Raw genomic sequence first — 539566 nt, forward strand, 5'->3', positions numbered from 1 at the left:
GAATCCTTTTTTCCTGCTGCATGTGTGAAATGATAGCACATTGTGACGCTGGGCTGCGGCGGCGTCATAATGTCGTTTAGCATATGGCATGACAGTGGATGCTAGTTCTTAATAATTAACGCTAAACAGAAAGTACAAACAAAAGGTCTGTACGATATGTATGTACACATCGTCATAGACCGTGATTTCTGTGGGTGGTGGGACTGTGATTTTTAATTTCCTCATCGTCCTTTTTCTCTGTTTTTACAATCAGCACTTATTAATTTAGAATTAGAAACAAACCCCAAGTGTCTTCCGGTTTGTGTGTGTGGTCGATGCTGTTTCCACGACGAGTGGGCCCGGGCTCCCCGGGGAGGGGGGCGGGTGAGCGGCGGCAGGATCTCCCGGAGGCGCGGGGCGGGCCCCTGGAGACGCGGGTAGCGGCTAGGTCCGCGGAGGAGCGGGTCTGGCGGCAGCCTGTGTTAGCCTCGGCGGGTGGGCGGCGCGGGCCGGCGGGCAGGGCGCGCCGAGGGTGGGGGAGTAGTCCCCGCGCCCAAGTGTAGCCATGCTGCCGGGGGAGAAAGTCTACAAGGTCAGCTGGAGTGGCCCGGAGTCCCAGTCGCCCAGGTGGGCCGGGGATGAGGGGGCCGGGCTGCGGGGACTCTCTGGAGGGGCAGGGTCCCGAGCGGGCGGGAGCCCTTGGGCGGCGCGAGGAGCCCGGAGAACGGGGCGGGGGTCCGGGTTCGCCTCCCCAGGGGTGCTCGGCGATGGTGGCTTCCTCCTTGCGCTGCCGACCAGCGAGCCCCGGTCCGGTCTCGGTGCTCAAGGACAGCCCTCACTCTCACGCACGCGCCTCCGCAGGGCCGCCGGCCCAGACCCAGACTCCACTTTCTCGCTCACCAGCCCTCTCCCAACCCACACTAACCCTGACGATGAGGGGAAACAGAGTGTCGCTGGGAACTACTACGAGCTGTTCGCGGCCGCACTGGGCAACTTGGAATGGTTGCGCTTCTGTCTGAGTCGGGGTCGTGACAAAATTCCGGCAGATGACAAGGTAAGGCCTTGGAGCTTGGGGGCAAGAAATGAAGTCCTCTGTACCACAGAAAGTTCCTCACATAGTGGTTCCCTGGCAAAGAGCTGCCTGTGGAGCACCCACAGATACCCTTTTGGGTGCAGTCACCTTCTACCGGCAGAAATTGCTCTGTAGTTTAGGTTATGACCCTGGGGCCTCAGTCCTGCTCAGTCTCCTCCTACCCTCCTCCCGCTCCCACAGGGCTTCACTGCCATCCACTTTGCAGCCCAGAGTGGCAAGCTCACGTGCCTGCAGGCCTTAGTAGAGGAGTACAAGTTTCCCGTGGACCTGCCCACCAAGAATGGCCAGACACCGCTGCACCTGGTCATCGACGGGGACAACAAGAGCATGACCCTCCCCTGCATTCACTATCTACTTGAGCAAGGGGCGGCCCTCAACACGTGAGTCCAGCCTGTGTCCAGAAAGTGTCCTGGAGCCTGGGCAGATAGGAATCCCCCCCTTCCCCCCATCAGGTAGGCAGATCCATGCAGGCCAGGCAGAGGGCTTCAGGGTGACAAGGATCTGGTCCCCCATAAAGCAGTCAGCGAGCCCTCACGGTGTGATAAGGAGATCAGGCTCTGGGAGGGGAAAGACCCAGTTCACATCTCAGCTTTGCCATCTGCTAGCAAACAGCAAGACCTGCGGGAGGTCACTCCGCCCTTAGCCTCAGTGCTCTGGCTCCCAAGCCTGTCAGTTTGCCGGAGTCCCACGTGGAGCTTCAGAAAGAGCAGTGCCTGTGTGTCAATCAAAGGCCAAAATTGGTGCAGGGTGCCGTCTGGGCTTTGGAAGGCCTAAAACCCAGAGGTTTCTAATTGGCAGCATAGTTTGGGAACTATTTCCTGAGTGTCCTCAACTGCAATGTGGGAGGATGACACGAGACTATTGTGGCTAACAGAGGAAATGCATGAAAGTGCCCGAACGGCCTATGGGAGACTGCGCTCGCTCACATATACAGAGCGCTTTGTGCTCAGTGCCATGCCCAAGTTGAATACAGCAGTGAAGACACGCAAATGGCCCCAGCCCTCACGCAGCTGGGGTACTAGTGCAGCAGCACAGTGAGGTAGCACACTAATAAATGAACAAAGCGACAGTGTAAGTAGTTACAAAGGAAATACACAGGGTGATGAGCTGATGAGTGCGAGGGGTAGGGGAGAGGATCTATTTTGGAAAGGGAAGTCACATCTAAGGAAATAACATTTAAATTTTTTTTAACATTTTATTTATTTGACAGAGATCACAAGTAGGCAGAGAGGCAGGCAGAGAGAGATGGGGGGAGAAGCAGGCTCCCCGCTGAGAGAGAGCAGAGAGCCCAATGCAGGACTCGATCCCAGGACCCTGAGATCATGACCTGAGCCGAAGGCAGAGGCTTAACCCACTGAGCCACCCAGGCACCCAGGAAATAACATTTAAATAGAAACCTGAAAACTGAGAGCAAGCCAGCCATGCAAAGAGCCAGGGAAAAGTGTCCCAGGTAGAGGGAACACCATGTACAAAGATCACATGTTGGGAAAGAGTGGGGCAAGGTCAGAAGATGAGGGTGAGGAGGAGGCAGGGCCTAGGTCATGCAGGCCTTGTGTGCCTGGCCAGACGGGGGAGAGGGCAGGAGGGCTGGCTGACTTAAGAGCCAGTAAGGTTAGTAGCCTCTGAGCTCCAGCCAACCCAGCTCTCCTTCCAGCGATCTTAACTCTTTTTATATCCATATAATCAAGCTCCCACCATTCATTTAGTCCAAACCCTCCTTCTACGGTTGAGGAAATTGAAGCTCAGGGAAGAAGGGACATGTCAGAGTCACCCAGTAGGCTAGTGGCAGAGCAGGCCCAGAAGCTGGCCTGCCCACCTCTCTAATGGGCAGATGGCCTTTGTCCTTCCTTTCTGCCCTCTTCCTGGCCGGTGGGGCTGTCTACAGGCAGACATGCAGTGGCTGCACACCCCTCCACCTGGCAGCCTGCAAGGGCCTGCTGAGCTGTGTGAAGGTGCTGGTGCAGAATGGTGCCAATGTCCATGCCCGGGACGCCCTGGGCTGCAAGCCCATCGACTACTGCAAAATATGGAACCACCGCGACTGTGCCCGGTGAGGGTGTGGGAAGCACCCTTGGCCTGCTGCCCCTTCTCTCCTTCCCAGCCCTTTCCCTGGGGCCCTCACCTAAGGCTGAGACTTTACCAGGAGGGGCTGGGCTGGAAGCTAAGTCTGCGGCGGAGACCACCGCCCAGGTTATTATTCCCAGGGCTGTCCACAGGGCCTCACCCCTTTGGGTTTAGCACTGCTCTGCCTTGCCCGGAGGCCTTGGGTCCTCTGCAGGGGTTGGTGATCACACTGTCAGACACCCTCCTCTCTCACCTAGAAGGAGAGAAGTTAGTCAGACGGGCCTTGGGCCGTGGGGATGGCTCCTCTGGTGGCTCCTCCCACCCTCATCCAGGCCCTGAGCAGCTGCCTGTGTTCCCAGCCTGGGGTGAAGCTCAGTCCCTGGGGGAATAACGTACCTTGCCCCCCCAACCTTGGCATTAGGTACTTGAAGGATGCCATGTGGAAACGGGACAAGAAGGACTTCGCTCGTGAGATGGGGAAACTGAAGAGGCTCAAGGACCAGTTGGCCTTCATGGAACAGGACTACCTGACTGAGTATCAGGTAAGGGGGAAGGTGGCCAGGGGCGCCGGGCAGCCACTGCCACCCACGCAGGTGAGCACAGGAGGCCTGACTCACGTGCCGTTAGAAGAGTGGTTGGTAGCAGTCCCATCCGGGAAAAGCCTCCCTCTCCTCATCCTCTGAAATTCCACCCTTAAAAGCCACTCCTCTAGGTCAAAAGTCTTATTTTGTGTTAGAGAGCAAATACAGCTTAAATTAGCAAGAACTACGGCACCCCTCCTAGTGCATTGCCTCCTGGATTGGAGGGAAATCTCTAGCGAGATGCATGTCCTGCCTACACTGGGAGTCACACTGGTCAAAAAGGTCCACCCTGGGGCGCCTGGGTGGCTCAGTCAACGCCTGCCTTTGGCGCAGGTCAGGATTCCAGAGTCCCAGGATCAAGCCCCGCATTGGGCTCCCTGCTCACTGGAAAGTTTGCTTCTCCTTCTGCCCCTCACCCTGCTTGTGCTCTCTCTCTCAAATAAATAAATAAATACATAATCTTAAAAAAAAAAAAAAAATCCATCCTTTGGGGCATGTGGCTCACTCAGTGGGTGGAGCATGTGACTCCTGATCTCGGGGTTGAGAGTTCAAGCCCCATGCTGGGTATAGTGATTACTTAAAATAGTCTTAAAAAAAAAAAAAAACCCATCCAACAGACACTGAGCACCTCCTCTTGGCTAGGCACCTGCTGGACCCTGAGGCTACAAAGACAAATGAGATGTGGTCCCTTCACTTAAGGAGCTTAAGGTCTAGAATGGGAGGTGGGTTATATTCCCACAGAGGAGGAAGGGTCCAGGAGGATGCTGGAGAGATTAATGCTTTGGAGGATCTTTAAGGGTGGGCAGCAGTTGGCTATATGAAGGGAAGGGCTGACGAGGCAGAAGGAACAGACAGCCCTGTGGAGAGGCACAGAGGTAGAGCGTGGTATATGCTGAGAAGTACAAAGTCAATACAGCTAAGGGAACGGCTGTGAGCTGGAGATTGACAAGCTAGAAATTTGGGAGGGGCTCAGATGTATGACAGCCCTTGGCTGGCGAAGAATGGGGGAGTAGCTAAAGGATTTTAAGGAGGTGTAATGACACAGGATGCAAGAGCCAGAAAACCCAGAGAAGATGCTGGGAATCCTAAGTGGATCCAGAAGTGGGGAGGGCTTCAGGGCTGGCACAATCCAGTATGTAGCTTGGTTTCCAGGTGCATGTCTCTCCAGTTTTCTCAGCCCTGCCCCAGTCCTCATAGTCCCATGGGTCCAGAGGAGGCAAAGCTCATCTGTTCCCATGGCTCTTAACTTTCCCAGAAGCCCCTTACAGATCTCCCTTATCTCTTTGTGGCCTCGGTTGGATCCTGGGTCTATTCTGTTCCAACTCCTGGAGCTAAAGGAAAGCCAGGTACTGACTGACCTGGGTCTGGGGCAAGGCTGATGCAATTATGATGATTGGCTTAGTCTAATCAGAGCCTACCTCGGGAGCTGCTGCGTCAATCCCCATACCGATGGCTTAGCAACAGTCTGGGGGGTGAGATACTGAAACAAGGGTGTGGACAAGGGGCTGTTCTATGACCCGCTGAAAGTTCACTTCTAGTAGAGGCAAAAAGAGAGAGGTAGACAGAGTCATGAGCCTCCAGCCCAAAGAGCCAGCCAACTATATCCCCCAATATACAAGGTCCACCACTTCCAGAAGCCTATCCAGACTGGCTCCCCCCAGTTCCAGGCCTTCCAAAGCTTTCTGCTTTCTTCCGGGGTCGAGGATGTGCCTTTCCTCCCCCATCAAACCAGAGACTCTCTCAGGGCAGGCCATATCTCCACTATCAGATGGGGGACTGTGGAGGTGGAGGCTTGTCTCCCCCATGAGACTTGAGGTTTTCCATAGGGCAGGGACTGGAGACCTCACTTAGGGCAGAGGCCCTGTCAGACTGGCAGTCCCCTGGATGGGAGAGCTGCTACTTGCCCCATCAGCCCAAGGGCTCCCTTTGGGCAATAGTTCTCTCCCTGTCAGAAAAAGGGCAGAACAAAGGCCCATCAGGCAGGAAGTCTGTCTCATCAAACTTAGGCCTCCTGGGGTGTGGCTGTTTCTGGCCAGTGACACCTGAGGTTTCCAAGGGCTACAGCCACAAGAGCCCCTTCTATGGGAGCAGGGAGGAGGGGCAGCCCTCCATGACTGTCTCTGTCTCGTACCCTCTGATGTTGCAGAAAGAGCACCAAGTTCTGAGAGAAGCTGACTGCAAGAAGTGGCTCCATCGCAAGCAGCTGCTCCGAGGCCAGTCCCAGACTTGCAACACCAAGCAAGCACCTTATGCTCCCCAGCCGGCGAGCACGGTCTCCAGGACCCCCAAGCGCCAGGGGCCCCAGAAGAGCTTCTACCCCTCCCCGGAGGCACGCCTGTGGCAGACCTCAGTGCCCAAGCTGCAGCCTTCGGGGATACCCACCCCCACCTACATGCAGCCCATGGTCAGGCGGCCCAAGTCGTGGAATGTTAGCAACAACCCTGCCAGATCGCCCACCACCCAGATCGGCTACCCACAGGGCATCCGCCTGGGTGTGCATCCGGACCCCAGCCCGGAGCATGACTTCCGCAGCTTCCTCGAGGTGAGGTCTGACCGGTACGGCGGTGTACAGCTGCGTACAGTGGCCGGCAGCCTCGTAGCACCTGTGCCCCAGCTGCCTTTCGAGGTGGTAGTCCAAGAGCTGCATCCTTCAGTGCGGCCACACAGGTTGAAAGTGCCCCAGGGCTTCGGCCCTGTCAGCATGAGCACTGTGCCCCAGAAGCGGCACTTTAGTGACGACAACTTTTGGACCGACACTCTGGCCATGAACCTGCGTGAGACCTTTGATGAAGCCTTCCTGGCCACTGTGCGAGCCCATCAAGGGCTCCCCACTCTGCCCTCCCCCAAGAATCTCCCATAAACTTATTTTGGTAGAGTCTCAATCTGAGGCAGCCCAGTGAGGGCTGAGGTGTGGTGATTCACGATGGGGTTGGAAGGGAGAGGAGTACCCACAGGCTTCCCACTTCCCGCTCCCAAGCTTAAAGATCGGAGCCCCTTCTCTTTCAACAAAAGCCTAGATCCCAGGACTCCCTTCTCCAAGAAGAAATGTCTTGGATTCCCCAGGAGGATGAAGCTAGGGCGGAGGCCTCAGAGTGGGCATCAGTCTCTATCCTGGGCACTTGCATTGTAAAAGTGACACTTTGGTGTCCCCACTATCTCTCCTCCCCACCACGAGCAAGGCTTCGAGGATGGGGGAACCACTGGAAAAGTCTGCCTCTTGTTCAGATGAAGTCCTTCAAGGTTTCTGTAGTTCAGGGAGGCATAAGCAGCATACGTTGGGGGAAGGGAGGGAGGACCTGTGGCTTCAGTTTCGGCTATACAAGCACTTGTACTTCTTCCAGGAAGCTGTCCTGGGTCCCCTGTTATGCCCTGGACGCATCACTACAAATTGTTCATTAAACAAACATTTATTGAGTGCTTTCTATGTACCGGGCACCAAGCCAGGCACTGCTGATACAAAAACTGAAGGGCAGTCCCTGCCCTCAAGGAGCTTACAGTCTAGTGGGGAGATAGACCAGTAAGCAGCCAAGTAAGCCTAGAGTGATCCGTGTGGTGTTCTGAGGGGAGAGGGGACAAAGCTTAGAGTAAGGGAGATCTAAGTTGAGAACTGACTGAGAAGGTACCCAGGTGAGCAGAAAGGGGAATCAAAGTGGCATCTCTGAATAGGAGGTGGGGACACAGGGTGCAGGGTGGCAAGTGATGAGTCCAGAGAGGTGAGTAGGAACCAGACATCACAAGTCTCACAAGCCATGCTAAGGGGTCTGGACTTTAACCTGAGGGCAATAGGGAGCCATGGAAGGTTGTAGGCCAGGAAGTGAGTTGATCATCTATACATTTTAGATAACTCTGGCTGTGGGACAGAAAAGGAGGCTGTCAAAATAATCAGGGTGTAAGCTGATGACTGTGGGTGTGGCTCAAGTCAAGAGATGTTGGGAAGGTAAACTTAACAGTTTTTAGAGATCAGATGGCAGGGGGAGGGGCAGAAAGAGAAAGCAGGGCTAGAAAGCAGGTTTCTGGTCTGGCTCCTGAGCAGTCTTGGGGCCACGGCAGGTACCCAAAAGAGGCAGGTTTGCAGAGGACAGGAACAAGTGCCCTCTGGGCCATGAGAGTTGTCTGTGCACCCAAAGGCAGAACAGTAGTTCAGAAGATCAGGAGGGATGCTGGGGCCGGAGGTCAACTCTCAGTTCCTCGGCAAAGAGTCCTTGAAGCCATCAGCATGGATGGGCTCCTCCAGGGAGCCCACAACAGAACCCTGAGAAACCCCATGGTGCATGGGGCAAATGGAGAAGCCTGCACAGGAAACTGAAAGGAAGAGCAGAGGTAGGAGAAGACCAGCCACAGGAGAGCCAGGGAAGTGCAGTTCAAGAAGCCGGGGCTGACGGGCCCTGTCAGGTGCTGCAGCGATCCAGTATAAGGTATGAAAGGGTCCACTGGGTTTAGCACGAGAAGGCCACTGGCAACCCCTGGGAGAGAAGCCCTACTGTTGGGGTGAGGAACAAAGGACACGGCAAGGGAGAGCAGAGCCGGCTGCTGACCCAGCAGTGAGGATGATACTGGCCTCCTGTGTCCTCTACCTTGTCTTCCCTTGTCTGCATAAGCTAAAAAGGCCTGGCCATTTCCATCCCGCCAGGAAGAAACCAAAATGTGCTACTCCTCTCAGGAAAGGGAAATGCTGAAGTCAAGGGAATGAAGGGCTGTGGTGGGACTTGGGGCAGGATACCGAGAATGTCAAGCACAGGGGCTTCCCCGGCTTTACGGTCCTGCATATGCACTGCACTGTCCATCTCTGCACCTGCCCGTCCTGCTCTGACATACAGGACGCAGCTGGGAACGGCTCTCATGGGGGCTTCACTCCCGTATGTACTGCTGAGTACTTGCAAGGCACTGTAGTTGGAGTGCAAAGTCAGCAAATGCTGGTCTGTGCCAGGATCTGGCCCACCTTCTTAGGAGACTGAGGTCAGCTCCCCGGGAGCCAAGAGCACGCAGAAGAGGGCCAGCCTCCGTGGGCTCTTAGAGTGACAAACCGTTTCTCCCCTCAGTCCCATTTCTTAAAAATTAGGCTGTAACCCAGGCTGCCTGGAAGCCAATTTCTATTTTCTTTCTCCTTGGGCCTAAGATAGAATTTAGCCAGAAACCACTCCTTTTCCCCAGGGGAAGGCTTACAAATAGGATATTGCAGATGTTCTGAAAGTCCAACCCAGTCCCAAACTGTCCTTCCTCTGCCCCCAGTGTCACAGCCATGGAGCCTTGGGGAAAGAAGAGATGGAAGAAAAGGGAGGGGCACGAGAAAGGCTGCCTCCGCCCCCAATTCCCCTGACCCCACTCGGCTCCTCATCTCTGCCCCTTTCTCACAAAGGGCAGTGAGAGCAGTTCCTCTGGGAGGGCAAGACCCAAACCCAGGAAAGGAGCCTCTGGAGCAGAAAAGCCAGTCCAGTCCAGGGCAGAAGGTCAACAGGAAGAAAGGGAGATGAACTTTCAGGATATTAAGGCAAACAGTGCCACCTAGAATCTTTATTCAAATGGGAACCAGCACTTGGGACAGAAATCACAGTTCAACAGCAAAAACTATTTCTCTCAGAAGTGCCAAGCCACGGCGCCTCCCCACGGCCATGTGCCCAGAGAACTTATTCCTGTCTGCTCTCCAGCTTCATAGCTCCTGCCCTGCCTGCCCCAGCTGAGCCAGAACCTCCTGACACCACGGAGGCGGGCAGGAGGGTTACAGAGAGCTCAGCTTCTGCCTAACCAGATGGACCGTGGCCTCCTGGCTAAGCAGGCTCTGCCATCCTCCCCGGTGCCCTCTGAGGTCGCAGCCTCTAGCAGTGTCAGATCTGAGCCAAGCTGAGCCCTTCAAGGAAGGTGGGGATGAGGGCTTCAGGGAGAGTCAAGGGGACAAGGGCCAGGGCCAGGGGACGGTGCCTTCCAGGCTCACAGCCCCCGTCTAGTGCAGAGGCCCAGGCCCCGACTCTCCTGATCTTGTCCCCGTATCCCCTCCCCAAGGGGTTCAGTATATCTTCTGACGACTGGGTAGAATGGCCTCTTTGATGAAGGAGAAGACAACCAGGATCCCTAAGCGTTTGCCCCGCTTGCCTTTGGTGAAGTAATTGGAGACCACGTCATCTGTGGAGACATAGGCAGGGAGATGAGTGTGTGTGCCACCGTCTACATGTGAGCATGGCTCTCCCCACCTGGTGCCCGAGTGTTTCCATCACAGGGCTGGGCTCGGGCTCCCCACACGACCCAGGCCTTCCTGAGGTCATCCCACTGTGACCCATGACAAACCCCTTCTCACCTCCTGGCTGCATGGTGGAGGGCAGGACGTTTTCCCCAGCCGACAGGGACACAAAGAACGCAAACGGGATTATCCACAGACAGAAAGTGAAATAGGCCAGGACCTGGCAACAAGAGACACTGAGAAGACGGTGCCCTGGAGATGCCAAGGGTGGGTGACACATGGTCACCATGCATCTTGCAGAGGCGGTCAAGAATGCACAGAAGGCCCCGCACCTATCTCTGAAGGAGGCCAGGAAGCAGAGAGAAGGCAACCCCAGACATGGAGATAATCAGTGGGGAAAGGTGCAGGCCGAGGATGACCGAGTGGGACCACAATCCCCAAACCCTGGTCACTAGGACAAACTACTCTTCCGAACTAAAGGAAGCAGATGGAGGGCAAAACCATGACTGACCCATATTCCCCCCAAAAGTGATCTTGTTCTTCCCAGGGGTCCGAAATGGAGCAGAAGCATGTGGAGAACCCCTGAGAGGAAAAAAGCCTAGCAGGCTGCTGGGAGGAGCCGGGCCGCAGGGCTGCAAACTGCCCAGCCCCGTGAGGTCTGGGTCAGACAAGGCCACCCCAACGCCCCGTCCCGACCTCATGGTGTTAGGCTGTGATCCTGGGAGAACCAAAAAACTCCCTGGGGGAGAGCAGTGTCCTCCCCGCCTCAGCCAAAGACATCCCTGCCCCTCAGCCACACCACTTTCTAAACTCATCAATACTTTTTTTTTTAAATGTGTTATCCCCGAGTAGACTAGTTCAAATCCCAGCTAAGTTCACGAAGCAAATCACGCAAGTCCCCTTTACTTCCTCTGTCCCTGCTGGTAGTTTGATGTACCAAACACTTCTTACCTCTGAGAAAGGGTAATATTCTTCTGCAAAAAACTGAAATGCTAGGTAATGATTCACCACCACTAGCCCTGTTGAGGGAATGAAGAGTCAGTCAGTTTGGGGGGAAGACTGTAGAAGAAGCTGGACTTCTAACCTTCAAAAGGCCCCTGGGAGTTGGGAGCCCGAGTCTTAGTTCTGATCTTACACCCAGCTTAGAGTATGGCTATAAGCCAAGTACACTACCCTCCGAAACACAGTTCTCCCTCTTTAAAAATAGGGGGGTTATCTCCTACCTTCCCACTGCAGAAGGGTTAGAAGGCAGATAAGAAAGCTCTTTGAATGGCATAAGAATGAGACTGGTTACATAATCCAAAGCACTGTGACAATTAACCTGCTTTTAAATGGGTGTGAGTCCTCAAGAGTACCCTCCCCCGGATAGTGGGTGCAGGAAGTCATGTGTGGGCAGATAACATACTCCCAAGAGGTTCCACTCTGAACTGGGCAGACCTCTAATAAGGAGGCTTTCACTCCTCAGGAATACAAGGGCACAGTTTGCTAGATGCTCTGGGGTGCAATTTTAGGGTTCCTCCAAATTCTTGGGGAGAGGGTCCTTCCTCATTCTGCCCCAGGGTAGGGCTCACTGGTCTAAACTGGTATGTAAAGGACGCAGCCACATTTATGGAAGAGAGAGACAACTTGCAGATCCTGGGGTTGCGCTGCTCAGAGAAAGGCATCCCGGCCTGTTCTCATGGTGAGGTGAAGGGCAGGCACCAAAACAAAGCACCCACTTAAACTGACCACCAGAGCCAAATGCCACGTCTTCTTTCTCTTTCCTCCTCTCTTGCCTTTCCCCTTCTAAGGCAGAGCTTGGCCGCGCCTAGCCACACGCTAAGACTGGGGAAACTGGAAGACAGATGGTGCCTGATGCCCACAGATCTTCAGCAAAATTCTCAGACATCTAAAGGCCAGGTTGGGGGAATGACAAAGGGAGGCCAGAAGGGCCTGCTCCTATAGTAGCAGGGACAGGGAGGGTTCTACCCTCTGGGAAGATGCAGAAGGGGCCTGGTCCCCAGGGAAGGACTCCCCACACCAACCCTCACCAAACACATCCTCTGGTGGACTCCACCAAGGCACTCAGGGTAAGAGGCCAGTCCTAGCTTTAACCCGGTGCCCTTCTTAGGAATCTTCTCTTTCCACATTCTCCCACAGAAATAGTCAAGTAGCTCTAGGAAACTCCCAATTACATGTACATCCTGCCCAAAGGCTAGATGACCAGTAATGATTAATGGGAGAAAAAATAATCCTGATAAACAAACACTTCCCAGAATCTTTTCTATAATCTATAATCGTCTACTGTGTGTCAGCTGAGTCCATCATCTCTGAATAGATCAAGAACCCAAGGTCAGAGAGGAAAAATGATTCCCAGGATCAGAAAGCAGTGCCAGGTTAAAGGCAGAAAGGTCAGGGTCCTCTAAACATGTTTGTCTACCCCAACGCCGGTACCTGCAGGGGAGCCCACAGCCCCATGAAGCCTATGTTAATCAAGACTTTGGGCCAGACGACTAGGCGGGGAGCTACCTGCCTGCCAGGGTAGGGCTTTGGGCTTTTCCTGGCCAAGTGGTTTCTTAGGGCCCATAAACTACACATCGAACCCACATTTTCTCCCTTCTCAAATTCACCTCCCTGGGAAAGCCCTCCCTAAATATCCTACTCCCCCACGCCATCCCCCCAAATATTAGTCACTAGAGCCAAGTAGACTCTAGACTCCTCAAGTGTCAGAAGATCACGTTCCCAATCAGTCTGGCCTCTTGGAGGACCTGGGTTGAGTGGTTTGCCCCTTTTCTCTATATCCCCAGAGAGCCCCGGACTGAGCTGGCCAAGTTCAACCACCTCGACTGCCTCCCCAACCCTGCCCCTCTCACCGCATGAAAGGATGAAGTTAGGCGAGGTCAGCATGATGAAGGGGAAGGTCTGGAGGAGGCCAAAGTAGACGAGGTTGGTGAAGAGGCCCACGCCAATCATGAAGGTGGGGAAGCGCTCAAACACGTAGAGGCCAATCAGCACAGCTGTGGAGAACTGAAACAACCAGAGGGACACAGCGCAGGGAGCCTCTTCCAGGCAGCCTTCTTGGTCTTGCTAACCACACCCGCCCGCTCCTGGCAACACTAGGTTCATGCTTCAATCTCTTCTTGTTTCACAAGTCCTCCCCAACTTGTCTCTCACCGCCCAAAGGGCAGCATCTTTTAATGGCATTCTCAAAATTTTTTACAGCAAAATGTAAACATTTTACAGATCAAATTTCAATTCTAGTCTCTTCTATTTTTTGAAAATGCCGATCATGACCTACTGAACTGATAACACAACCCAATAATGAGACCTACGACTTGAAAAACACTGTTCTGAAGGATTTACGATCGTCAGCACTTAACAAATGGCAGTTGGTAGAATGAAGATTTAATTCCTGTACCAAAACCCACAGGCCAGGCCTCTGAACCCAGAGCTGACTGCTAATGGTCTTGTCTCCACTACTAACTCTCTACCCCAAGCCATGTCCTGAGTGGCTGCTGACACCAGGTGACTTGAGAGGCACTGGACTTCTCCCATCCAAATGGTCCCAATCCCCACACCTTCCTGCAGCTGGAAGGAATCTATCCGCCAGCAGGCACTCCTGTAACTTTGACATCAATGGCAAGGATTGTGTCTTCAGGAACAGAAGCCTTCTGTGAGACCTTGGGAGGGCAGGGCCTAGGCCAGGGAAGGCGTCTCACTCTTAGGACAAGTCACTTGATCCAATCAGAAAGAGGGCAATGAGTACAGTACTCTAACTCAAGTACTCAAAACCATCCTTGGGTTCGTTCTTCGTTCTAAATGCTGCAGAGGGAGCAAGGGGCTATAGAGTCAATGGGAAACAACCAAGTAAAGGCCAAGCCATGGTCCTGTCAACACAGAGTGTGCACTCAACTGTCACCCTAAGGATCTGAGAACAGGGTCTGCAGTGAAGCACTGCCACTTGGGGAAGGGGGCGAAGAAACACCTGGACCCAGAGAGCAACTCAGGAGACAAGGGGCAGGTGAAGGAGGTAGGGATGGCGCCCTCAGGAAAACAGCAGGGACAAAGGTCTCATCATCCCTGCCAAACTCTCCCCACTTCCTCCTTTGAGGCAGGCCAAAAGAGGGGATAATCCTGGGAAACAACTGCCACTTACCCAGATCATGTATTTTATGATCCTGCTGGTGGCCACTGTATATTCTTCTATCAGTTCTGCCAGGTAATAAAGTCCAGCCGCTGGGGGGGTAGGGAAGAGGAGCAAGCAGGGAGAACATTAGCCAGGGTCACTTCCACCATCAACCCCTCATGAACTCCCTAAGGAACAAACCAAACAGCCCATGTGGGGTCCTCCCAAGCCTGAAGAAGCAAAACTTTGTCAGGGCAACTAAAAAAAGATTTCGTAAAACTGAATGGAAAAGCCTGTATCTGATGCCTCAGCACAATGCTAACCTCTGGTTGGTCCACGAAGGGGTAATTTCATTCACTCATTCACTAAATATCTGTTAAGCACCTAGTATGGGTCAAGTGCCGGGCCCAGTCCAGGCAAGGTCCCTTCCCTGACCCAGCGTGGGTAGGTAGGGGTAGGGAGAGCAATCAGCCGATCCCGGTGTGACAGGTGCTACCTCAGACAAAGTACAGGGCACAACCAAACCCCATAAAGAGAGCTTCCCGGAGGAGGTGAGATCTCAGCTGGGACCAAGAGTAGAAACTCGCCAGAAGGGAAAAGCCTGTCAAAGTCCAACAGAGTAGGCAGTACGAAGGGCCACAAGCCAACGGGTAGGGATAAGCATCGGGGAAAAGTTCAGCGCGATAGGGCCACGAAGGTGGGCACCGCAGCGGTTGGGGATGCGCGAGCTCCGGCAAGGGGCAATCGAGTCAGCCATTCCCAGGCAGTGCCGGGGCGGATTCAGTGACACCGGGAGGGACCCACGGTCCCACTGGGCTGGTGGGGTCAGCAAGAGGGAGCAGGATCCGGCGGGACAGGGAAGGGGAGGGATGCGAAGGCTGGAGCATCGGACAGGAGTCCCCCGGGTTGCTCCGGCGCCCCCTGATGCGACCGCCCTCGTGATGCGACCCTCCGGCCAGCACAGATGCCGGGACAGGAGCCCGCGCGGACCCGGGTCGCGCACTCTCACCGACGGCCAGCGTGATGAAGGCCACCTGGATGAAGAGCGAAAGCCAGCTCAGCACGTACATGAACCACATGGCGCCCCCGCCCTGCCCGCCCCCGAGCGCCGGGACGGGCCTGCGCGCTTCGGCTCCGGCGACACGGAGCCGCCGCCACCGTCGCCGCGTCCCCGCCCCGCGGACGGCAAGAGGGCCGTGCGCCGCCGCCGAGAGGAGCCCGGCCGGAGCGCCGTCCACGGCCGAATCCGGACTAGCGCCGCCCGCCGGCGTGGAAGACCAGCCGGCCGCGGCCGCGAACACCACCCCCCAGGCGGAGCCGCGGCCACCCGGGGCTGCACCCAGGGCCGGGCCCGCGACGCCGCGGGGGTGGCAGGACCGTGCCCGGGGGCGGGGATGCGGCGCCTCCCGGAGGGACAGTATTCGGGGCACTCCCTGGGCGCTCCCGCGCTGGCGTGGAGGGGGTCCGGGGCGCGAGAGGGCCGCCTGGCCGCACCCCAGCCGCCACCGGCCGGAAGCCTGCAGGCAGGTCGCCCGCGGAGCTTGTCTTGCTGCCGCGGCTGAGCCAAACGACTTGGTTGCGTGCCTAACGCGGGCCAGGCCCTGTGCTAAAGGCCGCGCTGTATTTTCGGGAAGGAAGTTGATTTTAAGTCATTTCAGGATGGGGAAGCTGGGGCCAAGGAAGGTTACCTTGCCTCAAGTCCTATATCTAGGAAGCGGCACGGGCGGGAGTTGGGCGCCTTTAATTAGTCATCCTCAGGCGTAAACTCTCCCTTTAGGCTGAGTTCCTTTAGGGTACCTTCTGCATCTTTGTGTCCCCGGCACATCGCCAGTGGCGGGCACGCAGGGCGCCCACTGGGCCCTGAATGCATTTACTAGACCTTGGAAGAGTTACTGAGGGGGCGGAAGGACAGGGGAGCCCTTGCTAAGAAGCTCCCCATCTAGTGACCACGACAGGCATGCAAAATAAAGTGTTGGGGACTGAGCTAAGCTATTCATCTCAGGATGATCTTTACATGTATAAAAATGAATACACATTCCTCAAAGATTAAACATAGAACTACCATATAATGCATCGGTTCCACTCCTCAGTATATAACCCCAAAGAAATGGAAGTAGGGACTCCAAAGAGTTAAGTCTACACCAATGTTCATAGCAGTTTTATTCATAAAGGTGGAAATATCCCAAAAGTTCGGCAGCAGGTGAATGGATAAACAAAAGGCATTTTAGATATACGATGCGATACTATTTAACTTCAAAAAGACATGAGATTCTGATGCATGTTACATCATGAATAAACCTTTAAGACATGCTAAGTGAAACAAGCCAGACCCAAAAGGGCAAATATTGTATGATTTCGCTTATCTGAGGTATCTAGAGTACTCAAAATCGTAAACAGTAAGTAGCCAGTAGAGGAGGGGAACAGAGATTAATGGGGAGTTACTGTTTCATGGGTACAGAGTTCCAGTTGGGGAAGATGAAAAAGTTCTGGAGATGGATAGTGGTGATTGTTGCCCAATGTTGTGAATATGCTTGATGCCACTGAACTGTACACTTAAAATGGATAAAATGGTCAATTTTGTGCTACATATATTTACCACAATAAAAAATACGTTAGGTTACAACAAAGAAATTATACTGAAATGCAGGTATCAAAATACTTTTTAGAAAGCCAAGTATGTGATATAGTAATGTTTCTTTATTAATGCATACCATAACCAGATCTAATGGAAAACGTAATAACTACCTGTTAGTGACATAGTAAGAAATATATATGTTTGGCCTCTGCTCCCATTCTTGACACAGACCTCCTGAAACCTTTGTAATTTCCCAAGTGGTAGAGTTGATAAGAGTGTGTTAAACAGAGCTCCCAAATCCCTTGGGATTTCCAGGGTGAGAGGAGCATCTTTGGTCTAAGGAGGAGACTCTGGGTGGGCTCCTGGATGGATCAGGATGGGGGCTGGCCACCAGAAAGACCAAGTCCTGATTAGAAACTTGGAACTTTCAGTCCCATCCCCCATCCTCCACTGAGGTGAGAAGGCTGGAGATTGAGTTAATAATCAGTCATGATTGTGTGATGAAGTCTCCGTAAAAATCTCTAAACTATGGGGTTCAAAGGTTGGTGAATGCATCCACATGCTTGGATGGTGGCCCACCCCAACTCCACAGGGACAGAAGCTCCTGGGCTTGTGAGCCTTCCAGACCTCACCCTATGTGTACCTTGATCTGGCTGTTCATCTGTACCTTTATAATATCCTTCGTAATAAACTGGTAAGTGTAAGTAAATATTTCCAAGTTTTGTCAGCCAATTATAGTTGAGGTATTATTTCCAAGTTTTGTCTAGTCAATGATCCAGCCTGAGGAGGGTGGTTGGGCATTCCCCACGTTGTAGCCAGGCTGGACCCCTGGGCGCTCTGGCGACCCGTGACCGTAGCTGGCATCTGAAGTGAGGGCGCTCTTGTGGGACTGAACTGTTAAACTTGGAGAGTCTGACACTAACTCCAGGTAGTTAGTATCAGAATTGAATAAAATCACAGGACACCAAGTTGGCGTACAGAGAGTTGGAAAATCGGTTGACGTTGGGGGAAAGCGTGCACATTCTATGTCAGAGGGTTGTAAGTAGAGAAACGATTTCCTTTACTACCACAATGACGAGGTATGAATGACAATTCAAAATGATATCTCAAAATACAGTCAATCATGTGGGAGAGTTACAGATACTGCTAACAAGTACTCGGAGTTTGTTGCCTCTATTCACAACGGAGGGAAAGGCTCAATTTCAATTAGAGGTTAGTGCAAATAAGCATTTTTCCGTCCAGTTTTCCAGGGTTCTGGAGTTTCTCTCTCTGAATTCTACGTCTGCTGACTTCTAAGGGGTCCCAAACCCCTGCTTAAGAATTCCTGAGGAGGGCGCCTGGGTGGCTCAGTGGATTAAGCCTCTGCCTTCGACTCGGGTCGTGATCTCAGGGTCCTGGGATCGAGTCCCGCATCAGGCTCTTTGCTCGGCGGGGAGCCTGCTTCCTCCTCTCTCTCTCTACCTGCCTCTCTGCCTACTGTGATCTCTGTCTGTCTAATAAATAAATAAAATCTTAAAAAAAAAAAGAATTCCTGAGGAAGGGGCACCTGGGTGGCTTAGTGGGTTAAAGCCTCTGCATGATCCTGCGATCGAGCCCCACATCAGGCTCTCTGCTCAGTGGGGAGCCTGTTTCCTCCTCTCTCTCTCTCTCTCTCTGCCTGCCTCTCCACCTGCTTGTGATCTCTCTCTCTCTGTAAAATAAATAAATAAAATCTTAAAAAAAAAAAAAAGAATTCCTGAGGAATATGAATAAAGAGCAGTGGGAGTTTCAAGGACTGTGTGCTTGTCTGTAAGCCTCTTCTTTGCAGCACTGGGAGACACCGGAACCAACCTGGAAGTTCACTAATAGGAAACTGGATAAGTGCCTTTTGAAACATCATAGAGTAGAGATGTAAAAACAAATGAGAACAGAATAAGTCATGGGGGTAAAAAGTACGGTTCAGTGAACATAGTCAATGCTATTGTTAAAGCGTTGTGTGGTGACCGATGGGAGTGACACCGCGGCGAGCATAGCATAACATAGAGACTTGCTGAATCACTGTGTTGTACACCTGAAACTGATGTAATAGTATGTGTCAACCATACTCTAATTTTAAAAGAATAAAAACAAATACACAAAACTGAGGACGCTCTTTATGTATCCATATGAGAAGATCCCCCTTTTGACAAAAGTAGAAGGCTGGGAAGAAAGAACTAGATATTCTTTATAGAGGTATTTCTTTATATAGAATATCTCTGGAAGGATACATTCTAAAATGGTGACATCTTGCTTCCTAGGAAGAGAGAGTGGGGTTCAAGGGTAAGAGAGAGCCTTTCCACTGTATGTCTTTTTATATTCTTTATGTATATTACATAGTTCAATGTGTTAACACATTAACCATTCATAAGTTAAGTTTAAAATTAAAATGTTCCTGGTATGCTGGATCTGCTGGGATGACTCATATTTCTTGTTATTACCCCATCCCCTTGTGAGAAAAGCCACTATGTAGTGCTTTACAGGTAAGTTAGCTAACCTCGAATCATTTGGCCTGGCCACCCGGGAGTCTGAATTTGTCCTCCCAGGGAGGGAGGAGAATCTAAAAGTATTCCCCCACTCTTCCCAGAACTGTAGAGAAGAGAAACTGGGCCAAAAAAGTTACGCGCATTGAGATGAGCGGATGCAGGATTGTTCCTGTAGGGGCTGGGCACTTTCACTTTCCCATAGTCTTGGGGCTATAAGTGGCCTTGGGAACCAAGGCTGAGCACTGGCGTTTCCTCCCACAGCTGGCAGGAGAAGCCATGGTTTCCTGAGAGCCGTGAGAAGCAAGCCAGGAGGCACGGGCTCCCATCTGCTCCCTCTGACCCAACAGGGCGGGAAAGAGCCCAGGGAGGTTCTCTGGGACCCATGCTTAGGCAAGGAGTCCCCGGGGAAAGCAAACTCAGCCTCCCTGGAAGGAGGGTTAGGAGGGAGCAGGAGGGCTCCCCTTCCTCAATTCAAGGGACACGAGGGTGAAAGGATTTGTAGATTCAGAAGTTTGTTGACCTACATACTGACAGCAAGTGTATACACTTATCCTAATGTTACACATAATCCTTTAACTTTTCCTAATTCACACACTCATATGTTACCATTTGAGGCTGGCGTGTGTGAGGACCAATTGCTGTATATCTCATAAGGATGTTCTAGGGGAAACTAACTCTTTTGCCATCCTATGGATCTCCTCCTCAAAACCCTAACTGCTAGCATTTGTAGTGTTCTTTGTGCCAGACACTGTTCTAACTGATTTGTATGTATAAACCCATTTAGTGCTCATATCTAGCCCAGGAGATGTGTTATTATGATGTCCATTTCACAGATAAGAAATTGAGGCATAGAGAGGCTGAATACCTTGTCTACAGGCACACAGCTAGTAGTTGGAGGAGTCGGGGTTTGAGTCTGGGCGCGCACACACACACACACACACACCCCAAACTGGTGGAGACAAAGTCCACATCAGCATCTGGGCCTCTGCTGCCGCCGCCTGTCCTGCTGCCGACAGGGATGGTTGTGAGAGGCACAGAGAACTTAGAGACAGTCAGGCCTGGAGACCAGGCCCCTCTTCCCTCATCATCCTTTCCTCCCCCCTGTGGAGCTCTTGCCTCTTTCCCTGCCAGCGCCCCAGCCCCAGTGGAAGAACAGCTATCCCTCACCCCACTCTACCCTGACACACACGATGTCACCAGGTGACGACCCCTCTCTGAAGTGCTCACATCCTAGCAGAAACTTCCCCTATGATGGTCCATGTAATCAGCAGCTTTATTGCTGGCGCCTCACCTCTCTGGTCTTGGTTTTGCTGCAGCTTAGCAAGAGCGAAATTTGGTAAAAGACAACCACAAACCACGAAAAGCAACGACCACTGGGCTATGACCCCATTATCTATTTGTTCCTGCTGACCCCATTTCTCTGTTCTGCCTCTGCCTCCCCCACCCCAAACAGCTGCCCTGGTGTTCCTGGCACCCCTGTCACATGCCTGGGGCCCCAACTCAAGTGGCTGAGTTAAAGAGCTTTCTAATGACATGTCCTCAAAGGGCTCTATTAATTGCCTCACGTTAAGCTACTAGGCCTGTGAGGACCACGTGGGGGGCGGGGGTGAGGGTATGAGACTGGGGAATAACAGGAAAGAACAAGGTGGGGGAGGGAGCCATCTGGGACTTTGCACACATCACATGAGACCCTTGCTGACCTCTCTCTCTCTCTCTCTCTCTCACACACACACACACACACACACAGACAAACACACACACAGCAGAGCCCCTGAGTGGGGGTTGTGGGGAAGCAGCAGGCTAATGGAAGTCCAGCCAAGGCTGGGAGCTCCTCTCCAAGGAGAAGAGGCAGTCCATCAGCCAGAACAGCAGAGAGCCATTCGTGTTTTCTTCCGTCTTTAGCATAACACAGATCATTGGGTTCATGGCTGGAATGTCTCTTGTCTTTATTCAAGCAGCTCTGAGTGGTCTCCCATGACAGGAATTGCTGATTAGAAGGAAAGAGACTGCTCTCTCTGACAAGCTAGCTCCCTTCCTCAGGGGGAGAAAAAAGAGGATGAGATTAATTTATCACAGGACGAAGATATTTCAGGACTAGGAGGTGACTTAGTTCTACCGTCCACTTCACAAATCAGACCAAATATTAGCCTATGTTTGAACACCTTAGCAACACACTACCCCTGATGCTTCTACTAGATTTTTCCTTCTACTGAGCAGGTTGGTCCCACTGCCTCCCCTGGGGCTACACAGAAAAAGTCTCTACATCTAAGGCAATATTGTTATTAATGGCTAATGCTTTTTGAACATGACTTTGTGCCAGGCCCTGAGCTATGTCCTTTACACATACTCTCTGTGGAACCATCACAAAAATTCTATAAACTAGGTTATTATTTTTAGACCCATTTTACAGGGGAGGAATCTGAGGCACAGAGAAGTGAATAAATTGATCACGTTAACACTGCTGATCAGCCCCGGGCTGGGTGACCAACCACGCTGGTATACCCAGGACCTGGGATTCTCAGTGCTGACCAGAAAAGTCCTGGGCCAACTGGGATGAGTTGGTAACCCCAGTCTCTAGTCTTCCCAGCACTAACTCCCCATCTGCTTAACAAGGCAGAATGCCGTGCCTGGCTAACAGGTACCAGGGGGGCACTCGAGCTATGTGGAGGATACAGCCAAGATCATTGCAATGCCAGCCACCAGGACTGGAAATCCCAATACTGCCCACTGCCCACTGCGTCTTGGGGTTGGAATCACCAAGAAAAACACAAGACGGTCAAGCGCCCAATGGCACAATGCCTTACTCCCATAGAGGAGAGACAGAAGATCAGCTTCAACAGCAGGCTTCAGTCCTTCATGGACAGTGCGGGGCCCCCAGCAATGGGTGCAACCCTCAGGGCCTCTGGCCTCTGCATGCCGGCTTGTATCTCCGCAGAGAAATACAGAACTTTGGGCATATGCCTGAGGGCTGTCTGCGTACTGCTTAGGCAGAACAAAGAGGCACACCTTGAGCCTGAACCCGGAAAAGACACTCCCGGTACAGCTGTGTGGCCTCTTTGTCTCTGGGTGAGGAAGTGGTCTGGGCCCCGAGGATCATTCTCAGGCCCCCTCACAGCAGTCTCCCCGCCTTTCCCAACAGACGCCCGGGGCTCAGGATACCCCTTCTTCACACACTTCATATGCACAGGCTCCTGCACAGACTCACACAGGACCCTCTCCTCGGCTTTTATAAACTTTTCATCACTTCTCCTGCGTGCCCCTGTGGAGGTCTGGAGCTGGCACTTACAATAAAGGGGACAGGCTGTGTGTTTGCAGGACGGCTGTCGGACCTCCTCCTTGCCTTTCCCCTCCTACCATGACCTCTGGTTTGTTTAGGGCCAAAAGGGTGGCCTGCTTTTCAAAAAGACCAAACCCAAACTGTCTGTTAGCAGCCTCAGGAGTGCGCAGGAGCAGGAGGAGAAGGTGAGATGTGCATCAATTCCAACAACATGTAAGGGGAGTGGCCCACCAGGGAGCCCTCCTTGCCTCCTGGCTCACACAGATACTAGAGAGAGAGAGAGAGATTGAGAGATGAGAGGTTCCCTCTCTTTCTGTGGTTTCTTGCCTCAGATGCAGACTCTAGTCTTGCCCATTTCACCCTGCCCCACCTCTCCAACTGGCAAACTCCTATTCATTCTTTAAGACCTAGCTTAAATATTTCCTGAGACGTCTGTAAGAATGTGCTCATTCCTACAACCCCAGCACCCAGTGTAGGCCTAGCTCGAAGAGGGGCTCATCGTGGGCAAAAACCACGCACTGGCAGCCATATTTCTGCTAGGCAATACTGTACCCATTGGAGAGGCAGAGCCTTGATCCAAACCAGCCAAACTGATTCTTGTTACCCAAGCTAGCCAAACACGTTCTCTTTCCCAGAACTGGAAAGGTGCCTGAGAGATAAAGAAGAGCACAGGAGACCCTGGGATCACCAGAGTCCTGAGTATTCATCCCCACCTCCTCCTCCCAGCTAGAACAGCCCTGCCCAGCCTGCCCTTCTTCCTCTCCTTCTTTCCAGCCCCTACTCAGGAGGGACAGCCTCCTGGAGCCTTCCTGGCCCTCCCCGCCAACCCCCACATAAGACACCCTGAGCGATGGCTCTGCAACCCTGAAGAATCCTGCTATCCTAGCCCTTGCCTTGCACACACCCTCCTACCTGCCCCTCTTACTTCACTCACAGGGCTCTTCCTGCCCCTTCTCTCTGCCTCTCTCATCCGTTCCTACCAGGCTTTCAAGACCCAGGTAGCACTCCTCCTCCAGGAAGCCTTCCTGAGTGCTCTAGCCCATTCGAACCCCTTTCTCCTCTGACCTCTGGTTTCTACTGAGTCCACAGTCCTCATCAGATTCATCTACTGCCTTCTTGTGACTTCTGGGCTTCTTAGTGAACTTCCAGGTTTTGACATCTTGCCTGTCCAGCTAGTCTGTGAGACCCATGTGTGCACACCAGCAGCCTGGCCCAACCATGGGCCAGGTACATGGAGATGCTCAGGAGTGGTGCACTGGTTGCTGCTGGAGCCCCTTTCCCTCCCCTCTGCACCTCAGATTTTCAGGGAGGGTCCCACCCTTGGGAGAGAGAGCAGCCTCCCTCTCCCACAGAGACACAACTCTGGCATGGCTTGTGGAAAGGACACACTGGGGAGGGGGACAAGATTACCTCTTAATTTCCTCCCAAATCTGAAATCTCAGAGCCCAACACATCAGATAAACAGCCACCGTAGCCAGCCAGCCTGCCTCATCTTGTCCTCAGCCACCACAGCCCTTCCCAGTGGGCCGCAGAGGTGATGAGAGCCTGAAGCCACAGCCGGAGGTCGTCAAGAGGCCAGCATCCACGTGGGACTGCTGCTCCGGCTAGCTGTGTGGCAGCAGGGGGAGGGTCAGGGTAGCTGGCGACATGTAGACACAGCTAACGGCAAATCCTTGCCTGTCGACAGCAGCAGAATCACATCTCCCAAGATCCACAAGTCTCCTTGTCACCCCGTCGACAGCCCTGATGAGAGTAGAGTGGGCAGCTTCTCCCCAGAGCCTTGGGGCCAGGCCAGGCTAGGGAGCAGGGTGGTGCAGACCTCAGAGGCTAACAGGTGACAAACCTTAAGTCACCTCAGCCGCTCATGCCCAGAGAGGCACATACACAGAGAGGCTCCCACACAGCCAGCGGACATAGGGGCCTCAGAGGGTCCCACAGACAGAGGCACACGGAACCCACTCCCAGACACCTGAACAATCTGGAAGGCACCGGTCTGACCTAGGTGTCAAGTACACTCAGGTACAAGTAGACCCACAGACGCGGATTCTCACGCCTCATGTAGGTGTCACCCTGAGACACCCAAGCCAACCTTCCATGGTGGAAGGAAGCCTTTGGCTGGTTTGTCAGGGCAGTAACGGTGTTTCCCACCCATCCACCTCCCTTTTCTTTCAGTCACTTGCCCTCTCCTGGAGGCCACCTGAGGGGCGTCCAGCTCGGCCTCCCCTCCTGAGCCAGTGAGGCTCTCTGTCCCACAGCTGTGGGGTTAAGGAAAGAGAAGGCGAAGTCTGGAGTTGGCTTTTGGCCTCTTTGCTGGAGGCTGGAGCCCACCTTGTTTGTGGAGAGGGGTTGGGCAAGGCAGCAAGGGCTGGGGAGGCCTCCAGCTTCCTCTGTTCCCAGTCCTGGTTGCTACACCAGGCCAGGCCTCTTAAAGGAAAGTCTGGGGTGACGCTCTCAGCCGTCCCATCACACCACCTACCAGCAGGCCTTATGTGGCAGGACAATCCAAAGGCAGCCTTGCCTCTGGCCACTAGGATTTGGCTTCGAGGCCAGTTTCAGGCTCTAGGTTCAGGGTTGAGTTTGGCTGGAAGAGTCCTGCTCTCTCTCCCAGGACAGTGGCCTCTCCTGTGGCTGGTACTATGTGGACACGATTAGATTGGCAGAGCTGAGAGTGTCCTTTGGGGATGGTCAGGACCTGCACAAGCAGAGAGGCTGGACCCTGGGATGGGATTTGGGGGAAGGTCAGAACTGCTCCCCAGAGCTGAGGAAGGCAAGCAGATTTTCACTGAGGGTTGTCCTCTGCCTGGACCATCAGATGTCTCCCCAGCTGCAGCCTCCCCCTCCTCCTCCTGGCCAGACCACACACACCTGCAGCATGGTAGAATCCCATCTCCTCTCTGGCCCTGCTCCCTGCCCTCTGTCTACAGCCCTCCTCCTCTTGATATTCAACAGGCTGCCTCCTTATCATTTAGGTCAAGATCACCTCCTCCAAGGGGCCCTCCCCGATGGTGTTGGAAGATAGCTCCCCAATCCCATTTCCTGTTGTACCTTTCCTCGTGCACTCAATCTATGTCCATACAAATGTTTGTTTGTTTCTTTTCCCTCTCTGCCACTGAATGGAGACCCCACTAGGGCAGACACTTGGGCCGTTTAGTCCCAGAGTTCCAAGTGCACACACCAAGGAGGCAGGAAGTAGATACACAAAGTATGCCAGAGGGACGAACCATGCCAAATGGGCATGAGCAGGCACACATGTGCAAAGGGACACACGAGTCATCCATCTCGAAGGCACACGCAGGCACCTGCCCCACGCACATGGCCATGGCCACAGGCAGAGGCCGGCACGCTCACGTGTCTCACTTGGCCCTACCCCCCAGATCCCAGGGGGAGGTGTTATCACCCCCAGCCAGCCAGCCTCCGGCAGGACTCCACTCAGCCCTCCTGGTGCTAACTCAGCCTGACATGCCGGCAGCACGTGGGGCTTTCCGTGGAAGCTGTGGCAAGGCCACCACCATTGTGGGGGCCGCTAATTGGCTCTGTGTTGGGCCTTGGGTCGCCGCTCGGTCAGCCATGGCTGATACCTTCTTCCCACTTGTCTCAGGAAAGGCGCTGCTGTCCCCTCTGCTTAGGCCTCAGCTGGCCACTGAACCGCACATGCCTGGCCACGTGGGACTGGCTGGGCCAGCGGGCCCCTCCGACCATGGCCCCCGCCTCACTCATTCCTGATGGGGAGCAGAGAGAACTGGCAAACAGAATTGGCCTGGGATGGACATTTGCCCAACGGGTGTGGTGTGGTAGCAAGGGTGTGAGGACGACCCAAGCCCAGATAGCTAAGTTCTGGTGCCTGAAATGCCGCCATCCGAAACTGGGTCCTCCAGGTCAATCCTTGCTCTCCCGCAGGGTTTCTGTTAGAGCGTACATCCCCTCATGGGGATGGGGGGCAGTCCTGAAAGGTGGGAAGAAGAAACACTATTAACTCGAATGTTCCAATCGATCCTAACATTTATCTGTCAAGTCTCCAAGCTTGAAACTGTTATGTTCTCTACACCCCATTTCCAGGAATTTTCACTGTTTTTAGAGTGGAAGTGTCTGCCCTCGCTCCATGCCACCACACCCCATCTCTGGGATATTAGGGTTCAGGGGAAGGTGAAGTGGTCTTTCCTCAGCCGTGTCTGGGATCCTTGGTGGGTGCTCGTTTTTCTGACTTTCCTCCCAGTGGGGTTTGAGGGAAGAGATCAGGGCAGTGCCTGGGCCTTGAGAAAGCTCCAGTCCCGGCTTCCTCTATGAGGTGTCCACTTTGCTCCCACTCTTCATTCTTCCAGAGCCTAACTTACATCCTTCAACAGGTTTGCCAGAGCCCAGGCTTCCTTCCAGTTTGGGACTAGAATAGCTCCCACTCTCAGCCTTCCTCAAATGCTCGACTCCTCCAGGAAGGCTTCTCTAGGACTGTTCTGGCCTGGTTTTGCGACGGGTAACGACATTCTTGCCCCATTGGCCCCACTCAGGGGACTATGGAGCTCAGGGAACATTTGGGCTGTACCATGCCTCTCCTGCTTTTCTTCCCCCAGGGCCCCCAGCTGGGGGGTTCATGACTGCATAAACCTTATCTGTCCAAAAACTCCAGGGGCCTCCTTTGACATAGTCCATTACTCAGGGAGAGGCAGTATGTTAGGGAAGGCCCACAAGAGGCTGTGGGCAACACCGCCGAGGCCAGCTCTGACCCCTGCTCTGGGTCAGGAGAGCGGAAACCTACTTTTGCCCTTCCTGCTTAGGAAGAAAAGGCTTAGGGCAGGCCAAGGTCTTACTGACCCAGAATCTGGGAGAGAATTCTGGGCTGCCCCAGGGCAGGAGGAGTGGTGCAGTGCTAGCACTGTCCTCCCACCCCTCAAGGCATGGCAAGAGAGAGACCTGAGGCTGCCAGTGGTTCTAGCCCAGAGGGAAACAAAGCCCAAACCTGAGGCCTTATGGTGAAGGCCCTGGAAGAACTGAAAAGTCCAGTGTTTATTCATTTTTTTAAAAATTGTATTTATTTATTTGATAGACAGAGATCACAAGCAGGCAGAGCAGCAGGCAGGGAGAGAGAGGGGGAAGCAGGCTCCTGGCTGAGGAGAGAGCCCAATGTAGGGCTTGATCCCAGGACGCTGGGATCATGACCTGAGCCAAAGGCAGAGGTTTTAACCCACTGAGCCACCCAGGTGCCCCAAGTCCAGCGTTTAAAAGCCAGTGGATTGGGGTGCCTGGCTGGCTCAGTGCATACAGCATGTGACTCTTGATCTCAGGGTAGTGAGTTCAAGCCTCATGTTGGGTGTAGAGATTACAAAAAAAAAAAAAAAAAAAAAAAAAGAAGAAGAAAACCAGTGGATTATTATTTTTTTTAAAGATTTTGTTTATTTATTTGAGAGAGAGAGAGAACACAAGCAGGGGGTATGGCAGAGGAATAGAGAGAGGCAGGTTCCCCACTGAGCAGGGTGCCCGATGCCAGGCTCCATCCCAGGACCCTGGGATCATGACCCATGCTGAAGGCAGATGCTTAACCGACTAAGCCACCCAGGCGCCCACAAAGCCAGGGGATTTTTAAAGAAAAAAAGGGGGGGAAATTTTGAATTGAACAAGAATGGAAATTACACTTCCAGCTGGGTTATCCTTGAAGTCTACACATGGGATTATTGAAATGATATAGGCCTTCCAGGACCATGAAGTAGGTGATCCTATAGACCGATGTTCTTTTTCCAGAGTTTTCCAAATTGGAATTGCGAGAAAATTGGTGTGTTGGGTGAGAGAGTGTGCAGGCAGGTAAAGAGAAAACTCCCTCTGGGCAAATAACCTTGTTTCTTGAGTCATTAAACAAGATGAAACAGGGTTCTCTCCCTTGGGGCTTTTGGGAGCGTTAATGTCCTGCTGGGCAGCAGAACTCTGTGACATAGCAGGTGGATGGATGGTGGAGGACTCAGTGTTCCCAAGGCTCACCGGTCCCTCTGTTCTAGAATTACCAGTTAACATCTCTTGGGGAAACAGAATTTGGGAAACCCCGCTGAATTGTTCTTCGGGTAATACCTCAATCTGTTATTTGCTGTCGCATGTCAATCCTGCTCTCCTAAATTATGGGAAGACAGTTGTAAAGAACTGAAAACTGAACATTTCTCCTCCTAAGAAACACTTGGGTCATATAATCTGTCATGGGTCATTGGGGTGACCCCCCAAGACTTGCTCTAGGGCTCCTCTCCAGAAGGGATTTTTTTTTTTTAAAGGGTGACCAAACCAAACCATGTTTACAGTTTAAAGTCCCGCATCCCAGGAACTCCCTCAGTCCTGAGCAAACCAGACTGCTTCCTTGCAAGTATTTCAACACCGGGGATTGGCCCCAAGGAGCTCAAGCATCTCTCCAAGCCCTGCAGGGCGCCTTTTGTAAGGGTACTGTTTCAACTGATTAGGCTACTGGCCCCCCCTTCCTCTTCCTCCTGCCTAGCCTCCCACCCTGCGGGTCACACTGCCCGGGTCTCCTGGGCCAGTGAAGGGGAGGAAAGTTGCCTGGCCTGCCTCACAAGACACTCTGAGCGATGGCTCTGGAACCCTAAAGAATCCTGCTCATCCTAGCCCCTGCCTTGCACACACCCTCCTACCTGCCCCTCTTACTTCACTCACAGGGCTCTTCCTGCCCCTGCTCTCTGCCTCTCTCATCAGCTCCTACCAGGCTTTCAAGACCCAGGAAGCACTCCTCCTCCAGGAAGCCTTCCTGAGTGCTCTAGCCTGTTCAAACCCCTTTCTCCTCTGATCTGTTTGTACTGAGTCCACAGTCCTTATCAGATTCATCTACTGGGGCCAGGTACATGGAGATGCTCAGAAGTGGTGCACTGTTGCTGCTGGAGCCCCTTTCTCTCCCCTCTGCACCTCAGATTTTCAGGGAGGGTCCCATCCTTGGGAGAGAGAGCAGCCTCCCTCTCCCACAGAGACACAACTCTGGCCTGGCCTGTGGAAAGGATATGCTGGGGAGGGGGTGGCAAACCCTCAGGATTCTGGGAGGTGGGAGCTTGGGCTACAAAGGGAGTCTTTGGGGCATCTTGTAGGGAGGGGCAGAGCCAGTCCGGACAGCTGCCTGCCCTGGAGCAAGTTTCCCAGCCTCTGTTTTCCTCACTCTTCTCCCTCTACTTGACTCTAGGGACTGTCCCTTCTCTTGTGTGGCCTCTTCCTGGAGGCCAGGACCCAGTCCAAGGCTTGAGCTGCTTACCATACGCCCAAATGCAGACACTCAGTGCCTGCTAAGGGGGTCCTAGCCAGGCTCCCCTCCAGGAAACAAAGCCCCAGAGGTATCTGTCCTGAACTCCCACCTCCTTCTAGAAGCCCTGTTGGCAGAGGCCTGTCCGATCCTGGACTGCCCTCGCACTTGTCTCATCCTTGTGTAGCAGCTGGTGCTGGAACAGTGGTGACTTGCCCTGAGAGGGGGCCCTGCCCAGCCTCAACTGGCAGTTGTCTGCTCCAGCCTCTGTCCACCAGAAGTCTGAGCAGAAATGGAGGCTCTAGTCGAGAAAGGCCCTAGTCCGGCAGAAGTCTCTTTACCTCCTCTCCCTCCTGAGGTCCTGATCCCCTCAGGCTCAGGAGGTTGGGCTCTTATCAGCCCTTTTTCTAGCAGACATTCACCCCCATCCTGGAGAGGGATACTCAGCCACAAAAGCTCGAGGGTGGGGGGGCCAAACACATGGAGTTTCTCCTGACTTTCCAGGTTCTTTTGTGAGGCTCAAGGGTTCACAGATAAGGAGCCACAACTTTAGAAACTTTATGGCCATTATATAGATGTTTGTATGTGTGAAATATTTCACCAGAAAGAAATACACTACATCCACAGGTGGAACGCTGCTCAGCCATGGGAAGAAGCTCTCCTGACGTACCACCGCCGGGATGAACTTCCGGGGAACTGTGCTAGGTGCAAAAAGCTTCCATGTAGATCACATTCTCGAAATGACAGGATTTGGGAAATGAAGTACACATCAGTGGTTGGCAGAGGGCAGACCAGCCCTGAGGTGGGATGCTCCCAGAACAGGCCTCTGGAAGAGGTCCCTCCACTGTAAAGGGGGTGGGGTGGGCAGAGGGCCTTCTTCGCCTCCCTGCTTCCATTATTACAAGCACCTTCCTCTCAGCTGCCAAGAGGAAAAAAAGAGGGAAAAAACTGCTATTGCCAGGCTGCTCTCAGTGGCTCCTCACATACTAAGCCTTGATCAACCTGCATAGCCCATCCTAACACTGGACCCTTTGCTCTTCTCTCCTGGGACCCAGAATGTCCGTAGCTCAGAAAGTTCTGTGTCCAGGGCTCCAGCTAGGTGCCGAAGAAGAGATCCTGATAAGGGAATGGGACAGGCCAGGGAGCAGACGCTGGTGAGACTTGGCCCCCTGGCTGTGTCACAGATCCACTAGAAGAAGGTCAGCCTCCCAGCCCACCCTCTGCACACACTTATTTCTGGGTTTCCTGCAGTACCTCAGTGACAGGGCAGGGAAAAGTTGACTCAGGGTCAGATGATGGCATTTGGAATTCTAGGATTTCTTTGAGAATCAGTGGCCTAACCCATCATGATCAAAAGTACCGCTTCCTGACGGTGCACAGGAGAAGAATGAGGCACAAACAAGTCAGCTGCGAGAGAAAGGGAGCAGGGGACAACAGTAGAAAAGACTGTTGCCCCGAACAACTCCTCAGTCCCGTTTTTATTAGATACAGACAGTAATCAACAGAAGAGCTGAAGAAGGCTACACTTTAATTATATACCTTGTAGATAAACAAGAAGGAAGGTAAAATAAGTCTGGTCAAGCAGTGGAAAGTTTATAGTTGAGCAAGCACATTTAAAGGACTTATCTAATTAGCCACAGGTGCTGGGGGGGAGGGGAGATAACGGAAAAATGAAGCAGGGGGCGTCCGCCGTGAGCAGGCCAGGCGTTCCCAGCTGCTCGGCTTCAAGGCCCTATATTGTCCTCTCCCCCAGAGGCCTGTTGCCAGTATGTGTTTTTCTTGAGGCTATGTCTAAACATGCTTGGTAACTAGTAGAATTTCTCATGGGTTATATTTTAAGTAATACATTGTTCTGAGGGACAGTTATACAAAAACATGTACCGAGTGCCCCTAACCCACCGGGAACTGAGGCAGCCTGGTGGAGTGGAAAGGCATTAGAGTCCGAAAGAACTAAGTTCAAACCCTGGGTTGGCCCTCTATGAGGCCCTTGACCTGGGGACGTTCTGGTCTCTCTAAGACGGGCTTGCCGTTCGTCCTAGTTAGGCAACATGACGCTCCTTCCCTTCCCCTCACCCCTTAATCCTGGAGGCAGCAGCCTGGAGGGAGAGTCCAGGAGCCCAAAAGGAAGGAAACACACACTCCTCTGAACCTGACAAGTGGACAGGTTCTAAAAACCACGAGAGATGGAGACTGGTTGGAGGCCCAGGCAGGCGAACTGGGCATCTCAGCAGCTGCCGTGGCCACGTCTCCTGGGGCTGTCTGCTGTGTGATCCTGGCCCTCAGATGCAAACGTGGGATCCACGAGGAGGAGGAGGAGGCTGAGCGTTAGGTCTAGCCTGAAACCTGAATGACTGAGTTCCCCTGTATATGGTTCGATTAGGAGCGGAGGATTGAGAGAGAAATTCAACTCAGCGGTAGAACATAGTTGCAGGTTCACACCCCCGAGTTTGTGATCTGTAAAAACGTGGACCCACGACACAGGTGCACACTGTCATATATGTACTTGTACACTGATACACCCAGGGCACAGACGTCTCACACACATAAAGCATATGTGCCCAGTGTGTGCTAGTAAACGTTTAACAGCCAGCTTTCTGGACGCCAACCATCACCTGATTTAGAGTGGTTACTGCTTCCTGTGTTGTAAATATTCCCACCGTGACAATTTTGAGCTGCAATATGATATCACCTAATGGAAGTGAGAAAGATGTGCCCAGCTAGTTCTTTGTGAGCCAGTGTGAGCCTGTTCCGGCATAACACTGCCAACCTGATTTTCTGGGGTTGCTGCACTGGCCTGAGACCCCACACCTTCCAATGCAGGGGCAGGAGACTAGAAGACCACACCATTTATATTTATAGTCACCCGCCTATACCTGTTTCTGCACTCTGCCCCCCACACCCCTCCTCGCATCTTCTGTCTTATTCCTGGTCGTTCTGCAGGTCTGGAAGAACCCTTCTCTTGCATTCCAGCTGCCAGCCTGGGAGTCCCATCTCCACCTTTAGTAAGGCAGCTCCTTACCCCTCTCCTTTCACTGGTGGAAAGTCAGCTCCAGCTTCGTCTCTGCCTTCGCTACAAATCAATAGAGGGAAAGGTCAGCTTGACCACCCCCACCCCCCATTTGATCCCTTCTCCTGACTTCTGCTCCGCCCTGTCCCTCATCACTTCCTTGTTCATTTCACTCTTGTCTGGGGCCATGGTCCCAGCCTTCTGAATATCTCCCTGCTCCAGGCTCTTCCCTTCTACTTGTCCTGCTATATGGAACCTGCCAGATTAAGGATCCTGGGCAAAGGGCTGAGGTCGCCCTTGTGCTGACAACTTCCCAATTCAGGACAGATTAGGGCTGGATCCCTGTGAGGCCCCTTGACCCCCTTCTCCAATTCTTGCTTCCTCAGGCCAGTTTCCCTACTGTTTTCTCCAAACATTTTTTTCCTCCCCCATCTGTTCAGCAGATTGTCTGTGCTACAGAATCTTATTGTTCCCCTCTTTGATTTACAGTGGAGCATTTACTACCTCTTAGGACTGTGATACAGTGCTTTATGGTTTATAAGCACTCTCAAAACTGTTTACGGACCTCCTCTCCTGTGCCCTAGACTGAGGTTAGCCCTGGAAATACAATGAGTGAAAACAGATGTGGTTGTGCTTTCGTGAACCAAGTCAACACAACCTGTAGAGGACCTTGGGTCCCAAAGATCTCTGACCCAAATCAAGTGGATTTGGGGGGAAGATATTTTCCTGCTATTCCTTTTGCCTGCCCCATCCCCACCCCCATTGGAAATCTGGCCTCCCTGGAACCATGGGGACAAAGAACAAGACTGTGGCTTGAAGAAGAGGACTTTACCAACCACATGAGCATCATAGGGGCAGTTGTGGGGATGTTGCAAGCCCAGTAAAAAGGGCCATTAAACTGTACAAAGCTAAACAGAGGTTAACACTTGTATGTATTGCAACATCTTTATTTCCTTCCTGTAACTAGCACACCCACAGTGAGGAACATGCATCTGTGTGAGCCTAGGCTAATGGCTTTGACTTCACAGCCTCAGCAATCCTCGCTTGTAATAGGTGGTTAAAATTTGCTGGTATTTTCATGGGGTTGTTAAAATAATCAAACAAGGAGCACCTGGGTGGCTTAGTTGGTTGTGTGCCCAACTCTTGGTCTCGGCTTGGGTCATGATCTCAGGGTTGTGAGATTGAGCCCCACCTGGGGATCTGTGCTTGGCAAGGAGTCGGCTCTGGATTCTCTCTCCCTCTGCCCCGCTCCTCTCAAAAATAAATAAAATCTTTAAGAAAATAATGAAACGAGATAAAAGTACACGAAAGAGTTTTATAGAACTATGATGGACAATGCTGTTAAAGGTTCAGAAATAACAGAGATAAAACCAATGAATCACTGAAGTAGTAATTCATACAAGTTTACTGCACATCCCCCGCCCCGCAAAGACAGTGTGCAAACCAGGGGCACTCAAACCAAAATGTGGAATGAGGCTCAGAGATACATTGTTATAAAACAGCTTATTTAGTGAGAAGACAGTGACTGTTTATTCTTTACTGCGATTGGTTATTGTCTATTGTCTATTGTCGTGTCTGAATGGGGTATATCTCAATCAGATGGTGGGGGAGGATCCCATGGAAGCTGGTGGCTGGGAAGTGAGGCAGAACAAAGGAGGTAGTAGTTTATTGAATACACTGCAAGGGAGGGGCCCTAGTACAGCAGAGGAGGGGGGGCGGTCAGCAGTGAGGCAGTGAGTGCGGGCTGTTTTTAAAGGTGGAAGGTGAGGTGTGGTGACATACGGAATCCTTCCTTCTTTGGTAACTATGCCTGGTTTTAAGTAGCTCATCGGTCAGTGGTCAGCCGATCAGCCTGCCTGTATTCAGCCAAATGGTCAATGCGGGGCCCTTCCTGTGGAGGCTGAGGAAAATCAAGGCCATCCCACCTCAGGTTTAGCCTTAGCATAAGTACAGCCATCTCAGACCCCTGTGCCCAAGGGCTGAACTTTCCCCTACTTTACTTTAGTTCCAGGAAACCCCACTCTACTTTAAGTAAGCCCCACCCTACTTTGGTTCCAGTGATTCCCCACCCTGCTTTAATAACAGGAACCCATAAATACCCCTGCCTTAACTAAGCTCAGGGTCCAAGTCCCTACTCCGCTGCGTCAGGTATACTTGGGCCCAAGCTTAAGCTTGTCAAATAAACCCTCGTGTGATTGCATCGGTGCTTGGCTCCTTGGTGGTCTCTGGGACGCGAAAACTCGGGCATAACACTTCCTACATTCCATCGCTCAAGCCTGTTTGCCCAAAAGCAGCCTGTACAGTGGTAACATTAAAATTTTCTTAAATGATAAGGAATTGGCCAGGGGTTACCTCTTATGAACCTTGGGAAACAATTCAAGCTGTGCTAATGATTTCCAGAGGCCTAAGCAACATATGACCCAGGTCAAGTTAGTCTTGCAAGAGTAGCTAAATTAAGCCTTGTGTGTGTGACTAGACTGGGTTTCTCCACTCAAAGGGTTTTCAAGGCTGATCTCTGTTAGCGTCTTTTGCAATTCTGTATTTTTACAGTCTCAAGCACACTAGCCACATTTCAAGTGTTCAGTAGTCCCATGTGAGCCACTGTGCTGGGCAGCACACAGTAATTAGTAATATAAGTAAAATCAGCTAAAATCTGTGTAGTACTTTAAGGTTTCCAAAATCCTTCTGATATTTAACTCTTGTGTTAGTCTGGGTAGGTAGATGTATATCATCTCCATTTTGTAGATGAAAAGCAGCAGCAACTGTATATATTTCACTCCAGGTCCTCAGCTAGTAAAGTTAGTAAAGGGATGAACTCAATCCTTGTCTTTGAATCTGGGCACTTTCTCTTTTGCTTCCTTTTTTCTTTCTTTTGCTTCCTTTTCTAAATAAGCAATACAAAGGGAAACTACGGTACACACAGGTCCCAGGGCTCACTGCGCTAGTGTGCAAAAAGGCACAGTCCTTTCTTTTTTTTTAAAGATTTTATTTGACAGAGAGAGAGAGAGATCACAAGTAGGCAGAGAGGCAGGCAGAGAGAGAGAGAGAGGGAAGCAGGCTCCCTGCTGAGCAGAGAGCCCGATGTGGGGCTCGATCCCAGGACCCTGAGATCATGACCTGAGCTGAAGGCAGAGGCTTTAACCCACTGAGCCACCCAGGTACCTCAGCACAGTCCTTTCTAAATCCACCTACCATCTCCTCTAAAAATCCTGCCCAGTTTAAGCCCACCAGAATCTAGGAGTTCCATTATTCTAAAAACATGTGTGTTGGGGGCGCCTGGGTGGCTCAGTGGGTTAAGCCGCTGCCTTCGGCTCAGGTCATGATCTCAGAGTCCTGGGATCGAGCCCCGCATCAGGCTCTCTGCTGTCTAGGGGAGCCTGCTTCCTCCTCTCTCTCTGCCTGCCTCTCTGCCTGCTTGTGATCTCTCTGTCAAATAAATAAATAAAATATTTAAAAAAAAAACAAAAACAAAACATGTGTGTTGGATTAAGCACCTTCCAGCTCTAATGTTTTGCAAATGTAAATGAAACAGGTGGGCATCAAAAAAAAAAAAAAAAAAAATCCTGCCTCTCTCTTTGGTATTTTCTATGAGTAGTGATTTACTTTTCAACTACCCTTGAGGGTTACACTGTAGTGTTTCAGCGTCCCAAATGAGTATCTCGTGTGGTAAAGACTCTTCTCTTCCAGTTTAAGAGAGCACATATACGCCAAAGGTTCACACCAAAACATAACCAGACTCAACTGGCTATCAGGAAAAGAAAGCTACTAGTGCAGGGTTTCTCTCACAGAAGGCAGAAGCTACCCCCAGGGTTGGGGAGCAGGTAGAGCAGAGACCAGGCCAGTTTGAGAACTGCCCTAGAAGGACTGGCCCGGAAGGCTGAAGTTCCTTAAGAGATGCCAAGGGCAGCTGACCTCCCTCCTGGCCTGACAAGTCCCCATCCTTGGCCCAGAACAGCCTGGAGCAGACCACAGAGGCTTGCAGGAGCCCCAGCCCAGCTTCTGAACCTGGCTAGCCCACTTCTCGCTCCCTTTCCCCTTTCCCAATCCCGTGGAAGGAAGAGTGGGATGACGGCTGGAGGGCAAAAAAAGGTTTCTCTTCTTTATCCTTGCAAATACCCAGCACAAAGAATTGAACTAAGCAGGTGCTAAGAGCTGACGGCTACTTCAGTGAGTTGCAAGGGCAGCCTCCAGAGCTCTTCTCCTTTCAAGGTTCAATTCTAGTAGACTAATTTTTTTAAAAAACATTTTATTTATTTATTAGACAGATCACAAGTAGGCAGAGAGGCAGGCAGAGAGAGAGGGAAGCAGGCTCCCTGCTGAGCAGAGAGCCTAATGCAGGGCTTGAACACAAGACTCCGGGATCACGTCCGGAGTGGAAGGCAGAGGCTTTAACCCACTGAGTCACCCAGGCGCCCCTAGTAGCCTAATTTTTTTTTTTAAAAAAGATTTTATTTATTTGACAGAGAGAGCAAGAGAGAGCATAAGCAGGAGGAGCGGGAGGCAGAGGAGAGTGAGAAGCTGGCTCCCCATCCCAAAGAAGCCCTGTGCAGCGCTCTATCCCAAGACACTGGGATCAAGACCCCAGCGAAAGGCAGAAGGCAGATGTTTAACCGACTGAGCCACCCAGAAGCCTTTCACAGCCGAATTTTTAAGGTAGCTCCTCCCCCATCCCTTACACGGAGCGCCCGCCGGCACAACGACGCACTGATCACCCCGGGGTCTACAGGGCTCTTGAGCAGTGCGAACGCGGAAGGCGGAGCTGTCGGCAACTTCCGGGCGCTGGTGGGGCGGGGCGGGGCGTGGGCAAGGCAGGGACTTGTTCAGTGGGTGGGAACCGGACATCCCCTTCTGGCTCCTGCGCTTGGAATCCCGCATCCATCTCCGAAGGCAGGGTGCAAGAGGTGCGGAGGCAGCGAGCCGGCGTCTAGAGGAGCAGCTGGGGACAGCGCTCGCGCGGTCTGGGAGTGTCGTCTCGCTCCGCCCCGCGCACACGCTGTACCCAGTCAACCGCACGGCCCGGCCCGGCACGTGACGGGGGGCGGCGCCCAGCAAGCCGGGTGGTGGTGGGGCGGAGAGGAGCAAACTGCTGCGTCTTGGGCGGCGGCAGCAGCTCGGGCATGGCGGCACTCTACGGCGGCGTGGAGGGGTGAGTGCGGCTTGGCGGAGAGAGTCCGGGAGGGGCGGCTGAGAAGCGGCCGGAGGGCGAAAGGCGGGAAGCCCGGGGCCAGGCTGGCATGCTGGTGACCTCCCACCTTAGGGTCCGGCCACTTTGGGCTTCTGAGTTGCGGGGCCTTGCGGTGGAAGGGTGTGTGCACGCGCGGCAGTGCCCGAGGACTTGCGGGACTCTGGGAGTACACCGCCACACCCGAGGCGCGCGCGGGGGGTCTTTTATGTTTCACGGCGCAACCACACCCCTTTCTCCCACGAACGACCCACTTCACCGCCCCCCCACCCCCGCCAGATCTAGAAGCTCCGGATCGCTGAGAGAGTTGAGCTTGAACAGGTGTCAGGTGTGAAGTTGCTGGAGGGGGTGGGGAGTGGGAGTGTGGTGGAAGCGGGGGACAAAGACCCTTGCCAGAGGGGATCTGGTAGCTACAACAGCCAGCCGAAGTGCTAGCCTCTCCTGATGCCTGGAACACCCCTTTCTTGTCAGCATTCCAGATGGAACCCTCTGTCATTCTTACATTTTTCCTTCTTAGAAACTTGCTTACTGGACTTTTTTTTTTTTCCTTTTTAAAAAAGAATATAATTTTATCTTTTATTTATTTATTTTTAAGATTTTATTTATTTGTCAGAGAGAGAGAGGGAGAGAGAGCGAGTGTAGGCAGACAGAATGGCAGGCAGAGGCAGAGGGAGAAGCAGGCTCCCTGCTGAGCAAGGAGCCCGATGCGGGACTCGATCCCAGGACGCTGGGATCATGACCTGAGCTGAAGGCAGCTGCTTAACCAACTGAGCCACCCAGGCGTCCTAATTTTATCTTTTAAAAAATTTTTTTTATAAACATATATTTTTATCCCCAGGGGTACAGGTCTGTGAATCGCCAGGTTTACACATAACTTCACAACATTCACCATAGCACATACCCTCCCCAATGTCCATAACCCTACCCCCCTCTCCCAACCCCCCTCCCCCCTGGACTTTTTGTAATAAGGCTTCTTCCTAGGACTATGGGCAAGGCTTTTGCCCAATCTGGGCTTCATTTACCCCATGTGTATAGTGAGAAGAGGGATGAATGACAAGTCCCCTGCCAGCGAAGGCATTCTGTGAATCTGGGTGTGAAATCTGGGCAAATAGAGAATGGCTCTTGTCACAGCCTGGACACTTACCTTTGAATCCGAGATTAGGATTAGTTGTGTGCTGTGCAGACTCATAGACCCCCATGTCTTTTTATTTATTTATTTTTTAATGTAAATTGTTAAGGTTGATCTCCCTTATCCTGCATCTGTTGCACTTTTTAAAAATCAGTATAGGAGCTTGGGCTCATCGCTGTTATATTCATGTGTAAGATATGACCTGTTTCTCTAGATTGTCAAGAGATTCTTTTGGACTTTGAATCTGCTGCCTTGTTCATTAACTACCCCTCGAAACTTCTTGTCACCTTTGAGGTTGATCAGCAGGTCTTTAGTGTCCTTTTCTGATGTTCCCAAGAGTTCTGATCAATAAAGAAACATACATCACCCCACCACAGACCTCCATCCAAACTACCATTTCCCCCAGTAATAAGCATTTCACCATTTGGTTGCTTAAGTAGGTATAAACTCTCTCTGCCCTCTCGTCAGTGTTTCTCCTGAGGGTGTCTTGAAGAACTTGGCAGCTGTAGCTGGATCTTGAAAGGCGGCCTTTAGCTATTATGAAGCAGAGACATGCGCCGCTCCCTTTAGTCACATTTCCTGAGTGTTGGCCTGTGCCAAGCAGGAAAATGGATGAAGGATCTGGAGCTTGGCACAGTGGAGATTGTAGTCTCGTGAGAGGCAGACAAAAAAACAACTATAGGGGCGCCTGGGTGGCTCAGTGGGTTAAAGCCTCTGTCTTCGGCTCAGGTCATGATCTCAGGGTCCTGGGATCGAGCCCCGCATCGGGCTCTCTGCTCAGTAGGGAGCCTGCTTCCTCCTCTCTCTCTGCCTGCCTCTCTGCCTACTTGTGATCTCGCTCTGTCAAATAAATAAATAAAACCTTTAAAAAAAAACAAACAAACAACTATAGGCTCTTACCAGAATCTCTACAATTTATGGGGACACTGATGTGGCCCAATGAATGGAGCTGTGGCGGTAGGCCACGCGTCAGAGGTTTCAAGGACTAGGTGATAGAGAAGTAGGGTCTTACAGGATAAGTAGGACATCCCTGAGGGAAGCTGAGCAGAAGCAACATTTCAGTCCAGGAGCACATCAAACCAGAACACAGAAGTGGGCTTGGGAATGGGAATTGGGTTTGGCAAAGCTGTCACCTGGGCTCTGCCTGGGACTAGGAGCCCTGGAGCTTAGCTCTCCCTGCGGGTTTGTCTGAGCAAGACTGAGTGCCCCTTTGTGTTCTCTAGGGGAGGCTCACGGTCCAAGGTCCTTTTACTGTCAGAGGATGGGCAGATTGTGGCAGAAGCAGATGGACTCAGCACAAATCACTGGGTAAAGACCACACTGAGGGACCGGTGGGTTTCATTGTGGTTGTGGTTTTATTCTCTGTAACTCCCATCAGGATGGTGGCTGGGGCTGCGTATAACAACCTGTAGGGGCAACATGGGTCATGCAAGACTTTGTAACTCCTTCCCTTGATTGGGGCCAGCTAATCGGGATAGACAAGTGTGTGGAGAGGATCAACGAGATGGTGAACAGGGCCAAACTGGAAGCAGGGCTGGATCCTCTGGTCCCTCTACGAAGCCTGGTGAGTCTGGGGTTGATCCTGGGAATGAAGGCACAGAAACACAGCGATTTTGCCTAGGTGAATCTGAGGACTGAAGGATGAAAGGCCTTGAGGGCTTAGTCTCTGGTCTAGAAACACATATTCTCACTCATTCTTATGGCTTCAGTTGTCACCTACAAGCCATAAGGATGGGAAGAGCCCAGGGCTTTGGAGAACCACAGAGACCCTGGTTTGAATACCAGTTTTGTCACTCAGCATCTGTGAGACCCTTAGCAGGCTACTTAGCTCCACCAAGCCTCGGTCTCATTTGGGAAATGCAGGTAACGGTAGCTACCTCAGTGGTCAGTTAAGAATAATGGCATGGTACATCCCAAAGTGCTTAGCGTAGAGCCTGACCCTTAAGCACTCCTTAAATGTTTAAATGTCCGCTGTGAGTCTCAGCTCAGATGTTTCTCTCCAATTGCTGGGGCTCTGACTGCCCCCTGGTGGTAGCCTCAGTGACAGTTCTGCAGGCACAGCTAAGCCCCTTGTAGTCCACACCAAGCCCACCTCCTCTGCTTGCTCTCCTGCCTGACTTTTCCGTTAAGGGCACTGCTGACCCTCCCACCCCCCAAACTTGGCAGTGTTGAGTCCTCTCTCTGGGTTCATTCCCAGACTAGGTTCTTCTTGCCGCCAGCAGCACCTGGTGGGTCATCGTGTGGGGCGGCAGGAGGACTGGAGCTGGCTAAGCAGGGTGTGCCCAGATATAGAGAGTTGGGGTAGACACCAGGAAGGGAGGGGGTGGAGAAGGGAGCTGGGTCTGCTCACCCTACTCACTCGCTCCCATCCCACACGGCCTAGGGCTTGTCCCTGAGCGGTGGGGAGCAGGAGGACGCACTGAGGGTCCTGACAGAGTTGCTGAAGAACCGATTTCCCCACCTGAGCGACAGCTACTTAATTACCACAGACGCTGCGGGCTCCATCGCCACAGCGACAGAGGCTGGTGAGGAGGAGGGTGGGGTGAGATTGAGAACTGGTTTTCTGGGGAAAGCCCCTTAGTTGGAGCTGATGGAACTTGTCCCGCAGTACCCGGAAGGTGGCCTCCAGCACAACCCGCTCTCTTCTCCCTGCTCTTTTTATTGGCTTAAGTCCCCCTGCCAGAGCACCAACTGGACAGAAGGTGGGGGGGGGGCAGAACTGTATCTGTCAGCCCGGAGACTCTGCTCCAGAGGAGGGAGCCCTTGGGGTGGTGCGGGGGTGAGGCTGGCTGGGAGAGCAGTTAAGGGCCAAGAAGAAAACTGGGCGGAGCTCTGTGCTAGTGTAAAAGGCCTGGTATCCTGAGCTCGGCATTTGAAGCTCTGCTCCTGTTTTACGAGCAGTACCATCTTAGAGAAGTTATGGAACTCTTGGGTTTCAATGGCCTCCTCTATGAAATGGAGGCAACTGTATTCACAAATGAGATTTAGGATGTTGAATGAGTATCACTGTGTGAACAGGGTCTAGCGTGATCGCTGGCTCTTAATAAATAATGTGGTAAGGCAGGTAGTCACTTAGCTTGGCAAGGAGGCTGGCTTATGTTCCTTTTTGTCTCTCAGAGGAGGGCTCTGTATAGATTGGAGCTTCTTTGAGACTCAGGCCGTCCACTTTCAGGTGGGAAACTAGCTGGGCTCACATTTCTGTACAAGACTGGGTGGTGATCCTGGGGCTGGTTTCTACCCTCTTACCTCAGTCAGAAGCTGTGTGCTCTGTGCAGGGCCTTGGCCACACTGAGCCTCCCCATGCTCTTTCCCTAGGTGGGATCGTGCTCATCTCTGGGACAGGTTCCAACTGCAGGCTCATCAACCCCGATGGCTCGGAGAGTGGCTGTGGTGGCTGGGGCCACATGATGGGGGACGAGGGCTCAGGTGAGTCCATGCCAGCCGGGCCTGGCTCTGGGGCCCTGGACCCTTCCGTTCCTGCAGCTCTCTGTCTTCCTCTCCCCTGCCCTTGGCCACTAACCCCTTGTGGCTCTCCGGGGATAGCTCCTGAAAAGATCCTCTGAGTCCAGGGTAATGACTGAGAGAACATAGACATGCAGATGGCAGACTCATGGCTGACCTTGGATGAGTGGCCGACCTTGGTCTGCAGCAGTGATCTGTATCCAGGTTCAGATTCAAGCCTCGGTATAATAGTTGTTGCCCACCTGTGTTGACTTTTGGAATCCTTAGGGAGGAACTGACACTATGAAGGCTAAGGACACAGGTGCCAGGACATGCTGGACCAGTCTGCTAATAGGAAAGGGCTATAGAAACTCCTCCTGCATGACCTCTTTGTAGGTAGCAGGTATACCTAGGGGCGTCTGGGGCCAGCTCATGGCAGTGACTGCAGTGGTCTTTGTGACAGTGGACTCTCCTTGTCTTTGTTTTTGGGTAGGAGCTGGGGTGACTTGGCCTTACCTATTGTTTTCCCCCTTGCTTCCCTTTTGTGGATTGGTCATACAGTTGAAATCAGGGCACCTAATTTGCTGTAATACCCAAGCTGGTCACTAACCTGTCTAGGTCTGAGTTTCCTGATCTGTGGACTCAGGGAGATCGTCCCATCTTAGCCCTCTCTGCCCTCCACAGCCTACTGGATTGCACACCAAGCAATGAAAATAGTGTTTGACTCTATCGACAACCTGGAGGCGGCTCCTCATGACATTGGCTTCATGAAATACATCATGTTTGACTATTTCCAGGTACCTTCCCCTGCCTCTGGTGAACATGCACCCCTGGGATGGGGCAGTGGGATACTGAGCAGGAGTGAATGTAGGAGAAGAACTGGGTGAGCTGAAGGGAAGTTGGGGTGAATTGTGGGTCAGAGCTGGAGGATGGAGAAATTCTAGGTGAGGACAGGATTCATGATGACGTGGGTGGTGTGTACCAAGAGGAGAATGTCAGGCATGCGGAATGGGCAGGCTGGAGCCAAGTGGTTAGCTAGAATTCATGCTTGGGCAGCTAGGCCCTGCTGGGAGGTGAGGGTAGATGCCGTTTCAGGCTGGAGTGAGAAATGCTGGGTGAGAACAGGAGGCAGGGTACTCAGACTGAACTGCTTCTGGCCCGTATGGGTCAGGGAGGAGAACCCGTTAAAGAGGGAGGGTTCTTGGGGGAGGTATAGCCTCCTACCCAGGGCTTTCCTCAGTCTGGGCCATGCTTATTTGTAGTGGAATAGGAAAAAGCTATTTTTAGCTGAACCCAAAGTAAAAGGGAAGAGGAGGAGGAAGGTAAGTCTACCCAACAGACCTCTGTGCGTGGCAGCTGCTTCTGTGTGCTGGGGATGGGCTCAAGGAAGGAGATTAGAGATGCTGGAAGGTCGATCTGTATAGGGAGGGAGGAGGAAGACAAATCCCTTTCGATAGTAGCTGCTGTGGGAGGTGCAGTTAAGCTACCCCAACCCAACAGATTGGTTCTAAACCCAGTTGGTCGGTCTGCCACGCCATCTATTACCCTTAGGCGTTCTCACAAAGTCATTACAAGGATTAAATGAGATTGTGTGCAGAATATGCTTACTGTATTGCTGTAAGTGCTCACATTGAGAGCCCCCCTTCTTCGTTTTAGTGTGTGCTCTGGGGAAGTGCTCCTCCCTTAGGACCTGCAGAGGCCATTTGCTGAGAGAAGGACTTTCTGTGGTCAGAGAAGTTTGGGAGAAACGAGCAGATTTCTCGGTGCAGGACTTCACAGGGCCTTTAATTTGCGAATGCACCCTGTGACTTGGAGAGTTGCGACATGCAGTAGTCCTTAGATTCCTCTCACCAAAGAAATCTTTTCAGGAGCACCTCTAAGAACTACAGAACACACTTTGGTGCTCACAGATCTGTGCCCTGTGCTGTATGTATCCAGGCTCTCTATAAGGAGTGCTAGGATCCATGTGGGGAAAACAAAGAACCTCCCTCAAATGTGAAGTCTCAAATCTTTGTACTCTCTAGAGCTTAAAAAAAACAAACATTATTCCAGCTTCTCAGAGACATCAGGAAGATCAACTTGGGTGGGCAGACTGCGCATTTTCCTTTGCTTCTAATGATTCTCTTTGCCCCTTTCTCTGTCTCTCAGGTGTCAGACCGGCTAGGAATCCTCACCCACCTTTATAGGGACTTTGATAAATGCCGATTTGCTGGGTTTTGCCAGAAAATTGCAGAAGGTACTGGAGAGGGGGGTATAGGGTTTTATTCCCCAAAGGTTTCCCTCATTATGGGACTGAATGGGGTTCATAGGAGAACTGGAAGCTAATTTCCCTTTGACCAAGTAACTTCTGTTCTCTGAAGTCATTACAAGGATTAAATGCAGCTTGGTACTAGGAGGCCTTGGGCTGGAGCCAGAAGGACATGTGGGGTGTACTGATAATTGTTTTATATTATCTCTGTTTTTCTTGACGGCTGTCATGGCTTGGGGAGGCCATGTGTCTGTTTCCGAGAAATGTATGAAGCAGTTGTCCTTTGGGCAAATCTGTAGTTAAAACAAACAAACAAAAACTAATGATATCTGAAGAACTAGGAGATCATAGAGAGGTTTGGCATGGTGGGTTTGGGGGGTGCTTATGCTCAGGAAAAGCTAAACCGTAGGGCTTGCTTGTCTCCACAGTGCTGTTACTCCACTATAAGGTTCATACTCCCCTCGCTTGGATTCCTGCAGCCTCACGGCATTGTAGGCCTCTCATAGATCTTGCTGTACTGAGGCCCTTTTGGAGCAGAGCTGGGCAGGGGGCAGACCGCAGACTGTTGGATGGTGGGTGGGGCAGGAGCACGCCAGCCCGCTGCTCAAGTAGGGTCCCCAGAGGTGAGACACCTTCGGGGACAGACTCGGTAAGCTGGAGTACAGACCAGATGCTACTGTGCTCCTCTAGTGGGGGCTGCCCTTTTTCTGCGCCTGGAGTGACCCACCTCGGGCAGGACACCCCTGCTCGGGTGGAAGTACCTGGTGGGGGCAGGGCAGTAAGGATGGAGGACCACTGCTGGAGGCTTGCGTCCCTACATGCCATGAGGTGGGCATCCATTCCTAATTTAGAGCTTTGCTAGCTCTAGGTGCTCCTCCTGTTTCTCCCCTGCAACAGGTACTCACCAGCTCCCTTCCCCCCCATCCCGCCCCAGGTGCTCGGGAGGGGGACGCCCTCTCCCGGTTTATCTTCAGGAAGGCTGGGGAGATGCTGGGCAGACACGTGGTGGCAGTGTTGCCTGAGATCGACCCGGTAAGCTGATGGGAAACGAAATCTGGATGTTGCTGGGCCAGATCTGGCTCTTTCCCATTAGGGATGAGACTGTCCCATCAAACTCTGTAAAGAGGGGCATGATTTTAAATGGACTTAGGGTGTGAGAAGAACTCTGTATAGTCTCTAACACGTAAGAGCGCTCGGGTCTGGTGCCTCCCCTCTGTGGCTGGCCCGAAGCCTGTGTTTATATATAGTCCACTGCTTTAACACGGTGCATGTCTCCATCCATTTCCCTCCCTTCTCTTTCCTGCCTCTGTATTGTTGCTTCACCCTTTTCCCTTTCCATTCTCTCTCTCAACTTTTTGAGTCTCCCTGTTTTCCTCCCTTTTCAACCCTTTTCTTCAATCCATCTTGGCTAGAGGGAGAGTATCCGGGAGTGGGTGGGCTGGTCTTAAGAGACTATCCGCTTCAGCGCTGGAGAGGTGTGGTCACCCCCAGTGTCCATTTCTGCTCTTCGCCAGGTCTTATTCCAGGGGGAGATGGGCCTCCCCATCCTGTGTGTGGGCTCTGTGTGGAAGAGCTGGGAGCTGCTGAAGAAAGGTGAGCCTGGGGTGGGTGATAGACGGGTCGAGGGTGGGGTTACTCGGGAAAGCTGCTTGTCCCAGCAAGGACAAGGAAGACTGGAGGCCTGCACAGGCCACAGCCCTCTGCCCACAGTCTGCCAGGGAGCCCTTTTATGGTGTCTCACCCAGCTTCCCTGAACTCTTAAAAGATGTTTTTTTTAAAGGATTTATTAAAGACACACCACTTCTTAAAAATTGAAGACAGACCTCCCCTGAGATCAGAGCTTCTGGCCAGCATGTGCTGAGCTCTGTAGTCAACACAGTTGCAGCCAGAAGGAAGAGGGGCCTTCTTAACCCTTGCAGCGTTGGTTCACGTAGCTGTGTGGTTTCCTTTAGACATTCTGAAGCAGTTGGGAGGACCCCCTTGCTTTCTTGGAGTTCCCAGCACTGGGTACCTGCTGGCTGCAGGCTCTAGTATCCAAAGTCCATTACCGGGTTCCTGTCCCCTGGTGCCCTGCCTGTTAGGGACTTGGTGCGTGGGCCTCTTGGGGACCTGCACAGGAATGTCTTAGGGCCTGGGCTTCTCCCTTTCCTCCGTGTCACTGTCCCACCTTCTCCTGGTCTCGACCAGGGAGAGCCGGTCTACTCTCACCTCTGCCCTCTGCCCTCTCTCCCTTCAGGTTTCCTTCTGGCGCTGACCCAGGGCCGAGAGACCCAGGCCCAGAACTCCTTCTCTAGCTTCACCCTACTGAAGCTGCGACATTCCTCTGCCCTGGGTGGGGCCAGCCTCGGGGCCAGGCACATCGGGCACCGCCTCCCCATGGACTATGCTTCCAACGCTGTTGCCTTCTACTTCCACACCTTCTCCTAGGGGGCTGGCCCTGGCTCCACCCCGCCGAGCCCTGTGGACATTGGGTGCTGGAAAGGAGGCTTTTTTTTTTCTTTTTTTAAACAAACAAACAAACACACACATATAAAAGAAAATAAATGCACTTTATCCACTCCTCTCAGTTAGACTGTTGTCAAGCACACTTGCTATGTACATCCTGAGTGCATCTGCCAGTGGCTATCCCAGAGAGCTCAGGAACGGTTCTAGGTCAGAACTTACAGCCCTGTGCCCTGCTGCTTGGCGCTTGGTTTGCCATCTGCTCACCATACAGTTGGGCGGAGAATTCATGTGTGCCATCCCTCCCCACTGCCCCCAGCCTTAGCATACCTCTATGCCACGCTGCTGCTAGTTAACTGTGACCTCAGTTTCTCCTGTCCAGGTGAGTAATGATTCCTGCCCAGCCGTTTTTCCTGGAACTGAGTGTTCTCTGTGGAGAGCATCACTGGGAGTAACTTTAGACACTTCATACCCTCTCCTGATGGTCCCAGTAGGATTTAGGAGAGGGGACCATTCTGGTCTGGGAGAATTCCCTCACTGGATTTGGTGCTCATAGGTAAGTGGTACATGTTGCAGTTTTTCCCCTATGAAAGCATTCTTGAGAGGTTGGGAAGATGACTGAGATCTAAGAAGGCCAATTAGACACAGCTAGGTGGCCTGTTTATTCCTCGTGACTTCTAGCCTGGCTCTGGTTATAATACAACATCCTGCATTTGTTGTGTGACACGAATGATGAACATTGGTGAAGAGCAAACGTGACTCCTGTCCTCTGGATACCGTTACTGGTTTAATGAGTCAAGACAAGCCCAAAGCTTCTTCTTGTGCAGCACATGGTGCTTGGTGAACTGAAGACAGAATCTTGACCCACAACAGCTGCCTCTCTGGGTGTCCAGAGCGTAAGGTATTTGAAGGCATGGAACATGTGCACCAGTTAGTCTAGATCTTGTTTTCAACTAAGATCTTTGTCTTCCTCCTGCATCCGGTGTCTGATTCAGTAGGTCAAGAAGAGGTGGAAATGTTCATTTCTACCAAATACCTTGGGTGAGTTGGGCTGCAGAGGTCCAGGATCTGCACTGGAGGGAGCGCTACCCTAGAGCTTTTGGGTGCTGATTAAGCCCTTGAAGAGGTCTTGGATGCTTGTTTCTCAAGTCAAGTGACACTTCTTTCACAGTGTAGAACAGAGCGGCAGTGGCTCTTCTCCTGTTGGCCCTAGCCCAACCCAACAAGCCGGGATTTTGAGCAATAAGAGCTCAAGCCAAGTCCCTTCTGAGGAAATAGCCAGCAGTCTTCACATCTCCTGTGGTCCAAACTACTAGGGGCCAGCTCTCAGCAAGTCCCATACATCTTCTGGTAAAAAGCTTGCAGTGAGGAGAAAGACACAGAGGAGGGGTCTTTGCTATATCTCACAGTCCTAAGAACACTTATTAATGTGCAGGGAACTTTGAAGGTGTTTTAAGATTTATTTATTTATTTTAGAGAATGCTTGAGCAGGAGGGGTGGGGGTGGGGGGAGAGAGAAAATCTCAGACTTCATGCTTAGTGCAGAGTCTGATATGGGGCTTGATCTGATGACCCTGAGATCACAACCTGAGCCATAAAAGGAGTTGGGCATCTAACCAACTGCACCACCAGGTGCCCCTGGAGAAGTTTTTTTTACATGATCCTGGGACCAGGAACAAGCCGTATTTTGGATTTAGAATCTAAAATCTGATTGGTGGAGAGTTTATACATAGAATATAAACAAAGAGTTAATATTCTTCAAGAATATGGCCATCTCTCTTCCTTACCATTGTCGAGGCTCTACTATCCCAGTGGGAGAGCTGAGCAAGGAGCATATTTTGATTTTTTTAGTCCTGGTACGTAAGTATTAAATACATATGAGTTGAAAAAAAAAAAAAAAAAGCAGTGGGGTGCCAGGGTGGCTCATTTGGAGAGAGCTCACTTGTGATTTCTGTTTGGGTCACGATCTCAGGATTATGGGATTGAGTCCTGCATCCGGGCTCTGCGCTCAGTGGGGGGTCTGCTTGGGATTCTCTCTCTCCCTTTTCCTCTGCCGCTCTCCCAACTTGAGCACGCACTCTCTTTGATAAATAAATCATTTAAAAAAATAATATAAAAGTGTACAAGATCCAATGTGTTCCTAGCTCCTTTAGCCAGAGATGTGATGAAATGGCTTACTTTCCAATTAGTAAGGCTCTGTTACCAGAGGTTGTGGTGCAGAAAGTCATTTTTGATGAGTTTCTTCCCCTTTCACTTAAACTTTCTGGATAAAAGGAGCAATTAATGGGATTCCATCCTATCAAGGCATCAGAGATGCGCCTGTAACAGCCTTGTGACAGAGGCAAGAGCTTAGAACAAGAACTGGACTCAAATGAAGCCCATGCTGCTTTAATAATCCACCTGGTGATTTCATGACCAGCACAGCCTCCTCATCTGTCACATCCATTCAGCAAACACAGAATGTCATACGGCTGGGAAGGGTGCTCTGAGGATTAAAAATAACTTATCCCAACTGAGAAGTTGGCATAAATTTATGGAACTGCCTATTTACAATATCTGCTTTTCTGTAATGTATTCTACTTCAAGTAAGGTTAATGAAATGTTTTAAGTGAATGAGTAAGACACACGTCTTCAAGGATGTGCATAGTCCAGGCCTTGTGTATGCATAACTAGAGTATCTCAGAAAGCGCTCCACAGGCAAGTCTGCTCAGCTCTTTCCCCGCCTGGTTTTAGGAAGGCAGCGAAGAAATAATAGCACTCAAAGCAAAATGCACGGGCCATGGTCTGGTCCCGTGATCTTTCTGCCACATGATAAAGTCCCTCCAAGAATCCCTGGGAGGTTAAAGTTAGGTGTAAACCGAATAAATATGAATTACCAAACATCCCCCCCAAACAGAATGGATGATGCCCGCTTGTTAACCCAGTAGCCCGGGTACCTAGGACAGTGTTTGGTAGTTAGAAGGCTCTCGACCTTGTGTAGTAGTTGAAAGGCAGATTCAGAACCTTTCCTTGTTTTCCAGATAGGAGTCAGTTTTCCCCTGAAGCCGGAAGATAACAGCTATCCAATTTCCTTCCAAGTCCAAGGATTTCCTGTTACGACCTTTGTTCAAAGCTGTACACATGACTGTGTGCATTACTGCCACTATATATTAAGCACCTTCCTTGTGCCGGGCAGTATTTTGAAATTAAATTCAGTCTAATTTACACAGCAGTCCTAGGAGGGAGGAGCCATGTCTTTATAGATAAACTGAAGGCACCAAGAAAGTGCTGGAGGTGGGATTCACTCGGGCCTGCAGCTTCCAAACCAATGCTTCTACCACTTCGTAACACTATTTAGATTGGAAAATGATGCAGCTAAACCCATGATCCATCTTGAGACAGAAATCTCTCATGAGGGGGTGCCTGGGTGGCCCAGTCTCTTGGTTTCAGCTCAGGTCATGATCTCCGGGTTATGAGACCAAGGCCCGTATCAGGCTCTGTGCTCAGCAGGGAGTCTGCTTGAGCTTCTTGCTCCCTCTTCCTCTGACCCCTGCAGCCCCTTCTCAAATAAATAAATCTTAAAAAAAAAAATCTCTCACAAAAACACACCACACACACAATCACCCAACCATAAGAAACAGTAGCACTGCCGGCAAGTAAATGCATTTTATTCTCATTTTATTGAGACTTTTTCCCACAGCTGCCATTTGGTTTATATAGCAAAAATTTTAAAAAGTAACATTTCCCCCATTTTTGCTATTTTTATGAAAATCATTTTCTTCGATTGTAAAGCCCTGCCCCTCCCACAAAGACATATTAGTAACTACCACATCATGTGTATTTAGAGGAGAAAAAAGGAACAAAAACAGCTGTTAAACACTTGTGAAACAGGGATCAAAGTTGAAAGTCAAGACGTAGGCCCACTGGAGGCACGAAGCCACTGCGGGCCACCATCCACGCTGGCAGCTGGGCAAGCCACACACATGCCCTCGGGGGCTTCTCGTCCCACAGGTTCTACTCCCTTTCTCCTCTCGACCTTCTCTGCTGGCCATCGTCCTTCTCTCCAAATCCATCCAACAAAGGCAGCACAATCTTTAATACGTGTTCAACTCTGTAATGGAGACAATACTGTATCCAGAAGTTCAGTGATTCCCCTCCATCTAGTTCTGGATGGTAAAATAGCCAACAGGGTATGGATGGCTTCACTTTTGTGTCCACTCAAAACAGACTCATTAAATTACCAGATGCTTCAAAAATCCTGTTGTGTAGACAGCACAAGAATTCCTTATAAAAAAGTTGCAAAATGATAAAAATTTCTGCAGCAGTTTTGGCTCCTTGCACAGAGCCTCTGATGATGCAGCTGGTTCTGAGGAGTCGTTCCTGGGACACTCGCAGCAGCTCGCCCAGGAGTCCCCTGTTCTGAGGGTTCTATTTAGACCACAGGGGGCCGAAGTCCAAGTTTACAAGATTCCCTGCTGACAAAATGTAGCCTGTCCATCAGTGGAATACTACTGAGTGCTCTAAAAGAATAAACTACCAACACAAGTTACAGCTCAGGGATGAAACTCAGAAATATGCTAAGGGGAAAAGCCAGCCAAAAGAGACCACAGTTTGTGGGATTCCACTGATATGATGCCCAGAAAAGGGAAATTTGTAGAGACAGAAAGATAAGTGGTTGCCCAGAGCTGGGAGCAGGGATTATCATGTAAATGGACACGAAGGATCTCATGGCGTGGGATGGAAAATGTCTAAAACTGAGTATGGTTATGGCCTTACCACTCAGGAAACTTACTAAAATTACTGAAATGTACAGTTGAAATGGGTGAATTTTATATGTAAAATATGCCTCAATAAGGTTGTTAAAAATTCCCTGCTTCCCAAACCACACATCAAGCATTGAACATTTCTGAAGGCTCGATCAATAGGGCGGGATTATCACTTAGCATCAAGTTACATGGTGAAAACACTGTACTATTTTCTAGTAAATAACTTAGAGTTTCCCGATGCCCACAGGACCGGGTCAATCTCGCCACTCATTTCCCAAATGAATGCATTATCCCAGGGGAGAGAGGGGCTGGGGGTACAGAGTCTTCCCCAACAGGTGGCCATGCCCAATTCTTGGTCGAATTTGTGAGGTGTCTGCTCTTTCCCATACCTAAACGTTGCCTAAACCAAGAACCATTATTAACCTGTGATACTGGGACCCTTATTGAAGATCAACTCTCCTCTCCAATCACAGCAGGGTCGATTCCTGGGCACCCGAGGTTTCTACGTGGGGTCTGCAACAGCACTAACACAAGAGGATTCAGTCAACAGTTTCCTTCAGCTCCTTCGTACAACTTTCCTCTCTGACATCTAGAATTGCCAGAGTATTGTAATGACCTCCTTACTCCCTAGCTTCCCCAAAATCAAGACAAAACTGACGGTAGGACAACACACAATTAAAAAAATCCTGCTTAGTATTTCCCTAAAAACATTTTTTAAGCCATAGTGTTATAACCTTAATTAAAGAGACTCCAGCTGTTTTGACTTTGAAAACTGAAGTCCTGCCTCTCCCTTAACAATCTGTCTTGGTTTGACCACACGTGACCCCAAAAGTCCACAGCTGCGGTCAAAAATGCTCAGGGCCCCACAGCCGCAGGTGCTCAGGCCTGGGCTGAAGCTGTCAAGTTTTCTCCTGTGGTTCAAAGACCTGGAGAAGCTGAAAAGGCCTTTCCTTGACTTTTTTTTTTTTTTCTCTTGAAGAGCAAGAGATAAAATAATTTTCATCTTGGAGTTTTAGAGTCCAACAATCACAAAACTCAGAAACCAGTCACTGAGAAACTCTACCCTGGGCCCAGCCAGAACCGGCATTTACAGAGAACACACACGCTATTGCTATACACATTCTCAAACTTACAGTTTGCCAACAGAACAAGTTTAAACAGAGCGGTGGCTTAAATTCAACATCAAAATAACCACTTAGAAATACCTGTCTCGCCCTTAAAGGGTCAAGGTGCCCAGAGGGCACGCTCCCAAATTGGGCTCCTACGAGGAAAGGTCGGAGACAGGGGCCCCCAGTCTTTCCCCAGCGAAGGTCCAACAAGACCTCCCCGCTTTTTCTAATGAGGAGCTGGCAAACTCTCTAGCTGAGCCTATGATCTGGGTAACAACTGTGCTCCTGCTTCACAACACACAAAGGATGGAGAAAACAGCTGGGCTACGGAGAGAACCTGTCTGCAGCGCAAGCCGACTGGCTAAGAAAAGAGTCATGCTGCTTCCTGCTCCTGGAGCCAGCAGACTCTCGGGTCTGAATGGGACTGGAAAGTCCAACCCTCAGGTTCCGCTGCTCATCTGGCAGGAAGCTCTCTTACTCCGGACTAAATCAGCCTGGTGAAACCCCAGACTGATATCCAAAAATGGAACCCCAAAGCAGACAGACAAGCCCTTTGCACTGCACCCAACATCTCAGCCGATCCTGGTCAGAAGAGCAAGCCTTCTTCAAGATGAAGAAACGGCTCCATCCGGATCCCTATAGGGCTCTGCAGACTGGGAGCCACACTAGAATCATTTGTATCTTTCTGACAGAGACGCCCACGCTCTAGAAAATGGCTCTTTCTGCAGTCTCAATATATGCCCTGCGCAACCTTCAGGACTCTGAGCTCGGACAAGCTAACAGGAGGAGGAAACGGAGCCCCTGGGACAGACAGACCTCTTTATTCCTGCACTTCCAAGGCTCTCTCCCCATTAAAGGTGATGACCCCAGTTGAAAGCTGAAGCTGTGCCTGGGTGGCTCAGCTGGTTAAGCGTCTGCCTTCGGCTCAGGTCATGATCCCAGAGCTCTGGGATTGAGCCCCGCACTGGGCTCCCTGCTCTGCGGGAAGCCTGCTTCTCCCTCTTCCACTCCCCTTGCTTGTGTTCCCTCTCTTGCTGTATCTTTGTCAAATAAATAAATAAGTAAATCTTTAAGAAAGCGGAAGGTGCAATAAGCTAGTTTCTTTATTCATAGCCCTCCCTGGAAACGAGTTAAATGTTCCGCTCTCTTGAGGTAGAGGCTTTGGGATTTAATGTGCACACCCGGCAATAGGAGCTCCTTAAGCTACTCTCCTCTGACATGTGTCCTAATGAGGAAGGCCATTCTTTAAACGATGCCATCTTATAGACTTATAATGAGAAAAAGATGTGGGTTCATATTTTAAATCTGACATTAGCCTATGGCTATTCAAAAAGTCAACAAGGGAGTACCTAAGAAAAGGGAGAAATTCCTAAGCTTTCTAGACACCGGTCCTTTCCTTCCAACCTCTGTCCCATATCCACATACTGAATTTACGCAGACTTTATTTCATTACGTGGTCTTTTCCCGATAGCCTGACACAACACAGCAGCAGTCATATAGAAGCCACTGTCCCCCTCAGGCCTCTGCAAACCCCCATCCTAGGAGAACGGCCAGGACTCCACATGGTCTCCTTTAGACCTGACTCTGCCACAGACATTCTTATCACACAAAGGCACCTTCTGGTGCCCAGTTTAATCCCTTATGAGTATCAGCTGATTTACAGTCAGGAAAAACAAAAGGAATATACCCAAAGAGCTCATACCCAAAAAGCCGTAAAGCTGGGTATATGGCAACAGCAAAATTTTATAATTACTGAAACTGTCCCAGTGGGTCACATGGTCACATGGGTCAAGCAGGACTCACTCTCCCAGGCTTTTTTTGAGTTCTTTTGCATAAATCTGTAAGGTGGGGAGAAGCACCCAAATTATAAACTGAGCTTCTTGCTGGTGTCCTGAAAAATATGTTTACTTGGGAAAAATTACTGGGAATAATTTACTAAGGGAAGATACCAGGAGGACCAAGTCTTCATGGGGCTGGCAAAAAATTGCCAAAATACTCTTAAGACACAATTAATAGGATTCAGGGTTGGCTACTCCAGAGTAAAGCTGATGGCCAGCACAGCATGCCTCTCCTTCCCCTTTGGTAACAATATCTCTTCTCAAAAACAGAACAGGGTTGGTATGGAAAGGAGACGGGACTAGATGCCATGAGGGATAAAGTGACAAACCCACCCTAGAGCTCTTTGACCTCACAAACAATGAATAATGACTTTGATGGTGGCTGTAAGCAGAGACTTAAGAACAGGCCAGCAGTGACAGAGTGACCCCAATGGCAATCACTGTCACAGCCCACCACTGCTGGTTTGTAACTTTCATGAACCGTCAGAAGAGTTACCAGAAACCAGTCCTTGGAGTCTGGGTTTTCTTGAACGGGGTTCCAGGCAAGGACACGCCGGCTTGGCAGGCCATGGTAATCTGCTTCATCACAGGAAAGCCCTCGGGGTCAAGGGAGCTGGGCTGCGAACCCTAATTTGCAACACCTCCTTCTTCCACTTGTCCCTCTTCTCATCCAGCTTAGCAGACTCAGTAAGTAATTCTCCAGGCAATGAATATTGCCCTCACTCAGTAAGTGTACAGTAGGATGAGAAGGGCATTCTTAAACACCCAGATTTTCTTGGTCAGCTTATTTTGTTTAAACACACACAGCAGAACATTCCTGATGAAGGGGAAAAAAGACTGCGATTTCCTTAACTCAAAAAGCTAATAATAATAATAACGATAGGAAACTGCTCCAAACCAAAGTCAGTAGAACAAAAGAGAAATACTCAGAGACTCAGAGGCTTGTAGAGTAAGACTGAGCACATTAGTTACTACAGTCACAGTGTCAAGTTAAACCACTATCCCCCTTCCCCACTGTGCACCCCTCGCCCGCCCCACCCCCTTCTTCTGCTCTGCCTCTTTGTGCAGCGCTATTCCAAGGTATGGGGACATACAAGTTCTCCTCAAAGCTTTCTGTCAGCTCAGTACTTCACTCCTGGAATAAATTCCTTGGCATCCGGGTTCAGATTACTTTTGCTCTGAAATAAGAACCAAGAGATAATAAATCCCACTTCAAAAGCTGTTTACTCCCTGCTTCATTATTAACAGCACCTTCCTCTCAGCCACCAAGAGGGAAAAAAGCTCCGGCTGCTATTGCCAGGCTGCTCTCAGTGGCTCCTGACGTACTAAGCCTTGACCAACCTCATTTTCTCCTTCCTGCTCTAGACTCCTGTTCACCTCATGATGCTTTCATTAGAGGCCTGAAAGTCTGACTCCAAAAATAATTTTTCAGTTCACTGAGTACCTTAATGCGATGAGAATCCGAGTATTCCACCACAGTCCCTTTATTTCCCACCTCACTGTATTCTCTTTGGGTTATCTACCCTCTAGTGAATGTCCAAAACCTGAGCAAACCGCAGGGCACAGTCATCTGGAACGTGAGTTCTGTGAGAACTAAGTCACTCACAGAGTTCTGACTTTAAGTAAACACGAAAGGCAGGAAATCGGTTTATCCAGTCTTCTAATTTTAAGTGGAAGATGGCCTCTTAGGAGAATGTTCCTTCCAAAACCGCAGCATTCAAAACTATAAATACAGATTTGAGGAACAGTAAAAGGAAAGAACAACAGCAAGTGATCATTTGAAACCAGACCTCTTCTGTGTTCAAATTCTTATCTCTGATCCCAATTCTACTTTGAAAGGCCCACTGTGGGAAATGAAAGCTGGTGACGCTGCCCCATTGTAATGTGTGGTGCAAGGCATCTTCCATGCACCCTTTTATCAAAGCCCATGGGATGATGGGTGAAGAAACACAGGCCAGAGACTTGCCCAAAGTAGGAGGGTCAGAAAGGAAGTCTGTCACTCCGAATCCCATATTCTTTTCACTATGTCTCATGTGCAACTATGTGTGCCTCTTACCAAAATATCTTCAGAATCATGACCATCGCCGACGGACAGTCCATTTAACTGCTGCTGCAACTGTCCCATGGCCTGAGGCAGGTCCCGTGAGGGAATGAACCACTCTTGGTCTTCTTCATCCAGCATCTCCTGGAAGCAGCGGTCTAAGAAGTCTTGCTCCTGCAGTTCCTCCTCCACCTAGCAAGCAAAGGCGAGGAGCTCACACTTACTGTCCCGGTGTGACTCGCTCCTTCCAGTTTCCTACCTCTTTCTTTCAGAGATTATTAGTCTGAGGTTCAGAATGATGTTGTCTACTAAGAATTAAGACGCTTCAAATGACTGGCTAGAGAAAATACAAGTTTTAGATTTTTCAACCAAATTCCATCCACAAAAAGACTAAGGAAACAGTCAGTCAGAAGAGCAGAAAGTCTAGGCCTTCACATCTCTTCCAACATCTCTGTGTGACACAGACACGTTCCATCCAGATGGCACTTATAGAAAATCATTTTAAAGCTTGAGATTCTTTTCTCAATCTTGTTCAAAAGCCACACTTCTTAAATTTCTCATTTTGCAAGTACGAAAAAGGCACAGGAATTACAGAACTAGACCACTACCTGGAGAGTGGAGATTAAATCAAAATCAACTCTCAGCTTCTGGCCCTCTTTTCTGGTAATGAGGCCCCTAAAGGAAAAAAATACTTTCAGAACCTAAGAAAGATATAAAGAACACTTTTTGGCAAACCAGCAGAAAATGATGTCATCAATGTAGGTATCCTTCCAAAACAAGGAAAAATATGAATATTTAAACAGCTCTGTATTTCTTAAAGGTTGCCCTAAACTAGAGCACTATGATCTAGGATACTGTACACCTCTTTGCAGACATCATTAACTCTTCCTAAAGAGAACGGTCCAGGCTGCAGATTAAGTGTGGTTTTAACAGACCCTCAGCTTCACATCTGGCCATCCCTTTCCTGCAGGCTAGTGGTGGACAGATTCATAGCTCACTAGCACCACCATCAGAGGGGAAGTCAAGTAAAAATAATCACCCAGGGGCACTCAGTCGTTAAGCATCTGCCTTTGGCTCAGGTCACGATCCCAAGGTCCTGAGAGCAAGCCCCGCATCGGGCTTCCTGCTTGTTGGGAAGCCTGCTTCTCCCTCTCCCACTCCCCCTGCTTGTGTTCCCTCTCCTGCCGTGTCTCTCTCTGTCAAAAAAATAAAATAAAATAAAATCTAAATAATAATAATAATCACCCAAACTAGCCCCTACACTTATTCATGAATTCAAAAGTCACCAGTAGCACAAGATGTAAAAATAGTCTTCAACATTACAATTAGCCACACTGATCTCAAGTAAATTAGATAGTTACAAAGTACTTATAGTAACAACCACCACAAAATATTTCCAAGCCATCAGATTTAGCATGACTGCTCAAGATCTGCCTTGCCTCTACCCAAGAGCATGACAGTGGGCTCCTCTTTATTAAATCTACCCTGATTCACAGGTACAACCCACAGAAATGGTTACCTGGGCACAGTGATGTGACTGCAAGCATGATCTGTGTGCCAGTCACACAAATTATGACACAGTGGGTTTAAGGGGTTGGGGGGGAGTGGAATTGCTGGCCACCCTGCTAAACTTGTTTCCTTGTTCCCAGAGCACCAGGCTATTCAGTTAAAAGCGCATTTTCTGTCCCCCATGCTGGCGATGGCCACGGAACTATTCAACATGTAATGTCCTCCCTGATGGATGTGAACCCTTGGGCATCACTTGGTTAAAAGGAGATCCCTTCTTTGGCCTTTAGCTTTCCCCCTTTCCCAGTGCCTAGACTTCAACTTACCCTTCAGTTATTCAGATGATCAATGCCCTGGCTGGGGCAGAGCAACACCATCGGAGAACCATGTGGTCACCACATCACTGTCTACCTGGAGTGCCTACCTTGAGCTATTAATGTCACAGAGATGCAGGACAATGGGTTACTGCTGATTCTTTGTTTAGATTCTCTAGCCTTTCCCCACCTAACACACTTGTCCATCTCAGACGTACATTCTGCCAGTCCCTGCATTGCCACATGGGGAACATGGCAGGCTGGCCCGTCTGCACATAGCTGCTGTTCCCCAGGTCTATACCACATCACCATGGCATGAGATTCTCTTGCAACAATGTGATGGAAAATATCAGTATCTTCGTCCAAAGTACCCTACTCTGGTGTCTAACCAGCTAAAGAGGCTTCTTGGTTAGCCTAGACAAGGCCTCCATGCATTCTTAAGTTATTCTCAAGCCAACAGACCCATTTCTTTTGTTACAGATGGATGGTAAAATACAGCTGTTGAGATACATGCGTCTTAATCCTTCACTTCTTTCTTTACCTGTCTGTTGAAATCTTCTTCGTTCTCCATCCACATGTACTCTGCAAATGGGTTTTCCTTCTCATCGTGCCCATTTAATCCCTGATCCTCTTTGGATTTCACATTAGGTGATGCATTTGCTACACTGGATCCATTCATTATGACAGAACCTAAACAGAACCAAAAGAAAGGATCAAGGAAATGAAAACCTGGAACATCCAGATTCTTCCAGAAGCTTATGAAGTTCTAAGTCAAAGTTCTAACTATAGATGAACAGAAACTATTGGTCTGTAACTATTAGAAAACTAACCATATTCTGCAGTTATCAACTATACAGATGTAGAATTCTTAAGAGTTAAAAGAAAAAAAAATGTCCAGGCTCAGTTAGCCATCCTAGGCAAGTGGGAGGAGGAGATCTTTTCAAGTCCATGTTTTGCAGGTTCTAGAACCTAATCAGGGTCACATGGCCTCCTTAATGGTAAGGAATAGGTAGAGGAAATGCATTCTTTTTTTTTTTTTTAAGACTTTATTTGACATAGAGAGATGCGGGAAGAGAGAGAGAGAGAGAGAGAGAGAGAGAGAACACAAGCAGGGGGAGTGGGGGAGGGAGAAGCAGGCTTCCTGCCAAGCAGGGAGCCTGATGTGGGGCTGGATCCCAGGACCCCGGGATCATGACCTGAGCCAGAGGCAGACACTTAACAACTGAGCCACCCAGGTGCCCCAAGGAAATGCATTCTTAATGAACACTGTGAGTGACTGCCCTTATTCTGATTCTCAAGATGTTTTTCTATAAAATATATTTCAAAAAATAATACATGTTCATTGTATTGATAAACAAAAAGGAGAAAATTAAGGTTACCAGACTGAATCAACTACTCAGAGTTAAAAACTAGTAACAATGTACTGTATATAAGCTTTCTGACTTCCCCTATGTGCATGCAGACACATGGACACACACACATATCCCCCCAAGCATCCATCCTTAAGAGTATGGATGCTCTATCATTTGCCTTTTCTCATTTCTGTGTTCATACCACCATACTGTCCTTTGGAGTATTTCCAATGTTTCCATGTCATAAAGAGTAGATGAACTTCTCATGTTCATCTTTTTTTTTTTTTTAAAGTTTTTATTTATTTATTTGTCAGAGAGAGAGAGAGAGAGAGAGCGCGAGAGTGAGCACAAGCAGATAGAGTGGCAGGCAGAGGCAGAGGGAGAAGCAGGCTCCCTGCTGAGCAAGGAGCCCGATGTGGGACTCGATCCCAGGACGCTGGGATCATGACCTGAGCCGAAGGCAGCGGCTTAACCCACTGAGCCACCCAGGCGTCCCTCATGTTCATCTTTTTTAATGTTTTCCTTAGGATACTCCTAGAAACTGAACTGCTATATTGGAAACTATGTTTGCTTTTTTTAAGGCTCTTGATTTATTACCACATTGCTATGAGAATTTAAATTCCCACCAGTAGGATATCAGTGCCTATTCCTCTGCACTGAGTATTATTATCTTTTAAATCATTGCCAATCTGCTGAGAGAAAAATTGTTGTATATGGTTTACATTTCCATTTCTGTGATTTTTACCAAGACTGAGTATTTTGAGATATACTTACAGGTCATTTGAGTTCTTATCTTGTCATTTTTCTGCTGAAGTATTTTGACCATTTTTCTATCAGGATATGTATCTTTTCTTTATCTGCTATAAGGACTTTTATTATATTTGTCGCAATTTTTATTTTTCATAAAAGAACTTACAAATTAAAAATACTATTATTTGTTTTGTTTGCTTAATTTTTTGATGGCAGTTTCTGCTGGCCTTAATTTCTGTCTATATCTTGTATGAGTGTCTGCCTATCTATTGTCTTTTTACAGTACATATATGCTTTTTAAATTGCTTACACTTGGCTTCCAAATTCACACTGATGTGTTTGCTATCATCTGCAATGTGTCTTTTTTCTGTTCTTGATTTAAATCTTAACCATTCTTCAAAAGTCACTGTAGTCTTTACTCACTGCTTTCCTCCTCTATGTTCCTGTACCTGCGAGCTTGGAGTTCATACTACTTAACTACTCTGTTTCATAACTCAAAATAATGAAACTCTGCTTCAAAATTCAAAATTGCATGATTTTTCTCTTTCCACTTAGATTTTTGACTTGTGAAAAGCAAGATGGAGGTTTATAATCTCAATCTCAATTCCATCTCTTCCTCTCTCCTCCTTGGGGCATCTTTAAGTTTTCTTTAACAATTTTTTTCCTCACTCATTTCCATCTTGGCAACATTCATGAAAAAGTCTTCTTTCTCTGCTTCTGGGTACACTAAAAAATTACTGCTTACTCCCCCTTAAAGTTCTTTCAATTTCCTAACCTGTTATGAACATTAGAAAATCTAATCTTAAAAGACAAGGTAGGAAAAAAAAAAAAGACAAGGTAGAATTGTGATGAGTGAAGAATTAGATGAAAAACCAACTCATTGATATTTCAAAAAGAATTTCATTTATTGACAAAACCCATTTAATTCACTACTGGTTTAAATAGGGCATACCTATTATAAAACATATTGGTTTAACACATTTTAAATAGAGACAAAAGAAATCAATGATTACTCCAAATACTGCTATATAATGATAATTCTATAAGCCTAAAGAAGGTAGGAAACCAGTTCTTTAATTTTACCACCTCCATTTGCAACATAACGATGACAGAAGCAAGTCTGCTCTAAATGCCAGGGCAACTGCATAACTAAGTAGGGTATACTTAAGCCCAGAGACTCTTAAAGGACCTGACCCTTGCTGGGTAGCAGGTTAAACAGAATTATATCTCCAAAGACTCATTTGGCAGTTGGTCACAACCAGCACAGCGATTTCTCCCCATCAGTATGGAAATCACCCAGAGACAACCAGTACTCAGTTTTCTAAAATATCTGCCTTTGCCTGAAAAATAAATCCTAAGTGCACATGACCATAGGGAAAAGAGAAGGCAGACAAACAAAGCATAGAATAACCCATCTAATTCCAGAGTTGAGGTGGAGTGCCGAGAGCAAGCCACAGGATGCTGTCGTTCATGAGAAAGAGAATGGAAATATACCATAATCCCAATATGGGGATGTTACCCAATTTAAAGCAAACACTTGGGAGAAGTTGAAAACACTGAGATATGGGACTGTTAATACCAGGAAAGTGGTTCTCAGCAGGCTATATACAATGTTGATGTGCAGTTTATACCATTCTACCTGTGTTTTCTATACAACTGGAAAGCTTAGGTTACCCTAAATAGAAGCAATCCAACAACTTAATTTGTATAATGTTTAACAATTTATTTTTTTTTTAAGATTTTATTTATTTGTCAAAGACACAAAGAGAGTGAGTACAAGCAGGGGAAGGGGCAAGCAGAGGGAGAAGCAGGCTTCTTGCTGAGCAAGGAGCCCGATGTCAGACTCGATCCCAGGACCCTGGGAGCATGACCTGAGCAGAAGGCAGATGCTTAACTAACTGAGCTACCCAGGTGTCCCTAGTACTTTTGTATCTACACTCTGACTTCAGGTACGTAATCTGTCCAACTTCATTCTAAACAAAACAAAACATCAAGCTAGTGCTATATGAAGACCAAAGAGGGTACCAGATTCAAGGGTTAAGCAACTTGAGTTGCTGAGTTAGCTCAATAATAACACGGATTTGTGGGCCCACTGGGTGACAATGCACTGGTGTTTAACGTGCCCCTTAGACTTTAGTAGTGGAGTGGGAATGGGGAGATTATGCTGGATAGTGGTAACTCCTAAGTAAGACATTTGGGGAATGCCTTCCAACTCAGGGAAAACACCAGGTAAGACAGGACCACTGCTCATAACTTCCCTGAATTTCCCGCCTCAAGAGTTTCATGTAACATTCTCTTCCTGTTCCCAGCTCCTCTCTAGGTTCACCACCCACTACACCTGCCCTCTAAGTACCCAGCATTTTCCTAACTATCCTATTTTGACCTTTGATGTTCATTATTTCACTTGATCTTCACCCACATCAAAGTATATTATGTGTCATCCTAGTGTAGTGGAGCCAAAGAAAATACCCTCAAAGCTTCCAGAGATGGGGGAAATGCCTGGGTACATAAGTAGGATCACAAATCAGAATGGCTGCCATGTTGTCAGCTATGTTATGGAGAGGCCCACGTGACAAGGAATTGAATCCTGTTAACAACCATGTGAGTGAGCTTATTTCATCTTTCCCCAGTCAAGGCTTCAGATGAGACAGCCATCCCAAGTGACAACTTGACTGGAACTTCGTAAGAGGCTCTGAGGTAGAAGCATACCCAGCTAAGCTGCTCCCAGATTCCTGACCCACAAAAACTGTGAGAGAATAAATGTTTGCTGTTTTAACCTGCTAAGCTTTGCAGTAAGTTGTCACATGGCAATAAACACAGGCATTCGATAAACAATGACAACTAGTTCCGCCATCTGAACCATCAGTTGTCACTTCTTTCCTCTTATCTATCTAGAGAACAGGTGTGCAGTTTGAAGTAGGTCATGGCTTGAGAAGTTCCTCAAGAATTAAACATCAACAACAGATGAAATAGTTTACATCTGGCGTGCCTTTCTATTACATTATGAAATCTGAGAACTATTTGAAATTTATTCCCACCTCTACCTCAGTTTCTCTCTTACTTGGTAAACATCCTGAAAATGAAAAATAAGACTTGTCATTTGGATTAAGATGGGAAAGGATGTAGCTGGCAGAGAGTCAAAATAGGGGTGCTAAAGCCTGCTAGGCATTTATTTGATTTAGCACTTTACGGGGATCAAGGGCTCCTGTCTAAAATATTGGGCTTGAAATAGGAGCCTCAGTTCCCAACTATAAAGAACTTTGGGACTTTTAATGTGCCTAGGACATCTACAATACATGCTTCATCAGTTTAACACTTTGAATACCCACAGCTCTTAAATCCAATGTGCTCATACTAGAAACTAGCTATTCTTTGAACCTGAGATTTTTTTCAGAAGGTATAAACCTGGATTGTGCCTATGATAACAGCTTGACTCTGAAAAATACTTGGTACTTTTGGCTGAATTATCTGGAAAAAGTCTATTGAGCAATTGCTATAAAAACTAGTCTCTACTATTCTGTTTCCTACAGTTTTGCGAACTTTGTTCAGTTTGGTTAATACCATTTTTAAATTAAATATTGTGAATAACAGTTTAAAATGTTATTTTAGTTTAAATATGTGGTACTAGATTCCGGTTTGGTCCATTCTCAGTTACATCTTAGCAACTCAGGTCATTAGACGCACTTATTCATTAATATCAGGTGTCTATTTACCCTAGACATTGTGCTTGACTGGTGCTTTGACAGTGTAAATAGTCCTTGCCCTGGTGGTATTCACATTCTGTCAGGAAAGAGACAAATAATTAAGGGTAATTATGACCCATGTCATAAAAGCCAAAGTAAATCTAGAAAACAATGGGGATGGTGGGAGGGACCTAATCAAGTCTGAGAGTGGGGGGATGGTTAGCAAAGGTTTCCCTGAGCAAACAACACTTTTTTTGATACCTAAAGAACATAAGTTAGCTAGCAATAGGGCGAAGAGGGTGTATGGGCCAAGTATAAGAACCCCAAGATGGGCCACTTTGGCATAAAGATTATTTTGAGATAAAAGCAGCTGAAACTCAGCAGATTCAGGAAAAACTCTTTACCTCCCCCTCAGTTGCCTAAATTTACATTGGAAAGAAGAGACTGTACCAGGAAGAGAGCTACTAACAAAGATTCCTCTTTACCTAAGAAATTTTTCTGTATAAGAGGGCAACCTTTGTTTCCAAAATCTCTCTTCTCCCTATTGTGCTAAAGGTCTTCCTCCCCTTTGTATTCTCAGACTCTTACTCAGGATGTCATATAAGCTTCAAGTCACCCAACTGTCTTTGGAATTTCATGTCTGTGTGGATTCCCATATATATGAAACTAAATTTAATTTCACCTGTTTATCTGCCTCATGTGAATTTAATTCTTAGTCCAGCCAGAAGAACCTTGGGCCAAGGAAAATATCTTCCTGCCCAATGAGGAAAACACATGTGCAAAGATTCAGAGGCAGGAAGGAACTCTCAGGAAACACAAGAAGGTAGGGATGCATACAGTTGAATGGTCAAAGGAAGATGGAAAGGAAGAGAGATGAAGTTGCTCAGAGAGATGGGGCCAGATCATGCAGGACATAGAGGCTACATGAAAGATTTAAAATTTTATCTTAAAAGCAATAAAAGCCTTCAAAAAGGGTATCCAGCAGCAGAGTGATATGATTCAATTTATATTTTGAAACCACTCTGGCTACCATATGGAAAATGGATTGGCGAGACTGACAGTGGATAATGGGAGCTAACGCACTAATCCAGATGGAAAAATGGTGGCTGCTTAAGACTAAGGTAATGGCAGTAAGAAGAGAGTAGGCAGATTCTGAAACTACTGTAGGTTGTTTTTGGTGATGGACGTGGGGAGACAGAGTGAGGGAAATATCAAGGATAACTTTGGCACAAGCAACTAGATGGATGGTAATGTCATTCACTAAGCTAAGGAATTCTGTGGGAAGGGCAAACTTTTCTTGGGTGGTGATGAGGAGTGGGGGAATAAAAGGGGTGATGTGTTCTATTTTGGATATGTTAAATTTGTGAAGCCTCTGAAACACTCAAGTGACTATGTTAAGTAGGTTATCTATATGCATCAAGAATAGGAAAGGTCTGGCTAAATAAAGAAATTTGGAGTGGTTGTTTATATAAATGGTTATAGAAATCATGGGGTTAGAAGATATATTACTTAGAGAGAAAGGGCAAAGTGAGATGAGAAGAGGATCCAAGACCCAGATCTGATGCATATGAACATTTTCAAAAATCAGGTAGAGAAGGAGGAGAATACAGAAAAGGAAAGTGAGAAGAAGCCATAGAGTTAAGAAGGAAACCAGAAGAAGAGTATGACATCAAAGGAATCAAAGGAAGATAGAACTCCATATAGTGAGTTGAGTAGTAGCTCCCCAAAAGATATGTCCACATCCCAATCCCTAGAACCTGTGAGGCCACCTTATTTGAAAGAGGGTCTTTGTAGATGTGACTAAATAAAGAACACTGAGATAAGTACATCATCCTGGATTATTCCAGTAGGCCCTAAATCCAATGGCAAGTGTCCTTAAAGAAAAGCAGAGAAGAGAAGGAGGCAATATGACCATGGAGGTGGAGACTGGAGTGATGTGGCCTATAGCCACCAGAAGCTAAAGAGGCAAAGAACAGATTTTCCCTCTCCGAAAGCCTCCAGAGGGAGTACAGTCTGGATGACACCTTGATTTTTTACTTCTGGCCTCCAGAACTGCAAGATTTATACATTTATGTTGGTTTAAACTACCAGTTTGTGGTAATTTGTTGAAACAACCATAGGAAACTAATAAATCCAGTAATATGAGTGTTTTGAAGGCTTCTGAAAGGTTAAGAGGAAGGTGAGGAACATCCATAGAATTTAGGACCCTGGAAGTCTCTGATGACCTTAATGAGAGCAGTTTCCATGAACAGAAATAAGGAAGAAAGCCAAATGGAGGGCGTGTGAGTTGTATGTGACAGGAAGTATTTGATAACTCCTTCAAGGAGTCTAGCTGCTGAAGAAAGGGAAAGAAATGGACAGAAACTAGGGGGTGAGAAATCCCTGGAAACTATTTTCAATGACCGGCGAGTCTAGAGATTCTTTAAATGTTCATAGAAATGGTTTAGTGGAGAGGGAGAAGCTACAGAAACTGGAGAAAGAAGGAATGACTGATTGTGTAGGCCAGGAAGGGATACTTAACTGTTCATATTTTGAATAATCAATACATTCCCTGATTCAAAATCTAAATGCCAAGGATTCTTAATTAGTAATAGATAGTTGCAAGATGAGCATGAAGACAGAGCTGAGAGAACAAGAGCATCAGGAAAGTGATTTTATCCATCACAAAGGCATATGAAACATCCTTCCTCCATGGCAGGATATTTTACTTCCCTGGTGGCAAGAATGCTTAGGCCCTTGTTGGGGAGGAAAAAAAATTTTTTTTTTACCTATCAAGGTTCTTCTAACTGGTCTAAGAATCAAACTGACATGAGACAGATTAGCAGGAGAAAATCAAAAGTTTAACATATACACCTCTTGTAGATATGGAAGAGACCCAGGAAAACTCAGTAACTCACTGAAATGGCTAAAGGCATCACCTTAAATACCACCTCCAGCTAAAGACAAAAGAAAATGTTGGCGGTGGAAAGTCAGTTATGGAAGTCTACAAGAAAAGTACAGTAAACAGGGATAAGGTTGTTATACAGATTTAAGTCTGCCTTAAGATTTAAGTCCATCCCTTCTCCATTAATAACAGTTCCCAGAGATTTAGAGTTATCCCCCTTCTTCCTGGTACTGAGGGAGACTACAACAAATAGAGATTTCCCTTAAAAAAGTAAATGTCTCAGGGGCGCCTGGGTGGCTCAGTGGGTTAAGCCTCTGCCTTCGGCTCAGGTCATGATCTCAGAGTCCTGGGATCGAGCCCAGCATCGGGCTCTCTGCTCGGCAGGGAGCCTGCTTCCTCCTCTCTCTATGCCTGCCTCTCTGCCTGCTTGTGATCTCTCTGTCAAATAAATAAATAAAATCTTTAAAAAAAAAAAAAAAAGTAAATGTCTCTACTCAGTTTTCAGAGCTTCTTTTGGATCTGCAGTTTCTTAAACATAAACAGCTTGAAATAACTAAGATGCCAAAGGGCTATCTTGGGGTGACTAAACTTGCTCCCTTTCATCCCCCAAGTATAAGTCTCCCTACTTGCACAGTTGATGGATAAACCTACCAAACTCCAACTTTCTGGGTTTCTTTTTGTTTCCTCTTCTAATTTTTTGCAGGGTTGTGAGTGTATGTGAGTGTGTGTATATTATTTTAAAGATACATAAGCAGTATAAGAAATAGTTTCATAAAGCCTTTTAAATTCACGTAGAACATATTTTTGAATACCATGCATACTTTGCACTAAAATAATTTCTCTGTTTCCTTGTTCAACAAAGCCTTCTTTTACTAAGTAAATAAACCCATCAGCTTTTCTCCATTATTTGGTGGACGATCCAGGTGGAAAGAAGCAGGATGAGTTGTTCAGCTTTTTTGGGGGAGTGAGGTGGGAAGAACATGTAGAATATGTACATGGTGGTTAAAAAACAGGTTCCAAGTCAACCTCTAATTAGAATGATCTTGTCCCTTCTATTTCCATTTCATTGTTCTTGGAGAAGCTGCACAAACTTTAACAAAAAATAAGTAAGTAGTCACCTTGCTAAGCTTTCCTATGCTGACCTCAATACATAAATGCTCCAATAGTTATCTCCCCTTTGATGCAAGAAAAGGGCTTACAAATTGAATGTCAATGTGCCTGTTAAGCATGCAGAAAATTTAACCTGCAATTAGAAGCTGACAAGATGCTTTCAAAAGCTTATTAGCATACTCAAACAGGATTAAGAATGCAGTCAGCAAATATCCAGAAGGCATATTCTTATTCAGTAGTTCTCAATCTCTATTCTTTTTCGGTAGTTCTCAATTTCTCTAGAATTCAGTAGTTCTAAAGAACTACTGAATCTCTATCCAGTAGTTCTCAATCTCTAGTCTATCATTAGACTCACCTGGAAGCTTTCCTGCATCATACCTTTCAGACATTACAATTTATTAGGTCCTAGCCAACACCCAACATTTGTATTTTTGCCTGTTAACTGCCATAGGTTATTACAAGTATAGAAAGACTAAAGACTAAGAATAATTCCTCCAATAAACTTGCAAATTCTATATAGAATAATCCAAATCCCAATTACCTTAATTCCTACATCAGCAGCTCCCAAATTAGTGAATGCTCTTCAAAAAAAACAAAAAAACAAAAAAACAAAAACAAAAACAAATGAAGAGCCCAAAAACACAGTCAAGTGAATTCATTTCTCTGAGAAGACCCATTTTTTTAACTACCAAGCATTTCCCTAATCAATTAATTGCCTAATTATTCATTTATTACATTTTTAATCTGGCACCTATTAATGACCCACTAACTTCTAGAAACAATGCCTCAAGGATGCCTGTGATATTATCCTTCTGGAAATGTACGAAACAGATATAAAATGCACTCCATAAAACATTTAAACTCACTTCTAAGGTAGAATCAACAGACTTGCCTACCTACTTGCCTACATCAGTGGTAAGCTCTCTGTACCTCAGAGGTCTACCCTCAAGTTCTTCTTCCCCAGGTAAAGGCCATCAATTTTCTTCCCAGGATAACATCAAATGGTGGTCATCACAGGGACCCTGACTTCTCCATATCCAGCTCCAGATGGATATATGCTATTAATAGCGGAAACAATGCAAACTGAAGTCTTTAGCAGATTACGCTAATCGAAAACATTATTATGGACAAATTATTACCTATGAAATAGGTGTAACTTTTCCCAATCACAAAATAAAGGACCTTAAATGTCTTAGACTAATCTGATGCCACTTTTTTTTTTTTTTAAAAGATTTTATTTATTTATTTGACAGAGAGAAAGAGATCACGAGTAGAGAGGCAGGCAGAGAGAGGGGGGGAAGCAGGTTCCCAGCTGAGCAGAGAGCCCGATGTGGGGCTCGATCCCAGGACCCTGAGATCATGACCTGAGCTGAAGGCAGAGGCTTAACCCACTGAGCCACCCAGGTGCCCCCTGATGCCACTTTTACTTGACTTCTAAGTGCACAGTAATACAGAAATGCCACTGTAGAAACCTGAAGACAATCTCTGCCCACAGTCTCTCCATACCTCCACCATTTCACATTTGATTATACCTACACTTGAGTGATTATTATTCATTTGTTTTGAGACCAATCTATTTATAACTTCAGAAGTTTCTTGAGGGCAAGAATCAAGTCTCTACAGCTTTTAGCATGCTTCTGTGTGCCCACCAGGTCCTCAATACATAATTTGTTGACTAAGTGCCATTTTCAGAGTGCTGTATTCTAAATCTCATTTCCTAGGAAGGGCTACCTTAGGGGAAGCCCTTAGGGGCTATGATCCGTGGTTGAGCATTCTTCATTGAGTATTACAGATATTCCCCATAGCCAGTGACAACATAACTCAGGAATCTGTTTTTGACAGGTTAGATTACTCTTGAGGTGGAAAAAATTCTTATTTCTATTCTAGGAAGTATTTTTATATGTTCTTGTTTACTATTTTAGTATTTAGTAACACCAGGTGGCTATAATAGTCTCCTCATGAGTAGGCATAAAAGCTTGCCACAGTGCAATTATCTAAACTGGAAGAAATCCGTATCATGGATTCTCAATAGGTATCACCAAAAGGGACCACATGCTCATTTAACCTGATATATTTTTGGAAAAAAGGATTGTCTGCTCCAGCAAAGTGTGAAGAAAGGAGCCAACCACTCTAAACACATATGTAATGAGATTAAGAAAGCTGTCTTTACTGTAAGACTTTTCAGGAAAGGTACCATTTTGGGTGAGGAAAGTCCTTGAAAATTAATTTGGGGTAGAAGGAGAGTCCTTGAAGGACCAGAGTAAGAAAACTGCTCCACAGGAGAGAGGGGAATGTTTCCCTAGGGGGACTAAGGGGGACACAGTGCTGGAACACAACAAAGAAGAAAAAAATGAGTCAAGAGCGGTACATTTCAGAGAGTGGGAGGCCTTATCCTGCATAATATGGTGTCCACTCTAAGACTTTCAATGTTCAGCAAACTTCTAGGGCCATATAAAGCTTAGGAGCTGATGGATTTTTTGGTGTGGGAACCACTGAAGAGGTAGGATTTGATGTCTAAATTAGAGGCAGAACCGAAGTCAGTTGTGAACTGGGAAAGTACTTGAAGCACGTTTACCCAGATGTCTAAGGGAAAAAGAGGGCACCATAGGACAATTAAGATACAAAGAGGAAACAAATAATCTACCCAAATACAAGGGGAAAAGATAAGAATAAAATAACAGCTTTTTTTTTTTTTTTTTTAATTTATTTGACAGACGGAGATCACAAGTAGGCAGAGAGGCAGGCAGAGAGAGAGGAAGGAAAGCAGGATCCCTGCTGAGCAGGGAGCCCTATGCGGGGCCGATCCCAGGACCCTGGGATCTGACCTGAGCCGAAAGCAGAGGCTTTAACCCACTGAGCCACCCAGGCGCCCCAAATAACAGCTCTTTTAAGTACTTCGCTTTCTCTCTTCAATGTTCACAAGGTTCTATGAGGTAGGTGCTGACATTATCCCTGCTTTTCAAATGAATTCTCCACCATTCAGAAATTTATTAAATACCTTGCCTAAGGGATAATGTAGTAAGAGCCAGAATTGAGGCTTAAGTTTAGGTCTTCTGTTCCTAAAGTTCATGCTCTTAGCTACTACCTTACCCTCTTATACTTCCCACTTTAGCTCCAGAATGCTTACGATATAAAACTCGAAATTTTCTCAGATATTGCTAATGGAAGTGGGGGAACCAGGCTGAAGAAAAATGCTATTCAACAAAAGGACTAGGTCTTTGGAAGGAAACTGAACAAGGTCATACACATGCTGGTGCATTTAAATAAAAATAAATTGTGTTCTCTACCATAAACATACAAAGCTCCATTTAATTTGAAGCTTGCTAGTCCTTTTAGGATGAGGAAGCAGATCTCCAAACATGTATATAATCCCTTATGCACAATTCCAAGCATCTACAAAGCTCTAAAAACTAAAAATTTTCCATATGCTTTATGTCAAAACTCAGATGACATTAAAACTTGAATTGATGTGAAGCTAGATATAGCCTGCATTTATCCCACTTAGCGTGAATACTCCTGTTTTGCTCAGAAATACTAATGTGTGTGACTAAGGCTGCTGCAACAGACCACGGGGGCATTACATAACACACACAGAAAGCATCTCTCTAAAAATTGAAAAATTCTAAATTCTGAAATTCATATAGCCAAAGGTTTTAGACCTTCTATGGGCTTGTATTCCAAAGCATTTTAAAAACAATTTCTCAGAATGATTAGATCAGAGGTACTTGATCTTCAGGTTCTCACAGGCCAGTAAATTTTACAACTATTTTTTTTTTAAAGATTTTAATTATTTGACAGAGAGAGATCACAAGTAGAGAGAGAGAGAGAGAGGGAGAGAGAGAGAGGAGGAAGCAGGTTCCCTGCCCAGCAGAGAGCCTGATGTGGGACTCGATCCCAGGACCCTGAGATCATGACCCGAGCTGAAGGCAGAGGCTTAACCCACTGAGCCACCCAGGCAGCCCCAAATTTTACAACTATTTTGAAGACAACACAGAGTTACAATTTTTAAAAACTAAGTAAGAATGATAAAAAATATCCTATCAACATTGTTTTATAAAAGGATATTTTCAACACCAAAAAACACAGGTAGGCCTCAATTCAATGCAAAAGACAATTCTTTAAATTGAATAAATTTAACTTGATGGAAAATGCTCTGTGGTCTTAATTTTTCTTATTTCACCACAGGCTGGGGAAAATTCACTGGAGACCAGCATCATTCTGGTTAGAGGCATAGAGCCCAGCTGGCTACAAAAAAAATTGCTTCAGGAAATGGTCAAGATCTGCAGATCTATCCTATGCGAAAGTCTAGGCCACATCTATATTGTGTTTTAGAAAGCCTGTGGGTTGTCTCTGATGTGCATCCAAGCTTCAGAATCACTGGTCTGGTCTGTAGCATCTAGTTCCACCTTTTCTCTCCCCCTCTCCTCAATTCTTTTCTGAGGGAGTAAGGAGAGGAAAACAGAAATGTTTCCAAGTAGGGAGCTGGCCCAACCTATTTTTTATAATACCAGTTATTCCTCTAATAGTCAATGCTGGACCAGCTCGTCAACTTGCAAACTGAGGTTATTAACAGAGAACAACAGAAATTAGATAGTAGACAAGCAAGAAAAGCCTGCTGAAGCAAAACTCCTTTATGAAAAAGTGTGGGTTCCAGAGTTTCTTTCTCTTTAACTCAAAGATTCTATATGATGCCTAAATTCAGCACAGGTGTTATTTGTCTTTGCTGGAAAAAATAATAATTAAAAAAATGTGTGTATGAATATGTATTTATACATGTATGTGTATATCTGTCTCTATCTAATCCTTCATAGCTGTCTTCTGTGTCCAGCTGCTGTGCCAGGTCTATGATTTTGACTCTCAATTTTCATTTTTAGAGGGATTACAAAAATCACTATTACCTCAAACAATACAATGACAAATCATAAAAACAACGGAAAATCCACAGCATGCTTGATGTTTGATGCAGCAGGCTACATTCTCCAACATTCCAAAAAGATAAAAGTTGGGCACCTGTGTGGCTCAGTCGTTGAGCGTCTGCCTTCCATTTGGGTCATGATCCCAGGGTCCTGGGATCAAGCCCCACACTGGACACCCTGCTCTGCAGGAAGGCTGCTTCTCCCTTTCCCACTCCCCCTACTTGTGTTCCCTCTCTGCTGTGTGTCTCTCTCTCTAAAACTAAACAAAACAAAACAAAACAAAAAACACAAAAAAACTTCAAAAAGATAAAGTTAATTCCAATAATATCTTCTTTTTTTGGCAAAAAGTTTTACTCTCTCGCTATTGTTTTTAAAAATTCTTAAGAACACACATAGCTATTATAATATCTTGAAAAACACACAAAACTTTCAATAAGCTATCAAACTTCTGTCCCAGCTAAAAAAATTAGTGGAACCTTCTAAAGTAAGGCTAAATGGTCAGTGACAGGACATATAAAGAACTCCTATTGTGATGGGATTAATCACTAAGCCCTATTTGACCAGAATCCCTCAGTCTCTAAGCTTTGCAAATGAAACAGCATCTCTCATTTGATACTCATCTGGGACTTCCAATCACGAAACAAGAATTGTTTTATGTCACTGTGTATTGCTGATTACCTAAATTCAACACTATGCTGGCATCAAGAGAAGCGAATCTTTCATGATTTGCTCCATAACCAGTTTACTTCTTATACTCCCAGACCAAATTCAGCTTTCTTCTAGAGCCAGAATTCTAATACTGAGTTAGTTTACAGCAGTGGTTCTCAAATTTAATCCCAGGCCCAACAGCATCAGTACTTGCTAAAATGCAAATTCTCAGGCCCCACCCCAGACCTGTTGAATCAGAAACTCTGGGTGGGGCCCAGCAGTGTGTGTTGAAATAAGCCCTTAGGTGCTTTTGAAGCCTGTTCAAGTTTGAGAACCAGTGATAGACAACAAGTAAAAAACACGTGATTCCTTCTGTTGGTGCAAAGCCAGAGGTGCCGTGTACTCTATCCTGGTAGGAAATAAAGACATCCAATTAAAAGACATGCTCTCCCCACAACTCCTACCCTCATTTGAGTATTTTATTTTTGTGAGCTAAATAAGAAAACAAGCCGCAATCTGAGATTTAGTAAAAAACATATACTTAACAGGCATCAGTTCCCTTCCAGCTTGATTTCACACAATGCCATTTACATCTTCTTACATCTAAAGTTCCAAAAAAGGATCTTCATAATGTAAGCCTCCGACACTTCAGGGATTGTATAATAAAACATCAACTAGGTCTGAATATATCAAGTTTATTAGAAAAAAAAAAGTGGAATTATTTGCTACATCTCAGAACTGTATTCAACAGGGAATTGGGGATTTCTTTTCTCTTTTATACTTCCAAGTTAACACAATTAAACCAGAACACCCCATTCTTTAAAAGGTTCTAGCTAAGCAAAGTTTCACTGCATTACTTTTTGCTTTCAGTGGGGATAAAGCAGAGTCCTGGGAGGCCCATTTTGCATATCTGCAAGGTTGCAGAATAAAACAGTCACATCTGTTCTATACTGAAATAAAGGTCCCGTAAACCCTCAGATAGTGAGTGTTAATACCTCGCCACTTGCCTAGGTAATAAAAAGACACCAAGAATACCACTATAGCACAAATCCAATTACATCCTGTTTTGCTCTTGTTGATATTAAAATCACTATGTTAAAACTTCACTTGCCCTAATATTATTGCATTTTAAAGGAGGGGGCAACACCAGTCTACAGTCCACAAAGCACCAACTTTCAAAAAGCAGACAGTTCCCATGCAACCGTTTCAGAGAACAAGTGAAGTGAGCCTTGTAATGATTAGTTTACAGCTCAATACATTAAACAGAAACAAAAATAGCACAAAAGATAAACCACAGACCAATTTCCATGCTATAGACATACACTTTCAAATAAAACAAGAGCAAATAAAGTCTAGCAATTTATTTTAAAACAAAACAATAACACTGATCAATAGGCTTCAGCCCAGAAATGCAAGAATAGTCTAAAATGACAAAATATAAAAATGTATCTTTTCACATTAACAGGCAAGGGAAAAAAAACCTACATGAGAATCTCAGTAGTTGCCAGAAATATATATATCCCAAGTCTACCTTCAAAGATGTTTCTAAGCTTAAATAAAGGGCTAAAAAGCAAAAAACTAGAATGTTTTGGGTAGCAAAATTACAGATCATTTTTCTTTATATTTTGTTTCCTAATTATTATAAAGAAGAGTATGGCTTCTTTTACAATTAGGGAGAAATGTTTTCATTTATACATATTTAAATCTCTTTCTTATTTTCCTCATGTATGTGTGTCACACATAGACAACAGGGCTTGAATTCCTGTCTCTTGAGGTTGAACAGCAAACTTCTGGGATGTGCACTGGACAAAGTTGCCCTATCTTCATTAGTTTTATTTATTTATTTATTTATTTATTTGAGAGCGGGACAGAGAGAGAGGGAGCAGGGGGAGAGGGAGAGGGAGAAGCAGACTCCCCACTGAGCAGGGAGCCCTGATGTGATCCTAGGACTCTGGGATCATGACCTGAGCTGAAGGCAGATGCTTAACCAACTGAGCCACCCAGGTGCCCTTATTTTAATTATTTTTAAAGGTCCTCTAGTAGCAACACAGAAAAAAAAAAAATTAGGTAAGTTACAAAATACAAAAAGTGTGATTACAATTAAATATGTATACATTAAAAAATACTACAAGTGAACATGAAAAAGAAAGCAGCTACTGAAGCCATGGGGTGGCCATCTGGAAACACTGTTTTCAGTTGTTTTATTGTGTTCAAAGTATTTTTTAAATATACAAAGGAGTAAAGTAAGGAAAAAAAAAAAATCCCTGCCAAACTCTTGTTACTTGGGGCCACTCTTTCAATCTTTGCTACTGTTGCTATGTATTCACCTAATATCAAGAAAATGGGCAGCCCCTCACACCCTTTCTTCTTTCTCATAACCCCATTTCATTCATTCATTCACTCACACATTTCTTGAAAAGGTAACAAACACAAGCACATGATTCAAAAAACTGTTATTAAAAATTTTTTTGAAAGATTTTTATTTATTTATTTATTTATTTGAGAGAGAGAGCACAAGATAGGGGAGGGGCAGGCAGAGAAAGAAGCGGGCTCCTCATTGAGCAAGGACTCCTATGCAGGGCTCAATCCCAGGACCCCAGGATCAGAAAGCAGACATCTAACAACTGAGCCACACAGGTGCCCCCCAAAATGTTCTAATATATATAAAGGCATATGGAGAAATCCTATCTCCACTCTATATCTCCCATTGGTTTCTTATATTATGGTTTCAGAACTTCTTTTTGCAATTATAAGCATATATAAATAAGTGTATATTCTTATTCCACCCTTCTTTCTCTCTCAGCACAGAAAGTAGCATATGAAATTCATGGTTGCATGCTGTGCCTCTTTTTAAAAAAAATCACAATATATCTTAGAGCTCTTTTCCATCCCATCAGTCCATAGTCTTCCTCATTCTTTTCTACAACTATGCAATAGTCCATGGTTTACATGGGCCACAGTTGACTTAACCAGTACCTGGCTGACAAACACTGGGGTCATCCCTACCATGCTATTACAAACAATACCAACCATAATCACATGCATATAACAAATTTGTTCATGAAAGTGCCTTGATGAAGCTTCTGGAATGGTTCAAGATATTAGATGATTACAAGGTCACCCGTTCACCAAGCTGAGAAGTTAGCCCCTTTTCTAGTTCTCATTATACATAGCATTATGTAGCAAAAGATGGAACGATTCCATAAATCAAGCAATTGTACTCCGAGGGGATTCATCTTATAAAAATAAAATGACTAAAACATGCAAATGAACGCATTTCTATAAAAAATGATGAATGTACATAAAAAGTGTAAAATATACCTATCAAAATGTGAACCACTGCCTTAGTATGGTAGATCTACAGAGTGCTTTGTAGCTCACCCCCCCACCTCTTTGCCCATCAGTGCTTTCTAATTTTACAAAAGTAATGTACTAGTTCTGTAATATAAAATTAAAAATGGTAAGTAAAATGTTAATTCAAATTAATCTGGGTACATTTCTTTGATCTGTCTTATATTTGTACAGTGAGTGCTTCAGAGTTCCTGAAGTATGTTTATGTGCCTCATTTAATTCTTACACAAACCCTATGTATTTTCATTCTATCAAAATGGAAAAGGAGGCAACAAATGGTTAGGCAGTTGTGCTCAAGGTCATTCAAATAGAAAGCCTGGCAGAGACAAATTTCAAACCTAGATCTTTGGAATGCAGATTCGGTGTACTTTTGAAAACATAACTGTTGCTTCCTTAATTTTAATAATATTTCAGGAGTTACTCACATAATCAGAATTTGACAGATGAATTAAAATTATACAGTATAAGGTCTCAGTTCCTAAAGATCATATAATCAGATCTTATTGAAGGGAGAATGCTAGCATACAACTGCCAAAACTCCAGAGTTAGGAGAGGGATGTTTATAAATAAATTACCTAACTGGCAAAGTATATGTCTAATATGGCCCCAAATGAACGCCTAATAAAAGTAACAACCTCTTAAGTTGGAAGATTCTCACCTTCAAGATAACCTTTGTCTTTGACTCCTGTTCTAGTCTGGTCTCCAAACCCCTCCTGGAATTTCAAAATATGAATAAGCCATATTTTCAAGATGGTTATTATAAAATATACATATTTTCAAGCTTGGGACTCATTGACCAAGATGATAATAAGTTGACTAGGATGTACTCTTTCTCCCCATTGTCTCTCCTTCTTTCCTATAAAATCATACAGGGTAGGGGCACCTGGGTGGCTCCATTAGTTAAGTGTCTGCCTTTGGCTCAGGTCATGATTGCAGGGTTCTGGGATGGAGTCCCGTGATGGGCCCCCTGCTTGGCAGGGAATCTGTTTCTCTCTCTCCCACTCCCCTTGCTTATGCTCTCTCTTGTCAAATAAATAAATAAATAAATAAAATACTTTAAAAAATTATACAGGTTATTTTATAATATACATGGAGACCACTGATAAATCTTGGTTTGTTAAAGTATGTTTTTGAAATGTTTTATTTTTTTATTTTACTTTTATTTTTAATAGAGGGAGTGGGGGGGGCAAGAGGGATAGGGGAGAGAGAATCTTTTTTTTTTTTTTTTTAAAGAGTTTATTTATTTATTTGACAGACAGAGATCACAAGTTGGCAGAGAGGCAGGCAGGGACAGAGAGGGGGAAGCAGGCTCTCCGCTGAGCAGAGCCCCCAATGCAGGGCTCCATCCCAGCGCCCTGGGATCATGACCTTAGCTGAAGGCAGAGGATTTAACCCACTAAGCCACCCAGGCACCCCGGGGAGAGAGAATCTTAAGCAGGCTCCACACTCAGCACAGAGCCCAGCGCAACTCAGGGCTCAATCTCACAACCCTGAGATCATGACCTGAGCCAAAATCAAAGTTGGATGCCTGAGTGACCGAGGCACCTAGGTGCCCCAAAATATATTTAATTCATCATTCCTCAAACTATGTCTCATATAATTATTTTCCAAAATATGATTAGATTTGTTTCAGAAAGGTGGAAAGGAAAGACCTTAGTTAAATACAATGCAGCCCTTTTGGAGATCCATAGTTCACAGTGGACATTAATATAATAAAGGCTCTAGAGAAGTCCTGTGTTGCAGAAACCTCTGTTTAACCCAGTTTATTTTGACACAGAATTCTTCTACTGTGGCGTAACTATTTACATCTCATGTTTAGACTAACTGCTTGAATAAAAGTAGCTATTAATTGAACACCTGCAACAGACATCCAAAAATGGGTAGTTCTTAAATCTTTCCTAACACAGAAGTCTTAATTCTTTAAAAAGTTCCTAGGTTCAATCTAGTGAACTCCTTCTTCATCACCCACCAAAGCCTTGCTCAAATATCTCATTTGAGAAATCTTCCCCAGTGCTCACTATATTACTAATTGCTCCTTCCTCCTGGTTTATGCAGCATTTATTTATATCCCTATTATCTCACTTAACACATGATAAATCAGTTCATCTGTCTCCTTGCTAGATGGTGAGTTCCTTGAGAATAAGTTTGATTGTATTTTCAGCACCTTGAACACCGTAGGGCACATACGAGCTTCACGATAAGCAAGTAAACAAAGACACTTCTTCAGGTATAACATTCCCCAGAATTCAATTCTTGTATTTCTATACCGTTAGCGAAACCTTGCCAACAGCATGAGAATATTATGCTCTCTCCCTAAAACTTGCATCCATTACTGAGCAGCAGTGGTCAGAGTTAACTCAGTTGTGACATGTCCTCTAGTCGAGCCCATTCAGTTTTTTCCTTAGGTGATTTTTGTTTGTTTATATCTCTGTGCTTTTGTACCCGCTGGTCCCTGCTCAGAATGCTGTCTCAAAGTTTTATGCACCTGGAAAACATTTTTACTCATCCTTTAAGAATCAGGTTAAACAATACCTTCTTTGGAAAAGCCTTCATATCTTCCCATCCTTCCAGGAAGAGTAAGGAAATTTCTCAAGTCAGACATTTATGCATCTATTACTACATAAGCACCATGGACAGAAAGATGAAGATGTGGAGCGGCACCTGGGTGGCTCAGTCAGTTAAGCATCCAACTCTCGATTTCAGCTTGGGTCATGATCTCAGGGTCCTGGGATTAAGTCTCATGTTGGGCTCTGTTCTCAGTGTGGACTCGGCTTATCCCTCTCCCTCTGCTCCTCCCCTTGTTTTCACCCTCACTCTCTTGCTTTCTCAAACAAGTAGTCTTCAAAAAAAAGAAAAAAAAAAGAAAATGAAGATGTGGACCCCACATTCATGGAGCTCACAGTCTAGTAAGAAAGAAGATAGCCATATAAACAAATAACCACACTGTAATAATACTAAATGTAATACTGAAAGGAAGACTTATGGAATATTTGACATACGTTTACTTTGTTACATTCTTCATTAGACATTAAAGCTCTAAGGACTGCTATACTCTCAACTGTCTTCTGAAGAAACTGTCCCCAAGCGGTTCTTTTTATATATGCTGAGATCTATACAATAGATAATGCATGAAACCAACCCTGCTTCTTGGGCCACAAGCAAATGACTAGCACTTAGAGCCCTAACTAAAGACGATCTACAGGCTGAGCTTGAGAGAGAACACCTAGGACATGTCTTGGCTCAAAATTCTGCCCAATAAGGGTCCTCTGTTTCAGGTGACAAACCAACCCAATGAAGTTCCCCTTGGGAAATACAAATGTTAGGTGAGCAAAGTAAAAGAAGACAGGCTTCCAGGTCCAAATCCTATTCTAAATAATGCTTAGTTACTGTTTTTTAAGGTTTTGAAAGCAGTTGGGCCAAGGGACAATATGGCTGCTGAGATGATTTCCTATTTAAATTTATATTAAACCCTCATCATCAGAGGCAATACATGCATGCCTCTTCCTTTCAATTGACAAAGGCTTAACATACCATATCACTATGTTTGAAATTAGGAAACAGGCTTAAAAGTTCTACAACTTGACCACTGTCCCTCAGTTGGTAAGTGGCAAAGCCAGAAATCAAAGACCAAATCTGACTGATTCTTCTTGAAAATCTGCTAGGTAAATGGCCTCAAAATCAACTGAGGACACTTAACAAGTTGACAAAGGTTAATGGAGAGAGGCTTAAAAGGAAGAGTTTATGCACAGAGTAAAACAGAAATGTTCTGGAAGTCAATATGCTAGGAAATGTGAAGTGAGGGGGGCACATCAGATTTTACTTTGGTCAAGTTAGTTTATCATTCCAACCTGGACCTCTCCCCTGAGCTGTTAGCTGTCTGTTTCTCTTACTCAAATATAGTATCAGTAAGGGCAAGAGCTTAATCTGTCTATTCACCAGAGTCTAAAACAAAGCCTACCTTACAGTAAATGCTTAATAAATATTTGAGTAAGTGAACAAATTCTCAAAGAAGCTATAGAAACATTCTACGGTGGACTCCAAGAAGGGTTATCATGAAATAGACTCCAGAGGTCATTTACAAGTATAGTTGATCCTCACTTTTTAATGGATCCTGTATTTGCGAGTTCTCCTCCTTGCTAAAATGTCTTTGTAACCACAAAATCAACACTCTCCGTGCTTTCTCAGTCATCCACAGACATGCCCAAAGTGCAAAAATTGAGTCACTTCTCCAACACATTCCAAGCTAAGTAGAACAAGGCAGGGCTCTGCATTTGTGTTTCCAGCCTCATACAGGAATAACTAGCGGACACGAATGGTAGGGGGCAGTGCAGTGCAGTGCAAAGAACTCTGGCTCAGGGGCCAATCAATCAGACAGGGTTTCAAGCCTAACTCTAGTACTTGTTAGAGGGCAGCCTCAGGGAAGTCACTTAACACTTTGGACCCTCTTTTCTCTTTTGTAAAATAAAGAAAATAGAATTTACCAGGATGAACTGTATTTATATAAGATTATAACCTATGTAAGATGTATATATGAACATATTTTCCCTAGAAGCAGTGGTTCGGTATTTACTAATTTAGTGTTCTTGGTGATTTTATAGACCAAAATTGCTGTAAGTAATGAGAACCAAAAATAATCATTTGCAATGAAATAACAGAAAGATATAGAACACAATTATTTGGATGGAGTTCGGGCCAGTGTTAGGGTTCAAGAGATTCTGAAATAGAACCTTACCAGGCATATAAGGTATGGAAAAGGCTTTTAAGGAGAGAGAACAGCACAAACAGAGAGAAACCCAAGTGTGTAACATAAACAGGTAGGTTTAGGAAATGGCCCTGCACAAAGTCTGGAGCAGGAGATGAGGCCAGAACAGGGGGTCACAGTGCTTCTCTGTGCCTTCCATACTATCCTGCACTGCAGAATCTCTCCCTCTGCATTTAATTCTTGGTTTATAGGTCTCTCTCCCATTAAACTGTGGGCTCCTTAGGATCTCTAGGAAAAAATCATAGTTATAATCTTTTAAATCTGCAAACAAATAATTACTAAGCACAAATACACCTGAAAAGACCAAAAACAAACAAACAAACAAACAAAAACTTTGGTTTTCAACCACAGCCTATACCAACTCAAAATAGCAACCAACTCAGAGATTTGCAGTTTTTCCAGGACTTTTCTTTGATGACTATTAATAATTCTGTAATTAATACTTTTGTTTTTCTTAGTACCTAGGCATTTGTTAGAATGGCTTTAAGATCTTCCTCTTTTCACATGATTTATTAACAGGGTTCAAACATATGGTCTATAGACAATGCAATGTGCTGGCTTCTCAGAGTAAAGATTCCTATTACTTCAATCTATTAGACTTATTTCTCTATATACAAGGTACAATCTCTTACCACAGTAAAATACGTGTGTGTGTGTGCGTATGTGTGTGTATATACGTAAATATAACAACTAAAGAAAACAATGAGAATTTTTCACAAAAACTTGCAAAATTCGGGCCAAAACACAGTGTACATATTAAACTCACTGCTTACATTTCGCCTCTATAAACTGAGAAAAACAATTCCAATTTATATGAAGTCACAAAACTAAGTAATTTGAGAACCTACAAAGTTTTGTACGTAAGTATTTTCTCTTGCACACTCTTTCTTTCTCAAACACACGCAGCCTAAGGGGCCCATCACACTTAATCCAATACTTCCATTTTCTCAAAAAAAACCTCTACAGGGCGCCTGGGTGGCTCAGTGGGTTAAAGCCTCTGCCTTCGGCTCAGGTCATGATCTCAGAGTCCTGGGATCCAGCCCCACATCGGGCTCTCTGCTCAGCAGGGAGCCTGCTTCCTCCTCTCTCTCTGCCTGCCTCTCTGCCTACTTGTAATCTCCGTCTGTCAAATAAATAAATAAAATCTTAAAAAAAATAAAAAAAAAAAACCTCTACAGTCCAATATCTAAATAAATATTTTCAAAACTCTAATGTGACTCTTCGTCATAAATTTCTTGGCATAATTTATTTAGGCACAACATAGTTTGCACTATTATCCAGAACCAACATCATTAAAACACAAACTGATATACTATAAATGTGAATACAAATCCTCTGTGAATGGGGAAAAGAGAGTATTGTTTTTAAACAGTTTTAATGCTGCATTATCCATAGTCTTGGTGTGGGCAAATCACATTGTGCTACACAGCTAAACTATGTTTTATATTTTATGATAACAGGCCCTTACACTGCAAACTCTGTGCCACTGAAGTTAGGCTATTTAAAACATAATGAAGCAAAAAAAAGAAGAAAAAAAAGTATAATGAAAACTGCCTACTTAAAATAATACACTTTAAATTTCCCGTGGCCAGTGAACCCTTCCCACCTGCACTTTCAGGAGCTATCACCAAAACAACTGTACTGGGACAAAGATTTCAGAGAGAATATTATGATCAAATGCCACTTTAAGGAAGGCAAGAATAGTTTACCATTAACAAAACCGATTAAACTTTCCAGCCTTGCAAAGCTCCCTGTACTGTGTATTCTGCGTCTCTTGCGTTCACCTTCCAGCTGCTTGGAAGGACCAAGTGGAAAATGTTAGTTTCCGTGAGAGATGTGGATGAAATTTAAGGGGTGGGAGGGGTAAGGGGCTCACTGGCAGAATGGAAGGCAGCAGAGAAGAGACCAGGACTAATTCAAATTAGGTATCAAGAACGAAAGCTGGAGTAAAGTGGAAGGTGGAGGGAGTAAAAGAAACGCCGAAAACTCACTCCGGCCCGCGGATGGGGGAGGGGTGAAAACGCGCAACTCCTCCTCCTACTCGCCTGGGGAGGGGACCCGGGGATGCAACACCGGTCAGTTTGCCTCGCCGTGTTGCGCTGGGGTAGTGAGGGGACTCGCAAGCCAGAGGTTTCAGTCTGAAGGAGGCTGAGGGGGCTCTGGCGAAGTTGAGGGGCGGGGGAAGAATTGCGCGCCTGTGCGGGGAGAAAGGGACTAAGACCCCCTAACACCAGCGGGAGGCGGAGGGTAACCCCAGCGGACGCCTCTTCTCGCCAATGGCCACGACGTGGGACCCGCCGGCTTACCCTCACCACGGGAGCTCGGACAGGCGCGTGTCGCCTCTCACAGCCCCGACGGCTGCGGAAAGGGAGGCGCAGGGCGCCCCCAGAGCCTGGCGAGCGGCGCTTCCCGCGGGTCTCCTCCCCGGCAGCCCGGGTCCCCGAGCCCACCTGGGCTGACCAGAAGCCCTTCCTCCAGGTTGTACTCCTCTGCTCCTCCGAGAGCCTCAGCCGTCGCCGCAGAGGTCGCGGTCGCCAGAACAGTCTCGGCCTCCAGTACCAAAGCGTGAGCCACAGCACGGGAGAAGAGCCGCTGCCACTCGCCAGGTTACCTCTTACAGCACACTGGCTCCTTACTCCGCCTCCGAACCCAAGCCATTGGTTGCTGGGCACCGCCCCATTCGTCTATTGGACAGAAGATGATGCCGCTCAGTCACCTAGAAGGGCATGTGTGTTGCTTATTGGCCTAAATGTGAATCAGTTCCCGCCCACCCCCTCAGAAGTTCCAGCTTCCGATTGGCATAAACATCTGTCTTTTCGCTCCCTTCGTTCTTTCTCTCAGGGTGGAGCGCCCCCTTTCGGGAGACATCGGCTCTGATTGGCTGAAAGGATATAACGCTAGTCCTGGATAGGCATGGAGCCAAAGATGCGTCCAGCCCCCACGTGGGGGAGGAGCCCTAGGCACCGCACCTCTGGGTTTGTTTACACAGGCTCTTGATGGCGCTTCCTTCTATTGGCTGGGCCAGCGGCCCCTCCCACCGGGTTGCGCCATTCAACCTAGGAAGGAGGAGTATGGGGGCGGGTCTCAGTGGGATTTCCCTAACTGTCCATTAGCAAGGGAGGAGCTTTGAGCTAAGCTGGATAGGACTCGCTGTGCTTCGCAATCAGGAAGTTGGGGAGTTGGGGTACTTGGAAGGGCTGGAAAGAAGCAGAGGACTCTTTCACAGCCTAACTTCTTGAGGGCTCTTAAATTTCCCCCTAAATTAAGGGTATCCCATTTTTGTTTGCTAAGGACTTTGAATCGTATCTCTCAGGAGTGGGGATTTCTTTATGGATATTTTTATACATCTTTGTCTCTCCCCACCTCTCATGCTAACTGCACACATAACACAAAGTAGAGGCTTTGTAAGTGATTACACAATGAGTGAATAAATGATAAAAATGAAAAGACTGAAATGAAGTCTCAGATTAAATAATAATGTTAAATATATATTTAATATAAATAATAAAGCTAATACATAAATAAATTCATTCATTCAATAAATCTTATTGGGCGTCTCCTCTAGGCTGTGGGTATATGATATGAATAAGACAATGAAAATGCAACAATGGTGCTTTTTCTCTAGTGGGGAGAGTGACACTAAAGTAACCAATAAATAATAAAATGTCATGTTGTGATTGAGTACTACAAAGAAAAATAAAGCAAGGGTTAAAGAATGGTTGAAGGAAAGGCTATTTTAGGCAGAATGGTCATTTTAAGATCTGCTTGAGGAAACACCACTGCAAAGACATATGAATAATGTGAAGAGCAGGAAGGAGGCTGGTAAGCAGGGCCACTATGTTGAGCAACACCAGGATCACTAGTCACACTACTTCATGTATTTCCCATTTATGTTGTTAGGTATAATTTTAGGATCGCCTGCTCTGGTTTTAATTTGTTCTGGTTAAATAATGTAAGTGGATCCTACAAGAAACACTTATCTTTCTTAGGGGAAAAAAATCTACTACAAAATAATTTCACCACCCTCCATTGCTTCTTTTTCTAAGACCTTCAGCTATTTGGTGAGAGAGGTGCTTACATGATCTCAAAACTGAAAAACAGGTGCTCAGGTCCATATGGTGCTCTTGTACAATCAGAAATACTCTCCAAGTGGGCGCCTGGGTGGCTCAGTGGGTTAAGGCCTCTGCCTTCCGCTCAGGTCACGATCCCAGGGTCCTGGGATCGAGCCCCGCATCGGGCTCTCTGCTCAGCAGGGAGCCTGCTTCCTCCTCTCTCTCTGCCTGCCTTTCTGCCTGCTTGTGATCTCTCTCTGTCAAATAAATAAATAAAATCTTTAAAAAAAAAAAAAAAAAAAGAAAGAAATACTCTCCAAGGATGAAGATACACTACAGGATAGCAAAGGGATGTGGGGAGGTGTTGGTGGGCTCCAGTTGTTTCTCTTCCTACCATGGACACTGTCTTACAACTTCATGACTGGATATCACCAAGGACAAAGAGAAAATCTTAAAAGTAGAGAAAAAAGGTACATTACATTCAGAGGTGGGAGGAAGGAAGATAAGAATTACAGCAGACTTCCTATCTGAAACTATGGAAGCCAAAAGATAATGAAGGAGGGAGGTAGCCGGGTGGGTATCTGATAATGGTATGCCGGACAAATAGGTGTCCAAAGTGAGAGACAGTAGACAATAACCAGTCACAAAGTTATAGGGGATGGTGTCAGTGGAGAGAGGAAAACAAGAGGAGTCCACCAATCCTTCCCACACATCCCATTTTTGTAATGGTGGTAACTCTTCATCCTCGAAGAGTATCTTTTATTTTTATTGTGGTAAAATAAACATAACATAATTATTTTTCCCTTTTAAAATATATAGTTCATTAAGGTTCGTAAGTACATTCGCTATTGTGTAACCATCACACTCTCCATCTCCAGAATGTTTTCATCATCCCAAACTGAAAATCTGTACCCAGTAAACAGTAACTTCCTATCCTCCCTTCCCCCACCCTCTGGAAATCACCATTCTACTTGTGTCTCTATGAATTTGATGATTATAGGTACTTCATATAAGCACAATCATATAATATTTATGCTTTTGTGTCTGGCTTATTTCATTAGGCATAATATCTTTAAGATTCATCCATGTTGTAGCATATAACAGAATTTCAATCTGTTTTAAAGCTGGATAGTATTCCACTGTATATACATAACACCTTTTGTTTATCCATTCATCCATCAATGAAATTTGATTTTTGTGACTAATGCTGCTATGAACATTGGTGTACAGTATCTATTTAAGTCCCTGCTTTCAGTTCTTTTGGGTATATACCCAGAAGCAGAATTGCTGGATCATATGGTAATTCTAGGTTTAATTTTTTGAGGAACTTCCATACTATTTTCAACAGCAGCTGTACTATTTTACAATCCCACCAACAGTACAAAAGGGTTCCAGTTCCTCACCAACACTTGTTATTTTCTGTTTTCTTTGTTCATTTGTTTTTGTTTTGGTGGTAATACCTATTCTAATGAGTGTGAAGTGGTATCTTGCATTTTTGGTTGCACTGTTCCAATTATTGGTCATGTTGCACATCTTTTCATGTTTTTCAGACTCACTGCAGAAATATCTATATAAGTCCTTTGCACACTTTTGGGTGTGCCTGGGTGGCTCAGTCGTTAGGCATCTGCCTTTGGCTCAGGTCATGATCCCAGGGTCCTGGGATAGAGCCTGGCATTGGGCTCCTTGTTCGGTGAGAAGCCTGCTTCTCCCTCTCCCATTCCCCTTGCTCATGTTCCCTCTCTCACTGTGTCTCTCTCTGTCAAATAAATAAATAAAATCTTAAAAAAATAAGTCCTTTGCACATTTTTAAATGGAGTTGTTTTTTGTTTTGTTTTGTTTTTGAGTTTTAGACATATTCTGGATATTAAGCCCTTATTCTGATATAGGATTTGTAAACATTTTCTGCCATCCTGTGGGTTGCTTTTTTTCTCTGTTGATAGTGTCTTTGATGCTCAGAAAGTATTTCTCATTGTGCCAGGTCTGAATGATCAAGGCTAGTTAAAAACCAGGGATCTACTATTAATTAAAAAGAGGAGAACGGAGGGGCAGCTGGCTGGTTCAGTCAGTAGAGCATGTGACTCTTGATCTTGGGGTTATAAGTTTGAGCCCCATGTTGGGTGTAGATGACTTAAAAATAGTTTTTTTTTTTTTTTTTTTTTTAAGGAGAATGGACATAAAGCCCACAGAAAATAAAGCTGGAAGATAAAGTTGAGGAAATGTCCCATAAAGCGAAACAAAAAGCAAATTTGACAGAAAATAGGAGACAAAGTGTGAGAAAGTTTTCAGAAGTAGAGAATAGAGGCAGGGATATGATTAAATGATACCAAAAATATGTGTCATAACTGAATTAACCTGAGTCCTTTAATTGAAAGAACTCAACAAGTGCCCCAAACTTTAAATTAAAAAGGTTCACACCGGTAGGAATACTTGTTAAATTTTTACTATGCACCAGGCACTGCTTTAAGTCCTTAACATGCATTAATCCATTTAATCTTCAAAACAACATGAGTACTGTTATTATCCCCATTTTCAAACAAATAAACTGAAGTAAAAACGATTATGTAATTTACCCGAATCATTAGTGGTGGAGCTACACTGTGGTCCCTCTGCAGATGATGAACGGATTTGGATGTCAATACTGATGATACCACACATGTACCAAGAGTGCATTAAGAGATTTATTATGCATATAATGAGGTCTTTCATGCCTCAAGGCGCCCACACAGGGCAGAATATGTCTTGAGAGAGTCAGGAGGGGGAGCTGACTTTGGCTTTAATTGTAGTTAGTGAGTAGTGCTGTGATAAGGGTTTTCAGGTACAGGCTGGTGGTGGATCACATGACCTGAGCTTCCCAAAGGAGGAAGCACTGGGCTTATTGCTTTGCCTGCAAGTGGGGCAAGAGGAAAAGAGGGAGGCCTGGGGATCAAAAAGCATCAGCAGTCAAATGTAAAAAGTGGAGACAGATTCTCTATTACAAGCCAAATTCAAGTCAAAGCATTTGCAAAGTAGTAAGGATAAGGAGATGATCCTAAAAGTTTCCGGAGAGAGATAAGTCATATACATAAAATTAGGAATTAAGAAAATCAGATTTTCTATAGGTAACACAGGAAGACAGAGGCAATGAGCACTACCTTCAAAATTTGGGAGAAACTATCTCTAATCTAGATGTCTTAGTCTGTTTGGGCTACTATAACAAAATAGACTGGATGGTTTTAAAACAACAGAAATCTATTGTCTGCAGCTCTGATGGCTGGGAAGTCCAATATCAAAGTGCTAGCAGACTCAGTATCTGGTGAAAGCCATCTTCCTGATTCACAGATGGCAGTCTTTCTGCCACAGCCTTACATGGCAGAAGGGATGAGGGAACTCTCTAGGGCCTCTTTCATAATGGCACTAATCTTATTCATGATGTCTTCACCCTCACGACCTTCCAAAGGCCCCACCTCAAAGTACCATCACATTGGGGATTAAGTTTCAACAATTTTGGGGTGACACAGGTGTATGGCACTAGAAGCTGTCCCCAGCCATACCATCAATTAAGTGTGAGGGTGGAATAAAAACATTTCACACAATCAAGATCTCAACAAATTTATCTCTCAGATATCCCTTATCAGGGACTATTAGAGGATGGGCACCATCACAGTTAGAAAGTAAATCAAGAAAGAAGAGGACACAAGGGGCTCTTGGGTGGCTCAGTGGGTTAAGCCTCTGCCTTCGACTCAGGTCATGATCTGAGGGTCCTGGGATCGAGCCCCGCATCGGGCTCTCTGCTCAGCAGTGAGTCTGTTTCCCCCTCTCTCTGCTTGCCTCTTCCTACTTGTGATCTCTCTCTCTATCAAACAAATAAATAAAATCTTAAAAAAAGAAAGAAAGAAAGAAAGAAAGAAGACACAATTCTATCCCAGTTAAGCTGGGAGTAAAAAAAGTATGAACAAGGAAGACATAGAATTAAGGAAAGCAGGTCTAACAGAAGAGAAGAACGAAGGGAATCCCTAGAATGACAATGAAGGGGCAGTGTGCAGCAGGCTTAGAGAGCAACCTGCTTGGAGTGAAGAGGAGAACTCCAGTCTCTAGAAGAGATGGCTCCCAGAAAAAATGGGAGTGAATATGTCACCTACATGTACAGCCATATGGACAGGTGATTTCACAGCTGGAAGAGTTAGTGGTAAATCACAGAAGACTCAGAGGGAATTATGAGCACCAGGAAAAGACAAAAGAAAAGGCACATGATCATACTACTCTTGGTGAATTAGCTACAAAGAATGAGAGCAAATATACATATAACACTATATGCTAGGCATTGATCTAAATGTTTTACATCTACTAACTCATTTAATTTTCACAACAACTCGTTTTGTAGATAAGAAATCTTCAGCAAAGAGGTCAAATAGTATTCATTTCTTCTTGTTACTTCAACAAATACCACAAACCTAACTGCCTAAAACACCAACTTATTATCTTACAGTCCTGGAGGCCAAAAGTACCAAAATGAGTTTCAGTGAACTAAAGTCAAGGTGTCTGTCTGCAGGCCTGCATTCATCTGGAGGTTCTCAGGGAGAAACCACTTCCTTGCCTTTCTAGAGGACACTCACATTCTTTGGCTTGTGGCCCTCCTCCATCTTCAAAGCAAGCAACAATGCATCTTCTCTCCCTCTGACTTCTGCTTCCATCCTTCCATTGTCTCTCACTGTCTCTCTTTGACTCTGATTCTCCTGCCTTTCTCTTATGAGAACTTTGATGATGACACTGGATCCCCCTGGCAGTCCAAGATAATCTCTCCACTTCAAAATCATTTCTACAAAGTCCACTTAACTGTATAAGGTAGCATATCCATAGGTTCTAGAGATTAAGGTGTGGGCATCTTTGAAGAGACATTGTTCAGCCTTTTATACACAGCTAGCAGCAAAGCCAGGATTCAAATCTAGGTAATCTATTTCCAAGTTCTTACTCTTTTTTTTTTTTTTAAGATTTATTTATTTATTTGACAGACAGAGATCACAAGTAGGCAAGAGGCAGGCAGAGAGAGAGGAGGAAGCAGGCTCCCCGCTGAGCAGAGAGCCGGATTCGGGGCTCGATCCCAGGACCCTGGGACCATGACCCGAGCCGAAGGCAGAGGTTTTAACCCATTGAGCCACCCAGGTGCCCCCTGAGTTCTTACTCTTAAGCATTGTACTCTGCTGCCTCTATGACAATATTTATATAGTCACAATCATGATAACACTAAATAATGGATTTAACAAAATTTGGGAACTAAACACACTGGGAAGACAGGGAGAAAGGAAGTATGTTCGGAGTAACATAATCAAGCTAATTCCCCATATTTCACAGCACAAAAGTGACAGACTAAATAGTCTGAAACTAAAAAAATTCTAAGAATAAGCATATGGCCAAATTATTAATATATGAGGATATATATAAAAGAAATAGGGATGTACACATAATCTGTAAAAATGTTGAAAAAAAAAGTTGCTGCAAGGGCCAAGGAGGTGATATTTGTTAAAAGCTTGTTTTTTTTTTTTTTTTTAAAGCCTGATAAAACTAGCTGATTTTGCAAAACATGTGTAGGCATAGCTTTGACTACAGACATTTAATTAGAAAGCCGTAAGGTGTGAATATGGGAACCCTGTTGGTAGAGTTTCTATTTGCAGTGTCCTCCCTGCTGGTCTCTACTCTCATGTTCCCCAGAGCCCTGACCTTGTCTCCGGATCTTGTTACTCACCTCTGGCTCCTTGCATGATGACTAGACTGGCTGAGTTCCTCAGTGTTGGCACCAGTCCTTGGACACAGCTTTGGTATTTGTCCTCCAGCTGCAAGTCTGGGACTCTGGGTGTCTAAACCTCTGCTGTCAGAAGGTATCTAAACCAGACAAGGACTAATGCCAGATTAGTCAGATTAGGCTTTGGTGGGTTCCAGGCCTCATATGTGGGCAGAGCTCCTCCTTCCCATATTTATGTGGCCTGGAGCCACAAACAGAGACCAGAATCAGGGGCAAAAGTAGACATCAGACACCGGAAAGTTCATCCTACGGATAATGAAGAGTAGGAGCCAGGTGGTAGAACCAACATGGAATGAGAAAATGGGGGAAGGAATGGAAATTTCTTCCAAGAGCAAGGAGTGACAGAGGGAATGGAGGCACAGGAGTGGGCCCTGACTAGGGGTAACAAGCAAATGTACCATAACAAGTGGGTCCTCACTGACGAACACAGTGGCTGTTGGAGGTACAGAGGAGCCAATATGGAAAGTGTCCGATAGGAGTTTGGGTCAGAAACACAGAAGGAAGCACTAGGAGGATACGTTAGTCCTTGGGATTCCCAGGCACTTCTTGACGTCAGGATGAGTCTCATATAGCAGTAATGTGCAAGGTGTCAACTTTGATTCTGTACTTCGGAGACCATATTCAGGGCTCGTTAAAGCTAGGCACGGAGCACGGTGATAGAGCATCATCCTGAGCACATGCTCCCTGAACTTCAGGGAAAGAGATAGTCTAGCTGGCAGTTTTGGCTATCTGGACTGGATGAGGTTGAAAACTCTGAACACTTAAAGAGGCAGCCTTCCTGATGTGAACAAAACATTCCTGCAGCTGCGGGATTGTGGCAGCTGCCCAGAGGCTGTGACAGGATGGGTGTCCTACACGCAGATGGAAACCGTGCCTGCAAGCTGATTTTAGGCTGGAATTCCCATTCTCTGGGATAATATTTGACCTGCACTGGGGTCATCTTCCATGAGAAATGGGCACAGGGTTAAGGTACCAGACCAGACATTCCTCTGGGATATAGTTGTCTCTACTACTTTGCTATAAGCTGTGGGTCTAGAGACTATAAAATGCCAGACTGGCTTAGAGAAGGTTAGATAAAGCCTACAGCTCTGGATTGTAAGGCAGCTTCCAGGGAGCTACCAAATCACCTTGCCTTCTGAATGAGTCAAAGGTGGTACTTTCAGAGTACGAGAGGAGTAAAGGAACATTCCTAATATTCGATGCCTCCAGATATGGTGATGAGCTTTGTTGGGGCCTCAGTAACCCTGAAAGGAGTTCTTTACCAAGGTCAGTGGGGTCTCACTGGGGGAATTGGTGTTGTGGTTAGTGAGAAGAGCTTCAGCTGCAGGCTAGAAGAAGGAATGCAGCTGTTTGGCAGGAACTCAGGCTGAGCACCTGTTCAGCTGAACACTTGTACTAGGGAGAGGGAGGTGCTAACAGGGCAGCTCCTCAGCCTCTCTGTTCGGGGTGTCCATCTGGCTCCAGGGGCCCAAGCAATGCTGATGGGTGGGAGGCATGAGTCCTTCAAGGGATGCTTTGCTCATTGGACCTCAGTCTGGAGAGACCAAGGAACTCAGACAGTGAGGGCAGCATGGGACTAACAGAAGCTGGCTCTGGACATATCGCCCCCAAGAACAGCTAGAATGAGGTGGTCCTCTGGGTCACTGCCCCTCCTTCCATTTCAATCTCAGCAACATTGCTTCCTTTCTTCCTTCCAACTATTTAAAGAAGAGTGGATCCAGTTAACTGAGAGTTTTAGTTTTCCTCAGTCAAGTATGCAAGTGGTATGTGATTATCTACTGTCCTTCTCCACACCACTCTATGTAGTGCATAACTTTTCCTCTAAAGGAACATTGAGCAGTGCTCGCTTCAGCAGCACATATACTAAAGGAACATTGAGCAGGGTGTCTGGGTGGCTCAGTGGGTTAAGCATCTGCCTTTGGCTCAGGTCATGATCCCTCGGTCCTGGGATCGAGTCCTGCATCAGCTTCCCCACTCAGCAGGGAGTCTCCCTCTACCCCTGCCCCTGCTTGTGATCTCTCTCTCTCTCTCAGATAAATAAATAAGTAAAGTCTTTATTTATTTATTTATTTATTTATTTATTTATTTTAAAGATTTTATTTATTTATTTGACAGAGAGAGATCACAAGTAGATGGAGAGGCAGGCAGAGAGAGAGAGAGGGAAGCAGGATCTCTGCCGAGCAGAGAACCCGATGTGGGACTCGATCCCAGGACCCTGAGATCATGACCTGAGCCAAAGGCAGCGGCCCAACCCACTGAGCCACCCAGGCGCCCAGTAAAGTCTTTTTTTAAAAAAAGAAACATGGAACAAATATTTATTAAGCATTGATTTAATGCTGCGTCAAATCATCAGCTTCCTTGGGCCCCTGTGTGTCCTGAACTGGACCTTCTCTCCCTACACAAGTAGGGTAACTCTACACAAGTACAGTTGGAATCAGAAAAACTCTGTTTGTAGTTGAGGCCTGAAGCACACCAGACCTATAGTTCAATGAAGCATCAATCTGAAGATGCTAGATGGAGAGATAAAAGCAGCAATGAGGCCATGAAAGAGTGGTCAGCCACAGCAAAGGCAGGGCAAGATGAATCTACTTGGTGCCTAGAATCTCTCTCTACCCCACTCACCATGGGCTAAATACAAAAATATCCCATCCCGTTAGATGGGGACGCTGGAACATCTCCAAGGCATAGCTTGGTGAACATTGGCACCAGTTTGGTCAAGTAGAGTAGAAATGGCTGAGGAAAAGAGATACAGAGGAAGGTCCAAAAACTGTCCAGGAGTGAGCCAAGGCCAAGACTATAAAGGTCCATGGTGTCAGGTTGGAAGGATGGCAAAAAGCAGGTAAAACTAAAAAGTTGGGAGCCAGGTAAAAGAAAGGTGAGGACCAAAGGGGAAAGATGGGGGAAAAAGTCTAGCCAAGGCTTGTAAATTGGACTGAGATGCCCAAACTTCCTTTGTGTTAGTTTTTGGCCTAACACAGGGTAGGAAGGATTATTAAGTAATTTAGAATATAAGTGATAAAAGTGATACTAACAGTAATTACTTAATGGTAATGGTGATTTCCGTAAGCTTTTAAGTAACAAGGTAAAAGAGCTGCAAAATACATTTGGAATACTTGGGAAAATATAAGTGTGTACTAGATATTAGTATAAGAGAATTGTTGTTCATTTTGTTGGTATAATTGGTAGCATTGTGGTTAATAAAGAGAAAATTCTTAATTTTTTAGAGCTATAAGATAAAATATTTAAGGATGAACTGTCATGATACCTGAAATTAGCTTTGAAATGGTTTAACAATGCACACATACATACACCTAGAGAAGGTCAATATGACAAAATGTTAACTAGTTTTGGAATCAAGTAATGGGTATATTGCTGTTTGGTGTACTATTCTTTCTAATTTTCTGTTTATTTCAATATTTTTCCTAATAAAACTTAAAATAAGGAAGCTAAAACATTAGGTTTTATAAGTGGATGACTCAGAAACTAAAATACAGCTATGTAATAAATTATTGATTATACTCATGAGAAATCAAGACTATGTGGGTGAAAATGTTATCAATTATCAACATTGATCAGAAACTTTTTTAGGTTATTATAGTACATCGTTAGTTTTTTGATATATCGTTCAATGATTCAGTGATTTGTTTGCATGTAATACCCAGTGCTCCTCACAATACGTGTCCTCTTCAATACCCATCACCTGGCTACCTCATCCCACCCACCCCGTTTCTGTTTCCAAAAGTCCATAGTCTCTCATGGTTCATCTTCCTCTCTGATTTCTCCCTCTTCACTTTTCCTTCCCTTCCCCTATCGTCCTCCCTGATATTCCATATGTTCCACATATGAGTGAAACCATATGATAATTGTCCTTCTCTGTTTGACTCATTTCACTTAGCATAATCCCCACCAGTTCCATCCATGTCAATGCAAATGGTGGGTATTCATCCTTTCTGATGACTGAGTAAATATTCCATTGTATATATGGACCACATCTTCTTTATCCATTCATCTGTTGAAGGGCATCTCAGCTCCTTCCAGTTTGGCTGTTGAGGACTGACCAGAAACTTTTGGCCAAACGTCTTTGACATAGACTCTGCAGATTAAATCTGAATCAGAGCAGGCTGATAAAATATTTTCTTAAGTTCTCCAACAGCTTCGTAGGTGTTTCCTGATTTCAATAATTGAAATATTCATTTGCAAATTGATTTATCTTAAGGATATTGGGAGTGATGACTTCTTTCCTCTTCTGAGTGTTTGTATCTGTGAGTCTTATCATTTGTTGCCTAGCATTTTTAATTATGTTGTTGTGACTCCCTAATCTATTACTCAATAATACTGCCACTTCCTTAAGGGTCACAATTTAGAATTCTTGATTTCTCTACCCCCCCATGCACATATCCCCAAAGTATTTATTTATGGATGGCCTTTAAAGATTCATATTGTGAATATGTTTGCAGAACCCACAAAACTCTACTACTTATGACACAATTTCTGTTTTTCAAACCATTATTATTATTTTTTTTTTTTAAAGATTTTTATTTATTTATTTGACAGAGAGAGATCACAAGTAGACAGAGAGGCAGGCAGAGAGAGAGAGAGAGAGAGGGAAGCAGGCTCCTTGCTGAGCAGAGAGCCCGATGCGGGACTCGATCCCAGGACCCTGAGATCATGACCTGAGCCGAAGGCAGCGGCTTAACCCACTGAGCCACCCAGGCGCCCCTCAAACCATTATTTTTATATAATAGCTTGCATTCTGAAAGCAAAGCTTATCCACATTCCCAATGACAAGAAGGATCCCTATACTATAGGAACAAAAATTCCAAGAATGCCTCCAGGTTCCAAATTTACCCCTCCTGTAATGGAAAATCCAGCGGTGACCTCTCCTGCTGAGGTGGAAGTTTCTGATTGCACAATATTGTGTTCTCTTCCCAGGGTGGCCGGAGCAAACACTCTTTTGAGACCTCTCTCTCACTAGAAACACAGACTGTTCATTTAGCAATTAGAGCTGTCAGCACAGCAAGCTGGCAAGAGAGAGAGACCAGCTTCTGTCCCTGGGCAGGGAGCCCTTGGCAGAGCCCAGACTTCAAGGCCTAGGGAAATAGGTAGGACACTGACTCTAATTTGTTACTTCCCCAGCACTTGCTTATTCGCATCTTGTATCCTGGCAAATGACATATGTTTTAATTGCATCTGTATGGCAGAGAGGAAAGTTAGGAAGTGTAGTAAGGAAGAACAGGAATGGTCTGTGGGTCTAGATGGCTTGGGTCTAGATGACGCTGCCTCGTTCACTCATCCCTCCATCCAGCACCCACCTACTGACCATCTATGCTATACCAGCTGCTGAGCTTCATGCCAGGGACTTACTGATGAATGTGACATGGTTCTTGTCTTTGAGGGACACACGGGGAGTGGAAAAAAAAAATGCAAATAAGAGCAACAACAGGTTTCAGACTTTATGGAGCGTAGAGAGGACATACAAATAGGAATGGAATAAAGAAAGAGTTTCCACCTGTCCCCTTGCCCAAAGGAGCCAAATTTGTTAATTGTTTCAGCATACTAATACTTTCCAAGTTCTTCTTTGGGGTTTTCTGTTATCTGACCAGGAAACTCTGAAATTTCTCAAATTTTGATGATACATGCTATTCATGCATTTTATTTTAGCCTATAAGACGTACTGAGCCTGTGATAGCTATTTAGGTGTTGCATGTATATAAATCTTGTCTCCCCGAGATTCCTTACTTGATGATCGTGATGGTGCTGTACTTCCACACAGTGGTAAGCACAGTGTTAATTATATACTACTACTCAGTATACTGTATATTCAGTATATATATACTACTCAGTAGACATTTTTAATTGAACAGCTACAGAGTTATTACAAGACCCTTCATCTTTCTATCTCTCAGATGTTACATATGAAAAATGAAGGCATTTCCCTGCCCTCTTTACTCCCTCCTAGAAGTGATGATCAAGGGCTCTGAAGAATGAATATATTCTGGCTAGATAAGGGCGAATAATTAGTGTTCTCCCTTTCACATAATTCAAGATACAGGTGTCAGGGAAGGATCAAGGGTAGTGCCCTTTGCTAGTCAAGACTCTTTAAGTACAGCTGACAGAAACCCAACTCCAGATTCCCTTAAGCAGAAAGGGAATTTGTTGGTTCAATTAATTGAAAAGCTCTAGGATTAGTATTATCTTCAAGCATGGCTCGATCTAGGTGTTCAAGCAATGTCATTAAGCCCTATTTCTTAAACCCTCTCTTACCTCTCTTCTATGGTAGGAAAAAAGAACACATGCAGCTTTTGACTTTATGATTCTGACAATTTTCAGTTCCAGAAAAAGATAGAGTCTTGCTCTCCATCCATGGTTCCAGCACATCTCATGTAGTGACACTGATTGTCTATAATTGTGTCACATGACCCTTCATTTCACTACTGTGGACATTAGGAGGAAGCATCACAACTGTCTAGCCTTAGGCACTTTCCCACCCCTGCCCCATGATGGGCGTACAGCACTGTGATTGATACTACCATCAGAACTGCTAAGGACAGGGAAGGGAATGTTCTCCATGGAAAAAGGGATATTGGGCAGACAACAGATATCCACAGTTTCCTCAACCATTCTTACCTAATCTAGAAGCAGGGAGAGTTCAAGTACATATGTGGGCAGTGGAACCTACTGAGGGACCATTATTTATCCTTTGGTGGATGACTGCATCTTGACTTCCCTTTCCAAATGCTGATGACCTCTAACTAGTAGAAAGTAAGGTAACTGCTTTAATTTGTCCCTTACTAGTTCTCCTCTCCTACTCATAGATGAGGTAAGTGGGCTCCAAGCAGGTTGTACTCATTGTCATAACTCGGGGGAAGCTGTGGTTTATTTTATAGGTGGGTCAAGGCATGATACATGGCCAGGTCACCTCAGAGTAAAGAACAAGGAGCCAAGGATGAAACACACTGCAGGCTCCACATCTAGATGGGAGCTGTAGTGTCCAGTGCTTGTCTCAAAGCCTGTCTGTAGACTGTGCCCATCAGGGATGAGATTTGATGGGCTCTACTCAGGGGCTTATCAGCAAGCGTATGAGCAAAATAAGTGCCCCACACCAACTACTGGTGGACTGGGGGTTACTAATAATTTTTCCAGCTCTTCCAACTCCTCCATATCTACCCTAGGAAAGAGAAATTTCTGATCTGATTGATTAGATTGTAAAAGGTTAATTGGGTCCTGTTCATTAGTGATCAAAATCATTTGTGGGGGGCGCCTGTGTGGCTCAGTGGGTTAAAGCCTCTGCCTTCAGCTCAGGTCATGATCTCAGGGTCCTGGGTAGGGCTGAGTAGGGCTGAGTAGGGCTCTCTGCTCAGCAGGGTGCCTGCTTCCTTCTCTCTCTCCTCCTGCCTCTCTGCCTAATTGTGATCTCTCTCTCTCTCAATCTGTCAAATAAATAAATAAAATATTAAAAAAATTATTTGCGGTTGGAAGATTCACTTCCGTCTGTGGTAGGGGATGCAGGCTCAGTTGGGACCATCAACCAGAGTGTTGTGGTTCAATCCACATGACTTCTCCATTTGGCTTGGGTTTCTTCCACCATAACAACTGCGTTCTAAGAAAGTATTCCAAGAAAAAAGGAGCAAGTAACCAGTTCTCTTAGGCCTGGATTCAGAAGTCCCAGAAAAACGTATCCATTTCAGTCTATTGGTAAAATCAGTCACAAGGCCAGGCTGGATTCAGTAAGAGGGGAAATTAATTTCATCTCTTGATCTAAGGAGGGGCATACACATCGAGGGAAAGGAAGAATTTTATTATTGTTGGAGGCCCTCTTTGGAGAGACTAGCTATCACAGTTTGGGCTTTACTCTTATACAATAACATTGCACATTTTTAATCTTTTAAAATATTTCCCACTTGATAGTCAAACAGTACTATCTTATTTAAATTGCTTATCCTTAATTATTAGTGAGGTTATAAAAATTACATGTATATACACACTCAGATATACAGTTGACCCTTGAATAATGCTGGGGTTAGGAGCACCCACATCCCCATGCAGTAAAAAAAATCCATATATAACTTTTAACTCCCTCAAAACTTAACTAACAGCCTATTATTGTCTGGAAGGCTTACCAGTAACATAAACAATCAACTGACACATATTTTGTATATTATATGTATTATATACTGTATTTTTACAATAAAGCTAGAGAAAATAAAATATTAAAAATCATAAGAGAAAATATATTTATAATACTGTACTGTATTTATTGAAAAAAATCCAGGTATAAATGAATCTGTGAAGTTCAAACCCATTTATATATATAGCCATTTGAATTTTTTTCTAAGAAGTGTCTTCATAACTTTGCTCATTTTCTCCCTATGATATCTTCCTGATTCATAGGAGCCATTAATATGTCATGAATATTAATCCTTTGATGTTTGTTGCAAATATTTTCTTCACATTTGTGCTCTAACTTTATTTATTTTTGCTATTTGAAATTTCAAAAATGTTATGTAGTCAAATCTATTCAATGTTTCCCTTCAGGTATTCTGAGTTTCACATACTCCTTGGAAAGGCCTTCTCTATCTTAACATCATACAATCCTGTCCTCCATCTTTTTCACTGTGTATAGTTTTCAAAGATTTACATACAGAGGTAATATGTTTTCATATCAGTTACATGAATGGGGTATATATTGTCTCCTTGTTAGTCATATTTGTTACATACATATTTCAAGTGTAGCAATTTAGTGATACCATTTTGGATTGAGTACAAAATCCAAATTTTCATAGAGTTGATTTGCTGACTAGATTTATAATACTGCATTAATGCTTAAAAGCATTTTCTTTCCAGGATCTGATACTAACTTCTGTTTTATTTCATTACTTTTTAAATATATTTTACTACATTTTAATATTTTGCTTATTCATGCATCTGGAGGTTACTTTGGATTATAAACCACTTACTACAATAACATTTATTAAGTAATCCTCACTCACTTATTTCAGTGGTGTCTCTTTTCATCATGTACTAAATTTTGACATACTTGATACCATTCACCATAGTCCAATTTACAGAAGAATACTACATTATTTTGATTATAGTTACTTTGTTATACATTTTAACATCTAAGAGGGTGAGATTCCCTTCTGTGCTATGCTTTATGTTTTATGATATAGTCTGTTTCTTTCACATAGTTATTCTTACTGATGTAAAAGTTAGGTGGTATGCCAGGAGTCCAGTCAACCAAGGTTTCTAGAATGGCTCTAGTAATGAGACAGGAGATTATACAGTTCTACCAAAAGAAAGAAGATATAATGCAGGGGCCCAAACCTATGGGTGGGGGTGGGGGTCAGCATGGGCTTGAGATACACAGTGAGAAAAGGGAAGGGAATGCCACAATGCTAGAGGTATATGAAAACCCTGGGTCAATAGGGATGGGATATGTTTAATCATTTTTAATTTAATTAATGAAACACTTTTAATATTTCAATTTTTAAAAGCTAAAAACTATTTTATGGACAAAATGGTATGTTGTATTAATAAACATCCAATGATTCAAAAAATATGAAGAAGGCAGCAAATGTTTCCACAAATAACATTATCCAGAGATAACAACTATTAAATTTCCTTCCACGTACCTCTCTTCTTATTTAACCATACACACAGGCAGGACCATTGTACACATGATGTTCTCTAATCCTCTTTTTCATGTGGAAAAATATTGTGGATATCTTTTCATGTTAACATATCCAGATTAACATCATTTTTAATGTGTGTGTAGAATTCCATTGCTTGTATGTATGTCATAATTTATTTAACCAGATCCCTATTAATGAACTTCTATTTCATTTATATATAGTATATATATTTCATTTATCTATATGATATATAATATATATAATATATAATACTGGCATTAACACTCTTGCAAATATATCTTTAGGTATTTGTATTATTCATTCCATATGATAATTTATAGAGGCAAAATCCTGAGTAACTTTCTCCCCAAAGGTTACCTTTATAGAGAATTTTGTACTAAACATTTCTTGTTTTTCTTTATAATCTACCCCACCTATAATGACTTTTAAATGACCACATGGAAGCTTTTTAAATTCTCGTGTAGGTCAAACTAATCTATTCTCCTTTATGATTTATGACTTTTGTTTTGTGCTTAGAAATGTCTCTCTCATCCATATATTCACTATATTTTCTTTTAGGACCAGTTTTAATTTTTTACATTTAAGTGCCAAAACATCTGAAATTTATCTATTTGATTTAGAAATTGAGGTAGAAAATCCAACTAATTTTTTTTTTTTCCAAGCTGGTTAACCAGTTGTTCCAATAGCAAGGGTTAGAATAATCTGTTCCTTTTCTTCCTTCCTTTCTTCCTTCCTTTCTTTCTTTCTTTCTTTCTTTATTTCTTTCTTTCCTTCTTTCCTTTTTAAGATTTTATTTATTTATCAGATAGAGATCACAAATAGGCAGAGAGGAAGGCAGAGAGAGAGGGGGAAGCAGGCTCCCTGCTGAGCATAGAGCCCTTTGCAGGGCTCCATCCCAGGAAGGCAGAGACTTTAACCCACTGAGCCACCCAGATACCCCTAGAATAATCTGTTTCTTAAGAAGGATAATACAGGGGCGCCTGGGTGGCTCAGTGGGTTGGGGCCTCTGCCTTCAGCTCAGGTCATGATCCCAGGGTCCTGGGATCGAGCCCCGCGTCGGGCTCTCTGCTCAGCGGAGAGCCTGCTTCCTCCTCTCTCTCTACCTGACTCTCTGCATACTAGTGATCTCTGTCTGTCAAATAAATAAAAATAATAATAATAATAAAAAAATCTTAAAAAAAAAAAAGAAGGATAATACAGGGGAGCCTGGGAGGTTCAGTTGTTAAACATCTGCCTCTGGCTCAGGTCATGATCCCAGAGTCATGGGATCGAGCCCCAGCCTGCTTCTGCCTCTCCCACTCCCCCTGCTTTTGTTCCCTCTCTCACTGTCTCTCTCTCTATGTCAAATAAATAAAATCTTAAAAAAAAAGAAAAAGGATAATACAACCCCTTTCCCTGCTCCCTTATAGAAACCAAGGAAGATGTTGTTCTGGGGTAAGAATGTAATTCAGTCACTAAGAACATTATAGTAATCTCCACAGCCTTGGCCAAGTCTTTGTGCAACTGAGGAAGTCCATAAAGAGCTACTGGGCTTCTTATTCTCAGCAAGCCAGAATGAGCACAACGTGGGAGGCCAGAAAGGGGAGAGGAATTAACAGCATTCTGCATAATAATGGGAGACTCGGATACAAGTGTGAGAGGCTCTAGATATTCAAGTGAAGAAATGCCTGTCCTCTTTGAGGGTTTATACTGAATCAGGAGTCACATATGTCCGATTTAATAGTTCCTTCTTTTGTCCATTCATTCATTTATTCAACAAATACTTATGGAGTGCATACTGTGTGTCATGTACTGAGGCTGGATTTTAATGCCCCAGTTGTCCCTCTGGCCAGTGGCCCCAGGCTGGGACAATATCCCTTAGAAGGAGAATCTTGAACCAGTGTCTGAAGGAGGTGGAGGACAACTAGGGGAAGAGCATTCTAAGTAGAGAGAATAGCAAGTGCAAAGGTTCTGAAATGGAAATGGGCCTAGCATATTTAAGGCAAAGCAAGAAAGGCTCACATGGCTGGAATGAAGTAGGAAAGAGGGAGAGTAGTAAGTACCGAGATAAGTGGGAGTGTACATAGTGTAGCATCTTGTAGGTCATTGTAAGAACTTTTACTTTTACTCTGAGTGAGATGATCTGACTTCATTTTAGAAGGATTTCTTCTGTTGCTGGGCAGGAATAAACTATAGGAGAAGCAAGGGGCACAAGAGGGAGATCAGTAAGGCAAGGATGATCCCCATCATCCCCCCATGGACCGAGATGGCAGCAGTGAAGGTGGTGAGAAGTAACTGGATTCTGGATATATTTTCAAGGCAGAACTGACAGGACTTGTAGCTGGCTTAGATGAGAGAGGTGAATGAGAGGAGTCAAAGGTGACCCCACAGTCATGGCATGGAAGACTGGAGGGACCAAGTTGCCCATTTATTGAGATGGGGGAAGACATCTCAGTGGAAGGAGAAAATCTGGGGAGAAGCCTAGGATTTTGGCTTTGGACATGTTAAGTTTGAGATGTCCGTTAGACATCCAAATGGAGACAAGTAGATAGTTAGATTTATGAGTGTGGATTCCAGGAAAGAGGTCCAGTTAGAGATATGATTATGGGAGTTGAAAGTCTATAGATGGTCACAAGACTGGATGGTATCACCAAAGGAATAAGTGTAGATGCAGAGGAGGAAAGGGACCCCGCTGGCCTTCTTGCTGTATTTCAAAGATTGGAACTCATTCTTGCATCTTTGCCCTTTACCAAGAACGTTCTACTAAACATTTACAGCACTCCCTACCTGGCTTCATTTAAGCCTCTTCCAAATATTACCTCTTCAGAGGTCTTTCCTTGATCACTCTATCTAAATAGTATCCCATCCTCTGAAAACCACTAATCTATCCTTTACCTTGCTTTGTTTTTCTTCATAGCCCTGCTCCTTTCTTAAACTCATATATTCATTCATTTACTTATTTATTGTTTGTCTTCACAAAGTCAGGATTTGGCCCTTTTTTTCAAGTATTTCTTAGTCATTTACCTTAGTTTGGATTTCCCTAGAGGTAGACCTGAAATGACAGTTTGAGTGTGATTGCTTCTATGAGTCACACCTCCAGGGAATACCAGCAGGAGTGTGGAGAAGTGAGGCAGAGATGAGAAGACCCCCCAAAAAGAATGCACTATCCACAAGTCTTCACTGCATGTAACTGGGCCTGCAGAGGAACCTGGCCCTCCAAGAACACACCCTGGGGGGTGTGGTTGCTGACATAGTCACACACCAATTCCTGTTATTCACCAAAGAATGGCTCTTTCTGGGGTATGTTAATTCTTATGTACTCCTGGCTTGAGGGATCTACTTGTCCTTGGCCATGCCATGTTCTGGCTGCTGAAGAAAGTCAGCAGGCAAAAAGATGCAGATCCTGCAGATGGGAAGTGGGATGGGGTGCGCTATAAGACCCAAGGTATCGGGGTGGAGCCATAACACCATCTGCTACATTATTCTACCCCAACACCTAGAACTGATACATAGAAGATAATCAATAAATACATGTTAAATAAATACTGTTTACATGTTAAGTAACATCATAGGTGTTTTCTGGGGAAGAAAGATCTTATTTTGCATTCAGCTCTTAAGTTCCCCTCACTACATTGTGATTTCCTGTCCTTTTCCCCGATCCTTCAGTAGAGTGGAATGCACTTGGAGGGTCCTCTGTGGTGGTGGTATGGACATTGAAGGAGCAGAATCTATGGGGGATGTGTCTAGGAGCCCCAGGTGGACAAGTGGCAAGCTGGGAGGAGCATAGCCAGAATAGATAACTCAAGGGAAGATAAGAGGGATATCTGACAAATGCCTACTTTTCCAATGCCTACCAGATGAAGCTGACTCTTTCATGAGTGTTTGGGCATCTATCTTTCCCTCCCACCCAGATGTCAAATAAGAAATTCTAGTGTATCTTTGAGTCTATTCCTGGATTCTGTTTTGTTTGAGGGATCCTTATCTCTAGTCTTTTGCCATTCCTGAAATGGGATTTAACTCTCTAAAGCCACCTGGGTTTGGTTTTGTTTTGCTTTCATTTTTTGTTTTTTTGGTTGGAAGCTTATAGGATTATTATTTTTTAAATTTATGCCTTCCTAAGTCTGTCTTCAGTAAGTGACCCTTGAGCTAACTCTTAAAGGAGCTGTAGGAGTGTGCAGGTAGAGGAAGCAACAGGTGCCAGAGGGAACGGCCAGAAGTTTGCGTGACCAGAGTACAGAGGTCAAGGAGAGATGGCATATGGGGAGGCTGGACTTATCAGCAGGATTTGGTATAGTTTGTGTGGCAGATTGTATTTCCCATAGATGGCCACGATGCCTCCCATCTCATATGCTCATCTACAGTGTGACCTGATACTCTTTCAATGGAGAGGTAAAGGATATGTCCCCTCACCTTGAATCTGGATAAATTTGCCTATAACCAACAGAACTTAGACATGACACTGTGTGAACCCTCATAAAGGGTTATGTATGTATGTAGCTTTCACCTTATTTGCTAGAGCACTTGTACTTGGAACTCTGAAAAGTCACGTAAGGCAGGAGGCCACCATGCTATGAGGAAACCAAGCTAGATGGAAAGGCTACATGAAGGTGCTCTAGTCAGCAGACCTAATAATCTCCATATAGCCCAGGTTCCAGATGTGGAGGGATTGAGCCTTCTGATGATTTCAGTAACCAGCTCTGGAGACACCCCCAGATAAGGGCCTAGACATCAAGAACAGAGCCAAACCATTCCTGCTACGCCCTCTCCAAATCTCTGACCCACAGAATCTACAAGTCCAACAAAATGGTTAGTGTTTTACCCTGCTACATTTAGAGTCATTTGTTACATTGCCATAATAACTGGAACAGTGTGTTGGGGTCTGGGATTTATCCTGAAGGCAACAGGGCAGAGTGGTTTCAGGCTATGGAGGAACCTAGTCACGCACGGGATTTAGAAGACTTATTTCATCAGCAGTGTGTACAAAGCCTGAGTGCTGCCCAAGGCCAGGGAGTACCAATAATATGGGATCGGATGTAATGACAGTCCCTATAGACATGCAAGGGAGCAGCTCCTGCCACTGTGCATGAATTGTCAGCAGCCACAACCAGAAGAAAGTACGCTACCCATGAGGCTTGGGTAATAATCCAGGTAGGAGAAGAGGATGGTTTGAGCTAGGGTAAGGGACATTGCAAAAATGTTCCAGAGGTTGATCCAGAAGAACCACTGGGCAGATCCCAGAGAGGGGTGAGGTCAGAGAAGTCTGGAATGACTTTCAAGCATCTGGCTCATAGAGGATGGTGGTGTAATTCCCTGGGTGAGAGACCACAGGAGGAGTGATCATTTTGAAGGGAGAGATGATCCGTCCTAACAGATTTGCATGTCTTAAGGTACCTGAGAAATGTCTAGACATCATTTGGATATATGACAGCAGGCTGGGCTATAAGTAATGTCTTTGGGTGTTAATAGCGTATATTTGGTAATTAAAGCCAGGGAGGTAAATGATGTGGCAGTTGGATAAGTTATCGAATGAGAAGAAAGAGGGGGCTGGGACTGAACACGGAAGAAGGAAGATGTTTAAGGGATAGGCCAAGGTAAAGGACCTCATCAAGAATTTTCTGAGAAGGATTTACTGGATAAGCGGCTGAGAGAAATAGAAGTTCTCTGGCCGTCAGAATAGCCAATAGAGGCGAGAATCTGAATAAAAAAGAAAATGGTCAATAATATCCCATGTCTCAAAGAGCAAGGAGGATGAGGACTGAAAAGTGGCACTGAATCTTGTCATTATAAGGTCGTTGGTGCCTTTAGAGAGAGCAGCTTCTGTGGAGTGGGGGGGAATAATGAACAACGGGCAGTGTACAAGGACTTACTGCAGAGTGAAAAGGAATATGAGTTCCCGAAACACGCAGGGAAAGAGAAAAGAGCATTGAAATCTAAAATGGCAGGGGGAGGGAGGGAGAAGGGTGGCTGAGTGGGATGACTCAATCCTTTGTGATTTACACTGCAGGCCTTTGTCCCTGGGAGAGGCAGGACAGTGGTGGTGAGCACAGGCCCTGGGGCCAGCCAGCCTGCGTTCAGACCCCAGCTTCACTACTGCTCAGGACCTATGGCAACTTGGGCAAATTACCTCCCTTCTTAGTCCTCATCTGGAAAACATAATTATAACCGCTTCTTTGGTTCTGGTGAGTGCTTAGAAGAGCACAGAGTAAGCACCCAGGAAATGTGAGCTATCGATATTATTAATAGTATTCTCATCATCAATTACAGCTGTAAATTCTGGCTTTTTCTCTCAGGAACATCTACTGCTCCTGCTCTGGGGCACTGATTTTCAACGTGTGGCCCAGGGACCTCCAAAGGTCCCCCAAATTCTTTCAGAAGGTCTGGGGAAACTGTTTTCATGAATGAAAACCGATTTTGTCATTTTCTCAGGAGCACCGAGTGCCCTTTGCCAGAGGCGATGTGATGTGTGAGATACCAAGAGATCAATGCAGAAAATCCAGCTGCCTTCTATCAAACCAGATACGAAAAAGATTTTCAAAAATGTAAAAGAATGCCACTCTTCTCTCTTATTTCTATTGTGTTTTAGGAAATACAGTTAATTTTCCTAAAAATATGGTATTTATATTTATAGGTTTATTACCATTATTTTAGATGCTTACAAACCACATATTTTAAAAAGTTATCTGTTTTAATTTCTAATACAGTAAATATTCAAAAAATATTATCCACATAAACAAAAGCTCTTTGAGTTTGCCCCTCATTTTTAAGAATGTAAAGGGGAACCAACACCCAATATCTAAGAATCATTAGTTTAGAAACCAATACAGAATCAGAATAGGAGATGTTAACAAGATGTTTCTCTGATCACCCAGGACTACTTGCTTTTCCCTAAAGAAATGATTTCTCTTTACAGCTCTGAATCTTTCCATGTGCTATTCCCCTAGTTTGTCTACTTGCCTTTCTTTGCCTGTCAGAACTCTGCACGTCTTTTAAAACACCTATAATCCAGTTTTCCTGGCTTATGGTGACAACAGTCCTCAACTTCCCTTTATGGAAACTGTCCTGTATCAAATGTGCTTATGCTCCTTTCCCATAGTCTCTTTTACTGCTCACCAACCACAAACATAGAAAGAGCTATGTGCCAATCTTAGGAGAAGCAGGAGGGCCTTGTCATCTCCACTGTGACCAGTGTCCCTCATGAAAACCCTTCCCCCCTGGTCCTACACTCCACGCTCCCAAAGCAGGAATCTTGAGTTAAACAACTGCACTATCCCTTGACTTCAGTTTATAGCTGTAGCCATGCTCCAATCTGAGCAGAAGTGGGAGAATGACCCCCTCCCCAGGTCTTGGTGAAACTCTGTCACCTGGGCCCCCACGCTTCTTGTTCACTGGCTCTCACAAACCTGCTACTTTAGCTCTGCTCACAAGCCCCTTTCTATCAGAGTCAGACATAGTCTGTGCCCAGTTGAGAAATAGGATACCCTGTTCTTCATACTTTCTTCTCTCTTGTACTCCTCCAGGGGCTCGAGCACTAGAAATAACTTCACAATAGCAGCGTTTTGCCAGGTTCTGAATCTTAATTTAAGCTTAGATTCCCTGGGATCCCTTATTGTCCTTGTTGTTATTATTATTGTCATTCTTCTATTCCTCATATACATTCCGATCCTCATGGTAATTCTTCAAGAAACATGCTATCCCATTGTACTTGCTATCTATAGCTTTGTAACAAACTACCCCCAAATTTAGTGGCTTTCAACAACATTTCTCTTAGTTTCTGTAAGGTCAAGAGTCTGGGCTGGCTTAGTGGGGTCTCCAGCTGCAAGGGCTGGATCACACTGGGCTATGGTCATGGCAAGCCCCTACAGGGAAAGAATTTGCTTCCAGGCTGACTTACAGTCATGCTGGCAGGATTTAGTTCCTTGCTGGCTGGAGCCTGGAGGCCTCTCTGCATTCTTTGCCACGTGGGGCTCTCCAACATGTCAGCTTGCTTCATTAAAGCACATAAGCTAAGAAGAGAAGAAAGAAAAGCCAGGAGGACAGAAGTCAGTCTTTTGAATCCTCGTCATGGAAGTCACATCCTATCACTTTTATGGTGTTCTCTTTTTGGAAGCAAGTCACTAGGTCCAGCCCACATTTGAAAGATTATACAAGCACATGAAGACCAGGATCCCTGAGGGCCATCTTAAAAGAGAACTGCCACACTCATTTCCCTGCATGGTGACCTTGATACTCAGTGAGGCTCAATAATTCAACCAAGGTCACTTGGTCAGGGAATAGCACAACTGGATTTTAACTTAAGTATTTCTGACCCCAAAGCTTACCTCTAGAACTTATTTTGTATATTCTTACGTTGTGTTTGTCATGGTGGCTATCTCTGTCACACAACTGCAGCCTTATTAAGCATAGAGGATGCTTGGGGATGCCTGGGTGGCTCAGTCAGATAAGCATCTGCCTTCAGCTCAAGTCATGATCCTGGATTCCTGGGATCGAGTCCTGCATCAGGTTCCTTGCTCAGAGGGGAGCCTGCTTCTACCTCTGCCTGCAGCTCCCCCTGCTTGTGCTCTCTCTCTCTCTGACAAAAAAATAAAATCTAAAAAAAAAAAAAAAAAAGCGTAGAGGATGCTTATGTGCCCTGGAGTGACAAAAATCTTGCTGAGTAAATGGATGACTATGTGAAATCAATTAAAATAGTCCATATGTTGGAACTGTGCATACAGAAGCTGCTAAACCAAGGTTCATTATAAAACAGAACTGGACAATAGAGCATAGGTCCAACTGAGAAGGGCGGAGTACAAGTGAGCAAAGGGATGACCCGGATACACTGTTGACTCTTTGGAACTTTTCAGAGTTCTCTTCCTTCTGTGTGAAACATAGGCTATCTGTTTCAGTGAGCAGAAACAAACCCTGTGTGCAGCCAGAATTTAGACAGAATGGCCAAAGTGCTCAAAAGGTATTCTGAGTAACGATGGATTAACTTCCCACCCCAAATGTGTTTAATCTAAGAATTTATGTGTATTTAACCCAGAAAGTCTAAACCTATGTCACTGTGCTGCTTAAAAGGAAAAAAAAAAATGGTAGCAGTCAAAATATTTATGTTAAAAGAGATTGAAAGAGCCAAAAATTTTCATGCAAATTTGGGTGTTTGGATTTTTCCTTCACCTCACAATAACTGGCTTAGTAATATATTAATAAAATATTGCCTGCAAAAGGTAACTACTTCTAAAACCCGGATTTTATTAGTGAACACTTTGATCTGTAAGATGGTTTCAAATACGATGTTATGCTATGGAAAGGGGACTAGCTTCCATTACTCTTCCCAGTTAAGTGAGAGTTCTCAAGAAATAGTGGCTGGATGTATCACTTTCTTTCTTCTAATTGTAGAGTTAGATTTTATCTTTTTGGTCAGGGTCTTATAGAAGGAACCACCGAAGCCTGAGCTAAATAGTAATACTGCAGCCTTTTATGTGAAAGGAAGGAAACTTGCAGTCAAGAAGTCCATAGTCTGTGATTGTGATATTCTCTTAGAGCTGGCCCAAAGTTATTTTTTTAAAGATTTTATTTATTTATTTGACACACACAGAGAGAGATCACAAGTAGGCAGAGAGGCAGGTAGAGAGAAAGGGGAAAGCAGGCTCCCCACCAAGCAGAGAGCCTGATGCGGGGCTTGATCCCAGGACCTTGAGACCATGACCTGGGCCAAAGGCAGAGGCTTAACCCACTGAGCCACCCAGGCACCCCCTGGCCCAAAATTATTAACCCAGCACAGCAATCATCAAAGAACCTTTCTGAAAAGTGGGAATGGGATTAGCAACACACTTGAAAACATAAATTTGTAAAGCTTTTTGTTGACTAGATCAGTGCAACGTAAAAATCTACTCTAGACAAGGGTCACCTAACAGTGATACTCACTCTAGTGTTTTTCCTAAAAATATGAGCATAGTAGCCCAAGCAGAGCAGTTGGCTAAGCAATCCCTTCATAAGCAAACCCATCTTCTGGGTACCCAAGAAATATAAATTTCATGGCTAAGCCCTGGAACTCTAACTACCTGACTATCCCATTGTACTTTCCAGTTCTATTAATTCAGTAAGGAAACTTACAGAACATTATCATTGAGACCTAAAATCCTACCTTCCAGAAATCCAGAAAAATCCTACACTTCTGAAAATGTTTAGGCAGTTCTGTCAGATCCTCTAAGATTGCTGGTATTATGTGTTAAGAACTATCATTTGGGGGGCACCTGGGTGGCTCAGTTGGTTAGGTGTCTGCCTTCAGCTCAGGTCATGATCCCAGGGTCATGGGATGGAGCTTTAAGTCAGGCTCTCTGCTCGGTGGGGAGCCTGCTTCTTCCTCTCCCTCTGCCCCACCACCTGCTTGTGCTCTCTCTCTCTCTGTCTCTCTCAAATAAATAAATAAAATAAATCTTAAAAAAAAAGAGTTATCATTTGGAAGTTTAGTCTTTAGAGGAAGAGGGTGACTATCACTAAAGTGTATGCATTACACAAGTAGTGGCTTCATGATCATGGAGCTGTGTATTTTTTAAATTTTGCTATTTTCAAAAAGCAATTTTTTCCCCCAAAACTTTTGCTTAATTGTCTACACTGTCACTGTTTATAGGATTAAGTAGGTCATTTGCTGTTGTCAGGTAGCATTTGAAATTGTTGAGCAAGGCTCCTTTAGACATAAAACTATGCTAACCTCTCCAGGACATTCATTCCTCCACTCTTTGCTGACAGTACACAAGTTATCATATAGCCTGCATGGGAGTGTGAGGTACGGTTCTATTTTTGGCTTACCCTCTGGCTTGCTCTATAACCTTGGGAAAATCACTTCTAGGCCTTCTGCCACAGACCTGCCATCTGCAAATTAGGCCTGGTTAGTAACCTTCCTCTGGCTAAGTCAGTGGAAGTCATTAATTCTGGAGTTGGGCAATTAAGAACTTCAGCATGCTCACTGAGAGTGATTTGCACATTGGTCCTTTTGAACTTTTTCCACAGACCAGCCTTCTTGAACATTTGATCATATATTTGCTCTGATAACACTTTAATGCAGAACACATAGAACAATGTTTCCATAATACGACAGCCTAACTACATCCCGTCAGACCTTACTGCTAAGAGAGAATGAAGATAAAATTTTCCATTTTACACACTTATTTCCATTCCCCCAGCCATTAGCCAGGGTGGACCTGAACATCACTCCCACTTGATTTTTCCATGACAGGGACTTGGCCAGGATCTATTCGTTCTGTTTTGGTCTTTGGATGAGGATTAATATTTTTAGAACAAATGAGATTTTTGTTACTTATTTTTTTAAGATGTTACTAATTTATTCGAGAGAGAGAAAGAGAACATGAGCAGGGGGAGGAGCAGAGGGAGAAGGAGAAGCAGGCTCCCCGCTAAGCAGGGAGCCCAACGTCGGGCTTGATCCCAGGACCCTGAGATCATGACCAGAGCTGAAGGCAGACATTTAATTGACTGAGCCACCCAGATGTTCCAAATGAGAATTAAAATCAACCAACCAATTAATCAATCATACTTTTAAGACTGTCATAAACTTAAAACACCTGCATTTACTTCATGTTATTTTCCCATTCTTTCTGTAAGGCAAATGTCAGCCAGAGCCTCCCTTCCCTTGTAATCTCCAGGAGACTGGCCCAAACATCCAATCCAGGTGTTCAGAGCCCTTTCCAAGATTACCGGTAATTTCCCCCAGGGGGCTCATTTTCTTGTCTTCTCTGCCCTGAGTCTGTGTATCTGTGGCTGCTGTTTTTTCCCTGTTCCAACTGTCTCATCTTCAGCCTCTTCTTCAGTTTCTACAAAATCACATTCACACACAGCTTTAGTGAGATTTTAAGATTTGAGAAAACAACTAAAAATTTACACATTAGACACTCTTCTCTTTAAGGTCCATTTTCCCGCCCAATCACCAGAGATTTCCCAGTAGCCCTTCACTCCATGCAGGGACCAACTTGCCCTCCTGACTCCTCTCTCCCACCTGCCTTGTGTGGTCCATCTCTGCTCACTGCTCCCTTCCTCTTTCTCAAGAGCAGATGTAAATTCCTCCAGTGTCTACATGGAAAGCAACTTTTCTGGTGTTGTTAGGGCTTTTAACTACTCCCATTTTTTTTTCTCCTTAGAATCTTACCTAATACTGGGAAGAGCTTATCAGGTTATTTTTCTAAATGAAGACAGTTTCTTTCGAAAAGGAATCTGGTGCCATTTAACACTACATTTCCTCCTCATTATACTCAACAATGTACGTTTATTTATGTACACTTAACAGCACTCCCAAATTCATTTGAATTCTATTTTTCTCGTTATTTTGGATGTATTTTCCCATTTATGAATGCAGCCCAGGCTTCCCACTCTAATAAACACCCTCCCAATTATCAGATACTTGAGGTATTTCCAGTTTAGTTTTGTATTATAAAGAGTGGTGCTATAAACTTTTAGTGAAAATTGATTTTCTCACTTGGTTTGTTTTGAGGGAATATATTCCCAAATGTAGATTATGGGACAAATATGAGTAATCTCATAGATTTTGTGCTTGCCTCAGTATGTTCATCAAAAGTTGTCCTAATAAGTAATTTTATCAACTTAAGAGTTTAGCCATTTTGTTTGGCTCTGCCAACACTCTCCTTTGTGATTTTCAATTAACCTCTCAACAAGGTTAATCATTTCCCCAAAATTTACTTCTCTGAGTTATTCCATGTATGGAATATTTGGTCGGATACTTTGACCTCTGTCCAGTGAAGTCTGGGTACTGATTTTAACACCTTGATTGAGATTTAATTCACATACCATACAATTGATCCATTTAAGTGTACAATTCAATGAATTTTAGTATTTTCAGAGAGCTATGCAATCATCTTCACAATAAACTTTAGAACATTTCATCACCCTAAAAAGAAACCCTGTACCTCTAGCCTTTACCCCATAATACCTCTATCCCACCCCAGACCTAGACAACCATGAATCTTTCTGTTTCTATGATTTGCCTGTTCTGGACATTTCATATAAATGGAATCATATAATATATGGTCCTTAATGAATGACTTCTTTAATTTAGCATAATGTTTTCAAGGTTCACCCATCTTATAGAATGTATCAGTCCTTCACTCCTTTTTATTGTCAAATAGCATCCTGTTCTACAGTTATATCACATTTCTTTATCCATTCATAAAGTTGATGGGCATGTGGGTTTTCCTCACTTTTTGTCTATTATGAGTAATTTTGCTACAGGCATTCATAAACAAGTTTTTCGTGGATATATGTTTTGGGGTATATATGTAGGAGTGCAACTGCTAGGTCATAAGGTCAGTAACTCTCTGTTTAACTGCAGAATTACCAGAGTGTTTTCCAAAGCGGCTGTATCATTTTACATTCCCATCAGTAGTGTATGAGGGTTCCGATTTCTGCACATTCTTGCTGCATTAGTTTTCTAGGGCTGCCAAAACAAAATACCACAGGTTGGGCATCTTAAACAACAGAAATTTATTTTCTCATAGTTCCAGAGGCTGCAAGTTCTGGATCAAGATGTCAACAAGTTTGGTTTCTCCTAAGGTTTCTCCCCTTGGCTTACAGATAGTCACATTTTTGTGTGCTCACAAAGCCTTTTCTTTTCTTTCTTTCTTTTTTTTTTTTTTAAGATTTTATTTATTTATTTGCCAGAGAGAGAGAAAGAGAGAGAGAGAGCACAGGCAGGCAGAGTGGCAGCAGAAGCAGAGGGAGAAGCAGGCTCCCCGCCGAGCAAGGAGCCTGATGTGGGACTCAATTCCAGGACGCTGGGATCATGACCTGAGCCGAAGGCAGCCGTTAACCAACTGAGACACCCAGGCATCCCCACAAAGCCTTTTCTATGTGTATCCATGCGTATCTCTCATCTCTTCCTTTTTTTTAAGCATACCTGTCACAGTAGATTAGGGCCTCAATGACCTCATTATGACCTCATTTCATCTTTATTACTTTTCTAAAGACCTTATCTCTAAATATAGTCACATGGGGGGGGTTTTAGAGCCTCAACGTATGAATTTGGGGAGACGAAATTCAGTTCATAATACTTGTCAGCTGCAACAGACTGAAATGTTTACATCTCCCCAAAATTCATATGTTGAAACATAATCCCCAAGGTAATGGTATTTGAAGGTGGGACCTTTGGGAGATGATTAGGTCATAAAGGTGGAGCCTTCATGTATGGTATTAGCGCCCTTTAAAAGAGACCCCAGGGGCACCTGGGTGGCTCAGTGGATTAAAGCCTCTGCTTTCAGCTTGGGTAATGATCTCAGGGTTCTAGGATCGAGTCCTGCATTGGGCTCTCTGCTCAGTGGGGAGCCTGCTTCCCCCTCTTTCTCTACCTGCCTCTCTGCCTACTTGTGATCTCTCTCTGTCAAATAAATGAAAAAAATATTTTTAAAAAAACCCCCAGAAACAGGGACGCCTGGGTGGCTCAGTTGGTTAAGCAGCTGCCTTCGGCTCAGGTCATGATCCCAGAGTCCTGGGATCGAGTGCCACATCGGGCTCCTTGCTCGGGAGGGAGCCTGCTTCTCCCTCTGCCTCTGTCTGCCATTCTGTATGCCTGTGCTCGCTCTCTCTTCCTCTCTCTCTCTGATAAATAAATAAAATCTTAAAAAAAAACCCAGAAACATAAATAAAAATCAATTAATGTGACTATATGGAAATAAAATCAATTCATTGCAAAAAATACAATAAACAAGACCAAAAGACCAGGTGGGGGAAAGATATGCAATTGATTCACAATGGACTAATTTTATTTATATAGAGAGAGGGATAAACAAACAAATAAATAAATCCTCAATATTGAAGAAAAAAAGACCAACAGTTGAACAGAAAAATGGGCAAAGCATATGAGCAGATAGTTCACAGAATGGCAATTTTAAAAAATTAAGTTTGATAACATACTGTATAAAGAGATGTGAGGAAACAGACACCCTGATAACTTGCTATGGGAGCATAAACTGACACAAACTGTATGGAGAGCAGTGTGGCAACATTTATCAGAATTTTTAAAGTCCATACCTTAGGGCGCCTGGGTGGCTCAGTGGGTTAAGCCGCTGCCTTCGGCTCAGGTCATGATCTCAGGGTCCTGGGATTGAGTCCCACATCGGGCTCTCTGCTCAGCGGGGAGCCTGCTTCCCTCTCTCTCTTTCTCTCTCTGCCTGCCTCTCCGTCTACTTGTGATCTCTCTCTGTCAAATAAATAAATAAAATCTTAAAAAAAAAAAATAAAGTCCATACCTTAGGATCCAGCATTCAACAGCTAGCTATTTAGCCTAGACAGACATTTGTTCACATGTCAAGTGGCTATAAATAAGAATATAACTACTGACTGCAACATTGTTTGTAAAAGCAAAAGAATGGGAAAAACTTGAAACAATAATTTGATGAAATACTATGCAATCAGCACAAATAATAAACTGTGCCAAAATATAGTGTTAAGTGAAGAAAACCAAGATGGCAAAACTGTGTACAGTACCGTGTATGAGAGAGAGAAAAAGAGAGGGCGGGAAGAGAGAGGAGATTGAGGAAGAGTATATGTATAAATACACAGCGCATATATGTTATATATATATTTTTTTTATTTATTTGTCATTTATTATTTTATTAGTTTTATTTTATTATATTTATTATACTATATATTTATATATGTATTTACTGCACAGAGTGTCTTTGAAAGGACATACAACAAATTGGCGGTGATACTCTAACGGTAAAGAAAATTGAGGAGGATGGAGCAGTGGATAATGGAAATTTTTTTCTCATTGCATATCATGTATTTTTCATACTGTTGAAATATTTAACTGTCGGGCATATTATCTGGACGTCATTAAGAAAAAAAAGAAAACCGAAAGATGCATGCACTGTTCACTGTGAATCCTGGCTACAAGTATTGGAGAGTAACAAGCCTTTTAGTTCTCCCCTGGCAGAACCTCCCCCCACATTCGCCATTGCAAAGCCTGACTTTTGATTTTGGAATGCATCTTAAGAGAGCTCTGCTAGTTACCTGTTCCCTCATCTGCTCCTCCACCCGACTGATTGGGAGACCCCCGAAAGTAGGGGCTGTTTCTCATTTCCGAGCATCTCCAAACACGGTGGCTGGTGTTGTGGAAACAGCCGACGAAGTCTAAAAAAAGAAAGAAACAGACCCAGCAAAATCAGAAGTGTGTCCCGAACGTCTCAGACTCTCACAGATCCTTTAACTGCGGAGTGTGGGTCCCCTGCCCTGTCCACACTCTCCCGACACACATGATACCAAGGAGGGGGACCCGGAAAGCGGGGCTGCTCCGTGCGGGTGGCGAGAACCTCTCAGCCGGCTGCGTAGCTGGGCGGCCGGGCCTCTCGCGCCCCGCCCCCGGCTTCCCGCGCTCTGCGCCCATTGGCCCTCCTCGGGGGTGGGCGGGGCGCGCCGGGGAGCCCCGTGTCCTGCGGCCCAAGAGGCTGCGTGAGCCCAGCTGCGCGAGCAGCCTGGGTGCTGTGGGAGCCGCAGGCGATGCCCCGGGATCTGGTTCCGGCCGGGGCTCCAACCCGGGCTGCAGCAGGGGTTACGGTGCAGAGTTTGGTCTCCGCGACCACCGCAGCTCGGCGGGCTTCGGACCATCTGAGGCGGTGAGCGCTTCCTTCGCCCCCTGGGCTCCCCGACCTGCTGCGTCCTCTGGGGCTATTGGCAGTGGGTGGGCTGGCGAGAGCCGGCGGGCGGGCAGGGTCGGGGCCCAGGCATCCTCGTGTCACGGGGTTCGGGTTCAAATTCCGCTTGCCCCCCTCCCCTCCTTGACTGTCACCTCTCCAGCAGGCCAGTCTGAAGCGCCGCCCAAGCTGTGTGTGCGGCGGCTTCGGGCGGTCAGCGAATAGCTGTGGGACGCTTCACGGACACTTGTCGCTGGCTTCGCGGTCCTAGCAGCTTTCCCCAGGGTCTGGGCAGGCTCTGTGGACGCGGCGCTGTGCGGGCGGGTCTTGAAAGAGCATGATTAAGTAAACGATCGTTTACACTGCAGGGGCACGGCGCCGCGGTGATGAGTCTTCGAATAGCGTGGTGTTCGCTTCTCAATCAGAGAAACAGATCCGACGAACCGCAGCTTTTTTTAAAGCTTGCTCTTTAAAAAAATTACTTTGTAGCATTGCATAATACACTGTATGTCATCCAAAAGTAGTTTTTGATCGCAGGGTAGTAGTCATTTGAATGCAACGTTGACACTTTTGTTACTTAAATAGTAAGTTTGAGTTTTCTTAGAGTAATAGATTTCTTTTTTCTTTTTTTTTTAAAGATTTTATTTATTTATTTGATAGAGATCACAAGTAAGCAGAGAGGCAGGTAGAGAGAGAGGAGGAAGCAGGCTCCCCGCTGAGCAGAGAGCCCGATGTGGGGCTCGATCCCAGGACCCTGAAATCATGACCTGAGCCGAAGGCAGAGGCTTAACTCACTGAGCCACCCAGGCGCCCCTAGAGTAATAGATTTCTTAATGAGAGGAATTTCTCAAAGTACAGGGGAAAAAAAGCCGCGGATAGTGTTTTGAATCTTTTTTTTTTTTTTTTTTTTGAGTCATCCGTTTTGAGGGATTTTGCTTTTCCAGTTTGCTTCGATTTGCTTTCACCCTCAACTGCATACCCAGGTTCCAGACTTTGGAATGGTGTAAATAGCACTGGCGGCCCCGCCCCCAGCCCACTTGACAGCCGCTCCGCCTGCAGACTCCGGGCTGTCCCTACGCCAGGAGGCTGTCGCGCTGTCCCGGCAGGCCAAGAGGACGCCCGCCCGGGCCGGCTGTTTGTTGCAGCGATTTGTACATTCGAGAGTCCCCAGAAAGGCGAGCTGCATACCTGTTAGGATACTGGTCACATCCCAGCCGGGGGAGGTGGAAGGGGGCGGGGGGCGCCCGGGAGCTTGTTCTCGGTAGCAGCATCAGCTCTTTTCGCTCTGTGGCCGGAGTCTGCGTCTGGTCCTCTCTCTGGAGCAGACTGAATCGAGGCTTAGAGTTAATGGTTAAGTGAATTGCTCTGACAACCCCGTATCTGTGCTGTGCTGCCCTCTCCCAATCTTTGTGGCGTTTGTGCGAGTCGATGGGAGTCCAGAGAGGACAATGAGAGACATTTTGCAGAATCGAACGTCCAGTGTTCTGTCATGCTTCTTGGCGCTCCTTTCTAGATCTACTTTCTGGGACGTTGTTTCAGCTTGCTCTGCTATTTCCCAAGACCCCGTTTATTGGTTTAAGTTGAAAAGGAGTGTCTATTTCTTATTCCATAAGGATTAGGGAAAGGAGTTCCTGGCTTGAGGGAAAAGGTGCTGGAATTTAGTTTGCTGCTTTCCAAGGATCAGAAGATTATGGATTTTTTTTTTTTTTTGAATGAGAGCACATCAGAGATTGGAGAATACTGTAATTATTGTTCTTATTGGGGATTGGAAAATAAAAATGTTGCTCTATTTTATTTAGTAATTAGGGAAAGTGTATGTACTTGAAATACACCCTTTTACAATTGTGGGTGTTGCTATGAATTGTTTTGTAAAATCAAAAGGCACCCTTAATTCATCTTTTCTGTATATCTTTTTTTTTTTTTTTTTTTTTTTTTTTTGCATATACTTAAAGGACTTGAGTAATGTTTTGCTGTCCCTAGCCATCAGGATTCTTAGTAACCCCTTATTTGAACTTTAACGTTTTTTTCCTCTTTTTGAAACAAAGGTGCTTTTTAAATTGCACTCAGCCTGGGTGGCTCAGTGGGTTAAAGCCGCTGCCTTCGGCTCGGGTCATGATCCCAGGGTCCTGGCATCGAGCCCCACATCCGGCTCTCTGCTCAGCAGAGAGCCTGCTTCCTCCTCTCTCTCTGCCTGCCTCTCTGCCTATTTGTGATCTCTGTCTGTCAAATTAAAAAAAAAAATCTTTAAAAAAGTTTTTTTTTTGAACCGTGTGTTTTAGAGAGGAGAGATGAGTGAGCTATCACAGGTGTGACTTTTTTACCTTTGGCCTCTGGGGACATTTTGTGGTAGTAAGGAAAACTTACTCAGTTTTGATCTGTGAGAATATCATGGTTTAAAGAATTTGTAGGGATTGCTCTTTTTAAGAAAGTTACATTATGTTTCTTGTGATTTCTACAATTTTATAATCTGCTGTATCTCATCCAAAAAATAGTTTTTGATGTCAGGGTAATGGGTTGAATGCAACATCCACATTTTTGTTTCCTAGATAAGTTTTAGCTTTCTTTTTTTTTTTTTTAAAGATTTTATTTATTTATTTGAGAGAGAATGAATGAGAGAGAGCATGAGAGAGGAGAAGGTCAGAGGGAGAAGCAGACTCTCCAAGGAGCCGGGAGCCCGATGTGGGACTCGATCACGGAAGTCCGGGATCATGACCTGAGCCGAAGGCAGCCACTCAACCGACTGAGCCCCCCAGGCGCCCCAAGTTTTAGCTTTCTTAATGTATATTTATGCACTTTCTTTTATTGAGGAAAATTTGCAAAATGCAGAAAAATAAAAGAAAAACCCATGTACAGTGTTTTGAGTCAACAATTTTGAAAGTTTATTTTTTCCCAGTTTACTTAGGCCTGCTTTGGCCCATAACTATGTATATATTCAGGCTCCAAATTTTGAACTGTGTTAAATTATGGAGTTGAATATGCAACCTCAGGGAGTGTGGGGCTTATTGGCTGTGTTAACAATTTTATTTTTCTCCATTGGAATATCAGCACCAGAAACTTCTATGGCATTTTCTCCCTTAAGATATGGGTGTGATGACAAAAAATGCTTTAATAATTTTGAATGTTATAACTAACAGGAGATACTATGACTTTTACAATGACATTAAATTGAAAGGCTTTGAGAACTCGAATCTGCCATTTTTCAGTGATGTGTCTGTCATTGCTAAGAGTTCTTTCCCCCCTTTCTCTGAAACCTCTACGTTTTTTGCAGCATTTGTGTAAGAGCTATGGTTTTTTGTTTTGTTTTCTTCTTTTTAAAGACTTTATTTATTTATTTGACAGAGAGAGAAATCACAAGTAGGCAGAGAGGCAAGCAGAGAGAGGGGGAAGCAGGCTCCCCTCTGAGCAGAGAGCCTGATACAGGGCTCCATCCCAGGACCCTGGGATCATGACCTGAGCAGAAGGTAGAGGCTTAACCCACTGAGCCACCCAGGCACCCAAGAGCTGTGGTGGTTTTTTTTTTTTTTTTTTTTTAAGATTTTATTTATTTATTTGACAGACAGAGATCACAAGTAGGCAGAGAGGCAGGCAGAGGCAGAGGGAGAAGCAGGCTCCCTGCCGAGCAAGGAGCCTGATATGGGACTGGATCCCAGGACGCTGGGATCATGACCCGAGCCGAAGGCAGCTGCTTAACCAACTGAGCCACCCAGGCATCGAGCTGTGGTTTTAATGTCAAGGTCAATTACCCTCTTTTTTGACTTTTTGATGTGTTATGTGTGCAATATTTCACAGCTTAAGATTTGGGGATTCACTCGGGTACCTAAGGACTCACATTGAATCTAAAGCATCCTGTCATTTCCCTTAAGTATATTTAGTTTCCTATTAACAGTTAAGTAGGTTTTTGGAGGCCATTTTGCCCATTGTTGTTAAAATTCTTGAAATTTGATATATTTTGGCCCAGCAATTCTACCTCTAAGAATTTATTCTAAGGAAATAATAATGGATAGGTACATAGGGTTAGTTATTTGGGTATTTGTTGCGATTTTGCTCATTATGGTGAAATTTTGAAAACACTCAATGTCCCAAAGTAGGGAAATGGTAAAATAATTTAAGTCAGAGAATATCTATACAATGTAATGATTATATTATACTATGTTAATTAATATATTAATACAATGCAATATTGATATTGTATTATAATATATTAATATATTAATATATTAGGATTGATATATTAATACAATGTAAATGTATGTAGCCATTACTAGTCATGTTGTAGAAAAAAACTGACAAAATCAAAAGATGGTCATAATATAATATCAGGGTAAAAAAATACTTAAAAGGTATGAACATTTTTCCATTTTGGTTAAAAGTAGTATAATTCTGAAGTGTAGTAAAGATTATGCTTGATTTAATATTCAGCCTTGTCATTTTGAGAGAAATTCTTCTGCACAGTAAATTTAAAAACCTTTGAGCTAAGATTAAAGAAGGAAAAAAGCAAAAACTATATTTATGAATGTAGGCATTGAAACCATTCTGTCTTTGAAATAATCATCAAATCCCTAGAGATAAATGGGGATTATCCATATGTCCCTGCTCATCCCCAAGATTTATTCTTTCTATTTTATCTGAGCCTTGGTTATTTTAATACAGCTTAATAGATTAATTTATATAATGATTAAAAGCCTGGTAATTAAGTTCTCAAGTTGGCATATAAATGTGAGAGTTCAATGTGTGAAATGACTGTAATTTTGTACCAAGATAAAGATTATAAAGAAGTATATTTTTTAAATTAAAATATTTTTGAGTAGACAATGATTTTACAGGGTTAAAGATCAAAATGTAAAAAAAAAATTATACAATGAAAAGTTTCCCTCTTTCCCTTGTACTTCATGCCCTCAATTCTCATTTCTCCAATTCTCCCACCCTGGGTGAGCATTATTACTAGTTCACCGCTTATCATTCCAGAGATACTTTATGCATACCTGAGTCTAAATAGATCTGTTTGGATATATTTGCCATTTTTTTCCTTTGGTTTTTCCATTCAACAGTGTACCATGGAGACTTTTTTCATATCAGTACATAGCATCCTTAATAAAAGTTTTTTTTTAAGATTTTATGTATTTATTTGACAGAGAGAAAGAGAGCACAAGCAGGGAGAGTGGAAGGCAGAGGGAGAGGGAGAAGCGGGTTCCCCACCCGATGTGGGGCTTAATCCCAGTACCCAGAAATCATGACCTGAGCTGAAGGCAAATGCTTAACTGACTGAGCCACCCAGGTGCCCCAATAAAAGGTTGTTTTAAAAAAGTGGTTAGAACATAGAGACAGTATAAAGAAAGGAGAAGGACCTTAACCAAAACAAAGTAAGAGTTTTCTTCATGTTTGGGTTGTTGAGTACAAGGCACTCTTGCTGAGTGAAGAGGAAACCACTTAGTGTACTTGAACATGGCATATAGAATTGTAAAAACTTCCAGTTTAAATATTATTAAATTATCTTTAAAAATATCTTATTTATTTATTTGAGAGAGAGGAAGAGCACAAGCGGGGTGAAGGAGAGTGTCAAGCAGACTCTGTGCTAAGCATGGAACCCGACTTGGGGCTCAATCTCACCCTCCTGAGATCATGACCTGAGCAGAAATGAAATCCAAAGTCTGTCGCTTAACTAACTAAGCCACCCAGGTGCCCCATTTAAAAAAAAATTTTACTTTAAAATCAAATATATATATGTATGTATATACATACATACATACATACATACATATACATATACATATATATACACATATATACACATACATATATATACACATGCATATATAAAAAATATATACATTTTGAAGTAAAATTTTAAAATGTATATATTTAATTATTTAATTATTTAAATTAATTATTTAAGTTATTCAAATTATTGTTAAATTGTTTAAATTATTATTCAAATTAATTTTAATTAATTTTAGAATGTATACATATATGTGTATATATATATATTTGAAGAAAATAAAGCAGTTCTTAAGAATAAAGCAGTTGCCACAAAAATATGAGACACACATTCATTTGTCTTAAGTCCTTGTTTCTCACTGTTGGGGCAATTACTTTCAACTCTTAATTTTTTCTTGTAGTATTTACCTCCTAAAGTCTTAAAGTGAAAGTATACTTTATAACTATTTCTTAACTTAAATGATTTAGATATTATTTATTTTATTTTTTTATAAATTGAGAATTGATACTTTATGATGAAGATTTAATGCCTTTTTTCTCTCTCTCTCTGTTCTACTTCCACTTCCTCCATCCTCTCAACTGAGATTTTATTTTAACATTTAGTTAAATCAGTAGATAGATTTTATATTATTATGATTAGGGAAACATGACTATCCTTTGAGCCAAAAGATAAAGATATTTTTTTTCACTTACCTAATTTTCCATCAACCTTTGGCTTTTTCCAAGTACTCAAATGCTGCCAAATGCTCAATTACAAGACTCTGTCAGCTTCATTTTTTCCATAAGATTTCCTTCCTGTAGGTCTCATTCTTCACAAACATCTTGTCTATTTCTAGGTTTGCAACTAACCTAAAGATTAGTATTTAAAGAGTTTAGAAAAGAGATTGTACCCATGAAATAGGATTTGGATGCTATGGAAAGAAACAATCAGAGAACTAGAAACAGTTCTATGAAATTAAACATATGATAGCCAAAATGGAATTCTGAATAGAAAGACTGAAAGGTAGGGGCACCTGGGTGGCTCAGTTGGTTAAGCAACTGCCTTCATCTCAGGTCATGATCCTAGAGTCCCTAGATTGAGTCCCACATCAGGTTCCCTGCTTGGCAAGGAGTCTGCTTTTCCCTCTGATCTCTCCCCTCATTCTCTCTTTCTCTCTGATAAATAAATAAAAATCTTAAAAAATATATTAAAAAAAAAAAAAAAGGACTGAAAGATAAAGTCTTCTAGGTTTGGTGCAGAGCTATAATCCTGGTTTACCTCTCTCCTGGTTTGGATCCTGTTACCTAGAACTTGATTTGGTTGACACAATTGTTCTGCTCAAGCACTTAGTCCAGTTACATTTTTTTTTTAAGATTTTATTTATTTATTTGACAGAGAGAGAGATCACAAGTAGGCAGAGAGGCAGGCAGAGAGGGGGTAGCAGGCTCCTGCTGAGCAGAGAGCCCGATGTGGGGCTTGATCCCAGGAACCTGGGATCATGACCTTAGCCGGAGGCAGCCACTTAACTGACTGAGCCACCCAGGCATCCCAGTCCAGTTACTTTTTAAGGCTCAGTGGATTGGGCCTTCTGTCTCTCTGCTCAGTAGGGAGCCTGCTTCCACCCCCTCTCTCTGCCTGCTTCTCTGCCTACTTGTGATCTCTCTCTGTCAAATAAATAAATAAAATCTTCAAAAAAAAAAAAAGAAAGAAAGAAAAGAAATCTTCAAAGTCCTTGTATGTCTTAAAATGTTCTTTTTCACGGCTGGGGTGTTGAATTATAGTTTGGCTGAGTATGAAATTCTAGGTTTTTCCTCAGAATGATTAATATTTAACTTTAGAATGTCTGTTGTCAGTATTAACTGTGAAGAAATCTGGTATCATTAAGCCTCATATCCCTTTATGGGTTGCTTTTCCTTTCTGAAAGCTTTTTATAATCTTCTCTTTGGTATCCTGAAATTTAATGATTTGGTGACCTTGATGTGATTCTTTTTTCCATTCGTTGTGCTCTGCACTTGGTAGCATCCTTGTGTTTTTTGTAGTGTGGTAAAATTTACTTTAAAATTTCTTCCTTTGCATTTATTCTGTTCTCTTTTTTAATTAGCTGGAATTTTGGAACTCCTGGATTGATCCTTCAATTATCCTATCTTTTCTTTTTTGTTTTTCATCTCTTTCTCTCTCTCGCTCTCTTTTTTTTTACCCCCCAACTTCTCTGGGCAAGTTTTCCACACGATTGCCTAGCCATTTTACTCAGAATTTCATTTTATTATATTTTCAATTTCATACTGCTCTTTCTTGTTCTTATAGCATTCTACTTTTTATAAACACAGTATATTTTCTTATTTTTCAAAAAGATTTTATTTACTTATTTGACAGAGAGAGAGAGAGCACGAGAGAGGGAACACAAGCAGGGGGAGTGGGAGACACAGAGGGAGAAGTAGACTGGGATCATGGCCCGAGCTGAAGACAGCCGCTCAATGACTGAGCCACCCAGGCACCCTATTTTCTTATTTTTAAAAAAAGATATTCATTGTAGCTTTATTTTGGGACCTCCCTTTGCGTTTTCCATTGTTTCTACCCTTTGCCATCTTTTTTTTTTTTTTTTTCTCTTCATCTTTCAGTTTCTTCAGAAAAAAGCCTCCAGTCCTCTGTGGTGTGGGATATAATCCTGGGTGTTGACATTCTGGGAGCAGGGCCAATGAAAGGGACTGTGTCAAGAGTCCCCAGGATCACCTCCAGGTTCAGTGGTTCACTAGGAAGATTCGCAGGACTCAGCATATGTTCATACTCACAGTTATGATTTATTTTAGGCTTCAAAGCAAAATGAGCAAAAAGGAAAGGAACGTGGAGTGAAGTCCGGAGGAAACAAGGCAAAAACTTCCCATAATCTTCTTCCAGTGGAGTCACACAGGATGTGCTTAATCCCTTCATTACTGAATTGTGATTACATGTGTGACATGTTGTCTAACAAGGGAGCTCATTAGAGACTCCGTACCCAAGATTTTTACCGGGGACTGTTCACATAGCCACCTTCTGCCTACCATGCACCAAAATTCTAGACTCCCAGGGAAAGCAGGTGTTCAGCATGAACTACAGTGTTTGTGCAAACTATGACTAGGTATATTAAACAACTCTTTTCAGGGAATGGTGGGATCCTTTCTGAAATCAAAGTTCCCAGATTCCAGCCAAGAGTTAACTTTGTAGGCAGACCTTTCAAAGGATAGAAATCTCAGGCCTGCTATGAGAATTCTTTTCTGCACCAGGGACTAAGAGTCCCACAGTTTACTCCATAGGGTTTCACTTAACCTCCTTATCTTCTGCTTCCTGGCAGTGTCCTATCCTTGCCCTTGAAAGATAACCTGGAGGCCAAAGCCTCTCACCTTCTCTGTATCTGCCTGTTACAACAGGGCTGAAGAGTGGCCCTAGGGAAGGGGAGTATCTAGGCATTTTGTATCAGTAAAGCATTGTTGTTACTTATCCTGTAGCTAGATGAATGGTTCTCAAAGTGCCTCAGGAAAAGTTCCTGAGACCCTTTCCATAATAATATTGATGTGATATTTGCCTTTTTCTTATGAGCATACAATGGAGTTTTCCAGAGGCTATATGATATTATAATAGCCTAAAGGCAGAAATATAAAGTGGTGCCATTCTTGTCACCAATTTTTGTTTTGGAAAAGATAGTTATTTTTCCATAAAATAATGGGTTTATTATTATTTCTAAATGGACTAATAAATATTTTAAAATTTCTGTTTTTCCTAAGATAATGATACTTGTAGGTATAACCCACATAAATAAAAGTTCTTTGGAATCTCAATGGTTTTATTTATTTTTTATTAGTTTGTATGCATTGCAATTTTTTTATTATTGAATTATAATTGACACAATATTATATTAGTTGCAGATGTACAATATATAGATTTGACAATCCTATACTTTACTCCTTGCTTACCATGATACGTGCTGTCACCATCTATCATCATATAATGTCATTATGATATTATTAACTATATTCCCTATGATGTATTTTTCATCTCTGTGACTCATTTATTCTATAACTGGAAGTTTGTACATCTTAATCCCCTTTATTTATTTCGCCCATCCCTCCTATTGCAGCATTATTTATAATAGCCAAGATATGGAAGCAACCTGAGCGTTCATTGACATATATATACATATATACATGTATATACATATTTTTATTATATTGTATTATAATATTTTATTAGATTATAGTATAATATTATTTATTATGTAATATAATATATATTTTATGTGTATAAATATATATATAAAATATATAATGGAATATTACTCAGTCATAAAAAAGAATAAGATCTTGTCAGTGCTTTTTAAATATGTTGCACCAAAAAGCTGGAGAAGACTACATCTCCCATTTTTCTGAGTCTAGAAATGTGTCTTTCTACTAGTATCAATACTTGTGTTGTCCAATATGGTAGCCACTAGCCACATGTCTTTAAATATAAGTTAATAAAAATTAGATTAAAATTAAAAATTAAGTTCCGTAGTCACACTAATGATGTTTTAATTGCTCAATAACCACCCATGGGGAGTACTGACTACTGTATTGGACAGCACAGATCTAGAACATTTCCATCATTACAAAACATTCTGTTGGACAGTGCCATTAGGGGGCTTAAAGGCCATTCTTATCTCTTTCCTTTATTCATTTCTACTCCTGTGCTGTTTGCTCAACTCTGACAGTGAAGCACATGTAGATGTTTTATTGGTTCATAAAACATCTCCTCCATCACCAGGCAAAGACAAGGGACAGGCTGTCCCCTAGGACATATGCCATGCACACAGATTGCTCTTTCGGAGGAAGAGGCAATGCCACCATGGGCAGAGCAGACCTGTGCAGACTGCTATGCAGGGAAGCCTCGTTCATAGAAACTGCAGTGTGAGTGATATGTTTCTGCAGGTATGAAGTGCAGTGTTCCCAAGTGCATCAGAGAGCCAGGATCTGAATCCTGGTTTGTGTAATTCTGGTCTGTGCTTTTTCCTTTTGGATAAAATCACCCAACAAATACCTCTTGTTCTATATATATGGGCTGTTGAAAGACAATTTTAAAGACTAGGTAAAAATAATGATTCTCAGACAAATATGAAATTTACGTATGTTGAAGATTTTATTTAACCCATTGATTAAATGATTAATTGATTTAACCCATTGATTAATGATTAAATGATTAAATGAGATCATGACCCAAGCCGAAGGCAGATGCTTAACTGACTAAGCCACCCAGGTGCCCCTTTAACTTGCCTTTAACACAGTTTCTCAACTTTTTTTTTAAGTCACTGCCATGGGGAGCCTTTTTAGGCTCAACCCCCCAATTCCTCCATTAAATTGTAATACCACAGATACATTGTATATCTGTTTATACATTTTATACGAATATATGTGCTTTATCTACAAAAACACTAACATTTTTTTGCCCTTCTACTCCTCGAAAACCAGCTTTTGCCCCCTTGAAGTTGATATTGTTCTTGTTGAGAAAGCATGGTTTGAAAAGATTGTGTTTGCTTTCCCCTCCTTCTCTTTCTTTCTGCATGTGGGCTGGAAGACAGATTGCTGACTTCAACCAAGCAGGCAGAGAATTCGAGCAACAAGATGGAAGGAACCTGGGGCTTAGGATCACAGAACAGAGCGAAGCCTATGTCTAGACAATTAATTGAGAAAAAAAAAATACTCTGATCTTCTTTGAGCCATCTTATTTTGGGGCCATTGTTATACCAACTTAGCCTGCATTCTAACAATTATGCATCCCATTTTTTCAAAACTGCTTAGACATTTAAAAAATTTCTCTTATTTCCATGTCACCCAGGTGTATTCAGCCTCATATGACTATATGAATGTTATTTACCCTTTGCCATCTGCAAACATCTTATGATTATCAGTACTACACATTGTATAAATATTGGCATTATTCGACCCAAAATTTGGGCACCTCTAGGTAATATCACATAGTCATTGAATGAAAGTGTTATCGTGCTTTTATTTCGTTGCATATATTGCCAGTTTGTTGTAGTTTGTTTTGTTGGGGTTTTCAACCATTAGTTTTATAGCAATAGAGTGTACTAAGAGAACACACTCCTCTAAATTCAGTTCCCTCATCTGTAAAATTGGTCTAATTGGTACCTACCTCACAGGGTTTGAGGATTAAATGAGATAATGGTAGTAAATTATTGAGCATATTGCCTGCTTCATGCTAAGTGTCAGATGGTAATTACTATTATTACTATGAACACTAAGGTAGATTTCAGAAACTTGAAAAGACAATATTTAAGAGTTCTCAACACTTCAGGAAAATGGTAATATGAAAATTAAAACAGCAGAAGAGAAAGGAATAGGAGTCTAAGCATTTTTTTTTAAAGGAGAGAGAGAGAGAAGAGAGAGGCAGAGAATCATAAGCAGGCTCCACACCCGGCACAGACCCTGACATGGGGCTTGATCTCACAACCCTGAGATCATGAACTGAGCTGAAATCAAGAGTCGGGTGCTTAACCGACTGAGCCACCTAGGTGCGCCAGATACTGATACTTTTTAATAGTCATGTTTTGATTAATCTTTCTCTTTTTATTTTCCACATCTTAGCAATGTAATTTTATATTAGCAATGTAATGTATACAATCTTAGCAGTCTGTGTATGTAGCAAGATATATTACTATTCTTATCTTCATGCTTACATTGTATCATATATAGATACACACATGAGTTTTTCTCTTTTATAGTGATTCATCTATTCAAATTTTCTATTACTTCTAAATCTGGAGTCAATTTTTATAATTTGTAATTTATACCTTGCTAAGAAGTCATTCATTTTCTTTGGGTTTTTAAATTTCTTGCCATGGAGTTGCATGTGATATTCTTTCACAGTTTACTAAAGCTCTTTTATATTTCTTTGCTTATTTGTGATCCTACACATTTAATTCAACCCTCTTCATCCTTCTCCATTCTGCGAAAATTAGTTTTATTTTCTTGTTCTTTCAGAGAACAAGCTTTTGTGTTTATATATCCTTGCTATTATTTTTTAAAGTTACTCTTAAGTTTATCTGTATTAATTCCTGCTTCCTTCTATTTTTTCATTTTTATCCTTTTCCCTTATTTTGAATAAGTAATTCCTCTACATTAAAAAAAAAACTCTATTTAATGAGGAAGTCATTTACAGCTTTAAAATTTCCCCAGAGGACTATTTTAACTCCTAGAATAGTTCATTGGTCTAAGATTTTCTCCTTTTCATCATCTTTTAAATTGTTTGTAATTTCACTTCTGATTTCTTTGATACAAAGACTATTTAATAGTATGTTACTTTCCAAGTATTTATGTTTTTTTTAAATCTTTTTATTATTTGGAATTTTATTGAATGAGTAGAGAATATGACATGTAAAATCTCTACTTCTTTAAAAGTGTTTTTATCCATTCACTTTTTTTTTTAGAGATTTTATTTATTTATTTGACAGAGAGAGAGATCACAAGTAGGCAGAGAGAGGGAAGCAGGCTCCCTGCTGAGCAGAGAGCTGGACACAGCTTGATCCCAGGACCCTGAGATCATGACCTGAGCTGAAGGCAGAGGCTTTAACCCACAGAGCCACCCAGGTGCCCCTATCCATTCACTCTTTATTTTAAGTGACAAAGTTGTAGGATGCCTGGTGGTTTAGTTGGTTAAATGTCCAACTCTTGATTCAGCTCAGGTTAGGATCTCACGGTTGTAGGATCGAGCCCCACATGGGGCTCCACGCTCAGTGGGGAGTCTGCTTCTCCCTTTCCATCTGCTTGCCTTCCCATCTGCTTGTGCTCTCTCTTTCTCTTCTGTCAAATACATAAATCAAATTAAAAAAGTTTTTAAATAAGAAAATAAAATAATAAATGACATAGTTCTTTCAGCATTTTTGTTCTATAGATTTTTTTCAGTATTCATGGAGACAGATGGAATGGCTAATTGCTTCTCAGGTAAAGCGATAGAATATGCACCACGTATTTAAGATTGTTGACATGAACAGGCTATGGGAACAATAGGAATTTCTCATCCTAGGAGTTTTCTTGTTTGTTTGCTTGTTTATCTCCATAGGCATAGTTTAGAAGAGCTAAACAGCTCCATTTTGAGCTCAGTTTTCTTAGAACAAGAGCAATTTGGATAACAAAAAGGAGGTAAGGACGTTTAAAAAACCAAAAAGAAAAAACTTGGGCTTTTTAGATGCAACTGGGAGTTCTGAGCAGTTAACCAAGGTTTGGTAGAACACTGTGAAGCTCCAGTCAAAGAGGGGAGGTCTTTTTGTGTGAAAAGTTGATTGCTTGCTTTACTAGTTTTACTAAGAATATAGATTGATGTTGGTAGGACTTAAATCTCATGATGGGTTAGGGGAGGATGGATAGAAGGGAATGTCCCAAATTTGTCAGACCCTCACAGTGTTTTATATATTTTTTTAATTAGTTGCCAACACTTTGAAAAAAAGCAGCTTCATGTAAACACACAAACGTGCACAAATCTGCATTTCCAGTGTTGAAAGACTTGGAAGTTCTGAGAACACTGAGATTACATTAGCACATGGCTGCGAGAAGCTGGAGTTGGGGAGCACCTGTCCCTTTTAGAGAGACATGCGCTCTCCACTTAGACCATCCCCACCATTCCCTCTTAATCCCAATATCTAGGAGAAGTATTCATAGTCATTTATTGTTTTTACTTGTGCTGCCATTTGTCCCCTGTAGCTTTAAGAAGGAAAGGCTGTATATTTTAGATCCACTTGTCTTTCAAAAGTGGGGAAAGAAAAAGGCCTTTTTTTTTTTTTAAGACCTTTTTAAAAATTTATTTGTAAGAGAGAGAGAGAAAGAAAAAGAGCACAAGCAGGGGGAGTGGCAGTCGGAAGGAGAAGCAGACTCCCCACTGAGCAGGGAGCCCGATGCAGGACTCCATCCCAGAACCCTGGGATCATGACTTGAGCTGAAAGAAGATGCTTAATTGGCTGAGCCAGCCAGGCGTCCCCAAAGGGCCTTTTTATTATTAGAAAAAAAGAAAGAGATTTGTGTGTGTGTGTGTGTGTGTAAGTAAAGAATTTTCCTGTGTTTTAATATATAAACAAAGTGTGTCTGTTTCAAAAGAATGCAAATTAAGATGCCATTTTAAAATTTTTATTTTATTTTATTTTATTTATTTGTGAGAGAGAGCACACATGAGCAGGGAGGGGGAGTAGAAGGAGAAGCAGACTCCCCGCTGAGCAGGGAGCCCAACGTGGTGCTCTATCCCATGACCCCGGAATCATGACCTGAGCTAAAGGCAGGTGCTTAACTGACTGAGCCACACAGGTGCCCCTAAGATGTAATTTTAAAACCAACCCATGAGAGAATGTGGACTCTGAGGAGGGTTTTGGAGGGGAGGGGGGGGTGGGATGTTTGGTGAGCCTGGTGGTCAGTATTGTGGAGGGCACGTATTGCATGGAGCACTGGGTGTGGTGCATAAACAATGAATTTTGGAACACTGAAAAAAAAGTTAAATTAAAAAAAAAAACCCAACCCCACATAGCAACATTACTAGTATTTAGAAAAAATATAACAGGATTTGTTTTTGATGGGAATTAAATAAACATGTCACTATGATATGTATTTATTTATTTTTTTGGTAAAAAAAAATTAAAAATTCCTGGGTATCAATACCTTATATAGATGCTAAGTTTCTAAAGCAATGCCTTTTGAGTAGAGCAGAAATTATGTACCTCAAACAGAAAGATATGTAAAAAAGTCAGTATTATTGGAACTACTATCTCACAGCATCTTGAATAGCTGACTAAGAACTCAATGGCAGATTACATTTCAAATTTAAATTATTTATGGCACTTTCAATTTAAGCTCGTGAAAACACATATATAGATAATATCGCTCAGCAGCATCTGTGGTGTCTGAAAATTTTAATGGGTGGAAGAACTTTTGGATTTATTACCCATGAGAAGGCCAGTATCAATGATTCATTTGTGCGTGTTAGAAAAGTCTGTCAAAATTTAATGAAAATAGGTTGAAAATATATTAACTTGATGATAGATAGTGCTCCTGGAATAATAAATAGTTTAGGTTAACATTGGATGTTTTGGTGATATGGTGAGAGGACAAGACATGAATTTATTAATATGTTTATTGCAGGGCACCTGGGTGGACCAGATAGTTAAGCATCTACCTTCAGCTCAGGTCATAATCTCAGGGTCCTGGGATCCAGTACCGCATCAGGCTCCCTGCTCAGTGGGGAGTCTGCTTCTCTCTCTACCCTTCCCCCTGCTCATGATCTCTGTTTCTCTCTCTCTTTCAAATAAATAAATGAATAAAATCTTTAAAAATTTGTTTATTGCAGATTTCAGTAGGAGTAATTTTAGTCCAAAAGCTTCAAAATGCAATGACTGTAGTAACTGTCACCACAAACTGGATACTGATTCTCGAACTTTAGGTGTTTCAAGGCTTTGCAGGACTCAGTTTGTACAACTCTAGTCTCCTAAATGCAGTTTAGGACTGAAAATGTTTTTTCAGTTGTTAAGAGAAATCAATTTGTACTTGTTGTCCAAGAGAAAATCTTTGCCTCAGTTTACCAGTGAAGAATGGCTCAAGGATTTGGCTTTTTTGGTTAAATTACAGTTCAAGTAGATACTTGTATCAAGTATCTACTTGATACAGATACAAGTAGATACTGCAAATATGTGGTATTCACAGGGTGTACCACATTTATATGATTCAGTTCTCCCATTTTAGTAAATGTATGTTTTTTGGCAAACATTTGGTAAGGAATAATCTGGATCATTTTTATATGCTAAAGTTTCCAGCAATGAAAATTATAGTCTTAACTTAATTCCCAAAATGATGGAATTTAAGACCAAATTCTAAGGCAGGCTCTTTGATTTTATACTTTATGAAAATTAGCTAAGATTTCTCAATAGCAATAATGTGAAGGGATAGCTACAAATGAAGTATAAAAACTAAATATTATAACATTGGGGCAACAGAATTCCATTAACTGCCTTTGAATTACCCTAAATTCAAAACTCACTATGCAGAAATTTCATTTTTGTTTGAGAGTGCCTGCGTTTAAGAGGAGTTTTCTCTTATGAAACTCAATTTAAAAAAATACTGCTCTTAGGGTACCTGGTGGCTCAGTCAATGAGCCTTCAGCTCAGGTTGTGATCCAGGGTCCGAGATTTGCAGGGAGTCTCCTTCTCCCTTTGCCTCTGCCCCCACCCCTGCTTGTGCTCTGTCTCTCAAGTAAATAAATAAAATCTTTTAAAAAATACTGCTCTTATTTTGAGGATTCAGCGACGAATACCATATTACACATTGCATGCAATTCTAACTACATTGACATCTTGGTACAAGGGAAAGGGTGTCAGATTCTTGGTTTTAGGTCTGAGGTGCTGTGAGCTACAAGAAACTTTAATAATTAAGTGTTCCTATTTTTTAATTTGTATTTGTCAGTTTGAAATTGATGATCTCTCCTGTCATAAATGCTTATATTATAGTATATGCCTAAATCATAGTTTGTTAAAAATAATGTTTTATTCTGTATCTGGTATTTGAGTTTTCTTTGATTTTGAGCATTTCAGTTATTTGTTATTACTCAATTCAATTATTTTCAATTCAATATATTTAATTATCAATATATATTATCCAATTATTATGAGTTATGGGCTTGTTCCCGATAGGTATGTGAGTTTGTGACCCTTGCCATCGGTGGAAGGTAAAATCTTAGCTATATTCTTGGGGAAGATGCCTATAAAAATAAGGCGATTGCATCATTCTAATTAATTTTGCACTGTTACCACTTTTTCTTACCTTAGGCACTAAACATATTTTCATGGTGGTTTGTTTCAGGGTGGCAGTTTTAGGGAGTGAACATGAAAAACTCCTGCCTATTTCTTTCAGTATCATAAGTACGTACTAGCCAGCCCAGCATCATGTAACAAGACTTTTTTCCCTTCACCCTACTCTCACCCTTGCAGAATATTCCATGAGAATTCCTTATGAAATCTTCAAGGCAAACCATTAAAAAATAACACCCATGAAGTTTGATGGGATGAGAGGGTCCAGCCAGACTCAGTTTAGACAAGTAATTGGGTTCAGGTGAGGAATCAGAGGCTGTGCTGTGTTTTTTAATAACTCCTGAGTTTCTTTGTTGCCTCATTGAAATTCTTTAGTTGGGGATCAGATGACTGCTGCTGCCTGTGAGAAGCTGCCTGGTACTCTCCTCTCCCTGGCAGTGCTACCCTCTCCCTGGCTCGGATGCAGCTATGGCTCTGCCCTCTCAATTGCTTGCTGTTTGTTGCCTTTTTATAGAATTATAGACTTTAAAGACTCTCTAGTAAAGCTTTTGACCACACACACAATTTTTTTTTTCTCTAAAGTTCTCAAACCAGCTCAAGGAAAGCAGAGAAAAAGAGAACAATGGAAATTTTTTAAAAAAGATTTTATTTATTTATTTGACAGACAGAGATCACAAGTAGGCAGAGAGGCAGGCAGAGAGAGAGAGGGGAGGAAGCAGGCTCCCTGCTGAGCAGAGAACCCTATGCAGGACTCGATCCCAGGACTCTGGGATCATGACCTGAGCTGAAGGCAGAGACTTTAACCCACTGAGCCACCCAGGCGTCCCTGGAAAATGTTTTTCTAAATCCTAAATAATTGCTGGTACTGAACTGTCACTATGAATAGATACTTTTTTAATCCAGAAAGTTCAATGTCTAGTTGGGTATTTAAATTTTAATTTTGCTGAATGTTTAGGAAAAAAAAAACGTATTTAAGAAATGACAGTATGGGGGAGCCTGGGTGGCTCAGTGGGTTGGGGCCTCTGCCTTCAGCTCAGGTCATGATCTCAGGGTCCTGGAATCGAGCCCCGCATTGGGCTCTCTGCTCAGCGGGGAGCCTGCTTCCTCTTCTCTGTCTGCCTGCCTCTCTGCCTACTTGTGATCACTGTCTGTCAAATAAATAAATAAAATCTTAAAAAAAAAAAAAAGAAAAGAAATGACAGTATGTGGGGGGAGCGGAGAATGGCAACTTACCACCCTTCCCATTTCTCCTCGCTCCCTTTGATCCTTCTTTGGGGTCAGATAGAATTACACTTCAGAATACACTCTTCAGCGGTTCTCAAGTGTGGTCCCTGTGCCAGCAGTTCCCAGCATCGCTTGGGAATTTGTTGGAAATGCAAATTTTGGGGTCCCATCCCAGACCTACAGGATGAGAAACTCTTGGGGAGTAGGATGGGCAGCAACCTGTGTTTTAACAGACCTTTCAGATGATTCAGGTATACACTGGTATTTGAGAGCCACTCTTCTTATAACTTGAATTATGCCTGTGTTAGAATTGGAAGTGGAAACCGATAAAAGTTTTCAAACTCCTGTAGTGTCTTCCTGCTTCCTTTTCATTGCATTGGGGTGGGGATCTGGATAAAGTATATATTGTGGGGAGCTGCAGACCTTTATCCCAGCTTTGTGGCCTTCTTGGTGGCTACCATCAAGGTAATTGCCTTGAATGACAGCTACTAATTGTAGAGGTCATGAGTGAGATGGATCCTTGTGACTTCCAGAAGAAGTCAGAGTGGGCATCCCAAGAACTGTTGATCAGAGGGAAAGCTAGTTTTGAGACATGGTTACTTAATTATTCTTGTCTGGTTACTTAATATAAGTAAACTATTGGAGGAAAAAAAACCCATTGAGTATATGACTTTGTATGTAAAACTGTGGTTCAATTTTTTTTATTATAGTAGAATGTATATAACATGAAATTTGCCATTTTAAACATTTTTAAGGGTACATTTCAGTGGCATTAAGCATGTTCACCTTATTATGCAACCATCACCACCATCCATCCCCAGAACTTTTCCATCATCCCAAACCGCATTCAGTACCTATTAAGCAATAACTACCCACTCCTCACTCTCCATAGCCCCAGATAACCACTCTTCTGGCTTTCTCTATGAATTGACTATTTTAGGTTCCTCATCATACAATTTCTGTCCTTTTGTGGCTGGCTTATTTCACCCAGCATAATGTCTTAAGATGCATCTATGTTGTAGCATGTGTCAGAATGTTATGCTTTTTAAAGGCTGAATGAAGTTCTATTGTATGTATATACCACATTTTGCTTATCCATTTCCCTGACAGTTAATGCTTGGGTTTCTACCTTTTGTCTATTGTGAACAATGCTGCTGTGAACAGTGATGTACAAATACCTGGTCAAGTCTTTTGGGTATGTACCTAGAAGTGGGATTGCTAGATCCTGTGGTAATTCTGTTTACTTTCTTGAAAAATTGCCATATTATTTTCCACAGTGACTGCATCATTCCCACCCACAATGCACAAATGTTCCAATTTTCCCATATCCTCATCAACACTTTTTTATTTTCAAGGTTTTTTTTTTATAATGGTTATCTTAATGCATAAAAAGCACATCTTAATTGATTTGTGTTTCCCTAATTTCCTGTGCTTATTGGTCATCTGTATTCTTCTTTGAAGAAATAACTATTTAAGTCTTTAGCCCATTGTTTTAATTGGGTGTTTTGTTTTTGAATTGTAGGAGCTCTTTATATATTTTGGATATTAATACCTTTACAAATATTTTCTCCCTTTCTGTGGGTTACCTTTTTATTTTGTTAATACTGTCTTTTGATGCACAAAAGTTTTTAATTTTTATAAAATCCTATCCATATGTTTCTTCTTTTGTTATCTGTGCACTGAATGTGTAGAACACAGGGAATTATTGTCATTTTATTTATTTATTTTGAGATAGAGAGAGAATGGGGAGGGGAGAATTATTGGCATTTTAACAATTTTAATTCTTTCAATCTATTTAGTTGTTGAGTGTTTTTTTTTTAAATCAGGAAAGGATGTTGAATTTTGTCAAGTATTTTTTCTACATCAATTGAGATTACCATGCTTTATTTCCCTTTTTTAAAAAAAAAAAGATTTATTTATTTATTTATTTGACAGACAGAGATCACAAGTAGGCAGAGAGGCAGGCAGTTAGAGAAGAGGAAGCAGGCTCCCTGCTGAGCAGAGAGCCCGATGCAGGGCTCCATCCCAGGACTCTGGGATCACGACCTGAGCCGAAGGCAGAGGCTTTAACCCACTGAGCCACCCAGGCACCCCTTTACTTCCCTTCTACTTCATTTTATGAAGTTAATAATACTCTGATACCAAAACAGGACAAATATTAAAAAAAAGTACAGACTGATACCTCTCATATAGATACAAAATCCTTAACAAAATATTAGAAAATAGAATGAAGCAAGATATAAAAAGAATTATATACCATAACCAAGTGGGGTGTTTTCTAGGGATGTAAGGCTGGCCTAGCATCTGAAAATTAGTCATAATAATTCATCATATTAATAAGGTAAAGGAGAAAAACCACATGGTCATATTATTCAATGTAGAAAAAACATTTGACAAAATTTAACACCCATTCATAATTAAAAACTCTCAAAAAAATAAGAGAGGAGAACTTTCTCAGCTTGGTAAAGAGCATCTACAAAAGCCTACAGATAAAATCATGCTTAATGGCGAAAGACTAAATGCTTTCTCTTTAAGATTGGGAAGAGGAACAGTGCTGGAAATTATTGCAGAAAATAAAGGGTATACAGATCAGCGAAGAAGAAATAAAACTGTCCCTGTTTGCATATGACATAATTTTCTTCATAGAAAATCTCAAGGAATCACCAGAAAAACTAGAACTAATACACAAGTTCAGCAAGGTTGCAGTATAAAAGAAAAACATACAAAAATCAGTTGTATTTCTAAATGCTGTCAGTGAACACATGGATACTAAAATTTAAAATGCAGTATCAGGGACGCCTGGGTGGAGCAGCTGCCTTCGGCTTAGGTCATAATCCCAGCGTCCTGGGATCGAGTCCCACATCGGGCTCCTTGCTCGTCAGGGAACCTGCTTCTCCCTCTGCCTCTGCCTGCCATTCTGTCTGCCTGTGCTCGCTCTCTCTCCCTCTCTCTGACAAATAAATAAATAAAATCTTTAAACAAATTTAAAAAAAATAAAATGCAATATCATTTAAAGTCACTTGAAAAATATGAAATACTTATGTGTACTTCTATCAAAAAAAGGTACAGGATTTTTATGCTGAAAACTATACAACACCGATGAAAGAAGTGAAGATGATCTAAATACTTCTTTGCAGAAAAATACTGTGGATTGGAAGATTCTACATAGGGAACATATTGATTCTCCCCAGATTGAAATATAGGTTTAATGCAATTGCTATCAAAATCTCAATAATATTTTTTGTAGATATAAACAACATTATTCTAAGGTGTATATGGAAAAACAAAGTAACTAAAAGAGCTACAACAGTTTTAAAGAAGAGGAAGTCTTCTTTAAGACTTTGGGGAAGTCAGGCTATCTGATTTTAGGAGTTACTGTAGGTAGCCATAGTAATCTAGACTATGGTGTTGGTAGTTTGATGGCACAGAATAGAGACCCCACACCCCAAAAAAGAATAGAGAGCCCAGATGGATACTTACACAAATATGCCCAACTGATTTCTTACAAAGATGCAAAAGCAATTCAATGGAGGAGAGAGCTGTTTCAACAAATGGTGCTACAGAAATTGCATACCCACTGGGGAAAATATGAGTTAAACAATAGTTAACAAATAGTTAATAAAGAAAAACCAATCAAATTAGAAAATGGGCAAAAGAGGGATGCCAGGATGACTCAGTTGGTTAAGTGTCTGACTCTTGATTTAGGTTTGGGTCATGATCACAGGGTTGTGAAATTAGTCCCACATCATGGTCCACATTGAGCAGGAAGCCTTCTTAATATTCTCCCTCTCCTTCTACTACTCCCCTCCCCACACCAACTTGATCTCTCTCTCAAAAGAAAGAAAGAAGGAAAGAAAGAAGGAAAAAAAGAAAGAAATGGGCAAAGACACACTGAGTCATTTCAACAAAGAGGATAATACAGATAGTAAGTAAGCACATGAAATAAATGTTCAGCATCATTGCCATTAAAGAAGTGCAAATTAAAACCACAGTGTGGGGGGTGCCTGGGTGGCTCAGTGGGTTAAGGCCTCTGCCTTCGGCTCAGGTCGTGATCCCAAGGTCCTGGGATCGAGCCCCGCATTGGGCTCCCTGCTGAGCAGAGAGCCTGCTTCCTCCTCTCTCTGCCTGCTTCTCTGCCTACTTGTGATCTCTGCTATCAAATAAGTAAATAAAATCTTAAAAAAAAAAACCCCCACAGTGGGTTGTCACTATATAATCATCAGAATGGTTAAAATTTTTTAAATAGTGAAAACCCCAGATACTAACAAGGATGCTGAGAAGCTGAACCACTCATACTTCACTGGTAGGAATGTAAAATGGCATAGTTACTCTGGAAAACAATTTGGCAGTTTCTTATAAAATTAACCATACAATAACCATACAACCCCAACAGCACTTGGGCATTTATTTGTCTTAGAGAAATGAAAGCTTTTGTTCACACAAAAACCTATATGCCAATGTTCCAAGGAGCTGTATTTGTAATAATCAAAGACTAGAATCAGCCTACATGTTCTTCAAAGGGTGAATATTTAAACTAAAGTGTGTCCAGGGGCACCTAGCTGGCTTAGTTGGTAAAGGATATGACTCTTTTTTTTTAACTTTTTTTTTTAAAGATTTTATTTATTTATTTGACAGAGAGAGAGATCACAAGTAGATGGAGGGCAGGCAGAGAGAGAGAGAGATAGAGAGAGAGAGAGGGAAGCAGACTCCCTGCTGAGCAGAGAGCCCAATGCGGGACTCAATCCCAGGACCCTGAGATCATGACCCTAGACGAAGGCAGTGGCTTAACCCACTGAGCCACCCAGGTGTCCCAAGGATATGACTCTTGATCTCAGGGTTCTGAGTTCAAGTCCCACGATGGATGTAGAAATTACTTTTTTATTGTGTGTGTGTGTGTGTGTGTGTGTGTGTGTGTTTTATTTTATGAACACAAAATGAATTATTTGTTTCAGGAGTACAAGTCTGCAATTCACCAGTCTTACACAATTCACAAGCACTCACCATAACACATACCCTCACCAGTGTCCATCACCCAGCCACTCCATCCCTCCCACCTCCCTCCACTCCAGAAACCCTTAGTTTGTTTCCTGAGGTTAAGAGTCTCTTATGGTCTGTCTCCCTTTCTGGTTTCGTCTGGTTTAATTTTTCCCTCTCTTACCCCATGATCCTGTGTCTTATTTCTCAAATTCCACATATCAGCGAGATCATATGATAATTGTCTTTCTCTGATTGACTTATTTTGCTTATCATAATACCCTCTAGTTCCATTCACTTTGTTGCAAATGGCAAGATTTCATTTTTCGATGGCTGCATAGTATTTCGTTGTATATATATATACCACATCTTCTTTTCCATTCATCTGTTGATGGACAGCTAGGCCCTTTCCACAGTTTGGCTATTGTAGACATTGTTGTTATAAACATTGGGGTGCATGTGCCCCTTCAGATCACTACATTTGTATCTTTAGGGTAAATACCCAGCAGTGCAATTGCTGGGTCATAGGGTAGCCCTATTTTCAACTTTTTGAGGAACCTCCATACTGTTTTCTGGAGTGGCTGCACCAGCTTGCATTCCTACCAACAGTGAGGGTAAGAGGGTTTTCCTTTTTCCACATCCTCACCAACATCTGTCATTTCCTGATTTGTTAATTTTAGCCATTCTGACTGGTGTGAGGTAGTATCTCATTGTGGTTTTGATTTTAATTCCCTGATGTCCAGTGATGTTGAGTACTTTTTCATTTATCTGTTGGCATTTGGATGTCTTCTTTGCAGAAATGTTGAGATTACTTTTTTAAAAATGTTAAACTGTGGTACATCCATACTATGGAATACCATTCAGCAATAAAAAGGACTGAATTATTGGTACATATAACAATCTAGGTGGATCTCCAGATGCTTATACTAAATGAAAAAAGCCAATTCCAAAAGAAAATATGCCATCTGATTCCATTTATATAACATTCTTGAACTGACAAAATATAGAAGTATTGAGCAAATTAGGGTTGCCCCAGGTTATGGAAGGAGATGAGTACAAGACAGAAATGGATGTGGGTATAAAAGTGTAATGGAAGGATCCTTGTAGTGATGGAAATACTCTGTATCTAGATTGTATCAATGTCAATATCCTGGTTGTGAAATTGTGCTAGAGTTCTACAAGATGTTGCCATTAGGAGAAACTGGATAAGGAACACAGGGGTCCTCTCAGTACTATTTCTTATGACTACCTATGGATCTACAATTATGAAAAGTTTAAGATTTTTCTAGGGGTGCCTAGGTGGTGCACTTGGTCAGTTAAGTGTCTGACTCTTCATTTCAGTTCAGGTCATGGTCTCATGGTCCATGCGATCGAGGCCCACGTGGGACTGCTGGCTCAGTGGAGAGTCTGCTTGAAAGATTCTCTCCCTCCTCCCCTCCCCTGACTCATATGCACACTCTCTCTCTCTCTAAAGTAAATAAATAAATATTTAAAAATTTTTTTCTATAAATGAATTAGCAAAATAGCAGGATACAAAGTCAACACACAAAAATCAACTGCATTTCTATATATAAACAATAAACAATCTGTAAAAGAAATTATAAAAACAGTTCCATATACAATAGCATCAAAAACAATAAAATACTTAGGAATTCACTTAACCAAGGAGGTGAAAGACTTGTATAATGAGAACTACAGAACATTACTGAAAGAAATTAAAGAAGACTCAAACAAATAAATACATTTTTCATGTTTATGGATTGGAAGACTTCAAATTGTTAAGTGTCATGCTGCCCAAAATGATCTACACATCAATGCAGTCCCCATCAAAATGCCAATGATGTTTTTTGCACAAATAGAAAAACCCATCCTAAAATTCATATGAAATCTCAAGGGATCCCAAGGAGCCAAAATAATCTTAAAAAAGAGTAAAAATCTGGAGGATTCACACTTACAGATTTCAAAGTTTACTGCAAAGCTACAGGAATCAAAATAGTGTGCATTTGGGGCACCTGGGCGGTTCAGTTGGTTAAGCGACTGCCTTAGGCTCAGGTTGTGATCTCAGGGTCCTGGGATCGAGCCCTGCATCAGGCTCCCTGCTCAGTGGAGAGCCTGCTTCTCCCTCTATCTCTGACTGCTGCTCTGCCCACTTGTGCTCTCTTCTCTATCCCTCTGTCAAATAAATAATAAAAATCTTTAAAAAAATAGTGTGGATTTGGCATAAACACAAATATATAGGCCAATGGAATATAATAGAGAGCCTAGAAATAAACCTTCACATATGTGGTCAAATGATCTTTGACAAGGGTGCCAAGATCATTCAATGGACAGTAAGGACGGTATCTTCAACAAATGGTTTTGTGAAAACTGGATATCCACAATGCAAAAGGATGAAGTTGTGCCCTTATGTAATACCATATACAAAAATTAAATTGAAATGGATCAAGGACCTAAATGTAAGACCTAAAGCAAAAAAACTTAAATGAAAACTTATGACAAAGCTTTAAGACATTGGATTTGGCAAGGATTTCTTGGATATGATGCCAAAAGCACGGGTAACAGGAGAAAAATAGACAAATTGGATTTCATAAAGGTAAAAAATTTTGTGCATCCAAAGACACTATCAACAAAGTAAAAAGGCAACCTACAGAATGGGAAAAATATATACAAATCAAATGTCTGATAAAGGACTAATACTTAAAATATATGTAAAACTAAAACTCAACAACAAGAAACAATCTGATTCAAAAATGGGCAAAGGACTTAGATATTTTTTTCAAAGAAGTTATGTGAATGACCAATAAATACATGAAAAGATATTCAACATCACTAATCATTAGGGAAATATAAATCAAAATGCATTGAGATTCTATTTCACACCCATTAGGATGACTACAATAAAAAAAGAAAAACCAAGAGAAAACAACAAATAGTGACAAGAATGTGGAGAAATTGGAACCCTTGTGGACAGTTGGTGGGAACTTGAACAGGTATGGCTGCTGTGGAAAACAATATTATCATTAAAAAATTTTTTTTAAATCACCATATGACTGAGTGATTCTGCTTCTGGGTATATACCCAATTGAATTGAAAGCGAGGTCTAGAAGCGATATTTGTAAACCCATGTTCATAGCAGCATTATTCACAGTAGCTAAAACATTTGGGAAGCAACCCAAGTGTCCATCAGCAGATGAAGGGATAAGCAAAATGAGATAATCCTCAACCTTAAAAAGGAAAGATTCTGCATATGCCACCACCTGGACAAAACTTGAGGACATTTTGCTAAGTGAAATAAGCCAATCACAAAATGACAAATATTGTATGATTCCACTTACAGGAGGTACATAGAGTAGTCAAAATCACAAAGACAGAAAGTATAATGGTGATTGCCAAGGGCTAGGGGGAGAGGAGAAAGGGAATTATTGTTTAATAGGTATAGAGTTTCCATTCTACAAGATGAAAGAGTTATGGAGATGAATGGCGGTGATGGTTGCACACAATGTGAATGCATTTGTACCACTGAACTGTAACCTTAAAAATGGTTAAGACAGGGACACATGGGTGGCTCAGTCGGTTAAGCAGCTACCTTCAGCTCAGGTCATGATCCCAGGATCCTGGGATCCAGTCCCACATCCAGCTCCTTGCTCAATGGAGAGCCTGCTTCTCCCTGCTTCTCCCCGCTGCTCCCCCTGCTTGTGCGCTCTCTCTCTCTCTCTCTCTCTCTCTCTCTGACAAATAAATAAATAAATAAAATCTTTTTTTAAAAAAATGGTTAAGACGGGAGGCACCTGGATGGCTCAGTCAGTTAAGCATCCAATTCTTGATCTCAGCTCAGGTGTTGATCTTAGGATTCTGAGTTCAGGCCCTGTGCAGGGCACCATGTTGGGTGTGGGGTCTACTTAAAAAGAAAATGGTTAGGGGCGCCTGGGTGGCTCAGTGGGTTAAAGCCTCTGCCTTCGGCTCAGGTCATGATCCCATGGTCCTGGGATCGAGCCCCGCATCGGGCTCTCTGCTCAGCGGGGAGCCTGCTTCCTCCTCTCTCTCTGCCTACTTGTGATCTCTGTCAAATAAATAAATAAAATCTTAAAAAAAAAAAAAGAAAAAAGAAAATGGTTAAGATGGTAAAGTTTATGTTATGTGTATTTTACCACAATAAAAGAAAGAAAAAATTTCCTAAAGAAGCCTTTATGCCCAGATAGCTTCGCTAAGGAATTCTTCCAAGCATTTAAGGAAAGAATAATACCAATGTTTCACAAACCTTCTCCCCAAATAGAAAACCAAACCAAACCAAACCAAACCAGGAATACATCCCAACTAATAGGCCAGCATGACCTTGATACCAAAGCCTATCAATAATATTTTGAGACGGTTAAATTACACACATGCAAAACAAAGGAACAAGATGGGAACATTGGAACATAGCAGTATAATCTCAAATAAAATATTAGCAAACCAGATCTGGGGATATATAAAATATATAAAATAAATCACAAATTAGTATTCCGGTTAACACCAAGGAATGTTAAGTTGATTTAACGTTAGTTAGTTAATTAATTAAGAATTATTTAACATAAGTTGATTTAACACTAATTAGTGTTACGCATGAACAGAGTACAAGAGAAAAATCTTATGACCGTCTTGATAATCAGAAAGTGTATTTTATAACATTGAATATCTGTTGATAAAAAAGTTCTTGATAAATAAGAAATAGAACTTTGCTGATCTGATAAAAGTGATACACAAAAACAAACCCCTGCAACAAAACATCATACTTAACAGTGAAAGGTGAAAGATTTCCTTTTGAGATTGGGATTAAAACAATAATGTCCACTACCACCCCTGTGTTCAGCATTGTCCTGGTGATCCTAGCTTGTACAGTAAACAAGAAAAAAAAAACCTGCTAAACTATTCTAAGGATTGTGAAGGAAGAAATAAACTGCAATTGCCATCGATCAAATGATTGTGTAAATTCGTAAATGTGTCAATGTGTAAATGATTGTGTATAGAAAATATTAGAGCAGCCAGGGAGTTACTAAGTAAGTTCAGCAAGATTGCTGGATTCGAGGCAAGTATACAAAAATCAATTGCTTTTATATATTGCAACAACAAACAAATTTTTAAAAAAATACGGTATTTTCTAAAGCATCATGAATAGCAGACAGCTTCTCCTCTACTGTCCTGCCAGCAGCTTCCTTGCAGTCTATTCAGTAAACTTCTGTTGCCTTAAAAAAAAAAAAAAGCACTAGAAATATTAAATACATCTAACATAATGTATATATATTATATGAATGCAAAAAGCCACAAAATATTATTGTGAGAAATTAAAGAACTTCTGGTTAAATGGAAGGATATACAGTGTTTAAGGATTGGAAGTCTCAGTATTGTAAAGATTTCACTTCTTACCAAACTGATCTACTGAGTCAATGTAATCCCAACCCAAAGTTCAATAAGTCTTTTTGAGAACTTGACAAGCTGATTTTAAAATGTACACGGAGGAGTGCCTGGATGGCTCAGTTCGTTAAGCGGCCAGCTGTTGATTTCTGCTCAGGTCATGATCTCGGGGTCCTAGGATTGAGCCCCACATTGGGCTCTACAGTCAGCAGGGAGTGTGCTTGAGGATTCCCTCTCACTATATCCCTCTGCACCTCCCCCTGCTCTCTCTCATGTGTGCATGTTCTCTCTCTCTTTCTCTAAAATAAATGAATCAATCTTAAAAAAAAAACCCAAAAACAAAACAAAAAATGTACATGGAAATGCAAAGGGCCAAAAAGTAGCCAAAACAATCTTCAATAGAGGAAGGACTAGCTATGTTGGATGTAAGGACTCGTAAAAAGCTGCAGTTATGGGGCACCTGGGTGACTCAGTCATTAGGCATCTGCCTTGGGTTCAGGTCATGATCCCAGGCTCCTGGGATCAAGTTCTGTGTTTGGCTCCCTGCTTGGGGTGAGCCTGCTTCTCCCTCTCCCTCTGTCTGCTACTCCCCCTGCTGTGCTTTCTCTCTCTCTCTCTGTCAAGTAAATAAATAAAATCTTACAATAAATAAGTAAAGCTGCAGTTATTATGAAAGTGAAATATTAATGGAAAGATAGAAAAATTAATCAATAGAATTGAATAGAGAGCCCAGAAACAGACTCCCATATATCCAGACACTTGATACATGACAAAGTTGATGCTAAAGAGAAGAAAAAGGACTTTTTTAGTAAATAGTGCTGAAACAATCAGATATTATTTTTTAAAGGAAGAAATAAAGAGGGGTACTAGATGACTCAGTTGGATAAGCATCTGCCTTTGGCTCAGGTCATTATCTGGGGTTCATGGATTGAGCCCCATATGGGGCTCCCTGCTCAGTGGGAGCCTGCTTCTTCCTTTGCCTCCACCTGCCACTACCCCTGCTTGTGCTCCCTCTCACTCTTTCTCTGTCAAATGAATAAATTAAAAAAAAAAAAAAACTTAAAGAAAGATACAAAATTAAAAACCAAACCAAAATTTGACCCAAGTTCACACTACTTAAAAAAAAAGTCCCAGGTGGATGGTAGTTTTTTTAATTTAATTTTTAAAAATTTTTTAATTTCTTAAACTTTTTAATAAACATATAATGTATTATTAGTCCCCGGGGTACAGATCTGTGAATCGCCAGGTTTACACAGTTCACGGCACATACCCTCCCCAATGTCTGTAACCCCATCACCCTCTCCCTACCCCCCTCCCCCAGGTCACCTTCAGTTTGTTTTGTGACATTAAGAGTCTCTTATGGTTTGTCTCCCTCCCGATCCCATCTTGTTTCATTTATTCTTTTCATACCCCCCAAACCCCCACATTGCATCTCCACTTCCTCATATCAGGGAGATCATATGATAGTTGTCTTTCTCCGATTGACTTATTTCGCTAAGCATGATACCCTCTAGTTCCATCCACGTCGTCGCGAATGGCAAGATTTCATTTCTTTTGATGGCTGCATAGTATTCCATTGTATATATATACCACATCTTCTTTATCCATTCATCTGTTGATGGACCTCTAGGTTCTTTCCATAGTTTGGCTATTGTGGACATTGCTGCTATAAACATTCGGGTGCACGTGCCCCTTCGGATCACTATGTTTGTATCTTTAGGGTAAATACCCAATAGTGCAATTGCTGGGTCGTAAGGTAGCTCTATTTTCAACTTTTTGAGGAACCTCCATGCTGTTTTCCAGAGTGGTTGCACCAGCTTGCATTCCCACCAACAGTGTAGGAGGGTTCCCCTTTCTCCGCTGGATGGTAGTTTTTAATGTGAACAGCAAAACAATAAAGTTCCTGGATGACAGTACAGGGAAAATCTTCATAACCTTTGTACAGTAAAAGACTTTTTTTTTCCCCCAAATATGATGTAAATAACACAAATTGTAAAGAGAAAGATAAATTGGACTACATTAAAATCAAAGTATTCTATTAATCAAAAGGCACCATTAAAGACAGTGTAAAAAGAAAAGTCACAGTGAGAGACATGTTGGTATCTGGACAACGCTAATGGAGAATACTAAATAATTAATATACAGAATACAGAAAGAAGGCTTACAAGTCAATAAGAAAATGGTAAACAATCCAAAAGAAAAATAGGCAAGAGATTTAAGTAGGACTTCAAAAAAGCAGTTACCCAAATGGCCAGTACAGGTATAAAAAGGTGCTTAGTGTCTTTAGTGAGAAGGAAAATGTAAAGTAAACCTATCTTTCTCTCCTTCCCCTTCCTTTCCTCCTTCCCCTTCCTTCCTTCCTTCCTTCCTTCCCTCCTACCCTTCCTCCCTCCCTTCTTCCCTCCCTTCCCAGATTTAGAGCAACAATAAAAAGACATTACTCCTTACCAGGAATACTGTGGTAGTGTCCTCTCCCTGGTATCCTCACATCAACTCTTGCAAATCTTCAAGCCCTTCTGCAGAGTGAATGATAGCTGGCAATTATCAGCCAGAATGACCTTTTCAAAATATACATTTCATTATGGTACTCTTTGACTTAAATCCTTCCACAAAGACTGGTTAAGTAAATTCTAGGTATCTCCAGAAAATGAGGTATTCTGCCATCATTTTTAAAAAATGAGGTAGAGCTCTTTGTACTAATATAAAATAATCTCAAAGAATTATTGTTAAGTCAAAAACAAGGTGCAGAACAGCATGTTTAAAAATGTTTAATAATGGGTAGAGGAGGGCCCTGGGTGGCTTAGTCAGTCAGTTAATTGTCTAACTCTTGTTGATTTCACCTCAGTCCATGATCTCTTAAGATTAACATGAAGGGCGACTGGGTGGCTCAGTGGGTTAAGCCTCTGCCTTCGGCTCAGGTCATGATCTCAGGGTCCTGGGATCGAGCCCTGCATCGAGCCCTGCATCGGGCTCTCTGCTGAGCCTGCTTCCCCCCGCCCCTCCTGCCTCTCTGACTACTTGTGATCTCTGTCTGTCAAATAAATAAATAAAATCTTTTTTAAAAAAGATTAACATTAATTTTCTGTCCCTCTCCCTCTGCCATTCCCCACCCACCTCCTCAGCCCTCTCTAAAAATAAAATAAAATAAAATAAAATAAAATAAAAATGGGCAGAGGAATAGATACAGTGGAATGTCATCACATATTCACTTAAGTTCTTCAAAATCAACTAAAGCATATCAATGAAAAGTAGAGAAATAATATTACTAAACAAGGGCAGGGTACTGACTTGGCCATTTTCCCCTCATTGTGAGTATATGCTCCATCTTGTACCAGTCTAGGGAAATAGTGTCCAAATAATTTCAAGGGTTTTATTGACTATTTATAGAGAAGAATTATGCATAATACAGGCCAGCCAAGTGAACAGTAGTGGTTTTCTCAACAATCGCGTAGGACTATTTGTTTTAAGAGGGTGTAACCCACATTGCGGGACTTTTAATGTATTTGGCCCTCGTGCATGAAATGCCAGGAGTTTCTGAGTTATTGGATCAAACAAAGAACTACCCCTACACATCTTCAAACAGACGTGGTTGGGGCAGGGGTTGGCATCATGCTGTCTCAAGTTGGGAACAGAAGAGGAGAAAAAGAAGAAATATAAGGTCATAAGAAAGCTGAGTGAAGACGTAGAAGTCTTTAGAATTGGTTATACAGAAGTGTGTATGCTGTATTTGATTAAAGAATTTAAGGACTTTTCAAAGATTAGTATGCCCATGAGCAAGGCAGAAAAGCAGGTAGGGTGGGGACCCTCAAGTTTTATCTGCCGTTTAAGTTAGGCTCTCAGTTGCCAACACCAAGGAGCTGTCAGGAAATGGCCATGTGCCCAAGGGACTCATCAATCTGTCCCTGGGAGCCTCACTGTGAAGTGTTCCCCTGGCACTTGCTTTATTTGCCCAGTGCCAGCCTGTCCCTCCTCCCTTCCAGCAAAGGGGAAAGGGAAATACCCTTGAGGGGGCAGACCATCCCTGAGGAAGAAAGGGGGTACTGACTAATTAAAGAATTTTTATTTGATGCAGTGTGTTACTGGATTAGACCAAGGAGACCCAGAATGAATTCAGCATAAAGAACTGTCTTGCAGGGCGCCTGGGTGGCTCAGTGGGTTAAAGCCTCTGCCTTCGGCTCAGGTTATGATCTCAGGGTCCTAGGATCGAGTTCCACATCGGGCTCTCTGCTCAGCGGGTAGCCTGCTTCTCCCTCTCTCTGCCTGCCTCTCTGCCTGCTTGTGATCTCTGTCTGTCAAATAAATAAATGAAATCCTTAAAAAAAAAAAAAAAAAAAAAAAACTGTCTTGCAACTGTTACAACTGTGAAAAGTCACAAAGACACCCCCCACCATCCCCATCACGGGCTTGCTGGGGCAGCTTTCCTCAAAAAGGTTTTGAGCCAGCTTTGGTCTGGGACTTCATTAACAGGCTGAATTGTGCCCAGTTTTGGTTACCACACATTTAAAAAGATGTAGATAAATTTAGGAGTCCTGAGAAGGTGACCAAAATGATCAAAAGCAGGCAAACTATCAGCCCTAAGATTGGCTTTGACATTTTTTTCAGGAGCCCAGCCCAGCCCAGGGACGTTTGAAATTTTCAGTAGCAATATTGCAAAAAACCACGAGATGGCAGAAAAGCTCTAAAATGGCTTTTTTTTTTTTTTTTTTTTCTTTAAAGGTAGATTTGGGAGAGGCAGTATCAGATCAGATGTTCCCTGATGAAAACAAGGACAAGAAAATTAAACAATGTCTGTATTTCAAAGCTTATATGATCAAAATACTCGCTTTGGCAAGTTTTTGCAACACTTGCTTATAAGATGAATAAGGCCTGAGGATCTGATGTAAAATATGGTGACTATAATTAATAACACTGTATTGTATAATCGAAATTTGCCAGGAGTATAACTTAAATGTTCTCGTCAGAAAATAAATATATGTAGGGCATCGGGTGGCTCATTCGGTTAAGCGGCTGCCTTCAGCTCAGGTCGTGATCCCAGGGTTCTGGGATTGAGTCCCGTGTTAGGCTTCTTGCTCAGCAAAGAGTCTGCTTCTCTCTCTCTCTCTCTCTCTGCCTCTGCCTGCTGCTCTGCCTACTTGTGCTCCCTCTCTCTCTCAAATAAATAAATAAAATCTTTAAAATATACATATATATGTTAAAAAGTATATATAGGTGTGTATGTATCCCGTGTGTGTATAGTTAATTAACACATCCATCACACACGCACACACAAAGCCACATGTTAAGATGTCAGTATCACAAGAATATGGACACTGTGTAACTACTTGGGACAGAACCCATTTACCAAGCTGCACTGGACATGCCGCACAGCAAAAACTAAACCTGTTGTGTTAATCTAAAACAAACAAACAAACAAAAATATATATATATGTATATATATATATATATATATATATATATATATATATATATATATATAGTGACAGATAACCAGATGGAAGAAATACTTTCACAATTTCTATGTATATCAGATCATCATGATGTAGAAATATCTTACAATTTTATTTGTAATAAAAATAAAGTTATAACTAGAATTCAAATAAAAATTTGAAAAGAAAAAAGCTAAAAAAAAGCTGAAAAAAAAGGAAAAAAAGAGCAATATTGGTAGATGAGTTAAGGATTTCTCAGTCAGATGTATCAGATACTTAACAGGCAACCAATATTGCCTCCTTAGTTTTCTGCCATCTTCTTTTTTTTCTTTTTTCTGACCTCTGTCTTCTGTCTCCTTCTGCCAAGGCATCTTAATATGAGAAAAGCAATATAATGTGATTAAGGGTGTGGGTTACCAAGCCCTACTGTCTGAGCACACATAGAGGCCACCAGTTATTAACTATGTGACATTCAGCAAATGATTTAACTCTGGGCCTTGGTTCCTTTTTCCATGGAATGGGGAACATCATACTGTCTACTTCATCAAATTATTCTCAGGATTAAATAAATTGATGTGTGTAAAAGCTCTCAGAACAATGCCTGGCAGATTAAAAATGTTAAATTTTTATGGAATTAAAGTTTCAATTTTTTTCTACTAATTTACGGAATTACCTTGTTTTTATTTGTTAGGCAGATGAGTGAACTGTTTGAGGATTTTCTCTTGTTAAAAAAACAAAACAAAACACAAAAACATCCGAATCAAATTTAGGTGTTTTTGTTAGAGATGGTATTTCATAAACTTTTTTTCTGTCAGGCTTGTTTTCCTATTTCCCACCCTTAGATTAGTCACTGAAAAGACTATGACAGGGACTGTATTTATTTATACAGTGGATTTTTTATTAAAGGATGTAGGGTTGTTATATTCCCAGTAAGTGAACTAAGAAAAAAACCCAAAAACCCAGAAATAAGAAAAAAAAAAAAAGCAGGATAGGTTTTTTTATTTTTTAGATATTTTCTGTCTGAATAGAAAAAAGACCTTTTCAATAATCTGGGAGCTTTTATTTTTTTTATTTTTTTTTAAAGATTTTATTTATTTGACAAAGAAAGATCGCGAGAGAGGAAACACAAGCAGGCAGAGTGGAGAGGGAGAAGCAGGCTTCCCGCTGAGCAGGGAGCCTGATGTGGGACTCAATCCCAGGTCCCTGGGATCTTGACCTGAGCCAAAGGTAGACGCTTAATGACTGAGCCACCCAGGAGCCCCTCAATAATCCGGAAGCTTTTATTTTAAAGGACACTGTGCTTTACTTATTTAACCATTTGAGGATCATATTAAAACTATCTACTGAGGAAATTTGACACTTGTACATTCACTCTTCAGAAAAGAACACTTCTGGGGCTCCTGGGCGGCTCAGTCAGTTAAGCGTCTGCCTTTGGCTCAGATCATGGGATCAAGCTCAAGGTCGGGCTTTCTGCTTGGTGGGGAGCCTGCTTCTCCCTCTCCCTCTGCTTGCCTGTGCAAGTTCTCTCTCTCTGCCAAACAAATAAATAAAATCTTTGAAAGAAAAAACTTTTTAGGTAAAAATACTTAAAGTATCCAAAAGATACTGTGTAATTCATATTTTTTTAAATATAAAACTTATTTTACTCTAACGTGGGACTTCAACTCACAACCCTGAGATCATGACCTGAGCTGAGATCAAGAGTGGAACACTTAACCGACTAAGTCACCTAGGCGCCCCCCTCAGTTAACTTCTAGAGTTCAGATTCTCTAGAAAAGTTGAGGAGGAAGATGTTTTTTTCTTAGGCTTCTGCAATGTTACTGTTCCTTCCTTTTTTCTTTCCGTGAGTACTACTTAATCTCTTTTATTGGTTTGTCTTTGTCTGCTTTACTCTACAGTGTTGGTGTGCATAAAATCCTGTCCTTGGCCCCCTGAGAGCTGCATGGTTGACTCCTTCACCTCCTTCTGGCCTTTATTGAATTGTGAGGCCTTCTTAGTCCATCCCTTTTGTTTGTCTGTTTATTAATTTTTTTAAATATTAAGTAATTTCTACATTCAACGTGGGGTACCAGTTTACAATCTCAAGATCAAAAGTTGCACGCTCTACTGACTGAGCTAGCCAGGAGTCCCCAAGTCCATCCCCTTTAAAATCTGATGGTCCTCTTTCCCACTCCCTATCCCCCTTCACTGCTTCATTTTTCTCCAGAGCCCTGATCAACACTGCCTTTCTCCACCGAAGCTAACTCCACAAGGACAGGGACTTTGTATGTCTTGTTCACTGTTGTATCCCTAGCGCTTAGAGGGTAACTAGTATGCACGAGACTTTAATAAATATTCATTGACTGAACAGAATGAATCTCATTGAGGTTTCATTTTCGTTGTTGTTAGTGAGATTGAGCAGGTTTCTGTTGGCTATTTATACTAACCCCATTGGTGAAATGCCTCACCATATCTTTTGCTCATTTTTCTATTGGGTCATTTAACATTTCTTTGATTTTCAGGAGTTCTTTATAAATCCAGATTGTAAGCCTTTGTTAATTACTTGTAAAATAAATATGCTTACACGTTGTGACTTAATTTCTAACATTTTAAAAACTATTGATATCTTTTAATAAACAGTTTTCAATCTTAATGAAGTTCATTAATATTTCCTTTTTTTTTTTTTTAAAGATTTTATTTATTTGACAGACAGAGATCACAAGTAGGCAGAGAGGCAGGCAGAGAGAGAGGAGGAAGCAGGCTCCCTGCTGAGCAGAGAGCCCGATGCGGGGCTCGATCCCAGGACCCTGGGATCATGACCTGAGCCGAAAGCAGAGGCTTTAACCCACTGAGCCACCCAGGCACCCCATTAATATTTCCTTTTATGGTTTGTGTTGTTTGACTGTTGTGTAAGGAATTCCTTCCTATCCCGAGGGCATAAAAGCCTTTACCTATGTTTTTCTGTAAAAGTTTTAAGGCTTTGCTTTTTACTTTCAAGTATTTAATGTACCTGAATGGATTTGGGGGCATGTGGTGAGGTAGGAGTCCATTTGTTTTTTCCATTTGAAAAGCCATCCTTTCCCCTGCTGATCTGCATGCCACATCTGTTTTGTATAAATATAAGTATAAATTGATATATAAATCTATATATACTTTCTGTTTATATTTCTATAGTTTCTATAAATGCTTAGTTCTTTTTCTGAGCTCTCTCTTTTTGTCCTATTAATTTTTTGTTTATTCCTGCATAATGCTATATTTTTTGTTTTTTCATATTATTAATTTTTTTAGAATTAAAATTAGTTTTTATTGTTCTGATTCTAAAAGTATGTGTTTTTTTTCTTTCTAAATATTTATTCTGAAAATGGATCTTTATTTTTTTATATTCCCTTTTTCCCATTTTTTTTATTAAAATTTTTTTAATAATAATGTATTTTTATCCCCAGGGGTACAGGTCTGTGAATCGCCAGGTTTACACACTTCACAGCACTCACCATAGCACATACCCTCCTCAATGTCCATAACCCCACTCATATTATTAATTTTTAATACCTCTTAATATCTGGTGGGGCAATTCTCCCCGTATTCTTCTTCCTTAGGAGAGTCCTGAGAATGCTTGGCTCCTCATTCTTCCACATAGTTTTTAGAATTAGCATATCAGATTGTAAAAAATGTGCAGTTGAGATTTTGGTCGAAATTCAGGTGAATTTATACATGTCTTTAGGGCAAAATTTCTATATATACAGTATTGAATGTTACTATCTGTGAACCTAATATATAGCTTACATTTCTTTAATGTTCTTTATATCTTTCTTTAATATCTTTCAGTAAAGTTTTATTATTTTGTCCACATGGAATCTTGAAATGTAGAGTCACATGCTCTTGTCAACTGAGCCAACCAGGCACCCCTGTTAAACTATCTTATTAATTCTAGTGATTTATCTGTAGATTCCGTGGAGTTCTCTATGTACCTAGTCATATCATCTTCAAAGAGTTATAATTCTATTTCTTTTTAATCTTTATACCATTTTTGTTGGTCTTAACTCATTAGCTAGGACTTCCAGTGTAAGGCCAAGAAAAAGCAGGAGTAATGGGTATAGTGGGTTGAATTGTGTCCCTCAAAATCCATGACCACTGGTAACTTTAGAATGTGACCTTTTTTGGAAATTGGGTCTTTGCAGCCATAACTAAGGAATGAGATGAGATTGGACTGGATTAGGGTGGGTCCTAAATCTAATGATGAAGGCCTTCTGAGAAGAGGCAGAAAAGGACACAGACAGACAGGAAGAGAAGGTGATGTGAAGGTAGAGATGAAGATTATAGTAATGCATCTACAAACCAAGGAATGTCAAGGATTGCCAGCAACCACCTGGGGGCTGGGAGGAGAGACATGTCACTTTCTTCCTTCGAGCTTTCAGAAGGAACCAACCCTGCTAACACCTTGCTTTTGGACCTCTAGCCTTCAGAAATACAAGAATAAATTTCTGTCGTTTTAAAGCCACCCAATTTTTGGTTTTTATCCCAGCCTTAGGGAACAAATGCCTTTTATCTTTTTCCAGACATTACCACCTTATTTACTTATTTCGTTTCTCTCTTCCTGTTAGCTTTAAATTTGAGAGAACTTCTTTTTATGTTACAGTCTTTTAAAAAATTATTTTGAATAGGCAATGTATTCACATGGTTCAAATTTAAAAGGTAATAAAGGATATGCTCTAGTTACCCACTCTACACAGTGTTCTGCCTCTTACTTTTCACTAAGTATAGCTCAGTGATCATTCCTGATCATTATACAGATTCCTTGCTCAGTTTTATAACTTGGTAGTATTCTTTTTAAAGATTTTATTTATTTATTTGAGGAGAGAGTACAAACAGGGGGAGGAACAGAGGCAGAGGGAGAATCAGACTCCCTGCTGAGCAGGGAGTCCAATGTGGGGCTCGATCCCAGGACCCTGGGATCATGACCTGAGCTGAAGGTAGATATTTAATTGACTGAGCCATCAAGGCACCCTTTTTTTTTTTTTTAAGATTTTATTTACTTAGTGTTATTTTTAGTGGTTGGATGTACCATTGTTTAACTATTCCTTACTGATGGATATTTAAGATGTTCCAATGTTTTGTAAATTACAAGTAGTATTCAGTGAATAATCTGGTATGTTTGTATAATTATGAGTACATTTGTAGGATAAAAACATAGTAGTGGTATTGCTGTTTCAAAGAGCACGTGTTTTAAATTTGACTGGATATTTGCCAAATTGCCTTCCATAAAGATCACAGCAATTTACATTTTACATAGGAATATGCTGATCACCCACACGCTAACCAACATAGCAATACTTTTTTTTTTTTTTTAAGATTTTATTTATTTGACAGATGGAGATCACAAGTAGGCAGAGGGGCAGGCAGAGAGGGGAAAGCAGGCTCCCTGCTGAGCAGAGAGCCCGACGCGGGGCTCGATCCCAGGACCCTGGGATCATGACCTGAGCCGAAGGCAGAGGCTAAACCCACTGAGCCACCCAGGTGCCCCTATAGCAATACTTTTTGATCTATGCTAATGTGATGGGGGGAATGTAGTATCTCTATGTAGTTTCAATTTACATTTTTTTGAGTTAAGTTGAATATCATTGCATGTTTAATAGCCCCCCCTTTTTTTTTAAGATTTTACTCATTTATTTGACAGATAGAGATCACAGGTGGGCAGAGAGGCAGGCAGAGAGAGAGAGAGGAGGAAGCAGGGTCCCTGCTGAGCAGAGAGCCGGATGTGGGGCTCCATCCCAGGACCCTGGGATCATGACCCGAGCAGAAGGCAGAGGCTTTAACCCACTGAGCCACCCAGGCGCCCTTTAATAGCCCTTTGTACTTCTTTTGTTGTCATATCTTTTGTCCATTTTACTACTGAGCTCTTTTTTGTTTTTGATGTATAGGTCCTAGATAGGGGAACTAGTCCTTTGTAATGTGAGTTATAAAAATTTTCCTAGATACATTTACTTTAGTAATAAAATATTTTAGAAGTATTTTAAAATTTCTTTAATTATGTTTTTGACACTTACTGATTTTGTGATTGATTGATTGATTGATTGATTTTGTAAATCGTTTCTTTTCTTGGTGCTAGTGTGTAGTTGTGATAGGTGCCAAGGGCGCCAGACCAGAAAAAAATACAAATTCACTACGTCCAAGGATTGTATTTTCAAAGAATCCTTAAGTGACTTTGACAATCTTTAGTCAAAACTTGAGGGCTCTTAATATAATCTTTGTGTAACCCTGACTTAATAAGAAATACTTTCACCTTTTTTTCCCTCTAAGAGTTGTCAACATCTTTTTTTTAATAAGTGTGGGGGGAAAAATCACTTCACAGAATGATCTTTTTAAAATGAAGATATTTATAAGCAAAAGAAAAAACATCAATATACATCCTAGGTTTCAGGTAAAGTTTTAAATCTGAGAACCGTATCTTCATGTGCACATAAATTTTATAAAGTTTGCTTTGGCATAAGGAAAAAACTGTGGTCATTGTAAAAAAATAAAAGTAGAAATAAAAATGAGCAGGGAAAAAACTCTCCCAGTATTTTCCACTGTTAACACCGGGCTTTTGATGGCATCTACTTTTGGCTATATGACTGCATATATGTATACTTTTCTATTTCAAAGTGGGAATGTATGACAAACACTTAAAACTTTTTCAGTTAACATTACAATCTAAAAAACTAAATTGTTGAGTGGTATTCTATTATGTGGATATAAAGCAGTTGTGTAGTTTGCCCTCAGTTATTTCTGCAAGCTCATTCTTTTCTTCTTAGACATTAAATATTGCCTATTCTCAACACTTGGCCTTAACCATCTTCTCATTCAGTATTATCTTCCCAGGTAATCTCATCAATGGCTCACAGCTTCAGTTATTAGATACCTGCCAGGGACTTCTAAATTTACATCTCATAAGCCTCTTTGGAGACCTATGCTAGATATCTCATTGTCTATTTAGCATTTCTACTTGTGTCAAAGACACACCAAACTCTACATATCCAAGCTAGATAGAACTCAAGTGTCCCCCTTCTCCCCCAAACCTGGCAGTCTTCCAGTGTTGCCTAGCTAAGTGAATGGCACGATCATCTGTCCCACCGAATAAGCGATCAATTTAGGAATCACCATTGACACATCTCTCACCTCTCCTACTTATCTACTGTATTACCAAATTATACCAATTTTTCCTCCTAAATATGTTGTCTTCCCATTTCCTACTATCTCCACTGCCAACATTTTAGTCTATGCTATAATTCTTGGCCAAAATAACTGGTTTCCTGCACCCAGTCAGACTCCATCTTATAAATTCTCTACACCAATGCTTCTCAAAATATCTGTGGTGAAGGACCAATTTTTAAAAATTTTCAATATAACAGACCAATATTTTTGTGAAATGTAACAAAAATAAGTTATTGGAAAAAAATGAAATTAAAAACCTGAATATATACAAAATATAGCCACGCATTGTTATTAAATTTATGATAGAAAACTGCTGCATTAAATTGGTATAAAATTTCTGTGGTGCCTAAATGGGGTGTCTCTTGATACAAATGTGGGGCAGCAATTGGATAGAAGCAGTGAAAGAATTCACCTGAGGCAGAACAAAGGAGACAGAAGTTTATTGATTACACCAGAGGGAGCGACAGGTGGGACAGGAGAGGAGATGCTGTCGGCCAGGAGGCGGTGGGTGGGGGTTGTTTTTAAAGCGAGAAGATGAAGAGGTATGGTGACACACGGAATCTTCTTGGAGCTGTGCCTGGTTATAAGGAGCCCATTGGTCAGTCAGGGCCTAGGGATAGTTTGAGGTGGGCACCCGATGGGTCCATCTATACCCAGCCAGTTGGTGGCTGTGGCCCTTTCTGCATTCTGTCGCTCTAGCCTGTCTGCCTGAAAGCAGCTTCTGCAGTTTCTGAACACTCTCTGTTTTTGCCCTTAATGTGATGTATACTGTTGCATCTTTAGTGCTTAACAGAATAGCTGGCGTACAGATGACACTTAATAAATATTTGTGAAATGAAAGATATAACGTTGGCAATATGAGGACATTCAAGTTGCTTTCAGTGGTGGCCATTTTAAGGATTTTTATTATTTATTAATTTACGAGAGAGAGAGAGAGAGAGAGAGCAAAGAGGGAGAGAGAGAAGCAGACTCCCCACTGAGCAGAGAGCCTGATGTTGGGGCATGATCCTGAGGCTTAATCCCAGGACCCCGAGATCATGACCTGAGCCACTCAGGGACCCCCAGTGGTGGCCATTTTAAATACCACATGACTGTATCTGTAGTTAAGACTTTATTTCTTTAGGGGCTCCTGGGTGGCTCAGTCGGTTAAGCATCTGCCTTTGGCTTGGGTCATGATATGGGAGTCCTGGGATCAAGCCCCGCATTGGGGCCCCCCCACTCAGCAGGGGTTCTGCTTCTCCCTCTCCCTCTTCCCGTGCTCATGTGCTCTCTCTCTTTCTCTCACTCTCTCAAATAAATAAATAAAAATCTTAAAAACAAAAGATTTTATTTCTCTAGGATTGATTCCTAGATATAGAATTGCCATATTCAGAGTAAAGACATTTTTTTTAAAGGTTTCTGTTAAGCCAGATCAGCTTCCAGAAAGACTGTTCCCATCAACATTGAATGTGAATACTCATTTCTGTTCTTTCAGAATAGGCCTCTTTGTTAAGCTCCTTCACTCAACTTAACTGTTTTAGTCTCCGCCTCTGTCTTGGGGCATTTCTGAGGTGGGTAGGCACTGCTTATCTTCCCCTTGTCCCCAGTGTGCATTTCAGCTGGCTCATTTATGATGTGATATTCACTTCTGTCCAACCTAGAATTGGTTTGGGTGAGGCAGGAGGAGGTAAGAGGGACATTGGCCCTTCAGACTTACCTAGTTCTTTGGGTCTTCCTGGACCCTGATCAGATCTTCCATTGTGTCTCCTTTGCATTAGCTTGAAGCAGATTATTGGCTTTTGTAATCTACTAAGATTAGTAATCATATGACCCACACCCATTTTGAGATCACTGTCTCTGGGCAATAAAGAGATTTCTTTGCAAGGCTCTAGGGTATTTTTTTTTTTTTTAATTTGTTTTCAGATGGACCATTTTGACTGAAACTTATTCTTTTTTTTTTTTCTTTTGCTGTACAGTTCTTCGTATTTTTTTTTTTTAGATTTTTAAAAATTTTATTTGATAGAGAGCAAGAATGAGAGAGTGAGCACAAGTAAATAGAGTGGCAGGCAAAGGGAAAGGAGAAGCAGGCTCCCTGCTGAGCAGAGAGCCCAATGCAGGGCTTGATCCCAGGATCCTGGGATCAGGACCCAAGCTGAAAGCAGGCGCCTAACCAACTGAGCCACCGTGGTGCCCTGGTTCTTTGTATTTTAACTCAAGTATAGATTTGTATAACCATTGCCATAATCAGAATAAAGAATAGTTTTATCATTCCAAAACACCCTTTATAGTCACACTTTCCCTTCAACTACAACTCCTGACAACTACTAATCTACTCTCCATCGCTACAGTTTTGTGGTTCTGATAATGTTATATAAATGGAATCACATAGAATGTAACCTTTGAGACCAGATTCTTTCACCCAGCATGTTTTGAAATTTATCCAAGCGGTAGCATGTATCGGTAATGTGTTCCTTTTTTAAAAAATGTGTTTCTTTTTACTACTGACTAAGGTTCATTGTATGGATGTATCCAAATTTGTTTATCCATTTACCCTTCAAGGATGTTTGGTTGTGTCCAGTTTGGGGGTATTACAAATAAACCTACTATTAACATCTGTGTATAGGTTTTTTGTGTCAGTGTAAGTTTTTGTTACTCTAGGTTAGATTCTCGGAAGTGGGATTGTAGGGCTGTATAGAAAATGCTTGTTTAGCTTTAAAAGAAAGTGCCAAACCATTTTCTAGAATGGCTGTACCATTCATTTTAGATTTGCACTAGCAATGTATCATATTTCCTTACTGCCTTTGCCACAGCTAAATTAGGGATAAGTGCCTTAGCTAAAAGAGACATTATATTAGCCAGACCAGTGACTTATGAATGAACTAGTATGAGAACTCTGCCAAAAAGGGGACCAGGAGACTCACACAAATCCGAATTGAAAACTCTCAGAAAAAAGAGAAGCAGAAGCCAAGATTAGAGGAGAAGCAGAAACCTAGAAATACAGAGTCATCTGCATGGTAGACTTATTTAAGTAGGGTACAACCCTTGCCTATTTCAGAGGGAATGAGGAGATGACAAAGTCCGCAGTGCTGCTGTTGGGTCACAAGTGATGAAAAGTTCATATTCTATTGCTCTTTGAGACCTGGCTTTTGAGAGGCTGAACTGGAGACTCTACTTTTTTTTTTTTCTGTGTAGCTTTAAAATAAAGTCTCATAAATTATAGACAGAACCTTTATTATAAAAGCTTTATTGGGATATAATTCACGTACCATACAGCTCACCCACTGAAAGCGTTCCGTTCGGTGGTTTATAGCATATTCACAGAGTTCTACACTACCCTCACTGGAATAAATATTAGAAACATTTTCATCACTTTAAAAAAAAATCCATACCCCTAGCCAAACAAATTTTCTTATCATGGGGACCAGCTGCAGTTCCTGACTATTCCTGAGTAACAGGTTTCCAGTCCCTGCAAGTCCCTGAAAGTATTCAAACAAAATAATCATAGCTTATTGCAGGAGCGAGGTATCAAACTCACCCTATTGATAGTACAAAGCCTATCTCCCACATGTAGTTGTTCACTCTGTGTCTGAGTATGACTCTCACAGGGCCCTATGTGATGTCCTCCTCCCCCAGGTTGTAAGTATACGTGACAATAAACTGCTAACAATCTCATATTTTCAGCATTGGGTGTCATGTGTTCATCCATGCCAGTAATCCTAGAGTGGGAATCCTGCTCTCACTAATGGGTGATTAGTAAGAAACTAAAACAAGGTGTTTAATAGCAGATTTGAGCAGGCAGAAGAAAGAAACCAACACACTTGAAAATAGTTAATTGAGAGGCACCTGGGTGGCTCAGTCCATTAAGTGTCTGCCTTTGGCTCAGGTCATGATCCTGGGGTCCTGGGATTGAACCCCACATTGGGCTTCCAGCTCAGCAGGGAGTCTGCTTCTCCCTCTCCCTCTGCCTCTCCCTCTCCTTGTGTTCTCTCCCTCTCTCTCAAATGAATAAATAAAATCTTGGGAAAAAAAAAAAACCCAAAGAGATCCACATGAGACACAATACAGTCAAATTGTTAGAAGACCAAGAATCTTGATGGTAGCAAGAGAGAAGGGACTTATCTTGCACAAGAGAGCCCCAGTAACAGTGACAACTGATTTCTCTCCAGAAGTCATGTTGGCCAGAAGACAATGGAATGACATATTTAAAATGCTAAAAGAAAAAAAAAATGTGTCAACCAAAAATTCTATATCTGATCTAACTGTCCTTCGAAAATGAAAAAGAACCCTACTCCTTTGACTTCTGTTGCAGCCATGCCACCACCTTCCTGGAAGAGAGGAAGTGGGAGAGGAGCTTACATTGCCTGCCATCCACATCATCTCTCTCTGCTGCCCCAAAAGAGTATAAGATGTTTATCTGTGCCAAGCTTGCCTGCACCCCTGCTCTGATCCAAGCTGGATACAGAATTGCATCCAGACCTGTTGCCGCATCAGTGCTATCTTAATAGAAGAGGGCTCTATAGTATTCGATGGGGCCCAGCATGGTGTGATTTAGCTAATGTCCATGTGGTTCTTTAAAAAAATTATTCTTCTATCTTTATTGACATTCTCTATTTGTTGCAACATGTTGTACATTTACTTACTTCTTTGAGCATGGTTCCTTTTATTTAGTTCTTCCAACGTATTTCTAATAATTATTATGAAATCTTTTTATGTTAAATCCAATCTCTGGGACTTCTCACGGGCAGTTGTTGTTGTCTTTTTCTCTTGTGTATGAGTCACACCTTCTTGTTTCTATGTGTGTCTTGCAATTTTTTTATTGCTGAAAACTAGGCATTTTAGGTACTACATGGTAGCAAATCTAGATCCTGATTATCCTTTTCCCCTGGGACTTGTTTTTGTTGTTGTTTGTTTATTTGTTTAGTTAACTTTTTTAAAGAAGATTTTATTTATTTATTTGACAGAGAGAGACACAGCGAGAGAGGGAACACAGCAGAGGGAGTGGGAGAGGGAGAAGTGCAAGGAGCCTGATGCGGGGCTCAATCCCAGGATCCTGGGATCATGACCTGAGCTGAAGATGCTTAACGCCCGAGCCACCCAGGTGCCCCTATTTGTTTAGTAACTTAACTGAACTGTTTTAATGGAGCCTATTGCCCCTTCAATGTGTAGGGTTCTTGCTCCTTATAGAGTGAGCCTTGGATGCACACAGGTTACTTTTGGATGACAATGTTTTAGTAGGACTCTCTTTAACAGTCTCTTTTCCTGATCTATCTGTTGTGCGGACTGCTTCTGTTAGTATTTCAAATTCCTTCCCTTTTGGGCTTCTCAATAGGCTGTTTGAATGTTCTCATGAACCTGACTTTACCTAGTGTAAGCAATACAAAAAAAAGAAGGGAAAGTCAGGTGGAAGCTATCCTTGTTATGACTTAGCCTGAGAGATCACATAGCATCCTTTCCACCACGTTCTGTTCATTAGGAACAATAGGCTAAGTCCCATCTGCATTCAGTGAGTGTGGAATTAGGCTTTACCTTGTGACGTGAATCCTATCAAAGACTCTGTGGTCGTATTTAGAAACCACCGTAACAAGAAGGGACAATCTGATTTCTAGTTACCATTGCATGAGCTTTGATAAAAACTCAGAAAAATAATTGCTTGCTCTTTTGAGTTCGTTTCTGAACTCCTCTCTAAATGCTATGTGCGTACACCTTATAGTCTGTCACCAGTGAGGCAAAATTCAAGGATTGGTAAGAGCCAAGTTTTGTTGACGAAATTAGCAGGCATGGTATGGTTTTCATCATGGCCTTGTGTCTATCCCAATCATTAGATTTGGATTCTAAAGACATATGGAGGGCAATTACTACCCCCCAATCCTATTTTTTTACTATCCTTGTACTTGAGATGAAATGATGATGAGATCCTTTGTGTCATTGAGACAAAGCCCCATGTATGTTAGCAAATCCCAGGGAAAGGTTTGTGATGATTCTTCTTTTCTCTAAGCCTTTCAGGCATTGAGCTCTGCTGAGCAGGCAGGAGCTGAGCAGTGGACAGAGCTGTTCAGTACTTGCCTGACCAATCAGAAAACAGTGGATAAAAAAAGAGGAGGAGGATTGTGGACAAAAGTCATGGTCAGAAGAGTGGGTGGAGTGAGATGACTTTTTTTGTGTTAATAATATTGACATTTTTAGGTGGGAATGAGAATTTCTGCAAGTGGTCCAAGGTGGTGAGAAGATATAAAAATGTGGAGAGGTGTGGATATGGTAGATTCTAAAATTAAAAAAAAAATTCTTGGGCATGCCACAGATATTCATGAGCATCTTTCCATTTATAGATTTCCAGACTCTCATCTGATGGGCAGGATAATCTAATCTCTTCCTTTCCCCCTTTTCCCCATATGAAAACTGAAATCCAGTGAGGTTAGTATCAGAGCAGGAGCTAGAAGGGAAACTCTTGTGATTCCTGTTCCACTATGTATTCAATGTTCTGTATAGCCATAAGAAGCTTATAAAGACTTGGACCATCTGATCCCTTGTACTTCTCCATCCTTACCTTATCCTTCCTCTATGTCATCCCACCTCAACTGTGCTGGCCTTCTAGTTATTCCTTAAACAAACCCAAAGTTCTCCGATCCCAGGGCCTTTGTACTTACTATGTCCTCTGTTGGAAATCTCTTCTTCTAGATATCTGCAAGACTTTCCCTCTCTCTTCCTTTATATTTCTGTTTCACTGTCACCTTACCATGGAGGACTTCCCTGATTATCCTATCTAAAGCATTACCTAGCCCCTGCTTCATCATTTTTTCCCTTACTTGCTTTATTTCCCTTATTTTACTTTACCGCATTATATATTCCTTTGTTTATTGTTTCTTTCCACAAAAATGGAAATTCCGCGAAAGGAGATTCTGGGTTTTTGTTGACTACTGTGTCCTCTAGTATTTAGGATAGTGACACAGAGTAAGTAATCAATGTAAGTCGATTTATGTCCCTCCTTTGTTCAAAACCTTCCCATCTCATTCACAGGAAAAATCAAAGGCCTCAACATGGCCTTTGTTATGAACTGAATCGCTCCTCCCAAGTTCATATGTTGAAGTCTTCACAGCCAGGATTCCTCAGAATAGGACTGTGTTTGGAGGTAGGGCCTTCAAGGGTGATTACAGTTAAGTGGAGTCAGGTGAATGGGCCTAATCCAATATGACTGGTGTCCTTCTAAGAAGGGGTTAGAGACAACAGGGATGTGTGTGCATAGAGAAAAGCCTGTGTGAGGACACAGAAAGAAGGTGGTCAACTGCTAAACCAAGGAGAGAAGCCTGAGGAGAAACCAACTGTGACTATACCCTGATCTAGACTTCTAGACTTCAAAGCTGTGAGAAAATAAATCCCTGTGGTTAAGCCACCACCCAGCCAGTGATATTTTGCTAATGGCAACCATAGCAGACTAATATAGCTTGCTTTTCCTCCACCTCATCTGCTGTGTCCCCTCTTACGCTGTTGCAGCTTCTTTGGCCTTCTTGTAGTTTCTCTAGTGTGACAAGCTGGCTTTTGCCTCAGAGTTTTTGTGTTTTATGTTCACTCCTCCTGGAATACTCTTCCTTCCAGATTTCTCTACTGCTTATTCATACACTTCAGTCAGCTTTCTGCTCACATGCTGCTTTCTTAGTCATGTCTCTCTCTCTCTCTCTTTTTAAGAAGTTTACCTATTTATTTTTAAAGTAATCTCTGCACCCAACATGGGGCAGGACTCATGACCCTAAGATCAAGAGTTGGATCTTCTACTGACTGAGCCAGAGATCTCTTAGTTATGCCTTTCTTGACCACCATCCTGTTTAAATTGCAACCTCTGTCACTTCCTTATTCCCTATGTCCTGATCTTGGTTGGTTGTTTTCCATAACACTTACCATCTGACATACTATATATTGCCTTGTTTATTGTCTGTCTCCTCCATCAAGGCTGTATGTGCCATGAGGGCACGAGTCAGTGTTGCCTTCTAGTTTGCCACTGACTCTTCTGTGCCAGAGGAGTTCCTGGAAAAAAGTAGGCCCTCAGATAATATTTAGTGCATCAGTTAATGAATGAACAAATGGTACTGGCCCATCGATAGACAAATAGATAAGGAGGACAGGCTAGAAGTTCCATAAATCCATTTTATGTATGGGAACTTATTTCTTCGTTGTTTGTTTTTTAAACGGAAGGGCCACTTCAATGAAGGGGGAGAAAGCATGGTTTTTTAGTACATGGAAACTTCATGATTGATTTAATATATTTGAAAGAAGACAAAGTTAGATCTTTACCTCATACAAAGAGAATAAATTTTATTTTATTTAAATTTATTTACTTCTTTATTCATGTAAGTAATCTCTATATCCAGTGCAGGTCTTGGACTCATGACCTCGAGATCAAGAGTCCCACACTCTTCCAACTGAGCCAGCCAGGCCCCCCAAGAATAAATTTTAGATTTAGTATGTCTAACTGTACAAAATAAAATTATGAAATTGTAAACAAAATTTTAACAAGTTTAGGAGAATTTTTATATAATTCCTAGGGGTGTATGCTTCTTGGGGGTGGTGTGAGACTTCTTAGACAAAAAGAACACTCAGAAGTCATAAGGGAAAAGACTGACAAATTTTTTTTTTTAAAAGATTTTATTTATTTATTTGTCAGAGAGAGAGAGGGAGTTAGAGCGAGCACAGGCAGACAGAGTGGCAGGCAGAGGGAGAGGGAGAAGCAGGCTCCCTGCCGAGCAAGGAGCCCGATGTGGGACTCAATCCCAGGATGCTGGGATCATGACCTGAGCCAAAGGCAGCTGCTTAACCAACTGAGCCACCCAGGCGTCCCAAGACTGACAAATTTGATTACATTTAAAATTTATAATGGCAAAAGACACTCAGAAAATATGAGTGGAGAGAAGCCAATTGTGATATATTTGACAAGGATTAATATTCCTTATATACTAAGAATTATCTTCTAATAAGAAAAAGACAATCTGCTTATTAGAAATATAAGCAAAAAATATTAAAAAGATTTTTTTCACGGAGGAAATGTACATGGCCAGTAGATATGAAAGGAGACTCAACAATTTCATACACACATGCACACACACACATTTTTTTTACCCATCAGGGTCTTTTTTTTTTTTTTTTTTATAAAATATGCACTGATTTTCCTACTGTGTACTAAGTATTATTTTTAGATATTGGAGATAAAGCAGTGAAGAGAAGAGGCAAAATCCCTAACATTATGGAGCTTATGTTCTAGTGGAGATAGACAGATAACAAACAATAAGAAATAAATTATATGGTATGTTAGAAGGTGATAAGTGCTGTAGAAATAAATAAAACTATTTAAGGGGACAACATTTTAAAAAAATTAATTTATGAAGTTAGTTTGCCCAACTCTAGGAAAATGAATTTGAAAACCCAGATGAGTGATGTCTGGGTGCCATGGTCAGTTGAGCATCCGACTCTTGATTTCAGCTCAGGTTGTGATCATGGGGTCATGATCTCAGGATCGTGGACTGGGCTCCGTGCTCAGTGTGGAGTCTGTTTGGGACTTTCTCTCCCTCTCCTGCTGCTCCTTCTCCCATGCTCTCTCTCTCTCTCTCTCTCAAATAAATAAATAAAGCCAGATGAAATAGATGTTTTTTGAGGAGAATTAAATTACAAAAATGATTGCAGGGAAGAGAGAGAAATTCTAATCAAATTATATATCATAAAACCATCTGGAGAAAGTTGTTCAAGGGCCACCCCATGAAAAAGCACCAGGTGAGATATTTCAAAGGTTAATTATACCAACCTAAATTTTAATTTTTTATTTTATATTTTTTTAATTTTAAAAAAGATTTTATGTATTTTTTTTCAGAGAAAGACACTGAGAGAAAGAGAGAGAACACAAGGAGTGGGGAGGGGTAGAGGGAGAAACAGACTCCCAAAGAGCAGGGAGCCCAATGCAGGACTCAATCCAGGACCCTGGGATCATGATCTGAGCTAAAAGTAGACATTTAACCGACTGAGCCTCCCAGGCACCCAGTCTTTCTTTCTTTCTTTTTTTCTTTCTTTCATTCTTTAAGTAAACTCTGCCTCTAATGTGGGGCTCAAACTCAAGACCTTGAGATCAAGAATCACATGCTCTACTGACCGAGCCAGCCAGGTGTCCCTAATTATATCAAGTTTTATTTTTTAAAAAGATTTTATTTATTTATTTGACACAGAGAGATCACAAGTAGGCAGAGAGGCAAACAGAGAGAGAGAGAGAGAGAGAGGAGGAAGCAGGCTTCCTGCTGAGCAGAGAGCCTGATGTAGGACTTGATCCCAGGACCCTGAGATCATGACCTGAGCCGAAGACAGAGGCTTAACCCACTGAGCCACCCAGGCGCCCCTACACCAACTTTTAAAGAACAGACACGTCCCATGATACTTAAGTCATTTCAGAGTTTAGAGAAAGAAGTGAGGTTGTGGAGAAACGATCATTTTCCTATGCATCTGGTGGAAGTGGGACTTGGGATAAACTTTTCGAAAAGGATTCTGACAATATCTAGTAGAATTAAATCTAACTACACATATATTATATATCTATGTATATAAATATATATATATATATATATATATATATATATATATATATATCTTTAATATAGAAGTCTAACTCTGGGGATTCTAGCCTTTAGAAATAAAAATATCAGTTGGTAAGACTGTTTATGTATCACCAATGTTTAGAGTGTCAGAAAGCCTAAAAACAACTTCAGTGTCAACAGGTTGAATAATTGATGATGGAGCCATGCTATGAATATTGCACAACTATTTAAGAAAGGGGATCTACTTGGAGAAATGTCAGTAATTAGAAAAGGAACTAGCAGGCTAATGTCAAGTTTTTGGCAAAAAAGAAAAAGAACATTTCCCATTGCATGCAAATAACACGTTTGTGTATGTTAGTATGAATATACAGAAATGTATGGAAGAAAACACTTGAAGCTTTAACATTGGTTATGTGGAGTTGGCTTGTTGGCTTTCTCTTTGTTGTTTTTGGTTTGTTGCCTCTGCAGTATTTTTAGTTTGAAATGAAAATCTGGTAAGATAGATTTTATATATTTTCTTTTATATATATTCTATATATATTCTATATTCTATATGTTCTATCTATATTCTATATTATTCTGTATATATTCTATATAGATATCTATATCTATATTTTCTATGTATTTTCTTTTTCTATATATTTTAATGTGAATAAAAGAAATACATCTCTGTGAAAAAGAAAGAAAAGAAGGAAGAAAGAATAAAAAGAAAGAAAAGAGAAGAAAAGAGAAGAGAAAAGAAAGTGGGGGTGCCTGGGTGGCTCAGAGGGTTAAGCCTCTGCCCTCAGCTCAGGTCATGGCCTCAGGATCCTGGGATCCAGCCCCACACAGGGCTCTCTGCTCAGCAGGCAGCCGGCTCCCCCACCCCGGCCCCCCCTCCCCAACCTTTCTCTCTCTGCCTACTTCTCTGCCTACTTGTGATCTCTCTCTCTCTCTCTCTGTCAAATAAATAAATAAAATATTTGAAGGAAAGAAAGAATAATATACATCTGCTTGGTAACTGATGCATGAGACTTAGGTGGTGTGATGTGTGTGGTATTCATAGGCGAGACTTGTGAATTTTGACCAATTGTCAGATTTTGACCAATGATTGAGCCTTTATGTTGGTGTAGTAGAGTAACCTTAAGTTATTCAAGTTCTCTCAAACCAAATGAAGGTTATGAATATCTACCACAAAGGGAAGTATTTTGATTGTGAAATGACACATGGAAAGATTTTTAGAGTGTTAAGCTTTTAGGTTAATAAGCTTCAACAGCCTTCTAATTTTCTGACATTTTCAGCGGCAGTGATATACATCACATCACCGCTATAGGGATGCAAAAATAGGTATAAGGCGAGAGCTTAAAGGCAGGCAAACTCCTAACCATACAAAGTATTATGATATCCAGTGCAAGATATTACTGAAGGCAAAAATGGTCAGGGAAGACTTCGCGGAGGCGAGAAAACACGGGTCTTAAAGTTTGCGCATGATATGGATAGGACAGGTAGAGCAGGCAGAGAGCATTGACAACGGGTGCCTAAGGACACGCTGGGCTCCGGGAACGCTACGCCCAAGAGCGCCCCCTTTCGGAAACAAGCTCCTCTGGCTCCGTTCTCGTGCCTCCTGGCGAGCGCGGTGCCAGCGGTACGCAGGCGCCGGGAGCAGATGAGGGCTCGCAAAGGCTCGATAGGCGCGCATGCGTGCAGTTCTCTGGAGGCGGTAGCTTCTTCGGCGTCGAGACTGGAGGCTGAGTGCTAAACTGTGTGGGGCACAAATGGGATCCGGCTGTTAGTCGGGTAGGCATAGGTAGGACCGCTTCCTTGTGGGGAGTAGGGGGCTGGAAGGCGGGAGCCCATAGCGTGGGGTCCTGAACCTTTCCTGTGCGGTCCGGGCCGACTATTGTATCTGTGTCGCAGCGGCTGCGCACAAAATGGCGGCGGGCAGGCGGCGGGGGCGGAGGAGGTTGGGGGACCCCCGAGATGGGAAGGGAAGCTTGGCTGCTCCGCTACTGCGTCGGTTCACTTCGCTGCTCTGGAGGGCCGGGTCGGGTAACCGCGCTGGGACCTTGCTTCAGGAAGAGCCACCCGACGCCGGGTGCATTGGGCGGAGAAATGAGGACAGCCCTTTGGCAACGCCGTGGCGGCCCCTTCCCCATCGGCGCAGGGCCTGCCGAGGCCGCGCCAGGCCTGACAGCCAGAGGAAGCGGTGGTTCTGGAGCACGGAGGAGGGAGTAACCATTCCCGTCGGGCCATGAAGTGAGGCGGCGTAGCTTGAGCTAAGCCCTCTGGCGAGCGGCGTTGTGCAAGAAGCGTGCAGAGAAGAGCATGTTTGTGTTTGGGGCTGGGGAAGAGGGAGTTGGGGGTGAAGGGGGGAATATTAGATCCAGCGGCTTTTGCTGCCGCTGTCTCCTGTGCCTGCCTTTTGCAGCCTTGAAAGCAAAGAAAATGTCACCTCTGTGCGGGACACGGAGGGCTCACAAACGGTTCTGATACTTATTTACAAATTTCTCCGAGGAATCGGGAATACCGATCGTTAATGGTTTGTGTGTGATTCCTAGGCTGAGCCCCGTTCTTTTAAAGCTGGGGGGAGAGTGTATACCGCACAGTTCAGTCCTTGAGGACGTTTGAAAAGGATCTTTTGTTGAGATAATTGCGAATGAGGGAGACTTAACGTTAGTACTAAAATCTTTAATTGAACTAGACAATGACGGCTGCCTCTAGCTAATTTTTCTTAAGATTTACTCTAAGGAGAAATTTTGGGGGGGTGGAACCCTATTTTAATCTGATGGCTTTTTGAAGAAAAACTTGTTACCAGGATCCGGCAACTGAAGTTGATTCAAATTTTTTTTCTAACCGGCTTTGGAATTGTGCGCAAAAAAATTTCTTCGTCGTTCCCCCGCCCCCCCACCACCATTTGTTGTAAAGGGTTGACTTATTTATTGAGAATATTTGCTGATTCAGATTTGCAATTAGTATTGCTAAATCAGAAAAATTAATTTCCAAAAAATGATTAATGAGTTTATATGGAAAAATAAGTGCATAATATACATTATTTCAACATAGCTTTAATTTTATTAGGCATTCTAGACTTAGCTTATGTTACATTTTTTTTTTTTTTTAATTTGACAACGTTTCATATACGGCTCTTCTGCATACTCTTGTAATATGCACTTTTAAAAAATTGTGTGGAATCCATCATGTTAATACAGTAAAATATGCTGGGCCATTCCCTGCTTCATCGTTGCTATCTGCTAAGGGGAAAGATAAAACAGTTGGAAGAAGTCACAAAATCTCATTAGTTTCTATTAACTAGTTTTCAGAATGTATTTATTCATGTTACATATTTTTTACCCTGAATATTGGTTATATTTTAGTATTATAATCTTTTTTTGTCTTGGAGAGTATATATAGCAGATACTCTTGTTTAAAAAAATGCTTATTAAAAATCAGATCACTTTGTACTTCTTGGTTGTCATAAAGATTTTCTCTTGGGTGCTCTTAAGGTGATCTCTGGAGATTTCTATGTAGTGAAAGAAAATGCGAGACAAATAGTTTAGTGAAATGAGAATGGGCTTTGGAATCAGGAGATCTGGATTCAGATGTCTTGTTTTCCCTTACTGAATGTCTAAGGTTTTGGGTAAGTTACTTTAATCTTTCTAAACTTTTGTTTCCTTACCTGTAAATTGGTGATACTACTACTTCCTGCTTGGGATTGTTGTGAGAATTGAAAGAGACAACGAATAGAAAGCCCCTATACTTTGGCATATACTAGGTTCTTAATAAATATTAGCTGATACTTTTATTACAAATGTTTAAGTTTCAGGCGGCATCTTTTGATAAAAGATTGTTTCTTGTGGATATTCCCTTTTAGTTAAAAAGAGGCTTAAAGGAATTCAGATTAAATTGATAGAATTTTGGAGTTGAAAATCATCTAATATTTCATTAAAATTTTGGTATATCTGTACATTTTGTATGTACCTCTCTTGTAGCACTTATCAAAATATATTATAACCATTTATTTATATGGTTGTTACGTTCATCTTTGTATATGTCCCAGGGCTCCATGCTCCTGTGTTGAGTGAATGAACTCATGTAGTAGTTACCAGAGCCTGGGTAAGAACCTAGCTAGCCCTTGGAGTCCAAATTGTGTTCTTTCTAGCATGACTTAATGTGTACTGGTCATAAAGTTTGAATAAATCTGTGCAAATTCCTCATAAAATGCTTTATATAGTAAGAATCAGTGCTTCCAGTATGGGTACCCAGTAACATTGTTCAGCTGTTTTGCAAGGAAAGAGGAGCTACTGAATGTTGGCATGTGGTGGTTTAGATCTACAGGTTTTGAAAATAATTTTATTTGTGGCTAAAGCCAATAAGCCCCTGTTTGTATTCAACATTACTTGCTCTTTAATTACTTCAGCTTTATATAGTTATAGTCTGAAATTTGTGGCTGAGAATGAAAATGAAAACAGCTATTTGGAAGATAAAAGAACAATGGAAGGGAGGAAGATGAGGTGTAGAAATAAAACATAGCTATAATAATGGTCAGCAAGGGTCAAAAGCAAGGGTTTTGGTTTTTTTTAAAGATTTTATTTATTTATCTGACAGATCACAAGTAGGCAGAGAGGCAGAGAGAGAGAGAGAGAGAGAGAAAAGCAGGGTCCCCGCTGAGCAGAGAGCCCGACGCGGGGCTCGATCCCAAGATCCTGAGATCATGACCTAGAGGGAAGGCAGAAGCTTAACCCACTGAGCCACCCAGGGGCCCCAAGAGCAAGGGTTTTGTCCTGAGAAGAGTTCAGGGAGGACAGGAAGGTTTTAAGGTACACATATTTGGGTATTTTCTTTGTGGTTACCTTGGGCATTTATATATTTTGGGTTATTTTCAACTCTTGAATTCCTTGAATACCAAAATAATTCTTGTTCCAGTCTTATTTTTTCTTTTGAATTTCTTCATTTCTTTAGAAAACTTTTTATTATGGAAAATTTTAAACATATGCAAAAGCAGAGAGTATTATGTAATTATTCACCCATGTACCTATCGCCCAGCTTCAGTAATTGCAAGCTAATGGTCATGTCTCTACCTTCCACCCTATTATTTTTAATCAAATCCTGTATCATTCAATTTATAGTTCAGAATTTTTCTCTACAATATTTAGAGAAAAACATGCTTATCACTGCTAAAATGATAATTCCTTAATGCCAGTATTCAAATTTCCCCAGTTATGTCTCATATACCACACTCACAGTGTGTATATACATGTGTTAATTTAGTTTCTATCTCAGCTATATTGACATTTTCAGAAATAACCCAAGTCTTAATAAACACAGATACCTATCTACTTCTTAAGTAAAGCATTTTGTTTACTATCTTAACAGTTTCTGAGTAGCACCTGTTGTGAGTCAGGAAGTATAATTTTTAAAAAAAGATTTATTAATTTTATTTGGAGGGGCAGAGGCGGGGAGAGAGAGAATCTAAGGCAGACTCTGCTGAGTGCAGAGCCTGAGGCAGGGCTCTAACTTAGGACAGTAAGATCATGACCTGAGGCGAAATCAAGAGGCAGCCTAGAACTGGTCGCTTAACCAACTGAGCCACCCAGGCCCCTAAAGGTCTAATCACTATTCTGAAGTGGGTGTTGTTTTTATTCCCATTTTTCACATGATGAAACTGAGGCTTGGGTTAACCAGCTTGCTGAAGGTCACTTTTTTAGCACTCAGCAGGACCAGAATTAATACGCTGAATCTAAGGTCTAACTTGTTAGAAAACACTATGCTACATTAGCGTTAAATTTTACTTAAGGGAGTTAACCAATTTTGCATGAAGTAATTCACTGGCACCCCTCCTAACAGGGTGGGTATCATCAGATTAGTTGAAATGTCCCCAAAGATGAGATTATTTTGAATTGCATAATGGGCTGACTAATAGTCAATAGGGAGTGAGCAGGATGTAGAAAAAGAAAAACAAAGATGTGTTTAGGGCTGATGCTCTTTTATTGTGTTGCATGTTTTCTGCCTGTTGCCATACTTGGAGTCTTTTTTTTTTTTTTTTTTTGACTTAGTATATAAATAAGGGGTTAGTCTCGTGTTGGACTGAAGAGGTTGGGTCATGAACTTTCGAATTAATTAAATCTCTGGTAGGAATACCCTGTCTGTCCCTGCGTCCCCTCTTCCATTCTTACACGCATAGACACGTGATTTTTTTTCTTCCTGAACTGATTGAGAGTAATTGCATATTATTGTACTCCTTTAGTTTATTTCCTAAGGACAGAGTATTTTCCTTTGTTGTCAGAGTATATTTAGCAACCTCAATAAATTTAACATTGATAAAATTCTTTACCATTTTCTGATTTTGTCAGTTGACTCAGTAGTGTTCTTTATAGCACTTTATGGGTTTTTTGTTTTGTTTTGTTTTTCCAGTACAGGATCAGTCTAGGGTCAGATAATTGTATTTTTAATTGTTACATCCATTAGTCTTTTTTACTTTGGAACATTTCCTATAACCTTTCTTTGTTTTTCGTGAAGTTGACATTTTTGAAAAGTACAGCCGGCTTTCTTTCTTTCTGTGTTTTTTCCTTTTTTTTTTTTTTTTTTTGGTAATAGAACATTTCTCATTTTGGATTTATCTAATGTTTCCTCTTGATTAGATTCAGATTATGTGTCCCTGGCCAGAAAAATCACATAAGTGGTGCTGGGTCCCCATGTATCAAATCTGGAGGTGCATGATGTCCATCTGTTTGCCATGAATGATAATATGTTTGATAACATATTTGGTCAAAATATTTGATTTCTTCCCTATCCCCCCAGAACTAATTGATTGGTGGAGAGACATTTTAAGACTATGCAGATGTCCTACTTATTAAAATTTCCCTTTAGATTTAATATGCACAGATATTTTTGTCTGAACCAATCTTTACTATTATGGTTACAAAATGATGATTTTTCAAGTCAGTACTCTACATTTGCAGTGGTTGATTGCTATGGAGTTACAGACTCTTGGGTTTTTCAGTGGTTTATAACTTATTGTCCAGTTTTTCTTTTTCTCATTTCATATATATATATATATATAAATACATATATATATATATATATATAAAAATATCTTGTCTTGCATTGCACAGTGAAAGCCCTGGCTCCCAAGACTATCAAATATTTACTTATTTGCTTAATCCTATAACATATCTAAAGTAATTTAAGAATTGCTTCAGCTGTATCATTACCAAAAAATCTCCCCAAAACAAACTACTAGAGAGTAAGAATTTATTGTAGTTCTCCCCTTTTTCCTAACTCCTCTAAAGAGGATATATAAATATATATATAAAGAGGATATATAAAGCAAATAGGGGGTTCGTAAGTTATTTTCATCAGTTTTTTAAGTGGGTTATAGTATGCATTTGAAAAATGATTGAATTAGTTTGCTTTCAGTTTTAGATTTTTTACCTTCTTCCATCCTTGTTTTAATTTAAATAAGTGTTCGTTGTTAACATGCTTCTGAAAGTCAGAACTGTATAATAAGATGTATTCCATGAAATATTCCCATTTTCTTTAAGTCCTTTCTGGCCAGTATCCCATATAGGTAATCAGCTTGTTTCTGTTATCCTACCTGTGTTTCTTTTTGTGACTGCCAAGCAAATATATGTGTCTTCTTATTTTCTTTTTTTTTAATACAAAATGTAACACGTTAGGGGTGCCTGGGTGGCTCAGTCCATTAAGTGTCTGTCTTTAGCTCAGGTCATGATCCCTGGCTCAGTGGAGAGCCTGCTTCTCCCCCTACCTCTTCTGTTCCCCCTGCTGGTGCGCTAGAGCTCGCTCGCTCTCTCTCTCTGTCAAATAAATAAAAGTTTCAAAAAAAAAAAAAGATAACATGCTATATATGCTTTTTTATGCTTTGTGAAGACTTCAAGGAATTTAGCATTTTAAGGCATTTGACCAGATAGTATAGGTATGCTTAATCAAAGATTTTAGAAACTCATTTTAGGCAGAGACAGACATATTTTGGCCTGTACGCTTCATGAAAGTGTACAGCCTAATTGCAGGGAAGGCAGGAATACAGTTATGCCTCAGAACGGTTGCATCTGGTAGTGAATGTCTTCCATACTGTATTTACTTCTTGGGCTTGCTGATCTCTGTTATGTTGGCTTTATTTTGTTTCCGTGGTTGTGATTTCTCACTGAGGCAGTAAAAATGCTGTCGGTAGCATATGAGTTTTATCAACGTCCACCACTTTTCTCATTTCTAGTTTTAAAAACAGTCCCAGGAGAGATTTCTTTATTCCATCTTGGATTAGGCAGTTTCTCTTTGATTAATGCATTACATTTCTTGAGGGTAGCAAGGTAACCAGGCCCACCAAAGCACTTCTCAGGAAGGCATCATTTACTATGAATACAGTGTGGTCTCTCAAGATCCATTTATGTATGCAGTGCTTTTTTAAAAAGTACATATAATTATATTCATCCTGTTTATCAAAAAGTTGTTTTCCTGGGGCACCTGGGTGGCTCAGTCATTAAGCATCTGCCTTTGGCTCAGGTCATGATCCCAGGGTCCTGGGATGGAGCCCCAAATCTGCCTCCCTGCCCAGCAGGAAGCCCACTTCTCCTGCTTGTGTTCCCTCCCCCGCTGTGTCTTTCTCTGTCAAATAAATAAAATCTAAAAAAAAAATTGTTTTCCTGGAAATAGTAACTATTAAATCATTGCTATATGGGATGGTTAATGCATGGTTCTCATGGTGATCTGTTCTTGGCATTGTGCGTTAGCAAGTTGAGCTTCCTTTTTTTTTTTTTTTTTTTAATATATGGAATCATGATGTTTATCAGCCTGCTCAGTTGACAGTGAAGTTTGTGGTGCCCTCCATGATATCAAATGATGTTTCTAATCGTCTGCTTATTTTTTCTTTCTGTTTCTTGACAGTTTCTTCGAGGTGTACCACATTTTGGCATTTTAAGTTCTAGTGATATTGTCCAGCCAAACTTGTGGTACCTTCAGAGTTATGACTTACCTTCTTTGAGACATGAAGGGACACAACTTACGGTAGAAAACAGTTGGCTGATGGATCCATCTGTATAGTAGAAGAGATTAGCAGATTGAGTGACATTTAAACTGAGGAAAGCGTAGAAAGATATGTACTCTCTTATATATTAACTGGCCAGTGTAATACCTGTATTCTTAGGTACGAAAGTGGATTTATATGTTGTCAGTCACTCCAACAAGATGTATATATCTAGAAAAGTCAGTGGTTGTTTTCCTTTATGTTTAGATTATAGAAAAAACTCTTCTGTATGTCATGAGGGTAATTTTTCTTTATTTTGGGGGGGTGATAATGAACATTTATTACTTTTTTTTACAATGAGAAAAAGCAAAGTTATAAAATTTACATTTTATGTATCTAGAATATTGTATGGAAAGATACAGAGAGGAAGTATAGATTCTAGTTATGATCTTGCAACTTAGTCCTGAGGCTTCAGTTAATCTGTTAAAACTGGGATTCCCTTGCTCACTGTGTGGTTGTGAGGTTCCAGGTAGATAATGTATATTAAAGTGCTTTGTAAAGTTCACCTTTGGGGTTTGATACAAATTTTTCATTATGGCTAATGGAGCCATTATGATCAGGCTGACTAATTTTTTTTTTTTTTTTTTTTTTAAGATTTTATTTATTTATTTGATAGAGATCACAAGTAGGCAGAGAGGCAGGCAGAGAGAGAGGGAAGCAGGCTCCCCGCCAAGCAGAGAGCCCGATGCGGGGCTCGATCCCAGGACCCTGAGATCATGACCCGAGCTGAAGGCAGAGACTCAACCCACTGAGCCACCCAGGCGCCCCAGGCTGACTAATTTTTGATGATACTTGTAGATTTTTAGATTTCCGGTTTCTTTAACAGTATCTATAAATAAAATAAAAAAATAAAGGACTATCTTTCTTCCAAAAGATTATGTTAGAATAACAGGCAGTTTTTGATATTCCATGGTAGTGAACATCTCAGAAAGAATTTATGGGATCTAGTGTCAATATATTTTTAATCCATCAAGCCATTTCTACATGCCTGCCTCAGAGGTCAGTTTCTATTAAGTGTTTCTAAAAGAATTTTTATGTTTGACATTTTATTGAATATTTGTTGTTTCAGAGTGGCATGTTTCGGTTCTTAAAGGGGCATAGAAAGGAGTTAACTGCTACTTATCACAATAATAGAATTTTTTTCAGGAGTTCATAATGTTTCATGACCAGTAAATATCCTGGTTTTTTAAAAATACTTAATATAGGAAAATAAAATGTTAACTGAAAACAGTGTATTTCTAATTTCATACAGTAATGTTTGGTGTATTTTCCTGCCCTTCTTATTCATGTGTGTATTCACATAAACAAACCTGAAAGAAATAAATCAAAATACTAGTTCATTCTAGGATCATGGTTTTAATGGTAAGGATTTAATTTACTACTTTTTATTTTCTATGAAAAGCATATGTTACTTATATGATAGGAATAAAATTTGTTTTTAAGTATTAATATTTAGTTATAGTTGTTTTCAAAGCAGTGTTAATAATGAAAAACTCAGATCTTAACTCCGGTTTTTCAGAGTTAGTGATTTCATAAATTACTGTAGGTGAACCATCCTCTTTATGGCTAAAGCTCAGTTATCCAGAAAATGGCATATTCCCTAATAGTTATGGTTAATAAAGATTATATTTACTGTGTCAGGCATTTGTTCGGAGTTTTGGCTGTCACTTGTTACTTTGTAAAAATTCTGTGATATTACCAGAATTTACAAATAACTGTAACTGAATGCCACTGTTGGTGAAACCCTTTGGGTTTCTTGTAGTAGCAGATTTGGAGAACAAGGATTCTCTTATATTTGCTATTTTTGGTTTAGATACCAGCTTGACTTTAGACATATGTGATGGTAGTACTATGTATCTATATAAGTAATACTATTATGTGGCTATTTTATCTTTAATCAGCATTTTATGTTTTGTGCATATGCCAGTTAAAAAAGAGGAAAACAATTTGGCGGGTTTTATGTACTAGTTATTATCCTTAGGGTATATCCCACCAAGGATATTTAATATTCCTTTTTACAGGTGCAAAATATGGTGTAACATAGTTTATTTGACCAATCTCCAGTCTTTGCAAACCCTCTTAATTGGAGAGATGTGAAAAGGGAAATATCCAAATTTTTAACTGTATTTTATCATTTTGGTTTCTCTGGTTCTTATGAGACGCTAACTCCATCTTAAAAACTGGAGCATTAGCTTTACTTCTGTTCTGGCTTAATAGCCTTGCTACTTCCCCGTGTAGATCAGCACTGTTAAAGTATTTGTTTAGTGGGTGAATAAGAGTTGGGTTTGAAGTTACTGTGACATATTTATGTTAAGACAGTTTCTCTAAGTTTTTAGGAGTACCTAGAATTTTTTTTAGGTATCTTGAAAGATCCGATAGTTGATTTTGAATTTTATTCTTCTGAATCTGTTGAGGTGATAAATTCCTATGCCTCATTTAGTGATTAGCATTTGCATTGAGTATGTGTACCCGGAGGCATTATTGGTAGGGCTGAAGTTTAAACAAAGGGGAGACAAGTTAAGAAACAACGGAAAGGATGCTGATCGGTGGGGCTTGCCTGTCTTTACATTAGAGTTGAAGAAATGAAGCTTGAAAATTCTATAACTGCCAAAGGGAAATTTGTAATACTTTATAAATAGAACGCTTGAACTACAAATACCAGCTTCTTTTTAGTCAAAACGTTTTGTTTGCAGTTAATGTGAATGATAGTTTTAAGAGAGACTAAACCATAACTTTCCTAAATGATTTTTTAATCATTTAGGAAATATGCTTACACTTACAAAATAAAAAGACAGTTATGCAAATGAAATATGGGTGTACTCCTTAAATTTCATTTACAGAAAACTCACAAAGTTACTTAATGTTTTTTTAGCCATGGAAGATCCGTTACTTGGCATATGCATTGTAGGCATACTTTTTCGTATATTTTAAAAATAGTCTCTGTCAGTTCTTACCATTGTTGAGCATTGTGTTTCATGCTTGCTTCACACTTAATATTCATGTCACTGTAATGGGAATAGAACTAGAGACAGCTGAGCACATGATTAGTAAAGTAATTTATCATAATTCCTCTTTAGTGATGTTTGATGAACTACTTTGTCAAACTTTTCTACCAGGATTAAAAGTGATAGTGGTAGTATAAGAATGTATTTGATGATTTTACATTAGTCAATCAGTGTCTGAACATATTAACTAAATGCAATCTAAAATGAAAATAAACTATACTTAGAATAGGTCTTAAATCCAGAAGGAGTCTTGGGATAAAAGTTAGAAGTGTTGGCTTAAAGTTCAGAAGGATTAAACTTGTTCTTAGAAGGGAGGTTAGTTAAAGAGACCTATTGAAAGAGTGACATTTGCTTATAATGATGGATTTTCCAGGATACACATATCTGGAGAGAAACTTTCTTACCTCTAGCCAGCAGCAGGTCCTGGAATCAGAATGCTTCATATATAACTATGACTAAATAAGCCCCTAACTTGTCTTACCAAGAGAGAAGGGAAGACAGCCTCTTTGGGAGAGCCAGGACTTCTGTTAACTTACTGCTGTGTCCTCATTAGATTTCACATTGGGACTCACCACGTAAGTCACTCACTACATGTCAGACAAGATAGGACATCTAGTGTGTGTGCGCACGTGTGTGTTTTAAGGCTAAAAATACAAACAAGCCAAATCTCTGCTTACTGAGAGTTGAAATTTAAATTAGGGAAAGGCCTTTTAATTCTCTTCATTTATATTCCAAACTGTTCTATGAATCTTGAATCTTTCAGGACTGATAATCATGACTACAGCACTTATATAGATAATGGCAGTTGTTGAAACATGGAAATAATTCTGCCCTTATTAGTAAGTAGCTTTCTCCCCAAGGGCAGAGCTCCACTTCCCCCACTCTTTTAGTCCCTTCCCGAGGACTGTCCCCCTCCCCCCAACTCCCCACCTCATGCTATAGCAACTAAAAGCTTAAGGGGGGTAGAGAAAGGAGGGGCTCAGGACCCTGGTTGCACACTGTAAGTCACAAGTTACTGTTATAATTGTTCCTTGCTGTGCTTTACCAGTTACTAAATATTTGAAGTATCACCTCTGAGTATAAGCATGAAGAAGACTCAAGTTTAGGAAGCACAAAATGAAGTTTTTAAATAAACAACAGCATCATATAGCCTTTAATGTATAGTAAGCATCATGTCTCTCTAGGAAGGGTAGCTAGTGCATGCATTTCAGACTTTCTTGACCAGGGAATTTGTTTGTGAAGACCTACAGTCTTAACAGGATGTTTCTGTAGAATACAGTTTGTGAAGGGCTGCTCTCTTACAATCTATAAACATATATCATAGACCCATTAGGAAGTATGTAGGTAAGTTTTTTCCTTTAAAGAACTTAGGACTTACATACCTCTAAATGATAACTTGTTCACAATTCCATGTGGTAGTTAGATGACTGATTGAAATCTGTTCTTTTTGATTTCCTTATGGGGGAGAAACAGTATTTGGGAGAGTTTGTGTTCCTGATGTTGTGGGAAGAGTCCTCACCAGTTAAGGAAAACGGTGCTGGAAACAGTTTGAGTAACTAGATGACAAACTGCTTATATAAGACAAAGTTTTCTTGGAAATAATCCTGTTTTATGGAAAACAGGCACGGTTTCATATGGCTGTTGTCTAAAAAGACTTGGAGTTTGTTATAAATGAACATTATTGACAGAATTCGGATATCATTTCAATGTTTGCTAAACTTGTGTCTGCTGCTTGTATCTGTTGAATTAGAAGCGTGTAATTTTTGTTGTTGTGTTTCATTCCAATTTGAAAATTAATTATGTATGTTAATGACTGGATGTGATCAAATAGGTTAACAAATATTCGAGGGAATTTTAAGTAGGAGTAGAGTTTATGCTTGGAAGATAAGACAGCAATAAACACATGGTTTTAATTGACAGTGGATAGTTTAAAAAAAGACCACACATATGAACACAAAATGTATGAATCCCAAATAGTACAAGCAACAAATAAGAAAGTTTGGGCCTTCGTGGTCAGAAAGGTTTAATGGGGGCTGACCATTGAGTAAAATCAAGTAAGTCATGACGGTCCAGGGCAAAGTTATTTTGTTTGTTTTGATTGGAACAGATGGTTAGAAGGGAGTGTGTTAATCAGATAAAGCCCATTTCTCAGCCAAATTAACATTTCACTACCATTATAAATTAAAAAAGGATGTAGTGGAGTTATGGGTGAAGTTGTAGCTTGAACCAGAAAGTGATGATCATCAAATATGATCTGTAGTGCGGATTTTCACAGTAAGTGTAGATGTCTCAAGACCTCGTGTTTCCCACCTTGCATTTCTGTAGGTATAAAAGTAGGTAAACAGGCATAGTCTGTTTTTTGTTTGTTTGTTTTGTTTTTTTAAAAAACTGGGAGAGGAAGTCATGTTCGGTGGTCGCTGACCTTGGTCCTGAATGATAGCTAAACTACTATTTTTCTGAGACTCAGGTTAGAATGAGTTGTGTTGTGCTCTCATGGCTGGACAGCAACCAGTTTAATACAGTGTCTGGAACTGCAAAATATTCTTGCTCACATCTATTAGGGATTAAGAACATGCGTTATGGGGTTAAATTATCTTGAGTGCAAATCTTGGCCCAGTCATTTATTATCTGTGCAAGTTACTTAATTTCTGTGCCTTAGCGTCCTTGTCTGTAAAACTTAATATTTGAAGAGGTTTTTGTGAGAATTAAATTAATCAATCCATGTAAAGTGCTTAGAACAGTCACTGCCACATGAATAGTATAAACTTAGTCTTTGTTATTATCTATACATATTTGCCTGTACACTGGAGGGAATCCAAGAGAAAGGTGACTGGTGGTTGTGCTGCATATTATGTTGTCTGTTATAATCAATCCATGCTCCTGCGCACTCTTTTGTCAGACTCTAGTCAAGTTATTGATGATAAGTTTTCTTCTTAAAAGAAACATTTGTTTAACAATGGAAACTTAAGCATAGTCTAATTACTATATGGAATTTTTGAGATGTGATTTCAAGGAAGACTGTGTCTTGGAGAAATGGGTCTTGTAAAATTTTAGGCTTACAGTTTTTGTTTTAATGGTTTGAACCTAACGTACGTATTAAGTATATGTGTATTTCTAAGTATTTTAATGACTTCCTCTTTTTTTCCAGTAACAAAGCATGAAATAAATCCCCAGTGTTTTTCAAGATTATGTAAAAGGATTTGTAATTACCGCTCAGCACCTAGGACAGCACCCAGTGCCACACTTTGTACATGAACTCTGGCTTGAGGTTTGGGGTGTGTGTTCTGGATTCGGGAAAGAAAAGAAGAGAACATTTTGGGAAAGTTAACAATTCTCGTAAACACCCTAAAAGTATATGAAATGGAGGATGGTTTCATGGCTTTATTTCAAAATGTTTTACACTGGCTGTAGAACCCACTTCATGACGTGGTTTGAGTTAAAATGATCTAATATTTGTGTTTTAACTTTCAGCTTTGTGTTATTCTTGGAAAATTTCGCACCACTTGTGAATTCCTTGAACCTGGGCATTGCAAACCCACTTCTGTTGGGCCCATCTCCTTTGCACTTTGCTCAGATTAAGACTCAGTTGGCGCTTCAGCAGCTGAATGCCGTTGCCTCACATAGTTCAACACCACCTTATACTTTATTAAATCAGGCTTTCTTGAAAATAGCCATGTCGAGACCCAGGTTTAATCCTCGAGGAAACTTTCCACTTCAGAGGCCACGAGCACCTAACCCTTCTGGGATGAGGCCTCCAGGACCATTTATGAGGCCTGGATCCATGGGTCTTCCAAGATTTTACCCAGCAGGGAGAGCCCGTGGAATTCCGCACAGATTTGCTGGCCATGAATCTTATCAGAACATGGGACCACAGAGAATGAATGTTCAGGTAACTCAACACCGAACTGATCCAAGATTGACCAAAGAAAAATTGGATTTTCATGAAGTACAACAAAAGAAGGGGAAGCCTCATGGTAGCCGGTGGGATGATGAGCCTCATATATCTGCATCAGTGGGAGTGAAACAGAGTCTAACACAGGTTACAGAGCAGAGTCCTCAAGTGCAGAGCCGCTATACGAAAGAGAGTGCCTCAAGTATCTTAGCAAGTTTTGGATTATCTAATGAAGATTTAGAAGAACTCAGTCGCTATCCTGATGAACAGCTAACCCCTGAAAATATGCCATTAATTTTGAGGGATATAAGAATGCGAAAGATGGGGCGTCGATTACCCAATTTGCCTTCTCAGAGCAGAAATAAAGAAATGCTTGGTAATGAGGCAGTTTCAAGTAATGTGATTGATTATGGGCATGCAAGCAAATATGGCTACACAGAAGATCCACTTGAAGTACGTATTTATGATCCTGAAATTCCAACAGATGAGGTCAAGAATGAATTTCGGTCACAGAGCATTTCTGCATCTGTTCCCACTCCAAATGTGATATGTAATTCTATGTTTCCTGTTGAAGATGTGTTTCGACAGATGGACTTCCCCGGTGAGTCCTCTAATAATCAGTCCTTTTTCCCAGTTGAGAGTGGAACTAAGATGTCAGGCTTACACATTTCAGGAGGACAGTCAGTCCTTGAACCAGTAAAATCCGTCAGTCAATCCATTAGCCAAACAGTTAACCAGACAATGAATCAGTCTCTTATTCCTCCACCTATGAACCAGCAACCTTTTTCATCAGAATTAATTTCAGCTGTAAGCCAGCAAGAGCGGATCCCACATGAACCTGTGATTAATTCATCTAGTGTACATGGATCAGGAGGAAGCAAAAAGAATTACCAGTCAGAGGCTGACATTCCCATTCAGTCGCCCTTTGGGATTGTGAAAGCATCATGGTTACCAAAGTTTTCACATGCTGATGCCCAGAAGATGAAGAGACTTCCAACTCCCTCTATGATGAATGATTATTATGCAGCGTCTCCAAGAATATTTCCACATTTGTGTTCTCTGTGTAACGTAGAATGTAGTCATTTGAAGGTGAGTGTTTTTAAAGATCACTGTATAATGATACTCAGCGCCCAAATTTCCTCTAAATTTTTATATTGTGCTGGTGTTAACTAGGCATTGAGGAAATGGCAGAAATGATTTGTGATTGCAACTTCCCTGCTTAGTTGTAATCTTAGTAGTCCTGGCCTTAATACTGAATTGAGTGTTAGGCTTTCTGTATTCCTGTGACTGGGCACATGACATAGTTTGTCCATGTACTTTGAACTTTTGGATTAGTTCTCTTAGAAAATTCATGCAACATAAAATTTATATAACATAAACCATGGACTTAAAAAACAACATCACATGAGTCAACTTTAAATAGAATCTGTTACTATAAAAATATAAAAAATTGGAATAAAATATTTGTACTGCATGCTTTCAAGGGACAGTATATTGCAGCCTTGCATGTATCTACCTGTCTTAGGCTAAAAGTTGATTTTAATATTTTCTGACTCTAGATTAGGAATTTTAGTGTTTCATGAGAAGGAGCTTCCTAAACTTAATCCATAGCAAAATTGAGTCAAGAATAATTATTTTGGGGTTAGCTGTCAACTCAGAATAGTGTAAAATGGTAAACTGTAGAGAGAAAAATCTTAAAAAAATAAAGGCCTTAGGTACCTCTATGGTCAGTATAATTAGAAGAAAGTATTTTATAGAAGTGCTGAAGAGTAATGTAGAATATACTTTTTTGATAGTACAGTTGACTCTTGAACAGCTTGGGGCTTGGGGGTACCAACTCCTGCACCGTTGAAAGTCCAAGTTGACTCCTTAAAAACTACTAATAGCCTGTTGACTGGAAGCCTTACTGACAGCATAGATAGTTGGTTAATACGTTTTGTATGTTAATAGTATTGTATACTGTATTCTTATGATAAAAGTAAGCTAGAGAAAAGAAAATTGTGAGAAAATACATTTATGCATACTGTAAAAATCTGTGTGTAAGTGGACCCGTGCACTTCAAACCGGTGTTCAAGGGTCAACTGTAATCGTTGGCGGATTTGTGTAGGAGTTCTCCAGTATGATTTACTTACTTACATGTATTTGGAAACCACTGTTTCTTCTGTTCACTAATGGGATTTGTAGATTTATATTATAAATGGTCAGGAAGGAATGTACTTCCCATGGAATAAGCTTCGATTCAAGGCCATATCATTGGCTATATACTTTGTATAGGCTTAAAAACCTATAGGTGTTTAATTCTTTTTTTTTCTACTTCCAGTGCTGCTCTTTTTTATTGTCTTTGTATTACCCACTCACAGATTTCAGCTGATGCTTTTGTTAACTCTAGCAAAGGAAAGCGGCATTCTTCCTCATTTTAGTAAAATTTGTGGAGTTCTAGTAAAATAATAATTGCTGTCCCTATTAAGGGAGATAGCCAAGTCTTGAAAAATTTCAGAATAATTCATAGCACTTAGCCTTTAAGTAGTGCTGGTCTAAGTTCCTAATTGAGTAATAGGCTGTCTGTGTTCCATTTGAACTTTTAACTAGTCATGGTGAATCCAAGAAAGGTATATTAAAATAAAGAACTTAAAAGTTTTTATTTTGTTGAATGGAAAAGGTATACGTTTATTCAGTAGGTATTTACTGATTACCAGTTTCATACATGGCTATATTAGATGCTGGGCAGAAATGAGAGCTATATAAAATGAAGATGTTGGTCTTAAGCACTTTAAACAGTCTCATTGAAGAGAAAAATTACACACCTAAGGAATTTTAAAAATTAGAGGGCATCAAATGGTTCAGTGATTGCATTTAACTTTTTGGATGTGCTGTAGGGGAGAGAGATTTAATATATCTATCTTGACTTTAGGCTTATATCCATTCAGGCCAGCTTTATTAATTTATCAACACCTATTGTGTTTTTAGCAGCATATAATTAAAAAGAAGTATAAATAATGCTCGCTTTGGCAGTACTTTAGCTAAAATTGAATCAATAGAAGATTAGCATGCCCCGTGTACAAGGATGACATGTGAATTAGTGATATGTTCCATGTTTTTTGTAGTAAGTGTAGTTACCATCATCATCTCATACAGATAAAAAGAAAGCCCCCCCCCCAAAAAAAAGTATAAATGTACTTTCTTACATCAAAAGACTAGTTGGGTAAGATTTAGTGACAGTGACTAACTGTGTTGAATCTGGCCTGGAAGGATTTGGGAGGGAAGACTTCATGGAGTTCGTTAAATATAGGTCTTGAATAATGAGTAGGCTTCAGATATACCTAGGGGCGGAGGGATGACATTTTAGATGTCAGCAGTAGCAGTAGGTACCAAAGGCCTTCAAAAGCTTAGCTTAAGGAGTTTAGGCTTGAGGTGAGCTTAAGGAGTTTAGACTGAGGTGAGAGGCATTAGGAAGCTAATTAAGGTTTTTGATACATGAAGTGACATGTTCAAAGTGTATTTTAGGGAGATAAATCTGGCAGATGTATGCAGGGTGAATAAGAATGAGAAGAGATAATGGTAGGGCACCGAATATGAGGCTTCCCTAGTTCCTTCAAGTTTAAGGTGGTGAAAGTCTGGGTTAGTATGATAAAAATAAAACTTCGAAAAATAAATCATTAGTAATTGATTCATTAGAATTCACAGAGATTGCCATTTAAAACACCTTTTTTTAAACAACAGCATGATGGATCTAACAATGAATTCTTCACTACTAGATGACCACGTGATAGGGATTTGTGAACATGGACATAGATGGTACAAACAACTTCTCTTATTTCTCTGTGATATATCTTGCTGCCTTGTAAACATGGATTTATATGACCTTGTAAATAATGTAGCCAATTAATGTAAATTATCAACTGCTTTTTTTTGGGGGGGGGCTAATTGTCATTTGACAGATGGTTCCCCACTGCTGAATCTTTAAAACTATAGCCTGAAAAGGGCAACAGTAGACTGTAAAATGTATTTCTTTTCTAAATTGGGGTTCAGATGTCAGAGAAGGAGCTGTGCTTAGTTTAGATGTTACGTCTTTTTGGCTGTCCTCAGTTTAGAAGCTGTCCTTCTGACTTAAATAATTCAGTTTGAGAAAATATTAATTGACATAAAAGATTTTTGAGATAGTTGGAGGATAGAGTAAACTCTTATATGGGTAGGTATTTTCACAGTTTGATTCTGTGCCTACTCAAGTCTGAAGTCTTACAAGCGTTTCCTGCTTAGTAGGTAATTACCACTTTTTCTCTAGAGAGGCAGTACTGCTTTTGGATCCTTTTTATCTAATCTGGATACTGTAGACAGTCTAGAAATTGGGTGGCATAGGTATATTTATTGAGCTTAAAGCAAGTGATATCAGTGAGTGAAGTGGGCCTGTTAAATAGTACTCTGTGTGTGTGTGTGTGTGTGTGTGTGTGTGTGTACATATGCATATATATATGAATGTTTGTATAGAACTGGAGAGTATGCCTTAAATAGGGCAGCTATCAGCATCAGCTGATACTTGCTATACAGAATACATGTCCAGTATTGTTTTTTCAAGAGAAGCTGAAAGTTTGGATTTGGGGGTAGAAATCACTGGATTTTTAAATGATGGCAACTTATTCAAGTAAAATGCTTTATGGTGTAAATAAATTATGCCCAACCACTATTTGCCAGTGTGTCTCTTTGATGTAAACAATGTCCAGTTAATGTCAAAGACATGGGTTCAGCAGTACTAGAGACTCTTCACTGCCAATCTCTTCTAGCTTTCTATTTGTACCATTGAGCGGGATATGCAAACATTTCTTTTTTGCAATCCACAGTTAGTTTCATGGCTTAATGAAGTAGTTTAGGGTTTTTCCTAACCTGTTGCTGAGTATTATAAATAGCATGCACTTGTCTTCAGATAGTTCTTGACAAGACAGATTCCAAAATTAGTGTCAACTGGGGTTTTAACTGGAAACTTCTAGTTTGTAGCAGTGCCATACTAAAATGTTTTTGAAATGGATATGAATAACATTTTCCTCAAGTTAACATTTTAAAATACAGAACTGTTGAGTAAGTTTTTTTTAACCTATCCAAATGCCAGAGAAACAATAAAACATTGAGTAATAATACACATTGCTTTTAACTGTTTCACTTGGGAGACTGTATCTTTGAAAACTGTACATTGTCTTTTCTAAAAATTTTAATCAGATGTATCTTCCAGGAGCTGTTTGTGGGTACACAGTGTAATTTTAGGGCAGATTTGTAAATGAAGTAATGTATTAAAAAAGCGTTTTGTTCATTGTAAAGCTCTATGTAAGGGATATTGTGTCTTTGAAATGGTGTTACTTTCTCTTAAATCCTGAAAATAAATTAGATCTAATCAGCAGTTTTTCATATTTTTACTAATCTTATCCTTTGTCAATATAGTGGGTACCTTGTTTGGAATGGTACTGGCCTAAGAGGTAGGATTTTTTGTTGTTGATGTTGTTAGCTTGAATTTAGAGATAGAAGTTATTGATACTATATTTTTGAGATGCCATTTCAGATACTATTATATTATGGAGTTTTTGGTGTTTTCTGGAGTATTTTTATATGAAAGATGAATTATTTCTGAAAAATGCTTTTATTTTTTTCCAAGGTTAAATATATATTTGATTTCAAAATGAGTATCCATGGGTATGATTTTTTAAATGTTTTCTATACTAAAATGTTTCAAAATGGCATCAATAAGGTCTGGTATTAAGTACCTTTGTTTGGAGGTACTTTATTTTTGTGAAATATTATTGAGTAGTCAAATGTTATTTATAACTACATTTGTTAATTTTTGAAAAAAGAATCCTGTGTCATTTTTTAAAAGCCTAATTTCATAGTCAGTGTGAGGAATATTCTAATTTCAGCGCTTTTCTCCTTTCACAATAGGATTGGATTCAGCATCAAAATACATCTACTCATATTGAGAGTTGCCGCCAGTTACGTCAACAGTAAGGACAAATTTTTCTTTTTTATAGGTAGCAAATTTATGAAATAGTAATGTTCAGGTATGACTGTTTAATACCTTTAGTGTGGTACTTTAGAGAAAAATATTCTTAGAAAGCTATTGCTTTGAAATATTTTATGAAGCATATTTAATCTTTTTCCAAAAGGAGAGAATTAAATATGATGTTTTCTTCTCTCTCCTAATTATTCCCAGTAGGTAGACTTAATATCATGGGTTCATTCCTTGCTGGCTTGCCTGCTTTGCAGTGGTTTAACTATTTTAGAGTAGATAGCGTTCCCTTTTCCTATCTGCTCCACTTTCCCAAAGGATAAAAAACTAAAAACCACCCCAAACCAAATACCAATATTTAATTTCATGTGTAAAGCTCTCCTCTGGTTTAGAACCTATTTTAAGAATAAACCTTAAAAAAAAAAAAAAAAAAAAAAAAAAAAAAAAACTTAAGTGGCACCTGGGTGGTTCAGTCAGTTAAGAGCCTCTTGGTTTTGCCTCAGGTCATGAGATTGAGCCCCGTGCCCTGCTCAGTGTGGAGCCTGCTTGGGATTCTTTCCCTCTCCCTTTCCGTCCACCTCTGCTCCTTCCCCTGCTTGCTTGCTCATGTGTATGTGCTCTCTCTGTCAAAATAGATAAATCTTAGAAAAAAACAAAGAATAAACCTTAAGTGGGAGATAAACAAGCTAAATGTGTTCCTCAGTATTGTTTCTTCAGTTCTTCAACCTTTTGCTTTTTTTTTTTTTTTTAAAGATTTTATTTATTTATTTGACAGACAGAGATCACAAGTAGGCAGAGAGGCAGGCGGGTGGGGGCTGGAGGAGAGGGGAAGCAGGCTCCCTGCTGAGCAGAGAGTCTGTTGCAGGACTCCATCCCAGGACCCTGGGATCACGACCTGAGCCGAAGGCAGAGGCTCAGCCCACTGAGCCACCCAGGTGCCCCAACCTTTTGCTTTTCTAAGACAGACACCTATGATTCCTTCAGCAGGAATCTCTTGTATATCTCATGGAGTAACAAAATTCAGTTGTATTCCCTGTACTCATTAAACACGATGATACAGTTGTGTGAAGTTACCGGTCCCTAAACTGATGATAGGAACATGTTTTGGGGCAGATGATTTTGGGTTTTGGTTTTGTTCTTTATGAAAACATTACCAAAATATTTTGAGATTGTTCAGGACTCTTCCAGTCATAAGTGATAAACTTAATTCAAAGTAGTTTTTATTGTATTTTATATTTATTATTATTATTATTATTATTTTAAGATTTTATTTATTTGACAGAGATCATAAGTAGGCAGAGAGGCAGGCAGGTGGGGGGGAAGCAGGTTCCCCACTAAGCAGGGAGCCCGATGTGGGGCTTGATCCCAGGACCCTAAGATCACTACCTGAGCCGAAGGCAGAAGCTTTAACCCCCAGAGCCACCCAGACGCCCCTTATATTTATTTTTTAAAGATTTAACTAATTTATTTTTTTTAGAGAGAGCCAGGAAGGGCGGCAGGACCTTCAGTAGGGGGAGGAGCATAGAGGGAGGGAGAAGGAAGGGAAAGAGCCTTGACCAGGCTTTACACTGAGTGTGGAGCTCCATGCAGGGCTCTGTCTCATGACCCTGAGATCATGACCTGAGCTGAAACCAAGAGTCTGACTGCAGACTTAAGCAACTACATCACTCAGGGACCCCAAAGTCATCTTTTAAAAATTTTTATTTATTTATTTATTTATTTAAAAGATTTTATTTATTTGACAGAGAGAGAGAGAGAGAGATCACAAGTAGACAAAGAGGCAGGCAGAGAAAGAGGGGAAAGCAGGCTCCCTGCTGAGCAGAGAGCCTGATGCAGTGCTTGATCCCACGACCCCGAGATCATGAACTGAGCCGAAGGCAGAGGCTTAACCCACTGAGCCACCCAGGTGCCCCCCCAAAGTCATTTTTAAAGAAAGTTTCAGGAACAGCTGATTTGGATTTTGAAACAAAAATCAGAGTGGTCAGAAATTGTTTCTTGGCTGTTCTGTTCTCTTCTGCTTTGGCTTCGTGAGATCCCAGGTACACTTCCTCCACAAAGCAAAATGACCCCCATAATTCTGGACTTAAATGAACTGTGTAGTTAGTAATTCTAGGAGTTCGAAACAAACACAATAAAAATACCCTCAAAAAACCCTCTTTCCTCAAAGCTCCTGTGTAAGTCCAAGTCTAAGGTTTGACTTTTTTGGTCCACTTTGAGTTAGTTGTCCATCTCGAAATGAGTTACAGTAGTTGGGAGAATTGGGTACTCTACCTGTGTTGGGGTCATGTACCTGCTCCTGCTGTTGAGTGTGGTAAGCCCAACCTGAATCATGTAGACTATGAATAGAGATGGTTTCTTCCCTATGTAGATGCTGTGCAGACAAACACAGGTTATTATATGGAGGTAATTTATCGTCTGAATTAGATAGGCCTAGCTGCTACTGTAAATAGAAAGTCTCTTCTAAGCCACAAATTTTCTCATAGATATCCAGTAGGATGTCTAATGTTTACGAAGGTGAGGGATTTAAGTGGTAGTGAGTCATTTGCTGTAGGTTGGCGTTAATGTTAATAAGATTCTAGCTACATACACTGCCATTAATTGACTAGAGCATATGGCACATATGCCTATTAAAGCCTTCTGTGTAGATAGCCTTTTTTTTTTTTTTTTTTAAGGCCCTGATTTTGAAGTGCTTTCTGTGCCTGACACTTTTACTACTCTAGCCCACATATTTACCTTTTTCAGGCTGTGTGCTCTTGAATGATTCCTTGTTGGCTTTCTCTACACTGCAAAAAATAATGACCAAAAAAAAAAATTGATTTGATTAGGTGCTTGGGATCCTTCCATGGCAAAGTATATGCTATTCCATTCTTTGTTTTTTTAAGCTACATTGTGTTCCTTTTGTTTCTATACCTTAATGTATTTAGTTATTCACCTGCTGATGTATATTTAGGTTCTTACTCCTTTTCTTGAGGCTGATTATCTTTTCCCTCTCTTTGTCTTTGTTGGATCTTTCTGGATTATGATACAGGAGTGGTTGGTTAACCTGAGAAAAAATACAATGCATCCGAATTTTAGTATTAAAAATAAATAATAGCCATATTCTTTTTTTAAAGATTTTGTTTATTTATTTGACAGAGAGAGAGAGACAGAGAGAGCGCGTGCGCACAAGTAGGCAGAGCAGCAGGCAGAGGGAGGTGGAGAATTAGGCTCTCCTGCCGAGAGCCCAATGCAGGGGTCGATCCCACAATGCCGAGATCATGACCTGAGCCGAAGGCAGATACTCAACCAACTGAGCCACCCAGGCCCCTCAGTAATAGCTACATTCTTCTTGTATGCTGGGCATAATTCTAAGTCCTTTACGTAATTTAAGTTTTAAAATAACCTTGTGAGATGTATGTATAATGATTATTTGTGATTTTACCAGTGAGGAGACTATGGCATAGACAGTCAACTTCCTTGTTGTCCCACAGCAAATAGTTGGTATAGCTAGTCTGTCTAGCCCATTTTCTGTTCAGCAGATTATTCTGAAAAGTTTTTAAGCTGCAGAAGTTGAAGGGATAGTAAACATTCATATATTCATCTTTATTCACCAATTATTATCATTTGCCACATCTGTTTTATGTTTCTATTAAGCTTTTTTGAAGCTTTATTTGAAAATAAATTGCAAACATGGTATCTTCACTCCTCATTTCAACATCTCTCTCCTAAGAATAAGGAAAATTTTCTACAGTAGTTATCTGTTATAACCACACTGAGTCCTGCCTATCCCCTAACCACATTCCCAAACCATGAGGCAATCAAGATTCGTGTACTGCAGTCTCTTAAGCTAGAATAGCCCACTCTGCTTGTTTCTTCTCTTACCTTACCTTCCTTTACCTTTCTTTCGTTCCTTCATTCATTGATCTGAGAAGTATGCTTTCACAATGTTAACTTCTTTTGAAATGTCCAGGAAAGGAGAGTTGTCTTGTAGAATGTTCCAAAGTACATTTTGTACTTTTCTGTTTGTTTCCTTATCATTAAATACATATTGAACATTTTTGTCACAGAAACTATAGGTAACGTTTATACTTAACTGCATTGGGACACAGATACTGTCATTTTGTTCTTGCCCATTATTCTTGCCATTGTGCTGTACTGCCTGTGTGAGGGTTATCATGCTTCTGAAGCACATTTTAAACTTGTTATGCAATGTACAGGCAGTCCAACCTCAACCTGCAGAATAGTACACATGCTTTATCTTTCTGCCCTGGGCACCAGAGACAAAAACATGTATTCTAGCAGTCAAACTAGTGAGGATCCAGAACATTATTACGACCTCTTGACTAAAAGTCCTCAAGCTCTTTTGAATCCATTAAACCAGAGATTGCTGGAAACTTAGTAGCATCTGTGTGTTCACAACCAGCATATTTTTAGCATTGTACATTTAAGAAAGCTAAGGCTTACTCACATTAAGTAACTGGCTTTTAGAAACATGGCCATAAAATGTCAGCACCTACACTCAGACCTAGCATAGCTTGATTCCAGAGGTCTTGCTTTTAAACACCATTACCATAAGAATAGAAATTTATCTTCTTAGTTGGTAACAGATTGAGGAAAGTTTTTAAAAGCCTAAGTGTAAATGAAACAGAATTATCCATGTTTTGACAATTAATTATTGATGCCAGGTGATAGATACACTGGATTAAAGTTGACTTTTTTTTGTTCTTCATAGTTTGTCACCTTATAGTTACAATAAGATGCTTCAGGCATCATGGCTGCTATCAAAGAAGGACAAAGGGGGCAAGTGGCAGGAAGAATTTTGCTAGTGGTTTTGCGTCTGTCTCACTGTTTTGAACCTGTCACTGGCTATATATTCCAAGGAGGTTAGGAAAGCAAATATTTAGCTTTTTTAGCCGTTGTAGTAGAGGCAGACAAGGGAAAAGGAAGTTGAAAATTGTTGTTGTGTTAACCTGCTATAAGTGTCTTAGACAAATAGCAACAAATAAAAACCACTTTACTTTTACTGTGGTTTTGACCCGACTTCTTGCCAGGTGACTTGCTGAAAGAGTTGGCTGCCTCCATTTCCTTACTTGGCTCTTCTCTTGGTTATTAAGCTTGTTTTTGTTTTTGTTTTTGTTTTTTAAATATTTTTATTTATTTATTTGACAGACAGAGATTACAAGTAGGCAGAGAAGATAGGCAGAGAGAGAGGAGGAAGCAGGCTCCCCATCGAGCAGAGAGCCTGATGTGGGGCTCGATCCCAGGACCCTGGGACCATGACCTGAGCCGAAGGCAGAGGCTTTAACCCACTGAGCCACCCAGGTGCCCCTAAGCTTGTTTTTGAATATTAGTTGTCTTAATGATTTAATTTCCAATTTAAAAATGTTTTTAAAATTTCCAATTAACTAACATACATACATACATACATTTATCTGTCTACCTATCTATCTATCTATCTATTTATTTTTTTATTTTAGAGGGTGTGTGAGAGCCAGGGTTGCGGGTAGGGCAGAGGAAGAAGGAGAATCACCACAGGGCTTGATCTTCATCATGACCTGAGCCGAAGTCAAGAGTTGGACACTTAACTAAGTTACCCAGGCACCCCCAAATTGACCTTTAGAGTTCAGGTTTTCTAGAAAAGATGAGGAGGAAAATGTCTTCTTCTAAGGCTTCTGTGATGTTACTGTTCCTTGTACTTTTTCTTTCTGTGATTACTACTTAATCTCTTATTGGTTTGTCTTTGTCTGCTTTACTCTTCAGTGTTGATGTGCATAAAATTCTGTCCTCAGCCCTTTTTATTCCTACAAACTATGTTCTGTGTTAGTCTAACACAACCCTTATACTGTATAGGCTTCTTCATTCCTAATTTTCAAATATCTCAGTCCTAATCTTTCCCCATAATTCCAGATATTTATTTCCAATTGACCCGAAAATATTCTTGTATTCTCTTCACTTCAGAAATGATTATTGGTTCTCTGTTACCTTTTACTTATGTGCAATCTCCTTACCTGATTTCAAGGACCTTCACAGTTTGTAATTCTGAGCTGCCTTTCCAGCCCCCCCCCACCCCTGCCCATAATTCCTTTTTATCATTTCCATGCTGCAACCAGACCAGTTCATGGAATAGAACACTTGTTTTGCCTCTCAATTCTTTTATGTATGGCCACTGCATCAAACCTAGCTTGAACCATGCTTATTGGTAGACTTAAGGGCTACCTGAAAAGTAGCCTTTTCTGCAGATTTTCCCCTAATTCTTCCACCAGATGTATCTCTTTGAGGACTGCCTGGTACAGTGTAAAGAGCACTGTACATGTTGTTTTGTGTAGAATGCGGTCCCCTGGAGTTCTGCAAAGTGCATGAACTGCCCTTGTCTTTTAACCCCTAACTAAACTTGTGTCATGTACCTATTCTATACATCTTAACACTTGTCTGTGTATTGCCTGTTTTACTTTAAGAAACTTTGAAATCTTTGATGTATTGGGAATGTGTTTCTTTTCCTTGAATTGCCTACTAGAATAATGCTTTGATTATTTATTGAATTAGACACTCAAAATATCATACTCTCAAGAAAATTTTCATACTTAAATTACTATGTAAACTCAGGTTTTGAACAGTCCTCCTGCTGATACATTGCAGGGAAGGATTGAGACATACAGTCTCATTTTAACTGTTCATTAATACTGTTTATTCTCAAAATAGGTATCCTGATTGGAATCCTGAGATCCTCCCATCAAGAAGGTAATTCTTTTTAATAGTGATATTGTTGAGACTTGATTTTCTTTTAAAAGTAAACAGGTAGGGGTGCCTAGTTGGCTCAGTGGGTTAAGCCTCTGCCTTCGGCTCGGGTCATGATCTCAGGGTCCTGGGATTGAGCCCCACATCGGGCTCTGCGCTCAGTGGGGAGTCTGCTCCCCCCTCTCTCTCTGCCTGCCTTTCTGCCTACCTGTGATCTCTATCAAATAAATAAATAAATAAAATTTCAAAAAAAAAAAAAAGGTTTTAAAAAAAGTAAACAGGTACTTTTTAAAAAAGGTCTTATTTTTAATTGAGTTCCTGTTTGATCATTTTTACTTTTATTTTAAAATTTTTTATTTTTACTTTTAAACAGCAGACAAATGCAATAATCTCTATGAACCTTTCTTTAATTATCCCAGCTTAAATGTGATAGCTTGCCTCTCTGAACTTCCATTTTCTTTTTTTTTTTTTTTTTTTTTTTTTTTTTTTTTTTTTTTTTTTTTTTTCAGTCTTTCTGAAAATACTTCCTGCTTTTGTTATTGTTTTGTTTGTGCGGTCTTATGTTACAAATGTCTTGAAGGCTAGGAGTGGTTTTATTAAGTTTTGTATTCCCTAGGAAGTCTTGTATTTAAATGTTTGCATATAAACATTTTCATATACATGCAAAATGTACATAAACTTTTTTTTAGAAGATCCTATTTATTTATTTGACAGACAGAGATCACAATTAGGCAGAGAGGCAGGCAGAGGGAGAGGAGGAAGTAGGTTCCCTGCTGAGCAGAGAGCCAGATGCAGGGCTCTATCCCAGGACCCTGGGACCATGACCTGAGTCGAAGGCAGAGGCTCTAACCCAGTGAGCCACCCAGGCGCCCCTGTATATAAACATTTTTGTACATTTTTTTGTATATTTGTATATAAACATTTTATATATATATACAAAATGTTTGTATATAAATAAGTTTTAAACTTGTATTTAGTGTTTGTACATAAAGTAACAGCAGTCAAAGAAATATTTGTAGATGGCATAATCTCTCAAGGGGGAAAATGTTGAAAACATTTGTTTATGTAAATCATTTCTTAAATCCTTTATATAACTTAATACTTCCAATATATAGTTGACTATAAAATGATATAGGAAAAGACCAAGAAATTGATATAGGGTCCTCTTCTATATATTAGCAAAACAGGGATCCAAGCAGTTTGAGGACTGAGCATCTGTTCTGATTATTCTTTCTTTATCTATGAGGGTGAATTGTGTCATAACAAATAGGTTTTTGTTTTAAATAAATATATGCTATCAGAGTTTGGTGTTGTTTATAGTCTGTTGTTAAGAAGGAGCCTCTGTCATATAAGTTAAATTTACATTAAATTGCTGAATCTTGTGATTTCCCCCCCATACTTTATAGAAATGAAGGCAATAGAAAAGAAAATGAAACTCCAAGAAGACGTTCTCATTCCCCCAGTCCTAGACATTCTAGAAGATCAAGCTCAAGTCATAGATTCCGTCGATCTCGAAGCCCTATACGCTATATATACAGACCAAGAAGTCGAAGTCCAAAAATCTGCCATCGTTTCATTTCCAGATACAGATCCAGATCCCGTTCACCATATCGAATGAAAAATCCATTTAGAGGTAGTCCAAAATGCTATCGATCAGTTAGCCCTGAAAGGACATCACGGAGATCAGTGAAATCATCAGGTACACTTATGGTTATGAATAATAATATATACTATAGTATATAACATAATAAATTTACTTATTTTGACTAAATGTTTTAGGGTTTTTTTTGTGTTTGAATTTTTAAATTCTGTATTTTTAGTAAGTTTGAAAACATGACATAATCTGCTACAGTCAAGATTTAACAAAACTTGGGGTGCCTGGGTGACTCAGTCGTTAAGCATCTCCCTTTGGCTCAGGTCGTGATCCCAGGGTCCTGGGATGGAGCTCCTCATTGGGCTCCCTGCCCAGCCAGAAGTCTGCTTTTCCCACTCCTGCTTGTGTTCCTCTCTCGCTGTCTCTCTCTCTCAGATAGATCAATAAAATCTTCTAAAAAAGAAAAGATCTAACAAAAGCTGATGTTTTGAGCTGTTTTTCTTAGCTATTTTAATAAGCTAGAAATGGAATTTCTATTTTACTATATTTTAGAATTTTATGTGAAATTGACCCACATCCCAACCTAGTCCATTCTTCTTCCTTTTATTAACTATCAGAAGAAATGTGGAAGAGTGTATGTATCTACCTAAAATCAAATTCAAAAACCACTGATATACCAACATCTTAGTGTGCCCATGAATTAATCTAAAAGTTTTTTTTGAAATTTCTCCTATTTTCTACCTGTGTCTTAATATTGGTTTAGTGACATTTCTAGAAATAGCTCATATATGTGTTCTCTGAGATCTTTTTAGAAAGGTCTCCAAGACCAAGGGGGTCTTCCAACTATGTGAAGCTGAGTTTCCTTTATATGTTTCAACCAGAGCAATGTATCCATCAGATTGGAAGCAGAAGCAGATACGAGAATTCAGGTTTTTGGTTTTTTTTTTTTTAAGATTTTATTTTATTTATTTGAGAGAGAGCAAGCACGAACAGGGGGAAGGGGCAGAGGGAATGGGAGAAGCAGGCTCCCTACTGAGTAGGGAGCCCGATGTGGGGCTCAATCCCAGGACCCCGGGATCATGACCTGAGCTGAAGGCAAAGGCTTTAACCCACTGAGCCACCCAGGCACCCCTGGAGTCTTCGGTTTTTAAAAGTGAAAATGGATACTGAAAATCAAAAGTTTGAGGACCATTGGTATAAGATAAGATCATGAGTGAAGAATTAAAGACTGAGAATTGTTTTGTGTATATTTGATTCCTGTCTGGCTTGACAGTGGCTCTGTGTGATAAATATTTGGGCAATTAAGAAGTTATTCTCTCTTTAATAATGTGATTTTATATTCTAAAATAATGTGGTTTTCATCTTAAGTTCTTTTTGGTTGAAGTTGCATTTATGTCCTTTTTACTAGATAGAAAAAAAGCATTAGAAGATGTAGTACAACGATCTGGGCATGGGCCAGAATTCAATAAACAGAAACATCTTGAAATAGTTGATAAAGGACCTTCACCAGCCCCAAAGCCAAAAATGGGCAGTGGATCAAAGGCATCAGTTAAATCTACAAACCTTGCAAAGAGTGATGCAAATTTAGGGGGACATTCTATTCGTTACAAAGCCAAGAATATTGAAGATGACACCTTACCAGAATGTAAACCAGTGTCTGAAAAACCTGTTTCTCTCCAGCGTAAGGTCAGTAGTTTGTTAATGTAAGTGTGTACATACATGTGTCATTATGATACAAAAAAGTTGTTTGAATTTTTTATTTTCATATTTTAAAAGTTTGAAATCGTAACTTGTTGAATTATGTTGATTTGGAATATTTTATTGATTGCGCTTATGAATTTAGAAAAAGTCCATCAAGTCCATTAAGTCAAATCCTAGCAGTTTGGCATTCGATGTATCAAAAGTGAGAACATTCTGATGGTTTGTTTTTGGCTAACCACACAGGCAGGTTGTTGTGATGAGTTTGCTATCTGGTGGGGGAAGTGAATGTAATCACACCAGCATCATTAATGATTTTTTTTGTAATCTTTGTCAGTAAGCTGTAATAGTGAGTCTCTACTGAGAATTGATCATTTTTAATCTACTTTTTACTTTTTTGTAGTATAGTTCAGAAGTCAAATACTCTCTTGCCCAATATAGAATAGCCTATTTTCTAGTACTGATTTATTAATATATTTTGACTGTAACCTGCTAGTTAAAATACTGAGAGGTATTATTCTACATAAAGCATCTTGAGAACATTAGAACAATTGCCAGTGTTTAGGCAGATTATCAGATGTTTAATGTAATATTAACAAGTCTTCAGGTATTTAGGTATACATTACTCTTAACATTGTCTAAATATTTTCAACAGCTATAAATCCTTGCCTTTAAAGAGCTTATTTTTAGACGGATAGACTTAAAATAATCAACACGTAATTACGCAGTTTTGAAGAGTGTTAGGAAGAAATTTTAGTACAGAGAAGATTTTGAAGAGGCTAAATTAATCTATACTATTCATTTGTTTCAAAACTCGAGATGGTGGCAGTGGGACTTTTCTTTTAAGTCAGTTTTTAATACAGTTGATAAATTTGGCATTACAGGAAATTCGGATTTTATACATGCTATATATAAGTTTTAAAAATAGTATACCTCTATCTAGATATCATTGCAGCTTATAAAACACAAAGTGCACAAAGCTATAGTGTTATCTTTCTTAGTGATGGGCCATGTAGATTCATGTAGAAAAATATTCTTCAGTAGTTTTGGACCATTCCATAGGTCTTGTTTGTTACAGAACGCTTCTAAACAGAAAAGAGCATCTATGATTGTGTTACCAGTAAGCTCTGATCACTGTTAGGGTCGAATGGTAAAATATAAAACCTTCTTTTACTATTTTATTTAGCATTTAAAAATTTTTTTAATTGTGCTAAAATATTTAGAGAAGGCTGTTTAAAGGACGTAGCTTAATGGCAGAAATTATATTGGAAATTATTATTTTTGTACTTCATGGCTTAATTTGGTTTATTTTTAATTTCCTTTCATTCAAAAATAGCTTCGGAAGGACCAGTCTTCACATTATGGTTCAGTTCTTCTTATATCTGAATTACCAGAGGATGGCTGCACTGAAGAAGATATTAGAAAAATATTTCAACCATTTGGAAAAGTTAATGATGTCCTCGTTGTTCCTTATAGGAAAGAAGTGAGTCAGTCACTCCGTTCTGAAAATACATACAAAGTTACTACATTATAAAGTCTGGTTATTACTTTATGAAGATCTTTTAGCACTTTTTACTACATATGTCATTGTTAATTGAGAGTTAATGTAAATGCTTGAATTCCAGTGAACAAGGTCCCCAAATACCATTTTATATCTTTTAGAACAGGAATTGGCATACTTTTTCTGTAAAGGACCAGATAGTAAATACTTTAGGCTTTGTATGCCATAGGATTGCAGCTATTCAATTCGGCCATTGTAGTACAAAGGCAGCCAAAAATGTACTAATGAAAGGGTATGGCCGTGTTCAAAAAAACCATTTGCAAAAACAGGTGGCAGGTTATAGTTTGCTTTCCAATTCTTTAGCATACTGGTTAAGATGATGCTAAAAAATGATTTTGTTGTACGGTATTTTTTACATGTGGGTTATATATAGTCCTGTAACTCAACACGATAAAGTTCATCAGAATTATGAAGAACTCCATACTAAGAAAAAGATAAAATTGTGAGACGAAACAGGGGAATGTAGTTGGTAGTGTTCTTTATTTCAGTAAGCCTTAAAAATGTCAGGCTTACAGCAACTAAGGCCAAATCCTGTCTTTTCTCCATTTATTCCATGAGCCCTGCCTTCCTATTTCTCATTGTTCCATGAGCCTGCCATGGACCCTTGTTTCCCCTCTTCTTATCTTGGTAATGGTACAGAAATTCTGTAAGGTTAAATGTCCATTTCATGTATGAAAACTAACCCTAGAGATCAAGTGACAATGTAGCAAAACAAAAAGATGTAAAAGCAACCAGGACTTGAGGTAATTTCATAGTTTTATGTTCCACAAAAAGTACTGAGGCATGCAGAGAGTTTTGAGTTAGATTTTTGACTAAAAATGTAATACGTTTTATTTAGGCTTACTTGGAAATGGAATTTAGAGAGGCGGTTACTGCAGTCATGAAGTACACTGAAACAACACCTCTTCTTATAAAAGGGAAAAATGTGAAAATATGTGTTCCAGGAAAGAAAAAACAGGTAAACTGGATTTAGATCAAACGTATCTCATTATTGTTAATTAAGTTTGACTTTATAAAGTATGATACATATAGAAAAATGCATAGAACATAAATGTTCACTCAGTAGATTGTGTGCATATGGATTGAAATACGTTGAAATTAACAACTTTATATCTACATAAATAGCACTACAAACAATGTTAAATGGCAAGCAGTAGACTAGGAGAAAATGCTTAACAAAATTAGCAAACATCTCTGAAACCTACCTAGGTCACAAAAAAACATTGAGAACATCCTGGAAGCCCCTTGCATATTTCTTCTGAATCCTTATACCCTCCATTCTGCCCAAAAGTAACCCCTAACTTGATTTCTAATACCATAGTTGAGTTTTGCCTGTTTGGAACTTTAAATAAACAGAATTACAATGTATATATTCTTTTGGACCTTTTGCTTCCTTAGAAATATTACTGTTTATTAATTTAGTCTTTCTAGATCATTTTTTATGGTTTAGTTTATAAATTTATTGATGTCTACAGAAGTACTTAAATATCAGTAAGTTTTATTTTGTGTATGAGTGTTCTTTTCAGGTAATTATTGTATTTGCTGAAGAATGTCTAAAGGGGTTTTGTAGTACACTTTTTTTTTTTTTTATGACAGACAGAGATCACAAGTAGGCAGAGAGGCAGGCAGAGAGAGAGAGAGAGAGAGAGAGAGAGAGAGAGAGGAGGAAGCAGGCTCCCTGCTGAGCAGAGAGCCCAATATGGGGCTCCATCCCAGGACCCTGGGATCATGACCTGAGCCGAAGGCAGAGGCTTTAACCCACTGAGCCACCCAGGCGCCCCTGTAGTATACATTTATTCAGTCAGCAATTTGATTTGGAGATCTAACCATGTTTGTACATACAGATTTTCCTCCTCCTTCCTAACTCCTTTGTGGTATCACTTTGTATGAACATACCACAGTTATTTTACCAGTTCCGTATGGATGTGATATTTAGGTTATTTCTAATTTTTCACTACTATGTTAATTTCCTTGTATATGGCTTTTACAGGCCTTATGTATTTATGGTACTATTTTTAAAGTGATATCTATAGTGGAATTGCTGGGTTGCAGAACATGCAATAATACCAGATCTCCTGTTAAATAGCTATAAGAATGTAATCTGATAATAATGAGAGGACTGGTGTTTCTGTGTTATCCACAATATCTAAGTATTTGCAGTTTAAAAATCCAGTATGTAAAATACGTTATCGAGCTTTAATTTGTATTTTCCTGATTATTATTAAACTTCAGTATCTTAATATAATAGCTATTACTGCATTAATGAGTTGTATAAAGCTTTTCCCATCTTTCTGTTGGGTTATTTGCCTTTTTAAAAAAGCTTAATTTGAAGGTGTTCATGATTTTGGATACCAATTTTATATTACTTATGAGAAATATTTTCTTCCAGTATGTTGTTTATATGTATATCCATATATAAAGTTTTTGATTTCAGTGTACTCAAGTTGTTTTTTTCCTCTCTTAATGGCTTCTGCTTTTTTTTCTTTTGTCTTTAGAAGACCTCTCTATACCAGTGCCAAAAAGATATAATTCCATTATTATTTTAATCTATAAGTTGTGGTTAATGTGTTATTGGGATCAATACTATTTCTAAAATGGATAACCAATTAGTGCAACACCGTTTATACCTAATTGGTTCTTCCCCATTGATTTCAGAAGCTATCTTTATGTGTATAAATTACCCTATACACATAGATCTCTGTCAGACTATTGTTAGATCAGTCTTGTTTATTTCTATTAATAATACTATGTAACTTCAGTTCTTATGTTATTATAATTTTACATAATTACCTATCTTTCCAGTAGAATTCTTTTTCTTTGTTCTTTATTTAAAATTTATTTTGAAAAAATAAAATTTATTTGGGGCATCTGGGTGTCTCAGTAGGTTAAGCATCCAACTCTCGGTTTTGGCTCAGGTTCTGATCTCAGGGTCCTGAAATCGAGCCCCACTTTGGGCTCCATGTTCAGCGTGAAGTCTGCTTGGAATTCTTTCCCCTTCCCTTCCCCCACCCATGCTCCTCTTCTGCTCATGCTCTTGTGTACACACACATGCATTCTCTATCTATAAATTTATTTATCTATAAGTAGATAAAATCTTTAAAAAATTTTATTTTGGTTAATCTTGAACATTTACTCCTGCTATTGGTTTTAGAATCTATGTAAGTTCTCTGAAAAATCTTATTGGGAGTTTAATATTGTATTGAATTTATATTTATGATTTATAATACTCTTTCTGTTCAGAAGCAGGGATTGTCTCCATTTATTTAGATTTCATTTAGTGTCTTTTCATAATGTTCTTTTGTAATGTTTCCATAGTGTACATTTTAGAGGAGATGTTAAGTTTATTTCTTACTGATATATTTATTTGTGTATATCATAATTACTACTTAAATCGCTATTCCATAAAGGATCTATATTTTTTATTTCATTTATGTTCTCTGGTTAGTTACTACTAGAGTAACCCATGATCCTAGGTTACATCTGTTACATGCCATCTATTTATTTCCATTGTCCTGATTTGAATAATAAGTTCTATGGTAACCTAATAGTAATTAACAATTTTATCACTTAGGATTTCTTATCTTTTCAACTAACAGAAATTTCACCAGTGGTTTATGAAAGGAATAAGAGGTTTATTTATATCATAATACAAAATCTAGAGGTAGGTGGCCCATGGCTGGTGAAGCAGCTCCATAATATGAGGAACCCAGGCTTTTTGTTTTTTTGATTCACCACCTTTATGTACTTTTCACACTCAGTTGTAAGATGGTTGCTGTACCTTCTGGCATCATTTTTATCTTCCTAGCAGAAGGAAAAGAATAAAGGAAATAAAAGCAAAAGGAATTTTGATATTTTAAAAAGATTTTTTATTTATTTTTTTGTGGAAGAATGAGTTCCTCAGCAACTTTTACCTACATTTGATTTACCAGAACAATGACATAACACCTTCTCTCGTTGCAGAGGAGGTTAGGGAGAAGCAAGAATTTGAATGTATAATTTAAGAATGTAAGCTTTATCCTGTAGACAGTTAAATTTTATTCAAGGTTTTGAACAGAAATGGATAGATTAAATAGATTCATTTGGGAGTGAGCTGCAGAACGAATTAGGCAAATGACAGGAAGGCAAAGAAAGCAAGCTTAGCAGAGTGATTAAAGGGGAGAAGAGAAAAAACAAAACAAAACACAATGAACTCCATTTAGAAGACTCATCTAGCCAGCCAGCTTATTGTAATGATAGTAATGGTTTCAGGTAGGTTAGTATACTTGAGATAGGAAGGAGAAATAATAGCTTAAACCAGTTACTTTCAAGCAAGACCTGGCTGATAATTAAATTTTGGAACCGGGGAGAAAGTCATTCTTTTTTAATACTGAAAAGTTTAATCTGGGAAGATGGATGGATAAGGATACATCTAGGTTATTAGAATATTTCAGTCAGATTAAAATAATTCTCTTTGATAACGTTTTGGTAAGGTAGCAACATTTCCTCTGCATGGAAATGAAAACAATGCTGGGAAACAGTTATCAGTGGTTTGAACATTATAGAAAAATCTAATGAGTAACGAGGAAATAAAGCCAAAGAATTCATCGGATGAGAGTTTAATTTCATTTTAACTGAAAACCTTTCTTAAAAATCTGTTACATATGTCAGGCATTGTGGTATCTGCAGTAGATAGAGTGATGAGCAGGACAGATGGACTCTCATTCTTGGAGCTTATGGTCTATTAGTGATAAAGAGGAAAGACTTGGTGGATATATTTGGTAGACCCCATTTGCATATAACTGAAATTCCACAAAGCGGACACCACTTTAATACTGTTGAAGATTTATGCAGGGGCAGCCTGTAGTGACTCAGGCAGAAACAGTTTTAAGTATGAAAAGGAATAGTCTAGTCTTAGCAGAGGAACACATTCTCAAGGTTAAATGGAAGAAAGATCAGTTCTTTGTAATTCATTAATTCCATCTTTTACTATTGATCTACATTTTCTTATCACTGTCTTTAAAAACATTTCAAATAATACCATGACATTTCAGGATCTAATAGCTGTTACCCTGGCCCAGTCTGTCACCATTTTTTCTTTGTTACTACAGTAGCATCATGACAATATTTTCCTTCTCTCCTTGCCTTTTCACTCACCTTGACTGTATTTCAAAATAGAACCAGATTGATCTTGTCATTCCTAGACTCAGAACCTTTCATTACACTCAGAGGAAAAGCCAGTACTCAAAATGGCTTATGAGTTTACACCACCATTCCACCCACACTCTACCCTGTAACCACCACATACCTATTTCTCTCCTCTATTTCCTACCCAAGCATCCTTTGTACTTTTTTTTTTTTCTTAAAGATTTTATTTGTTTATTTGACAGAGAGGGAGAGAGAGATCACAAGTAGGCAGAGAGGCAGGCGGGTTGGGGGGGGCAGGGGAGCAGGCTTCCCATTGAGCAGAGAGCCTGATTCGGGGCTCCATCTCAGCACCCTGAGATCATGACTTGAGCCGAGGTTAGAGGCTTAACCCACTGAGCCACCCAGGTGCCCCGCATCCTTTGTACTTCCTAAACAAGCTAATAGGCATGGATCTCATTAAGTCTTCTGTAGTTGCTGTTCCTTCTGTCTGGAATGCTCTCAACACAGGGAATGGTTTGATTTGCTCTCTTACCTCTTTAAGCTGTTTGCTCATATATCACCTTTTCAGTGAAACTTGTATAACAGACTTATTGATAGTTGTTCCTCATTCCCCAACAAGAGCACTTCCGTTTCCTTTCTCTTTTAGTTTTTTCCATAGTACTTGTTGCTAACAGACATAGTATGTATGTATTTTTAAATTTCCTTGAGGTCTTTCTTTCCTTACCCCTTGAAATTATTTATTTATTTACTGAAATAATAATAATAATTATTATATTATTTAATTATATATAATTACTTATATTAATTATATATAAATATTTTATATAATTAATATAATTATATAATAATAATTATTATTATTTATTACTGAAATTATTATTATTTATTTACTGCTCCTCTCCAGTGCCTAAAATTGTGCTTGACAATTGGTGAATAGTCAGTAAATATATGTCAGATTGTTCTGAATCTCATAATAATGTTTTTTATTGTATTTCTTTATGCTTGTGTTTTCTAAAGTGCCCTTTATAATTGGGGAAGAAACTAAGATTTTCTTTTTCAAAATCTTTTTCTTTCATAGAACAAAGAGTTGAAGAAAAAGACCTCAGATTCAAAGAAAGCATCTGCAGCTTCTTTAAAGTAAGTAATTCCATGATTTCATATGCAGGAATGAATGTGCATATGAATTAAAACTGCAAAATTTTTATACAACTGCATTTTTAATATATTTTATTATCCTGACTCCAGTTTAAATGGACTCCAGCTTTAATTCAGTTGTTTAAATAGAATTAAATTAAACTTTATTCTTTAAAATTTTAATTTAAGTAAGCTCTGCACCCAACATGGGGCTTGAACTCATTACCCTGAGATGAGGAGTTTCATGCCCTACATACTGATCCGGGCAGGCATCTCTAAGCTTTTTTAGACTTAAGCTTTTGCATCTTTAGAAGTTTTAGAACTTAGAATTTCAATCTTTGCCTAATTTTTTCTTCTTTCAAATAGAAAAGATATAGATGCTTCCAAAGCTGTTGAAACTGTGACTTCAGCTTCTGCCAGTAAGTTGTTACTTTTAATACTCCTCCAAATAAGTATATTTTGTCAGTTTACTAGAAACCCTTTGCAAGATGATGCTAGGAAACCATTATTGTGCTTTAATAGAAGGGAACAATATTGGCCCCTATATTAAGCTAGAAGACTCAGTGAGATAGTATATGTAAAATACCTATCATAGTTCAATAGGTAATCTCTGTTAAGGTTAATTTTGTCATACTTCCATCCCCTACCAGTAAGACAAAACATACAAAAACAAAGCCTGTTAAGGTTGCTTGTTTAGTCTCCTTTTATTTTTAAAGTTTGCTGAGAGCCAAAAGGTAAACAAAGAAGACCAAACAGAAATCAGTTGTTACACTCATGTGTTAAAGTTGTTTCTTTATACTCAGGAAAATATTGTGGGTCTTTATTATGAATCTAGCTAAGTGAATTTCTATACAGTTTTAATAAACGGAATTTTCTCTTTCCATTTAGGGTTGGAAAGAAGTTACTGCAAAACAAACATCTTAAGTTTAAGAAGAGATAGCTTGATAGTGAAGGATGAGACAGAAAAGCTAAAATAAAGTAGATATAAACTGTATTTAGAAAGTTAAATTGTTTTGTATGTTCTCTTTTGGAAAGACAGGTATATAGTGAGTTCTGGATTTCTATTCAGCAATCCGTGTGTGTGTGTGTGTGTGTGTGTGTGTGTGTGTGTGTGTGTATGGGGAAGGAGGGATAGAAGTTAGGGAGATGATACAACAAAGGTAACAGAATTGGGGAATCACATCATAGAAGTTTTTGAAGCGTGCTGGGAAGTTTTTGAATTTGACTTCATTAATGGCAACATTATATCTAAAAGGTTCTCAAACCTTTCTCAAAATATGTGTGTGAGAGACTAATTCCTGAAAGATGTTTTGGATCAGATTTGTATTACAGCTTCTTTTTCTTTTTTTTCTTTAAAAAAAAAATCCTCAGGACACATTTCCATTATGAAGTCCTGAAGGAGAGAAACCTATTTAGTTTTATGTAACTCATTATTCATGAAGCTTGGCTTAGGGTGCTTGCCGTTTTTCCTTTGTAAGACCTAGTAACAGTACAGACTCTGGGAAATTGCCATCGGGAGTAAAGAACCATTAATTGTTTAGGATTCTTATGTAGAGTGGACAAAGGGAGAGTGAAAAATCCTGTTGAAGCAGCTCTTTCTGCCTATGGGTCCTGACCCCAATGCTTGAATAAAACCACCTTTTTGCACCAAAAAAGAAAAGAAAAAAGAAAAATCTTACTGGGAAAACACAGTTGAGGTTCACTTTAAAGTAATAGGGACCGAATATAAAAATGTTAATTAAAATGGTGTGAGAAGGTAAAATCTGAATGTTTATTCTATAGAATGTTCTAGTGGATAAAATATAAAATTAAAACAATTTAAAATTTTCAACGTTTCATGCCAGGTAGTTTTTACTAGAAGAGTGTGGTGATATTGATTATATATATGTAACAGGAAAACTTAGATGCAGTGATTTCTTTGAGAAAAACCATGAACTCAGATTTCAGCATTGATGAATTTCAGATCTCAAAGACTTACCTAGTGGGGATATCCTTAGGTCAGCCAGTCAATGGATTTGAAAGTGGGATACTTCAGAAATTATTAAGTTTAAGGTCTAGATTTTGGGAGTGGGCCTAACATAATAAAAGCAGTGAGTAAGGGAGAAGCACTTCAAGGCAAATATGCCCTCCCTTCTAATAGAAGTGTAGAAAGACAGGATAGGCTGGTGAATAGGGTGGAGAAAGTGTCCGGTAAGAAAGGAAAGGGTGCATGGTTTCTTTTTTGAGATCAGCAATGTGAGATTGAATAGTGACAAGTCAGTTAGGGTAGTTTTAATTTATTTTTTAGAGAGCGGGAGAGTGCACACACATGGGTGCTCACGACTTAGCAAGAAAAAGGAGGGATAGAGGGGAAGGGAGGCTGAAACGGACTCCACACTGAGAGTGTGGAGCCCAGCATGGGGCTTGATCTTGGGACTCTGAGATCACAACATGAGTGGAAATCAAGAGTCAGACACTCAACCTACTGAGGCACTTAGGTTCCCCTAATTAGGTAGTTTTAAAGACTTTAACTATATGCACAGATAAGCAAGGATGAAGAGAAGTGCATGAAGGAGGAAAAAGTATAATTTGATCAAAAAGAGAAACTTTAGGACCGTTACCTATCACTAGTTAAAAAGAAAGAATACTGAGCATCTACTATATCCTCATAATTGGATATACTTTTTAAAGTGTTAGGATAGGGGCGCCTGGGTGGCTCAGTGGGTTAAGCTGCTGCCTTCGGCTCAAGTCATGATCTCAGGGTCCTGGGATCGAGTCCCGCATCGGGCTCTCTGCTCAGCAGGGAGCCTGCTTCCCTCCCTCTCTCTCTCTGCCTGCCTCTCTGTCTACTTGTGATCTCTCTCTGTCAAATATATAAATAAAATCTTTAAAAAAAAATAAAATAAAATAAAGTGTTAGGATACATCAGTAAAACCAGTAGGCAAGATCTCTATATCCAAGTAGCTTATATACTAATTTGAGGTGACATGGTATATAAATAACATGTTTTATAAAGTGAAAAGTGTTATAACAGGAGAAAGGAGATCCAGGGTTAGTTTGGAGTTTGAATTTACTATTTAGAATAAAATAATGATTTGTTAAAAAGAAGAGTCTCCTAAGGGGCCTAATCTATGCCAGATGACAGAAAACAAGGGGAAGAAACTTGCCATTGGTTACACTAATACTAGGAAATTTACATTATCTTTCTTAATCTTTCAAATTACCTCATTTTGTAGATGAGAAAACAGATTCAGAGATTAATAACATACTCAAGGTTAAATGACTTCCTTGGAGTAAGAATTCAGATCTAAAACTATGGTTTCAAAGCTTTTCACCTATCTTAAACTATCTGTCTGAGAATGAAAACTTGTTCTTAATCTCCTTTGATTGCTCTTTTATCTTCCTTTAATGGTTTCCCTAAATGTCTGTTCCTCTTATGTCATACTTGTCTTCCTGATTTTATCTTGGTGCAGCATTAGGGACCAGTGACATCTTACATACATATACAGACCTCTACTCCCTCAAGTTTACTCCTCTTATTTTCTTATGTTACCTAACAGTCAGTCACCAGTCATCATCCAATGTAGAAATTGTAAGTAATCCTTTCCCTGGCTTTTCTCTTCTGTCCTATCCAGTTCATATTTAAATAACATCCTTCCTTTTTTCATCCATTCAGTGGCTGATTCAAATAGTTCTCTTTCAGATCTACCTCAGGCTATGTCTTTTGCCTTTCCTTCATCACACCGTTAATTGTTTTAATTGATTTATGTTTGAATTTTGAAAATAGCCTCCTGACTGGTATTTTTACCAGCTTCATTATTCACACTGATCTCTTTATGGCAGATCTGATCATTCTGCTCTTAGTGACCCATAGAAGAAAGTCCAAATTCTTTAGCATTGAATTAATGACCCTTTACCCTTTGTCCCAGATTCCTTTTTAATGTTTTGTCACCTTTATGCCGTCCATTTGTTTGGAATTGTCTGAATTCCAGTTTACTTCAGTAAGCTCTCACTATGTACCTACTTGGTAGGTGCCAGGCCTTATGCAAGGTACTGAAGATAGAATGTCATAAAACTCCTTTTTTGGGGTGGAGTTGGAGCAAATTCTAGTTTATGTTTTAAGGCCCATCTCAGATATAATTTCTTTGTGATATCTTCCCTGGCTCACCTAGGCAAATAGGAACTCCCAGTTCCCTTCTAGTGATACTGAATACATTGAGTCATTTGGTATTAGTAGTTTGCTCAGAAGTCTCTCTCTTTCACTTGGCTGGGTAAGGGAATATTTTATTTTTCCATCCCTTAAATGTAGTGTAAGGGTTAGTAAATATTTGTAGGAGGAAGAATACAGGGTGGACTCAAACTAAGTTTGTATTGTTATAACTGAACCCATGGGTAAACATAGCTCAAATTTTCTGATTTGTCATCCTTGGTTTAATTATTTTTCTTTCTATAAGATTTTATTGGTTTCTTTCTTTCTCTCTCTTTTTTTAAATAAATGTATCTTATTCTTTATATTTTCCAATTCCCAGTTGAAAATAACTTTCTTTTAGGGAACAAAGCAGATGAACAAATGGAAAAAAAGAGACAAACCAAAAAACAGACTCTTGACTATAGAGAACAAACAGATGGTTACCAGAGGAGAGTTATGTGAGGGTTTAGGTAAAATAGGTGAAGAGGATTAAGAGTACACTTAATCTTAGTGAGCACTGAGTAATATATGGAACTTCTGTATTACACACCTGGAACTAATATGACACCGTATGTTAACTACACTGGAATTAAACATTTTTTAAAAAGTGACTTTAAGTCCTTTATTTCTCCATTTAGAGCATTCTGTCCAAATAGTTCCCACGTATGAGTTTCACCAAACCTTTAAGGAATTAATAAATCTAGTTCTATTTCAGCTATTCCATGACATTTAGAGGAAAGGAATATTTTCTTTAAAAAGGGGGGTGGAGAGAATGAAACAGGAAAAAGCAGGTTAATAGGGACATCAGATGCTGACAGAGACACTGTATGCCTCTCAGAAAGGATAAACTAAGAAAATAGTGGCACCAAATGTTATTGAAGATGTGGAGATACTTGTACATTGATGTTGGGATTTTAAAATGGTACAGATAAGAATATTGCAGGTTTGGTTGTTTGTTTTTCCTTCGGTTTATTTATTTAAGTAACTCTGCCCTCAGTGTGAGGCTCAAACTCATAACCCCAGGATCAAAAGCTGCATGTTTTATCGACTGAGCCAGCCAGGTGCCCTGAGTATTGCAGTTTTTTGTTTTTTGTTTTTTTTTAAACAAAACTAAGTGTGTTCTTACCATAGGACCCAGCAATTACGCTCTTTGGGCATTTATCCTAGATGGATGAATTATATTTACACAAAACCTGTTCATGCAAAAACCTCTATATGCTGTTTTCATCTTTATTTATAGTATCCAGAAACTGGGAACAAGGCAGATGTGCTTCAGTGGGTGAATGTATCTGTAGCATGGAATACTACTTGGCAATAAAAAGGCACAAATTATTGATAGATGGAACACTTGGATGGATTGCAGAGGAATTATGCTGAATGAAAAAAAATCTCAAAAAAATACAAGCTTTTTTTTATACAGCATTGTTGAAATGATAAAGCTATAGAGTTAGAGAATAGACAAGTGGTTGTTGGGTTGAAGAGGAGGGAGACAAGTAGCTATTGCTGTAAGTGGGTAGTAGGAAGGATCCTTGTGAGGATGGAGCTATTCTGTATTGTGATCAGTGGTCACAGCAGTCTACACATCTATGATAAAATTTCATAGCACTATACATTAATGAGTATGTAAAACTGCGGAAATGTTGGTAGATTGTATGAGTTTTGTTTGTAACATAGTACGTAGTTACACTAAATATTACCATTAGGGGAAACAGGGTGAAGCATGTGGTATTCTTCCCAATTATTTCTTACAACTCCTTGTGAATTTACAATTATCTCAAAACAAGTTAAATGTTTTGAAATGCTGATAAAGTGGTTATCATAAATTAAAGTTACAGAACAATTTTACTTATGAACATTGATGTAAAACATTTTTTGCTGTAATACTTTTAAGTAAAATTTTAGCATGTAGAGGTGGGGAGCACATTAAGTGGATAGTAATGGTGTGCCCAAGAAGAGATCACATCAGAAATATAAAAGTGTTTCAAAATTTGAAAATCTTGTAAATTCAGTTCACCATATTAAGAGAAAAGGTAAATGCTAAGGATATTAGGTAAAATTCAATATCCATTCCTAGCATCAAAAAAAAAAATTCTTAAAGTAGGTAACTACCTTAATATGATAGTGTGTTTTATATTTATACACACACACACACACACACACACACACACTTTTGCTTATATACATATGAACATATACATCTATCAAGTCAAAAGCCAGCATAGGCTTAATAGTGAGAGTAGTAGAAGTGTTCTCATTAAGGTTAGGGACAAAAGAAGGGATACTCATCATTTCTGTGAAGTAGCTTAAATATTGTCCTAAAACTAACAGCCACTTGCCAGTGCAAGTCACGAGGCATAAAAATTGGAAAGTGTGATTCAATATTATTATTTGCAAATGTGTATGTATGAAGGAAATGTAAGAGAGTCTACTGAAATGCCTTTAAATCTAATTAGCCACCTTAATTTTCTAAATTAATTTAGAGTTTCAGTTGCTTTATTATGTAGAAAGAATAACCACTTACATGTAATCTAATAAAATACTCTGTTTAAAATAATAAAAGAGGGGGGTGCCTAGGTGGCTCAGTGGGTTAAGCCTCTGCCTTCGGCTCAGGTCATGATCCCAGGGTCCTGGGATCGAGCCCCACATCAGGCTCTCTGCTTGTCGGGGAGCCTGCTTCCTCCTCTCTCTCTGCCTGCCTCTCTGCCTACTTGTGATTTCTGTCAAATAAAATCTTTAAAAAAATAATAAAAAAATAATAAAATTAAAAGGGTAAAAACTATGAAAATTTTAAGCTACTACTGTAAGGCATAAAGAAATGCTATGTGGAAAACAGCTCATTCCTTGATAGAAAGCTTCTCAATTAGAAAGCTTCTCACCATTGTAATGTGCCTTTTTTTTCTTATATTAAGATAAATGTTAGGAACCCAATAAAACTGTCAGTAAGATTCTTTTTTAATTTGAGTATAGTTGATACAAACAATAAGGTTTTTAAACTGTACAAGTTGATTATAAAGTTTATAAATAAAGAATTAACAGAATAGACAGAAAAATTTTGCAGAGGAAGTGTAATTAGGACAGATGAGCACCAACAGATATTAAAATAAATTACAGAGGTAAAGACTCAAAATAGTTTCATGTAGTTGTACAGCTAGACAAAAGATCAGTAGGACAGAAAGATTCCAGAGGTAGTTCCTAGAACATATGGAACATCAGTAAATAATTGTGGTAATATGTTAAATTATCAAGGAAAGATCAATTACTCATTAAATTGCCTTGTCACTTTGTAAAAATAAAGCATGTTAATAAAATAAATCACAGCTGGATTGTAATTCACAAAGTGGTAATTAAAAGTACTGAAAGAAAATATGGAGAGTTTTTGTTGGTTTTAATTGCAGAGCGAGGGCATCCTTCCCTTTCAGGAAAATACTTGATTATGTAAAAAGTATTTTTACATAAATATTTTGCATAACTTTTTAAAAAATTGTTACCTCTGTGATATGGATGAATTTTCTTAATATGTAAAGCCCTCTTAATAAATAAGAAAACCTCAACAACCCAAAAGATAAATTGGCAAATATTAAGAAGTGGATCACAGAGAAAGATTTAGTGTTGAATTAAACATATGAAAGTCAACATAACTTTATTTCTGATTAAAGAAATAAAAATTAATCTGTACCAGTGTCCATCTCAGGTTGGAGTGATTAATAACTTTTCTTACGTACTGTGTGTGGAAATTGGAAGCCCCACTCTCGTGTACTGTTGATGGGAATATCAGTTGGTACAGTCTTCATGTAGAACAATTTAATATTGTTAAAATTTAAATCTTTTCCTTTCATCTCAGCAATTACATGTCTCAGAATTTACCTATATAGTTCCACAAGCATACAAAGATGAGCGTAAGGATGTTTTTTTACAGTGTTTCTTCACTCATTGCCAGATTAGCTCTTTCCTAAGTCTAAATGATAGTATTCGTAATGTGTCATTGATAATGTTTTTCTTATTAGCCAAAACTGGACAAGCCAAGACATCTGGAGCCAAAGTCAGTAAGTCTTCAGGTATGTTTTTTACTAGAATTCTAGACATACTAACTTTAAATTACTTAGGAAGTATATAACAATTGTCTTGGATTTCATGTGACAAAGTATGTGCTGGGTGTATACTAATTTTTTAAATTTATAGCCATCTAGAAATTCTGAGAAAGGAGACTTAGTAGATAATGCTCCTTCTTTGTAGTAATTATCAAAATAAGATAATTTCCCCTTTCTCTTTTATTGAGGCCTCTCTGTAAACTTTCTTTTATAAAATAGTTCAGATAACAAACAGCAAAATTATATTTTATTTTCAGTTGTTATGGATTTTAGTGGGGTTTTTTGAATGTTGTTTAACTCACAACCCTGAGATCAAGACCTGAGCTGAGATCAGGAGTTGGACGCTTGACTGAGCCACCCAGATGCCCCTTAAGGGTTTTAAAGTAATTATTTTTTTCTCCTTTCTCTAGCATTATCCTTCCTAATTCTCATTTCTGCTAAATGCTGGTTAGTTTAGGGTCATCTTTTTAAGTGGATAGAAACCAATGTATTAAATTATCTTCTCTGTAATACTAGAAAGGAAGCAGCTTTGCATTGGTAAATACCATTGTTAGTGGCAGATCCAGAATTTTCATAAAGGAGTTTCTTTGAAGCAGTAATCTGAAGGGGTCAGGGGAAGCTAGATATCTTGTTTTGAGGATGCATTTATCTAGTAAACAGTTTGATATTACTTTGATAGTAAGTTTATGGGAATTCTGGTAGAGATTTGGGGGGAAATGGGTGTTAAAGCTGCTTAGCCACCCCTTAACTGTGCTGGGAAATTAATTCTCCATATTTTTTCCTTAAGTTCTGGTGCCCAGCTAGAAGTATTAAAGTGAATTGATGTATAATATAGGGATAGTGAAAGAAATACTGAAAGGCCCTTTGGGCTCAGCTCGTGTGACACAGCAGGGTGTCCAAACTTGGGGTTGACCAAGAAATGACTGGTTAGGTGATACTCTATAAAAGATTGGTATTAATCTTTTTGGGCAAAGGTTAGGGTCTATCTTTGATATAAAGGGTGAATTTGTAAACAGTTCAGTTGATTTTTACATGTTAGTTTTATTTGTATTATAATTTTTCAAAAGCATAATCATGTTCTTGATAGGATCCTCTTAAGTAATTACAGCAGTCGCCACCCTTGTTTACAAATGGGCATATGTGCACAGAAATTGATTCATGCCCCAAGACTTGACAGTTTAATTTGGAATTCAGCTTGGATTTACTGGTAATTTGATTCTGAGCTTTTTTCCTCATAGTGCAGCCTTGGTAGTTGTAAATGAGTCCTAAATTTCAGAGCTAAACCTCTATTGCTCTCTGAATAGAAAGGGATTTTGCTCTCTGGTGATGTTTTCAGTGACACTTTGATGATCACAGTCTTTATACATTATCTTTAAAAATAAGCAAGAGTAACAGATGCGTATGTACGAAGAAGGGTCAGAGCAATTTAAATAGTCCTGTTCACATAGAGCCCAGTAGGAATGAGTCAATGTAGGCTTTATGTGGCTTAACCATGATGAAGGAAGGTGTTCTTGAATGCTTTTCAGTCAGCTGGGAGCCAAGGAAGCTTGGGCTGGGAGACCCTAATTATAACTGTTTATGAAACCATTAAAAGCATTATGGGACTGTTTTTATATCCTTGCAGTTAGTAATTTTGCTTCTTAGTTGGTCCACACATTCAGAGATTTATTTAACTTGCCTGAATGCTCTTTTTAAGTACTTCTCTGGGGAGGTGAATTCTTACTTTAGTGATACTTTTTTCTGAAGATATTATTGTCATTGCTTGATTTAGAAAGTGATCTGTGCCCCAAAGATAACATTTTATGTTTTGGATAAAATATGGTTTGTCACTCATATTCTTTATGAGGTTATTTGGGGATTGTTGATACTAGTTAAATAAACCAATTTGACTACAACTTTTGTGATTTAGGGAAATCAGCGGGTTCTGTAAAGTCTGTGGTAACAGTAGCTGCTAAAGGTAAAGCTTCAATCAAAACAGGTAAGACTTTTGGGAAGAAGAGGATTAAGTTTGTTCTTAATCCTCCCTTGAAGAATATAATAAAGATACTATCAAAAGCAAGTTTGAAATTCATAAGATTTATAGCATTTAATAACATCTTGAAAGGTGTAGTAGATACTTCTTTCATATTTAAAACCAGACACATAATGGGACTACTGTTTTTTGGTATGTTGGTCTTTGACAGTGTGCCACTGCAGGTTTTTGCGGAGGAAACATTTTTGACAGCTGTATAATTATAAATTGTTCTGCTACTTCCCCCTACAAATCTTTATTTTCCTCATTTTTTAGAGCTGTCACTTCATATTACCTTTCCCAGCTTGTAAATTTTTCAGTTTGTTACTCCAAAAAATGTTCTTCTTTCCCTGTTAAAAGAATGTATTTCCTCCATAAAGAAAGAAATGTGACATGTTGAAACTAACATCTGTTTATTAATATGTAGGCTAATTTTGAAGAGCCTTTGTAGAAATTATTAAAAAAACTTTCTGTGTGATTATGACATGCTTCTGCCACATGGAAGATAAACCTGTGGCCCATTAGTGGCCATCAACAAGATTGTATCATTTTAAATTTGTTTTTTTTTTTTTTTTTAATTTATCTATTTATTTGAGACAGAACGCACGAGCAGGAGGCGAGGGAGAAGCTTGTTAGTGGGGATCCCTGTGCGGGGCTCAGTCCCAGAGTCCTGGGATCATGATCTGAGCCAAAGGCAGATACTTAACCAACTCAGCCACCCAGGCACCCCTTTAAATTTGCTTTTAATCTTACTGGTAAACAGATCTAAGTGGAAATAATAAATATATGGAAAAGAAACTGCCTTTATAATGAAGTTGGACCACATTTCTTATATATATGAGTATAAAACATGCTAAATGATTGAATAGATCCTTAGAATAACTGTTCACTTCTACTTTTAAAAGCAAAATCTGGTGGAAAGAAGTCTTTGGAAGTCAAAAAAGCTGGCATTGTCAAAAACAAAGATGCCAATAAACCTGTGATTGTACCAGGTAAGCTCTAAATGCTTTCATTCGTTTAAGTGCTTTCTTTAGATCTCCTTGGTGTACATTTGAGGTATATTTTAAAATTATTGCTTTAAAATCTTCAAAGGGATTGTTTTATTGATTTTCAGAGAAGAGCCTGAAATCAGGTCAGTCTAAGGATACTTAGTGACAAAATAAGCTAATTTAAGTTCCTGTTTAGATTCATTAGTTTAATTATATTAGCATGTTTTTCTAGACTATTAAAGCAGACTGTTTCATGCAGAAAACTCTGAAATAAAGACCAGTATGGAAGTCAAAGCCACTGAAAATAGTGCTAAGGAAACTATTTCAGGTAGGTCAAAAAGGTTTTATTTTGTTCTCTTATGTTTAAAGATGGAAAATCAAATTTTAAGGAAATAAGATTTTTAATTTTGTGTCATATATGCATGTATATTTTTTAAAGTATCAGGCTCATACTAATGAAACTTAAAATATGATTCAGGTCACCACGCTCTTGATTTTTCTGAAATTTTGCTCTTACAAGAAATAAAATGAAATGTTATTTCTGTAGCTATTTCCTTCTTACATTTTGTAGTATTTTGTCATTTGTGTACATTTTCATGCAGCTACTATTTAATCCATTGTGGGAAAAGAGGGATCTTGGTAAATAAAATAAATCTGCATGAATTCTTACCTTATTTTGTATCTTCAGAAGCTGCTGTGGAGTCCACAGAAAAAGAACCAGTTAACAAGGTCAGTTTTTATATTTTACTTACTATTTAAAAGCTTAGGAAACTTTGACACAATATATTTTTCTTACTGTGAACCCACTAAAAAATGTACAGGATTTGGCATGGTGAAAAACCTGTCATTTGTGACTTCTTTTTTTTTTTGAGTTTTAGTGCTTCACCTTAAGTTTTTGTTTTTAAATAGAGAGATGGGGGAGGGGCGGAGGGAAAGGGAAGAATCTTAAGCTGGCTCCAGGGTGGATCTCAGGACCCTAAAATCATGGCCTGAGCCTAAGTCCAGGTTGGATTCTTAACCAATTGAGCCACCCAGACACCCCTGTCATTTGTGACTTTTTAGATAGGGTTTGAGTTGCAGAGTAAGTCATAAAAGTTAAAGTGCAGATTATCAATAAACGTACATGTTTTTGAGGTTTACCTTTTACCAGGAAAAAAAGTTTAGGCCAGAATGGGTTTTTGAGTAGAAAAGCAGGTTGTCAAATTAAAACCAGTAGAATTTTGTGAAATCTGTTTTCTTTTTTCTTAGAGGCAGGTAGGAAATAAATTAATATTTAGAATACCAGTTCTCTGTGTTTTTAGAATAGTGAGTAGGATTTGAAGTTTCATTTGAAGGGCAGAAAGTTCACATTACTGTTTTTTTTGTGGTTCATCTGTGATTTTGACTGTATTAATATCTTGTTAATTTAATTTATATTTTGCTGGTTAAGATTTTGAGATCATTCAAGTGCTAAACAGTAAGTTTATTTTTGACTGGTAGATGCATTCTTCAAGTAGTAACTAAGTAGTATGTCTTAACTGTTTTGTTTCAGGAAGAATATTTTAAAGCACAAATAAATTGACTTAAAGCACTTAGAAAGGAACCATTTATGAACACAGTTGACATGGTAGTTGAAAATCATTCTCAACTGATTTGTGAAAATTATAACTTCCTGGTTCTCCCCATCCCTATCCCCTACTTTTTTTTTTCTAAAAGAAAAGTCACAGGTTGTCCAGTTTACTGTAGTACACCTTTGGGGATTTTTCTCATAATTCACTAAAAGGAAAAATTGGCATTGATGAGAGTCCTCTTGAAGAATAGATCTGAAAGAAAAGAAGGCAGAATTGAAAGTATTTACTTTGTAGTGGGAATTGGGTTATAGGGAAAGGTTTCTAAGGCACTAGGGAAACTTTTTAATTTTACCTAAAAGATTATTTTATTTAGCAAGATGAAAAGCTATGTTCTGTTTTGGAGCTTGGGGATGTTAGCATAGCATAGCACAGGAACGGCAGCCGTGCATGAAGGAGTTGTCAGAGACAAACTGGTGTTTTTAAACTTGTACTTTAAAAATAAATAAAGTTACATTTTTATTTTTTTTATTTTATTTTTACTTTTTTAAAAGATTTTATTTTTGTAAATAATCTCCTTACCTAGTTGTGGGGCTTGAACTCATACCAAGATCAAGAGTTGCATGCATCCCTGATTGAGCCAGCCAGGTGCCCCCTTAAACTTGTGTTTTTAAGCAGTGGTTGAAAAAGAGAACGAAAAGCCTTGATATGACTGAAATAATGCTGTGTACTTGAAGAGAGGAAATTTGCATTTTCTTTTGTTTTGAGGTTCAGACCGGCCTTCTTAATTGATAAGGTTTAGTATTAAATGCAGTTTAAATACTAACATACCATGATCTGCCACATAAACTTAAGTAAATATAAAAGCAGTTAAAGAAATTTGAATGTCAACTCTTAAATTTGTTTTGAAGGAAACAGAGGAAATGTGTGTGGTACTTATTTCTAATTTGCCTAATAAAGGATATTCTATAGAAGAAGTTTACAACCTAGTAAAACCATTTGGTGGTTTAAAGGATATTTTGATTTTATCATCTCATAAAAAGGTAAGCGTTGATAATAGCTGTTCATATTGTCTGAAGCACATTTTGAAAAACATTAAGTTCAAAAAACTAAAAAGAAAGGTTTTTTAAAAGGAGCACCTCAAAATAATTAAGGCACTCAAGCTAAGGGATTTTTAAAATATAAAACATCCCATATTTTAGTGTTATTCTGATCTGACCTAGTTTTAACTATGGGGAGGTTGGCTTGCTAAATGTGTCAAAATTTTGCTCAGAATTTTAGTCTAAAGAAATGTTTTATATCTTCAGTATGTTAATACAGAGTTTTATAACAACTTACAAGCTTTATAGCACTTTTTTATTAGTATTCATTCTGTTTTACCAATTGCACTCAAATGGGAAGTAACCATTCTCAGAGATGTTGTCAGTACTTAGAATAACCTAGGTTATCTGCGTGTTTTACGTTTTCAGTAATAAGTACATACTGCTTTTGTAATTAAAAAAAAAACCACTATATTAATACAAACAACTTGTGGAAGGTATCTTATAGGGAGTGAGATTTCAGGAAAGTTTAAATAATGGAACCACCATTCCGGTGGCCCATAGTAGTGTTCTTACATTAGAAAGGAATTGGGGATCACTAGAGAGCATTGAGTAGGATATATGTTTGCTGGTAGCCAGAGCCAGTGTGCTTCAGAAAACGGAGTAGAAGAAGAGAGTGAATATGAGTGAGTTAAATGCAGTTTCACATAATGTTAAAAGTAGATTATTTGAATGGTTGCATGACTTCATAAATTACTAAAAAACCAATGAATTCTACACCTATACTGGTGAACTTTATGATATGTAAATTATATTTCATTAAAGCTGTTTTTATTTAGAGAGGAGAATAAAAATAAATTTTTTAATAAAGTAATTTTTTTTACGCGATAGTACATTGAAATAGGGGAAAATTGTGGGAATTTGGAAGTGAATAATTCAGATTCATACTTTATATCATATACCAAAGAATAAGTAGATACATTAAATATGAAATCCAGATACAGAAAATGTAGATTATTATCTGTCCAATTTTGGTTAGAGTGAGTAGAATTACTATTTAAGATTTAATACTTTTCTAGATATTATGTGGAAGAATACCAGATTCAGTCATATAAGCAAAATTCAACATAAAGCAAGATGCAAATTAAGTTAAAAATATTTGTGTAAAAGGGAAACAAAGATTCATACCCTGATTATACTATAAAATGTTAAAAGTTCAATAAATAAATTGGCAGATTACATAAATAGATAATTCCTTTAAAAAAATTACAACTATGATCAAATATATGGAAGATTTCTGCCTCACTATCAACACAGAGAAGAATGTTCAACTATTCGTTTACCCAGGAATGAAAATTAAAACCAAAATGTATAGAACTATAATTTTATAATTAGGAAAACAAAATTAAAAATAACTTGGTAATCATTACACATTTCTTTGGTTCTTTCAATTCTCATACGTCTCATATTTTATCAGTCATTAAATTTATTTATTTAAATATTTATTAAAACCTGCTATATGCTAGATACTGCTGTAGGTACTAAGACTACAATGATGAATAAGATAAATAAGATTTTCCTTAATGTCATTTACTAGAATGTCCTCTCTTATTTCTCTTTAGTATTGCCTTGTGAGTTCATTCATTCATTATTACTTCCTTATGGTTGTAATACTTTGAGTCTGTTGGCCTCACTTTCTGAAGATGCATTATCTTAATGTTTACTAAGTTATTTGACTCTTAGTATTAAATCTTTTCAAGAAAAAGTAACTTAAAGACATATTTTTTTGTTCTTGTACTTTTTATTTTAAAAGATATTTATGGAAATAAATAGAAAATCTGCAGAATCTATGATAAAATTTTATACCTGCTTCCCAATATCAATGGATGGAAATCAACTCTCAATAAGTATGGTTCCTGAAAACATGAATATAAAAGACGAGGTAAATAATAGACTTAGCATGATTTTTACTAGAATATTATAAAAGTTTTGGATCGGGTTTACTGTAGTTGGTTATATGCTCTAGCTTGTGTCTTTGGGTTACATGTTCTCTCTGAGTCATTGAGAAAAAGCTTCTTCCGTCTCTTCACAGTCTCCTATCCCAGTGGTTGAGAATTACTTCCATATTGAGGGAATCTAATCCCTTATGTACGTCAGAGTGGAAAAGAAGTTGAAAACTACTATCTATAGACAACTCTGTATTCTTATTTTACTGCTGTTATCTGTCCTCCAAACTGGGATGTTATCTTTAATTTTTCTCTATTTTCTCACAGCCACCCATCACTAGGTCTTGTATAATTTAAATCATAAACATTTCTGTAGTTTGTTCCCCCCTTTTCCCATCCATTATTGCATTGTTTCTTGAAAACTCCAACTAAAGTAGTTCTTTATGTCTCCTACCTTTAGTTTTGTCTCCCTTAAAATCTTTCTCCATGAAGTAATGAAACTGACATAGAATATAAATCTGTTCGAAGTCAACTGATTCAGAAACCCTTCACTGTTTCTTTGTGGCACACAAACATTTATTATCAACTAAGAGGCATGAAGCAGTTTTTAGAATCTCTAGAGGAAGGTGGAAATGCGTGTTATTTGAGAAAGCCTTCCATTGCGAATCACTCTGATGTAATGGTAGAATTGTTTTATTTGTGTCAGTATTGTTGAAAAGAAAAAAAAAGTTTAAGAACCAGAATCTTGTAAGATAAAGTTCCTTTCCTATACAGGTAAGCCATCCATTAGCTAGTCCTTCCTTTACCAGTTCTGACATTTTTGTCTCAGGCTACTCTTAGCCTTCTTTGTAGTCAACAGTACTAAATAACTGTACATTTAATACTCTGTGTTGTTGTGTGTGGTTTTTTTTTTTTTTTTTTTTTTTTTTTTTTTTTGCTAGCCTACATTTCTGTTCTTCCTGATCCCCTACTTTGCTTAGTTAACTTTTTGTTTTATAATTTGAATTCTCTAATTGTCTGCTAAATTAAATCTCTTATTCCTTATATATGAATTTGAATGACCTCCCCTGACACCACCTTATTAATCTTTAATGTACTTAGGGCAATGGGAAGAATTAAAGTGTATTAAGGTGGGACTTGAATAATTTGTTCAGGAAGAAGGAAATATTTTTAGAAGGAACAAAACTTCTGCTAACTTCTCATTTTATGAAACAGTGCTTAATTCTTATTCATATAGGTTAGGTTATTATAAACCCTGAATAAATAAATGTATGTATGGGGAAGACTTACATCTTCCACTTTTCCTGTGTTTTGCCTTTCTAGGAAGCTATATTTACAACCTTGATTAAAGAAAATGACCCAGAGGTAAGTTTTGCATTTAAATGCTTTTGTACACTTGTTTAATTGATGGAAACATTGGTTATTCCACCTGTTACAAATAAAACCTTACTGCTCGTTTTAAAACATTGAGGTGATGGTGAGGGCATGTGATATATAATGAGCACTGGTGTTAAACGCAACTGATGAATCACTGAACTCTTCCTCTGATACATTAATACATTATATGTTATATGTATATGATATGTATATATGTATACAATAACATATATGTATATGATAACATATAATATGTTATATGTTAATTGAATTTAAATTGAAAAAATAAAATATTGGGGGTGATGAAAGTGTCAGATGGATCTTCTCTTGGTAAAATAAGAAGTAAAGGGTCATGGTAATCCCTAAAGTGAAATATTTTCTAGATATTGGAGCTATATTAAGTGGCTTAGTTATAAAGTGTTTTAGGTAATACTGTGTTGATAGAAGAAGGATTATACTTCTTGTTTGAGTATATTGTTTCATTGATCACTCAAATCTAAAACTAAGATCTCACTGTCTTCACTCACGTAGTCATTTTCTTACTCTTGGGAGAGGGTATCATCTGACCTTTGAAAAATTAAATTACTGTTAATCTGTGTTTATAGTTTGATACTTGAGCTGTGTTTCTCTTTTTCTGTGCTGTCTCTTAAAAAAAAATTACAGGCAGATACAGATAAAATTTACGATCGATTTGTACATCTTGATAACTTGCCAGAAGATGGGCTTCAGTGTGTGCTTTGTGTTGGACTTCAGTTTGGAAAAGTGGCTCACCACGTATTCATGAGTAATAAAAACAAGGTAACAAGGTCCTTCCTGGTTTAGCTATATGTTCTGTAGAGAATGTATGACTGAACCCTGTACTCTTCAGGTTTGTGACTTTTAATCTGTCTTCTGAGCTGAAACACCTATAAACATCATTTCTTAGCAGAACTATGATAGATCAGCATATTTTCTCTTGGGCTATAATAAAAAGAAAGAGATGATGACTTTCTCCTCAGAACTCGTAGTGTGTTTTTGTTTTGTTTTGCTTTTTAAGATTCATTTATTTATTTATTTATTTTGAGAGAGAGAGTGAGCACAGAGGGAGAGGGAGAATCTCAAGCAGACTCCCCACTGAGTGGGAAGCCTGGCATAAGGCTTGATACCACAACCCTGAGATCGTGACGTGAGCCAAAATCAAGAGACACTTAACCAGCTACTCAGGTGCCCCAGAACTCCTAGTTTTAATGGAAAATAAAACTTGCACAAGGGAGAAGGGTAGTATGTGCAAAGAACATTATCTTACGGGAAAGTTTAAACTTAAGTTCATCTAGCCTTTACTACCTTTGTGACCTTGGCTGAGTTGATTTACACTTTTAGTTAGTTCTTACTTGTAAAATGAAAAAAGGTGTTACCAGATACTTTCCAAGTTCCTTCTAGCCATAAAGCACATAGAGAGTTAGCTCTTTTTGTTTCATTATATGGAAAGAAGTATAAAGTGATCATCCCTTAGGGGTTTTGTTCTTCCTTAAAAGAAATTGCTAATCTGTTTATATTTGCTATGCCTCTGTGTTTAATATTTAATTCAGATACTTGTCTAGTAAAATTAGATTTTGAGCAACCATGTATTACCTAGAAAGGTAGGATTTTATATCAAAGTTGACAGTGTTTGCTTCAGAACTGATTCACCAAAGGTATATACTAATTTCTTTGACATGCTTCTAACTGCTACATAGAGCATGTTTGATACTTTAGAAATAGTGTGACACAGGAGGGAAGGGAGAAGACAGGTGGTCTAAGGAATTTTGAACTTTTACTTTAGATATGTTTAATCCTCTGGTAGTTATTTTTTTAATTTCTTAAAATACCTATCATACTCTTCCATTTTGCCTGGACTTTGGAGCATTTTAAGGATTATTTTTTCTTATTTCCTTTGAAATGAAGATTACCTTTGTAATCACACTTGAAGTCTAGAAGAAAAATTTATCTATTCTTCAGAAAAATTAAAGGATGTTTTTATTGTGCTAAAATATATATAATTAAATTTACTGTTTTAACCATGTTAAATGTCCATGCAGTGGCATTAAGTATATTCATGTTGTTATACAACTGTCACCACAGTCCATCTCCAGAACTTTTATCTTTTCAAACTGAAACTCCCTGTCCATTAAACACCAATTCCTCCGTACCTCTCTTCTTAGCCCCTGACAACTAACGTTCTACCACTCTACTTCCGTCTCTATGAATTTGACTACTCTAGCTGTTTCTTATAAATGGAATCATAAATATTTGATCTTTTTTGGTTGGCTTATTGCACTTAGTTTAATATCTTCCAGCTTATATTGTAACATATGTCAGAGTTACATTCCTTTTTAGAGCTGAATAATAATCCATTGTTTGCATATACACATTTTGTTTATCTGCTCGTCCTTTGATAGATATTTTGTCTGCTCTACCTTTTGACTGTTGTGAATTAACACTGGTATGAGCATGGGTGTACAAATGTCTGTTTGATTTCCTGCTTACAGTTCTTTGGGGTACTGCTACGGAGTGGGCTTCCTGGATCATATGGTAATTCTACTTTAGTTTTTTGAGGAACTATTTAATATATATATTCTTTTTAATCTTCTCCAAAGGCAATTCTTCAGTTAGATAGCGCTGAATCTGCTCAGTCAATGTATAGCTTTCTGAAACAAAATCCACAGAACATAGGTGACCATGTATTGACCTGCACATTATCTCCAAAAATGGACTCATCAGAGGTAAGATGAATTTCTGTCAACTTTTGTGCTTTTAGAAAATGAACAAAGTATAAAGGTCACTCTTTCAAAGCTAGAACATGTACTCTGAAGGAAATTTCAAGAATTAGAGAGTAGCTAAACTGGTATTGAGTTTAGATACTCTTTCTTTTAGAAATTTGTGTTGCAGTCACTACTACAGTCTTCATGATTTATGGAACAGTGTAAATTTGTCTAAATTACAATAAATTGAATAATTTTGAAAAAGGTAGCATATTCATTCTGAAACCTGTTAAGAACATATGTGTAGAATGATTCCATATATGTAACATGATCATGATTCTCTCCAGAGTGCAGATTCTACTTTGAGTCCATTTTGGCTGCCTCCTGATAGAAAGAAATTTACTTATTCTTTTCTTTATTATAAACTCTTGTATAAGACATAAGAGTTTACAGATTATTGGGTTACACAGTAATAATAATACATGTATGAAAACTGTAAGTAATCCACTTTTGAAAGAGCTAAATTCAGACTCAGTTGTTTCCTCTTTCTAATAGTTTCATTGTATCTCCATAACAGGAGGTAAATAATGGGGCCTATATTTGGTATCTGCATGTTTTTTGTTTATTAATATGCTAAAAATCTTATGCTAGCTCAAGATAAAGAAAATTCCACTGTCTAAAATCAAGTTAGAGCATCTATAAGTAAATGCATCATGGTAGGTACTGATTTTTTTTTTTTAAGATTTGTTTATTTTAGAGAAAGAGAATGAAGGGGTTGAGGGTGGGTAAGAGAAAATCCTCAAGTAGACTCCCTGCTGAGCACAGAGCCCAGCATGGGGCTCCATTTCATGGCCCTGAGATTATGACCTGAGCAGAAAACTAGAGTCAGACCCTTAACTGACTGAGCCACCCAGCACCCCATGATAGGTACTGATTTCAGCACAAATTTGAGTAGCTTGTTTAACCTGATAATTTCAGAAAAAATTTGGAAGTTCTTAGGGTTTTTTTCCCCTCAGCAATACATGGTATTTTAAAAAATTTTGTGTTTTGATTTTTTGAAGTTATTACTTTATTCAGAATTATGGTGAGCACTGATGATACAGAAATTTTTTTTCTAAAAATACCGTCCCAAATTTTTAGACTTAAATAAAATGAAACAAGTGATTATAGAAAACATCTGCCTGAATGACACTTTACTTCCCAAGCTTTTACTCGGAACCTTATTCTTACAGCTTATTAAATTGAAAAACACATTGTTTTACTGTAGACTTAGCCCCACACCTGATAAGATAGCCTCATAATCTTGAACATGTCATAAAGTGTCCATTATATTTATTTAACAAATGATAAACTGATGCCTGTGGCAGGTAGACTAATTTCAAGGTATTATAATGGTCTGTATGAGATGTAGTTAATGCCTAAGCTAGACTAGGAAATGGAAATAAGTTCTGTCCCCCAATTTTTTAAATAACGGTTTTTAATTGACCATGTTTATAATGAGCTAATTAATTACCATCCTTGTATTATTCTTTGATACCCCCCCATTCATTTTTTAACTGTAATGTTACGCAGGTATACATTGCAACTTTTAGTTGTATAACTATAGTTACTCTGCGTAAGAAGCATGAAAGCTTAAATTTAAGTACTAAAAGATAATATCTGTATTTTTGATATCTTGATTAAGAAGATACTACAGAATTCAGTAGTATGAGAGCAGCTTTATAAAGAAGGAAATAGAGTATCTGTAACTTGTATACTTGGAGGTCACTTTCTTATATTCCCATTTATTTTTCAAAATGATGCTGTTTTTGTATTCTTCAGTTTTTGGATTATGGCTTTCCTGTACAATTGTGGTAGGTCAGTTCTTGTTGAGAGGAAAAGGGAAGACTGTCTTCATGTTACTCAGGCCATTAATTACTGTTTGTTGAATAGAGTCTACTCTCTTGGTAAAGCTCCCTTTTCTAAATTTATTGCCATTTGTTTTGTAAAGCAACTATACACCTTTATTTTCTTTTTATTGCTCTTCTAGGTTAATTTTTGTTATTTCTTGGATTCTGTATCTCCTCCTCTCTTGTTTGGCTTTTCTGTTTGTTAGATCACATCATCCAATAATTTTCCCTCAGAAAGTATGTGTGAACACTGAACTTTTTCTTTCTTTCTTTTTTTTTTTTTTAAAGATTTTATTTATTTATTTGACAGAGATCACAAGTAGGCAGAGAAGCAGGCAGAGAGAGAGGAGGATGCAGGCTCCCCGCCGAGCAGAGAGCTCGATGTGGGGCTCAATCCCAGGACCTTGGGATCACGACCTGAGCCAAAGGCAGAGGCTTTAACCCACTGAGCCACCCAGGCACGCCTGTGAACCGTGAACTTTTTCAATCCTTGCATAATTGAAATTGACTTTATTTGTTTTTATATATTTCATTCATAGTTTGTCTGGATGGAGAATTCTGTGCCCAGATTGTTTTTCCTTTCATTGTTTTTCTTAACCTGTGTTAGGTTTTTTGTTTGTTCTGTTTTAAGATTTTATTTTTAATAAATCTCTACACCCAGTATGGGTCTGGAACTCACAAACCTGAGATGGAGAGTTGCATGCTCTACCTACTGAGCCAGTCAGGTGCTCCTTAAGCTGTATTGTTAGGAGAAGGCTGATACTTTTTTTTTTTTTTTTTTAAGGTTTTATTTATTTGAGAGAGGGTGAGAGAGAGAGAGAACACAAGCAGGGGTGGGGTAGTGGCAGAGGCAGAGGGAGAAGCAAGCTCCCCATTAAGCAGGGAGCCTGATACGGGGCTTGATCCCAGGACCCTGGCCTCCTGACATGAGCTCAAGGCAGATGCTTAACCGATTGAGCCACCCAGGCACCCCGAGAAGGCTGAGTCTAATCATACCATTATGTATTTTTTTTCTTTTGAAAACTTTTAGCATTTATTGATTGGTTCATTAAGGAAATACCCGTCTAATTCCTTTTCTATGGCAGCTGTGTTTTAGACATTGGACTACATTGATAAACAGAGGAGTTGATATCCTAGTCCTCGAGGAGCTTATACTTTAGCGGAGAAGATAGACTATAAAAAGATTATACATGTACACACACACAGTGTCAGGTGGTTAAGAAATGCTATGAAGTGTTATGGAGACCAGTCAAGATAAAAGGGTAGCCAGTAATGGATTGGGGGGAATGTTTATTTTACAGTGGCAGGGGTAGTCCCTCTGAGGAATAGTTACTTGAGACCTAAACAAAGTAAGAGAGGAGGTTTTTAAACTGAAGGGCAATAAAACACATTATTCAATTAAAAGGAGAGGAGGTTTTTAAACTAAAGTGCAAGTGTTAAGTCCTTAAGGACAAATTGGATGATTCAGAAACTCCAGGGAGGGTCAGTATGGCTAGCCCAGTGAGCAAGGTTTTATCTTGGTTTGGTTCTTATTCATATATCCTGCTTTAGAGCACTCAGTGAATTTATAAAGATTAGTGTGTTCCTTCACCTGAAAAAGGTCTTTCTCTTATTATTTCTTTGATTATTTCTTCTTTTTAAACTTTAATGTTCTTTCTGGAAGTAGCACCTATACTGATTTTGTGGAGTATTTCATTGTCTGAAATATCTTTAGTCCGTTTTGTATCCTTACCTTACTCTCTGTTGTGCATTTGTTTTTCTCTTTATGAATAAGGAAGCAAGTTAGCTAATAGAGGTATCTGATACAGATTTCCTCTGCTGTCATGCAGGCTGCTCTCCTCCCCCCATAAGCTTTTCCCATGAATTGTAAATACTATGCTTGTAAATACTATGGATGGGGCTCATCAACTGTCATCTTTAATTTTGGTTATGTGTCATTAGCGTGTAGACTGAATACCCAAGAAAATGCCCCAATAAAGAAGGCCTTTACTCTGGGACTCCCATCACCTACACCAGAAATCCTTTCCAAGCACATTATTCAACTTTCTTTAAAGTATAATTTTCAGTTTTTAATATATCTAAAGAAAGGTAATTCTAACTCAGAGCACATGATTCCCAGAGAAGCAGCCTCCAGCTGGTATATGTAAGCTCTAAGGAACAGATAGTTTTTGCTGTTTTGTTCACTGATATGTCCAGTGTCTGGACCTATGCTTGGTACGTAGGCATTGAAGTTTAATTCTGCTTCTGTTTTGGGCCCTAGGACATTGATTTTCTTGGTGGTCCAGAAGTATGTTTAAAAGGATTATTGTTAGGGGTGCCTGGCTGGCTCAGTTGGTTAAACATCCAACTTGTGATTTCAGCTCAGGTCTTGATCTCAGGGTTATGAGGTCAAGCTCCACATTGGGCTCCACCCTAGGCGTGGAGCCTACTTTAAAAAAAAAAAAAAAGGATTGTTAAATTTTGTTCAGCACTTCTAGGTATTTGTGGGTTGTTTTTTTTTTTTTTAAGATTTTATTTATTTGGCAGAGACAGCGAGAGAGGGAATATAAGCAGAGGAGTGGGAGAGGGAGAAGCAGGCTTCCCGACAAGCAGGGAGCCCATTGAGGGGCTCCGTCCCAGGACCTTGGGATCATGACCTGAGCTGACGACAGACGCTTAACGACTGTGTCACCCAGGCGCCACTAGGTGTTTTGAGTAGAAAGCTTTTTAAGTCACCTCATCTCCCTTATTGATAGACGTCTTTTTAAATAATAATTGGACAATGAAGATGTTGATATTTCAGGTTTTTATTCTTGAAAAAAAAAGCAGTATTTCCAAGTCTTTAAAGATAAAAAATTTTCTTTTTTTTTTTTTAAGATTGTATTTATTTGAGAGAGAGAAAATGAAAGTGTGCACGTATGCGTGCACACACATGGGAGGAGGGCCAGAGGGTGAGGGGCTGAGAGAATCTCATGCATACTACCAGCTGAGCACAGAACCTGATGCAGGGCTTGATCTCAGGACCCTGAGATCATGACCTGAGCCAAAACCAAGTCTGATGCTCAACCAGCTGTGCTACCCAGTCATCCAAAAGAGTTTCTTATTTTACATCAACATTAAGGAGACTTTTTTTTCTCATTAATTGCTGTATGTCCATTATTCTCTAGTGCCTAACTTAAGGCTCTTTATCTAATGAGAAAATAATTCTAGGGGTGCCTGGGTGGCTTAGTGGGTAAGTCTCTGCCTTCAGCTCAGGTCATGATCTCAGGGTCCTGGGATCAAGCCCCACATCGTGCTCTCTGCTCAGCAGGGAGCCTGCTTCCCCCTTTACATGCCTTTCTGCCTACTTGTGATGTCTCTCTCTCTCTCTGTCAAATAAGTAAATAAAATCTTAAAAAAAAAAAAAAAAAAAAGAAAGAAAATAATCCTAGAACCTGATAGTTACGTGGACACCAAAAACTGTTTTGACATATATTTTTAAGATGTGGTCTTGTTTTTTTAGCTTAGATTTTAAGAACAGAAAACATAGCATTGATGGGTTAAATATTTAAAATCCCGTAGAATAGCCTCTAATGAAATGTGGAATTGTGTTACAGGCTCAAGCTGACAAAGACCCAGAACTAGGAAAAGAAAGGTATGTTGTTTTACGCTTACTAACATTTTTGCAAGTATTTAATTACTGAATTTTGTTTCTGTATTTTATGATAATTGTTCACTTGTAGCAAAATGTTTGTAGCTCTCATGTCTATTTTGTATATATATATGAGTGTTACGGTATATGTATGTGGTTTTTTGGTGTGTTTTTGTTTTGACTGTTTGACCAGGCATTGTTTTGTCTGTTTTTTAGTCTCTTTCAGGTATTTACTGATTTTTTTTTTTTTTAGAAAAAGTAAATTTGTAAACACAGTTTGAATTAAATACATAAATATGACTTCTTTATGAAATGTTTTGCTAAACTCTTGAACAGCTCGACTCCGTTATCAGCATTACATTCTTGTAGATTTTTCTATTCCAAAATTGTTAAACACAGTAATAAAATTTTAATCATTTTGTACGTTCTTTCAAAAAGAAGATATTCAGTATATATTTTGATACTTTCTGAAGACAGTTGGAGTGGGGAAAAAGATATTTATAAAACAAAATAATGGATGAAAGCTTGGATGAAAGGTGAAAACTTGTTCTTCAGTGTATACATAGGCTAGTCACTCACAGTCTTGGTCTGACCACATATAGTATACCCTCTTCTCAGTGACTTATTCATCCTGATGAATACCACCTTTATCACCACCTTTGCCCCACCAACTAATAACTTTCTTTTTACTGCTCTTCATTGGGAATCGCTGATTTAGAATTCTTTCCCCTCTTTAATACTAAGTGATCTGTTCTTAATTGTTAGAGGTCAGTGTGGTAAGAGCTTAGCAGTTTGAAAGAGCATTTTGAAAGTGTTTAAATATGGAAAGTTTGTTTAATTTGATGCGCTAATTTTAAGATGCCTGAAAAGCAGGGTGTTTTATGGATTTTTCTTAGTAATTCATATATGAGGCTTTTAAATGATAAAGATGATTAAGAGTGCTTTGAAATATAGTGGTAACTTTAAGCAATTAGGGTTGCTATACATACATTTTCAGCACAGACTTTCTTTTAAGTTGTACACCATCATACCAATTACGTTCCCATGTCTAAGAAGTAATACCAACAGCACTGTTGGCTCTAAAAGCCCACAAAGGGCAATAAATAGGTAATGCTACATGTAATATAGATGGACCTACAGTTGGCCACAGTAACTGGCTAAGTGAATAGGCTTTTCCGAAAATTCATTTTTTAGGTTAGTCTCATTTTATACATTTCATTTGACATAGTTTTAGGTCTGCAAGAACAGCTATTGTCTGTGTTCTGGTCATTTTTTCCTCATTATCTTGACTTCCCAATCAAAGATTCTTCTTAAGGAGTTTACAGATAGTTACCTATTATGGTAATCTTATAAAGTTAATTTTAAAAATTCTAGTACTAATAATTCCCATTTTGCAGTCAGTTTTTTTCTGACTTATATGACAGTAGAAAAAAAGATGTGGGATGGGGCCTGAATACTTCACATTTCTTGAGTGGAGTAAACTGATCCTGGGAAAATACTGGTGCTTGTTGTGTTGTTTTTGTTTTTGAAGGACTTGCAGGTACAGATTCATCATGAATGTGATCCTTTTGTTTATAATTAGTGTAAAGTCTTTAAATATATTTCCTATTTAAAGGAAATCTCTTATGGATATATTAGTAATATTCTACATTTTGCCTTTTCTCATCCCCTCCCATGTAAACCATATTTACCTTTCATGTGATTAAGGCTCCAAATAAGGATGCAAGGTACAGTTTTCACCAACCCATTAACAATGTTGGAAAGTACTCAGTGGTCCTCTTAAATAAATACTAATCTCCAGTATTGTTAAGTTGCAGTCTAAAGTTTCTTGAAAAGTATAGCATATGGTTGTTAACCTTTGTTCTCACACCCAGCTTTTTTTGTTTTGAAACCGTGGTATTATGGGGGAATGAAAGTGGGTCAGAGGTAGAAATTAGATACCTATATCCTGAATGCCTTTTCTATTTCTTTCTTGTGCATTTCCCAAAATATGATATAGTTTTCCTTTGATCTCTAAAAGACTGGGGTTTTTTTTGACTCTGGTATTAATAATTTCATTTATTTGACATCTCAAATGGACTTTTCAGGCTAACCTCATGAACATGGAGACTTTTTCCCATATTAGCCAAAGAACTAGACATAATTTTTTGGTAAATGAATTCTGTGAAAAAGCACTTTAATTTTATCTTATTTATTTTTAAGATTTTATTTATTTATTTAAGGTATAGAGAACACAAGCATGGTGAAGGACAGAGGGAGAAGCAGACTCCCCACCAAGTGGGGAGCCTGATGCAGGGCTCAATCCTGGGATCAGGGATCGTGACCCAGGCCGAAGGCAGGCACTCAACTGTCTGAGCCACCCAGGCACCCAACACTGTAATTTTATTTTTTTTTTTAATTTTTATTTTTATTTTTTTAATTTTTATTTTTTTAAAGATTTTATTTAATTTTTTGACAGAGAGAGATCACAAGTAGGCAGAGGCAGGCAGAGAGAGAGAGAGGGAAGCAGGTTCTCTGCTGAGCAGAGAGCCTGATGCGGGACTCGATCACAGGACCCTGAGATCATGACCCGAGCCGAAGGCAGTGGCTTAACCCACTGAGCCACCCAGGCGCCCCCCAACACTGTAATTTTAAAAGACAAACACAAACAAACAGCATATTAAGTCATTTTTTCCAAGTAGGTCCATATTCTCTGAAGTATTAAAACTGCATAGTGATCCATTTTGATTAAAAGATAATAGCTTTTTCTATTGACAAACTTTAAATATGGTAAAGGGGAAGGACTTGCTATCTCCTAGAGCCTGGAATCAAAATCTCCATTGTTAACCTTCTAGCTGAGTAGATTGCTGTTATTGTATAACCCTAATTTGTAAAGCCTTTAGGGTTAATGGTGCAGTTCTGTAATGAGGCAGGAATTTCAATTTAACCTTCCTTATTAGATAATGAGTCTTACAGTTTAAAAATGAAAGCTCACATTTGAGAGGTATTATTTACATAACTGGTGTAACTGAATGTCAGAACTTCTTACCTTTGTCGTATTTGTGCTGGGCCACAAGTTTTATTCTGACTAGTTCTAAGAATTTGGAACACTTAAAATCAGCCATTGGTATTTTTGAATTTAAGCGATGTGAATAATTTCAAAAAAGAAGTTTTAAACAAACCTTTCAACATACAGAGGAAGCTTATACAAATGAGTAGAATACATACTAATTAAGGTGTGTGGTTACAGACTGTTGAACTTAAATTCCTCAGACTCTGCTTCTATAACTTCATCAGCAGGTGTTTCTCTGATCTCTTAGATCTCCTTTGGAAGTTTAAACTTAACCATCTTCGGTGGGGAAGACCAGTTTATTGGTTCAAATGATTGGACCCTGATACGGTAGCACACACTTTTTCCAAAGTTTTGAAATATTAATGTCTTGGGGCACAGATACACATCACCTTGTATTGACTAAAGGGTATTATGGCCACTTTTTGGGAAGCATATCAAGGAGATGTCTCATCCCCTCCTTCTTTGAAAAGTAGGAGGAAAAAAAAACCAATATTCTTTACTATGAGGTGTTGATACGGCATCACTTTCTGGTGTCTTCCTCTAACCAGTTGCTTCTAATGTAATAAGCGAATATATTTGTTAAATTTGATTTGTGTTGACTGCATGCTGGATATTGTTTTGGAAGCTAAGATTTTTCTTGTCACTCTTCAAGATAACCTCTGACCTATGGAACATTAATATAAAAATTAGTTTATTCTATCTCTGTCTCTGTGAAATAAGTTGAATTACAGAATCCCACACATGGTTTTGTTTACCTTGGATTTGGGAAGACCACAGTGAAATAAGATCAGTTGCTTGTACTTGGCTTGGCATGTATTTTCTTCATTTCTTCTGAATAATTTTACTTAAAATTTTAAATTATGTATTAGAATTCTAAGTTATTCTCTGTAACTGGAAAGATTTCTTTTAATATATACCTTCTCTCTCAAGTAGCCAAAGGCACCTAATTTATGTTAAGATGATTCTGTCTGTTTTGCCTCTAACTTTAAATCCAGTAGAGTATTTAAAAGATACTTCCAAAGGAAGTTTTCTTTTAGGTGTTGTTATTAATAAATACAGTTCTTGGGAAAAACAAATCCGTCTCACATCTTTAAAAAAAAAAAAAAAAAGTTGACATTGTTAGGAGTGTAGCCTTTTCTCCCTACCAGTTTCTGTTCATTTTGGGTAAGAGTCACTGAAAATTTTAAATTTCAGTGCATGGACTGTTAGTTTCATTGTAGAACGATACAGATATTTTATTATTTCAGTAACCACTATTGGGAAGATCTTAATAATTTGAGATGTCTTAGATTCACATTCAGCTCCTCATGTCTAGTGCAAATGTGACACAGAAGGAAAAAATTGGTTATAAGGATTGTATCAGTGGTCATAATTTTGCCATTATTTCCTTTGAACTAAAAAGAAATCTTCAGGGCAGTGGAGGATCTCTTAAAATTTTATAATGCTTACATATTTATGTCAAAACATCTTAACCATTTTAATTCTGATTGGCTGGATTTCCCAGTGCTTATTACTAATGCATCAAGAAGTCTTAAATTGGCATCAACGGGATTATTTATAATGGTTGAATTCTCATCATAGTTTGATTTTTGTTTGTGTTTTGTTTGTGTTCTTTTTTTGTTTGTTTTTAAATACTTTTAGCCCTGACTTGAAAAACAGTCCAATTGATGAAAGTGAGGTCCAAACAGCAGCTGATAGTCTCTCTGTTAAACCTAGTGAGGTTGAAGAAGAAACTGTTCCCAACGTTGAAACAGAAACATCTGTACAGCAGGAAGAAACTTGTGAGGAAGAACCTGAAAAGGCACTGTGTGACTCTGACTTTGCTATTGAAACGTTGGAAGTTGAAACTCAAGAAGAAGAGGTCAAAGTGGAAATTCCTCTTGTAGCATCCACTCCAATAAGTATTGAATTATTCACTGAAAATGTAGAGGAGTGTGTTTTAAATCAGCAGGTGTACACCAGTGACTTTGAGAAGGAAGAGGCAGAAATTATTAACCCTACAACAGAATTATCAACATCTGACACTGCATTTATAGAGGAAAGGAACATCAAAGGAATTCTAGAAGAATCTCCATCTGAAGCAGAAGATTTCTTTTCTGGGATTACACAGTCTATGATAGAGGCTATAGCTGAAGTGGACAAACATGAAACTGTTTCAGAAATAGTACCATCTACTTGTGTTTTGGCCTTGGTACCAGGAGTTTCCACTGGGGATGAGAAGGCAGTGAGCACAAAGGGAATTTCTGAGAAAAGTAACACGGATGAAAAGGAAGAAAATGAATTTAATAGTAAGGAAACCAGAATGGATCTGCAGATAGGAACAGAGAAGGCTGAAAAGAATGATGCTTGGATGGTTACAGAGAAGTTGGAAAAGATTGTGGCAGCAGTGAAAGAAAAGCCTGCAGAAAATGCTGTGACCAAGGGATACCTGAATAAAGGAATGGGTCAGGCTAATAAGCCTGATGAAACTAGTAAAACTAGTATGTTGGCTGTATCAAATACATCTAGCACTAAATCAAGCATCAAAGCCGGTATGGTCTCTTCTCTAAAGGCAAAAGCTACTTCAAAATCCGAGAACCAGAAAAGTTTTCTGAAATCTGTACTCAGAGATCAAATTAATGCTGAAAAGAAGCTTTCAGCCAAGGAGTTGGGTCTCCTTAAACCTACAAGTGCCAGGTCAGGCTTGGCTGAAAGCAGCAATAAATTCAAACCCAGTCAGAGCGGTGTTACCAGAGGAGGCAGTGGAAGGATCTCAGCCCTGCAAGGCAAGGATTCTGAACTGGATTACAGGGATATTACAAAACAATCTCAGGAAACAGAGGCTAGACCCTCCGTCATGAAACGGCATGACAGCAACAATAAGGTGAGGAGGGTAGGAAGAATGGCTCAGTGTATCTTTGAAATGAGTAGCTCTGCTGTTGTAGCTTTGGAGTAGGAGATGTAATCTTGTTTTGTACTTCCATCTCCTCACTCCATTCCCAAGTTCCCATTTCTCTTCTACTGATGGAAGCCAGTAGACATTTAGAATAGTAAGCTCAAGTTTGTAATTTATTAACAGGTTTGAAAAACATTGTTTGGATAAAATGTGGTCAGAAATACAGGTGTGCTTTAAAAAAAAAAAAAAGAAAAGTCTGCAGTGATTCTCCTGAGGTGATTTACTACTCTGCATCTGAATGGGAAACCGTTTTCTCTTTTAATTGAAACTTCCTTTATCGGCTTACTGATTTCCTAACTTAGACATTGTGGGTATTGGGAAGAAAAGATCAGTGAAACTGAGTTTACCTACAACTTACACAGATGATGCCTATGTTGTTAAAATGATTGTTGACTTAGTGTGGTATACCTGTTAACTATTTGCATAATTGAATGTGTTTGGATATTTTTTGGTGTTTAGATTTTTTTTTTTTTTTAAGAACATTAATAACATGGTTGTAAATTCTATTTTTCTGTATTTTTTACTTAATATTTCAGACCTTGGCTGGGCAAAACACTAAGAATCCTAAAAGCACCACTGGTAGAAGTTCCAAATCTAAAGAGGTGAGAAACAATTCACTAACACTAATAAGCCTTCTCTTCTGTCTTTCCACAGGAGAGTTCATCTATCTTACCACTAGTGTGTCTCCTATAATAATCAATTTGATAATAGAGCAAGAGACAGGAATGAGGTGTTTTATTTTTGACCCTACCACCAATTTGTTTTTTGACCTTGAGCTAGGCTAAGTTGTTGGTGTTCATGGTGAAGGGCAAAAAGTTACGCAGGGACAGGAAGGGAATTAGAGTAGAAAAATCCCTCCAATCTTCTATTGACAGCAGTAGGTTATAAACACAGTAGAATCATGTGTGTTAAAGAAGGCTGGTGTTTGAATAGAATCCTTGCCATTTTGTGGAACTTCCGAACAGGTGGTCCTTTTGAGATGGCTCAGTTTTACCTAACTGGATAGGATCCAAGATTTGCTTTCCTGGTACTACGCTCTCCTGCCAAATAAATGTGTTATTTTTGTTGTTGTTTGATATTTTAGGTTTTTCCATTCATAGAATATTTTTTCGGTCATTTTATCAGGGCACAAAGGAGAAATGTTAGTAGTTTAAGAAGCATAATAAGGATTAAAAAAAAAAGAAGCATAATAAGGATGATGTTTCTGTTGGCTTATTAATAAATTTATACTATCAATTAATAAATTGATAATATAAATGCTTAAATGTTTCTTTCCCCCCAAATTACTGGGTATATGTTCTTATGTCATTATATATGCTAGTAATTAGTCATTGATTGCATACTAAATTTGTAGGAGGCCTGCTGGGAATTTATTTTCTTTAGTAGTGTCACCATTTTTCAAATTAGAGATACTGTTTTTTTTCAAGTGCATTTGGCGTTAAGTCTTATTTAGTAATATTGGCAATATTTGGTATTAAGTCTTATTTAGTAGGAATTTTTTCATATAACCTTCTCTAAATGTAAACTTTATATTAATGTTGTTTAACATTAACATATTAATATATTACATTAATGTTGTATAATGTTTTATATTAATGTTGTTGTAGCTAACTGGATTACACCTAGTTAGCTATTTACTTTCTAGCTATATTCGAGGTGCTCTTAATAGCCGGGTAAGTCTCCTAGAACACTTGTTAGGTATCATTTAATAGGGAACAATGAATTTTTCACATTGTGCTTTGATAAATGCTCTACATTGTTTGATAAATACTTTAAATGTAGTATTTTTTTGTGTTTCATATTTCAAAAACCTGGACATCATTTAGGAAATTCAGTCTTAACTGAATTTAAGTAATGGTGGAATTGGGTCGATATTGTTAGGATTTTAACTTTGGTATTGTTTGCTTTATGAATTAGAGCTAATTCATTTGTGTGGCCTTAAAAAATAGTTTATTTCAGCCTATAGGAAACTTCTTTGCACTGAAATTCTCACAGATGATATTTCATGCACATTTGCTGGGACTATTTGGAATCTAACCAGTTATCAGTAATTGGTTCTATTCACGGGTCTGTGTTTTTGTTTTTTTCTTTTTAGTCTCTTCAACAGGAACCATTATTTCCATTTAATTTGGATGAATTTGTCACTGTGGATGAGGTTATAGAAGAAGTAAATAGTTTTCAAGCCAAGCAAAACCCACTAAAGGGAAAAAGAAAAGACAGTCTCAAAAATAACCCTTCCTCTGAACTTAACTTAAAGAAGAAGAAAGGGAAAACTCCTGCCCCTCGTGTTGTTGAGGGAGAATTATCTTTTGTAACATTGGATGAGATTGGGGAAGAAGAGGATGGAGCTGCACACCTAGCCCAAGCTCTAGTAACTGTGGATGAAGTAATTGATGAAGAAATAAATATGGAAGAAATGGTAAAAAATTCAAATTCACTCCTTACATTAGATGAGTTAATTGATCAAGATGATTGCATTTCCCACAGTGAACCTAAAGATGTTACTGTACTATCAGTGGCTGAAGAGCAAGATCTCCTCAAACAGGAACGTTTGGTAACTGTGGATGAGATTGGAGAAGTTGAGGAGCTACCTTTAAATGAGTCAGCCAACTTAACTTTTGCTACTTTAAATGCTAAAGGAGATGAGGGAAGTACTGGAAGGGATCCCATTGAGTTCATTTCTTCCCAGATGCCTGAAGACCCTTCTACTTTAGTTACTGTAGATGAAATACAGGATGACAGCAGTGATTTGCATTTAGTCACTTTGGATGAAGTAACTGAAGAGGACGAAGACTCTCTGGCAGATTTTAACAACCTTAAAGAAGAGCTAAATTTTGTTACTGTCGATGAAGTTGGAGAAGAGGAAGATGGAGACAGTGATTTAAAAGCAGAGTTAGCACAAAGCAGAAATGACCGTCCCACAGATAAAAGAGGAGATAGGAAAAAGAGAGCTACGGACTCAAGGAAGTTGAAACTTGAAGCCTTTTCCCAAGCTGGTTCAATAAGTGAGAATGTTATGGAAGAGGATCTGAAAACCATGATTCAAAGACACTTAGCAGGTAGATACTTAGAAGTAGTAATTTTTCTGCTTTATGAGGGGATTACATTTAAAATTTTAAAACTTGATGTTGTAGCATTACTCATAATTGTCCTTATATTGATATAAGAAGTTAATGAAGAGTGATGTCCTGTGATATTTTCCAAAGGAATGTGTACAAGTTTACAGATTGCTTTTAGTTACAGAGCAGACTGTCCTCAGTTATCATACTTCCAAAAAAAGATGACAAAGCTGGAAAGTAAACTACAGTGCCCAAGTTAGAATGGAAATGGTATATTTGTGTTACTGGAAAAGACAGCTTTTTATTAGTAGAAGGATATTACACCAGGCTGCCTCCCAGTTTTTCTCAGATTTAGGATTTAGAAGAAATGGTAAAGGTGTCATTTCACTTTTAAGTAATATTTTGATGGTATAGAGTAATAGGCTTAGCTCACTTTAGGGAGATCGAAATAACTTCTGAACTAAGAATGGCATGCTATTACTATAGCAATAAATCAGACTTTCTCTTTAAAGCTAAAACACCAACCAAGAGAGTTAGAATTGGGAAAACACCAGCATCGGGAAAAGCTGTTGCGACAGACCCAAGGAAAGGTGAAGAGGCCTTCCAAATTTGTGAAGGTAAAGCAGGATTGATGGAAATGGGGAGGAGAGTAGAGAGTAATACAAGGTAGTGGCTGAAGTTCTTAAAGGTCTACCATCTAAGAAGAGAAGTAGAAAAACAGTGAAATAGAGTGGGGGTGGGGTGGGGAAAGCAGCCTTATCTGGGTAAAGATTTTGGTCTTTGTAATTTAGAGATAATGGAACATAATGGAATGGAAAACAGAATAATAGGCAATCCCTTTTGTGATAGAATGTGACAGTAGAATATGACAAATTTGTGGAGATGATATATGTGAAAGATTATTCTGCCCATGCTGCCGCATCAAGTAGAAATCACTGCTTATCCAGCTCTTATTTGTGGACCCAGATCCCTTGCTCTGTGGAGGCTGCCGTGCAGACAGCCAAAGATGTCTTAACATTGAGAAAATTTATGTTGAAACAAATACAGACCGGTGTCTAATAAGAGAGGTACTCTGGTCCCTCAGGTATTTGTCATTGTGTCCATTATATTCATAGCAAAAATAATAGAAGGATAGGAAAAGAAGCACACAGTTCCAGATCTCAAGTTAACAGATTCAGAGTTAGAGCGAAAAATCAGTTACTAGGGTGACTCAGACAGCACTACAGGGGATCCTTCATACATTCTCTTTGATGCACCCTCCTTTCCTTTTGCTTTTCTATTCTGTCTTCTCTAAGGAAAAACTGCCAACTGTCATTGAGTCCAAGTTCATTGAACCTGATCTCAGCTGGGCTGTCGGTGCTGCTCCACAATCTGTCATAGGCCTCCTTTCTTCCCCATTTCCTCACCTGGTATAATATAAGTCTTTTCTTGCTCTGCGTCATGTACTGCTTTAACCAGCTCATTCCTCCCTGGATACCCTTGTTTTTATTTCCATTTACCAGAGCAAGTACGGGAGGGCCACTCTCTGCCAGCTTCTGTTTTATCTTCCTTGACAAGTCACATACAAAATATGGTCAAGTTTTTCCCATTTGAAAAACCATGCCCTTAACCTTTGAATCCTCTGGCTCCCACCTTGTCTCTTTTTCCTTTCAGGGGAAAGTATCTGGAAGGAATCACCTATTTTTACTTCTTCCTCCCAATGAACTGAATGTATTTTGGCTTCTTTGTAAACTGCCGTTCTGAAGTTTATATTGATAAACCCCCATTGGATTGTTGTCCAACTTGATTTATTAAGTTTTTTTTCCTTCCTTATTTAGTCTTACTTGACTTCTCTGCATTATGTGTTACTTGATCATGTGTTCTTTCTTGAAGCTGTCTCCCATGGCCAAGTGGGTACACTGCTTTGTTCTTCTCCATAACCTCTCCTTGATACCAAGCCATAGGTAGTGGTTTTGTAATCTGACAGATAGCTCCTAGCATGATTTCATGAGGGTGTTTTCGCCCCAGGATTTCTGTTTGCAGCTACCAGCTTTCTTAGAACTGTCTTGTCTCAACTGAAGAATAGAGAAAAGTGACTCATTTACTGTTTATATAACTGTTTATTTCTGTTAATGGACAATATGTTTGATAGAAGAACCTAGCTGAAGAAAAAGTAATTTTCTAAACAATTTTAAACCTGAAGTATTTGTCCTAATCTATTTAATTAATTATATAATTATATATAACATATATTTATTATTACAACATAAACATCCCTTTGGAATGGCAGGAGCAAATATGTTTGAGAAAGTTTATTAGTTATTCTGATGAGGGAATAAACTGTTGTAGGAAGAGACTAGAGGCTATTTTAATCAAGTCAAGAAAAGGGAGATGACCTTTTTTTAAATCAACTCTTTAAGACTTGATGACCAGTAAAAAAATAAAACACAAGGAACAAGAGAGGAGTGAATAATGATTTCATGGGGTGCCTGGGTGGCTCAGTCGTTAAGCGTCTACCTTCAGCTCAGGTCATGATCCTAGGGTCCTGGGATTGAGCCCTTCATTGGGCTCCCTGCTCCTTGGGAAGCCTGCTTCTCCCTCTCCCACTTGCCCTGCTTGTGTTCTCTCTCTCACTGTGTCCTTCTCTGTCAGATAAATAGTCTTAAAAAGAAATGATTTCATGGTTCCTGTCCATCCCCTCAGATTTGTTGAAGAGTAGCCCAGGTGCATGAAGAGAACACTGAACATGAAGTCACAAACTTTGCTTCTAACCTGTCACTTAAAAACCTTGTAGCCTTGGCCATACCAGTTTCTTATGTCTTGGTTTTGCGTTCTCCATCTATGAAGAAATAAGGATAGGGGCACCTGGGTGGCTCAGTGGGTTTAGCCTCTGCCTTCGGCTCAGGTCATGATCTCAGGATCCTGGGATCGAGTCCCCGCATCAGGCTCTCTGCTCAGCAGGGAGCCTGCTTTCCCCTCTCTCTCTCCCTGCCTCTCTGCCTACTTGTGCTCTCTCTCTCTGTCAAATACATAAATAAATCTTAAAAAAAAGAAAAGAAAACGAAATAAGGATGATGGTGATTTGACCTGCCTATCTCACAGGAGATAAAAGCTGAATGAAGGGTATATATGTGAAAGGGACTTGTCAGCTACCATGTTACAAAAAGATATTAATAGCTACTGAGGTGACCAGGATTGCTTGGAACCAGTTCCTTTCTTGTCTTCCCCAAGATCATATTATGCAGAGTCTGCCAAAACTGCATGTTTCTTACATGTTACTTACTTTGGTGGACTTGAACATTTGTGATGTCACTTGTGATCCTGTTGGACAGGGGTCTTTATCATTGTAGCCTCAGTATTTTTTGACTGAGAGGGCCTCAGTACAGGGCATGAGAATATTTTCTGCCTATGTCCTTTCCTCCTCAATCCACACTCTTTCCTACCCCAGCCCTTTCCATACACTAGTTAACTCTTGACAGTAATTACAGAGCTTGAACTTCTTCCATTACCCTTTAAATTCTTTTGAGAACAATATATAAATAAAATATGCTATTAGCTTTAGTTTGTTTTTTTCCTAACATCGAAGAATCTTGGAAGAGTGGTCCAATGGGATCAGCCAAGGAAGGTTTACTTAGAGAGAAGAACCATAAATTAACTTTGAAGGCAGGGATTATCTGGTGTTAGCTTTATATACTGCACATATATTTTGAATGACTTCTTTTCTTTGAAAAATTTTAATGATTTTAGTTGATGAGGAATCTGGATTAAAGGATTCAGAACCAGAACGAAAACGTAAGAAGATTGAGGACTCTTCTTTAGGGAAATCAGTGGTACCGGATGTCCCTGAAGGTAAAGTAAACATAACATTTTTCCTTATCCATATGAAATAAAAATTCAGTACCATAGTAAGTGTTCTGTTGTTTAGATGACTATTGGCATTCCTGAAAACAGAAATAGTTTTTTTTTTTTACCTAGCACAGTTTTTTTTTTTCCATTCTTAAAGTCTGGGATAAGTCTTTTTTTTTTTTTTATTCCTGGTACTTTCTTTGCTGCTGTGGTAAGAGCTAAGTTATACTTGCCCAGGCAGAAAAATTAGTAAAGTAAACATGCTGAAAAGCTAGTAGACTGTGGCCAGCTAAAACAGGCTAAAGGAGCACCATATCCATTTACTCAGCATATTCCTCAGGCAAATAGTTGTCCATCGTTCTGCCTCTTTTTTTCTGCTTTTATTGTATGGGATTCCAAATATGTTCATTTCAAAAACACCATTAGATTCTTTTTCAACGAATTGCTATTCTGAAGAAATTTCATGATATCCTGGAGGCTCTAGAGTATTACAGAATATGTTAAAAAAAATAAAGCCCTCAGGGGGTGTCTGGGTGGCTCAGTCGTTAAGCATCTGCCATGGGCTCAAGTCATGGTCTGGAGCCATACATCAGGCTCCCTGCTCAGCCTGCTTCTCCCTCTCCCTTTGCTTGTGTTCCCTTTCTTGCTGTCTCCCTCTCTGTCAAATAAATAAGTGAAGCCCTCGGTTTTGTGATTAAAGGCTTAATTGCTCTTGATCCCTAGATACTTAGCCATATATATTATGTTTATAAAAGTGTACACTATGATCAGCATGTTTGTCATGTTTAGACAACTTGATTAACACAGCTGTAGATACTAATTTCCCTCCATTCTCTTTCCCCCCTTTCTTCCTGTCCTCTAGATTTAGACTTCCTCGTACCGAAGGCTGGATTCTTCTGTCCAATATGTTCCCTCTTCTACTCAGGTGAAAAAGCAATGACAAATCACTGCAAGAGTACACGTCATAAGCAAAATACAGAGGTAAGTTTTTTTCTTAACACCTCATAAAATACTCCAGGTGGTGTTGTAATCAGACTACTTAAGTGTTCACCCAGAATGTATATTCTTTATCTTCGGGAGAACTTTTGAAGATTTGTGCCAGTTTATTCCTCTGTAGTTCAGAAGTACAGTCTTCACTGTATACTGCAAGGAATGTCTAGTCTTTATTCCTTTTCCTCTGGCAGCATTCCCCAGGGTAGATTCTACAGATCACTAGTCCTGTGTAACTCTCCATCAAAGTGTGGGAAACCATGTGTTCTGATGGCCCCTTGCAGAGTCAGCAGACAAATAACATACTAAAATTTGTGAATTGTCTAGTCAGAGAGAATCTGTTTATTTAACCCATTTCCTAAACTGATTTAATGACACCCCTCACCTCCCTTTTAAGTTGTACTCATCTTTAGGAAGTGCTCCTTTAGAGAATCATTATTAGCCATAGTTGAAGCAGTGGTTCTGATTCCTCCTGAATGTTTGAGGTTGTTTTATATAGCCTCTAAATTGAATTTGTGGTGCCGACACTCAGCTAACATTGAGTTGTTATTTGCTGGAAGCTTATTTAATACCCTCCCCATCAGCATTATGAGGTAGATGGTATCATTCCAAACTTCTTTACTACTTTTTTTTAATCATTCCAATTTTAAAGGTAGGAAAAAAGGCTTAAAGAGTATCTAATCCCAAGATCGCATAGCAGGTTAGTGGCAGACTTGGGATTTTAACCTAGCTCTGTTTTATTCTAGCCTCAAACCCTTAACCATTATGCTATACTGTCTGTGCTCTTAACTTGTGTCATTTTTCCATTTAAAATTTCCACTGGCTTTGTATTGGAATAATACATAGACTTCTTGTAGGTCTGTAAAGCCCTACATGATCTGATTCCTTTCTGTTTCTCTGGTCTCACTCTCTGTTACTACTCACTATGTTGCTGTTTTTCTGGTACTCTCATATTTTTGGTTTCCTATATATAAAAGGCCCCTTTGCTACTTTTGCACCTTTATATCTCTGTTCCTTTTGCCCTCTCCCAGTCCCACTTCTTTTCCTTGAAAAATTTAATGATAGCTGCCTCTTCCCCACTTTTAGCTAAGTCTAGACTCAAATGTCATCTTCCCAGAAAGACTTTTGCTTAAGACAGACCTAGCTAGAAGTACAAAACTCCCTCCTACTGCCAAGAAGGGTTTACCTCGGTCACTTCCCTTATTGTATTTCTTTCCTTTATAGTGCTTACCAGCACAAAAATTTGTCCTATTTATTCTTTTATTGTTTCTCTTCCCCCACTAGAATGTAAGCTCCATGAGGTAAAGGGCCTTACCTATCTTGTTGACCACTGAATCCCCAAGCACCAAGCGTAATGCCTGGTATGTCATAAATATCAGATGACTGGTGAATGGAAGGAAAGAATGTTAATGTAAGGCACTGTGTTTCTAATCTCTGTTTTGTAGGATCAGGCTCTTTTAAATTATAAATTCAGTGAAATATATATGTTTTCACACACAGCAGAGCAACACCTAATAGATATTTTATATTGCAAATTGTTTTTAACAGAAGTTCATGGCCAAGCAAAGAAAGGAAAAGGAGCAGAATGAGGCTGAAGAAAGAAGTTCTAGGTGATTGGGGGAAAGGGGAAAGACTTCATTAGAAATTTGTTTAGGGTCCAGTTGATTTGTGTATTTTTGTTATCACTTAATTTGTAATTTTTGTTTCAGAAGCAAATATTCATGTTGTACAAATTTCTGATTGCCCTTGATGTGGAAAGACTGATGGGGAAAGTATGATGTGTTTGATTTTTATATCAAATCATCAGGCATGGAGAAGTATCTTTTAGAAGTGTTAAAATAAATGTTCCTACTGTATATTTAAAATACCATCTTGTGTTTGTGACTGATTTATTAAAGACTTGTGTGTCTCTGATTTCAGACAAGAGACCCTTGTGACTTGTTTAGGGATTGTTCATATATTACTGGAAGTCATAGCAGAGCAGGGTTTCACTTTGTTTCAACCATTCATGTACAGGTCAAAGATTTCTTAAAACTCCTAATTTTTCTGGATGAAATTAGATTACATATAATTGACCCCAGATAGGTTTGAGTAAAACTGCTTGTTGTTTTCAGTGTGTTAAGAATATCTTTTTTTTCTGCTTGTGGTAACATCTAGTTTCTGCCAGGACCCATTTGAGTTAGCTTCTAGCAAGTTATTTAGTATTAACTTGAAAAACTACAAAGACAGAGCAGCCTTTACTTCCTGTGAGCCGCTACAGTTGCTTTTAAACCGTTTAAATTATTATTTAATATGTTTGTTAAAAGTTGTAAAGGTGCAAAAAAATAATTCCGTGCTTGTTGGGTGCAGGACCCAGCCCTGTGCTGTGAATTTTTAGATTAGGTGTGCTTCAGACATAGGCCTGCTGACTTTGAATTGCTTTAATATCAGATTTCTCGGCTTTTCCAAGATTAGAGTATACCAGTTAATAATAGAGAGTGAATGGAAGGAAATGAAAAACTACTACTCGTTTAGATCTCTTACTCCTGTCACATGTAGCACATTACCTCACAATGAGCAAAGAGTGGAGTGAAGAAAAAAACCCAGCAACTTCTTGTTGCCCACCGAAGTCATTCATTGCATACTAGGTTCAGGCTTAGCTACAGCCTGAGCAAAACAACAGACTACAACATGCCATAGACTAAGGAGTGGGGTGAGAGGGGAGGGCGTGACTTACGCATGCCAGAAGTCTGCTGTAATTAAACCCTTGTAGGTAAGGGGCGCCTTGGTGGCACAGCCGGTTATGCATCTGACTCTTGGTTTTGGCTCAGGTCACACCCTTAAGACTCCCTCCCTCTCTCTCTGCCCCCGCTCCCCTCCACCCCCGCTCTCTTTGTGCGTGCTCTCTCAAATATATAAATCTTTAAAATAAAAAAAAAATCCCTGATAGGTGAGTGAGGTAGTAAGAGAGAGAAGAGCTGTTAAAAGTTTGGAGAATAAGGGGCGCCTCGGTGGCTCAGTGGGTTGAGCCTCCGCCTTCGGCTCAGGTCAAGATCTCTGGGTCATGGGATCAAGCCCCACATTGGGCTCTGCTCGGCCGGGGCCCTGCTTCCTCCTCTCTCTTTGCCTGCCTCTCTGCCTACTTGTAATCTCTCTCTCTCTGTCAAATAAATAAATAGAATTAAAAAAAAAAAGTTTAGAGAGTAAGTTGCTGGAAGCAAGCTAAAGCAGCATAGTCAGATTAAGTAAGAATCTTAAATTTTGGAATCTTTTCCTTAGGGGAAATCTTTTAAAATCAGATAACATATGAGCTTTAATCTTGTCTGGACCAACCTCGGAATTTAATTTAAAAAAAATTAAGTGTGAGGGGTGCCTGGGTGGCTCAGTTGGTTAATAAGCATCTGCCTTCGGCTCGGGTCATGATCTTGGGGCTGGGGATTGAGCCGTGCATGGGCTCCCTACTCAGTGGGGAGTCTGCTTCTCTCTCCCTCTTAGGCCCTCCCCCCAGCTCATGCTCTTGTAAAAAATCTTTAAAAAAATGTGTGAAACTCTTTATTTCTTTCAAATTAGTTATGTGGAAATTGGGATTTTTTATTGGAATAAAAGGAATTGCTAAAGCATAAAAGTGGTAGGGGTGATTTTTGTTTTAGTGATATGTTGAGCTATAATGTTGCTGTATGGAGGAGTGGGAATTTTTATCCTAGGTCTCCAAATAAAGAAGATTTTTGAGTTTTGCTAAAAAGAAACATAGACTCTTCACATATAATTTTAGAATTGTTCTGCACTCTTTCCAGGAAACCTTGAAATACCTCCCTCCTTTATTCACACTACACATACGGAATATCATATACATAGCAGTTTGTTTACTGGTTGGTTAAGGGTGTAATAGTTTTTAAAGTTTCTATCATTTCATCATCTAGACACCAAAGCAATAAAAGATTGCATTCAGCACCACCTCTAACAAAAGTTTTTAGTTTTACCTTTTCTGGCACAGAATGCTGTGAGAATTGGCTTCCTCTCCAATTCCTCTTCCTCTTCTGAATTCTTAAAAAAAAGAAAGCCAGATTTTAAAAACTTTAAATTTTTATTTTAATATTCAGATGTGAAAAAAAAGCGTATTGAAGAGAATAGTATAATCTACTCATATATACTAATTACGTAGTTTCAGCAGTTATCAACTCAAAACCGAATACATATATGTCCACTCTTACTTCTCTTATATTTTAAAGGAAATCTCAGCATGTCATTTTACCCATACACATTTCATTATGTTTCTAAAAGATAAGGATTCTTTTTAAGTAATAATATCATTAAAAATACTCCTTATTTAAATCCAGTCCAAATTTTCTAATATTTCATAAGTGATTTTTTGTTTTACTGAAGAGATCTGAATAAAGTCATACCCTGTGACTAGCTGGAGAAGTCTTTTTAATTATTTTTAACGTAGGGATGTTTTCAGGGTGCCTGGGTAGCTCAGTAAAGTGTCTGCCTTCAGCTCCCTGCATCAGGCTCCCTGCTCAGTGGGGATTCTGCTGCTCACTCTCCCTCTGCCCTGCGCTCGCTCTCTCTCTCTCTCTCTCTCAAATAAACAAAATCTTTAAAAAAAAAATAGTTTGAAAGGATGTTCTTCTCTTCTTGGAATTAAGATAAAGGAGATACTTGGTTCTACAAATCTGTTCTGCTCAAAATGTAGTCTTGGAATCCACGAAGTATGCGACTTCATGTTGACTTGCGTACAGAAATTGAGTGTCTAGAAACCTTGTTGCAGTTTGACTGTGACTTTATATCTATTTGTTGGATATGCTAATTTAAAAATGGGGTTTTAGGTTTCTGTACTTATTTATTTGTATTTTACAAATGATCTCTGATGGATTGGAAATAGGGGAAAAAAGGAAAGGAAAAATAAGCTGAGTGATCATATAATTTGAGAAACACTGCTGAAAGCATTCCTCACAGTTTGGGTTTTGCTGATTGCAACCCCATAGTATAGTTTTAGTATATTTCCTCTGTTGTCTGATATCTTTGGAATTTGTAGTTGAATATGGAAATGTGATTGGACTTTGGTTTCTTTTTCTTTTTGTCAAGACTGCTTCAGACAGTGACGTGGTCTTCCTGATCAGCAGGCACAAAGTATCTGATTGTTTTCTTTGGGATTTTCATAGAAGTTGATGCTTAAAGCCTAGATGTATATTTATTCACTGGGGATTACAAAATGGTGATATTTTAATTTGTATATTTCTCCTTGTGTAAGCTAGAATATTCCCTGAAAAGAGAAACTTCTCTCATCTGCTCTTTGGTTACTCAGTGGTATCCTTTGTTTAAGAACGGCTTAAGTATTTGATGCTTTTCCTTTACTTAACATTTTCTCAGAATGAGTTGTTTTGTTGGCACCCACCGAATACGGTAAACTCTTTTTATGTAGGTATTAACTTGAACTCATGAATTTTAATACTGGATGTTGCAAACCTTTACAGCAGTAGCCTTATTGATGCTCAAATTGTCATACTTTGGGCCTTTTTCATATGGCTCCTCATTCTTTTTGACATGACACGACTAATTTTCCTGGGTTCCTTGCTCTCCGTATATAGAGGTTTTGCAGGCTCGTCTTGTACACTTTCTGCTTCAGACCTGAAGTCAGCCATCTCTTTCAGGAAAAGTGGCTCCTTAGGGTGGTCATTGCTTCTGTTTTGGTTGTTGCCTTTCAGTGGACAGAACTTGGAAATGTACGTTTTGTTTTTATGATAAAGTGCATCATTGTCATACTGACACTTCTGGTTTAAATTTGGGACTTTCAGGTTTTTATCTCTTCTTTCTTAAATCTGGATTTTATTTGTCTTACGTCACGTATTATAATTCTCAAGGACATCAGATTGATGGGATTCAACTATCAAAATTGCTTATCTGTATCTCACTTTACCTATATCAAAAAAACAATCCTGAGACCACAGCCAACCATGTGATCAGTAAAAACAGTTTAAAATGCTTTTTCAGCTTTGCTTTTGTTTTTGTCCTTAGGGTATATCCTAGTAAGGATATATATATTTATCCTAGTAAGGATATATATCCTAGTAAGGATATATATTTAAACTTTTAAGACACTTGAAATAGTTCTTTAGTAGTTCCACTACCTTGTAGATTACCTTTGAGGTTCATTTGTTTAATTTTATCTTTGATTTTTAGGGGTTACATTTTAAAATTTATGTTACAAAAAGCATTGCCCATGGTTCTAAAGTCACACTAGTAAAAACATGGTATATTCAAAGAAATGTAGCTCCTTTCTTACTCCATTCTGTCACTTCCCTCCCTAATGTAAGTAACTGTTCCTTGTTAGTTTTGTAATACATTTTTTATATACGTAAGCAGATTCATATCTGGAATAATCAGGTTTTAATACCTATGTCTTTATAATGATTGTTAACCTATAAGGAGAACCACTGACAATATGCTTTATTCTACTTTGACATCTATAAACCTTCATCGGCAAAACATTACAGGCTTATGATATAGGTGCTGAACTTAAAAAAGTGTGTATGAATGTGTATATATGTATATAAACCATGTTCCTGTCCTCTCCAAGGGCTTACATGAGAACATGAGCATAAAAAGTTACTTGACAATTTTGACTATGCTAAGTGCTTACTGAATGATACATGTATCAAGAGTTAACATATGGAGAAGTAAAATGAAAAAGGAGGGGGATTAAAGACTAAAATGGGATTATACTGTTGTAAGTTTTTACATTATGTCTAAAGTGGTGTGATACTAACTCAAGATAGACTAATTAGTAAGGATCTCTACCACTTGAAAAATGCAAATGGATTACTAAGAATTAGTCTAACCCAAAAAAAGACAGGAAAGGGAGAATAAAGGATTGAAGAGACATAGAAAACTTAGAGAAAGATGGTAGACTTGTGCCCAGCCATATCAGTAATTTTGTTAAATGTCAGTAGACTGTATATTCTAATTAAATTTTCATGTTGGATACTTTTTTTAAATTTTATTTTTGTAGTATTCCAAATTTCACTGTTTACGCACCACACCCAGTGCTCCATGCAGTACGTGCCCTCAATACCCACCACCAGGCTCACCCATTCCCCCAACCCCCTCCCCTCTAAAACCCTCAGTTTGGGGGCGCCTGGGTGGCTCAGTGGGTTAAGCCTCTGCCTTTGGCTCAGGTCATGATCCCAGGGTCCTGGAATCGAGCCTCACATCAGGCTGTCTGCTCAGCAGGGAGCCTGTTTCCTCCTCTCTCTCTACCTGCTTCTCTGCCCACTTGTGAACTCTGTCAAATAAATAAAATCTTTAAAAAAATAAAAAATAAAAATAAAACCCTCAGTTTGTTTCTCAGAGTCCATAGTCTTTCATGGTTTGTCTCCCCCTCCGATTTACTCCAGTTCACTTTTCCTTTCCTTCTCCTAATGTCCTCCATGTCATTCCTTATGCTCCACAAGTAAGTGAAATTGACTTTCTCTGCTTGACTTATTTCACTCAGCATAATCTCCTCCAGTCCCGTCCATGTTGATACAAAAGTTGGGTATTCATCCTCTCTGATGGCTGTGTAATATTCCATTGTGTATATGGACCACATCTTCTTTATCCATTCGTCTGTTGAAGGGCATCTTGGCTCTTTCCACAGTTTGGCGACTGTGGCCATTGCTGCTATGAACATTGGGGTACAGATTAGCCAAAGGCAGATGCTTAACTGATTGAGCCACCTAGGCGCCCCACCTCAGTGGTTTTAAGTCAGTTTCACCAGGGTTTTTCTTGAATTCATACAGCTCTGGATGTTGACTTAGGGAGTTTGAACTGTATTCCATTGTCAGAAAATTTGCAAAAGTTTTTGAGATGAAATCCCCTGTTTAGTAAAGTCACTGTTCCAGATGTTGCCATCCACTTCAGTGCTGATGGAATAGAACAGTTTAATTTACAGTTTTTGTATAATGCAATAACTGCTGCTTTTCTTACTCATTTGTGGCCAATGTCCAGTAGTCTGCCCTTGCTAATCTTCCCAGCCATGCTTCAAACATTGTCACAGAGAATGCCTCTGTTGTGCCCCAGGGACAGCACTAATCTGCTTCCTCTGCACTCCCATCTGATTCCTCAGGACCTCCACGCTGACAAGGGTTTCCACATTTGTAGTCTATTTTGTTGCAGCTTTCTCAGCAGTAGAACCTTGGTGCTGGGGGGAACTTCAGAGGTTACCAAGGCCAGTCCTTAAATGCTTGAAGATTCTCCAGGACTTTCCACCACTGGCTGTCCACTGAAGGAGTAGTTCCAGGACTTGGGGGTTTCTTCTGTGGCCAGTTCCATTTTTAGATAATTTTAGTTATAGTTCTATCCCTAAAATTCAGATCTTAAAAACTTAGAGGTAATCCAAGAGAAAAGTTAGCAGCTCAGGGTCCTTTCGTTAGAAACCGTCAGATATTTTGTTCACCCCACCAGATTCATTTTCCCCCCTTTGCCATCCTGCTCTCTGCCCCAGGAGGCTAACCCATGTGGACCCCATCCTCCTCACTTCTCATCGGATTTGAACAAATGAGCCAGAGCAGGAGATGTAACAGAGGAAGTGAGGTCAAGGTGTTTCTCCTGGTTCCCTGCAGAATCGCCCTCATTCTGGCTTTGATCCTCAACCAAAGATCAGTGTTTCTGTCAAGGTTGCATTCTTTAGAGGACTCTCCTTCTGGCTTCCAGTAACTAATAACTACTGTTTCTTGTCCTTGTGTGCTGCAACTGCTGGTTGTGGTTCTCCTATAGCCTGCCCACACCTTTATAAATAGTCCCCCCCCCCACTTTTTCCTTTTTAAATAGTCCTTTATTAAAATTAAGTGTTCCTCAACTTACCTATCAGTGTGCCATCCATTTCTCATTGGGCCTCAGACTGTTAAAATAATTGGTACTGTGAGTGTCTTTAGGAAATTGACCTTTGGAACTGGGCTAACACTGATTACAAAAAAGGGAGGGGCTGGCTATATTAATATCCAATAAATTAGACTTCAAAGTAAAGTGTATTACTAGAGACAGTAAGGGACAATACGTGATGATAAAATGATCAGTCCACCAAGAAGATAAAGCAATCTTAAAGGTGTACGGATCAAACCACAAAGATTCAAAATACATGAAGCAAAAACTGATAGAGCTAAAAGGAGAAATAGACAAATCCAGTTATAGCTGGGGACTTCAACTCCCCACACTCACCAACTGATCAATAGAGCTGCTAGAGAAAATCAGCAAAGATACAGAAGAACTGAACAACATGATGAAATCTAGGATCAGACTGATATTTATAGAACATCAAACAATAGAATATACATTCTTTTCAAGTACACATGGAACATACATGAATATAGACCATAATCTGGGCTATAAAACAAATATTGACACATTTAAAAGAATTGCAGTCATACATGGGGTGCCTGGGTGGCTCAGTGGGTTAAGCGTCTGCCTTCAGCTCAGGTCATGATCTCAGGGTCCTGGGATCAAGCCCCGCCTCTCTGCTTGGTGGGGAGCCTGCTTCCTCCTCTCTCTCTCTGCCTACTTGTGATCTCTGTCAGATAAGTAAATAAATACATCTTTAAAAAAGAAAAAAAAAAAAAGAATTGCAGTCATACAGAACATATTTTCTGACCATAATGAAATCAAGCTGGAAATCAACAGAATGACCATAGGAAAATCACCAAACGTTTGGAAAGTAAACAGCATACTTAACAAATAATCCATGAGTAAAAGAAGTCTCAAAATACGTATAGAGATGAATGAAAATGGAAACATTAAAATCTTTGAGATATAGCTAATGAAGTACTGAGGAAAATTATAGCACTGGGTACTTACATTATAAAGAAATATCAAAATAAGTTCATAGCTCAAGAAACAAGAAAGAACAAAATAAGCCCAAAGCAATCAGAAGGAAATGTTAGCAGAAACCAATGAAATTGAAAAGAGGAAGAAGAGGGGAAAATTACACATAACGAGTCCCTCAGAAACAAAATATTGATAAACCTCTAGCAAGATTAACAAAAAGAAGACACAAATTACTAATATCAGGAATGAAACAATACCACCACAGATCCTGCTGTTATCAAAAGAATATTAAAAGAATACCGTGAACAACTATAGTCAAAAATTTGACAAAAAAATGGACAAATTTCTTGAAAATCACAAACTATTAAAATTAAGCCAAGATCAGGGCACCTGGGTGGCTCAGTAGGTTAAAGCCTCTGCTTTCGGCTCAGGTCACGATCCCAGCATCCCGAGATCGAGCCCCACATCGGGTTCTCTGCTTGGCGGGGAGCCTGCTTCCCTTCCTCTCTGTCTGCCTCTGTCTACTTGTGATCTCTCTCTCTGTCAAATAAATTAAAAAAAAAAAATTAAGCCAAGATGAAGTAAAGAACCTGAATAATCCTAAAATGGAATTTGTAACAAAACACAGTCTCTTCCAGAAAATAAAAGAATACCTTCCAACTCATTTTATGAATGATTTATTCCAGATATTCAAGGCTGATTCAATACTGGAAATTTAATCAGTGTAATCCACTATCATCAGGCTAAAGAAGGAAAAAACTGATAAATCAATTGATTCAACACCTAATGGTAAAAACTTTCAGTACACTAAAAATAGAAGGAACTTCATCAATCTCATAAAGAGGATTTACAAAAAAAAAAAAAAAAAAAAAAAAAAAAAAAATAAATATATATATATATATATATATATATACATACACATGGCATCATACTTAATGTCGAAAGACCAAATGCTTTCCCTCTGAGATTGGGAACAATGAAAGAATGTCCATTCTCACTGCTGCTGTTCAGCATAGTACTTACTACATGTTCAAGCACCCAAGAGGAAAAGAAGCATACAGATTGGAAAGTAGAAATAAAACTTACTTAGAGAGGACATGATTGTCTACATAGAAAACTCCAAGGAATCTATAACAAAACTTCTAGAACTAACAAATTGAGTTCAGTAAGATACAAGAGCAACATAAAAGTTCATTGTACTTTCTATATACTGACAACAAACAAGCAAAACCCCAAAATTTAAAAAATTCAATACCATTTACAGTTGCTCCAAAGAATATCAGGTATAAATGTACCAATACATGGATGGGATTTAGGTAATGAAAATTATAAAATATTAATGAAAGAAATTAAGGGAGACCTAAATAAATGGAGAGATGTATTACCTTCAATAGATTGAAAAATTCAACATTGATAAAGATGTTAATTCTCCACTAAATTGTTTTATAGGTTTTATGCAATCCTGTCAAAATTTCAGCAGTATTTTTGTAGACATAGACAAACTTATTCTAAAGTTTATGTGGGAAAGGAAAAGCCCTAGAATAGCCAAAACAACTTTGAAAAAAAAGAAAAAGTCAGAGGAGTCAGTTTCCAATGTTAGGGCTTACTATATAGGTATAGTAATCAAGAAAATGTGATATTAGCAGAAGGAAAAACACATAGGTCCTGTGACCTGGAAATAGGTCCATGCAAATATACACAATTAGGGGTGCCTGGGTGGCTCAGTTGTTGGGCATCTGCCTTTGGCTCGGGTCGTGATCCTGGGATCCTGGGATCGAGCCCCGCGTTGGGCTCCTTGCTCGACCGGAAGCCTGCTTCTCCCTCTCTCACTCCCCCTTGCTTGTGTTCCCTCTCTCACTGTGTCTGACAGATAAATAAATCTTAAAAGTATATATATATATATTTTTTAATGTATATACATATATGTATATATAAATGTATATATGTACATATATGTATATATATATGTACATATACCCAATTAATTATTTACAAAGAAGCAAAGGCAATTCAATAGAAGAGGAGTAACCTTTTCAGTAAATGGTGCTGGAGAGTACACTCAGCAGAACATTCATTAGAAAAAATGAACCTCAAGCTAAACTTCACATATTAAAAACTCAAAATGGATCATGGATTTAAATGTAAAACTTACCTAAAACATAAAATTATAAAACTTCTGGAAAAGAGCATAAGGGACGATCTTAAAAATCTAGCACTTGGCGAAGGCTCTTGGACTTGATACCCAAAGCACAATCCATTAGAGGAAAAAAATGGGTAAATTGCATTTCATCAAAGTGAAAACTTATTCTGCAAAAGACCTAGTTAAAAGGATGGAAGGACAAATTATAGACTAGCGGAAAATATTTACAAATCTCCTACCCAAAAAGGACTTTATACCTAGAATGTATAAAGAAGTCTCAAAAACTTTTTTAAAAATCCAGTTAGAAGGTCAGCAGAAAACATAAGACATTTCACCTAAAAGAATATACAGATCACAAACACATGAAAAGATGTTTAACATCATTAGCTGTTGGAGAAATGCAAGTTAAAGTCAAAACGAGACATCATTATACAACTATCAGAATGGCTAAAGTGAAAAATAGGGATAATTCCAAATGCTGGCAAGTGTTCAGAGAAACCGAGTTACTCATATTTGCGGATGAGAATGTAAAATGGCACGACCACTTTGGGGATCCGGTTGACAGATTCTTTCAAAAGTAAAAATGGATTTACCATAGGACCCGACACTTGCACTCAGGCATTTATCCCAGAGAAATGAAGACTGACTTTTACACAAGAATTGTACATGAATATTCATAGCAGCTTTGTTTATAATAGTCCCAAACTGGGAACTACCCAAATATCCTTCAGTGGGTGAATGATTAAACAAACAGTGGTACATACATACTACAAAATACTATTCAGCAATAAAAAACCAACTACTAATACACACAATAACTTAGATGAACCTTGAAATTACGCTAAGTGAAAAAAGCCCATAAAAAGATATGCAAGCCGGGGCGCCTGGGTGGCTCAGTAGGTTAAGCTTCTGCCTTCAGCTCAGGTCATGATCCCAGGGTCCTGGGATCGAGCCCTCCATCGGGCTCTCTGCTCAGCACGGAGCCTGCTTCCCCCTCTCTCTGCCTGCTTCTCTGCCTGCTCTCTCTCTCTCTCTCTGTCAAATAAATAAATAAAATCTTAAAAAAAAAAAAGATATGCATGCCACATGATCCATTTGTGTAACATTCATGAAATAACAGGGAGGACGGATTAGTTATTGACAGGTATTGAGAATGAGAGAGAGCATGGGTGTAGGTATAAAGAGGTTAGCAGGAAGGAGTCTTGAGATAGCATGGTTGAGTAGCTTGATCATCGTGGTTATGCCAGGCTACACAACAAGATTGCATAGTGTGCATACATACATAAATGAAGGCACATATAACTGGTGAAACTTTAAAAGCTTTATGGGGTATACCAATGCCATTTGTTCATTTGAGTGTAGTTCTATAGTTATTTAACACGGGGGAATTAAGGGAAGGATGCACAGGACTTTCTAGTACATTTCTTTGCAACTTCCAGTGGACCTAGAACTATTCCAAAATCAGTATTAAAAATTAGACTCTGGGGTTGCATTGATCATATATTCAAGGAGTATATGGGTAATCTTTCTGCCGGAGGTGAATAGGACACAGGGGTCTATGGTGCGCAGCATCATCCTAGTTATTCAAGTATTACCAGTGATACCAAGGAGCAAAGTGCAGGTGGAGGGCAGGCATTGGATGACCAAGTATGCGGCAATGAAGTGACAACTGTAGTGATTTATAAAGACTCTAGAACCATTTGGTTCTTATGGCCCAATAAGGAAATTTAGGGGAAAAGACAAAGTTATGAACAGACAATTAAAACTGGCTCAGAGAACCAGAAAACCTCTAAGACAACTATGAAGGAATTCCCCATGTGGTGTTACAGGGCACATGTAGGTGAGGAGCCCCTGATAGGACACATTTCCCTTGGGAAGCCACTAACCGCTTAGTAGCTGATTGGCTATATTCAACCCCTCCCATCGTGGAGGGTATAGTGTTTTGTCCTCATTAGGAATGTACCCATTTCAGGTATGGGTTTGCCTTCCCTAAACTTGGGGCTTCTAATAGTACCACCATTTGTAGACTTAGTGATGGACCTTATTATGGAAGAACACCCAACATCACTTTGATGGGGAGACACACTTTTTGGTAAACGAACTTGTGGGCCATGGGCTCATGCCCGTAGACTTCACAAATTTTCCCATGTGCTCCATCACCCAGAAGCAGCTGGCTTGATAGTTAGAATGACCTGAAGACTAGTTATGGCACAAATTGGAGACCAGATCTTGGGAAGTGTGAGTTGTCCCATAGATGGTTTGTATACCTTAGAGGCCAATATGTGGACCCATCTCACCCCTGGTTGGAATTTATGGGTTTGGGAACCAAGGAGTAGAAGTCAGAGCGCTCCCCCTCACTATTACACCTACTACCCCACTTGAAAGAGTTCTACCTCCCAATAAAATCCAGGATTGTTAGTTCTTTGTGACCTTGGCCTCAATCTTTTTGGAAGTGCAAGTATCCAAGAGAAGAATACATACACCAGACATAAGGGCATGACTCTAATGAACTGGAAGCTGAGACTGCCCTTTCACCTTTTGGGGTTATTCATGCCACAACCACAGGAAGGGAAAGGGTTTGTTGTACCCGATAGGATGATTGATCTTGTTTACCAGGAGGAAATTCAGTTGCTGCTACACCGTAGGAACAAGAATGACTATGTTTGGAACCTAGCAGATTCATGGGAGTGCTCTTTCTGACTCTTTGGCCCAATAGTTCCGGTCAAAGGACGGCTGTGCCAATCTGATAATGACAAGACCAGAAAGGTCTCAAATCTGGCCATGCTTCGTGCTGGCAGAGGTTAAGAGGAAAATGGAATGAGTAGTGGAAATATTCAACTGTGATTATCAACATAGGCCTTGTTACCAGATACAAAGAGACTAGCAACCATGTTATATCATTCTTTTTTTCCAAGTCTTTCCCCCATCATTATATATATTAGGTGTAACAAACTAAGAATGCTCTGACAAGCACCCAATTCTAAAACCACTAAGAGGCTTGAGTATGAGTGAGGACCGACCTCAGAGCCTAGGCATGATCGGGACGACCTTGGAGGGAAAAGTGTTCTCAAATGTTAGGGTTGTCAGTAGGATCTGATTTCCGGACCAGATTGGGCAAGAGAAAAGCAGCTATGTAGTACTGTGACTGGGTAGGAAACACCATAGCATGCTTTGTTCTGTTGTTCTCAGCAGGACCTTTGGCTCAGGTCCTATTTTTCTCAAGCCAAATATGTGAAGAACCTCAAGAGACCTTCCTCAGCTGACTCCATAAAAAGGAAACTCTTGGTAAGGGTGAGGATTTAACAGGGTCAAGGAATTAAGTGGGTGCTCTGGCTTTGGGAGAGCCTGTTGTAGAAAGGCCGAGTCCTGCAGAAACGACAGGGTTTGGGCCTTGAAAACGGGTCATCACCCTGGCCAACCTCCATCCCCAAGCATACCTTCTACACCTGCTTCTCCAACCAGTTCTTTCTTGCTGGTCAGGTTAGGGTTCCACGTAGCAGGTCCCTTCTTTCTCAGCTCATCTTCTGAGAGATGGAATTGTCCCTAAGATAAGTCAAGACATTACCAGATGCGTATCTGGGAGTTAGTGTGACTTCCCCATATGTTCAGAAAGTGGAAGTCTCTCCTTACCACCTCAGCTTGTCCTTGCACTAGAATCCTCATCTTCATTAACCATATTCTCCCCGTCTCCTTGAATCCTCACCTAGAGCTTTCTTGCATGAATGTTGGTGAGGATTTCCATGCAGGGACACATCTTCTTGATCTACAGGACTCTCTCTCGCCTTCTGGTACTTACGCTTCTTTGAACTAAGAGTACCTTACACACGCCTTTGTTGGGTTTATATAAGTACCTCTACTGTTAAAACCCCAAATGCTTCTGCTATGGTCTGAATGTTTGTGTCCCCCAAAATTCATATGTTGAAATCTTAACCCCTAAAGGTTAGGGAGTAGTAAGAGGGGCCTTTGGGAAGTACTGAAGTCATGAATGTGAAACCCTCATGAATGGGATTAGTGCCTAAAAAGAGGCCCCAGGGAGATGCCCAGCCCTCTGCCTCCATGTGAAGATACAATGAGAAGTCTGCAACCTGGAAGAGAGTCCTCCCCTGACCATGCTGGCACCCTGATCTCTGCTTCCAGCCTCCAGGGTTGTGAGAAATACGTTTCTGTTGTTTATAAGTCATCCAGTCTATGGTATTTCATTACAGCAGCCCAAATGGACAAAGAGAACATGCATTTTTATAGATGTCAGAGGCCGTAAATATTGTGGCTTTGTTTCTGAAGTTTTTTTTTCTTTTAAATTTAGTTTTTAAGTAATCTCTACACCAAATGTGGGACTCAAACTTACAACTCTGATATCAAGAGTCAAGTGCTCCATCGACTGAGCCAGCCAGGTGCTCCACTTTTCTAAAGTTTTAATCCTATGAAATACTAGTTACACATTCCAATAATAAATAGAGCTAACATTTATTGAATGTTCACTATGCACCAAGCACATATATTATATGCAAAACACTGTGTTAGAATTCTCCAGAGAAACAGAGCCAATTATATAAATATATATATAAATATATATATAAAGAGATTTTATATATTAATATATAAAGAGATTTATTATGAGAGATCGGCTCCTGTGATTATGGTGGCTGAGAAGTCCCATAATCTGATGTCTATAAGCTGGAAGCCCAGAAAAGCCAGTGGTGTAGTACGGGTACCAACCCAAAGGCCTGAGAACTAGGGGAGCCACCTAAGTCAAAGGTGGGAGAACCAGGAGGGCTGATGTCCGAGGACAGGACAAGATGGATGTCCCAGCTCAAGTAGAGAACAAATTTGCTCTTCCTTTGCCTTTCTTCTCTTCAGTCTATTCAGGCCCTCAATAGATTGGATGATTTTTGTCCCCCCACATTGGTGGGGATGATCTTTTCTCAATCTACTGATTCAAACTCTAATCTCTTATGGAAACAGCCTCAACAGACACAGAAATAATGTTTTGCCAGCTCTCCAGGCATCCCTCAGCCCAGTCAAGCTGACATAAAATTAACCATCACAGGTTAATGTCCTGTTATGAGGCAGGACAGTCTTAGAGTTCCCATGTTCTAGATAAGGAAACCAAGGCTCAGGCAAGTTAGGTACTTGCCTAAGAATCAGCGAGTGAGGAGAGCTCATATTTGAACCCAGGCAGTCTGACTCCGGTGTCATCCCTTGACACATGCTGCCATTGTTCTCTTTACAGTTCTTAGCTGAATATTGTCTCCCTCACCTCCCTCCTCTTCCCAGTGCTCTTTTTTTCCACTTAAAGCCAATCACCAAACATAGTCTCAGTGCTTGTGAAACATACTCCATCTGGATTCGAGAGGGCATTCATCTGGCATTTTAGGTTATGATCCTAAGAGCCAAAGCCTTTTCTTCGATCCTCCCTCAGTTGGTGGTTCCCAGTCTTTGGTCTGCAAAAGAGTAAGTGGAGAACTTCTAAAAGCCAGAATCCTTGGCAATTTGCAGAGATTTTAACTCAATAGATCGAGGAGTACCGAGGGACCCAGGTGTCTCCGTCTTTTATAAGAAGATTCTGATACAGGAGACCTCTGGATTGACCACACTGGAAACAGTGACAAGTCAAATCTTCACTTCTCTTGATGTCTTTTCTTTCCCCAAAGTCCCAACCTTCAGCCAAGGAAGAAACACTGAACACCAGTTTGTTACCTTCTTAATTCCTGGAAGTGTTCTGTAGGCTTTGTGGTGTTATCTCTCCATGAATGAAGAGGAATTCTTTGGTGTGGAACTTCAGAAAGTTCCCTGGCTCATCTCTGCACCGAGACAGCACGGACCTCTCACACTTGCTTCCCATCTATTGGCCTCAGCTCTGCCTCCGCTCTAGTTCTGGACCTTACCTTAGTAGGGAACCAGCCACCACCAGCACTGGACCCTTCCCCTGCTGGGGCCTGCAACAAGTTTCTTCACATTTGCTAGGACTGGTGCATCGTGGGGGTGTTGTGGCCTCTTCTACAAGATGAGATAACGTCCCTCTAGGAGAAGTTGAAATCCTATTCCATTCCACACTCCATCTGTTTCCTCGGAAGCTCTCTCTGTCTCTCTCTTTCCTCACTCCTTCGCTCTCTCCCTCTCTCCCAGTGTGTGTGTGTGTGTGTGTGTGTGTGTGTGTGTGTGTGTGTGTGTAGGCTTCCTTTCTTCCAGTCTAGAGACTCCTCACCCTCTGAAATAAATTCAAAAGAAGGGCTGTGCACACAGAACTGAGCACAGAACTGTGCCCTGTGCCCTTCAGCAGGCAAGCTGTTTTCCACCTCCTGTCCCTAGGGGAGACATTTCAGGGGGAATTTCACACCAGAGGGAACCTATCCTCCATTCTGAATACCCTCCTTTCAGGCCAGACTAGCACCCACGCCTGAATGGACAATAATAGTTTCTATTTATCGACTGTTTACTAAGTGTTTATTATGGGAGCTTCTCAGGAAGGTCCCTCTCGTGAGGGACTGAAACGCTCTGAAACTACCGTGAGTTTTTCTTCTCAGATAAAATGACCAGAGTGTGATCAGGGTCTCTGGTTCTCAGGGAGCTCCGCAAAGATCTGAGTGGCAGAGAACAGAGAAATCATGTACATTTTCCAAAGTACCTCTTTTGCTAAAAATCTGCTCTTTTTTTTCGTTCCATTTTCTACTGGGAAATAAAATCAAACTTGGTCCTTGGTTCCTCAGGGAGGGTGGGAGGTTGACTTTCCTTTATGTGCCCCACGACAGTAAGCAGTCAGAGGGCTCCAAATGCCTGCCCTTCTCAACAATGATCCGATTGCCTTGTTGGAGGCTCAGTATTCGTTTCCTGTGGCTGTTCTTACCAATTGTCGCAACTGTAGTGGTTACAACAGCAAATTTATTCTTTTGTAGTTCTAGGGGCGGGAAGTCCAAGGTCAAGGTGTGTTTTTTTTTCCTGACTGCAGAATTTTCTCCACTTGTCTATGCATGTGGCTTCTTCTGAGCCTCTAGTTTCATTCAGCTCGGTTCCAGCCACACATAGAGTCTAGAATCCCTCAGTCTCAATTACAAATTCTTGGGAGGAGATCATCTGATTGGTTCAGCGTTGAATCAGGGTCTTTCCCTTTGCCAGGGGATTGTCTCAGAGAACATGGTTCTTTGAAGTACAGAAGACACCCCCAAACATGTCCTACCCATTGAAGAATAAAGTTGAGGTGCATACTTATTAAGAATTAATTTCTGGGGTGCCTGAGTGGCTCAGTGGGTTAAGCCTCTGCCTTCAGCTCAGGTCATGATTGGGCTGTCTGCTCAGCGGGGAGCCTGCTTCCCCCTCTCTCTCTCTCTGCCTACTTGTGATCTCTTTCTCTGTCAAATAAATAAATAAAATCTTTTAAAAAATTAATTTCTGTACAGACTGACCTGTGCATAACAAGTTTGAAGAGAGGGGTGCCTGTCTGGTTTAGTCAGTAGAGCATGCAAGTCTTGAGTTGAGGGTCATGAGTTTGAGTCCCACGTTGGGAGTAGAGTTTACTTAAAAAGTTTGAACAGAACCTGCTGCATGAATAAATCATGTAGAGAAGTTACAAGGGGAATGTTTAACCCGTAAAGAAAACTGGTTCTTGTCCAATCACTTTAGTCACACCATATTTGCAAGCAGCTAGGTGCTTCTGAGATCCAATTTTAGCTCTGCCTTAGAACGGCTTCATGTTACGTTATACATCTGAATAGAGCCAAACTGTACTTCTTTAAAAATAGATCCCAATTTGGGCTTTCCCTGTATCAACGGGGCCTCTTGCCCTTCTTCCCAATTAAATTAAATTTTATTTCCTACTTGGTACCCTTCTCTAAAATCTGAATCTGGCAAACTCCTGACACATGCAAGGCACCCTATGAATAAATGTTGGTTAAAGGAATGAAAAACGAGTCAATTACTTCATCCAAGCCAAAGGTTTCTCTTCTCCAGCAACGTATAATGGCCAAGGTTAGCCGCAAGAAACCTGATCTACTCCACTTGTTTTGCTTCCTCCTACTTCCTACCAGCTTGGCTTTAATTCTTCCCCACTCTCGCCACCTTGGGCCAAGTCCGCATCCTCTCCCACCTTGACCCTCTGCTGGAGCTTCAAACTGATCTCTTTGGCTTCAGTCTTGCCCCTCGCACTTCATTCTCAAAACAAAAACAAAAACAAAAATAAAAACAAAAACAAAAACAAAAACAAAAACAAAAACAAAAAACCACTCAGAGAGAGCTACTGAAGAGTAAATCAGATCCTGCCGTCCCTCTGGGGGACATAGGCCCTGTGTGGTTCTCTCAGCCTCACCTTCTCCATCCCTCCCCATCCCCCCACCCCCAGCCTGCTTTCCACAGTGGTCTTTCTCCCAGCCTCCCCAGGGCCATGACCCAGAGCATTTCCTTTCCGGTCTCTAGAACATCCCTTTTCCCTGCCCCGACCTCAGTCTTGCCCAGTGAACTCCTAATCATCCTTCAGATCTCATCCCAGATAGCTCTCATGGTCCCTTAGATTACACGAGGGCCCCATCTTCTGTCTTTTTTCGCACTGACAGATTTGTAATGGTGTATGATTGGCTTGATTATTTCTTAAGTGTCAGTTTCCTCTTTTCTCCAGGACCATGGAAAGAAACTCCTTGAGATCAGGGACTGTATTATTTTTCTCAAACTGCCATAGCCATATACCACAGACTGGGTGTCTCTCTCTCTCTCTCTTTTTTTTTTTTTTTAAGGTTTTATTTATTTATCAGGTACAGAGGGAGAGAAAGGAGAGAGAGCACAAGCAGGGGGAGCAGCAGAGGGAGAGGGAGAAGCAGGCTCCCTGCTGAGCAAGGAGCCCGATGCAGGGCTCGATCCCAGGACCCTGAGATCATGACCTGAATTGAAGGCAGACGCTTAACCGACTGAGCCACCCAGATGTCCCAGACTGGGTGTCTAATAGAAATTTTTCTCACAGTTCTGGAGGCTAGAAATCCAGGATCAGGTTATTGATTGGCAAATTCGGTTTCTTCTGAGGCCTTTTTTGTTGGCTTTCAGAGGGCTGCCTTCTGGATGCCTGGATGCTCACGTGGTCTTTCTTCTGTGTGCAGACCTCCCCCGTGTCTCTGTGTCCAGACTTCCTCTTGTCAGATCGGATTAGAGCCCCCAGTCTTTTTTTAACTTCATCACCTCTGTAAAGGCCCTAACTCCAAATACAGTCATATTCCTAACTCGGGTTTGGGGCATAGGAATTAATATATGGATTTTCAATATGCGGAATTGGGGCGGGGGGTGGGACACAATTCAGCCCCTAACAGGAACCAAGCCACTTCTGTTCATCATTGTGTCCCCGCCACTCAGGACAGTACTTGGCATGTTGTAGGACTTGATAAATGCCTGTTAAGTGAACGACTGCATTTCAACCCCCCCACCCCCCTTATCCTCTCTTCCCCCACTACATAGTGTGCTAGAGGCAAAGAAAAGAGGAGGCACAAGTTGCCGCAGGAGGACCATAGGTGACCATGGGACATTATAGACCTTTCAGAAAGTCTCTCCGCACCCCCCCCCACCCCCACCCCACAGGCTATGGGACAAAACAGCTTTCTGTTCCTGCCCTGGGTGTGTGTGTGCTACCTCCGTGGGCTGCTGGGGGAGAAGTTTTGCTGACAGCTGCACACCCATCCAAGTTGCCCTCTTTAGAAGGTGAGTCACCCAACTTCTGGGAGTGCAGATCTACACAGCTCCCAGAAAGCGGTTTAGCCATAGGGACTAGGACCTAAAAAAAGCCAAGTCCTGCAACTTTATCATTCCAAGGCTGAGAATCCAACCTAAGGAACTAGGAGAAGGGGCCCAAAATGGGCTTATATTCCAGTTTTTATATAAAAAAGTATGTCCTGCCATTATAATAGTAATATATAACAATGGGAAAAAGCTACACAAAATGATGTAGCTATTGATAAAACTGTCTATGAAAAATTTATAATGATGCAAGAAAATATTACGTGGAAACAGGACACAGAACTGCATATACATTGATCTCAGAAATATAATAAATAATTTACACACACATCTTCAGAGGAAAAGCCTGAATTGGTAAATATCCAAATGTTAATACTATTTTTTTCAGACTGAGATTTCTTTCCTTTATGGTTTTGTATTAAAAGTAACAGGTGTTGTTTCACAGCCAAAAAAAAGGTGGGGGGGGGCGTGGGGGAGCAGAGGTTTTAAGGCAGCCAGAATAGGCCGGTCAATGAGATTCCTTAGCTCCGGGCTTCTCCGGAAAGCGCTGTCCGTGCGCCCGCCCCCCACCTGGTTCTCAGAGCTTCGGGCTGACTCGGACAGAGAGTGCTCGAACGCTCGCGGCCGCCGGAGGAGGCGACGGGCTTGGCGAGGCGCGCGGCCAGGGGTGGGTGGAAGGTCGGGGGAGGGACTGAGCCTTTCTCCTGTCGGGAGCGAGATCTGGACTGCGCTGGGCGTCCGGAGCCCTGGGCCAGCCCCCCGCCATCGCGGCCGCCGCCCTGTCCGCTGTTACCCGGCCAGGTGCAAAACGCCTTGTCATTGGGAGAGTCTGCGGTCGGAGCATTGAATTACAGCTCAGCCGAGCCCGGGTAGGGCGGCGGGGCTGGAAGATGAGCGGAAGCCCCTGTTCTCCGAGCGCCCGCCGAGTAGCGGGGTAAGCGCGGTTGGGGCGGCGACCGGGTGTAGCCCCCTGGAGCAGCGCGGGGCTGGCCTGGTTCTCTTCAAAAGCCGAAGATCTGAGCCAGGGGCAGCGATCACAACCGGCCTCCCTCCTTCAGCTTTCTCCAGTTAGGGAGACCCACCAGCTGCGTCTCGATCGTCCCCGACCTTCCCCAGCCTTCTCCGCGCGCCCTGGGCGCACGGGGCCCTAACTTGTGCCAGTCATGCTGAGGGTCTTCATCCTCTATGCTGAGAACGTCCGCACCCCGGACACCGACATCAGCGATGCCTACTGCTCTGCGGTGTTTGCAGGTAGGAGGGGCCGGCATCCCCGCAGGCAGGGAGGGTGAGGGTCGGAGAGGGGCCTCCTGGACCTCCACCTAGGGAGCTCCGGGATGGGAGAGAAGAGACTCCATGAGCCGGGCCAGACTGACTTTGGGTGTCTCAGAGACCCACATCCTAGGGAAGGGGCGACCCAGAGGGAAACCGAGGCAAGGTGAGAAGTGGTTGAACTGCACTTCTCTGGGACCTGGAAGCTGAGGCCAGGTTGGAGCTCCGTTGGGCCTGGAGGAGGGGGCACATTTCTCCTCTCACTCTTCTGGATCTCTTAAAAGAGGTCTTTCCTTTCTGTGGGCAACGAAGCTCTCTACTGCAGGGATCCCCTCCTCTGTGCGTGGAGGGCTGGGTCTCAGGCCTATTTATAGCCCAGCTGTCTTCCCCAGCCTGGGCCTGGCAGCTGTCCTAGGCCCCAGCTCTCTATCACAGGCTGGGTAGGCTGGGTTGGCCGGCCTGGCCACTGGGGGCAGAGGCACCACCCACCTCTCCAGGGATCCTACTCTTGCTTTGTGTACAGGATGGGAGAAATTAAGCAGCTGGTCCAGCTAACACCAGCACCAACCTCTAGGAACTTTCTCCCCTCTGCACTCCCCTCCCACCAGACTAGAACTTGTTGGGGAGTGGTATCTGGGGAATGCTATCTTCATCATTCTTGAACAAAGGAGCCTGCTCCCCTATCCGGTTGGGACCTCCCAGAGTAAAGCCTTCCTATGGTCATGAGTGGACTTCTCCTCCAAGAGGTGAGGGCCAGGCCCCATCTGTTTACCTGGAAACCCCTCAAGGCTAAGTCAGAGCTGTGGGCTACCCAGCTGAGTCTTTGGGTTTGGAGCCACCCTGGGAGAGAAGGACCAGGGTGTGAGAGTCCAACCCCCACCAACCGATGGGTTTGCTCTTTGTCTCCATGACTTGTCATTTTCCTTCTCTTCAAAGACCTGGCTTCATCCCAGGCCCCCTGAAATCCTGGCAACAGCTGGTCCCTGGCCTTTCAGCAGAGCTCTCTTTTCGAGCTCCTGGATCTTCGTGTTCCCAGCCGCCCATGTGCACATGTATTCCCAGACACATGTCCACCCAGGAGTGCCTGTGACATCTCCAGGGTTCCAAGGGGTAGAGGGTTAGAGAACCAAGACATGTGTCCACAGCAGCACACACCGATGTGTCCTAACAGGCACATACGCCCACACACTCCCAGATATGAAATCTGGGGTTTCTTAGGGAGGAGTCCCTGAAGGGGCCTATGGCCTGGGAAGCAGCCTGCGCCAAGAGGAGAGGGACAGAGGAGGAGTGGGAGGTGACACTCCAGCTGTACTTCTTTGCTAACATTCAGCTTTGACCTGTTTTCAACCGGTTTCCCACAGTGGCCTCCGGAAATGAACTTTATCCAGGTGTTTCCAGGGGGAAGATAAAGGCATGAATGGGGGGCCTCCTCACTTCCGCTCCATCCTCAGCACTGGGCAGGCCAGGCCAGTGGCCTCACGGAAGGCCTTGGACTCCTCGGTGCTCAACTCCAGGGAGCACCATTCCCACTGTGAATGTCCCCCTGAATGAAGGGAAGGAGGGTAGTGTCACCGTGGAGGGAGGGGGAAAACCCTGTACATTGAATGGCTGCCTCTTTCTCCAGCAACCCCTGGGGTGGGGGAAGAGCCCTAGCCCAAGGGCTGAGCAGTCTTTGTGATGGTATCCTCCAGACCTGTCCAATGCTTCAAAGAACCTGTAGGGGGGGAGCCGCTGCCTTGCCCTGCCTGTGTCCTCAGGGGTCTTGCCTCCTCTGATGCCCGTTCAGTCAACCACATTTTCCTTCCCTGATCACAACCCCCATCTCCCAACCCCCCCACCCCCACCCTAGCACACACATACTTGCCTCATGCTGTGAAGTCCCCCTACCCAGGCCAGGCTCTGAACCCTAGCAGGAGAAGGGAAGGAATGAATAATGTATGGGAAAGCACTTTCTAATCCCTGAAGCGCTTTGCCCACAGGGATGTGGCTGGTGCGGCTCCGTGGCTGTCCGTGGGCAGTCTTCCCCATCCCCCACCCCTCATCCTCCATCCCTGTCCGTGACTGAGCCCCTCCCCACATCTGCCTGATGTCAGTCTGCATTCTTGCCCTTTGCCCGCTGCCTGGCTCCTCTGGGTGGGCTCCCCCCTTCCCTGAGGAGAAGGGAAGTACGTTGTCTCTTGTTGACAGTGAGTGCCCCCAGAGGGGGCTGGCTGGAGGCCCGCACTGCCAGTCATGGACATCACTGCCAGGCAGTCATGGGGGAATGCAGTGCCTCCCTTCCCTAGCCCTGGACACATTCCACCTCCTGCACTGGCCAAGCTCTTAACCCATGTCCAAATTTGGCCTCCCCACAGCATTCAGACCTGCTCACTCTCCTTCTCTCAGCCAGGGCCTGATTAGTGAATGATTACACAGAAGGTTCTGGTCTCTCAGAGCGAAACAGCCTTCTGGGAAGTATTCCCTCACCAGTGAGCCTGGATCTGGCCTTCGCAGGCCCTTTAGGCTTGGGGCCCACAGAGCCCCTCCTTTGGCTACCTGATTATAATATCCCAGAATGACACCCACTCTGTGCCCGCATAACTTCATTTCATGCCCACTGCAGCTTTGTGAGGCCAAAGGGCAGGGATATTATTTCCCTTTAGAGAGGAGCAAATAGGCCCAGAGCAGTACAGGAGCCTGGCCAAGATCACACAGGGGTCAAAGTACCTCCCATCCTCACCCCACCCCCCCTCTTCACCGCCCTCTGTTGTTCTCAGCACCCATGGCTCATGAATAAGAAAGTGCTTTGGAAAGCATACCATGGGCTGCCCACAGCCAGGGCAGGGCTGGGCCTGAGCCAGCAGGGGGGGTGGGGAGGTGGGGGGGAGGTGGAAGAGCTTGGGGTACCCAGCATGGGGCTAAGTCAAAGTGGGGGGGGCATATAGGGAGTGTCTTATAGGCTGCAGGGAGTGCCTATAAGACAAAGGACCAAAACATGGAGGATTCTGAGTCTAAAAATGTGTATTCATCCCAAGGAGAGAGAATGGGCATTCATTAAGCACAAACAATGTACCATTTTCAGAAGCTGTTTCTTTAAAACCCCACAACAACCCTCTGAAAGAGACATATTTAACTGATATCCAGCTTACTAGGGGCTAGACACTGTTCTACATAGAACTCATGAGCTAGATCACGTTCCAGCTATAATTTGTACCACGCACTTTATGTAGACATTTGACCCTCCTCCCAAACATATATAATAGCAACTAGTATGCTCCCACTTCACAGACAAGAAAACTGTGGCACAAAGAGGTTAAGTTATACACTGGTGAGTCGTGGAGTTGGGAATCAAGGCCGTGCGCTCTGGCTCCAGAGCCCCATCTTTAACCACTTCACCATCTCCTTTGGGTCTTAGCTTTGATTTTCAGGAGACAAGCAGGAAGAGGTGGAAGAGCAGGATTTATCTGCTCACACCATACTGCTTGGCACTCAGTACATATTAAGTATTAGTTATATAGGATTATATATACATTTATTATAATTATTATGACAGCTGATATGTATTGTACAGGTACTAAGAAATCACCTCACACACCCAAGGAGACTCTCACTACTCTTTTTACCTGGTCATTCCAGTCGTCAGCTGTCTGTCCAGCTGCGGTCCTTCCAGACTGGGCACAGTGGACTCAGTGGTGAGTGGCCATCCCCTCTGCCTCAAGGGTCCCTGGTTTTGTCTCCTCTGGCTGCCCCTCCTGGAGCAGCCCCTTCTGAGCTGAGGCATTGGTCCCTCTGCCTGATATCTGGCCGTGACATTCACCATGGTCTAGGTCTTTCTGGGAACAGAAAGGTGTCCCTCCGGTGAATCCTCAAGCCCACAAACCTCAGTCCCTCTCCCCAGGCCAAACTCACTCTCCGTCTCTGCTCCCCGTACACTGGTCTCTTTCCGAAACTGGTTCATTAGAATGAAATGGGAACCAGGAGAGTGCAAGCACCTCTTGCAGACCTACTGTGTGCCAGCCACTGTGCCGGAAGGGCCATTGTTCAGTTTAATCCTCCCAGCAGCTCTGTGAAGTATCATTCTCTTGATTTCATGATAGTGGAAACTGTCTCTGAAAGGTCAAGTCACATGCTTTAGGGCACACAGCTATGCAAACTCAGCTTCCAAACAGGTCCCCTCGCCCCCTGACGACCCCACCATGGCTCCTAAGCTGGTACCATCACAGAGGTCCCGGAGTGGCCTGGAGTGCAGAGGCGCTGTCCTTACCTGCAGTGTCAGGCGGGACACAGACCTGGCTGCAGGTGGGCTCCCACTAACTGGGGCCATGAACACAAGAGTCTCTCTCACTCACCTAATGGTTGATGTGTGGGGAGTCCTGGACGGTATGGTTCTGACCCACAAGTCTTCCGGGACCCCGGGTCCTTCTGTTTTGTTGCTCTGCTATCTCCAGGGGTCCCCTTGACAACATGGTGGGTGACGACTCACCGTGATAACCTGTCCTGCTGCATGCACAGGAGTGCCCCTTCCCAGACAGTTCCCTCCTGCTCATCTCTTGGTCTCATCATGGCCGTATCTAGCTGGGAGGCAGGCTGGGAAATGTAGTCTTTCTGTTTGGCTGGCTGTGGGTCCAGGTAAGACAATGCAAAATTTCTGTGAAAAAGGGGAGAACATAGGAGGGAGACAAGTTGAGGTCCCAGGACTCTGTCTCTGAGAACTGCATTCCTGATACAAGTCTCCTTGGGAGGAAGCCCCCTTTAGGCCTCAGCTGCACTAGAATGTCAGCCGTCTCATCAGAGAGAAGTGAACGGCCACCAGGCTGGGCTTCTGGAGGTTGGGGATGGGAAAGAAGCCTCAGGAAGTGTCCCGGGCTCAGGCCACCAGCTGCTGATTTTCTGGTGTACAGAATAGACGTGTGGAGCCTCTGTTCCTTGGACACAAGCCAAATGTTTGTACAAGTCCCTTGGAATATTCCTCTGGAAATATTAGATAGGCTCCCTACAGATTTCCTGTGCTGCCTCTGATAGATTAGGGCGGGAGGAGGTGGCAGGGAAGTAGCATGGCCTGGAATCACTGTGACAATAATAAAAAAAAATATCCTAAATCATCACATCCAAAATTCCTCCAGGGGGCAGTAGTGCCCTCCTGGAGAACGATCCACTTAACCTCATCATGGGATTGGAAGGGCCACTGGGGAGCCAAGTGCACGGTCCACTGCGGTGACCCCAGACGGGCTCCTATTGTGCACAGGGAATAAATACCCAACCGACTAAAACAGCCTTGGTCTCTCCCCTCACTGACTCCACCATCCAGCTAGACCTCACACAGGTGGTTACACATAGTGATTCCCTACAGTTGCAGTGAGTGCCAAGAAGGAAAAGTGTGGCTGTCCCATTGTTCACCAGAGGGACCCAATCTGGACCTTGATGTCAGAGATGGCTTCCCCAGGGAAGCGATCTGTCAGCTGAGGCCTAAGGATGAATGGGGGTGGTCCTGGAAAGAGAGAGGGGAAGGCATTTGTGTGCAGAGGGGACAGCAGAGCTCCAAGTTGGGAGAGCTCTGTGAGTTCCCCAAACTGAGAAAGCCACTGAAGCTGGGACTCAGAGTGAGGGGTGGAGGGGCCTTTCTCAGCAGGTAGAGATAAGAGGTCTGGGCTCTATCCCAAGAACAAGGGAGGCCTTTGAGGCCTCATATTTGTTGTTGTTGAGGATCATATTTGTTTTAGGATCGATAATGGACCGGAGGTCGCAGGCAGGAGAGGGTAGTAGAGGAAATGGCTCTGGGGAGGAAATTTGGGTGTTGTGGGTACACCGATTTTACTCAAGTGTGGGGTGTCAGCAGGGAAGATTCGGGCTTCTAGTAAGTGAAATCTCGCCTCAAGTAGACTTTAATAATAAACAGCCTTAAAGTGATCTTCACTCCCAATACTTGCCCCTTGGAAGGAACTCCCATTGTGTACTAGGCCCCAGCTTGATCCAGAGACATGATCCAGAGACATGGCAGGCTCTGTACAGGCGCGGGGCCTGGAGGGTGCTGTCCGGGCTGCGGCAGGGGACCGAGTGGGCAGCCGGTGGATCTCTGTGCTCCAGGGAACACAGTCTCCCTTGGACAGACACCCCCGCCCGCGAAGACGAACAACCCCAGACTGCTTGGGGGAAGTTGAGAGGCGGGTTCGCGAGGGCTCGGGGCCCAAGAGAACGGCAGCCTAGGCCCCGAGGGGGGTGGTAATGGGGAGGGCGGCGCAAGGCCCGGGCTCAGGGTGCCGCGTGTCGCTGCGTCGCTTCGCACGCTCGTCCAGCGCTCGCTCCAACTAGTAGTTTGGCGCGGACACTCGCGTTCTTGCGGCCGAATGTCCCTTCCTCCTTCGCTCATTCCTCCTTCGCCCCGGTTTAGCTGCGCCTCGGGAGTGCGGGCCCGGGCTGGGCGCAGCCGGGTGCAGAGCCGCGGCCGCCCGCGGAGGTCCGCACGGGTGCGCTCGGGGCTCGGACGAGCGGGGCGGCGGGCTCCGAGTCGCCGCGGCCTGGCGCAGCTGTGCACCCCTCGTCAGCAGCGCTTCCGTCTCCGGCCCGCAGCGACGAGCCGCCGAGGGGGACCGGCGCCCCCACCCGCGCGCTTCTGACCCCGGCCCCGCCCTGTCCACCAGCCGCAGGGCGGGTCGGGGCGGGGGCCGGGGTGGGGTGGGAGAGGGTCCGCCCAGCGGGTGTCCGGTGTCCTCCCCGCGGCCGCGGCCAGGCGCGGGGACTGTTCCGCGGAAGCGCAGCGAAGGCGACAGCTCCCTTCTGGCACCGGTGCCGCGGAGCCGGGCGCTCGCTTGGTGGTGCCCCGACCCTCTGCTACCCCTCCCGCTCCCGCTCGCGTCCTGCCCGCGCGCCCCTGCGCACCCCGGGCGGGCGAACCATGCTGTGCTGTCTGCTGGTGAGGGCCAGCAACCTCCCCAGTGTGAAGAAGGACCGGCGCAGTGACCCGGTCGCCAGCCTGACTTTCCGAGGTGAGAGCCCCGTGGCCGTCGGCCCCGCGCCACCCGACTCTTGGCGCGCCCGGCCGGGTCTGCGGCCACCTCTCCGGCACTAATCCTAGCCGACCGCACAGGGATAGAAATCTCAGCCCTGCAGGGAGGACCGGGAGGATGAAACCGAGCATAGTAAACACCAGTGCTCTGAAATTCTGAAACACTGGAAGGGCCGTAGTAGGTCAACAGTTTTTACTTTCCTAAGACCTATACGGAGAGGTAATAAAGTTCGAGCCCTTACCGACAGGGCAGTGGGGATAGGGATGGGAGAAGAAAGATGGGTGCAGAATAGAGAGCAGAATCATGATCACTTAGAAACTGGGCGTGTAGATGGTGTGTTTTTGAAACTGTCTTGATTTCATTCATTCATTCATTCACTCATTTGTTCGCCCATCTTTACTGAACACTGTCAGTATTGAATCACCATGTCTCAAAGAGCCTTTGCCCCTACAAGGGGTGCTTGGACAAGAGAGTGTGTCTCTCTCTGTAGCAATGGAGGACTTGAAACTCCCCTTCTCACTGTGCACATTTAACCCATCCTCTTTGAGGCAGACATTCCCATGGGAGGAGGTGTCTCAGGAGGGGCAAAGGAAAGAGGAAGGATATGTTAAAATTAAGAGAAGGGGGGCACCTGGGTGGCTCAGTGGGTTAAGCCTCTGCCTTCGGCTCAGGTCACGATCTCAGGGTCCTGGGATCCAGTGCTTCATTGGGCTCTCTGTTCAGCAGGGAGCCTGCTTCCCCCCACCCCCGCCTTCTTCTCTGCCTACTTGTGATCTCTCTGTGTCAAATAAATAAATAAATAAAATCTTTAAAAAAATTTAAGAGAAGGAACAATGGCTGTGAGTCAGGACCCCAGTTCTGCAAAGACAGGTACAGAAAGAGAGGAGAAGGGGTTTCTCTCTTACCAGGAAGCGTATCCTGCGGTTTTGTGGAATTAAAATATACGTGCCTCACAAAAGATGGTCAAAAAGTAGAGGGAAAAGTGGCTGGTGTTTTCATGTGATTTGAAAACTGTGAGGGCACCAGGGGGCTCTTTAGCTCTGACCCATGATCTCCATCTGGTGCCCAAGCCCCCTGGAATAATAATGATCATAGATGGTAGACATGATTTGGCAAAGTGAGAACTCTTTGCTTTTCTTCTTTCTAATGAGACAGTTTACATTTTTTAAAAAGATTTTTATTTATTTATTTGACAGACAGATCACAAGTAGGCAGAGAGGTAGGCAGAGAGAGAGAGGAGGAAGCAGGCTCCCCACTGAGCAGAGAGCTTGATGCGGGGCTGGGATCATGACCTGAGCCGAAGGCAGAGGCTTTAACCCAGTTGAGCAACCCAGGTGCCCCGAGACAATTTACATTTTATCTCTCTTTTGAAAAGGTGAGTGAAGACATTTTAGAAAATGTTGCTATTTTCATTAACTGGTGACATTCCTGGGAGCCTACTATGAAATGCAACTTCATGACAAGGTCGCTAGCTTGTGTGCCTAAGCCATTCCCTTATAGAAATTGTGGGTCTACCCTTGAGGGGAAAAGAAGTTCTGTAAGGATCTTGAGACCAGGGGCCTACAGCAGCCTAGGTCTCTTGGATGCTTTGGGGTCTGTTTACAGCTCTCTTTCCCTGGTTCTGGAACAGTCTTGTGGTAACTTCCAATCTCTCCATTCCGCAGATAAGGAAATGGAAACCTGGGCAAGTATATGTGTCCAGGTCAGTGGTCACGACAGGGAATGCTTGGAGGGGGCAGTGCCCTTGAGTTGGGAAGGTGACCAACTGTGTTGAGGCCCCTCTTGGCTGTTGCCCTGGCCTGCGTACCCCACGCAGCTGCTGTCTGCCTAGTGTCTGCGTTCCCCACCCTTTGTTATTTATTTATATTGAAAAGCTCCTAGCAAAACTGAACATAATAGACTGTAACATCTCCCAACTATTCAAAGTCTATTGTTTTTTAAGGCCATGCTGCAATACCGCCATCTCCAAGAAGGTCCCCAGGATTCCCCTGGCATTCCTTAGTCTCTTCTCTCTCTGTGTAGACAACACCTTGCTCCGTCTACTAGAGCACTCACGGCGGCCAGTCTGCGCTCACACTTAGGATGCCGTGACTCCTCAGGATGGAAGTCTGTCCTCTTTTCATCAGGATGTTGGGTACCATGGGTGCTCTGGAGTGTTTGCGTTCTTTCTGGCCCAGGCTCTGCCATCCCTCAGAGGTGCCTCGGAGCCTCATGCAGTCTGGAGCGACGGTCCTCAAACTTTTCCATGCCTGAGAATCCTCTGGGGAGTATGGTTGCAAGACAGATTCCTGGCCTCTGACCCAGGAGGTCTAAGTGACCTGAGGCTCAGCACTTAACATCTACTTGATGCAGAACATTTGGGAACCATACCTTGAGAGAAACTGATGCGGGAACTGGTGAAATGTGAAATTAACGCCATTCCTTCCTCCTCTCCCACCCCAGAGGCTGTTCATGCTGCAGGCTGGGGCCGAGCGGATGCTTGGGGAGAGAGGTCGTTAGAATCAAACCCAGAATTTACAGATCATTCCTTCTGGGGCGCTCCATCCAGCTGCACATCAGAACCATGGGGAGGGCTTTAAAAAAGACCACGGCTAACCTCTATCCGCTCCTATCTTAAATGGCTGGAGGGGTTTCTAAGAATTCTCCAACGTTTCAGATGTGCAGTCGGGGGTTTGAAGGCTTGAGCCTGATCCCCTCCTGGCACGGAGGGGGCTGTGATCTGCTTGCAGAGAAACCAGCCTGGGCTGTGTGCTTGGCTTCCACTTGAAGCCCGAGATGCATGGGCTCGGCCGGCCTCACTTTCCCTGCTGTTGCTCCCAGGGCATTCCAGGCAGAGATGTAATTTCAGGACCCACCTCCCAAAATAGACTATGATCTCTGGGAGGCTGGACTCTGAGGGCACTTTCTGGTTTCCCTCTCTCAAGTGTTCGGGCTGGAGGCTATTAATGAATACTTATCATTCCTTTGTTCTTGTATTAATTAAATAATTAGTGAACTAGAACTCCCATGAGTACCTGGGCTGTGGCAGATAGTTTTGCCTGATTATCTACGTGAACGAGCAGCTTCATTTCCTATAGCATTTAACCATCTGTACCTCTCTTCTGCCCCGCCCATTTTCCACCAGCTAATGTGAATATTTATGTCCTTCCATTTATGCATTTATTTCACTGAACAAATATTTATTGAGCACCTACTATGTGCCAGATGCCAGTCAAGGTGCTGGGGATACATCCAAGAGCAAAATCAGATCCTCTTTCCGCTGGCGCTCAGACATCTTATTTCCTTAAGGGTGTGATCTCCTGTGAGCTGGCTTGGTGAATTTCTACCCTGCTTCACCCAGGGTCACCAGCAAGAAACAGGACTCATTACTGCTCCTTCCCTTCCCTCAACCTGTCGGGGTCTCTTTTCTGCTCCTCCCTCCCCCGTCTCTCCATCCTTTCCTCCCTTCTGACTCCTGGAGAGGTCTCTGGGCTCCAGGCAGGAGCCTGGGGGACCTTCTAGAATGCTCTGAATGGAAACACTCCTGAAGGACATATGTGACTCCCCTGTAGAGGGAAGGTGGGCTGCAGGGCTCCGGGCTCACCAAATCTGGCTTTTTAAACATTGAAAGTGACTTTAAAACATTGAAAATAGCATTCTACTTTCTTTTTGTGAATACAGTATCGACTCAATATGAAAAAGGACCATAATGTAAAGGTGTGACACAAATAGTAAAGAATGGCCCCAAATCTTGGTACTTTGAATTAACTTAGCAATTTGATGTATTTCCCCCAAGATTCTTTTTTCCTCTTTTTCAAAAAAGCAATTTTAGTTGTGAAATTTAACATCCGAGTAAAGTACACATGATATAAATGTGTGCTTTACTGCACTGACTCTCAGACATTTTGGGGTGTTGCCACTGGGTGAGGTGGGGGTGGAGGTCTGCTAATGGAATCTAGCCAGTAGGAGCCAGAGAGGCTGCTAAACATCCCATAGCATATAGGGCTGCCCCACAACACCCACAACAAAGAATTATCAAGCCTCAAATGTTCATAGTGGCAAGGTTGAGACACCCAGCTGTAATGAGTAAATGAAGAGGGGCTAACCATCTATATTACCCAGGACAAGGAATAGAACCTGGCCAGCCACCACCACCCACAGAAGACCCAGACTCCTTGCCTTCCTCTGTAGAGGTAATCCCATCCCATATTTCTTTTTTCAAATGTATGAATATTTACATTTTCTTTTTTTAAAATTTAATTTAATTTTTCAGTGTTCCAAGATTCATGTTCAAATATTTATATTTTCACTCAACAATAATAAACCAGGGGTATCTCTCTATGTCAGTAAATATTCTTTGACACACCTTTTAAAATGTCTGCATAGTATTTTATTATAGGGCTGCACCCTAATTCAGTGAACCAATCCCCTATGGATGTGTACTTAGGTTGTATCAAATTTTTTATATTTATAGCCAGTGCTCAAGTGGTACTATCACCATAAGAAATACCCTGGTGGTGAAATCTTTGTCTCCATATTTAATGATTTTCTTTGAGTAAATACTGGAATTGGCATTGACGTGTCACAGGTTAAAGTTGTGTGTAAGGATTTGCTGCATTTCCCAAATTGTTTTCCTGAGAATCTGTACCAGCTTTACCTTCTCATTAGCTGAGTATGAGGGTGTATTTTCCTATAATCTTACTAACACAAAACATTATCATGCTTTCCTAGTCTTCTTTAACTATATCTTAGGTTCAAGTAGTATTTGTGATATTTCAATGTCATTACCTACTTGCATTTATTTCTTACTGAATTGCTTTTTAATTCGCCCAGTTTTTTGTAGGGGGGGAGTTTGTTTTTTTTTTCTTAGTTAGTTGCAAAGTGCTCTTTATATATTAAGGATGTTAATATTTTGTCATAGGTATTTCAGATTTCTTCTGCACTTCTAATTGGCCTTTTGAGTTCAAAGACTACCCCTCTCAGAGTGTATTCCATCACCAACCACCACCACCTCTTCCTGGCTAGCTGTTTCCTGGAAAGGGTAGTTTCAGTTAGGATTTAGAAAGATGGATATTAGGGTGAGAAATTGAGGATGAGAAGAGCAAGACACTTTTCTCTTTTCAGTTGCTGTTGCCTTTTGGTTTTGTGTTGATGCTTTGAACTTTTATCCTGTTTTTTGTCCCATGGATATTCTAATGAAGTCACAACAGAATGCCCCAAACAGAGCAAGTCCTCATATGTGTCTGTGGAGTAATCAAGGCAGCCCGCAGGATCTTCAGGTGCCGGGCAGCTTCTTTCAGTAGATCTTGTCTCCTGACTCATGGGCAGAAACAGCCTGTTTCTCTCTCTCTGGGAGTCTGGAACACCCCATCTCCTATCCTTCTCTCTGCTCTGTCTCCAGATGAATGGCCCCACCAGCCACACTTGCATCCATGTCAGAACCTGAGATATCTTCTGCTCTCTTCTCCTTTTCCTCGTCCCCACCCAAGCGCTGGTCAGCGGGCCTCAGACCCGTAACCTGTGTCCTCACCATCTCACACCTGGACTTTTAACAAAAATGTGGTAAAATACACATAACACAAAATTTGCCACCTTAATCATCTTTAAGTGTACATTTCACTGGTATTAAGTTCATTCATAGTATCATATAACCATGACCACCATCCATCCCCATAACTCTTTCATTGTCCCCAACTGAAAACTCTACCTGTTAAATAGTAACTCCCCATGTCGCTGGTAACTGGCCGCTTTCACTTAGTATAATGTCCTTGAGGTTCATCCATGATGTGGCCTGGTCAGAATTCCCTTCCCTTTGAAGGCTGAGTCATATTCTATTGTATATATATCCCACATTTTGCTGGTCCGTTTGTCTATCAGTGGACATTTGGTTTGCTTACACATTTTAACTACTAGGAGTCATACTGTTGTGTGCATGGGTGTACCAGTATCTCTCTGAGACCCTCCTGAACTTTTATAAAAGCTTGTGACTTGTCACTGTCTTTACGCCCACCACCCTCCAGCTGGGGTGCTGGGACTCCTGGACTTCTCTTTCTCTCCATGTAGCCTCAAACCTCCCCTCTCCACAAGGCCTCCAGCATGATCCCTCCCGTAGAGTAGCTGGTCTTCTTATATGGCCACTCAGGGATCCCAAAGGTGTGAAAGCAGAAACTGTGAGACCCACTCTGAGCCACGGGGCCAGCTCAGATCAGTGTGTAGGGGTACTATACAAGGATGTGAATGCTGGGACACTGGCTCATGGGGGTCATCTTTGGAGGCAATCTTCCCTACATTTTCAGCTCCAGGAAGCAGGGACAACTTTCTTCATTTGGCCATGACAACAGTAATTAGTTCTGTTCCCAAAACAGTGCAGGCACATGATAGGTATCAGTAAATATCTATACGCCTTCATTTCCACCACTCCCCTACATGGGTTTCAATGTCCCCATGTATTAGGGAGAGCAACGGAGTCTTAGTGTTGCGATGCTTCACTTTTTTGTGCTTAAAAATTTTCTTGTTCTGGTAAATATATATAACATTTACCATTTAAACCATTTTCAGATGTACAGTTCAGTGGCATTAACACGGCCACATTGTTGTGTAAGCATCACCACTATTCATTTCCAGAACTTTTGCATCATCCCAACTGAAACTCCATGCCTCTTACACAGAACCTGCCCATTCCTCCTCCCCTCAGCACCTGGAAACCTCGATTCTACTTTCTGTGTCTATGAATTTGACTGACTATTCTAGGTACCTCATGTAAGGAGTGTCATATAATTCTGCCCTTTTGTGTCTGCCTAACTTCGTTTAGCGTAATATTTTCAAGGTTCTTTTATGTTGTAGCACATGTCAGAATTTCCTTCCTTTTTCAGGCTGAGTCATGGCTCATTGTTTGTGTATCCCACGTTTTGTTTGTCCATTCATCTGTTGATGGACATGTGGGCCTTGGGGTCTTTGAGGCGTGTTGGGAAATGAATCAGCACCCCTCAGCTTTTCTTTGAACCCTCCTTGGACAGGGATGAATCCCACTGATTTTACAGACTGAGTGCACCCCTCACTGAAAACTGCTTCTTTACGGTTTGTCTTCTCTATGATCCCACCGGCCGCAAAGATTCCATTGCCATCGGTGTCATGAAAACAAGCCTCTCTGCTTCCTGTGACCTTATAATTGTGTTGTGGGGATGTGGGGCTACTGGGGGATTGCCGGTTGGCTCTGCCAGAGCTCCGGGTGCTCCCTTCCACACCGTAAGTGCTGTGGGTGTCCACCATCCTGGGGCTAACCAGCATCCAGGGCCACTGAAAGGAGCCTGTCCCTGAAAGGTGGGCCTGGAGGTACGTGTGAAGCCTGGAGCCCAGACTGCTAGAGAGACAGCACCCTGGCCTCTGACAGGTGAGCCTCACCAGGTGATGAGCAGAAGGGTAGGGACGTGGCTTCTCACGTGAGGCTATGGCTATGTCTGACGCCGGGGTGTCAGGAGATGTAGGGGAACTGCTTAGAAAGGGCACCCCAGGTGCTGGATGGGGCAGGATGGGCTATTGTCTTACCTTTGCTCTTCCCTGTCTCTGAGCCACCCTCCTCCCCCCGCCAGCCTCCTTCCCATAGCTGTAGTCTTTATCAGAGTTGGCCCAGGTGGGGACCAGGACCAGGATGGTGTGCTCCATCATTCTTGTCACACCCCTTAACTCTCAATGCTCAAGGGCCAAGATGGAGATTTCTTTGTTCTTCGGTTCTTCTCTGATGACCTTCGTTTAAGGCAAGATTGTCAGACTTTTTGGGTTGTTATCCACAACAAGAAGTATATTTTATATCAAGACATAGTGCACATATGAATGTCTATATGAGAATATAACCCAAAGTTTCAACTAATGGTAATGTTGCAGTGAAAGATATACTCTGATACTTTTCTTCTCTATTCTGTCATTAAAAAGACATGTTGGTCATCTCACTCAGTTGATGTCATGGCCTACTAATGGGTCCCAATGAGCAGTTTGAAAAACACCACTACCGAGCAATGAGAGACCCTGGTCTGGGGTAGAGTAAGGGTAGGTTGGCTTGCGGAAACAAGTGAAGAATTTCCATGGGGGACAGAGGAGTCCTTGCATGATAGGTTCATTCTCCCTCCCTGAGTCATTCAGTCTGGAGGAACACCCCGAGGGCTACAGCATGATTCTCATGGAGGCTGGCGGGCCCCCAATTCTTCAGAACCATCCGGGGAGAGGACATGGTCCTCTGTCCCCAACCCCAGCATGACCTGTGGGCTCTTTAACTATTGAGTCTATTAAATTATACACATAAAGCCACATATCTCAAGGCCAAAATTAATGATCCAGGACAGGACAGGCCTAAACCCATGACAAGGAAGGAGCTCTTTGATGAACTCTTTCCTAATTAGCAGCATGCCTTCCTTTTCCTTGGCAGCTGTGGGTCACGTGATGTGCTGGGTTCATGTTTCACTTCTTTCCTGCCTCTCTTTGCGGTTGTAGTGCCCCTCAGTGACCCCTCCCTTAATGTCACTCAGAGGGTCTCAGAGTCGATCCTTCTAACCAGACTTAGTGAAATCTCACTGAAGGCCTTTGTTCACCTCAACTTTGGGAAAGGCAGGAAGTGGAAAATGCTTGAAAGACACTTTGCACAGGGCTTGGCACACTCTGTCCACTTCATACCGTCCAGGACACCACGAATGCCTCCCAGTGGTCACCCCAAGAGCAGCTACAGATGGGATTTTCCATGTTACTCTTGTAGGTCATGGGAAGTTGACAGGGGAGGGGAAGTAGACACTGAGACTGAATCTCGTATCTCCTCAAAACTCTATGAAGTAAACATTTTTCTTATTATCCATTTACCATCAAGGGAGCTAAAGCCCAGAGAGGTAATAAGCCCTACCTAAGGTCACACAGCAGGGGCTTTTATTTGAACGACTCCAACACTGCGTCTGTCCCCACTGCTGGGAGACTCACCAACATGGACCACAAGAATGATTCAGCCAGGGCAGGCCTGGTCCAACTCTGAGAAGATGACTCTTGCCACTCTCAGAACACCTCCTTCTTGTTGTGACTCCTCTTATCCCTTCTGTCCACTTATATGTTCCCCTACTATTATTGTCATGTGATGGCATTCCTTGAGAAGAGTGGTTCTATCCCCTGGTGATGATGTGAACTTGTAGCCAACTTGGGAAAGAAAAGGCCCATTCACTGGGCATTCCATTACAGGGCACCTTGTTATATCCTAGGATTACTGACATGAGTAAGGCATGGTGTCTGCCTTCTGAAGATCATAGTCCAGTTGGGGAGAAAGACACAGAAGCATATAATTTCCCTATATTCCAATATGTGGTCAACCATCTTTGCCTGGGAGAGTGAGGGGAGGCTTATCAGAATGGAGACAACTGAATGGGGTATTAAAGAATCAGTAGAAGTTCACTAGATGCGGGGGAGGGGAAGTGAAATGAGCTCACATCAAATGAGTCTGACTATCTCGTTTAATTTTCACAAAATCCCATGGAGAAGTATCATGAGGACCTTTTAGATGAGGAACCAGAGGCTGAGATATGCAATGAATTTCCTGAGAGTTCTTTCAAGTGTGTTAGAGGGACCCTTGGGGGAATCCCCAAGACTCTCTGAGCAGGTCTGCAAGGTTTCAGCTATTTTCAGAATAACCTGAAGGTGTTATGTCTTTTTCATTGCGTCAACATTTATACTGATGGTACAACAGTGACGGAAGATGAAACTGCTGGTATCTTAATCTAGTGGTGGACTTGGTGCCAAGTTATACTTGGCATTGTATTCTTAATCCTCATGTATTTGCAGTCTTTTTTTTTTTTTTAAAGCCAGTTTAGTTGAGGAATGTTCTTGATACAGCAGCACAATGATTTATTTTATTAAACTCGATCCTCAAGTACATGTGTTTGTGACAGTTTGAATGTTGAGACAAAAGCTTACATAGAGCACGTCTGCTTCACACTGAAAAATGAAGATGGTTGCAGGAAGAAGCACATGTATGGTTGCTTGAGTTGCAAGCTGAACCAGCCAGGGTGGTTTTTTTTTTTTTTTCATGGAATATTGTTTTTACTTGAAAGAACGACTGACAAACGGCACCTATTCAGACTTGGGCCTTTGACTGACATTTTCTTGGAAAAGGAAGAGTGAGTGTGCCACATCAAGCAGCCATTTATTATTTGTTGTCAATCATAAAATTTGAGCTTTCAAACCAGAATTAGAATTGCAGGAAGTTGTCTCTTTCAGCATCTCCGTATTTAATGACTTTGCTGATAAGAGTGATAATAGTACTAATGAATGTGATTTTTTCATATTATGCAATCAAATGTGTCAACCTTTGGAAGCTCTACATAACTCAATTAGCAAAAACTTTCCTAGTAACCAAGGCAAGATATTATAGAATTGTACATGGGTAGGATATTCATTCAAAGTACAAGACAGAACCATGGACTTTAATGTCTCAGAGTACAAAATGTCCCTCCACCTGCTTTCAGGAAATACTACTTATGCAGTTTTTGGTGTAGTATCAAAGAAGGATATCCACAGTTGCCTGCAAACTTATTAAAATGTGCCTCCTCCTCTGGCTATGTATCTCCTTGGGTTTTTCTTCCTAGATGTCACCCGGAACGAGACATCTCGACAGATGGAATGTAGAAGTAGTTATGACAATCCAGCCAGGCATGAAAGAGATTTGCAAAGTATAAACAGTGGCACTTTTCTTTTTCCTTTGCTTTTGAAGTTATAGTTACTTTTCAGGAAAATATGTCACTTCTGTTAACATGGACGGGGCTCATCACTGTTAATTTCAGATTAATTTTAAACAAATATTTTTAACTTTAAGAAGTATTTATTTATTTTAAGTAGGCTCCACACCCAATGTGAGGCTTGAACTCATGACCCTGAGGTCAAGAGTCCCAGGCTCTACCCACTGAGTCAGCCCGGCGCCCCTACATAAATATTTTTAAATGCCTCAGTTGTTATTTCTAATATGGTAAAGGTCATTAGATACAAGCCATCTAAATAAAATCTCTTCGGGGTCCTTCATAAATTTTAAGAGTTATGTCCTGTGATCACGAAGTCTGAGAACCTCTACCCCGAGGCTTCATGGGAAGTAAATGTTCTGTGATGGTCTGTGTCATTCTAAAGCCCACACTCTTTTGCTACATCAGTGATCTGTAGCCAGCCATGAGAGGGGGTTGGGATTTCACCCTGCCCCACTTTTCCAAGGCCTTGCGGGGCTCTCAGGGTCCAGACCTTATAAAAGTTGAGTGGTCCACGTGAGACCAGAGCCTTCTTACTGGAGACTCTTGGACAGGTGAGGTGGAATCAGGGGGTCTTTACGCTCCAAGCCAAATGTAAGTTCTGTGTCTGACTCGCTACTTTTAACAATCCTTTGACCACTGAGTCATTTCTGTTCTGATGCTTAGCAGAAGGGTTGGACGTGGTTAGGCTTTTCTGTGCCTTCCATCCACTCCTCCATGCCCAGGGTTCCAGAGGAGTCGCTCTGGCTGGCTGCAGTCTGGGGCACGGTGGGTCACCTCTCAGCTATGACTGTGTCAGTCCTTCTTGTCTACCCCAAACCATTCTGCCTTCCATTGGCCCAGCCACTGCGAGCCTTGGGGCAGTGTTCTTCAGACAGACCCCTTCAAGGCAAGGGTGGGGGGGACTGTTTATAATTGATGTAAAATTCCCATCTCCTAAAATTCCTTATTTTAACCATTTAAAAGTGTGCAATTTTGATGGTTTTTAGTATATTCACCGGGATGTGTGACATCATCATTCTAACTCCAGAACGTTTCATCACCCCAAAAAGAAATCTCCATGAAGTGTTCGCTCCCCATTCCTATCTCCCCCCAGCTGCTGGAAACTACCAATCTGTTTCCCGTCTCTGGATTTGCCTCTTCTGGCAGTTTCATAGAAGTGGAATTATACGATAGGTAGAGCTAGATGTTTTTAAAAAGAAAAACATTTTCCATGAAGATCCTTCAACCTTTATAAGTTAAACAAAAATTTACAGTTAAACAACTTTATTTAGAAAGTCCTAACTTCCTAACAATAGAATTTGTTATTGTTACGTTGCATAATAACATATTATCTTAACGGTAACAAAGTCATTAAGAAAAGACAGACTGGGTATTTTCCTTTAAAAACATTCTTGTGGTGGGGCTGCTGTTTCTCAGTCCCAGAGCTGAGAGACAGAAGTCACGCAGCTGGCATCAGCCCCTCCTTGTTGCCCGGTGGGATTCTCAGGAATCCCTTGCTTTGGCGAGGTCTCCTTTGGCCGCAAGCGGCAGGCAGCGAGGCTCTCAGAAGCCGACCCTAACTCCGGGCTGGGGGGCAGGTGTGGGGGTGGCCAACGTCTCTCCACTCTCCCTTTGTGTCTCTTGCAGGAGTGAAGAAGAGAACCAAAGTCATCAAGAACAGTGTGAACCCCGTGTGGAATGAGGTAGGCAAGGTTTCCATTCTCCCTCCTTTCTCCTCTGCTGCCACTGTCTCTGCAGTGACACGTTGGGGGTTAGGGCTGGAGGTGGCTTCTTCAGGAGTATTGTCAAGGAGGGGATGGGCTGCTGGTCTAGTATGTCAACTTAGTCCGCCTGGTGCTAGGAACCTGGGAGGAGGGTTTGTGGCCTGGCCTGCCAGGTGAGTAGAGGCCTCTCTTCTGTTGTGGGTGTGGCCTGGGAAGAAGAGAGAGGTCTTCTGTTCCTCTTCCTCCTCGCTCTCATCAGCCAGGTAGAACTACCAGCCAGGTCTTTTAGGGGGCTCTGTGTCCTGACCTGACTCCCTTACACAGGCTGTTCTTCCTGCCCAAAGCCCACCTCCTCCTGTCAGTCCTCCCTGATTAACCAGGTCCTCAGCCAGTGCCCTGCATATGGCCCCCTGGGGGTCCTGTGGGAGCTGAGTGCCTTGTGTGGATAGGGTTGGGACGCACCGGGGTACCTTTGCTCTGAGGAGAATGCCAGGGCCTCAGGATAGGTATCCCTAGTGTGACACTAATTTGTGCTGCCCACCATGGGCCTGGCTTCTGCATGAGCACATCGATTTCGGTCCCTGACGACCCTGTGGGATCGCTACGTATTTCCCCCAGCTGTGCTCCTGGCCTGGCTTCCCGGTGATTGGTGGAATTGAGCTGGGGGAAGGGGGCCATGGGAGACTGACCTCCTTTTCTCTTCTGCTGCCTTTGGATTTCACTGCTATTCATGTATTCATGTATTCACTCATTCACTCATTCACTCATTCATTCATTCACTCACACATCCACCCACCTACCAGCACTGTTCGTGGATGGCTGTTCAGTGCCCTGGGGAGACCAAGGTGGACCAGACACAGTTTCTTCTCCTAGGGGGCCACCAGTTAAGAGGTGTTTTCTCTTTTCATTCCAGGGCTTTGAGTGGGACCTCAAGGGCATCCCCTTGGACCAGAGTTCCGAGCTTCATGTGGTGGTCAAAGACCATGAGACAATGGGGAGGAACAGGTGAGGTGGGCAAGGGGGAGTCTTTGGCCTGAAGGTACAGGGAGGTTCGTGTGGACATAGTCTCCAGAATCTGGAGTCTGGCCCTGAAGAGCTGGTGTTTCAACTGGGCGTTTATTGAAGATGTGCCTCTTGTGAGCCTGGCCTCGAGGGAGATGTTGGGGAGGGGCCTGCCTGGAGGCAGGAACTCAGCTACGGGTAAATCTGAGGCTGCAGGGGAGGGAGATGGGCTCGAATCAGGTGTGCATGCGTGCGTTCGCATGGACAGCCTGTGCCCCAGGGAGCAGGGAAGAAAAGGCTCCTTGTGTCCTGCTCCAGCCCAGGGGACCCTGGGTGTGGCCCCCTCTCCCCGCCCCGCCCAGGCTGGTGTGGGCAGCGGCGCACTCCAGCAGCGGGCTGGCAAAATGAAGCTGCGACTAGCAGGGAGCTCTTGAGAAAGGCTTCATGGAAGAGGAGGGACTTGAGGTGAGATTGTGGTTTAGAAGTGGGAAGGTGATAAAGGGTTGCAGTGACTGCGCACGTCCCTGGGGCAGGCCTTTCCCTTGTTTCGTGTATGTCGCGCGGAGGGTTTCTAGGCATGCGCGGTAGAGGAGCGAAGCTGTGGGGGGCAAAAGTGGGCTTTTTACAGGCAGGCGATGGGTCCTTTCTCCTGTCTTTGAGCTGCGGGCCTTGTATGTGCTGGTGGTAGTTGGGGGGTTGGGGGTGGGCAGGAACAATCAGGCTTGCAGATGGATGGCGCTGCTTGTTGTGGGGTCCGGTGGTCCGGCGAACAGCCTGTGAGGCCCCGTGGCCTTGAATGTGAGGGCAGAGTTCGGCCTTCCCGCTGGGCATGGCAGGATAGGGCTGTGTTAGGTGCCGCCGGGGGTGCGTCTCTGCTCTTGGTGCCCTTTCCTGAGGCACGGGCTTGCTGTTTCGTGATCTGCTCACAGGGTATCTTTGTCTGGGAACTGGGTCAGCCAGTGTCTGAGGCCTGGAAGGCCTGGCTGTGTTACCCTGGGGTGGGAGAGGGGAGAGAGGGGAAAAGGGAGGAGTCAGGGGCCTAGGAAAGGCCAGTGAGGGTCTCAGGATGCAAAACATCTGGGAAGTTTGAAAGCTTAAAAAGCTTGGAAGAAAAATCCAGCTGCCATGGTCTCTCTGTGACTCTGCTGGTCATGGGTGCAGGGCAGGGTACGTGCGGGGAGGGTGGGGGCACATTCATTGGGACCTCAGTCCCACCGGCACAGGGGGCAGGGGCTGGAATCCCTTCACACTAATCTATCCCAACACAGACATTTTGTGGGAAAAAGGCAGCTTCTAATAAGCAGGAATGGTGGAGCTGCAGGTGAGGGAGGGAGGGACGATGGGCACTGGACAGTCCTGAAGGCTTCCTGGAGGAGGGGCACACAGGCTGACTCTAAGGCTTTGGAGGGTAAGGACAGGAGGGCATTCCAGCATTCGGGTGTGGTGGGCAGCCAGGCTAAGGCCTTACAGGTGGGACTCACACATGCAGCCCAGTGAGGAGGGACCCATGGGGCCAGATTGGGAGGGGTTCTCTGGGCCAAGGATAATAATAGCAAAACCACAGAAGCTGATGTTTGGTAAGAGCTTAGCCAAGTGTCTGGCCCTGTGCTGGGTCTTTATAATACAAGATCTTTTTAATCAGCTGGGTATTGCTGTTGTGGTTGTCATCATTATAGGGGGACACTGTGGCTCTGAGAGATGGGGGGCTCTTCTGAGAGGCTGGTGATGGCAGAGCTGTTCTTGAAGGCAGGTCTGAAGTGTGCTCATAATCACTGAGTCCCTGTGCTTCTCAGAGGCTCCTGGAAGGCTGGGGGGCGGGGGGTGCGGGACCCTTCTAGAGAGTTCAATCTGCTTATGATGCTGGACTTGAGAGGGCTTAATGAGGCAAAAGTGGGACAGTCCGGTTGCTGCAAGGCATGTGGATTTCATTTTCATGATGCTATTCAGCATTTTGCAGGCCCTGTGCAGAGATTTCCAAAATTATGAAGGAGACCTGAGAGCAGGGGCTATAAAGATATTTTTGATCAGTTCAAGAGCCAGGCTGGTCCTCAGGGTGACACCAGGCCAGTGCCACACATGGGGGCCAGGATGCACTGCACCTTGGGGCCTTCTCATTGGCCCCTGTGGGTGTCCTCTAGCTCCTGAGGGGAAAGCCAGCTCCCCAAACACCAGTTCTCTGCAGGGTCGGCGCTGGGAATCAGCTCCTCAAACTTCAGTGTATGGAGTTGCTAATTCTCGAAACTTCCAATTTACTAGAAACTTCTTTCTTAAAACTACTTGCATGTAGGTTCTGAGTTTTCCAAACATTTCTTTATTTTGCATTTCTAATGGGGCGCCTGGGTGGCTCAGTCAGTTAAGTGTCTGCCTTCAGCTCAGGTCGTGATCCCAGGGCCCTGGGATTGAGTCCCCGCATTGGGCTCTCTGCTCTGTTGGGGGCCTGCTTCTCCCTCTCCCTCTGCCTGGTGCTTCCCCTGCTTGTACTCTCTCTCTGTCTCCCTGTCAGATGACTAAATAAAATCTTTAATTTTTTTTGCATTTCTAGCAATTAAAAATTAAATTTGAATTAAACTAAATTTAAATTTAAACTTATATTCATAAATAGCTAAAGAATTTCCAAGGTTGCCCAAACCGCATTAGCTTGTGTGGAAATAATGGAGTTGTGGCTTCATTATGGCTGCCCGCAGGGCAGTCTCCAGAGCACTTTGCTTAGCTGTAGGGGCCGGAGGGGGAAGCTGCTGGAGCAAGGGTCAGGGAGGCAGGGTTTGCAAGGCTGAGCCATGGGCCCCTGCGTTCAGGCCTCATGGGACTTTCATCCTACACGTGATGGTGAGAAAAGAATCCGAGATTAAGTAATATACCAGGAAGTGACGAGAGAAACCATGCAACATTTTACCTTTTGAAAGAGAAAGGGGAAAAACTTCAGTGGTTTCGGTTTAATGAGAAATTTAAATAGGACACTTGCTCTCTGGGGGCACCCTGGATGGCGCAGTCGGTTGAGCGTCCGACTCTTGGTTTCTGCTCAGGTCATGAGCTCAGGGTCATGAGATCAAGCACCACGCTCAGCATGGAATCTGCTTAAGACTCTCTCCCTCTCCCTCTGCCTCCCCCCGACCCCAGTAAATAAATAAATCTTAAAAAAAAAAAAAGAGAGAGAGAACACCTGCTCTCCACTTTTACATTGCCACTGTCCAGTCAGGAAGCCAAGAAGGAAATGATACAGGCATGACAGTGACTCTTGTCGTCTGATCTCAGGATTTCAGTGAGGACTGACAGGGTCATCAGGCAGCCGTCTGTCATTTCTGGGTGTCCTGGGCCTGTGTGCTGTGAGCTCACAAAGGGTCCTCCTTGGACTTCTTCCAAATGAGGTGGACCAGAGTCTCTGGTCACTGCCTTTAATTCTTGGTTTCCCTTTGTCTTGCCTCTCCTCCCTCTGCCTAACCTCCTCACTCCGCCTCCGTCTGTTTTTGGAGGTCCCGCAGAGTGCCCTCTTTCTTCACAGCCCCTCCCTTAGCACCCCTGTCTCACAAGTCTGGAACTTTGCTTCTCCTCCCTCCTCTCTCCTTTCTTTCTCCCCTCCAGCTCTTCTCCATCCCCACTCTCGTCTCTGTCCCCAAGGCCTCTGTTACATTTGACACTGCTGTGTTTCCCTGTTGACTGTTGGCAGTTTGGGGTGGCCTCATTATACCAGACAGGTCTGCTGGCCCGGAGGGGGAGCCTGGGGAGTCTCCATGCTAGAAGAGGGGAACAGGGGCTGGGAAATGCCCCCTGGCTGCTCAGCACCCACCCACCCTGAGCCCGAGGGACCCCCAGAGCCAACGGCAGGGCTGGACCAACTCTGTGTTGATAAAACCAGGTTTGAAATGCACAAAAAGGAAACTCCAGGCCTGTGGATAGGAGACACTCTTGAAAGCCCAGCTGGAGGTCCTGGACTCCAGGCCGCACTGAACAACTTCCTGTTCACTGTGGGCTTCTCAGAGGGGCGATGCCCGGGTGCTGGTGCTGATCCCTTACCAGCTGTTCTGACCCCTGGGACATTCCGCCGAGATGTTCCTCATCCAGGCCACGTGATAACAACGCCTACAGCTTTTACCTACCCCAGTGGCTGGTGGGCGTTGTGACAAGCTCCCGGTTATGAGGGATTTCTACCGGGCAGCCCAGGGTGAGAGCCACTCATCTCAGTCCAGACCTGTGCCGCCTGAGAGGATGGCAATGTTCTGCCCTGGCTGGTACAACTGAGGAACTGAATCTTAAATTTTATTTAATTTTAACCAATTTAAATTTAAATAGCTAATGTGCCTAGTGGCTACTGTGTTGAACAGCATAGCTCTAGATTTTACAACAGTGTTCCAGTCCGGCTGCATATGAGAATGACGTGGGAGCTGTTCCCCCGCCTTAAGATTTTATTTATTTATTAATGTTAGAGAGAGAGAGTGAGCATGAGTGAAGGGAGGGGTAGAAGGAAGGGGAGACCCTGATGAAGGGCTCCCTTCCAGGATCCTGAGGTCATGACCTGAGCTGAAACCAAGAGCTGGCCACGTTTTGGGGAAATGCTGACACTTCTGTAAAGATGTGCTCTCAATGTTTTCATGAATTAGCTAGGAAATAACTATAAACTGTCACTCTTGTGATAGTGCCCATGTGTGATTCCTGGTGGAAATGTCCAGCATGAAATAATTGTGGCTAAAATCTCACATGGTAGAATCGTGAGGGGAATGAAGAAGGGAAGGAGGAGTCCTGTTGGTAACTGTAATCACTGACCTGGGGAGAATTGGACTTAATAGAAATAATTCCATAAGAGAAAACTCAAAATCGAAAGAACCTATATTTGCTAGAGTTGATAGGAACCAAAAACATGAAGAAAAAAATCTTTGAGCCAAATCTGGTTGGAAAATTTAAACAGAAAATAGTTGGTACCAGTGACACTAATTTCGGTCAAATACAAATGTAGACTGAAGAAAAAGGAAATAGTTAATTGCACTGTATAGAAAATATGTCAACAAATTAAGTGTGGTTAATTTAATTTGTTCTGGAGAATTGTTTTTCCGTGAGAACCAATTAAAGTAGGTGTATTTTTTATTTAAATATTTGGTAAACATACCCATGTGAGCAAAAGTCTCCATCGGGTCAAAACTCTGTCCAAAAAACGCCAGGGTCAAAATGTTCATCACTGGCTCCAGACCTAATTGGGTTTGGGGTAGGGTGGCCAGATTCAAGAAAGAAACATCTAGAACACCCAGTCAAGTTTTTCTCAAATATTGCATGGGACATACATATAATAAAAAAATTACTCCTTTTTTATCTGATATGTAAACCTAAGAGTGGATTCTGTATTTGATCTTTCTCAGGGTGACTGTGCACCCTTTCTCCCTTTATTTTATTATTTATTTTTTTTAAGATTTTATTTGTCAGAGACAGAAGGAGAGAGGGAGAGAGTGTGCACAAGCAGGGGGAACGGCAGACAGAGGGAGAAGGAGGCTCCCCGCTGAGCAAGGAGCCCGATGTGGGACTCAATCCCGGGACCCTGGGATCATGACCTGAGTTGAAGGCAGATGCTTGACCGACTGAGCCAGCTAGGTGTCCCCCCGTCTCCCTTTAAACAAGCAGGATGGAAGGACCCCAAACTTTACACCAGGAGTTGGTCAGGAGTCATATTGCCTTAAAAAAGCCTGTTCACAGAAGCTCATGTTCGTAGTAGCGATTTCTTTGGAATAGTTGGAACCTCTTGGTGGCCTGGTGACTCTGTGAGGTGCAGCATGAAGGGGTCTCTTACTCCCCCAACAGAGCCTCACCTGCCCTCGCTTTCCCGTGATGTGGGTCATCTGTCATGGTGCCTACAGCTGGCGGGGGGCCCAGGAAGCAGTTTGGGAACCTCTCTGAAGGCCTCTCCTTCTCCTTCTTCCTCTTTTTTCTTTTTTTAAAGTTTTATTTCCTTATTTATTTCAAAGAGAGAGAGAGAAAGAGCACACTAGTAGGGGGAGCTGCAGAGGGGGAGGGAGAGAGGGACTCTTAAGCAGACAGTTGGGGGGCTCGATCCCACTGCCCCGAGATCATGACCTGAGCTGAACGCCCATCCCACTGAGCCACCAGGCACCGCCTCCTCCTTCCTCACACAGGGCTTGACACCCTAGCCTGGTGGAATGAGTGTGGACTTCGGGCGGGGGGGTGCCGGGGCCTGGTCCCGGTGAAGCTCCCTGAGCCTCTGTTTATTCCTCCTTGGGGGGCGTCCCATCAGTTGCACAGGCACCTCTCAGGGAGCTGCTGTGGAAAGGCTGCTCCGTAAAGAGCAGTTCCTTTGGGCACATCCTCTTTCCAGATCTTTCTGTGCTGCTCTCCTACCTGCTTCTGCTCCCACTGACTCAGCCTTTTCCCAGCAAAGCCCACTCTTAGCCAGTGATGGTTTGAAAAGGGACTAATTCATCCTGAAGTGCTGGTGGCAGCTTATGCCTTAATGTTTTGACCTTCATAGGAGCCTGGGGGACCATGCTGTTGATGCCAGACTCTGTTTAGACCAACAGGGGAATGTGAGTGGTAACAGGCAGACACCTGACAGACTTTGAGGACATATTTGGGGAATGGTGGTCTTCCTGACTTCTGTGATGGTCCCTTGTAGGCCTGCCTCTGAACCAGGAGTAGACCTCGGTGCCTTGGGGTAGGGGTGCGGGTGTCCTGGTGCCTCCTGGGACAACAGGCTTAGTGTATTGGGGAATGTGGGGGTTTCTCAGGAGCTGAGCCAGAGTCTTCGTCCTTAACAAGGGGAGCCCCGAGCAAGAGGGCACAGGCCCCGGGCTGAGGGGCCTGGGGGAGCAGCCTGGCTGCATGGTGTCCCTGGCTTGCACAGGGGCTGTGTTGGTGTAGTCCAGGGGTTCCATCCTGGCAGGAGCAGGTGGCCTCAGTCCCCCAGCTGTCCACAGAGCCAAGCAGGGCAGCCGTGGTGGCACGGGAATGAGGGTCAAAGGCTGCTCTCAGGGACGCCTCTCTCAGTAGCGAGCCTCATCCTGACACGGCAACCTGGATTTCTCTGAACCTGTTTCCCCATCAGGATGACGGCCATGACAGTTCCTGTATTGCGCAGTCGTCGCGATGCTTGTGTGAGATAATGTGTGGGTGTCAGATGCCTACTCGGTGCTTGGCACACTGAAGGTGTTTAGTTAGGGACTCTTGGATCCATAGAGCCACACGTACACAAACCATACCAACCGTGAGCGTAACACCACATGCCCCTGTGGACACAGGACCATACCGTCGTGTGCACCAACGTGCCGCACACATTTATTTTAAAATATTTAAATTAAACTATTTAAAAAAACTAAAGTAAAACCCCACAAGAATATACAAATTATAAGAGTTTTTTTAATAAGCAGAAGTAAACTCCTTTCTTAAAAATTTGTAAAGGAGGAAGTGCAAGTTTTCCCACCCTTTCCCCCTCTGCTGCTTCCCTTCCCTCCAGTGTGGGACAGTTTGATCCCCGTTGTTGACAATTTGGTGCATCTCTCTTGTCGACTTTTCCTCAGCCTGTGCAAGCATCTGCTTATAAAATGTGTATGCGTGTACTTAAACAAAAATGGAATCATGCTGTACCTATTGGTCTATACTATACCATTAGGGACCCTTTCCGAGGTTAGTGTGGATTGATCAGTCCCCTTAAATTAATTAAAGATTTAATTTCTTTATTTCAGAGAGAGAGAACATGAGCAGGGGGAGAGGCTGCAGGAGAAGCAGAGTTCCCTACTGACAAGGGGCTCCATCCCAGGACCCCGGGATCATGACCTGAGCAGATACTTAACTGAGCCACCCAGTCTGAATCAACCCCATTTTAAATGGTTGTGTGGTATTGCACAGGGTGGGTGTCCCATAATTTATCCCAACTTGCCCTTACTGACTGGGATTTGATTTCTTTCCAATTTCTTTTCTGCTCCTTCCGTGAATATCTTTATCCAAATGTTTTCATGTCCGTATACTATTTTTTTTCTTTAAAATAGGTCCCTAGAAGTGTGATTATTAGATCAAAGGATATGAGCATATAAAATTTTCATAGATCCCACCAAATTACTTTTCAGAAATGTGTCCTAATTTATGTCCGCTCACAGTATAAAAAGGTGCCTGTCAACTTTTTGTTTTTGCTTAATGCCACGGTGGGGGGAGAAGGGTGTCTTATAAACCATGTTTTCTTTCTTTCTTTTTTTTTTTTTAAAGATTTTATTTATTTATTTTTTTAAAGATTTTATTTATTTATTTGACAGACAGATCATAAGTAGGCAGAGAGGCAGGCAGAAAGAGAGGAGGAAGCAGGCTCCCCACCGAGCAGAAAGCCTGATATGGGGGCTCCATCCCAGGACCCTGGGATCATGACCTGAGCTGAAGGCAGAGGCGTAACCCACTGAGCCACCCAGGTGCCCCTTAAAGATTTTTTTTTTTTTTTAAAGATTTTAGTTTTATTTACTTGAGAAAGAGAGTGAGCGACAGAGAGCGTGAGTGGAGGGAGGGGCAGAGGGAGAAGCAGACTCTCTGCTGAGCAGGGAGCCCCATGCAGGACTTGATCCCAGGACACCAGGGTCATGATGTGAGCCAAAGGCAGATGCTTAACTGACTGAGCCATCCAAGCACCCCTATTTTTTTTTTTAATTTTTAAAGGTTTTATTTATTTGAGAGACAGTGCAATAGAGAGAAGGAGATCACAGAGGGAGAGGGAGAAACAGACTCCCCACTGAGCAGAGACCCCAATGTGGGACTTGATCCCAGGACCTAGAGTACATAACCTGAGCCGAAGGCAGATGCTTAACTGACTGAGTCACCCAGGTACCCCTTTAAGGTTTTATTTTTAAATAATCTCTACACCCAACATAGGACTCACACTTACAACCCAGAGATCAAGAGTGCGTGCTCTACTGACTGGGCAAGCCAGGAGCCCCTAACCTGTGTTTTCCTGACTGCTTGTGAAGTTGGGCATCTTTTTTTTTATGTGTTTTATTGCCCATTTGTATTTCTTCTTTTGTCAATTGCCTATCCTTTATTTTGAGTTGCTTGTTTTTTTCTTACTAATTCGTGGCAGTTTGTATGTTTGGGATCCTATCGGGAATATTAACTCTTGGTCTGTTTTCTGTGTGGAGGATAATTTCTCCCTGCTGACAAATGTTATTCCCACACAGGACTAGACACCCAGCTGTGTGTGTGTGTGTGTGTGTGTGTGTGTGTGTGTGTGTGCACTTAGACATTTAAAGAGAAAGAGTGGTGGTTTGCTGTTGCTAAAGTTGGGGAAATTAGGCCAAAGTTCAGCCTCTGGGTTTCAATAGGCCGGTTTTCAGGTCCCCCTTTCTGGAATATTTGGGAGGCAGGAATATTTACAGTTCACCCTGTCATTGTTCTCAGCTTGCTCGGAAGTGTTGACCGTACCGTGATTTTTCCAAGGATTTTTATATTTTGTCCTGAATTCTCTCCAGGACACCCCTGGGTTTCAGAATAGTTTTTCTTTTGTCTTTCTCTGGATTGAAGTGGAAAACTATTTAGTTACCCTTGGGCAGCCCCTGGGGAATTAGATACTGGTGGGAAGGTTGCCAGAGGCCAGGCGGGCTCAGGGGGTGGGAATGTCCGGCTGTCCCTCGTTTCCTGCCCCTCACTGCCAGGCACACACGGCTGAGGGCTGGGGGAGCCACAGCTCAAGGCCGTATTCCCACCAGGGATGTTAAATCTTCCGAGTGTGCTTATGTCTGCGTGTGTGCGTGCGTGTGTGTGTCCTGCCAGCCAGGGGCTCCATGAATTTCCTGTCATGCCTGATTCGTTGACTCCAGTGAGGGGAAGGTGCCGCTGAGTCAGTGATGAATGGGCTTGCACTGTAATACAGGTATTTTTAGTTGACATGTCCTTGTCTTAGTTTAGAAGACAAAGAATGAGAAACTGACACATGGAAATGCTTCTGGAGCTTTTTTAAGAAATAATTTCGAACTTACAGAAGAGTTGTAAAAAGAGAACAGCGAACATTCCTTATACTCTTTACTCAGAATCACTGCTTAACACTCTACCCTATTTGCTTTACATTAGTCTCTCTCCTCTCCCTCCTTCCCATTTTCTTCCTTCCTTTTCCCCTCTCTCCTACATGAGGGTAAGTGATAGTCATCATGGCCCTTTATCCCTGAGTACTCCAGTGTATATTTCCTAAGAATGGGGATATTTCTTTACATCATCACAGTGTCGTTACCAACTTCAGTGAACTTAACATGGTTGCCAGACTTCCTCCTAATTCACTACTTGTATTTTGTCCCATCAGTTGACCAAATAATATCTTTTTAAAAAAGATTTTACTTATTTATTTATTTATAGAGCAAGCCAGGGGAGGTGGGGGGTGGGGGAAGGGCAGAGGGAGAGAGAGATTCTCAAGCAGACCCCCCTCTCCCCCCGCTGCTGAGTGTGGAGCCTGATACAGGGCTCCATCGCCCAACCCTGAAATCATGACCTGAGCTGAAATCAAGAGTTGGATGCTTGACTCACTGAGCCACCCAGGTGCCCCCAAATAATGTGTTTTATAGCATGTCCCCCTCCCCCTCTTTCTCAGTATGGGATCCAATCTAGATTCCCATATTCAAGTTAGTCATTACATCTCCATAGCCTCCTTTAATCTGGAATGTTCCCACAGCCTTTGTCTTTCACAACAACTTACATTTTTGGGTAATATAATACACCAGTTTTTAATAGATTTGTTTCATGTTTTCCTCATGATTAGATTCAGTAACTAATTCGTGGCCAGAATATTTTGCAGGTGTGTTGTCTCTGTCTCAGGCCCTGGAGGGACAAGATGTCCCTCATTGGTGATGTTCATTTTGATCACCTGTCAAAGTGGTATCTGATTTTTCCATTGTATATTTACTGTTCTTTCCCACCCACATCTGAGTCTCTTAAGAGACATGTTAAGACCCTGCAAATATCCTGTTTGTTATCAAAATGTGCCCCTAGATTTAGTATCCATAGATGACTCTTCCTGATTGAGTCTTTACCATGATGGTTGTGAACTGGCTTTCCCTTCCCAGCACTTCCTCCACATTGACTGGTGTGGAAGATTCCAGTGGTCATGGGGACAAATGTCTAACCCCACTACCCTCACGTACCCTACCTGATCCTACTCTGTGCTGGGCCTGGTGCACCAGCCATACAAGCTTTCATGGGAGCCTTCCCCCTGGGCAGAGAGGTCAGTCAGAGTGGAAAGACCTGTGAGACCAGGCTAGGAGTCTTGTTCCTTCCATCCTCGAAGGACATTGCTGGGGTCAGGAAGAAGCCCATTTCTGGCCAGGATTATTCTGTCAGAAAGTCCTTCCTTCTATTGAGCCCTTTTTTCTCCCCAAGATTTTGAGTGTCTCCCTTCTACTCCACCATCAGGAAAGACCAAACATAGATCTAACTTCTTCCAAATGACTTCATGGCTTCAAGCCATGATCTAATGTGATCCTCACAGTGATTCGGTACAACAGGTACGTGCCCAGAAAGACAGGGCAGCGGTGAATGGGGTGGGGAGGAAGGGAGCTGCTATTTCCCAAGCCCCCATCCATGCTCCAGGCACATGTAACAGTGCGTGAACTCACATTTTACAAGAACCCTTGGAAGTGTGCACTTTCCCCAGAAGCTTCCATGGTGAAGAGGTGGTTGTCCACTTTGTTCAACCAGTGTCCCCAGTACTTACCACAGTACCAGACCCGTGGTGGGCGCTCACTGCATATTTGTCAAATGAATGAATGACTGACAGATGAGGCTCAGAGAAGTTAGGTATCTTGTGCCCAGCCACACAGCGGTCACATGGCAGAGCTGGGCTTCTAGCCCTAGTAGGATGACTTGAGAGCTCTTATTCTTAATCATGCAACAATAAATATGTATTTTTGGGAGAGGAGAGGAAGGATGTTCCCAGAGCATTGTTAGAGGTTGAAAGGTGCCATCTGGAAATGTTAGGAGTGATCTGACACTTGCAAATGATGGATTGGGTGACGCCCTAGAACCCGCCACCTGAGGCATCCCCTGAACCAAATAGAGCAGGAGCTATGTGTTCTGCCAGCCTTCCTGGGCCACTTTTCTTCTGGGAGCCTTTGGGGGAGGGGCCTCATCTTACATCCAAGTCTTCATCAGTGTCTGTGTAAGCTACACTCACTTCTCCCGTCTTCCTGCTCCCCGTGTGGCTCCTAGTGCTCGGGGCTTGTGTCTGCCCTGGGCTGCTGCACCCCGTCCTTCTACAGCTCACAGTGCCGTGGTATAGGGGACGGCTGGGGTGACTCCAGAGGGTCTGCCACCCTCTGTGGCTAGGAGACTACTTTCCCTGCCATCGGGGTCTCGCTCTCCCTCTCTCAAACAGATAAATAAATAAAATCTTAAAAAAAAAAAGAGGAGGCCTATTAAAAAATACAGAAAATATAAAAGCATAATTAATACAGCTTGGAATTACATATTTTTTTAAAGATTTATTTTTTGAGAGACAGAGAGAGTGTGCCTGCATAAGCTGGGGAAGGGGCAGCAAGCCGACTCCCTGCTGAGTGTGGGACCTGACAGTGGGGCTGGGATCATGACCCCATGAGATCAGGACCTGAGCAGAGTCTGAGGCTTAACTGACTGAGCCGCCCAGGCACCCCTGGAATTGTTTTTGGTTTTTTTTTTTTAAAGTTGAATCAGATGAAATGTGGCGGCTGGGCTCTCTTTTGTAAGGCTGGAGCAAACCAAGGACGTTTTGGTTTCTTCCATGATGGTGTGTTCCAGTTCACATTCATGGGGCTCTGAGGTGCACCAGCAGGTCCAGCAAAGGAAAGCCTTTGGGATCTGCTTCTGTCTGCCTTGTTCTTTCTGCAAAATCAAGTCGAATGCCTTTCTGAGACCCAAGTTCCTTGTCTGTAAGATGGACAGGGTGACTAACAGTACCTACTTCCTAGGCCTATTTTTTTGAATGAGGGAGTGTAGGGAGAGTGCTTGGCACTTAGGTCCTGTGCATTGGATAGGAGGGGAGCTATTGTTAGAAGTAAGTTCCATGAGGGCGGAGACTGGGTTTTGTTGGACGTGTTGAATATGTATTTGCAGCATGAGTGAATTATAATATTTTTAGGATTTTATGTTCCATTTTTAAATTTAAATTTTGAGTTGATAAAAAAACATAAGAGGTTATAAAAACAAACTGTTGAGAGAAAATGCAGTGAAAATTCTCCCTGTTGCCTCTGTCCTCCATCTGCCTACTTCTTACCCATTCCCCATAGATAACCATGGTCCTTAGTTTCTTTCTTGCTTTCTTTTTTTTAAGATTTTTTATATTTTTCAGAGAGAGAGAGAGAGAGGGGAAGGAGAGAGCACAAGTAGGGGGAGTGGCAGGCAGAGGGAGAAGCAGACTCCCCGCTGAGCAAGGAGCCCAGTGCGGGGCTTGATTCCAGGACCATGGGATCATGCACTGAGCTGAAGGCAGATGCTTAACCGACTGAGCCACCCAGGCATCCCTGTCCTTAGTTTCTTATGTGTCATTCCAGAGTTTTCATGTTGTTGCTTAATCACCAATATAAATTCTGACTTTCCTCTTTTTTACACAATTGGTAGCTTATTTATTTATTTATTTATTTATTTAAATAGAGGTTTTATTGTGGTAAAATACACATAACATGACAATTACCATCTTAACCATTTTTAAGTGTGTGGTTCAGTGGTACTAAATGCGTTCACACTGTTCTGCAGCCATCACATCCCCTATCCCCAGAACTCTGCTCATTTTGTAAAGCTGAAAGTCTGTCCTATTAAACAATAACTTCCCACTCTTCCCTCCCCCATCCTCTGGTCCCCACCATTCATTTGTCTGTATTTCCACTAGTCTAAGTAATAGGTAACATATTATACACACTCTTTTTTTCCCCCTGAAGATTCTATTTATTTATTAGAAAGGGAGAGAGCACCTAAGGGTGGGAAGGGGCAGAGGGAGAAGCAGACTCCCCACTGAGGACAGAGCTGGACACAGGGTTCGTTCCTAGGACTCCGGGATCATGATCTGAGCCAAAGGCAGATGCTTAGCCAACTGAGCCACCCAGGCGCCCCTATACATGCTCTTTTGTACTCTGTTTTCTCATTTCACAATGTACCTTGAAGATCTTCTGTATGTAAGTCTCTGGTGTACTTGCCATGATTGTACAGTTGTGCAGTAAATCAGTCATTAGGCTGTACTATACTTTATTTACCCACCTTCTGGGATGGACATCTGGGCTGCCTCCTGTGTTTTGTTCTTATAAACGATATTGTAAAAAGGCCCAGTGTTTTGAGATAAAATTGTTTCGATTTCTTTGTGGTTCATTAAAATAAACTTACTTGGCCACTTTAATTTATAACCTCCCACTTACGGCTCAGATTCAGAGGCCACAACCCCAGATGCTCCCCGAGAGTTTCTCCCATCTCAGACAGTCGCCCTACTGGGTGATGAGTCTGGGAGCCAGATCTTTATCCACGGAGGAAAAATGTGTGCCTTGTCAATGTGTGAACTGCCTGGACCTCTCCTCCCTCCCCGACGCCGATCCCTGACCTCCTTCTCAGTCTGTGGGATGGCAGCTGGGACTTCAGCCTTCACATTCCTCCTGCGGCTCCAGAACACAGCACTACTGAGAGGGATGGTGGGTCTGGGGAGGCTGGGAAAGCGGTGACATTTTCCTATGGCAGGCTGCAGGGGGTGCGGCCAAGGCCCACGGGGTTTTCTTCCTGCCCGCCAGGCTCTGCACACACTCAGAGGGGGCTCTGCACACACTCAGAGCTGGCACTGATGCAGCCCATGCAGGACCTCCAGGCCTCTCCTTTGAACCGTCCTGAATCCTGTCTGCCAAGCAGCCACTGGTTGGTGCCACTGCCACTGCCCGAGCACGGGGCATTGCTGGTTGGTGTAGGCCCCTGGGCCCCAGGGTCTGTGCCTTGATCTTGATCTCGGGATGCGGTGGGTCTCCCTGAGGGTCTGGACCCTCCTCCCCTGAGGCTGCCTGCATAAAGCCTCCTCTCCTCCATCCACCAGTGAAAGAATGAACGAAGAGTGGCCATAGGGTTTCCTGTGATCAAGCCTCAGACCCATTCATCCTCCCCAGGGAGTCTGGCCTACTTGTCGGGCCTCCCAGAGCCATCCTGTGGGCCCACTCCGGGGCTGCCTGCTCCGTAGGCTTGGGGACAGCCAGTCTACCCGGGTGTCTCTGGCCTCTCCTCATAGGGGAGTGGGGGCTTATAAAGGCCACCCAGCTCCTCCAGAGGACTGGTCCCAAGCCTGTGGGCAGGGCTGGACTGTGGGAGGTGGGGGCATTTCAAGGTCCAGCAAGACGTTAAGGGAGGAAATAACAAGTGGTCCCTCCTGGCCCAGGTCTCCCTGCCTCCGGAGATGCCTGGGCTGACAGGGGTGGGTCTGGCCTTCCCACTGCATTTCCTCCCATTGTTCCTGCCCCACTTCCGGGAATTCTCCAGGCCCGGAGGGCTGGCGGGCCGAGGCCAGAAGGGGAGGCAGCCCAGGGCAGGTCTGCTCTGGCCGCAGCCTCCAAGGCTCCGGAGCCGGAGCCCCATCAGCAAGTCTACACTGCTGGGCCTGCCCTCCTTTCAGCACTCACAGCCCACTCTGCCTTCCTGTCCCCGAGGTGATCCAGCAAGGAATCGGGGCTTCAAGTTCTAGGGCAGGCTCTGTCAATCACCTGCTGGAGCCAGTCCCTCCACTCTGCCACCCTGGCTGTACCGTGAAGGACTGGGGGACTCTGATTGCAAATGTCGCATGGATTCACGGGTCTTTTATACCCATGGCCCTGTCATTTTGACCTTGCCTGTGTCTTGATGTAACCCCAACTAACTAACATGAGTTTGCCCCTCCCTGAGCCACAGATAGAAACTACCCCAGCTGGAGTCATTGCACAAAGGAAACTTTATTTGCAGCAAGTAAGATCCCTGGGAATAACTTCCAAAGCCATGACTCCCCTAGCAAGGGGTGAATGGGTTCCTTTTATTTAAAACATTTAGGTAGGGGAGGGTTGTCATCTACGTGGAGACGGACATGAGGTCGATCATGTGCCTTGGGGAAACATGGCTATCCCACATTGTATGTTATGTAAATGAGGCTTGCGCTCCAATTTCAACTTGGGCAGAGATTTTAAAGATTTTATTTATTTATTTGACAGAGAGAGATCACAAGTAGACAGAGAGGCAGGCAGAGAGAGGGAGGGAAGCAGGCTCCCTGCTGAGCAGAGAGCCCGATGTGGGACTCGATCCCAGGACCCTGAGATCATGACCTGAGCTGAAGGCAGCGGATTAAACCACTGAGCCACCGAGGCGCCCCTGGGCAGAGATTTTAGTGTTATCATGAGATAAAGGTAACCGTGAGTCACTCCATAGGTCCCTCCAGGGTCCGACTATGTAGGTGTCGATGCGGAGTGAAGCTTGAACTGGTCTACGTGGTCTGGGCCACCAGAGTGCTTCACACGGGCAGTCGTTAGGGTTTGAAGGGAAGTTTCGGTTTCTGTCGCGGGATGCTATGCCAAGGGGGGTCTTTTTTCCTGAGTGAAGAGACAAGCTGGAAAGAAGAGCTAGTAGAAAAATATGGGACAGAAGTCGGTGGGTACAAACAAGTGAGCAATAAAGGTCAGGTCTTGGGATCTCCCTGGTGACATTGAGGACAGTTCAGTCAACACACAGGTGCCTTCCCCCACGCTGGCCCTGGACGGAGACCCTCCAGGAGCCCCTGCTTTTGTAAGCTGTGCTACGAGCCTGCTCCATGCTGCAAAGGAGTATAGCACACACCTGTCCGAATTCTAGAAAACGTGGAATTTTCTAGCATCACGAGGAATGAATGTGAGTGAACGTCTCTTGCGTTAGCCCTTTCTTGGAAGAAATGTTAGAGAAATGTTACAAAATTCAGAACAAACCAGGTTACTGCCTTGCTAGCAAGGAAACCTCTCAGGTGACCAAGAGTCCACTGGTTCCAAGAAGAATGGAGCTCAACTAGTATTAGTGAGTGGTTATTAATAATTAATTAATAAGTAACAGGAAGCTATTCATTATTATTGTGAGGCTATTCATTATTATTCATTTTTATTGTGGTAAAATATAGATAACAGAACTTACAATTTTAAGTATTCTAAGTGCACAGCTCGGTGGCATCAAGCACATTCACACTGCTGGCCAACCATCACCACCGTCCATCCCCAGAACTTTTTCATCTTCCCAAACTGAAGCTCTGTACCCACTAAATAATAACTCCCCTTTTCCCCTACCCCCAGCCCCCAGTAACCTCTGTTTTACTTTCTTTCTTCATGGGCTGGCTTATTCTAGGAACCTCATTTACGAGCGATCATATGGTATCCATCTTTTTTTTTTTTTCAAAGATTTTATTTATTTATTTGACAGACAGAGACCACAAGTAGGCAGAGAGGCAGGCAGAGAGAGAGGAAGGGAAGCAGGCTCCCTGCCGAGCAGAAAGCCCAATGTGGGGCTCAATCCCAGGACCCTGGGATCATGACCTGAGCTGAAGGCAGAGGCTTTAACCCACTGAGCCACCCAGGCGCCGCCAGTATTCGTCTTTTTGAGTCTGTCTGATTTCACTCAACATCATGGCTCCAAGGTTCATCCATGTGGTGGCAGGTGTCAGAACTTCTTTCTTTTTTAAGGCTAAGTGATATTTCATGGTATGCATGTTTATATTTAATTTATTTTAATTGATTAATTTTACTTTAATATTTTATTGCCTTTCATTTATCCATTCCTTTGTTTATTTATCCATTCATCCGTTGGTAGATTCTTGGGTTACTTTCATTTTTTGGTGATTTGAATAATGCTGTATGAACGTGGGTGTACAAATATCTCTTCGAGTCCCTGGGTTCAGTTCTTTCGAGTATATACCCAGAAGTGGAATTGCTAGATTATATGGTTTGATCCATTTTTGCATACTCTTTTTTTTCCGTGCCCATCAACCAAGCGCAAGGGTGCCTATTTCTCCACATCCTCACCAACTTCTGTTGTTTTCTATTTTTTTGGATAGCAGCCATCCTAATGAAGGCGAGGTGACATCTCATTGAGAGCAGCCAGGGTGAAAAATCAGCTGTTAAGGGGCACCTGTGTGGCTTTGACTCATGGTTTTTGCTCAGGTCGTGACCTTGGGGTCATGAAATCATGCTCTACATTGGGCTCCATGCTCGATGTGGAACCTGCTTAAGATGACCTCTCCCTCTCCCTCTGTCCCTTAACCCTCACAACTCTCTCTCTCTCTTTCAAATAAATAAATTGTTTTTAAAAAATCAGCTCTTTAGGTCAAGATTGAATTTGTATTTCAATAAAACTTCATAAAACCTATGTTCAAGGCAGTCGTTATAAACACTAGAAAAAGGATATAAATAATAGGCATGCTATTTATTCATCAGGGAAAAAAAAACATCAAGAAGCAGAAGAGGAGAGCACTCCAGTGGCTTTCGATCGTTCACACCCTGACAGTTGTATGCAGGAAGCACACAGAAGTGTGTTGCAGACATCAGGCGACAGCTCTGACTGACACGGGCCACTGCCTGCCCATGATTTCCCCCCGCCCGCTGCAGAGCTGCTGAACGCAAGTTTGCCCGTTTCTTAGCAGAGGGGACACAGACCTTTTCCTTGGCACCCTTTGGAGCGTCCCTTAGCTGCTTGTCCCTCAGCGACCTACTCTTCCCTAGGAGCCCATGCATTTATGGGGCTCCCCACCCTCAGTCAGAGATGCTGCCTTATGCGTGTATGCTGTGACAGTCCCAGCCTCACTGTGGAGTGGGCATGGCTGCCCTGACCCAATTTGCTTTTCTCCCTGTCCCTGAAGACAGGAAAGACTGTTTTTCATTGATGACCATTGCTGGCGGAGCCCTGGGCAGCCGGGACAGACGGCCTGTGTGGATGTGGGTCAGAGTTACTGCAGCTTCCAGCTTCCAGCTGCAAGTGTGGGTGGTGATGTATGAACAGGTGTGGTGGTGGGGTCCCCCTGCTTCCAGGAGACACTGACCTGTGGATGGCTGAGGTCTGATGGGCAAGGCAGCCCTTCTGTGGGAGTATCCAGGAGGATAGGGGTGGTGGGGCTGGGCCTCTGGGGAGAGGCAGAAAGCTGGCCTTGGGCGAAGGGAAGGTGTCTCTCATCCTTGTGCAGGGAGGGGGGCCTGGCCCTCAAGGGATGACACGTGGGATGCCCAGGGGCAGGGTGCTAGGGAGCCGTGAGGGGTCCTAGGGGACTATGGTGTTTGAGGTGGATCAGCTTTGTCTGCAGGGTGCTAGGGAGCCGTGAGGCGTCCTAGGGGACTATGGTGTTTGAGGTGGATCAGCTTTGTCTGCAGGGTGGCCCAACCCTGAAATCATGACCTGAGCTGAAATCAAGAGTTGGATGCTTGACTCACTGAGCCACCCAGGTGCCCCCAAATAATGTGTTTTATAGCATGTCCCCCTCCCCCTCTTTCTCAGTATGGGATCCAATCTAGATTCCCATATTCAAGTTAGTCATTACATCTCCATAGCCTCCTTTAATCTGGAATGTTCCCACAGCCTTTGTCTTTCACAACAACTTACATTTTTGGGTAATATAATACACCAGTTTTTAATAGATTTGTTTCATGTTTTCCTCATGATTAGATTCAGTAACTAATTCGTGGCCAGAATATTTTGCAGGTGTGTTGTCTCTGTCTCAGGCCCTGGAGGGACAAGATGTCCCTCATTGGTGATGTTCATTTTGATCACCTGTCAAAGTGGTATCTGATTTTTCCATTGTATATTTACTGTTCTTTCCCACCCACATCTGAGTCTCTTAAGAGACATGTTAAGACCCTGCAAATATCCTGTTTGTTATCAAAATGTGCCCCTAGATTTAGTATCCATAGATGACTCTTCCTGATTGAGTCTTTACCATGATGGTTGTGAACTGGCTTTCCCTTCCCAGCACTTCCTCCACATTGACTGGTGTGGAAGATTCCAGTGGTCATGGGGACAAATGTCTAACCCCACTACCCTCACGTATTGATCCTACTCTGTGCTGGGCCTGGTGCACCAGCCATACAAGCTTTCATGGGAGCCTTCCCCCTGGGCAGAGAGGTCAGTCAGAGTGGAAAGACCTGTGAGACCAGGCTAGGAGTCTTGTTCCTTCCATCCTCGAAGGACATTGCTGGGGTCAGGAAGAAGCCCATTTCTGGCCAGGATTATTCTGTCAGAAAGTCCTTCCTTCTATTGAGCCCTTTTTTCTCCCCAAGATTTTGAGTGTCTCCCTTCTACTCCACCATCAGGAAAGACCAAACATAGATCTAACTTCTTCCAAATGACTTCATGGCTTCAAGCCATGATCTAATGTGATCCTCACAGTGATTCGGTACAACAGGTACGTGCCCAGAAAGACAGGGCAGCGGTGAATGGGGTGGGGAGGAAGGGAGCTGCTATTTCCCAAGCCCCCATCCATGCTCCAGGCACATGTAACAGTGCGTGAACTCACATTTTACAAGAACCCTTGGAAGTGTGCACTTTCCCCAGAAGCTTCCATGGTGAAGAGGTGGTTGTCCACTTTGTTCAACCAGTGTCCCCAGTACTTACCACAGTACCAGACCCGTGGTGGGCGCTCACTGCATATTTGTCAAATGAATGAATGACTGACAGATGAGGCTCAGAGAAGTTAGGTATCTTGTGCCCAGCCACACAGCGGTCACATGGCAGAGCTGGGCTTCTAGCCCTAGTAGGATGACTTGAGAGCTCTTATTCTTAATCATGCAACAATAAATATGTATTTTTGGGAGAGGAGAGGAAGGATGTTCCCAGAGCATTGTTAGAGGTTGAAAGGTGCCATCTGGAAATGTTAGGAGTGATCTGACACTTGCAAATGATGGATTGGGTGACGCCCTAGAACCCGCCACCTGAGGCATCCCCTGAACCAAATAGAGCAGGAGCTATGTGTTCTGCCAGCCTTCCTGGGCCACTTTTCTTCTGGGAGCCTTTGGGGGAGGGGCCTCATCTTACATCCAAGTCTTCATCAGTGTCTGTGTAAGCTACACTCACTTCTCCCGTCTTCCTGCTCCCCGTGTGGCTCCTAGTGCTCGGGGCTTGTGTCTGCCCTGGGCTGCTGCACCCCGTCCTTCTACAGCTCACAGTGCCGTGGTATAGGGGACGGCTGGGGTGACTCCAGAGGGTCTGCCACCCTCTGTGGCTAGGAGACTACTTTCCCTGCCATCGGGGTCTCGCTCTCCCTCTCTCAAACAGATAAATAAATAAAATCTTAAAAAAAAAAAGAGGAGGCCTATTAAAAAATACAGAAAATATAAAAGCATAATTAATACAGCTTGGAATTACATATTTTTTTAAAGATTTATTTTTTGAGAGACAGAGAGAGTGTGCCTGCATAAGCTGGGGAAGGGGCAGCAAGCCGACTCCCTGCTGAGTGTGGGACCTGACAGTGGGGCTGGGATCATGACCCCATGAGATCAGGACCTGAGCAGAGTCTGAGGCTTAACTGACTGAGCCGCCCAGGCACCCCTGGAATTGTTTTTGGTTTTTTTTTTTTAAAGTTGAATCAGATGAAATGTGGCGGCTGGGCTCTCTTTTGTAAGGCTGGAGCAAACCAAGGACGTTTTGGTTTCTTCCATGATGGTGTGTTCCAGTTCACATTCATGGGGCTCTGAGGTGCACCAGCAGGTCCAGCAAAGGAAAGCCTTTGGGATCTGCTTCTGTCTGCCTTGTTCTTTCTGCAAAATCAAGTCGAATGCCTTTCTGAGACCCAAGTTCCTTGTCTGTAAGATGGACAGGGTGACTAACAGTACCTACTTCCTAGGCCTATTTTTTTGAATGAGGGAGTGTAGGGAGAGTGCTTGGCACTTAGGTCCTGTGCATTGGATAGGAGGGGAGCTATTGTTAGAAGTAAGTTCCATGAGGGCGGAGACTGGGTTTTGTTGGACGTGTTGAATATGTATTTGCAGCATGAGTGAATTATAATATTTTTAGGATTTTATGTTCCATTTTTAAATTTAAATTTTGAGTTGATAAAAAAACATAAGAGGTTATAAAAACAAACTGTTGAGAGAAAATGCAGTGAAAATTCTCCCTGTTGCCTCTGTCCTCCATCTGCCTACTTCTTACCCATTCCCCATAGATAACCATGGTCCTTAGTTTCTTTCTTGCTTTCTTTTTTTTAAGATTTTTTATATTTTTCAGAGAGAGAGAGAGAGAGGGGAAGGAGAGAGCACAAGTAGGGGGAGTGGCAGGCAGAGGGAGAAGCAGACTCCCCGCTGAGCAAGGAGCCCAGTGCGGGGCTTGATTCCAGGACCATGGGATCATGCACTGAGCTGAAGGCAGATGCTTAACCGACTGAGCCACCCAGGCATCCCTGTCCTTAGTTTCTTATGTGTCATTCCAGAGTTTTCATGTTGTTGCTTAATCACCAATATAAATTCTGACTTTCCTCTTTTTTACACAATTGGTAGCTTATTTATTTATTTATTTATTTATTTAAATAGAGGTTTTATTGTGGTAAAATACACATAACATGACAATTACCATCTTAACCATTTTTAAGTGTGTGGTTCAGTGGTACTAAATGCGTTCACACTGTTCTGCAGCCATCACATCCCCTATCCCCAGAACTCTGCTCATTTTGTAAAGCTGAAAGTCTGTCCTATTAAACAATAACTTCCCACTCTTCCCTCCCCCATCCTCTGGTCCCCACCATTCATTTGTCTGTATTTCCACTAGTCTAAGTAATAGGTAACATATTATACACACTCTTTTTTTCCCCCTGAAGATTCTATTTATTTATTAGAAAGGGAGAGAGCACCTAAGGGTGGGAAGGGGCAGAGGGAGAAGCAGACTCCCCACTGAGGACAGAGCTGGACACAGGGTTCGTTCCTAGGACTCCGGGATCATGATCTGAGCCAAAGGCAGATGCTTAGCCAACTGAGCCACCCAGGCGCCCCTATACATGCTCTTTTGTACTCTGTTTTCTCATTTCACAATGTACCTTGAAGATCTTCTGTATGTAAGTCTCTGGTGTACTTGCCATGATTGTACAGTTGTGCAGTAAATCAGTCATTAGGCTGTACTATACTTTATTTACCCACCTTCTGGGATGGACATCTGGGCTGCCTCCTGTGTTTTGTTCTTATAAACGATATTGTAAAAAGGCCCAGTGTTTTGAGATAAAATTGTTTCGATTTCTTTGTGGTTCATTAAAATAAACTTACTTGGCCACTTTAATTTATAACCTCCCACTTACGGCTCAGATTCAGAGGCCACAACCCCAGATGCTCCCCGAGAGTTTCTCCCATCTCAGACAGTCGCCCTACTGGGTGATGAGTCTGGGAGCCAGATCTTTATCCACGGAGGAAAAATGTGTGCCTTGTCAATGTGTGAACTGCCTGGACCTCTCCTCCCTCCCCGACGCCGATCCCTGACCTCCTTCTCAGTCTGTGGGATGGCAGCTGGGACTTCAGCCTTCACATTCCTCCTGCGGCTCCAGAACACAGCACTACTGAGAGGGATGGTGGGTCTGGGGAGGCTGGGAAAGCGGTGACATTTTCCTATGGCAGGCTGCAGGGGGTGCGGCCAAGGCCCACGGGGTTTTCTTCCTGCCCGCCAGGCTCTGCACACACTCAGAGGGGGCTCTGCACACACTCAGAGCTGGCACTGATGCAGCCCATGCAGGACCTCCAGGCCTCTCCTTTGAACCGTCCTGAATCCTGTCTGCCAAGCAGCCACTGGTTGGTGCCACTGCCACTGCCCGAGCACGGGGCATTGCTGGTTGGTGTAGGCCCCTGGGCCCCAGGGTCTGTGCCTTGATCTTGATCTCGGGATGCGGTGGGTCTCCCTGAGGGTCTGGACCCTCCTCCCCTGAGGCTGCCTGCATAAAGCCTCCTCTCCTCCATCCACCAGTGAAAGAATGAACGAAGAGTGGCCATAGGGTTTCCTGTGATCAAGCCTCAGACCCATTCATCCTCCCCAGGGAGTCTGGCCTACTTGTCGGGCCTCCCAGAGCCATCCTGTGGGCCCACTCCGGGGCTGCCTGCTCCGTAGGCTTGGGGACAGCCAGTCTACCCGGGTGTCTCTGGCCTCTCCTCATAGGGGAGTGGGGGCTTATAAAGGCCACCCAGCTCCTCCAGAGGACTGGTCCCAAGCCTGTGGGCAGGGCTGGACTGTGGGAGGTGGGGGCATTTCAAGGTCCAGCAAGACGTTAAGGGAGGAAATAACAAGTGGTCCCTCCTGGCCCAGGTCTCCCTGCCTCCGGAGATGCCTGGGCTGACAGGGGTGGGTCTGGCCTTCCCACTGCATTTCCTCCCATTGTTCCTGCCCCACTTCCGGGAATTCTCCAGGCCCGGAGGGCTGGCGGGCCGAGGCCAGAAGGGGAGGCAGCCCAGGGCAGGTCTGCTCTGGCCGCAGCCTCCAAGGCTCCGGAGCCGGAGCCCCATCAGCAAGTCTACACTGCTGGGCCTGCCCTCCTTTCAGCACTCACAGCCCACTCTGCCTTCCTGTCCCCGAGGTGATCCAGCAAGGAATCGGGGCTTCAAGTTCTAGGGCAGGCTCTGTCAATCACCTGCTGGAGCCAGTCCCTCCACTCTGCCACCCTGGCTGTACCGTGAAGGACTGGGGGACTCTGATTGCAAATGTCGCATGGATTCACGGGTCTTTTATACCCATGGCCCTGTCATTTTGACCTTGCCTGTGTCTTGATGTAACCCCAACTAACTAACATGAGTTTGCCCCTCCCTGAGCCACAGATAGAAACTACCCCAGCTGGAGTCATTGCACAAAGGAAACTTTATTTGCAGCAAGTAAGATCCCTGGGAATAACTTCCAAAGCCATGACTCCCCTAGCAAGGGGTGAATGGGTTCCTTTTATTTAAAACATTTAGGTAGGGGAGGGTTGTCATCTACGTGGAGACGGACATGAGGTCGATCATGTGCCTTGGGGAAACATGGCTATCCCACATTGTATGTTATGTAAATGAGGCTTGCGCTCCAATTTCAACTTGGGCAGAGATTTTAAAGATTTTATTTATTTATTTGACAGAGAGAGATCACAAGTAGACAGAGAGGCAGGCAGAGAGAGGGAGGGAAGCAGGCTCCCTGCTGAGCAGAGAGCCCGATGTGGGACTCGATCCCAGGACCCTGAGATCATGACCTGAGCTGAAGGCAGCGGATTAAACCACTGAGCCACCGAGGCGCCCCTGGGCAGAGATTTTAGTGTTATCATGAGATAAAGGTAACCGTGAGTCACTCCATAGGTCCCTCCAGGGTCCGACTATGTAGGTGTCGATGCGGAGTGAAGCTTGAACTGGTCTACGTGGTCTGGGCCACCAGAGTGCTTCACACGGGCAGTCGTTAGGGTTTGAAGGGAAGTTTCGGTTTCTGTCGCGGGATGCTATGCCAAGGGGGGTCTTTTTTCCTGAGTGAAGAGACAAGCTGGAAAGAAGAGCTAGTAGAAAAATATGGGACAGAAGTCGGTGGGTACAAACAAGTGAGCAATAAAGGTCAGGTCTTGGGATCTCCCTGGTGACATTGAGGACAGTTCAGTCAACACACAGGTGCCTTCCCCCACGCTGGCCCTGGACGGAGACCCTCCAGGAGCCCCTGCTTTTGTAAGCTGTGCTACGAGCCTGCTCCATGCTGCAAAGGAGTATAGCACACACCTGTCCGAATTCTAGAAAACGTGGAATTTTCTAGCATCACGAGGAATGAATGTGAGTGAACGTCTCTTGCGTTAGCCCTTTCTTGGAAGAAATGTTAGAGAAATGTTACAAAATTCAGAACAAACCAGGTTACTGCCTTGCTAGCAAGGAAACCTCTCAGGTGACCAAGAGTCCACTGGTTCCAAGAAGAATGGAGCTCAACTAGTATTAGTGAGTGGTTATTAATAATTAATTAATAAGTAACAGGAAGCTATTCATTATTATTGTGAGGCTATTCATTATTATTCATTTTTATTGTGGTAAAATATAGATAACAGAACTTACAATTTTAAGTATTCTAAGTGCACAGCTCGGTGGCATCAAGCACATTCACACTGCTGGCCAACCATCACCACCGTCCATCCCCAGAACTTTTTCATCTTCCCAAACTGAAGCTCTGTACCCACTAAATAATAACTCCCCTTTTCCCCTACCCCCAGCCCCCAGTAACCTCTGTTTTACTTTCTTTCTTCATGGGCTGGCTTATTCTAGGAACCTCATTTACGAGCGATCATATGGTATCCATCTTTTTTTTTTTTTCAAAGATTTTATTTATTTATTTGACAGACAGAGACCACAAGTAGGCAGAGAGGCAGGCAGAGAGAGAGGAAGGGAAGCAGGCTCCCTGCCGAGCAGAAAGCCCAATGTGGGGCTCAATCCCAGGACCCTGGGATCATGACCTGAGCTGAAGGCAGAGGCTTTAACCCACTGAGCCACCCAGGCGCCGCCAGTATTCGTCTTTTTGAGTCTGTCTGATTTCACTCAACATCATGGCTCCAAGGTTCATCCATGTGGTGGCAGGTGTCAGAACTTCTTTCTTTTTTAAGGCTAAGTGATATTTCATGGTATGCATGTTTATATTTAATTTATTTTAATTGATTAATTTTACTTTAATATTTTATTGCCTTTCATTTATCCATTCCTTTGTTTATTTATCCATTCATCCGTTGGTAGATTCTTGGGTTACTTTCATTTTTTGGTGATTTGAATAATGCTGTATGAACGTGGGTGTACAAATATCTCTTCGAGTCCCTGGGTTCAGTTCTTTCGAGTATATACCCAGAAGTGGAATTGCTAGATTATATGGTTTGATCCATTTTTGCATACTCTTTTTTTTCCGTGCCCATCAACCAAGCGCAAGGGTGCCTATTTCTCCACATCCTCACCAACTTCTGTTGTTTTCTATTTTTTTGGATAGCAGCCATCCTAATGAAGGCGAGGTGACATCTCATTGAGAGCAGCCAGGGTGAAAAATCAGCTGTTAAGGGGCACCTGTGTGGCTTTGACTCATGGTTTTTGCTCAGGTCGTGACCTTGGGGTCATGAAATCATGCTCTACATTGGGCTCCATGCTCGATGTGGAACCTGCTTAAGATGACCTCTCCCTCTCCCTCTGTCCCTTAACCCTCACAACTCTCTCTCTCTCTTTCAAATAAATAAATTGTTTTTAAAAAATCAGCTCTTTAGGTCAAGATTGAATTTGTATTTCAATAAAACTTCATAAAACCTATGTTCAAGGCAGTCGTTATAAACACTAGAAAAAGGATATAAATAATAGGCATGCTATTTATTCATCAGGGAAAAAAAAACATCAAGAAGCAGAAGAGGAGAGCACTCCAGTGGCTTTCGATCGTTCACACCCTGACAGTTGTATGCAGGAAGCACACAGAAGTGTGTTGCAGACATCAGGCGACAGCTCTGACTGACACGGGCCACTGCCTGCCCATGATTTCCCCCCGCCCGCTGCAGAGCTGCTGAACGCAAGTTTGCCCGTTTCTTAGCAGAGGGGACACAGACCTTTTCCTTGGCACCCTTTGGAGCGTCCCTTAGCTGCTTGTCCCTCAGCGACCTACTCTTCCCTAGGAGCCCATGCATTTATGGGGCTCCCCACCCTCAGTCAGAGATGCTGCCTTATGCGTGTATGCTGTGACAGTCCCAGCCTCACTGTGGAGTGGGCATGGCTGCCCTGACCCAATTTGCTTTTCTCCCTGTCCCTGAAGACAGGAAAGACTGTTTTTCATTGATGACCATTGCTGGCGGAGCCCTGGGCAGCCGGGACAGACGGCCTGTGTGGATGTGGGTCAGAGTTACTGCAGCTTCCAGCTTCCAGCTGCAAGTGTGGGTGGTGATGTATGAACAGGTGTGGTGGTGGGGTCCCCCTGCTTCCAGGAGACACTGACCTGTGGATGGCTGAGGTCTGATGGGCAAGGCAGCCCTTCTGTGGGAGTATCCAGGAGGACAGGGGTGGTGGGGCTGGGCCTCTGGGGAGAGGCAGAAAGCTGGCCTTGGGCGAAGGGAAGGTGTCTCTCATCCTTGTGCAGGGAGGGGGGCCTGGCCCTCAAGGGATGACACGTGGGATGCCCAGGGGCAGGGTGCTAGGGAGCCGTGAGGGGTCCTAGGGGACTATGGTGTTTGAGGTGGATCAGCTTTGTCTGCAGGGTGCTAGGGAGCCGTGAGGCGTCCTAGGGGACTATGGTGTTTGAGGTGGATCAGCTTTGTCTGCAGGGTGTTTTGTTTATGTGGTGAGATGGTGGTGAGGGGGTGGTATGTTGGAGGAAGAGCCAGGCACGGTAGGCTAGTTCTCAACATTCTACTTTTCTCTCTGCTTAGGTTCTTGGGAGAGGCCCAAGTCCCACTCCGGGAGGTCCTCGCTACCCCCAGCCTGTCTGCCAGCTTCAATGCCCCCCTGCTGGACACCAAGAAGCAGCCCACGGGGGTAAGTGCCCACCAGGCCTTTGGATCAGGCCTGTGTCTGGTCTGAGGTCTTGCCTCTCTGATGCTAGTGGTATTCCAGAGTCCAGCTGCCAGCAACCAGACCTGCCCCCCCACCCCACTCCCCCGGCCAGAGCTCAGAGTGCCGGGAAGGGGAAGTGGCATGGAAGGGACAGGAAGGGGACAGGAGGGAGCCCTGGCCCCTTCTGTGGAACTCAAGTCAGCCTTGCCTCATACCAGCTTGGCCTGCCCCTGGATCCCCTCCTGCCCTGAAGGGAGGAACCGTCACCTCCTGGGATTGGTTCTTTACTTGAAACTTGATGACTTCCCAGACTTCCTGGGCAGCTTTGGTGATGGCTCCCCCAATCTCCTTGGTAACCCTCCCTAACCTCCCAGCCCCCATCTCCAGATCTGGAATATCTGAGTCATCTGGGTCTCAGATCACAAGGGAAGGGAGACAGACATCCCCCTTCCCTGCCCACCAGAACCTGTCAGACCCTCTTCCTTTCCTCCATCGTCCTTCCTGCCCCTCCCCCAACCTTTCCAGTGCTCTTCCAGTCCTCACAGACAATTCCCAGCCCACGTCTCTGGCTTCCCGTTATTTTTAGGGAGCTAAATATACCCTGCAGCGTTCTTTCTTCCTGGTCAGTAGAATTCCTGACCTTCCCTCTGGGTCAGCTCCACCCCCAGGAGGCCTTGGGGGACTATCCATTTGGAAATACTTCCTCCTAGTGGGGTCTTGGGGATTCTGGGCTGAGTTCTCTTTGAGTGTGTGTGTGTGTGTGTGAGAGAGAGAGAGAGAGAGAGAGAGGGTAGGGAACATTGGCTGGCTTGGTGAGTCAGGAAGTGGCAAATCTGGCAGAACTCTAAAAGGAACCACTACTGGGCACTGAGAGCTAGAGAAAGAGAGTGATTGAATGAAGTCACACAATGACTCCATGTCCAAAGAGGGACAAATAGGAGGGTGGCATATCTCTTAAACTCTCAGGGGTGGGAGCGACTTGAATGGACTCCTGCTCCACTGCCTTTCTGATGCTGGAACTTCCTCTTGATGGCTGGCAGAACATTCTGGTTTAGTGTGGTGATCACTTATAGGTGTGTAACCTCTTTAGGGGCTTCCCAGGTGAAATCGGGAACCAGTCCCCTTACATGGAAGGCAGAGAGAGACCCAAGAAGGAGGCAAGCCGCTCTAGTCTGGCAGGCGGCAGGGTTAGTAAGCCAGGGGACTTATCTGTGAGGCGTGTCTGGGGTGGCAGCGAGAGGAGTGGATCTCGCACCCATCTACCAAATCTTAGAAGTTTCTATAGAGGTCTTAACTGGGTTCAGTCCTGTATACCATCTGGATAGTCTCAATACCACGTCACTAGCTCAAGACTCTGCCTGGAGTGGCATCTGGGAGCAAGGAGGGCAAGCAGAACTTACACTGCGTGGAGAGTGGAGGGGGTGAGGAACTTGGGTTTACCGAGGGTCTGCTGGTGGGCGTGTCCTCTCAGTGACCTCCTCCAGTATCACTGAACTTGTCTCCATCACCTTCTGCATCCTCCTTGTCCTCCCCCTTGTCCTCCTCCTGAGCTCTCCAGTCTACTCATGCAGTTTAAGGGTTCTAGAGCCAATTTCCATTCCCCCCACCCCACCAGGCAACTCTCTGACTCCAGCTGGGTGTCCAAGTCCAATAATTCAAGTCAATTCTGACACTCTCTGTCCAGGGACAGCTCTGGGTTAAGGGCTCAGTCCTACAAGGCCTCCCCTTCCCAATCCTTTGCCAGTCCCAAGTCCTCCTCTTCCAAATCCTTTGCCACCCTGAGCTTTCCTGACCAACCAGCTCTAGATAGGTCGTTCCTATGACCCCCTCCTTGGGTTTGATTAACTTGCTAGAGCGACTTGCAGAACTCAGAAAAACATTGTAGTTACCAGATCGCCAGTTATGATCCAACCTGGAAGCTCTCCAATCCCTGTCCTTTGGGGTTTTATGGAGGCTTCATTGACAATGGATCACCCTCCCTGGAGGTGGTGGGGGGATGAAAGTTCTCCAGCTTTCTAACCACATAGGGTTGGCTCCACTAGCAACCAGATGCCATCCTTAGGGGATTGCTCAAGTCAATTCATTAGCACAACAAAAGACACCCTGATGGCTGTTATCATTTAGGAAAGTCCAAGGAATTCCTAAAAGGAGCTCTGTGCCTTGAACAGGGACAATGACTAAATATATATATAGACACACACATCTGTAATTATAAATCATAGTACCACATCCCTAGAGTCAAGAACGACTCCAGGTACTTCTGGATCCTGAAGAAGACCACAGCTTTCCATAAAGGTATAGAACACCGGAGGAACTGTAGGTAGCTGGTGAGGGAGATACTTTGAGTCAGGGATCTGAGAAACACTAACATTTACCAGTTTGTTAAAAGGCATCACAAAGCATGTGCATCAACAGCCAGATGAAGAGATCCATAAGGCAAGGTCCTGAACAAAGGAACTTCTGTCCTTGTGGAGTTTGGGGCCCTGTTTGGTGGCACACAGAAACATTCTAGTTCCCTCAGCATGGAAACTCTGAAAAAAGAGACCAAAAAATTGGAATTTTTAATGGAGGCTTCATTACAGTCATGATTGACTAAGTCATTGGCCATTGGCTGATGCAACCTCCAGCCCCACTTTCTTCCCCAGAGGCTGGGGCGATAGGACTGAAAGTTCCAACCCTCTAAGCATAGGGTTGGTCCTCTTGTCAACCAGCTCCTACACTTGCATGGGGTCCAAAAGTCACCTTCATTAATAACAAGACACCCATTTTACCTTTATGGCTCTGAAGACCCAGTATTTCTGAGAAACAGTTTGGTCACCTGAATGACCAAATATGTGTTTCTTAGAAATCATTAAATCACAGCCCCCAATGCTCCCAGTCAGGGTTTCTAGCTTCTGGCTGAGATGCTCAAACATCCCTCCACTCTTGCCCTCTGGGCATCCATGCCTGGTGTTTCTTATAAGTTCTCCTGCACTTGGGCTCCCCTCCAAGATCAGAGTCCAGTCCCCGAGACACATCTTTTCATACCTGGTCTAGCCTGGCAGGCGGCAGGGGGCTGAGCCAGGTTGGTGACTCTCCCTGAATCCCTCACCCTTCTTCTTCTTCCTGTTTCCACACTCTGTGCTTTGTGCTCACCAGCTGGGAACCTGCTGCTTTCTTCTTTCTCGGCTGGGATGCTTGCCTGTGTGCGGAGATTGCCAGTCCTTCACAGACCGTGTCTCCCAGAAGGGGGTATAAAAGCCAGAAAGGAGGGATGGGAGAGGAGGTCTAAGCCCTGCTTGGCTGAGCCCCTGGCTGCACACAGCCTGGGGAAGGTGAGGCCAGGATACAGCTCCAGCCTGTGGAGAGTGTCTGGGTCCATCTTCTAGTGCCTGTGATAACACTGAGTCACAGAGCAGCGCCCGCTCCCAAGACCCCCTGAGCTGGGGCTTCCCACCTGTGACCTGGGGCTGGCTGCCCTGTGTGAGAAGCACAGAGAATGGAGGTCATGCTCAGAAGGGTCAGAGAGCTCTGTCCGAAGCCCAGGATTCTCATTGGCTGTTCACTGAGGCCAACTTCTGGGCTGGACCCCATGGGCAGAGTATGCCAGAAGTACCCAGCTGAGTTTAGCTCAGACCGTCAAAGCAACCTGCTGAAAGGGTGATGGGAGTGAGGACAGGGCCTGTGGGATCCTTGGAAAACCCTGGAAGGACCAAGAGGAGGAAGATGGCTGGAGGCAGCCATGCTGTGGGAGTCCTGCTGTAGGCTGGCCTGTGGACATCATGGGCCTGGCACTCAGCATTCTCCCCCACATCCCTTCAGAGCTGTGTGCCATGAGAAGATGCCAAATCTATCAGACAGATTCTAGACTGAAGGGGACAACACTATCCCTGTCCTGGGGGAGGCTCCAGGCCTGAGGGGGTGCTGGGCACCCATGGAGGAGAGAAGCCACATACTCCCAAATGTATTTGAAGAGCAGCTTGCTCGTGAGGGTGTGGACACCATGCAGACTGTCGGTATGACCTCAGTCCTAACAGCCAGAGGCAGATCAGAAGAAGTGAGACCTACTGGGTCACAAGAAGACAGGAACCCCAGTGGTGTGGGAATGGAGAGCCAGCAGGGCCCTGTGTGTTGGGAGCAGGGACTGGAGGAGGGCAGACCCAGAACTCTGGTGAATCCCTGAGTTTCTCTCATGGGGGTTGTCAGGTGCTGACAACCACCCCTCCCTCAGCTCAGGGCCACATCTCACCTTCCTCCAGCTTCTTGGTGTTGTCTGGGGCCAGGTAATAAAGAAGAATCAGATGCATATGAGGCTTTCCTGTCCACTCACTCGGTGTCTGTCAAGGGAGGGGGGAAGGGGCTGGTCTGGGGTTTGGTCATGCTAGGCTCAGTGTCAGAGAGCTGTAGCTGAGGACACAGACAGTAAGCAATGGGGCAGAGCATGGTGGGCAAATGACCCCAGAGCTTGGCTGCAAAGCCTGTTAGAAGGAACTGATGAGGTTGTCCCCTGTCTTTGTCTTTGGTTTCCTAGGCCCTCCTAGCCCGGTGGCCAGACCGGACCCTCCAGAGTTCTGTGTTATTGTTGACTGTGGACCCCAAGATGGCAGACATGGGTGACAGGTTCCCTGCTCCAGGGCGCCGTGTCCTGGTGGACACATGATTGACAGATAATGGTCTTGGGACAGGATGACTGCACAGTGGGGCCAGGGCTGGGGACTTGAGGAGCAGAGTTATCAGGTGGGGGACCTTGATGTGGACCACCTCAGAGGGACCCTAGGCCACAGTCATGTGGTTTGGGAGAGCATGGAGCTCACAGACATCGCATGGCAAGAAAATCTCAGCTCTGGTTATGTCTGGAGAAGGGTACGGGCACTGGTCTGACATCATGGTGAAGGTGGCAGGTCCTGACCCTGGGTAGGTTGCATAGACAGGTCCCCCCTAGAGATTCCCTGTAGAGCTAAAGGCCTCTAGTATTAATCACCTGTGGTCCCAAAGATGTGGTCCTGAAGCAGTGGTCCCCAGAGCCTGAAACTGCCAGGGACGTCCCTGTGGCTGTCTGATGGGGGAAGTAAGAGATGGAGCTGTCTCCGGGCCGGAAGTCTCATCCAAGGGCCTGGACCCACCAGGGTGTTGCCATTTCTTTGGGAGTTTGGTGTGGGGCTCTCAGTGTGGGGGTAGCTGATACTCAGGAAACCCTGGGAAGGACAGCCTGGGTGGTCTTCAGATTCTAGGGCTGTTGCTCCTTCCTGCTTCTCCGGTGGTAGGGCTGCTCCTGAGCCCCCAGGCTAAGGTGCTGGCCCCTGAGTGTGGAGGGCAGCAGTCATTCTCCTGCAGGTCCACCTCTGCACTGAGCACAGAGATGGTGGGCAAAGTCCCCGAGGGTGTGGAGGGGCTGGATAAGAAGGTGTGTTCTCTAAGGGGATCTGGTCCTCAGGCACCAAAGGTTAGAAGAATGGGGTGGGTGGGGCCGAAAGGCAGCCCAGCTGTGACCCTTCACAGTTTGGGTTCTCTCTCCTCACCTTGGTGGGGTCCACTCAGACCACTCGATTTAACACCGCAGCTCCTCCTGCTCCCCTGCTCCCACTTGCTCTGGTTAACTTTTCTTTCCATCATACTTTGTAAGTTAAGTTATCTGTTTCATTTATTATTTATCGTCTGTCTCCTCTGCCAAGATGTGCGCTCCCTAGGGGCGGGAGCTTTCGCTTTGTTCATGGAAATATCCCAGTATCTTCAAGCCTCAGCCCGTAGCAGGTGCTCCATATATGTGCAGGGAATGAAGAAGCAAATGAATGAATGAATGAATGGTTCAGGCCAGGTATGTCAGGTGGGGCGCAGTCCAACCTTCCAGATATCTGCCCAGCTCAGGCTGAGCCAAGCAATCAGCCCACAGAGGGCCAACCTCATGGGCAGTTGGTTCCTCACTTGGTTTAATTCTCTGCCATCTTGACATTCCTAATACAGTTTTGACAAGGGACCCTATTTTCATTTGGCACTTGGCCTCACACTGCTTCTGGAGTGTGGGAATGATCATGAACGGGCTGGCGCTTTATTTGAGTGAGATTCCTATGATTACAGCAGAAGCAGCTTTCTCAGTTTTTAACTTTTTATTTGAAAATAATTTAAGTTTTGGAAGTTGCGAGAATAATACAAGGAGTATTTTGTTCTAAACCCTCTGAGACTAAGTTGCCAACCTCCTGGCCCATCACCCTGAATTTAGTGTGTGTTTTCTCCGATTAAGGACTTTTTTCTAGGGAACCTACAGCCTTCAGAGACTGAAGGAATGAGTCTTGGTACCGCACTGCCATCCAAACCACAGATTACCATTCAAGTTCCTCAGTTTTTTCCGGCAGTGTGCTTTGTAGCAAAAAGATCTAATTCAGGATTGTTTGTTGTGTTAGTTGTTTGCCTTCAGCCTCCTTCCATCTGGGAGAATTCCTCAGTCTTTCTTTGACTTTTACAACCTTGGGACCTTGATGCTTTGGGGAATATAGGCCAGTTCTCCTGTAGAATGTCTCCTGGTTTGGGTCTGTCTGAGGTTTCCTTGCAATTTGATTTAGCCTGGGTGTCTTTGGCAGGAGGAGAACACAGCGAACAGATGTTGCTCTCATTGTATCTGGATGACTGTGCTCTTAACCTTGAGCATTTGATTAATGTTGCCTTTGCTGGCATTCTCCACTGATCACCAGTTCCTTCTCTTTTCTAATAGGTAAGAATTGTGGGGGGAGGTACTTTGTGACTCTAAATACTCTGTTCCTCATCCAACTTTTACCTGGCTGTTTTCACAGCCATTCTTGTTTCCTTGGTTGAATTAATTCTTGTTTTGATGGTTGTCAGATGGTGATGTCCTAAGCCAATTATATTTTTCTGTGTTCATTTGTTGGTATTTCACTGTAAGGAAAAGCTTTCTTCGGTCCTATTTATTTCTGGGTTCAGAAATTTTATTCAATGTTTTAGTCTGTCTCTGTATTTATTTTCATATTTAAATTCTCCCAGATTTGGCCAGTGGGAGTCTGTGAAAATAGGTTTGTGTGTCCTTTGGACATGTTTCTATCATTCTTTGGGTATTTCCTTGCTTTCTGGCACAGAAATGTCCCAGGGTCATCTATCTTCCCTGGCCAAGCCCTAGACTTAGTTATTTTTCCAAAGAGCCCAACTTGCCTTTTGATGAAGTGGGGGGAAACCCCAGGACGGTTGTTGAAAATACAAATGCCCAGGTCTACCCCAGACCTGCTGAGTGGAATCTCCAGGATTCAGGGGTGGCGATGAGCAGATCTGGGGACCTGGGAGGGGCCCCAGAAGCTGTTCTTTCCTCTTTGGGCTGCAGGAGCTTAGGGTGCATAGCTAGCTGCCTGCTCAGGTAGTGAAACCTGCATGGCAGGCATGAAGGCAGAGCCTTGGTTCCAGGACAGAAAGGGTCTCATTGCCTTCCTGGCCTCTCCCTGGGTCTCATGGGAGGCTGAGCTGGCGCTGTCTTCCTTCCTTGGCGTTGTGAGCCCCACCCTTCCGCAGGTCCTGCCCTGCCTTAGCCTGGCTGCCCCTGCCCACACCCCAGTCTGGGGGTTCAAGCCTCAGACCGGGGCCATCCAGTACCTGTGGGCCTTTTTTGTCTGATGACCAGGATTTGCCCCAGGAGTTTCCTGAATCCCTGATATTACTCAGTAGAGATGTCTAGTGAATTATGCTGAGCTGCTCAGAGGCTATTATGCATTATTAACAATTATGTTTATAAAGGATTTGTCAAAGCCTGGGAAATGCTTACTGTCTAATGCAAGTAAAATAGAAAAGCATTGTCTATACAGCAGGGCTGTACAGTGTTTGATTAAAAAGATTGGGGAGAATTAGATCAAAATGTGAATAAAGGTGGAATTATGGAAATTTGTTTTCTCTTGTATTTTCTTTCCTTTTTTCTTTCTTTTTTTTTTTTTTTAAAGATTTATTTATTTGAGAGAGAGAGAGAGGGAGCACGAATGGGAGGAGGGGAAGAGGGAGATAATCTCAAGCAGACTCCCCGCTGAGCATCGACCCTCGCTCCTCCCCCAGCCCCCCATGCAGAGCTTATCTCAAGACCCATGAGATCCTGACCCATGAGATCATGACCTGAGCAGAAATCAGGAGTCAGATGCTTAACCCACTGAGCCACCCACATTATTATTTTTCTTTAAGATTTCTGTACTCTCTAAATTTCCTTAAATAGAGCACTTATTATTTTGATCCATAAAAAGACTGCTCCAGGAGGCCTGCTGGACCTACAGTACCAGGGAAGGCTGGGGCCAGCCCCCCACTGGCCTAGGAGCTGTAAGACTGGAGAGCCTGCTGAGGCTGATTTCTCAGGTTCTGGGGCCCTTTGAGCAGTACAGGTCTTGTTGGGGTAAGGAGGGCAGTGTGTCAGTGGGATGAAAACACAGGGCAGGCTTTCCTGGCCCGTGAGAGTGGGGTGACTAGTCACTCTCCCCTCAGCTGGTCAAAGCTGGAACAGCTGAAGTTGAGATGGGGGGGACAGGGGTGTTGCTGGGAGGGAAGAGGGCGCAGAAAGGTGAGCAGCACCCTGAGACTCCCCGAGCTAGCTGGGGCCTCAGCAGAGTAAGGCCGAGCTGCCTGTGGGGAAACAGGGGAGGGCCCTCAGCTAAGCAGGAGTGGCCAAGCGGCCTTTGTCCTGAAGATGGGCCTAGGCTGAGGGTTGAAAAATCCTGCAGGGGAGGCTGAATGGCTGATTCATTTATAGAAGCTTATGATGTACTCTGTCCACTGTCCACTTTCATTGCCATTTGACCCTACAAGGAAGGTACGATCGCTGTTAGTATGCTCATTTTACAGATGAGGGAAGCAAGGCACAGCGAGGTTCTGGAATTTGACCAAGATCGCACAGCTTCTAGGTGGCAGAAGCTGACTCTGGATTCTGTGCTTTAGGCCACTTGCCCATGCTGATGGGCCCCTGGGGTGGCTTTGCTCCAGCCTCCTGCAAACCTGACTCCCATCCATGCCATCTTCCTTGGCGAAGCGGTAAAAGGAATAGAAAGGATGCTGGCCGGCGGTGGTCCGAGGCCAGTGCGCTAACCTGCTGCCCTCCCGCCCTCATCTCTTCCAGGCCTCGCTGGTACTACAGGTGTCCTACACACCACTCCCTGGAGCTGTGCCCCTGTTCCCGCCCTCTGCATCTCTGGAACCCTCGCCCACTCTGCCCAACATGGATATGATGGCTGGTGAGGAGCCCATCCTGGCAGGGCCCCTGGGGAGAAGCCTGACAGCAGTGTGGGAGCCTGGGGGCAGGAGGCCAGCGTGAGCCTTCGGGGGCTGCCAGGGTCCATAGAAGAGAGGACACCAGTGGGTGGGAGGTCCTGAGAGCGGCCGTCTGCCACACAGGGAAAGTGCCACTAGGATCGGTGTGAGGAAGCCCTCCTGGGGAGGGGCTGTGCCTGGGCTGCTGCTCCGCACTGGGCAGCTGGGAGCTGGGTGGGACGGCACACCTTTGCTGGGATGGGATCTGCCCCAGGAGATACCCCAGAGGTGAATGCTTCCCTGATCTGGGACTTCCTAGGCCTTTGGCCATGGTGTTGTAACAATACAACTGGGTGTGCCTTGAAAGAGCCCTGGGCAGATGCCAAGGGACATGGCTTCCTTTCTTGACTTTGGCACCAAGTAGCTGTGTGACTTTGGGCCGGCCACGCTCCCTCTCTGGGCCTGTCGTTTATCATTTGTGAAATGAGCAGACTGAGTTAGCAAGTTCCAGGGTTGTCTCAGTTCTCTTCACTTGCCTCTGCTGGCCTTGTCACAGAAGGATCCCGCCAGGGTGCTGGGCTTGCCGTTGTGAGGCTGGTGAGGCCTCCATGTGGTCCGGCCTGCTGGAATGTGCAGAAAGCTGCACAGATGGGCCAGGTGGGGACTTGGCCATGGGAAAGAGTCTGCAGGTTCTCTCTGGGTGAAGGGAGCCAGAGGCAAACACGGCCTTCAAACCCTAGCAGCCTCTGCTAGGGGTGTGCCCTGAGCCTGCCCTGTCCAGCTACGTTGTTGGAGCTCCACGCCGTCAGAGCTTGGAGATGAGGAGAGCAATCCGGACTGGGGCGTAGGTTCCTGGGGAGGGTGGGTGGTGGGCAGAAAGAAGGGGTGCTCCTGGTGACAGAATGGGGGGTGAAGGGCCCGAGTGCTCTGGAACCACCTTGGAGGTGGGTCCGACTGAGTTAGGGTTCTGGCTATGCAGGGAAAGCTCCCAAAGGTCACAAATCCCCAGTCCTGCCTGGAAGGTGGTGAGAAGGGACAGTCTTCAGCAGACATGGGAACAATTTCTGAATTTTGTGCCAGGCTTGGGTAGCCAGGGAGAGCAAGCTTGGGGGGTGGGGATGCCCTAGGTTGGCTCCCCTCACCCAGCTCCTTCCTCGCCTCCTGGGGCTGTACCCTGCCCCTATGCCAGGTGGGGGACAGAGCCGGGCTGAGACTTGGTCCCTGCTCAGTGACAGCACCGTGGACACGAGAAACTCTGGAAAGAAGTGGCTGGCCCCCACGGGTGAGACCCGGGTCAGGCTCTCCTGATCCTGATCCTACCACCTGTAACAGCTCACTGTTGCCATCTGTCAGCTCACCAAAGTGGGACCTGGGACAAGGTGGTCAGAGGCGCTGATCCCATAGGACATGGTGGGGAGGGCTAGGGCCATTTCTTTCCTTCCTGTTGACTAACTGGACTGACCACCTTCACATCTCAGCTGTTGGAAGCTCCTCTTTCTCCCTCATCCATCCTGACTCACTGACAGGAGGGGAGGTGGGTGGTGGGTCTTCGTGCCCAAGCCCTTTGGCTCCTCCATTGGCTGGGTAGGGTCCCAAGCACCAGGCCAGAGGGACCAGCCCTTATTAGTAGCCTCTCTGCCCAGACACAGGGGGAGAGGAGGACACCGAGGACCAGGGGCTCACGGGAGATGAGGCAGAGCCATCGCTGGATCAGAGCGGTGCCCCAGGCCCCGGGGCACCCACCACCCCAAGGAAGCCACCTTCTCATCCGCCTCCCTACCACCCCGGGAGCAAGAGGAAAAGAAGTGCTCCCACTCCCAGAAAGCTGCTGTCGGACAAACCGCAGGACTTCCAGGTAATGGGCTGACTCTCTGACCGCAGTCTCCTCTTTTAGTACTGTCTGTCCAGCCTGGAGCAGGTCCTAAGAGCTCTTCTAGTCAGGAGTCTGTGGTTCCCCCGGTCCCCAGCAGATGCAGAATGAGGAGGTCACACATTGTGGCCTCAGAACACAGGCCCCTGGTTTTGTGCTTTACAGGAAAGGTTGGGGGGAGCGCTGGAGAGATCCAGCCCATCTTTACATTTGTTACGTGCATTCCAACAAGGCTTTATCAGGCTAGCTAGCTTTTGGCTTCTCATAGTGTGGTCCTTGGGCCAGCAGCAGGAGCAGCACCTGGAAGCTGGATGGAAACGCAGACCGCCAGCCCTGCTGAATCAGAATCTGCATTTTAACAAGATCCCCAGACAAGGAAGCTCTGTCTGGCTCTTTGTTTTCTCTCTTGATCCATGTCCTTCCTTATACCCATGGATTCTTCCGAAGGCCGTGTAGAATTTGAGCGTGATCAAGCTCTTCACAGAATAAACCGTTACTATGAACCCTCGGGCATATTTTAATCCAAAAACCTATCCCGTTTTATTTGCATTTTAATTTTGGTCCTTTGCTTATTCTTTTTCTTTTCTACGAAATTTCCTATGTTGATATAGTTGCATTTAGTGATACTGAGCTCTTCAGAACTACTTTTAAAGTTAAAGACAGGAAACTTAGCTCTTTACCAAGTGCCACAAATTGTAAAAATACATTTTACTTCTAAATCTTGGTAATTTAAGTGAAAGTGCTAGCTGTAACCGCTGTGTATTTGCCTGAGAGACAAAATTCTGACATTATTATTATTTTTATTCCCAAGTCATGTACTTACTGCTTTTGTCTCCTTTGAAAATTAATGTATGTTTTTTGTTGAAAACAGAAAATACAGGAAAATGAAGAGAATAAAAAATCATGGATCTACCTTCCCGATATTATTAGTAATATATTCTTCTGTAGTACGGCTTAAAGAAAAGCATTGTTCAGTCCATCAATAAATAAATGTCGACTGAAACTTAAAACCAGTAAACATCGTATTTTTCCATGAAAATTGTTCTTGTATTTTAAAATTTCATGTTTTAAAATATTTTGCCTAAAATTGGAAGCACAGATCTTCCTGAAATCTTTGTCTACTTAAAGTTCAATAGAGAAAACTCTTAATTTATTTCTCAGAATGTGAGAAAACGTTGTATCTTATAAAGAATAAAAAGTGGGATCAATTCACTGTGTCAGTTCAGCCCCTGAGAGAGCTGTCAGCGAGGAACATTCAGGCCGCTTAGATGTGCGGGCGTCAAGGGGTCTGAGGGAAGGCTTGTCCCAACAGCCGCATGGAATGAGCTAGGCTCTGGGTCCTCGGCGCAGCCCTCGAATTTAGAGCTGGGAGCTTTCTTGGGGCAGCTTGGCAGCTCTTGTGTGGAACTATGGGTTTTTAGAGATGCAAGGGACCTTGATAGAAAAATATGACTGTTCTTATAATGCTCTTCCTAATACCTTTTTAATACCCTTCCCCAGAAGCCAGCAGTGAGAATGGTCCCTGAGATTTCCGACTCTCCTGGGGCCTGACGACATCCCCCCTCCTCCTGCTCATGGCTTCTCTTGGCTTCCAGATCAGGGTGCAAGTGATCGAGGGGCGCCAGCTGCCAGGGTTGAATATCAAGCCTGTGGTCAAGGTCACGGCTGCTGGGCAGACCAAGAGGACACGAATCCACAAGGGAAACAGCCTGCTCTTCAATGAGGTGGGAGATGCTGGGTATAAGGACGAGGACCACGCTGGCCCTTCCAAATTGGGAGTGCATAGCAGACACGGGACAGTCCATTTGGTTTTCAAATCGAGAGATATGCTGGGTCCCTAGTAGGTCATCTGAGGAACTGGGGTGGGAGGGTGGTTCTGGCTCTTCTTCCTGCCTTGGGCTCCCAGTGCTCCACATCTCTGACACACCGTAGGGCCAGCCTCTACCCCACCGAGATGACAACCTCTGTGAGGTCAAGGGCGGGATATCTCAGAACTTGTGGAATCCCCAGAGCCTGCTGTTGGGCTGAGCTCAGTCCACACTTCTGGGTGGACCAGACCTGAAGGCTGTGGGCAGCGGCTCACCCTCTCCTTGGCCTCTGGCATGGGCAGGCACTCATTCGTTTCCCTTTTGCCCTGAATCACAGACTCTCTTCTTCAACGTGTTTGACTCTCCCTCGGAGCTGTTCGAGGAGCCCATCTTTATCACGGTATGTCTCAGTAATCAGTCTCCTCTGTGGGTTACGTGTACACTCGCTTGCGTGCCACGTGTATCAGCATGCATGAGTGTGTGCACCTGTCAGTGTGAGTGTGAGCGAGTGTGAGGAAGAAGCCGTGCAGCCCAGGGCACGGGTGACGGGAGCGGCTCACCACCAAGCTCTGTTGGTCACAGAAATGCCTTTGGCAGCTCAGATGGAGGCAACAGCGGAGTGGGGAACCCCCACTGCCCAGCACAACCCACGGGGCCAAAGGTCAGGGTTCTGAAGTCATTCTTGCTGCAGACCCCGATTTTTATTTTATTTTGTTTGCCCATGTGCCTGTTTCTGGCCAAGAGCTTCTTTCTTTCGGCCTCAGTTCCCCCCCCCCCTTTTTTTGGCCTTTCTTCTGAAAGGCAGTATGGTTTATTTTTTGAAGGTGTGGGTTCTGCACCTGCTTCTGTCATTTAGGGGTTGTTGATACTCTACAAGTCCTGTAGCCTCTCTGGGCCTCTGTTCCTTCATCTGTAAAGTGGGCATAATAATAGTACCTACTCAGGGGATTCATGTGAGTTTAAACTTTGCTCAGAGCAGTCTCAGAACAGAGTGCGTGCTCTAAGTGTTGGCTGTTTCTGTTTGGGAGGGAAGAGCTGTTGTATTGGGTCCTGTATGGGCCAACATTTACTTGTAAATGAGAGTTTTAATTTATCTCCCTCTCCCAGGTGGTAGACTCCCGTTCTCTCCGGACAGATGCTCTCATTGGGGAATTCCGGGTAATTATGTATTTTTTTTGAAAGCAGTTAGTTGTTGCTAATTCATGTTACTGGAGATTCTGTAGGTAATGTGCAGAGGCTGGTACTTTGGGGGTCCTGTTCCTCTTGGTCAGTGTTGGGAAATACAGTAAAAATAAAAAAGACAAGACAAAATCTCCAAACTCAAAAATCCTCTCCACAGAGGTCGTAGAGAAAGAACAGAATTTTATTATTGGATACGTATCAGTCCAGAAGGGGATGCACATGGCAGGCTATCCACTAGGAGATTGTAAAGGCAGCAGGAAATCCTTTACACCACTGAGAAATTCTTTACAACCCACCCCTTACCTGTTCGCAGGTAAGTAGTTCTCACGGCGGACGATGGACAGCGCCCTCGCCATGCACAGTTCATCCTCACCACCTGGTGATGGGTTGACCATCGGTGTTAGCTAACTGACTTTCTCCAGAGGGAGAAACAGAAAAGCTTGCATTTTTGTGATGAGGGTTTTTTTTTTTTTTTAATACAACTTGGACCCAAGCCTGTGCTGGAGGCCTGCCCCTCCCTTCCCACAGAAAAAGCAGAGAAAATACTTATATTTATAAGGTTTCCAAGGTAAATGATTTGACAGAAAGAGTGGAGAGGGAAATCTTTTCCCTTATGTCCAACGGGGGAATTTGGCTTCTTATTCTGATTCATATCTGTCCTTATATCTGGACAGACAGTGACATTGGTGGTTAGGTGGCCTTCCCCCTAATTCTGACTCAGGCCAGGGTGACACCGGTGCTCTGGCTTGCAAGTGGAGTCCAGATGTAGAGTCCAGGGGGATCAGGGTGAGACACAGGGGAGAAGGGGGAGCCTGCCCTCCCCATCCCCATTTGTCCCATACAGTACAGAAGCGAAGAGTGCACTTTAGAGAACCAAGGACTGACTAGGACTCAGCTCCCAGGGAGGCATCAACAAATCTCAGGAAGTAAAGGCAAGTAGCTAGCAATGGAGATCTTCACGAATGGTGTTTTAATGCAAACCTCACTGATTTTCTCATTTTTGAATCTTCAGGCATTTATCAAATGGAAGAAGGAATACAGGCTTATTTTAACCTCCTCTTGCTATCGAAATAAAATATGGCCCCTTCTCTGGGAAGTAGTCACAAGACAAAAAACGAAAGCAAATTTTCTGGAAAAGCAGTTACTAAAAAAGAATGGGATCGGACCTGGGTCATTCTGTAATGAATGGGGTTCTATGTCTTGAGTCTCTAATCTTTGAAGCATATCCGTAGTCTGAGAACCCAGAGGTTAAGGTAAAAAATTGTTTTCTTTTTTTCTAATTATGAAAGTAATCCATGATCAAATTTTTTAGAGCGATTTTAGGTTCATAGCAAACTAGAGTGGAAAGTACAGAGTTCTCACCTATCTCCGGCTATCCCCGTGCACAAGCTCCTGGCCCATCCATGTTCCATTGATCTATGGATTTTTATAGAAAATTATAAAATATAGGAAAGGAAAAAATAAAAAAATAAAATAAAACTAACACCTAAGTCTACCAGCCAGAGAGAGCACAGTCACCCTTCTGTTGTGTTTCTTTTGCCCGTTCTTTCCTATACGCCAATGAACCTTACCAAACTTTGACCATGTATTCTGCACTTTTTCCACGTAACGTCAGCTGATGAACATTTCTCCATGTCTCCAAATGATCTTCAAAGCATGGTTTTTAATGAAATGACATAATGTACCATCTTTCACTGAACGCTCCAAGGGCAAAAGTTTGACTTGTGTTTCTCGGTTTAATTTCAGATGGACGTGGGTACCATCTACAGAGAGCCCCGTGAGTCATGTCCTCATCCCTTTGGCCATATCCTTGCATTTTGGTTCTGGAGAATGTTGGGCACAGCCGTTTGGGACAATCGCCTTTTTCCCTTGGGGGTTTTAGACTTTAGAGGTAGAGTCTGATCCTGGAGATGAGAGCCGCAGGAAAGAAGAGAAGGCAGGCTTCCATCTTCCAAGTCACCTAGGCCCTCAGGGAGATCAAACCTTCTCATGGGTCTTGGCTGGTCCAGCCAGGGATGCTAAATTTGGAAGGCCCCAAGCAAATGTTGTTGGAGATGAAGTCCCCTCTGACAGGGGTGGGCCATTTTGATACCAAGTCTAGATTTCTTCACACCCTGGCTTTTGGTCCGGTCACTTCCTGAAAGGGAGGTAAATGGCCTGGGGTCTGGCTTTGGCAGACTCTTCTTGGCCTACATGAACACTCAAAGTCTGGCCCCCATGTCCCTGTGAATAAATCCCTCATCACCCAAATGTAGTTGGCCCCGGGCTCTGGACGTGGTGGCAGACATGGGTCCTTCCAACTCTGCCCTCACCAATGGATGTTGTCTCTCTTAGGACATGCCTATCTGAGGAAGTGGCTGCTCCTCTCGGACCCTGACGATTTCTCTGCTGGGGCCAGAGGTTACCTGAAAGCAAGCCTCTGTGTTCTGGGGCCTGGAGATGAAGCGCCTGTGAGTACATTGCGGGGGTCCTCCTCACAGCTCCTCCATCTATCAGGAGATAGAGGAAGAGGGAGAGGGAGTCCCAGCATACTCGGCGTGAGCACAGAACCCAATGCAGGGCTTGATCTCAAAACCCTGAGATCACGACCTGAGCCAAAACCAAGAGTCAGACGTTTAATCACCTGAGCCACCCAGGTGCCCCATCTATTTTTTTTTTATTGCTTTTTACAATTGAGATGTAATTGACATATAACATTATATTAGTTTCAGTCATATAATGAATAAATGATTCATTATTTGTATACATTGTGAAATGATCATCACAGTAAATCTAGTTACCATCCATTGCCTTATGAAGTTTCAAACTTTTAGGATCTATTCTCTCAGTAACTTTCAAATGCACAACAGAGAATTATTAACTAGAGTCTCCATGCTGTGCATTATATCCTCGTGACTTTTACTTACCTGATAACTGGAAGTTTGTACACATTGAACCCCTTCCTCCAGTCCACTCTCCCCCACCCCCCGACAACCACCAAACTGTTGTATATTTTTCTTTTTTGCAAAAGTGAGATCATTCTCTATATTCTACTCCAAGTTGAATTTTATCCCCTGAGAATATACCATTATCATCTTTACACACCAGTAAGTCAAGTTCAAGTTGGAGATGGAAAGAATGAGATAGGTGTGCAGACCTGGGGAGGTATCAGCATCTTTTATGTTTGGCAAGAAAGAAGGTTGAGAATAGCCGTGGGAGAGGGAAGAAGGGTTAATTCCAGGTAAATGGAAGGACACAAGAGCACCCAGCTCTGTAGAACGTCATTATACTCAGAGGCCTGGAAGCAGGTGGGCGGACAGCCGAGATGTTGGGCGTGGGGAGGGCAGGACTAGGGGAAGCGCAGGGCCAAAGTAGCTTGGGGATCGGGACATGGCTGGCGGTGCTGGGTGGGAAGGGTGCAGGAGTGCAAGGCTTAGAACTGGTGAGGGGGACAGAGAATAGGGAAGGGGTAGGGAACGCACATTTATTGAGCACCTGCTGTGTGCCAAGCTGTGTTGGGAGCTCCTCTCTGTGTGAGTGGGAGGTTGGAGGAGGCAGATAGGTTGCAAGCTATCTTCAGAGAAGGGTTTCAGTGGTCAAGGTTTTGCTAGAGGAGTGGCCCTGAGTAGCTGGAGGTTCCAGTTGTGACCATACCTCTAGTAGCGGAAGGGAAGGGGAGACTAAGGGGAGCTGCTGGTGGAGGAAGGGAACCTTGTTGGCGAATGACTTGACCACACTGATGTGGATTATCTTATGGGAGAATTGAAAATCAAATAGGCAAGTGTTGAGGCAGGTGCTGAAGTCAGGAAGGAAAGGTGAGCACTTGTCCTCGGCTTGGTGGATGGTGTCAGTGAGAACCAGGGGAGAGAGTGGCGCATGGGGTGATGGGGTCTTCAGATAAAAGACATGGTGGAGTGATGGGGGGTGCAGGTGCAAGGTGTGGCCTTCTCTTCCCAGCCTGGGATGGCCAAGAGGAGAGGGAGAGGCAAGAGTGGGGAAATCAGATCTCCAAGGGAGAAGAGTGGTAGGAGGCAGAGGGCAAGTTATATGAGAGTCAGGAATAGGAGTTGGCTGATGACAAGGGCTCAGAAAGTCACAGTGGAAGGGGTTGGGGATGGAGAGCGCAGGGTTCTGTGCTGTACGGGGGGCTGATGGAGCTCCAGTGGGCAAGCCCCACCTAAAAAGACCTGTCCCTCTCTTTTGTCCCATGCAGTCCCGTCCTGTCCTTCTGTAGCATGTCTTTCCAAACATCATGCCATCTTGCTCCTTCTCATGGCATCTCTGAGTCTATCACCAGTCTCTAAAAACATTTCTTCCTCTTTTTCCTATGAATTGGAACCTTGTTTTTTCCTGATGAAGCCACTTCTTTTGAAACCAACTCAGACAGAAGCCCCTACTTTCTGCTCCGACTCTCCGTGGGTTCTGGAATGGGAGGAGCAGCCAGCTTCGGTGTTCCCACTGCAGCCTTCCAGCCGGCGGCTCTTCCCAACCTCAGCACGGCCTCCTCCTTTAATTACAGGCTGCTTTGCTGTTTGTTTCTCCCTCTCTGGGCTATTACCTACCCCTCGCATAGGCAGAGCTGGTCCAGGGGCATCCCTGCTTCCCGATTCTCACCTTCGCCATTGTCCTGAGGTGTGACATATCCTCACTGATGAGCCACCGACATCTGATTTTATTTCCTTTAAGACCCTGAGTTCAGAAATCCCTCTCTCCACCACTCTGTCACCCCTGCTGAAAGACAGTCCTTTCTCCCTGGCATTACAGTACCCCCCCGCCCCCCCACCAGCCTCTGCTGGTTTTCGCAATCCATTAGTGCCCTCCTGCCACGCTCTCCCCTCCTCCAGCCTGGATGCCATCCTCCACCACAGCTCTCACCACATGCTTCCTGGCCCCATAGTAGGGGTCTCCTGCGACACCTCAGGACCCCACCATCCCTCACTGTTTACACCATTCCTTGGTCACTTTCAGTGGCAGAAGTCACCTGGAGGTGCTGGCTAGGTGAACATGGGTGCTATCAACCTCTTCTCTTACTTGAGTGTGGTTTACTCCTTGTCCCATTCGCCACAGTGCTGTTTCCAGACTTTGCTCTCTTTCCTAAGCCTCATTCTCTGCCTCCTGAGAGAGGCAGAGCTGCACAGTGGTGAACAATAGAAACTCCTGAAGCTCCTTCTGTCCTCATTTCTGACTTCATTTGTCTTTTCTCACTTCCCCAGCTTCCTGCCTCCTTTGCCCTGTGCTCCGGTCCTCCACCATCTTGTTCTCCCTGCTCTTCCTGGTGTCTTCTCTTCTGCCCTTAGACCTGTACCGGGCTCAGGATTTCCCTACCTTCAAACACCCTCACCCACTTCCCTCATTTCTCCCCACCGCTCTTCTCCAGGTTGCTTGCAGTTTGCTTCCAGGCATGACCAACTTCATCAGGGGGCATGCTGGGTACCTCTTCTCTCCTCCTCTCCCAGCTGCTCATTCCTTCTCCTCTTCATGAGGATTCCTGCTATCTTCCTTCCCTGAAGCCTGGAAGGTCCCCATTGCCAACCTCCAGGAGCTCTTCTCTGCTATTAATCCTCTCTGTTCCTCCACAGCCTTTGATTCCAGAGCCCATGACTTAATTCAAATTCTCTTCTCCCTTAGCATGGGTGATTTTCCCCGATTCTTGCTATTTGTTTGTTTGTTTTATGGATCCTTCAAATTCAGTGGTTTAATAAAGTTCCCTTGCTTGCCTCTTTGCTGTGTCCTTGACCCTCACTTTCATGGAGCCCATCTCTGTCCACATGAGGCTCCTAAATTGATCCAGCTTGGATCTTTGGAGCTCTAGACACTCAGTTTCAGTTGCTGAGTAATAAAGCCACAGAAACATGTCCTGTAGGCCCCTCTAACTTAACATAGGAAAACTCGTGTTCATCTGCTGCTCACCTTCCATGATCGCGCCCATCTTGTGTTAGGTGACATCTTAGGAAACGGCACCGTCATCCACTCAGTCTCCCAAGCTAGAGGCCTTTCATTCCTCAACCCTCGGTCCCACATCTGTCAGTCCACATGCACGTGGTTGGTCAGTCTTGTAGGCATGATCACCTCCGAGCATACTTCTCTCTCCCATCCCAAGACCAGAGTCTGAGGTCATGGTCCCCTCACATCTCCCCTGGGCCCTTGCGTGAATTAAGATACAAGTTCAGCTGCTGTAACAAAGATACCCTGAATAATAGGCATTAAGGAAGACTGAAGTGTGTTTCTGTCCCTCATAAGTGCCTGGGGAGGCAGTCCAGAGCTGGCACGGTGCTCCTGCAATGACCAGAGATGCAGGCTCCTGGTCTTCTCCCTGCTATCTTCATCATGCAGCTTCCATCTCATGGTCCAATATGGTTGCTGCAGTTCCCACCATCGGGTCTGTATTCCAGATAGTGGAATGGCAGGACAGGAGCTTGCTTAAAGGTGGGCTTTCACTGTGAGACGGTGAGCTCTGTGCAGGCAGGACCTCCTCTGTCTACCTTGTTCACTGCTGCATCCCTCCCCCTTCAGCACAACCCAGTCATCATTCACTGACACTAAACACTTGTTGAGTGAACAAACACATGTTACTGAAGACAGACAGGGCAGCTTAGACCCATCACTTCTGCACTCTTAGGAATGGGTGGAGCAGGCAGGAGACCGAGATTCTTGAATGCCCGCCCTGTGTGTTTACACATTATTGAAGTTGATCTGTCCAGCAGTCTGCAAGGTCAGTGTTACTCTTTCCACTGTCCAGGTCGGGGAGTTGAGTCTCAAGGGGAAGGATCCTGCCTGAGACCACACGTTAGTAAGTAGCAGGGCGAAAGCTACCTTTCTTCAGAATGCACCATTTAGGGGGTGTTGGATGAAGAAGGAGAGTTATTGTGCTCACAAACTCTTTAAGGCATCACATTTGGTTGCATTGTAGCTGGAGAGAAAGGACCCCTCTGAAGACAAGGAAGACATCGAAAACAATCTGCTCAGGCCAACTGGTGTGGCCCTTCGAGGAGCCCACTTCTGCCTGAAGGTCTTCAGAGCTGAGGACTTACCGCAGAGTGAGTCTGGCATCTTCCCTGGGTTGGAGGCCCAAGACTGACATTGGGAGCAGAGCCCCTGGGCTGGGGAAAAAGGTCACTGGATGGTGGAAGGCCTCAGTGTCTCCACAAGTGAAAAACATCTGTCCTCTTGGTGAGCCGTTACTCCAGTTTGCCTGGGATGGTCCCAGTTTCAGCACTGCAGGCCCCCCATCCTGGGAGACCCCTCCGTTCCCGACCAACTGGGGCAGTGGGTCACACTCACTGTGGCCATATTCCCAAGAGAGACAGGGTGGCCCATGTCTGGTTTCTCCCAGTGACTGGCCCTGCACTGGCCCCATCCTGTGGGCTCAGTAAATGCTGGGGGAATCACGCTGAATATTTTAAGTCGTGGGTGTTTTTCTAGACTGCATGCTAGAACTGCCCGGGGACCTTTAAAGGGGCTTTAAAGACGCCGGGACCTCTCCTCCGGTGTTTCACGCTGACTGGGTTTGGAGTAAGGCTCACACATGGGTCGTTTTTAAAGGGTGAGCCCCTGTTTTGAGGCATTTATTAGCCTAATCAAATGTTTCTGTCCATAGCAGAGTCAGTGAGAGCGTTTGCAACTTAGGTCCTTGTTTATAAGTCTTGCATAAAGCTAATTATTTGAGGGTTTGCTCACCCCTTTGACTAATGACTCAATAAAAGAAATGCATTCCTTCTGTACAAGCTTAATGGTACCCAGATCATATGGAAAACCCTTAAGAAAGTAAATCGTCATTAAAATACATGCTTAATAACCTTCTTCATTTGTTGGTTGAAACTATGCAGAAGGGAGGCTGGTGAGCTCCCACAGGGGACTGGGGAAATAGAAATGTTTGCTTTGTTCAAGGTAAATGTGCTTTATATTTAATTCCCTGCAAGCTTGTTTAAATATAAATAAAATGAACTAGGTGGATAAATAGGACATAAATATTTGCTAATTGTTGTTATCTTTTGTATTCATGTAGACAGCAGCTGGTGTATAATCTCTAACTGTCCCCCTCTCTTTCATATGCACGTAGATATCTATACAAGCCATTAATACACATAGGCACTTATCCGTCTCTCTGTATATACATTTATACATAATATGACTAATTCAGTAAAATATTGGTTTGGAGCACCATAGATTAAAATTCTTTTAAAAATGATTGCATTTATTCATTTGACAGAGAGAGAGAGAGAGGGAGCACAAGCAGGGAGAGTGGGAGGGGGGAAGCAGGCTCCCTGCTGAACAGGGAGCCCAATTCAGGGCTTGATCCCAGGACCCCACGATCATGACCAGAGCTGAAGGCAGACACTTCTTCTGGTAGATCTGTTCAGAAACTCCTTGAGAGCAGGGGCTGGTGAACAAAGCTGTTTGGGCAGGGTCAGGGGCTGCTGTTCTGGGAGTCCCCAGGCTGTCACAGACGCCACAGCGTCTCTCTCACAGAGTCCCAAGACTGTTGGGAGACAGGTAGCTGGAAAGTGAGGTTTTGGAGGTTGGATATCCGGCGGGCATTGACCAGTGTGTTCTCCCCAGTGGATGACGCCGTGATGGACAACGTGAAGCAGATCTTCGGCTTTGATAGTAACAAGAAGAACTTGGTGGATCCCTTCATGGAAGTCAGTTTTGCGGGGAAAATGGTAAGGAGTAAGGAAGCAGGAGGATTCTCTCCCGAGTGGACCGCTGGGGGTCCCCGTGGATGGTGCTGAGCAGAGTAAAGGACATGAGGTGCACACAGGCAGCCCGTGGTGCGGCCCTATCAGAAGGTGCACCTGGGCGGGGTCTCCCTGGGGGGCATACGGTGAGACACTCACCCAGGCCTGGCTCTCTGGTCTGCTTCAGTATCTGGGATGGGTGAGAGACATGGGGAGGACAGATAGACAGCGGATAGATAGAAGAGTGTTTGGGGGAAAATTAAGCACTGGCATGGAAACCAGAGAAGGCATAAAGATGGGGGAGCTTAAAAAAAGTGGCAGAAACATAATGATTATTTTTAAAAAGCTGTGGCAGAAGTTGAGCAGAGAAAGTCCACTCCGTGGGAGACCTGGGGATGACTCACACCTCTCTTCCTTGCAGCTGGCCTTTGTGCCCAGAGGCAGGAATGCTGCTGCGGCTCCTGTGGGCCCCCTTCTAGCCCACCCCAGGCAGGCAGACCCTCCCCAGCCTCCCCTGCCTGTCCCACAGGCTCTCCCAGGCTTCAGGCTTCAGCCTTGCCCCTCTGTGGAGGACTCCCACAGCTGTTTCACTCTGACATCCTCTTCAGCCCCATACCTCCCCAGGTCTTTGTGCATCCCTGGTGCCCCTTGGGCTCTGTAGAAGACTCATCTGCCCCACCTGCCCCACTTCCAGGAGCCTCCATCCTACCCAGGTACCACTGCGAAAGGCAGAGAACATGGGCCTGCCTTGATTCTTCCCTCTTTTTTTACCTCCTTCCAACAAACATTCCCCCTCCTCCTTTTGATTTCAAACGTGTCCCAAGGCCGTCCCCTCCCTTCCACCCACTGTCATCTGTTCAAAAGACTACACAGCAGCCTTGGGCTCATTCTCTTCTCTGGGTTCTCCCCATAAAAGGCTGCAGAATAATTATCCTAAAACGACTCTGTACAATGACGTTCAAGCCGCATAATCCGGCTGACCAGGTCCTGCCCAGCTGAACTTTCGGACCACATCTCCTTGGCTTAAGTCAGTTCTTAACGGTGTTTGTGCGAGTAAGAAAATGGCGCCCCCTTCTGGGAACGCGCAGCTCTGCAGCCTGGGCTTGGAGCGCGGGGTTGGGCGGGGTTTCAGCCACAGGGGCTCCCTCCCCGCGCTCTTGGGTGCGAACAAACTGCACAGCTCACACAGTGGCCTTGTGTCCTCTTGTCTGCCCTGTCTCTTCTTTCCCTTACTGGTCACACCTCTAGCCTTTGCCCGTGTCCTTCCTGCCTCCTTCCCCACAAAGTCCAGCATCTTTCAGGGTCCAGCTTGCCTACCCCCACGGGCCCGAGGCACCCCTAGTTCGGTTCTCGGCGCCCCACAGTTCCCCAGGCCCGCTTTTTTTTTTTTTTTTAAGATTTTTATTTGTTTATTTTATTTATTTATTTGACAGACAGAGATCACAGGTAGGCAGAGAGGCAGGCAGAGAGAGAGAGAGGAGGAAGCAGGCTCCCTGCTGAGCAGAGAGCTGGATGTGGGGCTCGATCCCAGGACCCTGGGATCATGACCTGAGCTGAATGAAGGCAGAGGCTTAACCCACTGAGCCACCCAGGCACCCTTTCCCTAGGCCCTCTTTTAGCTGGTTTTCCATTCCGTTCCGGTAGCTGTTAGCGTCTGTTTCTCCGACTTGTGGGCAAGAACCTGTTCTTATTTAGTCCATGACCTCAAAGCAGAGACTGTGGTAGAAATTGTGGGAAAAATGACAGATCAGGTGGGCGCAGACTGCCTCCCCACACTGCGCCCAGAACCCCTGCGAGGGGGCTGCCTCTGAGATGTGTCTGACCGCAGGGAGTTGGCAAGGGTGGGGGGCAGGGCCCTCTGAGGTTGTGCCAACCTTGCGGAGAGTTCCATCTGCCGCAGAAGCAGGGCTGGGAGAGCCCTGAGTCAGATGGCTCGGAGGTTGACGGGAAAATCGGAACAGGGCAGAGCAGACGGTCTGAGCTGGGTGGCCGGAGGATGGGCGTCCCAGGCGGGCTCCCCCTTTGCTCCCCAGGCAGAAGTGGGGCAGGGGAAGACAGCCCGCAGGTGTTATAGGACAACTGGAGAGAAGTTTTAAAAAATTTGCGTTAAACACTAAAAGCTGACGGTAGTGGAGTGATGTAGTAATGTAGTGATGGAGGCGGTGTGGGTTCCTATTTATAGAGCACTTTGCAATTTTCCTTTCACTTAATCTTTTCTTAGATTCATTTTGAAAAGGAGCTGGCATCTGCCAGCCCATCCCACCAACAAAGGCGGGCCCCTGAGGTGGGCGGGGATGGGGGTGTCCTCTCTGATGCCCAGACTCACTCCCCACCTGTTGTTTCTTCTTTTATTACTGACCTACCTGTTTACTAAGCCATTTTGAAAATCACAGAAAAAAGTAAATAAAATGACCCATAATTCACCATATAATGTTCATTTTTGGTGCCTGTCTTTCCAGTTTTTCCCCTGTGTATAGGTAATAGGCATTTTCCCCCTGACTCTTCATTTTGAATATTTTAAAAACATCAAGAAAATTTAGAAGAATTTTTGGATGAACACCCTGTGCTCTGTATGACCTACACGTAAATGAAGCAACTGCTAACATTTTGTTGCATTTGCTTTCTATATATAGATACTTTTTTTTTTCTTTTTCTGGCTGAATCATTTGAAAGCTAGTTGCAGACTTTATTCCTAAAGGCTTCAGCAGGGATCCCGAGAAGAAGAAATTCTTTGTAACTACAGTAACATGATCACACCTACGAGATGGAACAGTCATTCCCTAATATTAGCAGATTCTGGCTCATATAAATTTTCTCTGATTAACCCAAAAATGTCCTTTGGAGCTGGCTTCATTTTGTGCTGATCTAAGACCCAACTAGAATTCATGCTCTGCATTTCGTCCTTAGGCCTCTACAGTCTCTTCTGTAACTGCCCCTCCTGACCTTCCCCACCTACCCCAACCATTGTTCTCACCCCTTGACTCTTTGAAGAGCCCAGGCCACTTGTCCATGTTCTGAATTTGTTAGATCGTTTCCTTCTGGTGTTGTTTAAGGTGCTTTCTCTGGCCCCTGCATTTCCTATAAACTGGAAATCAGTTCTCAGGACTAGATTTGTTTCAGATTCAGTATTTCAGCAAGAATGTGTCGTAACGACGTTGGGTGCACCATGTTGCATCATGACAAGAAGCAGTATGAGGTTGTCCCATCACTGGTGATGACTATCTGGTCATTTGCTTAAGACGGTGATTCCGGATCTCTCTCTTGTCAAAATACATGCTCCCTTTTGTACTTTGCAAGTCATCTGTGGGCGATGTCTTGGCATCGGGTTTATATCCTTTTCTCAGCAACGTCTTACCTAATGGTCTATGCAGCCATTGACCTCCTTGCCCGAATAAGTCATTTACTTGGGGTTGCAAAGTGGTGATTTTCTCATTATCATTCCTTCCATCTTTATAAGTTGGTGTTTTTCTGGAAAGAAGAGCTTTCCTCCCCCTTAGTGCCTTTGAGTATTACTATGGAACTCAATACTTTTTATTAATTTGATGGGTTAAAATCAATCATTCCTGTGTTGGATGTATGATCTGTCCTGAAGTTGGCCATTGGGGGTCTCTTCGAGCTGGTTCCCCTCTCCCGAGCCTAACTCAGGGTCTTAGTGAAAATGTATGTGGGAGAGGTAACTCGGATCTTAAACTCTCTCACACTGAGGTGTAAATGCTCACTGTGGGTCCTTGCCCAAGTGCAGGTCTTCACCTAAGTGCAGTGTTAGTTTGGACCTGGGATCAGGGTCTGATGCCCTGTATCTAGCCTCAGGAGGGATTGTAACACAAGGAAGGAAGGTGAGAAGGAAGTGGGAAGATGTGGCTGGATAGGCTTGTGGGACACTTCCTCTAAAGACTGGGATTAATTTCCCAATTTGACAGGTAGGGAAAGTCATGTCTCAAGATTGTTTTTATTTTTTATTTCACATTCCCCAAAATGGTAGGGTGCTTTGATGGTGGGGAGAACCAAACTGGACCTGCCTTCAAATTTAATGGCTTTCTGGGGGCCAAGTCTCAGAGCTCCATGGCTCCTGGCTGCTTCTGGGTCTTCGAAGGCACCTTGATCTCTCAAGGTCTTTTTGTTCTGAGATGTCCTTGGCTGGCCCTGGGGGTTTTTCTAGGTAGGTGCAAATGTCTGTGGGAGGTGATGAGCTGGGGAACCTGAGCAAGGCAAGGGACTATATAAAGCTGGTGACTGGGCTTCTGCAAGAAGCTACACACCCTTATTTTCCCCCTAGAAGGAAGGAAGGGGCTTATTGTGACAGAGGAAGCTGAGCCCCTCCCTTCTGAAAGCTTCAGCCTGTTGGACTTCCCTGGTGGTCCCCAGATATTTGTGTCAGCCTCTCTCTCCTCCAGCTACCCTTACTGTCTGTCTCCTTCTGCGTGTCTCTCTCCCTCAGCCAGCCCGTGGGTCACTTTTTCTCATTACAACCTAATCTGGAGTCCTGGGGTTTTGTCTTCTGTGTGCCTACCCACCCCAGCATGACCCTCATTGCACTTCCTCCCATGGACACTTGGTGGCACTATTATCCAAGATGTGAACCATACCGGATTTTACACACACACACACACACACACACACACACACACACACACACACACATTTCTTGGTGAGAAGGAAAGGAGAGGTACTTGGGGATAGGGTGGGAGACTTTGAAACAACTTTTTTTTCTGAATGCAAGAAGAAAACCAATCGATTATTAAAAAAATTGTAAACAATCATAGAAAATAAAGGAAAATGAAAAAAAAAACTAACCATATTTCTGTACCCCACATTACTGTGGAGATAACCACTGTTAACATTTGTGTGTATTTCTTGTAGTATGTTTTTCTCTCTACTGCTTTCACTCCCAGCCCTCCCCTCTCCCCTGGTGGAAAAAAAAATTAGATTCAGAATAAACTGGTTGTCATTATTCGTGGATTCCATATTTGCAAATTCACCTACTCACTAAAATTTATTTGTAATCCTGAAATTAACATGAATGGTGCTTCATGATCATTTGCGCATGGTGTGGAATGGCTGATGCGCGTTGTCACCGAGTTGGAACAACGTGAGTCTGCCTTTTCGTTTCAGTTGTCATCCTGTAAAGAAGTGCTCTTTTCTTGGTCTACCTGGCATCATGTTGTTCACATGTTGGTGCTTTTTATGTGATTTTGCTGCTTAAAATGTGCTCCCTTGTGTGTGCCAAAGGGTTGTCTGGGGTTCTCATGGGCAAAAGGGCTGGGATGTGCCTCAGGAGAAAATACGTTAGATAAGCTTCCTTCAGGCATGAATTACAGGCTGACGTGTGTTTAGTGTTAACAAATCAACAGTATATATTAAATAAGGTATCTTTGAAAAGTAACACACGTGACACAAGGTTACATATTGATTGGTTAACGAAAACATGACAGAGGTAGGTAGGAACCAACCAACCCTGAAATTCCCCCGGAGCAATGGTTTAATATTAACAAATTCAGTGTTTTTGGTGATTTATAGAATGTGTAACTAGTCAGTAACAAGAATCAACTGTATCTCCTCAGTTTGGTAAACCATTTTTAGAAGCCTGTATTTTCTCAGGTTATTGAACAGCCTTTGAAATAAATTTCAAAGTACAGTATGATGACTTGACTTACAGATTGCAAAGTGATTTTAAGTTTAGTTAACATTCATCATCTCATGTAGATACAAAAAAAAGGGAAGAAAAAATGTGTTTTCCCTTGTGATGATTAGATCTACGTTGTGGGGAGGGACCACCTTTCGTTTAATCTGGCCTCTCTTGGACCCATGGGTTGTTCCATATCCTTGATAGTTCAAGCCACGCGGCTGTGAATAACCTTGTCACAGGTCATTCTGCACAGAGGCAAGTGGTACTGCAGGATAAATTTCTAGAGGTGGACCTGGTAAGTCAACGGGTTTTTGCCTTTGCAGTTCGGAGAGATAGTGGTCAGTTGCTGTCTGGAGCGTCGAGCTCTTTTTTTTCTCCCACCAGCAAAATATGAGTGTGCACTTTCCCCCTAGCCTTGCCAGTAGAGGGCTGTCAGATTTTAGAGAATTTTATGAATGTGATGGGTGAGAAACGGTTTTTTGGTTTTATTTGTGTTTCTTTTCTTATGAGGGAGGTCGAGTGTCTTTTTATGTGCCTTCAAGCCTTTGAATTTTCATTCACGTTCTGCCCATTGTCCCTCTCTTCTGTCCTTATTCCTTTCTTTGCTGGCATGAGGAGCAAATCTTGGCATTCACCTTTGCTCCCAGGCTTTGCAGGGAGGTGGGGAGGATGGGGACAGGGGCTGGCATTGGGTGGACCGAATGGAGACAAAGTCCTGGCCCCCCATGGAGGCTGCACCCTCCTTTGATGGAGGAACTGGAGCCCCTGATCAGATGCTCATTAAATGAGATAATGCACAGAAACGCTGAGCACAGTGCAGGGCCCATGTAAATGTACTGAAAAAGGCTGCAGGACGGCAAACCCATCATCTATGTATCTGAAATAGAGTCTTTACCTGCTGTTCCTGTGGGGGTGCGGGATGCCCTGGAGCTGGCTAAGGGGTATGCCCCTCCCTGCTGCCGCGCCCCCCCCACCCCCGGGGATTCCAAGCACAGGTAGGGACACAAGCCACTGGTTTGGATCTAGTTTCCACCTCCGCTGGGTTTCTTGATTGTGGAAAGTCCAGTCTTAAAAGCAGGGTTAATCTAAGGCAGACTGTGGCTGATGGGATTTGTATGTTTGCTGAATTCTCTTATTCTCAGATGCTGGTGGCTGGCCCCCAAACCTTGGCCCTCCGGCTACTCTCTCCCCTTCTCCTCCCCATCTTTAATCTTCTAGGGCTCACATTCTTCCAAAGGGGCAGGTGGTCTGGGCTGACTGGTAGAGGTTAGTGCCTCAGGCTGTAGGACCCCTGAGAAAGCCAGTCTGGATTCAGGGCCCACACAATAGTGTCATGGCCTTATAGGAGGTGGGGGAGCAGAGGATTTCCAGCCAGAGGTAGGAGATAAGGGTAGAAGTGCTATGGAATTCAGGCAATCCCTCTCCATGCCTCCCACGCTCCCTTGCTACCACATCCCATGCCCTCTAGCTCTGGGTCTGATTTACCATTGAACTTTTTCTCTGCAATCCCCTGTGTCTGAGCCTTCAAGGCCCCCAGGCTCTTCTGCCCAGCTTGAAGGGTGGTCAACATGGCAGAGAACAGCCCCTGGCTGATGAGGTGGTCCCCGAGGGAGTCCATAGGCCCCTCAGAGCTTCATCCACCTGTCCTGTGTGGCTTCCAGCTTTGCAGCAAGATCCTGGAGAAGACAGCCAACCCTCAGTGGAACCAGAGCATCACGCTGCCTGCCATGGTGAGCCTTGCCCCCTCAGGGCCATTCTGGGATCCCCTGGGCTCCCAGCCTCCCCAGTATCCTGCCCATATCCTGGACTTCCCTTCCTTTGAAAGGACTCCACCCCAACACGTCTCTCTTCTCTCTTTAGTTTCCCTCCATGTGTGAAAAAATGAGGATTCGCGTCATGGACTGGTGAGTGCTGAGTCTTGGAGTCTTTGGAGGCCGTTATCTTCAGGGGTCACTGGGTCCATCAGTTCCCCTCAGTTCAGATCATGTAGTGGGAGAATCTGTTTCAGGTGAGGGAGCTTCCTCTGCTGGGAGGCCAGAGAAGGAGACGGTGTAGGCTGTTTTTGGGAAGCTTACTCAACAGCTAGGCTCCAAGGCACAGGAGGGCAGCCAGCTAGTACCTGAGATACCTTAGGGCAGGGGGTGCCAGGAAGGCTTCCTGGAGGAGTTGGGGTTTTGATAAGTCCAGGGTGAGGGCACTCCAGTGAGGAGAGGATCATAAGCAAAGGCAAGGAAGCTGGGAAGAGCAGAGCTTTTGGGAGGATGGGCTGTGACCCCCACACCGCCTCCCACAGGTTGCTAGCATGAAATGGTTTGGGGCCTCTGCAGACTTGGACAGGTGAGGACAAGAGCCACATGGACATCTTAGAAAAGTGCTGTAACACTTGCTGAGCAACTACTGTGTACCAGGCCCCGAGCCCAGCAGGTGTTTCACATGTGTGACAGCTTGACTCCTGGCTACTTGATAGATGAGTGAGTGATCTATGTGAGGGGACAACTGGGAAGCAGCTGAGGCCGGGATGGAACCCAAGCCTGCTGCTCCCAAAGCCCGTGTTCTTCACCCCTGGGCTGTCCGCTTCCCACTGCATTAAGGTGTGTGATCTCTCTCACACCTGGAGGGCTGTTAGGGCTCCCACGCATGAGCTCTAGGGCTTTCCATACATCAGGCTTTCCAAAAAGAGAGTTGTCCTTTCTCTGCCCCCAAAAAGTCTTGGCCGTGCGGTTCCCAGCGTGTTCTCCTTTGGTCTCCGGCCATGGCACCCCCAGCCAGGAGGGTAATGAGAGACCAGGGAAAACCCCCAGGCCACAGACCATTAAAGTGTGCGCCAGTTCCCCAGGCCGAGAGAAAACAGCTTGTGGGAATTAGAGAGGAAGGCAGCAGCCAGGAAGGCCGGGAGGGAGAGGCCTCTAGAGCCCTGACCGCAGGTACGTTCCGTGGGCCAGCGGTCGGGGGTAGGGCTGAGCTCTCCATCACCGGACCCACCTCGGCCTCTCTGCTCACGGCGCATGCGCGCACCTGAGCGCGCCGCGTGATGGGGGCTGATTGGCTGTTGGCGTGTCTGTGGGTCTGCGCGCGTGGACTCCTGGGCGCGCATGCGCTCGTGCATGTGGGTGCGGTATCTTGTGTGTGGCGGCTGGGCCTTTCCTGGGGCCGTGTGAGCTGTGTCAGAGGCATCAGCACACTGTACGATCCAAACACATTACGGAATCTGGTGGTTGCATCTCTGGTTTGGGTTGAAGTGGCATTTTTATTGTGAGTCTATTTTCAGACTTGCTGTATTTTCCAAAAGCAACCCCAAGCCCCAAAGCCCAACTCTTGGCCAAAAAAGTGTTCTGCTGCTGCAAGTTCCTACCCAGAAAAGTGCTCCTCCCCCCGCCTCCGCCCCCCGAAAATGCAGATAAACTTTTGTTATTACCTGAATCCTGGAAATACGATGTGGTCCACATGGCCTTTTTCTTGTAACTTAATCTTCCCTTCAGTTCTTTAATATTTGCTTTTTTTTGTTAAAGAACAGAAACTCAAAAAGCTACTCCCACCCCCATGAAAACAATCTCTCTCCTCCTATTTTCTTGCCTTTCTCACAAGGTTCAAATAAGACGAGAGGTGAGAAGTCCCATTCCTCTCCCAGTGCCACTCTTTTCCAGGGGTGGGTTGTGAAGGCAGTTTCCTGATGCCATCAGCTGCCACTTAGCTGGCGTTGATGAGCTCACTGTTGAGTGTTTAAGGAAATTTTTACTTTCCAGAGCTTATTAACATCATTCATCAGGAAAATGGTTGAAGATCTCTGCTGACAATGCATGCACTCTTCTAGTTAGTCCCTGCCCTGATTAAACACTTTAAAATCAGCTTAATCACCGCCCTGGGAAGTTCAGAGGGGAAGGGAGGGAGCGGCAGAGATCAGGCATCTAATGGGTATCAGATTTAAGGGGAAAATAAAGACATCTTGCCCAAGTGTGTCTTTCACAACAGGGCTTGGGTGTGTTGTTGCCGGAAGCAGGCCTGTGACCAAGGTACTCACAGGAGGAAGATGGACCTAGGGAAATTTCAAGGAAGGAGAATGGGTCTGGCCCAGCCTGGTGTTTCTCAACTTAGCTCTATGACATTTTGGGCCAGAAAATTCTTTGTTGGGGGAGACTGTCCTGTGCATTGTAGGATGTTTAGTAGCAATGGTGGCTTCTCTCTACTGCCCTCCCCCCAATGCCCAGCTCCAAAACTGTCTCCAGACATTGCCAGATGTCCCTCAGGGTTGAAATCACTGGAATGAGAACTCTTGCTCTAGCCCAACAGGAGGCAGCGGGGGGCTGCAGTCGAAGCTCTGGTTCCTGTGTCAGGCGTATCTGGCTCAAACCCTGGTTTTGCCATCTTGGCAACCTCTGTCTCATCGTTCGAAATTGGGGCTAATGGTAGTGCCTGCCTCATAGGCCAAGGGAGGGTTAGAGCTAATTCATGTGACGATGTTAGCACACCGCTGGGCTTTCAGTAGGTGCTCAATAAATGCCAGCTATTCTATATATTATTGTCAAGGGGGCAGGTGTGGAACATAGAGGAAGAGGCTGCATGGATATTGTTGGCTAATGGGCTTATCAATGATAGCCCGTCTGCTCAAACTCCTATGCACAGTCTGCTATGCTGATTATGGAGGGGAGAGGTCTTCCTTCTGGGAAGCCAGCCAGGGACAGGCGCCCCTGTTGTAGACTGGAGCAGCACAGGCCATAGCAGGAGAACTGGACCAGGAGTCAGGACATCAGGGTTTCAGTTCTGGCTCTGCCCCTCCTCCAGGCTGACTGTGGGCTAGGACCTTCCATTTCTGAGCCTCAACTTGCTCATCTGTGGAATGGAAAAGGGAATAAAAATAGCCATTCCTCCAGGCTCCTGAGAGAGTCTTTTGAGATAAAAGAGGTCAAAATTGTTTCATCCACACAAAGTCAGATATAAAGCGTAATTGTGGAGTAGCTAATGTAAGCTCATTTAAGACCGTGGCCTTGGAGATAGTTTCTTCCCTGTCGCCTGGTTTTCTCCTGGTCTGGGTATTTCTTGAGGTTCTGGAACTTGGCTCTCTGTGGGTCTGGGGTGTCTGGCTCTCTGAGCAGCCTCCTGCTCCCTCGCCCTGGCTCCTGCCTCTGGCCTCTTTCCTTTCAACCTGCAGATGTCTCCCCAGACATTCAGGCTGGCAGCCCAGTGTTGGTTGGCTGCTGGGATGCTGTGGTCGGCCAGATGGACTAGTTCCCTCCAGAGGAGTCTTGGGCAGTGCTTTCTTTCCAGTCTCTTCTTCCCTAGGATTACCAGGCCTCAGTAACATACCCAGTGTGAAGACGGGCACCCCTAAAGATGTATAACCAGGGCCCTCTCCTCCCAGAGTGGGCTGTGGCCTGCAGTTGCCCCACTGTGTTCAGGCCCCCTCTCCCCCCTTATTCTAGGGACCGCCTCACCCACAATGACATCGTGGCCACCACCTACCTGAGTATGTCGAAAATCTCTGCCCCTGGAGGAGAAATAGAAGGTAAGTTCCCTCCCCACCCTTTGTTCTGTCCTCTGGTCCCCTGCACTCTTCCTTGACTCACCCCTACCTGTCTAGTAGCTCTAGTTTTGAGAGTGCAGAAAAGGGAATATTAATTATAAGGCCTTCGCAGCCCATTTTCCATGAAGAACGGCTATGGCCAGTTTGAATGGGCTTACAGCTATTTGGGATTCTCTACACCTTGGCTGGTGGGATACCCCGCTGACTGGTGCAGAGAGGATCATTCAGTCCCGAAGATAACTTCGGTGGCTGGAGCTGTGCCCTGTGCCAGGTTCTAGGATGGCCAACTGAGCTCCAGCAGCTTCTATATTGAAATAGCTTTTATTGGCCAGTTAAAAAGTAGGCCATGATCATTTAGTAAAATTTTGAAGATAATGAAGAAGAATATGAAACTTACCCATGGAATTCCTCATCTGCTTACCCCCCAGACAAGAGCTAATTATTAATATTCTGGGGACTTTTCATGTGTATGTATGCATATGTACACATACACATGTGTGTGCAATAAAATGTATTTTGAAACAATTGTTTTGAAAATTGCTTTTTGTCACTTGGCAATACAACAGAGATGTTTTATTCATGTTATTATAAATTCTTTTACAATATCATTTTAAATGAATACACATGTTCTGTTGTGTGGTATACCATAGTCCACATTCACTAGTTAATGATGAGTACTCAGGTGCTTTCTAATTTTTCTACATTAAAAAGAACTAAATTTTATTGAATATTTTTGTAGCTGAATCTTTATACAAGTTGTGATTTTTTTTGAATGAATAACTAGAAGTGGAATTGCTGTATCAAAGGATTTGTACATTTTAAAGTGATTTGTAAATATCAAAATCGCCCTTCGAAAAGACTGGACTACTGTCCACTTTGGTCACTCACATGAGCTTCTTTTGCTGTACCTTCACCAACACAGGGTAAAATAATATTGAAAAAGAACTTTGTTAATTTGATGGGTGAATTTCATTGTTGCCTTAATTTTCATTTCATCAGTAGCCAATAAAGTTGATGAATACAAATTTAAACATATTTTAATAATTAATTTATATTTACATATTATATATATTTATATACTTTATATTTATTCTATTATAAATTGCCTGTTCATTGTCTTATCCATATTTCTGATAGTATGTTTGTCTTTTTCTCATTATTTTGTAAGTGTTCTGTATATGTATGGATATTAACTATCTTCCTGTCGTATAAGTGGTAAATAATTCTTGTCTGTTTTATTTTACCATTTAGTAGGATTAGATGCATGGAAATTTACAATTTTTATGTAGCCAAATCTGTTAACCTTTTCCTTAGCCAATAAGGCAAGGATCTAACATTATTTTTTTTCCACAATTGTTCTTTGGTAATACCAACAGTGTATATTGAATAATCTTTTGCCTATATTTGAAATGCTACCTTTATCCCCTGCTAAATTCCTAAATGTGTTCTTGGGCCTGTTTCTTGATTTTCTATTACCTTTAATTGGTATGTCTGCTTGCTATTTCTTAGGTTTTGGTATCTGGGTAATGCTGGCTCTGTGAAATTAATGGGAAAGACTTAAAGTCTTTTCTAACATCTGGAGCAGTTTATATAACATAAAAATATAGTCTTTTGAGGGTTTGAAAGAATTCACCCATAAAACCAGATGGGCTGGGTGCCCTTTTTGAGTTGGTATAGCACTAGCTCTTTAAAAACTTTTCAATTTTTCCTGTGATCACTGTTATTTTTAGTTTGTTACTTTTATGATAGTCAATTTTGATAATTTATATCTTCCTAGATGTGTATTCACTATGCTGAGATCCTCTAATTTATTTGCATAGTTGTTGTAGAGAGCCCTCTTTTATAATTTAAACAATTCTTTCTACCTGTGCTGTTGTCCCCTTTCTTATTTTTAATAATATGTGTTTGAGTTTTCTTTTTTTTTTTGAGTTTTCTTTTTTTCTTGATTAGCCTTGTTACAAGCCTTCCCCCTCCCAGCCCCATCACATGCGTGTGTGTGCATGTGCACGCACATGCACACAGACACAGACACACACACACACACACACACACACACACACACACTCTTTGTTGGACTTTACAAAGAATTTGGATTTATTTATCAGTTCTAATATTTTTTCTTCAGTTTTTGATTTTTTCTTTTCTAATTTTATATTCTCTTATCTTTTTACTCTCATCTTTAATTCTCTTCAACTTATTTTGTTGTTTCTTTTTAAGATTTTCTAATTAACGTCTTTTTTTTTTTTAAGATTTTATTTATTTATTTGACAGAGATCACAAGTAGGCAGAGAGGCAGGCAGAGAGAGAGAGGAGGAAGCAGGCTCCCCGCGGAGCAGAGAGCCTGTTGTGGGGCTCCATCCCAGGACCCTGGGATCATGACCTGAGCCGAAGGCAGAGGCTTTAACCCACGGAGCCACCCAGGTGCCCCCTAATTAACATCTTGTACTTATTTGGTTTCTGCCTCATAGATCACACTTTTGGCCTTCAGCAAACCCCAAGGTTATATTGAACTTTCTTTTTATTTATTTATTTTTTTACATTTAAATATTTAGTCTTTTGAATTTATGTAGGTGCACTTTCGAAGAGCAGATTTTATTTTTTTTGTAGGTGGTCTACTTTTATCTAACTAGATGCTGCTTGTAGAAATGCATCTTTTTTCTTATGGTTAAATTACTTTGATGTATCCAGGGGCAGGACTCTTTTCATTGAATCTTGTCTGAGACATGCTGAATTCTTTGAGTTGAGTTAGAATAATTTATTCTAACATGAGAACATGAATAGCTGAAGGCAGGGTGGGGTAAGGATCAGAGCAGGAGCTCTGGAAGCAGGCAGCTTGGGTCCCAATTCTGTTTCTTTGTAGCTGAGTGAGTCACTCCTCTTTCACTAGTCCTGGTCTCATAAGGTTGTTGTAAAGATCCAGTGAGATTATAAATGTAACATTCTTAGAGTGTCTGGTATACATGAAACCCTAAAGTAAAGTAACGTTTGCTGTGTAGTATCATTATTATTGGCTTTCTGCATCACTAATCTGATTTTTTTCCCCTGTACCAGTTCTCCTGACTACTTTTCATGTGGTTTAAAATTGGCCATTGCATTTTTAGTTTCTTGTCCCTCCTTCTTTTCCCTCTGTCATTCCTTTGATATTTCCATTTTCTTTTTGGTCTTTTCTCTCCCAGAAGTTTTGCTTTGTTCCATAAAAGTGACTTCTTCTTGCACTCTGTTGAGAATTTCAAATCATTTCCTGAGACTTTCGGGTAAATGTTCTCTGGAATCTTACAGATGCTGTTTCCCCATCTTGACTGGTACTCTGTGAATCTTCCTTTTTCCTTTATTCACTCTCTAGCAAGCCCTGGTCAGTGTTGGTGTCTTTCTACAGATGGGTGCATTGTTCTCTGTCCATCCATCTTGACAAATCTATACCTGGAGCATGGATGAATATGCCCAGTTTCTGGAAGATTCCACCTAGTGCTCCTGAAGTTAAGCAATCCCTTCTTCTAGGTTCTCTGAAATATTTACCCCCCCACCTTTTAATTATAGAAAATTCAAACACACCTGAAAATACAGAATCGGGCAGTGGAATTCCAGGTGTCCTTATACAGCTTTAATATCTAGCTGCTCTCTGCCATTCTAACTTCATTGTCGATACTTTTAATTGGCGAAATACATAAAAATTGCCTTCCACAGGGCCCTGCTGGGAAGGCCCCTCCTGCCCCTGCCCCTCCAACTCCCAAATGGGAACAATCATCCCAGGAAGGATGCAGTTTCCCGGCACTGTTCAGATCATTTGTGAGAATGGCTATTTTGGATGGACAGATAGGAAAATTTGACATGGAGGGCAGTGTGTCATGAGGATGGGATGGAAGATAGGGCATTCTGGACCCTTTGCAGATCAAAACTCCTGGTATGGGAGGAATCTTCTACAATTTTCCCATTGGTGCTGTCCCCCACCCTTAGAATCCAGGGCCAGACTGCTCTGGTAGAAGTACAAAATAACCTTCTGACTGTTCTCCGATGGCTACTGTTTCAAGAGGCTACGGCTGTGCCTGCCACCAGCTGCTGGAGGGAGAATTTAGATCCCTGTCTCCCCATCAGTCTTCATTTCTGTTGGTGATGTTGGCCTGGATCTTTTTCAGGGTCACTGTGAAGGTTTTAATGGGAATGTGAGGAAGATGTTTATTTGGCCACTAGATGGCGCTCAGGTCATGGGCAACGAGGGAGGCCTTCGAAGGTGGGTTCCTCCTCTCCCATAGATTGTTTTCAGAATAAAGGAGAATCTTCCTGCAACTATGGCTAATCAGGGTTAAATGTGTTATTAAATAGCTTGATCTCTGAAACAATACAAGAGTGTAATTTACTGCTCAAAATGGAGCCGTGTTTCATGATGCTTCTGGTGTCCCTTCCTTCAGAGGTCTCTTTCTGAGACACAGGTTAGCGTTTGCCTTGCTCCCTGCCTAGCTTCTCCCATGTGTCCCGAGGGCATCTCAGGACGTGTCACCACGACTTTTCTTTCAACCGTTCGTCTTTTTTCTTCACACGGGAGGGATCCAGCCCACCTGGTCAATGCACAACACTGTTTTCTCACACCCCCAAAGCCCCAGCTCGACCAAACTGTAAAAACCAGTTGTTTCTCTTTATCCCTCCACCTCCTGGTTCACCAGAATATTTGGCTGCACCAGGAGTTTTTGTTTTCGTGTTTTGTTTTTCTTTCCCGTGAGGACAGGACTGAACAGTAGCCTCTTAAGCACGTCTGCCCACAAGTTTGCCTGGGCACACTTAAGTATGCCTTGGACCCTGTGCTCCGAAGCAGTTAGTAAAAATTTTGTTTTCGAAAAAGGAGTGATTTCCTTAGAAGCTGCGGTTCTTTCAAAACGTAACAGGCACATGAGACCCATGAAACAACACAGATTTGAACTTTTATACATATGGAAATCATACTACAAAAATGGCACTTGTATGTAGCCTACAGTTTTTTCTAAGAAAACTAGTTTTTTGTTTTAGGTGTTTTTGTTTTTTTGTTTTGGTCTTTGGAGCCCAGATGATGATTTCCCAGCTGTTCTCGGCCTCTCCTCCAGTCTGGCCCCCACTGGTGTCAGGCCGCCAAGCTGTGGGCATGAGAGATGTGCTGGGAGAGGGAGCTGGCAGGGCTGGCAGCAGGAAGTGGCCTCAGCTTCCCCAGGAGGAGACGTGGGTGTCCATGGACGCTGCAGGGCTGTGACATGCGGCCCACAAGGCCAGGGCGGCCTGCTCCTGGTCTTCTCTGGCTCCCCCCGGGTGAGAGAATTGGGCTTGATGGCTCAGGCCACAAAACCGAGACCAGTCCTCTATGTTCTGGGGCTTCAACAGCCCTGGTTCTCTGGGCTTGGAGAAAACCCAGCAGGACATTTGGGTTTTGGCGGAGGCTGATGAGGACTGAATGGTGGCTTTGTGTGAGGTTGCTTCACTAGCTGCTTTGCCCTTGACTTTATGAGCTGTCTGCAGACAAGAGGAGAGAGCCTGGGATGATCCTCAGGACCCTGGAGACCTGTGGTCCTGCCCCCAAATTAGGAATCATTGGTCAAAGTTGTCAGCAGAGGCATGTGTTACTCCGTGCCCAACACTGGGCCCGATTAGGTTTGTTGAATGAGCGAACTAGTGAATGAAGGAATGAAAGGATTCATGAAAGGCGCCCCTGGGAAATAGGCCGGTTGGCAGTCACCTCTCAGTAGTCCTGGACCCCAAAGGTATGTTTTGGTCAGATGGCTGGCAGGGTTAGGGGGACATGTGTCTAGGCTGGCCCACCAGTTAACCGCCAGAATTCAGAGTTGGAATGTGGATGTGAAGCCGAGTTTTCCTTTGCAAGAAGCACGTGGTGGTCAGAGCTGTGACCTTGGCCTCATTAGCCTGAGATAACTGGCCAGGTCTGTTTGTAATTATTGGGAAGGAGCTTAAAATGGAATCTGTTTCCTTCCGGTGGGCTCCGGCTGCTGCTCTCCTCGGCGTTGCAGCTGTGCCCGTGCTGGTCCTCTCCCTATGGCCGAAAGCTCCCCTATGATCAGGGTCCTGGCTCCCTTACTGATGAAAACCTATTCCTGTGGATATGAAAATGACCATGAATTATGGCTTCTGCAGCTCTGACTTCTGCTAGCCAGCATTCCTTTCAGAGACCTGGCTGCAGAGAGCTGTGGGGCTGGGTCTCAGGGCCTGGGCCCCCTGTCGCCAGGCCTTGCCCTTCGGATGTCTTCTGCACCAGTGGGTCAACCCTGACCTTGTATCTGGGCTTCCATGTTCCCCTTCTCTCCCGCCTCCGCTCTTTTTCTCTGTGTCTCTACTCAGTCTTCCTTCACGGCATTTTGCTCAACTCTTGACTCTTAACTATAGTCGTGGGGCTATGGAAAAATAGTCATAGGTGAATTTTTGGGGAGGAGACAAATAGGTAAAGATGACCAATGAATGAAAATAATCAAATATTTCACCAGCTATATCCACAGGCTGGGTCATGGCCCCAGACCTGGTTACACTCAGCGAGTTGGAGGAGGAAACAGGGAGGGTCAGAATGCAGGAAGAGGCTGAAATCAGAGAGGACCACTGAAATCAGGAGACTGAAGGGTGCCCACCCCCTGCAGGGTGTCTTAGATCTGCTTAGAAGTGAGAGACGGATTCCCAGAGCCCAGAAGTTTGCTAGAGCATCTCTTTCCTTGCTTCCTCATTTCTAGACACCCCTTACCAGCATTCAGGGCCACATCCAAGTGTATAGAGCCTTCAGCTAATGGGCAGTGTCTGGCACTGTGCTTCCCTTGAAGTGACAGGTGCCTGAAGCCCGATCCCAGTGCCTGCTGTTGTGAAAATGCAACATGGAGCCCTCAGTGGCAATCCTGAAAGTGGCCACTAGATGGAGATGTTGTACCTTGAAATGCCATTGCACTGTGACCTTGGTCACAAGCGTCAACCTGCTTGTTGGGTGGAGTGCTGGGTGTGCCTGGGGGACTGTTCATGTTTCCCCCTCCCTTTCTTTGTGTCTGTACTTTGTTTCCCTCACTTATTGGCTATAATATAGAAAAAAAGCAGTTTCTTTTTAGTGTTATTACTTGAATGTAGTGAGTCAAGTTTCAGGTCCCATTTTCAATTGGCAAGCAGAGCAGGGACATACGTGAGCGTTAAGGGCTGTGTCTGGCTGGGGGTGGCGTCGGGGGGAATGGATGGGTTGTGGGAGGTGGCATTGTGATGACTTTATGATAAATTCACATCTGGGGCCTCAGGCCACATTTGTTTCCCACACGGGAGCTGTCTGTCTTTCCATCTGTCTGTCTGCCAGCTCTCCATCCACCCGCCTGTTCAAGTAACCAGTCCTCCTCTTAGTTATGTCCATCCTAACCCCTTTTCCATTTCTTTATGCTTCAGAGGAGCCTGCAGGTGTGGTCAAGTCTTCTCCAACCATGGACCGTATGTGCTTCCCCCTTGGGGATGGCAAGGGGGTGGGCTTTGGGGTTTTAGCTGGAGGGGAGAGGGTGCTGGTTGCTGGGAAGTTTCTGATTTGCCTGAGGTGGGGCTGAGATTTACCACCACCGGTCTGTGAGCTTACCTTTGGCTTTTACCTTTCAAAGGAGGTTGAATATAAAAATTGCTTGGAATGCTTTAAAGACAATTCCCTTCCCTGTCCTCACTCCCCTGCTTCCCAGCCCTTTCCTGAACCTGCTGGGCTCCAGCTCAGGCTCAAATGAGTCCACTCTCTTAGGTAGGGAGTGGTGGGACAGGGGCCTGGGTAAGACATCTTGGGGACCAGGAAGAGGTCAGGGTGAGTGGAAAACTCTTGAAGTTCACAAGGTAAATCATAATGGAGATGATTAGTACACATAATTATAAAGCCCGTGTTAGTTTCCTCAGCCTGGGCCTCCCACCTCAGTCCCAAATGCCAGAGCCCTGTGTGTGCTGGGGACCTGGGGGAGAGCCGTGATGGTGGCTGGGGGGCCAGCTCTGTGGGGAGGCATGCTCCTGAGCTCTGGTGGGCAGGATCTATTTCTCCAGCCCTGTCTTTGCCCGCCCCGCATCACCCCAGGGCCTTGGCATGCAGGGGGACTCGGTTCACAGCTCCTGTCCTTAGGTCTGGTTCTCAAGCATTTCCTTGCTGAGGCCATTTATTCTCTGCCTGCCTTGCTGCATCCTTGCTCCTATGGATTGGATCATCCCAGATGATTCCTGCTCGTGGGTCCACTTCCCACTTGTGGCATTCTGGGAACATCCTCTCCCCCTACTTCCTCTGGAAGAGACACCCTGGCTTTGCGGGGTTCTCAGAGTCTGTTCAGTAAAGTCCTGTCCTGGAAAACTTGGTCTTCGGCTGGAAAATCATGACATAACAACAGAGGGCCTCTGAAAAGGAGGGAAGTGATGTGGAGAAAAGATTTCCCTCATCATTGGTGGGATTTGCCTTTTCACTCTCCTCCAACCTGTTCCCCCGAAAGGTGGTTCTTTGCACAATGTGGGGAGGGAGACAGAATGCTAGCATGAATCGAACTGTTAGGTAATCTGTCTCGACTTCATAATGACAAGGGGGGTGAGGAGGACATGTGCCCCCGGGGGTGGGGCAGGGGACTGCCTTGTGGGTTGGGACATCTGACCAGGTCCCTGTCCTCCCTCCCCGGGGGTGGCTTCTCTGGTCACTCTGGGACCTCTTTTGTGCCTCCCCATACCCCTGGGCAGGAAGGAGTGGGGACACGGGACAGGGTGCAGCCTGAGAGGAGCAGGGCAGTGGGGGGCCCTGAGGCCCAGCTTTGCATGCTGGCTAAGTAAGTGCATGGGCTTTAAGCTCAGAGCATTGTGGGTGATGCCACTCTGTAGTGAGGTGTTCTTTTGCATCCCTGAGCCTCAGTTTTCTCATCTGTAAAATGAGTTAAAAAAAGTAATAAACATCTCTACGTTGCGGCAGAGTGGTGAGGATTTGGGGGCCTACGGGAGACCAAGGTCAGTGTCAGGATTCTTTACGCCCTTGTGGGTGCTGCATCCATGTGTGTTCAGGGAACTGAGGGCCAGGGATGGGCTCAGGCTTGAAGCTGGCCGGGTTGAGCCCTAGATGGCTCCAGGGAGCCGGCCCCTCTGACCCCCACTTGTGTCACCCAGTGGACGACCATCTGGGCTTCCTCCCCACCTTCGGGCCCTGCTATGTCAACCTCTACGGCAGCCCCAGGGAGTTCACCGGCTTCCCGGACCCCTACGCAGAACTCAACACGGGCAAGGTGAGCGCGCCAGCACCCCCTCACACCCAGATCCCCGTGTCTACGTGCAGGGAGGGGCCTTGCAGCCTGGGCAGCTTCTGCTCTGGTCCAGACTACAAGGGCTTGAGTGGGCCCGGGGCCAGACAGCCCCCACCTCAGAGAGCCCTCCTTCTGCCTGGCCCCATCCTGGCCGCTTCTTCCTTCTCCCTCCCTCCCCTTTGCTTTTCCTTCAGGGCCAGCCTGACCCCCTTGTCCCCTCATTTTCCTGGCCCCCGAGGGAGCCAGGGCTCATCCGTTCATCTCTCCCCTGGCTGGGCTGGAGTCTGGTACTGATCATCTGGGTGGCTTGTCACATGCCCTGAACTCTCTGGGCCACCGTTTCCTTATCTGCAGAGTGATGGGGGTAGCCCAGAGCCCTCCTGGTTGCCTGGAAGAGGAGCAACTTCAGGGCCATATTTTCCTTTCTTTCCTTTCCTTCCTCTCCTCCTCTCCAACCCCCTGCTCCTGGTGACCCAACCCCTCTTAGGGAGAAGGCGTGGCCTACCGAGGGCGGCTTCTGCTCTCCTTGGAGACCAAGCTGGTAGAGCACAGTGAGCAAAAGGTGGAGGACCTCCCTGCTGACGACATCCTTCGGGTGGAGGTGAGGGGCGTGGCTCGGGAAGGGGTGAAGGTAGTGGCAGCCAAACCCGGCTCGCTCCTACTGTCATGGTGGGGGGAGGGCTCAGCTCCACCCACGGTCTGTGCCTTCACCCCTCTGGGCCTCAGTGCCTCAGCTGTGACGCACCAGGAAGACCACGGCTACTCCGTCTCCCTGAGGAATGTTCAGAGGCTCAAAGAAGATAAAGGAGAATATTTTACAAGTCTAGAGCTTGATACAGAGTGAGAGGTCCATTTTATAACAATGGTGTAGGACCAGCTAACACTTATTCATCCCTCACCGTGTGTCAGAGGCTATGCTATGACACTTGATGTCACGGCATCCCCCCAGCAGCTGTGAGGTGGCTGCGTTCAGTATCTCCGTTTCACAGATGAGGACACTGAGGCTCAAACGTACCAGAGCAGCAAAGCGGGAGAGCTGAGCCTTGTGCCCAGGAGGCAGCTGGATGGGGTCTGTGATGGTAAAGCTTTCAGATTCCAGCCAGAAAGTGCAGGTCTGAATCCTGGCTTGACCACTTACCAGCTCTAGCACTTTCCTTGTCAACGAAGCAGGGGTCATAAGTATACTTACCTCCTAAGACTGTTGCAAGAATTACATTGACACAAAGCCCTACGTGATGAGTGGTCAATAAGCGTTAGCTGTTACTACTGTTTACAACATTCCACAACCTGGTCATGTAACCCTCTTCTCTCTGCCTTTGTGGAGGGGATGGCAAAGTCCTCTTGGTTCAGACCAGGCTGTGCGATTGAGAGCCTGCCATGTCCTCAGCCGTGAGCCCGATGCCCAGAGGGGACATTCCTCCCCAGCACAGGGCAGCTTGTGTCTACCGCAGAGCTGGGGGGCGTGCTGGGGACCCCGAGGGGCATGGGATGGGAGCTCTGGGCAGCAGCCCCTTTTGAATGGCAGATGCAGGAGACCAGGCTTCCCCCAGGGTGGGGGTGGTGGTACCATGGCTGCTGGTTTGGATTAAGGAGCAGCATGACCTTGGAGGAGCAGACCTTATTAGAGGAACATGGCCAAACACACAGGTCTGGAATGAGTTTGCTCAGTTAGTAACCAAATCTGGGCACTGCTGCTTAGCTGGACCATCCACCACCCATCCGTCCAGCCTGGGTTTACTGGGCGCCAGTCACGTCCAGGGCCTGCCAGACATGTGACCCCTCCCCACCCCAGTGTCTTCCTTCCTCCTCCATGACCCCGTCAGCTGCCCTTTCTGCCCCCAGAAGTATCTCCGGAGGCGCAAGTACTCCCTCTTTGCCGCCTTCTACTCGGCCTCCATGCTCCAGGACGTGGATGATGCCATCCAGTTTGAGGTCAGCATTGGGAACTACGGCAACAAGTTCGACACGACGTGCCTGCCGCTGGCCTCCACCACTCAGTACAGCCGGGCGGTCTTTGACGGTGAGGCTGGGGCCTGTGTGCCTGGCTGGGACCCGGGCCACAGAGCAGGGGGCCCAGCCCGACATCCTGCTTGTCCTGCAGAGCTAGGTGCCAGAGGCCCACCCACAGGCCCCGGCCCAGGCGAACCTGTTTGGGGTGACTCCCTGCTCTGTCCCCCTCCGTGCCATTCCGCACTCCCCGCCCCCCTCTAGGCGGCTGTCTGCTGCCAGGACCATGCTGAGGCTCCCGAAACAGGCTGTGGTCGGCACTGATCCTGACCTAGGGCCATAGCTGATCTTCATGGTGGCTCTTCTGAGTCACGTCGAGATTTTGGAGAGCTGGGTTTCCCAGGTCCTTCTAGCAATCCCTCTGAGAGCTGCAGCTGTTTCTTCAACAGATGAAGGGAGCTCAGGTGCCTTGTTTGGCCACTAGGGAATGCGGCCACTCATGGATGTCCTGGGAGCTCTTAGTGGGAGGGAGCAGGGGTCTGAATCAGTCCTGGCCTTGGTCCCCTTCCCACCCACCCCTGCACTCTGGCTCAGGAGCAGGCCCATCGTGTCCTTCCAGGGTGCCACTACTACTACTTGCCGTGGGGCAACGTGAAGCCCGTGGTGGTGCTGTCATCCTACTGGGAGGACATCAGCCACAGAGTCGAGACTCAGAACCAGCTGCTCAGGATTGCAGACCGGCTGGTGAGTGGAAGATGCATCACCCCTGCACCCCCCTTGTGCCACACCCTGCCCCCATGGGTGTCCATAGACCAGGTCCACAGGGGTCACGCACTTACACAAAGCTATGCCCACAGACTCTCAGGGTGCCTGGGGTTCCCTTGTGTCCTGACCGTGGCCTGCCAGTTTGGAGATGTCCTGCTAGCGGGAAGGGAGGAGAGGGAGTGTGAATGATCAGGGGGCCCAGGGAGGTAGGAGACAGTGCAGGGAAGGAGCTGAGAGGAGCCAAGCTGGAGTAGTAGGGCGGAGCCTTGTACCCATTCATGCTTGCATGCGTCCATTTGCCTCCTGCCACGCGCCAGGGTCTGTGCTGGAGACCTGTAGCCACAAGGGAGACTTGGACGAGGAGCTGCCCTGTCTTCAGGAGTCAGTTTAGGAAAGGCAAGCACAGGTTCACCCACACCTGTCACGCAGAGGTTCCAAGCCCAAGTGCAGGTGACACTCCAGGATACTGTGAGGAAGGGTGGGCACTCAGAGGAGGGAGAGGGACGAGAAGGGGCAGGAGGGCGTTGTGGAGGCAGCGAGGAGATGGGAGGCAGGAGCCCTGTTAGGGTGCCATGGCAGTGGTCCGGGAGCGATAACAAGGCATGGGGCAGGAGGGGACCTTGGGGACAAAACTGCAGGACTTAGGTTAGAAGGACTTGGTGGCTGGGGAGTTGGGAAGGCAGGGAGAAGTAAAGTGTATGAGGTCAAGCAGGGAGTTGTGTTTTGGAGGTGACCAGGGGGTTCACTGGGGGGTTCCCTGGGGATGCTGAGAGCTGAGGACCCGGGGGCTCGGCCAGAGAGTGGAGGAGAACTAAGAGGCGGAGAGACGAAGGGTGGGGAGCTGCTGATCCTGGAGGGGTGGGTGGCTAGGCTGTTTCTGTGTGTGTGTTTGACATGGGGTGTAGCCCACGGGAACTTGGGGGAGGCAGGTGTGGCCTCGCTTTGGGAGCTAGTCAGGAGCAGTGGGGTGGAGGGAAGGGGTTACAGAAGCTCGGGCTTGTCTGTGGCTGTGGAGGTGAGCACAGCGAGGACGATGGGGCGGGGGAAGGGAAGGACGGTGGTCTCGGAGGAGCAGGGAGGTGATGCCAGCCTGTGTGAAGGCATGGTGGCCAGCTTTCCTGAGACTGGCATCTCTTGCGTAGGGAGGGGACCAGCCAGCACCCAGGTCCTGGAGGTCTTGGAGTCCTTGTTCTGCAAGTCCAGACTCCGTCTTTTGGGGTGGCCATTCTCTCACAAGATGCTCCCTGAGGGCCGGGACTGTGTGTTCTTCCCAAGTCCTGTCCTCAGAATGGCACATGCTCAGGAAGGCCGATAGGTGGGGAGGGGACCTGAGGGGTCTGAGGAACAAGCCCTTGACCTGACAGGTTTTCTGTGAGAGCTCTCCAAGCTCCGGGCTGAGGCCCGTGGAAACTGCCACTGACCAGCTCTAGCAGGAGACACATGTGACCTGGGAGGGACTGGGCCACGAGTTTGGAGAGGGAACTCTCTGTTATTGGAGGTGGTCTCAGTGTTCCTGAAGGCAGGAGAGGATCAGGGGTGCTAGCGCCAGAGAATTAGGGAGGGATAGAATGTTCCAGGTGGGGACCGGTGTGGGCTCAGAGGGTCCCTCACCTGTGAGATGGCAGACTGGCTGGAGGGGCCCCGGGAGGAGCGGAGGGCAATGGTCTAGTGTGGGAGTCTGCACACAGTGCTCAAGTCCTTGTGACCAGGCCTATGGGTGGATTCCCAGGCTTGGGAATTTCTATCCGTTTGGTGTGGGGAACCCTGGAAGGTTCTCAAGGTGAGACAGCTCCTGGTTTGTCACATCTGGGCTCCGCGTTCTCTGTTCTCACTGTTCTCTCTCTTGGTTAGGGCGTCAGGTTCAGATTTCGGCGACAGGGCCTAGGGGCTGGGAGGCTGTTGTATACACTCCACCCCGCCACTATGGTCCCAACCCTTGCCTGCCTGTTCCACAGGAAGCTGGTCTGGAGCAAGTCCACTTGGCCGTGAAGGCTCAGGGCAACACGGAGGACGTAGACTCCCTGTTGGCTCAGTTGTTGGATGAGCTCATCTCAGACTGCAGGTAGGGGGTGCCTGGCACCCACGCGCCCTTCCCTCCTGGCTCAGCGAGGCCCTTTCCCTGGGCGTGCTCGTGTGTGGCGGTGAGTGGCGGCACGTCTCCCCAGCCATGCTTGGCCAGCCGTCCGGCCCATGCTCAGTCCAAAGGTGGTGCGGCCAGCGCGGGGAGTTGAAAAGGTGACATTTAGAGCAGGTCGTAAATCTCCCTGCAGCAGCGGCAGCTGTGGGCCTGGGGCGGACCAGCTCACCTGAATGGGGAGCATTGTGTCTCTGATCCCCGACCTCTTAGTTCCCTGATGGAATCTCCAGGAGGAGCTGGCTGGTGGGGCTGACGGCGCCCCTCCTTCCCAAGGCCACACCGGGGACCACGGCTTCCAGTTATCCTTATGTCGACTTCAGGAAAAGAGGGCTCTGGGGGTGGTGGGGAGTGGGGATGCTCAGAGGCCCAGCAGGAGGGGAGGCATCTCAGCATCTCCCCCAAAGCTGGGAGATTTGGGGCTGGCTACCCACCTGCTCTGAGCCTTGCTTTCCTCATTTTCAACCCCTCATTAAGAATAACTGCTTATAATAGCACAGAAGCAAAATGCTTGGCACTTTAGAAAGTATGTAATAGATGCTGGCTATAATTACTATTAGGAAGAAGCGTCAGGAGACTTAGGTCTTGTCCCTTTAACCAGCGTTGTGGCTTCCGGCAGCTTCACTTCTCTGGACCTCAGTTTTCTCAGCTGTGAAATGGACTTTATGACACGTAGTTGCTTTTCTACTGTCTTTGGGGTTAAGGGTTAATGTAGGAAAAGTGTATTCTAGGCTCCCCTCGATCTTACCATCCCACCTCCTGCTTATCATCCTACCCCCAACTCAGGGGTGGAATTCCAGGCAGGTCATTAGGCATTCCCCGAACCTTCCTGGAGCCCAGAGCCTGTTGACGAGCCTGTAGCTTCAGCCCCTCCAGGGGTGACAGATGGAAAAGTGAGCCAAGGAAGCTGGGTGTGTTGAGGAGTTTAGAGGCGTGTGCTGCAGGAGCTCAGAGCAGGTGCATTCCACTCAGATTCAACTCAGGGGAGCTTCCTGGAGGGGTTGCTCTCCCTAGGGGAACTCTGAAGGAGGAGTGGGAGGAGCTAGCCTTTGCAGAAGGGACTGCCCAGGCAGAGGTGCAAAGCCTGAAATGCCTGTCACCTCTGTGGGTTGGCAGGGGAAGAGGACGCCCAAATGGGATCGATAGGCCTGGGGGGTCCGCTAAGGTGAGCTCAGCACTGGGAGACTTGGCGGAGGGCCCGGGATCCCCGTGGTTCTGGAGCTCGTCCTGGCTGCAGAGTGAGGGAGGGGTTGGTGGTGGTGGTGAGGAGACTCTGGACAAAGGTGTCATCGAGGCCAGGGACATGGGGAGGGGTGGGGGCCAAGGGAGGCAGAAAGCAGTGTGGACTCTTTATCTGGCATCGTGACGACCACAGCCTCGTACGAACACTTCCTGTGGGAGGTACTGGTTGCGAGCACGTGACACGTATGGACTAATCACAAGCACCTTATGAGGTAGGAAGTGGGGAGATCCATGTTTTATAGATGAGAAAACTGAGGCGCGGAGAGATTAACTTGCTCAGACTCACTCCCCTGTAAGTGGCTAAGACCGCTGGCTGGATCGCTCTCTGAGGAACAGGACTTGCTGGTGCATTGGATGTGGGGGCCCAAGGAAGGTGCAGAGTGATCCCCCAGCTCTGGCCAGAGCAGCTGGGTAGACAGCAGGGCTATTCTCAGGGGGATCAGTGGGGGAAAGAGGAGCTTTTGGGGAAGACGAGGCACTTAGGACTGGCCGTGTTGATGGGAAGAACCTGAGAGCATCTGTGGTCTGGAGTTTGGAGGACAGAGTGAGGCTGGAGGGGCAAGGAGGGGTGTGGTCAGCATGGGGAGGGGCTCCGAGTGACTCACGGTGGACCATGGGCCCAGCTTGGCAGCCCGGGTATGGAGGGTGGGTTCTACCCATGGCACTGCTTGTGACTCATACGGTATGTGGACCTTGGCGGGTGTCAGGTGCCTGAAGCATCAGAGACAGGGGGGGACCCGAGTCCAGACCCAGGGCTCTGTTCTGAGGATTCAGCTAAACACACTTCTGCTAAAGCCTGGTCCCTTTTGAGGCACTCTGTTGGGGCTAGAAAGTACCTGGGGGCCTTCTGGGGGAGTAGGTCCCAGGTCAGGAGGGTGGGGGAGGAAAGCTTCCCATCTTCTTGGAAGCATCATTGGGTCTCCAGGGAGGAATACCAGACATCAGGAGACCTGCCTTCAGGCACCTCTTGAGGCCACTGATAGCTCTGGGACAGCAGCAAGAGGGCTGCCTTCACCTCTGCTTTGGGCTGCTGAGCAGGGCGGCCAGGCATGGGGACCCCAAGCCAGGGGGTCACAGCCAACCACTGGCTGCACTCCATTCCTTCAGCCAGACCTTGTCCCACCTCCCAATCAGTGTCCTTCCTTCCACACCTCTCTTTTCCTGGCTTCTCTCCCTCTTAGCCCCCAGCCCCCTGCCAGGGTGCCCCTCTGTTCCTCCAGCCCAACCTTCTCTCACCCTTGGACCCACGGATCCATCTGCCTGCCACACCTCTCTACTGCTTGTCAGCCAGTGCTTCCGGCTCCTTCTTGGGGTCTTCCCAAAACTGGAGCCTCGGCTTCAGCCCTCAGCAGCTCCCCCTGCCTTTAAAGAGCGGTCCCAGCTCTCACCCTCGTAGACAGACCTCTATGTCCGCACTCCCTCTCTCCCTCACGGACCCCAGCCATCCTACCTTCCAGCCCTTTGGAGCCCCTGGGCTGGCTTGTCCAGGTCTCGCCACCCCAGGTGTGTTCCCTCCTGCCTCTGAGCCTATTTCCTGTGCACATACTGTTCCTTTGGCCGGAACACCATCTGGCTTTTCTTGGCCCAACTCGCTTCCTCCAGGAAGTACTTCTGACTCTGAGGCTGCCCAGGAGGCGGGGATCTAGTCTGTCTGCCTCTCTGTTCTGGGTGCTCTGGACCCAGCCCTGTCAGGACCCGCAGAGCTGTCCTTCATGAGGAAGAAAGGAATGACCCCTAGACCAGTTCACCTTTTAGGCTGGACACTGTGCCTTCTGGGCGGCTGTTCCTGACAAAGATACCCGTGTCACTGCAGAGGCGACTTTTCAAGCCTTCCAGCTCTGCTCTCGGCCTGCCCACCATTTCCAAGTCAGCCAGGGTTGGCAGGGCAACCGTCCCTGTTTGGGATGGGGACATGATGCCATCTGACCTGCTCTTCCCAGTTTCCCTTTTGTTTCATCCCCGCTACCTTGGGCTTTCCTGGGGCGGGAAAGGGCCAAGACATCTCGTTGGTGGTGGTCACGGGTCCTGGCTGTTTCGGGGGGAGTTTTGGCTGGGCTGGTGGCCTCCGTGAAAATCTCCCTTTGGTGGTCTGTAGGGCAGTCCCTCCCAGCTCCCGACCCAGGCTGGGAGCATAAATCACCCCGGTTGGCTCAGCTCTCCAGATCCGACTCCAGATCTGCCTGCCCCAGCCCTCAGGCCCACTCAGGCCTCCTTCCCAGGCAGGCCCCAGCCCAGGACTCAGGCCCAGGCCCCCCTTTACCCAGGCGGCATGCCCCTCCACCACGAATCAAGTGGGCTGGGGATGGAGGCCGCCCCTCTCCTGGCCTGGGGCAGCCCCATCCGCGGCACCCTCGGGGCAGTAAATATTATATTACTACAGGGTGTGCAGTACGTGACCTGAGACAGGCCCCGGGGCTTAAGTTTCCCGAGATGGAGTTTGCGTACTGCTCCCCCCACCCTAAAAATTCAATTAAAAAAAATAACAGGAAAAATGTAGTGCGCCGAGGGCCTGCCAGAGCCGTGTATCTGGCGGCGGCGGTGCCGCTGTGCTCCGGCCGTAATTGGTTCTGCATAGCTTGGGGAAATTGGCAGAAAAATAAATCAGCCGGGAGCCGGAGTCGAGACGCTGCGGGGAGGGGAGTGTGAGCTGGGGGGCTGCAAGTGGTGGGGGCAGAGCTGGTGGAGCGGGTTTGACTGATGTCCTGTTTGGGAGTCAAGGGCTCAGTGGGGGTGGGGCAGGGGGGTGAAGCAGCCCCCCACCCCCAGCAGGGATCATCTAGAGGGCTCCTGCATGGTGAGGGAGAGCGCAGACGCCCCCTCTCCCCTTCCACGTGACCCTGCATGTGTATTGACTGACCCCGGAGGAAGAGCCATGTGAAGGAGGACTTCTGGGGAGCCCATGGGGGGCAGGGTGGGTCAGAGTCCTGTGTCTCCAAACAGGATGGAGTTTAAACCCAACCCCCACGTGGGGCCTATGATGGGGTTTCTGGGGCTACATGTACCCCCTACCTCCTCTCCATAGGCTTCCCGAATGGAGGGTTCTGGGAGGGGTGTCCTGGGGCTGCCCCAGGTCGGCACAGCTGTATTGCTGGCTGCCGGCCTCCCCACAGCGTCTGCAGTGGCTTGTCAGGGGTCCATAAATTTCCTTCCTGAAGAACGTGTGAGTGCAACAGAACGGGTTCATTTCAGCCCAGGGCAACTTAGCGCTCTGGCCTCTGCTCTAGGAGGATGCAGGGGGCACAGAGGGACCTGTTGGGCCCTCCGAGGGCTTGCGGTTTTTTGGACAGAGGGGACACCCAGGCCAAAGAACTTCTAAGTCCCGACAGGCGCCTCCTGAAGAGAGGGTTGAGAGACTTCTGAGCAGGAGGCCTGTGGGCCTGTGTAGTTAGGGAAGGCTTCCTGGAGGAGGTGAGGAGGGAGCAGGTCCCATAGAGAGATGGGTCAGGCTGGAGAAAGCACCTAGGGCCCATGGAGCCCCCTGCAGGCAGGCTGAGGGTGTGGGGTTTGTTTGGGGTGGGGCGAGGGCTGTCTGTGCACAGGTGCATGTGCTGGGCTCATCCCATCTGTCTGTCCCTCATAGCCAGCCCCTAGGTGATGTCCACGAGATACCATCTGCCACCCACCTAGACCAGTACCTGTATAGGCTGCGCAGCCGACACCTGAACCAGATGACTGAGGCAGCGCTGGCCCTGAAGCTCGGGCACAGCGGGCTCCCGGCTGCCCTGGAGCAGGCTGAAGACTGGCTGCTACGTCTGCGCGCCCTGGCTGAGGAGGTAGGAAGCCCTGGAAGGTGTCCTCCTTCCTGCCTGCAGACATCAGAACTTGGAGGGGCATGGGGACTGTCTGGACCCTCATCTGACTCCAACTCTGTCACAGGGTGAGCTTGGACAGGTGACTCAGTGTCCCCTATTTGCTGCAGGAGGAGAGAGGATGCAACCGGACACTGGGTGTTACGGGGCCTCGCTGAGAGCCTGGTGTGCAGCCGGTGTTCTGTCAGTGCCCCCAACACGGGCTCAGTACATGTGTTTAATCAGTGTCACTAAAGTACATCAGAGATGGAGCTGGGACCAGAACCCCGGAGCACCTGGCTCTGGGTCCAGTGCTGGGGCCTGCTGCCCCAGTGACCCAACTCCTCCCTGCCAACCAGGATCTGTCTGCCCCTGGCCTCAAATCTGCCTCTCTGGGGACACTGTACTTCTTGCTGTCCTGGATGCCTCCCAGCCCCAGGCCTCAGGAGGCTATATTTGCAGGAACTGTGTCCTACCTAATCAGAGAGAAGTGGCTGCCTTTTGTTCCCACCTGTAGACCACCCTCCTCCTTGCCCCAGGTCAGATGTACCCCCCGTCCCAGTTCCCAAGGCAAGCAAGCCTTCCACAGGTTTGTCTAGAACAAGGACAAGGTTCTGCTCATGTGTCATGGGCAGACCAGCTGCTGCCCACTCCGACCAGAGGAGTTGTGACCCCCTATGGAGGCGTTGGGGTGGTGAGGAAGGATCTCTCCAGCAGGAGTGTGGGGGGGCAGGGCCCAAGAGGGGCTTTTGGAGGAGCGAGTTGTTGAAGAGGAGAGAGGGGTGCAGGAGGTGGAACGCTGCTCAGAAGGGGAAGACAGCCCAGAAAGTTGATCTCTGAGAGTCAGCCTTGGACTTGTCCCTGATCAGGCCTTTGGGCATGTGGCCAGCTACCTGGGGAGAACACTGTTGCTCAGCCACAGGCTGACCCCGTGCAGTGGCTACAGACCATCCTCTTGGGCTGGTCAAAGGCTGCCTTCCATCATCTTGGCCCAGATGTTCCCAGGACTCTGAGCACAGACTGGGAAGGGTTAAGGTCCAATGGGTGCTTCTGACTGCAAGGGACCCCAGAGAGCATCTTTCTCAAATTTGAACGTGCATCAGAATCCCCTGAAAGGTTTGTTTATTTTTTTAAAAGATTTTATTTATTTATTTGACAGACAGAGATCACAAGTAGGCAGAGAGGCAGGCAGAGAGAGAGAGAGAGGGGGAAGCAGGCTCCCCACCGAGCAGAGAGCCTGATGCGGGGCTCCATCCTAGGACCCTGGGATCATGACTTGAGCCGAAAGCAGAGGCTTAACCCACTGAGCCACCCAGGCGCCCCTCCCCTGAGGGGTTTATTAAAACAGGTTATATGCCATGTCTGACCCTGCATGTCAGAGCAGGTAGAGCCTGAGAATTTGCATTTCTAGCACGTTACCAGGAGCCGCTGCTGCTCTAGGGACCACAATGGTATTGTGGTTGGGTACCGCTATTTGGAGGCAGAAAAACCTGGGTGGCTCCTACTCTCTTTGAGCTTGAATTTTCTCACCTGGCAAATGGGGCTGCCTGTCCTTGCTGCAGGGAGTAAGTGAAACCATGAAATGCCCCATGAGCCTCCAGGGACATGAGCTCTCAGCCATGGCCATGGCCCTTGTTAGAGACCCAGAGCCACCTCACTGAGCACGCTTTGCTCACTAACCTTGGAAGCAGGTGGGCTGCACCCAGCAGTTTTCACTCAGAGTCACTGGCTCTGAGGGGCTCAGGCCTTGCAGTTCTGTTCTGGGCTAGTCACCATTTCCAGAGCCCGAGATCATGAGGCCCGATAACAGACCAGACCCCACAAGTCCCTGCTATGAGAGTTGGGGGAGTGTCCTTTGGGAAGGGACACACCTGGGGATTCACTGCTACTCTCAGGGGTGAAGAAGCTTCTTAAGTGTGATGTCGTCTCTTGGGTCAAATCAAATCCTCCAGTCCCGGCACCCCCGGGAGCACCTCTCTGCCCAGTGGAAGGGATCTAAGAAGATAAGCTCTGGGCTCCAGGCAGGAGTGTCTCTTCCCAGAAAACGTGAACCCAGCTCCGTGAATTTTTGGCAGGCTCCTCATGTGAGCGGAGGCAGCCTCATGCCCTGTGCTTGGGGGCGGCTAGCCGTGGAAGACAAAGGGACCCAGCCAGCCATGGGGGTCAAGGAGGCTCTTGGGGGTGGGCAGTGGGGGAGCTGGAAGCTGGGAGGGAAGGTGACTGCTGGTGGGCTGTGGGGCATGGGCCTCCCCGACTCTGAATGCTGCCCTCTCTCCAGCCCCAGAACAGCCTGCCCGACATCATCATCTGGATGCTGCAGGGAGACAAGCGGGTGGCGTACCAGCGGGTGCCTGCGCGTGACATCCTCTTCTCCCGGCGGGGCGCCAGCTACTGTGGCAAGAACTGTGGGAAGCTGCAGACGCTATTCCTCAAAGTGGGTTCCTTTTCCTTAAGTCATGATCATATCTTCTTCCAGGAAGTGCCCTTCCCCTTTCGTGTCTCCTTCCGGTCTCCATCCGATTGAGAGTCTGTAGGCTCTCAGAGGGCTTTGTGTAAAATCATTTCCCTTCAGGTCCTTGCACCCTGCACACCTGGGCTAGGAAGCTGGCAGGTGAGAGCTGGAATCTCGGGGTGCTGGAAATGAATGAGGCAGGGTCTTTGCCCCCTGCTCCCCACCCCCAGGCTGTCTGGGGAGGCTGACTCCCGAGGCTGTTCTCGATCCCATAGCCAGGTCTCTGGTAGGGAGGTTTAGCCCTCAGCCTCCACCCCAGCCTCTAAGAGCCCTGGTATGGACCTCCTTGCCCTGCCCGAGAGCTTTGACTCCAGCTGGAGTCATGCTCAGGTTCAAGTTCTTCCCTGTGGGAAGGCTGGCGTCAGGGCACTGAGTGCGCCTGTGGCTCTGGCCCATCTGAGAGCTGGAGGCAAGGAATCCAGGACCCCTCATGTTGTCCTGCCTGCATCTGGCCTCCCCTTTCTCCTCCTTCAACCCTGACCCTTGCTCCCCATCTGTCTTCTTTCAGGGTACTGGCCAGCCTTGGGCTGGGTGACAGGGATATGAGCAGGTGCCTGAGCATGCCCTCTCCTCCTCTCTGGGTTCACATGGGGACATGGAGCCAAGGTTTTGTGGTGGGGGTACTGTGGCCTGGTGTCCAGGACACAATTCAGGGAAATCCTTCCTGTGCTGTGACTGCCCGGGCCCCAGGGGAGGGTCCCTGTTTGGAGGGCTGTCACTGAGGCTGTCCTGCAGGAGGAGTAGCGCTCACTCCAGAAGGCTCTCTTGGCATTATAAGCTGCCTGGCCTTCAGCCCGGCTGGCCCATTTTCCCCAGCCCCTTGCTCTCAGCCTTCCTTTCCCGGCCCCTCCTTCCATCCACACCAGGGACCAGCGCCTGCCTCTCCTCTTCCAGGAAGTCGTAGTTGGTTAGCCTTAGCCTCAAACCTCTGAGTGCCTGTCGGGCAACCCATTCATATACCGGCCGGCCTTTCTTGTCCTGCCCTGGGCTGGAGAACGAGGGTGGGTTTCAACAGTACAGCGTGTGTGGACAGGTGACAGGGTTGGCTGGAAGCCTGTGTGGCATTGGGTAGGTTGCCTGACCTCTCTGAACTGCTAGTTGTCTTCTCACCTGTAACACGAGCATCAGGCTGCCCACTTCACAGGTGTTGAAGGTTGGAACTAGGTGACACAGGTCATGGGTCTTGCTTAAATGAGGTGATCAATGAGTATCAGTTTCTCTCCCCTTTTGTCCCCTTTTTCTTCTGGGGTGCTTCCTTGCTTCCTGGGGAGAGGTATCTTTCCACCAGCATGACTAGAGGTGAGGTGATAACCTGGACCCCAGGTCACTGGAGAGACCAGCCCCCCTAGCCTGCCTCCATGCTACCTGGGGCAGGTCCCCTGTGCTTTCCTCACCTCCTAGCCTCCCGCCTTTCTGTTTCCTCAGCCAGCTCCTCGCCAAGCTGGGCAGAAGGGCGAGGAGGTGGAAGAGCTGACACTTCGCAGTGGGGTTCACCAGGGAAGGCTGTCTGGCTAGAGCTCACTTGAGTAGGATGAGCTTCAAGCTCTGACCTCTTGACCCTGCATCCTTGGGGAAACACAAACTGAAAAATTTTCCCTGATTCCAAGCAAAAAAAAAAAAAAAAAAGATACAGAATTGTTTCTCGAAGTCTTCCCTACTGAGTTTATGAGCCCCGCCAGTAGCTCCTGAGCAAGTTGTACAAAAATGTTGGCAGCAAGCAGAGACCAAGAAAACATTGGTGTTTCTTAACTTAAACCAAAGTTGGAAAAAATGAGCACCAGTAGAGAGGGAGAGGAGCCCCAAACTAGACATTTCTTTATTTGCTGTTGCTATTTTGGGTCCGGCAGGCTGGCCCCGTCTGGGGGAGGGCAGGGGAGAGACTAGGGGTGGAGGGGAAGGGGGGGATCAGGCATTCCTGCCATCTCCCTGGGGCTCGTGGTTTGGAGGGAAAAAGGCCACTCACCACCCCAGGGAGGAGACCGCTGAAGTGAACGGTCATGGGAGGTCGCCAGGGGGTGACATGCGGGGTTAGGCCATCCTCCAGGCTTCACCGAGGATGAACCAAAAGCAGAGAGGCTGGGTGAAGGGGGAGACGGTCATTGCCTTGGCATGTCCTGCACCCCTTCTTTTTCCCCTTACCTGGCGTGGGCTCTCCCTCTGGGGATCCGGGCCTCCCGAACCTGCTGGCAACCTCTTACTTAGTCACCCCCGCTTCCCTCTTTTGAACCCACCAAAGCTCCTTTTTCCTCTCCCTCAGCCCGTGTTACAGAGGGCGTACCTACCCCTCCAGGCTCATGCTCATGAGACCTACGGGCTTAATGGGCTCCTTCCTGGAAGGGACAACGTGTGGTCGGGAGAGGGAGGCGCTCCGGCTCATCAGGCCGCAGCTGACTGTTGATTTCAGTCAAACGGTGAAGTAGTTGTGGAGAATAAGTGTTTCATGTTGGGCTGTCGTGGTTATTCCATTTTGGCAGAGCTTCTGAAAGTTTCAAGGTAATAAGCGATTGAGGACCAGTGACGAGTGGCTAACATGCTGATAAGCGCTTGAAATGGTAGCGGTATCAGATGGTAGGCTAACATCTAGCCAAAACAAAAATAACAAAAATACCCCTCACCACCCCACCCCCCACAGGGGGGAAAAAAAAACCAAACTGCAAATTAAGGATGAGGTCTTAACTTCTTCCTCTTCCAGTCCTGGATCATTGTATCTCCTTCAGAGACACGTTCTAGAACTGCACTGTCCAGTATGGCCACTGTAAGAGGCCATTTGCATTTCAAATAATTAAGAATGACATAAAACTAAGAATTTAGTTCCCCAGTCACCCTGCTGCATTTCGAGGGCTTGATCACTGCATGGGGCTAGTGCTACGAGATTGGACCGTGATATAAACCGTTTTGTAGCAGCAAGTTCCATTGGTCAGGGTCATTCTAGAAGAGAACAGAAATGGGGACATGGTGGGAGAGGGGAGAACGGGGGATTCTGGTCTCGGCCTGGCTCGGTTTTGCAGAGAGCATCAAGACGGGGATGAAGCAGTCTTCTTTGGAGAGAAGGAATCTTGGCAAGTGTGGAGAAGCCTTTTTAATTATACACTCCCTTTCTGTGAAATTCTGGAAAGTCCTCCAAAACGACACATATCTAGGCATCAGGCTGCTATGCCCAGTCCCTGCCACAGTGGAGACATCCTGATCTTAAAGGTGATCCTGGCTTTCTGTCTTTCTCTGGTACTCAGTACCCTATGGAGGGGGTGCCCGGAGCCCGGATGCCGGTGCAGATACGGGTGAAGCTCTGGTTTGGGCTTTCTGTGGATGAGAAGGAGTTCAACCAGTTTGCTGAGGGAAAGCTGTCCGTCTTTGCTGAAACCGTGAGTGCCTGCCAGCCTGCCCTTGTCTGCCCCCTGCCCCCAAGCTGCTCTGGACCCCACTTACTTCTCTTTATCACTTGCTCTCCAGTATGAGAACCAGACCAAACTGGCCCTCGTTGGGAACTGGGGCACAACAGGCCTCACCTACCCCAAGTTTTCTGATGTCACGGGCAAGATCAAGCTCCCCAAGGATAGCTTCCGCCCCTCAGCTGGCTGGACCTGGGCTGGAGACTGGTTCGTGTGTCCAGAGAAGACGTGAGTCAGGGGCAGGGAGGATGGGGGTCCCCCTCTGCCCCGGTCCCTTCTCTGAAAGGCCACAGTCCTGTTAATGTCTCTGCTTGCTCCTCTTGCCTGTAAGCTGGGCACAGGGGCTCCCACCTGAACTCTTCCAGGGCTGGGGGCTTGCTAGGCGCCATTGTTTCTGGAAAGGCTCCAACAATGGGAAAGTCCTTTACTATTGAACTAGTTGGCCTCTGTTTGACTTTGCATCCCTTCTTTGCAATCTTCTTCTCCCAGAGGCCACAGCCTGGTTCCTCCTCCCTGTGTTAACCCTTCCCGTGCCCGAGGAACCTCCTCTCTCTCTCTGTGCTTCTCAGAACAAGGCCATCCTGCCGTAAAACCGTCCCCACCCCTTTCTCCTCTCTCATTTCCTATTTGGTTGATGTTCAACACCTGGGGTTCTTTGATTTTCTTCATTTAAATCGAAGTATAGCGTATATTATACTAAGTCCACGAATCTTAAGTGTGCAGCTTGATCACACTTTACCTTTCAACAACTGTCTACCTGTTGAGCATCAATGACCCACCAGGCTTTTGGTGTCTTTGGCTCCCTTTCTCTTTTTGGTGTCTTTCTCTTTCTGTATCTTGGGTGCCGGTATGTTCTTCTGTCCGGAAGTATCTTTAGGACCTCCTGGGTGTCCTTTTGCTCTATCCGCCTTGACTCTCTGCCCCTTTTCTCTCTCCTTTCCACCCTTTTGTTGTTGGTGGGGTAAGGCTGAGGCAGGAGGCTTGGCTGAGACCCCAGGACTGCTCTGCTGGAGGAGGTAGGAGGATCTCTTCAACAGAGGTTCTGACCCTCCCCCCACCCTCACCCCCAGGCTGCTCCATGACACCGATGCGGGCCACCTGAGTTTCGTGGAGGAGGTGTTTGAGAACCAGACCCGGCTCCCTGGAGGCCAGTGGATCTACATGAGCGACAACTACACGGATGTGGTGAGTGGTTGCCCCAGTGATAGGTGGACTTTGATTTCCTGGGGTCCTGGACCTTGGGCCTCAGGAGGGGCCCATTGGCTCGGAGGAGGTAGGATGTTTTCTCCCCTGCTCCCATGTCCCCATCTTCATGCTCTGGTTTCCAGAGAGATAGTGTGAGGTCCAGGGCGGGAAGGACGCTGATCTGGGGTCCCACCTGGGGCTTCAAGGATGTGTGTTATCAAGTTGCATCTCTTCTGCTGCCCTGATGACGTCTGTCTCTGCTGACGCTTGCCTGTCCTGTGTCACTCTAGAATGGGGAGAAGGTGCTTCCCAAGGATGACATTGAGTGCCCACTGGGCTGGAAGTGGGAAGATGAAGAGTGGTCCACAGACCTCAATCGGGCCGTTGATGAGCAAGGTGGGCAGCACGTGGGGCCTGGTGAGACCCACCCCAGGAAGCTCAAGAGGCATACTGGGGACAGCTGAGTGCAAGGCCTCATGCCGTGGGGCACTTGCCTTCACTGGGCTTCTTCCTCTGGGGGACTTCCTGGATTAGCCCTCACCTATAACTGCAGAATAAGCCAGATTAAGTCAGTGGTCCCTCATGAGCTGTGACCGTGTCTCGGAGGGAGAGATATCCTCTGCAAGGATGGGGGGTGGCCAGGCGGTGACCGACAGGAGCCCTTCCTCCAGGCTGGGAGTACAGTATCACCATCCCCCCGGATCGGAAGCCGAAGCACTGGGTTCCTGCCGAGAAGATGTACTACACACACCGGCGGCGACGCTGGGTCCGCCTGCGCAGGAGAGACCTCAGCCAGATGGAGGCCCTGAAGCGGGTGAGTCCGGCAGATGGTGTGGGGGTGCAGGAGAGGCCCTGGCTGGGGGAGACCTGCCGGGCACATGTGCATGCCTGTGTGCACAGACACATGGGTGGGTGCTCAGGCCACATATAAGGCACAAGGGCTCCCTCGAGATGCTCATGGATGACACCCAGGCCATGCCAGCTGCTCACAGGTCACAGCACCAGCACAGGTCATGCCAGTCCATGTCCAGATGCTCACGTACAGAAAAGCCCCGGGTGCCCATGACTGTGCAAGGAGATAGTATTTGGGATCACACATCAGACCCGGAAGGCGCCAAGACCTGCAGAGACCGGGTCTGTGGCCTGGAGTCTGAGACAGGGGTTTGGCTGCATGGAGCTTCCTGAAGCTGGTGCTTGGGGGGCTTGGAGCCAGGATGCAGGCTCAGGCCAAGTTGGTTTTGGCGTGAGCTGTGGTGTGGAGAGGGGTGCACCCTGGAGCACCAGAGACTCGTCCTCACCTGGAGGCGAAGGGCTGGGGTTTATATGCCCTCGGTTGTGTTATTGGCTGTGGTTGCCACGGTGTATGTGGTGCGAGCCCACATGGTCACGGGTGCGCCCAGATACCCCCAGGACAGAGGCATGGAGTGGGCACGTAGGAGTTAACACAGTGATGCACCTGCTCTTGGAGACCCCCAGAGACCCATGTCCTGCACAGTCTCGGTCCTGCCTCCCCGGTCCCTCTTGTGCCCTGTACTTCTTTCTTAAGCATACAGTTGAATTGTGGCCTAAGAACCAGGCCTCCCTCAATCCAGGAATAGTCTTTGGCATGACTAGATTTCTTCCTTTCTTTCTGGGCACAGAGAATCTAGAGAGAGATGTCACTGGGTCCAGAGAGAAGCAAGGTTTTAGGGCAACATTAACTGGACAGACTCCACTCTCCCTGTAGGGGAACCCAGGGGATGGAGGCCAACCTTGTCAGGCAGGGGGCCTCATCCGCTCCATCACCCCCAACATCCTTCCTGGAGAGGGAGGCAGCTGCCTTCCAGAACTGGCTCCTGTTGCTTAGTTCATGGCTGGAGTGCTAGGGGCACCTGAGGACAGTGTCAGGACATCAGCTGGATAGAAAGGGGATTCCAGGTCTCCCTCCATGCCTGGGAAAGGGTCTCCTAGAGGAAATGCGGTGGGGAGGGGGCCCTCCACAGCTGACCTAGGCCTAGCCTCAGGGAGAAACCGCCTGGGGTCGGGAAACAGAATTTTCATTGACCCATTTCTATTTTTATAAGCTGGGATGTGAAGAAGAAAAAGGAAATGACAAGAAAACCTTGGATTCATGAAATCCACTCGTAATCCAAGTAAACAAACAAACCCAAAGCCGAGGGTTTTCCTTGCTGCTTTAGTCTACCTGCCCTCTCTGGCTCCTCGGATTCCCGCAGCCCAGGGAACCTTTTCCCTCCTGATTTTCTGACTCGGACTCTTGTCTTTGCAGAAGCTGTTCAGAGCCCCCCTCCTCCAGGTGGCCTTCCCAGCTGTTCCCACCTGGAGGGTGCTGGTGTGGAGTGGGTGGGCCATCCTGAAGGGCAGGCTGGAGAGGGGAGAGGCGTGCTGCTGGAGCCCAGCTCAAGGTCTCCCCGTGGGGCCGCCAAGCAGTGCCTGAGTCTATCCTGTTTTCCCCAAGCAGCACAGGCAGGCGGAAGCAGAGGGTGAAGGCTGGGAGTATGCCTCGCTCTTCGGCTGGAAATTCCACCTGGAGTACCGCAAGACAGATGCGTTCCGCCGCCGCCGCTGGCGCCGCCGCATGGAGCCGCTGGAGAAGACGGGCCCTGCGGCTGTGTTTGCCCTTGAGGGGGCTCTGGTATGTCTCTGGGCCTGTGGTGGGTCAGTGAGGTGCAGCTTGCTTTCCCGGGGCTGTTCACGCTGGAGCGGGAGCCCCCAAGATGGGACTTGGGATGGAACACTGGCCGGTCACCTTAGTTTCAGTTCCTTTGCGGTTGCCCATGGGAAAAGTGGACGGCCGTCTTGGTGTCCTCCTATCGTAAAACCGTCCCGTTCCTGGCACTGGGAGATGTGCTGCTGCTTTGTGTAGTCAAGATGGGAGCAGACAGAAGGGGTCTCGGTCAGACCGATGTCACAGGTCTGCCCTCTGACTGGAGCCAAGGGACCTGGTTCTTCTCAAAGAAGCTGGCTGCCAATGGGGTGGGTCTGAGAGGCTTTGACCTAGCCCCCAGGAGCAGCCAGAGAGGTCTAATGACCCATGAATGTTCTTGGTTGGATAGGAGTCCTCCTTGGTTGGACAGAAGCCATCTCATGGCATCCCTGAGATTCTGGGAGAGAGATGTACCTCAGAAACTAAACCTCAGGCTGGTGGTCCTACTGTAGAGTACACTTTCAGGGGCCAGTAAAATTGGGGTCATCTCCAGGGTCCCACGGTCTGGCTGATGTTTTCCCCCGAAGATGAGCAGGCCCTTCCCGGACAGTCTGAGTAGGGCCATTCTCCAGCCTGTTTTGGTCTGGAGATTCCTGAAGGTGGGAAGAGATGCCCAGCATGAGGCCCTTCCTCTGAAATCCAGGGAGGACTGCCCAGGCTCTGGGGCTTTGGGCTGTGACTCAGAGAGCAAGTCCTACCAGCTTCAATAGCTGATGGGACCTTAGTGTGTCTATATGCACCAGTTATGTGTGTGTTTCTGTGTGTGAATGTACGTGAGGACTTGGTCAGAGAGAGAAGTGGTGGGGCTTTGCCCTGAGCCAGGGAGCACAGAGGGCAGGCCTAGGATCTGACAGGATGGATACGGGGGAAGGTAGTTGAGATTGGTGGTGGCCTGAGGTGAGGGGGGTTCCATCCCTTAGGCCTTGATGGTGGGCCAGCTCCAGGGGTGGCAGTGTTGGAGAGGAAGCCCTCTGGGGACCAGATGGTCTCAGATGTCTGATGATGTCTTGGGGCCAAGTTGTGAGGGGGCTGGAAGGAGCGAGCAGAGCTCTGGGTTGCTGGGCTTGTGCTCAGTCTGGGTGGGAGGAAACTGCTGCCCCCGCTGGAGCAGCTTCAGCTAAGGTCTTGCAGGGCAGAGGTGGTATGCATTGACTCCCTTTGTCCTGTCAGAAAGGGCCTGGCTTGGGCACAGGGCAGGGCCTAGGGGTGGTCTTGTGGCTCCAGCTGAGGGATGGGGGAATAAAGGCCTTGGCAGAGCTCAGAGTCAAGGTCTGAGAAGCCTGAGTAGAAACCCTAAGGAGCAGAAACTCAGTGAAATGGGCTACAGAGAGAAAAGGAGTTTAAGGCCTCAGACGGACGGGAGAGCTGGAGCTGGGACTCTGTCTTGGCCTCATTCTCACACTGGCTCACTCTGGGTGGTAATAAAGATGGCACTGACATCAACTTTACAGTCAGCAAAGCCCTCTGGGTAAAACAGCACAGCCCACCTGGCATCTTCTGTTTCCCTCACAGCTGGAGACCACAGAGAGGAGAGTGCTGTTTTCTCCATAATGCTGTGACAGCCTTGGGTGTGACTGACTGGCTCTCATGGTCATGTGCCCATGCCAGCCGGAGCATGAGGAGTGGAATGTTCTGATTGGTCACTCCAGGTCATGCCCCTTTTTGGTAGTTGACAGCACCATCAGAATGGGGAGGAGAACATCCGGAAAGGGAAAAAAAAAAAACAACCAAAAAACCCACCAACAGTGCTGGGCAAAGAGCTACTGATGGTGGCCCAGGACTCTGTTCAATGAGCAATAGGGAGCTCGTGTGGGTTGTTGAGCAGAGGAGTGCTCTGGTCAGAGCCAGGGTTCAGGGCCTTTAGTCAAGTAGCTGTGGAAGCTGGTTGGGTGGAAGAGTGGAGACCATCGGGAGACTCCCTGGAGTCTTGGTTAGTGGTCTGGGATGAGGAAACCATCTGGAGTGGGAGCTGGGGGCCAGGGTAGAGGGGAGTACAGTGGCAGAGTTTGGGGAGTGTCAGATGGGCCCAGAGGCTCTGCTGGGTGCGTGGTAGGGCTTTTCCCATCGCTGGGCCACAGGGCGGGCGGGGTGGGCCTGGGGCCGCAATGAGTTCATGGTTGGCCCTGGCAAGTCTGACACATGGTTGAGTGCTGTGTGAAGAAGGCGGATCTGGTAGCTGCTTGCCAGGCCGCCCAGGGCAGGGAGGCCAGGGCCGTGGGAGAGAGGACGCGAGGCCGGAGGTAGCCAGAGACACATGGACGGCAGTGTGGATGGGTTCTGGGGCTGGCCAGGATCTGGGGGAAGAAGATGAGCAAGGCTGGGGACCCACTGCCAAGCTTTCATGGCTCGGTGACTTGGAAAATGAAGGGGGGCACTTCCCAGAAACAGGGAAACCAATCCGTTTATTCTTTATGTGGGAGAAAATGTTGTGAGGGAGCACTGAAATCAAATGTCAAGTCCACAGACGTGGGGAGGTGGTTGATGGAGAAGCAGATGGGCCTTGCCTATGATAGTAGAAACCAACATAGTGAAGCCCTAGGAGTCCTGGGAGAGCTTGGCTGACACAGAGAACCAGAGGCAGACAGTGGTTGGAGATGTTGGATCCCACAGACCTGCAGCAGGAGGACACAGTTTGGGAAAGCCTTTAGGTGTGGCCAGCATTTGGACAGGGCCATGGGCCTGTTGGACAGTAACTATCTGGACCACTCTGCTCCAGTGAATCCAACCTCCATCAGCACCAACACACGCGCACGCACACACGCACACACACATGCAAACACACACACACGTGCATACCCTCTCCTTCACAGTCACCTAGATGTGCTCCTGTCCCCACATCTGCTGTCCTTTGTCCTTGGAGGTACTGATGGCCCAGCAAGGCACTGGGACTAATGTCCAGCCTGCATCTTGGGAACAGATGGTAGGGTTCTCTGGGTGCCTGGACCCTGCTGTTATCTCGGGGGCTGGCCTTGCCCATTGGTCACTGATGTCTGCTGATTATCTTGGCCGGAGCATGGTGGGATAGGCAAGGTTTCTGAGTGGAGCAGGTCTGGTCTGAATTCTGCTGGCTGTGCTTCATAGCTGTGGACAGGTCACTTACCCCTTCTGCAACTCTGTTAACGCATCTGCGTCCTAGAGTCATTGTGAGGGGAGCTGTGACACACGTAAGGAAGTGCTTCTCAGGCTGAGTGAACATAGGAGTGATGTGGTGTTGGGGGGGGTTCTTGTTAAAATGCCTACTCGGGGTTCTTTGGGTGAATCTGGGAATCTGCATTTCTAAGAGGACTCAGGTGACGCTAATGCTGCCAGTCCAAGGACCATCTTTGAAGGGTGAGGATGTGAAGCATGTCGGGCATCACAAAGATGAGGGGGAGTTGGTCACATCGACCTGCTCCCCCACTTGGATGCCTTTCTCAGACAGGCAGGGCATACCCATGAGTAGGGGAAGGTGTGGTCAGGGTCCCAGAGAGGGGAGCAGAAAAGTATGACGTGATCTCCTTGCTCCCTGGTGAGACAACAGTGATCTTTACTTCTAACGATCCCCTGATCTGATGGCGGAGGCCTGGCCTACGGGGAACTGTTGTCTGATTAGGACGAGAGGTAATCCCATGTGAACACAAATGAACTCAACAAGATCTGCATCTTGGAGGTCCTGGAGGGCAGAATTGGAGTCATTCCAGAATGATGGTGTCTGATGAGGGAGACTTCCTGGGGGAGGACTCTGGGAGGCAGACATTGAAGGAGTCCAGGGAAGCACCGTGGGAGGTGGCCAGGTGGTCTTTCTGGTAACCTGACATTTCGGGATGTCTGGGCCTGAGGACCAGGCCCCTGACGCCCCCTTGCCTCCTCCCATCCCTCTCCTGGCCCACGGGTCCACCGGCAGGCTGTGCCCTGCCTGCCAGTTTCCCTCCTGAAGACAACTTCCTGGAAGGCAGGCCCCGTCTGCTCATTAGCACGGGCAGTCTTTCCCTGAAACCTTCTGCTGGGGCCCAGCCTGGCTCCCTCCATGGAGCGGGAGGCCCTGGCTCCGTCTGCTAATCGTCTGCTGTCTCCATCCCGAGCATTATTTTATTTTCGTATTATTCTTTTTCCAGCTAATATCCTGGCATTCCCAAAGACACCGGTTTCATAATCTTCCTGGCGTTCCCAGGGAGCCGGGAAGCAGAGCACAAAGCTGCTATTATAGCGCGTTCCTTCCAGCCTCCCTCTCCTCGCCCCACACCCCTTGCTGCCGCCGCCGCCGGCTCCCACCCAGGCACCCCTTTCCGACGCCACCAGCCTCTCTGGGAACTCTGGTGACGGCTGCTGGGATGAGCTCACAGAATCCATCCTGTCGCCCTTGCCCTGGGCCTGCCCTCCACGCACAAGGATTTTTTTCCAGAGCTCTGCCTCTGTGCTTGGCCCTGAGTGTTAGGAAGGGTTTTTTTCTGAGATGCCTGAGCCTGGGCAGGAGGGAAGGAGATGGAGACTCGGCAGTGTGTGCTCGGAACCTTGGAGATTTTTAGAGCTGGAAGGAACTTTCATGTTCGAAAGGCACTCCCCACCTGGCTTTGGATCCCTTGAAACTGGAGGCGTAGCTGTGGGTGTGCGGGTGTGATCCGTGTACGCAAGTATGTCTGATGTGGGAGCACATGGCTGATGTGTGCACACACACAATATGTGTGCCACAGGCCCGTGTGTGTGATTTGTATGTGCACGTGTGTATGAAGGAGTACAAGGTGTGCACGTGTGGGATATGTGTGTATGTGCCCCGTGGGCATGTATGTTTGTGATGTGTAAATTCTGGCCTAAGGTCTGTGGTTTTCTTCAGTTCTCAAGGGAATTTGGGACCCCAAAGAGAGTAAGAATTACTGAAATCCATCTTACCATGGCCGGAGATTGGGCTGAAAGCTCTCTGTACGTGGTCTCATTTTATCCTCATGGTGACCCCAGAAGACTGGATTCTATTATTATACCCATTTTACAGTTGGAGAGACTGAGGTTCCAGAACTGCATTGTCTAACACGGTAGCCACTAGCTGCTTGAGAATATTTCAATTTACATTTAAAGTAATTAAAATAAGACCATTTTGTTCCTCAGTCCCACCAACCACAGTCCAAGCACTCAGTAGCCACATCACGCTCATGGTTACCATATCGGACTGTGAAGCTATAGAATGCTTTCATCATTGCAGAAAGTTCTGTTGGGCAGTGCTGTTCTAGAATAACTCTGAGCCCCTTGTATTACTCCAGAAGAAACTGAGCCTTGAGAAGGGGTTTGCCCAGACACATAATATGAGTCAGTTCTAGAATGAAGGCCATACAATGGGCTCTTCTGTCCTCTGTTCCCAAGTTCATATTCCCATCAGGGCATAATGTCCTCCTAGAGAAGGCCCTCAAGTGAGGGTCCTAGAGAGGGTTCCTGGGCAGCTGGCTGGACCCCTCGGCTATTGGCACCACTTTTCCTGTGTAGCCATGTGGCTTGGCTTCTCTGGAGCAGTGGGGCAGGTAGAGAGGGGCTGGCACTGTGACCGCACCCCGAGAGGCCTCCTGTTGGTTGTCTGATGTCTGAGTCCTGACCTGAAGTGGAGAGGATCTATGGGGACAGGCCTGAGGATGAGAGCAGACGTGGGCAGCTGGAAGTTGGAAGTGTAGGAAGGGGCATCAGGCAGGGAGAGGCTGGTGCCAGAGAGGAGTAATTTGGGATCTGAGCTGCCTGAAAAGGCAGTGAGAAGTGGGGGAGGACGGGAGGGCCCGTTTCTGTACCTGGACAAAGCCCTGCTCTAGGCAGGGTACCCGGGCCTAGTTCCCAGTGTGGGCACTTGGACCAAGGGCAGCATCTGGGAGGTGAGAGGGGTTGGCCTCATTAAGTAACCCAAATCCCCACTTGGTCTGCATAGACAGGGGGAGGTGATTCCATGTCTCTGTGGATTCTGTTTCTTGAACATGCTAATTGAGCACCTGTTCTAGACCTGGTTTTGTGCAAGTGGGAGATAACTGAAGGCTGGCTGGCCTCTCAAGTAGGGGCCTTCCTGGCCCTCTTGCTGCCCCCCATGGGAAGACCATTTGGGTAATTCCTTTAAATTGGTGGACCCCAGGATCTTTCTGACTCCAGATGTGGACGCTGAGGTCTGGAGGGGCCACCGGTGTGTCTGTGTACCTGAGACAAAATGCCAGCCTCCAGGCGGACACGAATGCAGAGGAAGGCATGTCACAGACGGGCAGATGCGGTGGGGCCTCCGTATGTGTCACTGTACACGCCCTGGGGTCTGCATCCACAATGGCTAGGGTGACAACTTATTGTCCTAATCATGGTGGGAAATGGGCGTAAGCTGGGGCTGTCCCAGACAAAGGGGGACGCACAGTCATCCTAATTACAGAGGCGCTTTGGCGTGGGGCAGAACCTGCTTGAACGTTCTCTGCAAACCCCACATTTGGGCACACGGAAGTCTAGAGGGGCATGTGTGCGCACACACACTCGTGTACACACAGACGCCTGCGCCAGCCCACACGTGGCACTGTAGATTCTCTAGGTTTCCTGATTCCATCCCCATGCTCCCAGGGGGCTGGCCCATAGTTGTGCAAGGATTTTTACAGCTGCTTCCAAGCCTCGGCTCCAGCTGTAAATTAAACGGGGTTGCACCCTTGCCTGCTATTCTACTTAAGGCTGCAATCAGCCCTGATTAGGAAGGGAGGTCTGTGTTCCCAAATTCCGTCTTTTAAAGTGTTTTCCTCCTTCGTCCTGGCCCTCTAGCCTGTGTGGGGTTTCCCTGGAAGCAGAGGCTGGGCGGCCAGGGCAGTGATGTGGGTCCTGGGCTCCCCAAGGCCACGACTTGGCACTCAGCCCTGTCCCTCCCCGGAGCCCCGCTCAGGTGCTGAGTCCTGATGTGGAAGCTGAAGCCGGGAAGAGCCCGGAGGTGTTGCTGGGGGACACCCCTTCCCCTGCCCCTGGCTCTGCCAGTTAATTTTGCTGTGCGACCTTAGGGAAGGCATTGACATAACTAGGCCCCAGTTTCTTCACTTTCAGGATGGGAGTGATAACAGAGCAAAAACAATAACACACCCTTCCAGAGCAAGCCACAGCGTACGAGCCTAGTCCGTCCTCAGCTGTTTTGTGTAGATGGGGCTTTGGTGGTGCGTGACTAGGCTCATTTGTGTCTGCATTCTGTGGCTGCTGTCCCTTTCTGGGGGCAGCCGAGGAGTTGCAGAAGAGACCACAGGCCCTGAAAAGGTGAACAGATTCACTCTCAGGCTCACTCTGAGCCGCATCTACCAGTCATCCTAGAGCGTGTGCCTGTGGTGCAAGGCATTACCTCTGCCCCATTTGTGTATTATCTCCTTTAACGCCCCCAGCAGTCCTAGGAGATGGGGTTTATTACTACTCTCATTTTACAGATTAGCAAATGGAGGTACAGAGAAGGCAAGCCATAAGGATTCTAGTACTGTTTCCTCCCATGAGCACTGCGAAAACTGCCATGGATAGTGGTGGGGTTGTTCGGGATCTATAGCATATTACCTGATGTGGCTGTTACCTGGTTGTCGCAGCAAAGCCAGCAGTGAGAAGAGGTTCGGGCAGCTCAGCCTAGGGCGTGCTGGTCAGCGTTTAATAACTGGCTCTCCAGAAAGGGAAAAAAAAAAAAAATCTGAAAGCCAAACCTAGGCTGGTTTGTCGTATTTGCTGGTTTCCGTGGTGTAAATGTCCCCGCTGTGGCCGGTTGCAAGCTAGCAGTGTGACATCCCTGAGAGTGGAGATGGGAGGAGACGACCAGGGAGCAGGGGCGGCTGGTTCTGTAGCATTTCCAGCCCACGGATCCGTGAGATGTACGTAACCTCAGGAGCAGAACAATAGTCAAAAGTCGTAAAATAATTAGGAAGTGATGAGCTTGAGGATTTATTACCTTTTCGAAAAAGATTTATTTATTTATTTTAGAGGGTGGGGGAAGGGCAGAGGGTGAGGGAGAAAGAGACGGAATCCCAAGCAGGTGCTGCACCCAGCACAGAGCCCAATGCGGGCTTGATCCCAGGACCCCAACATCATGACTGGAGTCGAAATCACGAGTCAGACGCATAACTGACTGAGCCACCCAGGCGCCCCATCACCTCTGTTTTAAATTTCTGTAGTTATAAATTTATATGACTTAATTGTTACAGATGGCTATGTTTAACAGCTGTCTTACAATACACCTGAAAACTTACTAATTTGCTCTTCGGAGCCCAGCAGGCCAGCTCCAGTACTTACTGCTCTGGGTGGGGGCGGGGGTCCCCTGGTCCTGTTTACATAAGAGATAAGGGTCCCGTAGTAACATTCTTCCCAACAGCTCTGTCACCTGTGCTCTCTTGGTCCATCAGGTACTGGCACTGAGCTCTCCTCGGAAGCCAGGAGGGTGGCTGGTCCCCGAAACCCACCTGCTTGACTCTGATGGGACAGAAGACGTCCCGGTAGCCCCCTGAGCTATCGCCAGAACTCTGTTGTTTCCTTCCTGACCATCCCGGCGTGGCTGATGGGGGCTCTGTCCTCTGCCTGCTCAGCCCGGGGGACCCTCTGCTCAGCCTGTCTTTTTGCTTCATCCACCGCTGGTCTTGCCCCTTCATTCTCCGTCCTGCCTCCGGGCCTGTACGGATGAGGCGTCACACCCCTGCCAGAGGGAGGAGGTGTGTGTGTGTGACTAACAACCAGCCGGACAGGAGGAATTTCAGACATGCTAGTGGTCTAGTGCTTGGTCTTGGATCCAATTTAGGTGGGCCGTGGGGTCCCCTTCTTAAGCAGCGTGTTTTCCCAGAAACTGCCCACCTCCTCCTGGTGTGGGGGCCACACCAAGGTCCTGGGGCAGGAGTCCTTAGCAGACAAGGTGGGTTTGGCCCCTGGTTGTGGGGACCCCGGGGGCAGCCCTGCACCATCTGGGAGGGAGAGAGTTCCTTGCACTCCTCAGCTCAGGCTCGTCTCAGGAGCCGCGGCCGCCGGCCGGGCCATGGTGGGTTGGATGCTGCCCAGTCCCCTGGGCGAGCAGCAGGATCCCTTACATAGCTAGCCCCAGGATGGAGTGTGTGGCCACAGACCACAGTCTGGAGTCGCATAGGCATGAGCTATCGAGGCAGGAATGTGGCTGTGGGAAACCCAATGCCCGAGGCCTGCTGGGGCTGGGGAAGAGCGAGTGTATGGAGTGGAGTGGGGGGAGAGTGGGTGGACAGAAAGCGAGGCTTCAGCTGCCACTGCGGCCTGGTTCTCTCTGCCCAGGACTCTGAGCGAGAGCAGAAGCAAGCCGGCCTTCCTCTCCCAGCTTGCTGTGCCCCAACTTTGCCCCTTTCGCTGAGTCTTCCCCTGAGCTCTGGGGGCACAGGCGCCCAGCACTCTGCTGCTCCCCTTATGCCAACATTCTTCTCTTTTCCTCCTCCAGGAAGCTTTCCTGAGTGGGACCTTCTGAGGGTCCAGCCCATTCTGTTCCACCCCAGACATGGCCCCACAGTGGGTGTGTGTGTGTGTGTGAACCCCTGTCCCTTGTTCTTTCTGTAGTAACAGCTTACTGAAAGAGGGTGCGGTCTGATGTGCATTTTCCTAACCTTTCCCCTGAGACCTGAGGTCTGATCGCTGCCCACGTGGCTCAGGGCAGGAATGCTGGTGATTCATTTTCTGTGACAGATCTTCACTGGATGACTGCTAAGTGCCTGATGCTGGGCTGGGTGCAGGGGAGAGGGGAGCGTATGTGCCTTGCCCATACACGTGGAGGGATGGATGCAGGAGAGAGCTAGGAGAGGCCAAGTGGGGGCTGCTGCTGAAGGCATGGCAGCCACAGCAGTATCCAGGCCTCAGTGGTGACTGAGCTGAGACAAGAGCTCAAGTTAGCTCACCTTGAAGGGCATTCTAGGTGGCAAGAACAGCTTGTGCAACGGCCCTGAGGCAGAGAGAAGGTGACGGATTCCAGATTTAAAGAAACAAGAGATTAAAGGGGGGAAAGTATTATTTTAGTGTGAGACTGGAGAGTTGTAAGATTAAAAAGGACACCACTAGCACCATTTACTGAGGGCTGCTTAAATGCTAGGAACCTGCCACGGGTGGGAGGGGGGTGTCCCATTGCGTTAGATTTTCACCAGGGGGTCTCCACAGGGGGCAGTTTCTATCCTCCACCCTGTCCCTCAAGTGACATTTGATGATGTCTGAAGATATTTTTGGTGGTCACAACTGAAGGGGCAGGAATTCCTGGGAATCTAATGGGTCAACACCAGGAATGCTGCTAAACATCCAGCAAAGCACAAGACAGGAAGGAGGTGCCTCCCAGAGGCTCCCAAATCAAGTTTTCATGTGGCTTCATTGTTTGCCTAGAGAGAAATTCTGGTGTGTGAGGCTTGCATGTCTACACTTGAAAACTGAAACATACCTCAGGATGAAGGAAGTGTGACATGGGGTTATCTGTTATCAGACAGACTGATCCCCTGACCTGGGTGACAGGCTGGCCTCCTTCATGAGCTGTAGCTGTAGCTCACGCTGTTGCTCTCTCCTGAGGTGACCTCCTTCTTTCATTTATCTGCTCTCTAGATGTGTACTGAGCACCTGCTGTGGGTGAGGGGAGCTGGGCATATGACAGAAATCTCCCAGAGCCCTCAGTGGGAGTCAACAGTGAGAGGGGTGCTAGATATGGTAAGAGGGAGTTCAGGGCACCGCAGAAGCCCCTGGGTGGGGGCTTACTCATTCTTGCACAGAGACCTCGAGTATGAGTCTAGACACCTAGGAAAAAGAAGGGAAAGAAGAGGGTAGAGAGTGGGGGCAAGAAAGGCCTGGGGGCAAGAAAGGGGTCCCTAGAAGATTTCAGCTGGGTTGAGCATGAAAGTCATCAGGGATGGGGGTGTTTGGGGGGTGTCCAGACTGCTGGAGACTCAATTCAGAGGCCGCGGCTGGGCTGGGAGGGAGAGCTGGCCTCCCAGTCTGCTCACAGGGTCTGAAGAGGATGTGTGCAGAGCCCAGCCTCCCCTGTGGAGGCCAGTGGGTCAGAGGATGGAAAGACATCAGCCTGAGGTGTGGGTAGAATTCTGCCCAGGCTGGGAACCAGAGTGGTTGTGGGGCTGGGGCTCTGCTGGGAGGGACTGAACTTAGTGGGTGTCCCTCAGCCTGGCTCCTGGTTCTCCCAGCTTTTTCTCAGTAATCCCCATCTGTCATTTTGAGCTGGGGGAGAAGGGAAGGAGGAGGCAAGTCCATACTTGGGGGGCAGGTTGGGGACTGGGGGCGGTGTGGAGGGTCCTGCGGACCCCCCATTCTGGGGGCAGGACAGGTGGAAAAGCCCAGGCAGTGTGAGGGGCCTTCCCCAAGGGGATACTGGTTCCTCCCTCTGAAGGACATTGTTTCTGAGGGCCAGGGCCTGCCGTGGGCCAAGCACTGAGCTAGGCCTGAGACACCTGGCACCTGCCTTTGTGGAAATCCCAGGGAGGGGGACCCCTTTTCTGATCACAGGAGGGCAGACTGCCCTTGGACAGAGACCCAGAAATTGCTGCCAAAGCCCCAGACTGAGGAGTTCTGGTGGGAGCAGCGCTTCTGGGAGGCAGCTCGGGGGGGGGGGGCATCTGGAGGAGATGTGAGGTGAGTGGGGAAGTGCGCTGGCAGCCTTCAGCAACCACGGAGGTCCCCGCAGGTACTGGGAAGGGGCGAAGGCATTATGGGGGCCTTGGGAGGCAGAGGCAGCCTCCTCCCTTCACTCACCCGACTCGTGGGGGACACGAGCATGTTGCCAGGCTATGATGGCAAGGCCACTGGGTCCTGGGCCTTCCACCCTGCCTTTAGCCGGAACCCCTGCCCTCCCACCAAGGTGCATTGGGCTGCATGTGCTACAGGTGGTTGTATGGGGGGGCTGGTCAAGCCCCGTTTCCAGTGTTCTGATCTGCTTTCCTTGGCGTCCTGTGCCTCTCGCCTGGGGTGGCCTGCAGGGCCCCCCAGGTCCAGCCCTATGTGCGGCCTTGCAGATCCTGAAACTGGGAGCCGTTAGCTGTTGGATGTGGTGTGGGCTCTGGCGGGATGCCAGTGCAGCATTGTGGGGCCAAATGTTTTTTCTAGGGGGAACCCAGGATGCCTGGGGTCTGCACCTGCTCAGGAAAGAGGATCCTGTTCAGGGTCTTTCCTTGTCTATAGTATGACACTGTCCCTGTTATCCTGCTTTCCCGTGTGTGCGTGTGTGTGTGTGTGTGTGTGTGTGTGTGTGTGTGTGTGTTGAGAGACTGATTGCTTGATTGATTGCTTTTGATTTCTGCCCAGGGCTGTGGCTCCTGAAATGTCCACTTTTCCAGCTTCTGGAATAATTTTGAACAAATATGAGGTATATGAATACCACCCCTGAGAATAATTGCGAGATTTACAGTTTATGCCCTACCCAGCCTCTGCCCCACTGTGCTTTATTTCTTTCATAAGATCATTACTAGCAAATACTTATTGAGCATTTATTACGTGCCAGGAGTTGTGCTAAGAACACGCAGTGTATCTCCTTAATAATCACAGCAACTTTCTGAGATAGATACTGTAGAATTATTCCAAATTTATGGACACGATTCAGAGAGGTTAAGCAAGCTGCCCAAAGTCACACAGCCAATACATAGCAGGACCGTAATTGGAGCCCCCGAAATCTGGTTCTAGAACTTGTGTTGAAGTTATGATCAAAAGAAGTGGGCCTTTGAGGGGGGTGTCCTGTGGTAGGTGCCAGAGACTTCCTGGTTGAAGCTAGACCTCGCTGAGACCCCTGGAAGAGCAGATGGACCCGTCTTTTCTGCATGTGTATCTTAGGGTCCCTTTTGCAGGAAGGGAGCAGAGGAAGACCTGGCCTATGTTAGGATGCATTTCTATGTTGACCTACAGTGACCAGGGCAGGCTTTCCCTCAGTGCCCTAAGATGCCCTGAGGATGGAGGGGTTTGGGATAGTCAGAGGCAATTCCGGCTAGGGAAGAGGAAGAGCTTGTGATGGAGCAGGTGTGAGTCCTGGCCAGCTTCAAGGGGCATGGCCTGCCTAATGCTGAGTGCTGGGTTTGGGGGAGGGAAGCCCTGGTGTTGAATGGGAAAACGGCGCAGGTCACCTGAGGTCTGATCAGGGTCCTTCAGGTACTGAGGGCGTGTGAAGGATTTGGGCTCTGGATAACGATGCTGGTTCTGGCTCTGGGTGTGGGCAGATCAGAAGTGGGAAGGCAGGCTTTCAGGGAGACTTCTCCAATGAGGGGTCCAGGACTGGGCCCTGAGAGTGGGGGTGACTTGGAGAGGACCATGTAGAAGTGGCCATGTGTCTTCTCTTTAGAGAGGGTGAGATTCCTGGGAGATGGCTGTGGCCAGGTGGCAGGGTGGAAAGTCCTGGCAAACGGCCACCCTGTGTGGGCCTGCACCAGATTAACAGGCCATTGGTGAGCCCAGAGTTTCTGTTCACGCACAAGGGTGTGTGTACTTGTGTGTTGGGAACAGGAATAGGGCAAGAGAATGGGGAAGTTGACGGTAGGGAAAAGAGAGGCGAGGGACCTGGAGAAATCTCTTGGAGAGGCTGCAGAGAGAGTGGACAGTATGGGAACACTGTCCAGCTCTCCCCACCCCTCTGCTGGGCTCTGGGCCACAGGATGCTGGTGGGCTTGCCAAGAAAGCCAAATCTGGAGGCTGGGCTGTTGAGTAACCAGTACATTTCCTGTACTTGTGGGGGCCTTGATCCCTGCTGGGTCCCTGAAGTCCCCCATGTCATGCAAGATGCCAATGAGGGGCCACAGTGTGCCCGAGCTGGCTCTGGATCCACCTGGGCGGTAGGCACGTGGTCCAAGGAGGCTGGTATATGGCTCAGCAGTTAGAGCCCAGTGCGAATGAGGACAAAGTGAGGGGACTGACTGGCTAGTTTCATGAGCAGTACACTGGCAGACTGGCTTCTGAGCCTGAGTGCTTATGGACCCTGCCTCTTGCTCATGTCCCTGTCCTGGCCACAGCCTGCGTCCTCTTTTGCCCTCAGCTTAGTGCGAGCTGGTGAGAGGTGGCGACAACATAGCACAGCTTCCCCCAGAGCTAGGACCCAGTGTCCAGATGTGCAGGGAGTGGACAGAGGTCCCCCGATTTGGTTTCTCTTAACTCATCCCAGTGGGAAAATCCCTATTGGATTCTCTGCCCTTGAGTCCTTCCTTCTATCAGACCCTAACTTCTTGGGCCAGAATCACTCCATATCCCATTCTGGCATGTCCGGTCTCCACCAGAGAGGGAGAACAGTTTCCCTGTGGACTTGACAGTGGAGTCTGGGGAGGCTGTAGGAGGATGTGGTACCCTAGAGTACACCAAAATCAGAGGCCAATGGCCCAGCTCTCAGCAGCAGAGGAGTGTTGTCTAGAGGTCTCCTGACTTGGGCAAATGACTCCCCCTGGCTCTGAGGTCAGGATTGGTCACGACCAGCTCTGTGTCTCCAGGGCGGCGTGGTAGATGACAGGAGTGACGATTCCATGTCCGTGTCCACCCTGAGCTTCGGCGTGAACAGACCCACGATTTCCTGCATCTTTGATTGTAAGTGATGCTTGGCGGTGTCTAGCAGGGTGAGGTCGACAGGTGTGTAGCCTCATGCATTTTTGTATGGGGGCTAGGGAGAATCGAGTCTAGGTGCTTTGTGGTGGGTGTGTGTCTTTGGTGGGGGTGTGTAGGCGCGTGCGCGCATTCACACACGTGCATGTCCAGCTGCGTGTGGCTTGCCTGGGTTCGGGCGTTCAAGGCCCTGTGCATTCTGGCTGCCCCTATCATTTATTTGGCTTCTCCTCCATCCCCTTCTCCTCAGCTCTCAGGCCCCAGGACACGACACTTAGGAGCCATGCTCTGCTCTGATCCTGTGAACGGTTCACTCCCACAGAGGGTGACATGTGACATGTGTCATTTCCATGGCTCACACCCTTCGTCTGTGGCCCTTCCTGCGGGAGACTCCCCTCACCCCAGCCGCTGCTCTCAGCAGCTCCTAGCTGCTCACTTGGCATCTCTGTTTCCTCCTTGGTACAGATGGGAACCGCTACCACTTACGCTGCTATATGTACCAGGCCCGGGACCTGCCCTCGATGGACAAGGACTCCTTTTCTGGTAGGTGGGAAGGGAATCAGAGACCAGGGGCTGAGAGCCGGGAGCTGAGCCAACAGGGCTTCTCCAGTGTGTGGGAGCTGGGGCTGTTTGTGGGATTTGTGGAGGGGGCTCATTTTGCCGTGGTCACTGGGTTGGTTGTCGGGTGGCCTGCTTGACCCTTCTGCTGGGTTCGTTGACCATCACTTCCTTCTGAGAGCCCCTCTGGCTCTGACCCCCAGGCACTTCTGTCTCCAGGGTCTCCCACAGCCTCTTGCTACTCTTCCTGCTCCTACTTGGGGGGCTTCCCAGGCCTCTAAGTCTGATGGTCTTGACAGTCTGTCTGTGTGTCCTCTTCTCTGGGCACTGGGGTGCCCTCACCTTCCCTGGCTCCATGGACCACCCATGTTGGAGAAGCTTCCAGGCCTTCAGTTCATAGGAGCTCCACGTGTCTAGCCAGGTGTGTCCCCCAGGATGCCTTCATCACTGGCTCCTCAGTTCATCCTATCCAAACTGAACTCCTTGTGCCCTCCTTCCCCCATCCAGGCCTCCCCTCTTTGCCTACCTTGGTTCTGGTGTTGCACTAGCACGTGTCTATTGCCTGTCAGTTTGGAAACCATCCGTCTTCCAGTCCCGCGGATTCTGGCTTCTGAATCTCTCTTGGAGATGTTCCCAGGAACTGGCCTCACCCCTTCTCATCTCCTGACCTCCCTCACCTTCCACCCTGCCTCAGACAGATCTGGTCATGTCACTCCTCTGATTTCCAGTGTAGACACTGGGAGATAGCTGGGGATTTTTGTGGATCAGACTCCTGTGGAGCTTGCAGTTGCATTGTTCCCTAGTTGGCCTCTAAGACTAGCTCTGGTCTCACCAACTTTTGTCAACCTTTGTGGAGCTCTTCCTGGCCTTTCTACTCCATGTTCTCTCTGCCTAGAATGCATTCCGTCCCGATTTTTAACCCAGCAAACTCTTACTCATTCTTCAAGACTTAGCTCAGGTCCTCTGACGCTGCCCCAAGCCCAGATGGTTGCTCCTTCCTTGACACTAGGCCAGCGCCCCACCAACGCCTCTCACAGCCCTGACTGCCACCTAGATCAACTGCTGTCTGTCTTTCCCACTCTGACTGTGAACTCCTCCAGGAAGGCGCTTTGTCTTGTCCTTGAACCTGCACTTGGTACCTGAAGAATGGACACTGACTGAGCGCTCAGTGTGAGCCCTGGCATTTTACTGGTCTCGGTGCACGTGACCCTTACGTCTCTCCTATGAGCTAGGGGCTTCATGTTCCCATTTTACAGGTGAGGAGACAGAGACGCAGGTAGCTTAGCTAAATTGCTTGAGATCAAATAGCTGACAAATGGCCTGCCATCCTCCAAGTGCTTGCTACTTCCTTGAGTAGAAGTGAATTCTTCTGTGAGAGTGACCTTCTGTTCACTATAGGATGGCCCTATAGCTCACAGCCACTTGCCTCTCTTCGACTGGGCCCTGCTCCTCCCCCACAGGGGGGACCACCCTCATGCCTCACCTGTTCCCCACATTCTCTCCTCCCAGTGATCTGTTTTCCAGCCGTGGGCAGCCAGGTACACGGTAGATGGAGCAATTTCTCCTCTGGGCTTTGGGTCCCCAGGTCCCGACAGCACCCTCTGAAAAGCATATGCAAAACCCACATGCCGCAGTTGGTAGGGGAGGGGCAGACGTGTGCACCTGGCCCTTGCTGGGAACCTGCCAGAATGCTCGCTGCCCATTGGGATGTACGCTGAGAGAAGAGAGGTGAACTCATCCACAGCCTTTCTTCTTCCTTAGCAGGGCATGAGAGACAAGGGTGCAGGCGGCAGTCCTGTGTGGGCGTGAGGCGAGTCCCCGGGGGGCCTTTGTCCTCCTGCTGTTGTCCTTGGGCCGGGCTGGCCGAGGACACTGCAGGGACGGGGGCCCTCCCAAGAAACCCGTGCTGGGAGGTGGCACGCACCCCGGGGGACCACAGGCAGGGTCAGCCCAGCACTGGCCTGTGGGAGATGTCACACTTTCCATCCCAGCCCCACCCCCTCCCCCAAATAAACATCCCTTGAGCTTTGAGGGCACTGCCCAGGGCTTCCTCAGAGGCCGCTGGCTTCTGAATGAAAGGCCTGATTGACCAGCTGCTGGAAAGGAAAACAGCAGCCAACATGGGTGAACCTATAAAACCCAGAGTGTTTATTTTCACTCCCAAACCCTAAACCAAAGCAATTTCTCCCCTGGCACTGACCCTGGGGCGGCTGGCGGCCGAAGGCTGTGCGTGGCCACCGGCTGGCACTTCTTGGAGGAAACTCATGTGTGAATCCGGACCGTCTGGGGCCAGGGAAGGGTCTAGTGTGGCCTCTGTTGCTGGTATCATCCTCCAGCCTGCCTGCTGAGTGTCTGGGACAGAGACGGCTCTCTTCCAGAAGGTGCTCCTTTGACTCTGACCTGTGATGCCCTGGGTCTTTCCTGCAGCGGTGGGCTCCCAGGGCCCCGAGCAGTGCTGGTGCTGTGTCTGTGTCTGCTTCCTTCTCTCTGGCTGAGGTTTTGGATGGGCGGGGGGTGGGATGGGGACACACAGGAACTGCCTAGGAAACACTTGGTGAATAATATTAAACTCAGGCAGGAAAGTGAGGCTTGTGGAGATGTTCTGTCCAGGCCACCTGAGGGTTCTGCCTCCGAAGGAGTTTCAATATATAGTCAGCCTCAATTCTCCAGACATCGGAAGGACATTTGTGGTTCATGGTTATGAGGATGCGTGGTCTGTGTAGCAGCTAGGCATTTAGAAATATAAAATGATGCTTAATTCCAATGACTTCTCTTTGACATTGGGTTGGGGTTGTCCCTACCTGGTGAGCAGAGGTCCCATTAAGACGGACAACCCGTGAGATGCTCTGTTGTGAGGTCATGACATATCAGAAGATGGCCCTTAGGCTGGGGGGATCAGAAATTCCCCTTGGAGGGCCTCACAGGCCAGGGACCTCAGGGGGCCTGCCTACCTTGGTTTGCCAAGCAAATGAGAGATGGTAAGTAGACCAAAAGCTAAGTTATTAATTTACCAGAGTGCAGTATCTGTAAAGACAACAGAAGGTCGTGTGCCCTCTTTGTTGGCCTCATGGTTCCTGGGAGGTCAAAGGTGTGTGCCAGGTGGGTGGTCCCGAGAGCTATTACTCAAGGGCAGGCCGCATTGGGGTCTCACAGCGGAGGTCACCTCCGTGGGGACCAGTGTTTTAGTTTTATGTCCCAATCCAGACTCTGTCTTGGGTTGGACTGGGGAGCCCTTGCTTTGGGGCTTATGGCGTCTGGACTCCAGTCACGGCCCACTCCCCCTCGAAGCAGACTTTCTGTTAAGTTGGCTCTGGCAGGGGGAATTCTCCCATTGAGCTCATGGAGCTGTTTTCCAAAGTGTGTCGGAGGCTTGTGAAATGCTCCACTTAAGCAGGGTTCCTGAGCAAGGGAGACTGGAGAACAGTGCACGCTTCCAGATTTACAATGCACAGTGGCATTGAGAGGCTTTGGAATGGCTTCAGGAAAGGAGCCTGTTTGACTTGTTTAAGTGCTCACGAGATCCCCAGAGAACTCGCGTTTACGAAGCTCACATTTTGGGGAACACTGATCTGTAGGAGTCAGGCCAGATTGCTCCGCTCAGATCTGGGATCTTTGTGAGCTCCCCCTCCCTCTGTCATCCCCACTGCCCTGGGCTTTCCCTTCTTCCCCTCAGCCAGATCAACTAGTGGCTGTTTCTCAAATGCCCAGGCTCTTTGTTGTCATCGTGAGTGCTGTGCTGATGTCTAGAACACCCCCTTTCCCTTGGTGTGCCTTGGTCCCTCCTCCTTCTGGAGACTTAGGGTAGGAGACCTCCTTTGGGGTGATTGACATGATGCCGCCAGGCTCCATGGGGGTATCCCTGACACCCCCACCCCATTCATTCCCTGAGTAAGCTGCACATCACCTTGGAATCTAACTGCCCTGTAGTGACCATTTCCAACCAGTAGTCATGATCTTAGGAGCCTAGATTTTGTCTCCTTCATTTTCCTATCCCTGGTGCTCTGCTTACCGACCACGCACTGGTCAGTGAGTAGTTACAGAGTGAATGAATGACGGGTTACACATAATGCTGGAGTGAACATCTCTGTGCATATAGCTTTTTGGTTAATTTGGGTGATTCCCAGGAATAGAGGAAGCAAGGTATAAACAATTTTATGTTGTTTAGGGCATACTGCCCAGTTGCTTTCCTGAACTGCTTCCAGCAGTAAAGGAGAGTACCCATTTCATCAAATATTTGCCAACACTGGGTTTTATAATTCCAAATAATTTTTCTTAATTTAATAGGAAGAAATATTGCTATATTACAGTTTTCTTTTGCACTACTCCCCTCTTTCTGAAGGGTTCTTTCCCAAAGGGCATGGAGCACTAGACTGGGAGTCAAGGGGGTCTAGCCCTGGTCACACGTGAGCATGGGCTAGTAACTTCGTCTTCATGGGGCAAAGCTCTCTTGTCTGACAAGTGGGATGGTGCTGTCTGCCCTGTCTCCCATCCCAGGGGTCTGAGCTGGGAAGTTAGGAGGGGCTGGGAGTAAGGCTCAGTGTATGGTTAAGGTCTAGGAAGGCTCTAGGAAGGTCTGAGCAGCAGAGTTGGGTGCAGGGCTCTAGGTCCAGCCAAAGAACCACCTGCCTGGGGCCTCTAGCAGGGATGGTATCCCGTAGAACCACGTGTGTTCACAGCTGGAGTCGTCTAGGGCAGCTCATGGTCCTCAGAGAGCCCCAGTCCAGCCACTTTCCACTTCAGCTCCGTGTGGCTTGGTGGGTGATGCCCGAGGGCCAACGCTGCCCCTCTTCTATGGGAGTGTCCCTGACAGGAGTGCTAGACTGGAGTGACAGAGAAGAACCAGCCCCTCACCTTCCCCTCCACCTCTCCTCAGGACTTGCTTCTCCTTCCCCTTGGCTCTCCTGGAAGAGCGATAAGTCTGTGCATTTGTCTGGCTTCCCTTCATCTGACCACCTTACTTCAGCAATACCCCTGCTAGCCTTCTTTCTTTTTTTTTGGAGGGGCTGGGCCCTGTGGGGGGAGAAGCCGGGCCCCAGCACACAGTAGCCCAGTGTCTGAGGCCCCAGGCCTCCAGGCCTGCTCTTTACAATGCCTTTGTTGTGAGTTTTTTCCTCCCCTGGGCGGGCAGGGCGTGTGTGTGGGTCTGGGTGATTCTTGTTTGAAAGCCACCCCCTCCCCGTTCCCCCAACGCTGAGCTCATTGCTTGGGCCGCTGGGGCCGCTGGAAGGAGTTGGCCCGCTGTGGGGGGGTGCGCGTGGGGGGTGCTGCCAACACCAATACAGGGTACGTAGCCGCTACAATGTGCAATTGTGATCTTTGTGTAAACGCGGCCGGTCTGGGGCCCTCACGCTTATAAAAATAAAGCGTTGGGAAGCACGGGGGGTGGGAACAAAAGGGGCTTTTTCGCCGGCTCTCTAATATGGTTTTATTTATCGGAACGCGCCCTCTTTCCCTTACTGGAACCAGGGAGAGGTTCTCCGCGGAGCTTGGAGCTGATGGTATCACAGCCAGACGGTTTCATTAAATGCACAGACGCCGCTGGGCCCTGCCAGGGGCAGGAGGGGAAGTGTTTGGGGCCAACCCTACCGGGGCCGGTGCATCGAAGGGGGAGCCCTATGCCAGGGAGGTTTCCACCAGGTGGGGGTGGCATGTCTCCTTTGCCCATTTCCCTTCAAGGGCCTTGCAGTCTTCTACCCCCAGAATCAGGTTCAAACTGTTTCCTTCAGGAAGCCCTCTAGGATTGACTACACTGTGGCTTTTGTGCCTAAAGCCTGGTTCCATGCTGGTGGCTACCTCCTGTGAGCCAAACCCAGCCTTATTCAGCCACTGAGTGCCCACAGCATCTGCCTCCTAGCTTAGATCTCCCCCACCCTTAAAATTAGCTATGCCATGGGCCAACAATCAGAATCTTGGACCCTTCTCCCCCCATCTCTTGATGGGAGTCCTCTCTGACCTCCCTGCCTCTTCTAGGGTCACTCTTTGTCACCTCCTATATGTTGGCGGTAGTATGGCATTTGGTCTCCTTAGGGCCAAGGTACCTGATCCTCTCCCCTTCCTTCGTGAGGAAGGGCTGTCTCCCCACCCGCGTCCCGGGAGTACAGCTGGACGTCCTAGCACTAGCACTTAGGGTCTAGGGTCACATGGGGTTTAGGGCACAGCTGGGGATATACTGGGAGGCTCAGAGGAGGCAGGGTGCTGCAGGCTGGGGCGGGGGCCAAAGGTGGAGGGCATGGGTGAGGGCGAGTTGGGTTCAGCCCTCCCAGACACCTAGCATCCAGCTGCCAGCTTCCTATGTCTCTGGACTTGTCCTTCAGCATCTGGCACGTTGAGTCTTACAAAATGGCAGCAAACTGGACCCTGCCCCCCATCTGACATCTTCATGGGAGAAGCTCATGAAGGAGGAGAGCCCCTCCTCCAAGCCCTTTGCCCCTGTCCCAGATTGCCTGCACTCAGTTCCGTAGGCCTTTCTCCTGCCCTGGTTCTCCAAGTGTGGCCCGGAGGACAGCATCCCAACCATCTGGGAACTTGTTAGAAATGCAAATTCTCAGGCCCCTCCCCAGATCTGATGAACACATCTTTAGGCATGGGGCCCAGCAGTCTGTGTAAGCCTTCCAGGTGATTCTGCTGCATGGTCACATTTGAGAGCCACGGCCCTAGAATCTTCTCTAGTGACACCAACTTCCCTTTGGGAACAGGTGGGGGGAATGACTGGCGGGCAGGCAGGATGCACAATGGTTTGGGGCAGCAGGGAACTGGAGGGATCTCAGGGTTCCTGTCACATCACCCACTGCCAAAGAGCTCTTCAGTCCATGGGCTTCCCTCTGGGGCGCTCACCCATCCAAGCACCGCTGTCTCTGCCTGAACCCTTGCAGGGGCCTCGGAACTGGTGTCCCTGCTTCCTCCAGGCTGTTCTCCGTGTGGCAGCCAGTGTGGACTTGCTGAAGGGCAGGTCTAGGCACCCCCAGTCTGAGGGTAACAGCATCTCTGCTGTACTCTCCCTTCCTCAAGGAAGATAGATCCCTTTCTTACACACACCATGGTGTCTTAGAGCCACTCTTCAAGGCATTGATCAGGATCGGAGTTTTATGGTTACTTATATGGATTATGGTTCTGCTCTAACTGTATTCTCAGCCCCTAGCACCTAGCTCTTGACCTGGCCTACAGAAGGCTTTTTATAAATGCTTGCTGGATGAATGAATGCATGTACTGTCCAGGATGCACTTCCTCTAGCAGGACCTGGTGGCCAGCCCAGGAAGGAGCCTGGAAGGGGGCTTCTTTGGATATCTAGGCCTGCTCTCCTGGAACTCAGCTCCGTCTCTGCACTGTGACCCACCAGAGGGCTTTAGAGAGGGCTGGGGTGGGGCGAGGGGGTTGCGCTGGGGAAACAGGCTCCCACCTGTAGGTTGCCCCAGCCAGAGCAGCAGCCATGGCTCTGCTTCAGCTCTGTGGCCCACACGACCCCTGAGCAGACAACTCTCACGGTCTCTGCTGTGTCCTGCCCCTCCCCACCCTGCCCCACCCTGTGCCTGACCCACCCAGATCCCTACGCCATCGTCTCCTTCCTGCACCAGAGCCAGAAGACAGTGGTGGCAAAGAACACTCTGAACCCCACTTGGGACCAGACACTCATCTTCTATGAGATTGAGATCTTTGGTGAGCCCGCCAGCATCGCCGAGCAGCCACCCAACATTGTGGTGGAGCTGTATGACCACGACACCTACGTGAGTCTGCCTGCCTTCCTCCCTCTTCCTCTCACCGCCCACAGCCTCCAAGAGCAGGGGTGGGAGACACCACCCAAAGGGGTACCAAGCCAGATGGCCTCTCCCCTGACCCCACAGGCTACAGAGCTGTTAAAACATTCTAGAGTAATTAAAAATGGATTGCTCGTAGGTGAGCTGTGTCTGCGGCAGGGAGAGGGGATGGAGCTGGAGGGGTGTTTGGTTCTGGGTCAGGGTTCTCTGCCTCTGACTTGCTCCTGAGACCCCAGCCCAGGAGTCCTCTCTTCCCATCTGAGAGCTACATCGACTCCACAAATGGTCATGGGGTGCTTGTGTGTGGGCTAAGTGGTCGGCACGTGGCATTCCCAGCATAGGTGGGAGCTGAGATGCCCCCACGGAGTAGAGAGACCCCTCCAGGGGCACAGGCAGGGCCCTTCTCTAGAGCTGGTCAGCTGACCCTCCCGGGATGCTGGCCAAACTCAGTGGCCATGCTGTTCAGAATGGGAGCGGCTCAGCACATGTGGCCTTGAGCAGTTGAAAAGTGGCTAGTGCACCTGAGAATCCCCATTTTCATTTTCAGTTTTAATCAGTTAAGCTTTATATTTGAATCGACGCAGGTACTGGAGAGCACAGCTCTAGAAGATTCTAGACCTAGAATCTGCCTAGACATGCCCTTCAGCAAGTTCACACTGGCTGGAGGGAGAGATAGCCCATCTCCCAGGGCTGGCACTTGGGGGAAGCCTGTGGGGAAGACCCAGGCCCTGAAGGAAATGTGATTGGGGTGTTTGGGCCAGGTGGTGGGGTGTTCCAGCACAGCAGGAGGAAGAGGGAGGCAGGAGGACCGGGATGGGCTGGGCCAGGGGACAAGGCAGGGGAGCAGGTGCAAGTTCTAGTACAGGGGTGGGGGCAACGGAGGCTGGGGGAGATGGCCGACATGACAGCCAGGGGCTGAAAGGGCAGCTGAGGCCAGCATGCTGGAGTTGGGTACGGAGGGAATGAGGCAGGGCAGGAGAGGTGAGCAGGCTCCAGTGAGGGGCCTCCCATGCTGGAGGCGATGTGGGCCAGGGAGTGGGGGTGGGGGCCACGGAAGGTGCCTGAGCTGGGGAATGATAAGATCAAAACATCATTTTAACAGGACTCACTGAATTTGATGAGCGATCACAGTTTTCCCAGGTAGATTGAAAGGAGATGAAGAAGCCCATGGAAATGTCAGATACCTCCTGTGATGAGGGTGTTAAGGAAATGCCAGGGAGCTGTCACTGTGGTCTCTAAGGGAGCTCAGAGCTTGATTAAATTAAATCAGTGTGAAGGCTAGTTAGACCTACAGAGGGGTTTTTGACCATCATGGGATTGCAAATCTAGCAACAGTGGTCAGAGGTCCCTTGCATGTTGTCCTCACGTTCTTCTGAGGGGGTTAGAGTGCACCATTCTGCCCCAGGGGAGTGCCCCGACTGCTGAGTCTCTTGCTAGTGCAGGAGGCTGGGTATGGATCTGGGGATTGCTCTGATGCCACCTGCAAGCCTGAACTGGGGGATGCTGACTCTTCTTTCTCCATGCTCTAGGGTGCAGATGAGTTTATGGGCCGCTGCATGTGTCAGCCCAGTCTGGAACGGATGCCCCGGCTGGCCTGGTTCCCCTTGATAAGGGGCAGCCAGCCGGCAGGCGAGCTCCTGGCCTCTTTTGAGCTCATCCAGAGAGAGAAGGTGAGGCTGGTTCATATCCACATCCAGGAAGCCCAGGCAGGGACTACATCATAGTGGAGGAGAACAAGAGGGCACAGGGAGGGGATGCCCCCATGGAGGAGAGGGACTCTAATATATCCTTCTTCCCTGATCGGGGGCCCACAGTCAGTGGGGAACACTGAACAGCCACATGCTGTCAGGCCTTCTGCTGAGGGTTGGCTCTGCCCATCTTTTCTGAACCCCAAATCACAACATGCTCTCACTGTTAGGGAGAGCGTTGGGAATCTGGGTTGTGCTAGAATGCCTGCATCTTTTGGCCGTTGGCTATATTTCCCCCTGTGTCATAACTTGAAGTGGTTTCTGGGAGTCGAACCTTTGTGATCTGGTTTGGGGGGGTCTTAAGTGTGATGGGGGCATCTCTGTAGACGGGTAAGGGCAAGACCTCTGTTCTAGTCCTCCTCTACCATGGCCTGGCCTCATGACCCAGGGCCAGCCACTTCCCTGCTCTGACAGGGGGCATTTGGTTTACAACCATCTCTCCAAAGTTGCTCTTTCTGTGGGGTGAACCTCCATAGGTAGGCCGGATAGAAATAGGGATATTCCAGTGAGGTGTCTGGGCCATATGCTACCCACCCGGCTTCCCTCTGCCGTCGCCTGCCACCTCGAGCTTCCTCTGAGAGTCCCTAGGCCTCCAGGGGACAGAGTCTGCAAACCCCAGCACTGTCTGATCATTGATACAGTCCATGGGTGTTATTTTGCGGTGGGAAATGCCTTTGCCTGGCCAAGGCAGAAGGCAGGGTGCTGGGGCCTTGGGTGACAGGCATCTGACCAGAGCTCTCTTGTTTTCTGCATCCTAGCCGGCCATTCACCATATTCCTGGTTTTGAGGTAAGTCTTGCCCTCACCTTTTCTCCTTTAACAGACTGCCGTCCTCCTGGCGTGCTGCACCCCACCCCTCCCCGGGGGCTAGGAAGGGTGATCAGCCAAATACCACCAGCATCTTGCCTTCAAGCAGAGGAAGAGTCCGGTGGGACCACGGGGCAGGGTGGGCAACGGCTGGGGTCCCTGTGCAGCTCTGGCCTTTCCTGCCCTTCTTCCCAGAGAATTCTGGGAATCACAGACCCTCAGAATGAAATGACCTTCTGGCCACCCAGACCAGTTGCCCTCAGCTGGGCAGCCTCTTAGAATCCCTTAGGCAGCTTGAGAAATCACCAGCGCTCAGGCTGCACCCCAGACCGAACAAAAACACCACCTCTTGGGGGGGTGGCCCAGGCCTTGGTGGCCTTTGGTGCTGCCCTGGTGGGCTGGGGGGATGGGTTTAAAAGTGCAGCCAGGGGCTGAAAACCATCCAGGTGTGGTAAGAAAGGCCTAGTCTTGGGCCCCAGTTCAAACTGACTAAAGTGTACCCTGAAGGCACGGGGTAACCCCCGCTCCATGTACTCATGAACCCTCCAGGGGCTCCGACGCATGTTCGGTCCCCAAGTTGTGATTTAGACCACGGTTCCACTGTGACCCAGTTTCCTCACTCTGCTAGTGGTGGGGATGTCCACCCTGCTCCCACTCCCCTTCTTCTTGTGGGAGTCACGGTAGAAAATGCAAACCCTCTTCTGGCACCCCTGCTAATTTGATTTGGGGAGTGTTCTTCTCGCCGGGCTCAGCAGCCGCTTGGAGAAGTGGTCATTCCGGCTGTGTTTGGATGCCTCCTCCCTTTCGAGGCAGCTGGCACAATTTGCTGACAGTTTGTACCCTGCAGGCCCTCCTTTGCCATCAGCCCCCCACTCCACCCTCAGCTTCTCCCCCGCTCCCGGCTCTGGCTTCTCTCCGTCTCTCTCTCCTGTTCAGTCCAAGCGCCTGCTCTCGGGCTGGCCAGCCTCTGGGGACCCAAGTTGTTTCTCCTTGCCTCACCCAGGTCCACATGCTCCAGCAGAAACAGCAGCTCCGAGGGGTCAGACCTGGCTGCTTCCTGAGGCTGCTGCACCCGGTCTGGGACCCTTCCTACCACCTGTCACTTTCTTTCTCCCATCACCTCTGGAGATGCCTGGGCTCTAGGTTCATGCCCTGGCCTCTCCTACCAGTCTCCGCATCAACACCCCATCACACCTTCCTTCTCGGGAACCATGTGGAAGGCATGGCCAGAAGTGCATCACCATGGCCCTCGATGGGAGGACGTTTCTTTTGGCTTCACTTAGGGTGACATCTGGTGTGCTGTTCGCTGCCCCAATCTAGTGCTCCTTATCACTAATGCTAAACTTTTACCCTCCCTCCTCTCTTCCCTCCACCGATCCCCTGGACACGGAACACCCCATGTTGTGGCCTAGGTGCACGATACGTCGGGAATCCTGGATGAGGTGAGCTGAAGGGACATGCGGGGACAGAGGGAAGGAGGAAGCTCTTCTCTGGGCAAGTGTCCCAGAGCCATCTGAGCTCCTGGTGCCTCAGTGGTCAGTGGCCACTCAGGGACCTGCCTGGATTTCATTCCCCACACTCTGTGCAGACCTGGGGCTGCCTGGGGTGTATCCTGGCGTGATTTTGGCTCCAGAAGCCTTGCTGTCCTGTTGGAGGCTGGATTCACCTGGACCTCCTGGCAGAAATAGTGTCTCATCTGGCTGATTACCAGGTGGCATGTTTTCAAGAATAAAAAGTTCACAAGGGGCCAGAGTAGTCAAGGAAGCCTTTCTGGTGAAGGTGGCATCAGCCAGACATTGTTGCAGGAGGACGGGGAACATGCCTTTGGCTGAGGGGGCCAAGTACCAGTTTAGGGCCTGGCGGCTTTAGGGGCCGGTGGGGTTGGGGATTCCTAGGTTCTGGAAGAAGATTGGGGTTTGCTTCCAGAGGAAGTAAAGCTCCATCCTTTGCCATGAGGGATGAGCAGCACGTTCCCCTGTGGCCTCCTGCACATCTGTGAGTGGGTCCTTAGAAGGGAGCAGGGGCAGAGGCCTGGGCAGGGAGACAGGAAGGAGAACCCTGGTCAGATGGGTTGGGAAAAGGGCAGCCACTTCCTGCCATCAGGGAATCCCCAGGCTGGGAGCGGACACCATTTGACATTTTCAGTGCAATTTGGACTTGAAGTGCAGGGTCAGGATGTGGGCTCCACCGGCCCCGCGCCCCTTACCTCACTTCCTTTCGCTCCCAGACCGAGGTGGGGTCCGCCAAGTGAGCTGGCCATAATTGCGCCTGACAGGCAGCCTCCTGCTTCTGGCCACGGTTGCGAAAGACTGCCGATTTGGAAAGGGGAGCCGAGTCCTGTCCAGGGAAGCAGCACAGAGCCCTTTCTCTTGATTGAGAGCGCTTTGTGGCCAAAACCCACAGCCTGCTCTGAAGAAGACCCAGCCCAGGGATGAGTTATTAAAAAAAGTTAAAGTCCTTAATAAGTGGATTTGTAATATGTAGCAGGGAAGGCTCAGATTCCGAGAGCAGGGGTCTGGCTGTGGTCTCGTTGTCAGGAAGCAAATCAAAATTTGCCGCTTTGGGGCCAGACCCCGAGGAGGGCCACGTGTCCTGCTGCAGAGCCAGCCAAGCCACAGACTAAGGTGGGGTGTGGGTCAACAGGGCCAGAGGAGAGCACATCGTGGGGTCTGCTGGGCATAGGGCGGGGCTGAGTCTGCGGGTCGAAGGGTCCGAGGCCCTTCAGGATGAATGGAGATGAATAGAGTATCAGCTGGTCCAGGGGACAACCCCAGGAGATGGTCTTGTGGACCCCCTCATTCTCAGGGGCCTCGGCCCCAGACCTGGGGCTCTGTGGCTCGGCCATTTTCCATGCACTTGAAGGCTAAGCCTCATACCAAGGTCCTGGATCCTATGTAGTCTCCAGAATCCCCAGGGACAGGTCAGTCCAGCTGCAGCTATGGGGCCTGCAGGAAGCCCGAGGCCTTAGCAGGAGTTTTCTTTATGTGCCCTGCTCCCCCGCCCCACTTCCACATTTAGCTCCCTTGGGGCTCCCAGCATGATCTCTGTGAAGAGTGTGCCAGCTTTCCCCAAGGGCTATGCGAAGGCATGCTGGCAGCTTCGATTCTGGGACACTGGCCACCAGAGCCCTCGAAAGTCTGGGAGCAGACAGGACAGATGGGTTTGTTAGGAAGCTGTGTGGCCGCTGGGGGCCGTGGGTTGGGGAGCCAAGGGCAGGACCAGGTAAGAGGCTTCTGTGACTCTGAAGGATGGTTTAAGAACAGCCTTTCTGGTGGGGAGTGCCTCAGGCCAGTGAATCCCATGCCTGTGTGGGAGACAGAGTCCAGGAATGACATCTGTCCATGGTTGTGCTGACGGCTCCCAGAGCGGGTGGAGGACCATGGGGACGGCTTTCTGAGAGAGGTGACACTGAGCTAGCATCTGAAGCCAGGGCTGGCAGAAGGGGTTGGGGAGGGGGGACTAGGTGGCAGTGCCTTGGGCTGGGGCCAGTTGATTGGGTGACATGATTTCCCCTCCCTCAGGCTTTATGCCCCTTTGGAGCAGCCCTCTCTGGGAGATCTGGTCGGGGGCGTCGGGACACTTGCCTTGGTCTTTGAGGATTTGGTGATGTCTGGGAGACCTGGGTCCTTGCAGAGAGCATGGATGAAGGGAGGACTTCCTTCACTAGCTCCCCAGTCTGTATTTCTGTCAGGGTAGAGTAAGAAATCCCCCCTTCCTGAGCCTTGTTCGCCTTCTCCTCTTCTGCTTTCCCTTCCTGTTTCCCTCTTCCTCCGTTGGCTCCTTGGCCTCCAGCTCCTTCTGTCCCTCTTCCCCGCCTCTTCTGAGCCCTCTGTCTCCTTTCTTTTCCTTTTTGTCTGGAGAACAAAGGTGGTCCACGCTGCCAAGGGGAATGAGTTCAAAGAAATTGCAATTTTAGATTTCCTGAGAACTGGAGAGCGTGCACATGCACGTGTGAGTGTGTACGAGCGTGTACACGCGCAAACACACACACACAGGCGGCAGAAGAGGTGATGGCAGTTTCCTTAACAACCAGCACCCTCCCCCCAGGGATGTGGAGCATGTGCAGAGGGAGACCTCACCTGGGGACCTGGAGGTGCCATAGGCGGGAGCTGGGGCTTGCAGACCTGACCATGGCAGGGGGCGTGGTTTGGGGCATTAGTGTTGGTTCTGCCGCTTCTGTCTTGCTCCAAGGCAGGCAGGGGTTTCCCTGGTGGAAGGGATTGCAGGCTCCATGGCTGTTTTCACTGAGGGCTCAGAGGGCCAACCAGACGTCATTCTATCCCCTTCCAACGCCAGGGTACGGCTTTTAGTCTGAGATGTACACGAGGTACTCTCCCGCACCCCCAAATCCACTAGAAGGAAAATTCTGGTGTTTTGCAATCAGGAAAATAAACCCAGTGGTCCCCCCATCCCCCTTTCCCTCCCCCAAGGCCTTAATTTAAAACACTGTTTTTCCTGGGAAGTGTAATTAGAGCAACATGTTGTTGCTAACGAGCTGGGTGGGGCAGGCAGACAATGGAGCCCTCCCAGCATGCCTGGCTGCCCCTGCCCAGCAGCTCCTCCAGGAGCCAGGATCTGAAGGTCCAGAGGGTCCTCTGACTGTACCCTGCTGGGGGATGTAGGGGTCTGTGGGGCTACTGGTAACAGGACTACTTAGGTGGCTGGGGGAGTTCACCCGTTCCCCCAGCCCTGCTATGGGAATGAACGTCTGTCTGGTGTGGTGGCCCTGGGACCTAGAGGAGGAAGTCCCCCTCATGGCTTGTCCTTGGCTCTCTGTACTGAGCTGGCCTACTGAACAGATAGACCGAAGGGGGCCCAAGGGTAGATTTTTCTCTGCTAGGGGAGAGAGCCTCATCTGTCCTTGGGTCCCTGTCCTCCTGATGGGAAGCAGTTTGGCAAAAGCCTTGACCGCCTATAGGACCCGTCAGTGGAGCAGCCCTGTGTCTGCCCTGCACATCGTGGGGTGGGGAGGGTGAGCAAGAGAGGCATTGGTCAAACGTGGCTTCATCTAATTAGACTTATAATGTATGGCTGCCCTCGAGGTCTGTGGTCCTCAGAGTCCCCGTCTCATGTAGGACAGTGAATTAGGATGTCCTGGTGATGCTTCAAGTCTACCCCTCCGCCCCGCCTGGTGATGCTGAAAGGCTTCCCCAGGGGTGACGAGGATCACTGCAGCCCACCCCCACCAAGAGCCACTGGTCAGGAAGGAGGTGATGAGCCCCTCGGGTTGGCTGGATCAGAAGTCGAGCAGCTCAGGCTTAGAAGCTGGCCCTCTGGCCGGGGCCATAGGACTCTCCCAGTGAGGTGTCAGAGACCAGTCAGGACCTGGGAAACGGGGCCATGGGGACACTTAGAGGTCAAAGAAGACAGAGAATAGGGTGATAAGAAGTTTCTGGGGTGGTTGGGAGATTTTCTGGAAGATGGAGAGCTTAAACATCCCTGAGGGATGTGTTAGATTCCGGGAGGCATAGGGGAAACCCATTCAGACCGAGGGAGCGATGAGCAGGCACAGGAGAGGGGGAGGGGTTGGTGAGGACCCACGGAGCACTGACAGAAGTGCTGGGAAGGAGGGGAGGGGCCGCTAGAGTAGGTTCTTTATTCCACCATCCGCCTACCCATTCCTTCGCCATCCCTCCCTTCCCTCAGTTACCCTTCATCAGCCTTCAGTTACTGGACAGGGATTTCAGCCATGGTCCCAGGGTGTGGAGTTGGTGGTTGAACACACGCAGAGGGTGTGTCTTTCAGTGGGAGTGAGTCCACTTGCTGTGGAAGCCGTGGGGGTACTTAGGTTCGGCTCAGGACACCAGGAAGATTTAAATGGAGATCTGATGCCTGAGTAGGAGGTAGCTAGGCGGAGTGGGCAGAGAACATTTCACACACAGGGACTGGACACTCTGAGCCTCAAAGGTAAAGAGAGTGGGCTGCCTCCTGCCACCTGCTAGAAGTTCAGAAGGGCCCGTGTTGAGCATGTTCAGGGAGGTGGGTCATCACTTATCTGGGACCCCGAAAGGTGGGGTTATCAAGTGAGAGGTAAGACCAACGAGGTCAGAAGGAACTAGAATGTGAGGGGTCTTGGAGGCTGTGTTAAGGAGTTTGGACTTCATCCTGAGTGGCTGGGGAATGTTTGATGGGTTTTAAACAGAATGACATTCTAGAAAGTTCCCCCTGGCTACAGAATGCAGCAGGCACTTGCTCTTGGGAAGGGATTTGCAAAACCAGATGCAAGGAGACCACTTAGGGGGATGCCGGTGAATCCAGGTGAGAGAGGGTGAGGGTACGAACCGAGGGAAGGAGACAGGTAGTTGGACGTGCGAGAAGTTTAGGAGATAGTCATGAAGATCAGGTAGTTTACTGGACATGGTGATTGTGGGGGGAGAGCCATGGTGGTGTGGGGCTTTTTGGTTTGATCGTCAGTGTGGATGGTGGGGTTTCTGAGATGACGTTGGGAGAGAGCAGGTTTTGAGGGGAAAGTCAGAGAATCCAGTTTGGGACCAGGTCAGTGTTAGAGGCCAGTAGGGCACATGGGTGAACTGAGCAATAAGAGGTTGGGAATATGGGTCTGGGGCTTAGGGGAGACGCCTGGAGGCAGAAAGCCCAGGAGACAGCTGGGCAGAGGAGGAAACCAACCAGCAGAGGGTGGAGAGGGGAAAGGGGCAGCGGAGACGAACCAGAGAGATGGTTTTAGGAAGGAGGCTGAGGTCAGTTGGCAGGAGGCTACTGAGGGAGCGGGAGAGCTGTGAGCCTGCCAGTGGCCTTTGGGCTGAGCTACAAGCAGGTTGTTGTTGACTTTGGACAGAGAAGTTTCCCAGGCAGGGGTGCTGGGGGCAGAGATGAGTGCATTGGGCAGAGGGCCTCGTGGAAGCGAAGGAGAGGCAGTGGACAGAGGCAGACCTTTTCAGGGAGAGAGGGGAGAGGTAGGGAGGCTACTGGAAGACACGGAGAGCAGGGCAGGGATGGATCGGAGAGACCAACTTTAGATAGGGAAGGAAATGATCCAGCAGATAGTGTGAGGCATTGGGGAGGATGGACGGGACAGGGCTGGGGAACAAGAGAGGCTTTAGCTGTGGATGTGCCATGCTAACTCCATGGGATGGATGGGCAGTGTAGTGTGCACAGCGGGGGGGGGGGGGGCGGACAGAGGACGGCCATGGTGGCTTGCAGGCTAGGTGGGGGATGGGGCTGGTGACAAACGCAGGGAGCCGAGATGTGCCTGGACCCCTGGGAACAATGAGGAGGACACAGATGGCTTTGGGATGAGAATGGTGGCCTCTCGCCGTGCCAGGGAAGCTGCCCGTGAACACACCTCTAACCACTGTCTTTACTTGTTTCTTCCTCCTGCGTCCGCCGGGCTGGCGTTCTACAGCTGTGTGCACCTGCCTTCTTCCTCCAGGGCCTCCTCCAAACGGTACTGGAGCCTAGCCTTCTCGAGGTTCTTGTTCCCTGTCCTCCTCACAAACAGGTTCCTGAAAGTGGGGAGCCTGGTAGAGAGGAACGTCATCACCACGGAGCTCAACAGAGCCGGGAGGAAAGACAGAACATGGAAATGAGGGAGAAACAGGAATCCAAGGGACAGTGCCCAGAGTTTGGGGGCCTGGAGAGAAATGTTCTGGGTGGGGGAATACAGTGATGAGTTTTCCTGGTGATTCAGGAGAATGGTATAAGCATGTGAGAAAGGTTTGCTCTTTCTGTCTCCCTGATCTCTTCTTTTTGCTCCTTTTGGTCTTGAGTCCGGGCCCCCTGCTACTGGGCTGGGCATCAGCCTTAAGCAGGCCACAAACAGACCATCAGCAGGCCTTCAGGCAAAATCCTCGTTTTAAAGAACCCTGCCTCCACCCTCCAGGCCGCTGCTTACTTGCACTGTGACGTGCACAGCGCCCCCTGGAGTTGTGCTCTGTAGCTGCTCAGCACATCGCCCCCGATCCCGACAGCATCTGTCTCCAATGCTAGACTGAAAATGTAGGTGCTTCCTATCCCCTGTCTCTTGCATTGAAGGTGTGGAGGTAGCTTAGGAATTCCTTCACTGTGTGCCCGCAAGACATAGGGATAGTTAACTACAAGGCCAGTGCTCTTCTGAGAGATGCTTCTGGCGGTTCGGTTCTCCTCAGGTCACCCTGAGAGAACAACAATGCTAGTGGTAAAGACAATGGTACTGACAACAAGCAGGTCATATTTGCAGTCACCACAGTTTACTAAGCCGCTCCTGGGTGCCACTGACTGCTTGTTCCCTTGCTGAAATGCTGGAGCAGGCTCATAAGGGTATTGTTACCCTGGATCTTCACGTGACCGTAATGAGTCACAGACATTGAGTAATTTGCCCAAGGTCAAACAGCTAGAAAGCGGCAGGGCTGGAACTAGAACTGAGGTCTGTCTGATTCTAGAAATGAACTTCTTACCGCTGCAGGTCAGGGAAGCGTAGTGTCATCATTGTGTCACCGGGCAGGAGTGACAGCCTGGGGTTGGTTGTGAAGTGATTCATGGAGGCAAGAGGAAGCCAGTGCAGGTCAGGCTCCAGCTGCTCCCACCATCTACGTCAGAGTGTTTGTACATGGATCTGCCATCCTTTGAGAAGGAGCCCAAAGCAAGTCACTTGGAGAATTAGTCTACTGATTCCATTGTTTATTAAATGAGATTACACAAGGCAAGCTCTGTAAAGTATCCAGCATAGCCCTTTTATTTATAGTCAACATTTCCTGAGTGTCAGGGCCTTCTTGTATGGACGTGTGGGTTGTGCACTGCACAAGGGCTCTATGTCTAAGGGGAGGCAATTTCCAGTGCAGACGTCATATATTTGCATTTATTATAACAATTTTCCAGTAGGTGGCAGTAAAGCGTCTTGTTTTAATAAACTAGTAACATAATGACGATTTTTTGACGTGGAAGTAAAGAGTCTTCAGGAAGAATTGCCACAAAGGTGCCACATGGACTAGTAGAGTTGTTGAGGGTTCACATGAACCATGCGTTCTTCTGAGTGTTAGTACTAACTTCTTGAAGCCTCACAGTAATCTTGAGAGGTTGGCAACTTTTAATAACCATTTTATCGATGAAAAAAAAGGAGCCACAGAAAGATGTAATAACTTACCTAAGTCAGCAGCAGGTGGGGTGGAGCCCGTGTTCCTAACCATTGTGAGACATGGTAGTTGTTTGTTCCCCAGTGGTACCTGCCTGCCTTGCCTCAGCGGCTTCCCTGCGTGTATCTTTGAGGTCACTGAGGATTCTTGCCCAGGTCTTCCAGGCAAACCCTCAGTAGGCAGAGTTGACAGAAGCTGCTGTCATCCTTGGTCTGTGTTGGTGAAGGAGCCTCCCCACGGCTCCCTTTAATGCCTGCCGATGACGGGCCCACATGTTCTCCTCTCCTATTTGTTAATTTTCTTTCTGGCTCACAGAGCAGGTGTTCTGTCTTCAGGGAGGACAGATGTGAGAAGTTGGGGTTTGGGGCTGGCCGGTGTCTGGGTGTGGTGTGGGGGATGGAGACGGGACACCAGGGTGGATGGTAGGTTGGGAGGGTCTGAGCCTGGAGGTAGAAGAACCAGGCTAGGGGGAGGATACATGGTTCTCAGGACCAAGTGGGGCTGGAGTGGGTGTGCTAGGACGCAAGGGGGCACAGTGTGTGTGTGTGGGGGGATGGGGGGAATGGGGAGACCCTGAGCAGCTCACTGGTGCCCCAGAGCCTTTATTATGGAAGAGGGGTGACCTGGGGTTCATGTGAAACAAGGTGACCTGAATCCAGGGCCAAGGTGCTGGAACGATGACTCTGAAAAACATGGTGCCCGGCAGAAACTGACTTTTTTTCTCATTTTTGCCTGCCTGCTCGCACGCTCGTGTGCCCTTGCCTCTCTGTTTCTGTCTCTCCACACATGTCCTTCTTTCCGTCCCAACTGTCCTTCCCCTTTTTCATCTCTCTGCCTTGGTCTTCGTGCCACCATTGTCTCTGTCCTGCCTGCCCCCCACCCCCCGCCCCGCCCCTGCAGTCCGAGGACACAGACCTGCCCTACCCGCCGCCTCAGAGGGAGGCCAACATCTATATGGTTCCCCAGAACATCAAGCCAGTTCTCCAGCGTACTGCCATAGAGGTGAGCCTGGCTCTGGGGTGGGGAGGCAGCCTGGCCCTCCCGGTTCCTGGCCCCGGCTTTTCCTGGGGTCTGGAGCCTTTTCAGCTGCTTGCCTCGCTCTGTGTCCCCAGATCCTGGCGTGGGGCCTGCGGAACATGAAAAGTTATCAGCTGGCCAGTGTCTCCTCCCCCAGCCTTGTGGTGGAGTGTGGGGGTCAGACAGTGCAGTCCTGTGTCATCAAGAACCTCCGGAAGAACCCCAACTTTGACGTCTGCACCCTCTTCATGGAAGTGGTGAGCCTGACTTCCCTGCTGTCCCCTTCCAGAGCCCTCGTGCCTAGAATGTCCACAGGGCTCCGGGCAGCTCGGCTGTGGGCTCTGACTCCCCGTGGGATCCTGGGCAGGTCACGGTGTCTTTCCCACCTCATTTGTCTATGGAAATGGGGAGGCAGCTCTCACCCCCTCCTCACTGGAAGACTTGAAGCCCGTGAGCAGCCCAGATGGGGTCAGCTCGCTCCTTCCTACCCAGACACCGAGTGCCCAGAAGTCCCAAGGACCCACCTGTCCCTACTGGGGCCGTCCTCAGCCCCCTGGAGCTCCCCTCAGAGGCCCCCCCAGGGCTCTGACCTTCCATGGTTCCTCCAAACCTTCCCTGACTGGGTCCTCCTCCAGCCTCGCTGTGGGATCACCCCCACAGCCCACAGGCCCCCAGCCCTCTGCAGCTCCTCGGGCTGCCTGGGCCTAGTGGCCAGAGTAAGGCAAGTCTGAGGAAAGGAAAATGGTTTGCAAGATGAAAGCGCTATAGAAATTCCAGGCCCAGTGGCTGTCAACAGGAGCCTCCTCTTGGCTGAGCCAAAGCCGCCACCGAAGGAGAGCATATAAATTATTTCAAGTTGTGTTCAAAGTGCTTTCGGGGCTGGGGTTGGGAGGAGAAGAATCTGGGTCTGTAAGCCAACTCTTGAGTATCCACTTGGGGGGGACTGTCTGCAAGAAATGTTGAGTCCTGGGCCAAATTCTCCCTTCTTCCCTTCCCTGACCAGTGAGGGTTCAGGGAAAGTAGACTTGTTTTAGCTTCAGGCTGAACTGGATATGTTTGGAAGGTAAGGCTGTGAGAGGAAAAGTCAGCCTCTGCGTACAGCATTCAAGAGGCAGACTGAAAAGGTGTGTGGCTTCTCTTCCCCTGGCCAGCTCCTGGGTTCGGCCAACCACCACTCTGGATTTATGGCCCTTGGGGGTTATGTGTGGGTTTCTAGTCATTCTCCATTCCTTGAACTTGTCCCGTGAAGGAGAGCCCCACCCCTCCTCTGAAGCCACCCAGAGATGGGTTCAGGCCACCACCCAGACCTTCCCTCCCGCTCTACCCAGATGCTGCCCAGGGAGGAGCTCTACTGTCCCCCCATTGTGATCAAGGTCATTGACAATCGTCAGTTCGGCCGCCGGCCCGTGGTGGGCCAGTGTACTGTCCGCTCCCTGGAGAGTTTCATGTGTGACCTGTACTCCGAGGAGAGTCCGTCCCCACAGGGCGGCCCAGGTAGGGGGTGGGCCTGCTGAGGGGGAGGGCCGAGGCCAAGGGGTTGGGCAGGTGGGGCGTCCCAGGGGAGATGTGTGCCGAAGCCCTTCTCTTGCTAGAACCTGAGTGAGAAGTGGTTTCTCTTCAACTGACCAAGACCAAGAGGGTGGGAATCTTGCCATCTTCAGGGCCTCTCCTAGCTCAAGGCTGCTGAGAGGCTAGGGCTGCCATGGGAGGATGCGGGGGAAGAGTTGAGGGAAAGAGAAAGGCAGGGATTCCATGGGATGAGGAGGGAGAGAGAGAACCGGAGAGACAGGGAATGTGAGAAGAAGATGGGAGAGATGGAGACGGAAAAGGGAAGAACAGGGTGGGAAGAGAAGGACACAGACTGAGAAGTGTGGAAGGCTGAGGCCCCTTACCTCAGTGTGCCTTCTGAGTCTTATGGCTGGAGAGGGCCAAGCCCCCTGAGGGAGCCCCTTTTGGGCCTGGATACCGCTCTTCCCTACAGATGATGTGAGTTTACTCAGTCCTGGGGAAGACGTGCTCATTGACATTGATGACAAGGAGCCCCTCATCCCCGTTCAGGTAAGACAAGCCCTGGGTCCCCGGGAGAGACACCAACACCACAGGCCTTGGCTGCCCCTCCCCCTTCTTCCTCTCTCCTCCTCTTTCTCCCTTCCCTTCCTTACCACGCAACCTCTATAGGACATCCCCCTCATATCCTGGGGGCGGGACACTATATAGGTGGAGGGACCTGGATGGGAGCTTTCAGTCTGATCAGGAGTGGGGTGGAGGGGTTGGAGGAAGGTTGTATGTGGTCTCCTGGGCAAGATCACATCATTTTCCCCCAAGTGTGTGAAGAAAACGGGCCCTCTGCCTAGAGGGCTATGTTGAGGGCTCTTGCTGACAATTACTCAGGAAACATGGTGGGAGTGGCCAATGAGAGAGAAGGAAGATGGGGAGAGAGTGACCAGGCCGATATGAGGGTGCTCCAGCCCTGTTGCCTCACCCTAGCCAGAGCCCTGCTGGGAGTGGGGGCTTCTTAGAAGCAGTTGAAAAGGAAGGGTCTGTGTCCAAGCCAATGTCCTTTTTACCCAATTCCCTCCGTCTCCAGGAAAAGAGAAGGTGAGGGGTTGGGAGGGTCTTATTCCAAGGGAATCCAACCCTGCGGTCCAGTAAGAGGCATCCCTTTGCTATGTACTTGGCAACCGAGGGCCAGCTGCTGACCCAGAGTCCAACGCTGAACTGCATGGTGGGAGGTCTGTGGTGTCTCTTACAGAGCAGGGAGCACTCTCCCCGCCTTGGGCCCTGGGGTGCTCTAGCTCCTGTAGGGCCAAGGTCACTCAGTCCTTCCCTCAGTGGAGATGGCCTCACAGTGGGCACCAACCTTGACCTGCTATCTGTTCCAGGTTGTCACCCTCCTCCCGGCTTTGCAGGATGCTGGTCACTGGTCACACCACTCATACCTGGGGCTCCCAGAACCTCCCCACTGCCCGGAGGCACAGCCTCTAGCCGGTGTAGGCAATGTGTGTGTCCTCAGGCTCTTGGTCTGTTTATTGATCCAGGGATGGCCTACCACTTCAGGAGGTTCTGTTTTCTTTAAACCACCAAACAAATATAGGGCTCAGGAGCAAAAGAACACACTGGGGTACTAAGTTGGGCTCAGGATCCTCAAAGCTGCTCTGGAGATGTGTTTACAGGGCTTCCCTCTAACATTTAGGATGGATTTCTGCTTCTTTTTTGCTTGTACATCTTTTTCCCATTTCCAAGGGAAAGTCTCTGACCTGGGCCCAGCTGCTACTGAGACAAGAGATCTTGCTCTATAGTTTCTCTGACACTAAGAGTCCTCAGAAGCCCCACACTCTCCCTTTCTCCCACCTCTGTGATTCTGTGGGGTTCTGCCTACCATCCTTTCTGCTGGGGACATCTTCTGGTCTAGTCCCGATCATTCTGTAAGACTCAACTTAGGTATGGTCACCTGCTTCCAGGATTTGTCACGGGCTCCCCTCCTTCTCCTGAAAGTCCTGCCTATATCTTGGTCACTGCCCTTGCTCTAAGTCCTGATTGTCTCTGCAAATATCAGCCACCTTCCCCAGACCAGGTTCAGGACAGTCACTGGCTGCATTCCTGTTGTGTCCTCAATGCCCAGCACAGGACTGGTTGAAAGGACATATTCAGCAAAATCCATCTGGATGGGTGGATGTGTGGGTGGGTGGACGGACGGATGGATGGACGGATGGACAGATGGATGGATGGACGGATGGTTGACCTGCTTCCTCTTGAATGGGTCTGAGAAGGAGCTTCTCTAGACTGGGAAAATCCAAGTGCAAATTTTGGATGGTCCTACCCAGGTTTCAGCTATGTTCAATACTAGTGCCTTCTGGCCTGGGTGGGTGTTTGTAGCTGGATTAGGCAGATACTTAGCTCCAAACTCCAGGCTGTCCAGTCCTGGCTCCTGTTTCCCGCCCCCTCAGTGGGCTGTCTGGGTCTATGCAGGGAAGGGCAGGGCTTGTCCAGCCGGACTTCCGTTCTGTGTGTGCTGCCCTCAAAATGTCTACAGACTCAGATGGGGCGGTGAGTGTGGGTGGGGGGCTGTTTTGAGTCTTGCTGGCTATAGGCACAGCCAGAGGCAGATGGTGAGGAGGCCCGGTCTGGACACCCTCTTGGCGTTGACATGAGTGAACCGGGGCTGGGGTTTAGCCAGTGCAGGGTCTGTGCTCTTTGTGGAGCACGTGGCCAGTCTGGCTAGAGCTGCTGGCCAGCTGAAGGTGAGGAGCTGGGATCTGGGCTCCCAAAGGTGTGGCCACATGTGGAAGGCCTGGGCTCACAGGACCTCAGACATGGGCCTGGAGAAGGAGGAAGAGAGATCTGCCTGCTCTGATGGAGGAGGCTTGGACCCTGCCCTCATGGAGCTCCCTGTCTGATTGAGGAGACAGTGCCCTCCTCTTGGGGAACCCCAAGGCCAACAGAGAGACCAGTGCAGGTCTCCAGGAAGCCCTGGCCTGATGGTGTTTGATGGGGGACTTGGGGGAGACCAATTTTACATTGTGTTTTCCTCTGAGACCCAGGGATCATATTTGGCTGGTCCAGGCAGAGCCAGGAGGCAATGGGCACCATGCCAAATGGTTTACCAGATAATTCTGGGTAGGTTTTTAATCCCCTTTTCCCTCCCCCAGCAAAAATAGAAATCCCTGCTCTCTGCGGACTGGAGGGACAAGAAGTCTGGCAGAATCTGGACTTTGCCTGGCTCCTGTTTGTCCAACCCCGTGTTTCTCTGCAGCCCGTTTCATGCTCTTGGCAATGCAGTCCCCCCTGCTGAGCTCACCGGGTCCTGGCTGAGGACCCAGCTGAGGAATCTTCCCCAGTCTCAGACAACGCTCTTGCCAGATCCAGCTTCGGTCTCGGTCCTTCCTGTTTCCTTCCTCAAGGCACTTCCTCTCTTCTGACTCCACCTCCTAACCATCATGGGCTCAGCTCCTGGGGGGAGTCTGCCACACATCAGAAATGTCACCTCAGACCCTGCTGATGTTGTCGTCAGCCTGACACAGCAGAGAGTTTTTCAGGTTTCTAGAAATGTTTGGTTTCTCTCAGGAGCAGCCAATTCTAGAGATGATCCAAAACGTACGTATAAGCAGATCTGTCTGCTTGGCCTCAGGCTTCTCGCTCGGCAGCCATGTCGGAGTGAGGAGACCCCATGGAGGTAAAGAGGCCTGTCCTCTTGAACTTTTCTCTGGTGATCAGGGCCTGGAGGAGACAGGCGGTCGTGAATTAACTCCACAGTTTATTCTTGGTCCGTGCAGCTCTCCTTTGTGTAGATTTTAGACCTGTTGCCCAAGGGGGAGGTAGTGTGTATGTGTGCACACGTGTGTGTGCGGGCAGGGGTGCGAGTAAACTCCCGAGGGTGTGTCTAAACTTAGCAGGGGGTGTTCAGGAATCATGGCCTTGACTTTTGACATTCTGAGGGCAGCCTGGGTATGTCCTCAAAGAGGGGGACAGAGCTTATTTCTTTCCATTTAACGCTCTGCTTTAAAAAAGGATATATTATTTTTTCTCTGGCTATAAATACATGTTAATTATATAAAATTTGGAAAATGTGGGATAATTATGAACGAATAGGCATCACCTCCAGCCAGGGGCCCAAGTGGAATGAACTGCTACCCACATATTCGTCTCCATCCTTTCCTTCCCCGGCCCCCGCCCCCGTGCTGGCAGTCTTCTCTTTCTGTCTCTGACTCTGAATCAGGCTCCATTTCTTTCTTTAAAACACAACTGGGGTCTCTGTTTACTAATCTGCTTTTTCATCGAGCTGGTTCTTAGTGTTCTGGTGATGAAGCGGTGGGAGAAAGAGTGTGCAGGACACACACAGAGCACACTCCCCCCACCCCTTACTGAGGGTCCGGAAGCTCAGGGTAGAGGTGGCGCCCCTGCCCACCCCGTCCGTCCCCCTGAGATGCCCCTGGAGTCACCTGGTCACGGGTGACTCTTGCCTGTCATTCTGTGAGCCCACCCTGGTTGGGGGCTTCCCTGTAAGTCTCCAGAGAAGGAGAACTTCCTGGGTTTGGGGAGGAGGACCATATGCATGGTGAAGAGGGGTAAAGAGGAGAACATCCTGAAGTTCTCTCCCCAGTTGGGAGAGACGGGAGATGTGTAGCTGATCTCACACGAGATGCCTCATCGGCCAGGGACAAAAAAATCACGGACTCTCTTGGTCCTGCAGGTCAGCATGGGCTAAGTGACCAGGAGGGCTTCTGGCGGTTGCTGGCCTCAAAGGCTGGTGGGATCAGAACAGCAGAGGGGAAAGGAGGGCTTTCCTGTGGGCAAAGAAGTGGGAGCATGGGCTTGGTGGTGGGACGGCGTGTGTGAGTGCGTGTGCATGCACATGTGCGTGTGCACGTGCGTGTGCGTGTGTGTGTGTGAGGTGGGCAGATACTGGAGGATGTGCAGGCTGGCATGGTGAAGGCATCAGAAGGCATGAAGACCTCCTCCCCACGCTGTGGCTCATTTTGAGCCTGCGGCTCCACTTATAGTCTCCGGGGCACTGTGAAGGTGGCGACGTGCCCCCAGAACTGGAGCAGCAAATTATGTCCGAGTCCCAAAGGGGAACGTGTAATTTCGGAAGCGGGACCAGATCTTTGGAGCACTGTGTTTAGCTTTATTTTCTCTCCCTTTTGCTCTGGTGAACTGCCGGTTTCCCTCTCACCTTTCTAAAAACAAACTGTATTAAAAATAACAAGAAAGGCTCTTGTGAGGTTCAGGATGAGAGCAGGAGGGGCAGAGGCGGCCAGCGGTGGGGGGTTGCGTGGAGTTCATCCAGTCTCTGCCAGGGGTCACACCACATCCACTAACACGTGTGGCCCGTCCCCTGGCACCATCCAGTGGCCTGGCCTGCTGCCTACTGGCCATTGCCAATGCTTCTGGCTCTGGGCAGCCAGAAGGCTGGTTTAGGGGAGGCTAGGATCCCCTCAGTGATTACCCCTTCACAGGGGAGAGATGGCTCTGTGGGTTCCAAGACTCCCCTCTGGGTCCCAGCAGACTTCCTCCTGCCCTTCCCCCAGGCGAGAGTGTCTCCCTGGTTCTTCCTGCCAAGGAGAGGACAGCCACCTGGGGCTCGGCATCCTGTGGAGCCTTCTGGAGCCCCCTGCTCGGGGTTGAAAGCCAGAGAGGGCCTGACCCTGGGACTCGTATCCTGGCCGGTGTCCTCTGCCCTCCAGCCTTATTTGCCTGCTGCCCGGTGCCTGCCGTCCCTGGCTGAGCCATTTGCTTTCTTGACTGTGCCGCATTTTATTTCTATGCTCCTTTGCACTCGTGATCTCCTCTGCCTGGAATGGCTCTCCTGGCTTTGTCTGCCTAGACTGGTACTCATCCACGCAGAGCCCCATCACCTTCTCTGGGACCATTACAACAGTCTCTGAAAAAGTCACCTGTCTCTAGTCCTGACTCCTGAGGCTGTCTCTACCCTGAAGCCCAGGGACTCACCCTATAAATTACTGAGTCTTGGGACCAGAAGACTGCAGGCAAGGATCTGATGCCAGGAAAAAGATGCAGGAAGTTTTCTCTAGGATAGCAAAGACATGTTGGACTAGAACACTCTCAAAGTCCCCCATTTTACAGGCTTGGGGGAAGCCGTAGGATGTCCTGGCTCTTGTTTTTGAAGAGAAAAGGCTCAGAAACCAGACTTAGGAACCATGCCCAAGCAGGGCTTGGTGTGGACCAGCTGTTAGAAGAAACCACCAGGGATGATGGGGAGCTTGGGCTACATCTGGGATGGGGAGGTTTGAGTAGGGAGGACATGTGAGAATGGCACTGAGTAAGTGGTGCCAAGGGCAGTGAGAAAGTGGGCAAGAGGGGGAATTGGCTGAGCCCCTTCCATGTGCCTTAGTTGTGCTGGATGTGCATGGCCCTCATCTCTTCCATACTCACTGTTGCCCTGGGGGCTGGGCTTTGTACCCATTCTCTGGATAAGGATGCTGACTCAGAAGGTCAGGGGGCTTGACCAAGGTCACACAGCTAGCTGATAGAGTAATGGGGACAGGATTTAGACTCAAGCTTACCTAACTCCAAAACACATGTTCCTCCCACAACGTCTATAGCCTCCCTGGTTGGAGAGCTCTCCTTCCTTGGGGCTGTCTAGTCTTCCCTGAAGAGGTTTCTCTAATCCTGTTGCTAATCAGCGTGTTTAATTTGTAGCTTGCAGACGGTCTGTTGGGCTCTGCCCCCACTAACATGGCATCTTCTCCGTCCAGTCTTCATGTATGTATTGTTTACCTATTTGTGGGCTCATTGATTTCCCTGGGGGGCTGGGGGTGGGGGCAGGGAGTTAAGGGAAGGGAGGAAAGGGAGTGAGAGGGGAAGAAAGGAAATACATTTGGCCCTTGAATATGGGAGTTAGGGGCACCAGCCCCTGCACAGTAGAAAAGTCACAGATTAACTTTTGACTCCTCAAAACCTTGACTACTAAGAGCCTACTGTTGACAGGTAGCCTAACTGATAACATAAATAGTCAATAAACACCTATTTTGTATATCATATGTATTATGTACTGTATTCTTATAATAAAGTAAGCTAGAGCAAAGAAAATGCTGTTAGGAAAATATTCAGGAAGAGAAAATGCATTTACAGCCCTGTATTTATTGGAGAAATCTGTGTATTAGCGGACCCGTACCGCTCAGACCCGTGTTGTTTGGGATTAACTGTATTTCCTGAGATCCAACAAAAAACACAGTGACCTGTCTTGTGTCGTGGAGGAGGGATGGGGAGTGAGCTAGGGGAAGATTCTCAGAAATAGACAGCACTGAGTTATCTCTTAGTGTATTTTGTCAGTTTAACCTTAATCCTGTTTACTGGCACGAGGACCAGGTATTGGTTGGCGTGGCGTGGGCCAGTGGGAACAGGGAAGTCTTTAGATTAGATCTGGACTGCTGGGACGTGGGACACAAGAAGATTCTGTGGGCAATGGCAACTTGATTTTCTCTGCCCTTCCCACAGGCATAGAAAGTGTGGGTGACTGAGGAACCTTGGTTGTCTTGTTACCGGGGCCCGCTGTCTGCAACTGGGCTGATTTGCTTGGTGTGTCATCTTTAGTGGATCCCCTGGGGAAGAGGACTTGGTGTCATCTTGGTGTTAGCCTTCACCACGTCCTCATAAAGTCCCATGCTGAGAGCCAGAGCTGCTCCCGAGCTACTGGGAGAGCCCTATGAGATAGGACCTGCCAACAGTTAAATTCTGTTCATGGTGCCGGCAGGAGGCATTGCTGTATTGACGTCTTATGGATTTCTAGAAAGAGGCAATATATATTTTTAATTTTTTCTGATTTATCCATTGAAGAAGATATAGAAAGCACTACACAGGGTAAAGCAGAAAGTGAAAACCACCTGTATTCCTACCAGCTGGAAATAAACACCATTAAGATTTTGATGAGCTTACATTTTTAGGTATCTTTTATGCATGTGTGCATCCTTTTGTTTAAAAACAAAATCAAAATAGGAATCATAGTGTACTTTTTTCCAATCTGCATTTTCTTTTATTGAAAAGCATATTGTGGATGTTTTTCTGTATCTTTATATTCTTTAAAATGTGGTTGCATGTCATTCTGCTATATGAACATCCATAAAGTTTTAACTACTCCCTATCATTGGACATTTAATGGTATTAATTTCCACTAGTGTCTTTTGTTTCTTAGAGGAGTTCTTTTTGTTTACTTTAAATAGGTCCAATCCAGTTCATGTTTAAGACTTAAAAAAAATTATTTGACACAGAGAGAGAGACAGTGAGAGAGGGACAGCGAGAGTGGGAACACAAGCAGGGGGAGTGGGAGAGGGAGAGGGAGAAGCAGGCCTCCCACTGGGCAGGGATCCCGATGCGGGGCTCCATCCCAGACCCTGGGATCATGACCTGAGCCAAAGGCAGACGCTTAACTGACTGATCCACCCAGTCACCCCCATTTCATCCATTTCATATTTAGTCTTTGGCATTTAGCCTTTGTTGCTATCGACATGGAATATCTTTTTTTTTTTTTTTTTTTTTTTTTTTAGTGATTTGGCCTAATTGCTTATTGTTAGAATATAGGGAAATGATATTTTGTCTATTTACTTTGAAACAGACTCTTTAGTGAGCTCCTTTACTAGTTCTGAGGGTTGTTCACTGATCTTGTTGGGTTTTCCAGGAAAGTAAACTGGTTTTCTTCAAACAGCAATAAATATGTCACTATGTTTCTAATAATTAGATCTTATTCCCTCTTTGCAGAATAACATTTGATAATTGAGCTGCAAGTGAGAAAACATGTTTAGTTACTGATTCTAATGAAAAGCTTCTACCATTTTTCCATTAATTGTGGTAATGATTGGTGGTTTCAGATATTCTTGATTTTGTCAAGGTTGTGTCCTTTATTATTCACTTATTAATAGCTTAAAAATGAGGTATAGGAGTTTAATTTTATCCACTGCATATCCATTTGGCATTTCTCAAGATGATTATTTTGTTTTTTATTGTTCTGTTAATACAATGTTAATACAATGTGTAATTGTCTTACATTCCTGGGGTAAACTCAAATTGGTCAGTTGGTCATGGAACTATAATTTACTGTAATTGAAGTCCTCTTACCCAGTGCAATCAAGACAGGTAGTTGGTTGGCTAATTGAAAACAATGATTAAATGGGGACTGATTAAAAGCCATGCATACACACCATAAACTTCATTTCTAACCCTGTCTGTGTATCTTCCTATGCAATTCACTTGATGTTACCAAGGCCTCTTTAAATTTGGATCTGCTCTGAGAGTGTCATGTCATCCTTTTGGTATAAGCCACATCCAAAATGGAACCTATGATTTTTTTCTTTTGGTTTACTAAAGTTTGATGAGATCTGAATGATACCTGCAGAAAAATCAGACTGTGGAGTCCTTTTAAAAATTTATGATTTTCACCCATCCTTTACCCATCCTTTAACCATTTTTACCCTTCCATACCCATCCTTTAAAAAAATCTCACTCATGACTCAACACTTCCATATAACACTCGGTTCTCATGACAGCACATTCGAGCCTTAATCCCCATCATCTGTTTGAATTCACCTCTTGAATCACTGTAATGTGATTCACCTGAAACTAATATTATGCTGTACGTTCACTAACTGGAATTGGAATAAAAACTTAAAAATCTCATTCTTAATTTTCATTAGTTAAAAAAAATCATTAAATCCATTTTCTAGGTAAGATGCCCTTTCTTTTTAAATTCAATTTGTGTATATTTTTGTCATATTGACTTATTGATCTAATTACCGTGTTAGTACAACTGGCATAAATGGGTTTGGAAACCAACACAGTGACTCTTGGAAGCTTGTAGGTCCTCTGTGGGGGCTCTGGTGGTGTAGCAGTGTTCAGCGGGCTCTGTACCTTTGATTGTCAGCAGAGAGAATGGGTAGTGTTTGTTGATCCTGGTGAAGGGCGAGTTTGTGAGAACTTCTAGTCTATAGCATGACTTACATTTGCTCTAACTTTTTTAGGATTTTTGTATCTCTATTAATGAGTACCACTTTAAAGTTGTTTCTGCTAAGTTTTGATATCTGAATAATAATAGTTGCATCAATTTTTTTTTTTGAGGTATTCTCTCATTTTCTGTGCTCTTAAACAGTCTCTCTGGCATGAGAATTACTATTTCTTAGAGGTTTGAAAATACACTAAAGCCACTTTGAATCTGAATTACACACATTGGAAATTGCATGATATAAACAGTAAACAGAAAAAAAATAGTAGTCTTGCTTTATGTATAAAATGTGTAGTAATGTGAATCAACCTAAATTCAAAAAATGATTAACAAGCATGTAATTTAAAAGGTGGTGGCCAAGTGAATTGTGTTTATGGTTTAGCTGGTAAATAGGATACTTTTTTTTTTTTTAATGGTGTTATGTGGGGTGCCTGGGTGATTCAGTCTGTTAAGTATCAGACTCTTGATTTAGACTCAGGTCATGATCTCACCATCATATCAAGCCCCTCATCAGGCTCCAAGCTCAGCATGGAGTCTGCTTGAAATTCTCTCTGCCTCTCTCCCCAGTTGTGCGCTCATTCTCTCTAATAAATAAATAAATCTTAAAAACAACAGAAAATGGTACTATGTTATATGAGTTTTGAATTTTAGATTTTTCAGGAGTGCCTATCTTATATAATTGTATAAGATACATCTACCCTGTACTTTTTGTGTGTGTGTGAAAAAGGGGATTTTTTTATAAGATATATTTTTTAAAGATTTTATTTATTTATTTGTCAGAGAGAGAGAGAGAGAGAGTGAATACAGGCAGACAGAGTGGCAGGCAGAGGCAGAGGGAGAAGCAGGCTCCCTGCCCAGCAAGGAACCCGATGTGGGACTCGATCCCAGGACGCGGGGATCATGACCTGAGCCGAAGGCAGCCGCTTAACCAACTGAGCCACCCAAGCGTCCCAAAAAGGGGATTTTTTTGATCACTCTCTACTTCTGTCAGTTTGGTAGGTTAGATGTTCCCAGATATTGCTTATTACATTATTATGAATTTGTATATTTTCTACAATAGAAGAACACATTTCTGTATCTGTTCTGTTTTCATCCTCATTCCTAATTTTGTGATTTATGTTGTTAATCTTTTTTAGTTTTATGGTTGTTTTCATCCAAGGAATCAGCTCTTTAAAAATTCTTGCTGTTAGATTAGTTTCCTTAATTTCTAATCATTTTTAAGCCCTCTTCCTCTGAAATTCCTGTTATATATATTTTGGATTTCTTAGGCTATCACTTCATTCTCTCTCTCTCTGCCCTCCCCTCATCTCTGCATTGTTTAAAAATTTTTTTTTAGATTTTATTTTATTTTTTCAGTGTTCTAAGATTCAATTTTTAAAAAGGGGATATTAATCTACATTTTTTCCTCAAAATTCTAAAATTCTAAAATCTTGCCCTTTTCATACTAGAGTCTTTATTCCATCTGGAATTGATTTGTGTTGTGTGCAAAGTGTGAGATAGAGATTAGATTTCTTTTTATTTCTTCCCATGTAGATAACCAGTGAATGTGTATTGTTGTGGAATGTCCTATCCTTTCTTGATCTATAAGGACAATTGTGTAATATATCAGGTTTCTATGTAAGTGTGGGTTGGTTTGTGGCTCTCTATTCTGTTCCATTGGTCTTTTCCTGTACTAATACTCTACTGTCTCATTCACTATAGCTTTATAATAAGCCTTCATATCTGGTAAAGGAAATAGTCTAGCCTTGTTCATTTTTAGAAGTGTCATGCTGTCTTTGTCCTTTTCTTTTCTTTCTTTCTTTTATTTAAAATCATTTTTTAAAATTTATTTTCAGCATAACAGTATTCATTGTTTTTGTACCACACCCAGTGCTCCATGCAATCCGTGCCCTCTCTAATACCCACCACCTGGTTCCCCCAACCTCCCACCCCCCCACCTCTTCAAACCCTTCAGATTGTTTTTCAGAGTCCATAGTCTCTCATTGTTCACCTCCCCTTCCAATTTACCCCAACTCCCTTCTCCTAACTCCCATAGTTTATTTGACAGACAGAGATCCCAAGTAGGCAGAAAGGCAGGGAGAGAGAGAGGAGGAAGCAGGCTCCCCGCTGAGCAGAGAGCCCGATGTGGGGCTCAATCCCAGGACCCTGGGATCATGACCTGAGCCAAAGGCAGAGGCTTTAACCCACTGATCCATCCAGACACCCTATCCTTTGCTTTTCCATCTAGATTTTAGAATTAGCTTGTCAACTTCTTTAGAAAAACTGTTGTGATTTGTGATTGAGTGAATTTCTGAATCAATTTATGGAGAATGTTTTTATAATATTGCTAAACACGGACATGATAAAGCTCTCCATTTATTTAGGTATTCTTTAATGTTTTTCAATATACTTTTATAATTTTCTCCAAAAAACTCTGGTACAAATTTTATTAAATTTAGTTCTGGCTATTTTTGTGCTTCATTGTTATTTTTACTTGTATTTTTAAATGTACATTTTCTAATAATTTTTTGCTTGTATATAAATGAAATTTATCCTCATGTATTGATATTATATTCAGAAACTTTGCTATACTCTCATATTAATTCTACTGATTTGATGATTTTCTGGGTTTTTCCGTGTAGTCTCATATAATTTATGATTAATCATGGTTTTGATTGATTCTTCTGTGTACTTCTAATTTCTATTTCTTTTTTATTATTTCCTTTTCTTATCTTATTGCACTGTCTAGGACCTTCAGTTTAATATTCTATGTAACTGATGATAGAGTATTCTTATCTGCTCTAATTTAAAAGTGAATATTTTTATGTTATACCACTACTGCCTTGGGTGAATGATTACTAGTTAGCTAAGAGTTTTTAGTGTGAATGATATGAAATTTTATTGAGTGTTTTTAATGTATTTGTTGAGGTGATCATATAATTTGTTTAATCTGTTAATGTGGTGAATTACATTAAGAGATTTCTTTTAAATGCTAAAGTAACTTTGCATTTCTGAAACACTCTGTCCTGGTCATGATGCATTATTATTATTATTTTCTTTCTGCATTGCTAGATTCAGTTTGCAAATATTTAGTTTAGGATTTTTTTTTTAATCAATTACCATAAATGGTAATGGCTAGAAGTTTCTTTTTCTGATAGTGTTTTTTTTTCAGGTTTTGGTATTTAGATAATACTAATCTTATAAAATGACTTGGGGGCATATATACTTTTTTTCTAATCTCTGAATGAATGAAAAAAGATTTACATTATCTCTTGCCTGAATGTTTCGTAGATTCATTTCTAAAACCATCTAGACCAAGTATTTTTCTTGGGGAAATTTTAAACTGCTGATATATTTGGAAAAATGTTTATAGGACCTTTGAGGTTTTCTTTTTCTATGTGAGTCCCTTTGGGTGATTTATATTTTATAGGATCCATTTCTTCCTAAAAAATATTGATGTAGCATTTCTCACAATAACCTTTTACTTTTTCATTTTTTCTTCTTTCATTGATGTTCCTTTTAATTCCTAAGATTATAATTTATTATTTTTGCTAGAATTTGTCAGATTTTTTTTGTCTTTTTTAAGAACCAATTTTAGCTCTGTTGATATTTTATTGTTTCCTTGTTTTCTAGTTTGTTAATTTCCTTATCATTTCCTTCCTTCTGTTTTTGGGGAGAATTATTATATTTTTAACCTCTTAAGGGCTATGCTTAGTTCATCAATTTTCAGACTTTCTCTTTTTCTCATGTAAACATTTAAGGCTATAAATTTTCCTCTAAGTACTGCTTTATGCATCCTACAGGTTTTGATGACTAATTTGTTGTTGTTGTTGTTGTTGTTATTTTCCAGTTCTAAGTATATACTGATTTTTGCTGTATTTTTTTTTAAAGATTTTATTTATTTATTTGAGAGAGAGACAGTGAGAGAGAGCATAAGCAAGGAGAAGGTCAGAGGGAGAAGCAGACTCCCCATGGAGCTGGGAGCCCGATGCGGGACTCGATCCTGGGACTCCAGGATCATGACCTGAGCCAAAGGCAGTCGTCCAACCAACTGAGCCACCCAGGCGTCCCTGCTGTATTTCTTTTTGGTGGCTGAATTGCTTAAAAATAGGTTTTGGAAGTTCCTAAATTATGTTTTAAGTTATCTTTTTGCTACTGGTTTCAGCTTAACTGTGTGATGGTTCAGAGAATGTGGTCTGTATGTTATGGTTCTTGACACTTGCTTTATGACTTATTACAAGATAAATTTATGTAACCATCCTCTGTTTTCTTGGAAAGAAAGTCTATTCTCCAAATGGGTTTTACATATAACATGTCCTTTTAGATCAGACTTATTAATTATGTTATTTAAATTTATTTTATTCTGATTTTTGTATGTGGTGTTCATTAATTTCTGAGAATGGTTTATTAGAACATCCTGCTTTGATTTGATATTTATCATTTTCTCCTTATGATCTTTTTTCTATACATATTTGATGCTGTGTTATTAGCCACAAACACTTTTAGAATTTTCATATCTTCCTAGAAAATTGAACCCTTAAATGACGTGTATGAACCTCTGTTCCTTTGACTTTTAAAATATCTACTTTAAATTTAAAATATCTAATGAGACTGTTTTGTCTGCTTTGTCTCTTGTTAAAATAGTTACACCAGCTTCCTTTTGGCCAATATTTTCCTAGTATACCTTTTTTTATTATTTTACTTTCAACTTTTCTGTGACTTTGTTTTAGGCATCTCTTTAGTGAACAGCAAATAGTTGGATTCCATTTTTTCTTTTATGTGTTCTGGCAATATTATTTTTTTAAACTAGAGAGTTGAAGAGTCTAGTTATTAATTGTGTTTACTGATATATTTGGATTTATTTCTTCCATCTTATTTCTTAACTTTATTCATCCTACCCTTTTTTGCCCTTATTTTTTTCTTTTTCAGCTTGAAAGATTACCTTCCCTTCCCCGTTCCTTCTTTCCTTTTCAGTTTCAAAGCTATACATTGTTTCTATTCCTTAAGGGATAGTATAGAAACTTTATCATGCAAAGTCCAAGTCTAATTAATATTTATAACTTCCTCCAGAATGTCACAAGGAACTTAGATTTCTTAAATTCCAATCACATACCAATTTTCAAACTTCTGTTCAGTATTTTAGTTTTACCTCATAAATAAGTGTCATTTAAAAAAACAATATCATTTTTTAAAGTAGCCCATTTTCTGTTAGCTATACCCACATTTACTACTTGGTTTTGTGTGTCAGTCTTTTCCCTCCTGGGTCATCTCCTTTCTTCCTGAAGTAGAGCTTATAGAAATTCCTATAATTAGGATCAATTCATTGTAAACTTTCTTACTTTTAAATTATTGCTTGAAAATATTTTTATTTCGCCCTTATTTTGGAAATACTAATTTTACTGACACTTATTTTCTATCAGCACTTTGAAGGGACTAATTTACTATCTTCTGGCTTCCATTGTGCTATTGTCTTCCTAAATCTGAGAACTGTTTTTTTTTTGTTTTATTTTCCCCATCTTTTAATTAGTTCTGGTAGTTCTCTACCACTGTCTCTTTAAACATTACATTCTCTCTATCATTTCCTTCTGGAACTTATGATGGACCTTCTTTGTTCTCCATGTTAGTTCAACGTTCTTTCATATTATTGTTTCTTTGTATTGCACTCTGGCTAATTTCTGAAGATAGATCTTCTAGTTCATTAAGTCTTCCATTGTTTCTAAGGCTATTTGACCCCACCTATTGAGTTTCAGTCTTAAGTATTATATTTTTGGCTTGAAAAGTTCTTCTGTCCCCACCCCCTGCAATTAGCTTACTTATTTTTAAAAATCTCTTGCTCCTTTGTCATAATTTTTAGTGGCTTTTTTAAACAGCTTTTTTAAAAAAGTCTTATTTCTGACAGTTCTGTTTCCTGTTGTCTTAATGGGTCTGATATGTAGTTGGCGTTTCTAGCTGACTCTTGCTCATGGTGCCTTGTTCCTTATGTTTTATGGTATTTCCGATTGTGAACTCATGTTCCTTGGAACTTTACCTGAGAGTTCTTTGAGGCCTGCATGAAAGTTAAATTCTTTCACAAAGGATATGTGTTTACTTGACCAGATGCCTGGAAATGCTACAAACCCAGATTCACTAAAACTAAACATTTGGCTTGGGCTTTATTGGCCCCACAGTTAGCTTGCCTTTTGGCTCCTTATTTCTCTGGATTTTTGCTTTCTCATTTGCCCCCAAGGATTTTCTTTACATTCCCATCAGTGCAGGCATGCATTTAAAAAGGATTTAAAGACATCTTATCTGTTAATTTAGGTGTTCTTGAAGACTTTCTGGCCCTCTTGTTTGTCGTTTTGCTAGAAATCGATGTCTCTATTATTGTTTTGCATTTGACAGTCGTATTTGTCTTCCTGAAGGTTATATGTCCTTCAGGACTCATACTCTAACTTTGTATATCCTCTTAAGACTTTCTGCAAACATAAAGTAGTCATTTGTTTTCTTCTGTCTTTTACTCAATTCTTTAACCTAACACTTGTCTTAGTCCTCATATCGCTCCCCTTCTTTTGAACCTTATTCTCTTCTTTCTCTCTGTCCTTACAGAGGGAAGTCCTTGCTTGTCAAGTACTGACAGCTCAGATGGTTCTGTCTCTTAGTGCAAGGAACCCCTTCTAATCTCAAGATTTTAGAAAAGGAAGAAAAAAACAGTCCCAGATTGTTATATTTTTACCTTGCTCAGTAGGAATCCAGCAGGGTAGGAGAACTAAGAAGGAAAGCAGAAACAGAGGCTTTTTCATGGGACGGAAGAGCTTGTTTTCTGTTTGTTGTGGCAGCTCTGTGTTAGCTGACTAGGTCAGGGTCATGGTCCTCACCTATCGACCTCTATGTAAGGAGTTTCTGAAGTAGAGGAGAGCAAGCAGGAGTGTTCTTTGGGAAGTTTCTACAGTATTGTGGGTAGATCCTCATTCTTGTGGGTTTGGACTGCTGATGAGCTTAGGGTTAGGTATTCATTCTTCAAGTCTCAAACTGAGGTTGCCAGTTTATGAGTTTACAGTGAGAAATACTTCTGCCCAGGGGACATGACCCTGGGTTGTGGCCCAGCCCATGATTCTTACAGGTTCAGCAATTGGGAAGCCCAGTTGTGATTGCAGATGAGTAAGGAATCAGAATGAGGAGAGATCATTCTGTGACTTGAAATTTAGTGGCAGCTGACTGAGATGGACAGATCCCTCCATCTCCAAAGGTCCGGACCATCCCGAGGGCTCTGATGTGCACGACTGTCAGCAGCCAACCTTCCCTTACTCTTGTATTTGTGGGACTGGTCAATTCCTTTTCTTCACTGACATATTCTTTCTCTAGATATATTAAGACAACTTACCCATTTAGGGTTAAGGCTTAGTGTAAGAGCCACTATTCTGCTTTGAGGTGATTTTTGCCTGTCCTTGCTCTGAACCACTCTGCATTGATTTCACGGTCTAATTCTCCGAGGGCAGCCCTATTTCCCTTAATTCCAAGTTTTGGGGGAATGCCTCATTGCAGCTCATGAATACTGACAACAATTTATCCCAAGACTTTGAAGCAAAGGTTTTTTTTGAGCAAAGGAATCAATTACAGGGTGTGGCTCCCAAGTGAGGAAGCATTTCCAGAAGGCATCTGAGGCTGTTTGTTTCAGAACTTCACAGTTGCACCTCTGAACTTGAGTCTTTGAGGAGGAGTATTTTAACTTAAATAACACAAAAGGTTTCCCCTGTACTTTGGTATCTAGCAGATGTGCTAATTAGGAGGATACCTATCTTCTCCCTGAAGTCAGTTTCCTAAGGACATGTACTTGGCAATATTGGTTCAGCGAGAATTACTGTATGTGTTTGAAAGTCCAAAACTGTACTTCTTTAAAAATATCTCTGGTTCAGATGTGTTGCCAGTGCAGCCTGGCCTCCCCCCACTCCCATTAGTTCTGATGAGGGAGGTTTGATGCCTGTCACTGCGTGTAATCTGGACCTTCCTTTGTGAGTCATTCCTTCTCTCATTTTCTCAGAGCAAATACAAATCGCCCATCAAATGACAAGTGAAGGCACAGGGGAGGCAAGGGGAGGGAAATCAGAGCCGAAATCTGTTAGCTATTTGGAGTAATTGGTTATTTGCTGTGTTTGCTGGTTGGGAAGCAGAGCACATACTTTACGGTCTCTCCTGTTACGGGGGCTGGAGTCACCCGCCGATATTGGATCCTTGTTGCCGGAGCCCTTGGCTCCGGGCGCCTTTCCCCTGCTTGGCATTCCTGTGGTCTCCTCGGGGGTGCACCCCTCCTCCCTCGATGCACACTGCAGGGGGGACAGCCTGGGGTGAAACTTGTCTGGCAAACTCCAGGGCCTCATCAGACAGGAGGAGGCCCCAGCCCCCTTCAACCAGCCCTCCTTGTGTCCGCCTCCACCCCGCCATATCCTCTCCTCTTCCTGAAAGGTCTTTCCCTGGTCCGTGAGGGACCTGTTTTCCCATCCAGAGGAAAAGGATTCATCTCTTTTCAGTGGCAAAATGCTCAGCTTTCTGCGGAAATCTGAAGGACCAGACGTTCCCTCTGAGGTCTTATTGGTCTCATTGCCTGCCTTCCTATCCCTAACTGTCCTGTCCCTGCCTGCCCCCCCCCCACCCTGTAGCCTGGGTCAGGACAGTGCTTGAAACTTGGTACAGTGCTCATGGCTAAGTAAACATCTCCCCCTCTCCACTCCAGTGCCCCGAGGATGCTCACTGAAGCTTATTAAACAAACCAGTGTCTTTTAACACCTCTCTGACATTAACTGAAGGATGGGGAAGCCAGACCGAAGTAGAAGCAAGTTCAAAATAGAAAATATTTGAAAAGTAATGTGATTTTGTGTATGAAAATGCACACAGTAACTAGAAAGTAGGTTGACTTTGGCACATAGTAGGCTCCCCCAAAATACTTTTAAAATTGAATTTACGATAGCTAAGATTAGTGTCTGTAGTTTGATGAATACTTCAGCAGTCCCGGGAAAGCCTTCAAAAATAGTTCTTCTCTTAAGTAGATTGTTGGAACTCTTGCTAAGCAAAACTGTCTATATAAGCAGAATGAAGAAGGTAAGGAAAGCTTTTGCCCAGGCCCTGTTGGAATCATCACAAATTCTGAATTCATGATGTCTCATTGCTGTCTTCATCGGTGAGAATACCTGATGGGGTCTTCTTTCATTCGCCTTACTGGGCAGATCCCATTCCTCTGTACTTTCTGTTTGGGTGTAAGTGCTCACCCTAGCCTCAGAGGACCAAGTCATGAGCTCCTGTGTCTTATCTACCTTAGGCGCCAGAACTGGGAGAGGGCTAGGAAGCTGGCCTTCCCCAGAGGTTCCCCACCCGACTTGTGTCTCCCATCTGGAACAGGCCAGTCATCAGATTATCAGGTCCTGACCCTTCTTTGCTCACCATCTGCTTGACTTTGCTAGATTCCAGGCACACTTTCTCACTGGGCCTTTTGGAAGCAATTCAGCATTTTGGTTAAAGGTCTTCCCTTCCCTCCCACCTCTGCTGGTCCAGCTTGAAGTCAGATTGAGCACAGTGATGATCTCTACAGCAGACACAGAGGCAGGACAATAGGGAGTATCAACAAGAGCTTGAAAGCCCAGTGTTCTGCTTGTGGAAATGATTAAGTGATTTTTGTTGTGAGTATGTCGAGTTCTGCTGAATCAACATGGTAGCTGGCTGTGGGCATGTGTTTGTGTGGGTTTGGGGGGCATGAGAAGTTTAGTATGAATGGGGTAGGGTAGGTTGGAAATTGGGGTGCTTACATGTTTGGGGGTTTATCTGGTCTCCATGTAGGCGTAAGTACTCGTATGTTGTGTCTGTGTTTATATTTGTGCATGTATGAGCAAACAGTCTCCATTGCTTAAAACTTAGACATTAATTAAAGAATGAGGTGTTCCTGGGTGGCTCAGTGGGTTAAAGCCTCTGCCTTTGGCTCAGGTCATGATCCCAGGGTCCTGGGATCTAGCCCTGAGTTGGGCTCTCTGCTTGGCAGGGAGCCTGCTTCCCCCTCTCTCTCTGCCTCCCTCTCTGCCTATTTGTGATCTCTGTCTGTGAAATAAGTAAATAAAATCTAAAAAAAAAAGAATGAGAGGCATCATATCATTATTCTACTTATGCAGATGTTGAGTTCTAGGGCAGTGGTATTGGGGATTGGACTGACGATGTTGACAGTATCAACAAGGATATTGATTATGATAAACTTTACAGGTCCTAAAGTCTCTTTGTACACATCAACCTATAGCCACCATAATCTCAGTGTTGGGTTATATTATTACCCTCTTAATGATAATGATTTGTGCTATGAGAGAAACCACTTTCAACACAGTCTAGGATATCTACCTCTGGATTGATGTAGGTAATGAAGTCCTGCTTAAAATTATTATTATTATTTTTTAAAGATTTTATTTATTTATTTGTCAGAGAGAGAGAGAGGGAGAGAGAGCAAGCACAGGCAGACAGAATGGCAGGCAGAGGCAGAGGGAGAAGCAGGCTCCCCGATGAGCAAGGAGCCCGATGTGGGACTCGATCCCAGCACGCTGGGATCATGACCTGAGCCGAAGGCAGCTGCTTAACCAACTGAGCCACCCAGGCGTCCCATATTTTTAAAAAATCGACTTTTTTTTTAGAAGTGGGTTTGAGTAGTTCCATACAGTGACCCAAGCAAAGTTTAACATTGTAGCTTCGGTGACTAATGGATTCGACTGGGAACTTTTCTCTTTGATTCGAGTGGTCATCCTGGGAGAGAATACAAGCGAGACCTCCTGCCCACCCTCAACTTTCCTTACTTAACAGAAAGTCAGGCTTAGAATTATTGTTGTCAATTTTCTGTCTGTATTCATGAAATGTGTTAGACCCACTGAATGAGAATGTAAGATTAAATGTTCAGTGTATGCTATGCTGATTTGGGTCTTCAGAGGGATTAGGGTGCCCATTACACTGGATCAGGCCCAGAGAAGCATGTCTTTGTTACATGGCTCTGGTTGGTCAAGAACTGAGTGCTGGCTATTAGTTGAAATTGGAGAGGCTGCTAGTCCGTGCCTTGATCAGACTTACTTGTTTGACTGGCTGAATCATGAAGGGCCTTGAACTTTGGGTATGAGGATATAATGTTTTAATGGCCAGACTTCTTGCTAAAGCCCAAGGTGACACTTAGCAAATCAAGCCTTTTACATTTGTTTCTCCTCCTTGCCATGTTCCAAGACTAGATGCTTGGCTATTGCAAAATGAGGTCAAGAGCACACTTGGAGTTTGAGAACATATAACCATTACCCTACTGGAGTTTTGGATGATGGGATTCCTCTGACATCGGCGGGGAGGGGGGCTGGCTTTGACACACTAGGGTTAAGACTAGAAGGGTTGTTCTGTTTCTGTGGGGCTCATTTTTCTGGGTGTGCAAACTTATTCTTGGACCTTCTGAGGAAGACAAGGAAGAAGTAGGCTTGAAATAACTCTATCAGAAGCCAAATTAATAAACTAGCAGGAATGGTATTTTCAAGTCACATCTGTGAGTGTGTTAAAAACATAACTTTATTTTCCTCTAATTCAACTTAATCTCCTTTTTGAGCTCACATTTTTCCTGATGACAGAAAAGCCATAGTATCCTTCAGTAGTTCAGGTTTAAGCTGAGTCATTTTTCAGCTTTTCCTCCTTGTCCATACCCCTGGGAGGCAGTTAGATTCTGGATGGGCTTCCAGAATGTCATGACCTCCACAGGCAGAGACCCTTGGTCACCAGTATGTGTCTGCCTGTCTGTAGGCCTGCTGATTTCTGGGCCCATGAACCACATAGACAATAGCTTGTTATCTTGGCCACATGACCCTTTTAGATCCCCTGGCTCTCTCTCTCTTGACTAATTTTCAAGCCCTTCTGGGAAGCATGATACAATTTGGCCACTCTTTCATGACACTCTGGGGTCTATAGGAAATGCAGAAGGCTCTCTGGCTCTCTCTCCCATGATGCCCATGCAGCCATCTCTGACAAGTGCCTCATGTCCGCATTCCTCTGGCAACTTCTGGGCCGCTGTTTACTTGATCCCCAGAGCTATGGAAGGGTCTCTCCCATATAAACTTTGGAGCTAACCTGGGGGCCAAGTTGTGGGTGTGCCTCATTGAAACCATCACAAATCTCTAGTTAGTTCTTCCTCTCCCCCTCTACATTTTCATCTCCTCTGGAGAGGGTGGGAAAACTAGCTGGACAAAACATTCTCTTAAAACTATTTTTTAAATAGCTATGTTATCTGCCTTCAGAAATTTAAAAGGCAAATATCCCCTGCATCCCTGCTGTTTAGGCATTCATATATTCATTGCGTACTTACTGCACTCCAAATACGTGCCAGGCAGTGCTCAAAGTACTGGGGACAGAGTGTTAGAAAAGATAGAGATCTCTGCCCTCATGGGGAAGGAGACACAACAAACAAATACCGAAATAAAATACACGGCATGTCAGATGGTGGTAATTGCTAGGGAGAAAAAGCAAGGAAGAGGGGATAGGATTTGCTGGGGGGGAGGGGTCATGACTTAAAATCTGGTGAAGAAAGGGGGGTGAAGCAGATTGCATTTGAGTCAAGACTAGAAGGAGGTGGAGAAGTGACCCCGTGGATCTATGGGAGGAATAGTGCTCCAGCAAGAGTATGGGGATGCTGGAAGTGCTCGAGGACCAAGCAGGCCATTGTGGCGGATGAGCGTGAATGAGGAGGAAAGACAAAGGATATGAGATCAGGGAGGTCAGGGGACCACATCATGAGAGGATTTGGCTTTATCCTGAATTGAGTTGGCAAATCACTGGAGGGACTGCATGAGGGCTGAGGGGCTCCATCCTGTGGGGGAGTTGTGTTGAGGATAGATATGGAGGCAAGGCTGAAAGCAGGGAGGTCAGTTGGGAGACTGTGGAAATAATCCAGATGATGGGGAACAGGGGGTTAGAGATTTGGGAGAGGTGGTCTGATTCTGAATATGTACTGAAGGTGGCACTAACAGGATATGCTGGTGGGCTGAACATGGGGCATGAGGAAAGGACTCAAAGGGGACTGCAGTGTTTTGGGCTTGGGCATCTGGAAGAAAGGCATTACCATTTACTTGAGGGAGACTAGAAGGAGCAGGTGGGTGGAAGATGGTCAGAAGTTGGATTCTGGACATAGTACATTTGAGGCTTATTAGATGTCCACTGGGAGATGTGAAATGGGGGTTGGGGTTCAGAGGAGTCATCTAGGCTGGAGGGGGCTCAGCATGGGATTCATCAGCATCAATGCCATTTAAATGTATAAGTCTCCAGGCAAACCCCAGGGAGTGTGAGTGGATGGAGAGGAGAAGAGGTCTGAACACAGAGCCCTGGGGCACTGAGATGACCAAGGGGTGGGTGACCAGGAGGAATCAGCAGAGATGGAGAAGGCTTGGCCAGTGATTGGGGGAGGATATCACCCTGGTCCTCGGTAAATTGATCGTTGGAGTTACTGGTGATCTTGACAAACTTTGATTGAACAGAGACAATAGGAAAACAAGAATTAGACACAAGTGTAGCTAACTCTTTCTAGAAGTTTTTCTGTTAAGGGGAGAAAGAAATGAGTTGGGAATTAAAGGAGAAAGTCAGAGAGTTTTCTTTAAGTGACAGGGAACTAGTGTCCCCTGTTTGAATGCTAGTGGAGTGACCCAGTAGAGATGTGTGTTGGGTGGCCTGGGCGAGGGTGAGGAGGATCATGGAGTGGTGTCTTGAATAGACCAGGGGTATGGGACCTAGAGCATGAGTACAGGGGTTGGCCTTGGGTTGGGAGCAAGCTGAGCACATGTGGTGACAGGAGGGAAGGTGGGATGTGGTACAGGTGCTGACGAGGGCCTGCAGAAGTTCTCTTCTGATTGTTTATGCTTTCCAAGAGAAGGAGGAAGCAGGGTCACTGGCCAAGAGTGAGCAGAGGGAGAAGGTGGTGGAGGTCTGAGGGAAAAGCAGAAGGTATAGGAAGGTGGAGACAGGAGAATTCCAGGACTGGGAAATTGAAGGGAGATGGATAGATAGCACTGGGACCCACTTGAGGCTGTGACATGAACTTGGAATGAGAGCAGCCACTCCTTTGCTCTTCCCCTCTGACCACATTTGGTTGTGTGGAGAAGATGTGCATAGAGTTAAACCCAGGTTGGGTTGGCCATAAGTATGACAGTTTCCAGAGAAGGGCAAGGGAGTAGAAACAGGGAAGATCAAAGGGGTAAGCAGAAGACTGTAAAATAAAAAGATAAACTAATTAGTATACAAATTATGATTCTGCTGCATGTATCGTGTCTGCCAAAGGGGTGGAATTAGAAGACGTTAGCCTGGGGGATGCAGGAAGAAGAGGGGGACAGGAGCCACTGAGTGGCAGGCCTGCTGGTGTAACCTGGAATTAGAAAGGCCAACCACCGCCAGTGTCTACGGCAACTGTGTCTGCTGGGAAGAACCAGCTGCTGGACCCTGCCTCGGGCTTTGAAGGAAAAGGAAATTACAGCTGAGAGAGGTTCTTGAGGAAAACGGGGTATCCTAAGATTTAGGTCTTTTTCGGTGACCATTTGATTATTCTTATAAAATAATAATTTAGGGGCGCCTGGGTGGCTCAGTGGGTTAAAGCCTCTGCCTTCAACTCAGGTCATGATCCCAGGGTCCTGGGATCGAGCCCCGCATTGGGCTCTCTGCTCAGCGGGAAGCCTGCTTCTCCCTCTCTCACTGCCTGCCTCTCTGCCCACTTGTGATCTCTGTCAAATAAATAAATAAAATATTAAAAAAAAATTTAACTCTTATTTCCTTAGAATATGTACTCAAGATTCCTGCTTTTGTTGTTGTTTTAGAGGTTATAAGCTTGTATGTGATCATTTGTTTCTTTTTATTTTAACAGCTCTATTGAGATAATCCATATAATACAAGTTCCTATTTAGTGTAAAACTCAGTATTTTTTAGTATGTTAACAGTTTTGCAGCCATCACCATAATCAATTTTAGAAGGTTTTTTTTGAAATGTTAAATATATGATACAATTTATTAAGTGAAAAATGAATATTAAGTTATTGCAAGAGTTTAATAAAATAACATTAAATGGGAAAAGTACAATAGAAAATAATATATATACTATGACAATGACCATAGATGAGAAAAAATTTCAAAAAGAACTCACAGAAACAGAAAATTGTAGTTTTGTATATTTTCCCCTTCATGTAAATACATTCTCTTAAAATGTTTTATATTTATTTGGGTATACTCTAATTAAAAGAAATGAGTAACTAAAACAATACATCCCTTTATATCCTCTTCCCAAAAGGAAAAAACAAGACTCACTTTCAACTCTTCCTTTGTTTCTAGTCCCTATGTTGAGAAAGTGTTGTCTTCTCTTTCTGGTAGATGTGTCTTTGGTGTACAAGGTCAAGTAGCTGTCCATCTTCAAAATGCTCAAGTTCAATCCATTTGTGTCTGATTTGACACTGACGCCTGATGCTTACTGACCTGACACTAATTTTAGAAGGTTTCTATCACTCCAAAGAGACCCTGTAGCCAAGAGCAGTCACCTGCCAGTTCTTCCCAACCACTCCCAGTCCTAGGCGACCATTTGTCTACTTTGGTTTCAGATCTGCCTCTTCTGGACATTTCATATAAATGAAATCATATAATATGTGGTCTTTTGTGATTCTTTCATTCAGCTACTGTTTTCAAGGTTCATCCATGTTGTAATGTGCATCAATTCTTCACTGCTTTTTATTGCCAAATGTGTGGATATATGACATTTTCTTTATCCATTCACCACCTGGTGGATATTTGGATTCTTCCTCTTGGCAGTTAGGAATGAAGCTGCTCTGAACATTCCTGCACTAATTTCGGTGTAGATGTAACTTTTCATTTCTCTTGGTTATATAACTAGGAGTACAATTGCTGGGTCATATGATAACTCTCTGTTGAGCCTTTTGAAGAACTGCCAGATTGTTTTCCAAAGTGACTGTACCCCTTTATGTTCTTATCAGTAGCGTTCCAGTTTCTCCATGGCTTTACCAACACTTGTTACTATCAGACTTTTCATGATAGCCGTCCTGGTGGGTATGCAGTGTTTTCTCACAGTGGTTTCGATCTACGTTTCCCTGTTGGCTAAGGATGAGCACCTTTCCCTGTGCTTATTATGTGTCTGCTGGTCTTATTTAGAGGAATGTTTATTTAAATGCACTGCTCCTTTTTGGTTGGGTTATTTGTCTTTTTATTATTGAGTTGTGTGAGTTCTCCATATATTCTGGCTGCAAATCCCTTCTCAGATATATCATTTGTAAACATTTTTTTCCCTATTCTTTTCATTTTCTTGGTGACATTTTTTCCTGAAGTCCTGCTATTGTTCTTTATTTTTAAAATCTTTAATTTTTAAAATTATGTAAGGAATACATGCACATCATGAAAATTTAGAAAATTTTGAGTGATGCACAAAAATAAAAGGAATAAACAAAACATTTATAATGCTGCCATTCATAGGTAATTGCTATGAACATTTGGGGTTTTGTCCTTTTCCTAAAATGAAATCACATTATTCATTTAATTAACCTTTTATTAAGCTCATCAGTTGTGGATAGCTTTCCATGCCAATAAATCTATTTCAATTGCATCATTCTAAAATGTTGCATAATACTTAATCACGTGGGCATTTAGTTTACCCAAACAGTTCATTATTGTTACTTAAGTTGTTTCCAATTTTTCACAATAATAAATGAAGTTAAATCTTTATGCATATCTATGATTACTTTCTTTGGATAGATTTCTAGGACAGGTTAATGGTTCAAAGCATGTGTACACTTCTAAGGCTGAGGAAACATGCAACCAGGTTGCCTTCTGGAAAAGACTATGGCCAGCTATGCTCCCGCTGGCAGTTTGTGAGAGAGCCAGCCCTTGGCCAAGAAGCTTACCTGGTCCACACCAAAGAAATAATACCGTGATCAGTGATAGCAGTAAATACTGACATTGTACTTAGGTGCTAGGTACTATTTTAAAATCTTTGTATTTACTGACTCCTTTATTTCTTACCATAATTCTATCAAATTGGTACTATTTGATCATTTTACAGATTATTAAGGCACAGAGAGGTTAAGTAGTTATCTAAGGTCACACAGCTAGGAGTGACAGGATTTGAACTCTGCTAATAATAATAAATCACCCTGATTTATTGCTTTTTTATATCCACATCCAACATGAAAATTATTGGCAGAGGCAACCCTATGTGCAAAAGCCCAGAAGGGAGAATTTCTGGTAGCACAACATTGTACATTACTCTAAGATATCCTTTTAAATGCTAGGAAAGCTTCCTTTTATTCTTAATTGAATGAGAGTAAGTGAATGGGAATGAATGAACTGAGAGTTTCATTTAGGAATAACTGAAAAGTTTTATCATTCCTTTCTCCCCCTTTCTTATTTGCATGTTATAGATCAGGGGTGGCAGAATTTTTCTTAAAGGGCCAGAGAATAGGGGTGCCTGTGTGGGACAGGTGGTTAAGCATTGAACTCATGGTCTTGATCTCAGGGTCATGAGATAGAGCTCTGGTGTCCCCCCAACCCTTAAATCAATCAATCAATCAATTTTTTTTTTCTTCTTAAAGGGCCAGGGAGAAAGTATATTAGGTTTGGGGGACTTAAGGTCTCTGTCTCAACTACTCAACTCTGCTGTTGTAGCTGAAAAGCCACCACAGACTGTATTTAAATTACACAAGCAGGTGGCTGGCCAGTGAGCCATAGTTTGTAAATTTCTGTTGTAGATGAGCATGTGGGTTTTCTCTCCTTAATCAGTGATGCTGAGCCACTCCTGCATTCTGGAATAATCCAGCTTGACCATGGCACATCTGCTGTAATCTATTATTATCTTAATGTCTCTATTCAGGAATGGGATTAACGTGTGTGCGTGTGTGTGTGTGTGTGTATGTGTGTGTGTGTGTGTGTGTGTGTGTGTGTGTGTAATAAAGAGTGATTTATTCTTTGAGAGACTGCTAGAACTTTGTTCCAAAGGAAGCATCCTGACTGATGTCTGTGTTGGAGGTACCTCTTTGAGAGCTCTTTCACTTTCAGGATTACTGATCTCTTCATTTTCTATTACTTTTGAATCAATTTTGGGAATTTGTACTCTTCTAGAAGATTTCCCGCTTCATGTGCATTTCCCATTTTGTCACTGATTAGGTGGTAGTAAATCTGTGAATATTTTCATTCTCTCCATAATGTATTTCTATTTGATCTTTCTCATTCTTAGTGGTGTATCTGCTTCTAGATCGTAGATTTGATAAATGTTTATTTTATTGGTCTTTTGAAGGTTTGCTCTAAGATTTAATTATCATTTGTACTACTCTTCTCCTTTCTAATGTATTTATTTCTACTCATCATTGTCAAATTTTGGTCTTCCTATTTTTCATTTTGTAATTTCTTGAGCTATCATTATTTATTTTCATTCCTTTGTATAAAAGCAAGAGCACTTAAGACTGATTTTTTTCCTTTGAGGACAAATTTGCTCTAACCCACAAATTTGGGGGCAGAGCCCTGTCACTGTTGGTATTAGCTAAGTATCTGTGATTTTAGATTGGTTTTCTCTTTGACCCAGGAGGGTTTAAAAAGTGTGCCTTTAAATTTGTAAAAGTTTGCGAATTTTAATCCTTAAATTTTTCATTAGTTTCTAGCTTTACTGCATTATGGTCAGAGAATGTGACTGATACAGGTTTATCTTGGACTTTATTGAGATCTGCTTGTGGCTTTTAATTTTTTTCTAAGTGCTCCGATGGTGGTGGAAAAGAAGGTATAATTTCTGTCGTTGGATCACATGTTTGTCTTCTTAATTGACATTGTTAGTGATCTTATTCAGATTCTCAGCCTTCGTACTCCTTTTTTCTTTTTCATTTGCTTGGTTTTTCAAGACTGTGGGAAGTGTAAAAACTCTCCCACAATTAATGTGCTTCTGTTATTCTTTGGAATAACAAATAGTGCCTATTTGTGCCTGACTCTGAGCCTGATCATAAACTCAAATATTTAAGTGGGGAAGAGAAGGAAGACTTAGGAGGATTATCTAAACTGGCTTCTGGTCTAACAGTTCTGTGTGTACATATGTGCCTGTGTGTTATGTGTGTACTCTTGTGGGGTGTATGTGCATTACAGTATAAACATCTCCCTTGGGCATGTCTGTGTAAATATATTTTTCTGTGTTATGCATTTGATATATATGCCTGCATATGTTTATTCACCCATGGCATCTTTTTCTTTAAATTGATCTTAAAGCATTAGGGCTTAGGGCTAGGGTTGGCCTTGCTCTATGCTGGCTTTTTCTAGAGGGGTTGCAAGCCAGAAAGTTCTGCTACACTATATATTAACCCATCTGAATGGCTTTTCCTCTCCTCTAGCTGCCGAAGAACCTCCTGGTAAGTTGGTCTCACAATGACTGTGTGTAGACTCAGCCTTCCTCTGGTACCCGTGCTCTGTGCTGTGTGTGTGGGGATCACATTCTGACCACGATGTGGATGTTAGGGCCACACTGCCAGGATAGGTGGAGACTCTGAGAACCTCATCCTACCCTCTCCCCGTTGTGTCAGTTCAGGTACCCTTGGCTTGGTTCCAGCTGGTTCTCACCCTTAAGAAGCCAGGATTCAAAGGACTGAGCATTAGTTTAAAGGGAGCCACCAGCATTTCCAGAAACTCCATGACAGACATCCTAGTTGATTTAATAGTATCAGAGCAGACTTTTGGGAGATCTCCTAACACACCCTCTCCTATAGAGGAGGAAAAGCAAGTTCCAGATCAGCCTTCTTGACACCTAGTCCTTGGCCTTTCCCACTAATTGGGTGAGTTTTAAAGGTATTGACAGTCACAGACTGAGTGCCCAGCCCTAGGGAGGGTTTGGAGGGAGACCTGAGGCAGAGTGACCATCCTGCCTTCAGGAAGCTTGCTGACTCCCTGAGTGACAGAACACCCACAACTAGATAGGACACAGCTGGAGGACCATTCTAGACAAAAGAAATAAGAAGACCTGTAGACATACCATGTGTAGGATGTGTGAAGGTGAGGAGACCAGTGTGTGCTCCAAGAGACCTGTCTTCTACAAATATGAGTAAGTGGAAGAAGGACAAGGCAGAGAATGTGTTATCACAAACGTCTCTTTACCTGATGTCCCCCATGTAGCACGGTGTCTTTTGCATAATGGGCCCTTTGTAAGCATTTGTTGATTTTCAGGGATTCTGCCTTGATCTGACCTTGGAGAGGCTAAGTTCTGATTTCTGATGTTGTTTTTTTTTTTTCCTGGGGTTGGGGAGACAGGATAGCTCTTTGGGGTCTGAGTTTTCCTGGGTCTACTGCATTGTATTCATAAGTGACACATTATTGACATTTCCCCCCAAAGAGTTACCATATGTACCTTCTGATTTCAGCCTTGGTACGTCCATGGAATGCAGGGGGACCACAGGGCTCATGTCCACATTATAAAAAGGAGAAGGGAGGCCCGAGAGCTTAACAGCATCACACAATGAATGGGGGCCAGAGCCAGGACCAGAACTTCTGCCTCTCAGGGTAGAGCAGATGTTCAAACCTTTCTTCTGGTCAGGTCTGCGCAGCCTGCCTCTGGAGGGGTGGGGAGTTCCAGGGGTCTGCTCCCCTGAACTCACCCAACAGGAGAGCTTTGAAGACCATACTGGCCCATCGGCCTTGCTAGGTGCTTAGGTCCAGAAGGGCCTTGCTTGGCAAGTTCTGTTTCTGAAGTGATCTCTTTCTTTCTACCCACTCAGGAGGAGGAGTTCATCGACTGGTGGAGCAAATTCTTTGCCTCCACAGGGGAGAGGGAGAAGTGCGGCTCATACTTGGAGAAGGGCTTTGACACTCTAAAGGTGAGGCCTTTCCACAGTGTGCCCTTTAGTCTAATAGTCCCTGGGCACACACAAGGGACATCGGGGATGCCACAGGGAGACAAATCGTGTACACATATGTCACCTCCTTTGAATACATGTGTGAATCTTCTCATTTGGTGCCTGGGGGCTGATGAATCCTGATGAGCTAATTGAGGTGAGAAGGGTCACCCACCGATTTAGAGCAAGATGTCAATGTGGGCTGGAGTAACCAAGAAAGTATTTTTGGAAGATTGTTGAAAAATACTGAGGTGTTTATGGGTGAAATCATGCCTGACCTGGGATTTGTTTTAAAATGCTTAAAAAAAAAAAAAAAAAAAAAGGAAGGAAGGAAGGAAGAAAAGAAAAATAAATGGGAAGATAGTTGATGTGAGTGACCCTCTGGTAGATTTTCAAAATATTTTAAAAATTATGAAAATGCAAAATACTGAAAATTGTTAAAGCTTGGATCTGGGTGCTTGTTAAAGCTGGAGATGGGAATTGTTAGGTTATTCCCTTTCTTTTAAAGTTATTTGAACTTTTTATAATAAAAAATCTTGTGTTAAAATAAAAAGGGAAGTCAGTTTGAGAATGTAGCTCTGACTTCTCTGCCCCTACAACTGGGACAGAAACTGCCTAACAGATATAAAAATATGGTAAACTTTGCTTCCATGAAAAAAAGAAAAGAAAAGAAACCCCCTCCCCACCAAAGTCAACCAAACAAACAAAAACTAAGCCAGGGATGAGTCAGCCAAATTCTGGTATTTTGAGGAAATTCCACAAATACAATTATGCTTTTTAAAAAGTAGACTGCTTTTAAAAAAGATAACCAGAGGTGACTCAAAGTTACTCCCCAAAGGAGTTGTAAAGAGTCCTGGAGAAGGTTGCCAGATACGTTCAGGATGTTCAGTTACACTTGAATTGCAGATAAATAAGGAATAATATTTTAGTATAAGTATTTTCTGTAATTGTTAGATAAGTATGTCTTAGGCCTCAGATATTGCCTGGGACATACTTACGTAACGAAATTATTTGTTATTTATTTGAAATTCAAATTTGAGTGGGTGTCCTGTATTTTGCCTTGCTTTATCTGGAAATCCTGTTTAGAGAAGGTATGCAAAGGCTATTAGATGCAGAGGAGCACCTCAAAGGGGACCAGTGGAATGGGATATGAGGCCAGTGGGAATGGTGGGTGGCCTGGGCTTTCAGGTTGTTCTGCTGGCTGAAAGCCTTGGCTGGCCACTCTGGAGGGTGATTCTATAAGGTGGTAAAAGTTGTCTCTGATGCACTGTGGGCCTCTGGGTGAGTTGTGTCTGGAGGCCTGGATGTGCAGAAATGAGGAGAGCAGTGGCCCCAAAGGCACAGGCCACCTTAGGCAGCAAGTTCTTAGTTGATTTGCAGTTGGGTGTGTGAGGCTGGGCAAAGAGACTAAACTTGTGTACCAGGAAGAAGGTCCGACACATTAGGTCTGGCATGTGGTAGTGTGGCCTTGCCAGAAAATGAAAGAAACCAAGAATGAGGACTCCTGCCAGCGTGGCCCATGGCCCTGGCCCCCCTTGCTGCTCCTTCAGATGCCGGACATGGAACTGGCATCCTGCCCTCCAGCCTGACCTCTCTGAGGAGATCTCTGACAGTGTCCAAGTGAACATGGGCCGTCCAAAACAAAAACGCATTCAACCTGTTTCTGGGGGAAAAAAACCAGACCTGGAAGGAACACTGGTCCTTTAAGGATAAGTAAATAGAAGAACACCACCACCACCACCACCATGTGGTTTTGAAAAATAGCCTGTAGCATTACGGAGAGAATGGAGAACACAATGCGTAGAGGGAAAAAAAAAAAAACAGATTTTGGAAATTACTAGCCTGGGGGAAATATGCAACTTGCAGTGTCAGTAGCAAAAGATAGAAAAACAAAAGATACAAACAAGAAAGCATAAAAAACAGAAACCATAGAAAAACACAACAGAAAAAGAATAATACATACTTGTTTTCCTAATAAATGAAATATATTGAGCTTCTCTATTGAGTGATAAGAACTCTCAAACTATATAAAATTCAAAATTCATTAGACTGTCCTTAAGAGGTAGGTCTAAAAACAGTACAACTTAGAATGTCTAAAAAATAAATATTTTGGCACACAAAATAAGGTAAGTGCCAATAAAAGAGAAACAGATATAATTTAAAGTAAAAAGCAAAGGAAACAAAATGGATTATTTTATATAAATAAAAGATACACGTCTCAATGAGAAAATGCCCAAATATTCCTGTACAGGACAATGAAGCTTAGAAATATTTAAAGCAAAAATGGTAGGAAGATGTAAACTCATACTTCACACAAATAGAAGGAAGAGATGAGAGAAATTAAAGTTGCATTAGGGATTTTAATGCATCTCTCTCCTAGGCAGATGAAGCAGAAAGTAAATAATTAAAGAAATAAGAGGTCTGAATAACAAGGTAAAATATTTTTTAAGCTACATCAAAAGTTGCTTTAAAATAGAGAATAAAAATAATTAAAAAAATATATTTTCTCCTATTGCTCAAGAATATTTACCAAATTTGATCACATATTAGTTTAGCAATAAATTACCAAAAGCAGAAATCATACAAGACAGATTAAAATGCAATAAAATGAGAAATTAATAAAAGTTTAAGCAAAAAAACCTACCACTTGGAAATTTAAAAAGTATTTTATTGAGATTTCCAGTATGAACATGGCTGCGTAAGTCAGCATTTTTCCCCGTTTCTTCTGGAAATCATTCAAACCCACAAACTCCATTTTCAGTAAAAGTTGGAAACAAATAAAACCCGCAGACTCCAAAATACATGCAAAGGCTGTCCAGAGGCAACCAAGATTGGGTAGAAGCCACTCGGCAGTAAATGAAGAGAAAATGATGAAAGGTCATAGTGGTAGCAGATCCCAGAAAACCCCATTCTTCCTAATAGAAGAATGTTGAGAATTATTGAAGACAGGTTATAGGCACATGGGTGCTTATTATGTCACCTTTATTTTTGTGTGCGCTTGGAAACTTTCATAATAAGTAGTTTAAAAAAAGTTCCTGAAGTCAAGGTTTCCCTATGAAAGATAGAAGTGATCCACCTTGTCCATGATGATGGATGTGGGAACTTTGGAGTCAGGTTCGGGCTGGCAACAAATGCTTCTCAGACCTGGTCTAGTTTAGAGAAGTGAAAGAGGTGGAGACACACAAGAATCAAAGAGATGAGCCATATTTGCAGGAAGCAGTCTGCCTCTGTGGCCAGAACAAAGGAAGTAACTGGGCTAGGAGAATTCAACACATTTAGTGACAAGTAATCATAAAAGAACTATCAGGGCATTAATTCAAAAATGCCATGAAAAAGGAAAAGAAAATATAAATCAAAATTTGGCCAAAAGAAGAGGATATATATCACCAGAAAAATTTTGCCAAGGAGCAGATGAAATGAAATACTTAGCTGTGAACTTTTCAGAGGTGGGACAGTCAGAATCAAGGTAGAAATGAAAGAACTCAAGGGATGATGAGATGAGAAGAGACTGGTAGGATTCCGGAAAGGAGGAGATCACATGAAATTGGAAGGAGTGCAGGGCAGAATGGCCACTTTAGAAAACACAGGAAGGGGGCAGAGGACAGAAATGATGAAGTTCAACAAAATGATATGGAAATTAAAAAACAGAGGTATAAAACAATAAAGAGAAAATGACAGATCAGGGAAAGGAGATCCAACACTTGCATAATTGGAGTCTCTGAGGATGGCAACCAAAATGGTGAAATAAAACAAATAGACATTGAAGAGTTTAATGGAAGTCACCAGCATTGTCAGAAGAATACCTGAATATACATACTATAAGGTCTGCTGGGTGTCAGGGAAAATCAACCCAGATTGGTCAACCCTGAGACTGATCCTAGTGTATGTTATTGGACTTGAGATTTAAAGAATTTTTGGGGTAGTCATACTTTCTTCTTTCCCCAAATATTAAGTCATTTAAAATAGGAAATAATACAAGTTGGCTTCAATTTCTCCACAATGACATTTCATACCCAAAGACAGTAAAGCACCAGGTGTAAGATAATCAAAGGGAAAGGGTGCCCCAGGATTTATATTCAGCCCAGCTGCCACTCGGGCATGGCAGCTATGGACACACAGCATGCGTATTCAGGAACTGGGGATACAGGTCCCATGCCCCCATCTTGAGGAGCTCCAAGGGAATGAACTTAGTCAATTAGGAGATAACTGGGAAAACCAGAACAAAGGGACTGGTTGTGATCATATTTTACCTTAGACTTCCAATGAAAAGAAATGTAAGGATTAGGGTAATATGATGGAATATAAATATACACAGTGAAAATGAGGAAGTGACAATACTGGCAAAAATTAGGCACAGGGATGCCTGAGTGGCTCAGTCGGTAAAGCGTCAGCCTTCAGCTCAGGTCATGATCCCAGGGTTCTGGGATCGAGTCCCTCATCGGGCTCCTTGCTTAGCAGGGAGTCTGCTTCTCCCTCTCCCTCTTCCCTTCCCCCTCTTCTCGTGCTGTTTCTCTTGAATAAGTAAATAAAATCTTTTAAAAAATTAAGCCCAGAAGGAAGAAAGATGATGGGATACGGAGTAAGGACATGAATTGCCATATTATGGAATAGATAGAGTTGACAGTATTTAAAATTGGCAAAACAAATAAGAGGAGTATAAGCAGATTATAAACAAATAGTACAGAGTTAATATTAAGGAAGACAATGCTGTCTAAAACTGAGTGAGGGAGAAGGAGTGGGAGGGAGATAAAATTTCATCATTTTATCATTGCTGTAGTAGAGAACTCTTCAATACTGTCCCTAAAGACATGCAGGACTTAGAGAATTACTCGTTTATATAAATTTATAATAACATTAGAATATGAACTCAGCTCATCAGAAACACGCACACATATACACACACACAGAGAAAACAGACCACACAGGCAAGGGTGTAAAACAAAATCGATGAAATTGGAAAATGTAACAATAAACATGTTCTGTGACTATGTAAATGCAATATAAATGTAAACCCAGATCAAACATATTTGTTATATCAATGCATGTCATATCAATCACTCATTAATTACAAAACTTAAATCAGATCTCAAAGCAAAATCTAACTCCAAAATAGGTTCATGAAGGTTGAAAATGAAAGATTGTAAAAATGTGTGCCTGGCAAATACAAATGAAAAGAAAGCAGAAGTTACCGTCTTCTTGTTAGATGAGAGCAGATTTGGGTCCCCCAAATTATTTAAATGAGACAAAGAATGACACTTTATAGCATTAAACCGTGCAATTCTGGGAGATAACAGTTATGAGAATATCTATGTGCTGAATAATACCACATCAATATTTATAAAACAGAAATTACAGGAGATATAGGAAAGAAATAGCAGGTAAGGGGAGATTTTTTTCTCTCCTCTTGGTTAATGTGAGGGTCGAGGGAACACAAACGTAAGAGGATAGAGAAAAGCAGCATAGTTATTCACCTGACTGAACCCTGTAGCCTGAAAACAGAGGCTACAGCCTTTGGCATCGTTCCAGAGATGGACCATGTTAACAGACCCTGAAGAGAACATTAATACAATTCAAAAAGTGGCCTACCAATGACGATATTTTTTTTTATTATAATGCCATGAAATGAGAACTTAATAACAAGGTAAAAAACCCCAAAAGTTCTCTCCTATCTAGACAAATAAAAAACAAAACAAAACAAAAAAACAAAACCTCTCTTTTCACAGTTCTTGGCAAAAGAAAAAACATAACCCCAAATTGCAGAATATCCGGAAAACAAGGATAAAACGTTACATATTAGAACTTGCTAGTTATAGCTAAAGCAGCATTCAGAGGAAGGTTATAGCCTTAAAAGCTTGTCTTAATTAAAATGAAAGAATGAAAAACAAGCATCTAGCTCTCGGATCAAAGAATAAAAATAAAACTGTAATTGTGGCATGCCAAGAGAATGGATATGATAACATTAGAATCAAAACAAATGGGTCCATGCCAAGACAGTAGTAAGCGGAGACAATTTCATAACAATAAGCATTTTTCTTATCCGAATGGAGGGAGCAAAGTAAATAAAGCTTCAACTGGAGAAGTTACAAAGAGTAATGAAAAAGAAGTTACAAAGAAGAATGAAATAATAAAAATAAAAGCAGAAATAAGGAACTGGAGCAGAGGAAATGGTAGAATTGACAAATGAAGGAACTGTCCTTTAAAATGATTAAATGATATAAACAGATCAAGAACATACTCAAAATGGTACCTATCAAATAGTAACCAAATAACTAGTCGTTATTTCTGAGAATCCAAATGCAAGGCAATAATAATCTTTTCTTTGTATTTACTCGTATTTTCTAATTTTTAATAACGAACCTGCCTCACTTGCATCATTAATTGTTTCTTGGAAGGGACAGAATGAGACGGGAACTTACCTGGTTCTCCTTGGCTGTTAGTTTCAGTGTAACCGACTTAGCATGTATATTAAGTTTTTAATATCACTCTTAGGCACATTTATCACCTATAATAGAAAACTGCTGCTTTAGTTAAGCCTAAGCAATTCCAAAGCATGCCTCTAACAAAGAGAGGTCAGCGGCTGTTTGAGAGGAAGGGGATGGATACGTTGAGTTTGCAAATTTAAAGTGGTGCTCAGAAGGCTTTCACAGCCCAGGGTTTGGTACCACCGTCGCCTGGCTGTCCTGGACAGGGAGCATTTGTAGCTTGAAACACAGACCTATAAATTTTTCAGAGTTCTATTTTGATCTTCAAGTAAAATGTCAGTTAACTTTTCATTTGTTTGTTTGGTTTTATTCTCGTAAAAAAAAATACACCAGTCATGTACGTGATGACTCCTAGAAACCTAAAATGTTGGATTCACCAGAAAACCATTCCCTAATGGTGCTGAACACACGTCTTCCCCTCTTCCCGCCTCTCCTGTCCCTCTTGTACCCCACCCTCCTCTCCTTTTCCTCTCCACTCTTTACATCCTTTTAATCTCTGCCTGTGACCTTTCCTCCTCTGTCCTCTCTGTTCTTGGCTGCTCTCCCCTTCCCCTCTGCTACCTGTCTTTGTTCCTTTAATTTGCACACGGTCTTTCCCTTCCTTTTCTTCTCTGGGACTTTTCATCCATTGTCACTTGAATACTGTCCTGTTTCCTCTTCCCTGGCTGGCCCTCTTCTTTCTCTTTCCCTCGTCTCCTTCTCTCATCCGCATGTGTGGCAGGTCTATGACACACAACTGGAGAACGTCGAGGCCTTTGAAGGCCTGTCAGACTTTTGCAACACCTTCAAGCTCTACCGGGGCAAGACTCAGGAGGAGACGGAGGACCCATCTGTTATCGGGGAGTTTAAGGTACGTCCTTGAGGACATGACCCTCCTCCTCCCCTGGGAGGCCTGAAACTGTGAAGTGGCAGCTATCATAAGTGAAGGGGCCGGGAGCAGGGCTACTGTAGTAACCACGATAATGACCATGGTGTTGATGTTGGTACATGGTGACTGTGTGGATGACGCCATTGATGCAGAATTTGATGGTGGTAAAGAGATGGCGGTAGGTTTGGTGGTCTCTGGCATGATGACTCTGGCAGAGATGACAGCAAGGGTCATGATGGTGGTTGTGTTGATGATGATCATGAGTGAGTTGGCCCCTCATTCTTTCCAGGGCCTCTTCAAAATCTACCCCCTCCCAGAAGACCCGGCCGTCCCCATGCCCCCGAGACAGTTCCACCAGCTGGCCGCCCAGGGGCCTCAGGAGTGCCTGGTCCGCATCTATATCATCCGAGCATTTGGCCTGCAGCCCAAGGATCCCAATGGGAAGGTAACATTTCCGGAGCTCTCAGCTCTTCTGGAATGGCAGGCTGGGGCCCAAATGGGCTACGGGATCTGGACACAGCTCTCCCGCAGGGAGTTCACAGAAAGCCGTGGAAACCAGCCACACACACCCAGCACCGAGAGAGGCAACTGGATGTGGTTCGGGCAGGGGCCAAGTGCTCTAGGAGGTCAGAGAAGGTGGGGTCGTGCAAAACTTGGCAATCGTGAGGAAGGCTTGGCGGAGGGATAGGATTCTTAAGGATCGATGGAGTTCTCTGGTAGGCTAGGAGGGAGAAGAAATTCTCTGGTAGGCTAGGAGGGAGAAGAAATTCTCTGGTAGGCTAAGCGAGAGAAGAATATGGTTTTTTAGGGTGGGCCAAAAATCTTGGCAAGAGTTTATGAGAAGACTGTCTGGCACGAGGGTGAGGCACAAGAGGAAGTGACATGGAAGGTGTGGGCTGGGGTTGGACTTCCTCGGGCTTCAGCTGGTGGGGGCGCGGGCAGGAGAGAAGTGGCTCAGTAACTGTGTGTTACTGAGCCATGCTAGAGCCTGAGGCACAAGGGAAAAGCAGTAATTCTGATCCTGTCCTTGGTTAAAATTAAACATTTTTTTCATCAGGGCCTGTTGCTATCAACTTCAATTTTTAAAATATGGCATTAAAATTTGTTTATCCTGATTGACTGAGTTTTGGGGGCACTCCCTCAAACTTTGTGACTGAGGCACACATGTACACATTTTGTACCTCCTCACCTCATTCTGGTCCCTGGCTCTGAGGCAAAGTGGGAACTTGCCAGAGAGCAGGTGGAGGGCGCAGAGAAAAATTGGAAAGAGAGAAAGAGGAAAGAAGAGGGACAGGCGGGGTTGACTGGAGTTCAGAGGGACTGCGCTAGGTTCTCTCTCATCCCCTGAGATGGGGCAGGCCTAGCATGTGTCCTTGAGTCTGTGGGTGGAGGTCTGCTGTCCTGTCCCCGGAGCCCTGCTTTTTAAGGTGAGAGGTCATAGCTGGCCTTGCCCTGCTGAGAAGTCAAAGGGCAGAAAAGAGCCATCCCCAGCCCAGGCACCATGATGGCTTTCAAGATGTGGTATGGCCAATGGTCCATTCATACACTTCAAGATTTCTTTATGCCTTGACTGACCTGAGAAGTCTCTGGTCGCAGTTGCTCCTAGAGGCATTTGGGGAAGGCCAGCCTGGGCCAGGTTGGGCTGCTGAAGTCTGGCCATCTCTTTCCCTTCAATCTGTTGAAGCAGAGGCCCCAGAGAGGACCCTGGCTGGCTCAGTCACATATGTAATATAGGCTGTAGTGTTTCTGAGAATAGGAGCCTTGCCCTCCCCCACCTTGTCCCAGTGGAGCAGTGCTTTGGGACTCTGGAGGACTCAGGTACCCCATTTCTACTGTTGGACCATGGCTAGAAGTCCAAGTCAGGGCCAACTGGTGTGGTGGTGTGTGGGACAGGGCCATTGGCCTGGCACCATGGCAGGATGGCAGCTTCTCGATGGCTGGCCTCCTACCCCCACTGAAAGGCCAAGGACCAAAGAAGCTTCAGAGATGTGTTGGGGAAGTGAATTCACTGAAGTCTTCCTGTGTCTTCCTTCAGTGTGACCCTTACATCAAGATCTCCATAGGGAAGAAATCAGTGAGTGACCAGGATAACTACATTCCTTGCACCCTAGAGCCTGTGTTTGGAAAGTAAGTTGGGGACAGCTCGGGTCTGGGGGGTAGAGGTGCCAACCTGGGTAACCCCCAGCCTGGTGGGGGAGGGGTGGCAGCCACCCAGAAGTGCCCGGTTCCTGAGGCAAAGCTGGAGTCGCTAACCTTGCACGTCCAGGGGGCTGTAAGCTCGGCTAGCTTTTCACAGGGTGCGGAAGGCTGGCGTCTGGCCAGAGCTCCTGCTTAATCTCATAAACAATTACCTCAAAGAACAGAAATCTCAATGGAAATTCAGAGCCTGTATTTGCTAATCATTCCACTTTTTGTTTGTTTGTTTGTTTTGGTATTTTTTAAAGATTAACTTTTACTTTAGAATAATTTTCGATCTATGGAACAGCTGCAAAGAAAGCACGATTCTCGTATACCCTTCACGCTCCATTTCCCTCCTACCTACCCATGGTTCATTTTGTCAAAACGAAAACATCACTAGTGGCACGTTACTATTTCCTACGCTCTAGGCTTTATTAGGATTTGGTCCCTTTTCCCAACTGATGTCTTTTTACCGTTCTCAGAGCTCTCCAGGATCCCTTGTTGTTTGTGTTGAGTCATTGTCGTCTTTCTTTGCTGCATGTTAGTCTCTCGTGGGTACACAAAGGAAGAGAGTCAAATGCTTCTTGACATCTAAGAACAAGGGGAGGAAGAATCAGGACCCCTGTGTGGGCAGAGCTCCCAGGCATGCTGAGTTGCTAGTGTCTGTAGAGTTGGTTGTGGGCACTGAGGCCTTTGGCAAGGTCAGCCTGGAGAATTGCCTGTGTCCTGCCAGTGATGAGCCCTGACGAGCTGGGATGGGAGGGAAGGGCTGCAGGGAAGAAGGTGGGGAAGGGCTCCCTTTGGTGAGCTCCGCTGGCTCATGGTGACCCGGCAGCAGACTGGGCCGGGTGGCAGTGTGTGTCAGGGCCCAGGGCAAGGTGGGGGAGTGAGTGCAGACACTCTTTCTTTGTATAACTCATGTGCTGACCAAGCCCAGCTCAGGGAATGTCAGGAGAACACAGTTTCCTTTTTGTCTGCCTGTGTCCTGTAGACATTTCTTCCGTGGGGTTTCCCTCCCTCATTTCTTAAGTGCAAAGCGTGGCAGACAGGTGCTTCCTTATAGACGGTCGGCTTTGTCCTAAGCTCAGTGTCAAGGCGCTACCCAGAACTTTGTTCATGTGTACTTGTGAACTGACAGGCTCTATCTAGGGGAGTCGCCCCCTTTCTCAGCTGGGTCCACTTTGGGTGTACTGTGTGCAGTGTGTGGATGTGTGTGTGTGAATGGACAGAGGGGGCTTTGCTTCTCTCTTTTCCTGTCTCATGTCTCCCACTGATGTGCTGGATCATGCATGGTCAGGACTAGGGGAGCCCCTGGGAGAGGAGAGCCCTGGGTGCTCCCTGCTCCTGTGTTTTCTGGGCTCTCTCCGGTGGCAGGTGTTTAAAGTGGATTTATTTTCTTGTGAGTGCTTTCCAGAAAGCCCCTTTGAGCCTGCGCATGAAGCTCCAGGGAAGAGGCGGATGCTGTGGCCCTTTTCTGGTGGCCCTTTCATGTGGGCCTCTCCACAGTCTCACTGCTGGAACCCCAGGGCCCATGGGGTCAGATTCCAAGTGGCTCCAGTGTGGCCTCACGGTGGCCCAGCCAAGACGGGAGCAGGGTCACCTCTCTCTCCTCCTCTCCACGGCCCACTGCTTTCTCTCACTTGAGTAGGAGTCAGGGGCCAGGCTCCCACCTGCAGGGAATTATTTCAGGGGTAAAGGGGCTATCCCTCCACACTTGACCTTAGAGGGGGAGTGGGGGTCTCAGAGCACAGCAGGAGCTCCCTCCCAAGAAATCTCCGCAAATCCTCCTTCTCACTCTGCAAGTAGGTGTAAAGCCTTAAGTGTCCCCAAAGTGCGTCCCAGGTCACCCCCTTGGTCAATTCCAGCGTTCTGGCACCTTCACGCCTCTTACATCCTGGTGTCCTGGTAGAAGCTTTGGTTTTACCTTTCTGTTCCAATTCATTCATTCATTCTGTGGTCCGTTAGGCAGGGAGATACTATATGCTCAGCCCAGATTATCTGGGAATGTCTAAAACACACAAGTGTATGTGCACACACACAACACACACACAGACACACAAAGAAAAGTCCAGTAGTAGTAGGGCACTGGGATTAATACTTTAAGACAGATAGGGGACCCGAGGAGGGTGGGCTCCAGGGCCATTATTGGAAGGGGAAGAGGGAGCCAGGGAAGGCTTTCAAGTCCCCCGCTCTTGTCCTCGTCTCCCTCCCTTGAGCACTCACCGTGTCCAACAACATCAGGGAGTCTGCAGCACCCTGACCTCTGCCCTGGGCCCCCCTGCAGGATGTTCGAGCTGACTTGCACTCTGCCTCTGGAGAAGGACCTGAAGATCACGCTCTATGACTATGACCTCCTCTCCAAAGATGAAAAGATTGGGGAGACAGTCATCGACCTGGAAAATAGGCTGCTGTCCAAGTTTGGGGCTCGCTGTGGACTCCCCCAGACCTACTGTGTGTAGGTGCACGGGGGCTCGTTGCTCTTCTGTCCCCCCGAGTCATGAGCACTTGCTGTGTGCCCGCCCTGCGCTCAGCACTGGATAGGTGTTCTCTCCTTCAATGCAACTAGGCTCTTGTCCCCACTGTACAGATGTGGAGACTGAGGCCCAGGGATGTTATGGTTTGTAAGTGGCGGGATTCGGATTTGAACCTGTTCGTCTGAGTCTAAGGACCTTGCTCTTCATCATGTTGTTATAACCCAGTTCTCCTTAAGACACCACCAAGCCCCTGTAGAGGGAAGAATGAGGAAAGAGGGAAAGGAGAAGGGAGACAGATAATGGGCCCCCAGTGGAGCCTACGGGGCTCTGTGTCGGGTGAACTCATGTGTGGACAGCCCCTACTCCCTTCTTGCCAATTTGGGTCTCATCTGGGTCTGATTCTCCCAGTGTGGAAACAGAATATTTAGGTTCCAACTCGGTATGTATTTAAACAAGTCCTGTCATCTCTGGGCCTCAGTTTCCCTGTGTGTCAAGTGGGACCCCCAGTCACAGCGAGTGAGGGCGCCCACTGTAAAAGTGAAGGGTGGGGGCTGCACGGGTAGGTACACGGGTTCCTGCAAACCCCTCGGCCCCCGGCGGTGCCTGGAGGGTCTCTTCTTTGCCTTGTCTTTGGGCCTCAGCTCCGGACCCAACCAGTGGAGGGACCAGCTCCGCCCCTCCCAGCTCCTCCAACTCTTCTGCCAGCAGCGCAGACTCAAGGCTCCTGTGTACCTCACGGACCGCGTGCTCTTTCAGGATAAAGAATACACTATTGAAGAAACAGGTGAGCGGCCACGTGACTCCAGAACCATGACGGGCTCTCTCTCAACCTCAGGGGTCAGGGATGAGTATGAAGCCAAGGCCAGGGTCCTGGTTAGATCAGCTTGCCTCTGGCTTTGGGGGGGTGGTGGTCAGAGTTTAATTGGAATTTGGGGTCCAGATGACCTCTGAGAATGTTTTCTGCTTGAATTGCACTAGCTTGCCATCTTGGCCTTCCAGGTATCTTCTGAGGCCCCCCACCTTGTCCCCCCACCCCCTGGCTGGTGACTCCTAGGTCCTGTACCCAAAGCATCCACAGGGCAGGCAGGAAGCCCTGTGGCCTCCATCCTTGCCCCTGAACCTGCCCAGTGCTCCTACTGAGAATTCTGCAGCATGCATGCCCCCTGTGTGTCTCAGATGTCCACGGGCCTACATTGTCTCCCAGGAGCTGCTGGAGGTGCTTATAGGTCAGGCAGGGGACGTTGGGGGGGGTGCTCACTTCCGGCTGGTCTCAGAGCTGTTTGATGTCAGAGCTGGTGCAGAGGTTATACAAGGGGATGGTGACTCTGATTCCCCACCCCCAACCCTCTCATCCTCCTCTTGCATTTCCAACTCTTCTGCTGGTCTGTAAGCCACTGTAGCGTGGAGACCAGGGTTCACGGTCATATGTTCGTAAAAAACGAAAGCCTGAAGCTATTGACGGTGAGGTCTGGCATTTGCCTGTTTTTGCAGATGAGGCCATGGAGGCCAAGTGTGGCTAACAGCCTGCCCATTGTCATGTAGGTGGTTAGGGGCAGGACCAAACTCCTGGCCGGGGGTCCTGCTGCAATGTGCCGCTTCCTTTGTGGGACCTGCTAGAGTGGGCAGAGCAGGTTTGTTAGATCAATGTGTGTGTGTACGTGCACGAAAATCTGTGCTCTTGAACTTGGGCACACCTGAGTGCACATACCTGTGTGTGTCCTCGTGCATTTGGACACACGTGAATGCTCCTTGCCCCAGAGATTTGGCGTGGGGGCTTCAGGTTCCTGTGGCTGGCTGGCTGGCCAGGCTTGTCTGGGTCAGAACCACCCCTGTGTCCTCACCCCGTCCACAGCAGCAGTCCTTGACCCACTCCGGGGCAGGTAGGAGCTGTCCCTGGGCCACACAAGGCAGAAGGAAAGGGTGTTCACGGCCAGGCCCATGCCTTTCCTAAACGAGGGTGTCATCTCGGCTGCCCTCCTGGCCAACAATGTCACTGCTCTGTGCTTCGTTTCTGTCATCTGTGAAATGGGCATGATAACAGCACTTACTTTCCAGTGTCTCTATGAAGATAGAACCTGTTAAGATTTATGAAGACCAGTGCCTGGTTTCTGCTTTATAAGTGTTTGCTATGATTGCTATTATTTTAGCTGTTGCTCCTAATAGAGCAGATTGTGTGACCAGGAGAACAGTAGTACTAAAATCACTTAGGTGCCCCTCTGGAAGTAGAGGTTGCTGAGACTCAGAATTTGGAGCAGTCAGGGAGGGCTTCCTGGAAGGGGTGAGATTTGGTGGAAAAGAGGAAAAGCTTTATAGAAGAGGCATGGTAGAAATGATGGCAATGACAGATCTGGACTTTAAACCTGGAGCCAATGGACTGTGAGGCTTCCGTGCAGAGAGTGAGACCTGCGGGTCAGAAGTGTGTCTTGCTTGGGGATGAGGGTGTGGGCAGGTGGGGCCTCCTGAGGCCTCTAGGCAGCCCTTCCATCCCTTGCTCACTCAGCCCCAGAAACTTTTTTGTCTTCTCACTGGAGCAGAAGGTGGCAGGGTCCTGAACCCACACCTGGGTCCAGTGGAAGAGCGTCTGGCCTTGCACGTCCTCCGACAGCTGGGCCTTGTCCCCGAGCACGTGGAATCCCGGCCCCTGTACAGTCCCCTGCAGCCAGACATCGAGCAGGTAGGACATGGACCCTTGTGCCCAAAGCCCTGACCCCCAGCTGGCCCTGCTCCAAGGACAACATGGATATCTCAGGGGTACCCGTGGGGAGCTGAGGATTTGGCCAATCCCTCCTTGACATGTTTTCTCACAGTCTGAACAGTGATCAGAGTTGGTCTACAAGAGGACCTCTTGGTCCTGCCTTCCTGGGCATCCTATAGCCCCCAGGACCTGGGCAATGACCCCGAGCCACCTCCTCTATACCTCTGGATAGACCCCTGGCTTCCCATGAGTCATTCAGAAGTCTCACTGTTTCAGCCTGGCCTCAGGATGCCCTCCCTCTATCCGTCAGCGACATCCAGGTGGCTGGCATGGGGCTGGGCTGTGGTGGGGAATCCAGACAGGGCAACTGGCACCCTGTGACAGAACGGCAGAGCTGTCACTGAGAGGGGTCACCCGGAAGGCCAAGGGCATCCTCCAGGCAGAGGGAAGGTGAGCAGAGGGACAGCTGGCCCAGGACTGAGACCGGGAGGCTTCCTGGAGGAGCTGAGCTCAGGTCTGGGTTTTGGAGGAGGAAGAAAGAAAAGGTGACAGGCAGAGAAAGGCTAAGGCAGCAACGAAGGGGCCTTTGTAAACATGCAGGGTCCATGGTCTCTGCTGTTTGGAACTGAGCTCTTTTGCCCTTGGTGGGTGGCTGCCAGCTCTCTGGAGTGGCACAGCAGGTGTCATGAACTTTTAGTCTCCAGCTACGTGCCCTGGAGAAGTTACCTCAATCCCTGCTCTTTCTCTGGGAGATGGGGACAGAATAGCCAGCTTGCAGAGAGGGTGGGAGCCGAGGGGTGACAGGTGGAGTGCTTTCCTGTCGTGTGGAAATCCTCTGAAACTCCTCTGACTAAATGTGTTCTCTGACCCGCCCAAACCCTTGAGTGCATCATTCCCTCAGTGGGAAATGCCCTTGTCCCCTTGTCTGCCTGGCATACTGAGACTCAGCTCAAATATCATCATCCCTGGGAAGTCTGCCCTGACCCCCACCCCCCAGGGCCCGGGTCTGAGTCATTAGCTTGTGGGGCGGTGGGCTCACGGCTGCGGTCAGGCCTGTAGTCTCTAGGCAACCTTCTCTCTGGGGCAGGGGGACAGAGGGGAGCCTCCCTGGGCCAGGGCCTAGGTGTTCTTCCTCTTGGGCCCCACTTGTGTGGCACAGAGCAGGGGGTTGGTAGCTGTTGGTGGAATGAAAGAGGTGGGGTGAGAACGGGGTTATGTCTCCCCAGGGAAAGCTACAGATGTGGATTGACCTATTTCCCAAGGCCCTGGGGCGGCCTGGACCTCCCTTCAACATCACCCCACGGAGAGCCAGAAGGTGACTTTCCCCAGCCAGAGGCTGGGAGCTGAGTAGAGTGGTGGGAGGGTTGCCGCTCGCTGTGGGTGGGACCCGGAGGTCACTCTTAGGCGGCGTGTTGGGCCACTCAGGCCACAGGGCATCACTTTCGTGTGGGCCTGGCTAAGTGCCCAGCCAGGCAAGCATCAAGGTCTGGTTGGGGGAGCTGGCCTCTCAGCTTTTCAGCCAAGGATGGCCCACCCTTTGCTGGGACATTCATGTGGACTTGAGCCCTTCTTCTGCACAGGTTTTTCCTGCGGTGTATTATCTGGAACACAAAGGACGTGATCCTGGATGACCTCAGCATCACAGGGGAGAAGATGAGTGATATTTATGTGAAAGGGTAGGGAGGCATTGGCCTTCTCACCTGTCGCAGCCCCATGGTGTTGCCCCAGTCCTGCTGGGGTGGTGGAAAGAGGGAGCTCCAGCCATAGGGAAGGGAGGGAACAAGAAAGGAAGGAGGGCCTTTGGTGAGTCCTTCTCCCACGGGATTTCTTCCCCCAAAATCTTTGGGTTGAACTTAGAAGGTTTGAGGGTGTCCCTCAAGAAGGAAAGTTAGATGTTTTAAAATTAATGGCACGTTTGGTACTTCATAGAGATTTCTGCGAATTGTTCTTGCTTTATCCTTTACTGAGTTCATTTACCTTCTTAATTCCTCATCTGCCTCAGTGGGGGGATGCATCTTGTAGAGGAGACCTTAATTAGATGTGTTCTCTAATCTGTTGTCCAGTTGGATGGTTGGCTTTGAAGAGCACAAGCAGAAAACGGATGTGCATTATCGGTCCCTGGGCGGCGAAGGCAACTTTAACTGGAGGTTCGTTTTCCCCTTTGACTATCTGCCTGCAGAGCAAGTCTGCACCGTCTCTAAGAAGGTGAGTGTGTGCCATCCCCGGTGGCCTGCTCCCAGGGCTTTCTGTTGTGGGTGTCACCATCCTGCCATTGTCACCCCTCACCAGCACCCCCGGATGTTGGAATCCCCATGGCTGTAGCCCCGTTACCTATCTCCCTGCCTCCACTTCTGCCACCTCTACCATGGCTGCCATCATTGGCACTGCTACCCCCCAGTCACCCCCACATTCGTGCCACCACCACTGTCTATACTGGTCCAGCTCCCGAAACTACTGCCTTCCTCCTGACCCCAGATGAACCAAGTGGCAGGAAGGGTCATGGGGCAGAACGGGAAGAACATTCCTAGGGATACCCAGCATGGCTATGGAAGGGGCAGTGAGGCCCGTCCCCATAGGGAGAGCTTCCCTGGGGGCCGGCCTCACCTGTGGATGGATTGTCCACAGGATTGGGGTTGCTTAGCTAAGTCCCTCCCATCACGTCGCTCCCCACATTTCTGTGTCTGGTGCCTGTGGTCATGGCCCAAGCTGGACACTTACTGGGTGCAGCTCAGGCTTTCCAGGCCGGAAGCCATTGCCTTCCTCCCTCCCTGACCTCACTGCAAGGTGCAGGCCCCTGGGGGACCCGGTGCATCAGCCAGAGGACAGAGTGGGGTCCTGGGACCTCAGCTCTCTGTGTCTCAGCAGCTCCTCGTTGAGGTCTCTTCTGGATGGTAAATTCTTTTCTTCTGCGATAGGCAGAGTCCAAGGCAGGCAGCCTCCCTTCTGGTGGTGTCGCATCTGCCCTTGGGGAGAGCCCGCAGAGCTCAGGGAGGCTCCAGAGCTGGGCTGGCTGGAGGCTGAGAGTACCTCCATTAGAGCTTTGATCCCCTGCATCCCACCCAGAACCCATCTGCCTCAAGGTGCTCTCTGCTGGACAAAGGGAATGCCTCTCTGGCATTTCAGTTCTGCTGGTTCGATTTCCTTCCTGAGGGGGCACAGTGCTTCAAGCCGCCAAGCTTCTGTGACACCTGCTTCCCGAATGGTTGAGTGGCTTCAAGAAGGGAATATAGAACGTACTTTCTGGGCACTGCTGAGGTCTTCTTGGCTCTCTTCCCTTCATCCTTCCCTCATGACCCTTGCCCAGCCCAACCCACAGGCTCCTCTACATGTTAGAGAAACCAGAATGTTCCAGTGAATATTCTGAAACCATCAGACGAAAGAAAATAAGGTTAAACGAGGTTACATGAATGCTTTCATCCAGGGATTGCTGCACAGTGCATTGGAGAAGGCAGAATTTAACAATAGCCTTGGGTTCCGAGCAGTCAAGGAAAGCCTACCCTCTTTGTAGGTTTCATCTTGTTTGCCTTTGCTCAAGGTATTTGTCTATCACAAGTTGTTTCCATAACAAAGCCAATGTTGCATTTGTTGGGGGAAAGGTTCCAGATCAAACCCACACTGCCTTTTTTTGCTATGGGCAGAAGTGGGGTGAGGGCTGGGAATGGGCCCCCGAGAACTCAGGCATCCTGTCTCCGGTGCTTGGCCTGCAGAGCAAGGGGCTAGGTATAGAGGGGAATCTGAGGCTGAGAGATGCTGAGTGGCCTGCTTAAGTGGGAGGCGGGACTACCCCCTTCACTGTGACAGGTGGAGATGTGGGCGAGGAGGTCCGGAAGCTCTGTTTTTTCTACAAAGCAGGAAAAGAGTATCTCTTGGCCCTGTGGCAGTGACTTGCAGTGACTTGAGACGAGCCGCTCTGCTGAGCAAGGGAGCGAAGAGGGAGAGGGCAGGAGAGAGAAGAACAGGGGGAGGGAAAGAAAGCTAATCGTGATGCTAAGGTCTGCTGAGATGCTGGAAGGCTGAGGGCCCAGCTGAATCTGCTGGGTAAGAATTTGAGGGGGTTCCATTCTGTCAGTGCAAGAGTCCCATCTCTCTGTCCTAGGCACTGGCAAGGAAGAAGAGAATCGGGCTGACCCACTGAGGCATAGCCCATGGGGCTGGGGCTAGCCCTGGAAGAAGGAGAAGCCCAGCAAGGCTGCCAGGTGTAGAGAAGGAAGAGGTGTCAGGGAGTCCAGAAGAGGTCCCCCCCGGGGCGGGGGCCGGAATGGAATTCGGTGGGGAGACAGTAGCTGAAGGGAGGGGTGGAGGAGGCCCGGAGAGAAGGTGGAGGCTCTGAAGTCAACCAGGAGAGTGAGGGAGGGTCTGGCTGGACCGGGGAAGAGCCAGTGTGTCCCTCTGTGGGAGAAGGGGCCCAGGAGGCAGGTGGATCTGTACCCACAGTGGGGGAACCAATGAGCTGGTCTGGGCTTCAAAGGCCCGGGCCTGGGAGTGGGATGGTGCAGGGGTCCCTCACAGCATCTGGGCTCCCCAGTCCTGCCGCAGAGCCAGCCTTCTGCCGAGGGGTTCGGGGCCTCTGGCAGGCAGGCCCTCCGGGGACCCCATTAACCAGACGAGACTGTCATAAAGCACAAGGGTCTCCTTTCATCCGGCTGCTTTGAACCACCGCTGCTTGTCCCGGCCTGGCTCCCCACCTGGAGCCCAGCACACCCACTGGGGCCTGCCTGCACGTCAGGCACCCACCCTGCAAATAAACAGCTAGTAAAAGGGCCCAGACTGGGAGCGTAATGAGCGCCTGGGACCTGGGGGGCCGTTCCCCAGGCTGGAGCCCCAGCCCAGCTGCTCCCACCAGGGGCCGTTTGAACCTCTGGCTCATTACTAAGCCCATAAACCAGGCCGGCCAGAGGAGTGGAGGATGCTGGCGGCCTGTGCAGGCAGGCCCGCAGAGCTGGCCATAAAAGCCTCACCAGAGAAGGGAGGCACCTGCAGGAGGGCTGGGGGCCGGAAGAGGGGAGGCACCAGACGGGGGCCAGCTGGGGGCCCGAGCCCCTCGCCAAATCAGGCAGCAGTCCAGGATGCAGTGGTGTGATTTGCAAGGTGCCTATTCCTCACAGAATGGGGATTTTTGGTCTGGGAGCTCTGTGGGTCTGCGGGATACCCGCACAGCCCTGGTTGGGCAATGAGGCTGTGGGTACAGGGTACCCAGGGGGAGGCAAACCCTCTGTGACCAGCAGTTCTCCCAGACTCCCCATAGAGTCTGTCCCCCGAGACTGGGTCCAGGCCCCTGCAGTGACTGGGTACACTCAGGTTCTGGCCCCCCGTGTCTGCAGGATCGTCACAATGGTTCCCGTCCTTGCCACTCCCTCAGGAAAGGCTACAGCAAGAAGACAGGGAGTAAGCATGAGTGGGAAAGCCACAGGGACAGTCCTTTGGGTTGAGTGTGGCTGGATTCAGGAGGGAACCCAGGCCTCAGCATGGTTTTCCTTCTCCTTCAGCCTCTATGAGCCTCTGGGGGACAAGCCTGCAATAATGCTGGCCCAGGCGGAGTGGTCTCGGTGGGGGGGTAGGGAAAACAAAAGGCTGGAGAACTTTCTAACACTGGGGGCTTTTGATTTGCCCCAGGGCAAGCTCTTGGAAATAAAGATGGGGTGGCTTGCTGTGGCCAGGAAGGAGCTGGGGTGACTGTCGCCCAATGTCAGCTCCTTAAAACAGTGTGTCGGGGGGATCCTTCCAGTGATAGCTAGGGTGGTGTGGAGGCCCTCAGCTTTCCAGCCGGTCTACCTGTTCCCCTGTAATAGCACAGGGGCAAAGCAGGATTTAGAGGTGTCTCTGGATTACCTGCCTGGGTTTGAACCCCAGCTCGCCACTTCTCAGCAGTGTGACTCAGACAAGTTCCTTGCTCTGGTTTCCTCAGCTGTAAGGATAGCCTCTACCTTATAGGTTGTTGGAAGGATACATGAGCTCAGAGTGGCAAAGGGCTAGAACATAAGAAGTGCAGATTAATATTATTATTATTAGCTGTCAGACCTTGGGCAAATTCTTAACTTTTCCAAGTCTCTGCTTCATCATCTGTAAAATGGGAATGAAAGTTCTGCCTACCGCACTGGGAGGCTTAAAGGAGCCGTGTCATGTGAAGTCAGCCTGCATGGTTCCTTCCTGAGTCCTTGAACGCTGTCTGCTGGCATCTTAGCAATCTTCCCCCCCCAAGACCTGGCACTGGCAAGTCCCTAAGAGATGTCCCATTCATTGTCTCCTCTGGGCAGCCTTCTAGGCTGGCAGAAACCATTCTTTCTCTCTAATCTTGCTTTCCTGCTTCTTCTTCTGGGCCAGGATGCTTTTTGGAGGCTGGACAAGACTGAGAGCAAAATCCCAGCCCGAGTGGTATTTCAGATCTGGGACAATGACAAGTTCTCCTTTGACGACTTTCTGGGTGAGCACCGTTTCCTGTCAGTACCATTCTGCACACTGGGAGTTGACCCAGAACCACCGCGCCCCCCACCGTGTGTGTGTGTGTGTGTGTGTGTGTGTGTGTGTGTGTGCGCGCGCGCGCGCGTGCATATGCCATTCTTGGGAAGGCTGGAAGGAGATGTGGTCCTACTTTCTGTCCTCAGGGAGCTCAGGGTCACTGCTCCCTGGTGCCGAGGACAGTCTGGAACACAGAGGAGTGCCTGAGGGCCTGTTAGCAGAGGTGGCATGGAACCCAGGCTGCGTGGATGGTAGGAGTCAGGTACAGAAGAGAGGAAAGCACAGGTTAAAGGCAGGGCAGGCATGAGCTGGCTGTCGCCAACCATCTGGCCTCACCCTTGACGGGATGCCCCCAGGTCTACACACCCTTTTTAGACTGGGCAGCCGGGCCCAGTAAGTGAGGAGCTCTCGTCAGTCCTCACACTTGTGCCCAAGTGATGAGTGAACAAGCCACCGTGGCTCCACCCTCTAGGCCCCCAGGCCGGAAACCGGTGGGGGAGAAGTGTGCAGAAACCCGAGCTGGGAGCAGGGAGGGCTGGGTAGAGGATGTGGTAGAGACGGGGTGAGATGGGGGGCGAGGAGGATGGCTGTATGGAACAGGCAGGTGGGATTGTGAGTAACAGCCCTGTCACAGCTCTAAGAGTTCCCTGGGAAGTGTGGTCTAGCCGTACGATTGGATATTATTCAGCCACAGAAAGAAAGGAAGTGAGGATCCTTGCTGTAACCTGGAAGAACCTTGAAAACGTGCTAAGTGAAAGAAGCCAGTTGCAAAAGGACTAAGATTGTATGCTTCCATTCACACGAATTGTCCACAGCAGGCAAATCCAGAGACAGAAAGTAGCCTGGTGGTTGCCAGGCGTTGGGAGGCGGGGAAGGAGAGTGACTGCCAATGGGCATGGGGCTTCTTTTGGGAGTGATGACAATGTTCTGGAATTAGATAGAATGGGTGCTGGCACAGCCCTGAACATATTAAAAGCCACTCAGTTTTATACGTTAAAACGGTCAAATTGGTATGTTTTATGGGATGGGAGTTTTAATGCAATTAAAAAGAAGTGGACCTTGTGAGAAAGGCATCGTGGGGAGTCAGGAGTCCTGATTCTGGCCAACTCTGCTACTTGGGAGTGGTGTGGCTCTGGATGGGTCACTGGAGCCCTTCTTGGCCAGCCTTGCAGAAAGGTGAACTGGTCTTTGCGGAGTCCTTGGACCCCTGCAGGGGCGTGCTGAGGAGCAGCTCCAGCAGGAGTGAGGAGGAAGGCCGCCTGCTCTTCTGTCTCCCTCCCCTTTGCTGCTCTCTGCCTGCTCCCCCACACTTAGCGGCCATCCCTGGAAAAGATTCAGACTGTCGAAATCATGACATCCCATTGGACTTTTATTTTTCTGATTCTCCTGCAACACATAATTCCTGTAGAAAATTGGAAAATACAGATCAACAATGCCTCACTTTGCTTATGTATTAAAATTTCACTAGCCAGAGATGACCTCCACTCCTATGTTCCCATATATGATTTCCTATATATGCAAACACGTATATGCTAGAAGTGTATTCACACACACACACATATAATACTACATACATATATGGCATATATATAGCAAAAGGAGCTTTAATCACACGTATGTTTTATATCCTGGTTTTGGGGGAAAACTTAGTATTTCAAGCACATCCTTTCTGTTGCTAGTTACATGCCCACATTTATATCTGCATCATCATACTTAATTCCTGCCTGTCACTGGGCCCTATTCTGTCTAACTCAACTTCTCTTGGTGGGTCCTTAGCTCGTCTTTGGGTCTTCCAATGTGAGCGATACCCTCTGGCACACATCTCTAAACACTTTGTGCATATCTTTTTTTCCTAAACTGTAAGTAGATCTTTAGAGTCATTGTACATTTTTGTGGTTTTGGAAATATTTTGTTCAGTTGCTCTCTAGAAAGATTTTACATTTTCACATTTACATTTTATTCCTACCTGTGCCCTTTTCATATCACTTTTGCTACCAGTGTTATCTTTTTTTTTAATTGCCTATCTGACACGTCATTTTAATTTTCGTTTGCATCTCTTCATTACTTGTGAGGTAGAACTTGGAAAATATACTTATTTCCACATTATTGGTGGGGTTTTATTTTCATGGTCTTGTTCATCTTGTTCGTCTTTGATATTTTTTAAGATTTTATTTATTTATTTGACAGAGGTCACAATAGGCAGAGAGGCAGGCAGAGGGAGAGAGGGGGGAGGAAGGCTCCCTGCTGAGCAGAGAGCCTGATGATGATGTGGGGCTTGATCCTAGCACCCTGAGATCATGACCTGCCAAAGGCAAAGGCTTAACCCCCTGAGGGACCCAGGTGCCCCATCTTTGATTTTTGATTTTCAGAGATCTTTGCATAGTAAGGACACATTATAAATAATTCCTCCCTTTTTTCAACCGCTTTTTAATTTTTTTATAAGTCTTTTTTTGCTTACAGACTTAACAGCTTTTTTTTTGGCATCATTCTGTCAACCTTTTCTTTATGAGGTGAGACTTCAGAAAATTAATTTTAAAAAGAAAAAGAAAGCTGCATATTTACTGAATGAGAAAATGGTTCAAAATAAAAACGGGCTCATCTTTTGTTTTTTTTAAAAACTAAAATAAAGCAATTAAAACTACTTTTAACTTCAGAAGGTTTCTTTTTTCTCCTTCATAATGTGTTTCTAATTATGTATTTTGATTTTTAAAAATATTTATTACTTAAAGAAAAGTAATAGCTAAGATCTATCATCTTGCCAATCCAGAGATTATATGATGTTTTCCTTATTGTCTTTTATTAGATCATACTGGGATAATTTTCTGTATACATGGGCACACACACACACACACACACACACACACACGTATGGTATCCTGATTTTTCTTAATGTTACATTAGACTGCATTTAAAATGGAAAATAAGCATTCATCCATATTGGAGGGATGGAGAGACACGTGGGTGTGGATAGACCCGTGAATGTTCATACAGAATTGAACAAATGGATGTATACAATAATAGCCCGATTAGTGGACAGATGTAGTTCTCAACGAATGGCGACTATGGAGGGATGAAGAGAGTTAGATCACAGCAGATGGGTAGGTGAAGGAATAAGTAGATGAGTGGAAAGAAAGAAAACTAGAAAAATGTATCCCACTGGTAGAGACTTACAGTAACTGAGCATTCCACACTGAAAAAAAAATCCAATCTCTTTTGCATGGTATTCAAGAATTTCTTTAATTTGGCCTCAGAAAACATTTTTTAGATTTCTCTCTCTCACTTAATCCCTTCAGCAATTTATGCTCCAATCCTGTTGACTTCATGGTGTTATTGTGATTGGATTAGGTGAAACCACATGAAATGCTGTTTTTAGAGGTCAGAGGTAGCTGAATACCATTGTCATATGGTTCAGCCATGTAGATGGAGCTATACAGGGAGATGATGGATAAAACAGCTGAGTAGATAAATAGTACAGAAAGATGGCTGCATGGAGAACTAGGCGGGCAGATGAAAAAATGGCCAGATGAACCACAGTGAGATACAACTTCACATTTACTAGGATGGCTCTAAAAAAAAAAAAAAATTGGAAAATGGAAAACAACAAGTGCTGGAGAGGATGTGGAGAAATTGGAAGCCTCAGACGTGCTGGTGTGAATGTAAAATGGTGCAGCTGCTATGGAAAACAGTTTGGCAGGTCCTCAGAAAACCCAACCCTGAAATTACCGGATGACCTAGCAATTCTGTTCCCATACCAAAAAAAATTAAAAATCGAGACTGCGACATTCGCACGCCAGTATTCAGAGCAGCGCAATTTGCATGAGTCAAATGGTGGACACAATTCAAGTGTCCCATCAACAAATGAATGGATAAACAAAACATGGTCTGCCTATCCCATGCCGCAGCGTTCAGCTGTAAAAAGGAATGAAGCACCAATACATACTTCAACATGGAGGAATCTGGAACCTGCTCTACGTCAAAGAAGCCAGACACAAAAGGACAAATATTTTATGATGCCAACTAGTGAGCTATCTAGAACAGGCTGATTCATAGAGACAGAAAGGAGATTAAAGTATCTCAGGGGCTGAGAGGAGGGGGTGGGTGCTTAATGAGTACAACGTTTCTGTTGGGGGGGATGAAAAAGTTTTGGAAATAGATAGTGGTGATCGGTTGCATGGTGTTGTGAATGTAATTAACGCCATTTGATTATGCATTTAAAAATGGTGAAAGTGACAAATTTTATGTTATATATATTCTGCCACAATAAAACCAATGTAAGAAATGGATGAATGGATGGATGGATGGAGACGATGGGTGAATGAATGGATTTGTATAACGGAAGCTGAAGTTGAGTGCGTGGCAAGCTCTGTGAAGGGTGAACCAGTAAAAGTATATGACTGAGCATATGGGTTTGCGGAGAGTTGGATGGGCAGCTGTGCGGAACAAGAGGTGATGGGTGGGGACATGAAGGGTCTGTGGGACTGGACCTATGGCTAAGCCCAGAGATCTAAGCAGAGGAGATGACAGTTTTTTGTGAAACTGTCCAGCACCAGGGTAGCCCCAGGCTGGCAGTGACAGAGAAACCCGCAGCCAAAGAACCCCTCTCTACTGCAGGCTCCTTGCAGCTGGATCTGAACCACATGCCCAAACCTGCCAAGACCGCCGAGAAGTGCTCTTTGGACCAGCTGGATGACACTTTCCACCCGGAGTGGTTCGTGTCCCTTTTTGAACAGAAAACCGTGAAGGGCTGGTGGCCCTGCGTGGCAGATGAGGGCGAGAAGAAGATCCTGGCGGTACGTGGGCTCCCTCCAGCTTGGGGCAGGCGCCCGACTAGCTTCTTCTGTAGAGGTCCCTGAGCACAGACCTGGCGCCCTCCTTCTCTCTTACCCTATCTCTCCCTGTCTTTCAAGGCACTGTCATGGTTCTCTTCCAGTTCCCAGCCTTCCACTCCCTGAGGCTTGCATCCCAGGAAGCCTATTTATTTATTTATTTTAAAGATTTTTATTTATTAACTTGAGAAAGAGAGAGAGCACGTGCACAAGCAGGTGGAGGGAGGCAGAGGAAGAGGGAGAAGTGGGAGCCAATGCCAGGCCTCCGAATCATGATCTGAGCCAATTTAACTGGAAAGATACCCCTAGCTTGTGCAGGCCCTGTGTCATTTATGCTCTGCTATTTGGCCTCGAGGGTTCTGTGTCCTGGGCTCCCCTCTGGGCCAAGTTTCCAGGGGAGGCCGGGGTAGTGCCTCTCCCATTGGAGTAGGATACTTTCAGGGACCATCCTTGTATGGCTGTCTTCGCCAAGAGGGGCTGCTCAGGGGTGAAAACTGACACGGTGGAGAACTGCCCTTCCTTCCTCTGGAGAGGAAGTGAATCCCGGACAGCTCCCTAAGAAACCTCAGGAGGCTGGCCAGTCCCTAACGTGGACCTTGAAATAAAATACGCTTGTTGTAGAAGGAATTTTAACACTTATTAAGAAATACTAGCACCTCAAAAGAAAAACCAGCAGAAGACATGCGTAGATAATACATGAAAGAAGTACAAATGGCCATTAAACATTTAAAAGGGTTCATTCCCCCTAGGAATTAAAGGAATCATTTTAAATGCAACAACCTATTTGGCTTTTCAATTAGACATTTAAAAAAACACCCTAAATGTGCATTGTTGGTGAGGACTCAGAGGCAGACCCCTCATTTACGCCTGCTGGGAGGGCTCATGGTTTTACCATTTAGGGAAGCAATTTGGTAATATATAGCCAACGATTTAGCAATATGCCCTTGGACTCTGTCATCCCACTTGTTAAAATCTCTCCTAAAGAAATAAACAGACACAATTAAAAATGTAGGCTCTGGGGTGTTTTTCTGCAGCATTATTTATAACATCAAAGACTTGGAAATAACCTAAACAAACCCAAATAAGTGTTTTACTAAATAAATTACGCTCAGCCATCCCATAGAACGTTTTACAGCCCTTACAGAGCAAACTTTAAAGAATATGTAATTGTGTAGTGAAACATAGTATATTTCTAAGTGAAAGAAGCAAGCTCTAGAACGATACAGACACAAGTGAGATACCGCATATGGGAAAATAGCTCTAGTACATAAAAACAGAACAGTGCTTGTCTCCACATAGTGGAGGTATGGCTTGTGCTCCCTTTTTAGACATTTCTATAGCTTCTAAATGGAGCAGTCGTGCTCTTGTGATCAGAACAACCCTTTGTCTTTAAAAAATAATAACAAAGTGGCTCTTATGTCTGTTGGGGCCGGATTCCTCTCCAAGACACAGGGCAGAGCCTTTGTGCACCTGACCAGGTCCCCTCTGTCCCCTCAGGGCAAGCTGGAAATGACCTTGGAGATCGTAGCAGAGAGTGAACATGAGGAGCGGCCTGCTGGCCAGGGCCGGGATGAACCCAACATGAACCCCAAGCTCGAGGACCCAAGGTTAGTGCCCAGCCCTTGGCCCCTGCTGCCCAGGGGCCTGGGAGGGGTGGTCCAAGAGGCATCCACTGAGCAACCACCCAGAGGTCACAAGGCCTACAGTGCTCAGAAGGGGATGTGATTTGTCCAAAGCCACATGGTAAGTTAGGGGCAGGTGACAGGTACCATGATGGGGAGCACCCCTCAGCTAATTCGAGAAGCAGGGGCTGTTGAGTAGGTGTTGGTTGTGTGCCTCGCATGCGGTCATGGGGTATGGAATCTTCCTTGCTGGGTTGTTATGATCCCCATTTTATAGAGGAGGAAACAGTGTCAGCAAAGTTAAATAAGGTCATTCCACTGGGAAAGCGAAGCTGGAATTCTCACGCCTGTCCTGATTAACTCTGGAGCCCAATCAAGGTTTTTACCTTGACCAAGCTGCCTTCCGTGGCTCACCGGTAGCATCCATGTGGCTTTGAAATGGCCTTCCAGCCTTAACTGGGCCATCTGTGAATCCCTGTCTTCCCTACCTCATAGACCCCTAAAGGATAGAGACCAGTCTAGCGGATGTCGAGGCCTTGAGGGTAGGTACTGGAGACAGGAGGATGGCTGTGGGGGGCAGCAGTGAGAACTGCGTTTGGTGGCTCCTTCCCCACAGCCTGGCTTGGGTCAGATACCACTTTATCATGGCGAGGTCCCCAGTGTCGTAGGGCTGGCAGAGCTGGGAGAGGCGTCCCTGTCCAAGGATGCTGGGATCTGGGTGCAAAGACCAGAGAGACCCAGGACACGGGGTGATGGGCACTCTGGTATTAAAACAGCCATTACTGAGACATGTCACCCTGCTTGCTCTTTGAGTTGGCAGATGACCTAGGGGATTGGAGGTTCTTGGCTGTGAGTAAGACACAGTCAGCTTTCTGGTTTCACTTACCACCATCCTTCCCTGGCCATGGAGCAGCCCTGTGCATGTAGGCAGGCAGTTTGGCTTAGCTGGAGCCCAGGGGGCCATGGCTCACCTCCTGCGGTGGCTCCTCGAGCCTCTGCCCAGCTCCCCCATCTCTAGTCTGTGATTAAGCTGGTGGCTGAGAACTGGGTCTTGGAGGGTGCCAAGGGTCAGCAGCCCCAAGAGGAAGAGGGCAGCACAGGCAAGGCTCACGCTGCGGCTGACTGGCAGAGGACAAGGGAGTGCAGAGGGAAAGGGCCTGGGGGTTGTGGGGTGGGGGTGGGGGCAGGTCTTGGGGCCAGCCGCAGAGGTCTGGGGCGGTTTGGGAGCAAGACTTGGAGAAGGCAGGCCAGGTAGGGCATTCCCTGCTGACCCCTGGGGTCTCACTTCCAGGCGCCCCGACACCTCCTTCCTCTGGTTCACGTCTCCGTACAAGACCATGAAGTTCATCCTGTGGCGGCGGTTCCGGTGTGCCATCATCCTCTTCGTCATTCTCTTCGTCCTGCTGCTCTTTGTGGGCATCTTCCTCTATTCCTTCCCGGTGAGTCGGCCTGATGGCGAGGCCCACACACTGTCTCGGAGCAGCGTCCGGTCCAGTGAGGGACATGGAGCCCCTGCTCTGGAGAGTCCCCAGTCTGGTAGAGACAAGGCCCTGCTCTATGGACGACGTCCTGCCCTTCGTCCGGGTGTGGGGTGTGGGGTGTGGGTACTGAGAGTTTGCCTTCAACGGGGAGACATAGCAAGTCCTCAGCAAGTCCCCAGACTCTGGAATCAATGTTGGCAGAAGGTGAGACCCCTTGGGCAGGGATGGGCAGGGGAACCTTCTTGAAGGAGCGTGTGGAAGTGGGTCTGGGAGGGGAGAGGAGGGGAGGTTGGGATGGCAGAGAAGAGAGGAAGGCATCTGCTGAGGTCCAGAGGAAGGGGGACCCTGGCTCTGGGTGAGGGTCTCATTGTCTGCCTGAGGACCTTGATGGAACGTGTTCTGCCTTCTGCAGTGGGGTGGGTATGGGGGAAAGTGTGGGAGGGTAGGAGGTGGGCCCAGGAGCCTCTCACCAGGCATGTTGGTGGTGCTGGTAGGAAGCCAGCTGATGCCCAGCAAGGAGCCGTGGGGGTCGCTTTAACAAAGGATTCTGCACCCCCAACTCCACTAGGTCCCTCCTGGGGAGGAGAAGCAGGGCCCCTGTTCCCTGTCTGTGCTTCCCCACCCTCCCAGCTCATCAGGGAGCAACAAGACTCCAGCCCCCCACCCCACCATGTCTCTGGAACTTCAGACCTTGAAGTGTTCCCAGGCTGGCTCCTGATTTTTCTTTCTTTTCTTTTTTTTTTTTTTTAAGATTTTATTTATTTATTTGACAGACAGAGATCACAAGTAGGCAGAGAGGCAGGCAGAGAGAGGAAGGGAAGCAGGCTCCCTGCTGAGCAGAGAGCCCGATGCGGGGCTCGATCCCAGGACCTGAGATCATGACCCGAGCTGAAGGCAGAGGCCTCAACCCACTGAGCCACCCAGGCACCCCTGGCTCCTGACTTTTAATGTTTTTTAAGTTTTTAAAAAACCTTTCTCATATACGAATTTCAAATTGATATAAAGGTAGAGAGAATAGCATGATCAACCCCATGTCACCCGGATTCTAATGGCAAAGAAACGGAAACCCAGTGAAGGGAAGGGGCTGGCTCAGGGCTGCCCAGGAATCTGCCCAGCTCCTGGTCCTGGGTTCCTGCCGCCGTGGCCCTCAGTCCAGCTCAGCACCACGCTGTGGCCAAGGGCATGGTCCCCATAGCGGGCAGTCTGCTCCGGGAGTTACAGTTACATGTCTGCGTCCTCTTTGCTTTGCGAATTCTCCAGGAGGAGGAGGAGGATAGAGAATTCTCTCCCACTGCGGTTGGCAAGGCCTTACATGGGCAGCACGAATCTCCTACCGGGAAGAGAGTTAAAACCCCAAAGCCCTCCTTTTCAGTCCCTCATATCATGGACTGTGAGGAACAGCAGGCGGGCAGGCAGGCCTGGCCGTCCAGGCCCCAGCTACTCTCTGGGCCATAAATGAGAAAGGAGGGTCTGGAACCGGGATGGCTGATGTGTCCGGCTGCAGGCCAGGCCCTTACGCCCTCTGCAGTCACCTGGAGCGCCATCTGAAATGTGTTCTGGAAGGAGTCATGGCCGGTTGGCTGACTCTGGCTGTGGTCCAGGGGAGGGTCCAGGTTATAGGGCCCTACAAGAAATGTGCGGTTTGGGGGGTCCTTCTGGAAGCAAAGGAAGACAAAATCCCAAAATCACTGACACAGGCCCATGGAAGCTCACGAGTCATGTGGCAGCCTCAGATCCGGACTTGGGCTCTCCTCCTCTCATTTTGGGTACATTGGGCTGCCACTCCGTTCAGATGAGGGCTTCATGAAGCTCAGAGTGTGTGTTTGGGAGGTGAGGGAGTGCTGTGAGCATGAGGGAGAGGGTGACAAGCTCTGCGTCACTGGGGCTCGTGGTTCCCCAGGAGGCAGAGCAGAGCAGTTCACGTGAACCAGGGACAGGGTACTGTTTAGGGCTCCATCCTGAGGCTCTGGCCAGGGGAGTTTAGGGAGAGGAGAGCTGGCTCAGATCCTTGCTTCACAAGGAGGCAGGTGGTCTGCGGGGCAGCAGCAGTGGGACCAGGGAGCTGGTTTGAAATGCCGAGTCCTGGGCTGTGGAGGAGAAGCTGCTCGGGCCACGTTGAGCTTTGTGAGTCCGTGCAGGACGGAGCTCTGGGCTTGGAGTCAGACGTTGGCTCAGCTCTGGCTCTGCCAGGGACTTCCTCTGTGACCTTGGCAAGGCTCTCCTGTCCACATGAGGAGGGAGCTGGGCTAGGACAGCTCTGACCTGCTGTGACTAGCACTGTGGTTAGGGAAGCTCTTCTGCCTTTCCTGGGGGTGCTTTCCATCAGAGCCAAGGGGAGGGCAGGGGCCAGTCCCAAGTGTCACCACTGCCCTTTCTGTGACTAACTCCTGCCTGTAGCCAGCGGGGCCCTGCCCTGCCAGGCACTTGGGTGGCAGGCCAGACCTTCAGGGACCCAGGGAAGGAGGGCTTGCTCCGTGGCCAGGAGAGGGAGGGAAGATTTCCAGTTCCTGCCAGCCTGTGGTCCTTCCTCCTCACTGGGGCCGCCTTAGCCCCAGGCCCCGTGAGCAGGGCCAGAGGAGCCGTTTGTCCAACAGCCCTGCTCAGAGCCTCTCCCTTGTCTTGTCCCCCAACTGTGGCATCACTATCCTTGAGTCCTGCTGGAAATTGTCCTCTTTAAGCTACCAGCTCTGCCTTCCCTCTCCTGGAGCTGCCCGTGAGGGCCAGATCCTAGGTGAGGGGTCCAGGGTGAGAGGGACAGTAGAGGCCTGAGGCTATAGACCTTGTCTGTGTAGGTCTTTGCTACCACCTGGGCAAATCCTGCACTCCTCCAGCCGAGTCACCTGATCACTGGGTGGGTCCTAGACCCTCACCTGGCTTTTAGGCCTTGGGGGCCGAGGGTCTGACAGAGAGGGGCCCAAAGTGAGGGCTGCTCCCCTCCAGTTGGCCTAACTTCCCACCCTCTTGGAAAGTGCCCTGGGAGGGGGACATGGAGGGCAGCCTGTCTGATTCCCCCCAGGCCCCCCCCACGCCCAAGCCAGCCGGGAGCAGGGCCAGCGTGGGGAGGCAGGAGGCGATCTGGCGGGGAAGGAGCGGCGGCTTTGTTTCCAGAGTTGGTTTTCCCCGGGCCGGCGCTGAGGAACATACTGTCCCAATTAGGAGCCTTGTGTTGTGTTGTATGTGTTTTCATGGTTTTTGTCGGGGGAGGAGTGGGGAGGGGAGATTCCTGTCAGTCCTGCAGCTGGCAGGACTTAATCAGGGGTGACCCATCTCTGGGGTTGACCTGCACGGGGGGTTATCCCCACACAGCCCACCCCTCAACCCTCTCCTTCTGTTGGCTGGATGGGAGTGTGGTGGCCAATGAGCCCATGTGGGTTCCCATGTGAAGGTGTATGGGAGGGGCTGGGGAGAATCATAGCCATGCCTTCGGGCCACCTGTCTGATAGAGGAGGCCAGGACAGGCCTGCCCTTTGGCAGGTGGCTGGGGCATGGAAGTGGGCCTTGGGTTGGTGGGGGAGCAGTCAGAGCCATTCAGGCAGCCATGGCTCCAGGTTGGAGGGTGCGAGCAGAGGTTCAGGAGGGTGTGGGCTTGTGTGGTTGGCGAGAGCCCCAGGAAGAGAAGTGTTGAGCTGAGGGTGGTGTGGGAGGTGGTGAGGGTAAGGTGTGGGTGGGTGGCTGAGTGGGTGAGCCTCCTTTCCCAGCTCTTGCCTCTCCCGCCACCCTGCGCTGCCGTCCCCTGCCCAGCAGCTGTCATCACGTGTCCCTGTCTCTCCCCTCCCTCCAGAACTACGCTGCCATGAAGCTGGTGAAACCCTTCAGCTGAGGACTCTGGCCCACGACTGGCTGCCTTCTCCATTGGGCTTAGCTGAGCTCCTCCGGACCTCCGGGCCTGACCCACCTGCTGGGGTGCAAACACACGGGCACATGCTCCAAGAGTTGGTGACGGCGAGTCCTGGGATCACCCGCTTTTCATCATTTCTTTCGCCCCCAACCCAACCCTTTTTGGATCAGCCCATATGTATTTCAGTATAAAACAGTTTGAACCATGGGGCCGTGTTGGCTGTGTGTCCCTGTAGTACCTGAGTGAGGTGTGACTGTGTAGAAGACAGCTGTGTCTGGCTGCCTGGCCGGGGCGGGCGGGGGCAGAGAGTGGGGGGCCACCTCTAGCTCAGCATCCCGAATGGAACTTTATCCTTTGACAAGCCTGGTCAGGGTGGGTGGGCTTTGAGGCTTGGTGTCTGGTCCGCCTAGAGACCCAGCATGTTCTGGTTCTCCAGGACGTTCCCCTTCCTGCTCCCCCTCCTCCCTTAGGCTTCTCCTCTTCCTTTCCCAGGCTGTCTTTGCTTAAGTGGGCGGTTACTATACCTTCTGCTTTCTTTGATCGTGCCCAGGAAGAGGTTCCACTTTATCCAAGGGGAGCACCGTGGAAAGGGTTGGGCCAGAAACTCTCCAGGTAGGGAGGGCTGCTGGACTTTTGGCTGTGACCTTATCCCCCACAATTTTGGGATTTCTTGTGACTCCCTTGCTCTGCTTCCTTACCCTGCTTAAAGATCTGGTCTGCACAAATACACCTTTTTCTCATGGTCTGAAGCTTAGCATGAGCTATGGGTCTGTCTTCTCCTGCAGAGATCAGGCTTAATCTACGGGGGCAGCAGGAACGTACTTAGAGAAAAAGCAAAGAGCATGAAAACATAGTGTTTCCAAAATAGAGGCCTCTGCTTCTCTCGCCCGAGGGGCTGGAACTCTGGAGCACAGCGCTGGCCGCCTCCTCTCCTGTTCCGCAGGAGGGCTTCTCCTATTTCCTGCTGTGAGCCTGCTCCCCTGGACCAGGCCCCAAGGCCCCAGTGTAATCCTTCCAGGGCACTTGGCTCTTCGCTGCACTCTGGGACCCAGACTGAGGCCCTGCCTTGTCTCACCAGATGGGCAGACTGGGGTGAATGGCACAGGGCTGATGTCCTGGACCCTTTTGGATGAACTATGCTTCGGAGAGTGATTCTCTTTTCAGGAGAGGTTCAGGCTGGAAATGGCCCTCAATATCCAGCTGGGGAAGATCTGAAAGGCAGACAGGAGTCATTCACTCATTCATTCATTCATGCTTTTCCTTCCTTCATTCATTAAAGAAGTGTGTGTGTGTGTGTATGTGTGTGTACCAGGCAAAGTGCTAGGCTCTAGAGATACAATGTCGATTAAGTTGAATGTTGGTTTATAAAGATGGTTCCTACCTTCCCACGTCTCACCACTGAGTCAGAGAGGAAGACAGATCAGTGATTATAATGCACTGATGAGTGAGCAGGGGTTACAGAGTCAAGGGCAGAGTGGGAAAGGAAATGGAACAGAGTATGTGAAGACTGGCTGAAGCCAGAAATGAGTTCAAAGATCTATAAGGATTTTCATGTGGGTCCCGAACAGTGGTTCTCAGCCAGGGGCAGCTGTACCCCTCAAGGCCTATTTGGCAGCCCCCAGAGATGTCTTTGATTGTCCTGGCTGGAGGGTGGGGCGGGGGTGGACTGAGGGTGCTCCTGGTATCCGGCAGCTGCTAAAATCCTTCAAGGCGTAGCAGCCCGCGCCTCCCCAAATAATTATCTAGTCCAAACTGCTGTTCCTGTTGCTGTTGAGAAACTCTGGAAGGAGATAGTGGATTCTAGAGATACTGAAAATTAGACTTGATAGACCTTAGGGGAGCAACTGGCTGGGGCTGGGGGTGGGATGGGGTGCAGGAGGAGATACTTCCAACTGGGATAAAGCTCAGTTGTCTGGCTTTCTGACTGCTGGTACCATTCATGAAGTCAGCTTTGGGCAAGACAGTCCAGACATATTTAGTGCACAGTGACAATACCCTTCCTGCCCTCTGTGTCTCCCTGCAGTGATGGTGTCTCTCCTCCCTTCACAAAGTTCTAGAAAGCATCATCTGAGTTTGTGTCTCCCTGTCTACACCTCACCCTCACACCTCCACCCACTGTGGTCTGACTTTATACCTGTGGCACACTCCTCTCCCTTCCTCCTTGCTGAAAGAATCCTGGTGCTATTCCGCTTTCCCCAGGGCCCAGTGCTCCGGGAGAAGCCCCGCCCCCTGCCTTAGAGGGAGGGGTCTTCTTAGATCAAACCTATCACAGTGCCGCCATTCCCCTTGCCAGTGATTGGTTTAGGGACATGCCGGTGACTTATTTAGGACCAGTGAGACCTGAGGAGAAGGTGGTGGTGGTAGTGGTGGTTATGGGAGTTGGGGGGTGAAGCAGCTGGGAAAGTTTCTAGGAAACTTTATGCCCCATGACAGAGGACATGCAAGGAGGCACATCTTCATCTTCTGCCTTTGAATCTTTTTTGTGGAAAAATGTAATGACCGGCACTATGGCAGGCATCTTGTGACCATGAGGGGACCAGCCTGAGGAAGTAAGCCAGCACACAGGGGATGGCAAGGACCTGGTTCTCCATGAAGCTGTTGAGAAAGAACCCACTCTGGAACTGCCCCAACTCCTCGCCGTCTTGTTACATAGGGTCATAAATTCCTTGTTGTTGAAGCCATCTTTGATTGTGTAGCGTGCTACCCACAGCTTGTGGCGTGCTCACTGGCAAATTTCGTGCTCTGCTGAACACTCTTTTACTGCACTGCCAATAACCAGGGCTCCCCCGTGCAGGCACCACATCTAAGACGTCATACATTTATTATTTATTATAACAATTTTCCTACAGATGGCAGTAAAGTGTTTTGTTCTAATAAAATCAGTGTGTTACACTAGTTTTCTCATAGATGTCAACTACCTTGGGGAAGGGGCACCTTTTTCTCATTCACACTGGGGCCCCCTTGAGCCCCAGTTGTTGAAGCTGTGACCACTTAGCCTTCTAGCCTCTCAGCAGCAGCCGGCAGCACCGAATGTTCCTCTGCTTCGTGAGACGCTTGTCATGGGCTTGTCATGGGCTTCCACGACATCGCCATGGTCCGCTCTTCCTCCTCTCTTTCTAGCCATCCTCTGTTGGTCTACAGTGCTCCCCAGGCTCTTGCCCCGGCCACCTGCTCTTCTCACACTGCACACCTCCCGGGCAACCTCATGGGTCCCTGTGGCTTCAATGGTCCTACGTCTCGCCCCCTTTCTGCCTCGTGCTGTAGCCACTGTCATCCACCGTCTTCCCCATGCGGCCTCTCCCGAGGCTAACTCATAGGCACTGCAAGTTGGAGACCTCCCACTCAACATCTCCGTTCTCCAACCCACAAAAACAGCTCCTGCTCCGTTGTTCCCTCCACACGCTTGGTCCCTGGTGCTGGGCCTGTGTGAGGCATCCCTGAATCTTACTTCCTCCTTACCCCTTAGCCAAGACATCCCCAAATCCCAGATTCTGGCTCTCAAATCTCTTTGAATTCAGTGACCTCTCTTCCCATTCCCACCACCTCCCCCTGTGGTCGGGCCACCAGGACTGGCACCGTAGAAACCCAAGCATGGTTCCTTCAGTCCTCTTCCTCTCTGCTCCATGACCCGCTGTCCACGAGCAGTGGAACTGAACCCAGCCTGTTGTCCTCCATCCTTAGGAGGGTGGGCAACCATCCTGGCACAGGGCTCCCCCAGAGGCCACGCCTTGCTTGCCTGTCTTGTGTCATTTGCCGCCTTTCCCTCTGCTCTGCAGAGCTGAGCCATGCGCAGACCAGGCCTCTGCCCTTCACTCTGGTCTCTGCCCGGCCCTTCCTCTGGCGTGCGTCCCCTGACAGGCTCTGGGGCGCAGCCACCGCAGAAAACCAGGCAGGGGATTGGATTCGCTCGGCCTCCCTCACCCTTAGTCTGCGCCTCCAGGGCTGAACTCCCCTCACAGCCCTAAATGAGAAGTCTGCTTCCTTCGCAGAAGGGACCTTATTGAGCTTTTTATGGAAAGTTCTCTTTAAATAGCCAGGCCCTCAGAGTCATTTCAAAATCGATTTTTATGTTCTGACTTTCAGTTAGTTTTCAACGTTGAGACCCATTCTTGTTGCAAGGTGAAAAATGACTCTCATCTGTTAAAAAATGGTTCAGTAAAACTTGATAAGCCCTCTGTATCCAGAATGCTCAGCTTCCTGCCTTTATTTTTCTCTGAGGGTGTTTTGGAGAGAGGTGTTCTGTGTATCTGTGTGCACACATGTGTGTGTGCTCATGCACACATACACGAACACACCATTTTCTGCTCCTTTCCCCGGGCTGGACAGCCCAGGAAGGGCGACGGGGAGGTTGGACAGACAGAAAGAGCTGTAAGCACAGTCCTGGCCTGCTCCGGGGCCCACGCCCCCCCCTCCCCATTTGCCTCCACCTCCAGGGAAACCAAACGTGTGTCAATCCCCTCTCCATGTGTTTCATAAATGTAGGATTATGGGATTTCCAGAGGAGGCAGGTGGGCACCCCCGGACAGGGACACGGGGATAGCCCAGGAAACGTTTCCTGCTTGCAGAGGAGAACCAGGGAAGGGCCAAGTTCAGCCTGACATGTGGGTCCTTACGTGGCGGCTGAGCTGAGGGGACAAGCGGGAGCTCCCCTCTCCCTCTTTTTCCGCTCCCTGCTGTGCCTTCCTCGGGGACGACCAGCTGCGGTTCCTATTCCCTGTGGCTTGGCCCGGTGTGAGTTTCATACCGTTTCTCTGCCTTTGTTTTGGTCTCAGTTTTCCATGGTGTGTGTGTGTGTGTGTGTGTGTGTGTGTGTGTGTGTGTGTGTAAAAGACAGACAACAGATGAGACAGATGTAGGGAGAGACAGATCCATAGTGAGGGCCAGAGGCAGAGACAGACGAGCCAAAAGACTGTGGCAGTGGGGACAGGAAAGAGACCTGCCCCTCACCCAGTTGCTAGAGCGTGTCCTCAGCTGGCTTGTCATTCCACCAGGGGCCAGAGCCACTCCCTTCTGCCCTCCCCACTGGATCCCAGGCTTATTTGTTGGAAAACAGAGGAAGGGAGGAAGAGAGAGACAAGCCCCCTGTGTTGGTCCTCTCCAGTCAAATTGGGGAAGCCCATGTCACATTTCTCTCATAATCCAGTAGTTCATTGTGGATTCCATAGGTAACCCTGGGCCCATGTCCTTTCACTCTGCAGGGCTGGCTTGTGTGTGTTTGGGGGGGCTGGAGTTGGGAGCACTGGTTGGTTCTCCATGTTTCCACGATCAGCCCCTTCCTCCTGCAGACACCGGGGATCACTGGAGGGCTCATCGGGAGCTCACCTGTGCCCCTACCCCAGCCTCCTGGGTCCACTCCATCCCTCTGCTGGCTCAGGCCGTGTAGGAAACTCTTCCCTTTACTGCTGGCTTCAGCAGAGATGTTCTGGGATCTTTTCAAAAAGAACTTGACCAAGAACCAAGGGTGAGATAAAAGACCAAAATCACTCGCATTTATGATGAGTAATGCTGCTATGTTTATTTCTTTGTAATCTACATTTCCCTCTCCTTTTCCAAAATGGAGCCCTTTTACTACCCAGGCTCACTACCTAGAGAACAGGAAGAAGTTGTCAAGAGACCCTTTAGCACAGGGAAGGTAGAAGGATAATACCGTGTGAAACCCCAGGAGGACACCCCTTTTAGGTCTCCCTGGAAATGGGAATGCAGAGAGGTCTGTCCTGTGAGCACTCTCACTGAGGAGACCCAAACTCACCTGGAAGACATAGTCTGGGAGCAGAGCTTTGAGGACCAAAAGGCTTCTTCTCTCTGTGAAAGGATTCCCAGTCTGATAAATTCCTGGTCAAAAGAGATTTTACTACAGTGTGGCTTTTATTATTTTTTAAAAATTTTTAAGTTTTTATTTACATGTCCAGTTAGTTACTGTACAGGGTAATATTAGTTTCAGGTGTACAATATAATGACTCAGCACTTCCATACAGCCCTGGTGCTCGTCACAACCAGTGCCCTCCTTCATCCGCATTGCCAGAGTGGGCTTTTAGAATCAGGCACATGGCCGTTCAAACCCTTTCTCCCCCACTTAGCCCTATGACCTTGGACACCTCATTTTACCCCAGGTCCCTATTTTCTCATCTGAAACATGGAACGATGGAAACCTTTCCCTCCCTGGGCATGGCGGGGACTACCTGAGATGATGCCTAGTGCCTGACACAGAGCGAGTGCTCCATTTATTTTGAAAAGGAGCTCTGGGGTGACCTGGGTGCTGGGTAAGAGGGAGAGCATCCAAGAAGAAGACATGGCAGGTGAGAGAGGGCTCCCCTCTCTGGGGGGGCTCCTCCAGTGTGGGGGTGACGGTGACCCCGTTTCTCTGCCCAGGGCCCGGGGGGGCGGATTGGGGTCGCTGCTATCAGAATGAGGGCAGGGAGTGGGAGAAGAATGTGGCATCCATCACACCATCCTGTCTCGGCCACCATGTCCAGGCTTTCCTTTCATAGCCAAGCAGCACGGCCTCTGTTACTCTACTGGGGCTTTGGGTGAGTTGGCAGAGAGTTGTCCCCAAATGGCCAGACTGGGCATGCCTACAGACGTGCACTCTAGAGCATTCCCTCTGCCCCATATGGACCCATTCCAACAGAGAGCTGCATCCATGATGCTCAGACCCACCCAGGAAGCCCAGCGCTCTCAGACGAAGTCACGAACGCAGGCTCACGCACACTCCCAGTGTGCACTCAGGGCACACATGCTTTCTCTCCGTGTGTGTGTGTGTTTCACATCGTCGGCCAGAATGCTCTGGAAACCTAAGCAGAAAGGAGCGTGTGAATGTGGCCATCATCAGGGATAAATTAATCCCAGACATGTAAAGGGTTTTCTTTTTTCATTCTCAGCCCTACTGCAAATTCAATTATGACTTTCTGCCAGCTACTGAAATGAGGGGACAAGTAAGTACGTGGCTGAGCCTGGAAAATGGGGCAGGGCAGGGGACCCTTCTTGATCCACACCCTCATTTCCCTTCCCTGCTGTACAGCATCCAGGAAAGAGTTGCCGTCATTCCTGGATCCCCCACACGGATCGAACCTTGGGGCAGCAGCAAGGTGCCATCCAAGAATGGAGCCCCGGTGGAAATCGAGCTGCCCTCAGAGCTGAACTAGGAAATGACTGCATGCGGGACCAGAGCATAGGCTAGCAAAGGCTCCCCGATGAGGGGACCTGTCCCAGGGCCTGGCAAGCCTTCAGGGAGCGCATGTTCACCTATCTAGGGAGAAAAGTGTGAGTCTCAGATACCTGCCTTCACTATATCTAGGGAAGAGAGACATGGTGAGGCGGCCCCATGGCCAGGCTTTGTGGTCTCCAAGGCTATGAAGCATTGACTTTATCCTTCTCCCTTGCCCTTCCTGGGCAAACCTCTGACACGATTTATGTGTAGAAGGTGCACATGGGACCCAAGTCACCCATGGGATACTTCTACACTGGCATTTTGGTTTACACACCCCTTTCTGAGCTCCATTAATGGGGGTCTGCTCCTTGGAGCTGGACCCACTTCCCTCAAACCCACACTGTCAGGGGGCTTAGCTGGCCAGCATGGCTGGAGGTAGGGGAGCCCAGGAATGTCCCTCGAGAAGCCTCCTGGGGTGGAGGGGAAATGTGAACAGCCTTGGGGAGACCCTTCCTTCGGGGAGACCCTTCCTTCGATGAGACCCTTCCTTAGGGGTGTGGGACATTTGGGACTTCTTGTCTGCCCCACGCTAGGAATGAAGCGCCTCCTTTCTCAGACTGAGGGGTGATCCTCTGTGACAGTGGGCTTCTCCTCTTACTCTTCTAGAGACAAGCGGCAGATAGGGGAACTGAATTACTCTTGGGGATTGCAGGGATGTGAGGAATTGGGGGTGTTAGATTCTGTGAGAATTCCTGAAGAAGGTCAGGTGAGGCTGGTTTCGAAAGAGGATGGGCGAACTGGGGGATACTGGATTTTCCATAAATTGTGTGCGAGTGGGTAGTAAGGGGATTTGAGGCTGGGAGGGAGCAGGGAGGTAGGAATGGTCCCCGGGGCCCTGAGCTGAGCTTTGCCCCCGCCCCTCCCCCACTAGAGGTGGGGGCTCTGTCTGCCCCTCCCCCGGGGCTTCTGGGGCCTCTTACATAACCCAGGCCTGGCCAGGGAGAGCTGGATTTTCACAGTCAGGATCAGGCTGCCAGAAGAATGAGAAAAATGGGCCTGAGGGAACACCTCCACTACAGAGAAAGGAGGAGGAGGCCGGGGAGGGAGGCCAGGCAGCCAAGGATGTGTGTGTATATGTATGTGGTTTGTGTGTGTGTGTGTGTGTGTGAGGGTATGTATGTGTGAGACAGAGACAGAGAGAGAGAGACAGAGGGAGAGGGAAGGCTGACTGTGTCAACTCCTGCTTAGTCAGTGCCAGACTTAGGAGCCGGGGTCCCTGCCACAAGGACCGCTGGGTGGGGAGGCTGCCCTCCGTATTCAGTCAGACTGACTCAGATGCCTGGGACTCACCTCCCACCTGGCCAGGCTCTTCAGGCCTGCTGTACCGAGGATGAGCTCTTCCCCACAGCAGCTCTCCTCTCCTGTTCCCAGTGGGGCGGGGAAGCCCCAGCTTTTCCCTGGCCTCCAGAGTCGGCTCAGCTCAGGGGTGAGGACGAAGCTAGGGGCTGGGCAGGGGGGTAGCCCTTGGCTACTGAGTGCCAGCTGCAAGTCAGCTGCTACACAAGGCACATTGTCACCTTTGATCCTCACCTGTGAGAAGTAGCTATTTTGAGCCCCATTTTAGAGACCAGTAAACTGAGACTCAGGCCACAGGGCTGCTGTGAAAGGCAAGTCTGGCCATGTTGACTCAGAGTGCTTGCTCTTTCTGTGCTCCTTCCTCTGCCCCCTGCAGGCCTAGGCCCTCCCCTGCCAAACCCCAGTCTCACAGTTCACAGCTGGTGACTTTCAGCCCGACCCAGAGCCTGGCCCCCAGTGGGGTTGCTATGGGAATCAAGGAGGGATGATGTTTGATGTTCAATGTTTAGGGAGGTAACTTCAGCACTGCGAAGTCTGCCCAGGCACTTCTCTAATCTCAGAACTCTTGCCCTGGTAAAATCTCCCAGTAAATAAACAACTGCAAGTAGTAAGAAGAGAATGTGAGAAGGAAAAATAAAGCAGGGGGAGGAGATAAAAGTGACAATGGATGGGGAATGGCCTTTTTCCATAGGGTCTGGGGAGAAGCCCTCTGAAAATAATGACATCAGAGTAAAACCTGATCGAAGTGAGATCGTGAAGTGAGAGAGTCAGCCATGCAAAACCTGAGTGAGAGCGTTCCAGGCAGAGCATACAGCAAGTGCAAAGGCCCTGAGGCTGGAAGGACTTTGGCTTGCCCGTCTGGTCAGACTGTTCACTGCTTGGGAGTTGCCTAACATCTCTTATATAGCTCATCTTCAGCTCTTCTGGACCAGGGGAAGCAGTGTCTCAGCAAGTATCATCCAGTTCATTCCTATCCCTCCCTGTGTTGCCCTTGCCAGGAATGAAGCGGGTGCCCTCACCCACTCTAGGCTAGGCTAAGTGTGGCACAGAGCCTCCTTGGCTGTCTTCTTTCCCATGCTTGACCACTGGGGAAATGCTTCCAGTGTTCACACTCCTCACTGCCCACGCTAACCCTTGCTGGGGATTCGGGCAACACGCTATTTCCAGATGGGCAAGGGTGACTATTTATTTTCTTTTTAAAAATAGCTTTTATTGGTTTTTGTCTTATTACAAAAGTATTATATGTTCATTATAGAAATTTGAGAAAACAGCCAGCAACAGGAAGAGTATAAAAGAGCCACTAATCCCATTACTCAGAAAGAACCACTGTTGGCACATAGGTATCTCTAGAATTTTCCATGTGAGTGTGAAATATATGTTAGGATTTTTAAAGAATATGATCTCACTGTACACCGTGGCTTGCAACCACGGCGCTGTGACTCTCCATCCACGTCACTGAGTGTGCCCCTATCACATGGTTTCTGGCTCCATAATAGTCTGTCATTTGGATAAGCTGTAGCCTACTTAGCCAGGTCCCTATTGATGGACTTTTAGATAGTTTCCTTTTTTTTTTTTTTTCTCTTTTCTTTTCGAACATCTTGTCCACAGGCCTTTTCACTGGCCATTCTGGGAGGCTATTTCCAAGTGTTAGCCAAGCAAAGGCTGAATCACTGGGAAGACTGAAGAGAGAGGATTTACTGGGAAAACGAGGTTTTCCCTATAGCTGTCCACAAACAGTGCTGCTTATGAAAGAAGGCGATTTCTGGGCTTCCAGGCTGCCCACAAAGCCCTGGGGTGGGGTGGGGGTGGGGTGGGGAGGGCTGGTAGGGGAAATGAATACATAGGACTGGGAGCTCAGGATCACCTGCCCTGAGGGGAAAGTCTGAGAGTCTGCAGGCTGCTCTTTCTCCAGAAAGCTCCGCAGAAATGCTGTGAGGTGCGGGAGTGGCAGCGGGGTGGTGGGGGTGGGGGGGGTGTCAGGTGACACTCCAGGGGACAGGAGTGTAGGTACAGTCCAGTCTGGATGAGGAAGCCTGTCTGAGCATCACCAACTGTGACAGATCTCCCTTGTCTCCTTCATGAGGCTGCCTCTGATTTTTCCACGGGGGCAGGCTCAGAGTCCTTGCTTTCATGCCTTGTGTCTCCCTCTGAGGCCCTCACCACCCCTGGCTGACCCTCCCTGTGGTTATTCGGGTGAGCCTGAACTTGACGCTCACCTCTCTGGCCTCCCTCCCCACCAGCTGTGCAGCCTGGGGCAGTTCTGTTCCCCCTTCAGATGTGGAATCATCACAGCTCTTCTTGGAGGGCTACTCTGAGTTCCAGAGGACAGGAACAGAGAATGTGGCACATGCCAGAAGCTCCTTGTTTAAATATTTTACATTTCCTTCTCCTACCTTAAGCTAAGCCTTTCAGGGGATGTACAATGTCTTCTCCACCTTTGTGCTCTTGCCACCCCCACCCCGCCCTGGCGGTGGCCTCCACAGACCTTACGACGAGGTGCACAACACTTCACCGGTGGAGGAGGAGAGAATATTTACAAAATCAAAGCTACTCGTCTTTCCCAGTATGTCACGTTCAGATCCATCCTGGACTCCTCTTAGGCCATGTGACGCCAAGTAAAGAAGTGTCCCAAGGGAAGGGGCTTGGGAACATTACCCTTGTTCATCGGTGTCTGGTGTATTAGCTTTCCGAGGGAGCCTGGTTAAGAGGATTCGCCATCACATGCGGGGGATTTCACTAAACCAGCCCTCACGGAGATGGACGCGGGGCTTGGAAAGACTCCTGCCGTGAAACAGTGATGGGAGATGAACGAACAATATGAACAGAGGAGGAGGGCAGGGTGAGGGTAAGCTAAGAAGGCAAAGCGGGAATGCCCGGCAGAGAGGACACACGCATCTCCTACCCCAGCAAGAGCTCCTCGGACAAATAAAAAAACATTTACTTAGTTCCGCCAAGAAGTCAGAGATCCAAACTGAGATGTCACAAGGACTAGGGGATGGCACATGTTGAAATCCGGGCTTACACCCATTACCTCTGCCCAATCTGGTTCTGAGCACAGAGTGGGCCTTGAGAAATGAGCTCATGGCCGTCATGCTAGACATAATTTATGGAGAGAGAAATGCTTTGGGGGTGCACACTCTCCACGGATGGGTGTTTGCTGGTGAGGAGCCCTGAGACAGCCTCCCCATGGCCTCCAGGACCAGGCCTGGCACGCAGCGGGGCTCTGGAAGCTTCTGTGGGGCTGACCTGTTCTTTGTGCACATGTGTGTGTCCCTAAGAGGTTTTTAATGACTGCAAAAGTGTTCTGCTCACCTCCCTTACTTGGAGTCCTCTCCCCTCCTCCTCCTGCCCCTTCCCCCAGCTTTTCCTCTCATTTATCCTCTCCTGCCAGTGGGTGCCCCTGCCTGACCCTCATTAACTCAAAGTGTAAAAACCATTTGTCTACAACCCCCTCTCCCCCGCCCTCACCCCCAGCTGGTGGCTGGGGCCAGCGCCTTCTTTCCTCCCATCGGCTGTCTGCACTCAAGACCTCTGTGGTTTATGAGCTAGATCCGAATCTGCTGGGCCCCATGCCCCTGGAACAGGCAGGACTTGTTAGGGGACAGACTGCGGTCTGCTCAGAAGACCTATAAAGACTGAGCGATGCCCTTGGGGGAGCCCAGATCTCCCCCTCGTTCCTTAGAGGGACTGCCTGAGGAGGTTTCACAGGTTGTAGACTGCACACCTCCAGGGGCCCTGTCCCTAAGGACAACACTATAGATGGCCTTCCACGGCCCCCCTCCCAGGGCTGTATGTGACACAAGCAGTGAGGCCCTGTTTGGACATTCTTTTTGATTCTCTCCTTTCCAGTCCTGCCCGAGCCTCCAGGGGAGTTTCTGCCCGGGACCTCTGCCCTCAACTTTCTCACCTGGAAGGGGTGACAGGGCGGAAGGGAACTCTACAGAAATGTTTGCTACCCTGTCAAAGAGGTGATGGATCAGGAAGAGCAGCTGAGGAGTGAAGCCGGGGGCCTTTGTGTGACAGACTGTCCTTAAATGAAGGGGGAGCCTGCCTAGAGTGGAACACAGGGCTCCTGCATGCTGTTGGGGTTCGCCTCCTGGCAGGGGGCCCGTGTCCTCCTTTGGCTCCATCCCAGCAGGCTTCCCTAGGGGCTGGTTCCTGCCTTCTTTGGCGTAGCCCAGCTGGGGAGGCGGAGGTGAGCAGAGCAGGGGTGGGAGGGTGCATGTCCTCCTCTCCCAGGCTGGCAGGGGCCCAGAGGAATCCAGGATTTAGAAGTGGATCCAGGGTTTGTGGCTGGGAGCCCAGCCTGGCCCTGCATGAGAAGGCCTTTGAGCTTTCATTACTCAGGGGGGAGCCCCAAATTGTCTTGACGAGCGTGGTTAGGTTTATGTAATGTAAACACCTCAGCGGACAGTGTCTCCCTGGTAGGGAGGACAGGTGTGGGCTTTGCGTGTGGGCTGCCGGAGGCAGGTGGTAGGGACTAGCTGGCCTCCCTTTGGGGCTGGGTAGGGGCCACCCAAGCGGGGTGCCAGGGCTCCTTATTTAAAGGCTAACCCACACTCCACTTCCAACTGAGGGAAAGTGAGCAGGTGTCCCCTTTGGGGTAAGTTAGCCAAGACTTTCTCTTCCTCCACTACCCTTACCAGGTTTGATGGGCCAGAACATCCTCAGGGACCTGGCGGGAGTCGGGGGGCGGGTGGTGGTCCTGAATCGGGGGTTGGTATAGGAGGTGGGCTCCATGAGACTCTGGTTCTCTTCCAGGCTGATGTGTCACAGGGCAAGGACCTGAGTGAGTGTTGCGAGAGCAGAACTGCAGATAGATGTGGTGACCTGCTGGACCTCTCTTAGGGAGGCCACCTTGCTCCTTGGCCCAGCACAGCCCTGACCTGGTGCTGCTCGGGTGGGCTGCCTGGGTGGCCCTCTGCCGCCATGGGCTGCCCTCCCCACTTCCCTCATGACTGTCGCAGCCCAGGCCCTCAGTGGCCCCTGTGGTGGCTGCTCTGGGACTCACTCAAAGCCACCGCTGACCTGCCTCCCCACCCGCCTGGGTAAAAATAGATGTTTCCACCACGGCCACCTCCGCAGCCTCAACTTTCTCCTACTTGAGCCCTTGCCAGTGCTCACTCAGTGAGTGGAGCATGACTTGCAGGGCTGAGCCTGGCGTCAGGGCCCTGCTGAGAATCCCGGCTGTTCCTGAATGCCCCATTGTTCCTGGAGGTGACCCTGTGCTTCCCTCCTCCAGGCCTGGAGCCTGCATCGCTCACCTCCACGTCACTTCCCATTCCCTTTGGCTTGGTGCCAGTCTGGCCTTAGCTTCTCAGCTCCCTGCCCTCCGCCTCCCACAGGAGGTATGGTCCTCTCCTCACAGGTCCAGCCCTATGGATGTATGACCTGTGCACAGGGCCCTGTGCTGAGAAGGGCCTTGCCTTTGACTTAATGTTCTCCTGTCACTGCCTGAAATTCTTAATATTTTTTGAACAAGGAGCCTTGCATTTTTATTTTATACTAGGTCCTATGAATTAGGTAGCCAGGTCTGCTCCATTGAGACCCAGTAGTCTGTTGGGGGAGACACAGGTCAAATGGGAGAGGCACATCCCCTCCCTTAGGGATCTGACAGATTGGAGGAAGAGGCATATACCATCCAAAAGGCAGACCAGGCCAATGTGGGAGATACAGTACTTGCTCTCAGGGAGCCTCAGGCCACTAGCCCCTGATCTTGAAGAGACCTAAGATTAATGGAGAAGGCAGTGCCCTTTGTGGGCACATATTCCGATGGGGGAGGCAGAGCCTCCACAGTCAAATGGTAGAGGCAGATTCCCTGTCCATGGAGACCCTTAGAACCTCTGGCGAAGTCTACAGAGACGTGGGTACCAAGGCCAGTCCCAGCTGAGACTCAAAGGCATTCTGGTGGGCATGCGGGGTCTGACCAAGAATAGGGCAAGGGAGCCCAGGGCAGGCGCTGATTATTATGGGAGCTGTGGAGGGCGAAGAACTTGGGCCTGGGTCCTGGCAGGACAGGAGGGGAGAAGAAAGAGAGGAAGGCAGTGTGATGACACTGGGCATGGTACAAGCTGGCTGGTGGGGGCCAGGGCTGTCCTAGGAGTGCTGGAAGGATTTTGCCGAAGACTTCAGGCGAACAGCAGAGCTTGGCTGTTTCTGAAGATGGCAGCCCCAGAACAGTGTGAACAGCAGTGTTCTCCATGCTGGGGGTGGGGTGAGGAGTACAGTGGAGGCCAGGACAGGGCCTCCACAGCAAGCCCCAGAGGCCTAGAACCCCTGAACCCCTGGGATCCCCTGAATTTCCTGGGGGGTGTGCAGGGGTGAGGGTGCTCACCGGGGTACTGTAGGAGGAGGAACGATAATTAGTGACTGGGCACAGGCCTACCTGCCTCCCAGGTCCAAGGTAAAGCAAGTTAATGGCAGTAGCTCTGCCGAAGGCCCATGAACTCCAAGGGATAATCATAGAACACAAGAAGGAAATCCCTATGAGGGGAGGCTTCCTGGTGGAGGTGGCCCAGGGGGTTTGACTTTTGGAGCTCTAAGAATGCCTCTGCCAGTCCCCAGAGCTCCTGGTTTACCATGACCCCCATGGGGAGCCCACACGAGGAGAAGTCTTTCCGGTTCCCCTCACCTCCTGAGCTGCTGACCTGCTCATGGGCAGACACAAATGGCAGAGAGGGTAAGCCCTGGGATCAAGGTGAGGTCAGTGTTTGGCCTTGGAGACCATGCCCCCTCACCGAGAACCTGGCTGGAGGGTGCTGGCTTGTCTCATACAGCTTCTTCGGCCTAGCAATGGCAGCCAGGCCTGGGGGGAGTTTCTTGTGAGGTTCCCACCAGGCGGGATCCTGGGAAACCCCAGCCTGGCCTCTGAGGAACACATGAAATCCCATCTGGGGCTGTGTCCATAGCGCTGCTCTGCCCCTTGATAGTCCACTGGCAGGCCGTTGCCCCAGTGAAGTCTGTGAGAGGCCTTCCAGGAGGGAGGCTTGGTGGGAGCCCCTGGGAGTGCAAAACAGTCCCTGTATGGGAGCTTCTTAGCCACAGCCCATCAGGTCGTACCATGCAAGGGAGACAGCAGCACCCCTGCTCCCCGTGCATCTAGGCCAGCCTGCCCTCCACCCAACCCTTCGAGGCCAGAGGCAGCAAAGAAGTGGCCCACACCGGCACAACCAAGCAGGGAGAGAGAGAACACAGGATTTCAGGGCCTGGCTCTGCAGGTGCCCGTTGGTCTGAGTGCCAGCCCTGCATTCATGTCATCACTCATCAGCAGGCGCTCATGGAGTGTGCGCCGAGCACAGAAGCTTGCGTAAGGAGGGCAGACAAACGAGGCAGATGCTGCCTTGGCCGTCAGGGTAACAGATAGATCTGCACAGGTGAGTGCCCCTGTGCCCCACAAGGATGCTTTGGGCCAATGGGGCCGGGGTGCTGTGGTCCTGTGCCTCTTAGAGGGTGGGGACTCCCTGGGAAGGCTTTAGGGGGAAAGACTTCTCCCCAGGGCTTGTGGGATGGGAAGATGGGGGAGGCAGGAATTGAGGCTGAGGGCTGAAGAGACCTGGGTTGGTCAGGGGACCTCAGCATCCAGCTCTCCCCTAGGACTGCCCCCCTGCCCCCCAGACTGTGGGGCTGACCTCTGCTTGACCTCCCCTTTCACTTCTAGATGGCTGCTTCCCTGGGTGCCTCCAGAGGAAGTATCCCCCTTACCTCCCCAGGCTCCCACCTTCTCCTCCCCTCCCTGTCACCTCCACTCCAGAAAGAAGCCTTCACTTTCCCCACCTGCCTCTCTCCTCTCAGCCTCCCGCATCTGTTGGGGAAATTGGGCCATTTGAAGAATAAAGGAGAAGGCAGGAGGGAGGAAACTCCTGTCTGAGGGCCCAGCCCACAGCTGGGCTGAAAACCTGTTCCTTGTTAACACCCTGAGTTGGGACCAGAATGGGGGCGGGTGTCGTGCCTCCTCAGTCCTCCCGCAGGGACCAGGAGGTGAAATGCATGCTGGGAGATGTTAGCTGAACTTATTGGGAGCAGATGGGAAGGGATGGCGGGAGGGGCAGAGATGTGAAAGGAAGAGGGTCAGCCTAGGCGTGAGGGTTGGTGGGATTATTCGTGGGAAAGGACTGGGAGATGTCACCCAGACTTCTGGGGTCCTGAGCCAATTCTTTAGACTTTAGAAATGTCTTCCCCATGGAAAGTCCTTTGGTCTAGACTGACGGGAATTCCAGATTTAGGGTACACAGAGGCCTTCATGAAGAACAGAGGCAAGAACCATGTGTACCTAGGGAGTGTCCCAGCAGAAGCCTCAGCATGTGGACCTTGGGGACCTTCTCTTGAGCACCTCAGGGCACTAGCAGGGGTGGGGTGAAGGGCGGGGACGTATGTCAAGGGGTGGACAGTGTACAAGGGAGCTGGGATCTGCTGTGGGCGAAGGGTATTGAACGTGGGGGTGGGGAGGTTCTCAAGGACATTGTGGATCGATGAGTAGCGTTCATAGTGTTGATGGTGAAAGTGACAGTGATGTTGGTGACTGTAGTTGTGACAGTGCTGATAAGCAGTGTGATGGTGGTGATGAGGTAATCATGGTGGGGACTGATGGCCTCAGCTTCGCCGCACCAGGATGCCCACATTTTGGGGGTGGAGTGGGCTCTCAGGTTGGAGAATCTTCCTTGGCTTTCTCTTCATCTGGATCCTGCTCCCTCATCTCCAGTCCCAGAAACACTTGGGACTTAGCTGGGCAGAGTCCTGGGCTTCCCCCCTAACCTCCCCTTCCCCCGGTCCTCCAACCGATTCGCCCTGCAGAGAGCAGTGATGTGGTGTCAATGTCCCTGGTCCCTTGGGAATCCAAGCAGTTCAGGTTCTGGAGGAAGAGGTGGGGCCGGGAAGGGTGGGGTCAGGGCTGCCTTTGAGTCCGTGTCCCGTGTCTCCCCCCGCCCCTCTTCAGCCCAGCACTCCTCCCACTTAACCCAGGCCTAGGCAGGCCCCTGGCCTGCACTTCCTGTGCCACATGGCTTGGGCCCAGATTCCTCCTCCAATGTTTTAATTAGATCCTGAGCTCATTAGCTGCCCAAATGCCTTCCAGACACCCCACAGCTGTTCAGGCCCTCCCCACACCTGCCCGTCCAGCTGGGCCTCCCCCACACCTGGAAGACATTGAGGTCTCCAGCCAGGGCTCCAACTCCAGCCCCTCCTTGTGGCCTTGAACAGCCAGGACCAGGAGACGAGAAGCCGCCTGTTCATCTGAGGGAGGACGGTGTGGGGGGTCATAGGAGGGGCTCCTGCAGGGAAGCCTGGGAAATGAGTTGTGGTCACAGCTCCCGACACAGGGAAGTAGAGGAGGAAGTGGGGGATGCTGCCTGTTGTCTGTCATGGCCAAGGGGAGCCAGGTCTCTCCAGTCCTCTTCTGCCTCACCACGCAGAGGTCCTAACTGCTCCTGACCCAGAGAGTTTGCCTTCTGGATGTGTGTTGTGGCCAAGAAGGGTGCAAAGGAGGCAGATAGCTCAGAAAGGGGACAGTGAGAAGCTGGACTTTGAACTCAGTAGAATTTCCGGCAGGATTTGCCAGCCCGAGTTGTCGTGCAGCGAGTGGCAGGAAGAGGGTTACATCCAAGGTCGTGGAAAAGGACCCAGGCTTGAACTCAGCTTGGCCCTAGTAGCTGTCCCCCTTCCTAGTTCACTATTTGCACTGACTCCGGGAGCACGAACCACCCAGAATCAAGTGAGTGAATTCACGTAATCTTTGCTGACCTAGCACGTGTGAGGAGTTGGGCACGTTTGTAAGAACTTTGTAGATATGCACTCACTTCATCTCACCATAACTCTGTGGGCGAGGTCCTGTCTGTTCCCACTTAACAGATGAGAGCCAGAGAAGTCGAACAGCCTGCTTAAGGTCGCACAGGTTCTAAGAAGCTGGTGGAGACAGGATTCTGATGCCGACTTCTGTTCTCAGTCTTCATGTCCTGCTGCCTCTCTAGAACGTACCATGAGTGGTGTTTCCTGGACTGGGGCAGTGGCAGCCCTATTTCAGATGTCCTCCCAGTAACCCAAAGCTGCTGGAATTCCTGCCACCCTGGGGAAGATAGGAGATCCTGGCTGTGTGGTCAGGGGCAGGCAAGTTAGTTTATGTCTTCCGGACTCAGTTTCCACAGTGTAAACTGGGAGAAGCCTCCTTAGCTCTTAGAGGAGAGCTAAGGAGGATAAAGTAGGGAGCTTCAGAGCTTCCCCCATGCTTCTCTGTCACCACTGTGATCCCTGCCTTGTGGCCAGAAGTGACAGCTACAGTTCACTACCTCTCCTTCCCCAACCCCAGCCAATCCCTAGGATGATGGTTTTTTAAAGATGTAGATCCCATTCACTGGATGGATGTATGAGGGCCCCGATTTGTGAAAGTCAGTGAAAGCTGAGCTGAGCTGGTCCAAGTCTGGTTTGGATGGGAATGATGGGGAGGGGGCAAACGGAGGATGGCGGCCCCCAGCACTCCTCTGTCCTCTAAGGCATGCTGAAGAGCCCTAGATCTCCCTAGACATCAGAGTCATTGTCCTGAAGGGTCAGTTGCCCATATTTTGGGGACCAAGTTAATGCCCTGGTTTGTGCCCCAGCCAGTTCCTCTAGAGTCTGTCTTAGAACTCTCTCCCTCTTCGTGTGGTGATGATGCCGGGCTGAATGGCTGAATGAGTTGGTCTGGAAAGATACGTGGAAATCAGAGCTATGAGCTAGGGTTCACTCACATGTGGAGAACAGAACAGGGGAACAGAGAGAGAGAGCCTCCCTGCCCAACAGCCGTCTGTGCTCTGTGTGTGTGTGTGTGTGTGTGTGTGTGTGTGTGTGTGTGTGTGTTTAGTACCTTAAATAGTTTTTCCATCCACCCTCCACCTCTCAATGTCAGTTTCCCTGGCAGGAGGCTGGGAGGAGCTGACTGCCAGGACCAGCTCTAAATGTCAAGGCCTGGAAAAATCCAACCATCCCCCAGGGCCCTACATTCCTACACCAGGCAGCAAGATCATGGGGTCAGGCATGGGAGGTGAATGACAAAGTTACCACCCACCCCCATCCTTCCATGTTCCACCTCTGCAGGGTCACTCTGCTGCTGGTCTGGCTCCTGGGCCTCCCGTATCCAGGTTCCTTCCCAGCCATCCCACACACCTAGACCAACTCAGACCATGTCATGCCCTGCTGCTCAAGAACCTACACTGGCTCCCTATTGCCTAGCCAGGGAGATATATCTGGTCCTCACTAGAGTTCCTGCCATCAGTGGGTCTCACCAATTTTGATCCTGGTTACTTCCAACGTGGCTACTCTGTGCCCCGCTCTAGAATCACATTTTCTAGGAAACCTTTGATCGACACCCATTTTTCTTACTACCCTGTCTGTGCTTAGCGAGACAGCTCCCTCTTTATTTTGAGTGGGAATATAATACCATGTTCAGTCAACTACAGCTGCTGGATCATGGGGGAACTGTCTTCAGAGTCAGCCACAGTGAGACTGAATTTCATGTGTCCAGTCCTGCCCAGCTGTGTGACTTTGGGCCACTCATTTCACACTTGTGGACTTTTATTTCCTAACCTCCAAACTGGCATCACAGTCCCTCTCCCATCTACAGGAACTTGTAAGTCTCCTAGAAGATCAAGGTTTTGAAAAGTACAAGTCTAATCCTGCTTTCCTAAAGGGAGTTCCATGGCATGCTTTTAAATAATATTAGCTTCCTTGGGCTCCCACACAGAATACCAACAACAACACAAATTTTCTCCCAGTTCTGAAGGCTAGAAGTTAAAGATCAAGGTGCTATTAGTGTTGGTTTTTGGTGAGACCTCTCTTCCTGGCTTGCAAATGGTGGCCTTCTCCCTGTGACCTCAAATGGCCTTTCCTCTGTGGAAGCACACGGAGAGAGAGCTCTGGTGTCTCTTCCTCTGCTTGTAAAAACATCAGTCCTACCAGATTAGGGCCCTACTCTGAGGCCCTCGTATAACCTTATCTCCAAATACAATCATATCAGAGGCTTCAACATACGAATTTTGAAGGGATATAGTTCAGCCCATAACATGAGGTTAAAGAGAAAAAGAGTTCCATGGTTGTGTAGGTGTGAAAAAGGATGAGTTCAAGCAAATTAAATAGGGTTCCATCTTCCACTATGAACAAAAATGCTACAAGTGAGGCTGGAAGAGAGAACATGTGGTTTCTCAAACCTGTTTGACCTTCATGCTCATTTCTGGTTGATCCTCTTGAGCTAGTGTTTTGTAGAGCTCTATGTGGGACCCACTGCCATAATCAATTGCCTACAGGCAAGGTCAGCGTTACTGTTCCAGATGGAACAGTAACAAGGCAGCTCTTGCTGATTAATGCTGGAATTCCGATGAGTAATCCCAGTGTGACATGTCAACCTTGCCTGCTAGTGTACTGAGTGAGGTCCCCAAACCACAATTTCTTTTCTTTTCTCCTTTTCCCTCCCTCCTTCCATTTTTGTGTGAGGCCCAGCTAATGCTGACTGGTAGATGTGCCCTCACTGGGCTCCTAGATCATAGCAGTTCAACCTGGGGCCCTGGAGGGCAGTTCTTTGCCAGCCTATACCATCATGTCTTTGCTACATTTCAGTTGCAGCTTTGCCTGGAGGCTCAGTGACAGACAACCTTCAGTGGAGGTACCCTTCATCTTCCCTTCACTTTGCATGCGTGATCCCTAAGCCCCTTTGTTGAAATTTGGTGCTGACCAGGAAGTTGTGATCTGGGGAATTTTTCTCCTGGGTCTGAGGACCAGCAGCATTATATCCCTTGGGAGCTTATTAGAAACGCAGGGTCTCAGGTTCCATTGCAGTCTGATTGAACTAGAATCTGCATTTAGCAAGCTCCCAGGTGATGTATAGGCAAGCTCATTAAAGTTTGGGGAAGTACTAGTCTGGAACAGTGGTTTTCAGAACCATAGGATATGACCCATAGTACATTGCGGAAACAGTGTTCTGGGTTGCAATCAGCATTTTAAAAATAAGAGTAGAATTGAAAATATAGCATGCATTGATTTAATAAGGGCAAGTATTTGGGGAGAATCTTTACGTGTTCTCGGTTGCAGCATAAAAGCATGTCACTATCAAAAGTTTGAAGGTATCAGTCTAGGGGCACTCAGGGTCATGAGACAGGGGACTGGTTGTGGTGACCTATGCCTGGCCCTGCCCACCCCTCCCTACCTGGCTTCTCCCCAGTTGTCCTGGATGCCTAAGGGTTTCCCGTCACCGACCACACACACCTTGTCACCCACACCCTGTGGCCCAATGCCAGGGCTTTGGGGTGTGTTGGGGGAGAGCTGGAACCAAGACAAGTGACTTTTAAAGTAGGTCCTTCTCTAGGTTTCTTTTTCCTCAGCTCCTTCTCCCCCTTCCTTTTCCAGCTCCTTGCCCCCATTCCTCCTCCTCCCTCTCCTGTTCCAAGCTGGAAGGCAAAGCCAAGTCCAGCTCATCTGAGACAGGAGTCTCTCTGCGTCTACACTTTAGATTTCTCCTTCCCAAGGCCCCTCACCCCGTGCCGAGAAGTCAAAATAACCTGGCTGACCCTGCGCCGGCAGGGCCATTCCTACCTCTGGCAGTCGGCCACCAGCCCCATGTCTGCCAGAAAATTTATCTGATCTTTGAACCTAGCACTCCCCTGGAGATAAACCTGGGCGGCTGCTAAAGGCATCAGCATGGACTTACAGTCAGAGAGTTGGGGCATGTGGAGGTGAGCAGGGCGGGGAGAGGGCAAGTGGCCCGGAGCAGAGTGACTGCGAGGCAGAGGGACCGCCTGCGGCCCTTTCTTCCTCCCCTCACCTTCAGCTCCTGGCTTGTGGCCAAATGGAATGCCTGAACATCTAGCCGGGGCTCTTCCCTTTGGAATTCCTCCCTCCTGCTCCTCATTAGCACTACCGTAGATGGCATAGGGTGATCACATGTTCCCATTTGCCTGTAATGGTTGGGATTCATACCTGTTGTCTGGGTATAATCATTCAGAGTGTCCCCTTTCACTCCTAAGAGTGTTGCAATTAAACTGTCACTATATATAAGGAAGCTAAACTAAAGAAAACCTTGTCAAAGGTCATAAAGCTAATAAGCACTTCAGCCAGGACTTGACCCAAAACACAATTTCCTCCCAGAATGCCTCACAGCTCTCCCAGAATGGCTCACGCCCCTCCCAGTATGCTGCAGGCGCCTCCCACCCACGATGCCTCACGCCCCTCCCACGATGCCGCTTGCGCCTCTCCCACGATGCCTCACACCCCTTCCAGGATGCCGCATGCGCCTTCCACGATGCCTCACGCCTCTCCCATGATGCCGCATGTGCCTTCCACCGATTCCTTACGCCCCTCCCAGGATGCCTCACGCCCCTCCTAGAATGCCTCACAGCCCATTCAGAGGGCCTCCCTTTCTGGTTCTCCCTCTACCTGGGGTAAGGGTAGTGTATATCAGAGTGTGAGCCTGTGTGCTGGTCTCCTAAACTCCTGACAGGCCTTGAGAGACAGGTGAAGTCACTTCCCTCTCTAATAATCTTTCCCAGCTCTAGGGTGCACCAGAACCTGGAGAGGTTTCTGCAGCCTCAGATTTTGGTGCATGGGTGGCCTGGCTGAGACGGAGGTTGAAGCCTTACTCAGGGGCATGGGATCTTTATGCAGGGTGCTTTTTGTTTTTTTCCCCTCAGGCTTGCTCAGAAATCTGGCTGTGGAAAATGTGAACTTCCTGGGAGTGGAAGACACACAGGCTCGCTCTTCCCGTTCTCTGGAAAGGTGAGTATGAAATATGGAGCAAGGCAGGTGGATCTGGGAGTAGGTGGTGGAGTGGGAAAGCAGGAGCTAATGCTTTGCATGCTGCTGGGCTTAGGGCATGAGGCTTGGGGCCTGGGGTCTGGTGGCAGGATTTTGGGATAGAAGGACAACATTAGCTACAGGTGCTGTGTGCTAGCAGTAACTGCCCCCATGAACCTGGAACATGGTGTTGGGATAGCAACTTTGAGGCACAAGGCCACCCCCAAAGGCTCCTGGTATCCTTGTTTTTCCAGGCCACCCATAGGCACTAACCTGCTGACAGGTTTCTGGCTCTATCAAGGGTACTGGCCACAGACTCAGGAGGCCTGGGACATTGTCCCACTGGACCCAAGCCCTGAGGCTTTGCTGGGAATTTGCCATATCCAGTCTAAGGACTGTGCAGGAGACACAGGTGAGGGGGCGGTGCAGGGTGCCTCCCCCAAGAAGCAAACTGCTGGTCAGGGATGGAAGAGCAACATATTCTCAAACACATGCACACACACAGACATAACTCATATGGACCACATTCACAATACCCACATAACCTATGCACACCCAGACTCATACCAAACACAGGCACACTCACATCTAGGTATCTCACACATACTCACTCATCCTTATCTATGTACGCTTATACACATACATGTGTACAGGTACAAACACACATAGTCACACACATATTCATACACACATGCATATGGATACATATGCATAGCTGATATAGATAAATATGCAAAGAAGATACTCACGTGTGTGCAGGAATGGGGACTGGTCCCCTGCCTTGAGAAAGGGGACGTGCAGAGCTCTGAGAACAGAGGCTGTGAATGGAGACTGCCCTGGTTCTTAAGGAGTCGGGGCTCAGGAATACAGGAAAGAGTGGATGACTGTTGGATCTTTTGGCGTGGGAAGGTAGCATGACCAAGGCAGCCACTCTCAAGCAGGTTCCCACTCCATTGTCCACACTCTCAGTGTCCCAAGGGATGAACTTGTTGCCCCTTCTGCCCCTTAGCCCTCTCCTCCTGACTCACTGGAGGAAAGAGAACAGATTACTTACAAAAAGAAACCTAAACCAGATCGGCACCAGACTTCTCCCTGGCAATGATGTACACAAGAAGGCAGTGAAATCTCATTTAAATGATTCCGAACTGGTCTCTATTGAATTATGTTGCGGGAAGCAAGGGGAAGGTACTATGTCTAGTTGGAGTTGGAAGGTTGAAGAGAAAAGTTCTTCAGTGATCCTTTTAGAGGACACTTCCCATCAGGATCCTGTGGGTCAAAGACCTTTGAAAACCTCAGTGGAGCATTCAGACCAGCCTCCTCAGGCAGGTGGCGCTGGATATAGTAGGATTAGAGTTAGCAGAAGAGATGAAGGACTGCTTGGTGGGGAACTCCAGGGCAGGGGTCCAGAGGCCAAGCAAGCTGGCATGTTTGGTAACTATTTGGCCCTTTCAGATGCTTCAGAAGGTGCTTCTGAGTCATCCTTTCTGGGAGCAGTCACTCAGGACCTGTTTGCTGCAGGTGGCCCTGTGTTTGCCCAGGTTAGACCTTCCTGCTCAAGAGCAGGAAGCCCACATGGCTGTCACTCAAGTGTAGCTAGACTGGTGCACCTTTGGGCCCATGAGGCTATGCTACGATTTGGTGTGTTCCATTAATCCTGTTTCAAGGTCAGAGGTTAGTCTGTGGTCAGGGTCAGGGTCAGGTTTTGTAGCTAGGGTCAGGATTAATCTTTGGACAGGGTCAGTTTTGTGGCCCGTGTCAGAGGTTGGTCTTGGCTAGGGTTGGAATCCGTCTGAGTCAGTGTCAGGGTTGGTCTGTGGCCACAGTTGTGGTCAGTCTGAGGTCACGTTGATGTGGTCAGAATTAGGTCTGAGCATGACTGGGAAGCAGTTCATCTTCAGTGTAACTGATGCGGATGAGACCGACATCGCAAAGCCCTGGATGATGAAATGTTGCCCAGCCCCTCCTCCAATGGAGACACATACAATATCTTGACATTTACAGCTTTGAGTTCTGAAGTCCTTGGTGAGGCCTGGGGTTGGGGGAGCAGCGGATCTGCCAGGCCATGTGTCCCTACAGCTGGAAGGCCCCAGCTCACAACTGAAGGGGCTCTTGCACATGGCCGCAGTCTGGGGGGTCCTGTGGGAACCATGGCAGATGGTGGCCCTGACTGGAGTTTGGCATCTGGAGGCCAGGCTTTGGCATGGAATGTGGCCCATGGCAAGGGCTCTTCAGATGTGCATGGCTGTGTGTGGGCCTTCAGCATGGCTGGGTGACAGCCCTCATCCCATCCAGGCCCATTCTTCATCCCCTAAAACAACCAGAGTGCTCGACGCTGCTCCTCTGCCCAAGAGAATGGTTCCTTTGCCCTGAGATCATGCTTCTTTCATTGTGTTGTCCCCTAAACTGCTCATTCTAGAAGGAGAAGCAGGGAAAGGAAAGGGCTTGGAAGGCTGGGAAAAGTATGGGCACTTCCGCTCTGGGTCAGCCCAGTGTCGGAACAAGCTTGCAGGGAATGGGGCGGCTGGACGGGAGGGCTGCAGTCCTGGGACCCTCGGATGCAGGTCACTCCAGTGGTATCACTTGAGACCCTGCTGTGCTCTAGACCCTGGCCTGGGCTCTGCAGGGAAATTAAGAGAAGAACTAGCTCCTCTTGTCCAAGTCTTTACTGTCTGTATGCAGACAGACAGCAAATGCTAGACTTGCTCCCCTGCTCAGTGGTCCCCAACCCAGGCTGCACACTAGAATCATCCGAGGAGCTTTTTAAAAATAGGGATGTGTGCACTTTCCTCTAGATGAGTTGTAGCCTGAATGTAGGGAAGTCCATGGCCAGGGAGGAGCCTGGGTCTCTCCTAGGCTCCATGAGCAGAGGCTTCCTTAAAGAAAATCGGAAATGGTGGTGACTCTGATGCTGATGTACGGCGGAAGCAAGAGCAGGAATAATCACAGCTATTCTTTGAGTCCATGCCTCATGCCCCCAAATGCTCACAACAAAGGTGCTGGGTTTCAAACATGGCTGCCACATTCTTTGACATCCTTTCCAATAAGAGGTGGAGTCTCTGTTCCCCTTGCACCCGGGCTTTGGGACAGCTTGGCCAACAGAAAGTGGTAGAAGTAACCCTCTGTGAGTTTCTGGGACCAGGTCTTAAGAACCTGGTGTCTTTCACTTCCTAACCTTTGGGACATTTGCTTTTGAAGTGAGGGAGTCAGACAGCCACATAGAGAGGTCACACACAGGTGATCTGACCAACCGTTCCAGCAGAGGAGGTCCTGGCTGACAGCTGCCACCCACCACCAGAGAGGTGAGTGAGCTGGGCTTCAGACAGTTTCTTCCCTTGGGTGACTCACTCCTGGCCTCGAGCCACCTCACATGACACTTGAAGGAGCAGAGATAACCCATCCCCACTGAGTGTGGCTCCAAAGCAGATTTATGAGTGAAATAAATGACAGATGATGTGTTAAGCCAGGGGCTAGAAAACTTCCTCTGTAAAGGACGTGATAGTAAATATTTTGGGCTCTGTGGGCCCTCAGGTCTCTGTTGCAATGACTCACCTCTGTCGTCCTGCAAAAGCAGCCACAGGTAGCCTGTGAATAAATGGGCGTGGCTGTGTTCTAATAAAACTTTATGTACACTGAAGTTTGAATTTTGGATGATTTAAACATATCGTGAAATAGTACTCTTTTAATATTTTTTTTCAACTTTTTAAAAACCTAAGAAACTGTTCTAAGCCCATGGGCTGTACAAACCCAGAGAATGGCCCAGAGTTTGCTGACCTCTGTTTTAAGTCGTTAGGGTGTCTCGCACCCAGAGATAACCAGAGTAACTCAGCTGCGTCGGTGATTTTGTGAAATTTATGTGAAATCGAGGTATAGGGCATTAAGAAACTCCTTTGGGTCCACAGCTGTAGTAACTGTGAACTTAGCTCATTGATGCTTAGCTCATTTACAAGAGGTCAGGTGGGTTGGAATGGTGAGATGAGAATGAAAAAGATCAGAGAAACAAGAGCTGCGTGCTGTTTGCCAACGCTGTTCAGGGAAGAGAGGCTCAGGAAATGGGCTGGGGCACCCACTTGCAAAATTGAATTATTTTTTGGACTTCCCTAGAGCAAAGTAAAATTTCCCTCCAAACCAATCCATAACTCTTTCCGAGTTCCGCATTCACCAAGTCATTTTCTGGGTAAGACTTTGCCTTCTCAGGTAGTAACAGTTGTTACAGTTAACATTTATTGCATGCTTAGTGTATGCCAGACACTGTTTTAATCTCTTTGCATGTATTAACTCATGAAATATTCACAATAATTTGTTACTATCTCAGATTTGTAGTGAGAGAGTATAAGCTCAGAGAGCTTAAGTGAAAAGAGAGAGCTAGGATTTGAACTCAGGCAGCCTGGCTCCTGACCTCATGTCCTTAACTATACTCAGCCACTCCGTTCCTCACCCTGACCTTGGGAAAGGGGATCTTGGAGTGGAGGGAGGGTGCATTCTAGGGTCTAGAAAGGGACAGTCCCTGCTGCAGAAGAACAAATTGGCATCTGGTTTACACTCTGGCTTGGGTAAATTGAGTTAATGCAAGACTGTGTCAAGTTCACTGAGAGTCTTCAGCCCCCAAGGACTGGAGAGGCCAAATCTTCCTCCTGGAACGGGAGGCCCTGCAACCTGGCTGGGGCTGGGAGGGCAGCTGTTAGGGAGGGCAGACCGGCAGCTTGCTGCCCCTGTGGTTGCTGCCACAGGTCAGCAACCTGGTCATTCTGGTTCTTATTTTACTTGATATCTCAGCAGCATACAACTTTATTCTCACACATTTTTTAAAAATCACGTTCTCTTAACCTTTTAAATCTTTACATCTGCAGAGATGTCCACTTTCTCCTCTTGTTGGTATTGTCTTCTCTCATTTCATCTCTCTCGCTTTCTTTCTCTTGAGCATTCTCATTAGTGGTTTGTTGATTGTATTAGTTCTTTCAAGGACTCTATTTTTCTCTTTGTTGAACCTCTTTATTATATATTTGTTTTCTATTTCATCATTCTCTGCCTTTATTTTTAATATTTCCTTTTATTATTTTCAGGTTAATTTTGGTGTTGTTCTAACTTAGCTCATTGATGCTTAGCTCATTATTTTTCGGCCTTTTGAAAAATATCTACTGTAAGGCCGTAAATTTCCCTCTTTCTGCTTTGGTTACATCACAGACTTCAATATATAATATTTTCATTACTGTACAATTGAAAATATTTCCTAGTTTCCCTATGATTTATTTTTAACAGGGGGTATTTTTAAATTTCTAAACATAAGGGGATTTTTCTGTTATCTTTTTCTTTTTGTTACACTTTTCTTGTTTGATTGCACTGGGGCTAGGGAGCATGCTCAATGAGTTCATTCTTTCACATTTTTTGAGATCGGTCTTGGAACCAAGTATATGGTCTATTTATAGAAATCTTCTAAGTATGTTTGAACAAAAAATGTATCTTCTGCACCTGTTGAGTCCTGTTTCCTACATAGGTGAATTAGGTAAAATTTGTTAATCCTGCTTTTCAAAATTTCTATGCCCTTACTGGTATATTTTTTTCCCTTTTATTATGTCAGTGACTAACAGAATGTCTTAAAATATCCTACCATGATTGTAGACTTGTCACCTTTTTTTGAAGTCCTGATAATTTTTATGTTTTATACTTTTGAGGCTCTGTTATTAGGTGCATAACATTTAAATTAGTTACATGTTTCTGATGAACTAAATCTGTTATGATTATGAAGGAATTACCTTATCTTTATTACCTTTTCCTGAAAATCTCTTGTCTGAAATTACACAGCTATTTTAGCTCTTCTTTGGTAAGGAGCTCCATGGCAGAGAATCTTAGGTTTTTGATATATTATGTAAATACATTTAATTGGATTGTAAAGTTATCTTTTTACATAGTATAATAGTGAAAAAAAAACAGACTAAAGTATGATCCCAGTTACATAAAATTTCACAGTGTGAGTTGCTTTGAACTCACCCAGTGATGCAGATTTGGTTGGTGGTTCCAGTGGGGAGGCTGTGTTTATTTTATGACCTCTCAGTGGTGGCTTTTCTCATCTTCTCTTTCTTTTCCTTCTTTTCTTCCTTTCTTTCTTTTCTCCCCAAATCTGTTCTGTGTCAAGTCAGCTCTGCACAATCCTGGGAGGCATGTGCGTGTGTGCCTGGGTGCATGCATGTGTGTGTGTGTGCGTGTATGTGTGTGCATGTGTGTGTATGTGCGTGCATGTTGAGCATGTGTACATGCCTAATCCTCTGACCTCATCTTTCCCAAGCTTCTCACACTACACCCTGGTCACACTGGTCTTCCTTTTTTTCCTCTTAGGCTTCAAGCTCTTCCCCACTCAGAGCCTTAGTGTTCGATCCTCTCCTCTGGAAATGGCTTCAAAGAACACCCGACCTAAGGTAGGCCCTTTTGCCCAATCACTCTTTATTGTTTATCTTTTTTTGTTATTTTCATGGCCCTTATCACTGCCTAAGATGATCTTGTGTTTGTTTTCATGTTGATTTCACATTGCCCTCATGCCACTGGAAGCTAAACCTCTGTGAGCAGAGAACTTGGTGCACCCAACTTCATGTGTGTTAGAAACTTGTTGCATCACTGTTGAGTGAATGAATGAGTGAATGTTTTACTTCTTTTCTCTCTGTCTCTCCTTCTCACATCAAGTATTCACCATGTCTTTTGGTTTCCATTTCCTAAATATGTCTCGGGATTACTCACCTCTCTCCACCTCCTTTTAGTGCCTGGGTTCAGGCTACTGTCACTGCTCAGCTGGACATCTGTAAGTGCCTCCTAACAGGTCTGCCCACATCCCGCCAGGCCCCCTCCCATCTACTCTCCGTGACCAAAGGATCCTTCTCACATATAAATTGATCAGGTCAACCCCTGCTTAAAACCCTTCAGGGCTCCCTGTTGCCTTCAGGCAGAGTCCAGGGCACGATCTGGCCCCCACTCCCTCTTCTAATCTTGTCCTGCCCCTCCTGTCTCTCCCCCTCTCCTTCTAAGCACAAGCTCTTCTGACCTTCTTCCATATCTTCAGATGGCCTCCCTTCCTCTCACTCAGGTCTTTTATACCCAGGCTTGCTTTCTAGAATCCCTTGCCCCTGTGCCTTCCTGGCTTTCAGAGGTCTTCCCAATCCCTATCCACCACTGGCAGGGCTTCCAGCAGCCCTCCATCAGTATTTTCGGCATACCTGGTTTGAGCAGCCACCAGTGGGCTCCTGGCTCTCTTTCCCCCTGCTGCCCTTGGTAACTAGCATACCACCTGGTGCATGGTAGCTCTTGGGGCATCTTTGTGGAGTGAAGGGCCAGTGCCCCACACTGGGACCCGTGTGGCCCAGCCCCTTCCCCCACAGTGTTGCAGATCTCTGACAGCCACAGCTTGGGGAGGCTGCCAGGTGGCTCTGTGCACACACCTTGCCGAGTTGTGTTGACTACCTGGCCCTGGCTGTCAGAGACAGTGAGGGGAGGCCTGGGCTTTTTCACCTTCTCACAAGACCACAGCTAAGAGGGATTCCTCCAAGTTGGAAGGCTGTTTAAGGGGGGGGCAAGCACTGTGTGCTAAGTGTGGATCATACTCTTGACAGAGAGAAACTGCTGGACATTGTGGGATTTGGGGCCCAGGCAGTGATGCTTCAGAACCTGTAGCACAGTAATGGGGACGGGGATGTTCTCTTCATTTCTCCATGAGACCTGATGTATCAGACCCTCACCCAGGGAGGATCAGAAAGAAAGCAGTACTTTGATATTCTGCAGACTGGCTGACTTTGGGAGCTTAGGGACACCTGGGCATGGAGGAGGTTCCCAAGGGATAGTGGCATCAGGGTGAGACTTCTTCAGATGGCTTATGGTAAGCAGACAGATGAGGAGACTTATCCCTAACTGTGAGTGAGCTCCTGTCTGGGATGTCCTGGGAATGCCGGGGTGTCTCTGCATAGGCAGGAGGGCCTCAGACCTGGAGTGGTTCACCGTATTTATTACTATCTAATCCTGAAGAGGGATGACACAGACTTTCCAAAATTTAGAACTCAGAACCAAGGTTGTGCCCCAAAGGAACAACTGAAGGATCCTGAGAGGAGATGGTTAAGAACAGAAAAGTTTGTCAAGGGTGTTGGCTCAAGCAGCACCTTGGCTCATCTTGAGGCCAGCTGGTCCTGAGGGAGGAAGGGCCCATGGCTTCTTTCTTTAGGCCCCTTCCTGGGTCAGGCGCCTACTGCTTACTTCAGAGATCCTCAGGATTCTGAACTCCAGAATTTTCCATGTCTCTTACTTCCATTTCTGCCCTGGCCTGAGTCTTCTTGGAGAAGAGACCTCAGCATAAGTCCTTCTGGAACTGGAAGATGCATGGAGTCTTGACCAGCTGATTTGGGGAATGAGATATCCTCTGTTATCTGCCTCAGGGCACAGCCGTGCTTCCCTGATCAGATTGGTGATTCCAGAAGATGCCATCAGAGCCAATTTTCTTGGTCCTCAGTTTGTTTGCAGACTTCGCCAGAGCCATGGGCTCCATCGCCATCAAGATCCCTCCAGCTCCTCCCTTCAAGTCTCTGGCTCTCATTTCCTTTGGGAAAAGGAGATCCAAGCCAATTTGGGAAACGCTCCCTGCAGAGGAGGCTGGCACCATGTCCAGGTCGGCAAGGCTATATTTAACTGCTATATTTGCAGTTCCACTCACTTGTCCCAACCCCAAGCCCCGCCTGCCACCCCTTTCCCCCCCTCAGAAGCCTGTCCTGCACCATCGGGGCCCTATGTCGCCCCTGCTCACCCTGCTCCAGCTGTGCAATTGTGGTCTGGGCCACAGGCTATTTTTTGCTTGGTGCCAAAGATTATTCAGTTATCAGGAATGTGTGTTTAAGTGGCCGTCTCCGGAACGTGGATTATAAATAGGAACTTGGGGTCAAGGCCTGGGCCCCTGTGTCCTCCTTCTCTTTGTCCCAGTTCCTGTCCTGGCTCCTGGATTTTACTTGGGGTGAACACCAGGAGGCTGTGGCGAGGTTGTCTGGGGAAAGGACCATAGGCTGGAAGGCCAGAGGTCCAGGACTGACAGCATCCTGACAGGCAAGTCACCCGACCTCTTGAGACTTGCTTTCTCCATCTGGGAAATGAGGAAACTCAGACCCACTTGTCAAACGGCGAACACATAGTGGATCTCTGTCAGTCTATGGAGGGAAATCCATGTTAGACAGATGGGTATCTTATAGGGCAAAGTATCAACCATGGAAAGCCAGTTTTTTGTTTTGTTTTGGTTTGGTTTTTTGCAGGGGAGATGGGGGGTATTAAAAAGAAAAGAATAAGCAAGAAATAGTCTTGGGAGTAAACATGTAAAAGTGGAAGGGAGAGAGATCCAGAGTTGTTAGGGAGCCCCCAGTCTGATGGTGGAGGCTGGGCCCAGTCTCAGTTCCGGCGCAGAGTGGCCTATACAGAATGGAGTGGGCACGTTTGAGCACAGGTACTTGAGATGAGGCTAAATCTTTCTCTGACAGAGTGAAGGGTGATTCTCGAGATTCCGGTTCTCTTAGACAACAGGTCCAGGCCAGAGGCCCTGGTCTAGGCAGTTTGGCTGGTGAGTGTGAGGGCACCTGGTTAAGAAGGCTGGACTACTTCCTTGTGACCAGTGGCCCCTTCTGTCCTGTGGAGAGCTGTCCTCTATGACCTGGTCCAGGAAGATTTGGCTCCACTTCACCCCACCCAGGGAGATGAGGGGCAAGGACAAAATATGGGCCTAGGACCAGTGTCTCCATGCTGCTCCCCTGGGTTCCTCATCAGGCTCCTGCCTATGAAGAAGGGTGTCAGCAAGGGAAGGACACAAATGTCATCACTTACCTCAGCTTTTCTGTCTGAAATGACAGAATAATGCACAACCTATATCCTTGTAGTCATTAGTTACGAGAAAGATGAAAAAGGATATTGTTACAGGAAATGGTCATGATTATTCTGAGCAGAAGGGTACTGGCTGACTTGAGAGGGGCCAGCCTCCTGGACTCTAGTCCCCACACTTTGGGCCTCAGTCTTCCCTGTGGGTGTAGTTCTTTCATCTGCCCTGCTTTCTCAGTGGTCTTTCCCACCCTTCTCCTCCCTGAGGCATGGAGAGCCCTTCTCCTCTCATTCCAGCTTTCTGGACCCAGTAGCCACTTAGCTCTTTCTCCTTTGGTGGGGCCAATACCCTTCCCATATTTTGTTAGCAGGTTGGGGCTGCATTGGCAGGTATGGCATGGCACCTGCAGCTTTAGCCTTCATATTGGAGTCATTGATGCACACAAAAGTCTCTTCCTTCTGATCTTGTTTGTGCATTGAATGTCCACTATAACTGGAGTTGGGTTTTTTAGTACCTTGGTAAGACTTTTCATTTAAGTTCACAAGTGAGAAAACAAAATCCTTTAGCAGGCTACATGTGGTTTTTAAAAGAAAGTAGCCATGGGTGGAGGAATGAGATATTTCCAAATGGAGGTGGAGCTTGGGCAGGGGGCTGCCCCCCATCCCCAGCTGATTCAGAAGGCTCTGCAGTGTGAGGAGGGTGGGTGAATGGCCAGGCTAGCCACTGACCAGGATGGAGCTCTGGGGATGGCAAGCACACGGAGGGTCTTGACTATAGGCTCTTACAGAGCCCCTGCTGTTTTATTGTCAAGGACTTCCTTTGCCTTTACTTCTGGGGACTCTTCTAGCTTTTTTTGACCATGCTGAGGATCCTAGGGGAACTTAGTCCAGTTCACAGGCAAGAGCAGATGACATCTGAAGGAATTTTCCAAGAGGCCCCCATATGCAGTATTGAGGGGTGGTAATCAGGAGACAAAGAGGGAGTCAGAGGGAAGGGGCATGCTTGGCTTATTCAGGTCCCCATACCTCACCTGCCCCCCTACCCCTGGCTGCTCTTCGGCTGGCTTATGTGACAGTTTTGGGGGTGGGAATGTGGACTTGTACTAGGCCACCATCAAGATCCAGTCACACTGAGGACTGAATCAAGAGGGAGGCTTGAATGGTTTTATCTGAGGGCATAGCTGCCACCTCCTTTTTCTATGACAAGGTGAGGATGACCCCCAGCTCTGCAACTTCCTCAGCCTTTGGCCCAGTAGCCCCTATAGGAAAGAACCCATTTCCTTCCCTCTTTCAGTGTGAGCGCGGCCCTTGCTCCTTGGCTGGTGGTGCTCACTTGGGGCTTTGTTTTCATTATCATACCCCTTTTATCTTCTCTTTCCCCTTCAGTCCAGGCTGGCAGTGTTTCTGTTAGTATGACATCCTCTGGAGCCTCACTTAAGTGACCCAGACCTTCTTCCCCTTCCTGTCAGGCTTACGTCTTAAACCCTACTGGCTTCAGCTGCCTGTTTTGGATAATAGGCCTTCTGTCCTCACCACAGGGGGTCTGATGTAGAGACCCTTCTTCTCATGAGAAGCAGGACTCTAACCCCAGGGCCAGCATTGGGGCAAGGAGAAGTGGTGTTGGCCAGCACATCGGCAGCCTGGACACTCTGGAAGGCAGGGCCAAGATTCTAGACCTGGACCATATCACCGTGGGCAAGTCCACCCCTTTCAGGCAGAGGCAGGACCAGGGCACTGGGCTATTACTCTTCACAACAGCAATCTGAGGTGGATGTTATATACTGGTGGAGGGATGAGGAACCAGAAGGCCCAGAGAAGAACAGAGGGTTACCTGAGTTCACACAGCCAGGAAAAGACAGACCAGGGACTAAAAACAAGGTGTCGCTGCCTGCCCCTCAGGACTCCTTACTGTAGAGGTATGAGGTGACCTGCAGACAGGTTACTACCTCCAGTTCCAGTACCATCGTTAGGCTTGGGCACAAATGGCCTTATGCCTTGGAGTTCTTTCCTGGAGATATTTGAGTTTGCCTTCTGTGGTTAAAACTGACTGGAGTTGGCAGTGCCCTTTGAGTGGGGCATCCTGAGCTTGGACGGAGCCTTAGATGGTCCCCAACCCCTCTTTCTCTTCCTTCAAGTTCCCTCCAACCTTCTATCCCACGTGTGGGGTTGGCCAGATGCTCCCAGAAGTAATGAGACCAATGCCTATGCAGTCATCCTGAGCCCTCATGGACATACTCGATTCCAGGCAGGCAGTCTGGCAAGTGGGTTGCTCCCCTGGCTGGTAAAGTATTTTTTATGTGCGATCACAGGGGACTGGGCTTTCAGAATGGGGCTGACACTGATTTTTTACCTACTCAAATGGTTTACATAGACAGGAACCTGGCAAAAACTTTTTTTCCTGGGGTCCCATACACCTTAGGGATGGCTCTGCCATTCCCCTGACATTAAGCCATCCTGCTGTATTATTGCTTATTTCATTAATTGATTTTTCTTTTTGTTGCCCTGAAACCTCTTTAAAAAGACCTACACCAAGAGAGTGTTCCCAAATTAGCTTTATTACCCCCTCCTCACCATGTTTCACAATCCTTAGATTTTAAAATTGGATCCAGATCTAACTTCCAGGCCTTAATTCTTCAGCTCAAACAATCTCCCTTTGTCCTGGCCTCTGCGGACAGTGCTCAGCCCCACCCGACCCTTAGCCTTCTTGCAAAAAAGCAGGAGGCCCTCTCACACCCTGGGATTTCCAGGAGCCCTAAGATGTAATAAAGCCTGTCAGAGATCATATGGCTGTCCAAAGAGGTTTAGGATTGTCAGTTTATACTTCCATCCTGAAATTGTGTGCTCTGGGTTGTCAGTGGAGAATGTGGCCAGAGAGCCCAAGGGGCAGGCATCATTTGTGCCTGGCACCTGCTCCTCTTCCCTCTCTTTTCAGGCTTCTTCTCAGGGTCCTGAACCCCTGCGCCTCCTTCTGATGCATGCTCTGGCCTGTGCTCCCCAGTGAAACTGGGATGAGGGCTTGGAATAGAACAACCATGGTCTGGGGAGTGATTGTCCCTTGGCAGAGAGAGGCAAATGGACCATCCCTCATCCCGGGAGGTCAATGCTGTGAACCATGTTTCCTTCCCAGCAGCATCTGCCCATGGGCCCCTCTCTGAGCCTCTTTGTCTCTCTCTTCTCAGTGGGGCTGTCAAAAGCTGAGCCTCACAGGTTGTGACTAATCACTAGCAGATTTTTTTTTCCATCCAAGAAGAAGAAAAAGCTGAAGGAGATGAAGAAAAACCCCAACAGTGAATAACTCGGAAGAGTTTCCAACATGTGGGTGTTTTTCTGGGACCAAAGATCAGGAAGATTCCAAATGTAAACAATCCCAAAATAACTCAGCTCTCTCAACCCCAGGCATTCCCAGGACTGGATGTCCACACTCCCTCCCTCTCCCTCTGGGAACTCAAGGTCAGGGAGAGGTAGCAGGCTTGGGCACTGTGAAGAGTTGCTTGAGTGAAGCCTTCAGGCGGGGCATAGGCTCTGTGATCCTGGAATTGAATCTTCTTCATCAGATAATAGTCTTTTTGAGAGAGGAACTTCTTTCTGCCAGATCAGGTCTCCCTGGGATCAGGGACCATGACTATGGCTCTCTTTGCTCAGAGTCATAACCCATTGTGCTTAAACCAAGCTCCTGAGATTTCTTGCCAGCATAGTGTAATGGAAAGAATATGGACTTTGAAGTCACACAGGGTTGGAATCTTGGCTCCACAACTTATTAATTGTGTGGCCTTGAGTATGTTATTTAGCATCTGGGAATCTCAGTTTCCTCCTTGTAAAACTGGGGCAATGATTCTTACCAGAGGAAATAGTCTAACTAATGTGCCTAGTAGGATGCCTGTTACCTAGAAAGGGCTCAGGGAGTGTTCTCTTTACCCCTCCCTCTTCCCGTGTAGGTGGCTTAAGCTAGAGAAACAAATAGGTTCTCTACTACCCCTCTCTTTGTCCAAAGAAGGATTCTTCTACACGTTAAAGGTAGAAATCAGTCCTTCCCACATAACTGAAAATCACTAGTGCAACTTATATGGAAGAATATATTCAATGTATAGTTAAGAAAACATTCTAGAGGTCATAATGCTGGAGGAGATGGTGGAAGTCTTGGTGAAGATTATGGAAGTGGTGACAGTGAAGTTGACGGTAGTCATGGTGATGAGATGATGGCGGAAGGAGGGGTGGTGATGTCAAAAATGATGGTAGTGATGAACACCTTGGAATAGATGATGGAGAAGGTGGTGAAGGTGATGTTGGGGGCAGTGGTGGAGACAGTGGTTCAGGCTACACCGAAGAAGAGGTGAGGGGAGTGGCAGGAATGAGACTAAGTGATAGTGATGGTGGTCATAAAGGCTGTGTTAGAGGTGATGATGTCTGTGTTGTTTGGAATGATTGTTCCACTTTTAGAGTCATGGTGAGATAGGTGATCAAGACTACCTTCAACAGTTGTCCACTCCTGAAGAAAGGCACAGAGGGAGCAGGCAAAGCAAGGTAGAAGAATGCTTTATAATTAAGTGTTACATTGGCCCTAAACTCCAATAGAAAACATTAGACTTCTTAATCATTGCTGATTGAACTCACATGTTTATCTTGGCTACTTCCAGAAGCCCCACTAACATGTTATTAATGGATTTTTCTTTGAAGCATAAACCCACAGTGAAAAAGAGAATGGGAGAGGGAACAGGAGCAGAAAAGAGAAGTTGAGAATCTGGAAATTAGAAGGCGTATAGATGAGTGGTACCTGACTTAGCAGACCACAGAAAGCTGAAACTCAAGCCCACGAGGTTGTGGGGGTAGATGGCAGGAACCAATAGGTAGCAAAATATTTTTAGCCATAGGTTCCAAGAAAAGTCTGGGAATTGGAGGCACCAGTTACTTCTGAAGGCAGGGGTTCAGAATGCGGGTGGAAAATAGGATTGTTTGTAAGTTTTTTAAGAAAGGAGTAGAAAGCTCCCCATCCCAGATTTTCTCCTCTACCCTAGGCGTCCAGGTAACCGTCCCCTTCCATGCTGTCAGAAGACAGAAGATTTATGCTCAGAGATGCTGAATGTATAAGGTTCTGGACTTAGGTGGACCAGGCACAGCTGGCGGAGGGGAGAGGAGTCATTCTGAAAATAGGGATTAAAGATAAGCCTGTTTTCTGAAAGGTTAAGTTCTCAGCTCTCTTCCTCATCAATCCCTAGAACACTGGAAGCCAGGGTAATACCACATAGGCAAGATATTGGAGGAGAGTTTCCTGGGGAAACTGATTTTCCCAAGTTTTCTCCAAGGTTTGGTATTTGATCTCCTCATGAAACTGTGAGTGCCAATCAATTACCCTTTGGTAAAGCCCAGATGTCAACCACTTTCTCTCTCCTTCCACTGCTTCCAATCAGAACTGCAGTGCCTCACGCATCAATATGAATGGACAACCAAGAATTACTTGGTATTTTAAGAAGACCTTCACATGAAAGGAAGACATCCAAACTAAGAGGGAAAAGGAATATAGAAAAAAACAGTGAAGAAGAAAAGCATGGAAACTATGATTAACATTTTTAGAATGATAAAAGAAGGTTATGTCTTCTTTAAGTGGGAACTGGAGGTGATTTTTTTAAAAGGAGAAGAAAGAAAATTCTTGAACATGCAAATATAACATCCATACCTGATTAAAAGTCAAAGGAAGAATTGGACTATAAAGTCAGGACAAAGTCTCAAAAAGTATAACCAAAAAAATTTTTTTTGTGGAAATTGGCAGAAAAAGTTATATGGTCAGTCTCAGAGCAGCATATCAAAATGTAAGTCCTACAGAGAAATAAAATTTAAAAAGGAGGAAAAAATTTCCTAGAACTGCAAATAAATTTAAAGATCAAAATATTTCTATGAATATATGGAAAACTGAATTTAAAAATAAAACAACTAATCCTAAGGCACATTGCAGTGAAATCTGAGAACACTGAAATGAAAACTTTAAAAGTTTCCAGCACGGGGAAGGAAGTTTATTTGCAAATTACTGTGAATTAGAATCATGGATCTCTACACCTACCATGTAAGAAGAAGAAAGTGAACAATGCTTCTAAATCCTGAGGAAAATGATTTTCACAGAGTTCTGTACCCAGGAAAACTAGCAATTGAGTATGGTAATAAAAATAAGGATACGTTTGGACATGAATGGACTTAAAAATTTACCTCCTAAGCAGTATTTTCCAGGAGGATCTTGGGGAGAGTTATCCACCTTACTTAGGAAATAAACCAAGGAAGAGGAAGGAGACAAAGGATTCTGTAATCAGGGTAGAGACAAGGGAATTTTGAGAATGATGGTGAAGAAAAGTGTTAGGATGACAGTCAAGTAAAATTTGTAGAAAACAGTCAGTCCATATTAGCCATGAGGATGCAGGACTCCAAGAGGGAGGTCGCCAAGAAGAAAATGAAACTGACGGTAATATACATTCAAAGGGAATTTTTAGTTCCTATGGAAAGTTCAGAGATGAATTAATAAATGATACATGGAAAAATTAAGCAAATAGCAAAGCAAGGTAATTATTTCCAAGGGAAACCAAACAGTTGTAAAAGAAAAGTGGTTTAATTGTGAATGATAGTAATGCAAATCCTTAATATGACTATTCAATATCAATGTTCCGTGTGTGTGTGTGTGTGTGTGTGTGTGTGTGTGTGTGTGTGTCTTTTAGAGAGAGAGAGAAAGATATGGTGTAAGACAGCTGAATCCTCATCTTCCTTAGTAGGTCAATAGCTAAAACCTAATACTGAGCAATATAAAAAATATAAATATTACCATGTCAATTAGAAATAATCAAGTAAATACTAGAGGAAAGAGTTAAAATATTCAAAGTGCTTGCCTCAGGAAAGGAGGACTCAAAAGTGAGCAGGATTGGAGCAGAAGTCTTATGGTTTTCATTAGAAACCTTGTAGAACATTTTACTTTCAAAAATATGTACATGTATTACTTTGATTAAGAAAATAAAGATTTAAATAGAATATAAAAATGAGAACTCTAGTGAGCCATGCTAGATTATGCGGGGAACTTCTTGACCAAATAAGTCAGTCCAAATGGCTCAGAACCAAAATCAGCTGAAAGACCTGTTCCATCTACTGCCTCTAGGTCCAAACCCAAGTCTTGGATGTGTCCACATTCACCAGAAAGCCACAAAAAGGAGTGCAAGAAACACAGAAACATCTTGTATTTGCTCCATTTCTCAAGTCTTTCCAGGACCATGTGGCTGCCACATGGAAGAAAGAGAGAGAAATGGGAAGAAAAGGTTCAAGCCAAAAATAAGGAGAGATGATTGGGCCTTCTCCCTGGGGGAGCAGGCCCTAGCCCTCATACTGCACCCATGTGGGCTGGATGTTCAGTCTGGCACTCTGTCTCCCTAACTAGCACAGTGCACCATAAGATATTCTTGGACCTGAGTAGCTATTGCAGTGTTCCTCCTTGAGGGTAGAGCAAAGAGGGAGGAGAGAACTGTGGATAACTTCAAGAATCCAATAGTGATGGTAGCAGTGGAGCTGAAAGTGATAGTGTGATGTTGGAGCTGATAGAGGTGAGGAAGTGGCAATGACATTGGGAATTTATAATGAGCACAATAGAGGGAGTGACTGGAAGAGTGATAGATATAGAGGTGGGGCTAGTCATATGGAAGGGATATTGATGGTGGTATTGGAAGTTATCATGCAAATAATTCTAGTGGGATGATGAAAGTGATTGTATTCATGATGATAGAGGTATAGTGGCTGTGAAGATGAGATGTTAGAGGTGGGGATGTTAGCAATGATAGTGGAGGTGATTTGGTGGTGACAGTGGCATGGTGAGAGACATAGTATTAGTGGAGTTGATGGCAGTAATGGGAGGCAAACAAGGGGAAGTAATAGTAAGGTGGATGGCATTGATAATTATAGCAATGAAAGTGGAAGTGATAGTGGTGGTACTTGGAGATGGTGAAGGTGGGAATGATGGGAGTGATTGTGACATTGATATCAGAAGTAGTGGTGGGAATGTTGGTGGTGCGATGGATTTCATAGCGTTGTGGATGCTGGAGTCGTTAAGGCCAAGATGGGGTTGTATTGGCAATGGAGGCAATGATACTGGACTTGGCAATGACAAACACAATATTATGAATATGAGAATATTGATCAAAATCATGAGACAGATACATATGTAGGGTATTTAAAGACAACAGTCTGAATAGTCTGGGTTATGCTGTAGTAACAAACAGCTCCTTTGGGAGTTTATATGGCAAAGTTTAATTCTCATGCTGTATGTTAGAAGGTGGTTCTGTTCTCATAGTCACCTATGGGCTGTGCTGATGGAGGATCCAAGCCTATAGGCTTTTAGGATCACTGTGGCAATAAGAAGAGAATGTGATGAGTCATGCATTGTTTCTGTATTGGTTAGCTTGGGCTAGGTAATGCAAAACCCCCAAATTTCTGTAGCTTTCAACAATAGAATTTCTCATTCACATTCTATGTGCATTGCTCAGAAATGACACATATTGTCTCCGCCTACATTTTCTTGGCTAAAGTGAGTTTAAGCTCAAAAGAAGCAAGGAAGTGCAATCTTCTCAGGTACCTGAAAAGAGAGGAACTGGAATATTTGTGTACTCTTTAATGACAGGCACTGTTTGCTTGTTGGGTACGGGAGGGAGTAGGACAGTGTAGGTATCATGGAAGGCTGCTATGGCCATAGAAGAAAGACTTGGTCAATGTAGAGGGCCTTATGGAAAGGGGAAAACAATTTAGAGGGAGGAGACACCAGGAGCCAGAGGCAGGACAAATTATGGCAAAGTTCACAAATGTGCTTGCCATCACCCCTCAGTTCCCCTGGTATTTCTGGCTTCCCAGAAATCCAACAGATTCTAGGAAAGTTTTTTTGGAGCACAAGACTCATAGGAAAAAGCAGCAGAAGACAAGGATGGAAAGGTCAGCTAGAGCCATAGCATGGAGGGCTTTGAATGCCATACTGAGATATTTTACAACATAAACCACAGATAACATGCTACATAGCCAGATAATCTTCACCTTCTTGTACATTAACTCTCTTCAAACTGGGAAACCCACTGGTGATAACCCTGCCATCTTCAACATGTAGCTTCCAGTACTCTGGGTGTTAACATCCTGCTCCTCAGGATGGGAAAGAACAAGGAGTGGGGTCGTGGGAGAATTTTATGGGTCGGGCCAGAAAATGGTGTACATTGCTTCTGCTAAAATATCACTGGATTTAACTTAGTCATGTGTTTGCACATAACAGCAAGAGAGGCTGGGAGTGTAGTCCAGAAGTTTGCTCAAACAGGAGAGATGAAGTTTTGGAGGGCAGTGAATGTTCTCTTGACAACAGCTCTCCTCAGATCTTTAAAGGACTTGAAAGTGAATGAGGGCCCAAACTTTTGAGTATTGCTTCAGAGAGGAGGAAGAGATAGGGAGGTAGATGTTGGTTCAATGAATGGAAGGACTTCTTTGACCATTTTAGCGTAAGCATGGACTGTCAGGATTGGGAGGTACCTGGTGTGGCCCAGTCTCCACCTGGGCTGGAGACCCACTTCTAAGAACTCTGTTTAGAAACCTCTAGGGATGGAGCCCTCTCCATGTATAAGGTGGCCTATTTCATTTCCGGAGTTCTGATGGCTACAAGTATTGGCCACCGAACTCACACAGTGCTGTGAACAGGAGCATATGAGCAAACGCATGTATTTGTACTTCTTGTGTCCATCCCCACCTACGTACCTTAACACCTGGCTGGCTCTTAGTTTTAACTGATGGACACCTCGCCCCACAGATTTCTTCATATTCCTAAGTACAGGGCCACAGATGTGACAGCTTTTACTTATATTCTGGGGGTGATGTTTTAGAGGTTGTATCTCTGCAAGTACGGGCCAGGTGGGAGCTTAAAGAGTGACCTCTAGCCCTTGTGTTCTGAAAAGCCCACTCTCACCTCTGCTGCTCATCCTATTAACTATATTTCTCTGGTAGGCCCAGCCTGGCGCTCATATATTGCCAAGCTCCAACCCTCTTCCCATTCCGAGGCACCATTTCCTATATCCTTGCATTCTCTCCAGAATCTGTCAAATTATTGTTTTTGGTATGCCGAGAAAATGAGTTCCCTTCGTGTCCCAGCTCTTTTCCCTGAGGCCAGCTTCGCAAACCCTGTGGTTCTTCAAGGCACTCTGCTTTACACGAAGGTGTCTATTTGCAAGAGACATTATATCATTCCCATAGGAGGCAAGATCAGTGCAGTTAGTCAGGTGTTAGACGACTTTGGTTCTTTTCTCCCGCTATTCAGCCATCCCTCCATCCATTCATTCAGCACCTTATTTATTGATCACCTACTATCTGCTGGGCACAGGTAAAGTGCCTAACACAGATTAAGGACTCAGTTACTAGTAGCTCATTTCCTTCCCTCCCTTCTCTTAGAAAATTCTCCCTGCAGGGGAAATGATGCCACCAAGAGCCCTTTAGTTCTAGATGGGGAGAGCTGTATGGCTATGGGATCGTCTTCCCCTGAGTTCAGGGCCCTGTGTCCCTCAGGCTCCTGCAGTGGAGACAATGACCTAAAGAGGGGTTGCACCTGAGTGTTTGACCTCCAAGGCCACTTCTGGCCTATAACATCTGTGACTGACAACAGCAATAACCCTGACAGTCAGATGTCATCTGTGTAGACAGGAAATCTAGTCTTTGCAGGTGGTAACCTCACAGGGCTTCTGGGTAGTCCTCCAGGGATGTCTGAGCCAGTCTTGCAGGTGCCAGTGTGTCGCTGTCTCTTCTATAGTCTCACTGATGGTCTCATTTACTGCAGTGTGTCTCATTGTATCCTGACCTCGAGAGATGCAATGGGCTTGCTTCCTCCTGTTGCCTCCCCTTGGGAAGCGGCACGATCTTGTTTAGATTAGAATCTCCCACGCTGGACTATTCTGCAGGGATCTGGCTCCCAGAGTGCCATCCAATGGTCAGATGACTAGGGCACCCCCATTCTCCATGTAGGGAAACTTCCAGACAGCCATTTTCCCCAGCTATAGAGACAGGTGTGCAGGTGTGTACCACTCCCAAGAGCATCACTCACATGACGGGGCACCCTGTTCTTACAGGCTGCAGCGTGAATGGTGGCGCCTGTGGTTGTATAGTATAGCAGCCACAAAGTCAAGTCCACTTTATTTGCATCAGTAACGTGCTTTCTTTGAGTGCAGAGTATTGTAAGCTTCCAAAGCCCAGATCTGTGCTTTCAGTTGATCCTCAAAACACTCTAAGATCAGGTGGCAATTCCATTTCATGTAGGGGAAACTGAGGAAGACAGACTGGCTTCCCCAGGGTCACACAGCTACCCAGTGGTGAAGGAGGAGCTGGGCCTGGTGCTGTGCTCTGACTCTTAGCACAGTGCTCCAGCTACTGCATCATGTGGCAGCTTCAGGCCTCCTTCCCGTTGTGCCCAGCCCCACCAGTCTCCTGCCACCCTGACTGCCTTCTCTGCTCTGTTTCCTATTCCTTTTGGGTTCAGGACCCTCATTTTCATAGCAAGTATACGGTAATAGCATGCGCTGATGGGAAAGGACAGCAGTGCCATCTCTCCAGGTAACACGGATGCATTTTTTTAGGGACCTTATCATTAGGGCCTCCTTGCTCCCTTAAAATGGAGGTGGGAAGGAAGGTAGCTTTGGTTCTTTTCCTGTATCTGGCCTAGGATGAAGCAGAGGAGGCAGGAGCAGTGCTGGGGTGGAGGGAAATACTGCTGGCCCCCTACATCCTACCTTGGGTCCCAGCCCCCTTCTTGTCCTCTGCTCCTGTCTGTTAGATGCTCCTGACATCCAGAAATCTGAGATGCCTGGAAAAGAGGGGAAGAGGCGGCAAGCGGCGATGAGCTCATCCTCACTGGCCGGCGCCGGGTGCCCCTGCGGGACCCTTTTTCCATGGCAGGGTCCAGGCTCCTCGGGTGGCGATGACTTCAGGGCTAGAGATTCCCCACTGGCTGCCCCGGGGGATGGACACTGGCTTGTAGTGCATTCCAGCCATGCTCCCCTCAGCTCTGGTGACGTGAGAACCAGAACCCTCGACCCTCTGTCTCCCCACTACTCTCCAGGGGAACCTCAGGCCCAGCATGTCCCCAACCGTCTATTTGGCACCTCCTCCTGACCCAGACCTTTCCAGTCCCCACTCTTCCTGTTCCAGTGATGGAAAGCCCAGGACCAAGAGATGGGTCCCTCCTTCTTCTTCCCCTTGGCCTAGCTTTCCCTTCTGCCTTCCTCTTCTCCCCATCAAGTCTCCAGTCTGCCCCTGAGCCCTTGGTTCTTCTTGCCCAGTGTACATAAGCTTGGACAGAGCCAGTGTCCCCAACACAGGACAATGATGTGTCCCATGGGACTATGATGACATGTCCCATGAAAGCTGCCTAAGAGAATCAGGTGTGGGTGGCCCCTGGATCCCCAGGCCTGCTGCTGATATCACTTTGTGGGAACTTTGTTTCTTCTTCCCAAACCTGTCATGAAATACCATCCAACCCTTGTCCAAACTTGCTTCCTGACTAGTCACTAGAAGTCACTGATTCTCCCACCCCAACCATTGCCTTCGCAATTCTTTCCATTCTCTTGATCTACGTGATGATCTTGGCATATTTTGTGGGGCCTGTGGATTGGTGCGTCCCTACCTAGGAATGATACCACCTGTGTCCATGCCGGAACACTATGCTCTAGCCCAGGACTCGAGAGCATTCCCATGACTATAGGGCTTCCCTGTATCTTTTCCTCACTCCGCCTCGTCTGCTAGCACTGTGTGCCTCTTACCATTGTCTGTGCACTGTTGGTGATCCAGCCCACAGCCTGTCTGTTCAGCTCCCACCCTCAGCCTACCTTCCTGGAGCTGTTTGCACTTGCTTCTCTCTTTCACTTCCATTGGCTCAGCCTGTTCCCCTCAGAGCCCTCGCCTGCACTGAGTCCATGCTCAGCATGGTCATCAGGGACCCCATTGCCAGGTCATTCTCTGACCTCACTTCTTTGACCTCTGTGATAGCCCATTATATTTACCAGCCTCCTCCCTGGCCTTTCTGCTACCCTCTGAACCAATGGACCCCAAGATACCAAGATACAGTGGCTGAAGCAAGATGGAAATCCATTTTTCTCTCAAGAAGGCTGGGGGCATGGCTGGTGAGGCAGCTCAATGGCGTTAGGGTCCGGCTCCTTTGTGCTCTGCCATCTTCCGTGTGCCGCTTTGGTTTCTTAGCCCTGGGTGGCTGCTCCTGATCCTGTCATCTGTGGGAAAGGGACAACGAGGAGGGGAAGATACGCAGTTCCACCTCAAAGGCAGATCTCTGAAATTGTAGTGTCCCTTCAGCTCACGTCCCACTGGTCAGAAGGCAGCATGTGGCCACACCTTGCTGGGGACTGTGCTGTCGAGCCAGGCAGAAATTCCATTGCCAGGTAAGGAGGAGAGAACAGATATTGGTGAACAACTACCTCCGATTGCTCTTTCTTAATATTTTCCCTGGGCAGTTCTCCTCTATCTGCCCCTGAAATGTTGGTGCTCTCTTGTCTGGCCTGCTCTCCTCCCTCTCTGTGTGTTCTCTGCTGGGCGCCGAAAGCAGCCGTGGATTCAAACCCCAAAGTAAGGTGTTACTTTGGGAAATAAACTTCCCAAAGTAAGGTGTTCTGCCACCTCTGTCTTTGCACAGAAGTACCTCCTGACCCTGCACCCACACTTCCACCACACAACTGGGCAATTCCTTTTGGAGGCCCCGCTAATACTTCAAAATTAATAGGCCTCCAAACCCAACTCATTATTTTCTTCCCAAATCTCCTTTTCCCCATGGGGCTGTTACTCCTATGTGTGGCACCATCCTTCCGGCCCCAGGCTGTCTCCATCTGTTCCCATGTAATCCATCCCTCAACCTTCCTCACAGCCATCCCTTCCTCATCCTCATCTCCCTCCTGCCTCAGCCCAGGTGTCTTCTCTTTCCTCCTGACCTTACAGTTGCCTGCTAGCTGTCCCTATGGCTCCTGTTTTTATCTGCCTCCCCAGGTATACAGAGCAGCCACACCATGTAAAATGTGTACCCTCTGCTTATACACCTTCCATGGCTCCCCACTGCCCACAGAGTGTACCCCATCTGGCTGCTGCTCCTTCTTCCAGCCCGCGCCCTGCTTCTTCCTATTCCTGCTTTGCCATTCCAGGTGGTTTCATGAGCTCTGAGAACTGCACATCCTGTTTCTTGGTCTGTGTTTCTCACCCATCCCTCCCTCTCCATCTGCCCAACAAGGCAGATACCTGCTTAGCCCTCAGAACTTGGCCCAAGTGTTGACCCCTCTGGGAAGCCCCTTCTCACCTACTCCCATGCCTTTTGGGAGCTGTAAGATGTAACTCCAGCCCTTGGCCTCTATGGCACAGGCTCTGTCTGTGTCAGAGCAGAACTGTAATGCTCCATTTATGTAACCCTTCCACCAAGGGCCCTCTGAGGGCAGGAATGCACTTTCCTTCTCTCTGGATGCAGCATCAGGCACAAGGCCTAGAAAATAACAAGCATCCAGAAAGTGTTTCTTGAATGAATAATTGATCATGTCACCCTGGCTCACAAAACATCAGTGGCTCCTCACTGACTATATTATAAAGTCTAAGCCCTTTTCCAAGGCATTCAGGCCTCATGTGATGGGACCATTGGGGTTTTCAGGCTCACTGTCGAGTCCATCACCCAGACACACCATTTCTTGTCATATCTGTTTACTCTTAGACTCCTGCATCTTTTGTCCCTTGCTTCTCCCAACCTGGAGTGCATTTTCTCCTCTCTTCACTGATCACACACCTACCCAACCTTTAAAACTCACTTCTGCGGTACCTTCTTTGGTCTTCCCAACTCAGTCACATAGTCCTCACTCCAGATTCCTGCTGCGCATGCTGCGTGATGGTTCTGTATTGTCGCTGTCCATAGAGTGCTGTGTCTGGCTGTGCAATTAATACCCCACACCCCTCCTTCCATCTGGAGTCTCCTCCTCTCTTTGCTGTTCCCATCAGCACATGGTTGAAAAGAGGGGACTGCCTGGGTGTTTGGCAGACCTACCTTTGTGGTCACTGTTGGGTCTTGGCCGAGCTGGATCAATTGTAGCTCCTTACCCTTCTGGTTCTAGTTCATTGGTCTAAGACCAACCACTTCACTCAATTCAGGCTACTCACAGTCATTCCCTGATATGTTTTTTAAAACAAAAACTGAGATGGGGTGCCTGGGTAGCTCAGTCGGGTAAGCGTCTGCCTTCGGCTCCCGTCATGATCCCAGGGTCCAGGAATTAAGCCATGGCATCAGGCTCCCTGCTCAGTGGGAAGTCTGCTTCTCCCACTTCTTCTCTTTCTGCCCCCTCCCCCATCTCCTGCTTGCTCTCATTTGCTCTGTCTCTCAAATAAATAAATAAAATCTTTAAAAAAATAAAAACTGAGAAAGAGAATGGGGTGGAAATAGTATGATGTAAAACTTAGAAGCTGTTGGAGGCCGTGTCTTTGTATGATGGAAACTACTGTGCAGTAAGAGAAGGAAACTAACACACAGAGAGGCATAGAGATATATATGGTGAGAGAGAGGCAGAGAGAGAGAGAGGAGAGAGAAGCAGAGAAGCAGGCCTAGAGGACCTTGAAGGATTCCTGAAGCCCATTTGCATTCTTGCTTTTGCAATGACTTGGTTGGATTCTTTGAGTAAATAATATCCATCTTTCCCTTAATCTGGTTCAAGTTGCAACCAAGATTCCTGACTGATACATATACCTATTTGGTTTTGCTTAGTCCTGTAGCTATCTGAGTGCAAATGCGACCCTCCCATGTCTGTCTCTGTGTTTGTAGAGGGCGCAGCCACCCTATTGGGTGCCCTCCATCCCCCAAGATGGCAGAGTCCCTTCTCAGGCCTGTGACCCTAGACCAGGGCTGGTCCATCTTTGCTAATTCATGAGTAATGAATTGCTAGTTCGTGACTAAATTCTCCCACACAGGGTGACTGGGTTACTGCCTGACCGTGGCTTTCTTCCCATTTTAGACTGTGTAAACCCATCAACAATCAGCAAATTAGTAGTTTGTGATCCAAGGTCACTCGTGGTTTGTTTACGGCTGCCACTTTCCCCAGGGCTGAGGAGTCCTTTCCACAGGTGTTTCTTCAGCCTGGGCTTAATTTATTCCTTTTTTCTTCCCTCCGTCACCCAGGCTAATTCTTGCTTTTGTTTATAATTGAGTTAAATAAACTGACCTCCATCTTCTCCAGCAGAAGCCTCCATGCCTACATGGCCCATTAATGCTGCTGTGGTGTGGCTGGACATCAGCCAGGCTGTAGGACACCAAACATCTGGATACTGAGAAGGCTTCAGGGGCTGCTGCCGAAGGACAGTGTCAGGGCTGGGGGAAAGGGACATGACAGCAGACTTTCATCACCAGTGACCCAAGACTTGGTCTGGCACTCACACCAAACCATTCCTGATGTGAAGCAGTGAGGTCAGCTTGGGTGTACGTTCTGAGCTGTAGGCCATGCCTGGAGGGGAGCAAGATGTCTCCCTGGGAAGAGACCGTGGAACAGATCTGTGGAAGAAGCAATGGCCAAATGGTTATGGATGAACAGAGGAGGCTGTGATGGGGGAGGGGAAGACAGTCCTCAGCCGGGTGCTACTGGGATGGGCAGTCACTGGCCCCTTCTGGCGCATCTGCCTGCAGGGGACCTGGAGCTGTAGGGATGGAGTCCAGCACTCTTCTAGAGCCCACTCCAACCAGGGACCCATAAATATTGGTCTGGTTTTGGTACAAAGACCAGCCCCAAGCCCATCAGCGGGGTGTTTTCAGCTGGGAGGAGCAGACATATTCTTTCACTCTGGCTCTCATGTGGTCCAGCACATGGGGAGCTGTCTGGGTGGGGGCTACCAACCAGAGCTTGGCTGCCCCCCAGCCCCTTGCCCTAAGCCCTGACGTCACAGCCCAGACATCTGGCTGTCAGATCTGATTGAGCTCATGCCTGGAGAGAGCTGGCAGGCCAGAAGGCCTAACTCCACACACATCCATGCCCACCCAGCCAGGATCTGCCTTCCCCTGGGGCAAAGCACTAACCACTTGGAGACTTGCTATCCTCATATGTGGAACGGGGATCATGATAACACCTCCCTGGAAGGCTTTTCATAAGGATTAATGAAAATGATGAGCTGAATGTCATCAACATACAGGACCTGGCAGATCGTAAACACCCAACTAGTGATAAGCACTACAGTAATGTATAACAAGATGCTCCTCTTACTCTCTGGGACAGTAATGTCCTGTGTGATATTAGGCAAGCCACTCTTTCTGAGTCTCAGTTTCTTTACCTGTAAAGTGAGAGTATTTCTATCAAGCTTCCTTTTCTAGTCCAAAGTTTCACTCTCGGTGGAATGAGGATATTTTTGTATTTATTTAATGGGGGAAATAGAAAGAAAAAGGTTCAAATGACATATAGTCAATATGATAAAGCTTTGAAAAATATGAAGAACTGTTTTAACTCAAGAGATGATAATGACAATGAGCAATAATGTAAGTGCTAATTAATGCTAGTAGTTTCCCAATATGCTTTATTTGCTTGCTAAAGGGTTGGAGGGGAGAATTTCCAGTGTATGTGCTGAGGAAGAAGACTGGCAGAGTGGTTCTGGGCAGAATGTAAATTATGCAGGGATGTGGCTGAATTGGAGACATTCAGCCCACTCTTAGGATATCTCCAACTCATTAGGTGTGTGGTTTGGATAAACCCTCCAAGTGGTTCTGAAGTTCTTGACTCCTACCTCATCCCCCTTCTTGGGTATTCCTCACTTTAGCTCAAAACTTTGAGGCTCATTTAAATTCAGTGCCCCAAGGATCCCATTCATAACTATTCTCAGATACTCATGCCTGTGTCTGATTGGAATTCCTGTAAGGGAAGAGTCTGGGCTAAGAAGGCTGTAGACTTGGAGTTGGTGTATAAGGGGAGAGCTCCGCAAAAGGGAAGACTGCAGGCGAGCGCTCCCTTGGCCAGTGGTCCATACCTTACATGTCTCACCTTTGTACTGGCAGAGATAGTCCAGCTGCCGTGTTCTCAAGAGCTAGCACAGGGTCTAAATTAGTGGTATCTTGGCATCTTTAATCCCATATTTCCCTCTCTGTCCTCTGTTGATCTGCCCCTCTCTTAGAAGGAATTGTTGCTATTTTTTGTGTATCTCCATGACTCAAGCATGGTATGGTAAACTTTATTTTCTATACCTTGTATTGTGAGAACAATACACATTTCATAGAATATTATGAAGTCAGTTAATTGTCTGAGGTTGGGATACCCTAGAAGTAGTACTAAGAAAAGGATATGAATGCAAGTGACCTCAGAAAGCTCCGAGAGAGTGCAGAAATGAGAAAGTGAATGGAAGGAGCAGATAAAGATTGAGTAGCTATTGGTATGGGATACTGGGGCATAATCTCAGTGAGTTGTCCCAGGCAAGGGGAAGGAAGTGGAGGTTTCTAAGCACCATCTCCCCATCTTTGGCTGAGGACTGACTCTAGGAGCACTAAGCCTCCATCAGCTCTGGCTTGTCCTGAGCTCAGGCAGAGACGGGGCATAGTGGGTAGTCTTCAGTCTGGAGGTGACGCTGAAGACTATGGCAGAGAACCAAGAGAGCGTGCTGGAATATGCCTTTACAAATGAGGTACATCTCTCACTCTTGCCCTCAAACTCACCGAGACTCTTATGTGCAATTCCCATCAGATCTCTAGGCTGGGATCTCTAGGCTGGTGCACTATGACACAGTTTTGGACAATGCCATGGCTTGTCATTATGAGATGAATAAAAAAAAACTCTTGATCCCCCTGTTGGAAGACGCTGCATGTATCTCATTTTTCTGCACGTCTTACCAGCCCAGACACAGGCTTCCTTTGTTCTTGACTGCCTTTTCCAGGTTGCTTGTGTAGTTAATGGTCCAGGAAGACAGAAGTGTCTCCCTGTGGAGCAGAGAGCAGCTTTGTATGCTGTCCAGAACAGTAAAGAAAAAGTCTACTTCTGGGTCAAAATTTAGGCAAACTTACTGCCTATTATAAAGGATTCGGGCTCCCTAATCTCAGAGATCTGTAATGCAAACCATGGTGCAGCACTCACCTGGCCTCTTTGCCTAACCCTGTAGAAAGTAGGGTTCCTGGGACTGGCACAAATGCTGATGCTCCAGATACTGTTCTCACTGTGAGTAATAGAGTCCTTTGTCTCTGACCCAGGAGTCTCATGTCTCAGCCAGCATCCGTGAAATTACTGGCAGGCAAGCTTTCTAGCTTGCGAGAAGTGTATAAATCTTGCTCCTTCTGCAGCTCTTGACACCTCTCCTACTGGTCCCCCAAATCAAGTGCTTGGTCATCATGTAAGTGATGTAAAGAGACGTGAGACCTTCTGCTCAGGAGCTCAAAATCTATTTGGGCAAATAAGACAAATGAATAGGAAGTAAAAAAATAATCTGTAACATAGTCTGATCACTAATAGCATAGAGTGCTTGAGTAGGGGCTTTGCGGAAGGGGGTTTGGAAGGAGAGAGAAGAGCTGGAGCAAAGCAGGGAGGCTGGGACTGCAGGCCAGTGCTGTCCACACCTTGTGTAGGTGAGGGTCAGCCCCAGCACAGAGTTCATCGGAGTGCCAGCTAACGAATGCACACTGAGCTTGGAGGGTGATGGGGAGCCCTGGAAGCCCTTCTATCCCGCTGCCCTGCCTGTGTCTCCCAGGCACCACCCTTATCATCTCTGGGACTCACTGGTCTGACACCTTCATTTCCATTGGCTCACTGTGTCCAAGGTGCCTTGGAAAAATCCCCACAGAGTACGTGGCACTTTTGTGAGGCACAGAGTTGTTTGTGTGGCCCGGAAGCCATGGTGGGGACTGAGTCCTGAGTCTTTAGAGCCCTCATCTGCACTCTTGGGCAGCAGCCAAAGACCACCAGAAATGTCCAACAGGCAGATTTATAGCCAAACGAGGAAGAGCATCCCTGTGAAGATACCTACACAGTTGTTTCAACAGGAGAATTTACAAGCATCCGTCCTCCTTCACTTGCTACTGAGTGGAAAAATACACTGGGCCCAGAGCCGTGAGCTCCTTGCCAAGGCCTGTGACTCATCCCTAAGTCATAAATAACGGGTCCCTTATGACAAAGCAGAGAAGGGAGCCGGGCCCAGGGCCACGTATTTGTTAGAAAAGAGAGTAGAAGCATTAGTCGGGGGGCTTGGTTTCCGGAAAACTCAAACCACACTATGTTAGAGAAGGTCAGGAGGCACTTCCACAGGAATTCAGATCTGACTTTTTTTTTCCCTCTATAATCTCAACCTGTTATCTGGGCCGGAGCCCCGTGGTGCCTCCACCAGAGGCATCCCTTGGCCACACCAGTCCTGTGGATGAAGGCAAGGCTTCACCATATCCCAGGCCCTGCTGGGTGCCTCCTGACAGTGACGAGGGGAGGAAGGGCCACATGTCCTGGTGACTACCACACCTCCTGGGACCTCCATTTCGGAAGGCTTCCCAGGTGGTATCACAATGAGGCGGGAGGGGAGCTGCAGGTGTTGTGCGGGCCGTAGGACTGGCTTGGGTGTGTGACGGGCATGGTCTAGGGGCAAAGGGAAAGAGAAGGAAAGGTTCGCTTCTCTCTGGAATGTACTCCCTGGGACTCTCTTCCTGTCTCTGTGTCTCTTTCTGTTTGTGGGTATATAGGACTAAAACCCCAAAGGGTAATGGATGCAGACAGGAGGGAACAATAAATCATTTGCAGCCTGTCAATGAAACCTTTAACGCTTGAAGAAAATATAGGCATGTGTGATTCCGGGAAAGCTGAACTTGTCATCTTCCCCCAAACCCTCTCCTGTGTGTTCAGCACACCTCCCGAGCTGCTCAGGTCGGAAAATGGGGTGTCCAGGATGATACCCCACTTCCCCCTTCCTGCACCTGCTAAGGGCAGCACCACCCTTACCTGATGGCCTCCTAACTTACGGCTAAAATCCATGCCCTTCAGTGTCACTCTGAGGCCTGGTGCTACTGCACCATTGAGGCTGTTTGACCTTGTTCTTGTTCACCTGCCTGATCCTGGCTCCCTCACCACAGCGCAGGGCCAGCATCTCCGTCCACATGCTGATTCTTTAGAGCCACCTTGGGCAGGTGCACACCAGCCTCCTGAAACCTCGGTAGCCTGTGACTGCTGCTGCCATTCTGTGTCCCCAGCTTGGCCATGCACACCTCCGGGCAGAGATGATCTTACCTAACCCTCCTTGTCCGCATAGCTCCTGTTGTTCCACTGTAGGCAGGGAGAACTCAAGGAGTGAACGATGAATGGCCAAAGAGATGAATGGAGTGGTGAATCAACCCTGTCTTTATGACAGCCCTTGACACACACAGGAATGTGTGCTGAGTCTGCTTCCCCTCTCTGAACTGTGCCCTATTTTCATTGCCGCCTTCTGGCCTCCAAAGCCAAGGGCCTTAACTAACAACTGGCCTTGACTGCAGATGACTAACAGAAGCTCCATGCGTGGGTTAGCTCTTTGATCTTTGCTACCTCGGCTATTAGGGAGACGGCACTCTTCTACTCAGAGTGACGCTGGGCATTTCGGGCAGCACGTAAGAGCCACAGGTCTTTTTTAATGTGGATTTCCAGGGCCCTGGTTTTGGGTTACTGTGGTTAGAAAGGCATTCCCCTACTGTGTTTCCATGCACACTACAATCAGACTGTGAGCATTAAAACACAATGGAATCTGAGAAGCCTCGTAGGAACCTTCTGGACCAACCAATGCATTCACCATACAGATGAAACCCTCAGCGACAAGGCTTTGGTCCATAGCCTTTGGCATTGGTGGGAGGAGCAACTCTGGAACCCCAGGGGTTGTCAGGGAACTCACTGCCCCAGGCAGTTGACTCAGAGTCCTCATCTTGCCCCTGCCCTCTTCATCAGGTCCTGAGACCAACCCCTCCCCCGGGCTGGGCGACTCCTCCAGAGCCTCCCAGGCCCTTGGCACATTTCTTGGCTGCTGTGCTTGTTTCCAGGTTTGCTTTTTTCTGTTCTGCCTCCCATCAAGCCCCAGGTGCTCAGGCTCTATGGAGAGCACGAGAAGGCTTCAGCCTTGCAGATGACGAGAAGGCTTCAGCCTTGCAGATGACGAGAAGGCTTCAGCCTTGCAGATGACG

At 45.6% G+C, this 539566-nt stretch overlaps 6 protein-coding genes across 27 annotated transcripts; 4 read left to right on the forward strand and 2 right to left on the reverse strand.

The window, feature by feature from the left end:
- Positions 1-519: 519 nt before the first annotated feature.
- Positions 520-6587, forward strand: LOC111148048 (ankyrin repeat domain 53). Of its 2 annotated transcripts, XM_022504418.1 has the most exons (5): positions 520-1033; positions 1253-1452; positions 2958-3122; positions 3558-3678; positions 5864-6587. In XM_022504418.1, the coding sequence occupies exons 1-5, from the start codon at positions 545-547 to the stop codon at positions 6575-6577; spliced, it is 1689 nt and encodes a 562-aa protein (XP_022360126.1). In that variant the 5' UTR covers positions 520-544; the 3' UTR covers positions 6578-6587. The 2 variants fall into 2 exon arrangements, with proteins under 2 accessions (XP_022360126.1, XP_022360127.1); XM_022504419.1 differs by lacking the exon at positions 2958-3122.
- A 2626-nt stretch (positions 6588-9213) lies between these two features.
- Positions 9214-15161, reverse strand: LOC111148049 (testis expressed 261). Its single transcript, XM_022504420.1, has 6 exons — positions 15004-15161; positions 14025-14104; positions 12742-12895; positions 10841-10908; positions 10007-10109; positions 9214-9834 (listed from the first exon to the last, which is right to left on the reverse strand). Exons 1-6 carry the CDS (start codon positions 15071-15073, stop codon positions 9719-9721), a joined length of 591 nt encoding a protein of 196 aa, XP_022360128.1. The 5' UTR covers positions 15074-15161; the 3' UTR covers positions 9214-9718.
- Positions 15162-37500: 22339 nt separating this feature from the next.
- On the forward strand, positions 37501-47134 carry LOC111148139 (N-acetylglucosamine kinase). The gene is made up of 10 exons (XM_022504565.1): positions 37501-37710; positions 40099-40183; positions 40341-40439; positions 41259-41400; positions 42191-42301; positions 43001-43113; positions 44465-44552; positions 45499-45596; positions 46079-46157; positions 46801-47134. Exons 1-10 carry the CDS (start codon positions 37682-37684, stop codon positions 46989-46991), a joined length of 1035 nt encoding a protein of 344 aa, XP_022360273.1. The 5' UTR covers positions 37501-37681; the 3' UTR covers positions 46992-47134.
- A 6758-nt stretch (positions 47135-53892) lies between these two features.
- LOC111148046 (poly(A) binding protein interacting protein 2B) lies at positions 53893-84602 on the reverse strand. 2 transcript variants are annotated; one of them, XM_022504417.1, is made up of 4 exons: positions 84465-84602; positions 59100-59248; positions 56754-56930; positions 53893-55875 (listed from the first exon to the last, which is right to left on the reverse strand). In XM_022504417.1, exons 2-4 carry the CDS (start codon positions 59235-59237, stop codon positions 55819-55821), a joined length of 372 nt encoding a protein of 123 aa, XP_022360125.1. In that variant the 5' UTR covers positions 59238-59248; positions 84465-84602; the 3' UTR covers positions 53893-55818. The 2 variants fall into 2 exon arrangements, with proteins under 2 accessions (XP_022360125.1, XP_022360124.1); XM_022504416.1 differs by lacking the exon at positions 84465-84602 and adding an exon at positions 57347-57413 and having other exon boundaries at positions 59100-59241.
- An 87489-nt stretch (positions 84603-172091) lies between these two features.
- Positions 172092-251173, forward strand: LOC111147954 (zinc finger protein 638). 6 transcript variants are annotated; one of them, XM_022504243.1, is made up of 28 exons: positions 172092-172121; positions 185828-187337; positions 192168-192229; positions 198913-198951; positions 200355-200647; positions 201951-202228; positions 203577-203723; positions 204640-204759; positions 210004-210062; positions 210426-210478; positions 218232-218282; positions 220225-220293; positions 221232-221318; positions 221575-221643; positions 222004-222044; positions 223774-223905; positions 225716-225844; positions 227172-227213; positions 227889-228023; positions 229841-229966; positions 235410-235447; positions 240138-241359; positions 241968-242033; positions 243527-244490; positions 244988-245107; positions 248217-248318; positions 249178-249296; positions 250854-251173. In XM_022504243.1, exons 2-28 carry the CDS (start codon positions 186030-186032, stop codon positions 250917-250919), a joined length of 5937 nt encoding a protein of 1978 aa, XP_022359951.1. In that variant the 5' UTR covers positions 172092-172121; positions 185828-186029; the 3' UTR covers positions 250920-251173. The 6 variants fall into 6 exon arrangements, with proteins under 6 accessions (XP_022359951.1, XP_022359954.1, XP_022359956.1 ...); XM_022504246.1 differs by lacking the exon at positions 172092-172121 and having other exon boundaries at positions 185080-187337; positions 227172-227217; positions 227893-228023; positions 243539-244490; positions 245003-245107; XM_022504248.1 differs by lacking the exon at positions 172092-172121 and having other exon boundaries at positions 185080-187337; positions 227172-227217; positions 227893-228023; ... (1 more) ...; positions 245003-245107; positions 249241-249296.
- Positions 251174-272090: 20917 nt separating this feature from the next.
- On the forward strand, positions 272091-484569 carry LOC111147978 (dysferlin). 15 transcript variants are annotated; one of them, XM_022504291.1, is made up of 57 exons: positions 279068-279158; positions 291545-291600; positions 292535-292626; positions 320867-320972; positions 330055-330169; positions 331375-331467; positions 331829-332040; positions 333651-333779; positions 334201-334263; positions 334971-335021; positions 336792-336822; positions 337380-337495; positions 341935-342061; positions 343584-343687; positions 350990-351058; positions 351189-351232; positions 354746-354828; positions 362224-362265; positions 363937-364052; positions 364558-364671; positions 365913-366090; positions 366637-366761; positions 368738-368844; positions 373739-373931; positions 376225-376380; positions 379689-379820; positions 379909-380075; positions 380918-381032; positions 381323-381428; positions 381704-381846; positions 383491-383664; positions 398106-398199; positions 398680-398757; positions 406312-406493; positions 408053-408193; positions 409030-409059; positions 410490-410519; positions 419046-419147; positions 419258-419419; positions 420491-420656; positions 421144-421220; positions 427323-427385; positions 451328-451426; positions 458648-458776; positions 459084-459239; positions 460830-460921; positions 463257-463427; positions 464088-464230; positions 465981-466120; positions 467368-467456; positions 467722-467817; positions 468205-468346; positions 472463-472562; positions 477209-477387; positions 478921-479030; positions 480337-480484; positions 484308-484569. In XM_022504291.1, the coding sequence occupies exons 1-57, from the start codon at positions 279068-279070 to the stop codon at positions 484344-484346; spliced, it is 6408 nt and encodes a 2135-aa protein (XP_022359999.1). In that variant the 3' UTR covers positions 484347-484569. The 15 variants fall into 15 exon arrangements, with proteins under 15 accessions (XP_022360004.1, XP_022360003.1, XP_022360007.1 ...); XM_022504296.1 differs by lacking the exons at positions 279068-279158; positions 427323-427385 and adding an exon at positions 272091-272178; XM_022504295.1 differs by lacking the exons at positions 279068-279158; positions 362224-362265 and adding an exon at positions 272091-272178.
- Positions 484570-539566: the final 54997 nt, after the last annotated feature.

The sequence above is a fragment of the Enhydra lutris genome, unplaced genomic scaffold (genome assembly GCF_002288905.1).
Source record: "Enhydra lutris kenyoni isolate GAN:26980312 unplaced genomic scaffold, ASM228890v2 scaffoldscaffold18, whole genome shotgun sequence".
NCBI classification, from domain to species: Eukaryota; Metazoa; Chordata; class Mammalia; order Carnivora; family Mustelidae; genus Enhydra; species Enhydra lutris.

Coding starts and splice junctions, on each gene's coding strand:
- LOC111148048 (XM_022504418.1), top strand. CDS start 545: ATGCTGCCGGGGGAGAAAGTCTACAAGGTCAGCTGGAGTGGCCCGGAG. Junction 1,034..1,252: donor AAATTCCGGCAGATGACAAG/GTAAGGCCTTGG, acceptor CCGCTCCCACAG/GGCTTCACTGCCATCCACTT. Junction 1,453..2,957: donor CAAGGGGCGGCCCTCAACAC/GTGAGTCCAGCC, acceptor GGCTGTCTACAG/GCAGACATGCAGTGGCTGCA.
- LOC111148046 (XM_022504416.1), bottom strand. CDS start 59,173: ATGGGCACGATGAGAAGGAAAACCCATTTGCAGAGTACATGTGGATGG. Junction 57,414..59,099: donor AAGAAGATTTCAACAGACAG/GTAAAGAAAGAA, acceptor TTTTTCCTTTAG/GGGCCTCATTACCAGAAAAG. Junction 55,876..56,753: donor ATGATTCTGAAGATATTTTG/GTAAGAGGCACA, acceptor TTCTTATTTCAG/AGCAAAAGTAATCTGAACCC.
- LOC111148049 (XM_022504420.1), bottom strand. CDS start 15,073: ATGTGGTTCATGTACGTGCTGAGCTGGCTTTCGCTCTTCATCCAGGTG. Junction 14,105..15,003: donor CTTCATCACGCTGGCCGTCG/GTGAGAGTGCGC, acceptor CTACCCCCCCAG/CGGCTGGACTTTATTACCTG. Junction 10,110..10,840: donor AATATTACCCTTTCTCAGAG/GTAAGAAGTGTT, acceptor TCTTGTTGCCAG/GTCCTGGCCTATTTCACTTT.
- LOC111148139 (XM_022504565.1), top strand. CDS start 37,682: ATGGCGGCACTCTACGGCGGCGTGGAGGG. Junction 41,401..42,190: donor CGCCACAGCGACAGAGGCTG/GTGAGGAGGAGG, acceptor CTCTTTCCCTAG/GTGGGATCGTGCTCATCTCT. Junction 44,553..45,498: donor TTGCCAGAAAATTGCAGAAG/GTACTGGAGAGG, acceptor ATCCCGCCCCAG/GTGCTCGGGAGGGGGACGCC.
- LOC111147954 (XM_022504243.1), top strand. CDS start 186,030: ATGTCGAGACCCAGGTTTAATCCTCGAGGAAACTTTCCACTTCAGAGG. Junction 187,338..192,167: donor TAGAATGTAGTCATTTGAAG/GTGAGTGTTTTT, acceptor CTTTCACAATAG/GATTGGATTCAGCATCAAAA. Junction 241,360..241,967: donor GGCATGACAGCAACAATAAG/GTGAGGAGGGTA, acceptor TTAATATTTCAG/ACCTTGGCTGGGCAAAACAC.
- LOC111147978 (XM_022504291.1), top strand. CDS start 279,068: ATGCTGTGCTGTCTGCTGGTGAGGGCCAGCAACCTCCCCAGTGTGAAG. Junction 351,233..354,745: donor AGGATTCGCGTCATGGACTG/GTGAGTGCTGAG, acceptor CCCTTATTCTAG/GGACCGCCTCACCCACAATG. Junction 381,429..381,703: donor TCGGGCCGTTGATGAGCAAG/GTGGGCAGCACG, acceptor CCCTTCCTCCAG/GCTGGGAGTACAGTATCACC.